The sequence below is a fragment of the Schistocerca serialis genome, chromosome 11 (genome assembly GCF_023864345.2).
Source record: "Schistocerca serialis cubense isolate TAMUIC-IGC-003099 chromosome 11, iqSchSeri2.2, whole genome shotgun sequence".
Lineage (NCBI taxonomy): Eukaryota > Metazoa > Arthropoda > Insecta > Orthoptera > Acrididae > Schistocerca > Schistocerca serialis.
Genome location: NC_064648.1, coordinates 132,325,243 through 132,901,958, shown reverse-complemented (window position 1 = coordinate 132,901,958; position 576,716 = coordinate 132,325,243). Strand labels below are relative to the sequence as shown.

The 576,716-nt window shown below is 42.7% G+C and overlaps 4 protein-coding genes and 1 pseudogene across 6 annotated transcripts; 1 reads left to right on the top strand and 4 right to left on the bottom strand.

The window, feature by feature from the left end:
• Positions 1–67,571: 67,571 nt before the first annotated feature.
• On the bottom strand, positions 67,572–76,812 carry LOC126427040 (uncharacterized). 2 transcript variants are annotated; one of them, XM_050089214.1, is made up of 3 exons: positions 71,516–76,812; positions 69,985–70,159; positions 67,572–69,895 (listed from the first exon to the last, which is right to left on the bottom strand). In XM_050089214.1, exon 1 carries the CDS (start codon positions 75,431–75,433, stop codon positions 74,432–74,434), a length of 1,002 nt encoding a protein of 333 aa, XP_049945171.1. In that variant the 5' UTR covers positions 75,434–76,812; the 3' UTR covers positions 67,572–69,895; positions 69,985–70,159; positions 71,516–74,431. The 2 variants fall into 2 exon arrangements, with proteins under 2 accessions (XP_049945171.1, XP_049945170.1); XM_050089213.1 differs by having other exon boundaries at positions 70,018–70,159.
• Positions 76,813–112,269: 35,457 nt separating this feature from the next.
• LOC126427526 (5S ribosomal RNA) lies at positions 112,270–112,387 on the bottom strand (annotated as a pseudogene).
• A 23,184-nt stretch (positions 112,388–135,571) lies between these two features.
• On the bottom strand, positions 135,572–225,892 carry LOC126426940 (uncharacterized). Of its 2 annotated transcripts, none has more exons than XM_050089044.1 (7): positions 225,743–225,892; positions 219,266–219,456; positions 207,375–207,526; positions 190,393–190,556; positions 169,668–169,948; positions 156,386–156,518; positions 135,572–135,706 (listed from the first exon to the last, which is right to left on the bottom strand). In XM_050089044.1, the coding sequence occupies exons 1-7, from the start codon at positions 225,881–225,883 to the stop codon at positions 135,656–135,658; spliced, it is 1,113 nt and encodes a 370-aa protein (XP_049945001.1). In that variant the 5' UTR covers positions 225,884–225,892; the 3' UTR covers positions 135,572–135,655. The 2 variants fall into 2 exon arrangements, with proteins under 2 accessions (XP_049945001.1, XP_049945002.1); XM_050089045.1 differs by having other exon boundaries at positions 207,378–207,526; positions 225,743–225,888.
• Positions 225,893–225,898: 6 nt separating this feature from the next.
• LOC126426941 (dephospho-CoA kinase) lies at positions 225,899–268,642 on the top strand. Its single transcript, XM_050089046.1, has 5 exons — positions 225,899–226,370; positions 226,511–226,714; positions 228,182–228,269; positions 254,277–254,436; positions 267,949–268,642. The coding sequence occupies exons 1-5, from the start codon at positions 226,259–226,261 to the stop codon at positions 268,141–268,143; spliced, it is 759 nt and encodes a 252-aa protein (XP_049945003.1). The 5' UTR covers positions 225,899–226,258; the 3' UTR covers positions 268,144–268,642.
• Positions 268,643–315,735: 47,093 nt separating this feature from the next.
• Positions 315,736–576,316, bottom strand: LOC126426530 (serine hydroxymethyltransferase, mitochondrial-like). The gene is made up of 11 exons (XM_050088433.1): positions 576,229–576,316; positions 576,032–576,180; positions 490,035–490,175; positions 464,994–465,073; positions 455,897–456,097; positions 422,485–422,689; positions 407,810–407,949; positions 383,883–384,045; positions 363,569–363,824; positions 315,980–316,087; positions 315,736–315,897 (listed from the first exon to the last, which is right to left on the bottom strand). The coding sequence occupies exons 1-11, from the start codon at positions 576,314–576,316 to the stop codon at positions 315,767–315,769; spliced, it is 1,662 nt and encodes a 553-aa protein (XP_049944390.1). The 3' UTR covers positions 315,736–315,766.
• Positions 576,317–576,716: the final 400 nt, after the last annotated feature.

The window sequence follows — 576,716 nt, the reverse complement described above, 5'->3', positions numbered from 1 at the left end:
GAGCAGTGAATCTTCGTGCGCCGGAGATCATCGCCAGTGTTTGTGTGTCTTCGTGTTAGTGCTTAAGTGTCTCACCATTTGTGCTCCACCGTTGACGTGTGTAATTTCTGCCTTCTCAATTTGTGTACCTTTTTTTTTTCCTTATTGAGTTTCGATTCCCCCGAAAGGGGCAGGCTGGCAGCAGCTTAGTATGCTGCTCTTCAACCTACAGAATTTGTTTTAAAAAGATGAAGATAATAACTAATAAAAACAGGCGGTAAAATCGGAGACTTAAATGGTAACATGGCGGAAAATCTTGGGGCTTAAAACATAGAACAAAGGGTTGATGATGTTAATAACAAATCGAAAGACTTGCACCAGGCGAACGGTCTCCACGACGGGAGGCCCTCGTCACACGACATCATCATCATCAACATGCATATGAAGCAGACAGGTAAAATAATAGACAGACAATTAAAAAACACAGCGAAAGTCTGGTTTCTGTTTGCAAGAGATATAAAATTCACACCCAGCGACAGCATGATTTCTGTTTGCAACACTTTGGAAAGACGAACAACACTGAACATTCACTTGAACACTGCACTAAAAAATTGGTACAAATATGGTACACCACAGCGGAGGGCAGATGGGGGGAACACGGACAGATGACAGGACAGGAAAGAGGGGGAAAGAGAGGAAAAAACGAAGTGGGGGGAGGGGAGAAAGAAGCTGATGGAGGATGAGGCCCCATAAAAGGGAGAGCAGGTGCTGGGCAGACGCGACAGTGGGGAAAGACAGAGGAGGGGTATACAAAAGGACTTGGGGGGAGAGGGGAGGCACAGAGAGTTAGGTAGGGAGAAAACAGGAAGGGAGGGGGGAAGAGGGAGCCCAGGGAAAGGACAGAGGAAATAAGGGGGGATGAGGATTAGAGTTGAGAGGAGGGATCAATGGAGGGACAGAGGGCATCATCCTGGAAGGGGGGTTGATGGAATCTACCTTGGGAAAGGAGATGAAGGGTGTAGAGATGGAGGGCAGGGGACACAAACAGTAAAGGCATGGCAGAGGGCGGGGATTGGAGAGGAGAGGAGCTGCCAGGGGGTGAGGGGGATCGAGGCGGCGGGAGGTGTAGAGGATGTGGATATGTTTGAGGAATAGGAGCAGATGGGGGAAAGGAATGAGGTCATAGAGGATCCACGTGGGGGATAGGAGGCATATATGGACGGTGAGGCAGAGTGCATGGCACTCGAGGATCTGGAGGGACTTATAGAATTTGGGGGAGCAGATATCCAGGCGGGACTGGCATAACAGAGGATGGGACAGATTTAGGATTTGTAGGTGTGGAGGATGGTAGAGGGGTGCAACCCCCATGTCTGGCCAGAGAGGAGGCCAAGGTAGGTGAGGCAGGGGAGAGGCGGACAGGACGGGCGCAGATGGTAAGGGAGAAATCCAGAAGGCGGAAGGAGTGAGTGGTATGACCTAAGATGATTGCTTGGGTCTTGAAAGGATTGATTTTCAGGAGCCACTGGTTACACCATGCGGCAAAAAGGTCAAGGTGATTCTGGAGAAGGCATTGGGATCGTTGGAGGGTAGGAGCAAGGGCAAGGAATGCGGTGTCATCGACATGGTAACATAGGAGGGGCGGTGGGAGAGGAAGGAGGTCACCAGATGGGTGTAGTCGACAGGAAGGGCGTAGGTCTGGAGTTTAAACAGGAGACCGGGATACCAGTCAAGGTTGAAAGTCTTTTCAAGGTCGAGAGAGACAAAAATGGCGGAGCTATGGGAGTTAAGCTGGAGAGAGAGGAGATGACTGAGGCAGAGGAGTTGGTCATCGGCAGGTTGAAAGCCACATTGGGTGGCGGGGAGGAGGTGGTTTAGGTGGAGGTGGTGATGAATGTGCCGAATAAGAATTGATTCTAAGACCTTGCTGAACACCGAGGTGTGGCATATAGGATGATAGGAAGAGGCATCAGATGGAGGCTTGCTGGGTTTGGAGAACATCAGGATACGGGAGATTTTCCACAGTCAGGATAGAAGCTGGTGGCAAGGATGACGTTTTAGAGGGTGGCAAGGACTGAAAGGAAGGAGGGAGGGCAGTGTTTGTGGTGGCGGAAGGTAACGCGGTCGCGGCCGGGAGCAGTGTTGCGTTTAGTGTGGAGTGTGGGGCTGATGTCCTATGTAGTGATGGGAGTGTTAAGTTCAGATGGTGGCGTGTGGCCCAAGTACTGGAAGCTAGGAGCAAGGGGAGGAACAGAGGTATTCGTATGGTCGATGACGTCAGGGAAGAGGGAATAAACTGGGGATCATCTGGGATGGAAAAAAAAATCGGATAGGTGAGAGGCAAAGTGGTTGGCCTGACTGAGGTTGTCAGGAAAGGGACGGTCATAAGGAGGAGAGGGTACTAGGGGATGGGGCGGTTCCCAGTAAGGTGGTGGAAAGCAGACCAATACCTGGAAGAGTTTATTGAGAGCGTGGTGGTGAGTTGTGTACATGTCTGGCGCCATACACGGCGTTTCTTCACAGTAAGCAGGTTGCGGATGTCTCGTAATTGCCAGTGGCAGGTAAGTGTGTCCTGGTCACGAGTGTGGAGAAAAGAGCGGTAGAGGGGATGGGATACTCAAAGGAGAAAGATGACCTGTGGGGGCAGTGCTGGGTGGTGAGGGTGGATGGCTTTGGTGGGGATATGGGTGGCGACGGCATCAGAGAAGGTCTGGTGCAGGATGGCAGCAGTGTGGGAGATGTCATCAGGAGACTGGAGGGTAACGTCATGGCCTTCAACCTGGGTGTGAATGGAGTCCCGGTAGGCATCTCAGTTGGCACGGGAGTAATCATGGACAAGTTTAGGAGGTACATCAGGGTGAGGAGCGAGGCGGGGATGGCGACCATTATTGAGGATTTGTGTACCAGTGCTGAACGTTTTTTATTTGCACAATGCGCATGTGACAGCTTTTTATGTCTCTCTTTATACTGTCTGTGTTATCAGTGGCTGAACAGTGGCATAAACAGGCTGCTGCCAGTCTACCTTTCATGTAACGGTGTCAAAATAACAACAAAGAAAAAAAAATCATTTTCCTAGTGCCATCTGTTGACATTCAGCACCAGTTATGTATGGTTGGTCAAAGCTCTGGCTCTAAATGCATCATAAGAAGCAACATTGCTGAAAATATCATTTAGACAAGTAACCTAAAAAATGTGTTTGATTCTGCTTCCAATATGACAGTTGGTGTTGATATTCCACAAGCCTGCAGGACTTCACAATTTTAACACAGCGGAACTCGTCCGTGTGATTGGGTCCTTTCTTTCCCAACGTCCTTCCTACATCACCATCCATAACATGGATTCCTACACCTTTTTCCCCTCCGCCAGTGTGCCCCAGGGTTCCATCCTCTCCCCTCTTCTGTACCTTTAGTATATGGCGGACATGCCGCCACCTACACCCCCCATCCACCTTCCCCAGTACGCCGATGACACCGCCTTCCTTGCCCTCGCCCCCACCCTGCAGCGCTCCCAACACCTCCAGTCCCATCTTGACCGATTCACCACTTGGTGCAACCAGTGGTTGCTTAAGGTCAGTCCTTCCAAAACCCAGGTGATCATTGTAGGCAAAACCACCCCTTCCTTCCGCCCCCTCGACTTCTATATCACCATCTATGGTCGTCCTATTGCCCTCACCCCCACCCTTAAGTACCTTGGCGTCACCCTTGAGTGTCGCCTCGCCTGGAACCCCCATGTCCAGACAATCCAAACCAAGGCACGCTTCTGACTCGGTCTCCTGAAGCTCCTTGCTGGCCGTACATGGGGTCTGGACCCCTCCACCATCCTCCACACATATATCCCTCATCTGTCCTATCCTCTGCTATGTCCACCCTGCCTGGATCTCCGCCCGTCCTACCTTTTACAAATCCCTTCAAATCCTGGAACACCATGCTCTCCGCTCGCCTATTGGATCCATCTCCCCTCCCCCACACGGATCCTGTACAACCTTATTCCGTTCCCCCACCTCCTCCTTTTCCTCGAATGGATATGGATCCTCTACACCTCCCATAAACTTGATCCTCCTCACCCACTTGTCTCTCACATCCTCTACCACCCCGTCTGCTGCCGCGCCTGTTTCCATGTCCCACCTGCTCTCCACCTCTCCACTCTCCTTACCTTCTCCCAAGGTGGATTCCGCCAGCTCCCCCTCCCTGATGATTCCCTCCTCCCCTCCATCTACCCCTCCTACCAACTTTGATGCTCCCTCCCTCTTCCTGTGTTCGTTCCTATGGGCACCCTCTCTCTTTTCTCTCCCCCTTTCCCCCTCCTCCCTTTCTCCCCCCTCCTCTCCTGGGCTTCCCCTACCCCCCATACCTTCATTCTCCTACCGTCTCCTCTGCCATTGGCATCTTTGATCTCCCCTCTCCCTCCCCAACCACCTTCTTCCCCGCTTGGCAGGTCCCTAGACTCGCACACGTTAATTGGACATTTGCGCGCCAGAGATCATTGCTATCAGTTTAGTGTGTGTGCCGTCATGTTTGTGATTCAGTGTTTTCGCCGCCCACGCTCCTTCGTACACGTGTCTCGTCTAAATCATTAGTGTTTGTGCACAGTGCCGCCAGTCTCCCTTCACTATCTGAGTAATTTCTTTTATCGCTTCATAGATTTCTTCAATCTCTACATTTGCAGAGCTAGTTGGCATATAAACATGTTCTACTGTGGTAGGCGTGGGCTTTGTATCTTTTTGGCGACAATAATGTGTTCACTATGCTGTTTGAAGTAGCTTACATGCATTCCTATTAAACCTACCCCTGCATTTCCCTTATTTGATTTTGTATTTATAAACCTATATTCGCGTCACCAGAAGTCTTGTTCGTCCTGCCGATGACCTTCACTAATTTCCGCTATAACTAACTTTAACCTATCCATTTCGCTTTTTAAATTTTCTAACCTACCTGCCTGATTAAGGGAACTGACATTCCACGCTCCGATCCGTACAATGCCAATTTTCTTTCTCCTGATAACGACGTCCTCCTGAGTAGTCCCCGCCTTGAGATCCGAGTGGGGGACTATTTTACCTCCGGAATATTTTACCCAAGAGAATGCTGTCATCATTTAACCATACAGTAAAGCTGCATAGCTTCGGGAAAAATTAGGCACTACCAGCACAGCAAGGCCGTTTTGGTTAGTGTTACAAGGCTAGATCAGTCAATCATCCAGACTGTTGCCCCTGCAACTACTCAGGCTGCTGCCTCTCTTCAGGAACCACACGTTTGTCTGGGCTCTCAACAGATACCCCTCCACTGCGGCTGCACCTACAGTACGGCTTTCTGTATTGTTGAGGCACCCAAGCTTCCCCACAAATGGCAAGGTCCATGATTCATTGGAAGGGAGGGGCTGGAGGGGGCTGCTGTTTTTGGAAGTAGGTCCTACTAATATATTAGCTATATTATTATTACTGTTACCTGAAATAAAACTTTAAGATTATGAAATATACAGTACTGGTCATTAAAATTGCTACACCAAGAAGAAATGCAGATGATAAACAGGTATTCATTGGAAAAATATATTGTACTAGAACTGACATGTGATTACATTTTTACGCAATTTGGGTGCACAGATCCTGAGAAATCAGTACCCAGAACAACCACCTCTGGCCGTAATATCGGCCTTGAAACGCCTGGGCATTAAGTCAAACAGAGCTTGGATGGGGTGTGCAGGTACACCTACCTATGCAGCTTCAACACGATACTACAGTTCATCAAGAATAGTGACTGGCGTATTGTGACGAGCTAGTTGCTCGGCTACCATTGACCAGACGTTTTCAATTGGAGAGAGATCTGGAGAATGTGCTGGCCAGGTCAGCAGTCGAACATTTTCTGTATCCAGAAAGGACCTGCAACATGCGGTCGTGCATTATCCTGCTGAAATGTAGGGTTTTGCAGGGATCGAATGAATGGTAGAGCCACAGGTCGTAACACATCTGAAATGTAACGTCTATTGTTCAAAGTGCCGTCAGTGAGAAAAAGGGGTGACCGAGGCGTGTAACCGATGATACCCCTTACCACCACGCCGCGTGATACGCCAGTATGGCGATGACGACTTCCAATGTGCGTTCACTGCGATGTCGCCAAACACGGATGTGACCTTCATGATGCTATTAACAGAACCTGGATTCATCCGATAAAATGACGTTTTACCATTCGTGCACCCAGGTTCGTCGTTGAGTACACCATCGCAGGCGCTCCTGTCTGTGATGCAACATCAAGGGTAACCGCCGCCACGGTCTCCGAGCAGATAGTCCATGCTGCTGCAAACGTCTTCGAACTGTTCGTGCAGATGGTTGTTGTCTTGCAAACGTCCCCATCTGTTGACTCAGTGATCGAGACGTGGCCTCCCGATCCGTTACAGCCATGCGTATAAGATGTCTGTCATCTCGACTGCTAGTGATCCGAGGCCGTTGGGATCCAGCACGACGTTCCATATAACTCTCCTGAACCCACCGATTCCGTATTCTGCTAACAGTCACTGGATCTGGACCAACGCGAGCAGCAATGTCGCGATACGATAAACCGCATTCGCGATAGGCTACAATCTGACCTTTATCAAAGTCGGAAACATGGTGGTACGCATTTCTCCTCCTTACACGAGGCATCACAACAACGTTCCACCAGGCAACGCCGGTCAACTGCTGTTTGTGTATGAGAAATCGGTTGGAAACTTTCCTCATGTCAGCACGTTGTAGGTGTCGCCACCGGCGCCAACCTTGTGTGAATGCTCTGAATAGCTAATCATTTGCATATCACAGCATCTTCTTCCTCTCGGTTAAATTTCGCGCCTGTAGCACGGCATCTTCGTGGTGTAGCAATTTTAATGGCCAGTAGTGTACTAACACCCATCAACCTTTTTCTTAATAACGCTTTAACTACGTAGTTTTTATTTCAAAAATCCCCTGCAGTCACAGCCTCTGCACTGTTGAACCTGACTGTCGCCCTGTTAATACGCGGAACGAAAATAGCTGAGGCTGCAGTCTGTTCTGTAGTAAAACACGGTTAAAATATCCCGAAAAATAGGTTTTTCTTACGTTTTTCATAAATTTACAGAGGTAATCGGCTTTCAACATTTCTGAGGGACTGTATTAGACACAGTGGAGTCACGCATCTAAATTGGATGTATAGCTGAATCGGTAGCTTGCTGCGGGTGATGGTTCGCTGGCTAAAGTTTCGCCAGACTTTCTATTTTTCAATCTGGAATAGCTACAGCTCGTAATTGTAAAATTCATCGTCATTTTTTGTGAAATGATGCACGACTTCTTGTTTCTAATTACATATTGCATGCGAAATTCTCGTTTTTATTGGGTATATAAATTCTGAATTATCGATTTTTATGAATGACTGTTAACAAAAGTTGCTTAAATTAAGAAAACATAACAATATAAGTTTTAAGACAAAAATGAAAAACCAAACACTTTTTATTTGAACTATCTTCATCGTTTTATACCACAGATGTAGATAAGCCTCGCAGAAACATGAAAACAATTCTTTTCACAGCATCGAGCACGGCATACAAATCCTGCATTTTTACATTTGCCACTGTACCATTACAATACGAACTCAGCAGAACTGATCTGCTGCCAAATTAAGGGAATTGGCCCAAGAAATAAGAAGACTTGCCAACTGCCAGACGTAAACTACTGGTACAAACGCACGCAGCTTTTTCACACGTCACGCCGAACGCTGGCGGGATACAGAACGAAAGAAGAAGAGAAAATGGGGCGGCTGGTTAGCTTCGTGTATTCTGATGTCGGTAGGGTCGTTCTCAACGTAGCAGGTGACACTTCCAGAACTGAAATATATTTCTTCGACTCCGATAACGCAGGAGCTACGAGTTAACCAGTTGACTGACTGTAATAAATACATTAGTGGCTTCAGTGTTCAACAGTACGATGAAATCCCTGCAGTATGCTTTTACTTTACACACAGCTCGCTATGTTTAAGTTGGAAATTTTCATCACTCTTGTTTGCAATTAGAACACCATGTCAGGTGACAACAATTGCATTTCATGCTTTCCGTCTGGTCACTGAAGAAGTGAGCGGTAGTGGTGGAGTTTCTCCAAATATAGTTTCATTCTGTATAAAAATTAAATGACTTTCGAAGCTATATTGTTTCTTTACTCGTCTCTTTTTACATCTGAACTGCAACTGTTCACATCACTGCAGGTTAGATGGACCGCTGGCTGGCCAGTGCTGTCCAAGTTTAATGCTCCGGAGAAGCTGTTGTCCCGCATTATCGCTCAGTCTACGTGCGTGTAACACAGCATAAAACGTATCCTTATGATCGTACTTGACTGTACTGGTCTCAGCTTGGTTTCCGCCCCACGTGAAACAAGCTCCAATTAGATTCTAGCAAACGTGCAAGATTACATGGCGTAATGGTTACATCAGTTTTATTGTTATTATGAACAGAGTATAATTAAGCTGTGCTGTCTTCCAGCATCGTCATTATATCAGACCGGCGAGTGCATTGATAGACGACATTCTTTGGAGGCAAACGACCGATCTGAATACTAAACGGTTCCCGTTATTAACATTGCCCCGATTTTGAGAGAAACACATTGATAAAAATAATCTCAGGGACGTATGAATTATGATGTGGTTGATTAAACTGCGAATGAACGCTAACAGTGTTCGGCCATGACCCCCAAACAATGCCACAAACAACTTCTTTCCGATGCAGCCCGAAACTGGACTAAGAAATGCATAATAAACACATGTTTAACGTGAAACGCAAGGAAAAGGATCCTCAAACGAAACACGGCTACTTAAGATGAAATTGACATAATTATTTAACAAAAGCACACAAGTGACACTACACAGCTTATCTCAGTACCGGAGGACAAAAGGGAGAGAGTGAAAACAAGTCGCCTTCGGCTTTTTTCATGTCGTTAGACAAACGAGAGTACCTATTACATTCTGTTTCACAGAATATCTTTTCAACATTTTAACTCAAAGATACTTCTTTACAAAATAATCCATAAATAACTAGAAATACATCATCTCATTAGTACATCGTTTCTTTGAATTCGTATACAAATTTACTTTTATATGTAAAATTATTTACAATATTTTCAGGCGTTAATTAAAACAAAAGTTACTTCTTTATACATTTATAACCTAAGATTTCAGCACACTAACCGAACGTTCGTGAAGGGATGCGGCGTGACCGCATGCGATACCCAGTTATGAAAGAAAATGCAGCGCTATGGACGATCGGACATACAGCCACCGGCCGGTGTGGTCGTGCGGTTCTAGGTGCTACTGTCGGGAACCGCGTGACCGCTACGGTCGCAGGTTCGAATCCTCCCTCGGGCATGGATGTGTGTGCTGTCCTTGGGTTAGTTAGGTTTAAGTAGTTCTAAGTTCTAGGGGACTGATGACCACAGATGTTGTGTCCCATAGTGCTCAGAGCCATTTTTTGAACATACAGCCACCTACATTATTGAGAACCGGGATGCTACATTCTCCGAATATCTGTCCTACATTGAAGGGGAATATTTTCGGATGGCGTGGGATGACAATCACTGGAAAACATTTGGCAACATGCTGCATATCATGATCATGGAATCTCCGAAAGTGTTCTCCACTACGCCACTTAACAGATAAACGACAAGCCTGAAAGCTGACCCTATAGAAGGATCCCTTACAATGCTATAGCCATTTCATGTAAGTGATACAGGTGCGAGACTAGTAGTAGAAGTTGACAACACAGGAGCAACAAGTACATGGATCAAAGGCACTTCATTAAAAATTCAAAAAATAAAAAAATAAAAAATCATGGTTGACTTGGAATCATTTTTAAGATGAAGCTATGGCGATAAAAGATTGATTTTGTTTAATTAGAAGAACTTTTCATGCAGATATAGTTAATTTTGAGCACTATGTCCAGATGTCGAGAAGAAAGGATTTTTTTTCTTGTTTTCTGCAAGGAGGTTCCGGATGTGTCACTGTAATTGCCAGTGGCAGATGAGCATAAGCCGGTCATGGGTGCAGAGCAAGGGGCGGTAGAGCCTGTGGGATTCATGAAGAAGGACGGCCTGGGGAGGAAACGTAGAGCAGTGAGGGTGGATGAGTTTGTATGGACATGGGCCTCCACAGCATCAGTGATGGTCTTCTGAAGGAAGGAAGAGGCATGGCTGACGTCAGTGGGATGGTGAAAGGTGAGGGGGTGGCTTTCGACCTGTGAGGCAATGGATTCCTTGTACCTACCAGTCAGTGTGGTGGTGGTAGTGGATGGACTAATTAGAAGCAGCTGGACTGGGGTCTGCAGGGGGGCAGAGGAGGCGGTGAGAAGGATGAGGAGGTGGTCACTACCAGTGGGATTGAGGACACCCATACGACCAAGGAGGTTGGGGGAAGCGAGAATAACATCACAGGTGGAGTTACTTTCAGGACGGGTAGGAGAGGAACAAGGTCGCCATGGAGGGTGGCAAGGAACTGATGCCACCTCCGAAGGGTGGCAGAGTCAGAATTGTGGATGTTGAGGTCGGTGGCAATTCAGTACACACATTTTTTTTGTTCAATCCCCCCCCCCCTCCCCGAGTTCAATGCATTATTTTCTTTATTGTTAATTCATTCCTCATGCAAGGTGGGCCAGCAGCAGCCTATATACGCCGTTCTTCGGCCAATAGGTACAATTTTAGATACAACAGAAGACAACGAATAGAAAAAATGCATGATAAAACATGATGATAAATGTAACATGATAAATATGAAGCCATTCCGCTGAAGGAACTGTGTACACAAAGGAGGTCGGCAGTGAAAACAAATGTAGACATCTAGTTGGATAAACGAATGTAGAAGGACACCGATGAGAACACTGTTGCACACAGAACCACTGTGGTGACGACTGTCGGCAAAACAGACATCAACAACCTGATGAAGGTGGGGGGGCTGCCTCTGGGTGTAGGGGAAAGGCAGGGGGCAAGGAGTGGGGGAAGGAGGCACTGTGAGAAAGAAGGGAGGGGGGAAGGGAGAGGGTAGGGGTTGGAAGCTAAGGGAAGGGGAGGGGAGGAAGAGGGTGACAAGGGAGAGAAGAGGGGGAGAAAGGAATGTGAGGGAGGAGAGGGGGAGTCCAGGAGGAAAAGGGTGAGAGGGGGGTTAAGATCTGGTAGGAGGGGTAGATGGAGGGAACAAGAATATCATCATGGAGGGGGAGTTGGCAGAAGCCACCTTGGGCAAGGGTATTGAGAGTGTGAAGATGGAGAGCAGGTGGGATGCAAGAATACATACATGGCAACAGGCTGGAATGGGCGAGGATGGGAGAGATAAGCAGGTGTGGAGGATCAAGCTTGCGGGAGATGTAAAGAATCGATATGCATTCAAGGAAAAGGCGAAAGGTGCAGAAAGGGAATCAAGTCATAAAGGATCTGCAGTGCGGATGGGAGGTGGATGCTATAGGTGAGGCAGAGCTCATGGCATTCAAGGATTTGGATGGATTTATAATAGGTGGAGAAGTGGAAATCAAGGCGGGATGGGCATAGCAGAGGTTGGGGCAGATGGCCAGATAGGAGTTTAAGGAGACAGAGTTGGGTATGTGTCTTGGTTTGAACTGTCCGGAGATGTGGGGGTCCAGGAAAGGCGGTGGTCAAGGGTGACACCAAGGTACTTGAGATTTTGGGTGAGGTTAATGGGGCAGCCATATATGGGGAGGTAAAAACCCAGGAGATGGAATGTAAGGGTGGTATTGCCTACGATGATTGCCGGGGTTTTGGAAGGATTGACCTTGAGCAGCCACTGGTTGCACCAAGCGGTGAATTGATCAAGGTGGAATTGGTGAAGGCTTTGGGAGCGTTGTAAGGTGGGGATGAGGGCAAGGAAGGCGGTGTCATTGGCAAACTGGAGGAGGTGGACGGAGTTGGGGTGATGGCATGTTCGCCTATAAAGAAGGTAGAGAAGAGGGGAGCAGACGGAGCCTTGGTACACACCAGCAGAGGGTAGAAGGTATAGGAGTCAGTATTGCGGATGGTAACATAGAAAGGGTGATGGGACAGGAAGGAGTCGAACAGATGGACGTAATTGATGGGAAGGGTGGAGCTTAAAGAGGAGGCCAGAGTGACAGAGACGGGGTACGCACGTTTGACATCACAGGAATTGTTTTGGCTGTAGAGAAGGTGGGTGAGATGGAAGAGGATGTCGTCAGCAGAGAAGGAGGGTTGGAAGCCACATTGGTTAGAGGGGAGGAGGCAGTGCAAGTGGAGGTGGTGGTGTAGTCATTGGGTGACAATGGACTCCAAGAGCTTGCTGAAGACTGAGGTGAGGCTGATGGGATGGTAGGAGGAGAAGTCAAAGGAGGGTTTGGTGGGCTTGGGGAACATCAGGTTCTGGGAAGTTTTCCACAGGTCTGGGTAGTAGCTGGCCGCTAGGATGCCATTATAGAGTGCAGGCAGGAGAGGACATGGGAGCCTAGCAGAGATGGCAGTAGGTGACATGGTAGTGACACGGAGCAGTGTAGCATTTAGTGTGAAGTGTAGCTATGATGTCTTGGAGATGAGAGACTTAAGAGTTGTGTGTACCCAAGTACTGGAAACTAGGAGCAAGTGGGGGCACAGGTGTTGGTACAATTGCACACATCTGGGAAGAGGGACTAATAAAACACAGGATCATCAGGAATAGTAAGGATATCGGACAGGTAGGAAGCCAAATGGTTGGACTTACTGAGGTTGTCCGGAAAAGGTTGATCATCGTGGATGAGCCATGGTACAAATTGCTGTTTTGAAGAGCACATCGCAGCACAAAGTGTGAAGCAGTCGCCCTCCGTTTCTGGCGGTGGCGCCACTGTGGCAATCGCAGTTTTGGTGTCTCCCTCTGGTGGGACAGGGGAAAGGTTGAATGTTCACGTGCATTTAAGGGGCGCTTTGAGCTCGCCAGTCGGTCAGTCTAGGTCAGTCCTTCATCCCCAGCATGCTAGTTGAGGTCAGAGGGGTGTTCTGAACACAATTTCGACACAAAGCAGATCAATAGGCTGTGGAGTGGTAGGGGTAGGCTAGCAATAGAACAGTGCATCATCATTGACTAGACACTCATTTATTGAACACATAAGTCAGGTATTACCCAAAAGGAACAATCAGTACAAATTACAAAATAATACTCTTTTCCTTTAAGTCACTCAAACATTTAAACAGGCAAATAGCAATCATTTAACTGAAAGCCTTTTAAAAAAATGGTTCAAATGGCTCTGAGCACTATGGGACTTAACATCTGGGGTCATCAGTCCCCTAGAACTTAGAACTACTTAAACCTAACTAACCTAAGGACATCACACAAATCCATGCCCGAGTCAGAATTCGAACCTGCGACTGTAGCAGCCGCGCGGCTCCAGACTGAGTGCCTAGAACCACTAGACCACTGCGGCCAAAGCCTTTTAAGAAAGCAAGACTAGAAAATTTGAATGATGAGTTAAAATCATATTTAAATAGGCTCTAACTGAGCACATATTTTAAAAGGGAATACTACCTTTAAGGAACCCGTAATCAAAATTAATTACATAATTCTCAACAACCATATTACATCCAAGACATTTAAGATTAAACAGTAATATATAACATCAGAGAGCTGCAGTCCCAAGTTTTAAGCAGCACGTTTCAGGTGGACTGCACTGCAATAGTACAATACAAGTCCTTCAGAGGATCTCCCCACACAGGACGTTATTGCCGCAATCGACAAAATATCAACATCATTCCATGTACAGGCCTAAAACAAACTAAAAGCTCCCTTAAGGTTGGTACAGTTCATTCCCTTTCAACATAACATACGTTACAAGTCCAGCCCTAGGACGGCACCGACACTCCGCAATTTAGCACACGAAAAACTACAGCAATGCACTCATCACGTATCCTTACAAAATCCAAAAACAGAGAGCCGGCTCCCCAATAGTGGAACATTTAACCACGGACAGCATGTGGGTTTGTGGGATACTGGTCTTGCCCTTAACCTCAACACCAGTTCAAATACTAGTCAGCCTACAATCTTGAACCACCATACACATTCCTTCAGTTACTGCATAGAAAGCCAATGTGATAGGCAAACAGACCAGCATACGATAAAAGCTTAAGCAATTTCCTTACTAGACAACCCTTAGGAATAGTAACTGTAATTTTTTTTGAAATGTGAGCACACCTACAATCAAAAGACAAACAACGCCAATCATAAGGACAGTAGCACATAAGCAAGTAGCAATGGTAACTTCTGCTTAGATTGGCTACAAATCAGCACGTGATTTAACACACCAGAGAACACTCTTTACAACATACCCATCAATACAATAGCAAATTACTCACACGTGTACTCCCCGACGATTTCGATTCGCAAAGCCATAGACAAAACTTGGAGAACGTATCACTTAGACCAACATAATGGTGCTCCCTCAGTTACCCCAAGTAACTGACTCCCTTAGTTGCACAGCAAAGAACCAGACCTAATGAAACAACCACATTTTTCGCCTCTAAATTGCACAGTACAAGTGAGACTCAATCACAAATGTAATTTTACATCACCAGTTCCCATATAGTCAATACAAGCGCCTGATTTTCATCCGTTTATAACGGAGGCAGCAACATCGTATGGAAAAGAGCGTAGACACAAACTCTTACCAATTCTATTCTCCGAAAGCAGCCACCGCTACTCTCGGTAACCACTGGGACATCCAGTGCAAAAATCGTTACTGCTTCGCACAAATTACAGGACGCCCGCTTCCTGCTGCTTGCTACGGCGCCTTCCGTTCAGAGCTAACTTGTATATCTCCATGCCATAGGTCCAGTCCCACACTCGCTGCGTCAACCCGACAACCGTCTTCCACCACGTCCCGGAGCACACCCCCCACATGACCTCGCCTCGTTACTCCTTGCGTAGGCCTCAGAGGACGCTGCTTATCGCCCTGACCGTGGCAGGAAAGATAAACCACCAGAGTGGCACTATCGATATGAGCCGCCACGGCTCATCCTTCCCCGCAGAAAACAGAAACTACCCTCCCCCCCCCTCTCCCTTCTTTTCTTCCAGAGGGGTCAGTTTCCTCCCTTCACCTGGGAGACGTGAGCCCACGAGACCTTTCCCGTCCTGAGGTTGTTAACTATTAAACTGACCGGGTTTACGACAAGCAACACCTTGTATGGACCAACGAAATGCGGTCAGAGCTTTCCTGCAATCTTATCGGCGCTCTGACCCCATGAAACAAAATTACGTATAAAGGCGCTCTTCCCTGGTTGCACTCTGAACGGACGACGTCCTTCATTGTAGTGCTGCGCCAGCCTCTGATGTGCGAGCTCAATGTTTCTACGCGCGTGCTTCCAATTCTGGGGGATCTGCTCCTCGTCCAGTTCTTCAGGTAATAACTCATTGACGGCCCACAAATTCGCGAGCGGCGAATTCGCCGGGTAGCTAAGCATCAGAGACAGGGGGGCTGGCCTTACTCGCTTCATGATGAGCTGTATTGAAAGCTAAGTTCAACCAGGGTATAGTTTCGTCCCACCTACGCTGTGACTTGTAATGAAAGGCTATCAATGCTGCCTTGAGGTTCCTATTTACGCGTTCCGCAAAGGGGGGTTGCGGATAATATGGAATGGTGGTGGTATGCCGTATAGCACTTTCGAAACAAAACTTTTTAAATTGTTGAGACACGAAGGTGGGGTTGTTGTCGCTAACTAAAACTCGTAGGGGGACCGAAGATGGAAAATATGCCCATTAAGTGGCGAATAGTGAGCCCTGCGGTTATTCTGCTACTAGGAATGAGCCATTCAAATCGGATAAAAGCATCTACTACCACGAGTACATACTTATGTCCGTTCCTAGTCCTTGGCAAGGGGCCGATGTAATCAATAAACAACTTGTCCATTGGCACCTTCTCCCTGCTAGACTGCAAGAAGCCTCTTTGAGTATTCGCATTTTGTTTAGAAATTTTGCACACCTGACACTCCCCCACTAACCTACGGACATCTTTATACAGTGTCTTCCATGTCAGATGTTCTCGGATTTTCTGAACAGTTTTCGCAATTCCCAAATACCCTCCTACCACCGAGCTATGAAAGTAATGGGACACGGCGGGAACGAGTTCCTTAGGCAAACAAATCTTAGACCTCCCGTCATTCGTAGTCTGATAACAGACGATACCCTTTTCGAGGCTATACCCGTGCACTTGCCTACCTTCGAGGAGCCAGGACTTCCTTAGCACACCCATGACCCAACGTTCTGACTTGTCTTCAGAATTACCCTTCTCTGTCTCTTGAGCCTCCTCGAACATTCGGTTCAGAGCGTCCGCTACAGAGTTTCCTGATCCCCTGATATGTCGGACGCTAAACCTAAAAGCGGGTATCCGTAGCGCCCACCGCGCAATACGTCCAGTCTTCCTGGGTCTAGCCAGGGCCCAGCTTAATGCCTGGTTAGCGGCCTCTAATTCGAACTGCCTATGTTCCAGGTAGAAACGGAATTTTTCTAAAGCGGAGAGTACTGTTAACGCTTCCCATTCGTAAATGGAATACAATAATTCAGCAGCCGAAAGGGTCCTGGACGCGTAGGCAATTGGGAGACGTTCCCCCTCATCTTCCTGGAGGTGAACAGCAGACACCCCAGAGTTCGACGCGTCGGTCTGAACGACAAACTTCTTACGGAAGTCGGGAACCGCTAACACCGGAGGTTTAGCTAAAGCAGATTTTATCGCATCAAACGAGGACTGTTGCGACTCCTTCCACTCAAACGGTACATTCTTCTTTCGAAGTTGGTTCAGGGGCGCTGCCAATTGAGCAAAATTTGGCATGTATTTGCGAAAAAAATTCGCCATTCCTACAAAACGGGCGGTTCCCTTCTTACTCTTGGGAGGCGGGAACCTTTGCAAATCTTTAGTCCTCTCCTGGTCAATCTTAATGCCTTTAGCAGAAACCAAATGTCCTAAAAAGGAAATCTCTACATGTGCTAAACTAATCTTGGATGGCTTATCCGTAAGTCCAGCTTCACGCAATCGTAACAAAACTTGCTCAAGGTGCTGAACGTCGTCCTCAGATGTTGAACTATACACTACGACGTCATCGAGGTAGTTATACACATACTTGTACTTGATGTCACCAAAGATATTATCAAGCAACCGGGACAGGCCGCCGCCCTCGTGGACAATCCAAATGGCACCTGATTAAACTAGTAAAGATTCCAGTCCGTGGTAAAGGCAGTTACCGGCTCAGACTCTTCCGACAACGAGATTTGATAATAAGCCTGGTTCAGGTCCAGGACAGTAAAGATCTTAGCCCCCACAAACCAGGTAAAACACTGGTGCAGGCCGGGTAAGGGGACCGACTCCAACGCCACCTTTTGATTAAGCTGTCTATAATCCACTACGGCGCGGTATCCCTCCCCCGCCTTTGGGACTAAAAACATAGGAGCTGCATAGAGCGAAGTCGATTTCCTAATTACGCCTTCCCGCAACATTTTATCAATTAACTGCCGTAATGCCTCCATCATGGAAGGTGACAGCCTATAAGGTGGCTGACGAACAGGTATATCATCCGTGAGGCATATGTGATATCTAATTTTGTGTGTGACGCCTAATCTGTTAGTCAATACATCGGGAAAACGACTCAAAAGCTCTGACAACTTCTCCGCCCGACTATGCGGTAAATGACTGAGTCTAAACTCGGAACCTTGCCCTACTGCATTATTAACCTCCGTCTGCACCCGACATGAACAAAATTTAAACCCTTTCCCCAGTGCAAAACGGAAAGAAAACGTTCTATCAGCCCAATCCAAAATTAACCCCACCGTTGTATCAGGTCACAAACTAATAATAGATCGACGGGTAGGTTGTCCACTACCAACAACTTAGCAGGCCAAGAAAACGCTTCAATAGAAATATTACCTCGGCAGCAACCTAGAATAGACAGGTTCTGACCGTTAACAGCCAGACAGACCTCGGGAGTCGTTTGTAAGTCCGGCAGCTTACACAGATAACGGTACTTCTGGTACCAACGGTAATCCAATAAGGAAGCACTGCTCCCCGAGTCGACCAACATACAAATCGGCTCGCGATTCAAGGCCCCCACACAAAGGGTAGGGAAGACCCTACAACAGCCCTTATGTGACTACACCTCTGTATGGGACACTTCTGTGACGCGGCGGCTCTGTCCCCTTCTAGTCAGCTCGAAGGTCTTCCTTTCTCCGGACAGACACGTACCAAATGTTCCGAACTACCACACTGAAAACATCTATTAGGCTTGACAGCTCCTGTCCTGTTCTCGGTAGCTTTAGCTACCCCTTTCTGGATCACGGCATTGACTCGCTCCTTAATGTCTCTCTTACTATCCGCAAAACGGAGTCCTTCAATTCGTGAAACCAAATTCTCCAGTTCAGTAAATGTCGTTGGTCTTGTGGCATATATCACGCGATAACGGTCTTCTGGCCTAATACCTTCCATTATATTATCAACGGCCTCTCTCTCTGTCACATCTAAATCCAACGCAATAAGAGCGATCCAAACCTCACTAATGTTCTGCTCGAACGTTTCATTACCCTGTTGCACACGATAGAAATACTGGCCAGTAAGTTCATGTTTAATACGGGAGGTGAACTTGCGTTCAATAACCCGCCTACGCACGTCGGCAAGAGAACCCCGGGTTTGCAATACCTGACTAATTATCGTGCCGAACAAACCCCTCGCCAAGGGATAAATTAACTGAAAGATAACATACTGATTAACACCTAAAACACAAGCGTGTACCTCCAAACGTGCTAATAACCACAGGACCTCAACAACTCCTGACAATCGTCAACTACTAAGATTGTCAGCCCCTGAATTAATAAAAGTATGGGATTAGGTAACTTAGCAAAGGCTTTGCATACTGAAAGTCAAGTACTAACTAAATTTCCCCTTTGTAAAGGTTCTCTCTCTAGATCTTGTGCCGAAGTACCTCCTTCGCCATCTTCCTCCTGTGACTATTAAATTATTCTCAAATTGCAAGGCCATAGCCGTCTGGCGCAACTCGGCAATCATAGCTTTCTGTTCGGGCGTAATTTTAAACTGCTCCAAATCACCCAATCTATTCACCCAGTGAATTAACTGTGCGCGAACTCTACTAGTCTAAATACGTGACGGATTACTGCCCTGCATCAACTCAAGGCTCCCGCGCACACCAGAAAGCGACGCAGCGCAAGCCGGCAAAGCAGCGCTTACCTGTGTACCTGTGTACTGCCTTCCCCAGCGAGACAAATGGGCCGCTCTAAGACGCCGCGCAAACGTGCGCTCAACTCCGGGACGGTTCCGTTAGTGGGAGCCCCTCTGATCCTCAATTCATAAATTAAATGTTCCCTTTTCAACTGTTTTAGTCCCGGGCACTCCCGAGGCTGCGGATGGCTGGTCTCGTCTCCCTGTAACATAATGAAACGAACGGATTCTGTTCCACACCAAATACAAGGAAACCAATCTTAATCTAATCAAATACCAATCAGTGGTAATGACTACCCCAGGAACCAAGAACAGAACCACGCTCTGCTACCAATGAGGTGTCAGGTCAGAGGGAGGTTCTGAACACAATTTCGACACAAAGCAGCTCATTAGGCTGTGGGGTGCTAGGTGTAGGCTAGCAATAGAACAGTGCATCACCATTGACTAGACACTCATTTATTGAACACATATGTCAGGTATTACCCAAAAGGAACAATCAGTACAAATTACAAAATAATACTCTTTTCCTTTAAGTCACTCAAACATTTAAACAGGCAAATAGCTATCATTTAACTGAAAGCCTTTTAAAAAAATGGTTCAAATGGCTCTGAGCACTATGGGACTTAACATCTGGGGTCATCAGTCCCCTAGAACTTAGAACTACTTAAACCTAACTAACCTAAGGACATCACACACATCCATGCCCGAGTCAGAATTCGAACCTGCGACCGTAGCAGCCGCGCGGCTCCAGACTGAGTGCCTAGAACCACTAGACCACTGCGGCCGAAGCCTTTTAAGAAAGCAAGACTAGAAAATTTGAATGATGAGTTAAAATCATATTTAAATAGGCTCTGACCGAGCACATATTTTAAAAGGAAATACTACCTTTAAGGAACCCGTAATCAAAATTAATTACATAATTCTCAACAACCATATTACATCCAAGACATTTAAGATTAAACAGTAATATATAACATCAGAGAGCTGCAGTCCCAAGTTTTAAGCAGCACGTTTCAGATGGACTGCACTGCAACAGTACAATACAAGTCCCTCAGAGGATCTCCCCACACAGGACGTTATTGCCGCAATCGACAAAATATCAACATCATTCCGTGTACAGACCTAAAACAAATTAAAAGCTCTCTTAAGGTTGGTACAGTTCATTCCCTTTCAACATAACATACGTCACAAGTCTAGCCCTAGGACGGCACCGACACCCCGCGATTTAGCACGCGAAAAACTACAGTGATGCACTCACCACGTATCCTTACAAAATCCAAGAACAGAGAGCCGGCTCCCCAATAGTGGAACATTTAACCACGCACAGCGGGTTTGGGGGATGCTGATCTCGCCCTTAACCTCAACACCAGTTCAAATACTAGTCAGCCTACAATCCTGAACCACCATACAAATTCCTTCAGTTACTGCATAGAAAGCCAATGTGATAGGCAAACAGACCAGCAAATGATAAAATCTTAAGCAATTTCCTTACTAGACAACCCTTAGGAATAGTAACTGTAAATGTTTTTTGAAACGTGAGCACACCCACAATCAAAAGACAAACAACCCCAATCATAAGGACAGTAGCACATAAGCAAGTAGCAATGGTAACTTCTGCTTAGATTGGCTACAAATCAGCATGTGTTTTAACACACCAGAGAACACTCTTTACAACATACCCATCAATACAATAGCAAATTACTCACACGTGTACTCCCCGACGATTTCGATTCGCAAAGCCATAGACAAAACTTGGAGAACGTATCACTTAGACCAACATAATGGTGCTCCCTCAGTTACCCCAAATAACTGACTCCCTTAGTTGCACAGCAAAGAACCAGACCTAATGAAACAACCACATTTTTCGCCTCTAAATTGCACAGTACAAGTGAGACTCAATCACAAATGTAATTTTACATCACCAGTTCCCATATAGTCAATACAAGCGCCTGATTTTCATCCGTTTATAACGGAGGCAGCAACATCGTATGGAAAAGAGCGTAGACACAAGCTCTTACCAGTTCTCTTCTCCGAAAGCAGCCACTGTTACTCTCGGTAACCACTGGGACATCCAGTGCAAAAATCGTTACTCCTTCACACAAATTACAGGACGCCCGCTTCCCGCTGCTTGATACGGCGCCTTCCGTTCAAAGCCAACTTGTATATCTCCATGCCATAGGTCCAGTCCCACACTCGCTGCATCAACCCAACAACCGTCTTCCACCACGTCCCGGAGCACACCCCCCACATCACCTCACCTCGTTACTCCTTGCGTAGGCCCCAGAGGACGCTGCTTACTGCCCTGACCGTGGCAGGAAAGATAAACCACCAGAGTGGCACTATCGATATGCGCCGCCACGGCTCACTATTCTGTCGCTCGTCCGCATTTGTTAGGCAGTTAGTGTTTGTCCGTCGTTCGGAGTTCTAGTATGTTTGTCGTTCCGATCAACCTTTAAAGCCAGCAGAATGAGAGTCTTTCCACTCCGCCAGTAAGAGAACTCAGCGATTGGTCACCCGGTCGGGGCTTAGTTCCTGCATCTGAGTCTGCGTGTTAGGCCACCAGTCAGCTCGAGTTTGCTCAGGCAATGGTCATTGGCGGTTGGATCGATCGGTTGGTTGGTCGCGCACTGAGACACAAGATGACTTGTCCATCTTGAGCATTGGCGCGTGTGAGGTCGCCACGTGAGTCTAGTGGGCCGTGGCATATAGCGAGGGGTAGTGACTTCACGGTCGACACGAGAGCAACAGGAGTCAACCCACAACATCAGTCTGGCTGGTGCAAGCTGCGACACTGTGAGACGGGAGATCGGCGCGCCTTCCTGCGTCTGTTGAAGCGGCTGGCAGCGGATGGTTCGGGAGAGCGATTTGGGGATGCTGCGCCAGGTCTTCTCGAGAAATCGCTGTTTATTAGAAGTTAAGTGATTGGTGATATGTTGTTTGATTTACTCTTGTTAAATCCTACTTGTTTTCTTGGTGAGGTCACCAGCCGTTTTGCTTTGGGTTCATCGCACCATTCTTCTCTGTTTGACCACCCGCGGGAAGGTGGTTGTTTATAAATTGGGTGGTCCGTTTTTCCCTTGTGGAGTAGGGGCGGGTTAGAGCAACCTACGGTTTGGGTTGTTCAGTAATCTCCATATCAATCTACCGTTCGTTAGTAGCTGCCTCTGTCATGTTAGTCAGATTTGGTATGTTAATTTATTGCTTGGAGTGTAACGGCCTGATACCCAAAACATGTTTAGATCTCTGTAAACTTTGATATTATTGCCTATGATCTTGAGAGGCGGTATCTGTGTACTGTAGAGCATCTTAACTATTGTTTGGCCAACCTTGTAGAATTTTTGTAAGATTGCGTTTCATGGACTTTTATTTAAATGATCATTTTAGTATATAAAGTTTCCACCTTTTCACCGTAAGACTTTTCTTAGAAGTTAAAATCAAGTTGCACCTTCGGTGGCAAGGTTAATATTTTAATTGTTAGTGTTTGTACCATTTCCATCCCTCCTATGGGGGGTGCATAGTTTGTGTGCTTGTGTAAATTGTTAAACTCTTAGTTTAAAGTTATCTGGTGTGTTGCAGATTTGCACCAGTGTAGTATTTCAGAGGCTGTTGCGAGAGGTCTCTGCCCGAAAGCTCATACAGTCAAAACTTGTTTCTTTCTGCCTCTGAATAAATTGTAACTTTGATAATTAGAGGGTGCCTTCTGATTATAATTTTAAATGTGTCTCTTTTAAAAAATGCTTTTAGGCACTATTAAAGTGAACAAAATACCCATTTGTTAAAAGGAATTTGGTTATGATTCCTTCAGTTAGTCCCTGGCAGCTACTTCCATGCTTACATAGTGTAGTTAAATGTGTTAATGTTCTTCATGAATCACTAGTAAATAAAATAAATTCTTATGGATATTCCTTGAAAATAAATCACGGTTCAATGGAGGAGGGCATACTGTGGGGAGGGTTTAGATCCAGTAAGGTGATGGGAGGCTGACCAGTACTTAGATGAGTTTATAGTTAGGATATCATTTAGGCAGGTGCAGGCCTGGCGCCAGTCCCAGCGTTTTTTGGCTGCAAGAAAATTTCGGGCATGTCTTTGGAGTTGCCAGTGGCGTCGGAGTGTGTCCCAGTCCCATGTGTGGAGAAAGGCATTGTGGAGATGGTGGGATTCACAAAGGAGAAGGGCGGCCTGTGGGGGTAAAGTATGGTGGTGTGAGTGAATGGTGGTAGTGGGGATGTGAGCCTCAACAGCCTCAGACAGGGCCTGTTGGAGAAAGCAGGCAGCATGGCTGATATCATCCAAATGCTGGATGGTCAGAAGATGGCCACTGACTGGGTATCTAGGGCTGACCGGCAGCCATTCCAGTCAGCATGGGAGTAGTTATGGATGAAATTTGGGGGAGGATTGGTGTGAGGAGTGAGGCATGGGTTTTGTCGGTCTGTCACGGTAAGGAGGACATGGTCGCTACCAGTGGGGTCTAAGACGTTCGCCAAAATGCATCGCAGGAGGTCGGGGGAGACCAGGACTACATCGTGAGTGGTATTGGATTCAGGGCAGTTGTGGCGGGGGAGGGGAGGAGCTCACCTTGCAGTGAGGCGAGGAGCTGATGCCACGATTGTAGCTGTGCAGCGGTATGACAGTGGGTGTTAAAGTGAGTGGCAATCACATAGGAGGAGAAGGTGTGATCAATGTGGCTAAGGAAGTCAAACGGGATGGGGGCAGTGCCACGGACATAGGTGTTGGCGCTGTTTATGGTAAGGCTGGGGAAAAAGAAGCTGAGGATAAGGTGTTCAGTGGGGTCAGGAAGGAGGGTTTAGAGCCCATCAGGGATCTGGCGAAGGTAGCCGATGGCAACGCTGCCATGCGCAGTCGGGTGGGGATGATATGTGGGTGCTGGAGAAATGTTTCATTGAGGAGGGAGGCATCCACACGGTGGGTTGTAAGGGTATGCATGAGGAGTTGCTTCTTGGTAAGTAGAGAACGGATATTATTGAACAAGATACGATGCTGCCGTGCCATGGTGGGGTTTAAACTAGGCTGTCGTGACGGGAGACAGTAAAGTGGGCTTTGTTATGGGAGTAGGTAGAGAAGGTGTTAGGGTGAAAGATTGAACAGCAGCTAGGGAGATCTGTTGGAGGGTATGGGGGCGTTGAAAGTGGTGGATATTTTGTAGGACGATGGTTACGAATCTAACGATGTTCTTGACTGTGGGGAGAGGGCAAAGATTGTTTCCAGGAGGGGTGGGAACATCAATAGGTCAGATGGGGACAGTGAGTTCGGGAGATGTGTGTGTGGGGGGGGGGGAGGGGGATCTGGCATTACATTTTTCAATACTTTCTTTTTCCTTTATTGTAATTTCCATTCACCATCAGGGGCAGGCTGGCAGCAGCATAAGCGCTGCTCTACAGCCAAGAGACATAAATAAACAGGAAGACATGTAAAACAATATAACGAAGAAAACATGGCGGAATATAGAAACAAAAAAGACGAAACAGAAGAAAAGCAAGCATACAAAGTACTGACATTAAATGAGAGATAAAAATCTAAAAAAAATTATGCTACACAAAAAACACATACTAGATTAAAAGGCACCAGGCTAATTATGGAAACCAGGGGGTGGGGAGGATCTAGCCTGCAGACAGTGTAAAGGATGCAGAGATGTTGGGGAAAAGGAGGAGGTGGGGGAAAGGGATGAGGTCGTACAGGAGCTGTGTGGTGGAAGGAAGGTGTTGTGGCCTGGCAAGACAGCCAGTCCACTAGGACGGGATAGCCGAAAGGCATGCGTTTAAGCTCACGCAGGCTGGCGTGAGGTCTGGAACAGGACAAGTAATGGAGACTAGTAAAAAAGGTACGTAGTTTCTGGAATACTTAACTTTAATCCATAATTGGTGAACATCGGTCTGACGGTACAGGCATCACAAGATAAACAGCAAATGATAATGGCGCCTTGCTAGGTCGTAGCAAATGACGTAGCTGAAGGCTATGCTAACTATCGTCTCGGCAAATGAGAGCGTAATTTGTCAGTGAACCATCGCTAGCAAAGTCGGCTGTACAACTGGGGCGAGTGCTAGGAAGTCTCTCTAGACCTGCTGTGTGGCGGCGCTCGGTCTGCAATCACTGATAGTGGCGACACGCGGGTCCGACGTAAACTAGCGGACCGCGTCCGATTTAAAGGCTACCACCTAGCAAGTGTGGTGTCTGGCGGTGACACCACAGAAGGTAAGGCAGAGCAAATGCCATTTGAAGATTTGGAGGGCCTTGTAAAAGCTGGTGGGTGTGGAGATCCAGGCAACACTGGCATAACAGAGAATAGGACAGATGAGGGATTTATAGGTGTGGAGGATGTTGGAAGGATGTAATCCCCATGTCTGACCAGACAAGAGTTTCAGGAGGCAGAGGTGGGAATGGGCTTTCTGCTGGATGGTCAGGAGGTGAGGGGTCCAGGCTAGGTGAGGGTTGAGGGTGGGGCCAAGGTATTTCAGGGTGGGGGTGAGCTGGATGGGGTGACCATAAAGGGTGAGGTAGAAGTCATGGAAGGAGCAGGTGGTGCGACCTGTGATGATTGCCTAGGTGTTGGAGGGGTTGAGATAAAGGGACCACTGCTTACACCAAGTGGTGAATAGGTCAAGGTGGTTTTGGAGGGTGTGTTGAGACCGTTTAAGTGTAGGATAGAAAGCCAGGAAGGTGGTGTCATCAGCATATTGGAGAAGGTGGACAGGTGGGGTTGGTTTGGGCATTTCACCAGTGTACTGGAGATAGGGGAGAGTGGAGAGGATGGAGCCTTGGGGGACACCAGCAGTGGGATAAAAGATATTGGAGTTGGTGTTGTGGAGGATGACATAGGAAGGACAGTGTGAGAGGAAGGAAACGACCAGACGGACAAAATTGATAGGCAGAGTGTAGGCCATAGGCATTTTGGAGGTAGAAGGAAACAATAATGGTAGAGCAAACGGGGTTAAGCTAAAGGGGGTGATGGTGAACTGCGTTAAGGAGTTGGTGTTCTGCGGAGAAGGACTGTTGGAAGCCACACTGGGTAAGGAGGAAGAGGTGGTGTTGATTAAGGTGCTGATGGATATGATGGGAGAGGATTGATTCGAAGACCTTATTGAAGATGGAGGTGAGGCAGATGGGATGATAGGAAGAGGCGACAGAAGGTGGTTTGTTGGGTTTGAGGAATAAGAGGATGGGGGAAGTCTTCCACAGGTTAGGGTACAAGTTGTTAGAGGATGACATTATAGAGATGGGCAAGGACAGTCAAGAAAGAGATGGGGTTTCTCTAAGGTGGCAGTAGGTGACACAGTCGTGACCAGGGGCCTTGTCGCATTTGGACCAGAGGATAAGTTTAATGTCTTGTGCTGTGATTAGAGTGTTGATTTCGGAAGGGGACAACTGCCCCAAGTACTGGAGACTAGGGGAAAGTGGAGTGACCGAGGTATCGGCGCATTCCATGACGATGGGGAAAGAGAATAATCAAAGTGGGGATCATCAGGGATGGAGAAGACCTCAGAAAGGTGGGAAGCAAAGTGGTTGGCCTTACTGAGGTTGTCAGCAAGGGGGCGGTCGTTATGGAGAAGTGGGTAATGGGAACCAGTGAGGTGATGGAAGGCGGACCAGTACTTGGAGGAGTTGATAGGGAGTGTGGAATTGAGTCATGTACAAGTCTGGCGTTTCTTTTCTATAATAAGGTTCTGTACGTTTCGCCGTATTTGCTGGTGGTGTTGAAGTGTATCCCTGTCACGAGTGTGCAGGAAGGAGCAAGAGATGCGGCGGGATCCACGGAAGAGGAGGACAGCCTGCAGAGGGAGAGTGGGACGGTGGGGGTGGATGGTTTTAGTGGGAACATGGACCTCCACGGGGTCAGTAATAACCTTCTGAAGGAAAGACAAGGCATGAATGATGTCATGAGGATGGTGAAAAGTAAGAGGATGGCTTTCGACCTGGGTGGCGATGGATTCCCAGTAGGCATCCCAGTTGGCACAACAGTAGTCATGGATGACCTTGGGAGGGGTTGCAGGACAGAGAGCTGGAGGGATGTGATGAGCAGACGTTATGGTGAGAAGGACGGGGAAGTGGTCAGTACCTGTGGGGTTGTCGAAGGTGATATGCCCAAGAAGGTTGGTGGAGGTAATGACACCATTGGGGGTGATGTCACTTTCGGGATGGGTGTGCTTTGGATGTGGAACAAAGTCACCTTGGATCGTGGAGAGGAACTGATGCCACCGCCGAAGGTCGGCAGGGGAGCAGCTATGGATGTTCATGTCGATGGCTATTACAAAGGTGGAGAAGGTGCAGTCAATATGGGAATTGTTGGGGTGGATGGGGGACAATAGCACAAACAGGGACAGTAAGCTCACAGGTGGCATGAGGTGGTTTAGGTTTACACATGTGGCAGTAGGTAGCATGGGGGCTGTTGCAGGTGTTACAGGAAGGAGGAGTGGTTAGGTTGAGCAGTTTTTAAGAAAGTGGGAGACCTTGCAATGGGGACAGTTGGGAGGCTTTTGCAGTTGGGGGTCAGTTGATCATTGTATATGAGGCAGTGCTGGCAGTGGTAGGATTGAGGAGGGATTTGGAGGATTCAACTGGATGGTTACGGTGGTAAATCTGGGCACCCTGGGTGAGGAGGTGGTCAATGGAGTGGGTGGACTCCGAAAAGACCCTAATGAGATAGGTGGGACCAGCGGCATTGTGAATAGGTTGGGTGGAGCGGATTTGCAGGTTAGGGTGTGAGTTCAGCTCCACCAACACTTCATCCTCTGTGATCACTGGGCTGAGTTTGGTCATCATGGCGGTGTAGGTGGGTGGACGATGGGGAGGCTGAGGCTGACGGGGAGAGGAAGAGAAGGGAGTCAGGGATGCATGAGGGCCAAACATAATGCACAGTAGTTTACGTAAGAGGTCTGTGTGAAAGGAGGGGACTTGATGAGGACTGAGTCCCTTCAAGGAATCAAAAAATGGTCCAAATAGCTCTGAGCACTATGGGACTTATCATCTGTGGTCATCACTCCCCTACAACTTAGAATTACTTAAACCTGACTAAACTAAGGACATCACAAACATCCATGCCCAAGACAGGATTCCGACCTGCGACAGCAACAGTTGCGCAGTTCCAGACTGAATCGCCTAGAACCGCTCGGCCACAGCGGTCGGCTGCGAGGAATCAGCTGGGAGATGGGAGCACTAGTGTCTGGGGTGGACAGGACAAAGGTTTGGAGGGTGGAGGCTGGGGTACGGGTGTCAGGAGGAGGGGTAGTGTCCATGGAGACAATGCGGGCAGGGAGAGAAGTTGGTGGTGCCTTTTTGCTGGAGGGGCAGAGTCGGCAATGACGTACTTCTGGGGTTTTTTGGAGACCGTGGGGTGGGAGGACGAGAGAGGGACGGGGAGGAGAGGGAGGTGGCGGGCAGCAGATCCTGTAGGCATGGTGGAGGTGCTGGGAGAAGCAGCTGGTTCAGTGGCGGCGATTGTGGCCTGGCATGTCGTGGTGAATGCGGAGGATGCAGATGATGAAGTGACGGGGGGTGAGAGGGAGCAAACCGACCACCTGAGGGGTGGCAGTAGAGGCAAAACGGCTCTGAGCACTATGGGACTCAACCGCTGTGGTCATCAGTCCCCTAGAACTACTTAAACCTAACTAACCTAAGGACATCACACACATCCATGCCCGAGGTAGGATTCGAACCTGCGACCGTAGCAGCAGCGGGGCTCCGGACTGGAGCGCCTAGAACCGCACGACCACCGCGGCCGGCGCAGTGGAGGCAGCAGCAGAGGTGTACTGGAGGGTGGGAGCAGGAGCTGTGCTGGGTGTGGAGGCTAGGGGAAGAGTGTAGATGTGGGGGTACACAGCAGAGAAGGAGATGGGGGAATGGGTGAGTGGGGAGAGGGGAGACGAGGTATAAGGAGGGAGGCGAGGGGCAGCACTGCAGGAAGTGACAGTGGAATAGGGGGAGGGGGAGGTGTAGATGAGAGTGGAGGTGGGAAGGTTCATGATGGACGGAAGGCGACAGACAGACAGCAGGCAGCAGCGATGATGGTCAACGGATGGACGAATGGAGAGACGGACGAACAGATGGACAGCAGGCGGCAGAGACGATGGATGTTGGTGAATGGGCAAGTGGGCAGGCTGTCTGCCAGACATCCAGGGCCGCACTGACATGTCTCTCCCCCCACTTGCTCCTAGCTTCCAGTACTTGGGGGCCACACCACCATCTCATCTCAACACCCCCATCGTCACAAAAGACATCGTCACCACACTACACACCAAACGTAATACAGCTTCCAGTCATGACTGTATTACATACTGCCAACTCAAATAAGCCCCCCTCTCCTTCCTTACAGTCTTTGCCACCCTCTATATGTTATCCTCTTCACTGGCTTCTTCCCCGACCTGTGGAAGTCTTCCCAGATCCTTATGTTTCTCAAACCTGCCAAACCCCATTCCGACCCCTCCTCCTAGCGCCCTATGAGTCCCACGTCGGTCTCCTTTGCTCTTGCCCTCCCTCCAACACTCCCACCGCCTCCTCCAGTGCCACCTTGCCCTGTTCATCACATGGTGCAACCAATGGCTCCTTAAGATCAATCCCCCCAAGACCCAGGCAATCATCATAGGCCACACCATCCCCTCCTTCTGCCTCCTAGATTTCTACCTTACCATCTCTGGCTGCCCCAGTGCCCTCACTCGCACCCTCAACTACCTTGGTATCACCCTCGACGGCCACCTTTCTAGGACCCCCCATCTCTTCACAGTCCAAGCCAAGGCACATATCCGTCCCTGTCACCTCAAACTCCTCTCTGGTCGAACATGGAGATTAGACCCTTCCACTATCCTACATACCTATAAGTCCCTCATCTGCCCCATCCTATGTTATGCCCACCCCACTTGGATCTCCATCTCCCCCACCTACTACAAATCCCTCCAAATCATTGTTCGCCATGCACTCCACCTACTTATTTCATTCGTCTCCCGTCCCCCATGCAGATCCTTTATGATCTCTTTCTCCCATCTCCTCCTGTTCCTAGAACGAATACGGATCCTATATGTCTACCACAGACTGGATCCCCCTCCCCCATCCTTTGGTTTCTCCCATCCTCTCCCACCCTAGCCTACTGCCACGCCTGCACCACAGTGTCCCACCTGGTCTCCACCTCCACACGCTCCATACCCTTCGCCAAGGTGGCTTCCGCCAACTCCCCCTTTTGGATGTCCTCATGTCTTCCATCTACCCCTCCTACCAGATCTAATCCCTCGTTTTTTCCCCTTCCTCAGGGCTCGCTCCCTCCCTCCCTCCCTCCCTCCCTCCACTTCCCATCTTCTTCCTTTTCCCCTGCCGAACACCTTCTTTTTCCTTTTAACCTGAACCGTCCTTTCCTTCTCCCCTCCACAGTCCCCCCTACCCCTCCTTGTTTCCTCCTACCGTCTCTCTCCCTTTTCTTCGCCCCATCCTCCCTTCACCCAGTGGTAGGTCACCTTCAGTGCAGTGATTTTTATAGTTTTTGTTGTTTTGTCAGCATTACTCCAGTGCCATGTGCAGTGCTACATTCCACCAGCACCAGCAGTGTCTCCAGCATCACTCATTTGTTTTCACACTGCGGTATTTCTTTATTTTCGTGTGGAATCACAGTGTTCATTCTCCACATGTGTGTGTGTGGCTCTGGTCTATATTGTCTTTTTTTTTGTTATTTAACACCTTACATAAGGTGGGCTGGCAGCAGCAAACTACGCTGCTCTTCAGCCACAAGTTTTACAAAGGAAAAACAATGGAGACACAGAATATACAGAACAAAGTGGGGGACAAAAAACAGTAGACACAGAGACAAATAACACGTAGCCGTTTACATGCAAAGACACCTACAGAAACTGGTGGCGCTGCACACAGACACTGATGATGGAGATGACACGTGAACGATGGAGCGTGGGGGGCGAAAAACACTAAGGGAGAAACATACCGGCACACACAATAAAATGATGGTGATGATCTCCGGCACGCGAATGTTCACTTAACGTGTACGAGTCTTGGGACCTGCAAGAAGCGGAAGAAGGAGGTGGGGGAGGGAGAGTGGAGAGCAAAGATCCCAATGGCAGAGGAGATGGTGGGAGGAATGAAGGTATGGGGATAGGGGGAAGCCCAGGGAAGGAGGGGGGTGAAAGGAGGGAGGGAAGGTGGAGAGAAGGGAGACAGGGTGCCCATAGGAACAAACACAGGAAGAGGGACGGGAGTGTCAAAGTTGGTAGGAGGGGTAGATGGAGGGGAGGCAGGATCATCAGGGAGGGGGAGTTGGCGGAAGCCTCCTTAGGAGAAGGTAAGGAGAGTGGAGAGATGGAGAGCAGGTGGGACGTGGAAATACAGGCGGTAGGAGGAGACAGCAGATGGTGGTTTGTCGGGTTTAAGGAACATCAGGATGCGGGAGGTTTTCCACAGGTCGGGGTAGAAGCCAGTGGACGGGACTACATTATGGAGCCTGGCCAGAGTGGAGAGGAAGGAGGCAGGAGCTTCACGAAGGTGGCGATAGGTGACACGATTGTGACCAGGAGCAGTGTTGCGTTTTGTGCGGATCGTAGCGATGAGATCCCGAGCAGTGATGGGGGCATTGAGTTCGTTCTGTGCAATGTTGTCCAAGTACTGAAAGCCTGGAGCGAGCGGAGGGTCAGAGGTATCAGTTCGATTGCGGACATCTGGGAAGAGGGAGTAATGGAACTGGGGATCATCTGGGATGGTAAAGACATCGGAGAGATAGGAGGCAAAGTGATTGGCCTTACTATGGTTGTCAGGGAGGGGTTGATTATCATGAAGGAGAGGGTAGTATGGAGGGGGTTTAGATCCGGTAAGGCGGCGGAAGGCTGACCAGTACTTGGACGAGTTGATAGGAAGTGTAGCATTAAGATGGGTGCATGTCTGTCTCCAGTCCCGGCATTTCTTAGCCTCGAGCAAGCTTCTGATGTGTTGTTGTAGTTGCCAGTGGCGTCGTAGTGTGTCTGGGCCACATTTGTGAAGGAAGGCATGGTAGAGACGGCGGGATTCACGGAGAAGGAGGACGGCTTGTGGGGGTAAAGTGGGACGGTGCGGGTGGATGGCGATGGAAGGGACATGGGCCTCCATGGCCTCAGACAAGGTCTGCTGGAGAAAGGAGGTGGCACGGGATATATCATCAGGGTGGTGGTAGGTGAGGGGGTGACTATCGACCTGGGTAGAGAGGGTATCCCATTAGGCATTCCAGTCGGCACAGGGATAATCATGGACGTATTTTGGGGGAGGGTCAGTACGAGGGTCAGGACAGGGGCGACGACTGTCTGAAATGGTGAAGACAGGGAGATGGTCACTGCCAATGGGGTCCAGGACATCCACCACTATGCGGCCAAGGAGGTTAGGGGAGGAGAGGATGACATCGAGAGTGGAGGGTGGGGTGAGGTTTGTACAGTGTGTTGGGGCTGAAGAAATGTTTCATTGAGGACGAAGGCATCCACACGGTGGGTTGTGAGGGTGTGCAGGAAGAGGTTCTTGTTGGCAGGAAGGGAACGGATGTTATTGAAAAAGATATGGTGCTGTCGTGCCATGACAGGACATCTATGTTGTTTTTAAATCTACCATTTATACTCATCTATTTTTGGTCTCGTTTCTTCATCACTTTATACCATTCTATGTTATGTGTTCTTTTCTCATTTGACTATGTTTTTTCAGTAACTCTCTTGGCTGAAGAGCGCCGTATTGTGCCGCTGACAGCCCGCCCCATTTTGGGGAGTGAAATAACAATAAAGAAAAAAACATAAAAAATGTTTGGGCTGGTATGGAAGATCGGGCCACGATGCTGTCGCTTGGCGCCACTAACAGATGGCAGGGCAGTAGCCGCACTTGCCTTTGTTGCAGTGCTGGTCCATTGTCTGTGCAATTTTTGACTCTAGTTTCGAGAAAGAGCGAGTCGTATGTGTGAATTTGTGTCTACAGTGTGTTCGCTAGATAAAGATAACTGACTAGCGACGTATCTATTAAGGTCGTTTCTCAGCAACGGAGGCGACAAACGCTTTCTACGGTGACGCAGCTGTTTGAGGAACTGGCGTTCCCAACTGGAAGTGGCAGAGGCTAGCAACAGCCAATGACTGTGCAGGTGGGGACCCACTCAATCGTGCGATGAATTTCATTAACTATACCACGAACCTACACGAAAGAAAGATGGAGTTGCGTGAAGACATACTAAGTTTTATTTTCTTTGCAATATATTCTTCCATATCTTTCATTATTCATATTTTCTTACTTCGTCATAAAGAGACTGGACGAATTACTGTTCATGACTGTCCCCTGTCTCATTAAGCAGTGGACAATATTTAGGAAACCGATCGCCCCATAACTAAAACTTGCTGTGACTCTCAAAACAACTTTTAGTATTGGCAGTTGCAGTACCGAAGTGCAGTTTACCATAATTATTGCACATCACCTCTTGTGTATCTATAACCGAAAACGTGTGGCAGTTGATCCTTACTGTATATGAAGAACATATGTGTTAACCCCTTTATTATTGAAACAATCAGTGAAGCAGCATCGCTAACCTGCCATTAACTTTATATGACAAATAAACATAAAGCCAAATCCCACCCATCACAGTGGTACAAGTTTACATGCCACAAATGAGCAGACTGAATCAGTGTACGATGAGATAAAAGAACTTATTCAGATAGTTAACGGAGACAAATATTTAAAATGTGATATAAACAGTGGCAATAGAGGGGGTCTTTCAGGAAGAGGCGGAGGGGTGGACGGCGTTCCACACCTGGTTCCAGCTTCGTGGCGGTGACAAAACCTGCCACGTTCTGTTGTGGCACAAGTACTAAAAACTGGACAACATTTTGCTTGTCCTGCTCATCTGACTTGCTTTCTTCTCGACGCCATAAACATGGACCAATAGTCTGGTATTCTGCGCAGCAAATTAGGTATGTCCTCTATCTTGACGGAGAACTCGATAGCATCAAAGTTATAACAATAACGAAAATCGAGGTATCTACCATATCGGGATGAACGCTGTAGTTTTTTCTCATAATTTCTCTCACGAGACAGGACTGACCATACAAAACAAGCCTTATGCTTTTCATTTTGAACATTAATGCATGGTACTATATAGCTAGGCCCTGCATTTACCGGATCGTAGACGGATACGCAGTGGTACGACGAAAAAAATATATGGACTACTTACAATGGCGTTCCTGCCGTTGCCGCTGCCACTGCCACTTCTTTCACCAGCCAGGTTGTCAATTATCCGGTGGACATATACTGAAACAAAACGAAATTCTTAATGAAAAGAAAAGAAGTAACGCTTAATCAATCTCTGAAATCACCAACAACAACAATATACACTGAATCGCCAAAGAAACTAATACGGGTATTGCGTATTGAAATACAGAGATAATTAAGGAAGAATAAGGCGATGCGGTTGGCAACGCCTATATAAGACAACAAGTGGCTGGCGCAGTTGTTAGAACAGTGACTGCCGCTACAGTGGCAGGTTATCATGATTTCAGTGCATTTGGGCGTGGTGTTACAGACGGTGCACGAGGGATGCGATACAGAATCTCCGAGATAGCAATGAAATCGGGACTATCCCATAGGACCATTTCAGAGTGTATCGTGACTATCAGGAATCGGTAAAACATCAAATCTCCGATATCGCTGGGGCCGGAAAAAGATCCTGTAAGAATGCGACCAACTAAGGGTAATGAGAATCGTCTAATGGGACATAACTGCAATCCTTTCGCAAATTGCTTCAGAATTCAATGCTGTGCCATCAAAAAGGGTCAGCATGCGAACCATTGTACGGAATATCATTGATACGCTCTTTTGGAGGTGAAGTCCACTGGTGTACACTTGATGATTGCACAACACAAAGCTTTACACCTCGCCTGGGCCCATCAACACTGACAGTGTACTGTTTATGACTTAAAAAAATGTTGGCTGGTTGGATGCATCTCGTTTAAAATTGTATTGAGGGGACGGACATGTACGAGTAAGGAGACAACCTCATGAACCCATGGACTCTGCGTGTCAGCTGGGGAACGTTCAAGATAGTGGAGGCTCTGTAATAGGGTGGGGCTTGTGCAGTTGGAGTGATGTGAGACCCCTGATATGTCTAGACACGACTCTGACAGGTGACACGTACATAATCATCCTGTCTCATCACCTGCATCAATTCATGTCCATTTGCATTCCGTCAGACTTGGGCAATTTCAGCAGGACAATGCGACAGCCCACACGTCCAGAATTGCTGCAGAGTGGCTCCAGCAATGTGAGTTTAAACACTTCCACTGGCCACCAAACCCCCCAGACATTATTGAGCATAACTGACATGCCTTGAAACGTGATGTTCGGACGAGATCTCCACAAAAGATTGCTTTTATGTAACTCGAAGAATAAAAAATTTCTTTCACGCAGATACAGTTATTTTTCTGCACATTTGCAGAAGAAAGGATTTTTTTACCTCATGAATTTAGAATCACTGCATAATCCTAAATAATTCTTCATTTCCATACTATTATTAAAAACAATTCGTCAGTTGGACGTCACATGGCACATGCCGAGCCAAGCATGACATGAGTGTAAATGGGAGAATTGTCTAACTAGTAGTTGCCTTAGTATACAGAACGATGTGAAACATACATTTCACAGTCTGAGAGGTAAAAAAAAGAATAAAAAACAGAGTGCACAATGTACAACTTATGCAGATTGGTCAAAAACTGAAACGAATATAGATATCAGCAGAAAATACAAAATTATAAAACTTTGATGACCGATGGAGGAACGTGTGATGCTGTAGCGCAATATCAATGCGCGACTGGCAAGGCTAGCAAACAGGGGATGTGTCGATACCAAGGTATAAAGTCTTTGTGAATTTCATTCTATGTACTCAGCCACGCAGTAAGTACGCCTGGCAGGTAGGCATGTGGACAATATACGCAGAAGTTAACATTTGAGAGAGGACGCGTAGTTGGATTCAAAGAAGGTAGTCAGAATAATCGGCAGATCGCTCAACATCTGAGTGGGATGATGCCACTATTCGCTGATGGTAGCAGGAATGGGTGAACCATGGAAAAAAAGAAAAACATCAAGAAGGAATCGGTGACCTCGAGAGACGACAGAATGTGAGGACTGAGGAAATGTCAGAGAGGCGCTTGGAGCATACATCAGGGACAAGTATACATTCAGAGGCCAACCTATTGTTCTCTTTTGATTGACAGGTCCTTGACCTAATGTTGTGCTAAGAGGATTATGACCCCATGGGGACTATCCTTCTGTTCGATTAACAGGCCTTTAACCTAGTGTTCTCACCCATCACCCTACCCTTCCCTTCCCCCACATCCATCCCCATCCCTCTGGGAACTCCCCTCGACGATACAAGCACACTTTTGATAGTTTGAATGATTGATTAATGATATCGATCAACTGATTAATCCCATCTGGGAAACCCCCCGAGTCTCCCTCTCCCCTCCCCCACCATGAAATTCAGTGTATGGAGTATTGTTTGAACAATTAGACAATGTATGGAATATAGTTTACTTAAACGATTTATAGGATACATGACTCTGTATGAAAATCGTTCATTCATTTATTTGTTTATTTATTTACGGAATTTGTTGGGAAATCGATTGTAGAGTATGGAAAATTGTTTAAACAATTTAACCAATATAGTTTATTTATTTAAAGAATTCGGTGGGAAATTGATGGTGGTTCATAGAATATTATGTGAAGAATGTAGACAATGTGTGGAATATTGTTAATTTAAGCAATTTATGGGATTTGAATCTCTGAATGAAATTTGGTTTATTTGTTTATGTATAGATTTTGGTGGGAAATCATTTGCAATGTATGGAATGCGTGCAATATTGTTTGTTTATATAATTCTTTTTGTTTATTTATGTAATTTATGGGATAGAAGGAAATTTATAGAAAATTTAAACAATTCCAATGCTTTCTCATTCATAATTCATAAGCAAACACATATTTGCACTGTCACAGAGTGCTTGAACATATCTGGAAAACTTGCTTCCTTTTCACCACATGTGTAGGCTACCCGGATTTGGGACGCACTAGAGGAATTTAATTCGACTACAGTCCATTATCCTTGTTTTGCTTTTGTTGACTTTCATCTTATATCCTCCTTTCAAGACACTGTCCATTCTGTTCAACTGCTCTTCCAAGTCCTTTGCTGTCTCTGACATAATTACAATGTCATTGGCGAACCTCAAACTTACTATTTCTTCTCCATGGATTTTAATTCCTACTCCGTGTTTTTCTTTTGTTTCCTTACTGCTTGCTCAATATTCAATAACATTGGGGATAGGCTACAACCCTGTCTCTCTCCCTTCTCAACTACTGCTTCCCTTCCATGCCCCTCAACTGTTAAAACTGCCATCAGATTTCTGTACAAATTGGGAATAGCCTTTAACTCGCTGTATTTGAACCCTATCACCTTCAGAATTTGAAAGTGAGTATTCCAGTCAACACTGCCAAAAGTTTTCTCTAAGTCTACAAATGCTAGAAACGTGTTTGCCTTTCCTTAATCTATCTTCTAAGATAAGTCATAGGGTTAGTATTCCCTCACGTGTTCCAATGTTACTGTGGAATCCAAACTGAACTTCCCCGAGGTCGTCTTCTACCAGATTTTCCATTCACCTGTAAAGAATTCGTGTTAGTATTTTACAGCCATGACTAATTAAACTAGTAGTTCAGTAATTTTGACATTTGTCGTCACCTGCTTTCTTTGAGATTGGGATTATCATATTCTTCTTGAAGTCTGAGGGTATTTCACCTGTCTCATACATCTTGGTTACCAGATGGTAGAGGTTTGTCAGGGCTGGCTCTCTGAAGGTTATCAGTAGTTCTAACGGAATGTTGTCTACTTCAGGGGCCTTGTTTCGACTTAGGTCTTTCAGTGCTCTGTCACACTCTGCATATCTCCCATTTGATCTTCCATTTCCATAATATTGTCTTCAAGCACATCGCCCTTATATAGACCTTCCATATACTCCTTCCACCTTTCTGCTTTCCGTTCTTGGCTTTGGACTGGTGTAATGCACATGCATTCCTTTCACGTGATTAAGCCAAGTATTACACACATTTAAGCGATCGGGAAACTTCAGTAGCTGCCAGGCTACATGGACAGTCTTAGACATAAAACCTGACCGCCGGCCGGCCGCCACAGAGACTAAGCCTGAGTTGTTCACTTAAGGTGCCCAAAAAAAACCGACCACCCCTGACAACGATAAGTCCGGCCCTCGGCACAATCTGGCAGCACTGTAAGATGCAGAAGTGTCACGAGGAAAGGTAGTCTGCTTCTTAAGTGTTCTTGTGTAGTGTGAGCCCGTGATCTAGTGGTAATCATAGTGCATTCTAAACTTATTGTTGCGTGTTTGTGTCCAACCATATAAACTTTTTTCCCCACGTATCGGCCCTCGTCTAAAGTAATGAGTACGATTGAACCCACCAATAATAAAAAATACTTCAAGAAACAATTCCGCAAGACAGCTCGTGGCTAGTCGCGATCAAAACAGCTTGCGCTTGAGCATTTCCTCGTGCTGTGGCGGCTACCAGCCACTGGCCAGGGGCCCTATTCTGTATCTTTCATACCGATTGGTGTAGTAGGTTTGTCTCGGTAGTGACGTCATTTTGGGTTCTTTACCAAAATATCCTATTCAGAAAGCTTCTGAGACCTGTTACCGAACGGTCCTCCCAACGATTTTACAATTGTACCGAAAGGTTTTGGATTTCGGTGTGGTCCTGTTGATCAGTGAGTTGTGGTTTATGTACACCTATAATTTGCTATTTTAAACATATTTATCGGTTTTAGCTTTGGATTTAGTGATTGTGTTACTAAAGAATCACCAAAGGATGCATCCAGTGTAAAAGTGAGTTCATAATAGACTATTTTCCGTTGTTAGAAATATGGTTAGGATAGGTTGTTTCTGTGAATGATTACATAAAAAAATGTTTTCGGTCATTATCTCTCAAAATACATGTTATTTTTATGCAAATAAGAGTTTAAAGATCATTAAATATCAGGACATCGCCTATGCTTACGTATATTACATGAGTGTGAACTGAAACAAATGGTTTAGTTATTAATAATCGAAACGTGTTTATAACTTTCAAGTAACAAAGGAAAGCAATTATGTGAAACCTGATACAGGAAACCTTCCAAACTATCATGTACACTCCTGGAAATGGAAAAAAGAACACATTGACACCGGTGTGTCAGACCCACCATACTTGCTCCGGACACTGCGAGAGGGCTGTACAAGCAATGATCACACGCACGGCACAGCGAACACACCAGGAACCGCGGTGTTGGCCGTTGAATGGCGCTAGCTGCGCAGCATTTGTGCACCGCCGCCGTCAGTGTCAGCCAGTTTGCCGTGGCATACGGAGCTCCATCGCAGTCTTTAACACTGGTAGCATGCCGCGACAGCGTGGACGTGAACCGTATGTGCAGTTGACGGACTTTGAGCGAGGGCGTATAGTGGGCATGCGGGAGGCCGGGTGGACGTACCGCCGAATTGCTCAAGACGTGGGGCGTGAGGTCTCCACAGTACATCGATGTTGTCGCCAGTGGTCGGCGGAAGGTGCACGTGCCCGTCGACCTGGGACCGGACCGCAGCGACGCACGGATGCACGCCAAGACCGTAGGATCTTACGCAGTGCCGTAGGGGACCGCACCGCCACTTCCCAGCAAATTAGGGACACTGTTGCTCCTGGGGTATCGGCGAGGACCATTCGCAACCGTCTCCATGAAGCTGGGCTACGGTCCCGCACACCGTTAGGCCGTGTTCCGCTCACGCCCCAACATCGTGCAGCCCGCCTCCAGTGGTGTCGCGACAGGCGTGAATGGAGGGACGAATGGAGACGTGTCGTCTTCAGCGATGAGAGTCGCTTCTGCCTTGGTGCCAATGATGGTCGTATGCGTGTTTGGCGCCGTGCAGGTGAGCGCCACAATCAGGACTGCATACGACCGAGGCACACAGGGCCAACACCCGGCATCATGGTGTGGGGAACGATCTCCTACACTGGCCGTACACCACTGATGATCGTCGAGGGGACACTGAATAGTGCACGGTACATCCAAACCGTCATCGAACCCATCGTTCTACCATTCCTAGACCGGCAAGGGAACTTGCTGTTCCAACAGGACAATGCACGTCCGCATGTATCCCGTGCCATCCAACGTGCTCTAGAAGGTGTAAGTCAACTACCCTGGCCAGCAAGATCTCCGGATCTGTCCCCCATTGAGCATGTTTGGGACTGGATGAAGCGTCGTCTCACGCGGTCTGCACGTGCAGCACGAACACTGGTCCAACTGAGGCGCCAGGTGGAAATGGCATGGCAAGCCGTTCCACAGGACTACATCCAGCATCTCTACGATCGTCTCCATGGGAGAATAGCAGCCTGCATTGCTGCGAAAGGTGGATATACACTGTACTAGTGCCGACATTGTGCATGCTCTGTTGCCTGTGTCTATGTGCCTGTGGTTCTGTCAGTGTGATCATGTGATGTATCTGACCCCAGGAATGTGTCAATAAAGTTTCCCTTTCCTGGGACAATGAATTCACGGTGTTCTTATTTCAATTTCCAGGAGTGTATTTATGACTTACGCAGCACCGTTTTGGAACGAAGTTCCTCTGCACAATAGTACAAGAATTGAGCGCTATGTTTCTGTTGTTTGGTGTGGCCAAGTGGTAAGCGCGTGGGTATACAAGCACTTGGGTTTGCACATGGATGGGTGAAAAAAAAAATTTTCCACTTCATGTATGAGACATTGTTATTCGTGTAAGTTAAGATTTTTCTGCAATATTCGTTATTACTTACATGTAAGAGCGCACTTCCTCACTAATGATTTCGTGACTTGTGTGTGTTTAAAAAATGAAATACGAAATTGCTGGAGATGAAATTGCTGTGAGTGAAACTACCGACAGTGACCTTTATATTTTTCCTTGTCAGAAATAATTTTCCATTTTTTTCCAAATATGTAGCGATTTCCTAGTTTCGGTCAGACAGGAATCTAAGAGCACAACTTAAATTACTGGGAATGTAACTAGCAGCAGTCATCTTCATAAGCTTGCTTGTCACAACTGTTTATCTGCGATCGAATCCTCATCCACAGTAGACAGAGATGAAAGTCTCCGCCATAATATTTTTGGACTGTAGCACCATTTACGAAATATTTTCATTCATAAGGTGAATGTTATAAACTTCGACAAACTGCAGGAGCTCCCCAAAATGTTTTTTTTTTTTCAGTTTTGTTTTTAAGACCCAAATCGTTGACGTAACATGTAGGGAAGTGGGCTACTTAATCATTTGAATCTCTAGGAGCGAGTTATAACCACATTCTGTTTATCTTCTTATTCTTTGAAACTCTCAGAATCAATTTTTCTGGTGTTTTTATAGGTATATTAGTACAATGTGGTACTACACACTTTCCTAACTCATTTTTCGAAATGTAAACTCTACCATAACCCAATGTCAGTGTCAATGAGAGTAAATTGACATAATGCGGCCTTTACGACAATCTGCAGAATACAGTCAAATACGCTATCGTTATTATGCATGCATGGAAACATGCGGACAGGGAAACTGTAAAAATTTCTATGCATTTCAGCTGAGGAACATGGAAATGGATATACTGCGCCTGATACTGTTTAGGAGGAGGCACGACCGATGAGGGCAAGCACATCAGCTCGATGGAATGCGGCGTCGTGCGTTATCGCAAAGTAGACGCAAATTTCGGTACTTGGAAGAATAGCGCGCCTGTGTCATGTGCTACCAACTTTGTGTCCATGGTGCTGTGTGCGCTGCAGTGCGCATGCCCCGATCTGCGGCCACTTGCTTTTGATTGGCTTGTGCAACGCGAACCGACATTGGATTTTGCATACTTGAAAATCATGAACTACATTTAAGCGTTGTAAAATTGGGTCACAAGTGGAAAAAGGTATAACATCAGCAACACAATATTTACTTTTTGTATAATAGAGGGCTGAATGCAGAGGAGGAAACTCGAAAGATTTGAATTGTGTCTGGAGCGAGTGCTTTTGGTAAAAATACGCCAGAAAAATATATTCTTGGTTCAACAAAGATCGTTCTGGCATTAATGATTTTCCACGTTAAGGAAGTCTCGACTACTGAGATAAGTGATGGATTACCATTTAACCATCATGCGACATTTGTATTCAACAGGCAAGTTCAGAAGTCTGGTTTAGGAGTACTGAGTGCTCCAGTTCGAAACAACAAAAATCAATGGAATGACTATTATTGCAGTTTGGCTTGAACGTCATCAGGTCGCTCATTGAGCATTCCTATGCAGTTCTGTTACTGGTGATGTGTTATGATGCTTTTATCGTTAACTTTCTAGGAAGGAATGAAAGGCTGAGTCCCACCAAAAGACGTAAACTCGAGCAAAGAGTAGTGTGAACATAATATTTTCCATCTGATAGCTCCAACAGTGTGTTTTGCACTACTACTACAGCTGGAATTTGTTGCCAACAATTGAGACACCATTCGGTCGCAGTGTCTCTGCGTAATTGATTGGTGCATGTGTTGTTCAACAGACAGCAGTCGTCACTCTCACTGCAATCAGTGACTCTGTGTGTGTGTGTGTGTGTGTGTGTGTGTGTGTGTGTGTGTGTGTGTGTACGTGCCCGATCTGAATCAATACTATCAACATAAGAGAGACAAGAAACAAATATTGCATCAAATGTAACTTTTAACCATTGTAATGCAGTGGCTAGTTACTACAAATTGAATTTTTACCCAACCCATGTCCTGCAAATTACGGTAAGCAAGTAAGATGTATAAACTCCATTATATCGATACCAGCGACAGTGCGCTCTTGTTGTCGCGACCCGCGACAAGTGCAACGATTAGCAGTGCCCAATGCCGCCACGATTTGTTTATGTTGGCTGAGCGTGGACGCTGCTGCAGACGCTTCTCCATAAACAGAAGGAAATAAACATGGCTCTGACTGCAGTGAGCGGACATCACTGCCTGCGTGTTCTCATAGTAACCAACATGAGACTCTACTCACAGGTGCCATGGAGGAATTGCAACGGGCATCATGTCATTAGTCATCAGAATACTAACCAGTGATGAAATTTCCACGCTATTTGAATCCCACGCATGCAGTAGTTACACACAAGGAAATGTTATGTCTTGCAAGCGTATACTTCATTTCCTCCTCTCGTATCAACACCCTTGTTTTAGTATGAAGTGAGGAAATAAACACAAAAAACTGAAGTTTCTGAGAGGCACGTAAGCCATTTCCTCTTCTCATATTATAGGTTTTGTTTTCGTATGAAATAAAAAAATAAACAGTTTAGGGTTCTGAAGTAGAATGTGACACCAGATTCTTGTCATACGATCTATCGGAAACACAAAACCAGGGAGCTCTCCATTCTTTTGTCCAACAGTTTGTTTCCTTTCATGCATTACTACCGCTCGCAGATTCTTATTTAAGGATTTGGAGGCATCAAGTTCTTAAGCAGAATGAGCCTTGAGTTATTTTACTAATTACGGTACGAAAAAATGCAACAAAGACGAGTTCTCCTAGAGCAGTGAAGATATTTGCACATGTCTGTATTCAGAAATGACTGCCAGGATCGCACCTACATGGAACCTGGTACCTGAGCGTCACTACTGTGCAACGAGGGACTACCGAAGCAGCAGGACACCAGGTTAGTGATACTAAACCAGAGAAGGAAGGCAGAGTTGCTTCCTTCTCACTACAATGCCACTGTCGAATCTTAAGTAATTGTGGTTGCAGGAGTTACAATGAGTTCTTCCAGATGAAGGTGGAAAAGAACTTGTATTTAGATGATCCCCTGAAAGAAACGGATTTAATATCAATCATTTTGATCAAGTTGCCTCTGAGGGTACAACGAAAATTGATAGGAATATATAAGTCAGATGTAAACGCAATTGTGCAAGCGCTGGACCAATTGGATTCATTTTCAGGGAACAATCAGAATCTAGAAGGTTGGAGAAGGAACCCCTGGGAAAACAACGAACCTAATGAAGATAGGATACAAAGAGAACTGACAAACAGACAGATACAATATCCTCAACACACAAATAATGAAATAACTCAGCAGGAGACAATGATAGACAGGACACACACAACTGGTCAAAGGATCAACTGAAAACCTCAGTTGGCTGGGGTGGCCGAGCGGTTTGGAATCGCGCCACCGCTATGGTCGCAGGTTCGAATCCTGGCACAGGCGTGGATGTGTGTGATGTCCTTAGGTTAGTTAGGTTTAAGCAGTTCTATGTTCTAGGGGAATGATGACCTCAGAAATTGAGTCCCATAGTGCTCAGAGCCATTTTTTTTAAACCTCAGAGGGCGTTGTGTCCTGTACAACACAAGGTGTTTAACAAACACCTGGCACCCAAGTTATTGACAATATTATTTAAAAAAAATGGTTCAAATGGCTCTAAGCACTATGGGACTTAACATCTGTGCTCATCACTCCCCTAGAACTTATAACTACTTAAACCTAACTAACCTAAGGACATCACACACATCCATGCCCAAGGCAGGATTCGAACCTGCGACTGTAGCGAATATTATTTCAGTTTCCATCATATTGTCAGTCTTCCTCTTCTTTCAGTCAGAACTATTTACTATCATCTTTAATTCATCGCTATCCAACTTCAGAGTATACAGCTGCTTTGCAAGGTAAGAGGCATGACACACACCAGGTGGTCAGGCATTGGCAAAATATTCCAATTCTCGTCATATTGGTAATATTCCCTTGTTTCTGTCAAAACAATACTGTATCATCAGTCCCTGCTTCATCTTCGAATATAGGAACGTGGGGATAGCGAGTAACACTGGTAAGTGAGAAAAAGGGATGGCACAAAAAAGGAAAAGCTTTCTATAAAATTGTGTTATCCTGTTGGAAAATGTTTAGCAAAATCTGAAATTATGTAATTATAACATGTAACTACCCTAAAAGACAGTCAGTACAACAAGGAAAAAGCTATGATTAGTGTAAACAAGGTATAGAGAGACAAAGAATATTATCCTGTTGGAAACAAATTTAACAAATTCTAAAAAGACACCGTGGAGACAGTGAACAAACAACTTAGCGAAAACACGAAAAATAGATATAAGTGGGTATCATTCTGCAATTGTGCTTAGATAAGTGAACAGTAACGAGATCAAATGGTAACAAAATGCGAAACATATGTTTAGCCAACTGACAAGGTAAATCGTGACCAAAGGATAAAGAGGTAAGTACAGCAGAACAAGATGAAGAATAAAAGTTATGTAAGTATGGGAACTGGGTCCAAACCCCATAGAATAAAAGAAAGAAAAGGTATAAGTTAATGTGGCCGAGGACAGTATCACTATACATTATGAAGAATAAAGATGATGGTATAAGTTAATGAGCGCCCGAGGACGGTATCCCTATAAGTTATGAAGTATAAAGATGATGAGGGTCATACAAAGGTGTCCCCACATCCAATAATGGGTAATGGTAACCCGAGAGGTACCTTGAGTAAAGATAAGAAGTACTGAGATAAGTTAGAGGGAATGCTTTATAGTTATAAGAGTGAAAAGGACGGTATTCGCTGGTGAAAAAGAAACAAAAAGTAGTGAACCAGTGACTAATAGGACGGCAATTACTTAGCCGATGATTATGGATCATGTTCTTGTATGTAGTAGAAAATGGGCATTATAAAGTAAGATTAGCCAAATGCGAGTTTTATAAATTTTTGATTAGCTTGTTCTGTATTGGATATAGAAATAATTAATATGTAAATGTTTAGATGAGCTAAAAGGAAGGGGCATATGAGTATATGTTCCATCTCAGATAAAACAGAAGTGCATCAGAATAAGTATTCAATTTTAATTAAGGTATGTATTATATAGTGTTCATGGTATATTCAGAAATGATTTAAAGCTAAAATGGTGCCACTCTCAAGGCATCAGATAAAGATCGAATCAGATAACGATCAGAAGTAATTTTAAAGATACATACTCACTCAAATGGGACATGTATCCGTATAGCTATATCGTGCTAAGGATAGTGTAATAATTAGAACAGTAGTCGATAAGCAATGATTGTAGAGTATGTGTAAGATGAAGTAATACCAATGATTAAAGATGTAAACCGAGGGCATGAGACACCCAACCGATAATATTTCAAAATTAAACAAGGTCTTCGAGCATATTGAATTTTGAAAATAAAAGAAGAGGGGGGGAATGTGTAATGCACGTGCAGTCCCTTCACATGTTTAAGCCAAGTATTACGCACATTTAAGCGACCAGGAATGCTCAGTAGCAGCCAGGCTACATGTTCATTTGACAATTAAGCGTCAACAAGGAGCATTAGTCATGAAACTATAGGAGGCAATGTTGTGCAACCTTAGTAGGGACGAGATCCGTCTATTCGGAGTAGGATCTTACAATCTGAGACAGTGTTACGAGACAAACTTCCGTCACAATTTCCGCAAACATGATGTCAGATCCGCCTAGCAACAGCGATCTGAACGCCCATATGCGTGTGTGTAGGAAATGAGCGAAGTGTCCTTATTGGCTGAGAGAGAAAGGTGGGGTTTCTCTTGTCCGTCGGGAAGAGAGGGCGAGTTAGTAGCGAGGCGCCACCGAAAAAGCATGTTCGAGTAACTGGGGGTGGCTCCAAAAGAACGATGACGAATAAATGTTCCAGCTGTTAAACATGAGATAGTGAAAGTTAGATATCAGTGAACGCCACGTGTCGTGGGCAGTGTGTGTTACGATTATGGAAAGTTAGAAAAGTGTTAATGTGTTGTAAAGGGTTGAATAACGGCGTAACCAAGAGCCGCCATATTGGAAATTCGGTGAAGTGTGTTTCAAAGTATTTTCTTTATTAAAATGAGTATAGTACAAAGAAGAAATAAAAACTTTGAGGTTCGCCGATGACATTGTAATTCTGTCAGAGACAGCCAAGGACTTGGAAGAGCAGTTGAATGGAATGGACAGTGTCTTGAAAGGAGGATATAAGATAAACATCAACAAAAGCAAAACAAGGATAATGGAATGTAGTCGAATTAAGTCGGGTGATGCTGAGGGAATTAGATTAGGAAATGAGGCACTTAAAGTAGTAAAGGAGTTTTGCTATTTGGGGAGCAAAATAACTGATGATGGTCGAAGTAGAGAGGATATAAAATGTAGGCTGACAATGGCAAGGAAAGCGTTTCTGAAGAAGAGAAATTTGTTAACATCCAGTATTGATTTAAGTGTCAGGAAGTCATTTCTGAAAGTATTCGTATGGAGTGTAGCCATGTATGGAAGTGAAACATGGACGATAAATAGTTTGGACAAGAAGAGAATAGAAGCTTTCGAAATGTGGTGCTACAGAAGAATGCTGAAGATTAGATGGGTAGATCACATAACGAATGAGGAAGTATTGAATAGGATTGGGGAGAAGAGAAGTTTGTGGCACAACTTGACCAGAAGAAGGGATCGGTTGGTAGGACATGTTCTGAGGCATCAAGGGATCACCAATTTAGTATTGGAGGGCAGCGTGGAGGGTAAAAATCGTAGAGGGAGACCAAGAGATGAATACACTAAGCAGATTCAGAAGGATGTAGGTTGCAGTAGGTACTGGGAGATGAAAAAGCTTGCACAGGATAGAGTAGCATGGAGAGCTGCATCAAACCAGTCTCAGGACTGAAGACCACAACAACAACAACATAGTACAAAGCGTTGTTGACATTTAACTACTGGAATCCAGAAACACTCCACTTCAGTAAGATCGCCCCTTCATTGAACCTGGTGGCTGAGTGCTAATACTTGGGATGAGGGACTACCGAAACAGCAAGACACCAGGTTGGTGATACATAAACCAGAGAAGTAAGTCAGAATCGCTTCCTTCTCGCTACATTGTCACTGAGGGCATTGTAGTGCATTTCCATCTGAGCTCTTGATATTCAAACAAGTGGTTCTCTTTTCTCCAAAGGTCTCTTTAATTTTACTGTAGGTAGTATCTGTTTCTTCCCTGGTGATATATGTCTGTACCTCCTTTCTTTTGTCCTCTAGCCATCGCTGCTTAGCCATTTTGCCCTTCCTGTGGATCTCATTTTTGGGACGTTTGTATTCCTTTTTGCATGCTTCATTTACTACATTTCTAAATTTTCTCCTTTCATCAATTAAATTCTATATTTCTTCTGTTACCCAAGGATTTCTAATAGCCCTCATCTTTTTACCTACTTGATCCTCCCCTGCCTTCACTATTCCATGTATCAAAGCTACTGATTCTTCTTCTACAGCATTTATTTCCCCCATTCTTGTCAATCGTTCCCTAATGGTCTCCCTGAAACTCTCTACAACCTCTCGTTCTCTCAGTTTATCCAGGTCCCAAGTTCTCAAATTTCCTACCTTTTTGCAGTTTCTTCAATTTTGATCTACAGTTCATAACCAATAGATTGTGGTCAGAGTCCATGTGCGGAGCTAGTTGGCTCATAAACTTGTTCTATTGTGGTAGGTGTGGGCTTCGTGTCAATCTTCGTTGCAGTAAGGTGTTAAATATGCTGTTCACAGTAGCTCACCCGCACTCCTATTTTTTTAATTCAGTATTAGACCTTCTCCTGCATTACTCTATTTGATTTTTTATATATAACCCCGTTTCACCTGACCAGAAATCTTGTACCTCCTGCCACTGAACTTGACTAATTCCCACTATATGTAACTTTAACCTATCCATTTCCCTTTTTAAATTTTCTAACCTGCCTGTCTGGTTAAGGGATCTGACATTCCACGCTCCCATACATAGAGCACTATATTTTTTTTCTCCTGATTACGACGCACTCCTCAGTAGTCCCCGCCTAGAGATCCGAATGGCGGGTACTTTACCTCTGGAATATTTTACCCTAGAGGACAACATCATCATTTTCCCATACAGTGAAACCACACACCCTCGGGAAAAATTATGACTGTAGTTTCCCCTTGCTTTCAGCCGTTCCCAGTATCAGCACTAGAGGTGGCAAAAGATAATGTAACTGATAGAAATAACCGGTTACTGAGAAGTAACGGTCACTGCTATAACGGTTCCTCTGATACAGGCAGTTATTTCAATAACTATCTACCCTACATGATAACCAACCCTTCAAAATGGTTCAAATGGCTCTGAGCACTATGGGACTTAACATCTGAGGTCATCAGTCCCCTAGAACTTAGAACTACTTAAACCTAACTAACCTAAGGACATCACACACATCCATGCCCGAGGCAGGATTCGAACCTGCGACCGTAGCAGTCACGCGGTTCTAGACTGAAGCGCCTAGAACCGCTCGGCCACCGGGGCCGGCTAACCAACCCTTCAATGACAGCCTTATTAAGGCCAATCACTTTGTCTCCTACCTTTCGGTTGTCTTTACCATTGTAGACTATCCCCAGTTCGATTACTCCCTCTTCCCAGATGTCCACGATCGAACTGACACCTCTGTCCCTCCCCTCGCTCCTGGTTTCTGTTACTTGGACAACATTGCACACAACGAACTCAATGCCCCCGTCACTACTCAGGATATCATCACTACACTCCGCACAAAAGCAACACCGCTCCCGGTCACAATCGTGTCACCTATCGCCAACTTCGTGAAGCTCCTGCCTCCTTCCTCTCCACTCTGGCCAGGCTCTACAATCTAGTCCGTTCCACCAACTACCACCCAGACCTGTGGAAAACCTCCCACATCCTGATGTTCCTTAAACCCGACAAACCGCCGTCCGCTGTCTCCTCCTACAGTCCCATCAGTCTTACCTCAGTCTTCAGCAAGGTCCTGGAATCCATCCTTACCCGTCACATGCACCAGCATCTCCGCCAGCACTGCCTCCTCCCCATTACCCAGTGTAGCTTTCAGCCGTCCTTCTCTACCAATGACCTTTTCCTTCACCTGACTCATCTCCTCTCCAAATCTTTGCCCTTCCTCTTAACTACGTCTGTCTCATCGGGTCCTTTCTTTCCCAATGTCCTACCTAGGTCACCATCCATAACACGGATTCCTACACCTTTTTCCCTCCACTGGTGTACCCCAAGGTTCCGTCCTCTCCCCTCTTCTGTACCTTTTGTATACGGCGGACATGCTGCCACCTTCACCCCCACCCCCCATCCACCTTCTCCAGTACGCTGATGACACCGCCTTCCTTGCCCCAGCCCCCACCCTGCAGCGCTCCCAACTCCTTCTCCAATCCCATCTTGACTGATTCACCACTTGCTACCAGTGGTTGCTCAAGGGCAATCCTTCCAAGACCCAGGCGATCATTGTAGGCAACACCACCCATTCCTTCCGCCTCCTCAACTTGTATGTCACCATCTATGGCTGTCCTATCGCCCTCACCCCTACCCTTAAGTACCTTGGCATGACCCTTGACCGTTGCCTCTCCTGGACTCCCCATCTCCAGACAATCGAAGCCAAGGCACGCCCGAGACTCCATCTCCTCAAGCTCCTTTATGGTCGCACTTGCGGTCTGGACCCCCCACCAACCTCCATCAGTAGTTGTGGTGAACGTATATTGGTCACTGGAAATGACCGATTCCCATTTTCATAGTTGTACGTATTGATGTTTTGGTATCCTCATTTGAGGTTCACCTATGTAGGTCAAGGGAAATGTCTGATTCCAATTTTCGTACTTTTAGTTGTGGGTATTGGTGTTTTGGTATGGTCACCTATGGCTGAACTATTTTGTTAAAGAGAAGTGTCCGATTCCTGCAGTTTTTGTTAGTGTAGCGGAGTGCTGTATTTTTTTCATTATGTTCCTCATTTTGTGTTTTTGGCTCATGGTGTGTTTTTTTTTTTTTTTTTTTTTACTGCCTTTCTTGTCCTCACCCTAAAAACCCCTACTTCCCACAGTTGTTGCGTTGGTTTGATTATATTTTTGGTGGTAGATGTTATTGTATCATTTACATGTATCATCGCTTTTGTTGCCATGTGTATGTAGTGACGTCATAGAAACACTTAAAATAGCCATTTCCGGCATATTGAAGTCGTCCTGGGGCAAAGCTCGCATGTGGAATCGGACACTTCTGTACCAGAAACTCTTTCAAATACGCTGTAAACCGTGCTTTATCTAAAACCAAGTTTTTAATGGTTGCTGACTTATTGGTAGTTTATTGGAAATGCATGTTCCTGAATATTGGAACCGTTTTGGACCAAGGTAAGTGATTTTAGGTCTTTATGTTGATTGCTGTTCCTATTTCTACTACTGATATTATGTATTGAGCTATTGGTTGGAAATACTTGTAATAAATTTCATTAAGCCGGCCGCATTGGCCGTGCGGTTCTAGGCTCTTCAGCCCGGAACCGCGTGGCTGCTACGGTCGCAGGTTCGAATCCTGCCTCGGGCATGGATGTGTGTGATGTCCTTAGGTTAGTTAGGTTGAATTAGTTCTAAGTTCTCGGCGACTAATGACCTCAGAAGTTAAGTCGCATAGTGCTCAGAGCCATTTTAAATTTCATTAAGGAATAAATATATTAGGAAGCAGTGGTTAGAATACAAAGTTCATTGAACAGGTTCCTACATGATGTTCTTGAATTTATACCACATACGATCTTTATTACACGCTTTTACATGGGAAAAACTTTTTCTCCATTTGATGAGTTACCACAGAATATTAACCCTTATCAAATAATAGAATGAAAATATGTAAGATTTTCTATATCTATGTCTCCTACATCTAACGTCATTCTCACTGTAAATACAGACTTGTTTAGGCGCTTCATCAATTCTATGGTATGCCCTTCCTAACTGAATTTATTAGCAAGTTGTAGTCCCAGAAATGTAACACTGTCAACCTTTTCGATCTTATGTTGTAAAGATGCTGTAGCTGGAGAAATTGAGCAGTTTCCAAATCTCACATAAAACTTGGATTAGCGTACTCACACTTTCCCGAATAGGACTATCTTGTTCAGGACAGGAATAAACGAATCTGACACATTACGTATATATTTTTTTGTATTACAAGGCTGTACACTTATTCTATTAAGTGCGCAGCACAAGAAATTAAGCTTCGAATTTAACCTACGGTATTCAGATTACATATTACTTCATACTTAAAAATGCACATTGTTAACATTTTACTCAAACAGAGCTGTGGCGAAGTTCCGCTTACTTTCTGTTGCAACTGTGATGATAATATTTCTAATAGCGACCGATAACCTACATACATATAATATGAAATACTAATAATCGTTCGAACATCAACTAAAATGTATCCAGAGTTAATTACCTAAGGTTATGACACGATTCATATGACATTCCTGCCATTTCACACCACTCGCAGTTATACTGATAACAAAACTGATGGATTCCAACTATGTCGTTATTTAACTGTTGTCCCATCGGAGTATTCGGTATTCGCTAGCGAAAAATAACTTGACAGTTATTAATAGCCGTTAAAAATAACGGTTATCAAAGACTAACTAGAACTGTGATAAACGTTACTCCAGAATAACCGTTTGACCCACTGCTAACCAGCACAATTAATCCATTTAAGTTTACATACTCTCAAGTCTCGAACGGGCCCAGACCGCAACATCGCAATCAGGGCCGCTCAAAAATTTACTGCTTGAAAAAAGACCAATTAAATAATACTACTACTTTTTTTTTTCTTTATTGTATTTAAATTCCCCATCGGGGTGAACTGGCAGCAGCATATGCGCTGCTCTTCAGCCGAAAGACGTAGAACAAAGAATAGAAGACATTTAAAGATAACAAAGGAGAGAATATGGTGAACATAGATATAAAAAAGGGGTAACATCGTGGAAGGCAATAAACAAAAAACCTGGTGACTGTAAAATGGAGATTAAAAACTGTTTAAAATTAGCACATACAAAAAGCCACACACTGGGACAATTAAAAGAACACAAGGCACAGTATGACTGGAGCATAAAAGGTATCGACGGATGGCGTAGCAAATAACAAACACTGAAGGCGAACCTCAAGGCAGTACACAATTAAAATCACACATCTTGATGCACAGGAGAAATAGCACTAAACACAACACTGACATGGCACACTGACGATGATCAAAACGGAGGATCTGCACAAGGAGATGAGGGAGACTGGAAGAAGGGAGGGAGGGGAAGAGAGGGCGAGATGGGCAGGGTGCGCAATGAAGAGGGCAAGGTAGGGAGGGATGTGGGAAGGAAAGAGGCAATTAGGGGGTGCAGGGCCTCAGGGGGTGGGGGGAAGGAGGAAAATCCGCTCTGGCCGAAGGAGGGGAGAGGAAAAAAGGGGGCCCTGGGGAGGGGGGAGGGCAAGACCAGGTTATAGTTAGAAGGAAAGGTAGATGTCAAGGTGAAGTTCATCATCCGGGAGGAGGAGGTGCTGGAAATTGCCCTGATGAAGGAGAAGGAGGGTCTGGAAGTGGAGAGAGGGAGGGATACAGCGATAGAGGCGCCAACGGGCGGGGGGTTGAGAGGAAGGAGGAAACCAGAGGGTGGGGGGATCAAGCCGGCAGACAATGTAAAGGATGCAGAGATCTTGGAGGAACAGGAGGAGGTGGGGAAGGGGATCAGTTCATACAGGAGCCGTGTAGGGGAAGGAAGGCAGATGTGGAAGGCAAGGCAGAGCGCTTGGCATTCAAGGATTTGGAGGGTCTCGTAAAAGTGGGTGGGTGCGGAGATCCAGGCAATGCCGGCATAATTGAGGATAGGACGGATGAGGGATTTGTAGGTGTGGAGGATGGTAGAAGCATGTAATCCCCATGTCTAGCCAGACAGGAGTTTCAGAAGGCGGAGGCAGAAATGGGCTTTCTGCTGGACGGTCTGGAGATGAGGGGTCCAGGTGAGGTGTCGGTCGAGGGTGAGGCCAAGGTATCTCAGGGTGGGGGTGAGCTGGATGGGACGACCATAAAGGATGAGGTAGAAATTATGGAGGCGAAAGGAGTGAGTGATGCGGCCTATGATGATTGCCTGGGTTTTGGAGGGGTTGAGACGGAGGAACCACTAGTTACACCAAGCGGTGAACTGGTTAAGGTGGGTTTGGAGGGTGCGTTGGAACCATTGAAGGGTAGGATAGAGAGCCAGTAAGGCGGTGTAATCAGCATATTGGAGAAGGTGGACTGGTGGGGGTGGCTTGGGCATATCAGCCGTATACAAGGGATAAAGGGGAGAGCACTGAACCCTGGGGGACGCCAGCCATGTGATAAAAGATATGGGAGTTGGTGTTGTGGAGGGTGACATAGGAAGGACGGTGCGTGAGGAAGGAAGCAACCAGACGGACATAATTGATAGGCAGGCCGTAGATTTGGAGTTTAAAGAGGAGACCAGGATGCCATGCACGGTCATAGGCATTTTGGAGGTCAAGGGCAACAAAAATGGTGGAGCGACGGGAGTTGAGCTGGAGGGACAGAAGGTGAACAAGGTTTAGGAGTTGGTCTTCAGCAGAGAAGGAGGGTCGGAAGCCACACTGGGTAGGGGGGAGGAGTTGTAGTTGAGTAAGGTGCTGATGTATACAGTGGGGGAGGATGGATTCAAAGACCTTACTGAAGATGTAGGTGAGGCAGATGGGATGATAGGAAGAGGCGTCAGAAGGTGGTTTGTTGGGTTTGAGGATAAGAGGATGCGGGAGGTCCTCCACAGGTCAGGGTAGAAGCCAGTAGAGAGGATGACATTATAGAGACGGCGAGGACAGTCAGGAAGGAATAGGGGCTTTCTCGGTAGGTGACACAGTCGTGACCAGGGGCCATGTTGCGTTTGGACTGGAGGATAAGTTTAATGTCTTGTGCTGTAATGGGAGTGTTTATGTCCGAGGGGTCAACTGCCCCAAGTACTGGAAATTAGGAGCAAGTGGAGTGACTGAGGTGTCGGCACGTTCCATGAAGAGGGGGAAAAGAGAATAATCAAAGTGGGGCTCATCTGGGATGGAGAACACTTCGGAAAGGTGGGAAGCGAAGTGGTTGGGCTTACTGAGGTAGTCAGGAATGGGGCGATGGTTATGGAGAAGGGGGTACTGGGGAGCAGAAGGGGAACCAGTAAGGCGATGGAAGGTGGAACAGTACTTGGAGGAGTTGATAGGGAGGGTGGCATTGAGTCGTGTGCAGGTCTGGCGCCAGTCCCGGAGTTTCGTTGCTGTACTACTACGTTTTTTTCCTTTATTGTATTTCAATTCCCCATCAGGGCGGGCTGGCAGCAGCATATGCGCTGCTCTTCAGCCGAAAGACATAGAACAAAACAACAGAAGACATTTAAAAACAGCAAAGGAGAGAATAAGGTGAACATAGATATAAAAAAGGGGGAACATCATGGAAGGCAATAGACAAAAAACGGGGTGACTGTAAAATGGAGATAAAGAACTGTTTAAAAGTAGCACACACAAAAAGCCACACATTGCGACGATTAAAAGAACACAAGGCACAGTATGAATGGAGCATAAAGGTATTGACGCATGGCGTAGCACATAACGTAACACTTACGGCGAACCTCAAGGCAGTACACAATTAAAATCACACCTCTTGACGCACAGGAGAAACAGCACTAAACACAACACTGATGTGGCACACTGATGATGATCAATACAGAGGATCTGCCAGGCACTAGGAGATGAGGGAGACCTGAAGAAGGGAGGGAGGGGAAGAGATGGGGGAGATGAGCGGGGTGCGCGCTGAAGCGGGCCAGGTAGGGAGGGATGTGGGAAGGAAAGAGGCAAGTATGGGGTGCAGGGTCTCAGGGGAGGGGAGGATGGAGGAAAATCCGCTCTGGGAGAAGGAGGGAAGAGGAAAAAGGGGGCCCTGGGGTGGGGTGGGGGGAACAAGGTCAGGTTACAGTTGGAAGGAAGGGTAGATGTCACGGTGAAGTTCATCATCCGGGAGGGGGAGGCCTTGGAAATTGCCCTCTTGAAGGAGATGGAGGGTGTGGAGGTGGAGAGAGGGAGGGATACAGCAATAGAGACGCGGCAATGGGCGGGGGGTGGAGAGGAAGAAGGAAACCAGAGGGTGGGGGGGATCAAGCCTGCGAACAATGTAAAGAATGCGGAGATGTTAGAGGAACAGGAGGAGGCGGGGGAAGGGGATCAGTTCATACAGGAGCCGTGTGGGGGAAGGAAGGCGGATACAGAAGGCAAGGTGGAGCGCGTGGCGTTCAAGGATTTGGAAGGCCTTGTAAAAGCGGGTGGGGGCGGAGGTCCAAGCAACGCTGGCATAACAGAGGATAGGACGGATGAGGGATTTGTAGGTGTGGAGGATGGTAGAAGGATGCAATCCTCATGACCGGCCAGACAGGAGTTTCAGAAGGTGGAGGTGGGAATGGGCTTTCTGCTGGATGGTGTGGAGATGAGGGGTCCAAGTGAGGTGTCAGTCGAGGGTGAGGCCAAGGTATTTCAGGGTGGGGGTGAGCTGGATAGGATGACCATAAAGAGTGAGGTAGAAATCATGGAGGCAAAAGGAGCGAGTGGTGCGGCCTATGATGATTGCCTGGGTTTTGGAGGGGTTGAGACAGAGGAACCACTGGTTACACCAAGTGGTGAACTGGTTAAGGTGGGTTTGGAGGGTACGCATCAGCATACTGGAGAAGGTGGATTGGTGGGGGTGGCTTGGGCATATCAGCTGTATACAAGAGATAAAGGAGAGGGCTGAGGACTGAACCCTGGGGGACGCCAGCCGTGGGATAAAAGATATATGGGAGATGGTGTTGTGGAGGGCGACATAGGAAGGACGGTGCAAAGAGGAGACCGGGATGCCATACGTACTACTACTTGCGATTGCATTTGTATATAGCATTTGCCATAAATAGTAGGAACGAGTATGAAGCCATCGTCAGGAACTATTCAGTCTAATTCTCACTCACATGATTATCATTAAAGAATAAATATATTTTTTTTATAGAATAAGCTTTCCTTAAACGAATCGTCCACGAATATCCAAACAGGGGCCGTAAACCCGACTTTTACGTTAGGCAGGTATTGAAGAATGGCCCCGCTCCTGCCGTCATCAACAGATGGCAGCACAGTAGCCACTCTTGATTGCTGCAGTGTCGATTCTTTCTCCCTTCAGTTTTGACGCCAGTTTAGAAGAAAGAGCTAGTTGAATGTTTTAATTAGGGTCTGAACAAGTTCGTCAGATAAAGATAACAGACTACCGCCGTATGTATTAAGGCAGTTCCCAGCAATTGCGTGACAAACGCTTTCTACTATGATGCAGCTGCTTGAGGAAATGGCGTTGTCACCTGGAAGTGGCAACCTCCTGTATCCTGATGTTCCCCAAACCGAACAAGCCTCCATCTGATGCCTCTTCCTACCGTCCTATGCGTCTCACATGAGTGTTCAGCAAACTCTTGGAATCCATCCTTACCCGGCGCATCCATCACCACCTCCACCAAAACCACCCCCTCCCTGACACCCAATGTGGCTTTCGACCTTCCTTCTCCGCTGATGACCAACTCCTCCAACTCCTCCACCTCCTCTCCCTCCAGCTTAACTCCCATCGCTCCGCCATTTTTGTCTCCTTCAACCTCGAAAAGGCCTACGACCGTGTCTGGCATCCCCGTCTCCTGTTTAAACTCCAAACCTATCCCCTTAATCCCTCCCATCCTCTGTTATGCCAGTCCCGCCTGGATATCTGCTCCCCCCCAAATTCTATAAGTCCCTACAGATCCTTGAGTGTCATGCACTCCACCTCGCCTTCCGTATACGTCTCCCATCCCCCACACGAATCCTCTATGACCTCATTCCTTTCCCCCATCTGATCGTATTCCTCGAACATATCCGCATACTCTACACCTCCCGCCGCCTTGATCCCACTCACCCACTGGTTGCTCCTCTCCTCTCCCATCCCTGCCCCTTGCCACCTGTTCACTGTTGTGTGCCCCTACCGTCCATCTCTACACCCTTCATCTCCTTTCCAAAGGTGGCTTCCATCAACTCCCCCTCAATGATGATGCCCTCTCTCCCGCCATTTATCCCTCCTATCAATTCTGATCATCACCCCCTCCTTACCTCTGTCCTTCGCCTGGGCTCCCTCTCCCCCCTTCCATCCTCTTTTTTCCCCACCTACCATCTCTATGCCTCCCTTCTCTCCCCCGAGTCCTTTTGTATTTCCATCCTCTGCCTTTTCCCATTCCCTCTCGCGTCTGCCCCGCCCCTCATGGGTCCTCTCCCACCTTTGGTTACTCCCCCTTTCGTTTTTCCTGTCCTCCATCCTTGTTTTACTCCCCCATCTGTCCAGCTCCCCCCCCCCCCCAACTACCCTCCGCTATGGTGTGTCATCTTTGTGCCGACATTTTAGTGCAGCGTTTACAGTGAGTGTTCAGTGTTGTGTGTCTTTCCCGAAGTGTTGCGAACGGACATCATACTGTCGCTGGGTGTGGTTTTTATATCTCTTGCGAACAGAAACCAGACTGTGGCCGTGTTTTTTAATTGTCTGTCTACTATGTTACGTATTTGCTTCCTGTGTATTTTATTAGCCTTGCCAACCGTTTGCTTCATGTTTTAGGTTTCCACAATTTTCCACCGTTTTACAATTTAGTCACCGTTTTATCCCCTGCTTTTATTGTTTCTTATCTTCTTCTTACGTTTTAAAACGTCTGTAGGCTGCAGAGCAGCGTACTAAGCTGCTGCCAGCCCGCCCCCTTAGGGGGGAATCGAAATTCAATAAAGGAAAAAAAAAGGAATGGAAGTGGCAGACACTAGCGGTAGACATGGCCTTATGGATATGGAGTTCGTCATAAGAATAAACCTGGTGTCAAAAAACACAATCGCGATGATAGGTCAGAAGCACTAGCAGACGTACACTGGTGTTATTACGGTCTTGGAAGTAGGTCCTACTTATGTATTAGCTAAATTAAATAAATCTTTATGATGTTCAAATCTATTAAGAGCCACCAAGCTTTTTCTTAATAACGCTTTAGCTACGTATTTTAATTTAATTTCAAAAATGCTCTACAGTCACAGCCTCTTTATTGTTGAGCTCTGATTGTGGCGCTGTTAATACGCGGAATGAAAATACCTGAGGCTGCAGACTGTTCCATAGTGAAACAGGGTTAAAAAAAGGGCCGAAAAATAGATTGTTCTTAATCTTTTTCATAAATTTACGGAGGTAATCGGCTTTGAACTTTTCTGAGGGACTGTATTGGACACAGTGCCGTTACGCATCTAAACTGCAGGTTTCGCTGAATCGGTAGCCTGCTGTGGGCGGTGGTTCCCTGGTTACAATTTCCCCATAGTCTTTTTTCTCATTCAATTTGAAAAAGCTACATCTCGTAATTGTAGAATTCATCATAACTTTTTAAGAATAATATACGAAATCTTGTTTCTAATTACATATTACATGCGAAATTCTCGTTTTTATTGGGTATATAAATTCTGAATTATCGATTTTTATGAATGACTGTTAACAAAAGTTGCTTAAATTAAGAAAACATAACAATATAAGTTTTAAGACAAAAATTAAAAACCAAACACTTTTTATTTGAACTATCTTCGTCGTTTTATACCACAGATGTAGATAAGCCTCGTAGAACCATGAAAAACAAATATTTTCACAGCATCGAGCATGGCATACAGATTCTGGATTTTTACATTTGCCACTGTACCATTACAATATGAACTCAGCAGAACTGATCTGCTGCCAAATTAAGGGAGTTGGCCCAAGAACTAACAAGACTTGCCAACTGCCAGACGTAGACTACTGGTACAAACGCACGCAGCTTTCTCACACGTCACGCCGAACGCTGGCGGGATACAGAACGGCTCGTCAAAAAAGGGGAAAATGGGGCGGCTGGTTGGCTTCGTGTATTCTGATGTCGATAGGGTCGTTATCAACGTAGCAGGTGACACTTCCAGAACTAAAATGTATTTCTCCGACTCCAATAACGCAGGAGCTAAGAGATCACCAGATGCCTGACTGTAATAAATACATTAGTGGCTTCAGTGTTCAACAGTACGATGAAATCCCTGCAGTATGCTTTTACTTTACACACAGCTCGCTGTGTTTAAGTTGGAAATTTTCATCACTCTTATTTGTAATTAGAACACCATGTCAGGTGACAACAATTGCATTTCATGCTTTCCGTCTGGTGACTGAAGAAGTGAGCGGTAGTGCTGGAGTTTCTCCAAATATAGTTTCATTCTCTTTAAAAATGAAATGACATTCGAAGCTATCTTGTTTCTTTCCTCGTCTCTTTTTACAAGTGAACTGCAACTGTTCACATCAATGCAGGTAATCTGGACCGCTGGCTGGCCAGCTCCGGTATAGCTGTTGTCCCGCATTATCGCTCACTCTGTGTGCGTGTAACACAGCACAAAACGTATCCTTATGATCTTACTTGACTGTACTGGTCTCAGATTGGTTTCCGCTCCACGTGAAACAATATCCAATTATATTGAAGCAAACATACAAGAATACATGGCGTAATGGTTACATCAGTTTTATTCTTATGATGAACAGATTATACTGACGCTGTGCTGTCTTCCAGCATCGTCATTATATCAAACCAGCGAATGCATTGATAGACGACATTCTTTGGAGGCAAACGACCAATCTGAATACTACACGGTTCGCGTTATAACATTGCCCCGATTTTGAGAGAAAAATCTCAGGGACGTATGAATTAGAATGTGATTGATTAAACTGCGAATGACCGCTAACAGTGTTCGGCCATGACCCCCAAACAATCCCAGAAACAACTTCTCTCCAATACAGCCCGAAACTGCACTAAGAAATGCATACTAAACTCATGTGTAACGTAAACAGCAAGGAAAGGGATCTTCAAATGAAACACGGCTACTTAAGATGAAATTGACATAATTATTTCACAAAAGCACACATGTGACACTACACAGCTTATCTCGGTACCGCAGGACAAAAGGGAGAGGGGAAAACAAGTCGCCTTCCGCTTTTTTTTTATATCGTTAGACAAACGAGCGTACCTACTACATTTTGTTCCAACATTTTAACTCAAAGATACTTCTTTACGAAATAATCCATAAATAACTAGAAATACATCATCTCATTAATAAGTACATCGTTTCTTTCAATTATATACAAATTTATTTTTATATCCAAAATTATTTACGATATTTTCAGGCGATAATTAAAACTAGGGCTACTTCTTTATACATTTATAACGTAATATTTCAGCACGCTATCTGAACGTTCGTGAAGGGATGTGGCGGGACCGCATGTGATGACCAGTTATGAAAGAAAATGTAGCACTATGGATGTTCGGACATACAGCCACCTACATTGTTGAGAACAGCGATGCTACATCCTTCGAATATCTGTCCTACGTTGAAGGGGAATATTTTCGGTTGGCGCGGGTGACAATCATCGGAAAACATTTGGCAACATGCTGCATATCATGACCATGGAATCCGCGCAAGTACTCTCGATTGCGGCACTTAACCCATAACCGACACGCTATAGAAGAATTCCGTACAATGCTATAGACTGTTCATGTGGGTGATATAGGTGCGAGACTAGTTGTAGAAGTGGGCAGCACGGGGGAAACAAGCACATGGATCAAAGGCACTTCATTAAAAATAGAAAAAAATCAAACGTGACATCTGCTTAAATTCATGTGTCATCCTGACGATGACGATGCGGGCTATGGTCCAAAGCTCGCGATTTTATCCTGAACTGATGCGGCAAGAAAACCGAGAATGTTTTACATATAAATGCCCTTGCGAAAGACTTTTTTCTCATGATGATTAAATTCAATCCGCTATTTATCTTCAACTAAGGAATTTTGTTACTTACCAAGTCAGAAGAACGACGAAATCCTATCTATTTCTTCATTTCCATATCATTATTTTAAAAAATTGGGCAGTTGGCAAAAGGCTGCCCAAGCACTTCGTTTGTGTATATGGGAGAATTAACCTAATTAGTAGTTACTTTATTATACAGCGTGGTGTGAAACATGCAGATACATTTCACACTGTGACAGGGGAAAAAGAAGAAGAATGTGCACCACAAACAACTTGTGCAGATTGGTCAAAAATTGAAATGAATGCAGATATCGACAGAAAACGCATATTTGTAAACTTTGGTGGTCGATGAATGAATGTGTGACGCTGCAGAGCAATTTCAATGCACAACTGGCGAAGTTAGTAAACGAGGGACATGTCGGCAGGAAAAAATACAATCTTTACGAATTTCATTCTGTGTACTCTTCTGGACAGCAACTATGCCTGGCAGACAGGTACGTAGACACTATATGCAGATGTCATCATTTGGGAGACTTGTTGGGCTGAAAGAAGGCAGTTGGAGTAATAGACGAATCGCTCGACATGACAGAACGTAAGGGTCGGAGCAGTCGTCAGAGACACACTCAGAGCGCCGGATTTATCATTATTGTCGAGCTGACGTGCAACTGGTACTTCATTTACTGCAGGGACTATTAACAGGCGGCTCACGGAAAGGAGCTGTATCCACGTCGCCCCTGTACAGAATCATGCTCGTATTCAGTGGTGTCGCGCACATTCGGCCTGGAATCTCATTGAATCGAGTAGAATTGTCTTCAGTGATGAGTCCCACTTCGAACTGAGCCCCGAATACCAACGAACACTTGTCTGGAGATGCTTCAGACAGTGGTGGGATATCAAACAGACAGTCCCGCCATACGGGAACACAATCAGGTGTTATCGTCTGGGGTGCTACTACATTTCCCAGAGTATTTGACAATCTCTCTGTTCAACCAGTTCTCACACATATGGAATCAATAAAGGGACATAGATCGTTAATTTACAGCCTTTCCCAATCGTACTTCACGATATCTTCTCGCTTGCAAAAGGATGCGCAAAGTACAGGGTTATTACAAATGATTAAAGCGATTTCACAGCTCTACAATAACTTTATTATTTGAGATATTTTCACAATGCTTTACACACACATACAAAAACTCAATAAGTTTTTTTAGGCATTCACAAATGTTCGATATGTGCCCCTTTAGTGATTCGGCAGACATCAAGCCGATAATCAAGTTCCTCCCACACTCGGCGCAGCATGCCCCATCAATGAGTTCGAAAACATCGATGATACGAGCTCGCAGTTCTGGCACGTTTCTTGGTAGAGGAGGTTTAAACACTGAATCTTTCACATAACCCCACAGAAAGAAATCGCATGGGGTTCAGTCAGGAGAGCGTGGAGGCCGTGACATGATTTGCTGATCATGATCTCCACCACGACCGATCCATCGGTTTTCCACTCTCTTGTTTAAGAGATGCCGAACATCATGATGGAAGTGCGGTGGAGCACCATGCTGTTGAAAGATGAAGTCGGCGCTGTCGGTCTCCAGTTGTGGTGTGAGCCAATTTTCCAGCATGTGCAGATACACGTGTCCTGTAACGTTTTTTTCGCAGAAGAAAAAGGGCCCGTAAACTTTAAACCGTGAGATTGCACAAAACACGTTAACTTTTGGTGAATTGCGAATTTGCTGCACGAATGCGTGAGGATTCTCTACCGCCCAGATTCGCACATTGTGTCTGTTCACTTCACCATTAAGAAAAAAATGTTGCTTCATCACTGAAAACGAGTTTCGCACTGAACGCATCCTCTTCCATGAGCTGTTGCAACCGCGCCGAAAATTAAAAGCGTTTGACTTTGTTATCGGGTGTCAGGGCTTGTAGCAATTGTAAATGGTAAGGCTTTTGCTTTAGCCTTTTCCGTAAGATTTTCCAAACCGTCGGCTGTGGTACGTTTAGCTCCCTGCTTGCTTTATTCGTTGACTTCCACAGGCTACGCCTGAAACTTGCCCGCACGCGTTCAACCATTTCTTCACTCACTGCAGGCCGACCCGTTGATTTCCCCTTACAAAGGCATCCAGAAGCTTTAAACTGCGCATACCAACGCCGAATGGAGTTAGCAGTTGGTGGATCTTTGTTGAACTTCGTCCTGAAGTGCCGTTGCACTGTTATGAGTGACCGATGTGAGTGCATTTCAAGCACGACATACGCTTTCTCGGCTCCTGTCGCCATTTTGTCTCACTGCGCTCTCGAGCGCTTTGGCGGCAGAAACATGAAGTGTGGCCTCAGCCAAACAAAACTTTATGAGTTTTTCTACGTATCTGTTGTGTGTCATGACCATATGCCAATGAATGGAGCTTCAGTGAATTTATGAAATCGCTTCAATCATTTGTAATAGCACTGTATATTTACGTAAAAGCTTGAAAATTAACAGCAGTTTCCCCCTACGAAACATACACTTTGTGATCAAAAGTATCCAGAAACCTGGTTGAAAATGACTTACAAGTTCGTGGCGCCCTCCATCGGTAATGCTGGAATTCAGTACAGTGTAGGCCCACCTTTAGCCTCGATCACAGCTTCCACTATTGCAGGCATACGTTCAATCAGGTGCTGGAAGGTTTTTTCGGGAATGACAGCGAATTCTTCATGGCGTGCTGCACTGAGGAGAGGTATTGATGTTGGTCAGTGAGGCCTGGCATGAAGTTGCCATTCCAAAATATCCCAAAGGTGTTCTGTAGGGTTCAGGTCAAGACTCTGTGCAGGCCAGTCCTTAAGAGGGATGTTATTGTCATGTAACCACTCCCCCACATGCCGTGCATTACGAATAGGTGCTCGATCGTGTTGAAAGGTGCAATCGCCACCCCCGACTTGATCTTCAACAGTGGGAGCAAGAAGGTGTTTAAACCATCAATGTAGGCCCGTGCTGAGATAGCGCAACACAAAACAACAAGGGGTGCAAGCCTCCTCCATGAAAAACACGACCACTCCATAACACCACCACCTCCGAAGATTACTGTTGGCATTACATACGCTAGCAGATGACGTTCACCAGACATTCGCCATACCCGCACCCTGTTCATTGGATCGCCAGATTGTGTACCGCGATTCGTCACTCCACACAACGTTTTCCCACTGTTCAATCGTCCAATGTTTACTCTCCTTACACCGAACGGGGCGTCGTTTGGCATTTACCGGCGTGATGTATGGCTTATGAACAGCTGCTCGACGATGAAATCTAAGTTTTCTCACCTGCTGCCTGGCTTTCATAGTACTTGCAGTGGATCCTGATGCAGTTTCGAATTACTGTGTGACAGTCAGGATAGATGTCTGCCTACTACACGTAACGATCCTCTCCAATTGACGGCGGTCTTTGCGAGTCAACAGACAAGGTCGGTCTGTACGCTTTTGTGCTGTATATGTTACTTCTAGTTTCCACTCCACTATCACATCGGAAACAGTGCACCTAGGTATGTTTAGGAGTGTGAAAATTTCGTATACAGACGTATGACACAGGTGATACCCAATCACTTGACCATGTTCAAAGTCTGTGAGTTCCGTGGAGCGTCCCATTCTGCTCTCTCATGATGTCATTGATATGGAGTACCTGGCAGTAGGTAGCTGCACAATGCAGCACAGAGCTGGTTGATGTGGTGAATGGTATCTGTGGATCTGAATGCCATCATAAAAATTAGAAATCTAGATTCCAGATTAGTATTATTTTGTCAAATAAAGGGCGCTCAGCCCAATCATGTCGATTTGTCATTCCACTCCCAGCATCTTTGTACATACATTTGTCCATTTGCTGCCATGGATTAAGTAGCTAGAAATGTCTGTGACTGCTGTGTGTTTTCGCACTAAGAAAAGCCCAGCTTTCCCTTCCAATCTATCACGTAGTCTTTTGGCAATCTGCGCAGCACTCAGAATGGGCCTGTATGTGTTTGGTAGAAATCAGACACGTGTTCTTCAGACGATAGTTTCGTTGTTTTGTCTGTCAGTAGCTCAGCAGAGTGGGAGGGGAAGAGCAGAGAGGAGCTTAAACAAGTGTCTAGGCATATGAAGATAAAGTGGGCCTGGTTGTGAGAGTACGTGGCGTAGCTATTGAAATGGAAGACGGAGCAGCAGCAAGGGAGATCTGCTGGATTGTGTGGGGATGTTGCAATGGGTGGACATTCTGCAGAACAATGGTCAGGAACCAGATGTCTTCAGCTGTAGGGGGAGGGTGGAGGAAATTGATGGGATGGATGGGCAGGTCAGTGTGGTGAATGGGGACAGTGAGCTCAGGATTTGCATTTGGAGGAGTGGGTGGGGTGGAATTCGTAGCAGGCGTTGCAGGAAGGACGAGGCCAAGGTTAGGACATTGTTTAAGGTAGTGGGAGGCACTCCACGAGGTAATGGTAGATGCGGGGCAAGTAGAGGTGTAAATGATGGTGCTAGTGGGTGTGTCCATGATGGAATTCGTTGTCCACTGGCAGTAGGAGTCACTGAAATGGGGAAATAGACAAATATGGAGGGTGGCTGTGACGAGGACAGGGGGACGCCGGTGGCGACGGTGGTGGTGGTGGGGAGCACCGGGCGGCAGCCGGCAGACAGATGGCAAAGGCACTTTGAGAGCAGCCCGGGTGGCATAATCCTCCGATTTGGAAGTGAGGGGATCCAACCCTCGAGATGTTAGTTTTTTCCCCTTACTGAATGTCAATCCCCGCTGGCGATAGATGTGTAAAGCCCAAATAAGAAAAGAGAAGAAAAAACATTATGGGAAGATAACAAACGATATAAAAAGGCAATAAAACGGTGACTTTGTTAAAAACGGTGAAGTGGCGGAAAAGTTGCAGAAGTTAAAACAGAGAAAATATGGGGTTGATGACGCTAATGAAGACATACAGAAAGTACAGAGGCAAAATTTAAAAAACATGGCGACGGTACGTTTTCTGTTTGCAACGCGCATGCGTGTGAGCCCGCCGGCGACTGTTTCAACAAACCTAATCGTACTTCTCCTATCAACACCACCAAGAAACAAAGCCTCACAACGCCTGCTGTGACGTCACTGCTCTGCGACTGAGTTCAGAAACTGGCACTGAAGTAGCGCAAGGGAATGCACATTCGCTATTTAACTAATGATAGAAGTAACGAAAATAATGAAACCTTCAACTAAGAGAGTACTGCATACTGTATCACCTAGTTTGTAAATGATGAATTGTGGCGTAACACGTTCGAGTAAAAAAGATTTATATAAATATTGGATCCTGTATCTTCAAAGGCAGTTCATATAGTCACCACTACCTACTTTTTAGAATTTTAATCACTTATAGCGTCACCTTGCTGCTGATTAGATCTTACAATTAGGTAACCAACGCAATATTTCGACTACCTAAGGAATAATGATTTCCCTTGAATACAAAAAAAAAAAAAAATACAAAAAAAATAAAATAAAGAAATAAACTAGGACCTTCAAAATTCGCCTAGAAATAAAATAAATCATTAATCCTATTTTTTCAGTCACCACTACCTACTTTTTATGCGACGTAAAATTTTAAGCACTTACAGCATTGCCTTGCTGCATATTCGATTTTATAATTAGGTAACCTTCCACATGATAGTTTAGACTACATAAGTAATAATGATTTTCCTTGATTGTTAATAAAATTACACTAGGACCTTAAAAATTCACCGCAAATAATGTAAATCATTTATTGAAAGTTTTTTCATTTAATAACTTATGAAAACGGGGCATGTGATACTTAACAAGCTTCACTTTAATAAGTAAATTTCCAGAAAACATTTATTTCACAATTTTTTGTGACAAGGAGTCAGATGTCAAGACTTTTTCATTCTTTTGTAAATACTTACATCTTTTGTCACACACACATCATTTATTCGTTTTACAAAGTTGTTTAGTAAAATATTTGCACTGCAAGTCAATATACAATGTATGATAGATTCAAGAGTGTGACCTTTTAAACAATGGAAACCAAGAAGTAAGTCTTTTGGCACATTAATGGCTGCTTCTTCCACAAGCACATTTCTTTGATTTACTTGTTGCAGGAACAAATTTTTCCTTTTCTTTAAGAATTTTTTGCAGTGTTAAGTATACATAGGAAACACATGTGACTACATCACTGCTAGGGTATGTTAAACCTCCCCTGTCATTTGCCATTATCAAATCATCTGCTTGTCTTGTTTCTTCGGATGTTACAAACCCTACACAATATGGACAATTTATTTTAGATGCACTTGGTGTGAGCAATATAATGGAGTAATGGCCAAGTGTTTTCGTCTATTTCATCAACATCACTATCATCAACTACTACATTTAACAGCTCTGGGTTGTCGATATCTTGAAAGCCTGGGATTCTACAACAAGCAGCATCAATATTATTAGGTCTAACAACATCACCAAACACTTTGGACTTTAATACAAGAGAAAACATACTCTGGGCCCTTAATTTTCCTTCTGTTTCAAATACCTGCCTTAGTGATACATGGTAACTTCTTCCATTAAGTAGGCGGTATTTCCCAAACCTGTCCTTCAAACTGTCTGTCTGTATTTTCCCAAAGAGCAAATATGTTCTCTTCTTCTCACACAGCCAGTATTCACTAAAATCAATAAAGGCTGCAGTAGTATGTTTGAGAGCAAAGTGTGTTTCTCTGGTCAATTTCTTTCCTCGATTGCAATCTTCCCATGAACACAACCACGAGAGAAAGTTTCTCAAAAAGACATGAATATGTTTTGAATTGAGAGTAATCTGTTCTTGGTAAACATTTCTTAGCCTTTTACCCTTCAGCAGCGTTTCAACATTTAATATCAAACCACTGACTTATTATTTTTACAAATGTGGCAGTACTCTCCCAGTTTTCAATTTCTTTCTTGCGCCTAGTTGTTGCATTGCAACAACTGTCGTGTTATTAAAAATACGCAATGCTAATTTCACATTTTGCCGTTCAAAAGAATTTGGATATAGTGACTTAAGTGTTAAAGTGCTGCCATACTGCAACAGTTCACCTTTTTCTAGTAAATATAGTTCCTTCAGTGCTGTAACAGAAGCAAGACCTACCTTCAAGCTATCACTAAAAGAAGGAAGGCAAATAATTTGGTCCTTTTCATTACCCCAGTTGTTCCGTTTACATTTTAAAATGTGTACAGTATCCACAAAATAGTAAAGTGGGCGGTCTGCAGAAGTCTGCTCAGGATGAACATATTTTATCTGTACACTAGGAGGGAGGGGGGGGGGGGGGGGGAAGAAAAGTATGAAATAGCTTTCTTATTAATAGCATTATTGTCAGCTACTACTACTATTACCTGAAATCCCACTGCTTCTAGTTCAATTGAATTGTGTAAACTGGGAGAGTATGCACCACATCTTTGTGCACTGAATCCATACTCTGGATCATAAAAACATAAGCACTAGTTGCACACAAAACCACATCTGTGTTAAAAGCACCACCTACAACATTGCCACCTTTATAGTCAAGTTGTGACTTTAAACAAATCTCATCCATCAACAGGACAGTTTTATCATTCACAGATAAAGCACCAACTTTTTGTGGTATGTAACTGAGAAACTGCTCACTCTGATGCTCAATGATTGGGTTAGTTGGAAGTTTACTGCAAAGTTTTGACAAAGTACTGGGACTTGGAATGGAAAAATTACTAGCACTCCTCTAAAACCTATATGCATGTGGACTGATAGAATAAGCTAATGACCATAATATCATTGAAACACTCCCGTACCTAATCTGTGTTGGACTATTAAATCAAATGCACTTAACACTAAATCACTATTTATAACGACATGACACACAACACTTAGATAAGGAGCATCCTTTAACACAAGACACAAATTATTTGATTTGGTTACCGTGACCCAGTCACTGTGCTTTTCACAATCAGATAATTTTGATTTAAAATCTTCTAAACTAGCAAATGAACTCTTCTCCATCATTTTTTGTGTGATTCCACACTCTGCTCAATAACTTTCTCAAGTGCTTGGTTCTCCAAACGTTCGCGACTCTCTGGATCTTCTCGAGCTGGTGCTTGTTTTGAAGATAAATACGTAGGTCATCCTGGCAACTTTGATGGTACAGCATCTGCAAATAGAGAGAGATAAACATGAGATTCGTATAGCAATGTTTCATGATCTTAGATATTTAACAATTTCGTAAGAAAATTAAGGAACCTGTACATTAATCTGAAAACTGATTACAAGTACCCTTTACGATCAATTTTCACGAACGTTTCTTTAAACGTGGACGGTCCAAAGGTGCTGTAAACTGTAAAGAGTTTGCCAGTTTTGGGTCGTAAGCACTGGTAATTTTCTCAATGTCGTCTGCAGTGAAATGCAGTTCACATATCTGAAAAGAACCATATGTTTTACTGTTAACGTAAAGGCAGAATGTAAACTGACAAATGAAATCTAACTGAGGACTGCATAAAGTGAGCTTAAAAGTATAAGGGACTAGTGTAGCAGGGGATACAACCACCACCACCTAAAGAGAAGGCCGCGGCGCGCTCTTGTGACGTCACGCAAAGCGGGCCAGGGTTGGCTTGGCGCCGCGCTTAAGGATTCGAGAAGCACGGCCTGCAAATCTTTGTCGAACGATTTTACAGAACCTGTTCCGTAAAAAATAATTAATTTCTGAAATACTTTTAGCTTCATATGGCAGCTTCATGATGAAGTGCCAATCATTTCGATAATGGTCATAACTATTGTGGTATTTCACAGATGAGTATCAAATTTGAGAACGTTGCCATGAAAAATAGGGGTCGCTATGAATTTGTGTTTGATGCATATTATACATTCTATTGCTGAGTGTGAAATACAGATGAGGTTCGGAAATTTTCGTAAAACTTTAGATCAATATCTGCTTCCAATCTCGAAAAAATTGAGCATCTGCGGCAACTTCACTTACGATCGCAACGAGCGGGAATGAAATATTCATAACGCCTCTCATATCTCGTAAACCGCTGGAGATAACGAAACGAGATCTTTGCAAATGATACCACGCAAAGAGAAGAGTACTTTGCGTATGGTTAAAATACGTAACTTTATCAATCGCGATATAGCAGATGCTATAATTTATAATTCTTTTTTTTTACCGGTAACGTAATTGCTTAAGACTTATCAATAGCCAGTGAAAACGTACGAGTGCGGGATGTAAATAATATTGCGATATACATGATAAAACAAGGTACATTTGTGAAAAATGCACTGTGATTTTCTGGACCAGACGACTATTATTTACACTCACTTGAAAAAGTCTGCACTAATACAGTGTATAATATTAAATTCCTCTGCCTTCAGTATCCTAAATAAATATTCTGTAACTGTTTATAGAACGCCCTCAGGAAAGCTGAGTACATTCCCCAAGCAAACAATCACTTTTAACTCACCTTTTCTCAGAAACAAAAACAATTATTCGTTGTTATTGTAATGTAAATTTTCTTTCCTGTAAAAATATGGCAGATTCTGAGCATGTAATGAGCCGTGTGCAGGTGTTGACTTTCTCACAAGAGTTGCTAAGAACTTTTCAAGCCTGATTGACAATACTCTGCAGATAAAAGAATTAGCAACATATGTTTAAGTGAAATTTTAGATGTATTCTTGACCATAATGGTCAGCTGTTCAAAATGCATGCTGTAAGCCCTGCAAACAACAGTAGTTTTATCAACAGGACCTTTATATAAGTCAATAGTGAAAATCTACAAACCTTCAGCAGACATTTGCAGCAGTTGGAATGAGACAATGTGTCACGCTAAAAATGTCACTAATAAATTTAACCTATTTCTAGATTAATTTGTTCCATTGTTTCAAGCTGTATTTCGTAATAGAATTTCATTAAGTGTCTACCTACGTTACTGCAGGAGACAGTGACTCATTAAGGGAATCAAGCTATCCTATAAACAAAAAGGGAATGCTGTATACAATACTGAGAATTGTATTAAACTTCAGAACAAGGGATACTACAATTCACATTTGCACTTTAGTAACTCCAGGGATGGATCAGAAATCACTGCCACTACATCAAGTTAAATTCTTTGTAATATGTAGACAGATTACTGTAACATGAGAACGGTAGTACTCAGCATGCTTAAAATGATGTAATTATTAATAGTTTATGTTAATGTAGGACTATAAAACACTAGAAGTAATGAACTATAATTTATTTAAGTCAGTCATATGTACATCTACTTCCTGAAAATGCTGTTACAAAATCCAGGGCACAACATGGTTCCATTACAGAAATAGATCACGATTTCCATCTTAAAAGGCAGCAAGCCTATTCTACTTTCAGAATGATTGATTAGTTGTACACATGTGATATATTGTATTTTGTGAAAAATTACAGTTGCAAAACATGTCAGATGCGTATAACAAGTTACATTACCAGTCTTACAGTCTATAAAATTTAATAATTGTGACTAACAATGACTTATGTTGCTGACAAAAGTATTAACTCAGACAGAGTAATAGAGCAACAAACATTTCTTGGAATGTATGCACCATGATATAAAGGTGTACTGGGATGAGGCACTACTGAAGGACATTCAACGAAGTGAAAATGTAGCTAGTCGTTGGAAACTAATAAGAAATGGTAATACTGAGTATGACAACATATCAGACTAACCTCACATTACAGTTGAATACCTGATCCACAACTGAAAGAACTCTTTTATATTGTTACTGCACAGCTATGCAACATTTGTTGAAAACCCTGCCATAAGCTACAAGTAGGCCAATTTCCTTGTAATGAACTGAAGTGTGAACAAAATAAATCAGAGGAACTAACTCTGGGATTAACTAAAGATGCACAACATAAATCAAAACTGTAACAATTTTACACTGATTCCAAATTAAACTTAATGGTGTAGGATATAATGTCCTACACATTCAAATAAAATGCAGCAACATGACACTCCTTAATGTTTGTAAGAATACTCTCCCTCTATATAGGTGGGAAGAACTTTTCCTTACTTACTATATAAACACCACCTTTCACATTATTCCTGTTAGAATAAACTGTTTCAATTAAACTGACTGTATGGAACACTGAAGCTGTATTTTAATGCTGTGAAGTGATTTTCTATATCACAAGATTCTACAGCTACTGGCAGAAACAGTTCAAGAACACACTTTTCACTCAGTACCGAAGTGTGTGCTGTTATGAAATTTTCTAGCATATTAAACACATGTGCGGTCCAAGTCTGACACACAGCGTCACACTACCAAGGGGTTTCATAAGTTAAAAAAAAAAACACAATAAGTAACAAACTAAGGGTCACAGTCTGGATGAGATGCAAATTTGGGAACGGATACCAACTACTGTGTCTGATATTAAACTATTCCAAACTGTGAGTGGAATAAGCAACTATTAGAATGTAACTACGTCGCAGTAAAATAATATATGCAAAGCGATAACTAATTGTTACCCATATGCAACAATACTGACAGCTTGTATCAAAATTTAGATGAACAGCTATTATGAGAAGTAACTACATTAGGAAACACCCTGGTGTCATTCTGATTCAGGACAATGGGAGAAATCCATTTTCGGCTAACCCTTTTGTAGTATTATAATATTCTATCGCAAGTTTTATACGTCTGCATGCCAAAATAATAGCCACTAATTACATACATAGTTATAATGAATTACATGAGGTTTAATACAGAATTACTTTAACAGATTTCTTCTTGTTGGGCAGCACATGCTCAACAAATTGAAAGGAAGATGTAAATATTTGTGAACAGAATAGCTGAAAGACATAAAAACTTTACTAGGAAAAACTGGCCCAGTTTCAACCTTAGGCCAGTATCAGGTGCACAGATGGATGTGTACACAAACTGATAAAATTTTACAATGATGAGATTGAAACTAGCCATTAGTGCTGGACAAAGTATTTACTTCAGCTGAATAGTCTGGATGGAAAAAGTTGTGACCTTCTGACATTTGAAACTGTTGGAAGCAAATTATCCACAACTTACAGGCTTTATGGACCAAATGACTATTAGTGTGCATTCAGTTGAAGGTACTACACCAATATGGGTTATGGAACCTGCCTCTGCTTTCAGTGGACCAAATACAGTGTAACTGAATGTGTGAGACATAATAGAAATTTTCTGTGACATCTGATAAATGTGCTAGCATGTAAAATGTACGCAAATTAAAATGTGCTAAGCTTCCGTTTCTTAAAAGAAGCAGTCAAGGTGTCATTCTTTTTCTTAATGTAATTATTTAATAATGCGTTGGTGGATGCTTTGACTAACAACTTCAGTATTTCATCTGCCGAATGACCATTACTGCAAATAAAGTCTGTTAAGAAGAAACTTTTCTTCTGAACAGCATTTATGGTTATATTTTGAACAAGCACCCTTTGACTGTTGGATGACAAAAATTTTTTTTCATTAGGGGCAGATATTAATTTCTGTACAGTAATGTAATTGTAAATAACAACATTCACAGCATCAGGCTGAGGGAATAACAGACCACCCCTGTCCAAATTTTTGATTAAACTAAGATGTTGTTCACCATGCAGACACATTTCTTTGTCTAAGAGAAGGTATTTGCTGCACACCTCACACTGCTGTTTCTTCAGTACACTGTGAACACAATACCCTGCTAAATATGTTAATATTGGAAGGTATGTTTCTGTCTGTCTGAAATCTTCCTCCAAATACATAATGTCAACCATAAACTCAGAGTCTGTTTGTATAGTCCCTTTGGGTCATCATTACAATTGAAGATGAACCCTTCTGCAACAGGCAGTTTACCAAAAGTACTTGAATTCAACATGAGTGGTAACATGTTCTGCATCCTCATCTTCGCTTCCACTTCAAAAATCTGTCTCACAGATATGAGATACTGAGAGCCAGCCATTGAACGGTAACTGCTAAACCTTGCTTCCAGAGAATCAGTCTGAATTTTTCCAGGCAAAAAATAAGTGAAACCAAGCTCTTTAGTACAGTACCTTGCCATCTCAATCAAACCATAGGTTGTGTGTGTCAGAGCTATATGTGTATCTTTTGAAAGGGTATTATTTTTCAGGCCTAAGTCCTTCCACTTATCAAGCCACACAAGAAACTTTTCCAAAAAAACTAATTTTTCATCATTATTACTTAAGGACAGAGGGCACTGGAAGAGATCATTTAGTCGAACACCTTTGTGAACTGTCTTAACATTTACAATTTTCCACCATGTAAGTATAATTTTAATAAATTCTGCAGTGGTCTGGTAATGTAACAAGTTTTTCTGTTCTCCTACAGTTGAAACGGCTTCAGCTGTATATTCACTGAATACCTGCAAAACAAGGCTCACATTCTGTTTCTCAAGTGAAGATGTATAAAGAGACTTCAAAGAAAGACCATAAGAGTGCTTAAGTAGACCATTACATTCAATCTTATGAAGCTGCCTCAATGCTTCAAAAGATGCCATTAACACCTGACAATCATCACTGCTTCCATCAAACTGTGGATATTTGAGCAAAACTTGAGAGTCCTTTTGATTAACCCAATTATTACGAATACACTTAACGATGTGGACAGAATCAATTATAAAAAATAGTGGCTGAGTTGGATTAGCTGGATGTGGGTAAACTATACTGAGTTTTGGAGGTGAGCTAAAAAGTGCCATAGATTTCCTATTTAAAGCATTGTTGTCACTAACTACACAAATAACTTTGAAACCAATGTCATAAAGGCCACATAATATTTTCTTCACATACAAAAATAACTATTCAGCTGCAAGGTTTCGCACTGGAAGGACACGCACTACTTCTTTAAAAGAAGACAGCAATGATTGTACCATAAAGACATATGCTGTAGTAGCAGCCTTGTCACTATCAAATGCTGCCCCCACAATGTTTCCTCCCTTGTAATCAAAATAAGGTTTAATATGAATTTCATCCATCATTAATGAAATGGTACAATCACTTTCCTGCAAAGATTTAAATCTTTCCTTAATATACAGGAGCATAGCACCTTCATTTTGTTCATTATGAGGACCACTAGTATATGAGGAACATATTTTCTGTAAAGTTCTTGGATGAGGAAGAATAAGATTGCCAGATGACCTCAAAAATTTATAGGCATGAGGGGAGATAGAATGCAGGATACAACAGAATATAGAAAAGTGAGGATTAAACCTATAGTTTTCCTCACAGCTACATAGCAACTTAACTTGCTCACTTAAGAATTGAATTTGTTTCTGTTTTTCTTCATCTACAGAACTGCACATGTCATTTAAAATGTCCTGTATAAGAAAGCACTGGATTTTTAATGAATTCTCTTTTGCACTGACTAATTCTTTCACTTTGTCTAATACTGTAAACAAATCATTCATATTTGAAAGTTTGTGTGATATTTTTCTACTGCCTATCTTTCTTATCTCAGTGTTACTTCGATAGGCAGACAACTGCAAATCATTTGTCACTACTACAGATACAGACACAGGTGGAGCAGGCAATACAGTAAGCAATAGAAATAGGACACAGTCACTTCTCCTAACAATGGTCCATTCACTGGGAATGGTTTCTCTTTTTAGGCACTGCAGAAATGCTTCAAAAGTAGAAAATAACTTCCTCGAATCATACGCTGTTTTGGTTACTATACTGTCTTTAATTGCTTGTAGAAGATGTTCATTGTCCAATCTAGCTCTCCTTTCCTCTGCAATTTCTCGAGAGCTGGTGGATGGAGTAGACAAATAGCTTGGGCAGCCTGGTAACACTGGTGGGACAGCACCCTTTCTAAGCCTCGGTCTTGAAAGCTTGACAGAAAGCTTTGTGCCTTTCACTTCATCATAACATTCTGTATGGCGGCAGATGTCAGATTCGGTGAAGTGAAGTTCACAAACCTAAAACAAAGTAGTGTGAGTCAGTACAATATACAGCATGATCTAGAGATGTGTGTCTGTATGTGAAAGTAAAAAACACTGGATACTCATTCATTTTCCACCAATGTCAGCTTGACAGGTCACACCTTAGTGGAAGTACACAAATTATTTAGGCCTAACAACAATATACCATGTTCTACAACAACATGCATATTCCATTTTAATATTCTTTTATTAATTAGTACTATAAGCACTATGAGCATACCTCACCAGGCATCAGTATATGATGAATATACCTGTGAACTGCTTGTGTTACAGCAGTACTGTGATATTTATGGAACTATAAGAGTGAAGTTCCTATAATGGATTAAGTGGCACCAAATTTCAGTAATCTGTTGGATTCTGCATGTTAACATAGCAATTATTTTATAATTTTGACTTTACAGTTTCTTCATTGTCATGGTATAAGAGATATCAACAGCTGCAGAATACTATTTCACTGTGTGTGTTTTTATACCAGCGCATATTAAAACTGTGTCATTGCAGGTAACACTGAATGAGGGGGTCTAGTGTAGCAGGGGATACAACCCGTCGGCTTTGGACAATGACGTCACAAGTCGCCAGAGAGCAGTTTACCATTTTCGCTTTTGCTGTTATGTTTCAGTTTCGTTTTTTTACTGATTGCTTAATAAAGTGGATCTGTTTATTATATCTCGTGAGATTTTTTTTTAAAAAAAGCCAAAAAAACACTATTGCTTAATAAAGTAGGATCAGTTTATTCTATCTCGTGAGATTTTTTTTTCTTTAAAGTCAAAAAACACTTATTACGTACTGAAGGGAGCTAGAACATTAAGAACAATCGCTTCTCGGCTTTTGACAAGATATTGCTTAATAAAGTAGGATCAGTTTATTCTATCTCGTGAGATTTTTTTTTAAAAAAAGTCAAAAACACTTATGCTTTTGACAAGATCAATGTTTATCTCTCTCGCATTCCTTTGTTTCTCAACATTCTCCTCAGCTCTTTCATGTCTGTAATACATGCTCTCTGGCGACTTGTGACGTCATTGTTCAAAGCCGACGGGTTGTATCCCCTGCTGCACTAGTCCCGGATATCTGAGTGGTGAAGGCTATTTTATCAAACTTAGATGGCTGTCACAAAAAGGAAATGCTCATGCTATCATGCTCTGCATTAACTGTATTTCGCATTAGTTGACTTGGATATGAATATGGTATCTCATTTTGTGTACTTTCAGTCCATGTTATCTTGTGGAATGATTTTCTATAGCAATCCAAAAAAGTCATTAACCAAATGCAAGCAGTAAGAATAATGTGTACAGTAGATAACTGCACACCTTGCAGATGTCTTGTCAAATATCTGGATTTCTTATCTCACTTCCCTGAAAATTTATTCACTGGTATTACGAGTAATAATAACGATAACTTTCAGATGAGTTATAAATCACATAACCACAGTGCAAGGCAACAAATAATTAATTCAATGTTGGTTTTCCTACATATCTAGGATTCTACATTATGGTTCATTCATTAATTATATGCTGTAGCTACCACCAAAAGGAGAAACTGGGGATGTGGAAGAGTCAAGGTATTACATTAACAAAAGACAAGGACATAATACAAACTTAATTTGTATATTCTATTAACAATCATATAGTACTACACCGCTTCATGCTAATCACACATATGTCACCTATGTTTAATCAAGTAAACTAGAAAGGAAGTGGTTAGCTTGAAAAAAACAGTTGCTGCCTCCTCAGTTTTACTATACATCTCATGTTTGTCTCCTGGTGCTAGCTTAATATTTCCTCACACTTGTAAATACTGAGTCATATTTATGGTACATTAAAACTTGTCTTACAGCTTTCCCACAAACACTACTACGAGGCATGTGGATAGCAGAACTTTTCAGCCTCTAAATTAGATACTCGGACAATTTATTTTAAAAAATAGCCTATGAGATGTGTTTTTTATGTCTTCTGAATTGGTAGGAATTCCCTATTTCTTGCTTAATTATGGACGGGAGTTTATTGAATATCTTCCCATCATTGTACTTAACTCAATTTGGTACCACTGACAAGGAGGAAAGTCTACATAAAATTATTTTTGTCTTGTTTTATGACTGTATATCTCACAGTTAAGCTGAAACTAATGTTAATCACTGGCAACAGAAACGTTTAAAGAGTAAATATACCAAGGGCACTTAACATGATAACAACACTAAGGATGAATATGGAAATCCCACTTGAATAGGTATCATTACCCACTCCTTCAAAATTATATAATTATCAGTATTTATGAGTTGAAGATTCGCACTAACAGAATGGCAAGTTAAGAGTGACTTTCATAATCAATCTACAGTTTTTACAGGATATGGAAACTATTACTTTTATATATATCTGTACAGTCAAGCAAATACAACGCCAGCAAAAATACTGTAGCTTTGTACTGTAACTGGATCAGTAAAAATGTTTTTCAAAGTAGCAATTTTGCTCCTAATGTCATTATTTACGTTTTATCTAGTCTAAATACAAATAGTATACATCAGTTTGGTGACGTTTAGTTGTCAATCCAATGTAATGCACTGTGACAGGATTGGTTCTTTGCCTCATTAGGATCTCAAGATGAATCTATGAAACGGAGAACGATTTAAGATATCAAACGTAGCAAAAAGACAATTATGACAAAAATTCGCATTAGGTAAACCCGGTTTCGAAGAACATGTGTTGTTTCTGTTTTAATTAAATGTAAATGCGTCTGTATGTGCAAAAATGCGGCCCATACATTCACGCATTTTTTTAAAAATTAATTAGTGTGCTAAGAAATCTACTAATCACTGCAAAGCAAGTATTGCAACTGCGACATCGGTCAGTATAATACTCAAGATATTTAAGTATACGATAACTGCTGTTCTACAGCACGAATCAATGTGAAGGTTACTCAAGAGCTAAGGCAAGAATTTTGATCTCGCTGCTCTTTTTATGCGGCTTAACTGAAATGTCAACGCATCCACAAGTTGCAAAGAATTTCCCAGGCCACAAATACTCTGCTTTCGTGGGACAAAGTCGTAAAATACCAAAACACGTTTATAAAACGCACAGACGGTCATAACACAGAAGCTGTTCGTCAACAAATATACGTAAATGAATAAAACTATCGAACGACAGAACCCCACAAATAGTAAATAAAAACATCTGATCCTTACAAACTCCTCCCAAAAAATTATACGCTGAAAGCTGCGGGCAATGCTGTCGTCCGCCATTCTCGAATAACGATTTATTTCAAAAGCTGTGAAAATCTCCGATTTTGCAACAAATATCACCACGAAAAAGACGGCTTCGAGTATCAATGAATGCTGCACAGTCACTGCAGCTTCGAGTCTGCAACAACCAACAATTACCCATCCGCTGATCTTTTGAACTTCCGATCAAAATAACTTTGTGATTGACACTTGTGGGAGTCGAGGGGTGGGGGGCGAGGAACCACCCAATCGGTGGGTGAGCGTGTTTCGCCCACCCACATGTGCGCCATATTGGTCTCTTGTATAGATTTTACGCTACGTCCTTGAATGTTTAAGCTGCTTATGCCGTTACTAGCCATCTGCATGTCCATCTGTCAGTACAGGTCTACAGTACGCGCGCTCCGTCGGGACCAAGCGTAACATTATTATGAATATGAGGTAGTTTGCCACTGCTGACATATTCGCGTGTTGTATCGAAGACAACAGAGACTTTGTATCGACTTTTGTGATCGTTCGGGACGGTAGCCATCAAACAGTTGCAGACGAATTAATTCTGCGGGTCAAAAAGCTGTTTCTGCTGTTCGTCTTTGAAAAACTGTCTTATATTTTATGATCTAAATTTCGTGAATATAGAACCTGCCCATAAATATTTCTCAGCTTCACAAATCACAAACATGCACAATTCCATTGTTGAAAAAAGCCCGATTGGTCATCGTGACCCACAGCGTACCAGTTACGTAAGAATTGTTGATTCAGATCTGGTTTCTTTCATTACCTCAAGTGCAATAAAAGTTTAACAGTGGCAAAACAGTTTACTCAGGTTTTACTGATAGTAAAAATGTCTGAGACTGAACGAAACAGCTTTAGTAATGAGGAAGAAAGTGAAGCTGGTGAGATAACACATGAAGGGCGTGAACACGATTTTCGCTCTGAGTTGCCTCCTATTGAAGGTGAAGAGCGAGATACTGATAGCATTTCTTATTCCTTTGGGAAAGGAAAATAATTTCAGATAGTCATCACAGCCTCTAGAGCGCGATTTGAAAAGTCCAGCATGTAATTTGGTCAGAGTTGACTTTCCTCTGGTAGTATGGTGAAGGAACGAAGAAGACATACAATTTAAAAAATTAATTTTGAGAAAGCGAACTATTCAGAGAACAGCTGCAATCTAGTTAATGAATTAGACATGACTGAATCGACATTTGCCTGTTTGAAACGCGGAATGCCGTTGATAGGATACTGCAGCCTCCAGAGCCTCTCAAAATGCTCGTGCAGAAAGATTCACCAACTTCATGGAAAAGATGGTGTGTCTGCCCTTCTAATCTGAATGAGAAAACTAACCAGTCCAGCAGCATCTGCACAAATCACATATGTGGAATGCGCACTGTGCTTGTTTGTAAAGTGTGCGTCTCACAAAATGAATGAGAATCGATACAAAATAACCTTTTCATTTTGCTTCATTGTGTACAGTAGAGAAGAAAATATTTTAATCACCTCTTGTTCTAACAGTTATATCTATTTGCCATACATGATAATATTTGTCATACACTATACATTTTATATGTTTTTCTTATTATCCACCAATCTTGCAAATCCTCAAGAAGTTCATAAAGACTATTATTCAAAGTTTATGTAACATATTAAGTTTTGTAATTACCATCAACATACTCTGTTATATGATTTGGTAACCATTCATGTGTTTTCTATACTTGTCAAAGGATCATATAAAGAATGTTTCATAATGTTAATGTGACTGTAATACTGTTTTCTCAATTTTATTATTAAACAAATAAGAAAAGAGATGATAATGGCCTTAACAAAATTAATAAACAAAATATTAACAGAGGATTAATAAACAAAATATTAACAGTGGTAGTGTACCCAAATGTCTAAAAATATGCATAATCAATCAGGTCTATAAGAAAGGTAGAACATCAACACCTGACAATAACTGACCCATTTCAGTACTCCCAATTATTTCCAGAATAACAGAGTACTGTATTCACCAGCATATGAACAAATATTTTGAACATAATAACCTAATCTGTCCTGCACAGTATGGCTTTAGATCTACCCACTCTACTGAGAAAGCAGTTGACAGCACTATAACAACAGTATATGACTGTCTTGAAAATTTGTCAGTAAATTTTGTGACACTACTGGACTTAAAAACAGCCTTTGATGCTGTGTCCCACGTTATCCTAATAAGAAAGCTACAGTTCCATCGAATTGGGGATAAGACCATCCTCCTACTGCAGTCATACCTAAGTAATAGAAAACAATAATAAAACATCAGATCCTTTACCTGTTAAAAAAGGAGTGCCACAGGGCTCCGTTTTTTGGGCTATTTCTGTTCATTATATATATAAATGGTCTGCCTTCCATATTGCTCTGTGACACCAGACTATATGCAGATAACACCACATTAATAGTTCAGAATACTAATATGGATGAGTAACAGCTGAATGTAGCAATAGCAGTAGATGTATGTACCTCCTGGTTTCAGGCTAATGCACTACACATAAATAATAGCAAAACAGACAACATTGTATTTAATCTGAATTCCCCCAAGAAGGAAAATAAATCAGTGAAACTTCATCATCCTAATGTAAACTTCTCATTTCGTTCCTGTGTGCATGATGGTTACTGCATTTTTGCGGAAAATAGGTGACCAAAAAGCTTCTATCTCAAACACCTATTTGCAAGGATTGTACTGAGCTGACGATATTTGCAAATGGTTGGTTTTTTAAGTAAAATGGGAAGTTTAGTTAGCATTACTCGTCTGACACTTACTTTAAATACTTTTAAATTTGCACCGTACTTTCATTTCAGTGGCCAACGGGCTACATGGTAGCGGAGGCTGTGTGGCGTGGACTGGGCGGTTTTTTAGGTTAGAAGGCCTCGGGAAAGTACGGGGTGGGCTGCAATCTCAAAGGGTGCATGGCAAATACAGGACGTGCTTGGATCAAGGAACAGTCGGAATTGTAGTTGTAAATTGTTGTAGTTGTGCTGGGAAAGTCCCTGAGCTTCAAGCGCTAATAGAAAGCACAGAAGCTGAAATCGTTATAGGTACAGAAAGCTGGCTAAAGCCTGAAATAAGTTGTGCGGAAATTTGTATGAAGTCTCAGACGGTGTTCAGGAAAGATAGATTAGGCAGAATTGGTGGTGGAGTGTTTGTGTCTGTCAGTAGTGGTTTATCTTGTAGTGAAGTCGAAGTACATACTCTGTGCGAATTGGTATGGGTGGAGGTTATACTTAACAGCTGAACTAAGTTAATAATTGGCTCCTCCTACCGACCCCCACACTCCGATGATATAGTTGCTGAACAGTTCAGAGAAAATTTGAGTCTTGTAACAAATAAATACCTCACTCATACGGTTATTGTTGGTGGGGACTTCAACCTCCCTCGATATGTTGGCAAAAATACTTGTTCAAAACCGGTGGCAGGCAGAAAACATCTTCCGAGATTGTCCTAAATTCTTTCTCCAGAAATTATTTCGAGCAGTTAGTCCACGAACCCACACGAATTATAAATGGTTGCGAAAACACACTTGACCTCTTAGCCACAAAAAATCCAGAGCTAATAGAGAGCATCATGACTGATACAGGGATTAGTGATCACAAGGACATTGTAGCTAGGCTCAATACCGTTTCTTCCTAATCCACCAGAAACAAACGCAAAATAATTTTATTTAAAAAAGCGGATAAATTGTCACTAGAAGCCTTCCTAAGAGACAATCTCCATTCCTTCCGAACTGACTATGCAAATGTAGACGAGATGTGGCTCAAATTCAAAGATATGGTAGCAACAGCAATTGAGAGATTCATAACTCATAAATTGGTAAGAGATAGAACTGATCCCCCATGGTACACAAAACAGGTCCGAACGCTGTTGTCAGTCCAGAACCGCGCGACTGCTGTGGTCGCAGGTTCAACTCCTGCCTCGGGCTTGGATGTGTGTGATGTCCTTAGGTTAGTTAGGTTTAAGTAGTTCTAAGTTCTAGGGGACTGATGACCTGAGATGTTAAGTCCCATAGTGCTCAGAGCCATTTGAACCATTTTTTGAACGCTGTTGCAGACGCTACGGAAAAAGCATGCGAAGTTCAGAAGAATGCGAAATCCCAAAGATTGGCTAAAATTTACAGACCTGTGAAATTTGACATGGACTTCAACGCGAGATGCCTTTAATAGGTTCCACAACGAAACATTGTCTCGAAATTTGGTAGAAAATCTGAAGAAATTCTGGTCATATGTGAAGTACACAAGGGGCAAGACCCAGTCAATACCTTCGCTGCGCAGTGCCGATGGTACTGTTACCGACGACTAAAGCGGAGTTATTGAATGCAGTTTTACGAAATTACCAGGGAAGACGAATGGAATATTCCAGAATTTGAAACACGAACAGCTGCTAGCATGAGTTTCTTAGAAGTAGATACCTTAGGGGTTGCGAAGCAACTCAAATCGCTTGATACGGGCAAGTCTTCAGGTCTAGATTGTATACCGATTACGCTGATACAATAGCTCCCTACTTAGCAATCATATAGAACTGCTCGCTCACCGATAGATCTGTACCTACAGATTGGAAAATTGCGCAGGTCGCACCAGTGTTTAAGAAGGGTAGTAGGAGTAATCCATCAAACTACAGACCTATATCATTGACGTCGGTTTGCAGTAGGATTTTGGAGCATATAATGTATTCAAACATTATGAATCACCTCGAACGGAACGATCTATTCATACGTAATCAGCATGGTTTCAGAAAACATCGTTCTTGTGCAATGCAGCTAGCTCTTTATTTGCGCGAAGTAATGGCCGCTATCGACAGGGGATCTCAAGTGGATTCCGTATTTCTAGATTTCTGGAAAGCTTTTGACACCGTTCCTCACAAGCGACTTCTAATCAAGCTGCCGGCCTATGGGGTATCGTCTCAGTTGTGCGACTGGATTCGTGATTTCCTGTCAGGCAGGTCGCAGTTCGTAGTAATAGACGGCCAATCATCGAGTAAAACTAAAGTGATATCAGGTGTTCCCCAGGGAAGCATCCTGGGACCTCTGCTGTTCCTGATCTATATAAATGACCAGGGTGACAATCTGAGAAGTTCTCTTAGGTTGTTCGCAGATGATGCAGTAATTTACCATCTAGTAAGGTTATTCGAAGACCAGTATCAGTTGCAAAGCGATTTAGAAAAGATTGCTGTATGGTGTGGCAGGTGGCAGTTGGCGCTAAATAACGAAAAGTGTGAGGTGATCCACATGAGTTCCAAAAGAAATCCGTTGGAATTCGATTACTCGATAAATAGTACAATTCTCAAGGCTGTCAATTCAACTAAGCACCTGGGTGTTAAAATTACGAACAACTTCAGTTGGAAACACCACATAGATAATATTGTGGAGAAGGCGAGCCAAAGGTTGCATTTCATTGGCAGGACACTTAGAAGATGCAAGAAGTCCACTAAAGAGACAGCTTACACTACACTCGTTCGTCCTCTGTTTCAGGCTCTGTCTCAGGCTGATACTGATCTTCGGCCTGACATGGCTGCTTGTCCTGTTCCAGAGGTTGCCCCTCAGTCTGCAAGATCCGGGCGGTCGCAGAGGGTGGGCTTACTGGTAGTTGGGAGCTTCAACGTCAGGCACGTAATGGGGTCCCTTAGGGATATGGCAGCAAGAGAGGGGAAGAAAACCAATGTGCACTCCGTGCATACCGGGGGGAGTCATTCCTGATGTGGAAAGGGTCCTTCCAGATGCCATGAAGGGTACAGGGTGCACCCATCTGCAGGTGGTCGCTCATGTCGGCACCAATGATGTGTGTCGCTATGGATCCGAGGAAATCCTCTCTGGCTTCCGGCAGCTATCTGATTTGGTGAAGACTGCCAGTCTCGCTAGCGGGATGAAAGCAGAGCTCACCATCTGCAGCATCGTCGACAGGACTGACTGCGGACCTTTGGTACAGAGCCGAGTGGAGGGTCTGAATCAGAGGCTGAGACGGTTCTGTGACCGTGTGGGCTGCAGATTCCTCGACTTGCGCCATAGGGCGGTGGGGTTTCGGGTTCCGCTGGATAGGTCAGGAGTCCACTACAGGCAACAAGCGGCTACACGGGTAGCAGGGGTTGTGTGGCGTGAGCTGGGCGGTTTTTTAGGTGAGATGGCCTTGGGCAAGTACAGAAAGGGTAACAGCCTCAACGGGTGTAGGGCAAAGTCAGGACATGCGGGGACCAAGCAGCAATCGGTATTGTAATTGTAAACTGTTGAAGCTGCGTTGGTAAACTACCGGAACTTCAAGCGCTGATAGAAAGCACCGAAGCCGAAATCGTTATAGGTACAGAAAGCTGGTTGAAGCCAGAGATAAATTCTGCCGAAATTTTTACAAACGTACAGACGGTGTTTAGAAAGGATAGATTGCATGCAACCGGTGGTGGAGTGTTCGTCGCTGTTAGTAGTAGTTTATCTTGTAGTGAAATAGAAGTGGATAGTTCCTGTGAATTATTATGGGTGGAGGTTACACTCAACAACCGAGCTAGGTTAATAATTGGGTCCTTTTACCGACCTCCCGACTCAGCAGCATTAGTGGCAGAACAACTGAGAGAAAATTTGGAATACATTTCACATAAATTTTCTCAGCATGTTATAGTCTTAGGTGGAGATTTCAATTTACCAGATATAGACTGGGACACTCAGATGTTTAGGACGGGTGGTAGGGACAGAGCATCGAGTGACATTATACTGAGTGCACTATCCGAAAATTACCTTGACCAATTAAACAGAGAACCGACTCGTGGAGATAACATCTTGGACCTACTGATAACAAAGAGACCCGAACTTTTCGACTCTGTATGTACAGAACAGGGAATCAGCATCCTTGAATATGGAAGTTAGTAGGAATATAAAAAAAGGGAGGAACGTTTATCTGTTTAGCAAGATTAATAGAAGGCAGATTTCAGACTACCTAACAGATGAAAACGAAAATTTCTGTTCCGACACTGACAATGTTGAGTGTTTATGGAAAAAGTTCAAGGCAATCGTAAAATGCGTTTTAGACAGGTACGTAAAACTGTGAGGGACGGGAAAAACCCACCGTGGTACAACAACAAAGTTAGGAAACTACTGCAAAAGCAAAGGGAGCTTCACTCTAAGTTTAATCGCAGCCAAAACCTCTCAGACAAACAGAAGCTAAACGATGTCAAAGTTAGCGTAAGGAGGGCTATGCGTGAAGCGTTCAGTGAATTCGAAAGTAAAATTCTATGTACTGACTTGACAGAAAATCCTAGGAAGTTCTGGTCTTACGTTAAATCCGTAAGTGGCTTGAAACAGCATATTCAGACACTCCGGAATGATGATGGCATTGAAACAGAGGATGACACGCGTAAAGCTGAAATACTAAACACCTTTTTCCAACGTTGTTTCACAGAGGAAGACCGCACTGCAGTTCCTTCTCTAAATCCTCGCACAAACGAAGAAATGGCTGACATCGATATAAGTGTCCAAGGAATAGAAAAGCAACTGGAATCACTCAACAGAGGAAAGTCCACTGGACCTGACGGGATACCAATTCGATTCTACACAGAGTACGCGAAAGAACTTGCCCCCCTTCTAACAGAGGAACGGAAGGTTCCAAATGATTGGAAAAGAGCACAGGTAGTCCCAGTCTTCAAGAAGGGTCGTCGAGCAGATGCGCAAAACTATAGACCTATATCTTTGACGTCGATCTGTTGTAGAATTTTAGAACATGTTTTTTGCTCGAGTATCATGTCGTTTTTGGAAACCCAGAATCTACTATGTAGGAATCAACATGGATTCCGGAAACAGCGATCGTGTGAGACCCAACTCGCTTTATTTGTTCATGATACCCAGAAAATATTAGATACAGGCTGCCAGGTAGATGCTATTTTTCTTGACTTCCGGAGGGCGTTCGATACAGTTCCGCACTGTCGCATGATAAACAAAGTAAGAGCCTACGGAATATCAGACCAGCTGTGTGGCTGGATTGAAGAGATTTTAGCAAACAGAACACAGCATGTTGTTCTCAATGGAGAGACGTCTACAGACGTTAAAGTAACCTCTGGCGTGCCACAGGGGAGTGTTATGGGACCATTGCTTTTCACAATATATATAAATGACCTAGTAGATAGTGTTGGAAGTCCCATGCGGCTTTTCGCGGATGATGCTGTAGTATACAGAGAGGTTGCAGCATTAGAAAATTGTAGCGAAATGCAGGAAGATCTGCAGCGGATAGGCACTTGGTACAGGGAGTGGCAACTGACACTTAACATAGACAAATGTAATGTATTGCGAATACATAGAAAGAAGGATCCTTTATTGTATGATTATATGGTAGCAGAACAAACACTGGTAGCAGTTACTTCTGTAAAATATCTGGGAGTATGCGTGCGGAAAGATTTGAAGTGGAATGATCATATAAAATTAATTGTTGTTAAGGCGGGTACCAGATTCAGATTCATTGGGAGAGTCCTTAGAAAATGTAGTCCATCAACAAAGGAGGTGGCTTACAAAACACTCGTTCGACCTATACTTGAGTATTGCTCATCAGTGTGGGATCCGTACCAGATCGGGTTGACGGAGGAGATAGAGAAGATCCAAAGAAGAGCGGCGCGTTTCGTCACAGGGTTATTTGGTAAGTGTGATAGAGTTACGGAGATGTTTAACGAACTCAAGTGGCAGACTCTGCAAGAGAGGCGCTCTGCATCGCGGTGTAGCTTGCTCGCCAGGTTTCGAGAGGGTGCGTTTCTGGATGAGGTATCGAATATATTGCTTCCCCCTACTTATACCTCCCGAGGAGATCACGAATGTAAAATTAGAGAGATTGGAGCGCGCACGGAGGCTTTCAGACAGCCGTTCTTCCTGCGAACCATACGCGACTGGAACAGGAAAGGGAGGTAATGACAGTGGCACGTAAAGTGCCCTCCGCCTCACACCGTTGGGTGGCTTGCGGAGTATAAATGTAGATGTAGATGTAGAATATTGCTGCGCAGTGTGGGATCCTTACCAGGTGGGATTGACGGAGGACATCGAAAGGGTGCAAAAAAGGGCAGCTCGTTTTGTATTATCATGTAATAGGCGATAGAGTGTGGCAGATATGATACGCGAGTTGGTATGGAAGTCATTAAAGCAAAGACGTTTTTCGTCACGGCGAGATCTATTTACGAAATTTCAGTCACCAACTTTCTCTTCCGAATGCGAAAATATTTTGTTGAGCCCAACCTACATAGGTAGGAATGATCATCGAAATAAAATAAGAGAAATCAGAACTCGAACAGAAAGGTTTGGGTGTTCGTTTCCCCGCGCGCTGTTCGGGAGTGGAATGGTAGGGAGACAGTATGATTGTGGTTCGATGAACCTTCTGCCAAGCACTTAAATGTGAATTGCAGAGTAGTCATGTAGATGTAGATGATGAATGCTGTACTGACGAGTTCTATACAGGTGGACTTTAGCATGCTGTGGCCTTCTACAACTAAGAGCAGCAAGTTACGTTTCATATATCGGGGCATACTATTTTGCTTGCATACATTGTTATTAGTCATGCCCTATGATTTTAAAACTGTCATCAGTATTGTTAACAAATTTTGCATTTTACTGAACTCCAGCTCTTTGATCACCCATTTTCAGCAAAAATGCTGTAACCATCATGTACACAGAAACGAAATTAGAAGTTAACTCTAACATCACAGTGTGACTAGACCTAACTGATGTCTCAGAACTTCAGTTTGTTTGAGGGTCAGATGCAATAATGCTTACCAATAAGCTACTGGACAACTTCAGATAGACTGATGCAGTTCTTCTACGATATGTGTAATTGGTTGACAAAATTAGGATATCTACATCTACGTCTGTACTCTGCAAACCACTGTGAGGTGCTTGGCAGAGGGTATGTTCCATTTCACCAGTTATTCGGATTTCTTCCTGTTCTATTCACCTATGGAGTACAGGAAAATGATTGTTTGAATGTCTCTGTTTGTGCAGTAATGATTCTACTCTTATCGTCACTATTCCTATTGGAGCGATAAGTAGGGGGTTGTAGTATACTCCTAGAGTCATAATTTAAAGCCCGTTATCGAAACCTAGTAAGCACTCGGGACAGTTGGCATCTATCTTCAAGTCTCTTCCAGTTCAGTTCCTTCAGTACCTTTTACTAAAATGTAAACGTTGGGAATCACCACAGAATTCATCAACCGACCACGGCATAGCAGCCCGAATAATTATAATGGACATTCAGTACCTTTGTGGCTCTCCCGGTCAAAAAAACCTGTGACCATTGATGCTGCCCTTCTCTAAATACGTTCAATATACCCTGTTAGTCCTATTTGGTATGAATCCCAAACACTTGAGCAATACGCTAGGATGGGTCGTACAAATGATCTGTAAGCAATCTCATTTGTAGAGTGACTGCACTTCCCCAGTATTCTACCAATAAACCAAAGTCAATCACCTGCTTTACTTACAACTGAGCCTATGTGATCAATCCATTTCATACCCCTGCAAAGTGCTACACTCAGGTATTTGCATGAGTTAGCCGATTCCAATTGACTAATGATATTACAGTCATAGAATACTACATTTTTTCGTTTTGTGATGTGCAAAATTTTAAATTTCAAATTATGCTTTAGTGTTATACGTTTGAGTCTGTTATTTTGACAACTGCATCATTTCTGAAGGTAATTGTGTACTTACATATAGTTTAATGGGACAATTTTAACATTAAAAAAAATCATACTCTGGGTAGTTTCAAACACGAGAACATTGTGAGCGTGAATCTACATCTAACTGACTGAACTTTGGTGACGTCCCTAGCAAACCTGTCAGTTTTACCATTTACAAAACGTAATGAGAGATCTTTTTTCCACAAGTTGGCAAGTTCACACTTCCAAAAGAAAATAAAAGACATCAGTAACTTCCAGCATTGCAGTGAAAATACCTGTTGAGAATATAATGAACTGCTCCTTTAATTCGTCTGAAAGAATGGCTACCTCACGTCTCGAATTATCACAAAAGTCAAGACAGGGCCTCTGTCACCACCGATGCAGAGTGTACATGTCATAATGACTTCACACAGGACCCTGCCAAAGTGAACTTAATGTCTTCCTCTGCCAATACGGTGCTTTAACATGGACAATATTTTACGGCAGTTTGTGGGTGTAATAGTGTTGTTGTCAACATAGTTGCAAGGTGACTGCAAATCAGACCAATATTGCGGTACGGCTGGACAGTTTTGCTGATGTAGCCGGGTGTTGCAAGTGCCGTTCACCAGGGTTTGAGAATATTCTTATGGCCAGACCGTATCTGTCTCTGACCTTGTCTCTCAATACAGCGTCGCTCCCCCTCTCACATTTGCCTCCTCTGACCAACAGCGATGCAGTTACGTGATTGAATTTGTAGTCTGAGTGGAAACAAAATTGTTTTGTTTCTATTCGAAAGTTATGTACGAACACAGAGCCAGTTGTTTTGTTTGTCTACAACAGAAAGAACTATGGTTTTCATAAGTTATACATTTATGACCAGAACTAATGGATGTAGAAAACAATGTGTACTAAAATCTGCAGCAGTGAGGCATACTTTGTTATTTGTATTCTTTGTGAGTTTTTTCACATCCGTTTCCGTGCTCGTAACAGCATCTTGCCAGCTGCTACTATTCTCGTGAACAAAAGAAAAATATTAACATTAAAAATTGGATTTAACTTGCGTTAATTGTATCCTTGAGTCCTACAAAAGCGTTGCATGCTTCTGGTACCGGTACAAAGAGGCTTAATGATGAACAGCACATAGTAAAGAGGTAAACACGATAATTAATTAATTATTGTTTGTTCTGTTATTCTCTACTATAGTGGTCAACGATAATAATAAGCCATATCTGAAAAACAAATGTATGAAAATAGTATTCACTATAAATAATTAATTATTGTTTGTTTTGTTTTTCTTTACTATACAATGCACGAGATATATATTTATATATGTTTTACCACCGTAGGCCTATGTTATTAATTTACTGTATAATTACAAACTCATACAATGTAACATGACAACTTCTGTATCATTGTATATGATAAAATGGATACTCAATAAATAACAATAACAAATCTCTCTATGAATCGCTGGCTGCTAAATCCCCAAAGGTACTAGCCAATCGGGCTGTAACTGGTATACATCCACCACATTTACATGGAGGCCCCAAAACCGGATTTCGTAAAGCGATCTCCCAATACCGTTACTGGGTGGACATGTAAACACTTCAAAATCGATTCTGGAAATCCGCTTCTAGTTATCGGTTATCCATTTCCGCAATCGATTTTCGCTTCCGACGCAACCTGTTTTGAAACGTGCTTGTGTTTTCAAGTTACGTCTTATTTTCAGACGATTCGGTTAATATGGACTTACTGTGCAGCGAAAGAGTAGCAGAAATATTAGAGTGAGCATGACGCTATCCACCTGTGGTATTAAAGTGAACAGAAATAACTATTATGTTGACTGAATAAGTTACTCGATCAGCTGTTTTCCAGATGCCATATTTAATTGGGCTGGAAAATTCTCTTTAAAATTTAACACGCATACACGACAGTGAAAAACGGTTTCCGAAATTCGGTTTTCGTCTTTCGGAAGTGTGTCGCATGTAAAAGTAGTGATTCTCTCATATTTGTATTGGTTTAACCAATTCTCGAACGTTATAATTATACAATAGATATTCCAATTCGTGAAACTTCCTGGCAGATTAAAACTGTGTGCCCGACCGAGACTCGAACTCGGGACCTTTGCCTTTCGTGGGCAAGTGCTCTACCATCTGAGCTACCGAAGTATGACTCACGCCCGGTTCTCACAGCTTTACTTCTGCCAGTATCTCGTCTCCTGCCTTCCAAACTTTACAGAAGCGAACCTTGTAGAACTAGCACTCCTGAAAGAAAGGATACTGCGGAGACATGGATTAGCCACAGCCTGGGGGATGTTTCCAGAATGAGATTTTCACTCTGCAGCGGAGTGTGCCCTGATATGAAACTTCCTGGCAGATTAAAACTGTTTTAATCTGCCAGGAAGTTTCATATCAGCGCACACCACGCTGCAGAGTGAAAATCTCATTCTGATTCCAATTCGTGTTTCGATATTCTGCAATAAATAATCTATGTATCCACCATCAGTTCGTGAGTTAAATTTTCTGATGTTTTCCGATTATGGTACTTAAAAAAAGGAAGCAAACACAAAGCCCCTCATTCCCACTAGCTCTTTCGTTCATTTTGTGGCGATAATGTGGGCCTTCTGGTCCGGTAATATTTTGCCACTAATGTTGCCAACATCTGGCTTCAATTCGTGTGCAAGCATTGTTGCAGCTGAACATTTCCTAGCTATATCGACGGCCATTGGTGCAATTTATCCTGCTTGTGTAAATATAGAGAGGAAAATAGTGTCTTATCTAAAAAGCTCCAAAAACTTTCATACATGTTAATAGAATGTGTATGAAGATATAGAAAAGCTATGATTATCAGTTTTCAGTTCAGTCGTTTAATTTGTTAGATGGCGTATCAACTGGGGGGGGGGGGGGGGGAGGCACGAGGGGCCCTCCCCCAAATTCACGTGGAGTTTTATTTGATCTCTAGGCAGAGCCTGTGAATCAACTATGCTGCCGCCAAGAAATATGGGATCAGAATTTTTGTTGGCACCGATTATTGCTTTTAACTGAAGCACCTTATATTGAAGTGTCAAAGAAATTGGTACAGATAATATATTCAAATACAGAGATATGTAAACAGTCAGAATATGGCGCTGCGGTCGGCAACACCTGTATAAGACAAAAAGTGTCTGGCGCAGTTGAAAGGTCGGTTGCTGCTGCTACAATGGCAGGTTATCAAGATTTAAGTGAGTTTGAACATGGTGTTATAGTCTCTGAGGTAGCGATGAAGCGGCGATTTTGGTGTACGACTATTTCGCGAGTGTGCTGTGAATATGATGAGTCCGGTAAAACATCAAATCTCAGACATCGCTGGGGCCGGAAAAAGGTCCTGCAAGAATGGGACCAACGACGACTGAAGAGAATCGTTCAACTTGACAGACGTGCAACCCTTTTGCAAACTGCTGCAGATGTCAGTGGTGGACCATCAATAAATGTCAGCGTGCGAACCATTCAGTGAAACATATGGGCTTTCGGAGCCAAAGGCCCACTCATGTAACCCTGATGACAGCACGACACAAAGCTTTACGCCTCGCCTGGGCTCATCAACACCGATATTCGGGTGTTGATGACTGGAAACTTGTTGCCTAGTCGGATGGGCCTTGTTTCAAATTGTATCGATTGGATGGACCTGTACAGGTATGGAGAGAACCTCATGACTCCAAGGACCCTGTTCAAGATGGTGGAGGCTCTTTAATTGTGCGAGGAATGTGCAGTTGGAGTGATGTGGGAGCCCTGATACGTTTAGACACGACTCTGACAGGTGACACGTACGTAAGCATCCTGTCTGATCACCTACAGCCATTCATGTCCATTGTGCATTCCGAAGGCTTGGGCAATTCCAGCAGGACCATGCAATGTCCTACACATCCAGAATTGCTATGGAATGGCTACAAGAACACTATTCTCAGTTAAAACACTTCCTCTGGCCACCAAACTCGACAGACATGAACATTATTGAGCATATCTGGGATGCCTTGCAACGTGCTGTTCGAAAGAGATCTCCACCCACTCGTTATCTTACAGATTTACGGACATCCATGCAGGATTCATGGTGTTGGTTCCCTCCAGCACTACTTCAGATGTGCTGTTCAAAAGAGATCACCCACTCGTTATCTTACGGATTTATGGACATCCATGCAGGATTAATGGTGTTGGTTCCCTCCAGCACTACTTCAAATATTAGTTTAGTATATGTCACATCGTGTTGTAGCACTTCTCATGCTCGCGGGGGTCCTACACAATATTAGCCAGACATACCAGTTCCTTTGGCTCTTCAGTGTATCTGACATAAATGGCCATATCTTTTGCCTGCACTGTCTCATAAACTAACGTTTATTATAACCCTCCAAAATTAAATAGCTCGCTCCCCCCCCCCCCCCCCACTTCAGATTCTGAGGGGGCGAGTTACGGTTTCTGCCCCCCCCCCCCCCCCCAGAAAAAAGAAATTGGCTTGGAGTTTTATTTGATCTCTAGGCAGAGCCAGTGAACAAACTATGTTGCCGTCAAGAAATACGGTATCAGTATTTTTGTTGGCAGCGATTTTTGCTTTTGATTGAAGCATCTTACAGAATCTATACATTGTGTCCTCTCCCTTCTTTGGCCGGCCACGGTGGTCTAGCGGTTCTAGGCGCTCTGTCCGGAACCGCGCGACTGCTACGGTCGCAGGTTCGAATCCTGCCTCGGGCATGGATGTGTGTGATGTCCTTAGGTTAGTTAGGTTTAAGTAGTTCTAACTTCTAGGGGACTGATGACCACAGCTGTTAAGTCCTATAATGCTCAGAGCCATTTGAACCTCTCCCTTCTTTCCATTTTTCAGTCTGTGTCTCTTAATGTGGGACAATCCATGTGTGCATATGTAACTAATTGTGCATAGCACTTTCGAACAGTAGTTGACCGATCGGGCTCTCATGGCCGGCGTTGTCATAAAGGTGAACTGCAGACTGGACACTACGCTGAGTTTGCGGGAGGGGTTCTAGACTTAAGGCAGAAATCATGACTGTAAAAATTTGGTTTTGCTGTCACTTTACGTAATAATACACCTGCGTAATAATACACTGTTCAAAACAAGTGCCACCACCTTCATTACTCTTCGATTCACCTTGAATCTAAGTTCATTCACGTTCGTAGATCTGCAGGTGGTACAAACCTTTTTTAGATCCCAAGTGTGAGAAGGGGCAGTATTCTAACACTCCCCCCTTTTCCTTCCCTTCTAGACCACCAAGCTTTCACGCCATAGCTACATGACAATGCATTGTTGCTCTGGTAACAAACGTGAAACATGTACAGTGTAGCCAGTGATTTTTCTCCAGTTTTCTATATGGAGATAAAGACACACAAAAAGTTGATTTGCAGTTTCTAGGTGATGTGAGTGAAGAGCCTGTGTAATTATTTTATTTGTCACAAATCTCCTAAATCAATATTGATTGTTCTCAGTAGTTTCAGTAATTCATTGAAGAATGTAAATGTAATCATAATCCCACACTTCTCAGTGAGACTTTTATGAGAAGAGTTGTGGTGGGGGGGGGGGGGGGCGGAGGGAGGGGGGGGGGGATCTACGGCGTACCCCAAAGTATTTCCAAATTCCAAAAAGGTGCCAGTTATTTCCGATACAGTTGAAATGTTTTTGAGTTAAATGACGCACCAAATCTCAAAGACAAACCGACTAAACAGTGGCTGGATCTACACTGAAATACTCAGAATTCGCTTGAGGTCAGCCCCAAGCATTCAAGCAGGAAAAAGGGGAAGAAATGTTCCAGGAATAATTAACAACAATCGCTGAATAACCATTCCCTACCACTAAAACAAAGCAAGTAGAGATTCAGTCAACAAAGGTGTCGATAGTCACTACGTAACAATATAAGTTTAACTCGTACAGAAAGGCACAAACTATGGACGCATAACACAGTACCAAGAACTGAGATGGACTAATCGTTGTAAGCTGGAAGAAAACTAGTATTTGGACGCATGCGTTTGAGCTAGGTGTTTAGCAAGAAAATCCGTCCATAACCCATTGCAGCTTGTCCTGAAATTAGGCATCATGACAATGCACTCAGATCATCGTTTTCTTTCACAGCAAGAGAAAGAAAGTCTACTGCTATTGCAGGATCAGAAAAGTGAGACGTATGTTCCGAAACATTACTGTATAGCAAGTTGTTATAACGTTCATAGTTCATGACACGTACTAGATTCACATTTCAGCAGGAAAATTTTAATTAATTTGACTAGTTACAAATATCCCTCAATTATGTCTCATAGGAGTACATAATACATTCATGATTTGAGACATGCTGCTTTGTACAGGGGCCACATTTCTCGTAATCAAAGCTGCGGTAGTAGTTAAGCAATACACTCAATTAGTTGTGGCAGTTATTGCTTAAGTAATGTCTTTCATGCTAGAAAGAGCCCCCAGTTTACTAAGGCATTATACAGGGTGGTCCATTGATAGTGACTGGGCCAAATATCTCACGAAATAAGCGTCAAACGAAAAAACTACAAAGAACGAAACTCGTCTAACTTGAAGGGAGAAACCAGATGGCGCTATGGTTGGCCCGCTAGATGGCGCTGCCATAGGTCAAACGGATATTAACTGCGTTTTTAAAAAAATAGGAACCCCCATTTTTTATTACATATTCGTGTAGTACATAAAGAAATATGAATGTTTCAGTTGGACCACTTTTTTCCCTTTGTGATAGATGGCGCTGTAATAGTCACAAACGTATAAGTACGTGGTATCACGTAACATTCCGCCAGTGCGGGCGATATTTGCTTCGTGATACATTACCCGTGTTAAAATGGACCGTTTACCAATTGCGGAAAAGGTCGATATCGTGTTGATGTATGGCTGTTGTGATCAAAATGCCCAACAGGCGTGTGCTAAGTATGCTGCTCGGTATCCTGGACGACATCATCCAAGTGTCCGGACCGTTCGCCGAATAGTTACGTTATTTAAAGAAACTGCAAGTGTTCAGCCACATGTGAAACGTCAACCACGACCTGCAACAAATGATGATGCCCAAGTAGGTGTTTTAGCTGCTGTCGTGGCTAGTCCGCACATCAGTAGCAGACAAATTGCGCGAGAGTCGGGAATCTCAAAAACATCGGTGTTGAGAATGCTACATCAACATCTACTGCATCCGTACAGTATTTCTATGCACCAGGAATTGCATGGCGACGACTTTGAACGTCGTGTACAGTTCTGCCACTGGGCACAAGAGAAATTTCGGGACGATGACAGATTTTTTGCCCACGTTCTATTTAGCGACAAAGCGTCATTCACCAACAGCAGTAACGTAAACCGACACTATTGGGCAACGGGAAATCCACGTTGGCTGCGACAAGTGGAACATCAGCGACCTTGGCGGATTAATGTATGGTGTGGCATTATGGGAGGAAGGATAATTGGCCCCCATTTTATCGATGGCAATGTAAATGGTGCAATGTATGCTGATTTCCTACGTAATGTCCTACAGATGTTACTACAAGATTTTTCACTGCATGACAGAATGGCGATGTACTTCCAACATGATGGATGTCCGGCACATAGCTGGCGAGCAGTTGAAGCGGTACTGAATAGCACATTTTATGACAGGTGGATTGGTCGTCGAAGCACCTTACCGCGGACTGTACGTTCACCGGATCTGACGTCCCCGGATTTCTTTCTGGGGGGAAAGTTGAAGGATATTTGCTATCGTGATCCACCGACAATGCCTGACAACATGCGTCAGCGCATTGTCAATGCATGTGCGAACATTACAGAAGGCGAACTACTCCCTGTTGAGAGGAATGTCGTTACACGTATTGCCAAATGCATTGAGGTTGACGGACATCATATCAAGCATTTATTGCATTAATGTGGTATTTACAGGTAATCACGCTGTAACAGCATGCGTTCTCAGAAAGGATAAGCTGACAAAGGTACATGTATCACATTGGAACAACCGAAATAAAATGTTGAAACGTACCTACGTTCCGTATTTTAATTTTAAAAAACCTACCTGTTACTACCCGTTTGTCTAAAATTGTGAGCCATATGTTTGTGACTATTACAGAGCCACCTATCACAAAGAGAAAAAAGTTGGACCCAACTAAAACATTCATATTTCTTTACGTGCTACACGAATATGTAATAAAAATGGGTTTATGGGGGTTCCTATTTTTAAAAAAAATCGCAGTTGATATCTGTTTGACCTATGGGAGCGCCATCTAGCGGGCCAACCATGGCGCCATCTGGTTTCCCCCTTCAAGCTAGACGAGTTTCGTTCTTTGTAGTTTTTTCGTTTGACGGTTATTTCGTGAGATATTTGGTCCGGTCACGATCAATGGACCACCCTGTAGATAATTGTATCCTGAAGCCGAATACGCACTGATTTACTACTCAGATCCATTATCGCAATACGTTATCTCTGGCTCATAGACGCTGTATTATTGTTGTGGGCTGTTTGTGGAAAACTCTTTCCCGCATTGCAGTACAAAAGAACTGAAGCAGAAACCGAATTTAAAGTCATATGGATCATTGTTTTATGGTGTAGGGCCCCTGCGAGCATGCAGCAGTGCCGCAGCACCATGTGACATGGACTCGACTAATGTCTGAAGTAGTGCTGGAGGGAACTGACACCTTGAATCCTGCAGGGCTTGTGTACATACTTGGTGAAAGACCCCTGGTATATCGTAAAGTTGAAATTTATTATAAAAAAAATACCGATCGACCGTAAGAGTCGGCAAATAAATTAATTATGAATGCGCGGTAAGGCGAAGACAAATGAAAAAAAAGCCATTACTCATTTTTCATTGTACATGATTTTGTTTTTCTCTCTCTCATATGTAGAAGGACGATGAAGATGTACGGTATTAAGTATGAAGTATTACGGGTGTTGTGTATCATATGTGGATCTGAATAATAATATATTTAACGACAGTATTAAGTATTTTTATTAAAGTTAACTGGAACCAAGTAACGAGGATTTTCATCATTTATTTGACATGCAGTGGTGTCGTGGAAGTCGGCTGCCTGAATCTACAATTGAAATGTAAGAGAGGAAGTCCGATTAGCCCAAATTTATGCAAGCAGAACATTTCTAATAATGCAATTCTAATATACTTTAACTTATTTTTTCCATTCATATATGTCTCTTTTTTTATTATTATAGCACAGGCCGTCCACACATCCGTTAGAGTACGAGTGGGTGGAGATGTCTTCTGGACAGTATGTTGCAAGGCATCCCAGATATGCTTAATACTGCATATGTCTGGGGAATTTGGTGGCCACCGGAAGCGTTTAAACTCAGAACAGTGCTCCTGGAGCCACTCTGTAGCAATTTCAGAGATGTGGGTTAGAAGAGAATAGAAGCTTTCGAAATGTGGTGCTACAGAAGAATGCTGAAGATTAGATGGGTAGACCACATAACCAATGATGAAGTATTGAATAGAATTGGGGAGAAGAGGAGTATGTGGCACAACTTGACAAAAAGAAGGGACCGGTTGGTAGGACATGTTCTGAGGCATCAGGGGATCACAAATTTAGCATTGGAGGGCAGCGTGGAGAGTAAAAATCGTAGAGGGAGACCAAGAGATGAATACACTAAGCAGATTCAGAAGGATGTGGGTTGCAGTAAGTACTGGGAGATGAAGAAGCTTGCACAGGATAGGGTAGCGTGGAGAGCTGCATCAAACCAGTCTCAGGACTGAAGACCACAACAACAACAACAACAACAACGGGTTGTCGCATTGTCCTGCTGGAATTGCCCAAGTTCGTTGGAATGCACAATGGACATGAAGGGATGCAGGTGATCAGACAGGATGCTTACATATGTGTCACCTGTCAGAGTCGTTTCTATATGTATCAGGGGTCCCATATCAATACAACTGCACACGCCTCACACCGTTACAGAACCTCCACCAGCTTGAACAGGGTCCATACCTGTACACGTCCGTCTGCTTGATACAGTTTGAAACGAGACTCGTCCAACCAGGCAATGTGTTTCTAGTAATCAACAGTCCAATGTCGGTGTTGACAGGCCAAAGTGAGGCATAAATCTTTGTGTCATGCAGTCATCAAGAGTACACGAGAGGACCCTCGGCTCTGAAAACCCACATAGATGATGTTTTGTTGAGTGGTTCGCAGGATCTTTTTCTGGCCGCAGCGATGTTGGAGAGTTGATGTTTTACTGGATTCCTGATATTCACAGTACACTTGTGAAATCGTAGCACGGGAAAATTCCCGCTTCATTACTATCTCGGAGATGCTGTGTCTCATCGCTCATGCGCTGACTATACTATGTTCAAACGCACTTAAATCTTGATAACCTGCCATTGTAGTAACAGTAATCGATCTAAAAACTACAGCAGACACTTATGTCTTATATAGGCGTTGCCAACCGCAGCGCCATATTCTGCCTGTTTATACACACTGTGTGGTCAAAAGTATCCGAACACCGCCAAAAACTTACGTGCATTGTGCATTGTGCTTCCACCTACTGCCAGGCACTCCATATCAGCGACCTCAGTAGTCATCACACATCGTGAGAGAGCAGAATGGGGCGCTTCACGGAACTCATGGTCTTCGAACGTGTTGAGATGATTGATTGGTGTCACTTGTGTGATACATCAGTACGGGATATTTCGACACTCCTAAACATCCCTAGGTCCACTTTCTCTGTTGTCGTAGTGAAGTGGAAACGTGAAGCACAAAAGCATACAGGCTGACCTCGTCTGTTGACTGACAGAGACTGCCAACAGTTGAAGAGGGTCGTAATGTGTAATAGGCAGACATCTATCCAGACCATTACACAGGAATTTTAAACGGCATCAGGATCCACTGCAAGTACTATGACAGTTACGCAGGAGTTGAGAAAACTTGGGTATCATGGTCGAGCGGCTCACGCTGGGAAATGCCAAACGACACTTTGCTTGGTGTAGGGAGCGTAAACATTGGACGATTGAACAGTGGAAAAACGTTGTGTGGAGTGCCAAATCACGATGCACAATGTGGCGATCTGATGGCAGGGTGTGGGTATGGCGAATGCCTGGTGAACGTCATCTGCCAGCCTGTGTAGTGCCAACGGTAAAATTTGGAGGCGGTGGTGTTGTGGTGTGGTAGTGTTTTTCATGGAGGGGGCTTGCAGCCCTTGTTGTTTTGCGTGGCACTATCACAGCACAGGCCTATATTGACGTCTAAAGCACCTTCTTGCTTCCAACTGTTGAAGAGTAATTTGGGGATAGCAATTGGATCTTTCAACACAATCCAGCTCCTGTTCATAATGCTCGGCCTGTGGTGGAGTGGTTACGCAACAATAACATCCCTATAATGGACTGGCCTGCACAGAGTCCTGGCCTGAATCCTGGGATGTTTTGGAATGCCGACTTCGTGTCAGGCCTCACCGACCAACATCGGTACCTCTCCTCAGTGCTCTGCTCCGTGAAGAATGGGCTGCCATTCCCCAAGAAACCTTCCAGCACCTGGCTGAACGTATACCTGCGAGAGAGGAAGCTGTCATCAAGGCTAAGGGTGGGCCAACACCATACTGAATTCCAGCATTACCGATGCAGGGCGCCACAAACTTGTAAGCAATTTTCAGCCAGGTATCCGGATACTTTTGATCACATAGTGTATATTTAGGGCACTATTCATATTATCAAACTCTCAGTCATACAACGTGTAACAAGTGTTATAAAACTGGCATTGCTGCTAGTAATAATATACCTATAGACACATCGAGAAAGCAATGCCATTTTACACGGTGCAGTCACATTAATGTGAACATCGCCTATCTTCATTGTCAGTGTTCAAGGACCACTCACAGACAGCTGGCGGGAGCACTAACAGTGGGGGGTGTATGAAGCATGTTATGGGAGGGAGAAAACAGTGCAGTCATTGCAGTACTGCAGAAGCTTATAGCCATTTGGGAAATGTTTCTACCCTTTTGTACAAGTTTGTAAACTGTTCGCATGCCGCCACAGTAAAAAGTACACCATGCATGGCTGCCCAAAACAGGGGCTGAGGCACTTGTGGTGCACTACAGGCCATAGGTGACAGAGGCTACAGAGACATGTATGAGTAAACAGATGTACAACTGTCCAGGAAGATGAATTTAGGGGCTTCCAACAGTGTCTTCTCGATGACCGTTGTTCGAACGCTGCTGTGTGTGGGCCTCCACAGCAGGTGCCTGGTTTGTGCAACCATACTGACTGCCGTTCATTGGCGATGAAAGCTAGGACTTTCGATAGTACTGCATTTGGACATCCACTGACAAGGGGAGGCCGCCAATTGTGAAATTCAGATTCGATTCATACTGCGCATAATAAAAGCTCATGGCCAGAGGTGTAATGTGGCAAAGCACCAAGATGCACTTCTCAGCCGTTTTTGAGAAAATCGACAGTTAAAAGAAACCGTTGCGGTGAAATACTCTCTACGATTAATAATTTTCTACAGCGTCGTGGTGCAGCGGTAAGCTCTCGGGTTCGTAATCGCAAGGTCGCCGGATTGAATCTCGCGCCATGCAATTTTTTTAATTATTAGTTTTTCGTAATTCAAATATATATATTTTAATGAATTGCTTAAGCATGTTGGTGAAGGCGGATCGCTCTCCAATTGTACCGCCTCCATTTTTCCGGTTTTTTTTAACGGGGTGTACCAAAGCTCTCCCGTCCCGCTAGGGACCGCATCTACCTTCTTTCGAAGTTAGCAGGCAACTACGCTGTTATGCGGCGGCTCGTTTCGGCCCATTCAACATCTGTCCTCCAAGTGTAACGAGCGAGTAACGGAGTTTATATTTCATACCTGCCACAGCAAATTTGTGTTCGTGGGGTCTCTATCCTAATTCGAACCTTTGACTTACGCTATACGTATTCGTTTCGGAATATCGTTTCTACGGCTTCCGTTAACTATACGTGGTTAACATTACGAAGACAATTAATAACATTTGTGATATATATATATATATATATATATATATATATATATATATATATATATATATATATATATATATATATTTGAATTACAAAAAACAAATACTAAGAAAAAAAAAGTTGCATGGCGGGAGATTCGATCTGGCGACCTTCGGCTTACGAACCCGAGCGCTTACCGCTGCGCCATGACGCTGTAGAAAATTGTTAATCGTAGAGAGTATTTCACCTCAACGGTTTCTTTTAACTCGATTTTCTCGACAACGGCTGAGAAGTGCATCTTGGTGCTTTGCCACATTACACCTCTGGCCATGGGCTTTTATTATGCGTAGTATGAATCGAATCTGAATTTCACAATTGGCAGCCTCCCCTTGTGAGTGGCATTTTCAGATGAATCGTGCATGCTCCATCAGACAGGCGGCAGACAGCCTGCAACAATCAACAGAAGAATCCAGGCTGGAGAAGGGAATGTTATGACCTGGGAAATGTTTTCATGGCATTCCGTGGGTAATCTCGTCATTCTGGAAGGCACAATGTGTCAATACAAGTATGCCTATATCCCTGGGTACCATGTCTACCCCTATATGCAGTTTCTCCTGAGCACATTGACATCCACCAGGAGGACAAAGATATATGTCCTGTAGCTCGTAGTGTATGTGCATAGTTTGAAGAGCACCAGGATGAGTTTACCATTCTCCCCTGACCACCAAACTCCCTGGATTTAATCCCAAATGAGAATCTGTGGAACCACCTCGATCAGGCTGTTGTGCCACAGATCCTCAACCGAGAAATCTATTGCAACTAGCCATAGCACTAGAGTTGGCAGGCCTGCACATCCTTGAAGGTACCTTCCAGCATGCCTCGCAGCAGTCCACCCTGCAAAAGGTACTAAATATAACAATTGATTTCCTGTACGAGGACTTCACTAGACAGTGGCTTCCGAAATACTGGTTCAATTGGTCGTCTATGGAAGGGCTGAACCGAGTGATCAAATGCACACAGTATTGTCACTGATCTGTCACTCTTGTTAGAGGTCCCTTTATAGACATGAGGGTGCAAAGTGGAGCTCAGTGATAGGTACACAGCGCATTGCCTTCTGTCAGTATGGTACACAGTACTTTTATACACTCCTGGAAATGGAAAAAAGAACACATTGACACCGGTGTGTCAGACCCACCATACTTGCTCTGGACACTGTGAGAGGGCTGTACAAGCAATGATCACACGCACGGCACAGCGGACACACCAGGAATCGCGGTGTTGGCCGTCGAATGGCGCTAGCTGCGCAGCATTTGTGCACTGCCGCCGTCAGTGTCAGCCAGTTTGCCGTGGCATACGGAGCTCCATCGCAGTCTTTAACACTGCTAGCATGCCGCGACAGCGTGGACATGAACCGTATGTGCAGTTGACGGACTTTGAGCGAGGGCGTATAGTGGGCATGCGGGAGGCCGGGTGGACGTACCACCGAATTGCTCAACACGTGGGGCGTGAGGTCTCCACAGTACATCGATGTTGTCGCCAGTGGTTGGCGGAAGGTGCACGTGCTAGTCGACCTGGGACCGGACCGCAGCGACGCACGGTCTTGACCGTAGGATCCTACGCAGTGCCGTACGGGACCGCACCGCCACTTCCCAGCAAATTAGGGACACTGTTGCTCCTGGGGTATCGGCGAGGACCATTCGCAACCGTCTCCATGAAGCTGGGCTACGGTCCTGCACACCGTTAGGCCGTCTTCCGCTCACGCCCCAACATCGTGCAGCCCGCCTCCAGTGGTGTCGCGACAGGCGTGAATTGAGGGACGAATGGAGACGTGTCGTCTTCAGCGATGAGAGTCGCTTCTGCCTTGGTGCCAATGATGGTCGTATGCGTGTTTGGCGCCGTGCAGGTGAGCGCCACAATCAGGACTGCATACGACCGAGGCACACTGGGCCAACACCCGGCATCATGGTGTGGGGAGCGATCTCCTACACTGGCCGTACACCACTGGTGATCGTCGAGGGGACACTGAATAGTGCACGGTACATCCAAACCGTCATCGAACCCATCGTTCTACCATTCCTAGACCGGCAAGGGAACTTGCTGTTCCAACAGGACAATGCACGTCCGCATGTATCCCGTGCCACCCAACGTGCTCTAGAAGGTGTAAGTCAACTACCCTGGCCAGCAAGATCTCCGGATCTGTCCCTCATTGAGCATGTTTGGGACTGGATGAAGCGTCGTCTCACGCGGTCTGCACGTCCAGCACGAACGCTGGTCCAACTGAGGCGCCAGGTGGAAATGGCATGGCAAGCCGTTCCACAGGACTACATCCAGCATCTCTACGATCGTCTCCATGGGAGAATAGCAGCCTGCATTGCTGCGAAAGGTGGATATACACTGTACTAGTGCCGACATTGTGCATGCTCTGTTGCCTGTGTCTATGTGCCTGTGGTTCTGTCAGTGTGATCATGTGATGTATCTGACCCCAGGAATGTGTCAATAAAGTTCCCCCTTCCTGGGACAATGAATTCACGGTGTTCTTATTTCAATTTCCAGGAGTGTATTTCAGCTGTGGTCTTCATCGTGACTAACCTAAACTGTGTGCTGGAGTGGGACTTAGACCCAGAAGAGTGCGTTCTGTGGCAGAGTCCTGGCAATTGCAGAGCTGATTACTTTATAGTAATCATACTCCAGGGATTAACTAAAGTGGTTGATACTAGCTGTCATCTTACAGCATCATCTAGACCTCAGGCTACACTACAGATATGTCACCATGACCTAAATTCCGAAAACTAATACTAAACACTAATGGTAAGCAGATGCTAAAGAAGTATTGCCTGCATTATGTTTGTGCACCAATGAAGTCACACGCCATCATTACGTAATGGCACAAAGCTGACATCTGGAATCAGAAGTGAAGAGCGAATCGAACCAAATGAACACAGGAAATAGAAGAGACATTTGGCCTTACACAGGTCTCAGACTCCATATTGTGTGGTCAGTTGCACCACATAGAGCATTGTGTGTGTTAAAATATATCGCACTTTATGAATTTGTCTTTTAAAGATACAAGACACTTTCTCTGAGGACATGGTTGTCTTTTATTTTGGAAAATAATTATTTTTAGATATCTTAAAATCAGTACTAATTGTGATGAAGCTTTTTTCAAGTGCTGTGCATTTCTTAATTTTCTTTGTAAGGGAACAATTTTTATGAGTGCTTATATTTCAATTACAGTAAACTTCAATATCTTCTTGCTGGTGGCAAATTGTGTATTTAATTACTCTCAGTACATAACTATTGCCTGGTATTGGAGTGTATTTCTCCTGCCAAGAATTATGTTCCTGTTGGTTTGAATTCAATCAGTGTCAGTATAAAAAGATTTTTCACTCATTCATCGTGTTCTGTGGATCCCACCAAGAAACAGAATCTTCAGGGATGTGGAACAAATCATGTTATACATTAACAGAAGACAAGCAACTCTTAAAAACTCAATCTGCATGTTTTGTGAACAATAAAATGTCCCCACTAAGCACAGAAGAAAATAAGGAAGTGCACTTCCAATGTTACTTTCTACGGTTGTCGTGGTTGATGTAACGCATGGGGTAGCAGAAAGAGTCTGAGAAGATGAAGATAAGCTAACAGCATTAACTGATGACCAGATCTTGGAGAATAATGTCACCACAACCTATATTCAAAAAAATAATATGGACGCCAAAAAAATATTGTCAGGGTTCTGTTTGTGTGCAGCTGAAATCACACAACACACCAGTACATTATGGCATAAAGTCAACATCTGGTAATAGAGGTGATGAGTGAATCTGGCCAGCTCACTGCAGGAAATGGAAGAGACAGTCATTTGAGCTTGGACAGATCCTGGACTCCATACTGTCTGGTCAGTTGCACTTCATGCCCTACAGCAGGAATTGTGTATTTAAACTGTATACTGCTTGGTGAATTCTTCTTTTAAAACTACAAGACACTTTCTCTGAGAGCACTGTTGCCCTTAACTTAGCAAAACAATAATTTTTGATGTGTTAAAACCAATATTGATTGTGTTGAAGTTTTTCAAAGTGCTGTGTATGTTTTGAAATTGTTTGTGAGGGAACTTGTATAAGTGCTTATATTTCAACAACAATAAAATTCAATATCTTCTTGCTAGCAGCAAATTACGTACGAGGGCGGTTCAGAAAGTAACCTCCGATTGGTCACGGTGCGGGTTGTGGGGGGAGTAGCGACGCCATCTGTGCGTTCACGCACTCAACAGGTCAGTCGGCATCAAGCCGTGGTCGAGTGAACGTCGTACCTGCGCTAGTTTAGTTTTTGTGGCAGTTTGAAATGTGTGCTGCAATAGAAAACCCCGCCAAATGTGAAGTGCGTGCTGTCATAAGGTTTTTTACAGCCAAAGGATATTCTGCAGCAGCTATTCATCGTGAGCTTTGTGCCGTGTACGGACCGAGAGTTATGAGTGAAGGAGTTGTCCGTGAATGGGTACGTTTATTTAAAAGTGAACGAGAAAACGTTCATGATGAAGAGAGGAGTGGTAGACCATCATTGGTGACTGACGAACTCGTTCAGACAGTTGATGCAAAAGTTCGTGAAAATCGACGTTTCTCAATGTCGGAGTTGTCTACTGGTTTTCCACAGATTTCTAAGACTCTCTTGTACGAGATAGTGACAGCAAGATTGGGTTACCGTAAGTTCTGTGCACGATGGGTGCCCAAAATTCTTACCGACCACCACAAAACTCAAAGAATGGCCTCTGCATTAGACTTTCTGTCACGTTATGAGGACGAAGGAGAACCATTGTTAAACAGAATCGTGACCGGTGACGAAACCTGGATTAAGTACGTGAACCCTGAGACAAAAGAACAATCAAAGATGTGGGCACATTCAAATTCGCCTACCAAACCAAGAAAAGCCTCGCAAGATTTTTCTGCCAGAAAACTGATGGCAACGGTGTTTTGGGATGCCAAAGGGGTGTTGTTGGTTGAATTCATGGAACGTGGTACGACCATTAATCAAGACGTGTACTGTGAAACAATAAAAAAGTTACGACGGGCTATACAGAACAAACGCCGTGGTATGCTGACTTCCGGTATCGTTTTTTTGCACGATAACGCCCGTCCTCACTCTGCTGGCAGAACAACGGCCCTTCTTGAGTCCTTCAAGTGGGACGTTATCAACCATCCACCTTACAGCCCAGACCTGGCGCCAAGTGATTATCACCTCTTCATGCATTTGAAGAAATGGCTCGTGTCACAGCGGTTTGATGACGACGAAGAGCTCAAAGATGCGGTCACAGGCTGGCTCCAGGCACAAGCGGGTGATTTTTATGCAGAAGGAATTTCAAAGCTTGTGAAGAGATACTATAAGTGCCTCAATCGCTATGGAGACTATGTAGAAAAATAGTGCAAAGATGTAGTTGTAAGATGTATATCTTAAAATATTTTTATTTAACTTGGTGTATTTTTTTAAATCAACCGGAGGTTACTTTCTGAACGGCCCTCGTATTTAATTGTTCTCAGTACATATATCTATAGCCAGGTATTGGAGTGCATTTTTCCTGCCGAGAACTAACCAAGTTCTTGTAGGTTTGAATTCAGTAAGTATCAGTATGAACAGGTCTTTCACTCACTCATTGTAATCTGTGGATCCCACCAAGAAACAGAATCTTCAGGAATGTGGAATGAATGAAGTTATAAATTAATAAAACACAAGCAACTCTTAAAAACTCAATCTGTGCACGTTATTAACAATACAATGTCCCTACAAAGCACAGGAGGAGTGTAAAAGAAGGAAGCACACTTTCAACATTACTTTTTGTGATTATCATGGCTGACATAATGTAACGGATGGCAAAAAGACTCAGAGAAGATAATGATAAAGTAATGGCCTTTGCTGATGATCTAAGGAAGATGATATCCAAAGTAGCAGTTACATGCACCAGTACCACAGTAGCACATTTCAACATGAAAGTGCTCATCCATGTGTGGCACGCATCTCTACTCTTAAAATAGAAGCCCCCAATTTTGTTTACGTAGCAATTACATGTATTGATGTATTGCAAATGCAGATCCGAGGGGAGGTACCATGATCCCCCTCACTCCCCCTCCACCACCCGCCCCAAAAAAATAACTGTTCTTCTTTTCTGTGGGGTCCCTACAGCTGTAGCCACATACGACGTATCTTTCCCCACTGGTTTCAATCTTCCCATGCATCCATTTCCAAGTTTCTCAGCTAACTTTTGGAGAATATAGTAGCACAAAAATTCTATGCCTCTAAAATCACAAAGGTTTTATAAAACAAGCTGTACTGAACACAAGATACTTTTTCAGTTTCTAGTTCATGTGGACATGTTTGTGTCTTGACTGCCAGCAGAGAAAATTATGCCAACAGGAAAAGGTGGTCATTCATAGGTTGATCATACCCACTACTAACAACAAAACTGAGGCTGTTAATGGCACCAAAATTAGGGCCCAGCCCTTAGCAAATGATACAGTAACCGAAATTAAGGGTAACAAAGAAAAAGCTGAAATGATTAACTCTGTTTTCAAGTGTTTCCTTACAAAGGAAAACCCAGGAGAATTTCACCAATGTAATACTTGTACCACTGAAAAGATGAATGAAAAAAGTATTAGAGCCAGTGTTGTAGAGAAACAGCTGAAATTGTTAAAATCGAACATAGCTCCAGTGCCCGATAGGATCCTTCTCAGATTCTATACTGAATTTGCGTCTGATTTAGCTCCTGTTCTGGCTGAAATAGATTGTAGATCCCTTGAACAAAAAAATCGTGCCCAGTTCTTAGAAAAAAGCACACATCACACCCATCTACAAGAAAGGTAGTAGAAGTGATCCACGAAACTAGTGTCCAATTTCCTTGACACTGATTTGTTGTGCAATCTTAAAACACATGCTGAGCTCAGATGTAATGAGGTATCTTGAACAGAATGACCACCTCAATGCCAACACATTGACCATGTGAAACCGAATTCGCTCTTTTCTCGCATGACATACCAAAAGCTTTGAATCGACACAGTGAGGTAGATGCAGTATTTCTTGATTTCCAAAAAGTGTTTGACTCAGTACCACACTTACACTCATTGTCAAAAGTACAATCATATGGGGTATCAAGTGAAATTTGTGACTGGGTTGAGGACTTTCTGGTAGGGAGTATGCAGTATGTTCTCTTGGATGGAGAATCATTGTTAGGTGTAGAAGTAACTTTGGGTGTGCCCCAGGGAAGTTCGTTGTGGCCCTTGCTGTTCCTGTTGGATGTTAATGATCTACGAGGGCAGTTCAATAAGTAATGCAACACATTTTTTTTCTGAAACAGGGGTTGTTTTATTCAGCATTGAAATACTCCAGGTTATTCCCCAATCTTTTAGCTACACAACACTATTTTTCAACGTAATCTCCATTCAATGCTACGGCCTTACGCCACCTTGAAATGAGGGCCTGTATGCCTGCACGGTACCATTCCACTGGTCGATGTCGGAGCCAACGTCGTACTGCATCAATAACTTCTTCATCATCCGCGTAGTGCCTCCCACGGATTGCGTCCTTCATTGGGCCAAACATATGGAAATCCGACGGTGCGAGATCGGGGCTGTAGGGTGCATGAGGAAGAACAGTCCACTGAAGTTTTGTGAGCTCCTCTCGGGTGTGAAGACTTGTGTGAGGTCTTGCGTTGTCATGAAGAAGGAGAAGTTCGTTCAGATTTTTGTGCCTACGAACACGTTTCTTCAATTTCTGAAGAGTAGCACAATACACTTCAGAGTTGATCGTTTGACCACGGGGAAGGACATCGAACAGAATAACCCCTTCAGCGTCCCAGAAGACTGTAACCATGACTTTACTGGCTGAGGGTATGGCTTTAAACTTTTTCTTGGAAGGGGAGTGGGTGTGGCGCCACTCCATTGATTGCCGTTTTGATTCAGGTTCGAAGTGATGAACCCATGTTTCATCACCTGTAACAATCTTTGACAAGAAATTGTCACCCTCAGCCACATGACGAGCAAGCAATTCCGCACAGATGGTTCTCCTTTGCTCTTTATGGTGTTCGGTTAGACAACGAGGGACCCAGCGGGAACAAACCTTTGAATATCCCAACTGGTGAACAATTGTGACAGCACTACCAACAGAGATGTCAAGTTGAGCACTGAGTTGTTTGATGGTGATCCGTCGATCATCTCGAACGAGTGTGTTCGCACGCTCCGCCATTACAGGAGTCACAGCTGTGCACGGCCAGCCCACACGCGGGAGATCAGACAGTCTTGCTTGACCTTGCGGCGATGATGACACACACTTTGCCCAACGACTCACCGTGCTTTTGTCCACTGCCAGATCACTGTAGACATTCTGCAAGCGCCTATGAATATCTGAGATGCCCTGGTTTTCCGCCAAAAGAAACTCGATCACTGCCCGTTGTTTGCAACGCACATCCGTTACAGACGCCATTTTAACAGCTCCGTACAGCGCTGCCACCTGTCGGAAGTCAATGAAACTATACGAGACGAAGCGGGAATGTTTGAAAATATTCCACAAGAAATTTCCGGTTTTTTCAACCAAAATTGGCCGAGAAAAAAAATGTGTTGCATTACTTGTTGAACTGCGCTCGTAGCAGACCATATTAATGCACTCTGTTTTCAGGCCACAAGTGGCCCACCAGGACCATCTGACCGCCGTGTCATCCTCAGATGAGGATGCAGATAGGAGGGGCGTGTGGTCAGCACACCGCTCTCCCGGTCGTTATGGTGGTCTTCTGTGACCGGAGCCGCTACTATTCGATCGAGTAGCTCCTCGACTGGCATCACGAGGCTGAGTGCAGCCCGAAAAATGGCAACAGCGCATGGTGGCCCGGATGGTCACCTATCCAAGTGCCGGCCGCGCCTGACAGTGCTTAACTTCGGTGATCTGACGGGAACCGGTGTATCCACTGCGGCAAGGTCGTTGCCAGACAATATTAATAGTAACCTTACATTTTTTGTAGCTCACGCAGTTATCTACTGTCTGAAAGAAGGTGCATAAATATTCAGTCAGATCTTGATAATTACAATGAAATGAACACCATTAGCTGCTTACAGGCATTGACAATCGTCAATGGGGACAGATGAAAATGTATGCCCCGACCGGGAATCGAACCCGGGATCTCCTGCTTACATGGCAGACTCTCTATTCATCTGAGCCACCGAGGACACAGAGGATAGCGCGACTGCAGGGATTTATCTCTGGCACACCTCTTGCGAAACCCCCATTCTGAACGTATTGTCCTGCACTACATTTGTAGTGCCCCCACCCATTATACTCATTACTCGCGGCGCGTTGCCAATTCCCGTAAGAGTTCGGGCACTGTTTGTGCATTCGCACAGAAGAAGAAGATGGTCAAGTGGCCGGTGAGCCTTAACTATATATTTACTGAGATGGTATCTGTTCTTTCGGACATGTCGAAAGAACAGTTACCATCTAGTAAATATAAAGATCTCGATAAGATGTCAAAGTGGTACAAAGATTAGCAACTTGCTTTAAATGATCAGAAATGTAACACTGTGCACTTCACAAAATGGAACATCTAATCCTATGACTAGAATATCAATAAGTCACTGTTGGAATCAACCAGCTAGTACAAATACCTGGGTGTAACACCTTGTAGTGATATGAAATGGAAAGATCACATAGGCTCAGCTGTGGGTAAAGCAGGTGTTAAAGTTCAGTTTATTGGTACAATATTGGGGAAGTGCAGTCAGTCTATAAGGAGACACTCACAAATCAATCATGTCACCAGTTCTAGAATATTGCTCAAGTGTGTGGGACTTGTATCAAATACGGCTAACAGGGGAGGTGGAACATATAAAGAGAAGAACAGCACGAATGGTCATAGATTTGTTTGATCCATGGGAAGTGTGTCACAGAGATACTGAAGAAACTGGACTGGCAAAATCACGAAGATTGGTGTAAACTCTCGAGGAAATATGCTAACAAGAATTAGCTTAAAATGATGACTCTAGAAATATACTACAACACCATATGTGCCATTCACATAGGGATTGTGTGAATAAGAATAGAATAGTTACTGCTTGCACAGAGGCACTCAAACAATGATTCCTCCTGCGCTCTGTACATAAATGGAACAGGACGAAATTCTAATAACTGGAACAATTGGACATATCCTCTGCCAGGGTATAGATATGAATGCAGGGTATAGGTATAAATGTAGATGATGTGGTTCCTGAGTCCTTAGGTTGGAATGGCAAACTATAGGAAGTTGAGTAAAGTAAGAGAGAGGGGGAAAGATCCTTCACGAAGGAAAACAGTAGCAGAAAGACTGACATTTCTCGTGATGAGTGGAAATCACTGAATGAGATGACATTGTCTCGCCTCCCGCCCCCCCCCCCCTTCCCGACACGTATTACTCCTATTTGCAAAGATGCATTCAGTTTTATGTCATGTATCCACGACTGCATCCATCCTCTGCATTGCACTGTGAAGAACATGCAGGGGGTACTTACCATTGTAGTACACAACTGGCCATTAAAATTGCTACACCAAGAAGAAACGCAGATGATAAACAGGTATTCATTGGACAAATATATTATACTAGAACTGACATGTGATTACATTTTCACGCAATTTGGGTGCATAGATCCTGAGAAATCAGTACCCAGAACAACCACCTCTGACCATAATAACGGCCTTGATATGCCTGGGCATTGAGTCAAACAGAGCTCGGATAGCGTGTACAGGTACAGCTGCCCATGCAGCTTGAACACGATACCACAGTTCGTCGAGAGTAGTGACTGGCATATTGTGACCACCATTGACCAGACATTTCCAATTGGTGAGAGATCTGGAGAATGTGCTGGTAAGGGCAGCAGTCGGACATTTTCTGTATCCAGAAAGGCCCGTACAGGACCTCCAACATGCGGTCGTGCATTATCCTGCTGAAATGTAGGGTTTCGCAGGGATCGAATGAAGGGTAGAGCCACGGGTCGTAACACATCTTAAATGTAACATCCACTGTTCAAAGTGCCGTCAATGCGAACAAGAGGTGACCGAGACATGTAACCAATGGCACCCTATACCATCACACCAGGTTTTACGCCAGTACACCGATGATGAATACACGCTTCCAAAGTGCGTTCACCGTGATGTTGCCAAACATGGATCTGACCATCATGATGCTGTAAACAGAACCTGGATTCATAAAAAAAAATGACGTTTTGACATTCGTGCACCCAGGTTCATCTTCGAGTACACCATTGCAGGCGCTCCTGTCTGTGATGCAGCGTCAAGGGTCACCGCAGCCACAATCTCCGAGCTGATAGTCTGTGCTGCTGCAAACGTCGTCGAACTGTTTGTGCAAATGGTTGTTGTCTTGCAAATGTCCCCATCTGTTGACTCAGGGATCGAGACGTGGGTGCACGATCCGTTACAGCCATGCGGATAAGATGCTTGTCATCTCGACTGCTAGTGGTACGAGGCCGTTGGGATCCAGCACGGCGTTCTGTACTATCCTCCTGAACCTACCGATTCCATATTCTGCTAACAGTCATTGGATCTCGACCAACGCGAGCAGCAATGTCGTGATACGATAAACCGCAATCGCGATAGGCTACAATCCGACCTTTTATCAAAGTCGGAAACATGATGGTACGCATTTCTCCTCCTTACACGAGGCATCACAACAACGTTTCATCAGGCAACGCCAGTTAACTGCTGTTTGTGTATGAGAAATGGGTTGGAAACTTTCCTCATTTCAGCACGTTGTAGGTGTTGCCACCGGCACCAACCTTGTGTGAATGCTCTGAAAAGCTAATCATTTGCATATCACAGCATCTTCTTCCTGTCAGTTAAATTTCATGTCTGTAGCTCGTCATCTTCGTGGTGTATCAATTTTAATGGCCTGTAGTGTACATACAGTGCCTGAAAAAAAGGTAACACACCCAGAAGTCATGGTGAGATTTTAATGGAACTTCATATACATAAACACTTGCAGTGGCTTTCTATGTAATTAGAATTGCACTTCTCTCTGACAGGAAGACCAGGTACTAGAATGTATTAGTGTTGTTTGTCTTTAGTCTTGTTAACATGTCTGGTAGGTTATTAAGGGGCATGAACTGCTTCAGATGGCGAGTGATCACTGTGAAGGGCATAGATATACAACTTACAAATAATAGACAGGATTGTTAATGCCAGACAGTGCTTGAAAGGGGCCTCATTGTAATGTAAATTGAAGGTGGGGGCGGGGGGGGGGGGGGAGGTAAGGAAAGCAAATGAATTATTGATGTCAGTTGCATTGGGACTTTATGCAGAATGAGTGGAAAGGTGTGCAGGACTGGGATTCGAACCCGGGACCTCCTGCTTACTAGGTCATGCTGTGTTAACTGCCGTGCCATCCGTACACGGTTTTTATCACAATCATGTATATATATGAAAGAACTGACACTGTGCATTCATATAATTGGTTCGCCTTGATCGGCACTAAATCCACAACTTTCAGTGTGGATGCACATTTACGTTCAACCTGCACTGGGAATCTAAAATTAGTGAGCACGGAGAACAGAGACACGGACAGATGACATTATGTGAGAATGCGAGTTGGCGGGGGAACGTGCTGAGATAGTCCGCACATCTGCGATAAATACGACTGCCTTGTAAGCAGGCAATCACCGCTTTGAATCCTGGTCCAGTCTCTGCTGATTCCATGTAAAGTTCTGATACAGCTGACATCAGAAGTTCCTTCCATTTCCTTTGCTCCCCCCTCCCCCATCAGTCTACATTATGTATATTGCAGATGCAGCTTCCGTCTGGTGTCTGTTTCTTTGGACATGTCCGAGAGGACAGACACTGTGGATTCATAGGAAAGGCCCCTCAATGTAGGTCTCCATTTGGCACTCTGGTAGGATTGTGCCGTATCGAGACTTGTACAGCATCGAGATGTGACAATGTTTCAATGTTGGACTCAAAGGGAACGTGACAGCAAGCCTACTCATTGTCAGGGTACCAGTCACTGTATTATGCACCAAGCACATTCTAACGCATTCACACCCGCACCTGCTATCCAAGAACAAGTAATGGGCTCCCAGAAACATTTTGCGTCATCCTTTACCACCGGTCAGAGACTAGTAGCAGCCAGGCTACATATTTACTGTCCCGTGTGTAGGCTGCAACTAACACCACAAAACAAACGGCTACTTTTGGACGGGTGCTGTGAAAGTAAAGTGCCGGCTGCTGATGAATAGCATCGCATTGTGTTCAGCACTGACTCGAAGTTCTGCACTACCCCGGATGACCATCGTCATATGCTAATGACCTGGGGAGAAGTCCCATTCTTCCAAAGGTTTGGGGAGCCACAGTGGTGTGGGGAGTCATTGAGTACGACTTCTGGTCATGGCTGCCAATACTACAGTATGTCACAAACTACTGCATCCTCTTCGTTTACCTCTTCTGCGCCAGTATTGGGGCACCATTTTTCAACAGGACAATGCTCATCCACACAGGACATGCATCTTTACTCTGAACTTACTTTTGTGTGCTCAAACAATTTTTTGTGCTGAATAAGAATGTACTAATGATTAGTTTTTTAACAGATTTAGTGACAGTGGCACTACTTCAAAAATTGCAGAAAATTCATTGCACAACTTGGAGTGCTCATTTTGAAATAGCTGGAAACCTTAATGTTGTGGACGGATCCTGCCAAGAATTTGTAATATGCTGTCTTCCTGTGCTTGTGTACAACCACCTCTGGCCTTGACTGTCAAAATATAGGCACCTGAGAAATTGATGAAAATGTTTTGGGTGCCAAATTTTGGCTATTTGGGAGGACTCAATCTCAATTGTATGTACTTTAATCTTTTGTATCTTGCTGCATCCAAAAGAGCATTCTTTAAGCTTCAGAAGCTGTACAGTTTAATTTTCCACTCATGCCTATCTAAGGACAAAGTAACTCATTTTTGGATTTGTGAATTCATTACCTGTACTGAATAATTTTTAAACCTTCCTTTGAACTGTTAGTTCCTTTCTGGTGTTGATCTTATGATTAGAGAATTCTGTCTCTGAACAAGTTAGTGTTTTGTGAAATGAATCACGAAGAACCTGGTGCACAATTGCCGACATTCGAGATGGCATTAATTGTCATAAGCCTCAATAATTCTATTATGGTAAAAGTCAATTTAAGTCAGCGAAAGAAATGTCATAATTGGACAAAGACCTTTTAAAATGTAGATCTGGAATGGAATTCACAGATTATGCCCAAATTTGTTCATACCGTAATAGCCTGCTGATGACCAAATTTCAGTTCTGCAAAATACATGCTGTAATCCTTTTGGGTAGAACAAAGTTAACATAGGTTTACAGCCAACTGTTGACAAGTTGAAACTGCAGACTAATAAAGGATTGAAGCTTGGTCAGAAACTTTGTCCCAGGTGTAGACACAAATATGCTCGTAAGCAACTACAGCCTCGGGATGAACAAGAATCATTGTCTGTTGATTATATGGACGTAATTGACATTTTCTACACAGAGAATACTTCACCAGCATCACTTAAGAGATTTGCCTTGAAAACTAGCTAACCATGGATGGATGGATATGTGTGTGTGTGTGTGCGAGTGTATACCCGTCCGCTCCTGGGATTGGAATGACTCCTTACCCTCTCCCTTAAAACCCACTTCCTTTCATCTTTCCCTCTCCTTCCCTCTTTCCTGATGAGGCAACAGTTTGTTGTGAAAGCTTGAATTTTGTGCGTATGTATGTGTCTGTTTGTGTTTCTATTGACCTGCCAGCGCTTTCGTATGGTAAGTCACATCATCTTTGTTTTTAAATATATTTTTCCCACGTGGAATGTTTTCCTCTATTATATTAACCATGGATTACATAAGACAGAAAGTGCAAGCTGTCATAACCCAAGACTTTAGCAGCAGTTGCTGCTGTGGCTCCACTGATGACCGAGCGAGGTGGCACAGTGGTTAGCACACTGGACTTGCATTCAGGAGGACGACGGTTCAATCCCACGTCCGGCCATTCTGATTTAGGTTTTCCTTGATTTCCCTAAATCACTTCAGGCAAATGCCGGGATGGTTCCTTTGAAAGGGCACGGCTGACTTCCTTCCCCATCCTTCCCTAATCCGATGAGACCGATGACCCCGCACTTTGGTCTCCTCACCCAAATCAACCCAACCCAACCCAACCCGCTCCACTCATGATGTGGAAACATACACAGTGGAGCCTTTGAAAGGTAGGAGGTGACATAATGGCAGAAGTAAAGCTGTCAGGATGGATCATGAGCCGTTCTTGAGTAACTCAGTCAGCGTAGATCACTCAGCCTTATAAAGTTAAGGTCCCGAGATCTGAGTCCCAGGCCAGTATGCAGTTCTAATCAGCCAAGAACTTTGACACAAAAGCTGTTTTGACTGATTTTACTTTGTGAATACTCATTAATGTCACATTCTAGTAAATACACTCTGTATGAAAAGCAATAACTTTAAGCAATGTTTTTCGAATCCATAAGCAGGTGTGAGTCTAAAATTAAGTTATATAGCTTCTGAAGCTTAAAGAATACTCTTTCCAGCTATAACAAGATTAAAAAAGGGTTAAAGAATAAACAGTTGGTTGAGATTCGGTGTCCCAAAAACACAATTTGGCACCCAAAATATTTTTATCGATTTTGCAGGTGCATATATTTTGATAGAGAAACATAAATGATGTCGTGCAAAATGGAAAATAAAAATAAATGTGTGAGTGTCATATTACATATTCTTGGCTGAAGCCATCCATACAATTATGATCTGAGACTGGTTAAAAATGTATGCTCCAAGTTACATAATGAATTTTCTGCAATTTTCAAAGAAGTCCAGCTGTCACCAGGATATTTAAAAATGTAATCAGTAATATACTCCTATTCAGCATAAAAAATTGTTCAAGTGTACAGAAGCAGGAGCTTGAAGAGCATTTTTCATAAACGTTATCCAGAGTTGGCACTTTAGCATGCGAGTAGGTGGTGCAAACATGGAACTCCTACCTACAAGAGGCTGTAAAAATGGAACCTAAGGAGATACTGAGCTGAAATTTTGTTCATATCCATTCAACACATTTTTGGACCAAATTTCCCCAAATTTGGAAATGGTCGAATGGGACCATTTCTAAAACAGGTCCACTCAATACGGAATCACCCTAGTGTAATCTTGAATTCAGGGTTCCTACGAGAGTGATACATAGGGGGTTATATACTGAAGAGCCAAAGAAACTGGTACACCTGCCTAATGTCATGTAGGTCCCCGTGAGCACACAGAAGTGCTGCAAAATGACATGGCATGGACTTGACTGATGTCTGAAGTAGTGGTGGAGGGAACTGGTACCATGAATCCTGCAGGGCTGTACATAAAGACATAGGAGTATGAGGGGCTGGACATCTCTTCTGAACAGCATGTTGCAAGGCATCCCAAATATCCTCAATAATGTTCATAGAGTATGGTGGCCAGTGGAAGTGTTTACACTCAGAAGGGTGTTCCTGGAGCCACTCTGTAGCAATTCTGAACGTGTGGGGTGTTGCATTGTCCTGCTGGAATTGCCCAAGTCTGTCAGAATGCACAATGAATACGAATGGATGTAGGTGATCAAATAAGATGTTTACGTGTGTGTCATCTGTCGGGGTCATATTTAGACATATCAGGCGTCTCAAATCACTCCAACTGCACCTCCAATCAGCCTGAACAGATCCCTGCTGACATGCAGGGTCCATAGATTCATGAGGTTGTCCCCATATCCATACATGTGCATCTGCTCTATACAATTTGAAATGAGACTTGTCTGAGCAGGCAACATATCAACAGTGCAATATCTGTGTCGATGGGCCCAAGCGAGGTGTAAAGCCTTGTGTCGTGCAGTCATCAAGGGTACAAGAGAGGGCCTTCAGCTCTGACAGCCCATATCAGTGATGTTTCATTAAATGGTTCGCAAGCTGACACTTGTTATGGCCCAGCATTGAAATCTGCACCAATCTGCAGACAGGTTGCAGTTCTGCCACACTGAATGATTCTCTTCAGTCATCATTGGTCCTGTTCTTCCATGATCTTTATCTGGCCTCAGCAATGTTTGGAGATTTGATGTTTTATCAGATTCCTGATATTCACTGACACTCGTGAAATGTTCATATGGGAAAACCCCCACTATATTGTTACTTTGGAGATGCTGCGTCCCATGCTCGTGTGCTGACTATAACACCACATTCAAACTCACTTAAATCTTGATAGCCTGCATTGCAGCAGCAGTAACTGATCTAACAACTACGACAGACACTTGTTGTCTTTTACAGTCATTGTCGACTACAGCCCTGTATTCTTCCTGTTTATATATCTCACAATAGGGATATGCATGCTTATATCAGTTTCTTTGGCGCTTCAGTGAAGTACGGACCTACATTCTTCATTTGACACCAATTCGTCAAATGTTTGTTAAGTATGCTTTCACAGGATAGTTCCCATCTGTCTTTAAGCATCTGCCATTTCTATCTTTTTAGCATCTCTGTGACACCCTCCCATGGCTCAAACAAATGTGCAATTTTTTGCACTACTCATGTTTGCATATGTTCGACATACCCAGTTAGTCCTATGTGCAATGGGCATTACTGTAAGGTGGGGTGCATCAGTGGTTTGTAATCAATCTTCTGTGTAGAGTTATTGCATTTTCATAGTGTCCTAACAGTGAACCAAAGTCTGCCTACTACAATGCAGAATGACAGTGTTGATTATCCTTTGGAAGAGTATTTTGATGCCGATAGGACAGTGGCTGTGTTTACTAACACCTACTGCTGGCATTTCCTCACCATTCTCATCATGTGTTTAATTTTGTTCATTTTTGGCTTCTTAATCTGTATTTTACTGCTTGCCTTATTTTCATGACATATTGTGACGACTGCATGAAGACTTTCATCTTTTTGTTGTAAATTTCTCCTATGAGGGAGAGACTATATATGAAAGCAAAAAAATTATAATACCTTGACAAAGAAAATCCTACACTACACATAAATTAAAAGAGATATAGATAACAATGTAAGGCTTTTTTAATGAAATTATTTAAAAAGAATGAAAATACAAACCTTTTTCCCATCTGGATCTAAAGTTACAACAGGATTACAAAAGAGATGCAGCCGATCACTGACACTTTACAAAATATATACACAGAAAGTGTTGGAAAACTGGAGGAAAAAATGTAAGAACATGGGAACCGCAATAAATGTTATCACTATACATTCACTACAATTTGCCAATAAACAGCTACTTTTAGAACAAGATGACGCACCTGAATACAGCACCAAGAAATTAATAAAGAAGTATAAAAAATGGGACTTCAGGTCAGCACAAATAAAACAAAATACACTCATGCTCATAAATTAAGTATAATGCTGGTACATGGTGAAACAACACTCTGGTGGGCGGTTTGCAGGATTAAATCACCTCGGGGTATGACCAAGCGGTGCAATTGACCTGCGGTCATCGCACGGTGGCGCTGGCAGCAGTCCACATAGGCAGAGGTGTGTTAGTGCACGTCAGAGTATGGTGCAGTGAGTAAGTGTGCAGACGTTTTCAGACGTGCTAATGGTGACTGTGTGTCGAAAATGGCTCAAAGAACACTTATTAATGACGTTATGAGGGGTAGAATACTAGGGCGACTGGAGGCTGGTCAAACACTGCAGGTCGTAGCACGGGCCCTCTGTGTGCCACAACGTGTGAATTCATGATTATGGCAACGATTCCAGCAGACAGGAAACGTGTACAGGCGCTACAGTACGGGACGTCCACAGTGTACAACACCACAAGAAGACCGATATCTCAGCATCAGTGCCCGCAGATGGCCACGGAGTACTGCAGGTAGCCTCGCTCGGGACCTTACCGCAGCCACTGGAACAGTTGTCTCCAGACACACAGTCTACAGACGACTGAACAGACACGGTTTATTCGCTCGGAGACATGCAAGGTACATTCCACTGACCCCTGGTCACAGGAGAGCCCGTAAAGCCTGGTGTCAAGAACACAGTACACGCTCATTGGAGCAGTGGTCCCAGGTTATGTTCATGGACAAGTCCAGGTATAGTCTGAACAGTGATTCTCGCCGGATTTTCATCTGGCGTGAACCAGGAACCAGATACCGACCCCTTAATGTCCTTGAAAGGGACGTGTACAGAGGTCGTGGTTTTATGGTATGGGGTGGGATTATGATTGGTGCACGTACACCCCTGCATGTCATTGACACAGGAACTGTAACAGGTCAGGTGTATCGGGACGTCATTTTACACCAATATGTTGGCCTTTTCAGGGGTGCAGCGAGTCCCACCTTCCTCGTGATGGATGATATTGCACAGCCCACTGAGCTGCCATCGTGGAGGAGTACCTCGAAACGGAAGATATCAGGTGAATGGAGTGGCCTGCCTGTGTTCCAGACCTAAACCCCATCGAGCACGTCTGGGATGCTCTTGGTCGACGTATCACTACACGTCTTCAAACCCCTATGACACCTCAGGAGCTCCGACAGGCACTGGTGCAAGAATGGGAGGCTATACCCCAGCAGCTGCTCGACCACCTGATCCAGAGTATGCCAACCCGTTGTGTGGCCTGTGTACCTGTGCACAGAGATCATATCCCATATTGATGTCGGGGTACATGTGCAGGAAACAGTGGGATTTTATAGCATGTGTTTTGGGATGGTTTTCTCAACTTATGACCAATACCCGTGGACTTTCAGATCTGTTGTGTCGTTTGTGTTCCCTATGTGCCTGTGCTATTAGCACCAGTTTTGTGTAGTGTCGAGTTGTGTGGCACCACATTGTGCAGTCATCCCTAATTTATGAGCACGAGTGTATATGATAATAGGAGGAGCAAATCAATATTTGACAGTGGAAGAAGGGATAGGAATGATTACAAATGCTGAGGAGTACAAGTATCTATGAGTGAACATGAGAGAAGATAGTAAACAAAATATAAAAAATTAATTCAGGAATAAAAGCTGCACAGTTCACTATTGGATCATTAACTGAGGTCAACAGGTTAGAAAGGAAACAAAAGAAAAAATCTCCAAACAATTACATACTCAATGCCATTTCGCACCAGATTCACTGTATTGTATTTCTTGGCCTTTTGTCTACAAAAGCATCTTTTGCTTAAGATATTGGACAAGTAAAGTTATAAATACTCTTTCTAGGCATACCTATTTAAGCTTGCAGTAAAACACTTTAGAAATTAAGTATTTATATTTGGTCTTTAAATATGTCTGCTTGTGTCTGTATGTGTGGATGGATATGTGCGTGTGTGCGAGTGTATACCTGTCCTTTTTTCCCCCTAAGGTAAGTCTTTCCGCTCCCGGGATTGGAATGACTCCTTACCCTCTCCCTTAAAACCCACTTCCTTTCGTCTTCCCCTCTCCTTCCCTCTTTCCTGATGAGGCAACAGTTTGTTGCGAAAGCTTGAATTTTGTGTGTATGTTTGTGTTTGTTTGTGTGTCTATCAACCTGCCAGCGCTTTCGTTCGGTAAGTCACCTCATCTTTGTTTTTATATATAGTATTTATATATATATATTTTTAGTCCTTTTATTGCATTAGCTACCCCATCTTGTGAGACAGAACTGATGTACATTGACTACAATCACTTATTTTGTAGTTATTGGCTTGGATGCTTTCATGTAAGTTTTATTGTACCATATTATCAGCAACACATGTGAATAAATTGTTAAAAGTGCTGGCTACTTCTAAGGGGTTTGTTACTGTTTTATTTTTGTTGTCGCAGTGTTATATTTTTGTAGGACGGTCTGTGTTCACCAGACTCTTTTTTATAATACCCCGCACAGCCTTCATTTTGCTATCTGAATTAAACAAGTATTCACCATTCTGCATCAGTTTTGCTGTTCTTATTACTTTTCTTAGTATTTTTGTAATATATGTGTATTTCAAGTGAGGAATTTTCTGATTTACACGTTTCATGAAGTAGTCTTTTCTTCTGGCATGAAACCCTTATTCCCCTTGCCATCCAGTTGTTAACTCTATAATTCCCCTTTATGGTTACAGTTTTCAGTGGGAAGACAATTTGAAAGAAATGGGTGTTAATGTGTCAATGAAAGTGTTGAATTTTTCATTCATGTCTTTAATTTTGTAAACCTGTTACCATTTTTCTTTCTGTAATATATTGTTGAAGTGGTTTACATTATCCTGACAATACCTTTTACTTGTTGTTATTAAAGATATGTTATTAATAATACTGTCTTTCATTGTTAAGCTTAATGTTTGAGCAGGATGGTCACTAAAAACTGCAGTGAAAATTTTTAGTGAAGTGTTGTGTAAACTTTACTTGGCTGGAAACTGATCTAAAGCTGTTTCACAAGTTTCTGTTACTCGAGTAGCAGCACTTACTTCAGCCAATAAATTGTAAGATGTTGCAAGGTTCAAAAGGGCCTCTCTGCTTCTAATATTTATGAGGAAATCAATATTGAAGTCGCCACAGATTATCAACTCAGAATCCATTTTAATTACTTTATTTAGCAATGGCTCCACTTTGTTTAAGAAAAGTTCAAAATTTCCAGATGGTGATCGGTAAACTGTAGCAATAACCAGGTTCAACTGATTAGTTTTTATTGCTGCCATTTCATAATATTTTTCGACATTTGTTCTAGTTAAGTCAGGTTCGGTAGTAAAATCTATATTTTCCTCTACGTAAATTGCCAGATCACCCTGCTTGCTGTTTTTCCTTAGGTAGTAGAAAGACAAAATGAATTTTCTTTATTTTCATATTCTGAATTAATCCTGGATTAAGACAGTGTTCAGAAAAGCATAACACTGACATATCTTTTAGTTAACCCCTGAACAGTATGTTAATTTCATCGATCTTATTACGCAGGGATTGCACATTGTAGTAACATATTTTTAGATCGGTTGTATTGATGAGTTGGTAGTTGGGAGTCATATTTATGGCACCACCTAATCTAGTTTAAATTAGGATCGCCAACTGTGTTGTCTTTTCACTCTCATTTTTTGCTGGGACGTGACACATCAATTTGTGTGGATTTTGTCATGGAGAATCCGAATCTACCTTTCAAAATGTTCTAGGAAGCAAGATTTTTTTTTAAAGGGTTTTTATTGTTTATTTTCCGTATTTCACTGTTTTGTATTGTTTTGTTTGGATGTATAATTTTTTAATTTTTTGTTTTTGGTATAGGAGTGCTAGAAATCTACAGATTGTCACTAAGTGACACACTTGAAAGATTTTAAACTGTACTCACCTGATGGCAAGATAATCCACACTGCAAAAGAGACTTTATGATCTGGTATGTGTTGGAATACCCATGGTGCAATTCTTATCACACTTACCATGGCCCAGCAATGTATTGCAAGTTTTTGTGATATATTGGAATGTTGTGGTGTTTAAAAGTTATACTTAGTAAAAATGGCTACTGGCAAACGTTTTTGTTGTCTAAACCATCCCGACAACTATTGTTATGTGTATGGGAAATTCATCCCCAAAATCTCAAAGAAACCAATCACAGATTAAAAGAAAACTAATCATTGGTTTAGTTAAGAAGGCAAATAAACTGAAGTTTGACTGTGATATTGGTGATCAAGATAAAAATTTTGCACCTCGTACTGCCTGCATTTAGCATTGGAGGGCAGCGTGGAGGGTAAAAATCGTAGAGGGAGACCAAGAGATGAATACACTACGCAGATTCAGAAGGATGTAGGTTGCAGTAGGTACTGGGAGATGAAGAAGCTTACACAGGATAGAGTAGCATGGAGAGCTGCATCAAACCAGTCTCAGGACTGAAGACCACAACAACAACAACAACTGCCTGCATAACTTGTACCATTGCTTCAACTGAATGGTTGAAATGAAAATGCCGAGCCATGGCGTTTCCTGTTCCAATGGTGCACTCTGAGCACAACAGTAATTTTTCAGACAGTTACTTCTGGCTCACAAATACTACAGTACATTCATGCAAAACTAGGTATAGACTGTATCTTCACAGGTTTACAGGGTGGCTTCAAAAAATACTTTTTTTGTGTCTAAGGGTCAGCCATAACACCAAGAACCATTATACAGTCAAAGAATTGTCGATGAGAAAATCTTATGTATCTGGAAAGGAAAATGCGGAAAACACTCCACTGGTTGAGCCCAATGAAATCATTTTGCCTCCTGTTTATTTAAAGTTGAGCCTTATGAAAAACTTTGTAAAAAGCTATGGATGAAGGAGGTTGGGCCTTCAGTGATTTCAAAGAAAATTTACCATAACTGAGTGAAGCAAAGCTGAAAGAATCTTTCTTTGTTGGATCACAAATAAGAAAATTGATGAATGATACCAAACTCACAAATCAGGACACAGGAATTTATGACATTAGTTGTGAGTGAGTATTGATTTAAATCAATGGGGAAAGTTAAAAATTTGTGCTGCACCAGGATTGAATCAGGCTAATCTGCCAGGCTAATCAGGCAGATTCTCTGACTACTAAGGCATATGGACACACTGGTCATTGCAAATGCAAGGACCACCCTAGCATGCCTCCTGTCAGATCCAAATTCTCAACTTACTCACACAGTACTAATGTAGTGTCCCTTGCCCACTATCCTCAATACTGGATCAAAATGGCATCTGTTCTTCCTGACATGTCTGAAAGAAAACACAAACACACAAATGAGGCTGGTGTGAGATTCATTCAGTAATGAGAATAATGAGCAAGGGGCACTATATTAGTAGTGTGTGGAAAGTTGAGAATCTGGGTCTGACGGAAAGCGTGCTAGAGTAGTCTGTGCAGTTACAATGACCACTGCGTCCAGGTGGTGCAGCGGTCAGCACATCTGCCTATTAAGCAGGAGATGCTAGTTCGAATCTTGGTATGGTACAAATTTTCAACGGGGAAACCAGATCGCACTATGGTTGGCCCGCTAGATGGTGCTGTCGTAGGTGAAATGGATATCAACTAAATTTTTTAAAATAGGAACCCCCATTTTTATTGCATATTTGTGTACTACGTAAAGAAATATGAATGTTTTAGTTGGAGCACTTTTTTTGCTTTGTGACAGATGGCACTGTAATAGTAACAAACATATAAGTACATGGTATCACGTAACATTCCGCCAGTGTGGACGGTATTTGCTTCGTGATACATTACCCGTGTTAAAATGGACCATTTACGAATTGCGGAGAAGGTCGATATCGTATTCATGTATGACTATTGTAAACAAAATGTCCAATGGGCGTGTGCTGTGTATGCTGCTCGGTATCCTGGACGACATCATACAAGTGTCCGGACCGTTCGCCGGATAGTTACATTATTTGAGGAAACAGGAAGTGTTCAGCCACATGTGAAACATCAACCACGACCTGCAACAAATGATGATGCCCAAGTAGGTGTTTTAGCTGCTGTCGTGGCTAATCCACACATCATTAGCACACAAATTGCGCGAGAATCGGGAATCTCAAAAATGACGGTGTTGAGAATGCTACATCAACATCGATTGCACCCGTACCATATTTCTATGCACCAGGAATTGCATGGCGACGACCTTGAACGTCATGTACAATTCTGCCATGGGGCACAAGAGAAATTACAGGTCGATGACAGATTTTTTACACGCGTTCTATTTAGCGACGAAGCGTCATTCACGAACAGCGGTAGCGTAAACTGGCATAATATGCACTATTTGGCAACATAAAATCCACAATGGTTGCGACAAGTGGAACATCAGCGACCTTGGCGGGTTAATGTATGGTGCGGCATAATGGGAGGAAGGATAATTGGCCCCCATTTTATCGATGGCAATCTAAATGGTGCAATGTATTCTGATTTCCAATGTGATGTTCTACTGATGTTACTACAAGATGATTCACTGCGTGACAGAATGGCGATGCAATTCCAACATGATGGATGTCTGGCACATAGCTCATGTGCGGTATTGAATAGCATATTTCATGACAGGTGGATTGGTCGTTGAAGCACCATACCGTGGCCCACACGTTCACCGGATCTGACGTCCCCGGATTTCTTTCTGTGGGGAAAGTTGAAGGATATTTGCTATCGTGATCCATCGACAACGCCTGACAACATACGTCAGCGCATTGTCAGTGCATGTGCGAACATTACGCAAGGTGAACTACTCGCTGTTGAGAGGAATGTCGTTACACGTATTGCCAAATGCATTGAGGTTGACGGACATCATTTTGAACATTTATTGCATTAATGTGGTATTTACAGGTAATCACGCTGTAACAGCATGCATTCTTAGAAATGATAAGTTCACAATGGTACATGTATCACATTCGAACAACCGAAATAAAATGTTCAAACGTACCTACGTTCTGTATTTTAGTTTAAAAAACCTACCTGTTACCGACTGTTCGTCTAAAATTGTGAGTCATATGTTTGTAACTATTACAGCGCCATCTATCACAAAGTGAAAAAAGTGGTCCAACTAAAACACTCATATTTCTTTACGTACTACACGAATATGTAATAAAAATGGGGGTTCCTATTTTAAAAAAATGCAGTTAATATCCGTTTGACCTATGGCAGCACCATCTAGTGGGCCAACCATACCACCATCTGGTTTCCCCCTTCAATCTAGACAAGTTTTGTTCTTTGTAGTTTTTTCGTTTGACACTTATTTTGTGAGATATTTGGCCCGGTCACGATCAATGGACCACATCACACATCGAATCATAAAAAGATATATTTCCAATTTGTTTGTCTTGGAGAGTGAAATCCAATGATACTACACTTGAACCTCCACCCCAACCTGTGTGTGGGTGGTGGAGAGCGCGAGTGGAGGGGGGGGGGGGGGGGGAGGGGAACTTTGAAAGCTCCAATGGGAACCTCTATTTTTTTTTTATTGCAGATTACGAATCTATGGCAAAATCAACAAACGTTTTGTCTGAAGCATTTTCTTCATTTCACCACAGATGGCACTGTATTTGGTGGAATAGAAATGAGTACACTGTTGTCATTTATGACACGATACTTAATGGCCCTTGAATATCCAATGGCATGTGGGAGCCCACCTCCATGCTGTGGGGGTAGGACAGGCCAGTATTTCATAACTTCTAATTGGAAACCCCATTTTACGTTGTATTCCTCTGACATGTTGAACAGGGACTACTCAACATGCCACTTTGGCCGTGGCTCAAGGTGAATGCTATTCTACTTTTTCAATTACAGTAAGTGTCCAAGCGTAGTACCGCCAACTTCAATACACTTAGTGATCCACTTTTCAAATGACTGTACACAGGACAGAAGCAAATCTGCAGGAATGTCAAGATGTTTCTGATGTGGTCAACCACGTCTTCATGGCCTGTTGGCACTTGCTAGTAAATATTATCTTTCAAATATACCCACAGAGAGAAATCCACCAACATCAAATCTGGCGACCTAGTGGGCCAATTAATAGGGCCACCTCTGCCAACCCAACGACTAGTGTAAGCCCAGTCTAATATGTGCCGTGCTTGAATTGCTTAATGCACTGGGCAACCATCATGCTGAAACCATAAACATTGTCAAATGCGCAGTAGCACCCGTTGCTCTTGTTCCAGAAACGCTCAATGTTTGTATCCTTTTAACGTGGCTTTGAACGGATGAAAACTTTCAGAGACAGTCTGCACGGGGAATCCTCGTGGGAAAGGGTGGGAAATGAGGTCATCACAAAGAAAATTGATGTCACAAATCTGATTATTGATTTTGTGGAAGAGAACAACTCATATGGTATGGAGATAGGAAAAGGGTGTCAGGCGACTGACTGACATGAGGGGTCATCAATGGGAATCACCAGGGACCACTGGTCACATGCACATTAATTAGAAGAATAACTACTGTAGAAAATTTGTGGACAGATAGGCACAAATGGAGAATGAATAAATTTTACGTATAATCTTGAGTGACCAGAAAACATAAACACAATGATGGAGAGGGAAAAAAAACACAACATCAAAAAATAAGTAAGGTAGAGTAATGAAATTTGGAGAATACATTTGCCTAGGTAACACATTTAAGTGATCAACACTGCAAGATCACAGGTTAGCGTAAGCGCAACATAAGCCATTGCAATTGTGAAATGCTGGTACATTAATAACCAGTGTAACTCGTGAAATCTTCTCGGGTGATCAGCCGAGTAAAGGCGTCGTCTTCTCGCAACGTTTCGAAGGGTTTCGTACCCATCATCTTCAAGCGAAGTGATGGGTACGAAACCCTTCGAAACGTTGCGAGAAGACGACGCCTTTACTCGGCTGATCACCCGAGAAGATTTCACGAATGGAATACGCCGAGAAAGTCTCAAATCACATTTAACCAGTGTAACTGTCAGAATGTTGAATGCAAGCATGTAAATATACATGCATTGTGTTGTGTTGTAAAGGTGCTGCATGTCATTTGTGGGATTGTGTTCCATGTCTGTTGCGCTTGGTTGGTCAATACAAGGACGTTTAATGCTGGTTGTGGATGATGGGGTTGTTGTCCAACCATGCCCCACATGTTCTTGATTGGAGACAGATCTGGCGATTGAGAAGAACATGTTAGGTTACAACAGTGGTATGTGGTAGAGTGTTATCCTGTTGGAAACATCCCTGGAATGTTGCTCATGAACGGCAGCACAACAGGGTGAATCACCAGATTGATGAGGTATAACCAAGGGAGTGCTCCTCCTACTGCCATACGAAATCCCATCCTGGACCATGAACTCGGGTGAAGATCCAGTGTGTCAAGCAGACAGATCGTCAGCTGCAGGCCATCAATTGGCCACCTCCTGACTGACACACTGCCATCAATGGCATGGAGGCAGAACCAGCTTTCATGAGAAAACACAACAAACTTCCACCCTGCCCTGCAAAGAGCTGTTTATTGACACCACTGAAGTCACAAATGGTGGTTGTTTGGGGTCAGTAGAATGCACACTAAGGGCATCTGGCTCGGAACAGTCATTGAAGTAACCAATTTGTAACAGTGGTGCCAACTGCTGCTAAAATTGCTGCTGCTGATGCAGTACAATATGCCACAGCCATACGCCAGACACAACTGTCTTCACTCTGGGTAGTGCCATGGGGCTGTCCAGAGCTCAATCTCCTTGCGACCATATATTCTCGTGGTCATCACTGCCAGCAATTGTGTACACTCGCTAAATTCCTGCCAAGTCTTTCTGCAGTTTTCTAGAAGCAACCTCCAGCTTCTCATAGTCCAATTACACAACCTCGCCCAAACTCAATGAGGTGTTGATAACGGCGTCGTGACATCCCTTCCCTCCTCCTTTACTCGCCGGGAGGAGATGCGACTTGTAATGATGTTCGTCCCCGTCGGTATAACGTGGAACAGCACCTGTAACCCTCATAAGAACACAACTCCTCACGTGGTTTAGAAATACTCTGTTATCTGTCCGCAACAGTCTTCTCAGCTTGTGCGAACTGGTAAGCTGCAATTGTTGATTTTTATTTTTAGGTCCGGTTAGTTCCGTGATGAAATAAAATCTTGATTCTTGATTTCATCATTACGGTCATTTTTCACATCATACATAGCGAGGATGAAATTTTGCTGTCCACTATTCTGTTGCTACGTCAAATTATTAACAACGGCCCGACGCAACTCCAGAGAAAACTTATGTTGGAGTAAATGTTTTTTTAACACGCCGTAATACTGGTTTAAACTAATCACTTTTCACTGTCCATTATTCATGTACTCACTTAGTCTCTTAAAATGTTTAAAGAGTCAGTCAACTTGCATTAACACACATTGTATTGTCCGTTTAATGAGTTAGGCGACACATAAGATTTATCTTTTGACTCAGATTTTATTGTTCTTTCTGTAATTAATGGTTTGTCCCTAAAACACACGCACACCGATATATCATTCAAGAGTAACTTCTGTTCAATTCAGTAATCGTTACGCTGACGCAACTTTTGACTAATTGCCGTACTTGTCTTTCTTCGTGTCTTCGTTTTATTGTGTCCTTCTCAAGACTACGAATTGTTTTTCTGTCGTTGATCCATTGCTCTCAAGGTTTGTAACTGTTCATCAGTATGAAGCCTAAGTCTGATAAACCAATATCACTCTACTGAAGACTAACACTCGCCTTACTACACACTCACATTGAGAACGGTAAAGATTAACTTTCATCAGTCGAATGACTGAGCAATACTTCAGTCTCTACCTCACGAATTATTGAACTTCCAAAACTGAAACAATCTAATAGTGTTTGCGTCCAGACAACTGTCGCAAAAGTACTCTAGAGTGACTAAAGAGCAACTAACTAACTGAACATTTCCATATCTGAGTTGCATTGTAGTCACATTGAATTTCCTTTTTGATGCGGCTACAATTCTCTTCCACGCTAAATGTTATCTTTGACTGAATTACTTTCTTGGATGGAACCTTCCTTCATATGATTTTGAATTTATTCTAGAGATGTTTGATAAAGAATCTATGATAATCCTTTCCTTTTATCTCCCCTTTTTGTATGCTATTCTCAGTATTTGAATGATATAGGTGTTAATCAAAATATTACCAGTGTAGATTTTATCGTGAATAAAAAAATGGTTCAAATGGCTCTGAGCACTATGGGACTTAACATCTGTGGTCATCAGTCCCCTAGAACTCAGAACTACATAAACCTAAATAACCTAAGGACATCACACACATCCATGCCCGAGGCAGGATTCGAACCTGCGACCGTAGCAGTCGCGCGGCTCTGGACTGAGCGCCTAGAACCGCGAGACCACCGCGGCCGGCTTTATCGTCAACAGTTGCCGTCACAGTCAAGATGACTAACTTCCCTACTGACTTTAAGTTTCCACAAAGTTTGTTAATTGGGGTTTTCTGTCCTTGGGGCGTTACAGCGTCTTTGTTGACTTAAAGCAGGGCTTCACAACATACGTGCTCGCGGAGCAAGCTGTGAGCAGCAAGGTGCGAGCACAGAGCAGCGCGAGCACGCTACCCCCACTACCGGACCAGAGCGGAGAGTGAGGAGAGTCACGTGGGGCACACAACAGCTGCCGCCAGTCGATGTAAATCCGCGGCCACCTGCAGGGATAGCACTCACGAATTATTACTGCGACAAATGAAACAAATAAAGGAGAATGTACACGTGCCACATAATTTTATTAGCTTAGTGTATGCCTCTACACTCACATTAATTTGTGAACTGTTACACAATAAAAGGTGTCACTGAAGTGTCGGATTCTCGGTTATCTTGTACTTTTTGCCCTTTACAATTGCGTCTATGTTCGGAGTAATTGTTCTTTTGCATTGTAGGCGCAGCGTGCAGTTTAAATTTCAATCAGACAATGCGTTTCTCAGGCGCGTCTTGTTACATTTCATTGCAGAGAACAGTTGTTCACAAACATACGTGGAACCGAACATTGATATTATTGTAGCCGCCAGTTTGTGCAAACGAGGAAATCTATCCCGAGGGAAGTATCTGTAGAATTCCAAAATGTTTTTCTTCTTCTGAAATGTGTCTCTGTATTCTCTGCACACTGCAGGTCAATAATTTCTTGCTGCAGCTCAGCACGAATCTCTTAAATATTCGCTGAATATGGAGAGAACAGATCAAAATCACTGCCTAGTGCTGCCAGATCTTGAAAGCGCTGATCAACTAAACTATGTGAATAACGTTCACAGTCTTTGTGAACATCTTGCATGGATGATAATTTAGGAAAATGAGCTAGGTTTCCTGTTTCCAGCTGACTCACCCAAAGTGTCAATTTCATTTTAAAAGCTCGTATTCAATCTATGAAATGAGTAATTAGCAGATCTTTACCTTGTAGTAAAATGTTCAAAGCATTCAGATGGCTAGTTAAATCTGCTAAGAACGCGAGATCACATTCAAACGTGCGCGCGCATTTCCCCTCCCTCCCTACTCCGCGACCTTGCACCTGCTCACGAGCACGTGCCTGAGCAGACGCGAGTACTCGCGCTCAAAACCGCCCAGTTGTTAAGCCCTGACTTAAAGCATTCTTGCCTAACATAAAGTCACCACGTCCAATCTCCAAGGTAACTAATGCTCACAACTGCATGTATTTAAAGAAGCCCGATTTGCATCCTCATACTGGCATTACTGTAGACCGATCCTGGAAGGATGGTGGTTTGTGCAGGTTGAGAAAAAGACGAGTACTGGACTTTTGCCAGGTCCAAGCGACAGTTGCGGTCCGTGCGTATGTGTGCTTTGTGCTTAATGTAAGTATGTATCTTGCAAATTATGTCTCTCACTTGCATGTGTAGAATTTGTCGGTTACCACTACCACTAGCCACAACAGCTCGCAATGAATGAAATAAGAATGAACTAAATAACTCTCTATGATCAGGTTTTATGCTCATATTGGATACAACACTCACAGCAGAGTGCTCACAACACTACTGAATGCTCATTGGCTGTCAGAGAATGTGTGACGTAGGTGTGCAGAATGAGTCTCCGTTATTGGTTACTCCAACTATAGTGCCACTCTTATGTGACTGGTGCAAAATATAAATAGACATCTTTCAGATATAGAAACATGCCTACCGACTTTTATCTATGTGCACACCCTTTCTTGGTTCTGTGATTTTTATCCTTCAGTGTATGTTGTAAAACTGAGACCAATAATTATTTAAAGAGTGAAAGTCAGCACCACTATAAAGAAAAGTACTGTCTCTATCAACATTTCCACCATTCAGTACCGGGCTGAGTGAAGTGATGATATGTATAATTTCGGCTTAGTGTGAACATGTCACTTGACATGATGTGACTTTTGTTAACATACAGTGTGAATATGCCTTTATTCTTCAGCACAGCATATTGTGTGATAAACATTTGTGTCTGCCAAATGGAAAGGGATGTGGGTTGGTATTCTGAACTGGCACAAGCTTTTAAGTTTTGCATAATAGTCATGAGCCATCAACAGCGTGTGTGTTGATGGAACATGTATATCTCGTAATAAAACTGATGAAGTCCAGCATTCGGTTGCGCACCTGAGCAAATTTTTCGAAAAACTGCATTACATATGATAACTATGCTAGATCTGGTTTACATGTGACAGAAGGTCTAGTCACAACCAAGTCCAATTTTCTGTCATTGCAACCAAAGCACACTTAATGACAAACACTGGCAACAAAACAACCCAAAATAAAGAACAAAAATGAAGTTTCACATTTTCTTTTTTTTCTTTTCTTACAAATATGTGTATAAAATATACAGTGTCACCTAAATGTAGTATTTTTATTATTATACTCAGGTACAATTTCTGTTAGCACACCTCTTTCTCATTGAGAACTGTTGGCACATCTGGGGCATCCACCTGCAACAAAAGAAACAGACATTTATCAGGAAAGTGCTTTAAAAAAAATGAAGAATTTAAATGCTCTTGGTCAAATTCTGGAAACCCCACCACAGAGGGCCTTACAGGTTGGCAAATGAGTCAAGTGATACAGGTTGTTCCAAAAATGATATTTACAGATTTAATCATGTATATTTCAGAAATGGAGATACGTAGAAAGGTGCAGGTTGCAGTAAGACGTTCATACATACTTAAGTTCCCAGAATGATATCTTTACTCTGCAGCAGAGTGTGCGCTGATACGAAACTTTCTGGCAGATTAAAACTGTGTGCTGGACCAAGACCCCCTACCTTCCAAATGTCACAGAAGCTCTCCTGTGAAACATGCAGAAGCTGCGAGGACGGGGCATGATTTGTGCTTGGGTAGCACAGTTGGTAGAGCACTTGCTCATGAAAGGCAAAGGTCCTGAGTTCGAGGCTTCGTCCGGCACACAGTTTTAATCTGCCAGGAAGTTTCATACTTAAGTTTTCTCTCTCTCCAGTAGTTAGTGTGTGGAATGGCTAACAGAGGCCAAATGTGACACGCAGATCCAGTGGAATTTCCGTATACATTGCAGAAGCACACCACCACCACTATCAGGCAGAGGTAAACAAGGTTCAAGGAATCTGAAAGTGTTATGAAGAGGACGAGTTCTGGACATCTGAGCCCCAGTTGTGAAGATGCGGAATGGGTGCAATGTACATTTATCTGGAGCCCAACCAAATCACGCCTGCACAGTTGCAGTTACCGCCAACCACAGTGCATAGGGCGCTATATCAAAGACTGAAGCTTCACGGCATACAAGGTTTGGGTGCTGCACGCATTTCAACCTGACAAAAGGCCAAAAAGGAAAGAAGTTAAAATTGCAATTTTGAGTCCATCAATGATGACCTGGACTGTCTGACAAAGGTGATGCTTCTTAGATCTTCATTTACATACTCTGCAAGCCACTGTATGGGACATGGCAGTGGGTCCCCTGTACCATTACTTCTCATTTCCTCTCGCGTTCAACTTGCAAATAGAGCAAGGGAAAAATCAGTATCTATATGCCTCTGTACAAGCCCTATCTCTCTGACTTTATCTTCGTGGTTCTCACATGAAATGTACGTTGGTAGCAGTAGAATCATTCCACTGTCAGCCTCAAATGATAGTTCTCTAAATTTTCTCAATAGTATTCCTCAAAAAGAACTTCACCTTCCTTCCAGTGATTTCCATTTGAGTTCCTGTAGCATCTCCATAATACTTATGTGATGCTTCAACCAACCAGTAACAAATCTAGCAGCCCACCTATGAATTGCTTCAATGTCTTCCTTTAATCCCCCCTTGTACAGATCCCAAACACACGAGCAGTACCTAGGAATAGGTCGCACTAGCATCGTATGTGCAGACTCCTTTACATGTGAACCACAGTTTCCGAAAATTACCCCAATAAACCAAAGTCGTCCATCCACCTTCCCTACCACAATCCTCACATGCTCATTACATTTCATACTGCTTTGTAGCAATATGCCTAGACATTTAATCGACATGACTCTGTCAAGCAGCACACTGCTAATACTGTATTCAAAGAGTATGGGTTTGATTTACCTACCCATATGCATTAATTTACATTTTTCTACATTTAGAGCTAGCTGCCATTCATCACATCAACTAGAAATTGTGTTGCAAATGTTCTCGGACAAAGTTTGCTTTCATATGTTTGAGAAGGTAAATTGACACAATGTGAGGATCTAAGAACCCACACTTTAATACAGGAAGTATGTGTTACAGTCCAAAGATGAACGAATGGTGTGGTCTTCTTCGCCACCGTGTGGCGAGACCATTTTTCTTTGCAGAGGCGTCAATAAACTCGAACTGCACATGTTGGAACAGTTTGCATTTCCATGGGTTGACGAACTGCAACGTGACATCATGCTGCAGCATGATGTAGCCTGGATCGTTTGAAAGGTTCTGGTTGACAATTTCTACATTCCTAGAGATTGAAAGAGAAGGACTAGTTTTTTGGCCCCTAAAGTCTCCAGATGTAACCCTTTTACACTTTTTTCTTTGGGCTTTGTGAAGGATGCTGTCTACCAGACTCTAGTCGGGGAGCTGGAGGAACTGCGTGCTAGCATCGGAGCAGCAATTGCACACGTTAATGAGGATGTGCTAGGTTGGACGTGAGAGGAACTGGAATATTGCTTAGAGAGCCTGCATGCTAAAGATGGCACACACAATGAACTCCATTAAATTTCTACTAAAACTTTAAGTGTGTGAATATAATGCCGCAAACAGCACCTTTCTGCCTGTCCCTATTTTCCGAATATATGTGATCAAAGTTGAATAGATCATTTTGGAACACCCTGTACCTTAATAGGTAGAAGCAACACCTAATCGCTATAAACAGCGTAATTTAAAAATACGGATCCACTAAATTTTTATTCCATAAGGCTGGTCCACACACAACGATTTGTCTGTGCAGATACTGGTGCAGATGTCCGTACATGCAAAAGATCGCTGCAAATGTGTTGTGTTCACACGACACAAACTCTAATCTACTACTCGCCTGCCATCTGTCGGTGTAGAAAAGAAATATCAGTGGCAAGCGACGCTCGCCGAAAATGTCAAAAGTTTAATTAATTTATTTTGAAATTTAGGAATTGAAGAAATTCTGTTGTGGTCTGTGTCCGCAACTTGTGTTGCAAAAAATATTCAGACAAAACGCAGGAACCAGAGAGAGCGGTCAAAATGGTATACATAGTGGCTGCTAAAGCGAAATCATTTTTCGCACGTACATTTACTGCGAGAGTTGCAGGGCCACCCTAACAACTGGCGCAATTATTTACAGATGGGTGTCGAAACTTATAATTGTCTTTTAACGCTCGTAACCTCTCATATTATACGAAATAATACTTGAATGAGAAGAGCAATTTCTCTCCATGAACGGCTGACGGTGACATTGAGATTCCTGGCAACAGGAAGGAGCTATAAGGACTTCAAATTTTCAACTGCGATTTCTAAACAAGCATTGAGGGAAATTATACCCAACACAAGTGAAACTATTTACGCTGTCCTGAAGGATGAGTTCGTGAAGGCAAGTCAAGTACATTAATTCTGTCAAGATATAAATAATATTTTTGCTGTTTTAGACGTGTTCGAATCACAAAATACCACAAACTTGGCTGGTATATTTCATCCACTGCAACACCAGATCTTCCAGATTTTTGAACTTTTGATAATTATTTACAGTAAACAGTCCACAACGATTTTTATTATTACTGTTTCTCAGTTCGCCGGTGCGTCAATTTCTCGTAATTTTTCAATTAATGCATTGTATGCAGATGTCTTTTTGTTCCTGTCACTGTACTCTTTACTTTTGATCTTCCACAAACATGGGTCATTTCTATAAAGTTCAACGAATTCACTGATAAACTCTCGAGAACACTGACGAGTATCAGCCATTTTAATGCCCTGTGCACACAAATACAAACACTAGACTGAGCAAACAGCTGTTTCACGCCACATTTGCGGCGATCTCCTGTCCACACACTCCAACTTCTCTGTGCAGATGTGGTTTGAACCCACAGATTTGAGATGATTCGCTCAAACCTCCGACTCCAACTTCCAGGTTTGCACACGCCTCATGTCGGTGCAAATCATCTGTCCACACGCAACGACCTGTCTGCACAGATGTGATGTGCACAGACATTTGCAGAGACAGATCGTTGTGTGCGGACGGGCCTATATATTGAGGTCACAAAAGTCGTGGGATAGCTATATGCACATATAGAAATGGCAGTAGTATTACACACACAAGGTATATAAGGGCAGTGCACTGACGGAGCTGTTGTTTGTACTCAGGTAATTCATATGGGAAGGTTTCCTACATGATCACCGCTGCACATCGGGAGATAACAGACTTTGAATGCGAAATGGTAGTTGGAGCTAGACCCATGGGACAAAAAAATGGCTCTGAGCACTATGGGACTTAACTTCTGAGGCCATCAGTCCCCTAGAACTTAGAACTACTTAAACCTAACTAACCTAAGGACATCACACACATCCAAGCCCGAGGCAGGATTCGAACCTGTGACCGTAGCAGTCGCGCGGTTCCAGACTGCAGCGCCTAGAACCGCTCGGCCACTCCGGCCGGCCCCATGGGACATTTCATTTCAGAAATCATGAGGGAATTCAATATTCCATGTTTCACAGCGTCAAGAGTGTACCGACATACCAAATCTGAGGCATTACCTCTCACCACGGACAACGCTGCGGCCACAGTCTTCACTTAATAACTGAGAGCAGTGACATTTTCATAGTGCTAACAGATAAGCAATACTGTGTGAAATTACCACTGACATCAGTGTGAGGCATACAACGAACAAATCCATTAGGACAGGGAAGCAAAATTTGGCGTTAATGGACTATGGCAGCAGACCACTGAAGCACATTTTCTAACAGCATGACATCCCTACAGTGCCCCTCCTGGGCTCATGATCATATTGTTTTGACCCTACACATCTGGAAAACCGTGGCCTCATTACACGAGTCCCTATCTCAGTTGGTAAGAACTGATGGTAGGGTTCAAGTTTGGGGCAAACTCCAGGAAGCCGTGGCACCAAGTTGTCAACAAGGCAACACGTAAGCTGGTCGTGGCTCCATACCGGTGTGGGATGTGTTTACATGGAATGTTCAAGTTACTCGCAGACTCCAGAATGAGATTTTCACTCTGCAGCGGAGTGTGCGCTGATATGAAACTTCCTGGCAGATTAAAACTGTGTGCCCGACCGAGACTCGAACTCGGGACCTTTGCCTTTCGTGGGCAAGTGCTCTACCAACTGAGCTACCGAAGCACGACTCACGCCCGGTACTCAGCTTTACTTCTGCCAGTACCGCATCTCCTACCTTCCAAACTTTACAGAAGCTCTCCTGCGAACCTTGCAGAACTAGCACTCCTGAAAGAAAGGATATTGCGGAGACATGGCTTAGCCACAGCCAGGGGGATGTTTCCAGAATGAGATTTTCACTCTGCAGCGGAGTGTGCGCTGATATGAAACTTCCTGGCAGATTAAAACTGTGTGCCCGACCGAGACTCAAACTCGGGACCTTTGCAAGGTTCGCAGGAGAGCTTCTGTAAAGTTTGGAAGGTAGGAGATGAGGTACTGGCGGAAGTAAGGCTGTGAGTACCGGGTGTGAGTCGTGCTTCGGTAGCTCAGTTGGTAGAGCACTTGCCCGCGAAAGGCAAAGGTCCCGAGTTCGAGTCTCGGTCGGGCACACAGTTTTAATCTGCCAGGAAGTTTCATATCAGCGCACACTCCACTGCAGAGTGAAAATCTCATTCTGGAAACATCCCCCAGGCTGTGGCTAAGCCATGTCTCCGCAATAGCCTTTCTTTCAGGAGTGCTAGTTCTGCAAGGTTCGCAGGAGACCTTCTGTAAAGTTTGGAAGGTAGGAGACAAGGTACTGGCAGAAGTAAGGCTGTGAGTACCGGGTGTGAGTCGTGCTTCGGTAGCTCAGTTGGTAGAGCACTTGCCCGCGAAAGGCAAAGGTCCCGAGTTTGAGTCTCGGTCGGGCACACAGTTTTAATCTGCCAGGAAGTTTCATGCTCACAGACTATTTGCAGCCATTCGTGGACGTAATGTTCCTGTGGTGTGCGTATTGTAAGACCTTCGGTACACACACCATCAGATTATTTGACTCGTCGCTCTAACAAAGTAGGCGAGTATCAGCAATTTGTCTCGTGGTCTTATCGTGGCGTGTTTATCTTCTGCCGTTAGATCAGGCGATAGAAATGCCACTTGCACGCTTAGAGTAGCAGATTGACGGTGACCAACTTTAAACAGAACTTGATTAATTTTCACACACATTTATTAAAATAATAAAAAGCATAGACATTACGTAACTGATTCTAGATGTTGTTTACAATTGACAATCTGAAGTTCCTTTGTTCTTGGTAAGTTAATCTTATTCTCACATATCTCTGATAGTTGACAAAGTGTCTATTCATTTATCTTCATGGCTATGTACTGGAATACGATAATCTTATTAGGTGCAGACTGAAACTTGACTATAGACTGGTACAGACTAATGCAGACTGGTACAGACTGGTGCAGACAAATGCAGACTGACTAATCAGAGGGCTGTACACTCATTATAATACCTCACGCGTTCATGTATCACTGCGCGAGTGTGATCCGCGAGGAGAAAAGGTTCTACGTTAGCAGCAATCTCATTGGCTGCATTACATATTAATACGCAGATCGGCAGAAGCAGAATTTGGTCCGTCTCTAAGGCAGCGCCATCTCGTAGTGCAGAGACGGACGAGCGCTGCGCCTGCGCTGTTGTGCTTAGCGGGGCGCGCTCTAGTGGGAAAGTTGTGTACGTGCTGACTTCGTGGAACTATGTACACAACAGTTCCCAAACAACGATTGTATTTTTATGGTGACAGTGTGCCAAATCACCACACCACAATCGTTAGCAATCGGTTTGAAGAACTTTCTGGAGAATTTGTGCAAATGATTTGGCCAACAATATCTCCTGACATGAATTCCATTGAACATTTATGGGACATAACTGAGAGGTCAGTTTGTGCAGAAAGTCCTGCACTGACGATGCTTTCTCAGTTATGGACGGCTACTGAGGCAGTATGGCTCAGTGTTCTTGCAGGGGACTTCCAGTGACTTGTTGAGTACATGCTACGAGTTGCTGCATTACACTGAACAAAAGGATGTCCGACATGATATTAGGAGGTATCCGATGACTTTTGTCATCTCACAAGGGGAGGCCGCCAATTGTGAAATTCAGATTCGATTCATACTGCGCATAATGAAAGCTCATGGCCAGAGGTGTAATGTGGCAAAGCACCAAGATGCACTTCTCAGCCGTTGTCGAGAAAATCGACAGTTAAAAGAAACCGTTGCGGTGAAATACTCTCTACGATTAATAATTTTCTACAGCGGCGTGGCGCAGCGAAACAAAGATGATGTGACTTACCAAATGAAAGTGCTGGCAGGTCGACAGACACACAAACAAACACAAACATACACACAAAATTCAAGCTTTCGCAACAAACTGTTGCCTCATCAGGAAAGAGGGAAGGAGAGGGGAAGACGAAAGGAAGTGGGTTTTAAAGGAGAGGGTAAGGAGTCATTCCAATCCCGGGAGCGGAAAGACTTACCTTAGGGGGAAAAAAGGACAGGTATACACTCACACACACGCACATATCCATCCACACATACAGACACAAGCAGACATATTTAAAGACAAAGAGTTTGGGCAGAGATGTCAGTCGAGGCAGAAGTGTAGAGGCAAAGAAGTTGTTGAAAGACAGGTGAGGTATGAGTGGCGGCAACTTGAAATTAGCGGAGATTGAGGCCTGGCGGATGACGAGAAGAGAGGATATACTGAAGGGCAAGTTCCCATCTCCGGAGTTCGGATAGGTTGGTGTTGGTGGGAAGTATCCAGATAACCCGGACGGTGTAACACTGTGCCAAGATGTGCTGGCCGTGCACCAAGGCATGTTTAGCCACAGGGTGATCCTCATTACCAACAAACACTGTCTGCCTGTGTCCATTCATGCGAATGGACAGTTTGTTGCTGGTCATTCCCACATAGAATGCGTCACAGTGTATGCAGGTCAGTTGGTAGATCACGTGGGTGCTTTCACATGTGGCTCTGCCTTTGATCGTGTACACCTTCCGGGTTGCAGGACTGGAGTAGGTGGTGGTGGGAGGGTGCACGGGACAGGTTTTACACCGGGGGCGGTTACAAGGGTAGGAGCCAGAGGGTAGGGAAGGCGGTTTGGGGATTTCATAGGGATGAACTAAGAGGTTACGAAGGTTAGGTGGACGGCGGAAAGACACTCTTGGTGGAGTGGGGAGGATTTCATGAAGGATGGATCTCATTTCTGGGCAGGATTTTAGGAAGTCGTATCCCTGCTGGAGAGCCACATTCAAAATCTGATCCAGTCCCGGAAAGTATCCTGTCACAAGTGGGGCACTTTTGTGGTTCTTCTGTGGGAGGTTCTGGGTTTGAGAGGATGAGGAAGTTGCTCTGGTTATTTGCTTCTGTACCAGGTCGGGAGGGTAGTTGCGGGATGCGAAAGCTGTTGTCAGGTTGTTGGTGTAATGCTTCAGGGATTCCGGACTGGAGCAGATTCGTTTGCCACGAAGACCTAGGCTGTAGGGAAGGGACCGTTTGATGTGGAATGGGTGGCAGCTGTCGTAATGGAGGTACTGTTGCTTGTTGGTGGGTTTGATGTGGACGGACGTGTGAAGCTGGCCATTGGACAGGTGGAGGTCAACATCAAGGAAAGTGGCATGGGATTTGGAGTAGGACCAGGTGAATCTGATGGAACCAAAGGAGTTGAGGTTGGAGAGGAAATTCTGGAGTTCTTCTTCACTGTGAGTCCAGATCATGAAGATGTCATCAATAAATCTGTACCAAACTTTGGGTTGGCAGGCCTGGGTAACCAAGAAGGCTTCCTCTAAGCGACCCATGAATAGGTTGGCGTACGAAGGGGCCATCCTGGTACCCATGGCTGTTCCCTTTAATTGCTGGTATGTCTGGCCTTCAAAAGTGAAGAAGTTGTGGGTCAGGATGAAGCTGGCTAAGGTAATGAGGAAAGAGGTTTTGGGTAGGGTGGCAGGTGATCGGCGTGAAAGGAAGTGCTCCATTGCAGCGAGGCCCTGGACGTGCGGGATATTTGTGTATAAGGAAGTGGCATCAATGGTTACAAGGATGGTTTCTGGGGGTAACGGATTGGGTAAGGATTCCAGGCGTTCGAGAAAGTGGTTGGTGTCTTTGATGAAGGATGGGAGACTGCACGTAATGGGTTGAAGGTGTTGATCTACGTAGGCAGAGATACGTTCTGTGGGGGCTTGGTAACCAGCTACAATGGGACGGCCAGGATGATTGGGTTTGTGAATTTTAGGAAGAAGGTAGAAGGTAGGGGTGCGGGGTGTCGGTGGGGTCAGGAGGTTGATGGAGTCAGGTGAAAGGTTTTGTAGGGGGCCTAAGGTTCTGAGGATTCCCTGAAGCTCCGCCTGGACATCAGGAATGGGATTACCTTGGCAAACTGATGTCCAGGCGGAGCTTCAGGGAATCCTCAGAACCTTAGGCCCCCTACAAAACCTTTCACCTGACTCCATCAACCTCCTGACCCCACCGACACCCCGCACCCCTACCTTCTACCTTCTTCCTAAAATTCACAAACCCAATCATCCTGGCCGTCCCATTGTAGCTGGTTACCAAGCCCCCACAGAACGTATCTCTGCCTACGTAGATCAACACCTTCAACCCATTACGTGCAGTCTCCCATCCTTCATCAAAGACACCAACCACTTTCTCGAACGCCTGGAATCCTTACCCAATCCGTTACCCCCAGAAACCATCCTTGTAACCATTGATGCCACTTCCTTATACACAAATATCCCGCACGTCCAGGGCCTCGCTGCAATGGAGCACTTCCTTTCACGCCGATCACCTGCCACCCTACCCAAAACCTCTTTCCTCATTACCTTAGCCAGCTTCATCCTGACCCACAACTTCTTCACTTTTGAAGGCCAGACATACCAGCAATTAAAGGGAACAGCCATGGGTACCAGGATGGCCCCTTCGTACGCCAACCTATTCATGGGTCGCTTAGAGGAAGCCTTCTTGGTTACCCAGGCCTGCCAACCCAAAGTTTGGTACAGATTTATTGATGACATCTTCATGATCTGGACTCACAGTGAAGAAGAACTCCAGAATTTCCTCTCCAACCTCAACTCCTTTGGTTCCATCAGATTCACCTGGTCCTACTCCAAATCCCATGCCACTTTCCTTGATGTTGACCTCCACCTGTCCAATGGCCAGCTTCACACGTCCGTCCACATCAAACCCACCAACAAGCAACAGTACCTCCATTACGACAGCTGCCACCCATTCCACATCAAACGGTCCCTTCCCTACAGCCTAGGTCTTCGTGGCAAACGAATCTGCTCCAGTCCGGAATCCCTGAAGCATTACACCAACAACCTGACAACAGCTTTCGCATCCCGCAACTACCCTCCCGACCTGGTACAGAAGCAAATAACCAGAGCAACTTCCTCATCCTCTCAAACCCAGAACCTCCCACAGAAGAACCACAAAAGTGCCCCACTTGTGACAGGATACTTTCCGGGACTGGATCAGATTTTGAATGTGGCTCTCCAGCAGGGATACGACTTCCTAAAATCCTGCCCAGAAATGAGATCCATCCTTCATGAAATCCTCCCCACTCCACCAAGAGTGTCTTTCCGCCGTCCACCTAACCTTCGTAACCTCTTAGTTCATCCCTATGAAATCCCCAAACCGCCTTCCCTACCCTCTGGCTCCTACCCTTGTAACCGCCCCCGGTGTAAAACCTGTCCCATGCACCCTCCCACCACCACCTACTCCAGTCCTGTAACCCGGAAGGTGTACACGATCAAAGGCAGAGCCACGTGTGAAAGCACCCACGTGATCTACCAACTGACCTGCCTACACTGTGACGTATTCTATGTGGGAATGACCAGCAACAAACTGTCCATTCGCATGAATGGACACAGGCAGACAGTGTTTGTTGGTAATGAGGATCACCCTGTGGCTAAACATGCCTTGGTGCACGGCCAGCACATCTTGGCACAGTGTTACACCGTCCGGGTTATCTGGATACTTCCCACCAACACCAACCTATCCGAACTCCGGAGATGGGAACTTGCCCTTCAGTATATCCTCTCTTCTCGTCATCCGCCAGGCCTCAATCTCCGCTAATTTCAAGTTGCCGCCACTCATACCTCACCTGTCTTTCAACAACTTCTTTGCCTCTACACTTCTGCCTCGACTGACATCTCTGCCCAAACTCTTTGTCTTTAAATATGTCTGCTTGTGTCTGTATGTGTGGATGGATATGTGCGTGTGTGCGAGTGTATACCTGTCCTTTTTTCCCCCTAAGGTAAGTCTTTCCGCTCCCGGGATTGGAATGACTCCTTACCCTCTCCTTTAAAACCCACTTCCTTTCGTCTTCCCCTCTCCTTCCCTCTTTCCTGATGAGGCAACAGTTTGTTGCGAAAGCTTGAATTTTGTGTGTATGTTTGTGTTTGTTTGTGTGTCTGTCGACCTGCCAGCACTTTCATTTGGTAAGTCACATCATCTTTGTTTTTAGATATATATATTTCCTACGTGGAATGTTTCCCTCTATTATAACCATATATATATATATATATATATATATATATATATATATATATATATATGTGTGTGTGTGTGTGTGTGTGTGTGTGTGTGTGTGTGTGTGTAAACTATTAATGAATTGCTTATGCATGTTGGTGAAGGCGGATCGCTCTCCAATTGTACCGCCTCCATTTTTCCGTTTGTTTAACAGGGTGTACCAAAGCTCTCCCGTCCGCACTGATTTTCGACAATGTTATAAGTTGCGCTAGGGACCGCATCTACCTTCTTTCAAAGTTAGCAGGCAACTACGCTGTTATGCGGCGGCTCGTTTCGGCCCATTCAACATCTGTCATTCAAGTGTAACGAGCGAGTAACGGAGTTTATATTTCATACCTGCCACAGCAAGTTTGTGTTCGTGGGGTCTTTATTCTAATTCGAACGTTTGACTTACGCTATACGTATTCGTTTCGGAATATCGTTTCTACGTCTTCTGTTAACTATACGTGGTTAACATTATGAAGATAATTAATAACATTTGTGAAATACAACTTTGTTTGCGGAAAACATAATGATGTTCGAAGTCGCCAGTTTTTCCACGACCAACGACTTTCAACAACTTATTATATGCATAATTGTTGTAACTGATTGCCGTGAAGGTAGCATGGCGCGAGAATTGATCCGGCGACCTTCGGATTACGAATCCGACCGCTTACCGCTGCACCACGACGGTGTAGAAAATTAGTAATCGTAGAGAGTATTTCACCGCAACGGTTTCTTTTAACTGTCGATTTTCTCGACAACGGCTGAGAAGTGCATCTTGGTGCTTTGCCACATTATACCTCTGGGCATGAGCTTTTATTATGCGCAGTATGAATTGAATCTGAATTTCACAATTGGCGGCCTCCCCTTGTCAGTGTAAATTGGATATGAATAGTTTACACACCATCAGGACAAAGATGATCTAAGTTTCAATTACCGCTGCTAGAAGGCTGTTAATTGTGTAAATGAGTACCAGAATTTCACACTGACAGCTAGTTGATATCAGATGTGAGTAAGACGGATACTCGATACCATAATGTTTCCTACTTTCCTGAGTTCGGAAGAAGTGAGTCAGCAATTCAGGTCAGAGGGAATTTTGTTTCCGATTTGAGACTAAGCGAACAGGTAAGAAAAGCAAACACTCATAGTTGCAGCAATTTCAGAAAAATGGATGTCTCTGCAAAGGATGAATCACTAGATGATCGCTTGTCAGGTGAGGACGTTAGATGAAAAAGTTGCAGGCACAGTCCAAGTAACTCAATTGACAGAGCAAACAGGCAACTGTCTGGTGGGTTCCGGGATGCTGTTTGCCATATGAGCCCTGCTGCTTACAACTTTGTAGGCTCTTGCTGGATATGACGAAAACATAATGAATTTTGTGGCAACACAGCAAGAAAGACAGAGGGTGAAAGTGGCTCCTGTGCTTAATTTTTAGAAATGAAACAATGTTTCATCCTGGTGGAAAGGTGGCTGGACACGATTTTCACAATGTCTATGAAATCCCTGTGAACCATTGCAACATGAGAGTGAAATAAGGTAAATATTTTCTTTTCAAACACAGTTAAGGAATTTTTATCCATTATATGTGGAGTAATTGCAAAATGTGACTTCTGAAATTTTCCCCGGCGTGTTTCTTCTTCTAATAATTTCCGGGTATGCAGCCGGATCCCGTCGACATTCTGCCACGATATTTTGGCCCAGAGACGTCCGGCCATCATCAGGTGAGTACACAACTACTGAAGAGCCCAGGTGCAGTCGCGGTATTTATGCCGAATCTCGCGCATGTGAAATGTACTGGCATCCTACAGCGCATGCGTCAGGTGTTGACATGCGCAGCATAGCCGAGTTGTACGTGCTGCCCTCGGTGGTGGAAATAATTGCAAAATATTTATTTTTATGTTTAATGTTGAATATTGGAGCGACATGGCTGCGTATACTTGGTCTGAAGCGGACCATCACTCTACCAATCAGAGCGATATATTTAGCCAACAGCCAGCACCTGTGAGCAGTTACTGCCATTCTGTTCACATTCCCTGCAACCATTATTACTGTAATTCTAATTTAGAAACAAAAAATAAATGTAAAAAATTATGCAAATTTATCTCTTGTAAAAGTTCAGTCTTCACGTTGCATACAGTAGCAAAAGGCAGACTATCTGGTGACTATATAGCACTGATTTTGACAGCAACACATCTGTTTATTGTGAAGTTATATTGCTGTAAAGGTAAAAAATTAAGATTTTATTGGTGGAGAGTAGAAATAAACTATGAAGCCTGAGAGATTTAACCTGTTTTTTGGAAGCCTGAAAAGACAGATGAATGAAATGAAATGTTTTATACAGTTATGAAAAATGAAGGAGTACGAGATAATATATTTCTGTACTGCTAATATGGAAAGATCTAATGTATACAAGGATTACAAGCATTCAAAATATTAAAAGTTTGGTTAAAGGGAAGTCAGAAGTGCTATACAAGTACTGAATACATCACAAAGTTTGGAAAATGATTTGGCAGAAGTTTAACAGTACCTCCAAGTGTCGAGTAAAGGAAAAATTACCCTTTTGTTGAAAAGAAACAATTAATCTGCTACTATTAACATATACTGCTAAGCAAATTGTAGTAATATCTGGATACTAATAACAAATTTTCTTGTCAGAATCAGGGGCTACAGAGACAATAAATACAGTACAGCTATATATTTACATATAATAGAGGGAAACATTCCACGTGGGAAAAATTATATATAAAAACAAAGATGAGGTGACTTACCGAACGAAAGCGCTGGCAGGTCGATAGACACACAAGCAAACACAAACATACACACAAAATTCTAGCTTTCGCAACCAACGGTTGCCTCATCAGGAAAGAGGGAAGGAGAGGGAAAGATGAAAGGATGTGGGTTTTAAGGGAGAGGGTAAGGAGTCATTCCAATCCCGGGAGCGGAAAGACTTACCTTAGTGGGAAAAAAGGACAGGTATACACTCGCACACACACACATATCCATCCACACATACAGACACAAGCAGACATATTTAAATGTAGGTACACAATATATTATGATCGCAGTACGCAAGCATGGGGTCCCATAACATGAGGCGTATCACTGCATCACATTTCATGCCCTATTGTAAAATGGAGTCTATTGTCCATTACTTTTTGGCGATGGAACTGTTAGTGTAATTATATACCTGGACATGCTGGAATAATGGCCTTTTTTTTCAACTTACCAAAGCCTCCCAGAACTTTATTTTACAGCAGAATGCAGCTCCACTCTATCGGCACCTTGATGTCCAGAGCATTTCTGAGTCAATCCCTCCCTCAACAATGAATATGTTGCAGGGCATAAAAAGCTCTGGGCCTTACATTCTGGCCTTCAGGGTCTCCTAATCTTACACATGAGACTTTTTCTTGTGATGCATCGTAAAACAGGTAGTCGATCTAGCCCAATATTCTTTTTATCGATATGTATTAACAGGGACAGTAAAACACGAAGAATAAACAGTAATCCAGTAGTGACTCAGTGGCACTGCATGCTCGGCAGCAGCAGTCGTCGTGGTCCAGCGCTGGACTGTTGCTGCTGGAGTACTAGCTATTCACTGGATTTTACTGCCAGTGTTAATACATATCGACAAAACAAATGTCGTACTAGAGCAAAAGGGACCACTCTATTGAAAGAGCACATAAAATTTACCTTTAAAAATCATTTGTTTGTAATGGGAAATGAACTGGCGCATTCCGTCAACACTGGGCATCATATACAGGGTGCTACAAAAAGGTACGGCCAAACTTTCAGGAAATATTCCTCACACACAAAGAAAGAAAATATGTTATGTGGACATGTGTCCGGAAACACTTACTTTCCATGTTAGAGCTCATTTTATTAATGCTCTTCAAATCACATTAATCATGGAATAGAAACACACAGCAACAGAACATACCAGCGTGACTTCAAACACTTTGTTACAGGAAATGTTCAAAATGTCTTCCATTAGCGAGGATATGTGCATCCACCCTCCATCGCACGGAATCCCTGATGCGCTGATGCAGCCCGGGAGAATGGCGTATTGTACCACAGCCGTCCACAATACGAGCACGAAGATTCTCTACATTTGGTACCGGGGTTGCGTAGACAAGAGCTTTCAAATGCCCCCATAAATGAAAGCCAAGAGGGTTGAGGTCAGGAGAGTGTGGAGGCCACGGAATTGGTCCGCCTCTACCAACCCATCGGTCACCGAATCAGTTGTTAAGAAGCGTGCGAACACTTCGACTGAAAGGTGCAGGAGCTCCAACGTGCATGAACCACATGTTGTGTCGTACTTGTAAAGGCACATGTTCTAGCAGCACAGGTACAGTATCCCGTATGAAATCGTGATAATGTGCTCCATTGAGCGTAGGTGGAAGAACGTGGGGCCCAGTCGAGACATCACCAACAATGCCTGCCCAAACGTTCACAGAAAATTAGTGTTGATGACATGATTGCACAATTGCGTGTGGATTCTCATCAGCCCACACATGTTGACTGTGAAAATTTACAATTTGATCACGTTGGAATGAAGCCTCATCCGTAAAGAGAACATTTGCACTGAAATGAGGATTGACACATTGTCGGATCAACCATTCGCAGAAGTGTACCTGTGGAGGCCAATCAGCTACTGACAGTGCCTGCACATGCTGTACACGGTACGGAAACAACCGGTTCTCCCGTAGCACTCTCCATACAGTGACGTGGTCAACGTTACCTTGTACAGCAGCAACTTCTCTGACGCTGACATTAGGGTTATCGTCAACTGCACGAAGAATTGCCTCATCCATTGCAGGTGTTCTCGTCGTTCTATGTCTTCCCCAGTCGCGAGTCATAGGCTGGAATGTTCCGTGTTCCCTAAGACGCCGATCAATTGCTTCGAACGTCTTCCTGTCGGGACACCTTCGTTCTGGAAATCTGTCTCGATACAAACGTACCGCGCCATGGCTATTGCCCCGTGCTAATCCGTACATCAAATGGGCATCTGCCAACTCCGCATTTGTAAACATTGCACTGACTGCAAAACCACGTTCGTGATGAACACTAACCTGTTGATGCTACGTACTGATGTGCTCGATGCTAGTATCGAGGAAGTACAGTACATACTGACGAAACTAAAATGAGCTCTAACATGGAAATTGAACATTTCCAGATACATGTCAACATAACATCTTTTCTTTATTTGTGTGGGAGGAATGTTTCCTGAAAGTTTGGCCGTACCTTTTTGTAACACCCTGTAAAAGGCACGATGAATACTATCTGTTTGAGCTGACTCCACCTACACAATGCAAAAATGTAAATAAATATCTCACTGGGTACTGCGACAGCTGATGGCCAATCTCATATGGAAGAATGTTACATTGCAATGATTGGCAATGTTTAATCTCTATCTGGATGACTTTTTGTGCTGATCTGTAACTGCAGATGAAAACCAGTATCTGCCATTACAGTACACTCTGAGGTGACGAAAGTCACGGGATGCCGCCTACTACTCTGTCAGACCTCCTTTTGCTCAGCGTAGTTCAGCAACTCGATGTGGTATGGACACGAGTCGTTGAATTTGCCTTGAAGAAATATTGAGCCGTGGTGCCTCTATAGCCATTCACGATTGCGAAAGTGTCACAGGTGCAGCATTTTGTGTGCAAACTGACCTCTTGATTATGGCCCATAAATTTTCAATGGGATTCATGTCAGGCTATCTAGGTGGTCAAATCATTCACTTCAACTGTCCAGAATGTTGTTCAAACCAATCATGAAGAATTGTGGTCTTTTTACACGCCACACTATCATCCATAAAAATTCCATTGCTGTTTGAGAACATGAAGTCTATGAATGACTGAAAATGGTCTCGAAGTGGCTGAACATAACTGTGCAGGGAGGAGACCCCCCAAGAGGGATCATTGCCGATAAAATTGTATTAAATAATTTTTCCATTCATAATGTACGGCCGTAGCCGGCTTGGGCATACTGTGGTGGAAGGTGCTGGCCGGAAGACTGTGGGCGGCACATTCCTGCCACGTGCTCCTCGGCCACACTCTAGTCCCACGGGCCGGTCACGCTGACGAGGGTACGCTACTAGCAAGGCACGTTGGCGGAATCAACCCTCCTATCAGAGACTAGACGTGTGATCACGTGGGGACGCGGCTGGGAGCGGCGATGGTGGCTCGGAAACAGCTCCGCGCTCTCTTAGCTTCAGACCTCGGCCCCGAGTAGTCGCTCCTCTAGCCTCTGCCTCTCTTCTCAAACCTCCTGATGAGCAGGCGGCAACCCCTCTTGGGGCTGCTCAGCCCTACGTAGGCACCCATGTACCATCGTTACAGGAATAAATTGGTTCCATTCCCACTTCATTACTTTTCATTTTACAATGCCCACTGCTCCTGACCTCTATCCCGACGAACATAACAGTTTACTGTCAATGATCAGTTCAGTTGGACCAGAGGTCTCAGTCCGTTCCGTGTAAACACAGCCCACACCATTATGGAGCTGCCAGCAACTTGCACAGTGCCTCATGACAACTTAGGTCCATAGCTTTGTGGTGTGTGCACCACAATCAAACCTTCCCATGAGCTCTTCTTTTTTGGGTCATCAGTCTTCCGACTGGTTTGATGCAGCCTGCAACGAATTCCTCTCCTGTACCACCCTCTTCATCTCAGAGTAACACTTGCAACCTGCGTCCTGAATTATTTGCTGGATATATTCGAATCTCATCTTACTCTACAGTTTTTGCCCTCTACAACTCCCTCTAGCACCTTGGAAGTCATTCCCATATGTCTTAAACAGACACCCTCTCATCCTGTTGTGGTGTCACATGGCTTAGGCCTGTCCCACCTCTCATTAAATTGATCAAGACTTATACGAATAATTGTAAGAACAGTTATTATTATTATGTTCTTTAAGTTTGTTTTTGGGTTTTCAGAAATACTGTGGGAAGAAAGTTTATTTATGTTTCAGATAACGTGGAAGACGTTGCCCAACGATCACCACTAAAGTTCGACGTAGCGGCAAGTGGGCAAGGAATAAAACGAATGCTGCAAACTACCGCGAGCCGTGGAAGAGCCCGGGCCGCGAGGGCGTCGAGCTTCCTAGGTCGTTGTTGGACAACGTCAAAGGAAGAGATATTCTGCTTTCTCTTTGTAAACAGATTGATCGAGTCTTGAAAGGTTCATGTAAAACGTATAGGTGGGTGACACATTAGGTGGGACCCGATGCCTGTAATACTTCCACAGTTATTAAAAAGTTGTTAAACGGCAAAACCATCATTTATATAGATAAAAAATAGTAAAGATATAGGAAAGGAAGAGTTGCGGCGTCAGAATGAAAAGTGATACATCGCTCAGCAATGAAGAAGGAAATAAACCGCAGGTGTTACATGGTGAAAACAAATCAGCTAACAAAATAGTAAGTCTGTAATTAAGCATAAAGCCACGTAACACTGCACTGCCCTTTCAGTTCTTACCAACGGAAATTTGGACTCCTCTGACAAGGCCAAAGTTTTTCAGTCATCTAGGGTCAAACCGATATGATTGTGACCCTAGGAGAGGCACTGCAGGTGATATCGTGCTGTCGGCAAAGGCACTCTCATCGGTCGTCTGCTGTCATAGCCCATTAACGCCAGATTTTGACACAGTGTCTTAACAGCTACATTTGTTGTACATTCCAGATTGATTTCTGCAGTTATTGCACACAGTGCTGCTCGTCTGCTAGCACTGACAACTCTATGCAAACTTCGCTGCACTCGATCGTTAAGTGAAGGCCGTTGGCCACTGCGTTGTCTGCGATGAGAGGTAATGGCTGACATTTAGTGGTTTCGGCACACTCTTGATGACGTGGACCTCAGAATATTGAATACATGAACAATTTCTGAAATGGAATGTCCCATTTGTCCAGTTCCAACTACTATGCCGTGTTCCGTGAGTTAATTCCTGCTGCGCAACCATAATCGCATCAGAAACCTTTTCACAAGAATCACCTGAGTACGGTCCTTTTATATCTTGTGTATGTGATAATACTGCCATCTGTATATGTGCTTATTGCTATCACATAGCTTCACTTCAGTGAACAGTTGTTTCCGCAGCTGAAACAGTGGGCAAATGTTGGTGAAAGAGTGTTGAATAAAGCGATTGGCTAGAAAATGAGGATTCTTAATTGTAATGATTCATCTGCAGGTATTACTATGAAAACAGGTGCCATATATGCTTCACTAGACACTGTTGGAAGAAATCTGCATGAAAGGATGATGTGATCATTGTCATTAATGAATATTTTTCAGAGTTTGACAAAGCATTTTTCCAGAGGAATTACAACAGAAACTTGCTAGATAACATCTATAGTCACAAATGAAGACCATGTCCAGAAATTAAGTGTCTTTTCCCCCTCCTAAGAAAAATGTTCAGTTGCTTCTGCACGTCACTTACCAAATGGCTCTTGTATGAGTTTACTCTTTTAATAGTTTCATTTCCTTCAACTTTCTCCTCTACTTCTCTGTACAGTGGAACCTCTGGCCTACACAGCCAGTGTTTGCTTTTAGTTTTCGTACGTAAACAAGAAACTGTGGTTGCTGGCTACAGTACAGCACAAGCAAGATGGTGGCTGCACAATGTGTCCTGTGCAGACAGGTGGAGTGCTAGTCCTGCAAGGTGAACAGGACAATTTCTGTGAACTTTAGAAGGCAGTAGATAAGTTACTGGTGGAAGTAAAGCTGTGAGGGCGGATCGTGAGCTGTGCTCAAACAGATCAGTCACTAGAGCACTTGCCCTGAAATGGGAGATTTGAGTCCTGGTTCAGCACACAGTTTTAATTTGCCAGGAAGATTCATGTAAGCATTATGCAGGGTCAAAATTCATTCAGGAAGTGGAGAAAACTTTGCTATGCTGTTAGTGGGCTCTCTATTTCTATCTACCATAGAAACTGCTGGGGTAAGCATCACAAATTTATATGCTTGGAAAATGTAAAATTTATATGCTTGGAAACTACATGTTATGCTTGCTTTATGCCACTTATAATGAACACTACAGTGGCTAAGAACTCTCACCATACCTGAATTAACACAACAATCGATGCTAAGTTCTCTACATGCACTCTGAAGTGCAAAGTGCACAATAGACACAACTGTGGCAGAATGACACAATCGACTAGAGTGGTCACACTGTGCTCCGTTTCCTTCCACTGTGCAACACCCCACCGTCTGCCTTTTTATGTACACAGGACTAAAAATTAATGATGCAGCAGTATACATAACTAATTTTTTACAATACATCTGATTCACAAACAAGTCAATACATGTAGTCAATGTGCCACTGTACACAGTAGCTTTTGTGAACTTTGTAGCCCATTTGGTACACTACAAGACCGTTTTGTAATCTGCAAAATTATAAAAAATGGTAACTGCATTAACAGCTGATATTAACTACTATTTCACAAGCTTCAAAAAATGGTCAGATTTCCACTCACGGCTTTGATTTTCTTGCAAACTAGCGATGCAGCTGGCTCTGCGGCATTCTGGCTCAACTCATCAGCGCCACGCTTCAGTGGCGGTGTTGTGGCAGCTTGGTCCGCGTCACCTGCACACTGTGGGCTGTTGTGTCTGCGAGTAAAAAAAGTAACGCATCGATGTCAGTGTTGGGAGAGAACTAGATTAGGCACTTCATGTTACCACTACCACCACCACTATAATCTCAAATTTAACCATGATTGGATGGGAGGCTGTGGCTGTACTCAAATTTGGAAACTAAAATGTCAGCTCAACCATGCAAGCAGGAGTATTAATTCAATGTTTTTCAAAGGTACAAGCCCTCATCATCAGAAACACCTACACATAAGAATCTTTGCTGTAAGCAATACATTTACAAATGCTTCATTTACGCAAAGTCCACACTGAAGTGTTACTGTAAAAAAGATAAAATACATAGAAGTCAATAAAATTTTGTGGATGCTCCCCTCATAATGATGTTTTATTACAATGTAGACCATCAAAATCTGTTCTCCAGGAAAAAGTAAATCAGAGTTTGCCGAGTGTGAATTTCAGTAGCTACCCAGTGTCAGAAATTCATGCACACGGCCATTTCCCCACCAGGAACATCTGAGATCACACGTATCAAACATCTCCTAAAGACAAATGCTTACTTTTAAAACACTTCAAATTAACACTTTTGTGTTACATGTGGTAGAGCCGACATTTTAGCTTTCAAATCTCACGCTCATGCTGATCCAAAGCAATATCTAACATCCACTTAGCAATACTTGTAAACCGAGCAAAAGTGCTATCTTAAAATTAACCCCTTACTGTATAGTAGTCTACACACAAGATATACCGGAAAACTGCTGTGTTCTTTCTGCATGAATCTTTTTCTCTAGTGAAAAAGCTGTATGTATTGGCTTTTAAGTTTACTGGACTATACATTTTATTTTCCAAAATATAACAGAAAAATTGGTGTGACACATTTCTGCTAATCCAAACATATAAGGTGAGATATCTAGCTGTTCATCGGTTTTTCTACTAATAATTTACTATACAACATAAGTGCCTTACTCATTCTGTCCAATGGCACATGGTCTGTATCAATACTCCTTTACACAAGCAGTATGGACCATTTTGAAACAGTTTCTGTTCTTATTCACACACAAATAAACTTCACACTTCTCACACTAGACAAAAGATCTATCTACCCTGGCATTATGGAAATTTGCATTGCCATTGATCTCCCCACAGAGGTAAGTGCCCAACATTGCTTTATTTGTTTGTCGACAAGACGGGTACTGTTTCAAAATGTTCCAAACTGCACGAGTAAAGGAGTACTGATCTACACTGACAGACAAAAATCACAACACCAATAAATAATTAATGTAGAGTAATGAAATTCTGTAAATACATTAATCTAGGTAACATATTTAAGTGATTAACATTGCAAGTTTACAAGTTAATGGAATAACAAGAAAAGCCATTGCAAATGTGAAATGCTGGTACATTCATAACCAGTGTAACTGCCAGAATGTGAAATGCAAGCACACAAACATCTGTGCATTGTGCTGTCCAGGTGCCAGATATCAGTGTGTGACATGGGAGTTCCACGCCTGTTGCACTTGGATGATTAATACAGGGGTGGTGAATGCCTGTTGTGGATGATACTAGAGTTGTCACTCGATGATGTCCCATCCGTGCCCAGTTGTAGACAGATCTGGTGATCGAGAAGGCCAAGGCAACATGTTGACTTTCTATAGAGCACGTTGGGTTACAACAGCGCTAAGTTGGCACGCGTTATCCTGTTGGAAAACACCCCTGGAATGCTGTACATGAAAGGCAACAACTGGTTGAATCACCAGAGTGATGAACAAATTTGCAGTCAGAGTGCGCGGGAGAACCACAAGAGTGTTCCTGCTGTCATACGAAATCATACCACAGATCATAACTCCAGACTGTGGGGCAGCACGTAAAATATGTTAATTATTTGTTTGTTCGCCATTTTTCTCATGGGAGCCTGGCAACTAATTTAGTGGTCACCCAAAAAGTGAAGGGAAACATACTGACTGTTGTTAGCCTTTCCACCAAAACTCTCTGCTCCACAGAAGTTTCAGACCTATTCAAATGCCTCACCTTTAGCCCTACATCCAAATTTAACTACGCTGGACTTGTCAAAGACCTATTCTCCTCCTCTTGATCCTTGCAGTGGAAAAACTTATTTGCTGACAATCCCTCCAACCAAAGCCAACCTAAGTCCAACACTGCCTCTCCCAGTTCATACCAACTTCCATCTATGATCCTCCCCCCCTCCCTCCCACCTAACCACGTTCTGGCCAAATTCCAGAAATTCCTTACCTCCAACTTAGCCTCACCATCCTTCCCCAGAACCCTTCCTCAGAACATCAACCTTTCAGCAACAGAAAGAATAACCATACACAACCTCAAAACTAATCCTGACCTAATCATCCCACCTGTAGACAAAAGTTCAACAATTGCTGTTATGAATCGCAGTGACTACCTGCTGGAAGGCCTTCACCAATTATGTGACTCCTCCACCTATAAACTCCAACTATAAAGTCCAACACAGCCTCGAATCCCACTTAAAGTCTTAGGCACTTCCCAGAACTTCTCCTCTGAATCCATTTCCATCCTCTCCGCTATGACTGCACAACCAACCTGCTACATGATCTCCAAAATGCACAAACCCAAGAATCCTGAACATCCCATTGTGGCTGGTTCTTGCGGCCCTACTAAAGAATTTCGGCCCTCATTGACCAACACCTCCAGCCAACTGGCAGCAATCTAGTCTCCACCATCACTGATACCAACCGCTTCCTTCGCTGCCTCTCCACCATCTCCACCCTTTTACCTCCCGGATCTCCCTACTTGTCACTGTTGACGCCACCTGCCTATACAACAATAATTCCACATGCCCATGGTCTTAACACTATTGAACACTACCTTTCCCAACGCCCTTCAGACTCCAAATGAAATACCTAATTCCTCATAAACCTTACTAACTTTATCCCAACCCACAATCAGTTCTCCTTTGAAGAGAAAGTATACAAAACAAACCTGAAGCACAGCCATGACCACCCGCACGGCCCTCTCCTATGTGAGCTTGTATATGGGCCACCTAGAGGAGACCTTCCTAGCCTCCTCAAACACCAAACCCTTTGTTTGGTTCAGGTTCATTGATGATATCTTCATGATCTAGACTCAGGGCAGGACACCCTATCTTCATTCCTTCACAACCTCAACACCTCATCTCCCATCTGCTTCACCTGGTCCTCTTCAACCCAGCATGCCACCTTCCTAGACACTGATCTCCTTCTCTCTAATAGGTCCATCCACACATCTGTCCACACTAACCGATCAAACACCAACAGTATCTGCATTTCGGCAGCTGTCATCCCTTTCACACCAAAAAATCTCTCCCATACAGCCTGGCCACCCGGGGACAGCATATCTGCAGTGACAAGAACTCCCTTGCTCAGTATGCTAAGGGTCTCACCAAGGCCTACACAGACTGGCACTATCTCCTATGCCATTTCCCATCACACCCTGCAATTTTTCCACCATCCCCAAGAGCCAGCCACAAAAGAGTGCCCCTTAATCATCTGATACCATCCCAGACTGGAACAACTGAACCACATCCTTCACCTACATATAATCATGTTCTGAGATGAGGGACATCCTACCCGAGATCCTTCCCACCCCTCCTAAAATGGTGTTCCATTGCCCACCACACCTCCACAACATCCCAGAGCCAGTCCCTATGCCGTTCCCAATCCCAACCCCCACCCACATGGATAATATCTCTGTGGAAGACCCAAGTGCAAGGCCTGCCCAATCCACCCACTCAGCACTTCCTACTCCAGTCCTGTCATAGGTTTAACCTACCCCATCAGGGTCTGGGCCACCTGTGAAAGCTGCCATGTCATTTATGAGCTCTGCTGCAACCATTGCTCAGCTTTTTATACTGGTATGACTACAAACCAGCTGACCACCAGGGTGAATGGGTGCCACCAAACTAGGACCAAGAGCAAAGTCGATCACCCTGTGGGACAACATGCAGCTGAGCATACCTAGCTTGATTTCAATGCCTGCTTCACTACCCGAGTCATCTGGATCCTCCCCTCCACCATCAGCTTTTCTGAATTGCACAGATGGAAGTTTGTCTTTCCATCATATTCTCTGCTCCTGTAATTATTGCAGCCTCAAACTGTGATAACATAATGTCCTCGCACCCTCCACCCAATAGTCTCTACCCCTTTGTCCTATCACTTCCTCCCCATTCTCATCTCCCACCTTGTTTATTTGCTGCCCTCTGCCAATGCACTCGACCACCTTTGCCCACTCCTATCCTTTTCACTATTTATTTCCTCACCTCCCTGCTCCACAACCTACTGACACTGCACCTGTTGGCATTCTAGTCCCTGTACACTCCGCCAGGCAGCATTCCTTTGTCCCCCACCTGTACACTACTATCCCTTCCCATTCCCCCACCACCTCGAGATTACTGCTGCCATCCCACGTGATAGTTGCGTTCTGGCCCGAGCTGCCAGAGTGGTGTGTGAGGAGTGTTTGGTTGCGCGCATGAATGGTGAGTGTTTCTCTTTTGCTAATGAAGCCTGAGACCGAAAGCTTTGTGTGTTTTTTAATTATGCCTATATGCAACATAACATGTTTTCGTTACAGTAGGCAGCAATCTATCTTTTCCTACATTGTTGTTAAAGAAGTAATTTACTGATGAATATATTTGCATATGGAACTTGCAGCTACATAATGTAAAAGCTGTTTTTGACAATATTATGAAAATGATAGAATGCTACTCTGTTGAGAAGCATCACTATTTTCCCAGTGTTGAACAGAGTACTCTTCTGATTTAATGTGTTTCTTGATATTAGTTTTCTTGTACTGTCCAATATGACAATTACAAAATCTGCAGAGTATTGATTTTTATCTTTTATGGGCATTCGACTCATATTTGACAATGCTACAGATAGAACCAACAAGGTACTTAGTATAGAAGTAGAGCTAAAAATAACTATTTGCAAATTAGGGAAAGACTGTTGGTGTGGTTGAAAGAGAATGAGAAGTTTTGTTATCCGTCACTGTAGCGCAAAGTGTGGACAATATTAACTGGCAGTTGGCTCACAAGTATGACAAATTTGAATTACAACTGCCAGAGGGGATGGAAGCAGTGCAGAAAAACAACCCCGCCTCCCTCTCACAGGGCAGCCAATCCACACCTTGTTCTGAGTTTCTGCAAAAGCAAATTGAAACTGATCATAGGGATCAGTGATCCCTTCAGTTATGTTACAGTCGTAATCTAACTCTGTGAGGAAACAGGTTTATTCTCTCCGCTCATTTGGAAAAAGGGAAAAACAAAACCTCACACAACACAGAACCAAAAGTACTCTGTAACAGCTACAATGGAGCTGCTCAAAAAGGTTGGCACTGTTGTAAACAAGGTCACTGAGGCCCTATGTCTAGTGGTATTTGGAACAGCCACAGTTCAAAACCACCACCATCTAAAAGTGCATTTTTAAGTGTCCGCACTATTCAAACTTTTTGAACTTCAGTTAGCAGACAAATGTATGTATTTCTTTGTTCTAAGAAGCTAAGTCCAAGTCCTTTGTTGTATTACGTGGGGTGTGTCTTATATGGACCATTCAATTACCCGCAACCAGTGTGCCACCAGAGTAACTAGTGCACTAATACATCTGCATTTTTGTTCACTTTTTATTTTTCAGACATGTTCTTATGGATATAATCTTTCCAGACTGAGTTTTGTCAGATGATGCATAATACCAGCAACTGAAAACTGGTTACATTTTCCATATTTATATCCAGGAAACAATGCTAATTCAAACTATCTCTGATAAAACAGTTCTCCTGTATACAATCTGCTATGAAACAGCATCTATTAGATAATTTTGTTTTCACATTTTGAGGCAGAAGTCACATCTACATTCACATTTATCACAAATACAAATTTTTCAGGCAGCTACTAACGTCCATGCATGACAGTGCATAGCACCAGTACGTTCCAAAAAACAGTGTGCAAATGTGATTTTACAGGTGTTAATCACGGAGATAAGGGATCAAATGTTTGAAATAGCCCCTGCCCTATTGATCATTTGATTACCTAGGGAAAGAACGTGCATACTGTAGTCACTCTACAGTACAGGGTCAAAATTTAAAAAATTACACACCTCCTACAGTCCAGGCAAATTGAGCACACCAGTCGGTTATTTTACATTAGGTGCGGTCTAGGGTGGACCTTAGGTGGCTTATAAAAGCACCATTTCTTCATGGACATTTCCAGGGAAAAAACAGGGCACCAATTGTGGTGGTGGTCACTTCTATAATTTCTATTCATGGCAGATCATTGAAATATGTTCTCAGTGTACCTTAAACTTTTTTGACTATCATTATCTGTTAACCAAGATCCAGAGGTTCAAAGTTACCATACTGCTGGGAGTTTTCAATGAATTGGGATCGATGAGCAAACTATCCAGAAAGAATGTGTTGCTGTTTATATGTGTCAAAGCATATAAATGTTGAAGTATATAAATAATCTGTTAAACTTAACAAACCCATAGAATTCATTTTATAAAAGCAGCACACATGCGGTAGCAGGGAAAAGAAGGAACCTGCTAAAAAATGCTCCTGTCGGAGCACAAAAAAGGCAAATATATTCCTGTTTAAAAGATTAACAGAAAAGTGAGGAACCGGCTGCCTCAATCTTCATTCTGGCATCCTTATCAAACATTCTGGTATGCAAACATAATCATGCTTTTTTGTGCTGAAAGGAAGTATCAGAGAGAAAATGACAGTGGACAGAGAATACAGTGACAGTGGGAGATATAGAGAGAGGAGATAGTGCCAGTGGGAGAGAAAGAGCGCCAGTGAAAGAGAAAGTTAGACAGATGAAGACAATAGCAGTGAGAGCCAAAAAGAGAGGAGCTCTAGACAGTGGCAGTAGAAGAGAAACAGAGATGGCGGGCAGTGGAGGCAGTGGGAGCAAAAGAGAGAGGAGACTGGAAATGAAAAATACAGAGAAGTGGAGACCACATACATACTTGGGAGGGGGTGCTGGATCCTCCCAGACCAGTGAACTTTCACTTGTAGGTATAGGGGAGGGTGCATTTTGGACTTAAACTTTAAACACAAGGGTATAGGAAAAAAAAAAAAATTGCCCCCCCCCCCTCCTTTTCCCCTATACCCAGAATTTTTGAGCTCTTGAGGTGTGATGGAGACAGTGACAGTGGGAAAGAAAGACAAACACAGACAGTGTGAGAGAAGAAACAGAGTCAGTGCGATATACTGTTAATCAGTGGGGGGGGGGGGAAGAAAAAAAAAAGAAAAAACAAGAGACAGTAGGAGAGAAACATATACAGACAGCGAGAGAGAGAGAGAGAGAGAGAGAGAGAGAGAGAGAGAGAGAGAGAGAGAGAGAGAGAGAGCTGCTGAGTACGAAGGTTTAACAACGAACAGAGACTGGGTAAAGGGATTCAGAATGTCCTGTGTTAAAAAGAACACAAATATGCAAATATGTTTGCTTGCCAAAAGTTTTGGTGAGGGAGACAGACTGTGGATTGAGGCAGCTAGTTCCCACTTTTGTGTCATATAATTTTAGAGAAGAGTATATCTGCCATTTTTTAGCTTTAACTAGAAAATTTTTACGCTGGTAAATTATGAGACAGAAGTGCTAGCTTTAAGTTACCTTCAGCACATGAAAGGTCTAATGCTTTCTGATATATGCACAAAAATAAGAAGTAACGCACTACCAAGTTTTTGCAACTATTAGTTCCTTGCAGAATGAATATTCACTCTGCAGCAGAGTGTGTCGGGCCAGCACTCAAACCTGGGACCTTCATCTTTTGCGGGTGAGCACTCTACCGATTGAACTATCTGACCACGACTCGAGACCTGCTCTCACAGCTTTACTTTCACCAGTACCTCATCTCCTACCTTCAGAACTTCACCAAAGTTCTCCTGTGTACCTTGCAAGGCTAGCACTACTGGAAGGATGTACCATATTTACCCAATTGTAAGAAACATTTTTTCCCAAATTCATCATTCAAAAAGTAGAGGGTCACCTTACATTCACAGATTGAAATACTGCTGCTGAGGTCATTGTTTCACATTGTGTATTGATTAATGTTGGGGTTGTCTTACATTTATAAATGAAACTTTGGTAGTTGCTCACATGCATATTTATTTTGAAGAATTCAGAAGAGTTAGAAGTGTAGCAGTGACAACAGCGCAGCTGAAAACTAAGACGAATTCGGAGAGGGAAGTGACAACTGGGCAGCAAATTTCATCACGCTATCTACTGCGGGGACATGTAGCACATACCTTGGCTTTTTATGAACATCTACCATGTTTAAACTGCAGTTTGCCTGAATACATTTGAAGTAAGAATTAAACTGATTTTAAAACTGGAGACATATTCATCAACTGTATACATTTCTGCTGGAGACAGTAAAAGTCTAGATAGGGGCCAGTGGTGCACTTACGTGCTCTGTGCAACAATGTAATCAACACTCACCACGAGGTACGACGGGAATGCAGCCAATGAGAGAGCAGCGGGACAATATGTTTGAAAGCGAGAGACCCTGCCGAATTGCCAAAGTGCGTGACCAGAGTACAGCTCAAATTTTACGGGACAATTCCCAATACAACACCTTTCTGCACACAACTATATTTTGACTTTCATTAATGACCGAAGGACGTCCACTCCGTTGTTCATCATGCACATTTGTGCGGCAATCTTTAAATGCTCTCACCCACATTCTTACCATTCCATCACTCATAATGTTTCCTCCGTAAACTGCACAGATCTCACGATGAATATCGATTACTTTTAGGCCTTTAGCACTACGAAATTTTATACCAGCCCGTACTTCACAGACAGCGGGACTCACGATTATCAGAGGCATCTTAAACAGTCAGTACACAACGTAAACAAGGAAGAATCAGACTGTAATGGCATCAGTGCGGAGACAACAGATGTAGGTACCAAGTGCTGCAGCTGCGGTGTGGCAAAACGGTACTTACTTAAAAAAACACGCCTCGTATAACTGACAGATAGCCACTTGTACATCTGTTCCCTCCCCATTAGCATGGACCAGTGGTATTTCCAGGCCAACAAAACCTAAGAAATGTAACAATGGTGGCCTTTTGAGGCTGTTAGAAATGCAATAAACCAAAGCACCCACTCCACCGCAAAAGCATTTTAGAAGATGACACAGCAATACTCCTGGGAGGATTTTAATGAGGATGACACCGTCCGTGGAGGCCTACTTATTTATATCGCATACTGAGCTTTTCCAAATGAGCCATTGCTGCACTTGCTCTAAGAGGTTTAGGGAATCGATGAAAATCTTGACTATTCTCACAGTTGAATAGTTAGTGTTCGTGACAATGGTGTGGAAAGATGCAGGTTTAATTTTCTCCTCAGATCTTCTGAGGTAGGGAGTTCTGGTACAGGGTCCACTCAGTCTCACAAAAGACCAAATGAGGAGATGCTCAAATGAAGAAGCAGTGACACCGACAGGATTCATCTACATCTGTTCACAAAGTAAGTGTACTAGATTTCTCCGGAAGGTGTACACGATCAAAGGCAGAGCCACGTGTGAAAACACCCACGTGATTTACCAACTGACCTGCCTACACTGTGAAGCTTTCTATGTGGGAATGACCAGCAACAAACTGTCCATTCGCATGAATGGACACAGGCAGACAGTGTTTGTTGGTAATGAGGATCACCCTGTGGCTAAACATGCCTCGGTGCACGGCCAGCACATCTTGGCACAGTGTTACACCGTCCGGGTTATCTGGATACTTCCCACCAACACCAACCTATCCGAACTCCGGAGATGGGAACTTGCCCTTCAGTATATCCTCAACCTCCGCTAATTTCAAGTTGCCGCCGCTCATACCTCACCTGTCATTCAACAACATCGTTGCCTCTGTACTTCCACCTCGACTGACATCTCTGCCCAAACTCTTTGCCTTTACAAATGTCTGCTTGTGTCTGTGTATGTGCGTATAGATATGTGTGTGTGTGTGTGTGTGTGTGTGTGTGTGTGTGTGTGTGTGTGTGTGTGTGTGTGTGCGCGCGCGAGTGTATACCTGTCCTTTTTTCCCCCTAAGGCAAGTCTTTCCGCTCCCGGGATTCGAATGACTCCTTACCCTCTCCCTTAAAACCCACATCCTTTCGTCTTTCCCTCTCCTTCCCTCTTTCCTGATGAAGCAGCCGTTGGTTGCGAAAGCTAGAATTTTCTGTGTATGTTTGTGTTTTTTTGTGTGTCTATCAACCTGCCAGCGCTTTCGTTTGGTAAGTCACATTATATTTATTTTTAGATATATTTTCCACGTGGAATGCTTCCTAAAAACACAGATATGTGACTTACCGAACGAAAGTGCTGGCAGGTCGATAGACACACAAACACAAACATACACACGAAATTCTAGCTTTCGCAACAAACTGTTGCCTCATCAGGAAAGAGGGAAGGAGAGGGAAAGACGAAAGGATGTGACACACACACACACACACACACACACACACACGAGGCAACAGTTTGTTGAATTTCGTGTGTATGTTTGTGTTTGTTTGTGTGTCTATCGACCTGCCAGCACTTTCGTTCGGTAAGTCACATCATCTGTGTTTTTAGATACATTTTTCCCACGTGGAATGTTTCCCTCTAAAAGACGATAATCTGAAGGCATCAATTTAGCAGAATACGGTGGTTGTTCAAAACATCCCACCGAATGAGTCCGAGAACTTCTCAACGACTAATATTGTGTGAGGACAGGCGTTGTCGTGGAACACACACACTCCTCTCATCGACATTCCCCTCCTTTTGTTTTTAATGCTCCTTTTGAGTTTCTCCAGGTCTCACAATATCACTGTGCACCGATGGACTCCACCCGAGACAGAAGTGCAGCCAAAATGGTGTCTTTTTATCCCCAAAACACTTAGGCCACGTTTTCTTTGTTCAAAATGGCGGTTTTGAGTTTTTTGGCAGATGCGGAATTTGTGCGATGCCACTATGACGACTGTCCTTTAATGGTATGTAATGGGCCACCCACATTTCATCTCCTGTTACAACAGAGCTCAGAACATTCCTCACCTTCCAATTCCAGTCACTCGAGATACTCACGAGTGCTACTGACCTGATCTTTCTGGTGCTGCTCTGTGAGCTGTTCTGCGACCCATCTTGCACACAGTTTGCAGTACCCCAGTCTTTTTCTGAGTGTCTTGTATAAGAGAGTTGTGGAAACAGCAGAAATTTTATCCACTGTCAATCGGTGGTCCCATCGGTCAAAATGGAAAGTCTTCCACTCCTTCTGTTCATCATGAACGTTTGTTGGTCGGTTGGGTTGGTTTGGTGGAAGAGACCAAACAGCGAGGTCATCGGTCTCATCGGATTACGGAAGGATGGGGAAGGAAGTCGGCCGTGCCCTTTCAAAGGAACCATCCCAGCATTTGCCCGAAGCGATTTAGGGAAATCACGGAAAACCTAAATCAGGGTGGCTGGACATGAGATTGAACCGTCGTCGTCCCGAATGCGAGTCCAGTGTGCTGAACATTTGTTGTCTCCACTAGACTTCCTACACCATTTGCACTCATTGTGTTCATAACACCTTCAATACAAACCATTTTGATTTTTGAAAAAACTTCAGTACATGTTGTTCCTCCTGTGAGTAGGAAGTAGATCACAACACATGGCCCTCACCTGGCGGTCTTTCTTACTGACACGTCTCCCGCAACTGGACACTACTGTGCTAGTTTACATACTACCGTGTGCCTGTGATGCTTACTCTGTTGGCCTTCTTGATCGATTTATTAATTTTAGTAACCAATGTCGCTATGATGACATCACAATCACTAATCCCTGTCTCTGCACCGGTGATTCCTAACCTTTTCTACCTGGCACCCCTCTTTGCAACTCCAGAATGTCTATGCCCCCCTTTATTTATTGTATTTATTTATTTTTGCTTCTTTAAAAAATCTTTGCTGAACAATAATCTTCAGTCCACACTTTAGTAAGAGAGGATTATCAAATGTAGAGAAATACAAAACTATAATGTTTCAAATGACTTGGTAGCAAAACTCTTGAACAACACTTTTCAATCTAAAATTTTTTGTGTGGTGGAAAGTCACAACAAAAACCCAGGATATCAATGGGACAGTTGGAACTTTTTTCTTCAGCAGCTCCTGAATGTTTGGTTTGAAACTAGTTATAGCACATCGAAGGTCACTCTCCACGTTCAGACAATTGTAGTGTTTTGCTCTCACAATGGCTAGCTATTCTCAAGGATCCGATCTCACACATAGGTAAGTAAATGACTACTGTATGAAGGCTTAAAAGGCTTCCTCTGCCACTCCTGGATAAGTAGGAAGTAAACCAGCTGAAAATTCTTCCAAGCCCATTTGCTGAAGCTATTCTTTAGCAATCTAGTCACATTTCAACATCCTGCATCTGCATCTGCCCCCCCCCCCCCCCCCCCAATAAATATCTCACACCCTCCCAAGCGGAATGCTCCCCATGTTGGCAACCACTTCTCCACACTGGCACTGTCATTAATGTCAAGCCTATTTGTAGCTACAAGGTCCAAAACATTTCCATTGTGCATGGGCTGTCGAACAAGCTGCTCGAGACGGATTTTGGAAAACATGTTTACAAGTATTTTACAAGACTGCCTGTCCATACCACCTGCAAAGAATCTATAGACATCCTAGTCTATATTTGGTGTGTTAAAGTCACCTCCAACTAATATTGCACGGTCTGGGTATTTTCATGCCTTCTCTGCATTATACAGGGTTTATTACAACTAATGACACAAAGGTACTCACCTGAAAGCACACAATATCAGAAGCTAGAAAGTCCTGCAAAATGCAAATCCTAAGAGCCACAAGCCCCTCCTCAACCTTGACACCACGTAACGGGCAGTAATGACTTGAGGCACTGTTGACATGTCAATCACCTCTGTCACTATCATACATCACTCCTCATATTGCCTAGTAGATAGCAGAGGGCCAGTCAGAACAGGCAAAAGCCTAACTTGTGAGTAGTGTTCAATGAAAAGTTTGAACCTGGATGGACAGATGGGAGTCTCAACCACGGTTTTCCAAATTCTGGATCTAGTGTCTCACCACTGCCATTGTCACCTCAATCTGTCTATAAGCTGCAGGCATCACATGCGGGCATAATAAAGTGTGTATATGGAGTACAACCTAAAGAGGAAACTTACCCGTCTTTGTGTTCATCCTTTTTATGGCTTTTCTTGAATACCACCCTCTTCACGCCTACTTGCCGAGGCACGAATTTGGCCTCGTACTTCCGAGAGGTCGGTACCGTTGACGGGGCACCCAATGTCTGCGAATGCTGAAGCGACGGAGGCACGGGACCAGTTGTAGGTGGATTCCTTGTAGCGGGTGCAGCGCGGAGGACACCAGGGTGTGATGCAACTATCCGCCTCTCGCGGACTCCCGCACGTATCCATTCCTCGTCCGGTAACTGTGGGCCGAAGGGCTGCAATTGCATAAAGAATTTTATCACATCATAATCCATCCAGTCTGGCATGTGAACCTACATTTAACAGAAAAAACAGCTTTACCAAAGAATGGGACCAAAACAATACAGGCAGAGACGCTTTACATATAGCACCAATGCAAAAAGAAAAACTTTTTAAATGCTGAATTCCTGGCACAATCAATAGATATTTTACAAAAATAACTGGTTTCAATTACAATCAGCAATCCTGGTTGTGATAAGAAGCAACAGTAAACTTAAATTTTACGTGTATATAGCTATGAGATCAACTTACATACACAACATCTGCTAATAATGGTTACGCCTATGAAATATCTGTTGATGGCATCAAGGAGTTAACATTTTCAAAATTTTCTGTCAGTCATGGTTTCTGTCTCCTTTAATGTGGCAGACCAAAGCACACAATAATGAAGTGACTAATACTGTACTTAGTTGTGGACGAGTTAATCTGGCATGCTCCCCAGGTGCTGCAGATGTGTCTAAAGGGGGCCCTGGAGTTTCCTGACATGCTATTGATGTGTTTATGCACCCCTTCCACCAATCTCTCACTGCTCCAGATGAGTTACTTCCATATCTCAATGAATAAAGAAGTTTTGAGTATTTACCATACAACATATGTGCCTCTTTGTGTGCTATCATTTACAAAAAACCTCATTTTGGTATCTTGAACCATTTATGAATATGATTACTCTTATGACCACACAATCTGCAATGCACAGGAACCAACACAGGTGCATCACACACTACCAGCCATCAGATATAAAAGTCAATAACTAGATAACTAAATGAGATATAATTCCCCTCTCAACTTTAAATAAAATTTTGACACCTTATCTAAATTACATACACTACAACATAAGAGCTAAAATCAACCATACACAAAATTTATGCAAAGTATTTTTACTTCTGCAAACACTTTAAAATTCCATTCATAGGTTTACTTAATTTGATGAACTAAAGTAACTATGACGTATAACAAAAAGGAATTCAGTCCTTTATCGAGGGAAGGTATCAGAGCATAAGGTGTGAAAAAATCAAATCTTGTCACCTAATAGTTTTCTTAAAATCTGATAATAAGTATTTCATTGTGCCTGGAACGCCATCGCTCAGCACAGGTGCCAACATCTGGAGAGCAGTACAGCCATAGCAAAAGCCGCTCTCAGCACAGAATGCAGACAGCACATCTGCAGCAGCAAAAGGGTTAATATTCAACCTGATCCACACTTTATGTTAGCACTGACTGCAATTTATATACTGTTTTATCAGATACGTAAAAAGTCATGTTGAAAGTCATGTAAATATACTATTTACTGTTTTGCACGTAACTTGTGAGGGAGTCTCATCCACCAATGAAAGCTACTTATATTATGATGCAACACAAATCCATAAACATTATAAAAATGTATTTGTGTGCTTTCCAAATCTCCTACTAAACCACTGGACCAATTTCAACCAAATGTGGTACACATATGCCTTCCTGACAGGTAACAATTGCTGATAGGGTAAGGAGCACCTACCTATCACAGTTCAGTAGCCATTACATAATAAACAATGACATGCATGAAAAACTGCTACATCATGCATGAAGTTTAAATTTATTACTTCTGTGCTACTAACTGTATTTGCAACACATTTTTCAGACAATATCCAAATATGCGGTTGAATGTACCTACACAAACACATCATTGTATGACACACAGTTCAAGAGATATGACATCATAAATACTGAGATGCATGAAGAAACGCTGCATCATAATTGAAGCTTTAATACGAGGCTCATTCCGAAAGCAATGCCTCCAACTTTTTTGGTGACTTCGGACATCCGCACCAGATATCACTGGTGTAGTGCTAATGCTTGAACCTTTCTCTTTTATTTGTAGGTGGTTCCATTGTTCTACAGTGATTGGTACCAGCAGAGGAGTATTCCAAAATGGGTGTCTGATATGGGCGTGCATATAAAACAGTGATGTGTGATTCAGTTTCTCATTGCTGAAGAAATTGCACCAATTGCAATCCATCAACACTTGTTAAACATGTATGGAGACAATAAAATAGATGTGGTCTATGTGAGGTGATGGGTAAGGCATTTTCAAGGTGGTGAAAAGGGTGTGCATGACAAGCCACGGCACAGTCGACTCTCCACAGTTGTCATTCCTAGCAATGAAGAGCGTCTTGATCAACCCATCCATGCTGATCGGCGGACAGCTTCCAGACGACTGTGTGCAAAGCTGAATGTTGGCTGTAATTCCTTGGAAACAATCTTGGAACATCTTGGTTATCTCAAAGTCTGTGCAAAATGGGTCCTGCGGATGCTTACAGGGCAACAAAAAAGTTATTGAATTGAAATTTATTGGGATTTGCTTCTGAATAGCATTGCCACTGGAGATGATGCATATTGTCACCACTACAAGCCAGGCTATAAAAGACAGTCCATGGAATGGTGATGTGCGAATTCTCTGTAAAAGAAGAAATTCGAGACACAGCCTTGTGCAGTTCAAGTGATTTGCAGTATCTGGGCCAACCAGGGTGTGGTTCTTTGCGTGTCCTGGAGTCTGGAGAAACTGTCAATTCAGCACTCTACAACGCGACACTGACTAAGCTGAAAGCCTGAATTTTCAGGGTAAGGCCAGAGAAGACCAACTTTCACCTGCAACATGATAACGCCAGCCCCCACACCAGTTTTGCGACCACTCAACCCACTGCAAAATTCGGCAGGAGTGTCTTAACACACACACACTGTACAGTCCAGATTTGGCACCTCCCGACTTCCATCTCTTTGGGCCTCTGAAAGATGGACTACCTGTTGAACATTTTCAAGATTTGAATGCTGTTGTCAAAGCGTTAAGAAAGTGGTTAGCCTCAGCTGGTTCCGATTTTTAGATGCATGGCATGCAGGCTCCGATTCATCATTGGCAAATATTCATAACGAATGGTGGTGACTATATAGAAAAATGTCAGTCTGTAACTGAAATATTGTTGTATTTAGCTGTGCTGGTGTCATTTACGTATCTCCTGTAGTTTTCATGAATGGTTCATCACTGGTAAAAGTGAATAATGGATGGTGGCGACTGTGGAAAAACGAATCTGCAGCTGAAATCTTGCTCTACTTATCTGTGCTATTGTGATTTATGTACCTCCTGTAGTTTTCATGTAAGAAAATAAGAGGCATTGCTTACGGAATGACCCTCATACATTTGTTCTTCACTAATAAGACACTCCTACAGTTGGGTCAACTTTAAGAAATCCCTGATACCTGGTAACACTTTTGACAGTTTTCAACAGCAAAGTGCAAATGGCTGAAGGTGAAAACAATAGACACCTACAGAGCTACAAAGAGGCATTGCCCTATGAGAAGTTTACAAAATGGCATTGAAAGCACACAAAGCAGGTGCACTTACTTACATTTGTATGTTCTATGTACCAGGTGATCAAGAAGTCAGTATAAATTTGAAAACTGAATAAATCGCGGAAGTAATGTTGGAGTATTATTAAAGCCATGAATATTTTGAACTGAACTGTAAATATTTATGTTCTGTTATTCTGAGTAATCAATTTATGTCTACACATCATTATGTTCACGACACTGTTATTGATCTGAAGTTAAACTGCTTGATCTGCTGAGAATTTTTCCGGGTTGTGTGGCCGTGGTCCATGGAACTCTTCAATCCCTGAAGTTTCATCCAAGGCTACGTTGGACATCTTCTTAGGTGCTCCTGGTTGTGCTGAGTCTTGCCGACTGATGAGTCGGACGTCGAAGAGCGGCCTAAATACTGTGGAAAGTGGCCATGGTCTGGGTTTCACGTGATAGCAGAGATAAACCGTGTCAAGATAAAATGTTTTAACTATCGATTATAGTACATCAAAGATAAAAACTACTCATCGATTCTGTAGTGCCACAGTCCATATATCACTGAGTTTCGTGGCTTCTGGCTGTTGATATACTTTCCGGGATGTGAGGTCATGGTCCAAGAACTTTTCTGCTCCTTACATTTCGTCCAGGACTGCACTGGACTTCCTCAGAGGCGCTGCTCCGCTGAGTCTTGCCGACTGACTCAGTGTCTTCTTCTCTGTTAAAATTATCCCCATTTTTATATATTTTGATGGCTTCTCTATATAGCCATGTATAATAGTTCATCACAGTACATAAAACTTCAGTTTCCGAAAATTCCACGATGTGGTCACCTGATTGAAGAACATGTTCCTCCATGGCTGATTTGTCTGTTTTCCCTAGTCAGCAAAGACTTATGTTCCTTCAACCGTGTATTCACACTTCTCTTTGTAGTTCCAATGTAGACCTTGCTGCACGTACACGGAATTGGAACTACAAAGAGAACTATGAATACACGGTTGAAGGAACATAAAAGTCTTTGCCGACTAGGGAAAACAGACAAATCAGCCGTGGCAGAACATGCTCTTCAATCAGGCGACCACGTAGTGAAATTTTCAGAAACTGAAGTTTTATGTACTATGATGAACTATTATCCACAGCTATATAGAGAAGCCATTGAAATATATAAACATGGAGATAATTTTGAGAGAAAAGAAGAAGCCATGAAACTCAGTGATATATGGACTGTTGCACTACAGAATCGAAGAGAAGTTTTTATCTTTGATGTACTATAATCGATAGTTAAAACATTTTATCTTGACACGGTTTATCTCTGCTATCACGTGAAACCCAGACCATGGCCACTTTCCACAGTATTTAGGCCGCTCTTCGACGTCCGACTCATCAGTCAGCAAGACTCAGCACAACCAAGAGCACCTACGAAGATGTCCAACATAGCCTTGGACATAATGTCAGGGATTGAAGAGTTCCATGGACAATGGCCCTACAACACGGAAAAATTCTCAGCAGCTGAAACATCCGGTCATGAGAGCCTTCATTGTATGATTAAACCGCTTGACTGTAAATTTGTCAAAATTGTAAATTTCATGAGATATATGCAAATTTGGATTACTGTGACTGTATAAATACTAGGGTGTCTGAACGTCCGTCAGAGTTGATTTTCAATCTGTATTTAGTCAGTTTTAGCATCAGTTGATGGTGTATCATGAAAAGTTGTTTAGATACAGTGTCAAAATGTATATAACCCATCTTATTTTATTTGTTAAGGTGTATGAATAAGACGGTACATGCATCAATACTTGGTCCCTTCTATCGACAGTGAAGTAATGATGGGCTTGACGAAAAAAGAATTGGAACTTAACCTGTTAATGCCTGAATTGTTTTTCTTGTTCATTATTATACAGTTATTACTTTCAACTTTGTCACATTGGAAAAGCAGCATTTAAAATGAAAAAGAGATATTTACTTTTCTAGTTTTAATATACTCTACTGTGCTAAATGTGTATTGCTAAGCACTGCTGAGAGCAAAACATACACTTATATGAAAAGGTTACAAATTTTGCACTGAAAGAACCAAATTACATTTGATTACAAATAACAAACAAAAACAACAAATTACTTGATATGATGACAAAAAAAAACACAGTCCAAAGCCCCACATAACATTTCGTGCACTGGGTACATGCTGATGTCCTACAAATTATTCCAAGACACTATCTTCATCTGAGTTCCCGTATTTTCACAATCAAGTGCTTCATTCCATCAAGCCAGAATTTGTCTTCTACAGTATTAGAGTTCAGGGTTCCTCCAGGTCCTTTTGCTGGCATTGAATACTTCCTGTATACCTGAGTATTTCTCTTTTGAAAATTTATGACAGATTGTATTTCCCCATGTGCAGTAGAGTATCAAGTCATTGTGTACAGTTAGACCCAATAACCAATTGAAAAGAGCCCAGTACCATTTTCTGTCACTGATATTTGTCCTCTACTGAGTCACACTTGGACTCATTGGGTCAGTTTGTGATGGTTCGCGCCCCCCCCCCCCCTTTTTTTCCCCCGCCCCCATGGACTGTCCTTGGTGTCGGCATACTGTGTTGCTATATGGGCTGAAAAATGGGGGTGGAAGTTCAACACTGACAACTTTAAATGATGTAGCCGACAGGTGCGCATTTGCATTTCACAGTTCTTTACTTTCACTGTACCCCCCCCCCCCCCCCCCCCCCGCAACCCCAATATATACATTTACTAGTTAACTATTGTTTAACTTTTGATAAGTCTCATTGATAGCTTGCAGGCAAACCTCCACATACTGCTACAATAGTTTACTATTTAACATTTATGAGCACTAAAAACCTAACCACAAAGTTCACAGTTCTTGAAGAATAGAAAGGTACGTATGGAGGAGACACTGTCATTGTTATAACACACAGCCTAATTGTTTAACACTTATTTCACAGTTAAGTTAAAGCATTGTTGTTGTTCTAACCAACACAGGTTTCTCGTCTGAAACTTATACGTGGACTGACTGTCTTGGGATCAAAAATTGGGGCCCTTATATATCCTCACAATAATAGGTACTGAAACTACACATTGTTCAAAGTTTAATTTACAGAAATTACAATTAAAAATTAACTCATTAAATTAATTGAATACATCAAAATATTGGTTCTTTTTGACAGTTTCTTCTACTACAAGACTTAGGCCGAATTATTTGTTTAAATCATTAAATTAACATATATAGTTACACAAACAATACTTTTGACAAAACTGTTAATTACTTCGGAATTAATTAAGGGCAGGCTTTGCTAACCTGTTTTCGAATAGAGCCAAACAGATCCTTTAGGAAAACTATTAGTTGTTCCTACAAATGTTTATAATTAGTACAGAATTTATATTTGTTTACATGTTAGCAATAGAATTTAAGTGTCAAAACAATCACTGATTTCACCCTATAATGAAAGTATTAACTAGGAATAGTCCAAATAAATTAGAAAATCAATTACATGCATAAAACTAAGCACAAAATTAGATCTTGTGTTATATTCTTTAAAACTGGGGGCCAACCTTTCTCTTTCACAAAAACGCAGATTACACTCGTGTATGTCAATGGTAATTAGTTAAAAGTGAAAAAAAGAATTTAAGGAGGCAGATGGCTAAACAAGAGGAGAAGTAAAAATATCCAAGCTTGCTTCGTCACAAGTTCAGCTTCAGGATGGACATTAGGGGAACTATAATGTGTTTCTTTGAGTGATGAGGATTATCTTTTAACATTAGTTACTAGTTTTATACCAATTGTATTTGATGGTGCAGAAACAAAGGATCTCTCACACCATTTACACAGAAACAGACAATTTCCATTTTACATCTTTCTCTAGTTCCTTTTTGTTTGGATGGGGGCAAATTTGAGGGACTGGACTTCCTCTTATAGCCCAGTTGTTTTCAAAATAATACAAAATTACAACAGCACCGGGGATAATAGAATAACCCATAACAATTATTAGAGTGCTCTTATTTGTGCTTATTGTTACTGTTATGTACCTCTGAAAATGTAACGTATGTCCCTGTGATACTAATAACATTGCATAAATTCAAATAGAAGGCAAGTGATAGTTCATGTATTACAGAAATATGCACAGTTTTTGAACAGTAACTATTTAATCATTCAACAACTATACTTTCAACTGCCAACTGTTCCCAACAGTGGACTGCTTCTCACAACTACTAGCACAGGAGTGAAAGAAAAAATGTTCAATGATCCTTAAATAAACATAACAAAATTATAGTTCATTGTTGTTCAAAAATCAGTAAAAGTGTAGTCATATCATGTGTAACATTAAATGCAATCTGGGCGCTAATTAGTTGTCTCAACATTGTGACCTTCTGCCACAATTTTATTGGCAGCTGTAAAAAGATTCACGAGTTGTTTGAAGCAAATTAAAAGTTAAAATTAACATCATTTCTTCATACCATTTTAGCAGATAGTTACACTACTCTATGAAAAAAATGTCACGAGTTCCAGAATAGTAATAGACTCAGCAGAAAACTCCCTGAAATTAAAACTGTGCACTGGACACGGATTTGAGCCCCGAATCTTTGCATGCAAGTGTTCTATCAACTAAACTATCCGAATATGACTCGTGACCCATCTTCACCTTATGTCTGACAGTACCTCTCTCTGCCTTCTGAACTTGACAAAATCTGTCTTACAGAGCTTGCTCAATTAGCACTCTGTAGCATATCGCAGAAAAATCACTTAATCTCAGCCTAGTGGTTTTGTTTCTGCAGGTCTGGGTCATCAGTCGTGCCATATGAGCAGTCAGGAAGAGCACTGCTCATGAAAGGTGAGGTGCCGGGTTCGAGTCCTGGTACACCACACAGTTTTAATCGAGCAGGAATTTGAAAAACAATGTCCACTCCACTGCAGAGCAAAACACTCATTCTGCAAGCACAGCGAGAGTCTGGAAAATAAAATGCAAAAGCAGCTTCGAGAGATTAGCTGGCCACACATGAGAGGAGCATACCAAAGGGCCACAGATGCATATTGATGGTCCATGGATATTTCAGGAGGATTCTGGAAAGCCAGTAGGCCCCATTTCAACATTAGTGGACATGACCTTCAGGCTGTTACCTGCAGTTCTCAGAACTGGGGATACTGCCTCCCCAACTGGGTGTACATATGCGGACTTCTGTGACGGGTCATATTCAGGAAGCCTGTGATTTTTCTGTCATTTCCATGTGACAGAAATTTGTACTTGCTACAAGTAGAGTGAAGGAGTGGACCAATGGTCACATCAAAAACTTATATAGCTGTACCACATAATACCTTATTTCCGGAAGTTAATCGGTGAACAGGAATGTTAAAAATAGGGTGTTTGAAGAGATGGTTGCTACATTTCTATATGGTATTCCAACTGTGAGCCAAAGTGTAATAAAAAAAATTATTTACAAAATTTGAAATCAAGCATCATAAAAGAGTTCGTAAAGGTGCACAATTCAAAAACAAGTGGAAAAGGCTGCAGGCGGGGAGGATGAATTGGATAAATTAACGTTATGATGAGGCCAATAAAAAATTACTTTTACTATGTTCATTATTATATTATCCATAAAGTTGTAACAGTCATTATTTTACAGATCTTTATAATTACGGTACTTTACAAAGGATGCAGAACACCACCTTCCCAGCATATCAAGGCTTCGCTAGTCTCCGAATGTTCCCGTAATTCTGGGGCAGGTCCACATGGCTGGAATACTGTCTTTCGGCAACCTGTCATGTGATACTTCTTTCATGAAATATACGAGTGCATAGCATACAAGCCATCAGCTATTGCCACGATGTTGTTCTATCTATTGCCCACACTGACTTCCTCTCAACAATATAAACAAATTTGAAAATCCAAAATTGCACTACAATAAAATCATGGATAAAAATGCCGCACTTTCAATGAGGCAGTGACGCTTACTGAAATCTGTCATCTGCAGGCTGTGACCAATCGAGCATGCACTGTAAATCCACCAATTTACCCCGTACGCAAAGGGACTCCCTCGCTTGACAGGCACTGCACACACATTAGTGGCAGGCAAAATATGTCAAAAATCTCTGAGAAGAAATAATTCTATACAGAAAGTTCTGCTGCCTTCTCTAAGGAACCTGTATCAACTCAAATGCTTGTTTACAGTGGTTTTTGGTAGGTATTTTGTACTCCAAGATGCAGGGGTCTTTCATGGCAATCTGAACACAAGACTAACAACACTGCAACATGCACAACCCTTAACACTCTGCCATCCGGCGACACCACAGTGGTGTCGTGTGCGAAATAGCGGTCAATGGCCAGCAACACCACAATGGCGTCGAGTGCATAGTATCGCTCAGTGACCGGTGACACCACAGTTGTGTCATGAGCATAGTATCGCAGTGGCCGGCGACAGCACTTTAGTATCTTTTGCATTCTGTTGGTGTTTTCTTTAGGTAACAATAAGCTACACACGTCAACAAGTTTTTTGTTTTTATAAGTACTTGTGCTCTTTCATCACGGCAGACGAAAGAGACGATACAATTACTTACAATGAATGCGTGGAAGATTTGTTCTGGACAACTTGGTCAATTGGGAAGAAGACACTGGATATAAAAAAAATGAAAGTGAAGCAGAATCTTCAGAAGATATTGAAACACGTCCAAGAAGAATTCAGCGAATGCTATGATTGTCAACTGATTCGGATGAATCAGACGAAGAAGACAGTGCACAGTGGTCTGATTTACTGAGGACCAATAATAAATTTGAAGGATCTCAGGGTCCAAACATATTTCCCAAAGATACACAGAGCATTGCGGATACCGTAGAATTATATATTGGTAATGATCTATTTGAATATATTAGCAATGAAACAAACAAGTACTACAGTCAAAATTGCAACAGACGGAAACTGGGGGAAAAATATGCGGATAATGCTGACTGGCTTTTCAAAGTGGAATTCATAATTGATTATTTTTCCAAAAAGTTTAATCCAAGTCAAAATATCTCAATTGGTGAAGGAATAGTGTGGACCGTTAAATTTTAAAGTTTACAATCCGTCGAAAATTACAAAATATGGCATACTCATTCGGATGCTGTGTGATTCGAGTACAGGATACATTTCCTCATTCAAGATATATTCTGGTGCTGGACAGCCTTTGGTAAAAGCAATGGTGGAACTATTGACACCTTCTTATAGAAAGTGACATCTCTACATGGATAATTATTATAACAGTGTAGAACTTGCAGAAAAGGTACTTGAAAAGAAAATTACAGTTTGTGGAACAATACGGTAAAATAGAGGATTTCCGGAAAAATTAAAGCGTGCAAAATTCAATGTGTTTGAAGCTTGTCATCAACGGAAAGATGACAAGCGGCCGGTGAGAAGCCAAGTAATCCGAATTCGTGCTGCCGGCGCCAAGGGAATAAATTTGTATGAGATGTGTGGACGGAAAAGTGCTAAGATGGAGGTGCCTGACGGATGCAAGAAATATGGGTCAGCACTCAAAGAAATTAAACATATAACAGCGGTTGTCCTGAACTTACAGGAACTACTATCTGGCCAGGAAAACCCAGAGACACAAACTAATACAAGGACTGGAACTTTAGTTGACTCCAGAAAAGCCTATCACTCTGTTGATAGCAAGTCACTACTTCAAATTCTCAATGAACTGGGCTTAGTGAAACCACAGCTGTAATTAAGCAAACGCTAATGAACACCCATTCCAAAGTGAATTTAGGACAATGTGTCACATATTTTATCTAAATTAAATACTCTTACATCACATTATCACTGAAATAATTCCTTTCGTTTTAGTCCTAAAACAAACATTAACAACTGTTACCTTTGGAAACCAAGATACTCAATAGAGACACTAGTTTAAAACTTACAAAAATTTCACTACCACAAATATTTATCTCTGTACCTGATGACTTAATTGCAGCTGAAAACCATTTTGTAAAATAAATAATAATAACTGCAGAATATTGCACAGTGTTTTTATTCATAATGTATAAAATTTTGTATCAAGAACCAAAGGAACAGCCAGTCAGTCCACGAAATACAGAGGTGAAATTTCTAGAAGTTTTGTGCTTAAAACTGGAGTCGGACTGGGGGATGTTCTCTCCTTGCTGCTCTTTAACTGTGTTCTAAACAGTCATAAGAGAATAGAGAATGTGATTAGCAGAAAGCCAGACCAATGCCGGAGTTAGATTAGGTTACACAAAGAACAAGCTACAAACAGACTGTCTTGCATTTACAGAGGACATAGGTATTTTTCAAGCTCAAAGGAAATAGCCACTAGACACATACAACTGCTGAAAGAACAAGTTGCAAAAGCAGGCTTACCGATCCCCGCTCTAGGATACCAAATTCATAACAAACAGCAGCCTCCAAGATCATGAAAATGAAAAAAAAAAAAAAAAAAAAACAGAGCGAACTGACAAATTCAAGGGTCTTTTATAAGTGACAGAACAGAAAGTTTTTAGACCAGTTAAAGAGCCAACACTATACGGAATGCATCACAATAGTGATCTTTATATATATATTTAAAAAATTGCAGATGTGATTAGGACAAGAAGAATAGCTTTCCATGGCCACATCCAAAGGATTAATCCCAACAGAGTGACAAAGAGACTGTTCACTTATATTAACAAATTAAAAGTGGAAGACATGCGGTTTAAAGAAATTGAAAGAGTCACAGAAAAACTCTGACTTATTCTACAAGATACTGAGGAACAACTACCACTCAAAGAGAAATTGCAACATTCCAATGGTCTCCATGAAGAACAACAAAAGTAGTCTGTGGCCACTTGGACAGAAGAAAGAAACATTGAAAAATGTGGAAGAAAAGAAAGGAATGACAGTAGAAATAAACATAATCTGTAGTGATTCATATGTAGTAGAAGAAGAAGTGTTGAAACTTTAACAGTGGCAACTATTTATTCACAACTAATACACAATAGTTATGAATTTTAAAGTTTTTCTGTCCTTCAAAGTAGTCATCAGCATTAGGTGTAGCTGTTGCAGCAACCTGGAAGTCACAGTATACTTTTCGCAGTGCCAGCTGTTTCGACAGTTCGAATGAGGCAGTCTACTGTCTGGCAAATCTCTGCAAGAATTCTGAAGTGAATGCCACATGTGCCCCCTCTGTCTTAGGAATCGAGTCGAACTCACGAGGGCTTAAGTCTGTGGAGTATGTTCGATGGAACAGCATTTCCCACAACCATAAATGAAACAAATCAGCCACAGCTTTCACAGTATGCGCTGAGCACTGTCCTGCAAAATGACTGGTGAGTTCCACAGGGAGTGTTGCTGCTCCTTTCTCAAAGCTGGTCGGATGCTGTGTTCCAAACCTAGACAAAAACACATGGACTTAAGATAACACCATTGAAGTCACACAAAAGAATCAGCTTAACTGTCACACTGCTGGGATTCTGACAAACTTTCAGCACCATAGTGACTCATAATGAGGGCATGTATTTGATTGGCATTTTAGGTGTGGCCCTTGTGATTTGGTCAGTGTCTTACTCAGAGTAATGAAACAGCATAAGAAAGCCTCTCCTCTGCCTTCACAGTGTTCTGAGTGGGTACGAGCAGTATCCTGCTGTACAAATTTTTCAATTCCCTTCAAATCGTGAGGATTTCATTATGATGTAATGTTTCTCATTCTCAGGCGTTCCTTTAAAATGTGAAGAACAGCCGAATGCATTAATTCTATCTTTCAGACCAACTCACAAATAATTTGGCATTAATCACTGTCCAGTAAAGTGGTAACAGCAGATGTTTCTACACTAGCACAGGCACAATCTGCTCAACAAATGTCTGCCACATCTTTTTACCCACCTCACCAATGTCCTGCAAAGCAATACACATTCCCTGCAAGCCTCTAGAAGACTTCGACGATACTATCATGCTGTACATCCTTTGGTTCCTGAACATCGTTCAGTTTTTATCCGAAACCATTGTTCCACATCTCAATCTGCACATGCATGCAATTTGAGAAGGGAAGATCCATTTTCACTGAGGTAAGGTCCCTTTTGTGTGATTTACTGCATTGTAAAATGTTGGTTTATATTACTGTTTCATGCTGCATATCGATAGGTGAAAATGTACTGTTATGGACGGAAAAGCTGGAGGGAAGTCCCTCTGTGTATAGAAGGTGGTTAGCATGCCACAATAAAAGGTGTAAGGCATGCAATGATCGCCCAGAGAGGAACGACCACCAGTCAGTCGATAGTCTTTAGGCTGTCAACACTGTGTAATTGAAGTGGGATGGCAAACTTTCTGGAAATGAGCCTTGGATGGACACATTACCGGCTTACTGCAATGGGGAATGCTTGTGCAATGTTCTGTGATGTTTGGATGTGGAAAGAATAATTATATTAGAGCAATTTGTATGCTCACACAATACTAATTGACACCAGTAATGCTGCAGCTCAATGCATCACCGCCTCAAAGCAAAATACTATTTCTTTAGATTTCTAACAATTCATGAACCTGTTCTCCTTAACTGTGATGTGGTACATTTCTGAAATTTAATCTTTGTGTGTTATGCTTAAGTTACTGACCTTAGTCACATAGCCTGAGCTACAATCTCTGATATTATATGAGTGTCTATAATGTTGATTTTGACTATGTTAATAATGATGATGATGATGATAATAATAACAATAATAATAATATCAATAATAATCGAAGTGCTAAAATTATAAGTAACTTTTCTTATTGATGAAAGAATCCATTTTTTAGATTTCACAATCTGAATTGAAAATTTGCCTGCTGAAGAAAGTAATTGCATTTCGAGTTTAAGAGTGTTCAAAATAAGTGTTGCTACACATTATCGCATTGAAAGACCCCATATTCTACAATTAGGTTTGCTCATTGCTTGAACAGGTATCACAAGAGTGATGTTCTTTCAAGTTGAGCAGTTCAATTAGCAAATATTACCGTGAAAGAGAAGTTTGCTTGTCTGTTAATACCCTACCATACAGAACAACATAAAAGCTGTTGTCAGTGATTTATTTTGTGAATCTGTCCTCACCTGAGATAAATGCTAGAAGGTTCTATTTTATTTAATGAACGTTATTTCAAAACTAAAGGTCCAATTTTGACAGTGGCCCATAATTTTCCCTGGCTACAAATGATTACAATTGCTAAATGAATCTATGATCAAATAGCTTCTCCCCCCCTCCCCCAGGTGGGCCAATCGGGACCGAAGGCCCACTGTATCATCCTCAGACATATGGTGTCAGCTTTATAGACCTGAAGCCACTGTTTCTCATTCAAGCAGCTCCTTAATTGGTATTGTGAGACTGAGTGGACCCCCTTTAAGTCCTCTCACCAAGAAAAAAAATCCTGGGCAGTACTGGGAATCGAACCCGGGCCCTCCACATGTGGTAGCCGGCCACACCGAAGACTCCGCTATGAAGGCGGACCATGTTCAAATAGCACTTTCTAATCTATATTCTTCTGTATAAAATAATGTCGTACTTTGGAGACAAAACCTGTGGTCCATTTGTTTAAATACATTAGATAAACAATCACGGTCATAAACCCAATAAAAGTGTAATGCCACCTTATATTAATAGGAGTGTTATAAGTTATGCATAAATCTTTTTTCGTTTTTCAAATATAAATAACCACCATGAAATTTATGGTTCCCTTTGCATTTAGAATGAAGCATACTTTAAACAAAAAATTCAGTGCTTATAATATTATAATGTAATTATTGCAATCACTGGGGTATGATTGGGCAAAGAGAATTGTAAAGGTTTGTGCTGGTATGCCTCCTTAACAATGACTTTGGAACTCTGTGTGTTCAAGTGCACACTGCTGGAAGAGAAGGAATGAATTTTAGCCACCAGACACAGCGTCAGCAGCAGGTTTGAGCCACGGGGTAGGCTCGTAAATGGCAGGCAGTAATTGTACAAATTTGCAAGGTGCAACTTCACAGTGTGAAAGTTTCTCACAAGTGAGACACTTGAAGCTTGCAGTGGACAGAGAAGAAAATTCTGACAAAACTTTATGGCACTGCTCAGTTTAAGAGAAGCCTAAAGGGTTTATAAGTAGCCAACTCCTTCTAATCCATTGATGAATTTCTCAGTAGAACCAACTGATTTGTGCGTGCGTGCATGTGTGTGTGTGTGTGTGTGTGTGTGTGTGTGTGTGTGTGTGTGTGTGTGTGTGTCTTCTAACTTCTGCACCATTTCAGTGCAGTAATGTGTTCATTGCAAATAAGTGTTCTAGTAGTTCTATCATATGTTTATTACCTTATAAATAAACAAAATTTTTTTGAATTTTAAATTCACTGCATTAATGCAATCTTAGTAAATTAGTGTTTGTAAAATGATTCTTTTGTATAGTGTTCATTAAAAAAATGATAATCATTCCACTTGGGACCTGTGGAAGGTACTTCGGCTTATTTGTTTTAGTTGTAAATATTTGTCATGTATTATTGTTTTCATGACATGTTCTACATCCTGGAGAACCCCCTCACTACGGATCAATTGGAATGAAAATAAATTTAATCTAATCTAATCTAATCTAATGAGCTGCTGCAAACTTCGCTCATGGAGCAGTTCTGCACTACTGTCATTGCCGAACAGTTCCTGGATGAGATTACAATGTTTGACGATGCCGATGTCACGAGACAGAGTGATCAGTAATTTAAATGGTAAATCCCAGTGACTCTTGAAAAGAAGTACTTTACCGGCTATATAGTGTTTTGCGTCAGTGTAGATTGTGTGTGGTACCCTACATTACTGACACTATTACCTGGGATAGGTTCCCAATTCCAGGGTTCTTGTTTGCATGATAAAGCGTACCAGGAACGTGTGACAGAATTTAATCAAATTATATCAAATATTGCTCCTTTGAAAAGTTCACATGACAATGTAAATTAACTAATAGCCAGTTTGCACAGTTAACAGCCCTTCTTTTATTTGAAAATAATTATTTTAATTAATTTAATTTGAGTGCCAGCACAACACAAGTTAAATATTGAAAGAAACCTGATTTGCTTCAACAGTGGACATTCACAGTGAATTTTCATAGCCGGAAACTTACTTCACTGCACCAATTAATTTACCTAAAATAAATTTGCAGTGATACGTGTTAAAGTGCTGTGATGCCTGAGTAGTGTCGTCTTCAAGGTCATTTTAATGTTATAGTAATTATAATACATAGTGTATTATATTAAGAACATTCTGACAAAATTATTGAGCTTAGTGATTCAGCCATCCTAAATACAGTAATTGTACAGAATGCTTGCATCAGCAGGTATGATACAAAATTATGGAATTGAGATGTATGTTCAACAGTAGAATACATAAACTACTGTTGTAATCAATCAGTTTTACTGTGAAGTGTCCAACTGACCTGCCGACCATTTTATTTCAAAATTATTCAAGTTAATTTCAAGCAACTTAATTATTTAGCCGGTGTAAATATTTATTTCTGTGGTAGGTCAGTACCAACTTAAATCCTTTTATTCATTATTAATGTCATGCCAAAAACATTGCTGTAGCTGAGTGAGTTGCTACTGCCATTTTGATTTGGCAGTATTCAGAACTGGCAGCCTTGCTTCTGAGATCCTTAGGTATGCTACCACACCATCAAGTGACTTAATTTATGAGTGTCGGGTTTTATAACTGTTTATATTGCAGCATCTCCAAAAGACAATGCGCAAAAAACAGACAGCAAAAAACATTGTATGACAAATGAGTACTTCAAATGAAATTTGCCATCTGTAGATTAAGGGGGAACAGGATATAATGTCCCATCAACAATGGTGTCATTAGAGACCACATGTTCGGAAGGAGCACACGAGAAGAATTCAGCCCTGTCCTTTTGAAAGGAACCACCGACCATTTGCCTTACGTTACATAAGGAAACCATGAAGCCTTAAATCTGGCCGTATACATGACAAATGAAAATTTGTAATTGAGCCTGTAGTTAACATGATGTACCTGTACAGTTACCATGGAAAATTGGTTGACGGCAGACATAGTATGCGTGCACTGATGTAATTCGTATTATACACATTCAGAGGATAGCCAACTGATAGATTGGGCGGTCAATAAACTATTCAGAACTGGCAGCCTTGCTTCTGAGATCCTTAGGTATGCTACCACACCATCAAGTGACTTAATTTATGAGTGTCGGGTTTTATAACTGTTTATATTGCAGCATCTCCAAAAGACAATGCGCAAAAAACAGACAGCAAAAAACATTGTATGACAAATGAATACTTCAAATGAAATTTGCCATCTGTAGATTAAGGGGGAACAGGATATAATGTCCCATCAACAATGGTGTCATTAGAGACCACATGTTCGGAAGGAGCACACGAGAAGAATTCAGCCCTGTCCTTTTGAAAGGAACCACCGACCATTTGCCTTACGTTACATAAGGAAACCATGAAGCCTTAAATCTGGCCGTATACATGACAAATGAAAATTTGTAATTGAGCCTGTAGTTAACATGATGTACCTGTACAGTTACCATGGAAAATTGGTTGACGGCAGACATAGTATGCGTGCACTGATGTAATTCGTATTATACACATTCAGAGGATAGCCAACTGATAGATTGGGCGGTCAATAAACTATGATTAGAGAATAATTATTGTAAAAAGAATTTCAGGGAACCTGATGTTCCTGTTTCAGAAGTTTTAAATAATTCATATTGAAATCAGTTAAAATGCTGTTCTAAATATATTGAACTAACAATCTGCCCGGACTTTGCACAAGTAGCATTAACAAGGAAAAATCCCATCACACCTCCCTCAGATTTAGTGATAAAATGGCCCAGTGAAGAACCTACCAAAAACTGAACACACATCAAGCATAATACCTTGAAGAAGGTGTACTGAACAGTGAAATAAATAGAAAAAGTGAATGGTCCAAAATCATTTTCAGCTAAATACCTAGGAATTACAATTCGAACAACATAAATTGGAAGGAACACAAAGAAAATGTTGTGGGGAAGGCCAACTGAAAACCGTATTTTATTGCCAGGACACTTAGAAAATGTAACACATCTACTAAAGGGACTCCCTACACTACGCTTGTCCGTCCTCTTTAAGAATACTGTGTGTGGTTTCAGTTGCTTGAGACTTCAGTCGTGTGTGTGTGTGTGTGTGTGTGTGTGTGTGTGTGTGTGTGTGTGTCTCTAAGCCTATTGTTGATGAAGGCCTTAATGGCCGAAAGCTTTACTTATCGGTGACAGTCTTTTTGTTGTGCCTATCTGAAACTCAGCATCTCTGCTATATAGTGGATAGCAACTTTCCTTTTCACAATATTGTTACAGTCCATCCTGGATTTTCCATTGTTTGATAACTGATTTTGAAACATTACCTTGTTTTCTACCTACAACTACCAGAAGGACCTCTGGATCTATGAGAAAAATTCTTCAAAACTATGAGAAAGATGATAATATTAGGAAAAGTGCATAAGCTCAGATATGTGGTGTTTCATCGAGCCCCTCAGACGTCTGTTGCCAATAAATTAATAAATGCTGACAAGAGTACAAGAAAACCTGTGTGCATTTGAAACTTCCTGGCAGAAACAACTGTGTTCTGGGCCAGGATTTGAACCTGCAACTTTCCTTCCAGGACTGCTACTCTTGCAAGGTTGCAGGAGAACTTCTGTGAAGTTTGGAATGTAGGAGATGAGATAGTGGCAGAAGTAAAGCTGTGAGGGTGGGTTGCGAGTCATGCTCGGATAGCTCAGTAGGCAGAGCACTTTCCCACAAAAGGCAAAGACTCCAGGTTCGAGACCTGATCTGGCAAACAGTTTTAGTCTGCCAGAAGTTTCAAATCCGTGCACACTCTATTGGCGACTGAAGATTCATTCTCAGTGAATTTCTTTTTCTGAGTAACTGTTCTGATGGAAAATCACGCAGTGTACCACAAGATAAAGACTTTTATCTCCAGTTTCACAATTCTGTGCCTGCCATTAAAGAAGGCATAATCGAACAACGGAATGTCTGGAGTGGAATAGCAATAATATGAAAAGATTGCTACTCATCACACGAGCAGCCATTCAGTCACAGACAGGCTCAATGAAGAAGACTGTTAAACATTTGAGCTTTCGGACAAGAAAGTCCTTTTTACAGAATAAAAAACACACACACATTCACACCTCACACACATGTGGTCACTGTCTCCAGGCCCTGGGGACCGACTGCAGCGCGTGACTTGTCAATGTGTGTGCTTTTTCTTCCTTGGTAGAAGGACTTTTCTGTCTGAAAGCTTCAATGTATAATAGTTTTCTTCATTTTGAGCCTGTCTGCGACTCAACACGTCCTCTATGTCATTAAAGGAAACCTTTTTCAGAAGGCCTTGGGATGGTGTTGTGCCTGGAACTTCACACTAGCTGGCCTTAGTCCACAATGAGCACAGAGAAAAAATCAATGATAACAGCAACTTTGCATATTGGAGGATCCATGCACCTACCATATTTGTTTTGGCTTTCAGCAACAGCAACATCTGGCAGCAGTACCCGTGATTCTGAAAGTGTGGCAACTCTCGAAACACTTTTTTCTCCCTAAGATCCGTTTTATGAAACAACTTAGGTGTACGCAGCTGGGAGACGTCTTAGACTACTACCGATATTTTGACAGGTGAACCCCCTGTCATTTTAAAGGCACAAACACAATGAGAGAGCCCTTTGCGAAGACATTTAAACCCTTGGCAAGTGGGGCTATGCTGAGCACGAACTACAACACAGACTGCACACTGTTAACGGGGCCGTCTGCCTTCTATCATGAACGAAAGAGTCCAGAAATACCATAAATGCTGCAATACTTTAGCATGCTAAGTACAATTTTATGATCCACACAATAAAAGGATCTGTCAGGATCATACAATAAACCAACAGGATACTTTTTCTCAATTGGCTGTGCTAGCACATCCATTCTTGGGGAATTGTATCACTTTCTCTGTAAGGAAATCTTTACAAAAATGAAACCAGCAGGCAGTTAAACAACTTCCACTCATTTAAATGATTCAGTATTATGTTGTACATCACTTTCTGTAACATTTTTGAAGAGACGGTTTTTACCTGAATTATTGCTTGTGATGGCACAATAGGATTTGGTACGAGAGTGCGAGGATCACAGGTGTAGGCTGCACCGGCCCACACGCAGGGCACCTGAGGTGTATGGACATTTAATGTTCTGCTCGCAGCAGCCGGGTCATTACGAGTGTCTGTCTGCTGTGCCGAACCTGCAATTTGAAAGCAGCAACCCTTAACACACTTGAGGGTTCTTCAAGTTAAAAAAAAAAAAAAAAACATGGCAGCACTGTGTGGACTTTGGCACAACAACAAAGTGTTTGAAATAACTTTTGCATCACCTGCATATCTAAAATATTTAAATATGTCTGCTTGTGTCTGTATGTGTGGATGGATATGTGCGTGTGTGCGAGTGTATACCTGTCCTTTTTCCCCCCTAAGGTAAGTCTTTCCGCTCCCGGGATTGGAATGACTCCTTACCCTCTCCCTTAAAACCCACTTCCTTTCGTCTTCCCCTCTCCTTCCCTCTTTCCTGATGAGGCAACAGTTTGTTGCGAAAGCTTGAATTTTGTGTGTATGTTTGTGTTTGTTTGTGTGTCTATCGACCTGCCAGCGCTTTCGTTCGGTAAGTCACCTCATCTTTGTTTTTATATATAAAAATATGTGCAGGCTTACAAGATTTTCTGTCTACTCCCGTTGTTGTTGTTGTCGTCGTCTTCAGTCCAGAGACTGGTTTAATGCAGCTCTCCATGCTACTCTATCCTGTGCAAGCTTCTTCATATCCAAGTAACTACAGCAACCTACATCCTTCTGAATCGGCTCAGTGTATTCCTCTCTTGGCCATCCTCTATGATTTTTACCCTCCACGCTGCCCTCCAATACTAAATTGGTGATCCCTTGATGCCTCAGAACATGTCTTACCAACTGATCCCTTCTCCCCAAATACCTCTTCTCCCCAATTCTGTTCACTACCTTCTCATTAGTTACGCGATATACCCATCTAATATTCAGCATTCTTCTGTAACACCACATTTCAAAACATTCTTCTGTAACACCACATTTCAAAAGCTTCTGTTCTCTTCTTGTCTAAACTATTTATTGTACATGTTTCACTTCCATACATGGTTACGCTCCATGTAAACACTTTCAGAAAAGACTTCCTGAAACTTAAATCTATACTCGATGTTAACAAATTTCTCTTCTTCAGAAACGCTTTCCTTGCCATTGCCAGTCTACATTTTATATCCTCTCTACTTTGACCATCATCATTTATTTTGCTTCCCAAATAGCAAAGCTCATTTACTACCTTGAGGCCTCATTTCCTAATCTAATTCCCTCAGCATCACCCGACTTAATTCGACTACATTCCATTATCCTCGTTTTGCTTTTGTTGGTGTTCATCTTATACCCTCCTTTCAGGACACTGTCCATTCCGTTCAACTGCTCTTCCAGGTCCTTTGCTGTCTCCAACACAATAACAATGTCATCGGCAAACCTCAAAGTTTTTGTTTCTTCTGCATGAATTTTAATTCCTACTCCAAATTTTTCTTTTGTTTTCTTTACTGCTTGCTCAATATACAGATTGAATAACATCGGAAATAGGCTACAACCTTGTCTCACTCCCTTTCCAACCCCTGCTTCTCTTTCATGCCCCTCGACTCTTATGACTGCCATCTGGTTTCCGTACAAATTGAAAATAGCCTTTCGTAGGGTCAGTATTGCCTCACGTGTTCCAACTTTTCTATGGAATCCAGGCTGATCTTCCCCGAGGTCAGCTTCTACCAGTTTTTACATTTGTCTGTAAAGAATTCGTGTTAGTATTTTGCAGACACAACTTATTAAACTCATGTTACAAAAGCCTAAACCGCAAACAGAGCATGAGTTACTATAAGTTGGGCATTGAATACATTGGGGTTACTCAAAAAGAAATGAGCTGGAGGCTGTTAAATGAAAACTGCTGGAGGGATTGTAAAACTATTGCCTATGTAAGAAGATCTGGTCTCCATAAAAGTTCTGAGCCACCAAACTCACCACAAGAGGGACACGATCGCACATACCCACATGATGTCAGAGTCAGCAAGTACACACTTTGACTGTGCATTGCACTTGGTCATAATGAAAACTGAGAACTGCATGCTTCAAAAGAAGGGCAAAGGGGTGTAGTGCATTTCCTTGCAGTGGAAGGAAAATGAGAAACGTAAATTCATCAAAGAATGGCACAAGTGGACGATGATATGGGGGCAGCGATTGAAGTGTTTTTCTTATTGGTTTAGGATTTTATGTAGCTGCTGGCTCACTCCTTGTTGTTTAAGCTGAGACAGAACAGTTCATGAGATCCGTTACCTGATGTAACATTTGAAATATTTACCTCTTCCTTTTAATCCAGTCGCTGTAGTTGATTCTCTTGAAGCAGAGGTCCTGCTAATCAATGTCTCTGAAATCCCATGCATAACCGAGGAAAGGCTTAACTTTTTCATGTTCTGCATCTGTTATTGAAGCAAAAGAAGATAACTTCTACTCGTGTCATGAAAAAACACGTCTACTACTTTCCTTTTACAAACATGTATTTCCTTGAATGGGTGAACAGATCATTAGAGTGACCTGTGCATTTGAGTAGAACACAACATTACATATGAGGTACTCATCAAAAGCTCAATAAGACAATCCAGATTACAGTACATTTCATTTTTCACAAAACCGTCCTCTCTCTTGTATTCCTGCTTGGAGAGTGCGGTTGCTCTTTGATAGCTAAGCCACTGTCAAACCGCAACGCCAAGATGTAAAAGGCCCCTCCCACATCGGGTGAAGCCATTTATTTGTTGTCACACCTTGGCATTTTGTCGTATTTCACATCTCCCATTTAATGTCTGCACATATGAAAAAGAAACACCTGTACACAGTATGTGTTCTGAGACTTACTCCCTACTTAATATCATTCTGTCACGACCTTTCCCTGTACTACACAAGAAGTGTGAAAAGTCATTTGCTTAAGTGGCTTGTAGCACTTCACTATTGTCCCAGACATGACATCTGTTGTATCAATAGTGAGGTGGCCAGTAAATGCAAGTGCACATCTACAAGAGGTAACACATTAATACATTTATTTAAACTATGTATGCATAATAACTGAGTTACACACAACTTATGTATATCGTAGGTTCTCGTGTGGGGCTGAGTTATGTGCAAACGAAGGTTTTTTTTTTTTTTACCACATCTAGTTCCGCAGGACAAAACTGAGGAGGAAATTTCCAAGGTCATGGAATGTGTCAGTACATGAAATTACAACATAAAAAATAAAGTAAAATGTTTATGAACCCAAAAAAAGAGAAGCCATAAGTTTATGTAAATGCAATCAACAATATAACACAAGAATCAGCTTAATTTTTCAAGGAACTCCTCGACAGAATAAAAGGAGGCTCCCATGAGGTAACTCTACAGTTTTGATTTGAAAGTGCGTGGAATATGGCTAAGATTTTTGAACTCTTGTGGTAGCTTATTGAAAATGGATGCAGCAGTATACTGTGCACCTTTCTGCACAAGAGTCAAGGAAGTGTGATCCAAATGCAGATTGGACTTCTGCCTAGTATCAACTGAGTGAAAGCTACTAATTCTTGGAAATAAGCTGATATTTTCAACAAGAAACAACGGCAAAGACTATATACATTGAGAGGCAAATATCAGAATACCCAGACTCGTGAACGGGGGTCGACAAGAGGTTCGCAAACTTACACCACTTACTGCCCGAACTGCCCATTTCTGAGCCAAAAATATCCTTTGAGAATGGGAAGAGTTATAACAAAATATAATACCATATGACATAAGCAAATGAAAATAAGTAAAGTAGACTACTTTTCATGTCGAACAATCACTTACTGCAGATACTGTTTGAATAATAAAAATGGCAACGTTAAGTCTTTGAACAAGATCCTGAAATGGGCTTTCCATGACAGTTTACCATCTACCTGAACATCAAGAAATTTGAACTGTTCAGTTTCACTAATCATATGCCCATTCCATGAAATTAAAATGTCAGGTTTTGTTGAATTGTGTGTTGGAAACTGTAAAAATGGAGTCTTACTGTGATTTAGCTTTAGTTCATTTATACAAGCCATGAACTTATGTCATGTACTGCACTAGTTGAAACAGAGCCAATGTTGCACACAACATCCTTTACTGCCAAGCTGGTGTCATCAGCAAACAGAAATATTTTAGAGTTACCCATAATATTAGAGGGCATATCATTTATATAAATAAGGAACAGGAGCGGCCCCAACACTGATCCCTGGGGCACCCCCCACTTGACAGTATCCCACTCAGACCCCACATCACAGACATTCTCACCACTGTGAATGTTGACTTTTTCCTGTCTATTGTTGAAGTAAGAGGTGAACCAATTGTGAGCTACTCCCTGTATTCTGTAACGGTTCAACTTCTGGAGCAATAACTAGTGATCAACACAGTCAAACACCTTAGTTAAAAAAGATGCCTAGCATTCTAAATCTTTTGATTAATCCACCCACTACCTCACAGAGAAAAGAGAATATGGCATTTTCAGTTGTTAAATCACTTCTAAAACCGAACTGTACATTTGATGGCAATTTATGAGAAATAAAATGATCAATTATCCTTACATACACAGCCTTTTCAGTAACTTAAGCAAACACTGATGGCATATAAATAGGTCTACAATTGTCTACATTATCCATTTCTCCCTTTTTATAAAGTGGTTTTACAACTGGGTACTTTAATCATTCAGGAAACTGACCATTCCTAAAAGGAAAAATTACAAATAAGGCTAAATACAGGACTAACATGTGCAGCACAGTACTTTAATTTTCTGCTAGGCACTCCATCATATCTATGAGGGTCCTTAGTCTTCAGCGATTTAATTGTTGACTCAATCTCCCCTCTGTCAGTATCACAAAGGAGTATTTCACACATCAATGTCGGAAAGGCATTTACTAAGAGAGTTATATGATACCCTGAAAAAATTAAGTTTTTATTTAATTCATCAGCAATGCTCAGAAAATGATTGTTAAATAATGTACATATACCTGACTTAACAGTAAAAGAAATATTTTTACTACGAACTGACTTTATATTGTCACCCTTGTGCTGCTAACCAGACACTTCCTTCACAACCGACCATATGGTTTTAATCTTAACCTGTGAATTAGCTATTCTATTTGTGTACCACATACTCTTTGTCTTCTTAATAACATTTTGCAGCACTTTACAATATTGTTTGTAGTGGGCTACTGTACACTGATTGTGGCTACTTTAACATTTTGATGTAATTCCTGCTTTGTTCTTCATGATATCCTTATCCCACTAGTCAGCCACCCAGGCTGTCTTTTACTGCTAGTACCCTGTCTAGAATGTTCTAATGGAGAGCAACTTTCAAAGAGCATGAGAAACGTATTAAGGTCTATTAGAGAGATTACAGCGCGCACGGAGGCTTTCAGACAGTCGTTCTTCCCGCGAACCATACGCGACTAGAACAGGAAAGGGAGGTAATGACAGTGGCACGTAAAGTGCCCTCTGCCACACACCGTTGGGTGGCTTGCAGAGTATAAATGTAGATGTAGATGTAAGCATTATATTTGTCATCTATGTTATCGGCACTATAAACATCCTGTCACTACTGTTCTTTAATGAGTTTTAAAAAACCCTATTGCTGTTGGAGTAGCTTTTCTACATAGTTTGTAATTATATGTGCCATTGCCTTGACTACAGAAACCTTTTAGTGTTAAAATTTGTAAATCATGGTCTGAAAGGCCATTCACCATTTTACTAACAGAATGCCCATCTAGTAATGAAAAAGGATAAGAATATTGTCTATGGCTGTGCTACTGTTCCCCTGAACCCTGGTTGGAAAAAACACAATCTGCATTAGATCATATGAATTTAGGAGATCTTCCAACATCTTTTTTCTTGCACAATCATGTACAAAATTAATACTGACGTCACTACATATAGCCCACCCGGCTAGCCATGCAGTCTAACGCACTGCTTCCCGAGAGGGAAGGCATGCCGATCCCCGGCATGAATCCGCCTGGCAGATTAGTGTCAAGATCCGTTGTGGCGGCCAGCCTGTGGACGGTTTTTAAGGTGGTTTTCCATCTGCCTCTGCGAATGTGGGCTGGTTCCCCTTATTCTGCCTCAGTTACACTATGTCGGTGATTGCTACACAAACACCGTGTCCATGTACGTGAACACCATAATTACTCTATCACACAAACATTTGGTGTTACACTCATCTGGGGGGGGGGGGGGGGGGGGGGGTCCACTGGGGGCCGAACCGCACAATAGCCCTGGGTTTGATGTGGGGTGGGTGGACTGCTGCAGCCTATTGTGGGGTTGTGAACCACTGAGGTCTACAGCGGGGACGAAGCCTCTGCGTCATTTGTAGGTCCCCAGTTCAACATGTACAGTCGTGGACAAAATGAGCGAGACCCCTCGCCTTTCCGTTATGCTGATCCGCACAGCTTTAAAGTCTGCTACACAGCATAACACTCAAGGCGACGAAGTGCTACCAACACAGGCGTGAAATTGACAGACTATCCGAACTTTGTCAGACTGTTTTCAATCATGTGTATGACTATATTAATGCTGATTAGTGTGTTAAACACAACGCATAAATATAAGATGTAAATGAAAGAAGAAACGCTAGTTTGAAAGAATGGTTCAAATGGCTCTGAGCACTATGCGACTCAACTTCTGAGATCATCAGTCGCCTAGAACTTAAACTAATTACACCTAACTAACCTAAGGACATCACACACATCCATGCCTGAGGCAGGATTCGAACCTGTGACTGTAGCGGTCGCGCGGTTCCAGACTGTAGCGCCTAGAACCGCTCGGCCACTCTGGCCGGCCGTGTTGCCATCGTTTTTGTGATTACCAGAATCTTTCATGGCACAGAATGAGTCAAGCCATTCCCCTAGACATGAGTCAAGACATTCTACTAGAGAATACGGATGCAGGTGTTCATCTAGACTCGTCCCAAATCATAACTCGGACACATATGGATCTAAATCGACGAATTGGTTTCGACCTAATTTCCATTCCCTGCTTTCTGCAACTGTGTCCTGAATTTCTTAAAATTGCTTTACTGCCAGTCTATCTGCCTCTATCGAAATTAGAACTGAAAACAAACCAGATCTCCCTTGCACCTTTCACAATGCTAGCAGATAACCCAGGCAAACAGCCCTCTATTATTACCCCAGACTTGAATAAGCTGGCAATTTCGCAATGAAAATGGCAAAATGATCTGCAGTTTCCGTTGCACAGAGCTTTCTGGACTCAAAAACAAGAATTTTCTACCTTTATGTCACCGCTTATGTGACAATCATTCGGGATGTTTATCGAAATAACAAAATACTGTTATTAGCGAGTAAATTTAATATGATAATTCTGCAACATCCCAGGAAATAAACGGCTACATAGCTGCTAAACGGATTTTACAATGTTTCGAATTCTCCACTAGACTAGCCACAGCCAGAAAACGTTCATTAGCCGAAATGTTTCTTAAGCTTCCTGGCAATGGGAATGCTCGCACTTCTAAAACGTGGTGGCATTAATACTGGGATCTGAACTACCATGTGTATAGGCAAATGGATTTTATTTGCATTCCTGTAAACGTGATTTGGATCGAAAGCATAACTACGAGTAATATGCTGACGTATCGACTGCAACTAGAACATTTTGAATAAAGAGTAGGGAGGGTTATTTATGCAGCCCTCATCTTCAGTAACGGTCATAGCTATTTTCATTGTTAGGATTTCGTCACCTAAATTGGTAAAAATGGAACTCTACTAGTCTCACCTTCTTGACTGTCTGTCTACCTTAAAACCCGTTTTGCTAATTCGTAATGATCTGCGGTACTTTGTCTTACTAAAACAGTTATGTTATCTCGATAAGCTGAAATTTATTTTTATTAGTACAGTTCATACTAATTAGCGTTTCTTCTTTCATTTATATCTTATATTTACGGGTTGTGTTTAACACACTAATCAACATTAATATAGTCATACACATGATTGAAAACAGTCTGAGAAAATTCAGATAGTTTGTCAGTTTCATGCCTGTGCATAGTATGTTGGTAGCACTTCGTCGCCTTGCCTGTTATGTTGTGTAGCAGACTTTAAAGCTGTGCGGATCAGCATAACGAAAAGGCGAGGGGTCTCGCTCGTTTTGTCCACGACTGTACATACATACATGCATACATAGGTACATACGCACATACATACATACACCACATATAACTAACTTTTGGTACTTCCTATGAAGTGAACCAAGAACCCTCTGAGGCTTGAGTAGAAATACTCTGAAGTCAGATTCAGGGAACCTATACAAAACAAAAATTAGAAGTTTAGCTTGACTTGTCCTTGATTGTAAAAAATAGTCTTGAATTCTAATTCACTTGCAAAAGTCTATGAATATTAATAATACTTAGTAGCACTGAGCTGTTCCAATATCATATTCCTCGTTGCAATCTACTACACCAATGTTTATAAGTCTATAGACGCACTCGATCTGTGGAGTAAACTCTGAATTGTGGTTGCTTAAAGGGATGTACTGACAAATCAGAACTACTTGCAGAGAGGCCACATCACTTCAGTGTCCTCTGGTGACGTGTACGCAACACACACCTTGTCGGAGATATCGAGTGACGGAATGATGGTCTCACCCAGCGATCTGCTCGTGGGAGGTTTAACAATAACAAAAACAAGACAGTCCAGAACAAAAGCAGGGTCATTGTACATATAGGGATATGACGAGATACTGAGCACTTCATACAGCACGCAACAAGCAACTGCCGGTCGGCCAGCCAACCTTAGATCTGTGCGAGTGGTGCTGACCATGTGGCATACGTACTCCGTCTCTTGAGGCCAAGAGTGGCGGCTGTTGTAGTGAGGAGCTGCATCCCTGAGTCACTACAGATATCCACTGTAGGTGTCATTACTAAACCAGGGAACCTTACACATTGACCATCTTTGAGTTTCTTTGTACCTATTGGGCTGAGATCAGTGCTCAGACATTGATTTTGTAAAGCAGTACAAAACACTTACTAAAAAAAAACTAAAAAGAGAAAAGATTGAAAATTTCCAAGTGCCGCCACGTACACGGCTCACAAAAAAAGTATCAAACTTACATTACATTGTGATACTTTCTGTGCCTTTATTATGCACACTTATACGAGGGCAGTTCAATAAGTAATGCAACACATTTTTTTTCTGAAACAGGGGTTGTTTTACTCAGCATTGAAATACACCAGGTTATTCCCCAATCTTTTAGCTACACAACACTATTTTTCAACGTAATCTCCATTCAATGCTACGGCCTTACGCCACCTTGAAATGAGGGCCTGTATGCCTGCACGGTACCATTCCACTGATCGATGTCAGAGCCAACGTCGTACTGCATCAATAACTTCTTCATCATCCGCGTAGTGCGTCCCACGGATTGCGTCCTTCATTGGGCCAAACATATGGAAATCCGACGGTGCGAGATCGTGGCTGTAGGGTGCATGAGGAAGAACAGTCCACTGAAGTTTTGTGAGCTCCTCTCGGGTGCGAAGACTTGTGTGAGGTCTTGTGTTGTCACGAAGAAGGAGAAGTTCGTTCAGATTTTTGTGCCTATGAACACGCTGAAGTCGTTTCTTCAATTTCTGAAGAGTAGCACAATACACTTCAGAGTTGATCGTTTGACCATGGGGAAGGACATCGAACAGAATAACCCCTTCAGCGTCCCAGAAGACTGTAACCATGACTTTACCGGCTGAGGGTATGGCTTTAAACTTTTTCTTGGTAGGGGAGTGGGTGTGGCGCCACTCCATTGATTGCCGTTTTGTTTCAGGTTCGAAGTGATGAACCCATGTTTCATCGCCTGTAACAATCTCTGACAAGAAATTGTCACCCTCAGCCACATGACGAGCAAGCAATTCCGCACAGATGGTTCTCCTTTGCTCTTTATGGTGTTCGGTTAGACAACGAGGGACCCAGCGGGAACAAACCTTTGAATATCCCAACTGGTGAACAATTGTGACAGCACTACCAACAGAGATGTCAAGTTGAGCACTGAGTTGTTTGATGGTGATCCGTCGATCATCTCGAACGAGTGTGTCCGCATGCTCCGCCATTGCAGGAGTCACAGCTGTGCACGGCCGGCCCGCACGCGGGAGATCAGACAGTCTTGCTTGACACACGCTTTGCCCAACGACTCACCGTGCTTTTGTCCACTGCCAGATCACCGTAGACATTCTGCAAGCGCCTATGAATATCTGAGATGCCCTGGTTTTCCGCCAAAAGAAACTCGATCACTGCCCGTTGTTTGCAACGCACATCCGTTACAGACGCCATTTTAACAGCTCCGTACAGCACTGCCACCTGACGGAAGTCAATGAAACTATACGAGACGAAGCGGGAATGTTTGAAAATATTCCACAAGAAATTTCCGGTTTTTTCAACCAAAATTGGCCGAGAAAAAAAATATGTTGCATTACTTATTGAACTGCCCTCGTATTATACAGAAATTAAACATGTTCATTTAGTTGTACAGAAATGAAAAATGAACAAAACAAAACCAGAAATAAATGCTTTACTGTCACAAAGAGCAAAAGTATTCCAAAATGAAAATAATGACACTTGGATGAAAATAAAACTATACACTTGTCACATTTCAGTACTCTGCATTCCCACCTCTGGCTCATATCAAAGCAACACACCTGCGAATTACATCTCGGGGGACGGCTCTCTGTTCGTCCCATAATGCTGCCATTGGCTCCTGAAGTGTGTGGGGTTGCTGTGGTCGATTCTGGAAGTGCCTACCGAGTCGATCCCACAGATACTCATTGTAACAGAGGCCTGGGTTAACCCAAGTCTGCCCGTTACACAAATTCTAGCAGCTTCTAGGAACTCCCTGATGTCCCTAGTGGAATGCACAGTGGCTCCATCATAGGGTAATGTGAAATGTTGCCAATATTGATGATGGTGATGATTTTAGGTGAGGGGCTCTCAAAATCACAGACATCAGTATCCTGATGAAAAGTCAACATGCCAATCTCACAAGTGGGGACGAAGGCTGTCCCCGCATGCAGAGCAGTTCATAAAGCATTAAAGTCTGCCTTGCTTCCCCACCAATTTAAGGATTACAGACGAGGCCTGACAGTTCACAAACTGTTACCAACCTTGTAACACTGGAATCAGTATCACTGAAGGTGGTGGGCAGTTCTCCATCGAGACTGAGGGTTTCTCTGATATCAGTATATAAGACACACATTGCCAAAATATGCTGAACTGAAAGTGGCACACCACAAGCCTCACAGAGGAAGCCACATGTTAAATTACGTCTGATGCGCAGCCTGGTAAGCAAAACCTCCATCCAGAGGTGAGGCTGACGTGAAGTCTGCCGTGCTTGTGTGGTCGATCTGAGCGATTGCAGTTTGCTTTCTGTCAACTTCACCCATTCAGTCTCCCACTGAAGCATGGTGCGTCTGTCAGAAAATGAGATGACAGCATGCACTGGGATGGGACACTGACTGACAATACCATTCTGACATGCTTCCTCGGCTTGCTTCTGACATGGCTTTGTTGGCCATGTTGTTTCCCTGTATCCTGATGTGACCAGGTACCCAGCAAAAGATCACCTCCTTGGTGTTGCAGCCACTGTAAGAAGTCATGAATGAGCTGAATCAACTGGTCTACTGTTGCCAATATGTTTTTTTCATGGATAGTATACAGTTCTCCAGAACTTCTGCAATGTAGTGCACAGCTGCCAATCACTGCGAGGTCACTTTTACAGTTCCAGAACATTTCTCCTCAAACTATCACTGATCCACAACTGTAAGCAACTGTCTCCCATATGTTCCAAGGCAAATAATGTTCACCTTGCTATCTCCAGTGTAAGACATGCTAGTTGATATGCTCTTGTGCAAACTGCATACGGCCTCCTCAGTGTTGGGAGTTCAGAACTGTAAAGGTCCTCTGGAAATGGAGCCGATCTTCCCTTAGTATACTTCAGATTGTCTATGCATTAATTAGCGCACCTCATAAGTCTCTAGCCACATCGTGTCGTTTTCGGAGGGCCTGAAGTTGAACAAATTGGTCCTCACCTAGTGTTTTTTTCCATTTTCATCCTGACCCATGCCAGTGTTTGACTGTGTGTTGTTGTTGATACCTCTACCACCACCTGTACATTACTGGTTGAGGCAGCCCCAGCCACATGTCCTTCCGCAAGAGGGCTACTGCACAAATGATTTATTGTCGTGGTGAATGCCATCCCACATCTGGTGCCCTAACGTGCCATTACGACACCTAACACAGCACTGACTTGCCACAATGTACATCCCGAACCACTGCTGTTTGAAGGTGCAGCCACAACAATAACTGCTGCGATTGGTGAGTATGCACTTGATATCAACATGAGCCACATCAATGGCCACAATAGATAAACAAACAACTCTTCAGAGCACCACAGATTTGAAACACAGAGTGGTCACTAGTTTTTTGTGAGCCGTTTACAAACCCTAAAACAATTTAAACCTTAACACAACCATCCATAGCATCATAATCTTCAAATCATGAGGCCGGACGTTCAGTTCCAGCTAAAAGCTGCTTTTTTTAATTGACATTGCAAAACACTAACACAAATTCTTTACAGAAGAAGAATGGAAAAACTGATAGAAGCTGACCTCGGGGAAGATCAGTGTGGGTTCCGGAGAAGTGTAGGAAATGTAGGCAATACTGACCCTGCAACTTATCTTAAAACATAGGTTAAGGAAAAACCAACCTATAGTTATAGTATCTGTAGACTTACAGAAAGCCTTTGACAATGTTGACTGGAATATTCTCTTTGAAATTCTGAAGGTGGCAGGGGGTAAAATAAAGGGAGCGAAGGGCTATTGACAACTTGTACAGAAACCAGATGGCAGTTATAAGAGTCGAAGGGCACGAAAGGGAGGTAGCGGTTGAAAAGGTAGTGAGGCAGTGTTGTAAACCTATTGCCAATGTTATTTCAATATGTACATTGAATATGCTGTACAGGAAACCGAAGAAAAATTTGGAACAAGTGTTCAATTTCAGAGAGAAGAAATAAAAACGTAGAGGTTTGCCAATGACATTGTAATTCAGTCAGAGACAGCAAGGGACTTGCAAGAGCGTCAAACAGGATGGACAGTGTCTTGAAAGGAGGATACAGGATGAGCATCAACAAAAGCAAAATGAGGGTAACGGAATGTAGTCTAATTAAATCAGATGTCACTGAGATAATTAGATTAGGAAGTGGGACACTTAAAATAGCTGACAAATTTTGATACTAGGGCAGCAAAATATCTGATGATGGATGAAGTAGAGAAGATGTAAAATTTAGAGTGGCAATGGCAAGGAAAGCATTACTGAAGAAGAGAGATTTGTTAACATCAAATATAGATTTAAGTTTTAGGGAGTCTTTTCTGAAGGTTCTTGTCTGGAGTGCAGCCATGTATGGAAGTGAAACATGGATGGTAAACAGTTAAGATAAAAAGAGAATGGAAGTTTTTGAAATGTGGTGCTACAGAAGAATGCTGAATATTAGGGAAATTACTGAATGGAATTGGGGAGACAAGAAATTTGTGGCACAACTTGACCAAAAGAAGGGGTCGGTTGATAGGACACATTCTGAGACATCAAGGGATCACCAATTTAGTATTGGAGGGAAGTGTGTGGGGTAAAAATCATAGAGGGAGACAGGGGTGAATATAGTAAGCAGGTTTAGAAAGATGTAGGCTGCAGTAGGTACTCGGAGATGAAGAGGCTTGCACAGGATGGAGTAGCACCAAGAGCTGCATCAAACCACTCTTCGGACTGACGACCACAACAACAAAACAAAATGAACATTTATAAGCAAGCTGAAATCATAATTTTTAAAAATAAAACTTTTACTTTCTAGTTACTAACTGGACGACAATGTGATTATTGATAAAGTCTGTGGCGCAAGCCTGTGGCCGGTTCAGGTAGAGTGCGGTCCTCCTATCCACCACAACACGAAGAGGGGGAGTGGTGGCAAGTCCCTCGTTCCTGCTGCCCTTTAAACATGGGAAAGCTCTCTGATGCCCATATTTGACAGCAAGGTGAAGGGACCTGGGATCATCCTGATAGAACTGGAAGAGTAAAAAGCCGTGCCTCTACCTGGGATTGAAGCAGGCACCCTCAGATCCAGAGTGTTGTGCTCTACCCATTAGACCCCCATGGCCCGAGTCATTGATAATAAATTAAAATACAGCGAATCAATATGAAATATCAAACTGTGAAAAGGTTACTGTTTTATTTCTAGACAAAATTATTTAATTGGATAGATAAAATATCTACTCACCAAGCGGTGGCAGAACACACACATAAAAGACTGTTGTAATTGGCAAGCTTTCGGAGCCAGTGGCTCCTTCTTCAGGCAGAAGGGTTGAAGGAGAAGGAAGAAGGGTAAAGGAAAAGGACTGGAGAGGTCTAGGAAATGGGATAGATTTAAGGAAAGTCACCCAGGACCCCGGGTCAGGGGAGATTTACCATACTTGTCACCCTTCTTCCTACCCCCTTCGTCTGCAGCTCGTGGTCGTGCGGTAGCATTCTCGCTTCCCACGCTCGGGTTCGATTCCCGGCGGGGTCAGGGATTTTCTCTGCCTCGTGATGACTGGGTGTTATGTGATGTCCTTAGGTTAGTTAGGTTTAAGTAGTTCTAAGTTCTAGGGGACTGATGGCCAAAGATGTTAAGTCCCATAGTGCTCAGAGCCATTTGAACCTACCCCCTTCAATCCTTCTGCCTGAAGAAGGAGCCACTGGCTCTGAAAGCTTGCCAATCACAACAATCTTTTATGCATATGTTCTGATGCTGCTTGGTGAATAGATTTTTTATCTATCCAATTAAATAATAATTTTGTCAATAATTGATTGTTTTCATTGTTATGTTTTATTTCTAGAGATTATGGATAAGTTGAATACAGTATTATTTCTTCATTTAACTGTAAAGCACTTCTTACTTTTCTACCAACTTTAAACTTGTTATCAATGCACCTATACAAGACGTTACTTTTATTAAAAAAATTATGATCAAGTATTTCTTAATAATATTTTAATTTTATAATAAATATAAGAAAGAGTAGTTGCTTCTAACAAGAATTGAATAGGCAATCAACTGGTGATGTGAAGACTAGAATGTGTGAGAATAAAGTATAAATACTGCTTTGTGAGCAGATGTCTCAGCCCGAGTAAGAAATGATATGCACCATGGCAGATATGATGTAATGTTTGTGCAACACCAACAGGTAATCATTTATATATACAAATTCTTCTTTCGTGTGTTCACGAATTCGTAATGTATGAACTGGGCATTCCTAGAGAGTGCAGTGTGATGGTACAGAATTCATCTGAATTAAATTCGGAAATTTTCTCATAAACATTAGAGGAGGGAAATTTTCTGTTCACTTGTCATCTATAAATGAGCAAGTGAGTATACAAGTAATTTTATTATAATTTTAATAATAAATAAATCAGACAAGAGTAGCCCAAAGAAAGAAAGCTTTGTATATTATTTGTTTGAGGCACTCCTTGGGCAATATGCACCAGATGGAGCCTGACAACAGAAATCCTTACTTCACAGAAGATGCTGCACGTGAATACAAAGGCCACACAAAGTGAAAACGAGGACTTCAAGAGTAGTACACGCCTATGTACTTCAGTAACTTCCACATTAACCTAAAGCTGCTGAAAAATGCATGAATGAACAGATCTCTTGCAGAACTTTCACTGAATCACTATTCGTGCGGACTTCAGTGTTGAAAATGTTAATAAGTGAAGCTGCAGCAATTGGAGAAATAAAAATAGTAGTAGTTCGACTCTGATGTAAATTACAAAGTGGTTGTTTTTGAAAACCTGGATTGGAGAAGAGGCTTGCTGAAAAGCAAAAGCAATCACTTTAATTTTGACTACAATCCTGGAACAATCGCCTTTCAGCAGCTCTGGCAACGAGCAGTTGCCAGACTGGAAAATACATGGGAGATCTGCACCAGTTTGTCAGAGAATACAAAAATTACAAAGAATAAGCATGCTGGTCCCTGACAGCATTCTCTGACAGTGGTGGCTTCTTATTGTTAAAATTGTAATGGTTCAAAAAGTACTATTATTTTCTTAGTTCCTGCTTAGGCAGACATTTATGATCTGCTAATGTGCAGATCAGAAGTGTATCATTTCACTGTTTTCTTTAATTATTGTCAGAGTAAATTGAAAGAACATTTTACACGCTATGAAAATAATATTTGTTTGCTGAGGATAGAAATGTTACAGATTTTTGCATAATTAGTGGCAACATAGGTTAGTCAGAGCCAATACCAGAAGTGGGATTTATTTTTTATTTTGAATGTCTGAAATGTGATCCAGTGCAGTGGCAAATTAGTCCTCAAGATGTGTATTTTATTTTTGTCTAGAATTTATAAACATCTAAACCTTAGGTCGCAAGGGTGTTCAGTAAAATCATTTGGGCTGGTGTACTGGTGGCTAGCATAAATAAAAAAACAAATATTTAATTGTCTTCAAAAGGAAGAGCTATGGCATTATTTACTGAAATAGCTCCTACTGAAGTCACTGTTATCTGGAGTTATACCAAAAGCACAGATTTCCCATAATTAATTTTTGAAATTGCTAAAGGAAAAGCTTCCATATTTAAAGTCAGTAACTACCTTAAACTACAGTCTTCAGTTGAAATAGTAGCTATATCTTGCGAACCCAAACAACACATTACTGTAAGGGACAATCAAAAAGTTTCAGCTTGAGGGTGTAGCTACAGCGTAGGATGCAAATTGTGGTATTTATGCGGAGATTAAGGAGCTTTTACACGATAGAATAGCATGGAGAGTTGCAGCAAAAAGGTCTTTGGATCAGAAACAACAACAACACACTTTCTTTTTAATTCCCTTTCTGCACACGATGAGTCCAGGAGCCTGTTCCACTTAAACATGTTAGGCATTAATTTAATAAATAACAATCAGCATTGGTGACTACTGCTACCTCCATACTGCTTGAGCCTCTTCGCTACATCTCGCCTCCGCTGCGCCAGTTTTTCTCTAGTCTCTGCCACTGTTTCAAACTCTGGAGCATAACAGACATGTAGCAGACCTCCATAGAAATTCCGGTTGTCCATCTGTCGCTTGCCGTACCTGCCGTACACAACAATTAGACTAGCAGAATCAGAAAATTATGAGAAATATCTTGTGTAGGCGGTGTCAGACAACTTTCATGAATTTTAAGAACTGCATAACATAATACACCGCCATACTTATTCAGACTACCTAAAGTTCATGAAACTTATTCAACTGTGTACTCCACAGTTGCAATGAGTGGTAATTTTGAAGTGTTCCAGTATGGCATATATGTCATAACTTACATGTCCTCTGCATTGCATTCATCCCATATGTCCAAATTGGATTTAAAAATTAAAGAAATGTTAAGATAATGATCTTAATACTTCAAGTTCCCTACACTGTCTTCCCCACTTGAGTATAATGCACAGTATGTTCATACAACCATGTGAAACTGCGAGAAAAGTCCTCCTTTGGGATGGTGTTCAACAAGTATGTCACATTGACACAGGTGCCCTATGTCGTCAAAGCACTGACCCTTCATGCGAATTTCTGCTCTTTGTCACTTTGGAGTAGGTTGGTACTGATAACACTAAGTTTCATGGCCTAAGATGATTTTTCCAGAAAACAACTGCCCACATTTTGCACTTAACCAAATTTTGGCAGGTGTACTGGCATTGTTTTTGTTTGGGAGTCAAAATGTGTGGGGCAAATGTTGCACACATTTTTCTCTTCTTCAAAACATTTTTAAGAATCTCATTAACACTTGATTTAGAGATGTTGCTCCACTGTGATTTGAGACAACACTGACTCACTACAGCCACATGTCCACTAGTTAACACTAGCTGCTCACAAATGACCGGTCAAACGCACATATACTGTTTACAGTTGTACTTCAAGCTGTCTCCATAGTTATGGCTCTGATGTCGCTTATGTGCCAGGAATGAAATCAGTCTCGGAACTTTTCGGACAGACAGTTTACATTGCAATGCAGAGAACATGTTGTACCAAAATAGAAGATTCCAAATGAGCAATCATTGCAACCGTGGAATATACAGTTGGACAGGTTTTGTGGCCCAATGGTGGTATGAATTCAACCAAAACAGATTATCTGAATAAAATAATAAGTACAATTGTGTATTATAACTATGATGCTGTTCCTAACATCCACAAAATTACCATCATCATTATTAATGGCAGTCGTAAAGGTAACCACTCACTGAATAGCTGAATTGTAGCTCTCACCACACTCAACCAACACTGCGTATGTAACAGCACTTTTGGACCATGTAATGAGCAAAATGACACACACACACACACACACACACACACACACACACACACACAAAACCTATATTGTCTTGTCTGATTGGGTAGTTGGCCGAAACAGTGTAGGCAGTTTGTGTGTGTTTTTTGTTAGTTAACACTAAAAGACGGCACTGTCTGAAAGCTCAGTTATGTTCAGACGTGGTAGGGGCTAAGTGCCTAACCTATCCAGTGAATGGTTACCTTTACACACTTTCCAGTATTTCATTATTAATATAACCATCATCATACTCATCAATAATCATATCCAAAACCTCATATAAATTTAAAATGTACAATAAATTTGAGGTGAAAACAACATAACAAATTGGCAACAGCACTACATCTTAGGCATCCATCTGGCTGTGAGTGTCTTGAAAGAATCCTTCACTGTCCGCTGCAGTCGCCACCATTTTGAAATTTGCTAGTAGATTAAAACTATGTGCTGGACCAGGACTTGAACCTGGGACCTTAGTGCTTTGCAGGCAAGTGCCCTACCAACTGAGCTACACAAGCACAACCCTCGGTCAGTCCCTACAACTCGTCATCTTCTACCTTCCAAACTTCACAGAAGCTCTTTTGCATATCCTACTGGAGGAGCAGTCCTGGAAGAAAGGCTATATTGTAATAACACATGAGGTTTTTGTTTTAATCCCCACTCTTTCACATTGCTAGACAACACAAAATTGAGCAATTTTTACAAAGGGGAAGAGCTCACTAGGTGAGGGGTGGCAGGGGGGCCAAACATTCACGAGAATTGCTCTATTTCATGTTGCCCAGTGGCAGGTATTGGTTAATCCTAGCAATACCAATGGGAGGTTACTTCATGCTCCCCATTTGTAAATGTTGTAATCTAGTCACGAACCTCATATTCTAAATTTTTGCAGAAAGTATTTATTGTTTTCAATAGAATCTTCTACCAGCTTCTTTAATTGAACAGTGGAAACTCCAGGCCGGAATATCAACAATATGAGGAAAAGACAGATTGCCACTTACCATAAAGATGAGATGTTAAGTTGCAAACATGCACAACAAAAAGGCACTTATACATTAGCTTTCAGCTAAAAGCTTCATCAGGAAAAGAAACACATACTCATTTATTCGCACAAGCAAGTGCACTTAATGCGCACAGCTGCCATCTCCGGCAGCTCGGACCGGAATGCAACTGTCACACAAAACAGAAGCAGCAATCTGGAGGAGGCAGGGAAGGTGAAGCGAAAATTTGTAAGTAAAAATGAATATTCAATAAATTAGTAACTTGTATTTCAGTGAGTTTCATTTCGGTATATTCACTGCGGCATACGGCACGCTCGGCTAACAATCGTATGGCACTGCGGAGAGACTTTTTGAACACACCGTACCTACCAGCTGCATTAAATCCAGAAAATTACGCCGGTCAACATAAGATGTGCCTTTTTTTATCTGACGTGTGCCATAAATGGAAATGGGTGAATGCAGGCATTCTCAGCATATTCCAGTGATGAAATCTTCTCAGGTAATCAGTCAAATGGCAGCGTTGTCTTTTCACAACATTTCGTTGAGTTTTGTACCCGTCATCTACAACTGAATCGGTGGGATGCTGTATTCCACGTACCTATATAGCCGCTCGACCGCTGTACACTTCTGCAGGTGGGCCAACGATGTGTCTCCGGAGGGTGGTGCCATGTAGGCGGTGGAGGAAAGCGAAGCAACCGGTAGTGGGGGATCGTAGCCCTGGCACGGGTGTCGGGTCCCAGTTGCCGTACAATATGTCTGCAGATGCCACTGCCTTTGGAACAGAGCATTCCTGGCATACTTTCTCAGCTGCAGAATCCTGTGCTGCACTAAGCTGGAATCTGCTATCGCTATTTACTAGATTGTCGAGCAGACTTATTTCCATTTCCTCTTTGATAACTGAGTCCCAGAAATAGTTAGCACTGCATAGCTTCTTCATACTTTCTTTTTTTTCCCAAATTTGAAGGCATATCTCTCACTGATGCTACATTCTGCTACCACAAACTTGTTTGTTTGTCCTATTCCTACATTGTTGACTGGAATACTCTCTTTCAAATTCTAAAGGTGGCAGGGGTAAAATACAGGGAGCGAAAGGCTATTTACAATTTGTACAGAAACCAGATGGCAGTTACAAATGTCGAGGGGCATGAAAGGGAAGCAGTAGTTGGGAAGGGAGTGAGACAGGGTTGTAGCCTCTCCCCGGTGTTATTCAATCTTTATATTGAGCAAGCAGTAAAGGAAACAAAAGACAAATTTGGAATAGGAATTAAAATCCATGGAGAAGAAATAAAAATTTTGAGGTTCACCGATGACACTGTAGTTCTGTCAGAGACAGCAAAGGACTTTGAAGAGCAGTTGAACGGAATGGGCAGTGTCTTGAAAGGAGGGTATAAGATGAACATCAACAAAAGCAAAACGAGGAGAATGGAATGTAGTCAAATTAAGTTGGGTGATGCTGGGGAATTAGATTAGGAAATGAGACACTTAAAGTAGTAAAGGAGTTTTGCTATTTGGGAAGCAAAATAACTGATGATGGTCGAAGTAGAGAGGATATAAGATGTAGACTGGCAACGGCAAGGAAAGCGTTTCTGAAGAAGAGAAATTTGTTAACATCGAGTATAAATTTAAGTGTCAGGAAGTCGTTTCTGAAAGTATTTGTATGGAGTGTAGCCTTGTATGGAAGTGAAATGTGGACGATAACTAGTTTGGACAAGAAGAGAATAGAAGCTTTCGAAATGTGGTGCTACAGAAGAATGCTGAAGACAAGGTGCGTAGATCACATAACTAATGAGGAGGTATTGAATACAATTGGGGAGAAGAGGAGTTTGTGTCACAACTTGACAAGAGGGGACCAGTTGGTAGGACATGTTCTGAGGCATCACGGGATCACAAATTTAGCATTGGAGGGCAGCGTGGAGGGTAAAACTTGTAGAGGGAGACCAAGAGATGAATACACTAAACAGATTCAGAAGGATGTAGGCTGCAGTAGGTACTGGGAGATGAAGAAGCTTGCACAGGATAGAGCAGCATGGAGAGCTGCATCAAACCAGTCTCAGGACTGAAGACCACAAGAACAACAACATTCGTACGGTCCTGATGTGCTCCATATAGCACTGTCAGATACATTGATACTGTAGATCTGATCTCTGGTCGAGCCAAGTATGTCCTCAACTTTTCATGTCACGTGGAAAACTGTCTTTATTTGGTGCTTTTTAAAAATATTCCTGCATTTCAGCTGCCAGTGGCCCAGCATACAGCATGAATGCCACACGTTTTACTTTGTCTTCTTCTGCTTTTTCCTTCAGCCTCTTGTCTGTATGTACAACATGTTGTATTTGCATCTTTTCGAAGCCGTTTTTGTGGAAAGTTTCCCGCAGATGCTGCAACTCCTGTAGCAAGATCTTCTAGTTGCAGATGGGCCTGGTTCTTTGTACTAAGGGGTTTAGTATTGAGTTACGCTGCACTGGATGATGGTAACTCCGAGCATTAAGGTTTAGGTCCGTGTGCTTCTTCCTGTAGACCGAGTGATATGGAGATGACACTTCTGTAGTGTGGCTGCATGGCGGTGTTCAGAGACAACGGATACTCGACCCGGCAAATTAACAGTGCCTTCTCAACTAGAGCCAGGAACCGGGAAGTGGATAAAGAGGAGACCACGCCAGCCAAGTCCCAAGCTTTTCTTCCCTTCATTGGAAATATCTCCTTCAAGATAGAAAGGATTCTTAATAATTTTCATGTGAAAGTGGTTTTTCGTCCACCTTCCAAGATTTCAAATTTTAGGGGATCAGTGAAGGACGATTTGTTACTGCGGAAGGCGAGAATTTATAAAATACCGTGTCAATGTGGTATGGCCTATATAGGACAGACAACGCGTACAGTGGAAGAGCGTTGTACAGAACATCAACATTGCACTCGCCTACTGCAACCCAGTAAGTCTGCAGTTGTGGAACATTGTATTTCTAATGGACATTCAATGGAGTACGACAAAACTTCAATTTTGGCCACAGCAACAACTTTTTTGGACTCCATTATCAAAGAATCTGTTGAAATATGCATTGCGGGAAATCTAATGAACCGTGACAGCGGTTACCAATTGAATAACGCATGGAATCCCGTCATCTCCAAAATTTGCTCGAGACGAAGATGCCAGAAGACTTCGATAGCTGTGGCCAGTGGTAATACCGACAGCAGCTGAGTATTGCAGTTCCACCAGCGACGGCGCTGTCGCTGGGCGGTGTGGCCCTTCTATCTCAGCAACTGCAACGAATGCGTGGCAGTACTATGAGTGCACTATATAAGACTGAGCGGAGAACGTCTTCATCAGTCCTCATTCGGCTCACCTGAAGATGGCTGGCAGTTCTCCAGCCGAAATATCGTGCAATGAAGTTTACGATGACAGGCTGCAAGCCTGAAATATTGTTGAACATGTCAGCATCAAGTTTACCATAGAGGTAGAAGAGGACTAATGCCTACACTTCTCGGAAATTTTGATCGAGGCAAATCTGGACAATACATTGGGACACTCAGTCTACAGGAAGAAGATGCACAACATCATAATACTCGGAGTTGCCACCATCCAGTGCAATGTAGCTCAGTACCAAACACCTCCGTACAAAGAACCAGGGCTACCCGTGACAGGAAGTGCTCACTCAAGGAATAGCAGCATCTGCGCGAAACTTTCTGCCAAAATGGCTACAATGAGACACAAACAAGGTGCGCCTCACGTACAGAAAAGAGGCGGGAGGACAAACCAGAAGAAGATAAAATAAAATGTGGGTGTTCTTGCTCTATGCTGGTCCATCGAGATCCATGATCGCAAGAATATTTAAAGAAACCACCAAATAAGGATAGTCTTCCACACAAAGTGAAAAGTTAAGGACATATTTGACTTGACCAAAGGTCAGCTATGCCTGCATACGCCGGGTGCCTACAATATCGAGTGCAAATGTGGGATGTAGTACATCGGTCAGACACAGAGATTTATCTCACAGTGCCATACAGAGCACATCAGGAACACATGACTAGAACTGACAAACAAGTCTGCAGAGCATATCATTAGTGAGACACAACTTCAGATTTGAAAAAGCAAAGAAGCTGTGCTGCATCAACGGTCTCTGGGACTCTATCGTCAAAGAGGCGATGGAAATATGTGTGCACAACAATATTGTGCACTGTGATAGTGGACTTCAGCTAAATGCAGTGTGGGATTCTGCAACTGAGAAAGCAAGTCTGAAGACGGCGGCATGCACAGACAGACCAGACGGCAACTAGGACTCTATGCCCGTGCCAGAATCGGAATCCCCCACCGCTGGTCGCGTCACTTTCCCCCACTGCCGACGTGGTACTGCCTTCCGAATGCACGTAACTGGCCCACCTGCAGAAATGGACAGCAGTCGAGCATCTGTATAGGAATGTGGAACACAGCATACTGACACTTTGCTTGAAGATGATGGGTACAAAACTCAATGAAATATTGTAACAAGATGATGCCACCACTTGGCTGATCACCCAGAATTCATCTAGCAATTGCTCATCTTATTACTGATACTAATAAACGTGTGAATCGATTTGGTCTTTTGAGGAAACGATGGACGGTTCTGAATCAATTCTGTACCGGGTATGGAAGGCGTGGTACCTGTTCCTAAGAATGAGGTTTCAAAGATGCCCTCATGTGTGACTGTGAGGTTGCCGAGCAAAGTGGGCAGCACCCCACTGAAGAGTGTTAAGAAAATTTCCTGGTGGATTCAGTGAACCACATTTGGTGACTCCAAGACCTGTGAAGCTGTTAAGAGACCTAAGTATTCAGTTATAAAAATTTTTGGTTGTTTGTTTCTTATATTAAGCATTTTTATTTATATTTAACCATTTATATATAAAGTTCTTAAATACGAATACAAAAATTACTATGTAAGCCATACGAATCATACTCCCTTCATAAAAAAAAATTCGGGGACAGGTCTTTTTTTTTTTTTAAAAAAAAGAAAAAAAAAAAATAGGAAACTGCACTCATCACATAATGATCCTTGCTCCTATCGAAGTAGTCCCCTCGGCTACCTACACTCATGCTCATAAATTAAGGATAATTGCAGAATGTAGTGCCACACAATGTGGCACTACACAAAACTGGCACTAATAGCATACGCACATAGGGAACACACACGACACAGATCTGTAAGTCCACGGATTGGTGATAAGCTGAGAAAAAAGTCCCAAAAAAAATGTGCTGCAAGACGCCACTGTTTCCTGCGAATGTACCTCGACATCAATATGGGATATGATCACCGTGCACACGTACACAGGCCGCACAACGAGTTGGCATACTCTGGATCAGGTGGTTGAGCAGCTGCCGGAATATAGCTTCCCATTCTTGCACCAGTGCCTGTCGGTGCTCCTCAAGTGTCGTAGGGGTTTGAAGACGTGTAAAGATACGTCGACCGAGAGCATCCCAGACGTGCTCGGTGGGGTTTAGGTCTGGAGAAGAGGCAAGCCACTCCATTCGCCAGATATCTTCTGTTTCAAGATACTCCTCCATGATGGCAGCTCAGTGAGGCCGTGCATTATCATCCATCAGGAGGAAGGTGGGACCCACTGCACCCCTGGAAAGGCGGACATACTGGTGCACAATAACATCCCAATACCCCTGACCTGTTACAGTTCCTCTGTCAAAGACATGCAGGGGTGTACGTGCACTACTCATAATCCCACCCCACACCATCAAACCACGACCTCCACACAGGTCCCTTTCAAGGACATTAAGGGGTTGGTATCTGGTTCCTGATGAAAACCCGGTGGGAATCACTGTTCAGACTATACCTGGAGTCGTCCGTGAACATAACCTGGGACCACTGTTACGACGACCATGTACTGTGTTCTTGACACCAGGCTTTACGGGCTCTCCTGTGACCAGGGGTCAGTGGAATGCACAGCTGGGGACAAGAAGAACCGCATACCAGTGAAGAGTGCTGCTGCCCACGCTCTCGTCGATGGACCTTGTGTTTTCTGTGGTTGTAGACTGAATTTTAGTATTGACATTAATGACACTTTTGATCATGGTAATGGTTGGCTCACTGAAGCCATTGTATGTGGAGGTACGGGAGTTCCTAACGTACCTGGACTTGAAAGTTTTGTTGATAGAGACATGATTGCCTATCATACCTACCATATGGCAGAACTTGCAAATAAAGACTTCCATTTTCAACACACAGTCACCATTAGCACGTCTGAAAACGTCTGCACACTTACTCGCTGCACCATACTCTGACATGCACCAACACACCTCTGCGTATGTGGACTGCTGCCAGCGCCACCGTGCGACGACCGCAGGTCAAATGCACCGCACGGTCATACCTCGAGGTGATTTAAGCCCGCAAACTGCCCACCAGAGTGTTGTTTCACCATGTATCATCATTTTCTTTAATTTACGAGCGTGGGTGTATACACATTTGCCAATGTTTCTGGAGGTCTTGGAAGAAAGCAGGAATTTTCAACTGAAATGCCTGTAAGCTTATTTGTCACAGCCTGTTGGATGTCTACAATACCTTGATAAAGCTTTCCTTTCAGTCATCTTTTCACCTAAGGAAACAAAAAAACAAAAATTCACAAGTCGAGTGGTTGGGCAAATATGGCGGACATGGGATGGCAATAACAGAATGTCTGGTCACATACTCGGTGGCAGGTAAATCTGTATGGGTTACTGCATTGTCACACAGTTTGAATCAGTCACGAGACTACCACAAAGCAGGGTGGTGATACTGAACTGCTTGCTGCAAATGTTTTGAAATTTCAAAGTAAAAAGTTTGGTTCACTGTTTGATCTGCAGTTACATACTCATGGTGAACTATTCCCTTACTGTCAAAAAATGCAGTCGACATTATCTTTGTTCTTGAAGGTTTTTTTTGAGACTGCTGATCCAGGACTCCACCATTCAGCATTCTGATGCTTCGAGTCAGGGTCATACTGGTAGCACCAACTTTCACCCACAACAATAATCTTTGACAGAAACGTGGGATGACATCCGGCTCCATCCAGTAGTTCAGCGGAAATTCTTTGTCTTCCCTCTTTCTACAATTTTCTCACAATTCAAATTAAGTTCCTTTGATACACACACACAGTTACATGACTGTCTTCTTTCAATAACTGCCTTTCCATCAGTATGTGCTGTATATGGGTGACCAGCTCTGGTAACATCTTGCACTGAATCTCTGCTTTCATGAAACCTTTAGTGCCACTCGAGAACATGACTTCTTGAAGGTGCCTTGCCTGCATATGCTTCCTTAACCATTATCCACGTTTCACTAGGGATTTTCCAGAGCTTAATGCAGAACTTAATGTTCACTCTTTGCTCACAATCAGCATCCATTGTGTCACCTACCGAGCGAGGTGGTGCAGTTGTTAGTACACTGGACTCACATTCGGGAGGACGACGGTTAAATCCCGCGGCCGGACATCCTGATTTAGGTTTTCCGTGATTTCCCTGAATCGCTTCAGGCAAATGCTGGGATGGTTCCTTCGAAAGGGCACGGCCGACTTCCTTCCCCATCCTTCCCTAATCTGATGAGACCGATGACCTCGTAGTTTGGTCTCTTCTCCCCCAAACCAACCCCATTGTGTCACCATAACTAATGCATCAAGAACCCAAACAGTGTCTTGCAGCACAACCCTGCCATCTAGTGCTTGGAAACATCGCCACAAATAATTCAACATCGCTACCTTCTCTTGCTGACAGTACAGGTAACATAACTGATGATGATGATAAACAGAAGGCTGAAATACTAAACCTAGCTTGCAAAAACTCATTAATGGTAGAGGACCGCAGCACCATTCCCCCTTTCAGTTTTCAAACACACAAAAGGATGGTTGACATTGTGTTTAGTGTATCTGGGATTGTAAAACAGTTAAGATCCTAAGACACCAGGAAGGCATCTGGCCCAGACGGTATCCCCATAAAATTTTATGTTGATTATGCTACAAATATAGCACCATTCTTATCCGTCATCTATCAGAGATCGTTGGAACAGTGGAAAGTCCCACGGGATTGGAAGAAAGCCCAGGTCATGGCAATCTATAAAAAAAGTAGAAAATCGGATGCACATAATTACCAGCTAATTTCACTGTCGTAGATTTGTTGTAGAATGATGGAACATATTTTGTGTTCAGACATCATGACCTTTCTAGACTCTGAGAAGCTCATATGCAGAAACCAGCATGGTTTTAGGAAACATCAGTCATGCGAGAGACAGCTGGCCCTCTTTGTGCACGATATACAACAAGCTCTAGATACCGGCTCCCAGGTTGATGCCATATTTCTCGACTTTCGAAAGGCGTTCAACTCAGTTTTGCACTGTCACTTGCTCCAAAAAGTGCTCGCTTATGGCCTATCCGATGACATATGCAGTTGGATAGATAGTTTTCTAACAGACAGGGGGCAGTATGTCGTCTTGAACAGGATGACTTCAACAGAAACAAGCGTAACGTCAGGTGTGCCCCAGGGCAGTGTAATAGGCCCGCTGCTTTTAACGATTTACATAAACTATATGGTTGATGGTACTGACAGCGGCATTAGACTGTTTGCCGATAATGCTGTAGTCAACAGGAAAGTAGTATCACACGAAAGTTGTGAACAAATCAATGAGGATTTGCAAAAAATAAATGTGTGGTGTAATGACTGGCAGTTATCTCTCAATATTAGCAAGTGGAACCTACTGCGTATAACAAGGCGAAAATCCCCATTAATGTACGGGTACAAAATAAATGCCCAGTCTTTGGAAGTGGTAACATCCGTCAAGTATCTGGGTGTGACTATTCGAAATGATCTCAAATGGAATGATCAGATGACACAAGTAAAGAGCAAGGCAAACTCTAGATTGCGGTTTATTGGTAGAATCCTGAAGTGACGCAGTCCTTCAACAAAGGAAATAGCTTAAAATATGTTAGTTCATCCAGTCTTAGACTATTGTTCGTCTGTATGGGACACTTACCAGTTGGGTCCGATTCAAGAGATTGAGAAGGTCCAAAGAAGAGCGGCAAGATTCGTGACTGGTACGTTTAGCCATCGCGAGAGTGTTACAAATCTCATAGAAAGTTTGAAATGGGACACGCTTGCAGATAGACAGTGCGCTAAGTGGAAGGGGCTGCTCACTAAAATCCGATCTTCGGCGAGGATGTAGAGCAGATATTATTACCACCAACTTTCAAATCTCAAAATGATCACCATTCAAAGATAAGGGAAATTAGAGCTCGTACTGAGGCGTTCAGACAGTCATTTTTGCAATTTGCGAGTGGAACAGACGGGAGGGAAATATGACTTTGGTGCAAACTGTGCCTTCCGCCACACACCACTTGGAAGCCAGTGGAGTATATATGTAGTTGTAGATGTAGAAGGTCATTTCAAGGACGCACACATACTAGGTAATATAAAAACAACATTTTTCATTTTTAGTACTACAAAGTTTGAAATTAAAACTGTCCTGTAACTTTTCTGACAAAGGGAGTAATAACACTTTTTCCGCCCACACATACCTTGCTGACACGACACGCACGTACTGGACGTGGAAGGTGTCAGTGAAGAGCTCGTCGTCCTCACGAGGTGACGGCGCGATGGCGGCGACGTCCCCATAACGCTGGCACAGCTTCTTCACCTCGTCCCTGAGGCCGAGGGCGGGCACACCGAAGATCAGCAGGTGTGCCGACTCGGACGACACCGTGTAAACCTACAGGACCGATCTGACAGCACCGCTCACGTGTCAAGGAGAATTACAGCAATAACTGGTTCCGCACTGCGCATGCATCTCACATTGTATCTCTGCATTTCAGGCTAAAAACTCAACAGCAATTGCAACGATCTGTGATCCACAAAACGTCCGTCCAATATCCTTGACATCAATATGTTGTAGAATCTTAGAACGTACTCTGACCTCGAACATAACTAGGTATCTTGAACAGAATGACCTCCTCAATGACAACCAGCATAGATTTAAAAAACATCAATCACGTGAAATCCAACTCTCACGAATATTAATAGTAAAATCAGGCTGTTTGCAAATAATGCAGTTATCTATAATGAAGTATTGTCTGAAAGAAGCTGCATAAATATTCAATCAGAACTTGATAAGATTTCACCGTGGTGCAGAGATTGGCAAATTGCTCTTAATGTTCACAAACATAAAATTTTGCACTTCACAAAATGAAAAAATAGTGTAGCCTTTGACTGCAATATCAATGAGTTGTCGTTGGAATCAGCCAACTCACACAAATACGTGGGTGCAGCACTTTGTAGGGATATTGAATGGGATATGGAATGACCACATAGGCTCAGCCATGGTTAAAGCAGGTGGTAGACTTCGGTTTATTGGTAGAATAGTGGGGAAGGACAATCAGTCTACAAAGGAGGCTGCTTACAAATCAGTCGTGTAACCGGTTCTAGAATATTGATCGAGTGTGTGGGACCTGTACCAAATAGGAATAACAGGGTTACTGAATGTACACATACAAGGGCAGTAAGAATTGTCACAGGTTTGTTTAATCCATGGGAGAGTTCCACACAGGTACTGAAGGAACTGAAATGAAAGACTCTTGAAGATGGACATACACTATGTGATCAAAAGTATCCAGACATCCCCCAAAAAAATACATTTTTCATATTAGGTGCATTGTGCTGGCACCTACTGCCAGGTACTCCATATCAGCTACCTCAGCAGCCATTAGACATCGTGAGAGAGCAGAATGGAGTGCACCGCGGAACTCGCGGACTTCGAATGTGGTCACGTGATTAGGTGTCAATTGTGTCATACGTCTGTACGCAAGATCTCCATGCTCCCAAACATCCCAGCGTCCACTGTTTCCAATGTGATAGTGAAGTGTAAACGTGAAAGGACATGTACAGCACAAAAGCGTACAGGCCAACTGCATCTGTTGGCTGACAGACTGCCGACAGTTGAAGGGGGTCAGACATCAATCCAGACCATCACACAGGAATTGCAAACTGCATGAGGATCCACTGCAAGTACTATGGTAGTTAGGCGGGAGGTGAGAAAACTTGGATTTCATGGTCGAGCGATTGCTCATAAGCCACACAGCACGTTGGTAAATGCCAAACGACGCCTTTCTTGGTGTAAGGAGCATAAACAATGGACAATTGAACAGTGGAAAAATGTTGTGTGGAGTGACGAATCACGGTACACAATGTGGCAATCCAATGACAGGGTGTGGGTATGGCAAATGCACGGTGAGCATCATCTGCCAGCGTGTGTAGTGCCAACAGTAAAATTTGGAAGTGATGGTGTTATGGTCTGGTCATGTTTTTCATGGAGGGGGCTTCTATCCCTTGTTGTTTTGCAGGACACTATCACAGCACAGGCCTACATTGCTGTTTTAAGCACCTTTTTGCTTCTCACTGTTGTAGAGCAGTTCGGGGACGGCAATTGCATCTTTCAACACAATCGAGCACCTGTTCATAATGCACGGTCTGTGGCAGAATGGTTACACGACAATAACATCCCTGTAATGGACTGGCCAGCACAGAGTCCTGACCCGAGTCCTACAGGACATCTTTGGGATGTTTTGGGACACCGACTTAGTGCCAGGCCTCACTGACTGACATGGATACCTCTCCTCAGTGCAGCACTCCGTGAAGAATGGGCTGCCATTCCCCTAGAAACCTTCCAGCACCTGACTGAACGTATGCCTGCAAGAGTGGAAGCTGTCATCAAGGCTAAGGGTGGGCCAATACCATATTGAATTACAGGATTACCGATGGAGGGCGCCACGAACTTGTAAGTGATTTTCAGCCAGGTGACTGGATACTTTTGATCACATAGTGTAAACTATACCAAGAAAATTTATTAGCAAAGTTTCAAGAACCAGCTTTAAATGATGACTCTAGGAATATACAACAACACCTATGTATCGGTCACATAGGGATTGTGACAATAAGAATTACAGCACACACAGAGACATTCAAACAATCATTCTTCCCAGGCTTCATATATGAATGGAATGGGAACAAGCCTTAATAACTGGTACAATGTGATGTACCCTCTGCCATGAACTTCACAGTGGTTTCCCGAGTGTAAATGTAGATGCAGATGTAGATAGATGACCCTTTATCATACTAGCTGTCAGGGGACCTACTAAATATCTAAATATTCCCTTTATTTTCTATCAATCACAGTACCGTTTCAGCCAGGGAGTCATACTCAAACATAAGGAAACATACTAAGGGGGCAAGAGCCTTAGAATTCTAAATTTACAAATGTAATAGGGTGAAATACTCACATGACTAATTTACAGATAAATGTAGAGACTGACAGAGGCTGATCTTAACCCTCTGTTGGATTACTTTTTTTTAGGAAAATAATTTCAATAATAAAAAATCTCTGGAGGAACTGTGTGGCACACAAAATATGAGGGTTGGAACTTAAATAGTGGCAACTATTTATTCACAACTGATACAAAAGAGTTACATGTTTGCACCTGACAAAATGACAAGATTCTCAATTCTGGGCATATATGAACTTGGCTATATACATAATGAAGTTTGTAGTACAGAATACTCAGAGCACGAGTTGTTCTTGCACCTGGCCAGTTTTTATGATACCTTGACTCATTCAACATCCCTCAAAGTTCTCCACCAGGACGAGACCTACTGACCACAATAAGTTCATCAACACACAGGTTGTTTTGAACACCAGAGAGCACTTTATCTACCAGGTACAATCCTACTGGAGGTGGTATGCTGTTGCCTTCCTCCTACCTCATAATAACAAATATCGCTACATGTAAAAGTAATGTGAGTGACAGAAAAAACATCCAAGGACCAACTGAAGCTGGAATCTTAAACTTTACCACCTAGGCACTGAACGTGGTCAACAAATGAATCTTCTACTTATTAGGCAAAAATGGAAATAGTGCAAAACAAATAAATACATCATTAACTTAATGTGGCATGTAAATCAATGAATCCCCTGTTTATGTCAGCTTCAACACGTGATGTAGTGTGTCAGATAAGTGTCAAAGCTTCTCCATAGTTAAAGCTTAAATAAAAACCTCTTAAATTTTGGAAATTTTACAACAAAAAGAAATAATTATTTACCAGAAAGACTGGGCGAGGAAAGAAGGTCAAGCAAAACTGTCACTTTCAGAACACGTAAAAAATGGCCAGACATACATTCAAAATAACAACTATAATTGAAAGCAACCATTTACTACAATAACACAAAAAGGAACAGGAAAGATCCATCTCATTTGTTTTTCTGTCAGTAGCAGTGCAGAGGATAATAATGATAGTATTCTTAAGTCTTTCATTATTGAAATCAATTGGCATGTTATCACTGGCAGTTCACAGCATTAGCTCTCACACCACGATTATTAGGTGACTAGATTCATTAAAAAAGTAGTACTACTTTCTCCTATATGGCTGACAGTAAATGAATTACAACTTCAGCACTCTAGAATTGTAAATATTCTTCTTGTGTGACTGATAAGTGATTGCTGAACTTTTATTATGCCATCTGTTATTACTGGTTTCTCAACCTTATAATTAAAGTGAGTTTTATACCAGATGTGCTTCGCTTTTCTTTATAAAGTATCCTACGTCTTTATTCTGCAAACTGGATACATAATTTTTGGTTGTTTTAGATTAAATACAATATTTTTGTTTATGAAATTGGTGTGCATTTTACTTGCAGTGTTTCTGCTTCTTGTTTATATATTCTGCGAACCACTGCTTCATCCCTCTTTGTTGGCAGAGGTTAATGTCAAAAGATTTTGTGTCACATACTCACTAGACAGTTTTTCCCTTTCTGCACTCTTTATCATGCCGCATTTGTATTACTTACTCTTCACCTCACTTTTGGAGATCCTACTGAAGTTACGTGTGTTCTCACTCAGCACAGTGTTTATGTCTGTTCATTTGTTTTTGTTTGGATTGTGAGTACTGCCACCTTTGAAAGACTTTTTTTTAATAGGCCTATATAATTTGTTTGTTTGTGTGTGGGCGATTTGGGGGGGGGGGGGGGGAGAAGATTGGGGATGGGAAGGGGGAGGAGGGCTGGGGAGGGAGTTACTGCAAATTAATGAACACACACACACACACACACACACACACACACACACACACACACACACACAACACACACACACACACCCTACCACATTAAAAGTGAGGTGAAGCGTAAATAATGTAAATTCAGACAATAAAAACAGCGGAAAGGCAAAAACTGGCAAGTCTGTACATGAAATGCAGTCTTTTGACACCAATGTCAGCTAACAGAGGTAAGAAGCAGTAGTTTGGAGAATATGTAAACAAACGGCATAAATACAGTAAGTGAAGTACACACCAACTTAATAAACAAAAATGTTTTTAATCTAAAGCAATCCAAAATGTAGAGACATTAGTAATAACCAATTTGAAGAATACCACAGAAGGTGCTTTATAAATAGCAGTGAAATGCGTCTGCTGTGAAACTCTCTCATTAAACCACAGTAAACTTCAGCCAGAGAATAATAACGGATTCCAACATCTGCTTTTATTCACAACCACCTAACATACACAGCGTTCCTATGGGACAATTCCTCTGAAGCGAAAATAATTTTTCACTGCCACAAAAAGGCCATTACATGCATTGCTGGAGTAATAAACCACATGTCACGTGGGGAATACTTTAAAGAGCTTTAAGTACTGACAGCTGCATCACTGTTTATTCTTAGCTGCTTGGTGCATACCAAGGAAAACCATAAAAGCTGTGGAACGCAGGAGAATACACATAAGTATGACATACGCCAAAGGTGGATGATTGACATCCAAGTTACAAGCCCTAAAAAAACCAAAATAGTTACACATACATAAGGATACAGTTATTTAATATGTTACCAACTACAGCACACAATCTATCACTGACTGTCTTCAGAAACATTACAAAGATGTGGTTTGAACAAGAACCTTCTATATGTAATAACAGCTATCTCACCTACTAAAATTGCTCCACTATCTGACCACTGTATTATTTGAGCATTTCTTAAAATGCTTATTGTGTCATACTGTTGTGTTTTATTTTCTTAATGTATCTGTACTTAATGATTAACACGTGTCGAGCATACCTCCTTTATACTTGTGAAAGTGTTTTTCTTGACATGTGTATTATGTCATACATACTGATCCTTCTTTATTCATTCTGCATGATGCATTCATATTTAACGTTTATTACATGTGTCAAGTATAAACCATTGATATTCCTTTTAACATATTCAAAATATATTACTATGCAATGTGTGTAAAAGGGCATCCTCCATCAGAGGGCAACAACTCCATGGAAAATGCTTAAAAATGGATGAATAAACCTGTGGATAACATGAGCTAGGAAATAATATTCCTTTCTCTTTTTTCTTAGTGAATACAGACTGTAGGTCAGTGCTCATACTGAATGTTTGTTTTAGTAATTGCTGTACTCTTGTTGCTATTCCTATCAGAGCAATGTCATATTGAACTCAAAGTTCAGCAGTATATATGTACATTTTACCGGTTATTGGTATCATTCTGACATTCCTGCCCCCACCGCACGGAAACAGATGCTGTGAGTACAAACTTAAGACGTCCAAGAAAAAGTTGATGAAAGGCACGATTCCAGAGCAATATTGTACGCTGCGTAACTTTTACCAACATCTTGGCAACTAACGCCATAATCAATGTATGTTACTTTTACACACAGAATGCAAACATGATTAAAGACTTCATAAGTCGCGGTGTAGTTTAGAAGTCCATTTTTACAATTGTTAGTTGGCTTCTTTCCCTTCATCCTCCGCTAAAAAAACTGCGATCGACAATGACTAAAACACTTCTCGTAAAGTATGTGTATATAAAGAAATATTTCTGCATGAGCTAATGAAACTTAATCAAGGTATTTCAACGGAAACGACAATAACAGCAAAATGTCAACAAACGACAATTACAATAACAAACGTCATTTAGCTTTTTCATAGGATACACATTGCTTCTTCTACCTTGACGGCTGTGAATTTTCTTCCTTGCCTGTACTTTGGCCTAGTCATGCACAATTCTTGTTGCTCATGATGCGGCAATTTTCCCACGCTCCACGACTTAGCCGCCATTGTTTCTATCAGCTGATTGACAAATTGATGCATACACTGATATTCGAAAGATAGGACAGTAGCAGCCTAGCCAACTTGAAAACATTATTAGTAATAACCATTTTCTTCCCTCTGGCAAGGCTTCGGTCAATTACCACACAGTTAAATTAGCAATAGAGTTGTTCCAGTTCTAAACTGCGGCCAGTGTGAATTCCTCGAAAGACGAAATCGATTTTTGGCTTGTCAGACCGAGGAGTTTCCCATTCAAAATATCTGCCGACCTCACGCTTATGGCGTAACTAGGGTGTGATTGATGTTTGTGCACTGCTAGCCCTCTGCGCGAAACGAGAAAGAGGACTTCATGAAAAACTTGAGTACGCCGGTAGCGCGCGTATATCTACCGTAACAAGTTTTAAGCTATCATCTAAAATGTTTATTGTAGGTCTGACCGGCGGCATTGCTACTGGCAAATCGACAGTGGCTCAAGTTTTCGTTGAACATGGTATCCCTGTGATAGATGCTGATGTCATGGCACGAAAAGGTGTTGATAATGTTCTTTTAGTATCGAAACTTAAATTTATGCATCACATATTTAGCATTTGAATAATTATGTATTTCCTTTGACTGGATCTTTTCTTCAGTGACAGTTCATTGTTACTGTGCCTTTTTTCCATTGTGTAGTCGTGGAGCCGGGAAGAAAAGCGTGGCACAAGATTAAAGCAGTTTTTGGAAGTGAAGTCTTTCACCCAGATGGCACACTGAATCGTGAAGCTCTAGGTGAAGTCATTTTTGAGAATGTGGAAAAGAGGAGACAGTTGAATGAAATCACCCATCCAGAAATTCACAAGGAAATGTTTTGGGCTGCAGTTAAATGTTTATTTCAAGGTATGTACATTTGTTTAGTACATTTAGCTACCCACTTGTTGTGTTCAAGTCTTTGGTTGAATTGGAGATAGTGCCTACCTGTTGACTTGTTTTTCTTGCACACACACACACATATTTCAGCACATTATGTGCTATCTCCACAACTTTGATGTTAGTGTTTACAACTAAGAAGCATGGTGCAGTAGCTAAGGCAGTGGCTCTGTAGTACTTAAGTTGAAGTGAGGTTCCAATCTTGTGCCACTGAATCTGATCTAGCGTTTTGGTTGTTTCTTTAAACCCTTTCAGGCAGGTTTGGTCATATTTTCTTCAAGGTCATGGCATATTTCCTTCCTCATTCATGCCCAGCTAAGAAAAGATGACTGTCAGTGAGGCATACAACTCTTTCTTTCCTTTTTCAAGTATTCAATTTTTAACATCTTGTCCATGGCTCACTTGTTAATAATTTTGTAGCTTGGCATAGTTAGCCCTACTGTATGTACATAAGAGATTCTCCAGGAACTTTAATAGTCTGGAAGAGTCTAAATCAGAAGGTATTAGTGCTGTTTTGCTTTCAGATCTTATTAATTAAAAAATAAACTGTGACTTATAGTGTTTCTTTAGTTGCCCTGAAATGGGCAAGGACTTACGTCAAATGTCAGTGTTATTCTGTGCACCCGGTGGACTTGGGCATAACTTCTGCTGGTCACTTTCTGTTTATACTCTAATAGTAATCTATTCAGACATTGATTGCTAAGAAGGCAGTAGCTACAGGTATATAAGAATTGAAAGAACACATTTCTAGATGAACTGGACACCATAGTTCCACAAATTTATAAAATGTGTGACTACAGAGACAGATTTAGAATTGCAGAACATATTATGAGCTTAGAAATAGCTCCATATACATTTTGCCGAGATGCTGTCTCGGTGAAATTGCTCTTTAAGGAGAGATTTGTTGTTAAGTTCAGTATGTTGCACCCTGGCAAGTCAGATACTTCGGAGGAAATGTTGGTGATGGGAAACTCGGATAATTTTGAACTGATATAGTGTGTTTCTGACATCTGTTATATATGTTTTACAACTGTATGACAGAGCTTTTTTTTCACTTATGCGTATTAGCCTTTTCGGAATATGACATTGTGGCTATTGTATGACAGTGGTACCCCTGAAATCTTGGTTGCAGTAACAGACTGAGCTGTAGCATAGCCTAAACTCTATGTTGGAAAATGGTGATTCGGTCGTGAAGTGACCGTGGAATAAAGGATGTAGAAACATATCAATTTGTAGTGTAGCTCAATGTCTGCAACTGCACCATATTTAATGCAGTTCTCATGATAAAAAGTAAAAGTGCAAGGTAAACTTTGAAAACCTAAATTATGGAATGGGAAATTCTGAGTATTTTGGTGCATGTTGTGTGTGAGTATTGCACATAAGCTAAGAAAATACGGGGGTCCACTGTGTAACCTCTGCCTGATGTTGGTCTTGCAGGTCACCAGTTCATTGTGCTGGACCTCCCACTGCTGTTTGAGGCTGGCACCATGATTGACTACCTGCACAAGATTATCGTCGTTACCTGGTGAGAGCTATACGCGTATGCTGGCGCCCTCAAGCAAAGAAGCCACTAATACCTGCAGATGTGGCCCTTACGTACTGCCAGTGCTTAATTTGTATTCCCCTTTTGCTGCCAGGAATAATGACTTGAATTTTTTTCAACATATGATCCTGTCCCTTTATTTTGCACACTCCTCCACTTCCGATGGATCTTTTTCTGCTTAGTGCTTTTTATTACACGAACATTAAATGCAAGGGGGCTGCAGTCAACTTTAATGTCATAGCTATTGAAAGCACTATGCTCGTTGACCTCGTGTATCCTTACTGACAAATATTGTCAAATTTGCAAGTTAACTGTACCTAAAGGAATTGCTGTGTTACATCTATCCAATTCCTTTGTAATGTGCTGTCTTCTACTCTAAACACATTTTGTAAGTAAATAACTTTCAAACTGGAGCAGTAGCTAAACTGTTGTAACTGCTAATACACTGCTTTACATTATTCGCAAAGTTGCTCAATGTAAGCACATAACCAGTACCGTGTAGTTAACACGAGTCAAGAGGAACATTCAACAAGAGTTGTCAGCTGTGACCACTGATACAATGTTAATGACTGCTGTAATGTCACATTTTTGTGCACACTTTGACAGTTTTGTTGATAATTGGTGAATTCAGTAAATGTTTGTTGTTTTTGTGGTCTTCAGTCCTGAGACTGGTTTGATGCAGCCCTCCATGCTACTCTATCATGTACAAGCGTCACATACTGCAACATACATCCTTCTGAATCTGCTTAGTGTATTCATCTCTTGGTCTCCCTCTATGATTTTTACCCTCCACACTACCCTCCAGTACTAAATTGGTGATCCCTTGATGCCTCAGAATATGCCCTACCAACCGATCTCCTCTTCTTGTAAAGTTGTGACACAAACTCCTCCTTTCCCCAATTCTACTCAGTACCTCCTCATTAGTTATGTGATCTACCCATCTAATCTTCAGCATTCTTCTGTAGCACCACATTTCGAATGCTTCTATTCTCTTTTCGTCCAAACTATTTATTGTCCATGTTTCACTTCCATACATAGCTACACTCCATACAAATACTTTCAGAAACAACTTCCTGACACTGAAATCAATACTCAATGTTAACAAATTTCTCTTCTTCAGAAACGCTTTCCTTGCCACTGCCAGTCTGCATTTTATATCCTCTCTACTTCGACCATCATCAGTTATTTTGCTCCCCATATAGGAAAACTCCTTTACTCCTTTAAGTGTCTCATTTCCTAATGTACTTCCCTCAGCATCACCCGACATAAACTACATTTTGCTTTTGTTGAGATTAATCTTATATCCTCCTTTCTAGACACTGTCCATTCCGTTCAACTGCTCTTCCAAGTCCTTTGCTGTCTCTGACAGAATTACAATGTCATTGGCGAACCTCAAAGTTTTTATTTCTTCTCCATGGATTTTAATACCTACTCCGAATTTTTCTTTCGTTTGCTTTACTATTTACTCAATATGCAGATTGAATAACATTGAGGAGATGCTACAACCCTGTCTCACTCCCTTCCCAACCACTGCTTCCCTTTGATGTCCGTCGACTCTTACAACTGCCATCTGGTTTCTGTACAAATTGTAAATAGGCTTTCGCTCCCTGTATTTTACCCCTGCCACCTTCAGAATTTGAAAGAGAGTATTCCAGTCAACATTGTCAAAAGCTTTTTCTAAGTCTACAAATGCTAGAAATGTAGGTTTGGCTTTCCTTAATCTTTCTTCTAAGATAAGTTGTAGAGTCAGTATTGCCTCACGTGTTCCAATATATCTACGGAATCCAAACTGATCTTCCCCGAGGTCAGCTTCTATCAGTTTTTCCATTCGTCTGTAAAGAATTCGCATTAGTATTTTGCAGCTGTGACTTATTAAACTGATAGTTCGGTAATTTTCACATCTGTCAACACCTGCTTTCTTTGGGATTGGAATTATTATATTCTTCTTGAAGTCTGAGGGAATTTCGCCTGTATCATACATCTTGCTCACCAGATGGTAGAGTTTTGTCAGGACTGGCTCTCCCAAGGGTGTCAGTAGTTCTAATGGAATGTTGTCTACTCCCGGGGCCTTGTTTCGACTCGGGTCTTTCAGTGCTCTGTCAAACTCTTCACGCGGTATCATATCTCCCATTTCATCTTCATCTACATCCTCTTCCATTTCCATAATATTGTCCTCAAGTACATCGCCCTTGTATAAACCCTCTATATACTGCTTCCACTTTTCTGCTTTCCCTTCTTTGCTTAGAACTGGGTTTCCATCTGAGCTCTTGTTATTCATACAAGTGGTTCTCTTTTCTCCAAAGGTCTCTTTAATTTTCCTGTAGGCAGTATCTATCTTACCCCTAGTGAGATAAGCCTCTACAGCCTTACATTTGTTCTGTAGCCATCCCTGCTTAGCTATTTTGCACATCCTGTCGATCTCATTTTTGAGACATTTGTATTCCTTTTTGCCTGCTTCATTTAGTGCATTTTTTTTATTTTCTCCTTTCACCGATTAAATTCAATATTTCTTCTGTTACCCAAGGATTTCTACGAGCCCTCGTCTTTTTACGTAGTTGATCCTCTGCTGCCTTCACTACTTCATCCCTCAGAGCTACCCATTCTCCTTCTGCTGTATTTCTTTCCCCCATTCATGACAATTGTTCCCTTATGCTCTCCATGAAACTCTGTACAACCTCTGGTTTAGTCAGTTTATCCAGGTCCCATCTCCTTAAGTTCCCACCTTTTTGCAGTGAATATAAAAGCAAAAAAATGTGGTTGTGGTGATGGACTGATCTTTAGCTTAGCACGAGGTGTAGGTTAGATTGGTAGATAAGTTTGTTTGTGACTTGGTGAAGCCAGCAAATGTGAAACTAAGAAACCTAGTTGTGATGACAGACTTACCTGTAGTTTAGCCCGTTCGAAAAAATCACCACTGATGTGGCATTATAGTCGCCATGTTGTTTACAGCATTTGTTGCATGTTTCCTACATCACCAGTCATAGCCGACAGCTCGTATCGAATATTCCAGTTTATGTGTTAACTTCAGGGGATCAACGGATCCTGAGAAATTAAGGCACGACTAAAGAGGGTAAAGTGCACTTATGGTGTCTGCAGCTCATCCCCTGCATGTTCTTTTTGGCTGTTTGTTTCTGTTGGTCGTAGCCAATCAAGTGATAATATGCGGTAAGTTAGCCAGTGAAAGTCGTTGAATGTATTGACTTGGTTTGGTGGGACATATGAATTGATTGCTTTTGTTTTCAACATGGACAATGAGATTGGTGATTATTGGTCGGACTGTTATGTGCAGTGATGTTGATTACTGACTGTCTTATTTCTTGTACTGCATGTTTCTTGGAGTATGATAGGATTTCTTGGACTATTGTTTCATTTTTCAGTGTTAAAGTTTGGTTGTGAGTTGCCAAAGCCAACAAATGCAACTGAAGGAAAACGGGCTGTGGTAACGGATCAGTCTGTAGACTAGCCGAGCAGTCGTTTTCAAAACTTTGTGAGGTAGTTTCAGAATGTCCCTATTTCTGAGAAGGTGGTTAGGCAGGTACCTTAAGAACAGTATAAATTTTATGAAGTGTTCTGTTTTATATTACAATATTCCATTATGCTACCATGTAACTTCATATATGGCTAAATTCTAGATCAGGGCAAGCGGCAGTGCTTATCTACTGCTCATACGTTGGGGATGCATCAGTTTGTGCGGTTAGTGGCTAGTGAGATGATTCTGTGACATAACCAAGGAGAGGCAAGAACAGAGGCAATGTATTTCTACCATCAAAAATGAAGCCAATGTCATGTTTGTGTTTTTCATTGTATTTGCGAGTTTTGAGAGAAATATTTTGTGATTATGGCCGCGTGTATTATAAAGTGGACTGATTTAAGTGTTTTAGTTCTGCATGGCAACATCAGTCATTGGTGCATGTCTTGTGGATTAATTGCAGAGACTTCAAAATATATCAAATGTGGTGGTAAAATGACTCTTAAAGAGTCAAAGGTTTGTGTGGATGTACTCATCTTGAAGTGCAGCAAAAGCTGCAACTTTGAGTAGAGGATCAGTGTATTTTTTTTATTAAATTGTGCGAGAAGTTAGGTGGATCAATGTTTATTATTAATATTCGCACATTCAATATATTAATAAATATTGATCCACCCACCTGCTCCCACGATTTAATTAAAAAAAAACATTGATCCACTTAACTTAGTATGCTCATGCAGATACACATTCTACACCCAAGCGATTTATCGCTAATGGGTCTACAGAACACGAATGAAATAAATAAGTAAATAAATAAAATAAAAATAGTGTGTAGCAACACAGACAAGGGAAATATTTCGCTGCTTTTTCAAATATATCATGGATTGTGATGCTGTCCTTGGTGTGCACAGTTGAAACGGCTGTGACTCAAACAAGGAGCAATTAAATTTATAATCCTCATTTACGGCAATGTGTTACCATTTCTTCCAAAAATATTTCTTCAAAACACGTCTGGGTGCCTACTCCTCTCTCATTGGATGCATAACATAAACAGCTGACACACCTTCATTTGTTCCCATTATGCTTCACTGCAAGTGCTGACAACATTCCTACACGAAACATGTAAGCACGACACTGGCCCCATTCTTTTACTTTCATACGCTCGACATCATGACGACATTTCTCATTGCTCCCCCCATCCGGTCTAATCATATGCACTGTGACCTGCCTTATTTGCTTCCCAGCGTTCAATGTGCAAACAGTTAACAACTACAGCAAGCTACGGAAAAGCTGCTGACGTGGTAAGTGCACTTTTACTGCTAGAGATGCAAACAAAAATATTTCTACTTCTCATTATTTCAAACTTTAATTACTACAGTTCATCAAAGAACTGACAACTGAACAACACAGAGAAATACAGTGCCTGATACAAACAAAATACTCTGCCCTACAAATACATACTGAGCCCACAGTTTCATGAGCACGATGTATTAATAAATTTAAAAACAAAGATGATGTGACTTACCATACAAAAGCGCTGGCAGGTCGATAGAAACACAAACAAACACATACATACACATAAAATTCAAGCTTTCGCAACAAACTGTTGCCTCATCAGGAAAGAGGGAAGGAGAGGGAAAGACGAAAGGAAGTGGGTTTTAAGGGAGAGGGTAATGAGTCATTCCAATCCCGGGAGCGGAAAGACTTACCTTAGAGGGAAAAAAGGACGGGTATACACTCGCACACACACACATATCCATCCACACATATACAGACACAAGCAGACATATTTAAAGACAAAGAGTTTGGGCAGAGATGTCAGTCGAGGCGGAAGTGCAGAGGCAAAGATGATGTTGAATGACAGGTGAGGTATGAGTGGCGGCAACTTGAAATTAGTGGAGATTGAGGTCTGGTGGGTAACGGGAAGAGAGGATATATTGAAGAGCAAGTTCCCATCTCCGGAGTTCGGATAGGTTGGTGTTGGTGGGAAGTATCCAGATAACCCGGACGGTGTAACACTGTGCCAAGATGTGCTGGCCGTGCACCAAGGCATGTTTAGCCACAGGGTGATCCTCGTTACCAACAAACACTGTCTGCCTGTGTCCATTCATGCGAATGGACAGTTTGTTGCTGGTCATTCCCACATAGAATGCATCACAGTGTAGGCAGGTCAGTTGGTAAATCACGTGGGTGCTTTTACATGTGGCTCTGCCTTTGATCGTGTACACCTTCCGGGTTACAGGGCTGGAGTAGGTGGTGGTGGGAGGGTGCATGGGACAGGTTTTACACCGGGAGCGGTTACAAGGATAGGAGCCAGAGGGTAGGGAAGGTGGTTTGGGGATTTCATAGGGATGAACTAACAGGTTACGAAGGTTAGGTGGACGGCGGAAAGACACTCTTGGTGGAGTGGGGAGGCTTTCGTGAAGGATGGATCTCATTTCAGGGCAGGATTTGAGGAAGTCGTATCCCTGCTGGAGAGCCACATTCAGAGTCTGGTCCAGTCCCGGAAAGTATCCTGTCACAAGTGGGGCACTTTTGTGGTTCTTCTGTGGGGGATTCTGGGTTTGAGGGGATGAGGAAGTGGCTCTGGTTATTTGCTTCTGTACCAGGTCGGGAGGGTAGTTGCGGGATGCGAAAGCTGTTGTCAGGTTGTTGGTGTAATGGTTCAGGGATTCCGGACTGGAGCAGACTCGTTTGCCACGAAGACCTAGGCTGTAGGGAAGGGACCGTTTGATGTGGAATGGGTGGCAGCTGTCATAATGGAGGTACTGTTGCTTGTTGGTGGGTTTGATGTGGACAGACGTGTGAAGCTGGCCATTGGACAGGTGGAGGTCAACATCAAGGAAAGTGGCATGGGATTTGGAGTAGGACCAGGTGAATCTGATGGAACCAAAGGAGTTGAGGTTGGAGAGGAAATTCTGGAGTTCTTCTTCACTGTGAGTCCAGATCATGAAGATGTCATCAATAAATCTGTACCAAACTTTGGGTTGGCAGGCCTGGGTAACCAAGAAGGCTTCCTCTAAGCGACCCATGAATAGGTTGGCGTACGAGGGGGCCATCCTGGTACCCATGGCTGTTCCCTTTAGTTGTTGGTATGTCTGGCCTTCAAAAGTGAAGAAGTTGTGGGTCAGGATGAAGCTGGCTAAGGTGATGAGGAAAGAGGTTTTAGGTAGGGTGGCAGGTGATCGGCGTGAAAGGAAATGCTCCATCGCACCGAGGCCCTGGACGTGCGGAATATTTGTGTATAAGGAAGTGGCATCAATGGTTACAAGGATGGTTTCCGGGGGTAACACATTGGGTAAGGATTCCAGGCGTTCGAGAAAGTGGTTGGTGTTTTTGATGAAGGATGGAAGACTGCATGTAATGGGTTGAAGGTGTTGATCTACGTAGGCAGAGATACGTTCTGTTGGGGCTTGGTAACCAGCTACAATGGGGCGGCCGGGATGATTGGGTTTGTGGATTTTGGGAAGAAGGTAGGGGTGCGGGGTGTCGGTGGGGTCAGGAGGTTGATGGAGTCAGGTGAATTGTTTTGCAGGGGGCCTAAGGTTCTGAGGATTCCTTGAAGCTCCGCCTGGACATCGGGAATGGGATTACCTTGGCAAACTTTGTATGTGGTGTTGTCTGAAAGCTGACGCAGCCCCTCAGCCACAAATTTTTAAAAATATGGTAGTATGTTATTATTATTATTATTATTATTATTAAAACATCCGAATAAAATTTCAGTTGTTAATTTACAAAGTGGTATAAATTTTTCATAGTGCTTATGTGCGATTTAGTTTCAGTCTGAATATTTGAAACTAGACTACCGATTTTTGTGAAATACCAATGAATTACATAATGGTTTGAAATTTTACAGGTTCATTTTTTATGGAGATTTATATGTAAATTCATTCCAAATTTAGTATTGACATTTTCACAAGGACATTGTCATTCTTCAGATTTAAGTATATATGATTTTTCGGTACATATTTTTATTCAAAAGCAGTTGAAAGTATTTGTCTTTTATTTACATGCAACTATTAATGAAATGTAAAATGTTATAAACACTGAAGTTAACACAAAATAATATAAATATACATAAAACATTAAATTCCTGCTCAACTCAGTGAAATGGAACATCATCTGGTTGTAAAATTATGTAAGTGTGAAAAAAAAAACTACTCTTTGATCTCGATATTCACTAATCATGTATCATAGTCTCCAGTCATCCCTTAGCAGCAGGTACATTACAGGTTTCATCTGCCATTTCATAATAGATCTCTATCCCTATTATAACCTGCTTCCAGATCTGAAGTCACCAATGAACCCATGTGTGGTGGTGCTAGACTCAAAGGTAAGCAATTTGAATCCTGATTGTAGAAGACATTTCTACCTCCAATATTTACCTGGCACGAGGAGCAGAAATGGTGTCATGAAGTTCCTGATCTCCAGATCTCAATGTCCTGGACTAAATCGCAAATCTGTCTGCATTTGTTCACAATGTGAGGTTGTATGACACTGTCAGTGTTGGTCCATTTGTTGAACGAGGATGAAAGCCTGGCAGCTTCTTCCTGCTATTTGAGAGGAGTGGTTTGTGTGTCGGGTTTCAAAATTCCATTTATCTCATTGCCGTGCAACACATCACACACATTTATTTAGTTAGTGTATGGCATTTAAGTAAATTATAATATTGAATTACATTACACTGTTGTTAAACACTTAATACTTAATTACAGGCAAATATCTAGTCCTTGTATATGACTGAAATTGAGACTGACATAAGGAATTACTCATAACACCCTGTATATGTTCTGGCACTGCAATCTTCCCCAATGCCTTAGTGTGCTGCATTTGATTGCTGGCGAAGACAGCATACCTCATTTAAAAAGCAAATCTGCGAGTTTTCAATGCCAAATTGTTGTTGTTGTCTTCAGTCCTGAGACTGGTTTGATGCAGCTCTCCATGCTACTCTATCCTGTGCAAGCTTCTTCATCTCCCAGTACCTACTGCAACCTACATCCTTCTGAATCTGCTTAGTGTATTGATCTCTTGGTCTCCCTCTATGATTTTTACCCTCCACGCTGCCCTCCAATACTAAATTGGTGATCCCTTGATGCCTCAGAACATGTCCTACCAACCGATCCCTTCTTCTGGTCAAGTTGTGCCACAAACTTCTCTTCTCCCCAATTCTATTCAGTACTTCCTCATTAGTTATGTGGTCTACCCATCTAATCTTATGCATTCTTCTGTAGCACCACATTTCGAAAGCTTCTATTCTCTTCTTGTCCAAACTATTTATCGTCCATGTTTCACTTCCATACATGGCTACACTCCATACAAATACTTTCAGAAATGACTTCCTGACACTTAAATCTATACTAGATGTTAACAAATTTCTCTTCTTCAGAAACGCTTTCCTTGCCATTGCCAGTCTACATTTTATATCCTCTCTACTTCGACCATCATCAGTTATTTTGCTCCCCAAATAGCAAAACTCCTTTACTACTTTAAGTGTCTCATTTCCTAATCTAATTCCCTCAGCATCACCCGACTTAATTTGACTACATTCCATTATCCTCGTTTTGCTTTTGTTGATGCTCATCTTATATCCTCCTTTCAAGACACTGTCCATTTCATTCAACTGCTCTTCCATGTCCTTTGCTGTCTCTGACAGAATCACAATGTCATCGGCGAACCTCAAAGTTTTTATTTCTTCTCCATGGATTTTAATACCTACTCCGAATTTTTCTTTTGTTTCCTTAACTGCTTGCTCAATATACAGATTGAATAACATCGGCGAGAGGCTACAACCCTGTCTTACTCCCTTCCCAATCACAGCTTCCCTTTCATGTCCCTCGACTCTTATAACTGCCATCTGGTTTCTGTACAAATTGTAAACAGCCTGCCGCTCCCTGTATTTTACCCCTGCCACCTTTAGTGTTTGAAAGAGAGTATTCCAGTCATCATTGTCAAAAGCTTTCTCTAAGTCTACAAATGCTAGAAACGTAGGTTTGCCTTTCCTTAATCTTTCTTCTAAGATAAGTCGTAAGGTCAGTATTGCCTCACGTGTTCCAGTGTTTCTACGGAATCCAAACTGATCTTCCCCGAGGTTGGCTTCTACTAGTTTTTCCATTCGTCTGTAAAGAATTAGTGTTAGTATTTTGCAGCTGTGGCTTATTAAACTGATAGTTCGGTAATTTTCACATCTGTCAACACCTGCTTTCTTTGGGATTGGAATTATTATATTCTTCTTGAAGTCTGAGGGTATTTCGCCTGTTTCATACATCTTGCTCACCAGATGGTAGAGTTTTGTCAGGACTGGCTCTCCCAAGGCCGTCAGTAGTTCCAGTGGAATGTTGTCTACTCCCGGGGCCTTGTTTCGACTCATGTCTTTCAGAACTCTGTCAAACTCTTCATGCCAAATTATCAGTTGAGATTGTGTGGGATTGATCAAACCCAGCGCCTGTCTCGATGATACTATGTAATAACTGGCATAGTGGTGGGACATTTTGGAGCCATTTTCTCCTCTAAGAATTGATGTTAACCCCAATGAGAATGTTTACAAATGCAAGAGGAGATGTCTTGAACAAAGTCATTTGAATTTGAGATCACTGATTTCAGAATGCACCCCTAGTGTAGGGATGGCTAAGATCTTGTGTTCCCAGATCAACGCTTCTTTCCTTCAGATTTGGGAAGTATGATTCATCACAGTTAGCCACATGGTGGAAGTAGCCATAATTGTTTCCAAAATAATAAACATAGTATTATTAAGTTGGACATAAGTTTTGTTTCTGTGAGTGCAGTTCACCGTGCTGGCGCTCAATATTCCGCTGCAGAATGTATCGAGCTCAATGCAGAAGTATGCAGAGTTGTTGCTGAAGATCTACACTCGGTTCCACAAAGTTTTTCAAGACTATTTCTTGTCCTTAGCTGAGTAGCATTTTTTGCCAGATGCAATTTAACCCTCAAGCAGATGACTCAATTTTCGTAACATGAGCATATGTGCTATGTAAACTGTACACATGTAAAGAATCGCTGTCTTTATTATGAAGGTAAACATGTATGAGCAAAATCATAGTTTAATCTTAGTTAAATTAAACTTTGATAAAATAAACTTATAATATATGAGCTAAATCAATTTTTAATTAAACAGTAATAAAATAAACTTTACTTGTATCATTTTGTTGCCATGTAAAATTCTTACCTCACATTAATGGCCCATTCGGCACATCAGATCTCACCCAAATGCTTATTTGTTTACTGATTATCTTGTAGACAACTGCCTCATCGTGGGTTTAGCTAGCTCGGATCTGCGGCACTTTGTTGCATGAATCGTAAATTTTTTCTCACCTGGCTCGCTGTTTATTTTATATTACTGCTGCTCATTTGAACTTGTGACAACACACTTTACCACTGTGTTTGCTGAGGCAATAATGAGGGAATAGACATGGGCACATAATTGTGAAACAACAATTGAACAGTACAAACAAATAACTTTGTGGCTGGTGCACATTATAAATAGGTGCACCCACTCGAGGGTTAAAAGACTAAGTTTTATTTAATGCGACAACCAGATATATTGGCTCATTATTGTAGTTCAGGCGTGTCATCAGTATAGATATCCAGAGCTGTTATTAAGGTGGAAGCAAGTCACATCTGTTTTCTATTTTTGGAAGTAATCTGCCAGTACAGAAAGATCAGATGTCGGGATTTCTTCTACAGTTTCAAAAAGTGTAACTTTTTTCTGTTGCCAGCAGAACCAAATTTCTTACATGATGTGTCTGCCATATTGGGACTGTAAGGGCTGAAGAGCACTAGGGCTAATACCAAGCAACGAGGTAAGCCACTTTGAGAGAATTTCTGGCTTCTGCTTGTTACCCACATTGACCATTAATCCTCTTTTACCAATCCTGTTGTAAATAAGGTCTGTAACCTTTGGCATAGGGTTATACACTACTGGCCATTAAAATTGCTACACCATGAAGATGACGTGCTACAGACACGAAATTTAACAGACAGGAAGAAGATGCTGTGATATGCAAATGATTAACTTTTCAGAGCATTCACACAAGGTTGGCACCATTGGTGACACCTAAAACGTGCTGACATGAGGAAAGTTTCCAACTGATTTCTTGTGATGCCTCGTTTAAGGAAGAGAAATGCGTACCATCACGTTTCCGACTTGGATAAAGTTCGGATTGTAACCTATCATGATTGGGGTTTATCGTATCGCGACATTGCTGCTCGCATCGGTCGAGATCCTATGTCTGTTAGCAGAATATGGAACGGTGGGTTAAGGAGGGTAATACGGAACGCTGTGCTGGATCCCGACGCCCTCGTATCACTTGCAGTCGAGATGACAGGCATCTTATCCTCATGACTCTAACGGATTGTGCAGCCACGTCTCGATCCCTGAGTGAACAGATGGAGACGTTTGCAAGACGACAACCATCTGCACGAACAGTTCGACGACGTTTGCAGCAGCACGGATTATCGTCTCAGAGACCGTGGCTGCGGTTACACTTGACGCTGCATCAGAGACAGGAGCGCCTGCAATAGTGTACTCAATGATGAGCCTGGGTGCACGAATGGCAAAACGTCATTTTTTCGGATGAATCCAGGTTCTGTTTACAGCATCATGATGGTCGCATCTGTGTTTGGCAACATCGCAGTGAACGCACATTGGAAGCGTGTATTCGTCATCGCCATACTCGCGTATCACCCGGCGTGATGGTATGGGGTGCCATTGGTTACACATCGTGGTCGCCTCTTGTTTGCATTGACAGCACTTTCAATAGTGGACGTTACATTTTAGATGTGTTACGACCCATGGCTCTACCCTTCATTCGATCCCTGCGAAACCCTACATTTCAGCAGGATAATGCACAACCGCATGTTGCAGGTCCTGTACGGGCCTTTCTGGATACAGAAAATGTTCGACTGCTGCGCTGGCCAGCACATTCTCCAGATCTCTCACCAATTGAAAACTTCTGGTCAATACTGGCCGAGCAACTGGCTCGTCACAATATGCTAGTTACTACTCTTGATGAACTGTGGTATCGTGTCGAAGCTGCATGGGCAGCTGTACCTGTACACGCCATCCAAGCTCTGACTCAATGCCCAGGCGTATCAAGGCCGTTATTACGGCCAGAGGTGATTGTTCTGGGTACTGATTTCTCAGGATCTATGCACGCAAATTGCGTGAAAGTGTAATCACATGTCAGTTCTAGTGTAATATATTTGTCCTATGAATATCCGTTTATCGTCTGCATTTCTTCTTGGTGTAGCAGTTTTAATAGCTAGTAGTGTATTAATCAGTTTATAGAGTAGGCGTTGTCTCCAGGCAGGTAAATCTATGAAAGCAACATATTCTTTCATCTTCTTCCAAAAGTGCTCTTCAGTATGTGATGTAAGATGCAGGACTTGCTCTGCACAGCTTCAGTCGGCTCATTCTGTAGGGATCACAATATATGTAATGTGATCCATCCTATTAAGCAGTAGTCACTCCAGAGGTTTACTCGCATATATCACACTGAACAGTGCAGTGGGATAGCAACTTCATGGACAATCTCCATGTTTACCCGGCTTCGGGACAGCAATTAGCCTGGGATGTATAAGTTACTGTAATGTTTTCTGTCTCTAATAGTGAGGTAAAGAATTTTGCTGACCTTGTCTTCATATATTTATCAGGTTTGCTGAGAAACTCGGAGGATATACATGCAACAGATACACACTATAGACCAGGCTGTTCCAACCGAGCTCCAGGGAGCCGGAGTGCTCACTGCGGCAGCTCGGAGCCCGCGTGGAGGGGGAAAGCGAACTCACTGCCCCCTGGCCGCATGCAGCCGTAATAATCCGTGCTCAATGACAGCTATGACTAGCCGCGGGAGCCCTGTACCTCTATTGGAGGATACTTTTGTATTCATTGAGAGGGATGGTCGACTGCAGTGTTTTGTATGTCATAAAGTATTTAATTCTGCGAAGAGGTACAATATACAGAATTAAATACAGTCAGGTAGAAGGCGTTGCACGCAGAGAACTGGCAGCTAAGCTTAAGAACGACATACCAGTAGACGTATGTTTAAAAACGGATTCGTAATACGGAGGGTATCAAAACATGCAACATAGTTCGTGTTCTGTAATGCACCAAGAGGCACTGTGTGCTGAAACAGTAGAGCTAGGTGGCGTAATGAAAGGTGTCGTGAAGTGTGTGAATTTTGTGCGGCGTCAAAGGATTCCTGAAAGATGTGGAAGCGGAGTATGGGGATATATCTTACCACAGTACAGTTCGTTGGCTGAGTCGGGGAAAAGTTCTTGATGTTTTCTTTGCCATTAGTGAGGAAATACCCATTTTCTCGAAATGAAAGGGGAAGAAATGCGTTGTCTGAAAGATATAAAATGGATATCAGACCTGGCTTTCCTAGCTGGCATAACTATGCATCTGAATAATTTAAATCTGTCATTGCAGGGCAAAGGGCAGCTAATCGTTGACATGCACAACCAGATCAAAGCGTTCATGGAAAGTTACGTTTATTTGAGAGGCAGATGAGTAATGGACATCTAACGTTCTTCAATCATCTTGCTTCTTTAAAACTACCTGAAGGTACTACTTTCGGCAATTACCAAGCAAAATTAAAGCAGCTCGTCACGTCGTTTGAAACACGATTCCGCGACCTTACTAGTTTGGAAATGGAACTTAAGGTATTCAGCACTCCTTTTTCAGTTTCCACCGATGAGTTGTCATCGTCACTTCAATTGAAGATTATTGATTTGCAAAATTCAACTTTGTTGAAAGAGAGGTACTACATCACGTTGTATTTGTCACGATGGTAGTGTTCATTACAGAAAAAACATTTCCCAAACTTCACAACAATGCCGCTCAGATCATGTGCATGTTTGGATTTACGTTTTGATGTGAGCAGCTTTTCTGAGAAATGAAAACAGTTATAAAGTAAGGAACGATCGCTTCTTCAGGATGCAACAATGAAGGCCATCCTCCGCATTAACACTGCGAACACTTTGACGCCTGATATTTCCGATCTTGCAGTGAAAAGAAAATTTCAAACTACAGAGGCCCAATAAATTTAGTATGCAATTTCTTGTAAAACATTTGTTTCTTATTTACACTCCTGGAAATGGAAAAAAGAACACATTGACACCAGTGTGTCAGACCCACCATACTTGCTCCGGACACTGTGAGAGGGCTGTACAAGCAATGATCACACACACGGCACAGCGGACACACCAGGAACCGCGGTGTTGGCCGTCGAATGGCGCTAGCTGCGCAGCATTTGTGCACCGCCGCCGTCAGTGTCAGCCAGTTTGCCGTGGCATACGGAGCTCCATCGCAGTCTTTAACACTGGTAGCATGCCGCGACAGCGTGGACGTGAACCGTATGTGCAGTTGACGGACTTTGAGCGAGGGCGTATAGTGGGCATGCGGGAGGCCGGGTGGACGTACCGCCGAATTGCTCAACACGTGGGGCGTGAGGTCTCCACAGTACATTGATGTTGTCGCCAGTGGTCGGCGGAAGGTGCACGTGCCCGTCGACCTGGGACCGGACCGAAGCGACGCACGGATGCACGCCAAGACTGTAGGATCCTACGCAGTGCCGTAGGGGACCGCACCGCCACTTCCCAGCAAATTAGGGACACTGTTGCTCCTGGGGTATCGGCGAGGACCATTCGCAACTGTCTCCATGAAGCTGGGCTACGGTCCCGCACACCGTTAGACCGTCTTCCGCTCACGCCCCAATATCGTGCAGCCCGCCTCCAGTGGTGTCGCGACAGGCGTGAATGGAGGGACGAATGGAGACGTGTCGTCTTCAGCGATGAGAGTCGCTTCTGCCTTGGTGCCAATGATGGTCGTATGCGTGTTTGGCGCCGTGCAGGTGAGCGCCACAATCAGGACTGCATACGACCGAGGCACACGGGGCCAACACCCGGCATCATGGTGTGGGGAGCGATCTCCTACACTGGCCGTACACCACTGGTGATCTTTGAGGGGACACTGAATAGTGCATGGTACATCCAAACCGTCATCGAACCCATCGTTCTACCGTTCCTAGACTGGCAAGGGAACTTGCTGTTCCAACAGGACAATGCACGTCCGCATGTATCCCGTGCCACCCAACGTGCTCTAGAAGGTGTAAGTCAACTACCCTGGCCAGCAAGATCTCCGGATCTGTCCCCCATTGAGCATGTTTGGGACTGGATGAAGCGTCGTCTCACGCGGTCTACACGTCCAGCACGAACGCTGGTCCAACTGAGGCGCCAGGTGGAAATGGCATGGCAAGCCGTTCCACAGGACTACATCCAGCATCTCTACGATCGTCTCCATGGGAGAATAGCAGCCTGCATTGCTGCGAAAGGTGGATATACACTGTACTAGTGCCGACATTGTGCATGCTCTGTTGCCTGTGTCTATGTGCCTGTGGTTCTGTCAGTGTGATCATGTGATGTATCTGACCCCAGGAATGTGTCAATAAAGTTTCCCCTTCCTCGGACAATGAATTCATGGTGTTCTTATTTCAATTTCCAGGAGTGTATTTCCTGAAGATCGTATTTCCTGGTGTAGCACGTCACCACGTCTTAGCAGCTAAGAGTGTGAGGTTGTCGATCTTGTAAGACGCAGCTGGCAGATCAAAACCCTTGCCTTGCCGCCTTCCTCAGCCAGCCGTGCCACGTGCCAACGTGCCGGCCCACTTGACTGGTCACAGCGAGCGACGCGGGTCCCTGGAGCAGGGAGCGCTCAGCGGCTCACAACGGAGCCCACGAGCTGGAACAGCCTGCTATAGACAGTTCTCACACTTGTCAAAGAAAGGTGTCATTGTGGGTGGAGGTACCACACAGGGTTTCGCACCCAAGCAAGAAACAAGAGTTTTCATACCATATTATACACTGAGGTGCCAAAAGTCGTGTGATACCATCTAATATTGTGCCAGACCTACTTTTGCCGATGTCGTGCAGCATCTCAACATGGCATGGGCACAACAAGTCATTGGAAGTACCCTGCAGAAATAATGAGCGATGCTGCCTGTATATCTGTCCATAATTGCAAAAGTGTTGCTGGTGCAGGATGTTTTGCACAAACTTAAGTCTCGACTATGTCCTGTAAATTTTCAGTGGGATTTGTGTTGGGCGATCTGGGTGCTCAAATCATTCGTTCGAATTATCCAGCATGTTCTTCAAACAAACACAAACAGTTGTAGCCTGGTGACATGACATCATTGTTTGGAACTGTGAAATCCATGAATGGCTGAAAATGATCTTGCAAGTAGCTGAACATCCAGAGGACCCAGACCAATCCGTGTAAATATAGCCCACATATATTGACAAAAATATGGGCTTTATTGAGATTGAAGTGAAATGCGACAATGGCGTTATCTGGTCATGTATAACAGGCTATCTGATTCTGTTGTGACAGTTCTATAGTCACTCAATGAAAGTGTATAGTCTGTAGACCGTAAATACCCAGATCGTGCAGTATTTGTTGGAGGGGACTTGAACACACCAAACGCAGACTCTATGCATTCATTGCAGGGAGTAAAAAATTCAACTGGGAGGAGCACACCCCAGAACTGCTGAAGTGTCTTAACAAATCTCTGCAATGCGAATTGTGTCAGACTTATGGGATATAAAAATAAAAAAGCTGGCATACTATGCTTACTTTCATTCCATAATGCCATTTGGGATTATTTTTTGGGTTAATTCATCAACCCAAGTTAAAGTTTTCCGGGCATCGAAATGTGCAGTAAGAGTTATATGTGGTGTGAACTCAAGAACTAGAGATACCAACTACTGCTTCCCAATAAATTTATTCCTTAATGAAATTTGTCATTGAAAATATATCACTTTTTCAAACCAACAGCTCAATTCATGGAATCAATACTAGAAATAAGAATAATCTTCACAAGGATTTAAAGTCACTTAGTCTTGTACAAAAAAAGGTGTGCATTATTCAGGAACACACATTTTCAATAACCTGCCAGCAGCCATAAAAAGCTTAACAACCAATGAAATTCAGTTTAAAAGAAGCCTAAAGGATTTATTGGTGGCCTACTCCATTGAATTATTCAGTTTAAAAGAAGCCTAAAGGATTTATTGGTGGCCTACTCCATTGAATTTCTCAGTAAAACCAACAGATTTTGTGTGTGTGTGTGTGTGTGTGTGTGTGTGTGTGTGTGTGTGTGTGTGTGTGTAAAAAAAATAACAAAGATGATGTAACTTACCAAATGAAAGCGCTGGCATGTTGATAGACTCACAAACACACACACAAAATTCAAGCTTTGGACAGGTATACACTCTCGCTCGCTCGCGCGCGCGCGCGCGCGCGCGTACACACACACACACACACACACACACACACACACACACACACACACACACACACACACACCCATCCGTACGTACACAGACACAAGCAGACATTTGTAAAGGCAAAGAGTTTGGGCAGAGATGTCAGTCGAGGCGGAAGTACAGAGGCAAAGATGATGTCGAATGACAGGTGAGGTATGAGCGGCGGCAACTTGAAATTAGCGGAGGTTGAGGCCTGGTGGGTAACGAGAAGAGAGGATATACTGAAGGGCAAGTTCCCATCTCCGGAGTTCTGACAGGTTGGTGTTATTGGGAAGTATCCAGATAACCCGGACGGTGTAACACTGTGCCGAGATGTGCTGGCCGTGCACCGAGGCATGTTTAGCCACAGGCTGATCCTCATTACCAACAAACACTGTCTGCCTGTGTCCATTCGTGCGAATGGACAGTTTCTTGCTGGTCATTCCCACATAGAAAGCTTCACAGTGTAGGCAGGTCAGTTGGTAAATCACACCATCTTTGTTTTTAGATATATTTTTCCCACGTGGAATGTTTCCTTCTGTATATTAGTAGTTGTATTACACGCTTATTACTTTATAAATAAATAAAAAAAAATATTTTAAACTCAGTGCATTAGTATTTGTAAAATGGCTCTTTCATATAGTGTTCATTAAAAATGACGATCATTCCACTTGGGACCTGTGGAATGGTACATTATCTTATTTGTTTTAGTTGTAAATATTTGTCATGTATTGTTGTTTTTCTGGCATGTTCTACATCCTGGAGGACCTTCTCACTACAGATCAGTTGGAATGAAAGTTAATCTAATCTAATCTACGTACAGTCAGTCTTGTGAAATACTATTGAAAACATTTTCTGAAAACTCTGTTGAGCAGATAGCTTGGCAGCCCACACGTAGTGGAAATACCTTAGACTTTGTAGCAGAAAATATGCCAGATGTTATCGACAGTTTCAGTATAGAAACGGGACATGCGAGCATGATGTCATTATAGCAACTACGGTTACAAAAGTCAATAAATAAGCCAAGAAGGCTAGGAGAGAGTTTCTGCGAGATAGAGCAGATAAGCAGATGCTAATCTCACACAGAGAATGAATCAATATCACTTAGTTCCAGTAAAATGGACCTAGAGGAATTATGGGCAAAGTTCAAGCAGGTTGTAAATCGTGGCCTGGAGATATATGTGCCAAGTAAGCGGATAAAGGATGGAAAAGACCCACCAAGGTTTGATAATGAAATTCGGAAGATTCTGAGGAAGCATAGGCTGTTGCACCCGTGGATTAAAATGGAATGCACAAATGACGCCAAGCAAAGGTTAGTAGAATTTTGTGCATCTGTGAAAAGATCAATGTGCAAAGCGTATGACAACTATCCCTAGCAAAAGATTTGGCAACGAACATGAGAAAATTCTAGTCTTACGTGAAATCGCTATGTGCGTCTAAGACTTCCATCCAATCACTTGTCGACCAGTCTGGTGTGGCAGTTGAAGAGAGCAAAATGAAAGAAAAAAGATTAAATTTCACATTCAAGAAATCATTCACGTGGGAGAATCGTACAAACATACCATTGTTTGACCATCAAACAGCCTTCCATATGGACAGTATGGTAATAAGCATCCCTGTTGCATTTATTGTGAATCTCTTGCCTAGCACAAAGTCCCAAGTGACTGGAAAAAAGTGCAGCTGGCTCCTGTATATAAGAAAGGTAAAAGAACAGATCTGCAAAATTACAGATCAATGTCACTAACTTTGATTTGCTGCAAAATCTTTGAACTTATTCTCGGTTAAAATATAATGAACTTTCCTGAGACTGAGAACCTTATGTTCACGAATCAGCACGGTTTTAGAAAGTACCGCTCATGTGAAATTTGGCTTGCCCTCTTCTCACATCATATACTGTGAACTGTAGATGAAGGGCAACAGTTTGATTCCATATTTCTAGATTTCCAGAAAGTATTTGACATGGTGACACAATGCAGGTTGTTATAAAGGTATGTGCATTATGGAGCAAGTTCAGACACGTGAGTCGAGTAAAGACTTCTTACGTAATAGAACAGAGTTTGTTATCCTTGATGGTGAGAGATCATCAGAGACGAGGATATTGTCAGGATTTCCCCAGGGAAGTGTGATAGGACCGCCACAGTTCTCTATGAAAGGCAGCTAGCTCTAAACGTGAGAACAAGTAAGTTAATGCAGATGAGTAGGAGAAACAACCCCTTAATGTTAGGATACAGCATTAGTAGTGACCTGCTTGACATAGTCAAGTTGTTTAAATAGCTTAGTGTAACACTGCAAAGTGATATGAACTGGAGCAAGCACATGAGGGTTGTGGTAGGGAAGGCGAATGGTCGACTTCAGTTTATTGGGAGAATTTTATGAAAGGAGTAAAGGAGACAGCATATAGGACGAGTCACACCCCGTCCTCACAGCTTTACTTCTGCCAGTACCTCGTCTCCTACCTTCCAAACTTCTCATTCTGGAAACATCCCACAGGCTGTGGCTAAGCCATGTCTCCGCAATATCCTTTCTTTCGCGAGTGCTAGTTCTGCGTGGTTCACAGGAGAGCTTCTGTAAAGTTTGGAAGGTAGGAGACGAGGTACTGGCAGAAGTAAAGCTGTGAGTACCGGGCGTGAGTCGTGCTTGGGTAGCTCAGTCGGTAGAGCACTTGCCCGCGAAAGGCAAGGGTCCCGAGTTTGAGTCTCGGTCCGGCACACAGTTTTAATCTGACAGGAAAGTTTCGTATCAGCGCACACTCCACTGCAGAGTGAAAGTCTCATTCATCATATAGGACGCTGGTGGAACCTACCCTCGAATACTGCTCGAGTGTTTGAGATCTGCACCAGGTCAGGTTGAAGGAAGAAATTGAAGCAATTCAGAGGCATTTCTTACCAGTTGGTTTGAACAACATGCAAGTATTACAGAGATGCTACAGGAACTCAAATGGGAATCCCTAGAGGGAAGGCAATGTTCTTTTCAAGGAGCACTATTGAGAAAATTTAGAGAACAGGCAGTTGCAGCTGCCTCCCAAGTGATTCTACTGCCCTCAACATACATTGTGCATAAGGACCATGAAGAAAAGAGGAATTGGAGTTCGTACGGAGGAATATACACATTCATTTTCCTCTTGCTCTATTTGCGAGTGGAACAGGAAAGGAAATGACAGGTACTAATACAGGGTGCCCTCCACCACGTTCTGTGTATGGTGGCTTGTGGAGTATCAATGTAGACGGAGCTACCAACAGCTTGCACAGTGCCTTGTTGACAACTTGGGTCTATGGCTTCAAACAGACTGCACCACACTCTGAACCCTACCATCAGCTCTTACAAACTGAAATCAGGACATATCTGTCTGACCAGGCCACTGTTTTCCAGTTGTCTAAGGTCCAACCTATATGGTCACGAGCCCAGGAGAAGCACTGATGTGGTGATGTGCTGTTTGCAAAGGAACTCGTATTGGTCGTATGCTGCCATAGGCCATTAACCACAAATTTCTCCATGCTGCCCTGTACCACATTGATTTCTGTGGTTATTTCACACAGTGTTGCTTGTCTGTTATCACTGACAACTCTATGAAAATGGCACTGCTCTCTGTCCTAAAGTGAAAGCCATTGGCCATTGCATTATCTGTGGTGAAAGGTAATACTCGAAATTTGATATTCTTGAATATTTTGAATTCTCTAGCAATTTCTGAAATGAAATGTTCCAAGCATCTAGCTCCAACTACTATTCTGCATTCAGGGAACTCAAACTACCATTCCGTGTTCAGAGTCTCCTAGTTTCCGTCGTTTGACCGTGAGAACTTTAGGAACCTTTGCACATTAATCTCCTGAGTACAAATGACAGCTCTGTCAATGCACTACCCTTTTATGCCAGAATCTACTCTGTAGGAATCAACATGGATTCTGGAAACAGCAGTCGTGTGAGACCCAACTCGTTTTATTTGTTCATGAGACCCAGAAAATATTAGATACAGGCTCCCAGGTAGATGCCATTTTCCTTGACCTCTGGAAGGCATTCGATACAGTTCCGCACTGTCGCCTGATAAACAAAGTAAGACCCTACGGAATATCAGACCAGCTGTGTGGCTGGATTGAATAGTTTGTAGCAAACAGAACTCGGCGTGTTGTTCTCAATGGAGAGACGTCTACAGACGTTAAAGTAACCTTTGGCGTGCCACTGGGGTGTGTTATGGGACCATTGCTTTTTACAATATATATAAATGACCTAGTAGATAGTGTCGGAAGTGCCGTGTGGCTTTTCGCAGATGATGCTCTAGTATACAGAGAAGTTGCAGCATTAGAAAATTGCAGCGAAATGCGGGAAGATCTGCAGCGGATAGGCACTTGGTGCAGGGTGTTGCAACTGACCCTTAACATAGACAAATGTAATATATTGCAAATACATAGAAAGAAGGATCCTTTATTCTATGATTATATGATAGTGGAACAAACACTGGTAGCAGCTACTTTTGTAAAATATCTGGGAGTATGCGTATGGAACGATTTGAAGTGGAATGATCATATAAAATAAATTGTCGGTAGGGTGGGTGCCAGGTTGAGATTCAATGGGAGAGTCCTTAGAGAATGTAGTCCATCAACAAAGGAGGTGGCTTACAAAACACTTGTTCGACCTATACTTGAATATTGCTCGTCAGTGTGGGATCCGTACCAGGTCGGGTTGACAGAGGGGAGAGAGAAGATCCAACGAAGAGCGGCGCATTTCGTCATGGGGTTATTTGGTAAGCGTGATAGCATTACGGAGAATGTTTAGCAAACTCGAGCGGCAGACTCTGCAAGAGAGGCGCTCTGCATCGTGGTGTAGCTTGCTGTCCAGGTTTCGAGATGGTGCGTTTCTGGATGAGGTATCGAATATATTGCTTCCCCGTACTTATACCCCCCGAGGAGATCACGAATGTAAAATTAGATAGATTCGAGCGCACACGGTGGATTTCCGGCAGTCGTTCTTCCCATGAACCGTACGCATCTGGAACAGGAAAGGGAGGTAATGACAGTGGCACGTAAAGTGCCCTCCGCCACACACTGTTGGGTGGCTTGCGGAGTATAAATGTAGATGTAGATATGTGATACTACCACCATCTGTATATGTGCATATCATTATCCCATGGCTTTTGTCACGTCAGTGTAAATTAAATATTTTCAGTTAATTCATCCCTTTCTCCACTGTAAATTTTCCTCTCTCATCCACCATAATGATGAATCAGATGTACAGTGTGAGGACAAAGTCTTGCCCTGATTATAACAATTTATTACAGAATAACTGTTTGACATAATAATTTACATTTGATACCATTACATAGGTTAGTGTTACCAGTTTCTTTTAAAGACCACTTACGTAATTAAGCCTAAACGTGTGCTCCCTTGGCAGCTCGGAGAATGTCGAGGTGGTATTCCAGTTCCCACCAGGTGTTTTGTAATGTGTTCTGTCACAGTACCCACAGCAGCTTGTATCCTAGCCTTCAGTTTGTTGACATCAGCAACTGGTGTGACGAATACTCTGTCCTTGATAGAGCCCCAGAAAAAAAAGTCAAGGGGTCGTAATGTTTGGAGAGTGGGATGGCCAGGGTGTTGGACTGGTCCAACATCCCGCTCTCCAGACATTACTCCTCTTGACTTTTTTTTCTGGGGCTATATCAAGGACAGAGTATTCGTCCCACCAGTTGCTGATGTCAACAAACTGAAGGCTAGGATACAAGCTGCTGTGGGTACTGTGACAGAACACGTTACAAAACACCTGGTGGGAACTGGAATACCACCTCGACATTCTCCGAGCTGCCAAGGGAGCACACGTTTAGGCTTACTTACGTAAGTGGTCTTTAAAAGAAACTGGTAACACTAACCTATGTAATGGTATCAAATGTAAATTATTATGTCAAACAGTTATTCTGTAGTAAAGACTTTGTGCTCACCCTGTATATAGTGTACTTGAATGAGTAACTACCAAAGAGCTTAGATGGCTTATGGTTGGAACATGAATGTGACTTTGATGTAATAGTGCATGGTTGAGAATTTAGCCTTTGCTGGAGATAGTGGGGATCTTGTGAACATTACAACAGCCATTCTATAAAAATTTTCCACTGTATAAAAAGTTTGTAATCAGACTGACAAAAAGGCTTTCTTAAGTTAGGAAGAAAGTGACTGTCTGAGGGAGACCACATCTATTAAGGTGGTAATATTCCACCTGTTGTTGCCTTCAACATTTATTTAATAATTATAGATAATTTAATCACTAAAATATGGCTTCAGGTGGCAGGATTAATATTAAGAAATTGTAACACTTCAGTTACTTTAGTATTCTAAGTACACTCACGTTGACTTATTCAGCATCTCTTTCATGTAAGTCTGCTTTCTGTGCTCTAGTGGCTAGCGTTGATGCCTTTGGATTACGGGGTCCTGGATTTGATTCCCGGCCGGGTTGGGGATTTTCTCTGCCTGGGGACTGGGTGTTTGTCTTGTCCTCATTATTTCATCATCATTATTCATGACAGTGGCTAGATTGGATTGTGTACAAATTGGACTGTGTAAAAATTGGGACTTGTACAGGTGCTGATGACCGGGCAGTTGAGCGCCCCCCAAACCAAACATCATCATCTTTCATACAATTGTTAGTGTAAATATGTCCTCCTCCTTTGATATGTTCATTTCTCTCTTTTATACAAACACTTGAATGGATTGTGACAGCAAAAAGATAACCATCTAGTAAGACATCACAGGCAGAGGTGACGCAACTTGATGATGATAAAATATGCTAAAAAAATTCCTGTTGACAGTGAATATTTTTAGGTTGCCCAGTACACTGCTGTCAATGATGTGAGGGAAAAGACATATACATTATTTACTTTTGGAACGTCTGCCATTTCAGTAGCAATGGAACGGTGCATAATAGGCCACTGTGTTTTTGTGTACTGTACCTTCCTCGTAAATGCTGAGCCTGCAGCGTGGCAGATATTTTGTTGCCGTTTTAAATTGCACAGTTCCAGGTTGGAATGTGACCCTGTGATTGAGGTACAAATCTCAGAAAAACAGGAAATATTTTTAAGTAGTAGTCACCAGCTCCGGATAAAAAATCAGTGATACCTTCAAACATTGCCACTGTGAGAGAGGCAGTCATCTGGAGCCTGAGACAATCCACACATTGAACACACTGTCTGTGAATGAGCCTTGAGAAAAATGTTTCATTTGGATTTAAAATTTCACCCGCATAAAATGCTGGTGATTCAACAGATGCTTTGCTTCTGCAAGAGATCTTTGAAGGCGATCCAAATGCAGTAGTGTTAGTGAGCGATGATGTGTATTTTCACTTAAATGGGTCAGTTAACAAACAGAACAATTGTTGTTGGGCACTGGAAAATCCTTGTGTGATTTATGAAAGACTTCCCCCCACCTCACATGTGAACGTGTGATCAGACTAAGTTTTTGGAGGGAATGGCACAACAGTGACCTCTGAATGTTATGTACACAAGTGAAACATGTCTCTTCTGCTACAGTTATGGAGATGATTGATAAACACGATGAGACAATGTAACATTGCATACTGCAAAAATAGCAATAGCTGCAGTGAGGAACATTTTCCCTGGACACCTCATTTCTTATTTCAGTGACATGCTGGTGCCGTCGAGATCATTAGACTTGTCCACTCGTCAATTTCTTGTCGGCTATTTGAAATAACATGTCTATTCCATCAGTCCAAAAAGTTTTGAGACTCGATTAATAAAGGTAGAGAAAAGTTAATGTAGTGGTTTTAATGCTTCATGTTTTCCGCACAGTCTCCCCCTTGGGTACAGTGTACGGGACATTCGTACAGCCATGTAAAACTGTCAGGGAAGTCCACTTTTTGGATGTCATTCAACTCTTGCGTCACATTGGCTAGAGCGTCAATTATGCCGTCAAAGCATCAACTATTTATGAGAATTCTTATTTTAAAGGAAAAAAAAAAAAGAAAGAAAGAGGAGGTCACTTGGTGCCAGGTCGGTTAATATTGGGGATAGTTGAGATTTGGGACTTGTTTTTTCACTAGAAACTGTATTACAACTGAAATATTATGAGTGGGTTTTGTAGTACAGCAAGAAGAAATCCCTTTCCTTGCTGCAGACCAACCCTCAGAATCACCCTGCACAACCAATCCATGATGCCCAAACAATAATATAGTACTGAGAATTTACTGCTTCTAAGGCAACTGACTGTTGTTTTCAGTGAGGAGGACCTGCAGCTGCAGCGCCTGATGGAGCGTGGACAGATGTCGGAGGCGCGGGCCAAGCGCCGCATTGCTGCCCAGATGCCGCTCGAGGACAAGTGCCGGCGTGCACACTTTGTCGTCGACAACTCCGGCTCCGAGAGGGACACTCGTGAAGAGGTATGTTGTTTACGTGTGTAAACAGGTGTGGTTGCCACCAATCCCCCTCCTAACATATGCGTGCATGCACAGAATGGGGAAAAAACTACAGGAAAAGATCCCCGAGAGGTGGGCTGAGGTATGAATTGAACTTTGAGTTAGGGAGGGCACTGGACTAAGATAGTGCATACAGCTGTGTCTCACAATGCCAGCGTGGAACAATGGATAACACATGTGCCCAGTAAGCAGGGGACCTGGGTTCAAACCCCAGCCATGGCACTAAATTTAACTCATTACTTCAGCTTCTATCCTTATCAATAATAAAGTTGAAACTCATTCTGTCTCCAGGAAAATGTAACTCGATCAGATTAATAGATCCCTGAGAGGATAAGGAGCAACGGAGCAAGACATACAGCCAGAAATGTGTTCTGAGGGAGAGGCACTGACCCTGAAGGCTGAGATGAAAGATCTTTGACAGTGTGGGTTTCAGTGATTGAAAGCACATGGGAGAACACAGCAGGCAAGTGGGAACGTTGTGTCTGTTGTAGAGTTTTGGCTCCACTCTCCAGAGGTGAGTTGTGCACCACCACCACAAAGAGCCACAGTACCCTTTGTACTGCCGAAGGCACGTCTTGGAGCAGGAAGCAAAGATACACCTTGCCCGTGTACGCGTGAAAGGATGACGGATCCCACAGCCCCCCCCCCCCCCCCTGCGCGCACACGCACGCACGCACACACACACACACACACACACACACACACACACACACACACACACGAATGGTGGGGATTCTCTGTAGCCCACAGGTGGATTTTTCAGCATCTCTGTGACCCTTCTCTGTATACATTCAGTATACCCTGGGAGTTGTATTTGGTATGGATTTCAGACACATGCAATATTCTAGAATGGGAAGCACAAATGATTTGTGAGCAGTCTCCTTCATAGATTGATTGTTTTTCACAGCATTCTGCCAGGGAACTGAAGTCTGCCACCTGCTTATCTGTTACTGAGCTCAATGTCTACAAATGTTTACATCCCTGTGCCTATACAACTTGACTCAATGATATTATAGTCCTAGGGAACTACATTTTTTTTTTCATTTTGTGAAGTACAAGGTTTTAAGTGAGTTGTCAATCTTTGCACCACTTTGAGATCTTATCAGTATCAGCTGAATATTTGTACGGCTTTTTTCAGACATTATTGATCAACTGCACCATCTGTAAAAAGTCTGAAGTTACTGTTAATATCGTCTGGTAGGTCATTAACACTAAAACCACCAGATTTTTCGAACCCTCTAAAGCCACTGTAGGGACAAAAATATCCCGTCTCTAGTTACTGCATATACAGCTTGTTCTTAGACGTTTTATTTTGGGCGATGAGTATTTCTGTACTAATTGGCCACTCTAATTGTTTGTTGTTTTGTTGTCATTCTAAACAGTTATGCTAGGTACTGTTTTAAAATATTTTCAAGCAACAAAATAAAAATTGAATATTTCTTTCATTTTTGTCCTGTTAAATATAGAAATACTTGAATATTGTTCATGATATCATGAAGAAATCTTGATTTTTACAGAAATACAGCCAATTCACAAAGTTTATAGTACAAAATGATGTTTCCTATACGTAAGCATAAACACACAATGTACAATCAGTTTGTTACCATATCCTAATTTAGGCCTATACTTTGATACACATTGTCTAAAAGGTTAACACTACAGTCTGTGTAAGCAAAAACATTCCTTTTAGATTCATGTTGTCTGTAGACTGATATTTGGAATATGCACCAACATAGGAAACTGTAAGAACATAGTCCTTGCAAACTGTTTTGTCAAACGATATATGTTTATTTGAATTTTTCTCTTTGTGAGATTTGCATACCTGGCTGTGACTGTGGCATCCACCTACATCTAATGATTCACTGTCAGTAGTAGAGATCTGACTCTAGCTTCCGTACAATTTCATCTGCGACCTTGAGGAGGAAATCTCATATTCTGATTTTCACGTTTGTTACTTCTCTGTAGATTTCCGAAGCATTGATGCCTGCTAAGTCTAAAATATTATTAAAAATATGAACGGGTAACCTTCTTCCATCAGCTTTCACTGAGTACTTGCAGGCCATCTGATCAGCATCATCTGCTCCATACTTTCATTGTAACATGTCACTTTGTCAGGCTCTGACTTTGTCCCCAGTTCTAATTTGTATCGCTGGGCGCAAGGAACTGACAGTCCTTACATTCTTTCCACATTTTCCTCGATATACTGCGAGGATCGTAACATTGATTTTGATCCTCATGAGCTTCCTTCATCCACTCAGGCACTTTCCTTCTAATTTTGTTTATTGTAACAAGAAAGCTCCTTTGCTTTGTTTTCAGATGTTGTGCTAGTGAAAGTGAGGTGAAGAAGTTGTCATACCCAACATTTCTTCCTTTATGTAGATATTTCACTATAAATTCACTAAGGTGTTCACTACCATGATGAATTTCATCTTTACCAAGATGTGTAAAAACGTTTCGCATATAGTTTATTGAAGCCCTGAACTGAGTGAAGTGTCACTACACTTTAACAGGAACAACTGCTCATCAACACAGGTATATGGACCAGAATATTAGTGCTTTGACAGTTTGCTATTAATTCCTCCTATATATCTTACATAAAAGCAAAATTGTTCCTTTCTATTTACTATGGCCGTGTCGACTTCAAATCGAACCTGATGAACCTCTTCATTTTCTTGAAACAACAATGTGACAACACAGATTTGTAAAACTTCATTCCCCACTTCTATGATCAAAGATGCTCCACTTTATTCCTTCGGATCCAGTGCCACCCCTGACATACAGACTAGCAATAAATGCATCAAACTCTTGTAATGGTAACAACTGTTCTTTGCTGCACAACATTCTTCACAGCTCTTTCTGAATGTGTTTGAGAACAAGTTTCTCAGTAATCAAATGCCAGGCACTCAATACAGAATCACTGAAAACTCACCTTCTTGTGTACGGAGACGGACCAGAATTCTCCCAAAGGATATTTTGCTGTGTCAGTTTCCAGGAGCTCAAATATTAGGGAGAATTACTTCCCTATTTGTTTCATCAGATGCCTATACCTCTGCTCTGGCAGACAAATTACTGAGAAAGCATCCTTTACCTGAATTACACCACTTGTTAGCAGGTGCATCGCTGTGAAAGATGCCACTCTTACAATTTCATATCTATGTTACAGCTACAGAGACAATAATATCTACCAACTGTGGGTTGTAATAACCAGCACTTAGTTTATTCAGAGAGACAAAAATGTCATGTCGGTGGTTTTAGGTGTTGTTGTGGTCTTCAGTCCTGAGACTGGTTTGATGCAGCTCTCCATGCTACTCTATCCTGTGCAAGCTTCTTCATCTCCCAGTACCTACTGCAACCTACAACCTTCAGAATCTGCTTAGTGTATTCATCTCTTGGTCTCCCTCTATGATTTTTCACCCTCCACACTACCCTCCAGTACTAAATTGGTGATCCCTTGATGCCTCAGAACATGTCCTACCAACCGGTCCCTTCTTCTTCTTGTCAAGTTGTGCCATAAATTCCTCTTCTCTCCAATTCTGTTCAGTACTCCCTCATTACTGGTTATCACTGTTAGCATTCAACTGCGATTCTTATACATATATTTTAACAACACGTTTCAAGAGACAATGCTCTCATCATCAGGTTGTAAAGTCTATGTCATAAAATTAAACGGACTAAAAAGACAAAATACCATCACAAATAGTTGGGAAGGCCAAAGAGTAAAACATAATTAAAAGTATATTGGACTGTGGGTCCTCGTCTTACATTGAAGTTGTTGACACAAGTCGATGGCCGTCCCATAGCTACCAAGTATGCTGTCGCACTGTGCCGGCTCGGGAGCTGTTGTGGGCTGACGTGCCTAGGTGTTGTGGCGTGGTTACAGCCGTGTGCTTGACGGTAACGCTATGCTATTGGGCGCCTTATTTCCTTATTGCATTGGTCTGCCATCGTTAGCCTCTCGCAACTCTGTCAGTGACATGCTAAAAGTTTAAAGTCGCATACCTACCCTAAAATAATTCTAAAAACCCGCTAAAAAATCTCATTTCTTTAAAATTATCTTGTGCATTTAGAATATTGCTTTGTTTCTTTTCATGGATAGCTATCTCGAATTCCTCTAGTAAATCTAGTTTCCTCCCTTTCTTTTCTACATGCAATATTTCTGCGTTATCTGCTATGCTATTAAGGGGATGGCCTGTTTCATATATATGGTTCGCAACAGCTGATTTGTCATAATTTCCTAACGTGAACGCATCTTTATGTTCTTTACACCGGATCGCGAATGATCTTCCTGTCTGCCCTATATATTTTGCATCACAAGTTCTGCACTGAATCTTATAAACTCCCGATCTTTCAGACTTATTTCTCTTCTCGCCAATATCGTGCTTAAGGCTATACCTCACTAGGTTATTAGTCTGAAAAGCTATTTTAACATCGTATAGCTTAAAAATATTTGCTATATTTTGTGAGACTGTTCCGTAGTATGGCATCGTGATAATTTTCACTTTCTCTCCATCAGGTTCTTTCTTTTTGCGCTTATTACTTTTCTGTAACAGTTTTTTAACCATATCTATTCTGTAACCATTATTCATCGCTATTCTCTTAACGGTATTAATTTCAGTCTCCCTATCTTTTTTGCTCATAGGTATATTGACTGCCCTATGCACGAGACTACGGAAAGCAGCTTCTTTATAAGCCTGCGGATGGCATGAATCATTCGGGATCACTGCATCAGTCGTAGTTTGTTTTCTATAAACGGAGAACGCATGTTTGTTGCCCCGCTTTTTTATATATTCAGGTCCAGGAACTGTAAACAATTGTCAGTTTCATACTCCACGGTAAATTCTATTTTATTATGTGTGTCGTTGAACTTTTTCACTATTTCCTCAATGTCCTCACAGGAACCATCGACAAGTAACAGAGTGTCGTCAACATAACGTTTGTAATAAACAATTTTATCCATAATGTTATCGTCAGAATTTAGAACTTTATCTTCAAGGTCATCGATAAAAATGTCTGCCATAGTTCCTGAAATACTGGACCCCATGGCTAACCCATCGTCCTGAATATAAAATTTGTTATTAAACGTAAAATAATTAAAACTTGTAATGAGCTGTAGGAGTTCAATAAATTCAGCTCTTGCGTTGAAATTTTACCGTATTTAAGGAAATTTCTCTTAATGATTTCTATAGTTTTGTTAACCGGAACACTGGAGTATAAGTTTTTAACATCCAACGAAACCAAACGGGAAGTGTCAGTGACTGGCGTATCTTTAATTTAACCTATCATGGTCATACTACCACACCCCGAATAGTTATTTTTATACACGTAAGTCTTTTTCAGAATTTGGTTCAACAATTTCGTTATTTTATATGCTGGACTATTTTGACCGTTAACAATCGGACGAACCGGATGCAGATCTTTATATATCTTCACCTGTGATCTTAATTTGGGGGCCGTTGGATTCATGATAACACAGGCATGTCAGTCCACAACAGCTCCCGAGCCGGCACAGTGCAACAGCATACTTGGTAGCTATGGGACGGCCATCGACTTGTGTCAACAACTTCAATGTAAGATGAGGACCCACAGTCCAATAAACTTTTAATTCTGTTTTATTCTATGGCCTTCCCAACTATTTGTGATGGTATTTTGTCTTTTTAGTCCGTCTAATTTCATGACATAGACTTTACAACCTGATGATGAGAGCATTGTCTCTTGAAACGTGTTGTTAAAATATATGTATAAGAATCGCGGTTGAATGCTAACAGTGATAACTAGTATAACGACAACTGCTACCTCGACTCCATAATGGATTATATTAAACTCCCTCATTAGTTATGTGATATACCCATCTAATCTTCAGCACTCTTCTGTAAACCACATTTCAAAAGCTTCTATTCTCTTCTTGTCCAAACTATTTATCGTCCATGTTTCACTTCCATACATGGTTACACTCCATGTAAATACTTTCAGAAAAGACTTCCTGACACTTAAATCTATACTCGATGTCAACAAATTTCTGTTCTTCAGAAATGCTTTCTTTGCCATTGTTACTTTACATTTTATATCCCCTCTACTTCAACCATCATCAGTTATTTTACTCCCCAAATAGCAAAACTCCTTTACTACTTTAAGTATCTCATACCCTAATCTAATTCCTTCAGCATCACCCAAGTTAACTCTACTACATTTCATTATCCTCATTCTGCTTTACTGCTCTTCCAGGTCCTTTGCTGTCTCTGACAGAATTACAATGTCATCGCATACATCAAGTTTTTATTTCCTCTCCATGGATTTTAATTCTTACTCAAAATTTTTCTTTTGTTTCCTTTATTGCTTGCTCAATATACAGATTCAATAACTTTGGGGAGAGGCTACAACCCTGTCTTACTCCCTTCCCAACTACTGCTACTCTTACAACTGCCATCTGGTTTCTCTATAAATTGCAAATAGCCTTTCGCTTCCTGCATTTTACCCCTGCCACCTTCAGAATTTGAAAGAGAGTATTCCAGTCAACATTGTCAAAAGCTTTCTCTAAGTCTACAAATGCTAGAAATGTAAATTTGCCTTTCCTTAATCTATTTTCTAAGGTAAGTCATTATTGCCTCATGTCTTCCAACATTTCTACGGAATTCAAACTGATCTGTCCTACCAGTTTTTCCATTAGTATTTAAAGAATTTGTGTTAGTATTTTGCAGCTGGGACTTATTAAACTGGGAGTTCGGTAATTTTCACACCTGTCAACACCTGCTTTCTTTAGGATTGTAATTATTATATCCTTCTCGAAGCCTGAGGGTATTTCGCCTATCTCATACATCTTGCTCACCAGATGGGAGAGTTTTGTCAGGGCTGGCTCTCTCCCAAGGCTATCAGTAATTATAATGGAATGTTGTCTACTCCTGGGGCATTGTTTTGACTAGACTAAGAAATATTAAATGTCATTAATCTTAATTCGCCTCCCAAAACAATTAGGTGATTTTTTTTTTTTGGGGGGGGGGGGGGGGGGTGTTAAAATTTTGCTGTGGTTCAAAAATTTCCTGTTGGCAGTTCTAGTGTTGATGTAGAACATGCATGGCAAGGGTCCCAATACACATCAGTAGGGCACACCCAAAGTTACTAGCACATGTCTCAAGATTCTCCATCCAAGATAACATGTAACATCCTCCCTTCCAAGAAATTGTCAGTGAAGTCACAAATTTTGCTCAATGCTCCGTATACTTGTATGTTCGATAATAAGTGTTGGTGTGGTAGTAGATCGAATGCTTTTCGGAATTTAAGAAATGCTACATTTACGTGACTACCTTGATCTGTGGCTTTCAAGATGTAGTGGGGAAAGTGCATGTTAGGTTTCAGAATCTGTGTTGGTTGGCATGGAGGAGGTCATTCTGTTTGGGATACTTTATTCCATTTGAGCTCAGAATATGTTGTAAGATTCTACAAGTAATGGATGTCAAAGATATTGGATCACTTCTGCTGCCCATCTTGGAAGGCAGGTGTATGTGTGCTTTCTTCCAACCACTGTGTTAAATGGATCTACAGTAATTTACGGTTAAAAAAGGGCAAACTTAGATGCGAATTTGGTATAGAATCTGATAGTGATTGCTTTAGGCCCTGGAGCTTTGTTCATTTTTAACGGTTTTAGCTGTTTCTCAACATCACTGGCACTAATATCTATATCCCCTATCTTTGTTGTGGTGTGAGAATTAAGTTGAGGCAATACTTCTGTATTTTATATTGTAAAGAAGCATTTGAAAATGGAATTCAGCAGTTTTACTTTGCTACACTCAATTTCAGTGTATATTACTAACCTAGATCATGGAAGATGAATGAGCAGATGACTATTTAGAGAGTGGATGTGCAACTACTCACAGAAGTCAAATGTGGATTGTAACTATCATCTGGTAGCAAAACTCAGTAGATATTCTAATGCATTAACGCAGAACAGATTTATGCTAGAAATAAAATTATTTCCAATTTTGGCCACCAGAGGCAAATCTGGCACTGTGAATGCAAGACAGATGTTTAGAAATGTTTCCATATATAATGGTTAGTAATTGAACATGGGCAGAAAAACACAAACAAATGAATCATAATGTTGGTGTCATTATGAACTACTGTTACATAGTTTGTTCAAAATCAGCATCAGAGACGACGATGAGATCCTGTACAGTACAAATTGTGCACCTGGTGACTAAAACTGGAACTAATTTTTTTTTCCAGCAGAAATTGGTTCTGCATTAACGCTTTAGAATATCTACCAAGTTTCGCTGCCACACTATAATTACAGCCCACATTGGGGCTCTGTGAGTAGGTGCACTTTATTTATAACCGCATGATATTTATCACGGTCCACTTTCTTGATGGAGACAACGGAGTATTATGTGAATATCTGTGATGATATGTTTATTTTTCCTGCCTTTAACGTTTGTCTAGTCTAGACTTTAAGTTTGGTGTCTATAATATTACTTTTTCCTTATCTTTATTTCATTTTGCTACTATCCCTCGTAACTTCTAGATGGCTACCTATAAACTAATCTACATGTAGTTTACCTATGTGCTTTCTTTATTGTGACAGAAAAGAGCGACAGATTGTCTTTATTTCAAATTTTGTTGACGCATTTTACAGTTATCTTAATACCCACTGCTATTAGTACTGTAACAACAACATATAATACCATTACAATAATAAGCAATATAACTCTTATAATTATAAAAATTCTGTATTACCACTACTGCGACCACCACCTATCTTTTCAGCAACTACTACCACTGAAAATTATGTTACTAACACCACTACTAATACTTCTGCTGCAATTTCATGTCATTATGTTAGCACAATTGACCCTCAAAAAACATTTAAATAGCATAAAGGCTCCAATACAAGATCAAACAGTTTATCAAACTTCACTTTTGTCAAACATTTGACCGTAAATGGTGCTTTTGGACATGTTTGTCAGGCATAAATAGTGTTTGATGTATTGTGAGAAATTTCGATTGATGGAATGTTTGACAAATGGCAGACATTGTTTGTGCCAATGTTTCACTGCATTTGTCTAGTGAAAATAGTTTTATTACAATTTTTCTCCCTGTATCTTGAATTTCCACAGCTGTTGAAACTATGATCAAAGATAAAAACAAAGTAGTACTGGCAACTACCAGAACTGTATAGGTGTTCATCATTCCCAGGCATATGTTATACAGGAAGAGGTAATGAACAAAATCAGGTTATTAACAGTTTCACTGTCCATCTGCAGAGAGTTGGTATAATCATCATGTTCGGAATGTAACATTTCCATAAACACTTTTTCGTGTCTGTATTTCTCTCTCCTTTTAAGCCAATTCCCTGGACCACTATCATGTTTTGTTCTTCTTTAAACACAGTGCCAAAGTCAGAGTAAGGACTGCTTTGTCTGCATTTGTGGTCATTTTCACAATTGTTATAATTCTCACGAACATGAACAACGTCTGTTTTGAAATGAGGTTAAACTGACAAACATTGTTTGAATGTGTATGGTCTTGCTTTCCATATCTGTGGCTAGACGAGGATGAATTTGACAAATGAGTTTGCTCATTTATGGGGGCGTTAATGCTTTGTGAAGCTTCACTATTTCTCTTTATTGTAGTCAGAGATGGGGCGCCCCCCCCCCCCCCCCCCCCCCCCCCGCCTCCACTCTCTCTCTCTCTCTCTCTCTCTCTCTCTCTCTCTCTCCCTCTCTCTCACTACATCTAGTAGTATTGGAATGTATCTAGTTTCTCTTTATGGTCAGTACCCTGTTGGGTCCAGCAATATTTTGCTGCTTCCAGACAATATGGCAATGGATTAGAGTGCATAATTTATATTTTAATGAGTCTTGTCAGCCTTCTTCGGTAAACTTATGGCTGCCTCCCTTCATTTTCATATTAAGGGGAGTTAGAACAGAATTTTTTTTTTCCGGATTTTTATCTCATTATAAAATCGGTAATTTTCTGAATAAAATGGTATATATATCACTTATAAACTCACACGGGAAGAATTTTATTTTATTTTTTTAAATATAATCTACACTGGTTGAAAATGTTAACATTTTTATGTGCATTACTTCAAGATCCAATAAAATTATTTTTTTATATGGAAGGATAGAAGGCTGTGGATTGTTGTAATATAAAAGTTAAATTACATGTTTGTATTGGTAGCACTGTCGAAAACATTATCGTTTCATAGTATAAACACGCAGTGTGTGTCAAAGTGCTAACGTTTTTCTGAGGAAAAGTGGTGAATAGATTGGTAAATCTCTCAAAAAGTTGATGCCAAATTGAAGTGTTCAACATGTGGTATGTCAAGATACAGACATTGAAATGCAGGCAAACTCGTCAGTATCTAGAGAAACACCCATTACTGCTTTGAAGATTAAAATAAAACATTATGATACACAGTCTTCTCAAAATGAAAGTGATGCAGATGGTAGCCTTAAACATCCTAACAAGGGTGTTAGGTGAATGTGTGTGTGTTGTAAAATATGTGGAGGGCCAGTTAGTTTACATGAAGACAGTGAGGTATCAGTTGGGCTAGCCAGGAAACTTATCATTAATTGTGCCAGCTGTAAATATACTCATTCATTTTGGAATTCTGATAAGTGTATAGATAATTTTTTTGAAGTAAATGTTAGGTGGCTTTATGGATTGAGAGGTATTGGTAAAGAACTCACTGCAGCAGAAGCAATGTGTGCCGTGATGAATATGCCACGCCCACCTTGTAACATTGACAAGTATTCAGGATGTATTGGAGCTGCTGTGGAATCTGTTGCATGCGAGTCAGTGAAGGGTGCTGCAAACGAAGCTGTTGAAATAAATGATGGTATGAGTGACATACCAGTAGCTTTTGATGGCACTTGGGGTAGAAGTACGGCTACAGTTCTAAGAATTCTGTTGCTACGGTGACCAGTGTGGATACTGCAAAGGTAATAGATTTCCAGATTTTAACCAAACATTGTTATAAGTGTAAATCAGGGAATGAAGAAGGGCATATCTTTGACAGAAATTATGAAGGAACAGGTGGTGGTATGGAGGTCTCTGCAGCTTTTGATATTTTTAGACAATCTGTGAATGAAAGGGGAGTGTGTTACACTAAGTTCTTAGGTGATGGAGACTCAAAAGCATATAACAGTGTAGTAGCCACTCAGCCTTATGGTGAGAAGATTACCACAAAACTGGAATGTGTTGGTCATGTCCAGAAGAGGATGGGCACCAGGTTGAGGACGTTGAAACAAAGTTTGAGAGACAAGAAAGTTTCTGATGATGGTAAAGCCACAAGGGCAGGCTTACAGGCAAAATGATGAACTACAGCCATACTATGGGATGGCCATTAGAAATAATACTGAAGATTTGTTGAAAATGAAGCAGGCAGTATGGATTATTTTCTTCCACAGACTGTCAACTGATGAAAAACCAGTACACCACCTTTGCCCTCCTGGACCTGATTCATGGTGCAAATACCGCAGTGCTCAGTACTTACACAGTTCATACAGCCATAAACATTCCATCCCAGCAACAGTCATGGATATCGTAAAACCTATTTACAGAGATCTGGCAAGTCCTAAATTGCTGAAGAAGTGTCTACACAATCAGATTCAAAATCCCAATGAGTCGTTCAATAATCTTATATGGACTTGCTTACCAAAAACGTTTTTGTTGGAATGAAGACACTAAAGTGGGTGGTCATTGATGCTGTTATTGCTTTTAATGATGGCAACATTGGTAGGGTGAAAGTGCTATAGCATATGGGAATTAATTCTGGAGCAAACTGCACCAGAGAACTTGAATGGATGGACAAGGTTTGCATTAATAAAGCAGAGTTGGCCACTAAGGAGTGCAGAAAGAAGAAAAAAACTTGGAAAAAGATCAAGAGGATGATATACTGTATGGTGCAGGGTACTTCTGAGTGACTAAAAATAAAAAATTAAGCATATATTAAGTGAGTTACAGTCTTTTGTGACTTTAGAAGCCGTTCCCGAAAATTTACATTCTCTGTTGCATTTTTCCCTAAATCTCAGAAACCACTTCGAGTAGAGTATTCAAATTTTCGGGGATTAATAACATACATATCCTGAGTCTACTGAACTAAAAGAACTATATAGTGTTGTGTATAATCAAAATTATTTAGGATGACGTACAAAAAAAGTACCCCCAATTTTAACCGTGTAGTTAAAAAATACACAGAGGCTGAAATGCAGTTATTGTAGTACAGTAGACTCAGGACATACAGTTTAATGTCCTATAAAAGTTTTATGTCAATGGCTACAGTGGTTCCTGAAATACAGGGAAGCCAAGTCACTAAATTTAACATTGTCGGGATAGAGTGTTCCAACTTCCCTTAAGGGTCTGAGCGATCGTAGACCTGTTGGGATTTGTTGTAATTCTACATCTACATCTACATTTATAATCCGCAAGCCACCCAACAGTGTGTGGCGGAGGGCACTTTACGTGCCACTGTCATTACCTCCCTTTCCTGTTCCACTCGCGTATGGTTCGCGGGAAGAACGACTGCCGGAAAGCCTCCATGCACGCTCGAATCTGTCTAATTTTACATTCGTGATCTCCTCGGGAGGTATAAGTAGGGGGAAGCAATATATTAGATACCTCATCCAGAAACGCACCCTCTCGAAAGCTGGACAGCAAGCTACACCACGATGCAGAGTGCCTGTCTTGCAGAGTCTGCCACTCGAGTTTGTTAAACATCTGCATAACGCTATCACTCTTACCAGATAACCCTGTGACGAAACGCGCCCCTCTTCTTTGGATCTTCTCTATCTCCTCCGTCAACCTGACCTGGTACGGATCCCACACTGATGAGCAATACTCAAGTATAGGTCGAACGAGTATTTTGTAAGCCACCTCCTTTGTCGATGGACAACATTTTCAAAGGACTCTCCCAACGAGTTTCGACCTAGTACCCGCCTTACCGACAATTAATTTTATATGATCATTCCACTTCAAATCATTCTGCACGCGTACTCCCAGATATTTGACAGAAGTAACTACTGCCAGTGTTTGTTCCGCTATCGTATAATCATACAATAAAGGATCCTTCTTTCTATGTATTTGCAATACATTACATTTGTCTATGTTAAGGGTCAGTTGCCACTCCCTGCACCAAGTGCCTGTCCGCTGCAGATCTTCCTGCATTTCGCTACAATTTTCTAATGCTGCGACTTCTCTGTATACTACAGCATCATCCGTGAAAAGCCGCATGGAACTTCCGACACTATCTACTAGGATCGTGTTGGGATCTTGCTTACCTTACCTCTATCACAATATCTGTCGGTTGTAGTTACACCTTGTTTTTTGTGAGACAGCACGAGTTACAAGATTTAAGGTAACGAAGTCCTCTTTTTCTCCAATTATGTGATAAACAATTTTATGTCTTAAAGGCTGCCTAGCAGCCCTCGCTTCACCTTCAACTAGGGGACATTACCACAGGGGACGTCCGACTTTTTCTGACAGGTGGTGCGCATCATAAACACGCTGCGCGCCTCGCGCGCTCACTGGCGCCTGCGCCTGCTGCTCATCCTCGGGGCCACGGCGGGCGTCGCAGGCGCCGCCCTCGCCGCCTGGTGGTGGTGGTTCGCCGCGGGCACGGCGCACCGCGGAGGTCGCTCTGCCGGCCGGCCCGGTGTCCTGGAGCCGCTCAGGAGGTAGTGCGGAGCACGGTACGGGAGTTCGCCACGTCGGGATGCGGCAGTCTGGAGGCACTCCGATCGCTCCTTTCGAGAGGACTGACGGGGTGAAACGCCTCCCGCGTGCCGGCGAGAAGTGCCATTCTGTGAGGTAGTTTGGACTTGTGCCGGTGTCTGCTGCAGAGTTTCGGGAGGTGTTTCTCGTAGTTGTACGGGGTTTCGTTCCGTAAACCTTGCTATTAGCGCGCGCGTGTGTGTGTGTGTGTGTGTGTGAGCGACAGTGATTCTTAGAGAAACACCAGTTTGTGTCATTTCTGACTCCTTAGGTCATCCGTACATCCACTCCTACAGTGTGTATCTGTTGTGACTGTACGTGTTTATGCTTTAAGTTGTACAGAACCCACTACTCTGCATTGTATTATTCTGCTCATTTGTTGTGGAAACCGAGGCAGGCACATTATTGAGATAATTGTTCTTGTAAACAACAGACAGTGTATCTAAATAAACAATGTTTGTTTCCATACTTGTCTTTCACTCGATTGGAAATGGCATAAGGATAAAGTGGCAACAAGTAGGACTGGGAAGAACCAATTTTACAGAGGTTGTCGACACAGCGCAGTGTGAGAACGATTAAACTGCCGTGATTTGGGAAACAGTTCAGCTGCTTACTGCTTTCAGAATTCTGGATACTTTCCTCCCTAAAAGTTTTGTGGCATATTTCTGAATACAGCGGTGGATACTCCCTGTTTAAAATGAGTAATATAGTGAAGAGAGGAGGTGCTGAGTTATAGGTAGCACATGCAAAGTTCACAGAACTACTTGGACAATTTCATGACTGTTCAATTTTTAAATAGTATGTGTGACAAATGAATTCCTAAATTTTTCTGTGCAAGCTGCCAATTTCTCTTATTTTTATCACAATAACAAACAATGGAATATCCAGGATGGAATAATGACAATAGGAAAAGGACAGATTGCTACTAAACATACAGTGGGAATGTTGAGTCGCTGACAGGTTGTGCCTATCTTCAACTCAACACCTCCACTATATGGTGATTAGTAATGTGTCCTTTTGATAATATTGTCATTATGTTATCATGATAATTGTTCCTCCCTGTATAATTGGGAGTCGACAAAATGTTTTTGCTCACAGCGGAAGTTAGTGATCAAAATTTCATGAAAAGATCTCATCATAAATAAAAATGGCTTTCTCTTAATCACCCAAACTTAGGTATGATATCATATTTTGTGATAATACAAAACGAGCTGCCCTTGTCTGAAATTTTTTGATGTCATATGTCAATTCTATCTTATAAGGATTTCGTGCTGCACAGCAAAACTCCAGAAGAGATCAGACGAGTGTTGTGTCGGGAGCCCCTTTAGTAGATTTCTTCGCACTTCTGAGTGTTGTGCAAATAAAACTGTCTTTTGTTCGCATTCCCAACAGCAATTTCTGTGATAGTTAGAATTTTTAGTTATTTTAATATCTAGGAATTTAGTTAAATTGACAACCTTTAAATTTATGTGATATATTATGTAACAAAAATTTAATGGATTTTTTAAGTACTGATGTGGACAATTTCTCACTTTTTATTGTTTAGGGTCAACCACAACTATAGGCCCCATACAGATATCTAATCTAAATTTTGCAATTTGTGTTGGTGTGCTGATGACTTTTTAGATGATAAATGACAGCATCACGTGCAAACACTCAAAGGTGCCTGCTCAGTTTGTCTCCTGAATTGTTTATATAGATTAAGAACAGTAGAGAGCCCATAGCAAATCCGTGGGAACATCAGATATTAGTTCCGTTTCACTCAGTCATTTCCCATTAGGTACTACGACCTGTGACCTTTCCAACAGGAATTCGTGAATCCAGTTGCACAGTTGAAACCTTACCACACAATTTTACTAGAAGCTACTTGTGAGTAAAAGTGTCAAAGGCCTTTTGGAAAATTAGAAATAGGGAATCAACTTGGGATCCCCTGTTGATAGCACTCATTATGTCGTACGATTAAAGAGGCAGTGGGTTTCAAAAGAACCATATTTTCCGAATCCGGTCTGCTTGTGTCAATAGAGTATGCCCTTAGAGGTATTTCATTATACTGGAATGCGGTAATACTCCAAATTATCGGTGATATGGGGCTGTAGTGAGCAGATTGCTCACTGCTTCCCCTGTTTGGCTAATCTTTCTGTGGTAAATTTAATTCACTTAGTGAGATTGTCATCAGTTTCTTTTGACTAAAGCTGCAAGCACCAAAACCTGAAACCGGCTTGCTGTTCTGAAAGCCCTGTTTAGTCAAACAGAACATTTTGTACGCATTGTATACAAAGCACTGTTTCCTAGACTCTCGCTGCAAGAACCACTCACCCCTCCTTGTAGAGTGTGTACGCATAAATTTTTTGGACCACCGTCCTTTGTGGGGGCCGTGTGTGCCTACTTTGATCTCGCATGTGCCAATCTGAGGTTAATTTACATAGCACATCGATATTTTTGCATTCCACACATACCTGACTTGTTGAAGTGTGTGCCTGCTAACAAGGACAGCACTGTCTACAATCTACACCCACACTCTGGACATCAAAATGAAGCGCATGGCATATGGTACTTTTTATTGTATTGTAAATGATTTCCTTTGTATGGGCTGAGTGTGGAAAGAATGACTGCCTGTACACCTCTGTACGACTTGTTGTTGTAGTCTGATTTTATATGCAATGAGATAGATTTGCAGGGGCTGAAGACTATTCATGGTATCTGACCCAAAAGACAGTTCTTGAAGCTTTCTAAATAAGTTTGTGCTAAACGTACTCACAGGAGGACTGCATGAACTTCCCCTCACCAATTTGATTTGTATTCACAGTGTGTGTAGGAGATATCTAGGACTTTAACATATCTAAACAGAAAGGTACAACCATCAACCGTTTTTTAGAAAATTTAATTTGAAAGTTGTGGGCGCGCTCGTGTCGTATGGTTTTTAGGACCACTGTTGTTCACAGAATCTGCAGCTGAGCGAGTAAGCGCTTTGTTTCATAAGTGTGAGGTCTCTGGATCGAGTCTCAGTGCTCCCTTTTTCTTCTGGCCCCCTCCCCCCTACCCCAATGATGGATTTATTATGACTATGCAAAGTATTGATATTTAATAATTCATTTACTCTTTTCCCAGTCTTTAACATGAAAAAAGGAGAAATAGTTTTTTCTTAGCCCTTTAGTTGGTTAACACGGAAATAGTATTAAATTTCTTAAATTAGACATATGTGGTCATGTAAACAATTTTTCGTTCACTGTTTCAAAATAAAGTATGTTAGTTGTAAGGGTAACTGGCCATAAAATACATGCGAGTGCTACAATCCAAATACTACAATGTTGTTCCTGTGTCTGAAAAATGGTTGCATTTCACACTGCTGCATGTGAAACGTTTTAAAACAATTCCTTTTTGCTATGAAGCACAGAACAGTTCTACATTTTATGGTCAGCTGTTCCAGAGGACAAAGGGTTCATCTTCAGTTATGGCCTGTACTCTGGCCAGTGACCAAAACTGTCATATCGTATATCATTCACTGGTGCAAGAACTCCTGTTTATTTCGTTTCCTGATCTAGATGTCAACCTGATACTCAAATCTAGGATTCATCTTCCCAGAAAATGTAAGTCCTGTTGCAGGTAAGATTTCACTAATGCATTTGTTTAATAACTCACCTTTCACTTCCTCTTTCCATTTATGAGCAGTTTTCATTGCACAGTAACTGTGTCGCAAAATTGAATCTAGTCGCTGCACCAGTAACTGGTGCTCACATAATCTTGCAAGATGTCTGCTAAAGATGCGCGCTACTCTCGAACATTTCACAAGAGACAACAGAATACTGCTGTGTCTGATAGCTTAAATGTTGCTTGCAAGCATCACTACCCATCTGAGGAAGAGACTTGAAATATGTTGCAGAACTCAGTGTGCAATTTTGATGTTGCTTCAGAGCAACATTGCCATAAAGGGTTAAAGAAATTGGAAATGAAAGAATACACAAGAACATTCGATCAAATCAGTATAATGTTCATCTACGCAGCACTGCAGGAATATGGACGATACTGATCATATAAAAATGGAAAACAATAGTTATTGCAACATATGGCAGATGCAATGAATGCTGAATTCTTGCATGTCTACTGATTTTTTTCAACGTGTGTATTTTAAAACGAACTTGCTTTACAATCGTAAATGGATCCCAGTTATCGCACAGTATCGAAGCGTAGCACTGAATATTGGTGCAGGTAACTCACAAAAAGTATGGAGACTGAGCACTTTTGAGATTGAACACTAACTCACTCGGATGTTGATTACGTGAACACTGGTGGTCCAACAAAGTGTACAGCATAAGCACACTTGTAATTTTCAAACTCACTTTTCTCAAAAACAGATGAGAGTTGCATCCTCCTCTTTATACGTGTTAAAGCCCTAGTCGTGCAGTACACACTCTGTTAATACAAATCAAATCGGTGAGGGGAAGTTTGTACAGACCCTTGTCAGCGGTCCTTAGAGCATCTTCCAGTTGAGATTCCACAATGTTTTTGTTACTCTCTCCCATTGGTCACAATCCAGTGATTACTTGCACCACTCTTTCTTTGTATATGCCAGATGCCATGTCTCCTGTCGGGTCCCACCTGATACTGTTCCGACACACTGCAACGGTATTCCAGTGTATGACATCCAAGTGTTTTGTATGCTGTCTTTCTGTTCTTCTTCCTTTTAAGACAAGCTGCAGTTACCCACTATCCTACCAATTAATCATAAGCTGTTATTTTCCTTTACCTAAAACTCGATCCATATCATTTTCCACTTCTCACATCTACACATTGTTGCTCCCAAATATTTACATGGTACAACTCATTAATCTTGCCAGATTTCATGCTCAGCTTTGTCCCTGACTGTTGGAGCCATACAACTCCCTGGGCTTAGCCATTAGTGTGTTAGCTGAACCGGCTTGATCCAAAGCTATCAGCTCGCCTCTACATTTGTTCACTGTCCCATGACATTAAGGGCTTGCAGCCAGGTAATGTCGACATCTTACCTTATGTTTCATTTGACAACCATTTAGCAGTCATCAGGTGAGTTTACACTGAGGATATATGGTGCTTGTCACTAACATTATACCACAAATTCATACGGTGGTGCACATGTATAGGTTTCCATTGTGTGACTGCTATCTGTCAAACATTCCTCTATCTGTGGTGCCCAGGCACTTGCACAGAGGTGATAATGTGTACACACTCTCTGCGGGATTAAAATTCAGTTGTCAAAATAATAATTTTGTCACCGGACATGAGGTGTAAAATTTTGCATTTCTGAAGCTATTTGAGAAATCACCGGGTCCTGAGCTATATCGAGTAGAAAGCCGCTTAACGATTAATAACTTCTGCTAAACTTACTTCCACAGATTCCTTAATAACTGAATCCCTGAAGGATCTTGTTGTAGCCAAGATTTTCGTGGCAGAGTAGTCTGTAGAATGTCCTGTGGACAAAAAATGTTGGGTTGTGGCTGGCTTACTGGACTGCAAAGTGTGAGTGTGGTGGTCATATTGTTCACTGTACTTTCACCTGACCTGCTGATCATCACAAACACAGGGGCATTACCAAAAATAGTACACGCAGCGGCTCGTAGAAGCTGTTTATAAATTATTTACACAAAAGTAACCTTTATTTGTGAAAAACGTAAATAACTTGCAGAAATATTTGATGCACCACTGAATGCAGTAGGCCTATATCTTCACGGTTTATTTGCAAATGTTCAGTGTGGTTACCTTTCGTAACCCAGCAGATGTCCTGCTTTCCTGTCATATCCCGTGAAGCCAGTCTCGAATGGCGGCAACATTTTGTGTTATCTGTCGTCGCAGCCCGTTCCCTGGAAGCGGAGGAACGGACAGGAGTCCACTGGGGTTAAATCAAATTATCACGGTGGCCAGGATATTGTTTCACCGCGTCCAATCCGAGTCAGCAAATTCCTACAGAGACATGCGACAACTTCACAATAATGTGATGGCGTGCCATCTTGCATGAAAATAAATTCTGTGCCCAAATCCTTTTGTAATTGAGGCATTAGATTGTGTTCAAACGTGCCCAGGTAGGATATAACAATTTCACTGACCCAGCAAAAAAGAAAGGACTGTAAATCTTGTTACAGCTTATGCTGCAAAAAAACACTTACTTACGCTCAAAGCTTACAACAGTTCCAATTTGTAGGATTTGAATAACAGGCATTTCCGTAATATCTTCCATATTGTGAGACTAGGCATATTCAGTTCTAACCTGGCACATCTTTGATTTACCCAGACTACAAATGTAAGGCTGTCAAATTTGTTAAACTGCTGCATCAGAGACCTCTGGCCAACCCTGATCCGGTGTCCTGTGTGATATGTAGCAAGTTTCGATGAAATGTTTGTACCACTTGATAGCAGTTTGTTTGACATGGTGGATTGAGATATTTTGTCCTGAATTGTGTCTGAACTGTAGTAGTGGATTTGGATTCACGAAACTGTAAACAACACTGTGTGCGCACTGCACTCTGTGGTGACTGTAGGACTAACTTGTTCATGCGTGCCACCTAATTGGAAAATCAGGAACTGACAGTGTTAGGCAGGAATAAAATTTGACTGCATTCAGTGCTGTATCAAACATAATTATAAATTATTTATTATTTTCACAATCACATTTTACTTTTGTATGACTAATTTATAAATATAAGATATTTGCTTGCCTTTGCAACTCCACTTCACATCTCCACAATTTTCTTCAGTATGTGAAATTTTGCCATTCCTCTCCCTCCACTACCATTGTGGTAGCATTCTCCCTTCCCGCGCACAGGGTCCCGGGTTCGATTCCCGGCGGGGTCAGTGATTTTTCCTGCCTCGAGATGACTTGGGGTTGTTGTGTCATCTTTATCATAATCATTCATCCCCATTACGGTCGGAAGAAGGCAATGGCAAAACACGTCTGCTAGGACCTTGCCTAGTACAGCGGTGCGGGTCTCCCGCATTGTCCCCTACGCTCCTCGCAGTATAGGACCTCATCATCATCATCATCATCATCATCATCATCATCACCACCACCACCACCACCACCACCACCACCACTACCATTGTTTTTATATGTTCCTGTTACATCCTATCACTTTAGAATGTGATCCCCATCTCTTTAGACATTTCATCACCATGACAGAGTGCAGTGGTGTGAACCACTCATATCACAGTCAGTATTCTTTTTTTGTACTACTTGTGCAATTTTTCTGTGGAGACATAGCCGTGAGCCTTTCAGTTGCTCCAATGCAGCCCACCATGAATTCAGCTCCTGTGCTCTCCATCTCAAGAGTACCTCTTACCCCCAAACATCCTCTATTTGTTGGGTGTATTCCAATCTCCCTCTTTCCCTACAGTTTTTACCATCTGCAGCTCCCTCAGGTATCATGCAAGTTAATTCCCAACGTCTTTATCGTATGTCCTATCTCCCTGTTCCTTCTTCCAGTCAGTGTTTTCCACACCTCCTTTCTTTGCTGCTTCTTTGGAGAACTGTTCATTTCGTATCTTGTCTGAATGCGTATCTTCCACATTATCTAGCATTTATGGCAACTTTAAATTGGTAAGGATGAGACTAGTCAGTTTATCTGTTGTTTTTTCAAATGTACCACATGCTGGGAACGTGTAGGTCCTTATGAATCACTATAAAGTGCTGTTTACTATAAACACTGATCAGCCAGAACATTACGACTACCTACCAAATAGGCGGTGTGTCCAACTCTGGCACAGATAACTGTGGCAACGTGTTGTGACACGGAAGCAGTGAGGCCTCGGTAGGTCGCCAAAGGGAGCTGACACCACATCTGCTAACAGAAGTTACCTAATTCCCGTAAATTCTGGGGAGGGAGGTGATGGGCTCTTACGTCACATTCAACCACACCCCACATGTGTATGATCAGGTTCAGATCTTGCATCTTTGGGGGCCAGCCCATTAATTGAACTTGCCACAGTGTTCCTCGAACCACTGCATTGCACTCATGGCCTTGTGACATGGTGCATTATCTTGCTGAAAAATGCCTCTGCCATCTGGAAACATGTTATGAAGGGATGTATGTGGTCTGCAACCAGTGTACTCCTAGGCCATCAGGGTGCCTTAGACGAGCTGCACTAGACCTATGGATGCCCACGCGAATGTTCCCCAGAGAATAATCGAGCTGTGAGCTCGTCTCCATCTCGCAGTACAGATATCAAGGAGCTGTTCCCCTGGAAGATGATTAATTCACGCCCTCCCATCAGTACGATGAGGAAGGTATCGGGATTCTTCAGACCGTGCGATGCTTTGCCACTGTGCCAACGTCCAGTGCTGAAGGTGACGTGCCCATGTCAGTCACAGTTCCCGATGTTGTGGTGTAAACATTGGCACGTGCACGGGTCATTGGCTGCCGGGACTCTTAAACTCTGCCCAGTATTAAAGTCTGATGTTAGTTCCACCATCTGTCCCGTTTTACCAGTCTGTCCGGCCTACGACGTCCGACATGTGTAATGAGGATTGGCCACCCAACCCCATGATGTCTGAATGTGGTTTCACTACGTGCTGAAGACACTTACCGCACCACTCCTCAAACACACCCAACAGGACGTGCGGTTCCTGAAATGCTCATTTCGAGCCCCTGGCCCATCACAATCTGACCTTGGTCAAACTCAGATAGACTGCACGGCTTCCCCATTCCACACACGGACAGCACACTCTCTGATACTACATGCACCGTGTGTGTGTCTGGCTAACAGTCATTCCTCACTAGGTGACACGGCCATTGCCTGGATGGGTTTTTATCGATAGTAGGTCAGTGGTAATAATGGTCTGCCTGATCAGTGTAAATTACTGTGATGTTCTTGTCTTTTAATTTAACCAAACGTACAACATGCAATATCTCAAAGTCTGTTCTTGCAGGTTGACACTTTCTCCTGCCGACCACTCCAATTCCTTATACCATGTGCCTATTATGTTTAAATTCCTTGGGTTTCCGTATTCAATGAAGTAACTATCCTGTACAGTACGGAACCGTCGGCTAATAATCAGTGAGATGCCCTCGCTGTCTGCAGAGTCATTTGCAAATATTGACGATCGATGTTCTGTGAGTCGCACCATGTATGTGACAGAAGCCTGTTATTGGTATTACCAGAATGCTCCTTTTTGCTTTAAGGCACACATTTAAACATTTGCCTCAATATGTAAATACTAAAATCTGGACACCCAATTAGTTTATTTTCCATATTTTGCACAAAATATAAATGCAAGCTCAATTATTTACTTTATGGTTACTACTATAACTGTATTTTGCATGGTATTGCCTAATGTTCCATTGAAAACAAGTTATAACTACTTTATTCTTCATAGTTGTTATTTGGATCAGCCCTCAGTGGTTTACAAATTTGTTTCACCATTTTTTAACTAACTGAGTTACCAAAACTTAACATATCAAGTCAGTGCATCCTGTGAATTAATTTTGCATTGTAACTGTTAAATACTATTGTTGTTGAATAAAATATAAACAGAATTGTTAATACTCTTGTGTTTTAGCATAAAGCAATAAAGTATGTAAGTTATAAAATGCCTTCTTTGAATTTCCAAATTGTAGCTGGCCGTATTTCATCACTTTGAAAAACTCTGTTATTTGATGTTTTGTTTTTAAAGTTTGCTTCGTCTTATATACTTTTTTGATTAGATTTTTCTTTTGTCAAAGAAGCTCTTTTTGTATTTGGAACAATGTTTTCATGGGCAAAAAAGGGCTTTAACAACAGAAGTCAATTTTTCATTGAATTAGAGTGCTTCATATTGTACAGTTAGGATATGACATGGTCAACAACGAATAAGTATAGAAATATTTTATTGCCATATTATTCTGAGAGAGATTCCAGTTGTCTAGTGTAATGTGTTACCTGCGAAGATGAAATACTGATTAAGATTTTGGCTAAATCCATGTTCCCACAGTCAATGGCCTAGTAGACTGTGTGATGCTTCCTATATTTCCTCATACTTGAAAACTATTTTTTCCGTAAAAAAAAAAAAAAAATGATTTGCATTTCATTCAGAGTTCAATTAGGAAACTTGTTTGAAGCTCATATTATATCCGTGTTTCTCTATAAATATTTTATTCACCATCCACAGATCTTGCTGCAAGGGCGTGACTTGTATGCCACTACGATACAGTGCTGTGCTGTAGACAGAACCACAACTGACGGCCATTTTTTGGGCAGGTCAGACTACCCTGTAGTTCTTGAAGGTGGGGCAGTGGACATTTCATTAATAATGGGGACAACAATCTGGATGATTGACTGAGCTGGCATTACTATGCTGATACTACAAACAGCTGAAAGCAAGGGAAAGCTGTGACTGTCATATTTCACAAAGGCATGCAGCTCAACTAAATTAGGAAATGAGGCATAGGAGTTCAAGGGAACACCAGAAAGTGACGCACAATAATTTTATCACCAAAAAGTTTAATAGGTAACAAAACAAAAAATCACAAATGAGCTTACTTTTTTAACCTACTTTTCTGCGTAGTCACCGACAATCTTTAACACATTTCTCCCATTGTGGTACCATTTAAATATGCACCGTTTGTAGAAGTCGATTCGGTTGTCGGATTAGACCGTGCGGACAGCTGATTTTACTTCCGGAACTGTCGCAAATGCATTGACCAGCCAGGAATTCCTTAATGGGACCAGACAGATGAAAGCCCAATGGTGCAAGGTCCAGACTGCAGGGTGGATGCTGGAGCACCTCCCACCCAAATCTGGCGATTTACTCGTGGACAGGAGAAGCAACATGGTGGCGAGCTTTGTCATGAAGAAATTTGACATTGTCAGCAATAATGTTGTGGCATTTGTCACAAAGGGCACGGGACAACTTAACCAAAGTTTTAACGTAGGCTGCAGCATTCACAATGGTCTGATGTTCAGCAAATATGCACCGTTTGTAGAAGTCGATTCGGTTGTCGGAGTATAGCCCGTGCGGACAGCTGATTTTACTTCCGGAACTGTCGCATATGCATTGACCAGCCAGGAATTTCTTAATGGGACCAGACAGATGAAAGCCCAGTGGTGCAAGGTCCAGACTGTAGGGAGGATGCTGGAGCACCTCCCACCCAAATCTGGCGATTTACTCATGGACAGGAGAAGCAACATGGTGGCGAGCTTCGTCATGAAGAAATTTGACATTGTCAGCAATAATGTTGTGGCATTTGTCACAAAGGGCACGGGACAACTTAACCAAAGTTTTAACGTACCATATTTACTCGAATCTAAGCCGCACTTGAATCTAAGCCGCACCTGAAAAATGAGACTCGAAGTAAAAGAAAAAAAAATTCCCGAATCTAAGTCGCACCTGAAATTTGAGACTCGAAATTCAAGGAGAGAGAAAAGTTTTAGGCCGCACCTCCAAATCGAAACAAAGTTGGTCCATTGTAATATGAGACACAATTTAGGTCGAATGAATGATGATACACGTACAGTAGTTTGGTTCGAGTCGTAAGCTTAGCAGTTAAGCTTTACCAGGTAGCCCTTGCTATGCGTCAGGCGCTCCGTCCGTATTTATACGGGTACCCTTCCTTTTTCACGTGCTTCGTCTGGTTTGAATCGATTGCTTATTTTGCTTTGATCTGATAAGTGCCGTTTTCTTTGTTATAGGTGTTTACGTCACTCTAAGCTGAAAATGCATTACTGTACTGTGTCATGCATTGTTTGTCGCATTCTGATAGTGTGTGTTTACGGCCTGTCGCCGCTCACGGCACGGCTTGCTTTTGTGCGCGCTACCGCCACTTACTATTGAAAAAAAGAGAGAGGAATCGTCTTATTAGCGAAACAATGGCAAGAGACTGCTATTTGTTGTTACTTAAAACGCTGCTTTCTTTGATAATGATCAACAAGAACCAAATAATAGACTGCGTATGATAGAACATGTTCTGAACGAGAGTTAGCTGAAAATTTTTCTCCGTTTGAAAATCTTTACGGCCGCTTCTTTAGTACATCAAATTCTGCACAGAAATTTGAGTCATCTTAGATTTAAAAATCTAGTCAGTTGCCGTGCTTCATTTCTGACTGTATCACTATGAGGCATAAGAATAATACGAATATAAACATGACACAATATGTATTTTCTCCTGCGTTTGCTGTTGTCTGACTCTAGTTTCGTAGTTTATTAGGCAGACAGGATTTAAATGAGATAGAAGCAAACACAAAAGAATACATGGCAAAATGTTTATATTCGTATTATTCTTATGGTGAAGAGAATATTGTATGTGATTCACATTTCATCAGGTTCCTATTAGCAACCATCTCTTCTCACAGGTAGGAAAAAATTCAGAACGTATAGTTGGCCATATTGACAAACATCCCAAACAGTCTTGCCAGTCGGATTTTCGTAGTATATTGAAATTCTGCTACATTCGAAGATGAACAATACGGAATTTGTATTTACTTCGTTGGATAATGTACGAAAATATAGTGATTGAAACTCGGGGCGGAGAAAAAGCTCGTCTTTCACCTTTTTTTTAAATTTATTTACCGACGCAGAGGTTTTGGCGCCAGTATTTATCTTTGTGCCTACAAAGCATGCCTGTGTAGCGCTACATATATTCGACGGCAGAAGTTAGTTGTGGCGGCACCTACCAACATTTTACAGAACTTCCGCTTGCTTTGCACTCGATTCTAAGCCGCAGGTGGTTTTTTGGATTACAAAAACCGGAAAAAAGTGTGGCTTAAATTCGAGTAAATATGGTAGGCTGCAGCATTCACAATGGTCTGATGTTCACCAAGTCCACCAGTAACACACCATGAATGTCGCAGAACACTGTCACAGGCACTTTCCTAACAGACTGAGTCACTCTTCATTTGTTTTTTGTACTGCGTAAATTTTTCCAATCCATAGAGCCCTGCTAGGTTTTGAACATGTAGTTGTATGCCCACGACTCATCAGCAGTGACAATTCCTTTCAGAAAGTTGCGCCCTTCTACGATGTAACACATTTAGTGGTCTGAGCTTGTCATCATTTGCTGGTCCTTGTGGTTGTCTGTCGGGTTCTTTGGCACCCAGAAAGCACAAACTTGCGAAATTTCAATGTGTTACGAACAGTACTGTACACAGCACCATAGGGAATGTTGAACTGCTGCAATAAGGTTCGCAGTTGCACACGCTGGTTGCTGCCTGAAGTGCTCCGACATTTTGAGGGTTTGCCGCTGTTTCTGACTTTCGCGAGATGGCGAATCACAAAGGTTCACGTGGCCCTTTTCGAAGAATGCACGCTAACTGGAGACATTGTTAGGATGCAAGAGGTCGTCCCCATACGTGCTGCACATGTCCCTGTGAATTTCACCCAGTTTATGCCCTTAGGCCCACAAATATCGAACTAGACTTCGCTGCTCTTCACAAGTTGATGACAATAACATGGGTGCCATGTTTTTTTCATATTTCAGGCTTCTCTCGATAGAGCTGCACATGAAAACAAAACTTCATACTACACTGTTATGACATTTCAACATTCCAGCGGCAATACCTGGGGAGAAAGAAATTATTGGTGTTACTGTCCGATCCTCCCTGATAGTTGGCAGATACTTGATGATCAAAGTAGAGAAGGTATGACATGTATATTTGCAATAGGGTGAAAACCATTTCTGAAATTTGTTAACATTGAAAGTAAGAGTGCTAAGAAGTCATTTCTGAGGGTATTAATCTGGAGTGTAACCTTATATGGAAGTGAAACTTGGATGACAAACAGTTCAGACAAGAAGAGAATTGATGATTTCAGGTGCTACAGAAGAATGTTTAAGATTAGATGGGTAGATCGAATAACTGATGAGTAGGTGCTGAAGTGAACAGAGGAACAAAGAAATCTGTGGCACAACTAGACTATTAGAAGGTTTCGGTTGATGTGTGATATCCCAAAGCATCAAGGAATCATCAGTTAATGGAAAGGAGTGAGTGTGTGTGTGTGTGTGTGTGTGTGTGTGTGTGTGTGTCTGTAGGCAGCAGTAGTTATGCAGAGGTGGAGAGGCTTGCACAGAATAGACTAGCGTTGGGAGCTGCATCAAACCAATCTTTGGACTGAAAAAGGAAGGAAGATCGGGTCTTAACATCCTGTTGACATTGAGGTCTTTACAGACGGAACTCTAGCTTGGATTGTTTTCAAGGATGGAGAAGGATATTGGCAGTGCCATTTTGAAAGGAACTGTGCTGGCATTTGTGTGGAGTAATTTATGGAAACCACAGGAAACCTAAATCTAGATCACTGCATGCAAATTTGAACAGTCATCTTCCTGAGTGTGGGTCCAGTTTTGAAATGAAGACGACAAAAATACATTATGTGGTGATGATGTGCCACGGCGAATTACTGCAGTACTAAATATCCATTGTACTGTAAGCAAAGAATACTACAGATTAATTATGGACTTACAAATTCCAGCAGTGAACTAAATCTGTTTTGCAGCTTACAGGAAAAGAAATGTAGCAGAACTCTTTGCACCACGTTTCTCAGGAATAATCCACAACTAGATGACCATAAATAAAAATTTGTAAGAACAAGCTGCTGAAAATGGAAATAATTCTCAAAGTGCATCACGCATATCAAAATATTCGTGAAAGACTGGTAATGGAAAATAATTTTCTATTTAAGAAGCAGCCTTGTGTTAGGTTGGTAATACAAGATTTGCAACAAGAATCGCCAGGTATACGTGTTACAGAGGTAAAAAGAAGTTGTAAAGTAATTGAATTGTGTGCTGTAGACAACATTTGGCACAACTGCATCGTCAGAAGTCGCAAAGGATGGGTATGTACAGCTTAAGGTTCTCTCTGGAAAATCCAGGATGGTGTGTAACAATATTGTGAAAAGGATAACTGCTACTTACCGTATAGCAGAGATGCTGAGTCGCATATAGGCACAAAAAAAGACTGTCATAAAGTGAGCTTCCAGCCATCAGTGCCTTTGGCGAAAACACACACACACACACACACACACACACACACACACACACAAAACTGCAGTGTCTGGCTGCTGCCCTTAGCAGCCAGAGACTGTTGTCACTTTTATGTGAGTTACATTTGCATGAGTATGTGTGTGTGTGTATGTAGTCTATTACTGACAAAGCCCTTGTTGACAGAAAGCTCACTTTCTAAGAGTCCCTCTTTTTTTTTTTTTTTTCCCCTATCTGCGACTCGGCATTTCTGCTATTTGGTGAGTAGCAACTGTCCTTTTCAATGTTCTGTGCCATATCTAAATAGGTGCTTCAGAATGCTGGAGACTGTGCGGGACTTTTGTACTTATGTACTTAATGATGAACCTCATGCTCTACAGTCAGATCAGTAGTGCATGAAACAGATTCTGGCTAAGTACAATAATTATCGGGGCTATTACTTCCTGTAAAACAGAATGTACCAAGATGCTGAGAAGTCAGGAGTTTGAAGTAAGCATGAAAAGCTCTTATGGTGAAGTGAAAAAGATATTTGAGCTTGTGCAGCATAACCACCTTAATTTTGCTTTTGCTGCAGCTGAACAAATCTGAACTAAAACCATCACTGCTCTTCATTGACTGTAAGGCTGATATGCGTGGCTGTTCTCAAATTGACAGTCAGTGCGCTAAGCAAATACCTCTGTAGTATCACACAACTGTAGCGCAAAATTGTCTCACACAGAGGAAGAAAGGAGTTAGTTTACATGTTTCATAGATCAATTGAGCAATTTTTTTTAAACCAAACTAATGTTGATGAGGTAATTTACAGGATGCGTATAGATGATTAGTTTTGGGGTGATGGTTACATGCTGACAATTCATAAGTTCCTAAATTGCACATTGTCCTAAATTTAACGTTAATGAACATACTGGGTGGTTGTAATTAAACTGCCAGTGTTCTGAATGTTGTATATATCATCAGATGCTGAAACATTGTAGGTGCATTCATTGATCAGTACGCTCATAGAGAAGGAGACTGTTGTAAAGGGTTAAGAGGATGAAGTTTCCATATGAAATGCAATACCTATTAAGAAGAAAGACTGTGCAGTGCTGGCAAAGTTTTTTTTATCAGAATGGCAGCAGTAGCAGCACTGCACTGTGGGAATATAGCTGACAAACAACTGTGAAGAGACCACATGTCAATAAATGGGCTAAAGAATACGATCAAGAAATCTGAAGAAAGAGGGGAATTAGGTGGTGCAGCAGGGAGAGGGATACGTCCCATCCCATGGCTGTTGTTGTTGTTGTTGTTGTTGTTGTTGAAAGTGGTGCAGCTATAGCCGATCATGCAGCACAAGCCTCGAATTCTGCAGCCAGCACTAGAGCTGTGCTATAAGATTCCCCCCCCCCCCCCCCCCTCCCCCTTCCTCCTAGTGAACACTTCAAAAGAATTTGTGGAACATTTTATGCTGGTCTCCCTACAAGATTGCAAATGTGCACCAAATGAAGCCCCAGATAGGCTAAACATGCTAACTTTGCCTTTCAGTGTTCGCACACATGGAAATGGATGATGCGTTGCCAGGGAATATTCTTTGGACACCACTCCTTGCATAGCACTGTGAATGCACAGAACTGTTGCAAGTGTGATTCTTCTCTGCCACAAATGTGCAGCAACTTCCATTGCACTCAGCTTATGTGACTGTGTGGTGTCATTTCACAATTTCCTTCATTCTTGGTCCATTTTTCTTTGATGAGGTGACACCTCATGGGCCTTTCAGGTGACATCTGCACATAACAAGCTCTCCTTGTGCAACATTTGATTCCAGCTACACAAGAACGCAGATGAGTCTACACCACTATTTTCGTGAAAGATGGGCAACACCACATGTCACATGCCAGGCAAAAGATCTGTTTTGAGAAAACTTCGATAACAACCGCATCACATCTAGGCAATTTAATGATGTGTGGCCTTCCAGGTCTCCTGACCCTAAAACCATGAGACTTCTGGTTGTAGGCAGATCTGAGAGATCGTGCCTATAAGGGATGTATGCAGACTCTTCCTGATCTGAAGGATAGCATACGACAACATATTCCTCTGATTACACCGGACATGCTGCGAGCAGCTGTTTATTTTAATAAAACACGGTGAAAATGTTTATGTGAAGTTTGGGATGAGTATTGTTGTTTAACACAAGAGAAACAGTGGTTAGTCACTACCTAATTATTTCATACCACATTACCAGCATTCAGATAACACTCTATCAGTTTTATACTTATCTTATGTAATCTGGGGTGCTGCTTCTTGATGTTTCCATAGGTTCATTTTGACGTTACTGCATTGTCATGTGGTATCATGTAATGGACAAAATAACTTTTAGCATTCTTGTTTACAAAGGTATTTTATTTTGCATGCTAGACGTTCGGCGACAAATGTGCATTGTAGAACTTACATCTTCAAGTTATAAAACAAAACAAGGTCTGACTACATGCTGTTGATACAAAATTCGGCCTAAGACTGAATTATGGCGGCGTACAATCACCTCTATTTATATGATTTCAAACAATTACTGTCACTGTTACATATTGAATTTTGCATATTAACGATCAAAGTTTTTACCTATATCTTCCCAAATTACTTAGAAATTAAAAAATGTTCAAATGTGTGTAAAATCTGAAGGGACTTAACTGCTAAGGTCACCAGTCCCTAAGCTTACACACTACTTAAACTAAATTATCCTAAGGACAAACACACACACCCATGCCCGAGGGAGGACTCGAACCCCGGGACCAGACGTACAGTCCATGACTGCTTGGCTAATCCCGCGCAGCACATTTATTTATTATTTATTTGTTATGATCCGTGGGACCAAATTAAGGAGAAGTCTCCATGGTCATGGAACGAGTCAATACATGAAATTATACCACAATATTAGAAACAGATAAAATGAAATATGAAAAAACATATTCAGGTGACAAGTCGTAAGTTTAAATGAAGAAAATCAACAATGTAACACTGGAATTTACTTAATTTTTTTAGCTCTTCCAGGAGCTCCTCGACAGAATAGAAGGAGTGAGCCATGAGGAAACTCTTCAGTTTAGACTTAAAAGTGTTTGGGCTACTGCTAAGATTTTTGAGTTCTTGTGGTAGCTTATTGATAATGGATGCAGCAGAATACTGCACTCCTTTCTGCACAAGAGTCAAGGAAGTGCATTCTACATGCAGATTTGATTTCTGCCTAGTATTAACTGAGTGAAAGCTGCTAACTCTTGGGAATAGGCTAATATTGCTAACAACAAGCGACATTAAAGAAAATATATACTGTGAGGGCAATGTCAGAATTCCCAGATTTTTGAATAGGGGTCAACAAGAGGTTCTCGAACTTACACCACATATAGCTCGAACAGCCCGTTTTTGAGCCAAAAATACCCTTTTTGAATCAGAAGAATTACCCCAAAAAATAATACCATACGACATAAGCGTATGAAAATATGCGAAGTAGACTACTTTTCGTGTTGAAGTGTCACTTATTTCAGATACTGTTCTAATGGTAAATAAAGCAGCATTTAGCTTCTGAACGAGATCCTGGACATGGGCTTTCCACAACAGCTTACTATCTATCCGAACGCCTAGGAACTTGAACTGTTCTGTCTCGCTTATAATATGCCTGTTCTGTCTGATCAAAATATCGGTTCTTGTTGAATTGTGAGTTAGAAACTGTAAAAACTTAGTCTTACTGTGATTTAGCATCAAATTATTTCCCACAAGCCACGAACTTATTTCATGAACTACATTATTTGTTACTGTTTCAATATTACACACAAGATCCTTCACTATCAAGCTGGTGTCATCAGCAAACAGAAATATTTTTGAATCACCTGTAATACTAGAAGGCATATCATTTATATAAATAAGAAACAGCAGTGGCCCCAGCACCGACCCTTGGGGAACGCCCCACTTAACAGTGCCCCATCGGGACTGAACATCACTACCACTCTCAATATTGCGGAGAATTACCTTCTACTTTCTGTTCTTAAAGTAAGAGGCGAACCAATTGTAAGCTACTCCCCTTACTCCATAATGGTCCAATTTCTGCAATAATATTTTGTGGTCAACACAGTCAAAAGCCTTCGTTAAATCAAAGAAAACACCTAGCGTTCACAACCTTTTATTTAATCCGTCCAAAACCTCACAGAGAAAAGAAAATATAGCATTTTCAGTTGTTAAACCATTTCTAAAACCAAACTGAACACTTGACAGCAAATTATGTGAATTTAAATGCTCCAGTAACCTTGTATATACAACCTTCTCAATAACTTTAGCAAACACCGATGGCATAGAAATAGGTCTAAAATTGTCAACATTATCAATGTCTCCCTTTTTATAAAGTGGCTTCACTACGGAGTACTTTAATCGGTGAGGAAACCGACCACTCCTAAAGGAAAAGTTACAGATGTGGCTGAGAACTGGGCTAACATACATAGAACAATACTTCAGTATTCTGCTAAATACCCCATCATATCCATGAGAGTTCTTGGTCTTTAGTGATTTAATTATTAACTCTATCTCCCTCTTGTCAGTATCATGGAGGAGCATTTCAGGTAACAGTCTCGGAACACTTTTTTCTAAGAGCGCTATATGATTCCCTGTTGGGCCTAGGTTTCTATTTAATTCACCTGCTATATTCAGAAAGTGATTATTAAATACTGTACATATATGCGACTTATCAGTAACACGGACATTCCCACTACGCACTGATTCTATATCCTCGACCTGTCTCTGCAGACCAGCAATTTCCTTTACGACTGACCATATGGTTTTAATTTTATCCTGAGACTTAGCTATTCTATCTGCGTACCACATACTTTTTGCCTTCCTAATAACATTTTTAAGCACCTTACACTACTGTTTGTAATGGGCTGCTGCATTTAGATTTTGACTGTTTCTAACGTTTTGATATAATTGCCACTTTGTTCTACAAGATATTCTTATCCCTCTAGTCAGCCACCCAGGCTGCCTGTTTGTGCTAGTACCCTGTTTTAAACGTTCTAACGGAACATAGAAATTTACATAGAATAAATGTGAATAATTTTGTACAAAGACAGGAAAGAATCTGTTTCCATAAAGACTACAAATTACATGTTTTATCATTGCAACAATATATTTCATTAATTTGAATATAGTATTTAACTGACTCAAAGAAAAATCGTGCTAACGTTTTCAGGTGTACATGGTGATTAGTCTTGTTGAATAAATGGCCTAAATGCAACTAATTAATTTTTGTACAAGTAAAATTTACATTTCTATATGGTTGTAATTACATTTCTCTTAACTAACACCAATTAAAAGATGAGTATGATTGATTCTGACTGAAAAATCATTTGTCATATTTTTATTAGGGATTCAAACAATTTCTGGCTTCAAAACATAAAAACAGCTCTCTCTCTATGACTTAGAAGTATTGGAACTGTAATCATTAATTACTCCATAATTACAACAGGGAAATCATTCTTACCATGTGCCTGAAGGTTGTATTGTGTGTAAATTATGATGGTGCATTAGTTTTTAATCCAACATGTTTCCTTCATTCCATTTACTGGTGAGACCCATTGTAAACGATGTCAAAGCAACAGTTTAAATTAGTGTAAATTATTAATGTATACATGCCCCCTCCAGGAGGGTGGAGATGCGCTTGGAATAGGATATAGAGTCCCAAGGGGTTGTGGTATTATGTTACTGTGCTGTGTTATGGGTTCAGCATGCTGCCGAGTTGGGAGACCATACTGAACACATGTTGTAACTTGTGACCATATCCTAATAAATGTGCCAGAATAACCATTGTCATGTGTTTGATCATTCCTCACATTTTCCCGCACCCACACCACATTTTGACTGCTTACAGCACCATATTTTCACCTGGTGGCAGAAAGTGGAACTACTGTTTTCTTCAGCATACTCAGTGAGTGTACTGATTGATGAACATACCTATGTTGTTTGCGCATCCAGCAATGTATACGGCTTGCACTGCAGCACTCGTAACACTATCAGTTTAGTTATATCCACCTCGTATTTTTCACTATTACTAGTGCAGATTTTTTCTCCTGAGCTACCCAGTTTTTAAATAAAAACTTATCTAAAGTATGGAACGAGTTTTCCAGAGGAACTGATTTTTAGGTTAGATTTAAAACTTATGTTCTTGGACAATTGATACAAAATTTTTCTTTCACATATTTAACTTCTTTCTGAGCATCTGGCAGTTTTAATAATGAGTAATGGTCACTTTTTCTTCTTGTATTATAGGGATGGACACTACAAATGAATATTTTTCTTTCTTTCTTTCTTTTCTTGCTGAGGCGCAGTTAAAGATGTGCCTATCTTCTGAAAGAAGTACCTGCAAGATGACCACAGGTGAACACCACTTATTATGCTCGCTGCCCACTTTTGTGCAAGAGATACTTTCATTCTAAGTGATGAGTTAACTCAGAAAATTATTCCTGAAGACATTATTGACTGGAAATATGCACATGTGAGCAGCTCAGCAATATATTTCTTAAAGTTTTCATTCACCAGCGGAAAAATGCTCCTGTCGAAATGCAAAAAAAGAGGGAAATGTTCCTCTTTTAAAGACACTTGGCAGAAAAGAGGGGAACCACCTCTCTCAATCTTTATTCTGCCTTCCTCACTAAAAGTTTTGGCATGCGAACATATTCAAACTTTTTTTAACACAGAACATTCTAAATCCTTTTTCCCAGTCTCTCTTTGTAGTTAAGCCTTCGTACTCGGCATCTTCCTCCCACTGTATATAAATGTGTGTCTCCAACTGTCTACTTTTTCTCCCATTGATTTATGGTATATCCCATCACCATTGTCTCCTCTCTCACTTACACTGTCTCGTTTTGTCCGTCTTCTCCACTGCCACTGCCACTGCCACTGCCACTGTCTCTGTCACATCTCGGCAACATAAAAATTCTTGAGGCGTGAGTTCCAGTTTATTTGTTCCCGTATACCCATGCTTTTAAAATTTTGGCCCAAAATGCACCCTCCCCTGTACCTGTGTGTTCACTGGACTGGGAGGCTCCAGACCATCCAACTGTACGTACGATCACCACTCATCTGTATTTTTCATTTCCACTGCTTCTCTGTCTTTTGCTCCCACTGCCATCATCGTCATCCATCTCTGTCCCACTGTTACCATCTCCATCTCTTTCTCACTGCCACTGTCTCCTCTCTCTTCCACTGTCTTTGTCTCACTGCTACTCTTTTTCAGCACAAATACACTTGAACATGTCTACATCCCAATATTTTTGAGGACGAGGGTGGAATAAGGACTGGGGTAACTGCTCCCTACCTTTCTATCAGTATTTTAAAGAGGAACATATGCACCTTCTCTGTCCTTTGATTGGAGCATTTTTTCGCTGGTTCCCTTCTTTTCCCTGCTGTGACAGGGAGTGCTGTATATATAGAGGTATAGGTCAGTTAAGTTTTGACGGTTTACTCGGACATATTTATATACCTTGACACATATAAACAACAAATAAGTACACATAAGGTTAACACACAATTGTTTGCTTTACATATTCTCTGGCTACTTTGCTCATCAATCGCAGGTAATTGAAAATGCCTGCCTTATAATTTGTACACTACGTGATCAAAGTATCTGGACACCTGGCTGAAAATGACTCACAAGTTCATGGCACCCTCTATTGGTAATTCAATATGGTGTTGGCCCACCCTTAGCCTTGATGACAGCTTCCACTCTCACAGGCATATGTTCAATCAGGTGCTGGAAAGTTTCTTGGGGAATGGCAGCCCATTCTTCACGGAGTACTGTACTGAGGAAAGGTATCGATGTCAGTTAGTGAGGTCTGGCACGAAGTCGGCGATCCAAAACATCCCATAGGTGTTCTGTAGGACAGGACTCTGTGCAAGCCAGTCCATTACAGGGTGTTATTGTCGTGTACCCACTCCGCCACAGGCTGTGCATTATGAACAGGTGCTCGATTGTGCTGAAAGATGTAGTCACCATCCCCGAATTGCTCTTCAACAGTGGGGAGTAGGAAGGTACTTAAAACATCAATGTAGGCCTGTGCTGCGGTAGTGCTATGCAAAACAACAAGGGGTGCAAGCCCCCTCCATGAAACACGACCACACCATAACACCACCACCTCCGAATTTGACTGTTGGCACTACACACGCTGGCAGATGATGTTCACCGGGCATTCGCCGTACCCACACCCTGCCATCGGATTGCCAAATTGCGTACTGTGATTCATCACGCCAAGCAAAATTTTTACACTGCTCAATCGTCCAATGGTTACGCTCCTTACACTGAGCAAGGCATCATTTGGCATTTACCGGCATGATGTGTGGCTTACGAGCAGCTGCTCGACAGTGAAATGCAAGTTTTCTCACCTCCTGCCTAACTGTCATAGTACTTGCAGTGGATCCTGATCCAATTTGTAATTCCTGGGTGATGGTCCGGATGGATGTCGGCCTACTACATATTACGACCCTCCTCAACTGTTGGCAGTCTGTCAGTCAACAGATGAGGTTGGCCTGTGTGCTTTTGCATTGTACGTTTCTCTTCATGTTTCCACTTCACTGTCACATCAGAAACAGTGGACCTAGGGATGTTTGGGAGTGTGGAAATCTCACGTACAGATATGACACAGGTGACACCCAATCACCTGACCACGTTCGAAGTCTGTGAGATCCGCGGAGTGCCCCATTCTGCTCTCTCATGATGTCTAATGACTACTGAGGTCGCTGATATGGAGTACCTGGCAGTAGGTAGCAGCACAATGCACCTAATATGAAAAATGTATGTTTTTATGGGTGTCACATAGTGTATCTTAAAATGTAAAAATGTTTTTTGAAATATTTTACTGAATTATCAGCCTTTCCCCTTTTACATAATTTCCAATTCTTTTCAGCCATGTTAAGACCCTTTTCCACCCACTGTTTGTCACTGCAGTGCCACTTTGGACACACTTGTGTACTGTGAAGAGCCCCTTGTAGAGAGAGAGCACATTATAAAGTTTGGTGAAAAAATGCTAACCAAAAACATAGTTTGGTGACCTCAGAACCATGCAATGACCCTAGAACCATTTCCATGTGTTCACTATGTCAGTTAGAAATTACATTTATGCCTCAGACCAGATACAATGTGCATAAGTATGGTAACTCTGAACCTCTGGATCTCGGTAATGGGTAATGATATAGAATAAAATTTGATGTTTCCGAAGAATATAATCTTAAGAATGTGTGGTAAATATTTTACTGATATGCCATGAACAGAAATTATAGAAGTGGCCATCTCGATAATTAGTACTTCATATACCAAAAACTCATGTTTTTGGGGGTTTTGTCAGGAACTGCCTATGAACAAATGGTGCTTTTTAATCTCCCTACGGTCCACCCTAGACCACACCTAATGGGGGGGAAAAAAAAAAGACACATCTAATTTGCTCAATTTCCCTGGGCTGGAGGAAGTGTGTAACATTTAAATTTTGAATCTCCTGCATGTAGGAAAGCTACTGTATGCCCATTCTTCTGATAGGTATACAAATGTTCACTAGGCTGAGGACTATACAAAACACTTGACCCGTTATCTCTCTGATCAATAGAACATGACAAATGAACACCTGAAAAACACATTTTCACAGGTGGATTCTTGGAACATATTGGTATGCACACTATTGTGCACGAACCAATAAGTACACCCTAAAATTTGAAGCAGTCTGTTGCAGATTTTACTGAAAACCTTTATGTGTCAAAGATCACAATATAGAAAACAGTGATTACAAGTTTCAACTGCTTTAACAACCATCTTCAGATCTGGAAATTATTATAAAAATCACAAGTCAGATATATTTTGGAAGACAATAGCATTAGCAAGAATAATTATGCAGAAACTGTTGAAGAGTGCATACAAGGGTACAAACATGTGACGTCCAACTCAAGAGAATAGGTGTGGCACTTTGTCATTATACTGTTAACATCCTTAAAAAAATGTCAACTGCAAAACAAAACAGAATACATTTACATGGATATAATACAAAGCCAATGGCATGAAGCTGCATGCAATAAATTTATTGGGAAAACATTGCTTACAGTTGTATTTATTATATATGTATGTGAAACATATTGTACAACCATTGTTGTCGAATATGGCATGAGATAGTCATAGTGCCTGGTCACAGTGTCATCGAAATATGATAGGATGAAGTTAGCAAACAGACTGACTGGCACTGTGTACATAGGCTGTGATAAACCTTTTGCGTTTCTTTTATGTTTTCATCTTCTTTAAAGCCAAAGAGAAAAGATGAAGCGGTAGCCCATCATAGAACCTATGCCTACCGTCAGGTATTTTTGATTTTCAGTTGTTAAAAAAAAAAAAAAAAAGAGAGATTTTCTTGTACCAGTATAAGGAAGGAAGGATTCACGATCAGAAAGTGAACAAGTGAGAAGCATGCCATTTTTAGCGAGTAATTATAGATCGCCATTATGGGGTCGCTATGAATAAGTGAGGAGTATGTATTTCATACGTGCACCATTTAGAAAATACAGTATTGTTTTATTAACAGAAAGGTCGTGTGAGTTGTTATTTCAAATAGTACGATAATTACAAGAACTGAAGCCCACCTGTGTGCTTTGGAAAATTACGAAGATACGATAAACTCAATGGGAACACGGTCAAGATTTCGAAGGTGAACATGGCAACCAAACGTAACATTATAAAGAGGGGTAAGCACAAATCTACAGTGGAGAACTACTTGCCCCTGCAAAATAATATGAACTAATACGAACTTATTTCCAGGCATAGCTCAGCTTATTGTGCTTGTCATTCATGCCGAAAAATTAATCTCATTAATTCAATACATTTTAAAAAGCCACGCATTTCAACATTTTAATATCATCTATTCCATTATTTTATTATATTATAGGGCTCATAGGTAAATGAAGATGCCACCAGATGGCAGTACAGTATAGTGAAGTGGAGTGGAGTATAATCAAGGGTGATTCAAAAAGAATACCACAACTCTGAAAATTGAGAATTCTGCAAAGAAGAAAAGGAGAACTAAGCTTTTTCTGTCATTGATTGAAGGAAACTCTGAAGTTTCATTTGGCTGCTCATTTGGTCACTAGGAGTGCTGCTGGCCACGTGACCTTCATTTCTGTTGTCAGTACTATGATGGTGACCGCTCAACAAAAAGTTTTATATGTTATTGAGTACAGTGGAAATGAATCGACGACAGTTCAGCGTGCATTTCGAACCAAGCATGGTGTTCAACCTCCTGGTTGGTGATGTATCGTACGTTGGTCTAAACGATTCACAAAGAAAGGGTGTTTGTGCAAAGGGAAATGTTCTGGACGGCCATGCACGAGTGAATAAAATGTTGGCTGGATTCAGGAAGCATTTGCACACTTTCTTACAGGAAAATTTATCTACTGAGGTATCAGAGAGTGGCAAGCTCCTCACCTGACCATTTGGAGAGTTCTTAGGAAGAGGTTGTATTGTATTGTATGTTAACCGAGGACCTAGAAACAACGGAGAGGCTCCATCCCCGCTGCAGCCTCAGTGGTCTACAACCCCACGACAACTACCGCAGTCCACTTCACCCCTCTGCCGCCCCACACCGAACCCAGGGTTATTGTGTGGTTTAGCCCCCGGTGGACGCCCCAGGGAACGTCTCACATCAGACGAGTGTAACCCCTGTGTTTGGGTGGTAGAGTAATGGTGGTGTACGCGTATGTGGAGAACTTGTTTGCACAGCAATCGCCGACATAGTGTAACTGAGGCGAAATAAGGGGAAACAGTCTGCATTCGGCAGGTGGAAAACCGCCTAAAAACCTTGACACAAATCCGCCGGGAGGCTTCGTGCCGGGGACCGGGCGCTCCTTCCCGCCCGGAAAGCCGTGCGTTAGATCGCACGGCCAACTGGGCGGGCCCTTAGGAAAAGGTTAGTAATGCAACATTACCATCTAGTATTGGTTCAAGCCCTTTCTAAAACTGATAAGGTGAAAAGAACAGAGTTCTGCGAGTTTTTCCTTGAGCAAGTGGAAATGCCTCATCCATTTTGAAGCTAGCATTTAATAATGAAGCAACATTTCACACAACAGGGAAAATCCGCGATAAACAATTCATCATGAATCTTATTCACGTAAGGTGAACATTTTCTGTGCCATTTCAGCCAATACAGCTTTTGGTCCTCTTTTTTTTTTTTTTTTTTTTTTTTTTTTTTTTTTTTTTTTTTTACAAATGTGCAACTGTAACTGGGTGAACCTACCTGTAAATGTTGCTGCATCGGGTTCTCTCATCTCGAATAAGCAGCATGTCAATTCATACTGTAGCAGGATGGTGCACCACCCCATTGGCACATATCAGTCCATGCCTATTTGAACGAAAGGTACTCACACCAACGGACCAGCCACCAGGCGGCTCATGACAGAGCACTTCTCACTGGCCTCCAAGAAGCTCTAACCTCAGTCCCTGTGAATTTTTTCTACTGAGATATATTAAAGGTACTGTGTTTGACCACCTCTACCAGCTATCATTGAGGAGCTAAAAGAAGGAATAACTGCAGCTATGCAAACTGTTACCCCAGAAATGCTACAGAGAATGTGGAACGAATTCAAGTATCTGGTTGATGTTGCTCGAGTGTCTGGAGGGGCTCATACTGAACATTTATGAACATGAAACTTCCTGGCAGATTAAAACTGTGTGCCCGACCGAGACTCGAACTCGGGACCTTTGCCTTTCGCGGGCAAGTGCTCTACCAACTGAGCTACCGAAGCACGACTCACGCCCGGTACTCACAGCTTTTACTTCTGCCAGTACCTCGTCTCCTACTTTCCAAACTTTACAGAAGCTCTCCTGCGAATCTTGCAGAACTAGCACTCCTGAAAGAAAGGATATTGCGGAGACATGGCTTAGCCACAGCCTGGGGGATGTTTCCAGAATGAGATTTTCACTCTGCAGCGGAGTGTGCGCTGATATGAAACTTCCTGGCAGATTAAAACTGTGTGCCCGACCAAGACTCGAACTCGGGACCTTTGCCTTTCGCGGGCAAGTGCTCTACCAACTGAGCTACCGAAGCACGACTCACGCCCGGTACTCACAGCTTTTACTTCTGCCAGTACCTCGTCTCCTACATTCCAAACTTTACAGAAGCTCTCCTGCAGAGTGAAAATCTCATTCTGGAAACATCCCCCAGGCTGTGGCTAAGCCATGTCTCCGCAATATCCTTTCTTTCAGGAGTGCTAGTTCTGCGAGGTTCACAGGAGAGCTTCTGTAAAGTTTGGAATGTAGGAGACGAGGTACTGGCAGAAGTAAAAGCTGTGAGTACCGGGCGTGAGTCGTGCTTCGGTAGCTCAGTTGGTAGAGCACTTGCCCGCGAAAGGCAAAGGTCCCGAGTTCGAGTCTCAGTCGGGCACACAGTTTTAATCTGCCAGGGAGTTTCATATCAGCGCACACTCCGCTGCAGAGTGAAAATCTCATTCTGGATTTATGAACATGTTTTCTACTGAAAAAAAATGTAAGTACTCTACACATTGATTAATTGTGCAAGGTACCATCAAGTTTATTTAATTAAATACAGATTTTCAAAGTTGTCGTATCCTTTTTGAAACCCTTAAAAACTGGGTAATATTAAAATGGTAATTTAAAAAACAAGTATTAACCAACAGTTACAACTAAAAAATTATTATAATTTGTGTAGTAAAAATGAATCTGCATAGAAAGGTACAAATTTTAATAATTTTATAGCTAAAACTGCCAGTTAACCATTATTTTTAAATTATTATTTTAATTTTATTACTTCCTTACATATTATAAGTTAATTAAAATGTCAAATAGGAATTTGTGTGAGTGTAAAGAGTCTCTTATTAATGTAGTCATTACAAAGCAACAATGAAAATATATTCTTACAGTATCCTTTAACCCTCGAGCAGGCACGCTGATTTTCATAACACAAGAGGACGTGTTGAGTACTTTGTACACATGTAAACAATAGCTGTCTTTCTGTTACCATGGCAAACATGTATGAGCAAATTCATAGTTTAATCTTAATTTAACTGTACAACAATAAAATAAATGTATATTATAAAAACCAAATCACCATGTAATTAAACAATAATAAAATAAACTTTCCTTGTATCACTCTGTTGCCACGTTCAAGTCTTACAACACAGTAATCACACAATCAGAACATTAAAAAGTGCAGTTGCATCACATCCCCGGCAGCCACTTATTTGAGTACTAATTACGTAGTAGACAATTGCCTTATTGTCGGATTGTGCTGCTAGCTTGGAATCTGGAGCATTTTCTTGCACGGATCACAATTTTTTCTCACCTATCTCACTGTTCATTTTATATTACTGCTGCTGGTTTGGACATACGACAACACAATGTGCCACAGTGTTAACTGAAGCAATACTGAAGGAAAAGGTATGGACTTGCAATTGTAAAACAATGGGATGGTACAAGGCAATATTAAATTGTTGTCAGCGCACTTATACACAGGCGCACTTGCTCGAGGGTTAAAATATGAGAAAAGTTACGTACAGTTCAAATAACTTTGTGCGTTGTCACATTGTTATGAACGATGTCGCACAGGGGCCATCTGTGCTAGCAGTTAGTAGAGTCCAGTCTTGCAGGCAGCCAGTAGCACTGAGTGTTTGTGAGTGAAGCAGTTACATTTCAGATTCGGTCAGCAGTCTGGAGTAATGTATTTTGTGCCCTGTGTGTGTGTGTGTGTGTGTGTGTGTGTGTGTGTGTGTGTGTGGGATTTTCTCTCAGACTTGAAGAATTAGTAACTGTAGAGGATACAATGTTCTGACAAACATTTGCATAAAGAGAAGATATAAAAAATGTTGTAAATCAATGAATAAAATATACAGATTTGTAGCTTTCAGGTACGATAGCTGTAGTGCAATTCTGTCATCTGACAAGGGAACCTCCCCATCGCACCCCCCCTCAGATTTAGTTCTAAGTTGGCACAGTGGATAGACCTTGAAAAACTGAACACAGATCAATCGAGAAAACAGGAAGAAGTTGTGTGGAACTATGAAAAAAATTAGTAAAATATACAAACTGAGTAGTCCATGCGAAGATAGGCAACATCAGGGACACTGGAAGGCAAGCTGCTCCGTGGTCCCGTGGTCAGCGAGGGCAGCTACAGAACGACAGGTCCTAGGTTCAAGTCTTCCGACTATCACTATTTTGGGAGTGATTATCACATCTACAAGAAAACCTAAATCGGGCAAGGTAGAAGAATCTTTTTACCCATTCGCTAAGTGTACAAGTTCGGTGGGCCGACAACATATTCCTGTCATGTGACGCACATGCCGTCACCAGTGTCGTATAGAATATATCAGACGTGTTTTCTTTCCTGTGGAGGAATCGGTTGACCTATGACCTTGCGATCAAATGTTTTCGGTTCCCATTGGAGAGGCATGTCCTTTCGTCTACTAATCGCACGGTTTTGCGGTGCGGTCGCAAAACACAGACGCTAAACTTATTGCAGTGAACAGAAACGTCAATGAACGAACGGACAGATCATAACTTTGCGAAAATAAAGCAAGTAAAATTTTCAGTCGAGGGAAGACTTGAACCAAGGACCTCTCGGTCTGCAGCTACTCACGCTAGAGGCATGTCCTTTCGTCTACTAATCGCACAGTTTTGCGGTGCGGTGGCAAAACACACACACTAAACTTATTGCAGTGAACAGAAACGTCAATGAATGAACGGACGGATCATGTTGTTGTTGTTGTTGTTGTTGTTGTGGTCTTCAGTCCTGAGACTGGTTTGATGCAGCTCTCCATGCTACTCTATCCTGTGCAAGCTTCTTCATCTCCCAGTACCTACTGCAACGTACATCCTTCTGAATCTGCTTAGTGTATTCATCTCTTGGTCTCCCTCTACGATTTTTACCCTCCACGCTGCCCTCCAATACTAAATTGGTGATCCCTTGATGCCTCAGAACATGTCCTACCAACCGATCCCTTCTTCTGGTCAAGTTGTGCCACAAACTTCTCTTCTCCCCAATCCTATTCAATACTTCCTCATTAGTTATGTGATCTATCCATCTAATCTTCAGCATTCTTCTGTAGCACCACATTTCGAAAGCTTCTATTCTGTTCTTGTCCAAACTATTTATTGTCCATGTTTCACTTCCATACATGGCTACACTCCATGCGAATAGTTTCAGAAATGACTTCCTGACACTTAAATCAATACTGGATGTTACCAAATTTCTCTTCTTCAGAAACGCTTTCCTTGCCATTGCCAGCCTACATTTTATATCCTCTCTACTTCGACCATCATCAGTTATTTTGCTCCCCAAATAGCAAAACTCCTTTACTACTTTAAGTGCCTCATTTCCTAATCTAATTCCCTCAGCATCACCCGATTTAATTCGACTACATTCCATTATCCTTGTTTTGCTTTTGTTGATGTTCATCTTATATCCTCCTTTCAAGACACTGTCCATTCCATTCAACTGCTCTTCCAAGTCCTTTGCTGTCTCTGACAGAATTACAATGTCATCGGCGAACCTCAAAGTTTTTATTTCTTCTCCATGAATTTTAATACCTACTCCGAATTTTTCTTTTGTTTCCTTTACTGCTTGCTCAATATACAGATTGAACAACATCGGGGAGAGGCTACAACCCTGTCTTACTCCCTTCCCAACCACTGCTTCCCTTTCATGTCCCTCGACTCTTATAACTGCCATCTGGTTTCTGTACAAATTGTAAATAGCCTTTCGCTCTCTGTATTTTACCCCTGCCACCTTTAGAATTTGAAAGAGAGTATTCCAGTCAACATTGTCAAAAGCTTTCTCTAAGTCTACAAATGCTAGAAACGTAGGACAGATCATAACTTTGTGAAAATAAAGCAAGTAAAATTTTCAGTCGAGGGAAAACTTGAACCAAAATCCTCTCGTTCCGCAGCTGCTCACGCTAACCACGGGACCACGGTGCTGCTGAGCTCGCACTTTCCTTGATGTTGCATATCTTGCCTATGGACTACTCAGTTTGTATATTTTACTAATTTTTTTTTTCACGGTTCCACATAACTTCTTCCTCTTTTCTCGATTGATCTGTGTTCAGTTTTTCAAGGCCTATCCACTGTGCTAACTTATAACTAAATCTGAGGGGGTGCGATGGGGAGGTTCCCTTGTGAGATATCATTAACTGAAATTGCATGAAGTGATTAAAATTTGTTAATTCAGATGTTCATTGCAAAAATGTTTAATTGCTGTGACATATTAATTTCTATAGTTTTAAAGATATTGAAAAACTGCTGTGTCAACGGATGTGCCTCATTTTTCTGAGATTACAGATGTATTCAGATTTGATTTAATACTTGGCTGTGAATTATTACAGATTCTTTAAGAGCTTTGAGAAGCCATCTTTCAGCTTGTCTGACATGCTTCTAATTCATGGACATTTCCAGTGAACAGGCCATGCGAGCTACAGCCTCCAGATTCTCACCTTTGGGGTTTACCCATTTTCGGTGATGCTGCTTGCCTTTCTACTTGGACTTTCCAGTACCAGTCACCTAATTGGACCTGTTGCAGCATGCCATGAGCCCTGGGCCCATTAGCATTCAGCTGCATAATTTCACCTCCCCTGATACTACTTCCAGGCAGCTAAATCACTAACCTTCATTTGTGTAATGTTAATTGTTCAATAGCTACTTAATCTTTAAGTGTGGGTGAAGATAATGCCTGAAGCTGTACCTTTCTCCATTTTGCCAATTCCGAAATATATGTGATCAAAGTTTTAAATGCTATATATGAAGACTGTAATGATGGGAATGAAATGGGGTTGGGTGGGACATCCAGCTACGAGAATGAGTGTTGGATTGTGAAAGATGAGCAAGCACCAAGATGATGATCTTGTGGTGGGGAGGTGGAGGGGGAGGGGAAGGGCGGAGCAGGTGATGTCACAACACACGCAGGAGTGACTGGGATGGTGGACAAGTTTGGAGGAAGACTTTACCCAGCAGCCTTGGTGTCAAATGGTTGATGATGATAACAATGGTGGTGGTGATAAGCAACAAATGGCAGCATTCAACTACTTTAACTCCAATCAAGGAAGCTGCCTGGATTTTGTAAAATGTGGGGAGGACGGTCTGACTTGTTTAACGGGACCTTAAAATGACTCATATTTTTATTTAATTTGAAAATTTCCATAAAGAATGATAAAGCATTTTATTCAAAAATGATTTCAGAGTTTTCACAAAGCAGACATATAATCTCATTATTTAGGAGTGCTGTATTTCGGCAAACCACTAAGAAACAGTCATGCTCCAATCTCCCGTCACTCTCCAAATTCATTTTACACTTGTCTTCTTTTATTATGGATTTGAGCTGTCCGCCCTTGGTAGCTGAGTGGTCAGCGCGACAGAATGTCAATTCTAAGGGCCCAGGTTCGATTCCTGGCTAGGTCGGAGATTTTCTCCGCTCAGGGACTGGGTGTTGTGTTCTCCTGATCATCACCATTTCATTCCCATCGATGTGCAAGTCACCGCAGTGGCGTGAAATCGAAAGATCTGCACCTGGCGAACGGTCTACCTGATGGGAGGCCCTAGTCACATGACATTATTATTATGGATTTGAGCTGAGGAAGTTATCAAGAACAGATGAGCACAAATTTTTTGGGAAACTGTGATTATTACTGACAGGGTTGTTGTAATAAACAAATCTGAAATTGTAGTGTTTGACGGAAATGCTAGAAGAATTTTCAGAACCAAAATGCAAAAGACCTGGATTTATTCAACCTTACACTTAGCTGGGAAGCAACAATAGCAGAAGGGGTTGGTCTCAGCAGTTCAGTGATTTCAAACATAAACTGGTCACTAGATGTCACCTCCATGACAAAGCCATCAGGCACATTTTAACCCTTATAATACTGTCCAAGTCAGCTGGCGGTGATGTGAGTCTTAACCCATTAGTGCTGTGCGTTGCCATATGGCAACGTTTGTAACACTTTTTTAAAATCGTTGATTCAATAACATCAACGAAGCGAGAGCATTGGCAGCACTGGATTCTGTTCCGCAAGACTGTAAAGATCACTACAATGCAACAGTTTTAACAATACATTTAAATTCTGCGGCATAAGCAGTGTTGGAAGTCGTCGTTTGCTGGATGGCGAAGAAAAATGGAGTATAAGTTCGAGTAAGTATATTGTACACAGTAACTTACGATATATAATTTGGTTTTTTAGTACAGTTGTGCTTTAAATACTCAAATATATATTCTTTGGATGTTACTGCTTGCCGTGAAATAAATTACGTTCATTTAGGCCGTGAACGTTGGTGTTGCCATATGGAACTCAGTAAAAGGAAGAATTTTCTCTTTTTTGTTTTAGAAGAGGTTTCTCGCTTGCTGAGGCGCTGGCGATTCTTTATAATGACAATATTGAAGATGATGTGTTTGTTGAGCCCCCAGATCCGAATAGAGAAGAATGACGGATTATTTTATGTGCGGTGGCTGGACAACTCAGTTGTCACAATGATCTCTTCTTCATGTGGTGCACAAGAATTTGGCAAAGTCAAGAGATTCTAACAACTAAAAAAGCAAAATATAATGATTCCCAGACCAAAACTGGTAGCCAAATATAATACATAATGGGAGGTACTGATCAGATGGATCAGAATCTTGCATGCTATCGCATTGCAATAAGAAGCAAGAAATGGTACTGGTGTCTCTTTACACGGATGTTAGATGTCGTCATACAAAACAGTTGGATTTTGCATAGTAAAGCAAGGAACCAAACTATTTGTCAGCTTGATTTCCAGAGAGAAGTAGCAACAGTGTACTTGCAAAGACACCAAGCATTACCAAAAGGAGCCGGGAGACCATTTGCATCAAGGGCATGCTCCGACAGCCGCATATCAGATTCGATTAGGTTTGATAAGACTGACAACCTCGTCCAGCACACAGAAGGAAAGAAGAAGAAAAGGTGTGCACACGAGGACTGTAAATCTATTGGGAGACCAATGTGTTCAAAGTGTAATGTGGGATTGTGCATTGACTGTTCTATTTCATTTCATGTAAAATAATGCTGAGTTCAAGGTTTGATTTTTGATTATTGATTGTACTGTGTTACAAAGTATCAATTGTATGATGAAGACTGAATAATAAATTTGCACAAAACTTGTATATGTAATAAGAAATTTTAATAACCTACTTATTTTAGTTGAAGTTGTAATTCGTATAAATTTAGGTAGTGAAAGCGCATAGCGTTGCCATATGGCAACATCAAATATCTCGTTAATGGTGGTAACGACTTTTATTGAAACAACTCTGTTGTGTAATTTATGCCTTTCACAGGCATTATAACGCATAAAAAAAAAAAAAAATCACGAAAAAATTAATTCCGGCACTAATGGGTTAAGCAGAAATATGAAGGAAAAACCACAGCTGAACAAGGACCACACAGGCTGCACGTACTGACAGTCGGGGATGGTGGGGCACTGTGGAGGGTGGTTGTAAAAAATCACATGAAATCAGCTGAAGAAATCTCTTGAGTACCAAAGAGATATCAGGAGTCCAGCTAGCGCAGTATGCGTAGAGAGTTAAAAAGAACGAGGCACAGTGTTCGAGCAGCTCCTCGTAAGCCACGCATTTCTGCAGTCGGTGCCAAGTAATGCCTGGAGTACTGTAAACGGAGACACCACTGGACAGCAGATGACTAGTAACGAATAATTTGGAATGGTGAATCACGCTATACCCTGTGGCAGTCAGGTGAAAGGGTGTATGCCCGGAGAATGTTACCTATCACCATATCAACTACTGTACAGAGGAGGCACTGTTACAATATGGGAATGTTTTTCCCAATTAGGATGTGTTCTCCTTATTGCACATAAAGAAATGCTAAATGTAAAGACATTTTACAACATTGTGTACAGTGTACTGCAGAGGAACAGTTGGACACAATGATTATTTGTTTCAGAATGGCAACACACCCTGTTATAAAGCAGCGTCTGTGAGGCAATGGTTTGTGGACAATCATATTACTAAAATGGACTTGCATAGCCAGAGTCCTGACCTGAACCCAATGCCTGGGATGAGTCAGAATGTTGTCTTCACTCCAGAATGCAGCGTCTGACATCAATTCCTTGTCTGGTTTCAGCTGTTGAGATAAAATAGGTAGCCATTCCTCATGCCCCTAGCAGAGTACAAGTTTGATGAAAGAAAAGAGTGGGCTCACACTATATTAATGTCCACTGGTTGGTGTTCAAATACTTTTGATCAGGTAGAGAGAGAGAGAGAGAGAGAGAGAGAGAGAGAGAGAGAGTGTGTGTGTGTGTGTGTGTGTGTGTGTGTGTGTGTGTGTGTCTCTCTCTACAGGATGGTCGCATCCGTATTTGGCAACATCGCGGTGAACGCACATTGGAAGCGTGTATTTGTCATCGCCATACTGGCATATCACCCAGCGTGATGGTACGGGGTGCCATCGGTTACACGTCTCGGTCACCTCTTGTTCGTATTGGCGGCACTGAACAGTGAACGTTACATTTCAGATGTGTTACGACCCGTGGCTCTACCCTCCATTCGATCCCTGCAAATCCCTACATTTCAGCAGGATAATGCACGACCGCACATTGCAGGTCCTGTCCGGGCCTTTCTGTATACAGAAAATGTTCGACTGCTGCCCTGGCCAGCACATTCTCCGGATCTCTCACCAATTGAAAACGTCTGGTCAATGGTGGCCGAGCAACTGGATACAGAAAATGTTCGACTGCTGCCCTGGCCAGCACATTCTCCAGATCTTTCACAAATTGAAAACGTCTGGTGAATGGTGGCCGAGCAACTGGCTCGTCACAATATGCCAGTCGCTACTCTTGATGAACTGTGGTATCGTGTTGAAGCTGCATGGGCAGCTGTACCTGTACACGCCATCCAAGCTCTGTTTGACTCAATGCCCAGGCGTATCAAGGCCGTTATTACGGCCAGAGGTGGTTGTTCTGGGTACTGATTTCTCAGGATCTATGCACCCAAATTGCGTGAAAATGTAATCACGTGTCAGTTCTAGTATAATATATTTGTCCAATGAATACCCGTTTATCATCTGCATTTCTTCTTGGTGTAGCAATTTTAATGGCCAGTAGTGTAGGTTGCTACCCCATCACTGTCCAGAGCATCTCCATACGCATTTCCTTAGCCTTGAATCTCACTGACTGGAGCCGGAATGATTCCTTTGGAAGGGCACGACTGACTTCCTTTCCTAATCTGATGGGACTGATGGCCTCACTGTTTGGTTTCCTCCCCAAAATCAACCAACCAATCTCATTGGCTGGAGTAGAATTGTCCGGTGTGATAAGTCCCACTTTGAACTAAGTCCCAACCACCAGCGAACATGTGTTGGGAGGTGCCCCAGACAGTGTTGGGATACCGACCTGAGTGTCGCCCGCCACAAGGCTTGACAGCCAGAACTGATGGCCTGATATGCCATTTCATTTCATAGCAGGACTGCTTTGGTTATCATCTACGGCCCCCTTACTGCACAGTGGAACGTTGACGATATCTACATCTACATCTACATCCATCCTCAGCAAGCCACCTGACGGTGTGTGGCAGATGGCACTTTGAGTACCTCTATCGGTTCTCCCTTTTATTCCAGTCTCATATTGTTCAGGGAAAGAAAGACTGTCAGTATCTCCCTGTGTGGGCTCTAATCTCTGATTTTATATTCATGTTCTTCACGAGATTTACGTAGGAGGGAGCAATATACTGCTTGACTCTTCAGTGAAGGTATGTTCTCGAAACTTTAACAAAAGCCCGTACCGTGCTACTGAGCGCCTCTCCTGCAGTCTTCCACTGGAGTTCATCTATCATCTTCATAACGCTTTTGCGATTACTAAATGATCCTGTAACGAAGAGCACCTCTCTCCGTTGGATCTTCTCTATCTCTTCTATCAACCCTATCTGGTATGGATCCCACACTGGTGAGCAGTATTCCAGCAGTGGGCGATCAACTGTACTGTAACCTACTTCCTTTGTTTTCGGATTGCATTTCCTTAGGATCCTTCCAATGAATCTCAGTCTGCCATCTGCTTTACCGACTATTAATTTTATATGGTCATTCCATTTTAAATCACTCCTAATGCCTACTCCCAGATGTTGTTGTTGTGGTCTTCAGTCCTGAGACTGGTTTGATGCAGCTCTCCATGCTACTCTATCCTGTGCAAGCTTCTTCATCTCCCAGTACCTACTGCAACCTACATCCTTCTGAATCTGCTTAGTGTATTGATCTCTTGGTCCTCCCTCTACTATTTTTACCCTCCACGCTGCCCTCCAATGCTAAATTTGTGATCCCTTGATGCCTCAAAACATGACCTACCAACCGATCCCTTCTTCTAGTCAAGTTGTGCCACAAACTCCTCTTCTCCACAATCCTATTCAATACCTCCTCATTAGTTACGTGATCTACCCACCTTATCTTCAGCATTCTTCTGTAGCACCGCATTTCAAAAGCTTATATTCTCTTCTTGTCCAAACTATTTATTGTCCATGTTTCACTTCCATACATGGCTACACTCCATATAAATACTTTCATAAACGACTTCCTGACACTTAAATCTATACTCGACATTAACAAATTTCTCTTCTTCAGAAACGCTTTCCTTGCCATTGCCAGTCTACATTTTATATCCTCTATACTTCGACCATCATCAGTTATTTTGCTCCCCAAATAGCAAAACTCCTTTACTACTTTGTGCCTCATTTCCTAATCTAATGCCCTCAGCATCACCTGATTTAATTTGACTACATTCCATTATCCTCATTTTGCTTTTGTTGATGTTCATCTTATACCCTCCTTTCAAGACACTGTCCATTCCGTTGAACTGCTCTTCCAAGTCCTTTGCTGTTTCTGACAGAAATACAATGTCATTAGCGAACCTTAAAGTTTTTATTTCTTCTCCATGGATTTGAATACCTATTGTGAATTTTTCTTTTGTTTCCTTTACTACTTGCTCAATATACAAATTGAACAACATCGGCGAGAGGCTACAACCCTGTCTCACTCCCTTCCCAACCACTGCTTCCCTTTCATGCCCCTCGACTCTTATAACTGCCATCTGGTTTCTGAACAAATTGTAAATAGCCTTTCGCTCCCTGTATTTTACCCTTGCCACCTTCAGAATTTGAAAGAGAGTATTCCAGTCAACATCGTCAAAAGCTTTCTCTAACTCTACAAATGCTAGAAATGTAGGTTTGCCTTTTCTTAATCTAGCTTCTAAAATAAGTCGTAGAGTCAGTACTGCCTCACGTGTTCCAACATTTCTACGGAATCCAAACTGATCTTCTCCGAGGTCGGCTTCTACCATTTTTTCCATTCGTCTGTAAAGAATTCGCATTAGTATTTTGCAGCCGTGACTTATTAAACTGATAGTTCGGTAATTTTCACATCTGTCAACGCCTGCTTTCTTTGGGATTGGAATTATTATATTCTTCTTGAAGCCTGAGGGTACTTCGCCTGTCTCATACATTTTGCTCACCAGATGGTAGAGTTTTGTCAGGACTGGCTCTCCCAAGGCCGTCAGTAGTTCTAATGGAATGTTGTCTACTCCCGGGGCCTTGTTTCGACTTAGGTCTTTCAGTGCTCTATCAAACTCTTCACACAGTATCATATCTCCCATTTCATCTTCATCTACACCCTCTTCCATTTCCATAATATTGCCCTCAAGTACATCGCCCTTGTATAGACCTTCTATATACTCCTTCCACCTTTCTGCTTTCCCTTCTTTGCTTAGAACTGGGTTTCCATCTGAGGTCTTGATGTTCATAGAAGTGGTTCTCTTTTCTCCAATCTTTAATTTTCCTGTAGGCAGTATCTATCTTACCCCTAGTGAGATAAGCCTCTACATCCTTACATTTGTCCTCTAGCCATCCCTGCTCAGCCATTTTGCACTTCCTGTCGATGTCATTTTTGAGGCGTTTGTATTCCTTTTTGCCTGTTTCATTTACTGCATTTTTATATTTTCTCCTTTCGTCAATTAAGTTCAATACTTGTTCTGTCACCCAAGGATTTCTACTAGCCCTCGTCTTTTTACCTGCTTGATCCTCTGCTGCCTTCACTACTTCATCCCTCAAAGCTACCCATTCTTCTTCTACGGTATTTATTTCCCCCATTCCTGTCAATTGCTCCCTTACGCTCTCCCTGAAACTCTGTACAACCTCTGGTTTAGTCAGTTAATTTATGGAATTAACTACTTCCACTTGCCATAGGTGAAACGGATGTCAACTGCATTTTTTAAAATAGGAACCCCCACTTTTTATTACATATTCGTGTAGTACGTAAGAAAATATGAATGTTTTAGTTGGACAACTTTTTTCGCTTTGTGATAGATTGTGCTGTAATAGTCACAACATATGGCTCACAATTTGAGACGAACAGTTGATAACAGGTAGGTTTCTTAAATTAAAATACAGACCATAGGTACGTTTGAACATTTTATTTCGGTTGTTCCAATGTGATACATGTACCTTTGTGAACTTATCATTTCTGAGAATGCATGCTGTTACAATGTGATTACCTTTAAATATCACATTAATGCAATAAATGCTCAAAATGTTGTCCGTCAACCTCAACGCATTTGGCAATACGTGTAACGACATTCCTCTCATCAGTGAGTAGTTCGCCTTCCGTAATGTTCGCACACGCATTGACAATGCACTGACGCATGTTGTCAGGTGTTGTCGGTGGATCACGATAGCAAATATCCTTCAACTTTCCCCACAGAAAGAAATTTGGGGATGTCAGATCTGGTGAACGTGCGGGCCACGGTATGGTGCTTCGGCGACCAATCCACCTGTCACGAAATATGCTATTCAATACCGCTTCAACCGCACGCGAGCTATGTGCCGGACATCCATCATGTTGGAAGTACATTACCATTCTGTCGTGCAGTGAAACATCTTGTAGTAACATCGGTACAATGTTACGTAGGAAATGAGCATACGTTGCACCATTTAGATTGCCATCGATGAAATGGGGGCCAATTATCCTTCCTCCCATAATGCCGCACCATACATTAACACGCGAAGGTCACTGATGTTCCACTTGTCACAGGCATTGTGGATTTTCCGTTGCCCAATAGTGCATATTATGCCGGTTTATGCTACCACTGTTGGTGAATGGCGCTTCGTCGCTAAATAGAATTCGTGCAAAAAATCTGTCATCATCACGTAATTTCTCTTGTGCCCAGTGGCAGAATTGTACATGACATTCAAAGTCGTCACCATGCAATTCCTGATGCATAGAAATATGGTATGGGTGCAATCGATGTTGATGTAGCATTCTCAACACCGAAGTTTATGAGATTCCCGATTCTTGTATAATTTGTCTGCTACTGACGTGCGGACCAGCCACGACAGCAGCTAAAACACCTACTTGGGCATCATCATTTGTTGCTGGTCATGGTTGACGTTTCACATGTGGCTGAACACTTCCTGTTTCCTTAAATAACGTAACTATCCGGCGAACGGTCTGGACACTTGGATGATGTCGTCCAGGATACCGAGCAGCATACATAGCACACGCTCGTTTGGCATTTTGATCACAATAGCCATACATCAACACGATATCGACCTTTCCCGCAATTGGTAAACGGCCCATTTTAACACAGGTAATGTATCACAAAGCAAATACTGTCCACACTGGCGGAATGTTATGTGATACTACGTACTTACACATTTGTGACTATGACAGCGCCACCTATCACAAAGCGAAAAAAGTGGTCCAACTCAAAGATTCATATTTCTTTATGTACTACACGAATATGTAATAAAAAATGGGGGTTCCTATTTAAAAAAACACAGTTTATATCCGTTTGACCTATGGCAGCGCCATCTAGCGGGTCAACCATAGCTCCATCTGGTTTCCCCATTCAAGATAGACGAGTTTTATTCTTTGTAGTTTTTCGTTTGATGTTTATTTCTTGAGATATTTGGCCCGGTCACTATCAATGAACCACCCTGTATACAGGTTGATTTTTCCCACTGTGCACAAACTCTACGGATCGGTATGGTGATAGTGAATCATCAGCTTCGGTGCAGCTGGTATGTGTGGGCCGCGATAACTGCTGACCCTCTTTGGGACCTGTCTTCCTTCCACATCGCCTAGCAGGCCGGAACTATCGGTGTTTCTTGCTGGTGACTTTGTCTCTCCTGCTGGAAGAAGTGCCACTGATGATTGGAAAGGTTATGTGGCTGCTGCATGATGGTGCTCCAGCCCCTTTGCGATTAATGTTTGGACGTATCTCAACTGTGACTTCCCTGGTCGATGGATCGGACGAGAGATTCCAGTTGCACGGCCTGCTTGTTCACCAGATCTCAACCTGTGAGACTTCTGGTTATGAGGCCATCTCAAAAGTATTGTGTATGCAGAGCCCATTCCAGATGTGGAGACACTGAAGCAGTGTATTGATGCTGCCTTTGACACTGCCTGGATGCAGCCTGGTCGACGTGAATGTGTGAGATAGAACAGGCTACAGCGTGTAGATGCGTGTGTTGAGGCACATGGAAACCATTTCCAACACATACTGTAACTGTAGCTGCATGGTACAGTCTCTGTAACAAAGTTGTTATTGTTGTTGTCGTCTTCAGTCCTGAGACTGGTTTGATGCAGCTCTCCATGCTACTCTATCCTGTGCAAGCTTCGTCATCTCCCAGTACTTACTGCAACCTACATCCTTCTGAATATGCATAGTGCATTCATCTCTTGGTCTCCCTCTACAATTTTTACCCTCCGTGCTGCCCTCCTATGCTAAATACGTTAAATTTGTGATCCCTTGATGCCTCAGAACATGTCCTACCAACCGGTCTCTTCTTCTTGTCAAGTTGTGCCACAAACTCCTCTTCTCCCCAATTCTATTCAATACCTCCTCATTAGTTATGTGATCTACCCATCTAATCTTCAGCATTCTTCTGTAGCACCACATTTCGAAAGCTTCTATTCTCTTCTTGTCCAAACTATTTATCGTCCACGTTTCACTTCCATACATGGCTACACTCCATACAAATACTTTCAGAAACGACTTCCTGACACTTAAATCTATTCTCGATGTTAACAGATTTCTCTTCTTCAGAATTGCTTTCCTTGCCATTCCCAATCTACATTTTATATCATCTCTATTTTGACCACCATCAGTTATTTTTCTCCCCAAGTAGCAAAACTCCTTTACTTCTTTAAGTGTCTCATTTCCTAATCTAATTCCCTCAGCATCACCCAACTTAATTCGACTACATTCCATTATCCTCGTTTTGCTTTTGTTGATGTTCATCTTATACCCTCCTTTCCAGACACTGTCCATTCCGTTGAACTGCTCTTCCAAGTTCTTTGCTGTCTCTGACAGAATTACAATGTCATCAGTGAACCTCAATGTTTTTATTTCTTCTCCATGGATTTTAATACCTACTCTGAACTTTTCTTTTGTTTCCCTTACTGCTTGCTCAATATACAGATTGAATAACATCGGGGAGAGGCTACAACCCTGTCTCACTCCCTTCCCAACCACTGCTTCCCTTTCATCTGCCCGACTCGTATAACGGCCATCTGCTTTCTGTACAAATTCTAAATAGCCTTTCGCTCCCTGTATTTTACCCTTGCCACCTTTAGAATTTGAAAGAGAGTATTCCAGTCAACATTGTCAAAAGTCTTCTCTAAGTCTACAAATGCTAGAAATGTAGGTTTGCCTTTCCTTAATTTTTCTTCTCTGGTAAGTCATAAGGTCAGTATTGCCTCACGTGTTCCAACATTTCTACGGAATTCAAACTGATCTTCCCCGAGGTCAGCTTTTGCCAGTTTTTCCATTCGTCTGTAAAGAATTCGCGTTAGTATTTTGCAGCTGTGACTTATGAAACTGATAGTTCGGTAATTTTCACATCTGTCAACACCTGCATGCATGTACAGCAGCTTTACTGTAACAAAGTACTATTGAATAAATGGTCTCTAGCATGGAAACCACACATTTCCAGACGTAAGTTCATTAGACCTCTTTTTGTTTCATATGCTCTCATCATTCAGTCCCAAGCATTTGTACAGGGCGGAAAAAATCACCCTGTATAAGGAAAAAATCTTCCTGTATAAAGCAAGTTGCGGGAGGGGGGGGGGGGGGGGGCAGTCATGGAAAACAGTGCGGACATTGTCATAATGTGGACATGGAGCAATTAAGTGACATCCAAATGGGCACAATCATCGGCTTTTGGGGCCACGGGTGGAAACATTTCCAAAATGGTTCAAGTATGTTGTTGGTGGCAAAATGGTGATATTCAAACCCGGTGCTCAAGAAGCTGTGCTGGCCCATGGGCCACAGATGACAGAGGTGAACGATGGCTGCAGAGATGTCTGTAGGCAAGTAGACATACCAAGGCCCAAATCTGCATGCCAATGCCACATCTGGACTTCCACTGAGCAGTGACAGATGGGCTTTTAATATGAATCACATTTTATGCTCACTCTGCACAAAATGTCTGAAAGCAACAACCCTGCAAGAATCGTCATAATATGAATCACATTTTATGCTCACTCTGCACGAAATGTCTGAAAGCAACAACCCTGCGAGAATCGTCATAAGCGGCCACACAGGAAGAAGCGCTACGGTCTGGGGTACATTTTCATGGTAATCCCTGGGTAATCTCGTCATTCTGTGAGGCACAATGGGTCAGCACAAGTACGCACCTATCCTTGGAGGCTGTGTCCACCCTACATCCAGTTTGTTTTTCCTTGACACAATGGCATCTACCAGCAGGACAGTGCAATGTGTCACACAGCTAGCACTGTCTGTGTACGGCTCAAAGAGTACTGTACTCCCCTGGCCACCAAAGTTACCAAATTTAAACCCAATTGAGAATCTGCAGGACCACTTCGATAAGGCACACAGATCCTCAACTGAGAAATCTGGCCACAGCACCAGAGTCGGCATGGCTCCACGTCTCTGCTTGGTACTTTTCAGACCCTCACTGAATCTCTTCCAGCACATCCACTCTGTGAACGGTGGTTATTCAGGCTTTTGACAGGTGTCAAGCTTACTGTGACCGGTCAGTGTACATCGTCCTTGCTCCGCCCATCACATGTACACTACTGGCCATTAAAATTGCTACACCAAGAAGTATTCTTTGGACAGATATATTATACTAGAACTCACATGTGATTACATTTTCACGCAGTTTGGGTGCATAGATGCTGAGAAATCAGTACCCAGAACAACCACCTCTGGCCATGATAATGGCCTTGATACGCCTGGGCATTGAGTCAAACAGAGCTCGGATGGCGTGTACAGGTAGAGCTGCCCATGCAGCCTCAACACAATACCACAGTTCATCAAGAGTAGCGACTGGCGTATTGCAACAAGCCAGTTGCTTGGCCACCATTGACCAGACGTTGTCAATTGGTGAGAGATCTGGAGAATGTGCTGGCCAGGGCAGCAGTTGAACTTTTTTTGTATCCAGGAAGGCCCGTACAGGACCTGCAATGTGTGGTCATGCATTATCCTGCTGAAATGTAGGGTTTCACAGGTATCGAATGAATGGTAGAGCCTCGGGCCGTAACACATCTGAAATGTAACGTCCACTGTTCAAAGTGCCGACAATGCGAACGAGAAGTGACCGAGACGTGTAACCAATGGCACCCCATACCATCACGCCAGGCGATATGCCAGTATGGCAATGACAAATACATGCTTCCAATGTGCGTTCACCGGCAAGTCGCCAAACATGGATGCAACCATCGTGATTCTGCAAACAGAACCTCGATTCATCCGAAAAAATGAGGTTTTGCCATTCGTGCACCCAGGTTCATCGTCAAGTACACTATCGCAGGCGCTCCTGTCTGTGATGCAGTGTCAAGGGTAAGCGCAGCCATGGTCTCCGAGCTGATAGTCCATGCTGCTGCAAACGTCATCGAACTGTTCGTACAGATGGTTGTTGTCTTGCAAATGTCCCCATCTGTTGACTCAGGGATCGAGACGTGGCTGCACAATCCATTACAGCCATGCGGATAAGATGCCTGTCATCTTGACTGCTAGTGATATGAGGCCGTTAGGATCCAGCAAGGCGTTCCGTATTACCCTCCTGAACCCACTGATTCCATATTCTGCTAACAGTCATTGGATCTCGACCAACGCGAGCAGCAACGTCACAATACGATAAACTGCAATTGCGATAGGCTAAAATCTGACCTTTATCAAAGTCGAAAACATGATGGTACGCATTTTTCCTCCTTCTATGAGGCATCACAACAACGTTTCACCAGGCAACGCCGGTCAACTGCTGTTTGTGTGTGAGAAATCGGTTGGAAACGTTCCTCATGTCAGCACGTTGTAGGTGTCGCCCCCGGCGCCAACTTTGTGTGAATGCTCTGAAAAGCTAATCATTTGTATATCACAGCATCTTCTTCCTGTTGGTTAAATTTCACGTCTGTAGCACGTCATCTTCGTGGTGTAAGAATTTTAATGGCTAGTAGTGCAATCTTGCTTCCAAGGTAGCACAATTGCTGCATGTTAAGTTTATCACTAATCTCATTTCCACTTTTCTTCATTACTATTGCCTTTCTTCAGTTTGCTCTCAATCCATAGTATGTGAATATTAGGCTGATAATTCCATTCAACAGGTCCTGGAATTATTCTTCACTTTCACAGAGGATATCGATGTTAACAAATCTTGTCACTGATATCCCTGCACTCCAAATTTCAAACCTACTCCTGAGCCTTCTTTTTTTTTATTTCAGTCATTTCTTCTTTGATGTGTAGAATGAACAGCAGAGATGAAAGACCATGTCCTTGTCTTACACTGTTTCTAATCTGAGCGCTTCGCTCTTGGTCTTCTAGTCTTATTTTTCCCTTTTGATTCATATTAACGGTCTTTCCCCGTAGATTACACCTATTCTTCTGACAATTTGGAACACTGTGCACCATTACTGAGTGCTTCTTACAGTTCCACAAATCACATGGAGCTGACTTGAATTGCCCTATGCCTTGCTTCCATTATCAGTCGCAACATCAGAACTACCTCTCTGATGCCCTTACTTTTCCTAAACCCCAACTGGCTGCCATCTAACATATTCTCAGGCTTTATGACTTAGTAATCTTTTCTCCTCCAATCTTTTTCTTAACTCTTTCAAGAGAAGGGTGTTCCAATTGGAAAAACTAGCAATTTTGTATCTTTTGATGTTTTTCTCTCTACTGCCGCTTGATGAGCAGATTTCCTCTAGCTGAACTATAAAAATTCAAAACTGTATGATAAAACACTGTGATTGTTGATACCGTGTTTTTATTTTATACTTACAGAGAAATAATGTACAGATATTACATCGCCATTACAAAACGGTTATAGACATACTTTGCGTATCAACTGGCAAATGGATTCAGCTGATAATTAACAAATATTCAGTTATTCAAATATTTCCTACAGAAAACTTACATGTATCAGACAAGGGTAATGAAATAGCAAATTTCTTTTTCAAAATTTTCCAGTTGTAAGTTGTCCATACCGGCTTACGTAAATTCTGTTGCTATATGATACATTTGACCTAACTTAGAGAACACAGGAGAAATTAAAAACTTGTACTAAAAATAAATAAATAAACATGTCAGAAACTAACATGTAATAAGTAAGGCAGTCATTAAGTCAATAGTCAAATTATCAGATTTCACTGCCCCCTAGGCACACAGAGCACGATTATTTTACTTTGATTTAATGGTCGTCAAATCCAGGCATCGGGTAGCACAAAGCAAATCTGCAAACCTCTTCTTTCAGTTTCTCTATCTTTGAACATATTGTTGCATCATTTGCTAAAACACCCTGGAATTCCTTAATTTTTGGACCTAGAAGAAGAAACAGCCACTTACATACCACACTTGTATGCTGTACACAGACCTTCCACACAGTTTGCACAAAACAACTTACCGGACTTTTTCGATGCCTCGGCAGCAATCTCGACGGCCCCGTTAAAGAACTCGAGAACCTTCATGAAATCCTGCTCTTTGAATTGCCGTGAGGTCAAAGCGGGCACACCTGTTATATGGAGAAATGAGAATAGTTCATGTGTGCAACGATACATAATAAACCAACTTGTCATTGTGAAGGAAAGGTACTGACAAGTTGTTTGCAATTTACTTTCAGACTATAATTTTCTAATAAATACCAAAATTACTTCACAGACTTTGCTTTTCAGATTATTATTATACATAGAGTAATTTATGTTGCTGATTACTATAGTGCAGTTAGTTTTGCTGAGGAATTTCTCTCAAAGGGCACATTAAAACTTCATGGTACTATGTAATCTGAAAAATTTCAACTCTGCTAATAAACATTTGCTGGAAGACTGCTATATGCTGATTTGCTGTCTGTAGCTGATTACAGAAATATGTTTAATTTTGCTTGATATCAAATAATTTGAAAGGTATTTTAATGTAAGGATTTCACTGTTTATACACAAAACATAATGGCAAATACTGCTTAAATTCTGATCCAAAAGAGTAGGACATGGATATTCAGCAGGGCATGTATAAGGAAAAGTATGTTAATCACACTATGTTGGTAACTAAAATTGTGTTAGTTTGAACTTTGTGAAATAACGATACTTAAATAATTTTCTAAATCTTTGATTAGGAGTCCCATTCATTTTGGCCAGCCCCAAGCAATTTGTTTGTCCAGCAGCAAAACAGGAAATGTATCAAGAAAATGTTGTTAACTACCAGGGGAGTATTAACCAATATGATTACTTTTCTTGTAACTTTGTTCATAATGGAGGTATGAACAGCAGTAATCTTTTATTCCGCAATCCAGTTTGACTCCTCAAGACATGTTCAAAAATGTTTCACAGTTTACCTTTCATGTAAACATGACATTATTACAAATGGAACACAAATTGAGCTTTGATTCATAGAATCATATTGGTGTAAATCAGAACTGATTTGTTTGTTTGAAACTGTAGTAGAAGATAATTTTACTTTCACTGTGTAAAGGAGACATTACTTTTTGAGCTTTCATCACATACACTCTTTCTCTTCGACTGTGTGAAACAAGTATATGTGACACAAAAGAAAAACACCAATTTCGCTGGGGATGGCAAGGTGAATGGACTAGCAAGATTTTTAAGGTGAAGATATAGCACACCGATTGTGGTAAAAAAACAATTTTTAATGTGACTAGTGTACTATTCCTTCACATTGGTATTCTTCAAAAACATTTCCTGAAATCTAATCTTCAGCATTCTTCTGTAGCACCAAATTTCAAAAGCTTCTATTCTCTTCTTGTCCAAACTGATTATTGTCCATGTTTCACTTCCATACATGGCTACACTCCATACAAATACTTTTAGAAACGACTTCCTGACACTTAAATCTATACTCGGTGTTAACAAATTTCTCTTCTTCAGCAATGCTTTCCTTGCCATTGCCAGTCTACATTTTATATCTTCTCTACTTCGACCATCATCAGTTATTTTGCTCTCCAAATAGCAAAACTCATTTACTACTTTAAGCGCCTCATTTCCTAATCTAATCCTCTCAGCGTCCCCTGACTCAATTTGACTACATTCCATTATCCTTGTTTTTCTTTTGTTGATGTTCATCTTATATCCTCCTATCAAGACACTGTCCATTCCGTTTGACTGCTCTTCCAAGTCCTTTGCTGTCTCTGACAGAATTACAATGTCATCGGCGAACCTCAAAGTTTTTATGTCTTCTTCATGGATTTTAATACCTACTCCAAATATTTCTTTTGTTTCCTTTACTGCTTGCTCAATATACAGATTGAATAACATTGGGGAGAGGCTATAAACCCTGTCTCACTCCCTTCCCAACCACTGCTTCCCTTTCATGTCCCTCGACTCTTATAACTGCCATCTGGTTTCTGTACAAATTGTAAATAGCCTTTCGCTCCCTGTATTTTACCCCTGCCACCTTTAGAATTTGAAAGAGAGTATTCCAGTCAACATTGTCAAAAGCTTTTTCTAAGTCTACAAATGCTAGGAATGTAGGTTTGCCTTTCCTTAATCTTTCTTGTAAGATAAGTCGTAAGGTCAGTATTGCCTCACGTGTTTCAACATTTCTATGGAATCCAAACTGATCTTCCCCGAGGTCAGCTTCTACCAGTTTTTCCATTCATCTGTAAAGAATTCTTGTTAGTATTTTGAAGCTGTGACTTATTAAACTGATAGTTCGGTAATTTTTACATCGGTCAACACCTGCTTTCTTTGGGATTGGACTTATTATATCTTCTTGAAGTCTGAGGGTGTTTCGCCTGCCTCATACATCTTGCTCACCAGATGGTAGAATTTTGTCAGGATTGGCTCTCCCAAGGCTGTCAGTAGTTCTAATGGAATGTTGTCTACTCCCGGGGCCTTGTTTCGACTCAGGTCTTTCAGTGCTCTGTCAAACTCTTCACACAGTATCATATCTCCCATTTCATCTTCATCTACATCCTCTTCCATTTCCATAATATTGTCCTCAAGTACATCGCCCTTGTATACACCCTCTATGTACTCCTTCCACCTTTCTGTTTTCCCTTCTTTGCTTGGAACTGGGTTTCCATCTGAGCTCTTGATATTCATACAAGTGGTTCTCTTTTCTCCTTTCAATGGTCTTTTGAATTTGGGGAAAAGCCAGAAGTTGCAGGGGGCATATCAGGAGAATAAGAAGCCTGTTGAAGCACAGGAATCTTTCACCAAAAAGTCCAAATCAAGAGTGAGGAATGTGCTGGAGCATTGTTGTGATGGGGCTGCCAATTTCCTGTTGACCATTAGTCTGCTCTCTTGCACCACACATCATCACAAAGGAACAGAGGGCATCCCTGTAGTACTCTTTGGTGATTGTGTGACCCTGTGGTGTGTTCTCATGTATCACACTGCAGTAGTCAAAGAAAGCAGTCAGTATCACTTTGATGTTGCTGTGCAGTTGTCGGGCCTTCCTTGGTCTCGGTGACGAGGAATGCTTCCAGTGTGATGACTAGGATTTGGTTTCTGGGTCATACCCATACACCCAGGACTCGTCACCAGTGATTATGGCATTCATGAAGTCGGGGTCAACGTTTGCGGAGTCCTGTGTGTACTATGACACTCCAACATGAAGTTGCTTTTGTCCTGCCATCAGCAGTTTCAGCACAAATTTCGTCACCACTCCCTTTGCAACCAAATCTTTGATCAAAATGGAATGTGCCAAAAAAGTTCTGATGCCCACCTCTTTTGCAATTTCTGACAGTCACAAGACGGCCCTGCATCACTGCAGTGTTCACTTTGGCAATGACTGGTCATTTCAGCAAGTCGATGGAAGCGACATGCTCTCCATCGATGTGCAGCCATCTTTAAAGCCATTGTACCATTTCTTAATCCGTATGATGCCCATCTCATCATCACTATAAGCCATTTGAATCTTCCGAATAGTTTCCACCTGGTTGTTGCCCTATTTGTGACAAAATTTTATGCAGTAGTGCTGCTCCACCCACTCCTTCATCTCCATCGCAATGAAAAACCAATGCAAGCACAACACACTACCTCACTTGACTGTGCTTGCCAGCAGCTGATGCTACTGACAAGTGGGAAAAAATTCATGCCTGCACATGAAGGTTCAAGGTCAGTTTGTGCAAGCATGCTAGATTCAAATCTGGCAATTGTTAAAAAAAGGGGAAAGGGGGGGGGGGGGGTTGGATGTTTTTCTAACGGACCTAATATGCAGGCTGCAGTAGTTTCGCAAAGATGAAGGACCAGTGTGGAGAACTGTATCAAACCAGTTATCGGACTGAATATAACAACTACATTCATCGTCACAAAAAGAGCTGCACCTGAAAGGACACGGCAGACTGCAATCATTGTTGGCAGGCAGGTAGATGGTCTCACACATATGAAATGATTACATTTTCAACTTCAAAGGATGTACACGTATTTCAACACACAACCACAAAATGTACGGTGTCAGACCCCAACGGACATGAATAGTAGCATTGAGATCGAGATGTACAGCACAGATCTGCACAAGTCTCGGATGTAGTCCCGTGGTACTCGATCCCGACCTGCGTGCACAGATTGTAGGTGGACATGGAGTCCTGATGACACGTTCCGTGATGTCCTGCACATTTACAATTGGGGAGAGAGCGAGCTGACGTGGTCTGCTGTAGCCGAGTACCCACAGCTGCAGAGCACGCTCGGGAGATGGCAGTGTGTTTTTTTTTGATTGATTTCTTTATTAATCCATGTAACAATTTACATTGTGTGGATTTCGTCAGCAAAATCATATACAGTACAATATACCTACAATTATACACATAAAATTTGTATTTACACACATTTTTGAGGTATCTTAAATTAGTTTTATATCCTTGTGTAATTTAGTACTGTACAATTTTTGATTTCATATTATGATTATTTCCTCATGTATTACAATGCAGGCTACTTTAATTACACTACGTGTTTTAATTCAGATAGTCCATTACTGCGTAATTACTTTTATTTAATAAAAAAAAATTTAGTTTTGTTTTGAACTGTCCGATTGTGTCAATATCTTTTATTTTTTGGGGTAATTTATTATATAATTTAACAGCATTGTACAACAAGCTCTGCTGAGTTTTAACTTTATTTTTCCTCTCTAGATGCAGATTGTATTGGTTTCTAGTTTCATAGCTGTGTACTAAAGAATTTTTCATATCCCAAATGTGGGTTTTGCTTGGGGTTGAGTGACACAGTTTGTAACAAACAGGTTGGCTGTAGTGAGAGGGGGACTTAGACCTAGTGTGAAAGGTAACTGAAATGAACTCTTTAGAACATTTAACAAGATGAGATTTATTCTGAAGTAAGCAAATCACCTTAACTGCCCTGGCTGAGATGCATCCACGAAATGACCAAGTCTTATACAGAGACAGTGACTGACTAACACTGTTCCATCTGTTCTAATCAGAGCCTATCAGACTGACCCACACGACAAAATACAGAATCCTGCAGACTCTGCCTAACTGCCCGTCAGATCTGGTTCTAACTCTGCAGCGAAGTCTGACTAGATCCACCCAGCTGCCTGCCTTCAGCTCCTGCCAACAATTTCTCTAAAATTGTCTCTCTAATGCTCTCTGCTCGGAGTGTTCTGCTCCTGAGTTTTGCCGCACTTTATCCTGGGACCTGGACAGCACTCGGCATGGCTTAGTGTCTGGAGCCACTCGCCACCTTATTGGCAGTATTTGTACACTGTTGTTTGGAAGTTCTTCAGAGCCTGGGTGGAGGGATAGAGATGCCTCTCCCAGTACGGTCACACAATGCATCCTAAGTCTTACATTGGCTTCTCATGACATAGTGCTCTCCCCATCCACTCTCTATCTACCTCTCGCCCCAAACTCTCTCTATTATTTTTAATTACACCAGCTCTGTTGTCACAGTACACAAAACCTTTTTCTGTGTTGATATCTTACGGCTTTCTAGCTCACTATAATACAGTTGCTCATCCACCTGGTGTGTGGCCGGCCTGCTTCCAACTCTGGGGCTTGTAGCTCCTCGTGCTACACCCTATGACTTTACTATTTTCTGCTGTTGCTAGCACTGTGCCCATTTTGTTGGTCAGTCATTCAGCCGATTTGGGGGGGCGGGACTTAACCGCGATGTCATCGGTCCCATCGGTTTAGGGAAGGATACGGAAGGAAATTGGCAGGCCCTTTCAAAGAAACCATCCCGGCATTTGCCTGATTCGATTTAGGGAAATCGTGGGAAACCTAACTCAGGATGGTGTGAGATGTGGGTTCGAACCACTGTCCTCTCGAATGCGAGTCCAGTGGGCTAACCATTGCGCCATCTTCCTCTCAATTTGTCATTCACTTTGTTCTTCAGACTCGGATTTTTGTGATGGATATAACGTCGGCATGACGATGAGAGTTGTCCTGTTGAAATAGGGCAGGGGCAAGGGCATTCATGAACAGGAGAGATACAGCTTACACAGGGTGTATACGTGGACAAGGAAAAAAAATTCCCGGATTTTCCAATTGAAAATACACTTTCTCCCCGGTGAAAAATACACTTTTTCTGTGTTAAATGACAGTATACTTTTCTTCGGCACTGTAAAACTTATCAATCCTTGGAATGTTTATGGTTTTCTACACAGACATAGAATTTTCTGGCACTTTAGAAAACGAAACCCAGGGGGGAAAAATACGTTTTGGAAAGATCTTTGATGTGCAGCAACATGTTCGCTGCATTTCTTCGTTTTACGGAGGTATAAATTCGAATTCCACCAAACACTGCATGTTACTTTCCGAAGCAATGAAATCGAGATTGCGACGCACTTTTGTAAGCCAGTCATAACTCGTGTCATGTGATCTCGCCAGCTGATAACAGCACAGGACATGTAGTGTAGTCAACCAATAGCAAGATCACTCTTAAGTAGTGCGAACACAGAAATAAGAAAAGTTAATGGTTTACATTAATATACATAGTTTTGCTAGAAAAAAAAAACAAAGCTATCACAAATAATATTGGTCTCGAAGATTAATAAGCTGCAAGAGAAGCTAAGCTTCCACACATAATTCTGATCATTTTGCATGTGTTACACTTTAAGATACATCACACAAATGTGCCAGTTAAATTTTTAATAAAGACGTAAATGTCTGATCTTCTGGGCTCGAAATTCTTCTAGATGGTCATCCTCAAAGAGTTGATTTTTAAATGAGAGTCAAACGCTCTGTGATTTAAGAAGTTCATCGTACATTCTCGCACATAGTTCATCTTGCGTAAAAGGAAATTTACTTTGAAAGTAACTATTTTTAAACCACCATTCACTATATTTTCCCATGACCTGTCAGAAATTGGTTTCAGCAGTGTCAGAGAGCGTCAGATAACAGTTGTCACTGCGCCTGCGCAGCTACGATGATGCAGGAAGCTCGCATATTTGTACATATAAAACATTAAAAGATCTTGCATTATGTCATAAAATGAAATAGACATCAAAGGATACTTCAGGAGCATTGGAATTTCGTTAACTAAACTAAAATGCATAATGCGGCTTAAAGTGCACAATCATATCCAGATTCGGATGTAAATTTTCTTGAGTACCAGTACTGTATTATCTCATGTTTGGTTCTTTATTATGGCATAATGCCATACAAGCTAGAAGGTGGAAAACATGCACTTGAAATACAGCGAACAGTTGAAACTAACCAACAGTGTAAAATTAAACACTTCGTTTCAAATAAATTGACTGCCTCAGTGCAAAATATTAATAAAAGCCAAATCTCTTTAGCAAACTGATAAAAATAATGTCATTATTCTGCAAGGCGATTAATGGTTGACTGTCAGAGAGGTGGAAATAAAACCTGAAACTAACAACATATTTTAGCCTTCTGTAATTATGAAAACGTATTTTAATTCATTTGAAAGCTCCCAGCCACAGAAATCCGTTTTGTTTTCATTTAATGTGAGAGCAATAAACAAAGAGGAAAGAGTAAAATCACTAAACGTAAGCACAGGTCACGTGGAGACTAACCACCTCCCCAGTACAACTCAGACTGCTCTGTGCATCAGTTCCAGATCTACGATATTTCCGAACTAGAGTAATTTAGATAGTGGCGCCCAGCCACACGTCTGTAGCCAGAAGGGAGAGAAGGTACTACCCATAGGCGATTCAACTGAGCATGCGCAAGAGCCTGCCTGCAACTGCTCAAATGAATCAGATGTGAACAGCTGTCATGTCACGCTCGTCGGAGGCAATTTGTTGTTAGGAAGCACTGCATATGCTTCCTAAAGCCTTTGACACACTTTGGTTGGCAGACGATTGTATGAGCACTGTGTTTTGTTGTTGTATATTGCGACTTAAGTTTTATTTTCGTTTTTTTTTCTCTCGTTCATGGTTTTTTGCTGCAGCATTATTCTGCAGAAGCGGGATACAGTAATATCCTTCATTAGAGTATTGGTTCTTACCAGTCAAAATCACAAAAATTTAACTGGTAACTAAGACAAGGAAAAGTTCCCAGAATTCTAAAAAATTCCCGGGTTTTTCCCGGATCTCCCGGGTCGTATACATCCTGTTACAGATCTCATTCATGTACTGTGCTGCCGACAGAAGTTAGGAACACTAATGGCGAATGGGTACCACATGATAATACTCCCCCATCGTCACATGTGATGGGGGACAGCAAACCTCTCTTTCTGGCCCTCTTTATTACATCTCCAGACATATCTATCTACATCTACATCTACATCCATACTCCGCAAGCCACCTGACGGTGTGTGGCGGAGGGTACCTTGAGTACCTCTATCGGTTCTCCCTTCTATTCCAGTCTCGTGTTGTTCATGGAAAGAAGGATTGTCGGTATGCCTCTGTGTGGGCTCTAATCTCTCTGATTTTATCCTCATGGTCTCTTCGCGAGATATACGTAGGAGGGAGCAATATACTGCTTGACTCTTCGGTGAAGGTATGTTCTCGAAACTTTGACAAAAGCCCGTACCGAGCTACTGAGCGTCTCTCCTGCAGAGTCTTCCACTGGAGTTTATCTATCATCTCCGTAACGCTTTTGCGATTACTAAATGATCCTGTAACGAAGCGCGCTGCTCTCCGTTGGATCTTCTCTATATCTTCTATCAACCCTATCTGGTACGGATCCCACACTGCTGAGCGGTATTCAAGCAGTGGGCGAACAAGCGTACTGTAACCTACTTCCTTTGTTTTCGGATTGAATTTCCTTAGGATTCTTCCAATGAATCTCAGTCTGGCATCTGCTTTACCGACGATCAACATTATATGATCATTCCATTTTAAATCACTCCTAATGCGTACTCCCAGATAATTTATGGTATTAACTGCTTCCAGTTGCTGACCTGCTATTTTGTAGCTAAATGGTAAAGGATCTATCTTTCTGTGTATTCGCAGCACATTACACTTATCTACATTGAGATTCAATTGCCATTCCCTGCACCATGCGTCAATTCGCTGCAGATCCTCCTGCATTTCAGTACAATTTTCCATTGTTACAACCTCTCGATACACCACAGCATCATCCGCAAAAAGCCTCAGTGAACTTCCGATGTCATCAACAAGGTCATTTATGTATATTGTGAATAGCAATGGTCCTATGACACTCCCCTGCGGCACACCTGAAATCACTCTTACTTCGGAAGACTTCTCTCCATTGAGAATGACATGCTGCGTCCTGTTATCTAGGAACTCCTCAATCCAATCACACAATTGGTCTGATAGTCCATATGCTCTTACTTTGTTCATTAAACGACTGTGGGGAACTGTATTGAACGCCTTGCGGAAGTCAAGAAACACGGCATCTACCTGTGAACCCGTGTCTATGGCCCTCTGAGTCTCGTGGACGAATAGCGCGAGCTGGGTTTCACATGACCGTCTTTTTTGAAACCCATGCTGATTCCTACAGAGTAGATTTCTTATCTCCAGAAAAGTCATTATACTCGAACACAATACGTGTTCCAATATTCTACAACTGATCGACGTTAGAGATATAGGTCTATAGTTCTCCACATCTGCTCGACGTCCCTTCTTGAAAACGGGGATGACCTGTGCCCTTTTCCAATCCTTTGGAACGCTACGCTCTTCTAGAGACCTACGGTACACCACTGCAAGAAGGGGGGCAAGTTCCTTCGCGTACTCTGTGTAAAATTGAACTGGTATCCCATCAGGTACAGAGGCCTTTCCTCTTTTGAGCGATTTTGATTGTTTCTCTATCCCTCTGTCGTCTATTTCGATATCTACCATTTTGTCATCTGTGCGACAATCTAGAGAAGGAACTACAGTGCAATCTTCCTCTGTGAAACAACTTTGGAAAAAGACATTTAGTATTTCGGCCTTTAGTCTGTCATCCTCTGTTTCAATACCATTTTGGTCACAGAGTGTCTGGACATTTTGTTTTGACCCACCTACCGCTTTGACATAAGACCAAAATTTCTTAGGATTTTCTGCCAAGTCAGTACATAGAACTTTACTTTCGAATTCATTGAACGCCTCTCGCATAGCCCCCTCACACTACATTTCGCTTCGCGTAATTTTTATTTGTCTGCAAGGCTTTGGCTATGTTTATGTTTGCTGTGAAGTTCCCTTTGCTTCCGCAGCAGTTTTCTAAGTCGGTTGTTGTACCATGGTGGCCCTTTTCCATCTCTTACGATCTTGCTTAGCACATACTCATCTAACGCATTATGTACGACGGTTTTGAACTTTGTCCACTGATCCTCAACACTATCTGTACTTGAGACAAAACTTTTGTGTTGAGCCAACAGGTACTCTGAAATCTGCTTTTTGTCACTTTTTCTAAACAGAAAAATCTTCCTACCCTTTTTAATATTCCTATTTACGGCTGAAATCATTGATGCCGTAACCGCTTTATGATCGCTGATTCCCTGTTCTGCGTTAACTTTTTCAAATAGTTCGGGTCTGTTTGTCACCAGAAGGTCTAATATGTTATCGCCACGCGTCGGTTCTCTGTTTAACTGCTCAAGGTAGTTTTCAGATAAAGCACTTAAAAAAATTTCAATGGATTCTTTGTCCCTGCCACCCGTTATGAACGTCTGAGTCTCCCAGTCTATATCCGGCAAATTAAAATCTCCACCCAGAACTATAACATGGTGGGGAAATCTACTCGAAATATTTTCCAAATTATCCTTCAGGTGCTCAGCTACAGCAGCTGCTGAGCCAGGGGGCCTATAGAGACATCCAATTACCATGTCTGAGCCTGCTTTAACTGTGACCTTCACCCAAATCATTTCACATTTCGGATCTCCGTCAATTTCCTTCGATACTATTGCACTTCTTATCGCTATAAACACACCTCCCCCTTCACTGTCCAGCCTGTCTCTGCGGAATACATTCCAATCTGAGTTTAGGATTTCATTACTGTTTACGTCTGGTTTCAGCCAACTTTCTGTCCCTAGTACTATATGGGCGTTGTGACCGTTTATTAATGAGAGCAGTTCTGGGACCTTTCTGTAGATGCTCCTGCAGTTTACTATTAGCACATTAATATTGTTATTCCCTGTTGCATTTTGCCTACTCCTACCTTGCCGCGTCTCAGGAGGCGTCTTGTCGGGCCTAGGGAGGGAAGTATCTAACCTAAAAAAACCCCATGTGCATTCCACATGTACTCCGCTACCCTTGTAGCCGCTTCCGGTGTGTAGTGCACGCCTGACCTATTCAGGGGGACCCTACATTTCTCCACCCGATAGCGGAGGTCGAGAAATTTGCACCCCAGATCTCCGCAGAATCGTCTGAGCCTCTGGTTTAAGCCTTCCACTCGGCTCCAAACCAGAGGACCGCGATCGGTTCTGGGAACGATACTACAAATAGTTAGCTCTGATTTCACCCCGCGAGCGAGGCTTTCCGCCTTCACCAATTCCGCCAACCGCCTGTACGAACTGAGGATGACCTCTGAACCCAGACGGCAGGAGTCATTGGTGCCGACATGAGCAACAATTTGCAGTCGGGTGCACCCAGTGCTCTCTATCGCCGCCGGTAGGGCCTCCTCCACATCTCGGATGAGACCCCCCGGCAAGCAGACAGAGTGAACACTGGCCTTCTTCCCCGACCTTCCCGCTATTTCCCTAAGGGGCTCCATCACCCGCCTAACGTTGGAGCTCCCAATAACTGATAAACCCCTCCCCCCGTGTGCCTGCTCAGACCTTGCTGAAGGAGCAGCCACATGTCCACTCACAGGCAGAGCGGGCGATGCCACACGGCCAGCCTCCACACTGACCCTCCGCCTCGTGCGCCGTGAACGCCGCTGAACCCGCCACTCCCCTTGGGGAGAGGGTGGCCCAACTGCGCCCAGTACACGCGACCCGGCAGTTGTCGTCTCCACTGTAGAAGTGGGACTCGTCACTAAAGGTAACCCGCTGCCAGTCTGCAGCAGGGTCCCGCACGTGTCGTCATTGACAGCGGGTGAGTCAGGCATGATACTGCTGGAGTGTGAGAGGCAGGTGCACTGTTAACGGTTAGTGTGTGGCGAGTCCTGCATTGTGCAATTGCCTGCCAGTGGTACAGCACGAGTCAGTGTTAACCGTAGTTTTTTACTCGAGTGGTAGCCAGCATACTGAAGGGTTGTGCTCGTTGTTTTGCCAAACGGCAGCAGTGTAGCTACAATGGAGAAATGGACTGTGTAACACCGTGCACTTGTCACAGAGACTGAACCGTGTGTACTTCCATCTTTCCACGGCTCGTTTCCTGAGCATCGTGTGGAGCCAATATTTTTTGTAATAGACAGTGTTTGGGCGCGATCGGGCTCTAGCATCTTGCTGCTGTCTTTTATTGCTTTGCTTCTATTTCGTTTTTCGCGGTTGTTCAGGGTTGGTCTTTTATGAAGCTCTTTCGTTTGAACTCCCGCACGTAGTGTACCCACTATCGATTGCAAGTTCTGTTTTTGGTGTACTTAGAAACCGTAGGTTGGTAACACGACCGACTCACGTGTTTTCTGCAGCAGACTCTTTGGCCCGTACTATTTATAGGTGAGCGCTGTCACGCTGGATGAGGCTGTCGCGCAGTGGCTTTCGTGTCTGCTCTGGTGACATCGACATCCTGCCTTCCGCGTACAGGTGTTGTCATCGAACCCGCACTTCTACCCGTGGAGGAATGCCGGCCTGGTCGGGCCCCTCTGCCCGCTCTTCACCGGTTGTCCGTGGGAGGTGGATGCCAGTCTAATCGTCGCCTGCGTCGACGAAGGCAAACAAACAGTAACCGTTGTGGGGCGGTGGAGCTGCCGTTCAGCGAGGGTTTGAGTCCGGGAGCAGTTCGGCTGGGTCGGTGTCTGCCGGGACGACTGGGGACGGCTCATAATTGTGCACAGCAGTCCTGGACAAACGAAGAAGTGCGCTGAGGGAAAGGAGAAAAGAAGTTAAGTGTGAACGTTTCAAGTTGATCGTCCTTTGGGATCGAGTTCATCCAGTCGTCTTTCCCGCTCTGTGGCCACTGCTGTGGCAATCCTCTGTTCTGTTAACTGGTGCAATTCTGACAGTGCAGATTCCTCCACGCATTGTTGCCAACTGGTGTAGTGGTGTATTTTGGTAGTTATTTGTGTACGTTTGCACTTACATGTTTTGGTAGTTCGTCCTCCCGCCCTGTGGTTGCAAAATTTCGGGTGGGGAGTTAGTTCCTTGTCTCCCAAGATCTAGTGCTGTATTATTAAGGTTAATTCTAGTTCAGTCTAGTGTTCTGTTAATCCCTGGGTATATGTGTCTGCCATACTATTTGCGCTGTATTTATTCTAAGTGAGTTGCACTGACAGTAGTTGGGGGTTCGAGTCCTGTCACGGAGCTGATAAGGGGTCACATTGGTTTCAGGTTGTCAGTTGGAGGGTGTTGCCTTAGAGGTTTGTTAACATTGGCATGCCAGCGTTGTCTAGCACTACCGGGACCTACAGAAGAACATTGTGCTTATTAGAGAATGTTGTTACACGTTCTTGTTTTCATTTCAATACCTGTATTTGTGAAGACAACCGCATGAAGTAAGATCTGTTCTGAAGTTATGCTGGATCTTGCGCTCTTGGGATTTTTGGTTTTGTTTTGATCTCGACTATTTGGGTGTCAGGAATATGGAACTGTGTTGTTATTGTTTGGCTTAAACAGCAGATACGCGGCTAGTTTAGTACGTGTGTAGTGGCATGGCGTCCTTGTGAAGGCGTGCCAGCTAGATTGCTATCGCGTCTCCTCAAAGTGTAATTTCCACCTTACTAAAACCCCCTTGTTTTTTTTTAAAAAAAAAAAAAAAAAAAAGCGACTTTAGAAATACCTTCTATTTGTATTAACTATCTTACCTGTCGCTTAAGTAAATATCTGCTCAGTGATTAAGCTAATGGGAGCACCTATCCTAAAAGCAACTAGCGCACTTCTGTTAGGGTGGCCCTCATGCCTATTTTGGTCCGAAAGATTGTATAAACAGGCTTACATGCTCCGTATCGAACTTCTGATGTTGTTTTTGAGTGATTGTGGATTATTAAAATTGATTATAATGCAAACGTTTGTATTTTACCAACCATGTTTATAAGTCATTAATGTGATTGGCTGGAATGTAATACAAAAGTTTTAGGACCATAGGTTGTCCAGGTAGAAATTTTGATGCCGTGCTATGTTGTGAATTCATGTATTTATGTTTTATATTGCAATGAGAATTTAAATGTGGTAAACCACGCTTTCTGATTAATAATTAAAGATTTAAGAGTGCGTTCATTTAGCGCTTACTTATGTGTTGTGTTATTATTATTTTTAAAAATTATAATAGGCATTTTAGGTTCTTAAATTAAAGCCTTTCCAATTCGAAAGTGGTGGCCCTCCCATTTTGGGCAATTGTAAGCATCGAAGCAGGATTTACATAGTTGGTGTTATGTATTGTATGTTATGAATAAATTATTTGTGTGTTAAATCACATCTGATATGTCAATTCCTTGGCCCCGTCCACACCTTGGTCATAGTCTTTTAATATTAAATGATTAGACCACCATTCCAGAGACATTCTTTAAAAATGCAGAATCTGTTACCACCACTTAAAGGAAGGTCCGTCTCAAAGTCAACGATCCACGTAATCGTGCAATTCCAACCCACAATACCATTCTCCTACAGGTTACGAGTTTTTGTTTTGCATTGAAGAAAAAACTGGGAAGCAGCACAAAGATGGCCACGTCACACGAAAACGTTGAAGTCTCGTGTCACGCAATTTGACAGACCCCCACCGATTTGTGAGATGACACACACAGTCTCTCGGGTTATCAAATTCGTCTGTTTGATCCATTTCACATTGTCTAAATTTTCATCCCTACAAAACTGACTGTTCAGTGGTTGAAGCCCCAAGGTTATGTGAGAGGGAGAAGTTTTGCTGAAGTAATGAAAGATATGTTGGAGGAAGATCCAGCAATTGTGGTTTTAATGTCAGATGAGGCAGTCTTGATAACCAAAACTGTTGTTGCTGGTCTCCAGACAACCCTCAGCAACTGCACCAGTGCCCACTGCATTGTGTCAGGGTTACAGTGTGGGGCAGATTAGGGAAATACGGTGTCACAGGGCCTCATTTCTTCGAGGGAAATGGGAGAGCTGTCATCGTGAACTCTGTGTTGTGTGAATTTCTCGTCCCGGAACTTCACCACTGTACGTATGACTGACGTGGTGCAATATGACATAAGGACCATAACATTAGCACCTGACCGTCTATCCCCACGATGCAGGCCCTCTCTAATTTGCCAGCTCAGCAACCTGCTGTAGATTGTGTCACCTGCACGTTTTGGTGGCATTCTCATGACTCTGCCAGCTGTCGTACCGACTGGCACGGTCATTAGGGGCCGTCTTATATCGACCGACACGCACGCTGTCTTGGTCCCATCGGCACTTCCCGAGTGTGCGGCCGACTGTGCTGAAGTACTTGGCACAATCAATAGTGTGAAACATACCCACCCAGTTTGCAGTGGACCAGTTGGATCCTTCTGGATGCAGTTCTTTTTGTGACAATGACTGTATTTACTGCAGGCTGATCAGTAACGACATCAGACACAGGAATACAACTTGTCCCCCATATAGTACCCTCAGTTCAATCATATAATGTGGGCTTTCGTGCCCAATATTTGCATCCTTGGCAATTTTTATTTAATGGGAATTAGGTCCGAGCGTGCCAGATCTCTTTAAATATTTTTCTTTGTATTTTTCTTTTACCAGTCATCTTCATTTATTCTGCATTTAATTTAACATATTACAGTAAAACTTGCTCAAATCGGCACATTTATAATTCAGAAATATGCCAAAACCATACAAGTATTTCAGTACCGATGCATTCAGTGCTGATTTTTTTTGTATAAAGCGGAATGTGCCATCAATAAAACAGAAAGCATTTCTTACAACATACTTAATAATTCATTGTATAATGCAGAAAAGAGCCTATACAATACTACTGTATTACAGTTCATTAGTTATTCATGACTCTACAAGGGCGTTACTTTTAACACCTCTGTTAAGCGGCGCAAAACCAAGAAAAGAGATCCAGTGCAGCACGGCACTGCTGGTGTGGTACTAAAACTGCGCTGCTTTGTGCAACAATGAATAAGTTACTCTTGGTGTCAGTACAGTACTGTATTTACTGCAGGATGATCAGAAACGACATCAGACACAGGAATACAACTTGTCCCCCATATAGTACCCTCAGTTCAATCATATAATGTGGGCTTTCGTGCCAAATATTTGCATCCTTGGCAATTTTTGTTTAATGGGAATTAGGTCCGAGCATGCCAGATCTCTTTAAATATTTTTCTTTGTATTTTTCTTTTACCAGTCATCTTCATTTATTCTGCATTTAATTTAACATATTACAGTAAAACTTGCTCAAATCGGCACATTTATAATTCAGAAATATGCCAAAACCATACAAGTATTTCAGTACCGATGCATTCAGTGCTGATTTTTTTTGTATAAAGCGGAATGTGCCATCAATAAAACAGAAAGAATTTCTTACAACATACTTAATAATTCATTGTATAATGCAGAAATGAGCCTATACAGTACTACTGTATTACAGTTCATTAGTTATTCATGACTCTACAAGGGCGTTACTTTTAACACCTCTGTTAAGCGGCGCAAAACCAAGAAAAGAGATCTGGTGCAGCACAGCACTGCTGGTGTGGTACTAAAACCGCGCTGCTCTGTGCAACAATGAATAAGTTACACTTGGTGTCAGTACAGTACATCAAAGGAAACTGTTCATTTGTCAGTGCTCTGTTTGTCGGCTTTCTCGTTTTCCTCATTACTGGCGCATGCTGGCACATACAGGAACATTGTTGCACATCTACCAAAACACTTCTGCAATGCGTGCAGAGAAAGACAGACTCTCTGTGGGTGAAATTATGTTGCGTTTCAAATGTGATAAAACACAAATGTATGAGACTTTCAGAAACAAGGATAAGATTTGGGACGAATGCATGATAGGGAACAGGCAGTTGAAAAGAAATGCGATGAAGGCTGGAAATGAAGAAATTAACAAAATAGTGTGGGAATGGTTTGTATGTGTGCGGGCAAAAAACTTACCTTTTTCTGGACCCATGTTGCAGCGTGAGGCTCTGAAGGTCACTAAAGAACGTGGAATTATGGAGTTTAAAACATCCACAGGATGGCTGGACAGTTTCGGAGGTAGGCACAAACTGTGTGGAATGAAGTGTGTGGGGAAACTAAGGATGCGCAGGAAAGTATAGCAACAGAATGGAAGACAATACTGTCCAACTTAATTGTGAATTATGACCTGAAAGACGTGTTCAGTGCCGATGAAACGGGACTGTTTTATCACGTGCTGTCTTCAAAATTGCTAGCAATTAGAGGTGAAAAGTGCACCGGTGGAAAGATGTCACAGGAAAGAGTCAGTGTGCTGCTGTGAGGAAACATGTTGGGTGAAATAGAGAAGCCCTGGTGATTGGAAAAACAACAAAGCCATGCTTTTTCAAAAATGTAGACATCATTAAGTTTCCAGTCACATGCCGAATCAATAAAAAGTTGTGGATAGTGAGGGGTCTTATGGAAGAATGGCTGGGCTCTTTCAATGCCAAAATGAAAAAAGGAAATCACCAAGTTCTCCTTTTCCTAGACAATGCAACCTGCCACCCGAAAGTAATGCTACCAAACGTGAAATTGGCTTGGTTCCCTCCGCATTTAACCAGCCTCGCACAATCCATGGATAAGGGGTTATTTACACACTCAAGTGTCATTATAGGTGATTACTGATGGAATCTCTTATTCTTAGTGTTGAAGAAGTCAAAAGTGTGTTTGCTCTTGCATGGCAAGAGAAGCAAAATGTCCCCAGAAAAATTAGTACGCCTGAAGAAGCCATTGCATGCATAAACGATGTTATGCAATTTGCAGCATGCACAAATTCTCCCAACTTGTTGGAACTATTGTATGGCACAAAAAATTTCCTAGAAAAAACAATATCGAACAGGAAATTAAAACAAGTTTCCCTGCTCGATATGTAGTGAAAAAAGTGAAATGTAAAGCAAATAAATATGGGAATAATGTGTATGTAAATACAATAATAAACGAATTTAAAGTTCGAGTAAAAATATAGAAATGTCGTGTTATTTATTAGTTAGTGTAATAGTCCAGGGTTCTATTGTCCAATATACAGTAAATGGACATCTACTGTCCTGCAGTACAAGCATAATTAAATACTTTTACTGTACTTTAGTGCATGATATCTGCCAAATTTTATGTAGCCCAGTGAGTTTTGTGTAATATGGAAACTTGTCCAATTTGGAAAATTATTTTAGTACCAGGCGATTCCATTTTGTTAAGCAGGTTTGACTGTGTAATGCATTTCAGCATGTTTTGCTTACCATCTGGTGCTTATGCATACAGATATACACAATGCCACATACAGATATACACAATGCCAAAAAGGAGTTAAGTGACTTAAACAAAAGTTGGTAGGTGTGTTTCTGCATCTGACACATGATGTCTATTCAGATACATGATGTCATAGTATCACTATGAGGATGCAAATCAGGTTTGCTTTAAATACATGCTGTAATGGTAGTGAATATTAGTTACCTTTGAGATTGGATGTGGTGAGTCGATGCTAGTCAAGGATGCCTTCAAGGTGACAAATATACCATTATCAACACCTCACTGAGTTTGAATGAGGTCATGTTATAGCACTAAGAGAAGCTGGATGACCCTTCTGTGATACTGCAGAAAGACTGGGCAGGAATATAGCCACTGTACATGATTGCTGGCAGCCATGGACATGAGAACAAACAGTCCCAACAACACTGCACTGTGGATGGCCACGTGGCACTACCGATAGGGAAGACGACCGTGTTCAGCATATGGCCCTATCACATCATACTGCATTTGTATCATCAATCTGAGCATCAGCTGGGTACCACAGTGACACAATGAACTGGTTGCAAGTCGGTTTTTTCAAGGAAAGCTCTGAACCAGACGACCTGTATCGTGTATTCCACTCACCCCAAAGCACCACCATTTGCGACATCAGGGGTGACAGGCAAGAGCTCATAGGAGGGCAGCAGGGAACTGATATTTCTGATATTAACATTTGTTTCACACTGGAAAATCTTAAATCCATTGCATTAGAACTGGCTCAAGGATTCTGAAGAACTAAGTTTTTTTTTTTAAATTCAGTTATCTCATTACTTTCCATTTTTTTATATAGTGAGTGAATATTTACCTTCCTTCCATAATATCCATTCTTTAACCTTTTTCTCATTTTATGCAAAATTTCCAGGTTGCCTTCGATATTCACCAGATGGCCTGTATCTTTAATGTGTGTTGCTACTGCTGATTTTTCTCCAGGAAAGTGACCATTTAGATACTGCTACCAGTGCCTAGGGGAGTTGAGAGTAGGTGTTACATTTGGCAGTCAGCCAGAGAGACATCAATAGGAGACACTTCGCACTGAGGTGCCAAAACTGTCCACATCAGTCAAACAGTTGTGTGCATTGTGCCTCGGATGACATCAGAGCTGGGCAGACTTGAATGCGTTTTCGGTAAAAGTAGGAAGTGCACTCACGAGGACTGTACACCATCCTGGATTGCTTAGATTTCATGGCTGTAGTTGTCTGTGTTCCACCCCTTAATACTAATAAAACCGCGTAGCAAGTGGTGAGATTATTTACTACTTTTAAGGTGAGCAATTAACATTTAGTGATTGGAAGTCAAGGCAAAAGACCCTTTTACTTGAAACTTCCTGAACAGGTCACCTCTGAATTGTTAATAGTGCTGTTTCCGATACAGATATTAGTTACAATCCTAATATTTTGTGCATGTGAATTTTTATAGAATATGTCAATCGGTTAAAACTGAAAACTTTTATTTACTGCCGGCCGCGGTGGTCTCGCGGTTCTGGGCGCGCAGTCCGGAACCGCGCAACTGCTGCGGTCGCAGGTTCGAATCCTGCCTCAGGCATGGATGTGTGTGATGTCCTTAGGTTAGTTAGGTTTAAGTAGTTCTAAGTTCTAGGGGACTGATGACCACAGCTGTTAAGTCCCATAGTGCTCAGAGCCATTTGAACCATTTTTTTTTTTTTATTTACTGTCACAGCTCCTGATCCCGCTGAATAAATAGCAAGTAGGAACATTTTCTTTCAGTGAGCACAAGGAGTAATGTGGAGATACAGACTGGAAATTATGGTCAGTATGGCCTCCATCACTTTCTGGCTGATTGCAAAAGTATTTTTCAGGCTCCGGTAGACAGAAAAGTTAAGTGGGAAGCAAGCACATACAATTTAAGAGTCTTTTCATAATGATGTAATGAAGTGACACAGATTTGATTATTACCCACTGCCTCAAAGGTGTGGCATAATTTTTGTGAAGAGTGTGGTGTCGCATCTTCTACAGTTTAATTGATTGATTGATTTTTTACTGGTCCAGTTTTGTCATATAGCACAAATTGTACAATTGATATTGGACAGGTCAAAGATAAGTTACAATAATACATAGTATTAGCAAAATAGTAGGCAAATTAAAATTAGGTACCTATTACAATTAATTTTGTTACTTTTTCAGAAATTCTAGCTGACAGAATAGAAACAGTGCTTTATTAGAAATGCCTTTAGTTTAGCTTTAAATATTGGATGAGTAGTATTTTTTATTTCCTCTGGTATCTTATTGTGTAGCATTACACTAATGTTAATTATGCTCCTCTGATAAGTGGTTGTTCTGTGATATTTTTGATGTATATTTGATTCCCTTCTGATACTATAGTTGTGTACATTTTTGTTCTGTAGCAGTTTGCCTGTTTTCAGGAGGTAGTCCCTAGTTAACAAGATAAGTTTCATAAATGAATAAACTTGGAACATTTAGAACACCAAGCTCAGTAAAATTGGATTTACAGGACTCCTTCTTTTTAAGGCCGCAAATTATTCTTAAAGCTCTTTTTTGCATTCTAAAAACCTTTACACTGTGAGTTGAGTATCCCCAGAAAATGATCCCATATTGGATTAGTGAGTGGAAGTGTGCATAGTATGCCTACAGTACTGCTGTTTTGCTTGTTGTAGCCTTTAAAATTCTTAGGTCATAGCACACAGATGACAGTTTTCTACACAAGTTATTTATATGTGTGTCCCACTTTAAGTCTTGCTGAACCCAAAGACCCAAGAATTTTGTGACACTTACATTTTCTAGGGGATCATTTTTTAATTGGGCTTGAATAGACATTTGATTAGTTGGAGGAATTAAATGAAGATCGACACACACAGTTTTTTCAGTATTTATAATGAGTTTGTTTTTTGTGAACCACTCAGAAAGTCTTTTCATAGAACTTTCTGCTGTGGACCGCAAAGTTTCTGGACTGGATCCAGTGAGCAATATGCTGGTGTCATCGGCAAACAGGATAGTTTTTGTGGGACTCGTATATTCAACTAAGTTGTCCACATGAATCAAGGAGAGTAGTGGACCTAAGATTGAGCCCTGTGGTACACGATATTTTATTGGTAATTCCCTCGAAAGAAAGGAGTGAGTTCTTGTTTTATTCATTTTGTTGAATTCATACCGAAGTGATACTTTCTGCCTGCGGTTTTTTAGGTATGTACACAACCAGCTATGTGCTACACCTCTTACTCCTCATCTTTCTAATTTTTCGAGCAGAATGTTATGGTCCAGGACGTCGAAGGCTTTTGATAGATCTAGAAAAATACCTGCAGCAAATTTATGTTGATCAAGGGATTTTAAAGTGCAGTCTAAGAATTCTAAAATTGCTGTCTGTGTAGATTTAGACTTTCTAAAACCATGTTGTTGTACTGTAAGAGGTGCATATTTATTTATGAAACTTAAAAGCCTGTCATAGAAGAGTTTTTCTAGACTTTTTGAGAAGGAACTTAGCTGTGACATAGGTCGGTAGTTTGATATTTTTTCAGAAGAACCTTTTTTTAGCAGTGGTGAAACTTTTGCTATTTTAAAAATATCTGGAAATACACCAGTTTTTAAAGAGAGATTGAAAATTTTTGCCAAGGGGTTTGCTATGCGGTGAGCACAGTGTCGCAGTATTACACTGTGCCACAGACCTCACACACAATGCGTAACCTCAAATCTGGTGATCGTGTTGACCGAGGCAACGTGTCGACACTCTGTAGAGCATGTCGGGTTACAACAGTGGCACGAGGGCCAACATTATCCTGATGGGTAACATACCCTCGAATACCGTTCGTGAATGGCAGCACAACAGGTGAAATCACCAGACTAGTGTACAAATTTTGCAATCAGGGTGTGTGAGGTAAGCACAAGATGGCTCCTGCTGTCATACGAAATCTCACCCCAGACCATAACTCCAGGTGTAGATCCAGCTATGTCCAGCATGCGGACAGATTGGTTTGCATGCTTTCCTCCTAACCAGCACTTGGCTATCACTGGCACTCAGGCACAACTGGCTTTCATCAGAAAACACAACAAATCTCCACGCTGCCCTCCAATCAGCCCTCAATTGACACCAATGAAGTCACAAATGGTGGTGGTTTGGATCAGTGGAATACATGCCATAGGGTGTCTAGTTCAGAGCCTCCTTGAAGTAACTGATTTGTAACAGTTTGTTGTGTCACTGTGGTGCCAACTGCTGCTCTAATTGCTGCAGCAGATGCTGTATGATGCACCAGAGCCATAAGCCAGAACACAACGGTTTTCCCTGTCAGTAGCCCCACATGCACATCTGGAGCCCGATCTTCTTGCGACTGTACAGGGTGTCTGAAAAGTCTTTCCCTGATTACATAAATTGATAACTCAGGCTAGAAGTAAGATAAAAATATGAAACTGGTGTCTAATCGTTTACAAATTATCAAAGTTTTTTTCCCACATCAGTAAACTTCCACCTGACACACTTCATAGCACGTAGCACATCTATGTGATATTCAATTTCGCTCCACACATTACCCAAAATCACTGGAGGGATCAATTCAACGACTGCGGTTATCTGTGCCGCAGGGTTTCAAGATCTGGTACACGGGTTCGGTAGACCTCGTCCTTGACATAACCCCATAAAAAGAAGTCTAATGGGGTTTATGTCAGGAGAGCATGGAGGCCAAACCGTTGGCCCATCACAACCAATCCTTCACCCAGGAAAGGTCATATCGAGATAGGCACGGACGTCCAAACCCCAATGAGGCTGTGCACCGTCTTGCTGAAACAAGACATCGGGGTCATACTGAAGCAGCTGAGGAACAGCATACAGTTGCAACATGTCCAGATACACTGGAGATGTGATGGTAGCCTCAGCGAAGAAGACTGGCCTGATAATTCGATCGTGCAATAGCGCGCATCAAACATTCACCTGTGTTACGTGCTACCAAGGGTGCTCATGTGGAAGTTTACTGATGTGTGAAAAAACCTTTGATAGTTTGTAAACAATTAGACACCAGTTTCATATTTGTATCTTACTTCTAGCCTGAGTTATCAATTTATGTAATCAGGGAAAGACTTTTCGCACACCCTGTACATTCTTGTCACCACCACTGCTAGCAATTGTGTACAGCTGCCAAGTCCATCTGCAATATCAGAGAAGGGACGTGCAGTTTCTTGTAGCCCTATTGCACGGTCTCATTCAGACTCAGTGAGGTGTTGATAATGGTGCCTTTGTCACCTTAAAGGCATTCTAGACTACCACCAAGTCACCACAACCAATCTCAAAGGTAACTAATGCTCACAACCGTTACAGAGTGTATTTAAAGGAAATGTCATTTGCATGCTAATACAGTATTACCAGCACCACTCTTATGAGACTGGCATAAAATTATAAGAGACATCATCTTCCAGATGTAGGAACACCATTAATAACTTTTGTTTATGTCGCACAACTCTTTCTTGGTGTTGCAATTATTTTTTCCGTCACTGCAGTTCACTACCAACTCAGCTCTCCACCAGTACTTAAGGTGTTGCGCAGCTCATATCTGGAAATTGCAGCCAGCGAGCCAATGTGGAATCACCATGTTCAGAGCGACTTGGAAGCACCCACAATCTTCATCGTGGCTAGGCAGAGTCTTGGCCACTCGATGCTCAGGCCCCTTAGACTTCAGTGTTTTGACTTGTTACTGTGATTGTGTTCAGAGACTGTCATCTCACTGTGTGGCCCTTATTAATAAACCCTTCAAGTGTGAGGTCGCATAAAGCCAATGACTTTTATGGCATTCAATGCACCATACATTGTTTATCATGCAACCACAATACAGGGTTACATAAAGTCCAGAAACACTTTCAATTATTTATTGTACAAGAACCAAATATTGTACAGATATCACACATATGTCATTTTGAAAAGAAACCCTGAGAGCTTTTTTTTTTTTTTTTTTTTCGCCACAGCGTAGTTGGGTAATTTGCCAATAGTCAGTGCTAATCTCAAACATGGCGAGTTCAGGTGTGGAGCAAACTTTCTGTGTGTCAGAGTTTAACAAAAACGAGTGTGCTACAGCTGTTCAACAGATGTTTACAACAAGGAAGGCCATTTACCACTGGCACAACAAGTTTGTTCTGACGGGTTACTTGTGCCCGGCAAAGAAAAACGGATGTCGCAGTGTGAGTGAAGTGAATGTGGAGCACATACGAAAGATGTTACTAAGGAGTCCAAAGAAATTGGTGTCTCATGCATCCTGTGAACTCTAAATGACTCCAATGAGTGTGGGGAAAGTCCTGCGACAGAAGCTGTCTATGAAACCGTTCAAATTGGAGCTACTGCAGAAGCTCAATGACGATGACATAGACAAGTGTTTTGAGTGTCTTTGCAGTTGCAACAATTGAATGATGATGGGGATGGCAATGATGATCGCTTAATTTTTAGTGACGAAGTCACTTTTCACACTAATGGGAAAGTGAACAGGCATAATTGTCGAATTTGGGGTACAAAGCATCCACATGAATGCACTGAATTTGAGCGTGATTCCCCAATGGTAAATGTCTTTTTGTGCCTTGTCACGTCGAAAACTGTACGGGCCATTCTTCTTTGCCGAGAGCACTGTCACTGGACATTCCTACTTGGAGATGTTGCAACAATGGCTGATGCCTCAAATGCAATCAGACTCTCCGTTCATCTATCAGCAGAATGGGGCTCCACCCTATTTTCATCGTGAAGTTTGTGGGTACCTGAACACGGAGCTGCCACATCGATGGACTGGTCGTGCTACCGAAGAGGAATGCTGTTTCAGGAAATGGCCTCCCCGATCACCAGATCTCACTCCTTGTGACTTTTTTCTGTGGTACACATTAAAGATCTGGTATATGTACCGCCTCTACCGCATGTATGCACCGCCTCTACCACATGATATTACATGTTTGTAAAAAAAAAAAAAAAAAAAAAAAAAAAAAAAAAAAAAAAAAAAAAAAAAAAAAAAAAAAAAAAACTTTAAGAGTTTCTCTTCAAAATGCAATATGTATGACATCTGTACAATGTTTGGTTCTTGTGCAATAAATAATAGAAAGTGTTCCCAGATTTTATGAACACCCTGTATTGGCTGGCAATGGCTACAGGGGTGGGACTGGTGGTATCCAATGGTGAGCACAGCATTAGGCTACAGAGTGTAGTTGAACGTTTAGTCGATGAGTAACTCCCAACATTGCTACAGTGCTAGTGGCAGTGATATGAAGCAGAGCAATGGCAATGACAAACAAAGCAAACATTGTATCATATCTTTCTGCAAGATGAGTCAGTGAAATCTGTGGGGTCGAATACACTCAACTGTGCGGACAATGTACATGAGGAGTACAATGATGCCGATAGGTGCTTAACACATGAAAGTAATACTGAAACAGGTATCAAACCATGCAGTTCATCATCCTTGATGGACAGGAAGTCACAAATCCCACTTCCACTGAGATGTAGTACAGAACAATCCTTGTCCAAGGAGCAGGCACTAAACGCAATTATGGAAGATCGTCTACATTGTATTACAAAAAGAAATTATGAACAGATTTTGAAATCATCTGCAGCCATGGGACCATGTAATGCATAGGACCATGTAATGCTATGGGTATTCAATGGAGGACAAGGTGCCCTTGTTACAAAAACAGTAAACTCCCGTTTATCCAAATTGTGTTTATCAGAAATCTGGTTTATCGGAAGAAATTTTTCCGATTTTTGTGGCTCACATTGGCACTGTAATGCATTGCACAGCTATGCTTTTGGCTAGCTCTTTAAAAAATCAATGTTTTGAGTGTCATTCATTGGATTGCTGAAGCTTATAATCTAAATCCTCCAATTTCTCGCGTTAGGTCTCGGAGAAAACTCTTAGATCAGAAGACAACTCATCAGTGGTGGGAAGAAGGAGGCAACACTGAAACTCAAGCTGACATGCCAGAAACAGATGAAAATGACGTAATTTTGGTGAATTTGCTGGATAACCTACCAGGTTGTGAAGACACGAAGTTCAAAGACGTTGAAGAGTGGATGCAAAATGACTATTTTGATTTCAGTGAGGAAGAAATTGTCTAAATTGCTACCAATCAGAAAGTGTTAGAAGAATGTGTCTTTGACAATGAAGCAAAGAAAAAGATTCCTCACACAGTCGGTTATGATGCGATCCAAACTGCTGTGGAGGAAGAGATGACCTATCCTTAAATCATTTGTTTCCAATGTTGGTGATGTATTGCCGCAACAATAGTTCCTCAAGCCAAAAAAAAAAAAAAAAAAAAAAAAAAAAAAAACATTACAGACTTTTTTACCAAAAAATAAATTCTAATGAAGCATCCTAGAACTTCAACATCCATAAGTTTTGTTTTCTTTACTTTAAAGTTCCTCTAGAGAAACTGTTTGTTCCTTTGAGTAATCTCTAGATTTGTTTCATAATTTTGTACACTAGTTTATTTTTTATTCAAAAGAGCAGGTAATAAAATTAAAACTTCTGTTTTTTCCTGCTGCCAAATAAGGCGGATCTTTTCTGTAAGATTGCAAAATAAATGAGCTTTGTTATTCAGCATTTAAAAACTTTGAGTTGTCAATCAACTTTGATGCCTTTTTAACACATCAACACAATTTTTTGAGTCAAAAACTTGTAGGATTCTTCAAAACCATATCAATAACATTTACCCTATGCACGTTTTATGACCATATGTTGCAGTACTGACACAATTTGGGGTGTTTCATGTGTGAAAACAGGGGGATTTCAGTTTATCTGAAATTTTCGTTATCCAGACTGGCTGCTGTCCCAATCATTTAGGATAAACAGGAGTTTACTGTACTGACATTTGTGCATTTCAAGGATGCTCGATGCAACTTACAGAATGTACAAGATAATGACCTCCATTATGCGTATCAAATTGGGTGTCACCATCTGTTTCACATTTGGTTGCATGCCATCACATACCATCAGTTCTCTCACCCTGTTATGCTAATATGAGTCTATATGCATTCTTTAAGAGTGGATATGTAGCTGAACATCCTGCAGTGCCCGTAACTCGCAAGGGCTTCGCCTCAATCTTAATGGTGCAAACCTTTGTGATCTGTGTGGCACGTTATCTTTCATTTGGTGTTCATGATGCAAGTTAATGGTTTGTTTTGAACACCGCTTGAATATCAACAATGTCCATTTTGTGAAGTGCAATTTGTAAATCCCATAGAAGGTGGATCTCTGCATCTCCCAGTCACTCATTTTCTGTCAGCCCTCTGACGAACATAGTGAGTCACTAAAAGCTAATTTTTTTCTTGTCACAATGTTAAAATGACACTTTCAAATGAGCCTTACTAAAGATTGAACTTGCAACCTCGTACTTGAGGGGTTCTTTGTAAGACATTAACTCACTCATACAGTTAGTTTCCAAGCCATTACAGGCAAACAGCTGAACTTCAACTTAGCCTGTTGGTAGTGCAAACTAAGGGCCCCTTCACACAAAGCCAGCGACAAGCCCTCCGCTGCAGCACAGCGAGCCTTCACAGGGCTCTGTGTGGTATTATCAGAAAAAGAAGTGGTTCCTCTGTCGTTAGACTGTGCCACTGTTATTTGCCACTGCACAGTGCCGCTGTGTTTTGGTTCCGTCATGGAGAAAAATTCGGGGTAGGTATTAAAATCCATGGAGAATAAATAAAAACTGTGAGGTTCGCCGACGACATTGAAATTCTGTCAGAGACAGCAAAGGAGTTGGAAGAGCAGTTGAATAGAATGGACAGTGGCTTGAAAGGAGGGTATAAGATGAACATAAACAAAAGTAAAACGAGGATAATGGAATGTAGTCGAATTAAGACAGGTGATGCTGAGGGATTTAGATTAGGAAATGAGACACTTAAAGTAGTAAGTAAGTTTTGCTATTTGGGGACCAAAATAACTGATGATGGTCGAAGTAGAGAGGACATAAAATGTAGACTGGCGATGGCCAGAAAAGAGTATCTGAAGAAGAGAAGTTTGTTAACACTTAATGTAGATTTAAGTGTCAGGAAGTACTTTCTGAAAGTATTTGTATGGAGCGTAGCCATGCATGGAAGTGAAATGTGGACGATAACTAGTTTGGACAAGAAGAGAATAGAAGCTTTCGAAATGTGGTGCTACAGAAGAATGTTGAAGATTAGATGGGTAGATCACATAACTAATGAGGAGGTATTGAATAGAATTGGGGAGAAGAGGAGTTTGTGGCACAACTTGACTAGTAGAAGGGATTGGTTGGTAGGACATGTTCTGAGGCATCAAGGGATCACCAATTTAGTATTGGAGGGAAGCGTGGAGGGTAAAAATCGTAGAAGGAGACCAAGAGATGAATACACTAAGCAGATTCAGAAGGATGTAGGTTGCAGTAGGTACTGGGAGATGAAGAAGCTTGCACAGGATAGAGTAGCATGGAGAGCTGCATCAAACCAGTCTCAGGACTGAAGACCACAACAACAACAACAACAACAACATGGAGTCTTATGAGCAGGATACCTCCCTCTTACTTCACTTAATGAATAAAAAAATAAAAAATAGGTAATTTCAAAGTAAAATCTTGCATTGTGCTCCACAGTGCAAAGCCCGTTTCAATGCAGCTTGTAGTGCCTCGAGAATTTTGGTGTAAATTCTAGAGACACTCGGCATTCCACCGTCTCGAATACCCAATATTTTAAGTATAAGGGTGCGAGAGTGGAGATGTGTCTATCTCACTGCCAGTTTCTGTGTTTACATGATGGATGTGTATTGGGAGAATATGGCAATAGTGATGGTCGATTGGCGACAAGTGTTTGCAGCACGTGCCTGAGAAGCTTTATGCCCAGTACAAGGAGCAAGCACACACTAATCCTTGATGGTGGAACGACTGTATTGTTGTGAACAAATGAATTATGTATTGAACTAAAGACACTTACATTTGACTTTCTGGTGTTGGACTTGTGAGAAGCAATAACTGGTTTTATAGTGGTTATTAAACCAAACATGTTATAATTGTATCTATTAGTTTCTAATGATCCAAGACAGGGTTGAGTCATGAGAGTTGAACGCTTGTGTGAATCTTGTGGAGTTGTTTTATTGTGGAGATGAAAATATAACAGAGTTGAATGAAAGTATCTTGGGAGCACAGAATCATTTCAAGAGTAGAAAAGAAGTCTATTTTGAAATTCCTTTAGCCAGCTAGAGTCTTCAGAGAAGAAGAATCTGTGAAGATCTATGCAGCCGTCTGACTTGAGAAGAAGATTGGCTGCACACAATACGTGAGTCAATTGCGATACATGTGTGAGTCTTGCACCCCAGTATCACAGTGTCTCTCTTGTCGTCCGAAGACCGTTAGAAGCTCTCCATGCTACTTCATCCTGTGCAAGCCCCTTCATCTCTGAATAACTCTGTAACCAACGTCCTTCTGAATCTGCTTCCTGTATTCATCTTTTGGTCTCTCTCTACGATGTTCACCCCCTAGACTTCCTTCCAATAGTAAACTGGTGATCCCTTGATGTCTCAGAATGTATCGTACCAACTAGTCCTTTCTTCTAGTCAGGCTGTGCCACAAATTTCTCATCTGCGCAATCCTATTCGGTACATCCTCAGTAGTTACCTCATCCACCCATGGAATCTTCAGCAGTCTTCTGTAGCGCCATGTTTCAAAAGCTTCTATTCTCTTCTTGTCTGAACTGCTTATCATCCACGTTTCACTTCAATAAGTGGCTACACTTCATCTTAAAGGAAGACTTTCTAACATGTAAATCTATCTAACATGTAAATCTATCACTATCAGTTTAATAAGTCACAGCTGCAAAATACTAACGTGAATTATTTACAGACGAATGGAAAAACTGGTAGAAGCCGACCTCGGGGAAGATCAGTTTGGATTCCGTAGAAATGTTGGAACACGTGAGGCAATACTGACCTTACGACTTATCTTAGAAGAAAGATTAAGGAAAGACAAACCTATGTTTCTAGCATTTGTAGACTTAGAGAAAGCTTTTGACAATGTTGACTGGAATACTCTCTTTAAAATTCTAAAGGTGGCTGGGGTAAAATACAGGGAGTGAAAGGCTATTTACAATTTGTACAGAAACCAGATGGCAGTTATAAGAGTTGAGGGGCATGAAAAGGAAGCAGTGGTTGGGAAGGGAGTGAGACAGGATTGTAGCCTCTCCCCGGTGTTATTCAATCCGTATATTGAGCAAGCAATAAAGAAAACAAAAGAAAAATTTGGAGTAGGTATTAAAATCCAGGGAGAAGAAATAAAAACTTTGAGGTTCGCTAATGACATTGTAATTCTGTCAGAGACAGCAAAGGACTTGGAAGAGCAGTTGAAAGGAGGATATAAGATGAACATCAACAAAAGCAAAATGAGGATAATGGAATGCAGTCGAATTAGCTCGGGAGATGCTGAGGGAATTAGATTGGGAAATGAGACACTTAAAGTAGTAATTGAGTTTTGCTATTTGGGGAGCAAAATAACTGATGATGGTCGAAGTAGAGAGGACATAAAAAGTAGACTGGCAATGGCAAGGAAAGCGTTTCTGAAGAAGAGAAATTTGTTAACATCGAGTATAGATTTAAGTGTCAGGAAGTCGTTTCTGAAAATACGGAGTGTAGCCATGTATGGAAGTGAAACACAGACAATAAATAGTTTGGACAAGAAGAGAATAGAAGCTTTTGAAATGTGGTGCTACAGAAGAATGCTGAAGATTAGATGGGTAGATGACATAACTAATGAGGAGGTATTGAATAGAATTAGGGAGAAGAGAAGTTTGTGGCACAACTTGACTATAAGAAGGGATCAGTTGATAGGACATGTCCTTAGGCATCAAGGGATCACAAATTTAGTATTGGAGGGCAGTGTGGAGGGTAAAAATCATAGAGGGAGACCAAAGAGATGAATACACTAAGCAGATTCAGAAGGATGTTGGTTGCAGTAGGTACTGGGAGATGAAGCAGCTTGCACAGGATAGGGTAGCATGGAGAGTTGCATCAAACCAGTCTCAGGACTGAAGACCACAACAACAACAACAAATCTATATTTGATTTTAACAAATTTCTCTTCTTCAGAAATCCTTTTTTTGCCTTGCTGGACTATATTTTGTATCATCTTTACCTTGGCCATCATGTTACCTTGCTGCCCAGATGCTAAAACTCATTTACTATTTTAAGTGTTTCGTTTCCCAATCTAATTCCCTCAGCATCACCTGATTTAATATGACAGCATTCCATTGTCCTTGTTTTTCTTTTTCCAATGTTCATCCTACATCCTCCTTTCAAGATACTGCCCATTCCATCCAACTGCCCTTCCAAGTTCTTTGCTGTCTTTGACAGAATTTCAATGTCACTGGCAAACCTCACGCTTTTTCTTTCTTCTCTCCCAACTTTATATCCTTCACCACATTTTTCTTTAGTTTCCTTTACTGCTTGCTCAATGTCTACTCTATTGCTTGATCCTTTATCCCGCAGTTGCACAGGGTTGGCACTGTTACAATCAGATTTGGCGTGGTTAATGCAAAGTGGTGGCCAAGTGCCCTTCCTATCACCATCCCGTCCCCCCCGGGACAGAATCAGTGTACCGCAGCTGTCTGCGTCTAGTGTAAATCATGAAACAGTGCGATGTCTGTGAGTCGTGTAACTGAGGCAGACGTGGGGAACAGCCCGGTATTCATCTAGCGGTATGTGGAAAACAGCCTAGAAACTACATCCAGGCTGGCCGGCACACCGACCCTCGTCATTAATCCGCCGAGTGGATTCGATCTGGGGCTGGCGCGCCTACCCGAGTCCAGGAAGCAGTGCATTAGCACTCTCGGCTAACCTGGCAGGCCATTACTGTTTGCTCAGTGTACAGATTTAATAACATCAGCAGTAGGCTAGAACCCATATTCTAAGGTAAGTCTTACGGTCAGTATTTCCTCGTGTGTTCCTACATTTCTCCAGAATCCTTACTAATCTTCCCCGAGGTCAGTTTATACCAGTTTTTTCATTCTTCTATGAGGAATTCGTGTTAGTAGTTTGTAGCTGTGGCTTATTAAACCGATAGTTTGGTAATATTTGTACCTATCAGCAACTAATTTCTTTGGAATTGTAATTATTACATTCTAATTGAAGTCTGAAGGTATTTCGCCTATCTCAAAAATCTTGCACACCAAATGGAAGTTTTTTCATGGCTAGCTCTTCCAAGGCTATCAATAGTTCTGACGGAATATTATCTACACCAAGGGCATTGTCTAATTTGCTGAAGGAAGAACAGTTAAAGGTTTACTAAAAAGGCAGCCCATTCACCCAACTGGGTGCAGGATAGTTTCCAACTATTTTCTTATATCTTTTTTCTTTACCAATCTGTGCATTAAAATCTCCAAGAAGAATAATGATGTTTTTATCTGGAATTTTCCGAATAATGTCATCTAGATGATTCCAAAAGGCCCCCACTTTTTCTTTGTTTTTCCTGTTATCCTTGTTTACAGGGGCATGTGCATTGATAATTGTGTAGATTTTGTTTGTGCTTGTGAATGTAAGATTTGGGATTCTTTCTGATTGGGAATCAAAGCCAACTATTGCTTTAATTCAACAACAAAAACTTTTTCTCAATATTGTTGATGGTCACTTATAATTCCCACAACAGACTCATGTTTATCGATGCTGGAGCAAATAGAAAATCAAGACATTGATCTGTGTACAAGAATTCATTGCCTCTTAAGAAGTTAATTGACAATGAAATTAAATTTTCTAAAAACAGGCAGTTTTATGGAGGCTGCAACTACTTTCATGTCATAATCATTGGTAATTAAAGTGTTGGTATGTCACCTTTCTTACTACTTATTTCTTTTCAAAGGGTTGTCGGACACAGCCTCTATAGGGCTACAAGACATGTTGAATGTACTTTTGGCATTTTTGCTGGAGAGTGCTGAATTTTTGACAGATCTTTGAACATGATCCCAGAATTTGTTGAAGATATTATAAAACTTGCTGCACATTGCACAGTTTTGTTTGTGATCAAGACACATACAAACCTGAAGACTCTTTGAGTACTTTTGGCTTACGTGACATGTCAACAAACCCAACACAAGTGGGAAGAAATGTGAGTGACACTCACCAATCATCATCTTCTCTGAAGAATGTTTGCCTCCAACATCCAGTGAAAACTTTAATTTCCTGCATTTTATCTGAATATTCCACACACTCCATGACACATATCAATGGCTGTTTTTCAGCTTCACAGGTGAAATCTTCAGTAATGACTTCCACCTCTAGCCACCAGTATGACCTACATTACCGTACTACCAAATAATAGTGAGCAGCAGTCTCAGTACATCCACATCTACATCTACATACATACTCCGCAATCCACCATAAGGTGCCTGGCGGAGGGTACCTTATACCACAACTAGCATCTTCTCTCCCTGTTCCACTCCCAAACAGAACGAGGGAAAAATGACTGCCTATATACCTCCGTACGAGCCCTAATCTCTCTTATCTTATCTTCGTGGTCTTTCCGCGAAATGTAAGTTGGCGGCAGTAAAATTGTACTGCAATCAGCCTCAAATGCTGGTCTCTAAATTTCTTCAGTAGCGATTCACGAAAAGAATGCCTACTTTCCTCTAGAGACTCCCACCCGAGTTCCTGAAGTATTTCCGTAACACTCGTGTGATGATCAAACCTACCAGTAACAAATCTAGCAGCCCGCCTCTGAAGTGCTTCTATGTCCTCCCTCAATCTGACATGATAGGGATCCCAAACACTCGAGCAGTACTCGAGAATAGGTCGTATTAGTGTTTTACACGCAGTCCTTTACAGATGAACCACATCTTCCCAAACTTCTACCGATGAACCGAAGATGACTATCCGCCTTCCCCACAACTGCCATTACATGCTTGTCCCACTTCATATCGCTCTGCAATGTTACGCCCAAATATTTAATCAATGTGACTGTGTCAAGCGCTACACTACTAATGGAGAATTCAAACATTACGGGATTCTTTTTCCTATTCATCTGCATTAATTTACATTTATCTATAGTCAGAGTTAGCTGCCATTCTTTACACCAATCACAAATCCTGTCCAAGTCATCTCGTATCCTCCTACAGTCGCTCAATGACGACACCTTCCCGTACACCACAGCATCATCAGCAAACAGCCACACATTGCTATCCACCCTATCCAAAAGATCATTTATATAAACAGAAAACAACAGCGGACCTACCACACTTCCCTGGGGCACTCCAGATGATACCCTCATCTCCGATGAACACTCACCGTCGAGGACAACGTACTGGGTTGTATTACTGAAGAAGTCTTCGAGCCACTCACATGCTTGGGAACCAATCCCATATGCTCATACCTTAGTTAGGAGTCTGCAGTGGGGCACCGAGTCAAACGCTTTCCGGAAGTCAAGGAATATGGCATCCGTCTGATACCCTTCATCCATGGTTTGCAAGATATCATGTGAAAAAAGGGCGAGTTGCGTTTCGCAGGAGCGAAGCTTTTTAAAGCCGTGCTGATGCATGTACAGCAACTTCTCTGCCTCAAGGAAATTCATTATATTCGAACTGAGAATATGTTCGAGAATACTGCAACAAACCGTTGTTAAGGATATTGGTCTGTAATTTTGAGGATCCGTCCTTCTACCTTTCTTATATACAGGCGTCACCTGTGCTTTTTTCCAGTCACGCGGGACATTACGTCAAGCAAGAGATTTGTGATAAATGCAAGCTAAGTAAGGAGCCAATGCAGTAGAGTACTCTCTGTAAAACAGAGTTGGACAGAACCTGGCGATTTATTTATTTTCAACCCATTCATCTGCTACATCACGATCCAACGATAACACGTGGCATTTCCCACTGTTCGGCCAGTTAGTAGTGTCACAGAGTGGCATGGTGTGAGGGCTGCTGTTAGAAGAAATGTTCCATCAGCAATGGCCCAGTGGTGCTTCTGCACTTCCACTGGATGATGCTGCACGTCTGAAGGGTCCCACTTAAACCAATGCTTTGCCAGCGCTTCCGCTTGTCAGTGGCTCTGTGTGAAGGCTGCCTAAGATACGAGGGGCATTTGAGAAGTCTGTGCAAAAATAAAAACTACTTATGTGTTCAGGGTAAACCTTTTTTATTTTTGGACATAGTCTCCTTTTAGACTTATACACTTTGTCCAATGCTGTTCTAGTTTGTTGATGCCTTCTGAATAATAGGAATTGTCCAAGTCTGCAAAATAGTTTTTAGTTGCTGCAATCACCTTCTCCTTTGAATAAAATCATTGTCCCGCCAGCCATTTCTTAAAATTTGGGAACAAATAGTAGTCCGAGGGAGCCGAGTCTGGAGAATAGGGGGGATGTGAAACGAGTTGGAATCCTATTTCCATTAATTTTGCGACCACAACTGCTGAGGTGTGTGCTGGTGCATTGTCATTATGGAAAAGGACTTTTTTGCGGTCCATTTTCCGGGATTTTTCTTGCAGCTCCATTTCCAAACGACCCAATAATGATGAATAATATGCACCTGTAATAGTTTTACTCTTTTCCAGATAGTCAATGAGGATTATCCCTTGCGAATTCCAAAAGACAGTCGCCATAACCTTTCCGGCCGAAGGAATGGTCTTCGCCTTTTTTGGTGCACCTTCTCCCTTGGTAACCCATTGTTTAGGTAGTTGTTTGCTCTCAGGAGTATAGTAATGTATCCACGTTCCATCCACAGTGACGAAACGATGCTTAAAGTCCTGTGGATTCTTCCTAAACAGCTGCAAACAATCCTTGCAACACTTCACACGATTCCATTTTTGGTCAAGCTTGAGCAATCATGGAACTCATCTTGCGGATAGCTTTCTCTTGTCCAAATGTTTATGCAAAATATTGTGTACCCCTTCTAATAATTTCCGGGTATGCAGCAGGATCCCGTCGACATTCTGCCACGATATTTCGGCCCAGAGACGTCCGGCCATCATCAGGTGAGTACACAACTACTGAAGAGCCCAGGTGCAGTTGCGGTATTTATGCCGAATCTCGCGCATGCGAAATGTACTGGCATCCTACAGCGCATGCGTCAAGTGTTGACTTGCACAGCATAGCTGAGTTGTACGTGCTGCCCTCGGTGGTGAAAAAAAAAGGTTCATCTAGTCATTGAGTATCGAATGACACTGTCGATTCCGCTGTGATTGTATAATTTCAATAACAGGATTCCAATTTTTATCCAGCTGAAAGCCGTTGTCACGATTTATAAGATTATTGGCAAGACGTATTTCCACTGATTCCTTGATTACGGAATCCCAAAAACTGGAAACCGGGGCTAAAATTTTTGTTCCATTGTATTCCATTGAATGTCCCAATGAAATACAGTGCTCTGCTACTGCCAATTTTGACGGCTGCCGCAGACAGGTGTATCTTTCATGTTCTATACATCGTTCATGGACAGTTCTTGTCGTCTGGCCAATATATGCAGAGCCACATTCACAGGGAATTTTGTAGACGCCTGCTTTCTTCAGTTGTAAATCGTCTTTATCAGATCCAACCAGGGCCCGGTTCTTTGCTGGTGGATGGAAGATAACCTTGATTTTATTTTTCTTCAGTAATCGGCCTATTTACGACGACACATTCCCAGCGTATGGAAGGAACGCAGTTGATTTAAAGTCGTCATCTGCGTCCTCAGTGCGTTGGTTCTTGTTATGATAGTTGCACATGGCCTTCCTTATTTGGCGAGAAGTGTAGCCATTCTCTTGAAAACCTTCTCCAAGTGTTCTAATTCTGCGTGGAGGTTTTCATCATCCGATATTATATGCGCTGATGTATTAAGGTACTGAGAACACCGGCTGTTTGTGCTGGGTGATGGCAGCTTGACGCCTGGAGATACAGATCTGTGTGAGTCGGTTTCCTGTACACAGAATGTCCTAATGACCCATCAATTTTATGGCGTACTAGCACATCTAGAAATGGTAAAGTGCCCTCTTTTTCAATCTCCATCGTAAATTTGATGTTCTCATGTAATAAGTTTAAGTGATGAAGGAATTTCTCCAGTTCCTGTCTGCCATGAGGCCATACAGCAAAAGTATCATCTACGTACCGCCAGAAGACCGTAGGCTTTAAAACAGCAGACTCAAGTGCTTTCTCCTCAAAGTCCTCCATAAAGAGATTAGCTACCACAGGCGACAAAGGGCTCCCCATGGCAACGCCGTCTGTTTGTTCAAAGAATTTGTCATTGAATAAAAAGTACATTGAGGAGAGTATATGTTCAAACAAGGCCGTCATTTCTGCACCGAATAAGTTACCAGTAAGATGTAATGATTCCATTAAAGGCACTTTGGTAAAAAGTGAGACCACATCAAAGCTGACTAATAAATCTGAGCTGCTAAGCTTAACTTCCTTCAAGCGACTGACAAAATCCTCGGAATTACGTATCGTCCAGAGATAGCTTCTTGCGGCTTTCGTGTTACGAGTTGGCTAAACTTCGCACTTTGCCTGTTCATACTGTCCCTGTGAGCCCAGTCTGCCTTGGCCCAGAATACACCGTCAATACAGTCCCAACTAAGGGAAGAACATCTTGCTTCAGATGTAAATAATATAAATTCCTGGTGACAGCGTCTAACTCACGACGCGTAAAACAGATTCGTTCTCTTACTAAAGCCTTGTTTGAAAATATACTCTCCTCAACGTACTTTTTATTCAATGACAGATTCTCTGAACAAACAGACGGCGTTGCCATGGGGAGCCCTTTGTCGCCTGTGGTAGCTAATCTCTTTATGGAGGACTTTGAGGAGAAAGCACTTGAGTCTGCTGTTTTAAAGCCTACGGTCTTCTGGCGGTACGTAGATGATACTTTTGCTGTATGGCCTCATGGCAGACAGGAACTGGAGAAATTCCTTCATCACTTAAACTCATTACATGAGAACATCAAATTTACGATGGAGATTGAAAAAGAGGGCACTTTACCATTTCTAGACGTGCTAGTATGCCGTAAAATTGATGGGTCATTAGGACATTCTGTGTACAGGAAACCGACTCACACAGATCTGTATCTCCAGACGTCAAGCTGCCATGACCCAGCACAAACAGCCGGTGTTCTCAGTACCTTAATACATCGAGCGCATATAATATCGGATGATGAAAACCTCCACGCAGAATTAGAACACTTGGAGAAGGTTTTCAAAGAGAATGGCTACACTTCTTGCCAAATAAAGAAGGCCATGCTCAACTGTCATAACAAGAAGCAACGCACTGAGGACGCTGATGACTGTAAATCAACTGCGTTCCTTCCATACGCCGGGAATGTGTCTTCGAAAATAGGCCGATTACTGAAGAAAAATAAAATCAACTTTATCTTCCGTCCACCAGCAAAGAACCGGGCCCTGGTTGGATCCGATAAAGACGATTTACAACTGAAGAAAGCAGGCGTCTACAAAATTCCCTGTGAATGTGGCTCTGCATATATTGGCCAGACGACAAGAACTGTCCATGAACGATGTATAGAACATGAAAGATACACCCGTCTGCGGCAACTGTCAAAATCGGCAGTAGCAGAGCACTGTATTTCATTGGGACATTCAATGGAATGCAATGGAACAAAAATTTTAGCCCCGGTTTCCGGTTTTTGGGATTCCGTAATCAAGGAATCAGTGGAAATACGTCTTGCCAATAATCTTATAAATCGTGACAACGGCTTTCAGCTGGATAAAAATTGGAATTCTGTTATTAAAATTATATAATCACAGCAGAATCGACAGTGTCATTCGATACTCAATGACTAGATGAACCTTTATTTTCAACACCGAGGGCAGCACGTACAACTCGGCTATGCTGCGCACCGACGCATGCGCTGTAGGATGCCAGTACATTTCGCATGTGCGAGATTCGGCATAAATACTGCGACTGCACCTGGGCTCTTCAGTAGTTGTGTACTCACCTGATGATGGCCGGACGTCTCTGGGCCGAAATATCATGACAGAATGTCGATGGGATCCGGCTGCATACCCGGAAATTATTAGAAGAAGAAATACGCCGGGAAAATTTCAGAAGTAATATTGTGTACCCATTCATTCGAGATGCCCACAGCACTAGCAATCTCACACACCTCAACTCTTCTATTATCCATCCCCATATAATGGATTTTATCAATGATTTCTGGAGTCGTAACCCCCACAGGGCATCCAGAACGTTCAGCATCACTTGTGCCCATATGGCCACTCCGAAAATTTTGAAACCACTTATAAACTGTTCTAATTGAAGGCGCAGAGTCACCGTAATGTATATCAAGCTTCTCTTTAGTCTCCTGAGGCGTTTTGACTTTCATAAAGTAATGATTAATCACCACACAAAATTCTTTTTCGTCCTTTTTTTGACAATCACTCGACTTCCTTAATTCACACAAAGGCCAAACACAAAGAAATAGACCAATATGGCTGAAACTTGTTGTGCAATATTTCCAAAGATGCTACTAACTAAACATGACTTTGATACGTGCCGGTGGTGCTATCTCTTGGACTTTGCATGGACTTTTCAAACGCCCCTCTACTTCAACTGACAAACTTCCTTGTGTCCTTGCTAATTTAGAAAAATTCATTTATGTCATTAGTGATAAACTCCTTGTTTATTGTCTACCTGGATGTTAGTTTTCCTGCACAGAGCACAGTGAGGGGCACAGAATGAACCTGCTCTCTTCTGCATAAACCTCTTCTGTTCTTCTTGGTACTTGCACTTGTTCCAAAACTGGCTCTGCTAATAGTCTATTGCAATATTGTGGCCAACACGAGAGGTAGCTTTAGAACTCCTTTGGTATAAAGTATACACTGATGTGGCCAGTTTCAGGGAGAGGAGGAAAGTAGTGTTTAATGTCCCGTCGACAACGAGGTCATTAGAGACGGAGCGCAAGCTCGGGGTAAGGAAGGATGGGGAAGGAAATCGGCCGTGCCCTTTCAAAGGAACCATCCCGGCATTTGCCTGAAACCTAAATCAGTATGGCCGGAGACGGGATTGAACCGTCGTCCTCCCGAATGCGAGTCCAGTGTGCTAACCACTGCGCCACCTCGCTCGGTGCCAGTTTCAGGTGTCTCATATAGTTAGAATTAAAGGAAAGCAAATTGTTACCTGTGTATCTGGGATTGTAAAAATATTAACATCCTTAGTTGCCAGGAAGGCACCTGGCCCAGATGGTATCTCCGTAAGATTTTATGTTGACTATGCTACAAATATAGCACCATTCTTATCCATTATCTATCAGAGATCATTGGAACAGTGGAAAGTTCCACGGGACTGGAAGAAGGCCCAGGTCATAGCAATCTATAGAAAGGGTAGGAAATTGGATGCACATAATTACCGGCCAACTTCACGGACATTGATTTGTTGTAGAGTCATGGACCATATTTTGTGTTCAGACATAATGACCTTTCTAGACTTTGAGAAGCTCATCTGCAGAAACCAGAATGGTTTTAGAAAACAGCGGTCATGTGAGACACAGCTGGCTCTCTTTGTGCATGATATACAACAGGCTCTAGATACCGGATCCCAGGTTGATGCCATATTAAAAAATGGTTCAAATGGCTCTGAGCACTATGGGACTTAACTTCTGAGGTCATCAGTCCCCTAGAACTTAGAACGACTTAAACCTAACTAACCTAAGGACATCACACACATCCATGCCCGAGGCAGGATTCGAACCTGCGGCTGTAGCGGTCGCGCGGTTCCGGACTGCAGTGCCTAGAACTGCACGGCCACTCCGGCCGGCAGCCAAGTGTAACCTACTGCGTATAACAAGGCAAAAATCCCCACTAATGTACGAGTACAAAATAAATGCCTAGTCTTTGGAAGCGGTAACATCAAGTATCTGGGTGTGACTATTCGAAACGATCTCAAATGGAACGATCAGATTACAGAAGTAACGGGTAAGGCGAACTCTAGACTGCAGTTTACTGGTAGAATCCTGAAGTGATGCAGTCCTTCAACATAGCAAATTTCTTAAAATACATTATTTTGTCCAGTCTTACAGTACTGTTTGTCTGTATGGGACCCTTACCAGTTGGGTCTGACTCATGAGATTGAGAAGGTCCAAACAAGAGTGGCAAGATTCGTGACTGGTACATTTAGCCATCATGAGAGCATTACAAATCTCATAGAAAGTTTGAAGTGGGACACACTTGCAGATAGTGCTCATTAAATTCCGAAATACAATCTTCACTGAGGATGTAGAGTATATATTTTTACCACCAACTTTCAAATCACACAATGATCACTATTCAAAGATAAGGGAAATTAGAGTTCATATTGAGGCATTCAGAGAGTCGTTTTTCCCTGGCGTGATTAGTGAGTGGAACAGAGGGAGGGGGGGGGGGGATATGACTTTGGCGCAAATAGTGCCCTCCGCCACACACCGTTTGGTGGCTAGCAGAGTACATATGTAGATGTACACTAGTTCACAGATTGTTGAACTGTCCTAGTGCCATATTCACACAACACAGTCTAGGGGCTCAAAATGATTCTTGTTGTTGTTGTGGTCTTAAGTCCTGAGACTGGTTTGATGCAGCTCTCCATGCTACTCTATCCTGTGCAAGCTTCTTCATCTCCCAGTACCTACTGCAGCATACATCCTTCTAAATCTGCTTAGTGTATCCATCTCTTGGTCTCCCTCTACGATTGTTACCCTCCATGCTGTCCTCCAATACTAAATTGGTGATCCCTTCATGCCTCAGAACATGTCCTACCAACCGATCCCTTCTTCTAGTCAAGTTGTGCCACAAACTTCTCTTCTCCCCAATCCCATTCAATACCTCCTCATTAGTTATATGATCTACCCATCTAATCTTCAGCATTCTTCTGTAACACCATATTTCGAAATCTTCTATTCTCTTCTTGTCCAAACTAGTTATCGTCCATGTTTCACTTCCATACATGGCTACACTCCATACAAATACTTTCAGAAACGACCTCCTAACATTTCAATGTATACTCGATGTTAACAAATTTTTAATCTTCAGAAACGCTTGCCTTGCCATTTGCAGTCTACATTTTATATCATCTCTACTTCGACCATCACCAATTATTTTGCTCCCCAAAATAGCAAAACTCCTTTCTACTTTGTCTCATTTCCTAATCTAATTTCCTCAGCATCACCTGACTTAATTCGACTCCATTCCATTATCCTCGTTTTGCTTTTGTTGATGTTCATCTTATACCCTCCTTTCAAGACACTGTCCATTCCGTTTAACTGCTCTTCAAGGCCCTTTGCTGTCTCTGACAGAATTAGAATGGCATCGGTGAACCTCGAAGTTTTTATTTCTTCTCCATGGATTTTAATACCTACTCCGAATTTTTCTTTCATTTCCTCTACTGCTTGCTCAATATACAGATTGAATAACATCTGGGATAGGGTACAACCCTGTCTCACTCCCTTCCCAACTACTGCTTCCCTTTCATGCCCCTTGACTCATAACTGCCATCTGGTTTCTGTACAAATTGTAAATAGCCTTTTGCTCCCTGTATTTTACCCCTGCCACCTTCAGAATTTGAAAGAGAGTATTCCAATCAACATTGTCAAAAACTTTCTCTAAGTCTACAAATGCTAGAAACGTAGGTTTGCCTTTCCTTAATCCTTCTTCTAAGATAAGTCGTAGGGTCAGTATTGCCTCACGTGTTCCAGCATTTCTACGGAATCCACACTGATCTTCCCCAAGGTCGGCTTCAGTCAGTTTTTCCATCTGTCTGTGAATGATTCATATGTGGCAAAAATTGAACAGCTTACCATATTACTGTCCTCATGCACATGTAAGGAACTTGAAACAGTTAACACAAAAATAATCTGTGAGTCTGTCAACACTGCCTGCTAATCAGTCATTGTTCATAGGAGTCAATAACTACTGTGTTCCCCTAAGAAGTTGTCACTCAACATTAATTAAAGAGAGAGAGAGAGAGAGAGAGAGAGAGAGAGAGAGAGAGAGAGAGAGTTTGGAATTTGTGGGCACTCAACGGCAAGGTAATCAGCACACTTACACTCATTAAAACAAACAAATGTGGCTAAAATCTCTAAAATTTTTGCATACAGTGGGAACGAAATCTATAAAGGAACACTCATTCACTCACCTCAATCTCACTCACACTGAGCCACACAATCGCTACCTCACATGCCTCAGAAGTAATTAGTAATTACTGTCACAGATGCCACAAATTAAGCCTGCAAGTGAAGAAAATGAACTGTATGCAATATATGCAAATATTTCAGAATGTCAGTTATCGGACTAAGGCACATTGCTCACGACAAAAGACATAGGTCCATAATGAAGTTTTCACACTGCAGCAGAGTACGCATCGATATGAAATTTCCCGGCAGAATTAAAACTGTGTGTCGTACCAAGATTCGGACTCGGGACATTTCCAGAGACACAGATGTTGCTCCCTTTGCTCTCAGCCGCAGACTGCCTGACCTCGGATGTGATGGATCTATATATAGTTTCCCTATGAACAACATGTTTTACATTACTCATTCTTGACAGCAGCTGTCTTAAATAAAATATTTTATGACCCTCAAAATATTGAACTTTCTAATTGGGGAGTTAATTAACATATGCTGCATGTCAAATGGAACATAAAATATATACCACCAAACTTATAATGCCAATGTTCATAATCTAAAAAGTGATGATGACATAATTTGTAACTGAAGTTAGCAATGGTCTAAAGCTTTAGTGTTAATTAATTCGGAAGTCAATTAGTTTTGGACAATTTTAGACACCTTATGGAAAAGTTGGAGATATTATACTGTGACATTGTTGTGTTGTGTTGTATTGTAAGGTGCCACGTTTACCATTTGTATATGTATACATGTATGTCGTCGTCATCTCTTCTTTCCCTCGTCGATATCAGAGCATGAGAAATGTTTATGTTTGTGTTTACCTATTTGTTGTTGACAACACACAACTGCTCAGCCTTGATACCACCTGATTCCAGAATAGCTGGCTTACTATATTTTAAAGATAGTGGGTTTTGATGCAGCACAATTTAAGTGTGATTTTATTCTTCACTAAATCTTTGAGACTCTAACAACCAGTTACTCTTAATCAGGCCCAAAACTCGACTTGTAACAAGAGCACTTACGATCAGTCTATCAGAATATTAATAATACATAAGGCTCTACACCACCATAAGAAAATATCACTGTCCATGGAATAACAAAATATATGAATAAACTTCTTTATATCTTTCCTTACATTCAATCAAATGCTTTCAAATGTTTATTTCGTACCCACAAATTATCCACACCTCAAAGTAGAGTGTCAATGTGTGCATTAAAATACTACACTGTTTCTGCTGATAACCACATATGAGGTTTTGAGTTGCTAGGCTACTTCTATCAATAGGATTTATATTGGAGTTTGAAAATGATCTTTCTATCCAAACTTCCATCCTTCACAATGGCCCATTAACAGTGGGATAACCATAAAATATTCTACCCTTCCACAATAATTAAAAATTTGCGTAAATTGTATTTTCGTGAGTTTAAAGCAAATCATCGGCAGCGCGAAAGCAGTCTTGATACTGCGACACACTCAGGACGCTTACCAGCCTGTCACGAAATTGACCTGCATACCTCTACAAACAATTTTAGGGTCATAATTCGCCCTGGACGAGTGTGTGCAATTGAACTTTGTCCAATCAATTATTTCTCGAATCGTAATCACTGACCCCGACACTGACCGTCCATAAATGCACATTCAACACACTTTTTTTTTCCTTCTAAGAGTAAAAGAATGACATAACATCATCTACATAGTTATTAAAATATTATTCCAAATGACCTCAAACATTTATCGTCATTATATTTTAACGGTAATCAGAAAAAATATGATTTATTATCGGAAAATAAAACATAACAGGTCGCAAATCGCACGTAAATAAATGACAGGTTTGCATAGCGTTGGGACTTAATCACACAAAACTATATAAAGAAATGCCCAAAATCTCAATTTCTCCCTACTAATTGACACAGACAAATGAGATATTCAAGACTTCATAGATCAATTCCGACCTGTAATGTTATAATATGATAGGCACTAATATGCTGAAATATGTTTCCTAATGATCACTAAATATATAAGGTAGCACTCATCATCATCATTTAAGACTGATTATGCCTTTCAGCGTTCAGTCTGGAGCATAGCCCCCCTTATAAAATTCCTCCATGATCCCCTATTCAGTGCTAACATTGGTGCCTCTTCTGATGTTAAACCTATTACTTCAAAATCATTCTTAACCGAATCCAGGTACCTTCTCCTTGGTCTGCCCCAACTCCTCCTGCCCTCTACTGCTGAACCCATGAGTCTCTTGGGTAACCTTGCTTCTCCCATGCGTGTAACATGACCCCACCATCTAAGCCAGTTCGCCCTGACTGCTACATCTATAGAGTTCATTCCCAGTTTTTCTTTGATTTCCTCATTGTGGACACCCTCCTGCCATTGTTCCCATCTACTAGTACCTGCAATCATCCTAGCTACTTTCATATCCGTAACCTCAACCTTGTTGATAAGGTAACCTGAATCCACCCACCTTTCGCTCCCATACAACAAAGTTGGTCGAAAGATTGAACGGTGCGCAGATAACTTAGTCTCGGTACTGACTTCCTTCTTGCAGAAGAGAGTAGATCATAGCTGAGCACTCGCTGCATTACCTTTGCTACACCTCGCTTCCAGTTCTTTCACTATGTTGCCATCCTGTGAGAATATGCATCCTAAGTACTTGAAACTGTCCACCTGTTCTAACTTTGTTCCTCCTATTTGGCATTCAATCCATTTATATCTCTTTCCCACTGACATTACTTTCGTTTTGGAGATGCTAATCTTCATACCATAGTCCTTACATTTCTGATCTAGCTCTGAAATATTACTTTGCAAACTTTTAATCAAATCTGCCATCACAACTATGTCATCTGCATATGCGAGACTGCTTATTTTGTGTTCCCATGTCTTAATCTCACCCAGCCAGTCTATTGCTTTCAACATATGATCCATAAATAATATGAACAACAGTGGAGACAGGTTTCAGACCTTGTCTTACCCCTGAAACTACTCTGAACTATGAACTCAATTTACCGTCAACACTAATTGCTGCCTGACTATCTATGTAAAGACCTTTAATTGCTTGCAAAAGTTTGCCTCCTATTCCGTAATCTCATAGAACAGACAATAACTTCCTCCAAGTAACCCGGTCATATGCCTTTTCTAGATCTATTAAGCATAGATACAATTCCCTGTTCCACTTGTAACACTTCTCCATTATTTGCCGTAAGCTAAAGATCTGGTCCTGACAACCTCTAAGAGGCCTAAACCCACACTGATTTTCATCCAATTTGTCCTCAACTAATACTCACACTTTCCTTTCAACAATACCTGAGAAGATTTTACCCACAGGGCTGATTAAAGAGATACCTCTGTAGTTGTTACAATCTTTTCTGTTTCCATGTTTAAAGATTGGTGCGATTACTGCTGTCGTCCAGTATGATGGAACCTGTCCTGACTCCCACGCCATTTCAATTATCCTGTGTAGCCATTTAAGACCTGACATTCCACTGTATTTGATGAGTTCTGACTTAATTTCATCCACCCCAGTCACTTATATTGCACTGCAATCTATTGACCATTTTCTCCACTTCCTCAAATGTGATCCTATTTCCATCATCAATCCTATCCCATTGTACACCGAAATCTGAAACATTACTGATTGTATTTTCACCTACACTGAGCAACTCTTCAAAATATTCCCTCCATCTGCCCAAGGCATCAACAGGATTCACCAGCAGTTTTCCTGACCTGTCCAAAATACTTGTCATTTCCTTCATACCTCCCTTTCGATGACTGGGAATTACACTCCAGAATGGTCTTCCAGCAGCTTGATCCAAAGTCTCCAACCTGTTTCCAAAGTCTTCCCAAGATTTCTTCTTGGATGCTGCAATTATCTGTTTGGCTTTGTAGCACTGTATGAACCTTTTCAATTAACAGTATTTCATAATTAACAAAGTTTCTGAGTTAACTAATTAGATCACTGCAATTGTATTAGCATGTTATATGTAAGGAGCAATGAAATTCAAAATCCTGGGAGGCTGGAAGACAGTAGATGAGACTTGATACTTATCTCGCTTCATCTCACACACCTGGAATTGTCTTCACGCTGTCACAGTTTTAATGACTAGTAGTTTAGACATACGTGAATCTTTTTGCTATGCTCTGAAAGCAGACAACCACACCATTCGTCAGAGGGATAGAACAGTCACTGCACACTGACCGATTCTGATGCCACTGGGTGCCACGGCGCTCTTATCGCCCGGGCAGGTGTTCTTGTTGACGGTGATGCTGGCTCTGTTGCACACGGCTTCCACTCTGGACCCGTCCAGGTCCTTGGACTTCATATCCACGAGCACCAAGTGGGTGTCTGTTCCACCCGACACAAGGGAATAGCCACAGTCGAGCAAACCTTTCGCGAAGCATTTTGCATTCTGAAGTACTTGTTTTTGGTACTCGCAGAATGCGGGTTTAGCTGCCTGGAATAAAATAAAATTAAATTTAGAAACATTTCTGGGCACAACAGAGACACATATATTGAAGACAAAGTCTGAATGAGTCTACGATGACGTTTGACACTTTATTCATAAATGTACCGCGTGATCAAAAAGTCAGTATAAATTTGAAAACTGAATAAATCACGGAATAATGTAGATAGAGAGGTACAAATTGACACACATGCTTGGAAAGACATGGGGCTTTATTAGAGCAAAAAAAATACAAAAGTTCAAAAAACGTCTGACAGATGGCACTTCATCTGATCAGAATAGCAATAATTAGCATAACAAAGTAAGACAAAGCAAAAACGATGTTCTTTACAGGAAATGCTCAATATGTCCACCATCATTCCTCAACAATAGCTGTAGTCGAGGAATAATGTAGTGAACAGCACTGTAAAGCATGTCCGGAGTTATGGTGAGGCATTGGCGTCGCATGTCGTCTTTCAGCATCCCTAGAGATGTCGGTCGATCACGATACACTTGCGACTTCAGGTAACCCCAAAGCCAATAATCGCACGGACTGAGGTCTGGGGACCTGTGAGGCCAAGCGTGACGAAAGTGGCGGCTGAGCACACGATTGTCACCAAACGACGCGCGCAAGAGATCTTTCACGCATCTAGCAATATGGGGAGGAGCGCCATCCTGCATAAACATCGTACGTTCCAGCAGGTGTTTATCAGACAGGCTGGGGATGATGCGATTCTGTAACATATCGGCATACCTCTCACCCGTCACGGTAGCAGTTTTGCTGTCCAGCCCCATCTGTCCGGCATTTTGTGAACTTTTTTTTGGTTCCAATAAAACCCCATGTCATTCCAAGCATCTGTGTCAATTTTTACCTCTCTATCTACATTATTCTGTGGTTTATTAAGTTTTCAAATTTATACTGACTTTTTGATCACCTGGTATATTTAGAGCACTTACAAGGGTAAGTAAATTATTATCTGCAAATTAGTTATAAAATTTTATTGTAATCAAATAGAAAACTTACAAAAACATCATTTTTCGACATAGTCTCCTTGCATTTCAAAGCACTCGATCCATTGTTGTACAAGCTTCCTGATGCCCTCATAAAAGAAGGTTCTCGGTTGAGCTGCTAGCAAGGAATGCACCGCTTCTTTCACTGCTCCATCCGAGGCATATCGACGGCCCATTAATGCCTGTTTGAGTGGACCAAACAAGTGATAGTCAGAAGGGGCAAGATCGGGACTATATGGAGGATGGTCCAGTATTTCAAATTCGAGTTTGTAGAGCGTTTCAGCAGTGTGGACAGCAGTATGCGGACGGGCACTGTCGTGTAACACCACCTTTTGACAGCAATCCTCAGGGTTTGCTTTGAATTGCAGGCTTTAGCCTGGCAGTAAGCATCTCACTGTAATGTACACTGTTTACTGTTGTGACCCTTTCCCCATAATGTTCCAGTACTGGACCTTGTGCATCCAAAAAACTGTAAGCATCAGTTTTCCTGCAAATGGCTGGGTCTTGAACTTATTTCTTGCACTGCGAATTTGGATGTTTCCATTCCATACTCTGCCATTTACTCTCCAGCTTGTAATGATGGATCCGTGTTTCGTCACCAGTAATGATCCTGTCTAAGAAGTTGTCCCCTTCATTACCATAGTGATCCAAATGTTTTTTGCACTTGTCCAAGTGTGTTTGTTTATGCAACTGTGTGAGTTGTTTCAGGACCCATCTTGCACAAACTTTATGAAACCCAAGTCTGTTGTGGATGATTTCGTGGGCTGAACCGTGACTAATTTGCAGATGATATGCCACTTTGTCAATAGTTAATCGTCTGTCTAAGAGAATCATTTCATGCAAATGCTCAGTGGTTTCTTCACTCGTGGTAGTCAATGGTCGTCTGGCTCCTTCATCATGTGTAACACTTGTGCGACCATTTCGGAATTTTTCAATCCATTCGTAGACACTCTGTTGTGGCAAAACACTGTTTCCATACTGTACCAAAAGTCTTCGACAAATTTCAGCTCCTGAAACACCTTCCGACCACAAAAAATGTATCACTGAATGTTGCTCTTCTTTGGTGCAAATCGACAGCAGAGTAGCTGTGATTAACAGCATGGCAGTGATAACAAAACTAACCTAGCAGCTTGAAAATTGCGAAGATATAACATCAAATAAACAATGCATGAGTCATCAATGTAAAACGATAGTAGCAGCAAAATAAACAAAAATATAATTAAATTGTGGATAATAATTGACTTACCCTTGTATATTTATTTTATTGTTTTTATTTATTCGTTTAAACCACAGAAACTAGAATACATGTGTAGATGGGCTGTGACGAGTGATGTCTACATCTACATCTACATCTACATTTATACTCCGCAAGCCACCCAATGGTGTGTGGCGGAGGGCACTTCACATGCCACTGTCATTACCTCCCTTTCCCATTCCAGTCGCATATGGTTCGCGGGAAGAACGACTGCCTCCGGCAGTCGAATTTTACATTCGTGATCTCCTTGGGAGGTATAAGTAGGGGGAAGCAATATATTGGAGGACCAAGTGTTTTTCGTGGACTTTGTCTCAACATCCCTTGTGATGTACAAGCTGTGTTTGGAGGCTCAACATGGCTTACCTTGGCTGTTGTATGGGGCAATCATGCAGATGCTAACATTTTGGCCTGGAAGATGTGGAGTATTGCAGAGACAGCAGGGATACTAGCAAAAGTCCCATGTGGTACTCTTATTCCAAATACGCCATTTGTTTTGTCTACCAGAAGAAAGAAAAAGTTGAATGTCACTGTGAACCCTCCCTCCATACCGCCCTGTATTGAAACTTGTAGATACATTGTGTACACAATAGTTGGCTCACACACAGCTATGAATGTAATCGACATTTTTCAGGTTTTAGTGTATTACTATTAGTGTTGTTATTATTATTAAGCTTTATATTAGTTAGACTATTTTCTTCTATGGTCAGTGAAATACTAGTGTAAAGTTTCCAAACTATGTCTTATTTGCATTTTGTTAATAGCTTTGAGTTTTCAAAACACTAAGTCTTAAATTAATAAAACCTGGTGGTCACCAAATTGCCTGAGTCATCTTTTTAATAGTGACTTCAATAGGAAGAGGATACTGCAATTGAGAGACAATCCTGTAAATCTGCATTCTTTTGCCTAGGGTCTCCTATTTCTGTTTCCATAATTTCTAGTTGTTGGCATAAGCATGAATTGCTGCATTTACAGCAATATCTGTTTTCATGGTTAAGGGTTTTCTAGTAGTAATTTCTTCATCAGTTAGTAATATGAGGCTCGAATGAAAAGTAATGCTTCCACCTTCGTAACTCTTCAACAGTTGGCAGCATTGGTATGCGGCAGGTACTGGCTTGTTCCATAGCCTCTTCTCTATGGCTCCAGTTGGCGAGAAGCCTTAGCATTGAACAGTTGTGTTGTTGCAGTGTAAAGTATGGAACCTTGCACAGACGGTTGGTCAGTGCTATTTAAGTGAGGTGCAGTCACTCACTTCTTTACAGCAGAAGGTGTCATCTCAAAGGAGATTCATCAGAGAATGAAAGCAGTTTAAGGTGACTGTGTTGATGTGAGTACTGTGTGTCATTGGGCGAGTAAGTTTAAAGATGTTGAGGTGGGAATATCTGACCTGCGTGACAGCAACCACCGAGTTTCACAAGCAAAATATTGACAGATTGTTTCAGGACGATCGTCGTATCACGCAGAGAGAAATTGCAAGCACAATCAGCATTTCAGACGAATGTGTGGGTCACGTTATTGCTTTGCTTGGCTATTGGAAGATCTGTGCACAGCAGAACTTCACAGCCTTAATCTCACCACCGTACAGCATCCTCCGTACAGCCCAGATTTAGCACGGTCTGACTTCCATCTGTTCCCGATAATGAAAGACCATGTGCAGGGACATCATTATGCTTCTGATGAAGACATTGTGAGAACTGTGAGACTGTGGTTGCAGAAACAGTTTGTTGACTTCTTCTGTGATGGCTCCAGAAAACTTATTCATTGTTGGCAGGAATGTATCCAATTGGTTAGTGATTATGTGGAAAAGTGAATATTGATAATTAAAGATCACATTCTTAGGATTCCTTCTGTGTTTGATTTATTAAAATATTGCCATCCAAACTCAATAAACGAAGGTGGAGGCATTACTTTTCATTCAACCCTCATATGTCTACCTGTAGTATAACTTTTACTTTTTTATGGTAGCTCCATTTTTGTGCCCAAATATTTATCACATTTTTAGGCTCATTACTATGCCCTAAATCGCACCAGATGGCAGTGAATTCCGACTCGGAGCAGCATCAGTCTTCAACTCGCATTTCGAAGGAGTACCAACAGTTCAGTTTTCAAATCCCTTTTATAATCTAAATAAGTGAAATGTACTGAGCAGACACGAGTATTTTTAACTGAAAATAAATCTGCACATTTACAAGCATTTATCCATTTCCTTTACGTCTCATGATTTTTGGGAAATAACAGGTGTACCAGTGTGAAATGAGTGTTTTTTGTGAAAATGAAACACTAATCTTGAATTGAAAAGTAAAAACATTTTATTCAAAGTACTGACCATTGCTTTCTATACATTTTGACCACCTTTCTGGTAATTTGTGGACACTATGCCAATAGAAATGTTCGTCTTTTGAAGCAAACCAATCAGACACCCAATTTTCAACTTCTTTGTAGGAATTGAAGTGTTCCTCAGCCAATGCGTGTCCCATTGATGAAAACAAATGGTTGCTAGTAACAATTCAATGCAAAATTGATTTTCTTTCATGCCTTTGAAGCAAAATTTGACAAATGGTTCTTCGGTTTTCCCTCTGTCTTTCATTCAATTCATGTGGCACCCATTTTCCACACTTTTGTATCTTTCCCATAGTTTTCAAATGGTCAGAAATTGTTTTGTGCAACATTTAGCTTTGCTGCCATTTGCTTCTGACTCAAAGTATCATCTTCATCCAATATTGCTTGTAATTCAACGTCTTCGAACTTTTTTGGTGGTCTTCCACGTTCTTCATTTCTTACATCAAAATTATTATTTCTGAACCATTGAAACCATCTTTTGCGTGTTGCTTCTGATATAGCATGATCACCATATGCCTCAACAAGCATTCGGTGTGACTCTGCAGCATTTTTTTTCAAATGAAAACAAAAAATTAATGCTTTCCGCAAATCATGACTGTCTGGTACAAAATTCGACATTGTTAACACGATGAAAACACATGGTGTTGTTTGTTCCATGACTTGATGTATACTGAATATCTTTGATAGATGTCGTACCAACCAAACAAAAAAAAAATTAAGTCTCATTCACAACAAATATTCCCTATTGACACTTTTGTATCTTAACGCACATTTCATACCGGTACACCTGGTATACGAAACTTAATTTTTAGCTTACTTATGTGGCTTAGAGCACCATAAAAATCGATATTTGTTCTGTGCGTAAGTGTGCTATCTTTGAGGAGAGGGCTTTGTAGAGCATGTTGGACGCTAACGCCAGTTAGCCTCCGGACTTGTATCTGTGTAGACGCTAAGTGTGGATAAATCTGTATATGAGAGAATTCTAGTTGTTTACCTACAACTATATCATATTCCCTCACTGGTGACCCCATTTTTGTGTAATACTTGTCCGAGTTACCGCCTGAAGGTTATTTACCTGCCTACCGCGTCGGGTTTCTCCGCGATCGCGAGGGCCTTTGTTCAGCTCCAGACAATGGCCTTTCAGCATTCACCGCCGCCCGGATTCCAGCAACATCTCTCCAGCACTCCTGCCGTCGTAGTGGACATGCCGCAAGAATCTTCGGAATCCTTCAGCCAGAACATGCAGTGGAATTCATCGAGTGCCACCAGTTTCTTCCAACCGCCAACGGTCGTGGACTCTGGCTTTGTTAGCCGGGACCTTCCCACGTGTTCTCCACAGAGTGTTGGTCGGAACATTTCTACTCCTGTGTCGAACACACAATTCAATACAGTTTGTGGCGTCGAGCGAGGTTTTGCTACTTTGGAAAATCCAGTAGTAAATTCAAACTCGAATCAGTTCCCGCCACATGTGTATCCTTCCGCGCCGGCTAGTCAACAGGTGTTCAATGCTCGCCAAACAGCAAATATCACACCGAGTGTGCATCCTAGTGGACGTATGTGGGATCCTTGTGTTGCTTCTAATCAGGTCAACAATTCTGTGCTGGACAGTAATTACTCCGACATCTACAACCAGCCCCACCACTCACGGTCGAGTGAATACTGTGTGCATAACGGACATTCACTGGTGTACTTAAGCACTTGTGGCTTCTCTCCAAGCTACCACGTCAATGAGAATGCACATTTTGACTACGATCTTCACACCATTCGAGCGTCCGTCGCTTCTCAGCCCCCCCCCCCCCCCCCCCCCCGGCGTCAAGTGAATTTCGCGATTCCCACATTACAGGACGCCAATAATCCAGACTCGCAATCTTCTGCATACTCTGCTTCCGTCCGAAGTAATAGGCGCACCTCCGCAGTGACTGCAGTGCCGAATCTGCCGAAATTACCAGACTTCAAACCCGCTCACCCAGAGTTCTGGTTTAACCTGGTTGAGCAAACATTCAATGTCTGTGCTTTGGACGACGATGCACGCTTCGCCTGCCTCATGAACCATCTTCACGACCGCGTCAATTTAATTTATGATCTGGTCAAAGCACCCCCCCTAGCAGGGAAGTATGCTGTGGCGAAACAAATGATACTGGAGCGCGTCTCTAAAACCAGGAGAGAAAACGTGCGACAGCTCATCTACGAAGAGCGTCTCAGCGACAGGTCTCCGTCCCAGCTGTGGCGGTGCATCCATCTTCTCGTCGATGAGCAAGTTATGCCTGATGACACGCTCGCAGAAATCTGGACTGAAAAGCTGCCTTTGCCTGTCCAGACTGCAATCTCTGCGTATGAAGATAGGCCAGTAAATGAACGTTTACGCGCCACTGACAGAGCATACTCCGCCAGGCAACGTGAGCTCTGTGCACTGCATTCTGGACGCGACCGAACTAAGACGCTTTCTGACGCCACGCCCTTGTCTGGTCCTGCTGATAACAAGTTTTTTAAACTAGCCGCCCTGCCTGCACCTTCAACTCCTCGCAACGACAGTGCATCGGCCTCTGTGGCACATACTCCGTCACCTAGCAACTACCCACAGGAGCACAGGCCCGCCCAACCTTACTGTTTCTTCCACGCGAGATTGGGGAGCAAGCTCACAAATGCCAGTCACCGTGTTCTTACCCAAACTCCAACCGCAGGTAGGCTACGGTGCCACCTCCTGTGATGTAAACAAAGGGCACCATCCCACGTTGCACTCCGTTTCGGACAACAACAATAAGTGTGGTCGAGTCTATGTTCCCGATTTACAATCAGGTGTATGTTTTCTGGTAGACACTGGCGCAGACGTCTCTTTGCTGCCAGTTCGCCTAGCAACCAATAAAGTGCAACCACACAAAACAGTACTTCGTGCAGTGAACTTGTCTACCCTACAGTGTTCGGGGTTCCACTTTGTATACAGTGAAACTTTCGCCCGAGTGCAAGCTGGAGTGGACGTTTCTAGTGTCAACAATTGAAGAACCTATTCTCGGAATTGATTTCCTCAAGCACTATCAGTTGTCACTAGATTTTGTGCAAAATACTGTGTTTTACCCCTCCCTTAACAAACATATTCCTTTCGCTTCGCCGAGTGACAGTTCGGCTAACACCAAACGTGTGTGCTGTGCTAAGAAGTGTGTAAACCTATCCTTGGAGCTGCAATCTTGGACAAACAAGTGGCTAGTGGAGTTCACCAAGTCTTCTAAGTTGCGGATGGAACGTACGGAAATGCTGCTGCATCTCTGCGACATACACCACGAGTTGGCCTCCACACTACAACGCCTCGCGGCACTACAAGCAGACGACTCGTCGGCTACAGACGAGGTCAGTCTGTGCCAATCTGGTGTTCCCGTGCCCGCGCACGTTAACGACAATGTTGTGAACTCTGTAAACTGTGTCAGCACCCCCTTTTGTAATGATAGTGTATGCCCGAGTGCTCATGCTCCTTGCGTTCCGAATGGAAAATTAACTTGCCAAGCTTGTGGCAATGAACTACGGCCGTCTGCTGTCCGGCCACGCCCACTCGTGCCTACAGCGCTCGTAGAGGCACGGCCCGCTACCAAGAACCAGTGTACCAACCTCGCCCATGTTAACACGTGTGCGGCCTTTACGCAGCCTACGAGCGGGTGGCACACCTGTACTTCCGTGCCCTCAGCGCCACAGCTTGGCCCGTCCGCCACTGCCTGCTCTGCTTCACGGACATCTGACTATCGTGCCACGCCACGTATTGCAGTAGTCACTAATGGCACAGTTCATCGGTTACGTCTCACCGATGGGCCGCCCATATTGCAACGTCCCCGCCGCCTCAAGCCGGAATTTATGAAAATTGCAAAAGAACAATTGGACGATCTGTTACAAAAGGGAATAATTGAACCTTCTTCCAGTTGCTGGGCTAGTCCTATCCTGTTCGACCAAAAGAAAGACGGTACTTGGAGTATGGTTGGAGACTACAGGCGTTTAAATGCCCGCACCATCATTGATAAATATCCGGTCCCACACATTGCAGACTTCAATCGTGCGCTCACAGGTGCAAAGTACTTCTCTGTTTTGGACTGTAAGCACGCATTTCATCAGATTCCTATTGCTCCGGAGGACATTGAAAAGACTGCCATAACCACTCCCTTCGGGCTGTTCCAATACAAATTTATGCCGTTTGGGTTGAAAAATGCCCCCCAAACGTGGCAGCGTTTCATCAATCAAACTTTATCCCATCTAGACTTTTGTTTCGTATACACGGACAACATATTGGTTTCTGCTTCTACTTTAGAACAGAGTGAGGAGTGTGTTCAAGTCATGACAGATATTTTAGCAGCTGCTGGTATTGAACTGAACAATAAAAAGACTCAATTGCACCAGTCATCCGTCACATTCCTAAGTTATGTTGTGTCATCGGACGGTCTGACACCACCACAGGACAAGATCAAGCCTGTTCTCGAGATGCTACCCCTTCAGACCTATAGGGAATTACGCAGGTTTATCGGAACAGTTAATTATTACCGGAAACATTTGCCAGCCGCTTCTGCGGTGCAGGCTCCTCTCACAGATGCTCTCGTTGGCCCACAAACTTCTGGCACCCGCCAGGTACCATGGACACCAGACATGGACAAGGCATTTAATGAACTCAAACAGCTGTTGGCCTCCGCTGTCACTATTGCTCACCCACAGGCAGACACCACAATGTTTATCGCTACTGACGCTAGTGGCAATGCTATCGGCGCAGTACTGAGTCAGACATACAATGATGTTATGACCCCCCTGCAGTTTTTCTCAAAAAAGCTAAACAATGCGCAGAAGAAATACTCAGCATTTGACAGAGAACTACTTGCAGTTTACGAGGCCATAAGACACTTCAGAACTGATGTTGAGGGACGAGATTTCTGTGTGCTCACTGACCACAAGCCGTTGGTTCCTGCCATAAAAAATCCTGCAGCTCATCCACCCCCACGACGCTTTCGTCACATCGATTACATCTTGCAATTTACAAATGACATTCACTACATCTGAGGAGCAGACAATGTGGTCGCTGATTTCCTCTCGCGTGTTGGTGCTGTCACAACCCTAATTGACTTAACGGACCTACCTCGGTTGCAATTGGCAAACCCCGATACCATGCAGTTAATTTCAGACCACAAATCCTCTCTCCAACCGGTACGCTCTACTTTCCCTGGCATATCTGACTTAGTGTGGTGTGATGAATCGACTGGTACGTTGTGGCCTTTCATTCCTAAGCCCCTTGAATGCCAGGTCTTTGACAAACTACATTCATTAGCACACCCCGGTGTCAAAGCTTCCACCCGTCTGGTAACTGAACGGTTTGTCCGGAGAGACATACACCGTGATTGTCAGTCTTGGGCAAGGGCATGCATGGTGTGTCAACAGAACAAAGTTTCCAGGCGCACTTCTCCACCCCTTGGCTGTTTTGCCCAACCGCCAGGCCGGTTTCACCACGTTCATGTCGACCTCGTAGGCCCTTTGCCCCCCTCCGAGGGTTTCCGTTACTTGTTTACAGCTATTGACAGGATGACTCGGTGGGCTGAGGCTGTGCCTATTCCGAACATTACCTCTGAGACAGTAAGTCGAGCATTCTTAGATTCTTGGATCTCTAGATTTGGCTCACCTGTTTACCTCACCACTGACCAGGGGCGACAATTCGAGTCTTCAGTTTTCTCTGACTTATGTAAAATGTGTGGTATTGTCAAAATTCATACTTCTGCATACCACCCCCAAAGCAATGGGCTTGTCGAGCGATGGCATCGCACCCTGAAGTCTGCCCTGCGTTGCCATGGCTCACTATGGACAGAGGCACTGCCCTTCGTGCTTCTTGGCCTTCGTGCGACTTTCAAGGAAGACCTCAAGGGTAGCCGAGTTTGTATATGGCCAACCTCTGGTTTTGCCTGGAGAATTAGTCACTCCGACCCCACTTCCACAGCCCTCTGAACTCCCTTCACTTCTCGAGTGGGTGCGCTTGCACTGCAGCAAAATTCAGCCGCCACCTCCGGCTGCTCATACACCTCCGCGCGCGTACGTACCGCGCACGCTAGACTCTTGTGAGTACGTGTTTCTCAGAGACGACTCAGTCAAAGCCCTGCTTCAGTCGCCCTACACAGGTCCTTACAAGGTCGTCAAACGCTCTGAGAATAACATGGATCTCCTCATAAAAGACTCTGTAACCACGGTCTCACTCAACCGAGTGAAACCAGCTTTCATTGAGCCTCAGGTGAACCTCCCTGATTCTGCCCCTATTTCTCCCACTCCTGCTTCGAGCGGCCATCCATCTTCCCACACCATGCATTTGGGTATTGATTCTCCACAGTGTGCTTCTCTGCCGAGCACTGCTCCTTCTCCGCGTTCATCTAATTCGAGTGGCCAATCTTTTCGGGGCTTCACTCCTCACAGCCCTCGCAGTCGAACTGCCAATCACTCGGATTCTACCATTGTGTTACCATCTTCGTGTGACAGCTCTCTGTCACGCCTTTCAATCCACGCTGGCTCCTCGTTGCCTTCGGTCACGCTCCTTCGTCTGTCAGCTGATCGCCCGAGGTTGTCTCCTGCACAGTCCAGTGCACCTGCCACCCCCCTCCTAGCAGATGCTTCCCCCTGCCATGGCTTTCCCACACCTCCCTGCCTCCCTACCATTGCTCGTACAGGTGCCATCCAAGAATTCACAACACATGTGCACCCTGATGACATACATAAATTATCTGTAGTCGTAGATGGCGATACAGTGTGTGCGGTACTCGCGTGTGACAATATTGAGGGAGGAAGTGCAGAATCTCGTGTGGTGCGCCGCTTTAAATTGAGCAGAAGTGCTGCGTGTGGCAATTTGCGTGCCTTTGTTAGGCCTTCTGGCAAGGTGATTCTCCGTCTGCCGGCTGACGAAGAAGTGCTACACCTCCACTCCAGGACGGGACGTCGTCTTCAGCTGCCGGCGTCGCTTGCTGACTTCACCGTCGACGTACCGGGTGGGGGTGGGGGGGGCTATGTGGCGTAGAGCGCCATAAAAATCGATATTTGTTCTGTGCGTAAGTGTGCTATCTTTGAGGAGAGGGCTTTGGAGAGCATGTTGTATGTTGGACGCTAACGGCAGTTAGCCTCCGGACTTGTATCTGTGTAGACGCTAAGTGTGGATAAATTTGTATATGAGAGAATTCTAGTTGTTTACCTACAACTATATCATATTCCCTCATTTAGTTCTCTGCTGTGGTAAGTACAACTGAGTATTGCTCAGCAAACCATTATTTTTCACAAATCGCTCAATATATTGATAATAATGGCATAACTCTGAACTCAACTGGCAGTCACTGAATTCAACTGGCAGTCACTAATACCAATTTATATTGTCATAAACAACCATGTTTTGCCACGCAGGATAGCCGAGTGGTCTGAGGCACCTTGTCACAGTTTGCGTGCCCCCCCCCCCCCCCCCCCCCCCGTCGGAGGTTCGAATCCTCCCTCGGAGATGGGTGTGTGTGGGTTTCCTTAGTTCCTTAGCGTAAGTTAGTTTAAGTTAGATTAAGCAGTGAGTCGGCTTAGGGATCGATGACCTTAGCAGTTTGGTCCCTTAGGCTCCTACCACAAATTTCGAAATTTTCAACTGCGTTTTCACTCGTAATCACAATTACAATGCTGTACATCATGTGAAGTACAGAGTGCCAGTTGTGTTCATTCTGACATCAGCGATGCTGCTTGCTACTGTGCATACACCTCATGCTCTCTACCATCTGTGGCTTAACCTGATCTGATTAGGGCTAACAGGTCCCCTCTCATATCAGACCAGGGTTTCACACACTATCTATTACATCATAGTTACCTACGAAATAACGATTTTAATGAGACAACTAGTATTAAAAAGATCTGAATATGTGAACTACCAGCATGAGTAAATTATACTGTGGAGTATTTATTAGCAGCAGATGATTGTCGTATTTAGGTAGTGTAGCAATCTTTTGACTGCTCAAGCAACGTCTGTTCTAGACCAGGGGTCTGCAAACTATGGCCCGCGGGCCAAAACCGGCCCATGTTAGCTGGCCGGCCATCCCCCATATTCGGCCCGCCAAATATTTGAGGTGGTACCTATACTGCCACCAATTGAGTTTCGAGGCCTATCGCTACCAATACACTGCGATATTGTCGGACACAATCATGCAACAGTATCAAATATATGCTCTGGCTCTGCTACTCGCTACAAGACTACATAACTAAACTTATTGTTGCACCGCTTGAAATAACAACGCGTTGTTCATTCTCTGCCTCTTCGTCTTGCAGTAATAGTGTTACTAACAACGTTTTTGAGATTTCGTTAACTTTGCAGGACGCTTTCGTGAAGAATGTGCAGTGACGTACTTTTTTGTCGGTGAAATTCGCCAGAATAAAATACGCCGGAATTTCGGTCAGTTACGTCCACCAATCAAAATTATGTAACTAAATAAAAATCGTAGTTTGTTTCAGTGCTAGCTATTCCCACAACCTCAGATTTTTATGATTTCATCTTTCCTTTAACCTTACATTAAGGTGATCATGGAGTGCTAGGGTGCTTTAATCCCACTAGGTAGATCTTGGCCCTTATGACTTTGTGGAGGAGTCAATGTGGCCCGCAGACTAAAAAGTTTGGAGACCCCTGTTCTAGGCGAACTACTCCATGCAGCTACATCTAACACTGCCACCTTAACATTCCCTAATTAGATTGGTCTAGATATTCAGCCTTGCAAGTCTTGTGATTTACCTTAGGGTCCAGCTGTGCTGTGCCCTGTTCTTCCTTGGCCTCTAACATCTTTCTTCCATGCATTTTTCTATATGTGAAGTGGCTATCAAACAAAACACTGCTTCTCTACTTAAATAAAGTGCAGATCTGTTCCAATTAACTCTGTATATTGTTACAAACTTTTGTAAATGGTTGCACTTAAGATGGGAAGTTACTAATTCCAGATCCACTAATAATTGCTGTCTCAAAACATCTTGTTAATATTTTTGTGAATAGTACATAACAACTATCACTTATATACATCATATTTGTCTTCCTCGGAACTGTAGATCTTCCATAGTACCTGAGAACCTTCATTCCTCTTTTTTCCATGGAGATTACAAATTTTCTCCAGCAGACAGACTCTGTAACTGTTGAGTAATCCTTTCCCACAATACGTGGCCTGATGTTTACAAACTACCTGTGATCACACACATCTTTACTTTGAGCTCTATATTTGATGTACGTGGTACACGCCCTGCCATGAATGGAATGGATCACTACAACTGACTATGAACTAATACAGTTGATATTGGCAGTACTTGTATTACTGCAGCTGCTGCCATTAATAGTGACAACAATAATAAAAATAATAATACTTATTATTATTATTATTATTATTATTATTATTATTATTATTATTATTACTTTAATAGTTGAGTTTTGTCAGGACAAAACTCTACCATCTAGTGAGCAAGATGTATGAAACAGGCGAAATACCCTCAGACTTCAAGAAGAATATAATAATTCCAATCCCAAAGAAAGCAGGTGAGGAAGATCAGGTAGGAAGCAGATACGTAAAGGGTCAATAAATGTGTACAGTGACAATGGCTATAATTATTGTTGCTTTAGTAGATATGTCATTAAGTGTCTTCTGAGATTGGAGATGTATTTTAGTTCTCTAATACAGTGCAAGAGATTGTTCCACAAATGAGTTCCTGCTACTGAGGTGGAATTCGAGAAGGTTGTTGAACGATGGAATGGGGCAGAAAGGATTATGCTCTGATGGGAATGAGTATTTCTGCCACGTTGTTTGCACGAGAGCGTTAAAGTCGAGGAGAGATATGAGACAGAGTTCATTGATAAGACAGTAGAGAAGACAGAGGACATGGAAATCTCTGCTCTTGTCTGCATGCATTCAGGATAGCAGTGTATACTACAGTGAACAGTGATTAGAGTTGAACTTCACCAGCTATAACAAAAACAGATATTCGTCACTAGCACTAGGTGCCGTGAGCTTCCTTCAGAAAGGCCCTGTGGGATAACATTGCTGTAATCAATAACTGGAAGTGTAAGTTTTCGTACAATTTTCTTTTTCAGGTCAGGGAAGAGCTTCTTATATATTTGTACGGTATGGATAGATGCTGATGCCTTCCTGCACATTGCAGTTATGTGCTCGGTCCAATTTAGATTTTCATTTATTATTATTCCTAGAGTTTTTGCTGGAGAAGAGAAGCTGACATATACAACACAATTCACAATTACCAGTTTCAGGTTACTGTCAGCATCAGATCTGGTACAAAAATAGAAAAAGAAAAAAAGAACACTAAAGTGAGAAAATAAGTTAAACTAGCTGAGGGCTGAATATACATAAAATCTAGGAATACCTTCTATACTTCCACAAACCTTGCTATAGCCAGTACAGGGTACTAGTGGCAATGTATGTAAGTGATCAAGATCATAAATTCAGTAGTCTCAAATAGAATATGGATAATCAAAAACTAAAGTAACCTCACATGGCACAATGTGTCTAGCAACAAAACTTAAAATGAAATGCAGTATGTCAAACTAAAATCTATTCTTCAAGTATAAATTAAATGTGTAAAAAGTAATAAAGAGGCTATTAATAGGAAACCTTTTAGCATGACAAAGTAAATGAAACATCAATAGAACAGAAAATCAGTCCAAACTGCAAATTTTTAACTGTATGAAGATTGTTACTGTTCCGAAAGAACAGATACAAATGATGGCCATGCAGCTTCTCTAGTAAGAAATGATAATTAATCAAAACCCTCAGCTGCCAACAGGTGTTGTTGATATACCTCAATGGGGACAGCTGAAGATGTGTGCCCCGAACGGGACTCGAACCCAGGATCTCCTGCTTACATGGCAGACGCTCTATCCATCTGAGACCCCAAGGGCACAGAGGATAGCGCGACTGCAGGGACTTATCCCTTGCACGCTTCCCATGAGACCCATATTCCCAACTGTCCACAACCTACATTCATAATGTTCCTAAAGGATATTTGCCGATTCACTCATTACTTGCGCCAACTAAGGTGATGATTTTTGGACACCTCACATGGTTCTACCTGTTGTACTCAAGTGAGGGGAGACTGCGTAGAACAGCTGAAGTGTTAAAACCACCATCTTAACTTTTCTCTATTTTTTATTAATCCAGTCTCAATACTTTTTGGACTGATCAAGTATGTCGACAAGAGAACGGCAGAAATGGTGGTGAAAGGTGATAGAGGAAGAGGAATACAAAGAAGAAAAAGATGTTTCCAGAATGAGATTTTCACTCTGCAGCGGAGTGTGCGCTAATATGAAACTTCCTGGCAGATTAAAACTGTGTGCCCGACTGAGACTCGAACTCGGGACCTCTGCCTTTCGCGGGCAAGTGCTCTACCATCTGAGCTACCGAAGCACGACTCACCCCCGGTCCTCACAGCTTTACTTCTGCCAGTATCTCGTCTCCTACCTTCCAAACTTTACAGAAGCTCTCCTGCGAATCTTGCAGAACTAGCACTCCTGAAAGAAAGGATACTGTGGAGACATGGCTTAGCCACAGCCTGGGGGATGCTTCCAGAAAGAGATTTTCACTCTGCAGCAGAGTGTGCGCTGATATGAAACTTCCTGGCAGATTAAAACTGCTTCAGTAGCTCAGAAGGTAGAGCACTTGCCCGCGAAAGGCAAAGGTCCTGAGTTCGAGTCTCGGTCGGGCACACAGTTTTAATCTGCCAGGAAGTTTCAAGAAAAAGATGGATGGACTGTGTACGTGAGGACTTCAGGGAGAAACATCTAAAAGAAAAGTAAGTATCAAACAATGGTAAATCCACTTAGGAATACCAAAAATGTAGGAAACGATAAGATTGTTACTTACCATAAAGAAGACACATTAAGCTGCAGACAGGCACATTTAAAAAACACAGACCCAAAGGCTTCAGCCACAGCCTTCATCAGCAAAAGAGAAACAGAAAAGAGAAATGCACCACTAACACACACAAGCAAGTCCATCTCACACATAAATGACCACTAACTCCATCAGCTCAGGCCAAAATGCGACTATCACATGGGATGGAAACAGCAATCTGGAGGAGTCAGAGAAGGGGAAGGGATAGCAGTGTACAGGTGGGGTGAGAGAGAAGCACTGTCTGGCAGATTGTGCAGAGACTAGACTGCCAACAGCCATGGAGTCAGGAGTTTGTGGGGAAGGGAGGTGGAGAAATCTGAGTGAAAAAAGAGGAGCAGGGAAAGACGAGTGGGTGCACAGGCTGAGGGTGGCAAACAAAGAGTGTAGGAGAGGAGAATGTGTAGCAGGTATAGGGCAGAGAGGGTTGGGTGCAGGATGTGGATACAGAATGAGTTGGAAGGATAGCTCCCATCTGCACAGTACAGAAAAGCTTTGGTGGTGGGAATGGTACAGATGCTTGGGTAGTGAAGCAGCCATTGAACTCAAGTGTGTTATGCTCAGCACGTGTTTTACCACAGGGTGATATACACTCTTGGTCACAAATTAAGGATAATTGCAGAAAGTGGTGCCAGACAAGGTGGCACTACAAAAAACTGGCGCTAATAGCATAGTCACATAGGGAACACACACGACACAGATCTGTAAGTCCACAGTATTGGTGATAAGTTAAGAAAACTGTCCCAAAAGACATTTGCTACAAAACGCCACTGTTTCCTGCGCATGTACCCCGATATCAATATGGGATATGATCACCGTGCACACGTACACAGGCCACTTAACGGTTTGGCATAATCTGGATCAGGTGGTCGAGCAACTTCTGGGGCATAGCCTCCCATTCTTACACCAGTGCCTGTCGGATCTCCTGAAGTGTCCTAGGGGTTTGAAGACGTGCAGCGATACATCGACCGAGAGCATCCCAGACGTGCTCGATGGGGTTTAGGTCTGGAGAACAGGCAGGCCACTACATTCGGCAGATATCTTCTGTTTCAAGGTATTCCTCCACAATGGCAGGTCAGTGGGGCCGTACATCATCATCTGCCAGGAGGAAGGTGGGACCCACTGCACCCCTGAAAAGGCGGACATACTGGTGCAAAATGACGTCACAATACACCCGACCTGTTACAGTTCCTCCGTCAAAGACATGCAGGGGTGTACGTGCACCAATCATAATACCACACCACACCATCAAACCGCGACCTCCACACAGGTCCCTTTCAAGGACATTAAGGTGTTGGTATCTGGTTCCTGGTTCACGTCAGATGAAAACCTGGTGAGAATCACTATTCAGACTATACCTGGACTTGTCCATGAGCATAACCTGGGACCACTGTTCTAATTACCATGTACTGTGTTCTTGACACCAGGCTTTACGGGCTCTCCTGTGACCAGGGGTCAGTGGAATGCACCTTGCAAGTCTCCGGGCGAATAAACCGTGTCTGTATACTGTGTGTCTGGAGACAACTGTTCGAGTGGCTCCGATAAGGTCGCATTTGAGGCTACCTGCAGTACTCCGTGGCCGTCTACGAGCACTGATGGTGAGATATCGGTCTTCTTGTGGTGTTCTACACTGTGGATGTCCCATAATGTAGCGTCTGGACACGTTTCCTGTCTGCTGGAATCATTGCCATAATCTTGAGATCACACTTTGTGGCACACAGAGGGCCCGTGCTACGACCTGCTGTGTTTGACCAGACTCCATGCATCCTAGTATTCTACCCCTCATAATGTCATCAATATGTGTTCTTTGAGCCATTTTCAACACACTGTCACCATTAGTGTCTGCACCCTTACTCGCTGCACCGTACTCTGACATGCACCAACACACCTCTGCGTACGTGGACTGCTGCCAGCACCACCGTGCGACGACCGCAGGTCAAATGCTCCGCACGGTCTTACCTCGAGGTAATTTAAACCCACAAACTGACCACCAGAGTGTTGATTCACCGTGTATCAGCCTTACCCTTAATTTATGAGCATGTGTGTACTTTGCTGTTGGCCACTGTAGGCAGTGGCTGTTCACCTTTGTGGACAGCTGGTTGGTAGTCATACCAATATAAAAAGCTGTGCAATGGTTGCAGCAGAGCTGGTAAATAACATAGCTGGTTTCACTGGTGGCGCGGCCCCTGATTGGGAAGGATAAACGTGAGACAGGACTGGAATAGGAAGTGGTGGGAGAATGGATTGGGCAGGTCTTGCTCCTGGTTCTTCCACGAGGATATTATCCTTGTGACAAGGGATTGGGATCAGGTGTCAGTAGGAACTGACTAGGATGTTGTGGAGGTTGGGTGGGTGACAGAACACCACTTTAGGATGGGTGGGAAGGATCTCGAGTAGGGTGTCCTATCATTTCAGGGCATCGAGATAGGTAATTATGCCATGAAATGAGGGAAATCCCACCCAAGAACCTTCCCACCCCTCCTAAAGTTGTGTTCTGTCACCCTCCCAACATACTAGTCAATACCTACGCCACTCCAATCCCAACCCGTTGCCACAAGGATTTTATCCCCATGAAAGACCCAGGAGTAACAGCTGCCTAATCCACTGGCCCAGCACTTCCTATTCCAGTCCTGTCACAGGTTTATCTTACCCCATCAGAGGCCGTGCCACCTGTGAAATAAGTCATGTTATTTACCATCTCTACTGCGGCCATTCATAGGGTTTTATATTTGTATGACTAACAACCAGCTGCCCACCAGGATGAATGGCCACCGCCCAACTGTGGCCGAGATCAAAGTGGACCACCCTGAGGCACAACAAGCAGCTGAACATAACAGGCTTGGTTTCAATGACTGATTCACTACCCGAGCCATCTGAATTCTCCCCTCCACCAACAGCTTTTCTGAACTGTGCAGATGGGAGTCATTACCACACATTCTCCACTCTCATAATCACCCCGACCTAAATGCATGGTAACATACTGTCTGCACACCTTCCACCCAACAGTTTCCACCCCCTCTGTCCTGTCATCTCCTCTCGGTTCCCATCTCCAGTCTCTTTGTTTGCCGGCCTCTGCGAACGCACCCGCCCATCTTTCCCCGCTCCTCTCCTTTTTGCTTCTTTTCCCCTTCACCAACCCCTCCAGATTGTTGCTGCCATCCCATTTGATAGTTGCATTCTGGCCCGAGCTGCCAGAGTTGGCGGTCATGTGCACATGAGGGCTGCTTGCTTTTGTGTATGTATGGCCTGTAGTTCTATATTTCTCTTTGCTGATGAAGGCTGTGGCCGATAGGTTTGGCTAAGTGTCTTTTAATTGCGCCCATCTTTACGGTAAGTAGCAATCTATCTTCTCTTAGAAAGGAAAATAAAATTACAGAAAAATGGAGAAAACTTGCCAAGAACATAAATCTCACATGAGTTGGAATAAATAATGGAAAATAAGAAATATACACAAATGGGCATTCAAAGAACAAGAGTTGCAAGGCAAACATCTGAAACATTAGTATACTTAACAAATTCTGTAGAAATTATACAACAAATATACTGAAAATAATTACAATTACATGAGTATGCAGTCACCTGTTGCAATGCAACGCCCACAGCAGCCATGGTGTGGTTATGCGGGCCCCCTTGAAGCGACGGGAACACTGCCGCATTGATGCGAGGTTCAAAATCATACATTATCAGTTTCCCACATTTATCTTTTCCCTTTTCGCCACGTCGGAAGAAAATTAGGCCGTGTCTGATGGCAAAGTGAAACAAAACATTCAGTATTCAGCACTTTCTCACATACACTTAAGTGGTAAGTATCTACAACAACAGCTACATACAAACTCGCAAGCCATGTGTGGTGCACGGTGGAGGGTACCTCGTATCACTAGTAATCACCACCTTTTCTGTTCCATTCACAAATGGTGTGATGAAAAATGACTGTTTTTATGCCTCCGTATGAACCCTAATTTCTCTTATCTTGTCTTCACTGCCCTTACACAAAATGTACGTTGCCAGCAGTAGAATAATCCTGCAGTCAGCCAGAAATGCCAGTCTTTAAAATAATCTCAGTAGGATTTCACAAAAAGAAGGTTGTCTTCCCTCCACAGATTCCCAAACAAGTTCATGAAGCATCTCCATAATGCTCATGTGTCATGTAACCTATTCATAACAAACCTAGTTGCACACACCTGAATTGCTTCAATGTCTTGTTTAATTTGACCAGGTGCAGATCCCACACTCGAGAATGAGTCGCACTTGTGTCCTACACATTGTCTTGCAATAAACTAAAGTCAACTATTCACCTTCCCTAATACTGTACCTATGCAGTGCCAATTATTGAACTGCGTGAAATAAAGTCATCATAACTTCTGAACCGTTTGCATTAGAATGTTCAAACTGCACAGTTGGCTGTGGCGCATTATGGGAATTGGTATGCACAAGTATGGTTTGGTTTAGTGATGGAGCCCACTTTCATTTGGATAGGTTCACCAATAAGCAAAATTGGCATATTTGGGGGACTGAGAATCCAGATTTCATGATTGAGAAGTCTCTTCCCCTTCACCTTCACTGTGTGGTGTGCAATACCCAGTCACGGAATAATCAGTGCGATGTTTCTTGATGGCACGGTGACTACTGGATGGTACATGAAGGTTTTGGAAGATGATTTCATTCCCATTATCCCAAGTGACCCTGACTTCGGCATGATGTGGTTTGTGCAAGACGAAGCTGAATCCCATTGAAGCAGGAGAGTGTTTGATGTCCTCGAGGAGCACTTTGGACACCGCATTCTGACTCTGGGGTACCCAGGGGCCAAAGGCATGGGTCTCGATTGGTTGCCATATTCTCCGTATCTAAACACGTGCGACTCTTTTTTTGTAGGGCTGTACAACAATAGCCACAAAACCACTGCCGAGCTAAAACAGCCATTCAGGAGGTCATCAACAGCATTGATGTTCTGACACTTCAGTGGGTCATGCAGAATTCATCTGCAGCCCGTCATCGCCAATGCTGGCAGGCTTGTCATAATCTAAATCTGAATATCTGTAGTGACATCTACATGTTGAATAACGTGTGTATGCACTGTAGTTTGTAACTAATTTATGTTTTTTTTTTTCATATAGTTCAGTAATTGTCACTTCCAACTCAGCTGCAGTGACACACATGTTTCCACATTAGTCAGGAGCATGAAATGTTGGAATTAAAGAGTTTTTCTTGTTTATATGACCATGTTAGCACATATCATTAAACCAAATATTGCACACGACTGAACAGATACCATTATATAAAATGGGCACACAAAATTCTACTTTAAAAAACATGATTTGTAGTCAGATACAAAGTAACATTAGTGCTGATACTGAGTGTTGCATGAAACACATAATGAGCAATATTTATTTAGGCTAACTCTATTTACAGACAGTTGTAAATGTGACCTAAAACATCACAGAACATAAATCATCATTGGCAACTCTTAGGACAGACAGCTGAGTTATGGAATGAGTCAAAATGCGCACTCCTTTTATTTCATGAAGCCTCCAAGATATAAAAACAAGGTTTTAGGTAGATGTTAGTACACGGACAGGCATATACATCTGTTTGTGTGTTATATATCTCTACAAAAGAGTGATGCGTATCCCTACGTATATCTTACTGAGAAATGACACTCACAAACAGAAAAAAAAGATAAGATAAATTATTATGTAGAAGAACATAACTACTGTGCAGATTTATTGTTTATATTCATGTCGAGAATCAGGAGGAGGAAACTGGTGTTTAACGTCACACCGGTAATGAGGTCATTAGAGACAGAGCACAAGCTCTAATTAGGGAAGAACTGGGAAGGAAATCAACCAAGCCCTTTGAAAGGAACCATCCTGGGATTTGCCTTAAGCAATTTAGAGAAATCACAGAAAACCTAAATAAAGGATGGCCGGACATGGGTTTGACTCGTCACCCTCCCAAATGCGAGTCTAGTGTGCTGACAACTCTGCCACCTTGCTGGGTGAGAGAATCAGGTCGAAGAGCAACGTGTGCCTTTAAGATGGGGCAGTGGTCAGAGAAACTTCATGAGAGGAAATACCTGTGTGAACAAAACGTATGTGGTCCACGAATTGCTGGCCCACTTCTGAAATAGCGTATCGTCCCAGGATTAAAAGAAGGATATGAACATTGCATTCTTTTTAAAACAAATGATCTGTCTGTCTGTCCGAATTGCCAATTCTCATTCTCAGTTCCGAGTTTGCTCTCTCTCTCTCTCTCTCTCTCTCTCTCTCTCTCTCTCTCTCTCTCTCTCTCTCTCTCTGTGTGTGGGGGGGGGGGGGGAGGGGGGGGGGATGTGCACACGCTTGCATGTGTTCGAGGTTTTTCGTTGAACTTAGGTGTGGCATGCAGCAACCTCTGATTTTTTCACATGATGATGAAATATGTGACAAAGACAATGACACAGTGACATAGAACAATTTATATTCTTCACATAGACGCTACATGTGTATACTGGTGTACTTCGTAAGAGCTGACACATGCATTTTCTCTGGTATTTTGGCGGATATTTGCGATTTCATTTTCGCCATCTGTAGCTGGAGCCACCTCAAACTAATACTGAAGTTACACTGAAATCCAGACCATTAGTTGCTTACAGGCGTCGATAAATATCAACAGGGAGAGTTGCAAATGTGTGCCCCGACCGGGACTCAAACCCGGGCTCTCCTGCTTACATGGCAGACTCTCTATCCGACTGAGCCATCAAGGACACAGAGGATAGTGCGACTGCAGGGACTTATTCCTTGCATGCTCCCTGTGAGACCCACATTTCCAACTTGTTGTCCACACACTACATTCGCAGTGCCCCTGCCCACTATACTCAGTCTACCGATTCCCGTAAGGGTTTGAACGCTGTGAGTGCATCTGCACTGAAGATCATAGGCCGGTAAGCCTTGTCTGTATGAAGATGGTATCTGTTCTTTCAGACATGTCGAGAAGAACAGATACCATCTTCATATCGAGAAAATACTGCTCATCGCATAATTCATGTAACACCCAGTGCTCACAGAAAGTGTCGGTTTCTTTCCCATTACCAACAAAATGATTTTTAAAACAGTATTTTACATGCACATTTGATAGGGTGGTCCCTCATTAGTTTAGTACAATATTTGTTTTTTAGCCACGTACTACTTATTACACTGTTCAGAAAGACTTTTCTGGAGACTAGAAATTTACTCTGTTGGAATCAGCATGGGTTTCAAAAAAGACGGTCGTGTGAAACCCAGCTCGCGCTATTCGTCCACGAGACTCAGAGGGCCATAGACACGGGTTTCCAGGTAGATGCCGTGTTTCTCGACTTCCGCAAGGTGTTCGATACAGTTTCCCACAGTCGTTTAATGAACAAAGTAAGAGCATATGGACTATCAGACCAATTGTGTGATTGGACTGAAGAGTTCCTAGATAACAGAATGCAGCATGTCATTCTCCATGGAGAGAAGTCTTCCGAAGTAAGAGTGATTTCAGGTGTGCCGCAGGGGAGTGTCGTAGGACCGTTGCTATTCACAATATACATAAATGACCTTGTGGATGACATCGGAAGTTCACTGAGGCTTTTTGCGGATGATGCTGTGGTATATCGAGAGGTTGTAACAATGGAAAATTGTACTGAAATGCAGGAGGTCTGCAGGGAATTGACGCATGGTGCAGGGAATGGCAATTGAATCTCAATGTAGACAAGTGTAATGTGCTGCGAATACATAGAAAGAAAGATCCTTTATCGTTTAGCTACAATATAGCAGGTCAGCAACTGGAACCAGTTAATTCCATAAATTATCTGGGAGTACGCATTAGGAGTGATTTAAAATGAAATGATCATATAAAGTCGATCGTCGGTAAAGCAGATGCCAGACTGAGATTCATTGGAAGAATCCTAAGGAAATGCAATCCGAAAACAAAGGAAGTAGGTTACAGTACGCTTGTTCGCCCACTGCTCGAATACTGCTCAGCAGTGTGGGATCCGTACCAGATAGGATTGACAGAAGAGAGAGAGAATATCCAACGGAGAGCAGCGCACTTTGTTACAGGATCATTTAGTAATCGCGAAAGCGTTACGGAGATGAGAGATAAACTCCAGTGGAAGACTCTGCAGGAGAGACGCTCAGTAGCTCGGTACGGGCTTTTGTTAAAGTTTCGAGAACATACCTTCACCGAAGAGTCGAGCAGTATATTGCTCCCTCCTACGTATATCTCACGAAGAGACAGTGAGGATAAAATCAGAGAGATTAGAGCCCACACAGAAGCATACCAACAATCATTCTTTCCACGAATCTGTCTGTCATTAGTTTGACGCTGGTGTTTATTCCCGGATGAGCCAGTCCACGGATGCTATCAAATAATTGTCGTTGCAATCTCTCAGGTACGAACGGTCTCAGTTTTCCTTGTGATACGTCACACCAAACTCTTGAAGTGTTCACCCATAGGTTGTATTTGTTGCATGCGTAACCCAGACGTACTATCATGAGAGAGTTTAGCAAGTTGCTGTCTGTTTCCTGTGCTGCAGCTATTTCCTTGTAGTCAATAGTCTGAGAGATTGTTTCCAACCTAGACCGGAAATCTGCCACGTCGTTCTCAGCTCCTTTTATGTGCTGCAGGTCTGTCGTAAACTGGGCGATAAACTCCAGTTGTCTAAATTGTCATGGTGAGCAACCATCCTTGTTCTTACTGAAGGCAAAGGTAATTGGCTTGTGGCCTGTGAAAACAGTGAATGGTTTGCCTTCTACATCATGCCGGGGTCACCACTTTAGCCATGTACTACTTATTACAATCTTCAGAAAGACTCACGAAGTAGTTAGGCTATAATATTTAATTTTTATATTGCAACGAAAAACTCCTATTAATATTGAATCAATAACAACAGAACTATTACATATAATCAAAGAATAAACAATCTGTCCCTTGAGCGCGCCGCCACAGAATAATGCTAGCCTTCACTGTGCGTCTACAGATGTTCTGCTGGCGACTCCCACAGTTCCATTGGTATGTATTAACAGGGACAGAAAAACACGAAGAAGAAACATCAGTCCAGCGGTGACTCACTAAGGCTACATGCTTGGCGGTAGCAGTCAGCGCGGCCAAGGGCGATGCAGTCACTGCTGGAGTGTCAGTTATTCTTCTTGTTTTATTTTCACGTTATTACATATCGATACAACAAATATTGCACAGACTAACCTCTCTTTTGGATTGTCATGTAAAATTCAGTTTTAAAAATAATTTTGTTTGTAACGGGACACAAAGTGACAGTTTCGATTGGTACTCATTATCATGTGAAAGAGGTGTTGAACAGCATTTTTTTGAGTTACTCCATCTACACAATCTAAAAACTAAATTGCAAATATCTGCCAAGACACCAGAGAAAATACACCTGACAATGCTTTGGAGTCACGCCTGTGTACTGGACACCAATGGCACTGACATATAAAACAATTTCTATTGTTCAATAATTAAAGAAGAATAGAAATTGTGCTGTCTCTAATGACTTCGTTGTCAGCAGGATGTTAAACAGCAGTCTCCTCCTACTTCTACATTTACATCTACATTTATACTCCACAAGCCACCCAATGGTGTGTGACGGAGGGCACTTTACGTGCCACTGTCATTACCTCCCTTTCCTGGTCCAGTCGCGTATGGTTCGCGGGAAGAACGACTGCTGCAAAGCCTCCGTACGCGCTCGAATCTCTCTAATTTTACATTCGTGATCTCCTCGGGAGGTATAAGTAGGTGGAAGCAATATATTCGACACCTCATCCAGGAACGCACCCTCTCGAAACCTGGACAGCGAGCTACACCGCGATGCAGAGCGCCTCTCTTGCAGAGTCTGCCACTTGAATTTGCTAAACATCTCCGTAACGCTATCACGCTTACCAGACAACCCTGTGACGAAACGCGCAGCTCTTCTTTGGATCTTCTCTACGTCCTCTGTCAACCCGACCTGATACGGATCCCACACCAATGAGCAATACTCAAGTATAGGTGGAACGAGTGTTTTGTTGATGGACTATATTTTCTAAGGACTCTCCCAATGAATCTCAACCTGGCACCTGCCTTACCAACAATTAATTTTATATGATCATTCCACTTCAAATCGTTCCGTACATATACTCCCAGATATTTTACAGAAGTAACTGCTACCAGTGTTTGTTCCGCTATCATATAATCATACAATAAAGGATCCTTCTTTCTATGTATTCGCAATACATTACATTTGTCTATGTTACAGGTCAGTTGCCACTCCCTGCACCAAGTGCCTATCCGCTGCAGATCTTCCTGCATTTCGCTGCGATTTTCTAATGCTGCAACTTCTCTGTATACTACAACATCATCCACAAAAAGCCGCAAGGACCTTCCGACACTATCTACTAGGTCATTTATATATATTGTGAAAAGCAATGGTCCCATAACACTCCCCTGTGGCACGCAAGAGGTTACTTTAACGTCTGTAGACGTCTCTCCACTGAGAATGACGCGCTGTGTTCTGTTTGCTAAAAACTCTTCAATGCAGCCACACAGCTGGTCTGATATTAGTAGGCTCTTACTTTGTTTATCAGGTAACAGTGCGGAACTGTATCGAACGCCTTCCGGAGGTCAAGGAAAATGGCATCTACCTGGGAGCCTGTATCTAATATTTTCTGGGTCTCATGAACAAATAAAGCGAGTTGGGTCTCACACGATTGCTGTTTCCGGAGTCCGTGTTGATTCCTACAGAGTAGATTCTGAGTTTCCAGAAATGACATGATACGTGAGCAAAAAACATGTTCTAAAATTCTACAATTCTCCTCCTGATTCTCGGTATGAATATAAACAATAAATCTGCACAGTAGTTATGCTCTTCTAGATAATACTTCGTCTCATCTTTTTTGTTTTTTTCTGTTTGTGAGTGTCATTTGTAAGACACACAGAGGGATACACAGCACTCTTTAGGAGTGAAATATAACACACTGACAGGCTTATATGCCTGTCTGTGTACTACCGTATGCCTGAAACCTCGTTCTGATATCTTGTAGGCTTAATGAAATAAAAAGAGTGCACATTTTGACTTCCAGCAGATTCTGCATCATTATGTGAAGGAGTCTGAGAGTGCTGTGTCCACAGACATCTAAGAAACTGCAGATCAACAGAACAATATTTAGTACTGAAGTAAATCTACACTTTGGAACACAACAGGAACACTACATTCAGTGTTACATTCTCTCATTTTTCATACCAACCGAGGTAATGAAGCATATATTGTACACTCCTGGAAATGGAAAAAAGAACACATTGACACCGGTGTGTCAGACCCACCATACTTGCTCCGGACACAGCGAGAGGGTTGTACAAGCAATGATCACATGCACGGCACAGCGGACACACCAGGAACTGCGGTGTTGGCCGTCGAATGGCGCTAGCTGCGCAGCATTTGTGCACCGCCGCCGTCAGTGTCAGCCAGTTTGCCGTGGCATACGGAGTCCCATCGCAGTCTTTAACACTGGTAGCATGCCGTGACAGCATGGACGTGAACCGTATGTGCAGTTGACGGACTTTGAGCGAGGGCGTATAGTGGGCATGCGGGAGGCCGGGTGGACGTACCGCCGAATTGCTCAACACGTGGGGCGTGAGGTCTCCACAGTACATTGATGTTGTCGCCAGTGGTCGGCGGAAGGTGCACGTGCCCGTCGACCTGGGACCGGACCGCAGCGACGCACAGATGCACGCCAAGACCGTAGGATCCTACGCAGTGCCGTAGGGGACCGCACCGCCACTTCCCAGCAAATTAGGGACACTGTTGCTCCTGGGGTATCGGCGAGGACCATTCGCAACCGTCTCCATGAAGCTGGGCTACGGTCCCGCACACCGTTAGGCCGTCTTCCGCTCACGCCCCAACATCGTGCAGCCCGCCTCCAGTGGTGTCGCGACAGGCGTGAATGGAGGGACGAATGGAGACGTGTCGTCTTCAGCGATGAGAGTCGCTTCTGTCTTGGTGCCAATGATGGTCGTATGCGTGTTTGGCGCCGTGCAGGTGAGCGCCACAATCAGGACTGCATACGACCGAGGCACACAGGGCCAACACCCGGTATCATGGTGTGGGGAGCGATCTCCTACACTGGCCGTACAGCACTGGTGATCGTCGAGGGGACACTGAATAGTGCACGGTACATCCAAACCGTCCTCGAACCCATCGTTCTACCATTCCTAGACCGGCAAGGGAACTTGCTGTTCCAACAGGACAATGCACGTCCGCATGTATCCCGTGCCACCCAACGTGCTCTAGAAGGTGTAAGTCAACTACCCTGGCCAGCAAGATCTCCGGATCTGTCCCCCATTGAGCATGTTTGGGACTGGATGAAGCGTCGTCTCACGCGGTCTGCACGTCCAGCACGAACGCTGGTCCAACTGAGGCGCCAGGTGGAAATGGCATGGCAAGCCGTTCCACAGGACTACATCCAGCATCTCTACTATCGTCTCCATGGGAGAATAGCAGCCTGCATTGCTGCGAAAGGTGGATATACACTGTACTAGTGCCGAAATGTGCATGCTCTGTTGCCTGTGTCTATGTGCCTGTGGTTCTGTCAGTGTGATCATGTGATGTATCTGACCTCAGGAATGTGTCAATAAAGTTTCCCCTTCCTGGGACAATTTATTCACGGTGTTCTTATTTCAATTTCCAGGAGTGTATTTATTAATTGTTTTCTTTTTATTACAATGATATATTCTTTTCATCAGATTGTTGTTGTTGCTGCTGAATCTGGAGGGCGCTCTACATCATGCTCATCAGCACCTGTGTGCTGACTTTGTGAGGTAAATGGGACTATAGTATACAAAATGAGGACAGATCAAAATACAACATAATACCACGTATGCTCCCTTGAACTATGTGTTACATGAACACACACGACTACTCTGAATTGTACAATGGAGCAAGTGAGTCAGGGCAGATCATTTCAAACAATTATATCTGATCTGGACAGCCATTAAGAGACAAGCCCAGAAAAGAAGATTGGCAGATCGTAAACATAATAACTGGGTGAGCCAGTTGTTCTCTAACATTCTAAAAGCTTCAACCTAAGAGCTTAGGTAGAAGGGAAGACAAAACACAAAATCGTAAAACATGTGACACATTCAGCTCATTATCACCTAAAATTGAGGGCAGGTCTTTCGGTAAACCAGCTCGAACCCTGTCACCATTGTCTAAAATACAGTCAGTTAAAATGTGATGAACCTTAATCAGTACAGCACATGCATCACAAACAGTTCATTCTTCATGCAGGAGAAAGAAGCCATGGGCAGAGGGCTGTGTCCTATTCAAAGTTGCGTTAAACAGACTTCGTCAATTCTAACTGGCCAGACGGAGGTGTGCCACGGGCTCACAGTCTCTTCTATATCCTTTATTTCAGGAGTTCTAGTTCTGCAAGGTTCGCAGAAGAGCTTCTGTAAAGTTTGGAAGGTAGGAGACGAGGTACTGGCAGAAGTAAAGCTGTGAGGATGGGGCGTGAGTTGTGCTTGGGTATTTCATTGGTAGAGCACTTGCTCACGAAAGGCAAAGGTCCCGAGTTCGAGTCTCGGTCCGGCACACAGTTTTAATCTCCCAGGAAGTTTCAGTCTCTTCTATTGATCACAACTTATTATCTGTGATGCCCATACACTCTTCCTCCCAGAGCCATGTGACAGACCTTTGCAGCAATGACAGTGCAGCATGCAGAAGGATAGGGCAGTCAGTTACATTGGGAAGGGTATATGCCTCTTCGGTCGAGGTATAGGCCAACTCATTTCCACGGATACCCATGTGTCCTGGTACCCAGCAGAATGGAGTCTCCTTTCCTTGTTGTTGCACATGCAGGATGGCACTGTGGATGTTCTGGACAGATCCATCTGCTGGGTACATAGATTAGATTGACTGCAGCGCACTAAGCGAGTCAGAGCATATGAGGAATTTGGATCCACGTTCATGTTTCATCTGTTCGCGTCTTCAAAAACTGCACAGAGTTCGGTGTCACAGATAGTAAATGCACTAGGCAGACAACGTGAAGACAGAGGCAGGAAAAATGACAGAACAGCCAACAGCATCCCCCACTTTGGACCCATCTGTGTATACCATGTTAGAGTCCTGGTACTCAATCAAAATGATAATAAATTTACGTAGTCTGGAGTGAACAATTTGTTGCGCTCTGTCAAATATAAAATTATTCCAGGCTTCAACAACAATCAGGGTGGAGCTTTGCACCAACCCTCCCTCTTATCTTCGTACATCCATAGTTGAAACGGAGGACAGTGGGATGTCAGCTGGTATAAATTTATATTAAAAATGAAGAAATTCCTCCAGCTGTATTTAAGGTGTTGATTTTATTTTGGCAACTAGTTTCAGCGTTGTAACAACGTCATCTTCGAGCCCTATAAAATATACCATACATACAACAACCAATATCATATCAGTAATCTATGAGTTATTATGTAAATATATTATAACCATATTACATAATGGACGAATTCAATAAAATTAATTACATTTTGTCTGTTTTCATTAAATGCAATCATTCTGGAAATTAACAATTTATGCGGTACCAATAAGCAAAATGAAATTATATATACATGATCATTTTTATATCACATCAATGTCAAGCATTAAATGAAATGGTAGTACATATAAAATAAAAACTTAAGTGACAAGCTGTTACGCTTATGGATGATAAACAGTGCTAAAGAGAATATGCATTGCTAATTGGACAAATGTAGGATAAGATCCATTATTAAAGAATTGTAAAGGGAGGGAAAGGTAGAAATAGTGTTATGTTTGCATAACACTGCATTGTCATCTTACTAAAGTGACAGTGAAACAAGTTACTTAAATAACATCAATCATAATGTCACAAAACAAATAAAAACCTACTGATTCGAATAAAAATGTAAGTTAATATGCTGCTGAAAACCCTATTTCAACGTCTTTGTCTCATCAGTGGCAGTAACCTTGGTCACGAGTAGTGTAATTCTAGTATGCTCCCTAAGTATGTTTGGTGGATACACTTCCAGCTATAATAAAAGCTGCTTTGCCCACGTACTCAACAGTTTTGTCCTTCGTGGATGAGTGTGGTAGAGTGATACTAAGGATTCGCAAATATTAATAGTTGCAGGGAAAGCCAGAGAAGTCAGGAACAACCAGAGCTCGAATGCCAGTTTAGCCACAAGAAACTGCTCCTGAGCAGTTGACGGTGGCTCCCTTGCCTGTGGACACAAGCTCAGTATAGGGCTCGTCCTATAGGCTGCTGTGGCCAGTCTGATGCCCTTGTGGTGCAAACAGTCCACCGTCTTTAAATGTGTTGGTTGTTACGAACCACAGACCATACAACCACAATCGAGACACGGTCGCACGAAACTCTTACAGAACTGCAACAGGCAGGATCTATCTGCATTCCAGTTCTTCCCGTTCAAGTGCTTCGTGATATCCAGTGCTTTAAGGGCTCTTGTTTTGAGCTGTAGCAGCCAAGAAAGTTTCCTATGAAATAAGAGGCCTAAAAACTACACTGTCTCCTTAAAATGTAAAACAGTATCCAAAAAGCATGAATTTCAAAAATATCAACCATGTGAAAACCATCTCACATGACATACTGAAAGCTTTGGGTCAAGGCAAGCAGGTAGATGCTGTGTTTCTTGATTTCCTGAAAGCATTTGACTCAGTACCGCACCTACACTTATTGTCAAAAGTACAGTTATATGGGGTGTATCAAGTGATTTTTGTGACTGGGTTGAGGACTCTTCAGTAGGGATGACACAGCATGTTATCTTGGATGGAGAGTCATTGTCAGATGTACACTCATGCATGTAAATTAAGGATAATTGCAGAATGAGGTGCCACACAACATGGCACTACACGAAACTGGTGCTAATAGCTTAGGCACATAGGGAACACACACACCACAGATCTGTAAGTCCACGTTATTGGTGATAAGTTGAGAAAACCGTCCCGAAACAATGATCACCATGCACACGTACACAGGCTGCACAATGGGTTGGCATACTCTGGATCAGGTGGTCAAGCAGCTGTTGGGGTATAACCTCCCATTCTAGAACCAGTGCCTGTCGGAGCTCCTGAAGTATCGTAGGGGTTTGAAGACGTGCAGCGATACGTCGACCGAGAGCATCCCAGACGTGCTCGATGGGGCTTAGATCTGGAGAACAGGCAGGCCACTCCATTCGCCTGATATCTTCTGTTTCAAGGTACTCCTCCACGATGGCAGCTCGGTGGGACCGTGCATTACCATCCGTCAGGAGGAAGGTGGGACCCACTGCACCCCTGAAAAGGTGGACGTACTGGTGCAAAATGATGCCCCAATACACCTCACCTGTTACAGTTCCTCTGTCAAAGACATGAAGGGGTGTACGTGCACCAATCATAATCCCACCCCACAACATCAAACCACGGCCACCATACAGTTCCTTTTCAATGACATTAAGGTGTAGGTATATGGTTCCTGGTTCACGCCAGATGAAAACCTGGTGAGAATCACTGTTCAGAATATGCCTGGAATCGTCCGTGAACATAACCTGGAACCACTGTTCCGATGACCATGTACCAGATGAAACCTGGTGAGAATCACTGTTCAGACTACACCTGGACTCGTCCGTGAACATAACCTGGGACCACTGTTCCAGTGACCATGTACTGTGTTCTTGACACCAGGCTTTATGGGCTCTCCTATGACCAGGAGTCAGTGGAATGCATCTTGCAGGTCTGCGGGCGAATAAACCATGTCTGTTCAGTCGTCTGTAGACTGTGTGTCTGGAGACAACTGTTCCAGTGGCTGCGGTAAGGTCCCAAGCAAGGCTACCTGCAGTACTCTGTGGCCGTCTGCGGGCACTGATGGTGAGATATCGGTCTTCTTATGGTGTTGTACACTGTGGACGTCCCGTACTGTAGCGCCTGGACACGTTTCCTGTCTGCTGGAATCGTTGCCACAATCTTGAGATCACACTTTGTGGCACACGGAGGACCCGTGCTACGACCTGCTGTGTTTGACCAGCCTCCAGTCGCCCCAGTATTCTACCCTTCATAACGTCATCAATATGTATTCTTTGAGCCATTTTCTACAAACAGTCACCATTAGCACATGTGAAAATGTCTGCACACTTACTCGCTGCACCATACTCTGACATGCTCCAACACTCCTCTGCATATGTGGACTGCTGCCAGCACCACCGTGCGTCTGCATGGTCATATCCCGAGGTGATTTAAAGCTGCAAACCGCCTACCAGAGCGTTGTTTCATCATGTATCAGCATTATCCTTAATTTATGAGAATGAGTGTAGAAGTAACTTAAGGTGTGCCTCAGTTAAGTGTGTTGGGACCCTTGCTGTTCATATTGTATGTTAACGACCTTTCAGACAATATTGATACAATCTATAATGAAGTACTGTCCGAAAGAATTTGCATAAATTTTCAGTCAGATCTTGATAAGATTTAAAAGTGCCATGCACTTCGAAAAATGAAAAAAACGTATTATTCTAAGATAATAATATCAATTAGTCACCGCCAGATTCAGCCAGCTCATACAAATATCTGTGTGGGGACATGAAATGGAGCAATCACATAGGCCCAGTTGTAGATAAGGCAGGTAGTAGACTTCAGTTTATTGGTAGAATACTGGGAAAGAGTGGTCATTCTACAAACAAGATTGCTTACAAATCACTTTATGACTCATTCTAGAATACTGCTCGAATCTGTGAGAAAAGAGCACCAAACAGGACTGACAGGGAATACTGAACATGTGCAGAGAACAGCAGCACAAATGGTCACAAGTTTGTTTGATCCATGGGAGAGTTTCACAGAGATGCTGAAGAAACTGAACTGGCACACACTTGAAGATAGACGTAAACTATCCTGAAGAAATGAACCGTAGAATGGGGCAACACCGATATAGCAGCCCAATTGCGATTATTTGGCCTGTAGTTTTAAAGTTGAGCTCCCCCACAAAACTGTGACAATAATGGAACCGGTATGCACTGTATTAACAAAAGTAACATTATTTTTTACTTGGCTCAGGGCCAAGAATTCACCCAATTGTCACCTACAATTGTCCAGTAAATGTTGTGAGAAATAGTCTATTGCATGTAAAAAAATAAATAAATAAATAAATAAAAAATATTAATTAACAATGAAAAATTCAGCTGAAGAGCTTCACAGGCTGTACAGATAGAGTAAGTTAATATTGCTAACTATTCCTCAGTTAGTTGAGTATCATATGAACTTTCGCATAAATTTCTAAGTGATACTATTGTGAAGTTGTATGGCTTTACATGGAAAGTTGTCTTGTTATAGGGTAATAGTGATTACAGTGAGAACATATGACAGGAATATTGGCAGAAGATGCAAACACATCTCAATTTATCCAGAAAATGGGGTAGAGGCCATGTGTTGGGAAACTGAGCATCAGGAGAGTATCAGAAGAATTTGCTGTACCATACACAGCCCTTAATGATAAATTACAGAATAAGTATAAACACAAGGTGGGGGCACTAACAGCTTTAAACAGGGAAGAAGAGAAAACACTTGTTGATATGAGCAAAGTGGGGTTTTCCACTGAGAAACAAGGATGTACGTAACATTGCACAGGATTACCTCAACCACGCAGAGAAAATGGAAAAGAGATTCAAAGACAATTGGCCAGGATTAGAATGGGCTCATGCATTTCTGAGAAGACATTCCAGACACAGTGACAAATAGAGAGAACAAAAAAGAAATAGAGTAGCACCTTCAAGGGAGATCGTAATGGAATATTATGCTAAGCTTAGGGAAACGTTGGATGGAGTTAGTGACTAACATAATTAACTACAGTGAAACAAAGTTTTCTGACGAACCAAGACAGGTGAAGATGCTTGTCAAAAGAGGTGTCAAGCATCCCGAGAGAATTTTAGGCACATCTAGAACTAGTATCAGTGTTATGATGGTGGCAGCTGCAGATGGAACATTGTTACCCCCTTACTGTTTATAATAGTAAGCACCTGTATGATACCTGGGCTGAGAGAGATGACGAGGGTGTTGGTTATTACAGGAATACGAGTGGATGGTCTGATCTTAACATGTTTGAAACATGGTTCACAAAAATTTTGTTGTTCTATGCCAAGAAAATGCAAGGATCAAAGGTAATGATAGCGGATAAGTCATCCAGTTAGCTCTCAATAGGTGTCCTCGAGCTTTGGGAGGAATTTGACATTAGATTTGTCCTCCTGCCTCCAAATGTGACCCACCTTTGCCAGCCTCTTGACGTGGCATTCCTATGTTCCTATGTTCCTTGGCGGTGCACGTTAGAAGACTGGAAGAAATCTAACAGAGGAGTGATACAGTAGTCAGTATTACCTAAACTATTGAAAGAAACTGTGATGAGAAGAGGTATGAATTCTGTGACCAACATAACATCAAGGCGTAAAAAATCTGGTATTATGCCTTTCTGTCTTGAAGAAGTGTTGTGTCAGATTCCAAACAACAAGAGTGACGTTGTTGTTGTTATGGTCTTCAGCCCTGAGACTGGTTTGATGCAGCTCTCCATGCTACTCTATCCTGTGCAAGCTTCTTCATCTCCCAGTACCTACTGCAACCTACATCCTTCCGAATCTGCTTAGTGTATTCATCTCTTGGTCTCCCTCTATGATTTTTACCCTCCACACTGCCCTCCAATGCTAAATTTGTGATCCCTTGATGCCTCAAAACATGTCCTACCAACTGATCCCTTCTTCTAGTCAAGTTGTGCCACAAACTTCTCTTCTCCCCAATCCTATTCAATACTTCCTCATTAGTTATGTGATCTACCCATCTAATCTTCAGCGTTCTTCTGTAGCACCACATTTCGAAAGCTTCTATTCTCTTCTTGTCCAAACTATTTATCATCCATGTTTCACTTCCATACATGGCTACACTCCATACAAATACTTTCAGAAATGACTTCCTGACACTTAAATCTATACTCGATGTTAACAAATTTCTCTTCTTCAGAAACGCTTTCCTTGCCATTGCCAGTCTACATTTTATATCCTCTCTACTTCGACCATCATCAGTTATTTTACTCCCTAAATAGCAAAACTCCTTTGCTACTTTAAGTGTCTCATTTCCTAATCTAATTCCCTCAGCATCACCCGACTTAATTTGACTACATTCCATTATCCTCGTTTTGCTTTTGTTGATGTTCATCTTATATCCTCCTTTCAAGACACTGTCCATTCCATTCAACTGCTCTTCCAAGTCCTTTGCTGTCTCTGACAGAATTACAATGTCATCGGCGAACCTCAAAGTTTTTACTTTTTCTCCATGAATTTTAATACCTACTCCGAATTTTTCTTTTGTTTCCTTTACTGCTTGCTCAATATACAGATTGAATAACATCGGGGGAGAGGCTACAACCCTGTCTCACTCCTTTCCCAACCACTGCTTCCCTTTCATGCCCCTCGACTCTTATAACTGCCATCTGGTTTCTGTACAAATTGTAAATAGCCTTTCGCTACCTGTATTGTACCCCTGCCACCTTCAGAATTTGAAAGAGAGTATTCCAGTTAACCTTGTCAAAAGCTTTCTCTAAGTCTGAGAGTGATATTAGCAGTGATAAAACCTCTTGTACTACATCCTTTGAAGAACATCTACAGCAAGCTTGAGTTGGTGACCCAAATAAACCCGTCCATTGTGCAAAGCGATGACTGTACCTCCTGGGAAAGGCTTTGTGTTAAGGATTTGGTTATTTATGATACAAAGGATAGTGAGGAAAAATTGCTAGAATCATATCACTTCTCCCTCAAAGCTACCACTTCGACTTCAGTCAAATCAGCAAAGGAACAGCAGCTATTGAGTGGTGCTACTGTTCCCGTCACATTACCAGGAAAGAAAAAAATATGACATTTCATTGGCAAGGTAATAAGAAAGACAAGTTCAGGACTCTATAAAGTTAAGTTCATGCACAAAAGAAACACTGGAGCCACATTCCCAAATGTTGCAGATACAACGGGCACAGGAACTGAATAAATTGACACAGAGATGTAGCCGATATCTTGCAAACGAGGGAGGTTTATTTTCTCCACCGATGATGTTAGTGCTGTGGAGAAGGAGTGATTATAATGAAATAAGTGTTTAAGTCTGAGTCGAGTTCTGTGTTGAAATTTTTGATTTTTCTTGTTCATATATTCAAATGTGTAGGCCTATTTTTCGATTTTGTAACAACAGTAGTTTTTGTACTTTTTTAAGAATGTAAAATTTTGATCATTGTGACCTATGGAAAAGTGTAACAGTGATAACCAAGCAAAATAAATCCCTGATCGGATTACCCTGGAGAATGGTGTATTGTATCACAGCCGTCTACAATACAAGCATGAAGAGTCTCTACATTTGGTACCGGGGTTGCGTAGACAAGAGCTTTCAAATGCCCCCATAAATGAAAGTCGAGAGGGTTGAGGTTAGGAGAGCGTGGAGGCCACGGAATTGGTCCGCCTCTACCAATCCATCGGTCACCGAATCTGTTGTTGAGAAGTGTACGAACACTTCGACTGAAATGTGCAGGAGCTCCATCGAGCATGAACCACATGTTGTGTTGTACTTGTAAAGGCACATGTTCTAGCGGCACAGGTAGAGTATCCCGTATGAAATCATAATGTGCTCCATTGAACGTAGGTGGAAGAACATAGGGCCCAATCAAGACATCGCCAACAATGCCTGCCCAAACGTTCAGAGAAAATCTGTGTTGCCGACGTGATTGCACAATTGTGTGTGGATTCCCGTCAGCCCACACATGTTGATTGTGAATCGAGGAAGTACAGTACATGCTGACAAAACTAAAATGAGGTCTAACATGGAAATTAAGCATTTCCGGACACATATCCACATAACATCTTTTCTTTATTTGTGTGTGAGGAATGTTTCCCGAAAGTTTGGCCATACCTTTTTGTAACGCCCTGTATATAATTATATAAATAATGTTTTAATGGAATGGGAAATATCACTAAAAAACAACCAAAAATGATCAGTATTAACCCATTTTACTGTACTTACAAAATTTCAAGAATGAGATTTAAATGATGATTTTAGGAATATACTACAACCCCCTACTTATCGCTAACGTAGGGATTGTGAGAATAAGATTAGAATAATTACTGCACACACAGAGGCATTTAGACAATCAGTCTTCCTGCACTCAATATGTGAATATAATGGGAAGAACCCCCCCCATGAACCATGGACCTTGCCGTTGGTGGGGAGGCTTGCGTGCCTCAGCGATACAGATAGCCGTACCGCAGGTGCAACCACAACGGAGGGGTATCTGTTGAGAGGCCAGACAAACGTGTGGTTCCTGAAGAGGGGCAGCAGCCGTTTCAGTAGTTGCAAGGGCGAAAGTCTGGATGATTGACTGATCTGGCCTTGTAACAATAACCAAAACGGCCTTGCTGTGCTGGTACTGCGAACGGCTGAAAGCAAAGGGAAACTACAGCCGTAATTTTTCCCGAGGGCATGCAGCTTTACTGTATGATTACATGATGATGGCGTCCTCTTGGGTAAAATATTCCGGAGGTAAAATAGTCCCCCATTCGGATCTCCGGGCGGGGACTACTCAAGAGGATGTCGTTATCAGGAGAAAGAAAACTGGCGTCCTACGGATCGGAGCGTGGAATGTCAGATCCCTTAATCGGGCAGGTAGGTTAGAAAATTTAAAAAGGGAAATGGATAGGTTGAAGTTAGATATAGTGGGAATTAGTGAAGTTCGGTGGCAGGAGGAACAAGACTTCCGGTCAGGTGACTACAGGGTTATAAACACAAAATCAAATAGGGGTAATGCAGGAGTAGGTTTAATAATGAATAGGAAAATAGGAATGCGGGTAAGCTACTACAATCAGCATAGTGAACGCATTATTGTAGCCAAGATAGACACGAAGCCCACACCTACTACAGTAGTACAAGTTTATATGCCAACTAGCTCTGCAGATGACGAAGAAATTGAAGAAATGTATGATAAAATAAAAGAAATTATTCAGATTGTGAAGGGAGACGAAAATTTAATAGTCATGGGTGACTGGAATTCGAGTGTAGGAAAAGGGAGAGAAGGAAACATAGTAGGTGAATATGGATTGGGGGACAGAAATGAAAGAGGAAGCCGCCTGGTAGAATTTTGCACAGAGCACAACATAATCATAACTAACACTTGGTTTAGGAATCATGAAAGAAGGTTGTATACATGGAAGAACCATGGAGATACTAAATGGTATCAGATAGATTATATAATGGTAAGACAGAGATTTAGGAACCAGGTTTTAAATTGTAAGACATTTCCAGGGGCAGATGTGGACTCTGACCACAATCTATTGGTTATGACCTGTAGATTAAAACTGAAGAAACTGCAAAAAGGTGGGAATTTAAGGAGATGGGACCTGGATAAACTAAAAGAACCAGAGGTTGTACAGAGATTCAGGGAGAGCATAAGGGAGCAATTGACAGGAATGGGGGAAATAAATACAGTAGAAGAAGAATGGGTAGCTCTGAGGGACGAAGTAGTGAAGGCAGCAGAGGATCAAGTAGGTAAAAAGACGAGGGCTAGTAGAAATCCTTGGGTAACAGAAGAAATATATAATTTAATTGATGAAAGGAGAAAATATAAAAATGCAGTAAGTGAAACAGGCAAAAAGGAATACAAACGTCTCAAAAATGAGATCGACAGGATGTGCAAAATGGCTAAGCAGGGATGGCTAGAGGACAAATGTAAGGATGTAGAGGCCTATCTCACTAGGGGTAAGATAGATACCGCCTACAGGAAAATTAAAGAGACCTTTGGAGATAAGAGAACGACTTGTATGAATATCAAGAGCTCAGATGGAAACCCAGTTCTAAGCAAAGAAGGGAAAGCAGAAAGGTGGAAGGAGTATATAGAGGGTCTATACAAGGGCGATGTACTTGAGGACAATATTATGGAAATGGAAGAGGATGTAGATGAAGATGAAATGGGAGATACGATACTGCGTGAAGAGTTTGACAGAGCACTGAAAGACCTGAGTCGAAACAAGGCCCCCGGAGTAGACAATATTCCATTGGAACTACTGACGGCCGTGGGAGAGCCAGTCATGACAAAACTCTACCATCTGGTGAGCAAGATGTATGAAACAGGCGAAATACCCTCAGACTTCAAGAAGAATATAATAATTCCAATCCCAAAGAAAGCAGGCGTTGACAGATGTGAAAATTACCGAACTATCAGCTTAATAAGTCACAGCTGCAAAATACTAACACGAATTCTTTACAGACGAGTGGAAAAACTAGTAGAAGCCAACCTCGGGGAAGATCAGTTTGGATTCCGTAGAAACACTGGAACACGTGAGGCGATACTGACCTTACGACTTATCTTAGAAGAAAGATTAAGGAAAGGCAAACCTACGTTTCTAGCATTTGTAGACTTAGAGAAAGCTTTTAACAATGTTGACTGGAATACTCTCTTTCAAATTCTAAAGGTGGCAGGGGTAAAATACAGGGAGCGAAAGGCTATCTACAATTTGTACAGAAACCAGATGGCAGTTATAAGAGTTGAGGGACATGAAAGGGAAGCAGTGGTTGGGAAGGGAGTAAGACACGGTTGTAGCCTTTCCCCGATGTTATTCAATCTGTATATTGAGCAAGCAGTAAAGGAAACAAAAGAAAAGTTCGTAGTAGGTATTAAAATCCATGGAGAAGAAAGAAAAACTTTGAGGTTCGCCGATGACATTGTAATTCTGTCAGAGACAGCAAAGGACTTGGAAGAGCAGTTGAATGGAATGGACAGTGTCTTGAAAGGAGGATATAAGATGAACATCAACAAAAGCAAAACAAGGATAATGGAATGTAGTCTAATTAAGTCGGGTGATGCTGAGGGAATTAGATTAGGAAATGAGGCACTTAAAGTAGTAAAGGAGTTTTGCTATTTGGGGAGCAAAATAACTGATGATGGTCGAAGTAGAGAGGATATAAAATGTAGGCTGGCAATGGCAAGGAAAGCGTTTCTGAAGAAGAGAAATTTGTTAACATCGAGTATAGATTTAAGTGTCAGGAAGTCATTTCTGAAAGTATTTGTATGGAGTGTAGCCATGTATGGAAGTGAAACATGGACGATAAATAGTTTGGACAAGAAGAGAATAGAAGCTTTCAAAATGTGGTGCTACAGAAGAATGCTGAAGATTAGATGGGTAGATCACATAACTAATGAGGAGGTATTGAATAGGATTGGGGAGAAGAGAAGTTTGTGGCACAACTTGACCAGAAGAAGGGATCTGTTGGTAGGACATGTTCTGAGGCATCAAGGATCACCAATTTAGTATTGGAGGGCAGCGTGGAGGGTAAAAATCGTAGAGGGAGACCAAGAGATGAATACACTAAGCAGATTCAGAAGGATGTAGGTTGCAGTAGGTACTGGGAGATGAAAAAGCTTGCACAGGATAGAGTAGCATGGAGAGCTGCATCAAACCAGTCTCAGGACTGAAGACCACAACAACAACAAGAATGGGAAGAAACCCTAATAGCTATTACAATGGGACATAACCTCCACCAAGTGCTTCATCGAGTATGCAGAGTACAGATGCAGATGTAAGATGTAAACCCATTTCACATCCTTGTAGGCTCTCGTTCATTATGGTATTGACCAAGTTTATTGTGTAAATGAAAGAATTCATTACTTAATGATCATTATGTTAACATAATACATAAAGCAACAAAAGTATGGGATAGTGACATGCACACACATAAATGGAGATGGTGTTGCATACACAAGCTATTAGAGACAAAAGTCATAGGATAGTGACATGCACACACAGAAATGGAGATGATATTGCATACACAAGCTATTAGAGACAAAAGTCATAGGATAGTGACATGCACACACAGATATGGACATGGTACTGCATACACAAGCTATCAGTGACAAAAGCAATAGGATAGTGATATGCACACACATAAATGGAGATGGTATTGCATAAACAAGCTATCAGTGACAAAAGTCATAGGTTAGTGATATGCACACAGAGATATGGAGATGGTATTGCATACACAAGCTATCAGTGACAAAAGTCATAGGATAGTGATATGCACACACATAGATGGAGATGGTATTGCATACACAAGCTGTCAGTGACAAAAGTCATAGGATAGTGATATGCACACACGTAAATGGAGATGGAGATGGTATTGCATACACAAGCCATCAGTGACAATAGTCATAGGACAGTGATATGCACACACATAAATGGAGATGGTATTGCATACACAAGCTATCAGTGACAAAAGTCATAGGATAGTGATATGCACATACATAAATGGAGATGGTATTGCATACACAATCTATCAGTGACAAAAGTCATAGTATAGTGATACTGACACACAGATATGGAGATGGTATAGCATACAGAAGCTATCAAAAGGCAGTGCACTGGGGGAGCTGCCATTTGTACTCAGACGGTTCACATGAAAAGATTTCTGGCGTGACTTTGGCCATACGACAGGAATTAATCGCTTTGAACACAGAATGGAAGTTGCAGCTAGATGCATGGGACATTCCATTCTGGAAATCATTTGTGAATCCAATATTTTGAGATTCACAGGGTCAAGAGTGATCTGAGAACACAAAATTTCAGGTGTTACCTCTTACCACCGACAATGCAGTTCCAATGGCCTTCACTTAATGACAGAGCAGCAGCTTGTCTGTTGAGCTGTCAGAGCTAACATTCAAGCAACACTGTGTGAAATATCTGCAGAAATGTGAGACACACAAAAAATGTGCAGCAAAATTTGGCATTAATGGGCTATGGCAGCAGACAACTGACACAAGTGGTTTTGCTAACAGCACGACATTGGCATATCAGTTGGACCCTAGATGAATGGAAAACTATTGCCTGGCCAGATGAGTCTCAGTTTCAGTTGGTAAGAGCTGATGGTAGGGTTCAAGTGGGCAGACCCCACAGTGTTGGCTCCATTAATGTGTGGGCTGTGTGTACATAGAATGCAATGTGTCCTCCTCTAGTCTAACTGAACCAATCACTGACTGGAAGTGGTTATGTTCAGCTACTTGGAGACCATTTGCAGCCATTCATGGACTTCATGTTCCCAAACAATGACGGAATTTTTATTAACAACAATGCGATAAGTCATCGGGCCACAATTGTTAATGATCAGTTTGAAATACATTCTGGAAAATTTGGGCAAATGATCTGGCCACCCAGATCAACTGACCCAAATCCCATCAAACACGTACAGGATGTAATCGAGAGGTCAATTTGTGCACAAAGTGCTGCACCGGCAACTCTTTTGCAATTATGGATAGCTATAGGAGGCAGCACGGCTCAATATTTCTGGTGGGGAATTCCAACAAGTTGTCGAGTCCACGTCACATCAAGTTACTGCACTATGCTGGGCAAAAGGAGGTCCGACACAATATTAGGAGGTATCCCATGACTTTTGTCACTTCGGTGTAAGCCAATGTAGGCTTGCAGTATTTATAGAAAACAGAAAAACGATGCTCACAATGTACCTGGCTCCACGGAGGGTCTTGTGTGTCGTCGTGGTGACAATGTCACAGTGATCGAACGGACTCGGGATGAGCCCGGCAGCCACTATTCCAGCAATGTGTGCCATGTCTGCCATCAGAATCGCTTTCACCGAGTCACAGATCTGCAGGCAAATTTGAAATCATTTATTTACTTATTCACACCTTCTTTGGATGGCACCATCAGAATGACAGCTTTTTCAAATTTCAGAAATTATAATACCACAATAATTACACTTGCAAAAGACACTGCTGAGAGAAAACATTATGATCACTGCCCACCAAGGGACTGAATTCTACCTGGAGCAGTGCAGGAGTGTGATGTGGTAGAGACAGTGCTGCATGTATCAAAATGAATATCAGGGTTTCAAGGTTTTGTAGCATTTATTACATTCAACTTACAATTATCAGGTTGGTGCTAAGTGTTTAGCATTTTTTCACATGTTTACTAGACACAACATACATACATAACAGAGACTTTAATCATTCATAATATATTCTCTTCACTATTTGGAACAGTCTGCCAACACTGGGGTAACTTTTCGATTCTGTGACTGTAGAAATCGTATAGTTTACTAGTCATTCGATACAGTTTCCCACAGTCGTTTAATGAACAAAGTAAGAGCATATGGACTATCAGACCAATTGTGTGATTGGATTGAAGAGTTCCTAGATAACAGAACTCAGCATGTCATTCTCAATGGAGAGAAGTCTTCCGAAGTAAGAGTGATTTCAAGGGTGCCACAGGGGAGTGTCGTAGGACCGTTGCTATTCACAGTATACATAAATGACCTTGGTGGTGGTGGTGGTGTGTTGGGGCTTATGGGCGCTCAACAGTGTGGTCATCAGCGCCCTGACACACATTAAAAGGAACGAATGTGGACAGACCTAAGAAAACTAAAGCACACACTCAAAGAAAGCAGGAAAAGAAGGAAAATGCTACATAAGAAAGTAAAACCTAAGGAAAGGGGAAACATAGCAACAAGAATGTCACAGGAAATTGTTATTGGCTGGCCACTTACATAAAATATGGGCGAGCTTGTCACACAGTGAGCAAATTAAATTCCTCTCCCTAAAATCTTTGTAAAAACATTTGACAGGGCACAGAACTTTAAAACTTTAACCACATTCGTCCGAGTGTTGCCTAAAACAGATGGCAGGTCCACTGGCAAGTCAGCCGCGACCTGCTGGTCAGAAAATAAAATGCAATCAAATAAAACGTGGCGCACAGTGACCTAGACGCCGCAAGCACCACAAATTGGAGGGTCCTCTCGCCGGAGCAGGGAGCCATGCGTCATAGGGCTGTGGCCTATTCGAAGCCGAGTGAGGAGAACCTCATCCCATAGATGGGGCTGAAAGGAAGTACACCACACATGCGTTGTGGGCTTGACTATATGGAGCTTATTGTCAGTCACTTCCAGCCACTCATCCTCCCACCGGCGCATGACCCGTGAGCTCAACAGCGAGGTGAGTGCCTGCAGGGGGATAGCACACTGAGATACTTGTGGGGTGAGACACGCCTCCTTGTCTGCGAGATCTGCCCTTTCATTCCCAGCAATGCCGACATGCCCCGGAACCCAGCAGAAAGCTACAACCTTCCCCAGTCGCTGTAGTCGGAGGAGGGCATCCTGGATGGTCTGGACAATTTTGTCTGCCGGATACAAATGTTGCAATGAGTGAAGGGCACTGAGTCAATCGGAACAGACAAGAAATTTAGGAGAGGAAGAATGTCTCATGTGCTCCAGTGCCCGCAAGATCGCAAACAATTCTGCATCAAAGACAGTAAAAGTCTGAGGCAGTCGGACCTTGAGGACACGATACGGAAAAACAACTGAGCAACCAACAGAATCCCCCTGTTTCGACCCATCCGTAGAAACAGTTACATAGTCGTGGCGCTCAGATAAAATGGCAGAAAATGCTGCATTAAAAACGGTGGCAGGAGTGCAATCTCTCTTGTACTGCAATAAATCTAAAACCACTCCGGGCCTCTTCAGTAACCAGGGTGGCAGGCGGTTAAAACCTTGGATTTGGGGTTGTACAGACTCCACACCGAGGGACTCTAGTACACGTTGCACACGGATCCCAAACGGCAACGTAGCCCGGGGACGGCGGGAAAAAAGGCGGTCCAGAGGTGGATGGGCAACAAGACGTTGAGCAGGCGAGCTGGGAGCTGCAAGAAACTTACAAGCCTGGCGCACCAGCAGGAGCTGCCGCCGGATGGTAAGTGGCGGTTCGCCAGCCTCAGCACAGAGGCTGGGTACGGGACTGGTCCGATAAGCACCCGTGGCCAGTTGGATCCCAGCATGGTGAACAGCGTCAAGGATCCGCAAGTAAGATGGCCTCGCTGATCCATATACTGTGCACCCATAGTCCAGCCGTGAACGCACAAAAGCTCCATGAAACTGAAGGAGACGCGGCCTGTCTGCGCCCCAAGACCTGTGGCTGAGGCACTTGAGGATGTTCAGTGCCTTCAGGGTTCTGGCTTTCAAGTCACGTAGGTGTGGCAGCCATGACAACCTGGAGTCAAAAATTAGGCCCAGAAACCGCACTGTGTCTCTAAAATGTAGGACAGTATCCCCCATATGCAAGGCAGGCAAAGTAAAAAGATGACGAGAATGATTAAAATGAACACAAAGACATTTATCGGCAGAAAAGGCTTTTTGTGGATGATGATGTGGTATATCGAGAGGTTACAACAATGGAAAATTGTACTGAAATGCAGGAGGATCTGCAGTGAACTGACGCATGGTGCAGGGAATGGCAATTGAATCTCAATGTAGACAAGTGTAATGTGCTACAAATACACAGAAAGAAAGATCCCATATCATTTAGCTACAATATAGCAGGTCAGCAGCTGGAAGCAGTTAATTCCATAAAGTATCTGGGAGTATGCATTAGGAGTGATTTAAAATGGAATGATCATATAAAGTTGATTGTCAGTAAAGCAGATGCCAGACTGAGATTCATTGGAAGAATCCTAAGGAAATGGAGTCCGAAAACAAAGGAAGTAGGTTACAGTACACTTGTTCGCCCACTGCTTGAATACTGCTCAGCGGTGTGGGATCTGTACCAGATAGGGTTGATAGAAGAGATAGAGAAGATCCAACGGAGAGCGGCGCGCTTCGTTACAGGATCATTTAGTAATCACGAAAGCATTACGGAGATGATAGATAAACTCCAGTGTAAGACTCTGCAGGAGAGACAGTCAGTAGCTCGGTATGGGCTTTTGTTAAAGTTTCGAGAACATACCTTCACCGAAGAGTCGAGCAGTATATTGCTCACTCCTACGTATATCTCGCGAAGAGACCGTGAGGATAAAATCAGAGAGATTAGAGCCCAGACAGAGTCATACCGACAATCCTTCTTTCCGCGAACAATACGAGACTGTAATAGAAGGGAGAACCGATAGAGGTACTCAAGGTACCCTCCGCCACACACCGTCAGCTGGCTTGTGGAGTATGGATGTAGATGTAGATGTAGATGTAGTTTTGAGGTGATGAACTTGTCCAGCAATGTTCGGAGCAAATTTCCATTCGGAAAGGACGTTCCTTGAATTTTGTTCAACAGAGAATAAAAAAGATGGAAATCTGAGGGCACAACAATACATGTACATGTACCATGCACACACACACACACACACACACACACACACACACACACACACACACAAACGCAACACACACACAACTGCAGTCACAGGCAACTAAAACCACACTGCGAGCAGCAGCAGCAGTGCATGATGGGAGTGGCAACTGGGTGGGGGTAAAGAGGAGGCTGGGGCGGGGAGAGGGAGGGATAGTATGTTGGGGGTGGGGGACAGTGAAATGCTGCAGGTCAGACATACGGCAGGGGAGAGGTGGGGAGGGAGGGGGGTAGCGGAAAAGGAGAGAAGTAAAGAGGCTGACAGTGATGGTGGAATGATGGCTGTGTAGTGCTGGAATGGGAACAGGGATGGGTCTGGATGGGTGAGGGCAGTGACTAAAGAAGTGCCTGACTCAGGTTGGATTACACACAGTGACCAGCGTTCCTACATCAAAACTGCATCCCTACTAGGAAAGAACTTAATGGAAATTCACATTGCTTTGAGAGAGGTGTGAGAGAATAGTGTAGTAGATCACGGCTCAGTATCACAGTGGTCTTCCCATTTCTGTGACGGTTGGGTAAGCACTGAGGACAACCCGAGAAGTGGAAGGCAGTTAACTGCAGTGGACTACAACACTTAAGACATGTCCGAAAGAACAGATACCATCGGTGACCAAGCAGCTCGTCAGAAGAAATTACGGGAATCAGCAACGCGCCGTGAGTAATGAGTATAATGGGCGGGGGCAATACAAATGTAGTGCGGGACAATACGTTCAGAATGCGGGTTTCGTGGGAGGCGTACCAGACATAAATCCCTGCAGTCGCGCTATCCTCTGAGTCCTCGGTGGCCCAGATGGATAGAGTGTCTGCCATGTAAGCAGGAGATCCTGGGTTCGAGTCCTGGTTGGGGCACACATTTTCATCTGTCCCCGTTGACGTATGTCAATGCCTGTGAGCAGCTAAGGGTGTTTTATTTAATTGTAATTTCATTCCAATATATAGTTAAGGCTCACCGGCCACTTGACCATCTTCTTCTTCTGTGCGAATGTACAAACAGTTCCCGAACTCTTACGGGAATCGGCAATGCGCCGTGAGTAATGAGTATAATGGGCAGGGGCACTACGAACGTAGTGCGGGACAATACGTTGAGAATGTGGTTTTCGCGGGAGGCGTGCCAGAGATAAATCCCTGCAGTCGCGATATCCTCTGTGTCCTCGGTGGCTCAGATGGATAGAGCATCTGCCATGTAAGCAGGAGATCCCGGTTCGAGTCCCGGTCGGGGCATACATTTTCATCTGTCCCCGTTGATGTATGTCAATGCCTGTAAGCAGCTAAGGGTGTTTATTTCATTGTAATTTCACTTAAGTTATTGGTAATGACATTTTGAGAAAGGACCAACGAAAAATATTTAATAAAATTGAATATGAGGCCAGACTGTCTGCCACTTTAGTTTAAAGAATCACAAATGAAAAGTTAAAGATGAAAAAAGTTGCTGATATATGGGTTGTACATGTTCTGAGTGAAGAGCAGGAAGCAAATTTCAAAAGAATCGCAGAAGAATTGCTTCAATGTTATCAAATAGAAGGAGAACAGTTTCTGATAAGGACTGTTGCACTTGATGAAATCTGAGTTGGAGCTGTAGCCTCAGTCACTGCAGTGGAAAAGTTCCGACTCTCCACACCTGAAAATATTCCACCACAAACAATTGAAGGTGAAACTGATAATGATCTTCGTGTATGTCATGACTGGAGTCATAACTACGAACAAGAGTGTCCCAGGGCATGCCTGTAACAGGTGCATACTTCAACCTGTTTCTGCAAAATGTTTTGCACCTGACAATTCATCAAAGAAGGTCCAACATGCTTGTAACTAGTGTCCTCATATTGCACGATAATGCAAGACCGCATATTGCCCAGCCAGTAAGAGAACCAATAGACAAATATGGGTGGCAAATACTTCCCAACCCACCATACAGTCCTGATATGAGCCCACCAGACTTTTAGTTCTTTCCCAGATTGAAGGAACAAATCCACTGAAAACATTTTGATATAAATGGCGAACCTCCCCATGAGGTGATCTGAGTAATCAGACAGCTCAACAATTAAGGTTCCCTATACAGAACACAAAAGTTGTCAAAATGTTGGGAAGCTGTCATAAGCAAGAATAGAGATTATATTGAAGGCTTGTAAAGGTATTTTGTAAAGTACATTATTTTCTTCAATTCTATCGACTAGTGTGATCCTCATATATGCTGTTGGCCCTCAGAGCCAATAGCAATGGCAATGATTTTAGCTGGAGTGCAACACACTTTCCAAACAAATCAAACACTGTCCCTTCAGAAAAAAAGTTTCCAGTCTCAGTCATGTTCTACACAAAGATCAACAAACTTAACCACTGTATGATCACTCCAACAAGCCACATTGCTGCTCCACAACAGGTGACTGTAAAGGGAGAGTGGAATGAAGGCAGACAACAATGCATGCTGCTTAACAGATGGTGTTCAAATGTGCCCAGTGGTATGCCAATGCTAAGTAAGCTGCAGCATGGGAAGCTGTTTGTCCGTCTACTATTCAACTTACCGGATTGGGCCGACTAAACCATTTTACTTACCAAGGGGAGATGGAAGGCAAATGGGCTTCAAAAATTCAATTTTTAGATTTTAGCAAATTTGAAATGCCTGGTCTTTCCTGCGTGAAACAGTTTTTGTTTTGTATAGATACGAAAATTTGTTGGTGAGATATGATGGTTTTCCTGGCGCACGGTCTTTGCCCGAATGATCCTGACACTTGGTGCAAGTACAGGAGAAGTGCCACATATGACCACAAACATTCTTTACCTGCATCAGTGATGAATGAAATTAAAAGAAATGTCTTCATGGGAAAACGAAAAATTTAAATGAATGTGTCAATTCTGTCATTTGGAACCGGTTACTGAAAACTGTATTTGTTCAGTTTCCAACACTCAAATTTGGTGTTTATGATGCTATTTTATGCTTCAATGATGGTGTAATTAGAAAACTGGATGTTTTGGAATTATTGGGCATAAAATCTAGTGGAAATACTGCAAAATCCTTGGTGCAAATAAATAAAGAGCAAATCCGCAAAGCAGATATTGCTTATTTAAAATGCACAAAAGAAGCCAGACAGAAAAGAATAGTGACCAAGAGAAGAAAAGAAGATCAGTATGTTCAGTTGATGCTCAGTATGGTGCAGAAAAATATTAGTGGTATGTAATTCCCATCAATAACTATACTAGAATTGCAATATTAAACTTTGAATGGATTTCTCTCAAAACTACATTTTTTTTTTACTTTCAGGTACCATTATGTAATAAACTAATGGGGTTAGAAACATGAAATTTGGTCACTTTGATGGTAATAAGTTATTACAAGTAAATTGAGGGATGCTCTCTTTAAGTGGAGGAAGCTGCCTGATCCAGCTTGTGACTGCGGGGCTCCATACCAGACTGTTCACCACATTGTCAGTGAATGCAGGATTCGAGCCTATCACGGCACCAAAGAGGACTTCCTGCTAGCAACTCCAGATGCTGTACGCTGAATTGAAGTACTGGATATTCAGTTGTAAAGACAAACTGAAGTTTCTTGTGTGTCAATTTGTACATATGTATAGGTAATTTAATTTCATGATATGTCTGTATTAGCCATACGCTAAATAATATACATGCTACATTGCAGCCACTGGAATTGATTTCTTGAAAATTTCCTACTTAGGCACAGCTCATTTTGCAGTCCCTACTGACAAAAAACACTTCTAAATGTTAATTTTATATTGTGCTCTAACTATCCACAATGATTTGTTACGTTATTAATAATAAATTTTGTTAAAAAATTTGAAGCAGTTCACTGTTAAATGCTATTACACGCAGCTGCCAATGCATGTGCTCTGTGCTCTGCCTGTTACCACAATTGTTGAAAAAGCTAGATGTGCAATATATCCATGTGCTTCATTACTGTAAGTGTCTTTTCCCTAAAAAAGAACAGGCCATAAGTCTGTTCTTGAGAAACAGCACAAAACACATGAAGCTTTGGAGAATCTCTTTCATGGTGGACTATAGTACGCGGCTTCCATATTCCCCATATCCTGACATCACAGAGTTTTACTTTTCCATTTAAATGGAACATAACGTCATCACTGAATATTAATTGTGAAAGGTTTTTTTCATTTTCCATTTTCATGACCAAAATGAATTTACATAACTCCGCATGATGCTGTTTATTGTCATTGTGAAGAGCATGTAGGAATTCATATATGTGGTATCTGTTCTTCTGGGCATGTCAGCTTATGCCATTGATATAAGTCAATACCAACTGGCAGCTAATGTCTTCCATTCCTTTGCATCTTGTAGCAATTCACTCCTGTGCAGTTTGAAACACAAACATCACCACAAAACTTGATTTGTAAAAGCACTGTAGGCTACTGTAGACTATTGTAAGCAAGCATAGACTAGGGTACCTTCTCTAGTAGCCTCAGTCAATTAAGATTGTAACTGCATTACTTGTAGGTGAGGTGCACTGAATTTCTATCTGGCATTACCTCATTTCAACTGTTTTGTTTGTATAAGCAATGAGTGTTTTACTACATTCCACTAGAAATTGGATGCAGTGAACCATCTAGAAACTTAGTGAGTACATAGAAAGGGCTGCATAGCCTACACAAAATTTTTGTTGTCATAGTTACTACCTGACCATGACATTATTGCACTTGGTCTCCCATGGCCATTATCAGAAACATACAGCAGCTACACAGTAAACAAGTACAGTGGCGACTAAGGAAAATGCATCAGAATGTGAATGATTTCAAAGACAGTAATGCATATACTATTCTCACGAAATATCACAATAAAAAGTCACAATAAGCTGAGCGAAGCATCATCACTCTCAGACGCAATAATATTGTGGTCGACCAATATCCTCCTGCCTGTTATTTAAAGATAAACAATATTTGTTGCACAAGTGAAACTGACAATGTTTGATCCAGGTTTTATTTAAAATTGTTGATTTGTAAAGTGAAATAGAGGAACGTTGCAGTATAAAAAAAAAAGAAAAAAAAAAACAGATTACAGATTTAGAATGAAATTTTCACTTTACAGCAGAATGTGAGCTGCTATGAAACTTCCTGGTAGGTTAAAACTGTGTGCCGAACTGGGACTCGAACAGGCAAAGGTCCCGAGTTCGAGTCTCGGTTCGGCACACAGTTTTAATCTACCAGGAAGTTTCATAGCAGCTCACATTCCGCTGTAAAGTGAAAATTTCATTCTAGAAACATCCCCGAGACTGTGGCTAAGCCATGTCTCCACAGTATCCTTTCTTCCAGGAGTGCTAGTTCTGCAAGGTTCGCAGGAGAGCTTCTGTGAAGTTTGGAAGGTAGCAGACGAGGTACTGGCGGAATTAAAGCTGTGAGGATGGGGCGTGAGTCGTGCTTGGGTAGCTCAGTCGGTAGAGCACTTGCCCGCGGAAGGCAAAGGTCCCGAGTTCAAGTCTCAGTTCGGCACACAGTTTTAATCTGCCAGGAAGTTTCAGATTACAGATTTATGACACAGTACCAGAGAACACAATTTCATAAAAAAAGGTAAAATTAAGTAAAACTACTAAATAAAAACACACCATGACTCACTTCAATACTATTGAGCTTATATAACACGTGTTTTTACAAATTCATAAATAAGTTTCAGGCCTATCAATAAAGACAGAAAACTCTTGCCTTTGATGATGATGAAAAACATTTTACTGAGTACAGAAACAAGAAGAATAATTATACGAGTTTTTTTATATTTGTGGATGTAAACTGTACTTGTATCAAAAGTTATTCATTTGGTTACATAAAAGCACAAAAGTTACGCAATCAGCTAATTTTCATTACTTGCAAAACAATTTATATTTTGCAAGGCTAAAAAATACACAATGGACTAACACTGATCAATGTGTCATTCTAATTATGTGCAAAATAAACAAATACAAAAGAAAGGGAAGTTGTCAGCCCCCAATTTCTCTCTCAAACAATCATTTATATTTCTTTCCAATATTACTAGTAGTACTATCATTTACTACATCATTTATGCACTGTAACAAAACTACTGGACTGTAAATTTGGCAGAGCACAATATGACACAAAAAACACCAGACAGACACACAATGCATGGCTGACCCTCGGTTGGCACAACAAATAGAGTTGTGTGGACTGCAAGCAAAAACTCTGCTGGACACACTCTACCTCGTAACGAACACAAGGGGTGATACATAGATTACCCATTATGTAAATAACCTGTGTCATGTAACTGCTGGTAACAACGTCAAATGTCTACACCTGTCGGAGATGCTGTGCTGTATTCCTGATGAAAATAATGCCAGACAGTTGTAATTGAATTCCACCTGTTGAAATGGAGAACACAAAATTGCCTTTTTTCAATTGTTTATTGCCGTTCCACACTCGCCATACTGAATGAGCAAGATGCTCAGTGGTTATAGTTGAACTGACTGTGTTACAAGTGCTGCAGTGTGGGACCTTTGCAGGACACCAAAACATTGTAAGTATGTTCATTAATCATATCGTTCTTGGAGTTTGCTGACAAAATTAATAGTTCCACTTTCTGCCACCGGGTGAAAACATGGCACTGTAAGCAGCCAGAATGTAGTGTGTGTGCAGAAAAAGGAGAGGAATGGTAAAACATATAATAATGGTGGTTCTGGCACATTTAATAGGACCTGATCACAAGTTTCAACACATGTTCAGTATGATTTCCTGACTCAGCAAGATGCTGCATCCATAATGCTATACAGTTGCCAGCTGCTCACACTGTATTTGGTGATACGTCATCATATGCTAGCCTTCAGGTCAAGAAGACTCCAGAAATGTCCCTCAGAGACAAAATGTTTCAGACATCCTCACAACCTGTGACACAAATTTAGGTTGGGGGATCAGTGGGTCTTCTTCCAAGAGATGAAGTGATCATTACTGGACGTTTCTCGAAGCAAATATTTCACCTGGCGAGCGAGATGTGGTGTCTCCCCATCTTCCATGAAAATAGTGGTGTGGACACAGTTACGTCCTTAAAAAGCTGGAATCACAAGTTGCACCTAACACGCCCGTGAGGTCTCATTTTCTCAGATACAAATGGACTGTGAATGAAGGAGCTTGTTAAACCACACCATACAGTTACACACGCTGAGTGCAGTGGACGTTCCTGCACGAAATGTGGTGGAGCAGAAGCCCATATGTGACTGTTCTGTGCACTCACAGCATCACAAAGACTGAAATGTGCCTCATCCTTCCAAAGAATATTCCTTGGCCACATGTCATCCACTTCCACGCGTGCCACAAAACGAAGGGCCAAGTCACGCCATTATAGCCTTTCTTGGGGCTTCATTTGGTGCACATTATGAGTCTTTTTGGGATAACAAAGTAAAATATGCCACAAAATCTTTCGAACTGTTGCACAGGGGAGAGACACTTCCCTTGCACAGCTCGAGCGCTCGCTGCAGAAGATGAGGCACATGCTTCACAGTCGGCTATAGCTATGACAACCTCATCAACAACTGTTACATGAATGGCTGCCTCCCTCTCTCTGCTGCACCACCTAATTCACCTGTTACTTTCAATTTCTTCACAGTATTCTTTGGTCCAACTGAAACAGGACCTCTTTGCTGCTATTCTTGTTGGCAATATTCCCAAAATGCAGCACTGCTACTGTTGCTGTTCTGATAAAACAACTTTACCAGCAGCACATGGTCTTTCTTCTCAATAGCCATTGTATTTTATATGGAAAACTAATATTATTAACCCTTTACAACAGTCACTTCACAAAAGAAATCAACACACACCACCAAGCGACAAAAAGCATACTGACATCAATACAGATCTTTAAATCACGTCTCCAAAACGTAGACTGGAGTCCAGTATATAAGGTAGAAAATGCCAATTCCAAATACAATCTTTTCAGTAATGAAGTGGCTCTAATATTTGAAAGTACCTTCCCAAAAATAATATATAAAACCCACACTAAAAAATCCACCAACAAGCCTTGGATTACCAGTGGAATTAGGATTTCTTGCAAAAGAAAGAGAGAGTTGTACATTGCCTCAAAAAAAATCAGATGACCATAACCTTCTAAATAACTATAAAACGACTGTAAAATATTGAACAAAGTCATTCTGAAATCAAAAAGTATGTATCAGTGCTGAAAAATTAATAACTCCACTAATAAAACCAAAACTATATGGGAAGTGATACGAAATGAGACTGGTGCAAATTACCCCAACAAGACCCAAAATATTGCTCTTAACAATGAAGGTAAGATAGTTCAAAATCTAGATATTGTAGCTCAAATCTTTAATGAGCACTTTTTAACTGCTGCTGAGAAAACAGCATGCAAAGGCTCTTCAGAAAAGGCAATAAAAACTCTGAAAGAACTTTCCCCTAACTCTATAGACATATTAGGTATGGCCCCCATAACCATGCAAGAAGTGAAAAAAACCATAGTGTCTCTAAAAAGTAAAAATTTGTCGGGTGTAGACAATATTTCCAGCAAACTGGTAAAAGCCAGCTGTAATCAACTCTCTAAATTTCTAGCTCATATATTCAATTCCTCTCTACATAAATCTTCCCTGACAGAATGAAGTATGTTACTGTGAAACCCCTCTACAAAAAATGTGATCCCACAGATATTTCTAACTATCGTCCTATCTCTCTTGTAACAGCATTTTCTAAAGTCTTTGAAAAATTAATATACATCAGGATTGTCAATCACCTTGAAAAATTTGCACTAATTAGTAAACAACAATTTGGGGAACAGTACATCATGGAGTTCCACAAGGGTCAGTCCTTGGTCCCCTCCTATTTATTATATATATTAATGACCTACCCCCGTTCTCAAATAGTGCTAGCAATATCACAATGTTTGCCGATGACACAAGTAAAGTGACAGCCAGCGAAACCTCCACTGACGCAGAGTTAAATGCCAACCAAGCACTTGCAAATGCGCTGAACTGGTTCCCGGCAAATTCTCTAGCAATAAACCTCAGTAAAACAAATTACATGCAGTTACAATCCAGTTACATAAGCCCAGAAGAGATTAACATTGCACATGATGGCCAACAGTTACAGAGCGTTCAGTGCACAAAGTTCCTAGGTGTTCAAATAGATAACCGGCTCAACTGCGAATTCCACATACAGCAAACACTAAAAAAGCTTAGCTCAGCAACATTTGCCATCCGAATAATCTCCAAAATTGAAGACATCAACATATCAAAGTCTGCATATTTTGGCTACTTTCAAACAGTGATGTGCTATGGAATAATCTTTTGGGGCAACTCACCACATTAAAAAAAAAATTTTGTAAGCAAGAAAAAAGTAGTCCGAATTATATGTAGTGTCCCTCCAAGAACCTCATGTCGAAATCTCTTTAAACAGTTAGGTATATTAACCACTACCTCACAATATCTCCTCTCACTCATGGCTTTCACTCTTCTCAATTCCTCTGAATATGAAACAAATGAGGCATACCATCATTATAACACAAGACGGAAAGGTGATATGCACTGTGAACAGAAAAATCTCTCTCTGGTACAAAAAGGGGTAAAGTACACAAGTACAAAAATATTTAATGCACTCCCGAATAATATAAAGTGTCTTAAAGAAAATAAAATGCTATTCAAAAAGAAGCTAAAGGAATTTCCATTGGAAAAATGTTTCTACTCTTTAGATGAATTCTTCAACAGAGATAAGTATTTTGAGTAGTAATTCAGATTATTTCCTTTGTTATTGTTATCTGTATTGTTTTTTTATCACTATTGTATTTTTGTATTGTATTGTTTATTATCTTGATTATATTATTGTATTGTACCAGTTTTGAATCATTGATCTACCATGTGTAATATACCAGTATGTATTGTATTTTATGATATCTATATTTTATCTGCTTTGACTCATTCCACATCCATGCGTAATCACACCATACTGGATCTATGGAATATGTATCTCAAATAAATAAATAAATAAAACAAGACACATTTCACATTCTGATTGCTTACAGTGCCATATTTTCACCTGGTGGCAGAAAGTGAAAATATTAATTTTTCAGAATACTCCACAAATAAACCAATTAATGAACAGAATTAAGACATTTCAGCATCCCACGGTGTATACAGCCGACACTGCAGCACTGCGAACACTGTCAGTTTAATTACAACCCACAAGGGAGACATATAGCAGCAAATACATTAACGGGCAACTTACACAACTGGCGCCTTGGTAAACTTATTAGTCTCAATGTGCACAACGCTGGTTCAAGAACACATTTTTCTACATGAGCAAACTATTATTTGCGCCCCCCCCCCTCCCTGCTCCCCCCCCCCCCTTCCCCGTTTCCCTTGTTCACTTTCCCCAGTGTAAGTTTTGCTACTAATTGCGATATGCACTACATACAAATCTTGTCCTCGTGCACTCCTCTCTGCTTGACAGTGAAAGCTGCCGCTATTAATTCTGATATGTCCTGCACAGAAATCTTATAGTTGCGGCACCTCTGGTACACTTCGCAGCTCGGTGCCTCGTGCAGTGGCTTGTGTTGCTTGGACCTCACACCGGCCCTGAATGTGAAAATGAAATTCAACACAAGTTTCTCTATTCATTCATGTAGAAGAAACAGTCTCGTGAAATAGGAACTGTACACAGTGGAGCTATAGCCAGGTAGTTAGATGGAGACAGTGTAAGAAAGAGTCTTCTGACAGTTTTTGAAATTTACGAGCTATGCTCTGAACAACTTTTTCTACTATCACATTACACTTAGTAACAATGACATGGCCGACATTGCACTTAGCCACAGATTCCTTACTAAACTCGATTCTAAGTTACACTTAGCAATTATGATATTAAGGCAACAATGTATTTGGTACTGTAGCAAGCATGATCTGAAGATTGTTCTTAATCAACTGACACTGCTAACCACTAAGTTGTAATTTTATTTTCATCACAATCAAGACTGAGAAAAAAACAACACTAACACCATAATCGCTGTTTCACAATGGTACATAGATGCAAAGTAATGACATTCACCCTGAAGCTTACCTTTCTGAAACATTCGTAGTTCAGCAACCTGGCATATGCTGATGTTCCAGCAATTATAATCTTGGGACGGAAGAGAAGTGCAGTTTTTTGCAGCATGTCATAATCTATCAGGCCGGTCTTAATATCGAGGCGATACGGCATCGACTCGAAAAAAAGTGAAGTAGCAGACACTCTCTTAGTATCTGTCATGAATCCATGAGTCAAGCTAGAAAAAAACAGAACAAGAACAGACCATGTATATAATGACCATTCATTAAATGTCAGATAGGCACTCCTCTCTCTCTCTCTCTATTTGTTTCGTCGGTTCCGACTCTTCGTGACCCCATGAACCAAATCACGCCACTTTTTCCTGTCTTGCCAGATGTCTTAACACCCATGTTTTCAGTACGTTCCGGATAGGCACTCCACTAATCCATGAACCCGGTAAATTTACACTTATATACACTCATGCTCATAAATTAAGGATAATGGCAGAATGTGGTGCCACACAACATGGCATTACATAAATCTGGCCCTAATAGCATAAGCACATAGCGAACACACATGACACACATCTGTAAGTCCACAGTATCAGTGATAAGTTGAGAAAACTGTTCTGAAACACATGTGCTACAAAACGCCACTGTTTCCTGTGCATGTACCCCGACATCAATACGGGATATGATCACCGTGCACACGTACACAGGCCACACAACGGGTTGGCATACTCTGGATCAGGTGGTCGAGCAGCTGCTGGGGTATAGCCTTCCATTCTTGCACCAGTGCCTGTCTGAGCTCCTGAAGTGTCCTAGACGTTAGAAGATGTGTAGCGATACGTTGACCATTGACTGTGAGCATCCCAGATGTGCTCAATGGGGTTTAGGTCTGGAGAATAGGCGGGCCACTCCATTCCCCTGATATCCTCTGTTTCAATGTACTCCTCCACGATGGCAGCTCAGTGGGGCCGTGCATTATCATCCGTCAGGAGGAAGGTGGGATCCACTGCACCCCTGAAAAGGTGGACATACTGGTGCGAAATGACGTCCCGATACGCCTGACCTGTTACAGTTCCTCTGTCAAAGACATGCAGGGGTGTACGTGCACCAATCATAATCCCACCCCACACCATCAAACCACGACCTCCATACAGGTCCCTTTCAAGGACATTAAGGGGTTGGTATCTGGTTCCTGGTTCACGCCAGATGAAAACCCGCCGAGAATCACTGTTCAGACTATACCTGGACTCGTCTGCGAACATAACCTGGAACCACGGTTCCAATGAGCGTGTACTGTGTTCTTGACACCAGGCTTTACGGGCTCTCCTGTGATCAGGGGTCAGTGGAACGCACCTTGCAGGTCTCTAGGTGAATAAACTGTGTCTGTTCAGTCGTCTGTAGACTGTGTGTCTGGAGACAACTGTTCCAGTGGCTGCAGTAAGGTCCCGAGCAAGGCTACCTGCAGTACTCCATGGCCGTCTACGGGCACTGATGGTGAGATATCAGTCTTCTTGTGGTGTTGTACACTGTGGACGTCCCGTACTGTAGCGCCTGGACACGTTTCCTGTCCGCTGGAATCATTGCCATAATCTTGGGATCACACTTTATGGCACACGGAGGACCCGTGCTACAACCTGCTGTGTTTGGCCAGCCTCCAGTCGCCCTAGTATTCTGCCCCTCATAACGTCATCAATATGTGTTCTTTGAGCCATTTTCAACACACAGTCACCATTAGCACGTCTGAAAATGTCTGCACACTTACTCGCTACACCGTACTCTGACATGCTCCAACACACCTCTGCGTATGTGGATTGCTGCCAGCAGCACCGTGCGACGACCGCAGGTCAAATGCACCACACGATCATACCCCGACATGATTTAAAACTGAAAAACGCCCACCACAGCGTTGTTTCACCAGGTATCGGCACTATCCTTAATTTATGAGCACGAGTGTACTATGCCTGAAAAGTGATATTATTTCAGTGACTACAACACTGAGCCAAATTTACAAGGAACTTCAGAGTACGAGCTAGAGATTCTGACTTCTTAAAACCTATTCCAGTATTTTAGTTTTGAATAACTGGTATTTTTTGGTATTTGTTTGGTCTGTTATAACAGATGATTTTCATTTGTTACTAATAACCAAGTAAAAAAACTGAAAATCAATTAGCCATAGCAGCAGTGCTAAAATTATTCATTTTTTTAAAAAAAAGGAAGTAATTTTTATTCATGAAATTTGCATTGGCTTGAAATATTGTGTCTTGTAGAAAATGGAAAAATCATTCAGTGCTATTTTAACAACACTGCTGATAGAAATGGGCAACAAATCCATAGCATAAGAATTGGTACAGCATGACAGAGACAGTAATGCCCCTGTTGGTGTGTGTTGTGGCTTATAGAATGTGGGTGCAAGACATGTCCCCAGGTGGTCTATACGGTAGTTTCTGACTGTTGTCACCAGAAATCTGTTGTACTGCAGAATGGCACTGATGCTAGTCTGGAAATATTTTTACGAAGCAGCTTAGCAGTGAAGTACAATGCTCTATTTGCTTTAAAAGATCAAATATTTGTCTGTCATTTCTATGAAACAATGAAAGAGAAAGGAAACTATGGTAACAGTAATAAATTAGAAACTTAACAACATTTCATTCACAGCATACAATAAAAAAGAAATTAGCTGATCTGCTGCCTGTGTCTATATAATACACCTTTATCTGCTTGCAGTCCTTGAAAACAGACAAATTAACATGAAAATTATTAATGGAAAATCTCATATTAAGATGTGAAACAAATACTAACAAAGAGATAGAGGGACTGGCCAGTACTTACCTTAGCTCAGTACAGCCGATAGATACACAAAAAACAGAACCGAAAATTTACGTTCCTAGCTTTCGGAACAAATGTTCCTTCATCAGGGAGGAGATAGGGGAAAGAAAGGGAAGAAGGGAAAGTGGATTCAGTTACTCACAACCCAGGTTATGAAGCAACAGGGAAAGGAAAACAGGGAGAGTTGCCTTTTGTCGCCCCCCAACCTCCGTAACATCCTTGTTAAACCCTACAATATTCCCAGACTACCTTCTCTACCCAGCGGTTCCTACCCCTGTAACCCACCCCGCTGCAAAACCTGCCCCATGCATCCCCCCACAACCACCTACTCCAGCCCCGCTACTGGTAAAACATACACAATTCGAGGCAGGGCCACGTGTGAAACTACACATGTCATTTATCAGCTGACATGCCTGCACTGCACAGCCTTTTACATTGGTATGACAACAACTAAACTGGCTGAGCGCACGAACGGACCCAGACTGTAGTGGCGTAGCAAGACAGCCACGCCACTTGGAAGTAGCTGAAAGGCACACGTTAAGCTCACGCAGATTGGCGTGAGCTCTGAAACAGGAACGTAATGAATGCTATAAAGAAAAGTTTTTACGTAGCTGCTGGAATACTTAACTTTAATCCATCATTGTTGTACATCGCTCTTGACGATACAAGTGACTCTCTGATAGATACAGGCAATGTAATGCTAATAGCGCCTTGCTAGGTCGTAGCCATCGACTTCACTGAAGGCTATTCTAACTATCTGCTCGGCACATGAGCGAGGCTTCGTCAGCGTGCATCGCTAGCTAAGTCGTCTGTACAACTGGGGCGAGTGCTAGTCTGTCTCTCTAGACCTGCCGTGTGGTGGCGCTCGGTCTGCGATCACTGACAGTGGCGACACGCGGGTCTGACATGTACTAATGGACCGCGGCCGATTTAAAGCTACCACCTAGCAAGTGTGGTGTCTGGCGGTGACACCACACAGACGAACTGTCTGCCTAGGAGATGTCCAATACCCAGTAGCAGAGCAGCGTAATTCTAGGGACCTAGGAACCTGCTACACCGTATGTGCCATTTGGCTTCTCCCACCCAACACCAGTCCTCTGAACTGCGGAGATGGGAACTTGCACTCCAACACATCCTTTCATCCCGCCATCCCCCTGGACTGAACCTACGTTAAACCACCTCACTCCCATTTACTCTTCAGTCTTTTCCTCTTTCCCTTTCCTCTTTAGCCATTCATGCATCTTTTCATCCTACATAGTTGTGTTTATCTTTATACTATATACCTCTTTACTTCTGTATGCATCCTCTTTGGTTTGAAGCTGGCACAGTACTTACAGTAGAATATCTTTGGCTTCCCTCCAACAACCATGCCTCCATCCTTGCTACCCTCCCTGTTTTCCTTTCCCTGTTGCTTCATAACCTGGGTTGTGAGTAATCCACTTTCCCTTCTTCCCTTTCTTTCCCCTCTCTCCTCCCTGATGAAGGAACATTTGTTCCGAAAGCTAGGAATGTAAATTTTCGGTTCTGTTTTATGTGTATCTATCGGCTGTACTGAGCTGAGGTAAGTACTGGCCAGCCCCTCTATCTCTTTGTTAGTAAATTAACATGAAAAGCAGAGTTCCTCAGTCCCAGTTTTCACCCTTTAGCACTGATTATTCTTAATGTCCAAACAGTGGTATGACCCTCAATCACACGATTTTCAGACAGTTTCAAATCGATAGGAGAATATTGGTAATCTTTTTGTAAAATTCAACCACTTATCACTTTTTGAGGAAAGCAGCGAATGGTGAGCATACTAAGTTTTCTTTTATTTGTCTATTTAATTTAATATTTTCATTTTCTGTGTATCTTGAAACTGATAGTAAAAAATTTTCAATCTTTGATAGATTTCTACATTTATTACAGGAAATAATAAGAATAAAAAACTGAAAACTGTTTATTTCAGAAACCAGTATTTTGAGCAGTTTTTAACAGTTAGTTTGAACTGGGGTGGAAAAAAACCAGTCTAACCAAAAACTGGTTGTTTCAGTGATAACTGCCATCCCTAGTATGAGTCCAGTTATCAGCATGTTGTTGCATCTATGCTGGACTGGATCATCCACTAATTTGACTGAGACGAGTGTCACACAGCCATCGTATCACAACTGTCTTAACTAACCTCGAGATCCCGGATACTGGCACTGCAACGGAGTTGGCATCCGAGAGGTCCCACCTACATTCTATTGGGGAGAAATTTGGGCATTTTACTGGCCACAAGAGTGTCTCAGAATCGCACAGACAGTTCACTGACACATGCCACATGTGAATGAGCACTGTCCTACTGAAAAATGTTACCACAACAAGTCCAGAACCACGCTGCTGCTCCGGTCGCAGGTTCGAACCCTTCCTCAGGCACGGATGTGTGTGATTTCCTTAGTTTGGTTAGGTTTAAGTAGTTCAAAGCCTAGGGGACTGATGACCTCAGATGCTAAGTCCCATAGTGCTTAGAGCCATTTGAACCATCATCACAACACTAGCATACAAGGAATAACACGAGGACCCAGGATGTCCAATCTTTACTGTTATACGAGGTGTATTCAAGTTCTAAGGCCTCCGATTTTTTTTCTCCAGACTGGAAAGAGATACAAACATGTGCATTGTTTTAAAATGAGGCCGCATTCATTGTCAATACATCCCAGAGATGGCAGCACTGTACGGCAGATGGAATTTTACCGCCAGCGGCGAGAATGAGAACTGTTTTAAATACTTAAAATGGCGATGTTTTCCTTACTTGAACAGTGTGCAATCATTCGTTTTCTGAATTTGCGTGGTGTGAAACCAATTGAAATTCATCGACAGTTGAAGGAGACATGTGGTGATGGAGTTATGGATGTGTCGAAAGTGCGTTCGTGGGTGCGACAGTTTAATGAAGGCAGAACATTGTGTGACAACAAACCTCGGGCTCGCACAAGCCGGTCTGACGACAGCATCAAGAAAGTGGAGAGAATTGTTTTGGGGGATCGCCGAATGACTGTCAAACAGATTCCTTCCAGAGTTGGCATTTCTGTGGGATCTGTGCACACAATCCTGCATGACGACCTGAAAATGCGAAAAGTGTCATCCAGGTGGGTGCCACGAATGCTGACGGACGACCACACGGCTGCCTGTGTGGCATGTTTCCAAGCAATGTTGACACGCAACGACAGCTTCAATGGGACTTTCTTTTCGTCGGTTGTGACAATGGATGAGACTTGGATGCCATTTTTCAATTCAGAAACAAAGCGCCAGTCAGCTCAATGGAAGCACACAGATTCATGGCCACCAAAAGAATTTCGGGTAACCGCCAGTGCTGAAAAAATGATGGTGTCCACGTTCTGGTACAGCGAGGGCGTAATCCTTACCCATTGCGTTCCAAAGGGCACTACGGTAATAGGTGCATCCTACAAAAATGGTTTGAAGAACAAATTCCTTCCTGCACCGCAACAAAAACGTCCGGGAAGTACTGTGCGTGTGCCGTTTCACCGAGACAACGCACCCGCACATCGAGCTAACGTTACGCAACAATTTCTTCGAGATAACAACTTTGAAGTGATTCCTCGTGCTCCCTACTCACCTGACCTGGCTCCTAGTGACTTTTGGCTTTTTCCAACAACGAAAGACACTCTCCGTGGTTGCACATTCACCAGCCGTGCTGCTATTGCCTCAGTGATTTTCCAGTGGTCAAAACAGACTCCTAAAGAAGCCTTCGCCACTGCCATGGAATCGTGGCGTCAGCGTTGTGAAAAATGTGTACGTCTGCAGGACGATTATGTCGAGAAGTAACGCGAGTTTCATCGATTTCGGGTGAGCAGTTAATTAGGAAAAAAATCGGAGGCCTTAGAACTTGAATGCACCTCGTATTGTAGCAGTTCTGTCAATCACTACCTGCAGTGACGTGAAATATTACCCGAGGGCTCCCCATACCGTGACGCTAAGAGTAGCACCACTGTGACTCTCTTAAACATTGAGATTTCTCCCCAGATGGTCACAATACTTGCTGACGACGGTCATCCGGGGTATCACCGAATGCAATGTGACACCCTTCATCAGCAGTCTAGGCTTTCCAAATCCCTCCATTTGTGCCATTTTGTTAATGGCAGCCTACACGAGGGAAGGTGATTCCCTGGTCCGGCTGCTGGTAGTCTCGAACCAGTGGTGTGTGGTGGCTCTTAATGTTGCAGGGAGACTGTTACTTATAAGACGACAGGTGCAAGAGTGAAAGAGTGACGACATGCTCGGTGCACAATATGGCGATCCTCCCTCGTGTCGGTCAGAAGTGATCGACTGGAACCCTTCACGAGGGGTGTACCTGCCCTCACAATTTGACATCTACATCTATAAGGTCTGTTCAAAAAATTCTGGAGCATTGTAATTTTGCGCCAATGGTGGGTTGGAGCGAAATGTGGTTGGCATCCCTGCACTCGACTGTGTTCAATGTATAACTGCCGGAAGCTTCATTGCTGTATATCTGTTGGTAATTGTTCAGTGCCGTATTGAGTACCGTATTTACTTGAATCTAAGCCGCACTCGAATCTAAGCCGCACCTGAAAAATGAGACTCGAAATGAAGGAAAAAATATTTTTCCCGGTTCTAAGATGCTCCTGGAATTTGAGACTCGAAATTCGAGCACAGAGAAAAGTTTTAGACCACACCTCCAAATCGATACAAAGTTGGTCCATTGTAACATGAGACACAATTTAGGTTGAATGGATAAAGATACAGCTACAGTAGTTTGGTTCGAGTCATAAGCTTAACAGTTAAGATTTACCAAGTAGCCATTGCTATGTGTCAGGTGCTCCATCCGTGTTTATACGGGTTCCCTTCCTTTTTCACGAGCTTCGTCCGGTTTGAATCGATTGCTTATTGTGCTTTGATCTGATAAGTGCCGTTCTCTTTGTTATAGGTGTTTACGTCACTCTAAGCTGAAAATGCATTATTGTACTGTGTCGTGCATTGTTTGTCGCATTCTGATAGTGCGTGTTTACGGCCTGTCGCCGATTGCGGCATGGCTTGCTTTTGTGCGCGCTACCGCCGCTTACAATTAAAAAAAGAGAGGAATTGTCTCATAAGTGAAACAATGGCAAGAGACTGCCATTTGTTGTTACTTACACTGCTGCTTTCTTTGATAATGTTCAACAAGAACCAAATAGTATACTGCGTATGATAGAAGATGTTCTGAACGAGAGTTTAGTGGAAATTTTTCTCCGTTTGAAAATCTTTGCAGATGCCTCTTTAGTACATTACATTCTGCACAGAAATCAGAGTCATCTTAGATTTAAAAATCTAGTCAGTTGCCGTGCTTCATTTCTGACTGTATCACTAAACAGCATAAGAATAATACGAATATAAACATGACATGATATGTATATTCTTCCGTGTTTGCTGTTGTCTCACCCTAGTTTCGTAGTTTATTAGGCAGACAGAATTTAAAACAGACGGCAGCAAACACAAAAGAATACACAGCATAATGTTTACATTCTTCTACCTTTTCTTTTAATTTATTTGCTGGCACAGAGGTTTTGGTGCCAGTATTTATCTTCATGCCTGCAAACCACGTCTGTGTAGCGCTACATATATTCGACGGTAGAAGTTAGTTGTGGCGGCAACCTACCAACATTTTTCAGAACTTCCGATTACTCTGCACTCGATTCTAAGCCGCAGGTGGTTTTTTGGATTACAAAAACCGGAAAAAAAAAGTGCGGCTTAGATTCGAGTAAATACGGTAGAAGGTTGCGTTGCACAGTTTGCGAATGTTGAGGTGGCAGAGTCAGAGAGCAACACATCTGCATTAAATTTTGCACGAATACGATGTTGAGTGCTTAAGCCGTACTGGTATTACAAATGGATCACACAGTTTAAAAATGGTTGGCCAGAAGTTAAAGATGACCCCCATTCAGGATAACCTTCGACATCTACCGATGATGCTCGTGTCGAGAACATCAATGAAATTGTGTGTGTCATTCAAAGACTGAGTGACTGAGAGACTGCATGAGAATGTAATGTTTCAGTAGGAACATGTCACAAAATGCTGACACAGCTTCCTGGAATGCACTCTGTTGCTGCCAAGATTGCCCCACGACTCGTGAGTCGAGACCAGAAAGAGCTTTGCTTCGCAACCTCTGAAGAGCTTTTGTATCGCGCAAATGAGAATGAGATGTCCTTAAGAGAATCGTAACTGGTGACTAGACGTGGTTCTATGGTTATGATGTCTTGAACCAGTGGTGTGTTCAATCTTTGCAATGGGTCACGGTGGGTCGGGAAACGCTCTCCGAGACCAAAGAAAGTTCATCAGGTCAGGAAAAATGCCAAAGCCATGTTGACAGTTTTCTTTGACTCTGAAGGATTAGTTCATCATGAATTTGTGGACAAACTATTAATTGATAGTGCTATCGGGATGTGTTATGATGCCTGCGAGAAAATGAGAGAAGGAAATGGCCTTAAATGTGGTGAGACAATTCTTGACACTTGCATCATACCCACACACATTCATCCCTGTTTGTGGGTGACTATTCCACAAAAAATGAAATCAACATGCTGCTTCATTCTCTGTATTCTCCATACCTGGCCCCTGTGGACCTCTCTTTTATTTCCTGAGTTGAAAATCCCACTGATAGGACAAAGATTTGCAATGACAGATCGAAGGTGACCGTGCACAATAAGTGAAAGGTAAGTGCACAAAAATTCCGTGGCCAAAGTTCCTGAATACTGTATTTACTCAAATCTAAGGCGCACTTTTTTTCCGGTTTTTGTAATCCGAAAAACCGCCTGCAGCTTAGAATCGAGTGCAAAGCAAGCGGAAGTTCTGAAAAATGTTGGTAGGTGCCGCCACAACTAACTTCTGCCGTCGAATATATGCAGCGCTACACAGGCATGCTTTGTAGGCACAGAGATAAATACTGGTGACAAAACCTCTGCGTCAGTAAATAAATTAAAAAAAAAAGGTGGAAGACGAGCTTTTTTTCTCCGCCACGAGTTTTGACCACTGCATTTTCATACATTATCCAATAAAGTAAACACAAATTCCATATTGTTCATCTTCAAATGTAGCAGCATTTCAATAGTCTGACTGGCAAGACTGTTTGGGATGTTTGTCAATATGGCCAACTCTACATTCTGAATTTTTTCCTACCTGTGAGAAGAGATGGTTGCTAATAGGAACTTTTATGAATTGTGAATCACATGCAGTATTCTCTTCACCATAAGAATAATACGAATATCAACATTTTGCCATGTATTCTTTCGTGTTTGGTGCTATCTCATTTAAATCCTGTCTGCCTAATAAACTACAAAACTAGAGTGAGACAACAGCAAACGCGGAAGAATATACGTATTATGTCATGTTTATATTCGTATTATTCTTATGCCTAATAGTGATACAGTCAGAAACGAAGCATGGCAACAGACTAGATTTTTAAATCTAAGATGACTAATTTCTGTGCAGAATTTGATGTACTAAAGAAGCAGCCGCAAAGATTTTCAAACGGAGAAAAATTTTCGCCTAACTCTCATTCACAACATGTTCTATCATACGCAGTCTATTATTTGGTTCTTGTTTATCATTATCAAAGAAAGTAGCAGTGTAAGCAACAACAAATAGCAGTCTCTTGCCATTGTTTCGCTAATGAGATGATTCCTCTCCTTTTAAGTGGCGGTAGCGCGCACAAAAGGCAAGCCATGCCATGGGCGGCTACAGGCCATAAACACGTACTACCAGAATGTGACAAACAATGCATGATGCAGTATAGTAATGCATTTTCAGCTTAGAGTGACGTAAACACCTAAACAAAGAAAACGGCACTTATCAGATCAAAGCAAAATAAGCAATCGATTCAAACCAGATGAAGCACGTGAAAAAGGAAGGGTACCCGTATAAATATGGACGGAGCGCTTGACGCATAGCAATGGCTACCTGGTAAAGCTTAACTGCTAATCTTACGACTCGAACCAAACTACTGTAGCTGTATCGTCTTTCATTCAACCTAAATTGTGTCCCATATTACAATGGACCAACTTTGTTTTGAGTTGGAGGTGCGGCCTAAAACTTTTCTCTCCCCTTGAATTTCTAGTTTCAAATTTCAGGTGCGGCTTAGATTCTGGAATTTTTTTCTCTTTTATTTCGAGTCTCATTTTTCAGGTGCGGCTTAGATTCAAGTGCGGCTTAGATTCGAGTAAATACAGTAGACCTCGTAGATCTACATCTGCATCTACATCTATACTCTGCAAACCACTGTGAAGTGCATGGCAAAGGGCATGTTCCATTGTACTAGTTATCAGGGTATCTTCCCATTCCATTCACATATGGAGCACAGGAAGAATTATTGTCTGAATGCCTATGTGTGTGCTGTAATTATTCTAATCTTATTCTCACATTCGCTATGTGAGTGATATGTAGGGGGTTGTGGTATTTTCCTATTGTCATCAATTAAAGCAGGCTCTTGAAACTTTGTTAACCCTCTAGTGGCCATGTATAACGTGCACCAACCACAAAAAAACTGTTTTGGAGCATTCCTTTGTCGTTTCATAATTGCGAGCCCGTATCTATTCCTTCATTACTGCTTCATTTAACACAGTGGTAAATTGTCTTGTCATACAGCTGAGTGAGCGACAGTAATATAAAATAAACAGCAACGTAGGTGAGAAAGAAACTTACATTCCTTACAAGAAAATGACCCAGATTACAAGCTAGCATCACAATTCCACACTTAGGCAGTTGTCTCCAGATTATAAGTAATTGAATAAGCACCTGTCTGGGACCTGATGAAAATGTGCTGTTCAATGCTTTGGGTGGGTTATTAGTACAAGATAACACTCGTATGCAGCAACAGTGTGACATAATGAACAGGTTATTTTATTATTGTTTAATTAAACAGTGATTTAGTGTATATTATGGTAGTTCATTTTATTGTTGTTTATTTAAACTAAGATGAAACTGTGATTTTACTCATACATGTTTACCTTGATAACAGAAAGACAGTTATTCTTTGTAGGTGTAAAAGGTATGCCACACGCCCACTCTTGTTATGAAAAGCGGAGTGCCCACTCAAAGGTTAATAAACTTTCTCGAGATAGTTTACGTCTGTCTACAAGGGTCTTCCAGTTCAGTTCCTTCAGTACCTCTGTGATACTCTCCCATAGATCAAACAAAACTGTGGCCATTCATGCTGTTCTTCTCTGTGTATGTTTGATATCCCCTATTAGTCCTATTTGATATGCGTCCCATACACTTGAGTAACATTCTAGAACTGGTTGCATGAGTGGTTTGTAAGCAGTCTTCTTTGTAGAGTGATTGCACTTCCCCACTATTCTACCAATAAACTTAAGTCTACCACCTGCTTTGCCCATGACTTACCCTCTGTGATCATTTCCTTCCATATACACCCAAGTGTCTGTATGAGTTGGACAATTCCAGTTGTGACTCCCTGATATTATAGTCATAGGAAACTACGAGGGTGAGTCAAATGAAAAACTTAAATTTGTAATAACAAATCAAAATTTCGCGCCGTTATCCTGTAAGTTGGTAAGCGTGCTACAGACAGCGTGCAGAATGGCCTGTAGGTGGCAGCATAGTGCAGATGCACACAGCGTCACAGTATCAGTATAAAGATGGCCGCCCCACTTGCGACTTAACCCAGGAAAGAACGGCATTCTGTTATTCGGTTTTTGCGTAGTGAAGGTGTGAAACCTATTGAAATTCATCGACAAATGAATGCATGTTTGTCACAGCAGCAAGTCTATGAATAGGGGTAGTAAGTTCGCAAATGGTGTGGCTTCAGTGGAAGATGCTCCTCGTCCAGGTCAGGCACGAGTTGTGACTCCAAAGAACATTGCAGTAGTTGAAGCCATAGTAAAGGGAAACTGCCGACTGACACTGAACGACATTGCAGCGTGTTTACAGATTAGTCGTGGGTCAGCACACCACACTGTGCATGATGTGCTCCAGTTTCACAAAGTGTCTGCAAGATGGGTGCCACGGCAGCTGACTCCTGAAATGAGAGAACGATATGTTGATGCTTGTGAAGAGCTTCTTCGGCGCTTCGAATGAGAAGGTGATGGCTTCCTTGCAAGAATCGTTACTGGAGATGAAACCTGGGTTCACTTCCACCAACCGGAAACGAAGAGAGCGAGCAAGGAATGGCACCATTCCTCATCACCAAAACTAAAGAAGTTTCGAACAGAACCATCAGCAGGGAAAGTTATGCTGACTCTCTTTTGGGACGAAAAAGGCATCATTTTGGAGCATTACGTGCCTAGAGGGACCACTGTCACCAGTGCATCATACACAGATCTCCTAAACAATCATCTGCGGCCTGCAGTCAAATCAAAGCGACGTGGATTGCTGTCAGCAGGTGTCCTTTTGCATCTACATCTACATCTACATTTATACTCCGCAACGGTGTGTGGCGGAGGGCACTTTACGTGCCACTGTCATTACCTCCCTTTCCTGCTCCACTCGCGTATGGTTCGTGGGAAGAACGACTGTCTGAAAGCCTTCGTGCGCACTCTAATCTCTCTAATTTTACATTCGTGATCTCCTCGGGAGGTATAAGTAGGGGGAAGCAATATATTCGATACCTCATCCAGAAACGCACCCTCTCGAAACCTGGCGAAGAAGCTACATCGCGATGCAGAGCGCCTCTCTTGCAGAGTCTGCCACTTGAGTTTGCTAAACATCTCCGTAGCGCTGTCACGGTTACCAAATAACCCTGTGATGAAACCCGCCGCTCTTCTTTGGATCTTCTCTATCTCCTCTGTCAACCCGATCTGGTACGGATCCCACACTGATGAGCAATACTCAAGTATAGGTCGAACGAGTGTTTTGTAAGCTACCTCCTTTGTTGATGGACTACATTTTCTAAGGACTCTCCCAATGAATCTCAACCTGGTACCCGCCTTAGCAACAATTAATTTTATATGATCATTCCACTTCAAATCGTTCCTCATGCATACTCCCAGATATTTTACAGAAGTAACTGCTACCAGTGTTTGTTCCGCTATCATATAATCATACAATAAAGGATCCTTCTTTCTATGTATTCGAAATACATTACATTTGTCTATGTTAAGGGTCAGTTGCCACTCCCTGCACCAAGTGCTTATCCGCTGCAGATCTTCCTGCATTTCGCTACAATTTTCTAATGCTGCAACTTCTCTGTATACTACAGCATCATCCGCAAAAAGCCACACGGAACTTCCGACGCTATCTACTAGGTCATTTATATATATTGTGAAGAGCAATGGTCCCATAACACTCCCCTGTGGCACGCCAGAGGTTACTTTAATGTCTGTAGACGTCTCTCCATCGAGAACAACATGCTGTGTTCTGTTTGACCATGCGGTGCATTTGACCTGCAGTTGTCGCATGGTGGCACTGGCAGCTGGCTGATCAAGTACAGCAGGTCGTAGCATGGGTCCTCCGTGTGCCACAAAGTGTGATCCCAAGACTATGGCAACGATTCCAGCAGACAGGAAACGTGTCCAGGCACTACAGTACGGGACGTCCACAGTGCACAACACTGCAAGAAGACCGATATCTCACCATCAGTGCCCGCAGACGGCCACGGAGTACTGCAGGTAGCCTCGCTCGGGACCTTACCGCAGCCACTGGAACAGTTGTCTCCAGACACAGAGTCTACAGACGGCTGAACAGACACGGTTTATTCGCCCGGAGACCTGCAAGGTGCATCCCACTGATCCCTGGTCACACGAGAGCCTGTAAAGCCTGGAGTCAAGAACACAGTACATGGTCGTTGAAACAGTGGTCCCAGGTTATGTTCACAGACGAGTCCAGGTATAGTCTGAACAGTGATTCTCAGTGTATTTTCATCTGGCGTGAACCAGGAACCAGATATTGACCCCTTAATGTCCTTGAAAAGAACCTGTATGGAGATCGTGGTTAAATGGTGTGGGGTTGGATTATGATTGGTGCACGTACACCCACCGGTGCACGGCCCCACCGAGCTGCCATTGTGGAGAAGTACTTTGAAACAGGAGATATCAGGCAAACGGAGTGGCCTGCCTGTTCTCCAGACCTAAACCCCATCGAGCATGTCTGGGCTGCTGTCGGTCGACGTATCGCTGCACATCTTCAAACCCCTATGACATTTCAGGAGCTCCGACAGTCACTGGTGCAAGAACGGGAGGCTATACACCAGCAGCTGTTCGACCACTTGATCCAGAGTATGCCAACCCGTTGTGCAGCCTGTGTACGTGTGCTCGGTGATCATATCCCATACTGATGTTGGGGTGCATGCGCAGGAAACAGTGGCGTTTTGTAGCACATGTATTTTGGGACGGTTTTTTCAACTTATCACCAATACCGTGGCCTTACTGATCTGTGTCGTGTGTGTTCCCTATGTGCCTATGCTATTAGCGGCATTTTTGTGTAGTGCCACGTTGTGTGACACCACATGCTGCAATTATCTTTAATTTATGAGCATGAGTGTATTTCACTGCTTATGGTGTGAAGCAATACATTTTTTTAAAGAACACATGCTTTTGTTTAATATTTTAAAGCCTTGACATCAACATCCCAGATGACTTCCTCTGCTCAGAGAGTGTGACAAATTTGTAAATTTTGCTTCTTGTCCACTTCATTTTGTGAAGAAACACACAAAGACAATGACACTACAAATGGAGCAAAGACAAACACTAGCATTGGTTAATGGAATCTAAATGCAGTCCAAGAATAACGTTACTTCAGTCTGTACTGACACAGCTTCGGAACACTGGTTCAGAGTTGCCAAGACATTGGCAACATGTCGTTAACATCGGTTGTTCAGTACTAGCCATGAACAATGTTAGAGAACATATTTCAAACTCAGTGTACACGTGCCTTTAGTAGGCCATGGTGACAAAATCATTCTTAGATGGGTTTACAATCTGCTCAGGAAGGAAATTTTACAATCTATAAAACATTTTAGTAGCATATGATTAGTGAAAAGTAAACAATACACAATACCTTTCTTGGGAGGGTGGAGGGAGTGGGTTGGGGGGGGGGGGGGGGGGGGGGAGGGGCAGAAGAAGATATAAAATGTGTATTTCTGTATTTTTTAAGTAAATACCGTATCTCTGTAATTAGGGCAATCGATCCATAACAATTACAGACAATTGGTAATACCCTGCCAGAAAAAAGATGTTGATTGTGATTTGCTGTCAGCATATGCCACCTGGGAGATAGTCAATGTACTGGTAATGGTTTCAACGTCATCTGTCAACAGATAGCATGGTGGCATGGTGACCAGAGCATCATCTGTGTGTATCCTTTGATAAGAATTTCTCACAGCCAGAAGGCTCAGTGTGGTGCAAACATGTTAAGCAAGCAGGTAACCATGCACAGAGATGCACTTGTGCTTCCTACAGGCAAATGAGAGTTTGAAAGGAGTCAAATCATGGCATTCTGAGCAGTGGAATTGTCCTTTCGGAGAATTGCTACTCAAGTTGGATGTGCTGCTTCAGATGTCCAATGATGCTGGTATCAGTGGTCACTTGAACATTCTCACACCCATATACAAGGTTCTGGATGTCCACGTAGCACAGACATTTGACAGGATTGTTGTATTGTAAGGGCAGCAGTGGCGGATAGTATAGCTACCACAGCACAGATAGAGGGCTTGTGAGCCGAGACGTGTCAACACAAACTGTTCCGAATCAGTTATTAGCAGTGGGATTAGGAGCAGACACAACACAAGGCCTTCTTCCACTGAAAAACACAGTACTGACATGCACAGCTCGGCTGATGCCACCACAGGATCACTCGAAATATCACATGTGATGGACATTTGCACGGACGATGTACCGTATTTACTCGAATATAATCCGCACTCGAATCCAAGTCGCACCTGAAAAATGAGACACGAAATCAAGATAAAAAAAATTTCACAAATCTAAGCCGCACCTGAAATTTGAGACTCGAAATTCAAGGGGAGAGAAAAGTTTTAGACCGCACCTCGAAGTCGAAACAAAGTTGGTTCATTGTAACATTAGACACAATTTAGGTCGAATGGATGAAGACAAAGCTACAGTAGTTTGGTTCGTGTCATAATCTTAACAGTTAAGCTTTGCCAAATAGCTATTGCTATGTGTCAGGTGCTCCGTCCGTATTGACATGGGTACCCTTCCTTTTACAGGTGCTTCGTCTGGTATGAATCGATTGCTTATTTTGCTTTTATCTGATAAGTGCCGTTCTCTTTGTTATAGGTGTTTACGTCACTCTAAGCTGAAAATGCATTATTGTACTGTGTTGTGCATTGTTTGTCGCATTCTGATAATGAGTGTTTATGACCTGTCACCGCTCGCGGCATGGCTCGCTTTTGTGTGCACTACCACCGCTTACAATAAGAACAAGAGAGGAATTGTCTCATTAGTGAAACAATGGCAAGAGACTGCTATTTGTTGTTACTCACACTGCTGCTTTCTTTGATAATGATCAACAAGAACCAAATAATAGACTGTGTATGATAGATGATGTTCTGAATATGGAAGTTAATAGGAATATAAAAAAAGGGAGGAAGGTTTATCTGTTTAGCAAGAGTAATAGAAGGCAGATTTCAGACTACCTAACAGATCAAAACGAAAATTTCTGTTCCGACACTGACAATGTTGAGTGTTTATGGAAAAAGTTCAAGGCAATCGTAAAATGCGTTTCAGACAGGTGCGTGCCGAGTAAAACTGTGAGGGACGGGAAAAACCCACCGTGGTACAACAACAAAGTTAGGAAGCTACTGCGAAAGCAAAGATAGCTCCACTCCAAGTTTAAACACAGCCAAAACCTCTCAGACAAACAGAAGCTAAACGATGTCAAAGTTAGCGTAAGGAGGGCTATACGTGAAGCGTTCACTGAATTCGAAAGTGAAATTCTATGTACCGACTTGACAGAAACTCCTAGGAAGTTCTGGTCTTACGTTAAATCAGTAAGTGGCTCGAAACAGCATATCCAGACACTCCGGGATGATGATGGCATTGAAACAGAGGATGACACGCGTAAAGCTGAAATACTAAACACCTTTTTCCAAAGCTGTTTCACAGAGGAAGACCGCACTGCAGTTCCTTCTCTAAATCCTCGCACAAACGAAAAAATGGCTGACATCTAAATAAGTGTCCAAGGAATAGAAAAGCAACTGGAATCACTCAATAGAGGAAAGTCCACTGGACATGACGGGATACCAATTCGATTCTACACAGAGTACGCGAAAGAACTTGCCCCCCTTCTAACAGCCGTGTACCGCAAGTCTCTAGAGGAACGGAGGGTTCCAAATGATTGGAAAAGAGCACAGGTAGTCCCAGTCTTCAAGAAGGGTCGTTGAGCAGATGCACAAAACTATAGACCTATATCTCTGACGTCGATCTGTTGCAGGATTTTAGAACATGTTTTTTGCTCGAGTATCATGTCGTTTTTGGAAACCCAGAATCTACTATGTAGGAATCAACATGGATTCCGGAAACAGCGATCATGTGAGACCCAACTCGCTTTATTTGTTCATGAGACCCAGAAAATATTAGATACAGGCTCCCAGGTAGATACTATTTTTCTTGACTTCCGGAAGGCGTTCGATACAGTTCCGCACTGTCGCCTGATAAACAAAGTAAGAGCCTACGGAATATCAGACCAGCTGTGTGGCTGGATTGAAGAGTTTTTAGCAAACAGAACACAGCATGTTGTTATCAATGGAGAGACGTCTACAGACGTTAAAGTAACCTCTGGCGTGCCACAGGGGAGTGTTATCGGACCATTGCTTTTCACAATATATATAAGTGACCTAGTAGATAGTGTCGGAAGTTCCATGCGGCTTTTCGCGGATGATGCTGTAGTATACAGAGAAGTTGCAGCATTAGAAAATTGTAGCGAAATGCAGGAAGATCTGCAGCGGATAGGCACTTGGTGCAGGGAGTGGCAACTGACCCTTAACATAGACAAATGTAATGTATTGCGAATACATAGAAAGAAGGATCATTTATTGTATGATTATATGATAGCGGAACAAACACTGGTAGCAGTTACTTCTGTAAAATATCTGGGAGTATGCGTGCGGAACGATTTGAAGTGGAATGATCATATAAAATTAATTGTTGGTAAGGCGGGTAACAGGTTGAGATTCATTGGGAGAGTGCTTAGAAAATGTAGTCCATCAACAAAGGAGGTGGCTTACAAAACACTCGTTCGACCTATACTTGAGTATTGCTCATCAGTGTGGGATCCGTACCAGATCGGTTTGACAGAGGAGATAGAGAAGATCCAAAGAAGAGCGGCGCGTTTGTCACAGGGTTATTTGGTAACCGTGATAGCGTTACGGAGATGTTTAATAAACTCAAGTGGCAGACTCTGCAAGAGAGGCGCTCTGCATCGCAGTGTAGCTTGCTCGCCAGGTTTCGAGAGGGTGCGTTTCTGGATGAGGTATCGAATATATTGCTTCCCCCTACTTATACCTCCCGAGGAGATCACGAATGTAAAATTAGAGAGATTAGAGCGCGCACGGAGGCTTTCAGACAGTCGTTCTTCCTGCAAACCATACGCGACTGGAACAGGAAAGGGAGGTAATGACAGTGGCACGTAAAGTGCCCTCCGCCACATACCGTTGGGTGGCTTGCGGAGTATAAATGTAGATGTAGATGTAGAACAAGAGTTTAGCGAAAATTTTTCTCCATTTGAAAATCTTCGCAGACACCTCTTTAGTGCATTACATTCTGCACAGAAATTAGAGTAACCTTAGATTTAAAAATCTAGTCAGTTGCTGTGGTTCATTTCTGACAGTATGACTATTGAGCATGTCCGTCCCCGGTAGCTGAGTGGTAAGCGCGACAGACTGTCAATCCAATGGGCCCGGGTTAGATTCCTCGCTGGGTCCAGATTTTCTCCGCTCAGGGACTGGGTGTTGTGTTGTCCTAATCCTCATCATTTCATCCCCATCGATGTGCAAGTCGTTGAAGTGGCGTCAAATTGAAAGACTTGCACCAGGTGAGTGGTCTACCTGATGGGAGGCCCTCGTCACACGACATTATTATTATTACTATCGCGCATAAGAATAACACGAATATAAACATGACTCGATATGTATGTTGTTTCATGAATGAGATTTTCACTCTGCAGCGGAGTGTGCGCTGATATGAAACTTCCTGGCAGATTAAAACTGTGTGCCTGACCGAGACTCGAACTCGGGACCTTTGCCCTTCGCGGGCAAGTGCTCTACCAACTGAGCTACCGAAGCATGACTCATGCTCGGTACCCACAGCTTTACTTCTGTAAAGTTTGGAAGGTAGGAGACGAAATACTGGCAGAAGTAAAGCTGTGGGTACCGGGCGTGCGTTGTGCTTCGGTAGCTCAGTTGGTAGAGCACTTGCCCGCGAAGGGCAAAGGTCCCGAGTTCGAGTCTCGGTCAGGCACACAGTTTTAATCTGCCAGGAAGTTTCATGTTGTTTCATGTTTGCTGTTGTCTCACTCTAGTTTCATAGTCTATTAGGCGACAGGATTTAAATGAGATAGCAGCAAACACAAAAGAACACATGGCATAATGTTTACATTCTTCTACCTTTTCTTTTAATTTATTTACTGATGCAGACGGTTTTGGCGCCAGTATTTATTTTTGTGCCTGCAAAGCATGCCTGTGTAGCGGTGCATATATTCGATGGCAGAAGTTAGTTGTGGCAGCACCTACCAACATTTTTCAGAATTTCCGCTTACTTTGCACTCGATTCTAAGCCGCAGGCAGTTTTTTGGATTACAAAAACCGGAAAAAAAGTGCGGCTTAGATTTGAGTAAATACGGTAGACCTGGTCACTGCTGTCTTGTAGAATGCATTTGTCCAAGACACATTGCCCCCATCCTAGGCATTATGGAGTGCGATAAGCTACCACTCTCGTTAACCTCAGGTGTTTCTGGGAGGGTAACCAGTGCTCGGTACATGCAGAATGCTGTTAGACCCATTCTTTTGACGTTCTTGCAACAGGAAGGTGATGTGTTGTTCCAAGAGATAATACTCACCCGTGACTTCCCGTCAAACTTGACGTGCTCTGCAAGGCGTGCACCAACTCACCTGGCCAGCACGATCTTTAGATTTGTCTCCAGTCGAGCACGTGCGGTATGTGAAGGAACAAAAAGTGACTCGTGCTACTCGTCAGTAGACAACTCTTACAGAACTACATGAGCAGGTGAGTTATAACGTATCCCAGGGCAGTATTCTCCATCTGTAAGAGCGAGGGGATGCCAAGCTCACCGCCTGCATTGCCGACCTCCGAGACTACACTACATACTAATGTGTGTTTCAGCGTGGGTCGATACTTGATATGTCAAAACCACTAGAGCTATTGATCTGTAAATGTAGTCATTTCATTTACTCCATATGCACTATTGTAACAATAAATGTCGAGTCTTCTCTATCTCTTCTATCAACCCTATCTGGTACGAATCTCACACTGCTGAGCAGTATTTGAGCAGTGGGTGAACAAGCGTACTGTAACCTACTTCCTTTGTTTTCGGATTGCATTTCCTTAGGATTCTTCCAATGAATCTCAGTCTAGCATCTGCTTTACTGACGATCAACTTTATATGATCATTCAATTTTAAATCACTCCTAATGCCTACTTCCAGATAATTTATCGAATTCACTGCTTCCAGTTGCTGACCTGCTATTTTGTAGCTAAGTGATAAGGGATCTATCTTTCTATGTATTCACAGCACATTACACTTGTCTACATTGAGATTCAATTGCCATTCCCTGCTCCATGCATCAATTCGCTGCAGATCCTCCTGCATTCCAGTGAAATTTTCCATTGTTACAACCTCTCGATACACTACAGCATCATCCCCAAAAAGCCTCAGTGAACTTCTGATGTCATCCACAAGGTCATTTATGTATATTGTGAATAGCAACGGTCCTACGACACTCGCCTGCGGCACACCTGAAATCACTCTTACTTCGGAAGACTTCTCTCCATTGAGAATGACATGCTGCGTTCTGTTATCTAGGAACTCTTCAATCCAATCACACAATTGGTCTGATAGACCATATGCTCTTACTTTGTTCATTAAACGACTGTGGGGAACTGTATTGAACGCCTTGCGGAAGTCAAGAAACACGGCATCTACCTGTGAACCCGTGTCTGTGGCCCTCTGAGTCTCGTAGACGAATAGCGTGAGCTGGGTTTCATACGACCGTCTTTTTCGAAACCCATGCTGATTCCTACAGAGTAGATTTCTAGTCTCTAGAAAAGTCATTATACTCGAACATAATACGTGTTCCAATATTCTACAACTGATCGATGTTAGAGATATAGGTCTATAGTTCTGCACATCTGTTTGACATCCCTTCTTGAAAACGGGGATGACCTGTGCCATTTTCCAATTCTTTGGAACGCTACGCTCTTCTAGAGACCTATGGTACACCGCTGCAAGAAGGGGGGCAAGTTCCTTCGCGTATTCTGTGTAAAATCGAACTGGTATCCCATCAGGTCCAACGGCCTTTCCTCTTTTGAGTGATTTTAATTGTTTCTCTATCCCTCTGTCGTCTATTTTGATGTCTACCATTTTTTCATCTGTGCGACAATCTAGAGAAGGAACTACAGTGCACTCTTCCTCTGTGAAACAGCTTTGGCAAAAGACATTTAGTATTTCGGCCTTTAGTCTGTCATCCTTCGTTTCAGTACCATTTTGGTCACAGAGTGTCTGGACATTTTGTTTTGATCCACCTACCGCTTTGACATAAAACCAAAATTTCTTAAGATTTTCTGCCAAGTCAGTACACAGAACTTTATTTTCGAATTCATTGAACGCCTCTCGCATAGCCCTCCTCACACTACATTTTGCTTCGCGTAATTTTTGCTTGTCTGCAAGGCTTTGGCTATGTTTATGTTTGCTGTGAAGTTCCCTTTGCTTCCGCAGCAGTTTTCTAACTCGGTTGTTGTACCATGGTGGCTCTTTTCCATCTCTTACGATCTTGCTTGGCACATACTCATCTAATGCATATTGTACAATGGTTTTGAACTTTGTCCACTGATCCTCAACATTATCTGAACTTGAGACAAAACTTTTGTGTTGAGCCATCAGGTACACTTTATTGTGGTTTCACTGTCCTTCAACAACTTTCCCCAGGTGCTCGCAGCAGCAGCATTCTTCAGTAATGTGCCAGCTTTGCCATTTTCAAGGTGCCAATTCCCACCCATAGCAATCTGTCCCTTGTCACCACAGTCACTACACTGGATTTCTCTATTTGTGGCCTGTATCATTGCTAGAACGATTCCCCACTCATCTGATCCACTTAGATGTTTTCCTTACCACACCACATGCCTGCAACACTGCCAAACGGTATTCAATCTCATTGTGGGTAGTGATTGTAATGTTTCAGTTTACCAGTGTATTTGCTGCAAAAGAATCAAGTTGCTTACCTGGAAATTAAGGGCGCATACATGGACTTAGCAAATGTCATGGGATAGGCACTTAATATTGCTTGGGGCCTCCTCTGGGCCTGTGAACTGCAGTGAGATCCCATGGAAGTGAGTCTACAAGTTCCTGGTATTCCTCTGGAAGCAGATGACACCAAATTGTTTGTAGGGCAACAGCCACTTCTGGTCTGTTCATGTGTGCAGCATTCACAAAAATGAGCCTGCTTTCCATTACATTCCAGTTATGCTTGATGAGGTTCAATCCGGGCTGGCCATCTAAGTCTTACAACTTCCCCTGCACATTCCTGGAACCATTCCTGGGCAGCATGGGAGTGATGTGGTAACGCATTCTCATCTTGAAACACTGCAGGACCATCAGGATGTTGGAGGGCCAAAAATGGGTGGAGATGGTCCTCAAACTCGACATGCCGCAGACCATTCAAAGTCCCTTGCAGAACAACTATGGGGAAGGGGGGGCGTTCTGTAGCAGTAAAATCCATCCCAGAGCATAACAATCAATACTCTCAGAATTATCAAGGAAATGTATGCAGAGTATGAATGCCAAGCACTACATAATGGAGAACTAACAGAGCCTTTCAAAGTTAATTTGGGAGTACGACAACACTATTTCTTTTGGTGTTGGACCATGTGATGAAGAGAGTGATGGGGGAACGGAAGAGAGGTGTACAATGGGGGATGCCGGATAGGCTCAATGATCTAGATTTTGCAGACGACATTTGCTTAAGGGGAGCCTGAGGTGGTCAAATCCAAAAAATTATGATTTTTTTTTTTTTTTTTTGCTACCGAAAATTAATTGGAACATTCCTCTTTAATGTAAACTTTGAATTATTGTTCCACTCGCCCTGGAAGTGGAGTTATTACCATTTTCCCCCACGCCTGCAGAGGAAATGGGCGGGCGTTGAATGCATCTAACATCCTCTCGTGACTTCCTGGCAAACTGCTTGGGATTTTCTCGGCCTGTTATGCATACAGCGCCTTATGTTAGGCATACAGTGAGTGTGCAAGGGTTGGCTACATTGTTTTCTGTGACAAATGAAGCACTAAGAGTGCGGAACATCGTCTCTTTGCAGTTTACCGTTTCGAATTAGTTCAGCATTGCGCCTGTTGTTGGTAGTATTATACTTCTTGTGTAATGCGTTGTTCTGGTTACGATGCCACATTTTAGTAACTGTGTATGTAAGAAGAGGAAGAATGTAGGAAAAAGAAAATTAACACTAATACCAAGTTGCGATACTACAATTACTGAAACAGTGCGTTCTTCTGCTAAGCAACACATGGTCGGCCATAGCCCTGTGACGTCTTCTAGCAAGAAGCTGACTGGTGGAAGTGACAGATTTTGTGAATATGTTAGTGACAGTGATGATATTTTTCATGACTTGTTACACAAATGTCTACACGGAAAGGCGCAGAATCCTAATGAGAGCGTAAACAATTTGATTTGGAAAGTGATTCCTAAAAGGGTGTTTGTAATCATAAAAACACTGCACTTTGGCGTTTATGATGCAATAGCAACCTACAACCAAGTGTAGGTGTGAAGTTCTGAAGGCATTACGATTTACAGCTGGGGTGAACACTCTACGAGCATTAAGAAATATTGACAGAGAAAGGATAAGAGGAGCAGAAAGAAGAGAAAGGCATATGAAGTATGACGGAACAACAGGCCAGAAAAGAAGACAGAAGAGGAAGCTTTTTGAGGATGAAGAAGAAGACCCTGATAATCCATCATACAGTGCAAGAATGTATTGAGAAACTTTGATAGCCATTTCCCATAAATTAGAATTTTTCGAATATAAGGAACATTTTCTCAAAATCCACTCAAACTAGAGAGATGAAATTTTTATACAGCACTCCTAGTGGTCAAACTTACATTGTAACACAGCCATTTGGCAATATGTTCAGTAGTTTCATTTCAGTTTAATTATAAAGCAATTATTTGTAAAAGAAATTTGGGTCATTAATAAAAAAAATAATTGGAAGGAAACTAGAAAAGATACTCGAAAATCCCTCTGTCATAACTGCAGTACTAAACCACTCTATATGTAAAAAAAAAAAAAATTCAAATTTTTCTATTTGGTAGTTTATTCATAAATGTTCCTCAAACTTAGTGATTTTAACACGGGCAGCATAGGCACCTCCGGCTCCCCTTAATGGCACAGTGATATCGACACATCGAAGAGAAATTGGCCAGGTTACAGAGAGCGGCGGAAGTTGCAGTCCTCAAGATAAATGTTCACAAAACCCAAAATTCGACTATCACAAATAGGCTGGCCATTAATGGGGAGGACGTAGAACAGGTCCTATCTTTCCTCTATCTCGGAAGTATAGTCACAACTACAGGAGGCGCTGAGGACAACGTCCAGAGTCACATCTGCAAAGCAAATGGTGCATTTGTACAACTGTACCCTGTCTGGAGAAATAGAAACAGCTCAAAGAAGACCAAACTCCGGCTTTTCAATAGCAATGTGAAGGCTGTTCTGTTGTATGGTTGTGAAACTCGGAAGGTGACTAACCACATCAAAAACCAGCTCCAAGTTTTTATCAACCGCTGTCTCCAGTGTATTTTAAATGTGAGACGGCCAGATATAATGACAAATTAAGATCTTTGGAGGGAGAGAAATCAGTAACCAATCAATAGACAAATCAAAGAAAGAAAATGGAACTGAATTGGGCGTACATTGAGGAAACCAGATGGAGCTATTGAAAGGATGGCACTGGGTTGGAACCCTCGAGGAGTTAGAAAACGTGGTCGTCCAAAAGAGATGTGGCAAAGAACAATTGAGAGAGATGCTGCAGAGGATGGGAAAACCTTGAGTGAAGTGAAGAGACTTGCTAGAAATCGTACCAGGTAGAGGAATTTCATCACAGCACTAAGCAAAGATCATAACAAAGACACCACCACCTCGGACCACACCTTCTCGACAGGTGGGATCCATTGATTTGTGTGCTCTGTGCCACATACAGTGTGTCCCATCGGCACGGTGCAGCGGAAATTGTGATTCATCCAACCGTATCAAGTAATGTCATCGCTCCAGTGCCCACCCCTCATGACTGGTGACAAATGCAAGCCGTCGTGATCAATGACGCCGGGTTAACAGCGGCAACTGTGTGCAACGTCGGCTCCCATACCCCGTGGAATCCGTGTTCCTATGGACTGACCACTGAAAGACGTGTCTAGCACATCCTGTGTTGAATTGAACTGAGATTTGTTGCACTGTTGGCCTATCACCAATACTGACAATACGTCTCAGATGTTACCGGTCACGGTCATCAAGGGTTGCTGGACAGCTGGTAGTTTATCTGTAGTGGACTGTGACACCCTCATTTGACCATTCACAATACATGCTGGACACGGTCAAACATGTCAAACCAAATTCCTGCACTACTAATTCTCACCCGTCAGCCATCGACCACTGTACTCCATTCGAATGGCATCAACTCACGATGATGTCACATGTTACACAAATCACTTGCACGACTACTCAGTCACTTCCCAGAAGGTCTCCTATACAACTGCAGCTGGCACACAGCGTGTGTGGTGCGCATCCAACACCTGCACCCTCTGTGGCTTACTATCGCATGACATTTGCTAAGTCAGCGTACTTTTCATCAAATTTTCCTTCTTTCAAAAACAAGGTTATCAGTATCGCAATTAAGAAAAGTAAATACTACACTCATGCTCATAAATTAAGGATAATGATGATACATGGTGAAACAATGCTCTGGTGGGCAGTTTGTGGGTTTAAATCACTTCGGGGTATGCGGTCATCGCATGATGGCACTGGCAGCAGTCCACATACGCAGAGGTGTGTTGGTGCATGTCAGAGTACGGTGCAGCGAGTAAATATGCAGACGTTTTCAGACGTGATAATGGTCACTGCATGTTGAAAATGGCTCAAAGAACACATATTGATGACGTTATGAGGTGTAGAACACTAGGGTGACTGGAGGCTGGTCAAACACAACAGGTCATAGCACGGACCCTCCGTGTGCCACAAAGTGTGATCTCAAGATTATGGCAACAATTCCAGTAGGCAGGAAATGTGTCCAGGTGCTACAGTACAGAACATCCACAGTGAACAACAACATCCACAGTGTACAACACCACAAGATGACCGATATCTCACCATCAGTGCCCGCAGACGGCCACGGATACTGCACGTAGCTCGGGGCCTTACCGCTGCCACTGGAACAGTTGTCTCCAGACACACAGTCTACAGACACGGTTTATTCGCCCACAGACCTGCAAGATGCATTCCACTGACCCCTGGTCACAGGAGAGCCCATAAAGCCTTGTGTCAAGGACACAGTACACGGCTACTGGAACAGTGGTCCCAGGTTATGTCCACAGATGAGTCTAGGTATAGCCTCAACAGTGATTCTCACTGGGATTTCATCTGGTGTGAACCAGGAACCAAATACCAACCCCTTAATGTCCTCGAAAGGGACTTGTATGGAGGTCGTGGTTTGATGGTGTGGGGTGGGATTATGATTGGTGCACGTACACCCCTGCATGTCATTGACAGAGGAACTGTAACAGGTCAGGTGTATCAGGACGTCATTTTGCACCAGTATGTCCGCCTTTCCAGGGGTGCAGTGGGTACCATCTTCCTCCTGATGGATGATAACGCGTGGCCCCACCGAGCTGCCATCGAGGAGGAGTACCTGAAACAGAAGAAGTCAGGCAGATGGAGTGGCCTGCCTGTTCTCCAGACCTAAACCCCATCGAGCACATCTGGGATGCTCTCGGTCGATGTATTGCTGCACATCTCCAATCAACTACGACACTTCAGGAGCTCCGGCAGGCATTGGCGTAAAATTGGGAGGCTATACCCTAGCAGCTGCTCGACTACCTGATCGAATGCCAACCCGTTGTGCAACCTGTGTACGTGTGTATGGTGATCATATCCCCTATTGATGTCGGGGTACATGCACTGGAAACAGTGGGGTTTTGTAGCACATGTCTTTTGGGACAGTTTCCTCAACTTATCAGCAATACCATAGATTTACAGATGTGTGTTGTATGTGTTCCCTATGTTCCTATGCTATTAGCACCAGTTTTCTGTAGTGCCACGTTGCGTGGCACGACATTCTGCAATTATTCTTAATTTATGAGCATGAGTGCAATACAAGAACAAAGTATTACATACAACTCTAAACTGAAAAGTGTACATTTTGAATAATGTTGTCATTAATGTGAGGGTCATTCAGAAAGTAAAGAACAGTTGAGCACCACGCCTGGCACTGATCCTGCACAACTGCAATCACAAGTGTGCCAGTTAGTTCCTGACCCATCACAGTGTGAGCCAAGTTTTGCTGCCTAGCAGTCACACTTCTTCATTCTGTACCCTTTTGAAATGGTGGCGTGTGTCAAAAATTCTGCCAAATGGGAAGTCGTTGTGACTCGCCGATCATTCAAAGTGCTGCTGCGCAATTACGTGCATCCTCTACATGCGGCGCTGTCTGCCAGTCATGCAGCAGCCGTGCCACTTAAGTGGCCAGCAAGCCAGCGGCCGCTAGACTTGGACTCAGTGCTCATTAGAATGTTACAGTGATTGAGGTAGTGGATTTTTCCTTTTCATCGTTGGCCCACAGGTTTCCATGGCTACTTTAGAGCAACAATTGCAAGGGCTCATTGAACAGCAAACGCTTCTCACATCGGCGAGTCACAACAGAAGTGACATTCATCTGATCAGCTTGGAGTTATTGCTAAGTAGAGAAACAATCAATTCAGTGGCTACTGTGAAACTATTCAATGAATTTGGTGCACTGCTCAAAATGAGAAATGTGAAATATTGTCAGCAAAGCGTATGTGATTTACGACATTGTGTGGCCCTGTGCACAAGCACGAACACAGCAAGAACTTCGACGTCTTAAGTGGGAAATTTTTGGACATCCTCCTTACAGCTCTTACTCTCCTTACAGCTCTGACTTGACACCAATACATTTTCACTTATTTCCAAAACTAAATGAATTTTTGGGTGTAAGGCCGGTATTACACTATCAAATTTCTTTGTCAAATATCTTTGTCCAGTATCTTTGTCAAAGATATTTGATGGTGTAATAGGGAACTTTGTCAAATGTCATCCAATATTTGATCAAATCTAGGGCCTCGCTGTAGATATGATCAAAGAAGTCGCTTGTCTTCTGTTCACTGCGATGTGACATGTTACCACATGGAGCGCTAGCATCGCTGCAGCATTCTGTCGTCTGTAGTGTTTTTATAAACATTGCCGGTAAATACAATTGGTGTGTGCTGACAACTACAAAATTAATGGAGATGTATGAAGCTGATGAGGCGCTTTACAACGTTGGGCACCATGAATACAAAAATAGATTACGAAGATTGGAGACCTGACCTAACCTAACCTAACATAACATAACATAATCCTCTCCTGTAGCAAGGAATCGGAGTGTTACAGTGAGCCTGTCTTCTGCAGATGTAGCAGTTCTTAAGTGAATATTGTGCTTTGTGATATGAGGATACACTTCATTGAGCACATACAGAAATGTATACTCATCCATTATTAAGTAATTGATGTACGACTTGACATCCTCCACTATAAGCTCAGGTAACAAGTTTTGTAGAATGCTTTTATCGTGTCGTCGTAAAACCCACGGCTTCACCCAGGTATGTTTCCTTTTTTTCCCCCACTTCTCTTCCACATGTGCACACAGTGCAATTGTGGTACATGCAACTGCTGCGGTTAATAACAAGTTGTTGTTGTCAGCCACCTTGAACTTTGACGAAAAATATGATGACAGTGTAATACCCCTTCTAGCACTACGTCAAAGATCTTTGTCAAATATATTTGACGGAATATTTGATCACATCTTTGACAAAGAAATTTGATAGAGTAATACCAGCCTTAAGCACATCTCAAACAAGCACTGAGACTGTGGCTCAAGTCTTGTACTCTACCACCAAAGACTTGTCGTACTCCTCTACCACCAGACACGGGAACTGAAAAATTAGCCCCACGTTGCAATAAGTGCTTTGACAGCAATACATTGAGACATAGAGTAAGGTAATGTGACTTTGTGAATAAAGTTCTGAGTTGATATCTTTTGTTTTTATTCAGTCATGTCAAAACATTCTTTACTTTCTAAATAAGATACCATAATATGGCATTGGAACTGGTTGAACAAACAAAATAAAATTTAAACAGCTGAAGGTGTTTTGATTTGACATTTTATATCAAAACAGTTGAGCTCCTGCAACTATCTTGTATGAATATGGGCTTACAGTTCTTTACTTTCTGTACTAGATTTTAATATTTTTTAGAAAAGGCGTTAAAAAAAAATTGAGGGGTGTTGTTGGTACACTTGCCGACTGTTTTTTTCTATATAATCATCATCCTACTCAATGCCTGTCGTGAGCCGCGGTAAGAGCTTTTTAATGCCCTCCTCGAAGAACTCTCTCACCTGCTCCTCCACACTTCAGAACCTTTTTCTGCACCTGTTTGTCAGTTGAAAATTTAATTCCCCTCGTGTGTGCCTTCAGCGAGGTGAAAAGATGATAACCTAAAGTTCCCAAGTCAGGGGAATACTGCAGGTAGTTCGAAACATGCCAACCAAATGAGCCCAAGAGAGCCTCAGTGGCTAAGCCTGTGTGAAGATTGCATTGTCATGCAATGAGCACACTCCTCTTGTTATCATTCTCCTCCTTTCATTTTGAATGCTCCTTTTGAATCTCTTTAGAGTCTCACTAAATCACTGTGCATTGGCAGTCTCCTGCTGATGCACAAATTTCATCAGAATGAACAAAATTGTGCCTTTTCAGTCCCAAAACACAGATGCCATGATTTTTTGCCCTATATTGTTGTTTTGAAAATTTTTAGTAAATGGGAAATTTGTGTGACACCAGTATGACGGCCGGTTGTTTGTTTCAGGTGTGTAATGAGCCACCACATTTCATCTCCAGTCGTGGCAGAGCCTAGAACATCCTCAGCTTCTAATTCGAGTGGCTCAAGAAACTCGCAGGTGCTAATGACCCAACTTTTCTTGTCCTGCTCTGTCAGCTGTTTAGGGATACATCTTGTGACAGTTGATGGTATCCCAGCATTTCTATGAGTGTCTCATATGACAGAGAACTGGAGAGTTGTGGGAATATTGTAGAAATTTCATCCACTGTCAATCGGCTGTTTTCATGAACAGTTTCCTCAATTTTTTGCACCAACTCGTCAGTCAAAATGGAAAGTGTTTCACTCTTCTGCTCAACATGAACATTTGTTCTGCCACCACTAAACTCCCTACACCACTTAAACACACATTTTCTGTTCATGACATCTTTGCCGTGATCTGCTTTAATTCGCAAAAAGTTATGGGTGGTGTTATTTTTTCTGTAAGTAGCAAACAAATCATAGCACATGGCTTGGATTTGGCAGGATTTCTTGCCGATATCTTCACGCAACTGGAAAAATGTGAGTTTACTGAGATGCTCACTCCAGAATTCGAAACCTGAACAGCTGTTAGCATGAGTGACATAAAAGTAGATATCTTAGGTGTTGCAAAACAACTCAAATCACTTAAGAAAGGGAAGTCTTCTGGTCCAGATTGTATACCAATCCAGTTCCTCTCAGAGTATGCAGACACAATAGCACCTTTCTTAGCAATCATATACAACTGCTCACTTGAGGAAAGGTCTGTTCCTAAGGACTGGAAAGTAGCACAGGTCACACCAATATTCAACAAAGGAAATAGGAGTAACCCATTGAATTGCAGACCCATATCACTGACCTCAATTTGCAGTAGGATTTTTGAGCATATACTGTATTCGAACATTATGAATCACCTTGATGAAAATGACTTATTGATACATAACCAACAGAAAATATCATTTTTGTGCAACACAGCTAGCTCTTTATTCCCGTGAAGTAATGAGTGTTGTCAACAAGGGATCTCAGATCGATTCCATATTCCTAGATTTCCAGAAGGCTTTTGACACCGTTCCTCACAAGCGACTATTAATCAAATTCCGTGCATATGGAGTATCATTTCAGTTGTGTGACTGGATTCGTGATTTCCTCTCAGAGAGGTCACAGTTCGTAGTGACCGACTGTAAATCATCGAGTAGAACAGAAGTGATATCTGGCATTCCGCAAGGTAGTGTCATAGGCCCTCTGCTGTTCCTGATTTACATAAATGATCTAGGTGATAATCTGAGCAGCCCCCTTAGATTGTTTGCAGATGACACTGTAATTTACCGTCTAGTAAAAACATTAGACGATCAATTCCAATTACAAAATGATCTAGAGAGAATTTTTGTACGATGCGAAAAGTGGCAATTGGCACTAAACAAAGAAAAGTGTGAGGTCATCCACACGGGTACTAAAAGAAATCCGATAAATTTCGGGTATACGATAAATCGCACAAATCTAAGGGCTGTCAATTCAACTAAATAGCTAGGAATTACAATTACTAGAAACTTAAATTGGAAAGACCACATAGATAATATTGTGGGGAAGGCGAAACAAAGACTGCACTTTGTTGGCAGAACACTTGGGGAGAAGATGCGACAAACCCACTAAAGAGGCAGCCTACATTACACTTGTCCGTCCTCTGCTGGAATATTGCTGTGCGGTACAGGATCCTTACCAGGTACGATTGACGGAGGACATCGAAAAGTGCAAAGAAGGGCAGCTCATTTCGTGTTATCGCGCAACAGAGGTGAGAGTGTCACTGATATGATACGTGAGTTGGGGTGACAATCACTTAAACAAAGGCGGTTTTCTTTGCGGAAAGATCTACTTACGAAATTTCAATCACCAACTTTCACTTCTGAACACGTAAATATTTTGTTGACACCCACCTATGTAGGGAGAAATCATCATCATAATAAAATAAGAGAAATCAGAGCTCGAACGGAAAGATTTAGGTGTTCCTTTTTCCCATGCGCCATTCGAGAGTGGAACGGTAGAGAAGCAGTACGAAAATGGTTCGATGAACCCTCTGCCAGGCACTTAAGTGTGAATTGCAAAGTAACCATGTAGATGTAGACCATTCAGTGTTGCCAACCTGCAAAAAACCACAGCCCATTGCAGTCACAGAACACTTATTTTCTGAACATGCCTCATACATTAGAAATCTTCTGAGTTGCAGTAGCGTAAAAACTTTTTTTTTTTTTTTGTGCTGGTTCATCATTATGGTTCAGCGCTGAAAGTGTAAACAGCAGTGAGACAAGGAGCAGGAAGAGATGCACTCACTGTCCGCCGTGGGGTAAGTCCTGCCCCATGATACGGTCGTGGGGGCGCAGCAGCCCCGTGTAGACGGCGAAGTTTGCGGGCGAACCCGAGAGAGGTTGAACGTTCACTCCCCACTTCGCGGGGTCCAGTCTGAAGGCCTCCAGTGCGCGCTTCTGGACCAGCGACTCTATCATGTCGATGACTTCTGCTCCTCCGTAATACCTGCAGGTAATTCACACGGTAATATTATTGGCTATATCACACCGGAGCTGTGCGACGAAGCAACAGGTTTCACATGCTGCATGCTGAATATGATGTTCCACACTCAACACAAGGACTGTGTCTGAGTGTTGTGCAAGAAGGTTCCACACAAAAGTAACTTACGTTTAATGAACAGCAATTCTGAATCAGTTCAACCGATATTACAGGGTGGTGAGTTCGTTTCATCAAAACATTTTCCTGAGAATCCCAGGTTTTCCCATGTTAAAATTGCAAATTTCACTTAACTTATTTTAATTGTATGTGAGCAGGTTTTGTTTTCATTGTTTTCATGGTCAAAAATGAAATATTTTTAGTTTCCAAGCTCAGGTAGGATTTACAGTTTTATCAATAATTGTGTAAATTATAAGCTCTTGCTGCCCCTGGGAACTGGGAATGGGACACTGCGAGTAAGTCGACAAAGTATTACTTTGAACTGAAATTAGTAAATAAGAACTAAAGTGTGTATTACTGAATGCTGACCCTTGAAACACGCAAGTTTCAATACGGATCCAATTTATATTTTGCATAAAATAAAAAAATTCTAATGTTATTTTGATCAAATGACACATTCACAGCTACGTGCAAATTATTGTCAGCACGTTATGCATCACACTTGCAATTGTGCAGTGGAAAAGCAGACAGGGAGTCTGACAAAACACGAACAATGTAGATTCCCGAGGTGGGCTAGCGTGCGGGAGATATTGTCAGGTATTACAAAAGTTCTAAGCACTTCTTCACCTTTCCTTTCGTAACTCCGTTACATTGACTTAGAACATTTGTTTTCAGTGACAAGTAGTTAGACTATCCCTTTACTCTATCACAATTCCCTGACTTTTGCAGTAAGTTCTATTTCCCCCAGAATTTTCATTTTTCCAGGTTTTCCAGGAAAATTGCTGTCCTGTATTAACTCTAATAGTGATATTTTCCAATCAGAAAGGTCACCTGACACCTCTCCTTTCTTTGCTTCATGTGAAACTTCACCTCCACAGATTCATCTGTCGGTGCAGGTCCTCATACTGCCACTGAATAGTTCAATTTTGTTTGGATGCTGTCTACTCACAGTGTTTCAACAAATACAATGCTGCCTTCATACACAGCCACTCTGAAGAAAGCAACAGAGTTGAATTCCATAACTACACAGCTGATAAAATATATAGAAAGTCCTACAAGTCTACACATACATGGGGATTATAAATAAAGTTCCAGTTTCAAGAGACTGTAAAAAAAGAACCACTGCTGAGAATGGTGTCTAATTTGAGTGGAATATGGTTGAAGAAAGGGAAAATGTCAGGGAAACAAAAAAATTTTACGAAAATTTTTCCAACTAAAGGGTCATCTAAGTAACATAACTTAAACAAGTTATCACAACTTATAAGAAAAGGAGAATTTTATGCAAGCAGTCTGGACAGGGAACTGAGGGAAAAACTCATAAAATGTTTTGTATTGAGTGTTCTTCTGTATGGCACTGAAACAAGGACTTTGAGGAAGAAAGACAGAAAGGCTGGAGGCTTTTGAGATGTGGGCATGGTGGAGGATGGACAGAGTAAAAAATGAGGAGGTACTGAGAAGAGTGGGAGAGAAAAGACAGTTACTAGATGTAATAAAAAGAAGAAAAAGAAACTGGATTGGGCATATATTAAGAAAGAATGACGGACTGATAAAAACGGTTTTAGAAGGTTATGTAGAAGGGAAAAGGAAGTGAGGAAGGAAGATATTTCAGATACTGGATGACATGATGGATGGTATAACATACAGCAGCCATAAGAAGGAAGCAATGGATTGCAGAATATAGAGAGGGGCAAAGGACCTGCTAATATAGCAGAAAACTGATGATGAAACAAATTTGGCTACAAATGACAGATGAATTACAATACGACAGCTACAGTGTGGGTTGCTCATTAAATCAATCATAATGTGCAATGTGCATGACCACCAAGTTTGTCATTCAACCGTGTTGCACAGTCAGTTAGGTATGTTCATCACCCATGGCAAAGTCATATCATATTGATTGAAAAAATCAGTTTTTAATTACCCTGATGCCAAAAACTGCATAAAAAGCAACAATGAAATTACGAGGGCTGTTCAATAAAGAATGATCATAATTTTTTTTGGCAACATACCTTTACTCATCCTCATAATTTTGATGGTCCTTCTCAAAGTAGTCTCCCATAAATGCGATGCACTTTTCCCAGCGTTTCTGCCAGTCTAAGAATAAATGCTGGAAACCATTTTTTGAGAGGTCCTTTAAAATCGCCTCCGCAGCATTCACCACTGCTTCTGACGATTGATGACTCCCACGAAGGCCTTTCTTCATGTTAGGGAATAGAAAAAAGTCACATGGAGATAATCCGGACTACAGGGATGGTGAGGGATGCACTTCACAACGATTTTTGCAAGATATCCAGGAACAACATTGGCAGTATGTGGCCGTGCATTATCGTGGTTGAAGCATCCAGCCTGCTTCACGGAAATGTGGTCTTTTGCGCCTGGCATGGACTTGCAATGTTTTCAGGACATCTCTGTAGTACTGTCCAGTTACTGATGCCTGTGCAGGTACAACATGCTGATAAACCATTCCACGAATATCGAAGAATGAGCTGACCATAACTTTCCCAGCAGAAGCAACCACTTTTGCTTTTTTAGGGGTTGGTCATGAAGGGGATTTCCGTACTGAGCTTTGCTATTTGCTTTAAAAAAAAAAAAAATCTCACGGGATAGATAAGGATGGTTCTCTTTATTAGGAATGGTAATACAAAGTAATATCTCCTTGTACAACAATGTATTTAGTTAACACTCCAGAAAGTTTGCACCAAACATTTAACTTCTCATTTGCATTAATCCTCCTGCAATTCCTTGTGTAGAGTGAAAATGGCTTGTCTGTTGTAACCACACATGTTCCATAATTCCTGTTGGGTATAACTCCAACTGCAAATGTGCGATAACTAATAATGTCTTTTTCATTGTAAGACTCCAATCCTTCTTGAGCTTTATCTGTACCTCTTAAAATAGCAATTGTTAACTATGAATTGCCACTAACTACTTCTGTTGTAGTACAAGAAAATTGAATCTTCCAAGTAACAAAAGTGATGGGTCCTTGTAGTAATTCTTGCTGTCCAGTTTCCTTTGGAGTAATTGAAAACGTATCAACACTCTTGTATACTGGCATTCTACTCCTCCTTCTATACATTCTGTATGGCATGGCTGTGTGTATCGTGCGGCTGCCTCAAGTTGAATGAACCTGCAGCTGCCTCAGTAGCGGATGCTGTTACTGATAAGAACTGGGCGCGGCAGGAAGCAGCGCCATAATAAACCGCAATGGCGGCCAGAAGCAGCCTTTTTCCAGCGGACCGTGCTTAGTTAAAACTCAGCACGGTCCCCCCCACCAACTTCCCCTCCAGCGCCTCGTGTACCTCCCCTACGTCATTACGTAACTGCAGCAGCTAAGTCAACACAGCCATGCTCAAAATGATGTAGTCAAATTTCATTAGCAGTGATTACATTTGACAGAAACTCCAGAGCTTCCTCTAACATCAACTTTAACTGCATGCAGACCTGCATGCGAATGTCCTTTTGTTTGGGAATCAACAATCTTGGAACTCATTGCACACAAACACATGTAATGTGTAATTTTTCTGTCACCGACATGTGGGTGAAATGTTGAGTATTTCAGAAAGTGATTTTAAGGCAATTCATTGATCTTCACTCACAATGACAGCAGCAGTGTTGATGTTTTCTTCTGTAAGAGCAGTAACTGGAGCACTGGGTCCACCTTCCTCTGAAATTGATTGTCTCCCCTCTTTAAACATTTTAAACCACCTCTGAGTTGTGCTGTAGGGAAGAACAGACTCTCCATAGCCCTCCTGTAACATTGTATAGGCCTCAGCTGAAGATCTGTTGAGACAAAAGCAGAATTTCAAAGCCGCATATTGTTCCTCGCGTGTTACCTCCATTGCAGTGGTAGGCGATACTGAACATCTCTGACCTTGCCTGCCTCTCACAGGCGGGAACCAGGAGTCCCAACAATGAAACTGCTATGGCGTGCTTGTTGCATTGTTGCACATTAAGCTAACAGAATATCATAAGATTAAATTAAGACCATAAAAAATTATGATAATTCTTTTTTTGAACAGCTCTCATAGTTTATAACCATCTTGAGACTGCTGCAAGACATGTCCAATATGCTGTCCACCATTTTCTGCCACAAGTTTTCTGAAAACTGAGAAATGGCATGTTCCCCAGCAGATCAAAGCATCCCAGAGGTCACAATCAGAAATGTGTAGCACAATCTGTGCCTTCAATTTGGCTATGTTCAAAAATGTAGCACTGAACACAGCATCTTTCAGATAACACCACACAGACTAATATCAAGTGATCTGAACGAGCAAGCTGAAGTGAAATGATGGCTGATAATTCTAGCATTTCTGAAATGCTTCTGCAGTAGCCACTTTGCTGGCTGTGCAATGTGTCAAGGATCACCATCTCACATAAAAATGGCCCCACCTATTCTTCCCCACTGTCAGAAGGTTGGAATGACATTTGTGCGCAGATGTCTCTCATACTGTTTCCCAGTTATGGTACAGGAAAGAGGACCTTCAGGACTTATCTCCTCTAAAAAGTACAGCCCTACAATGAACAAGCCGTCACTCTCACAGTACAATCAGCTTCGAAGAATGAAGTGGTATCTGTTGATGTGCATGCAAATATTCTATTGCCCATATTCTGCAATTCTGCATATTGACATGTCCTTCGAGACTGAAATTGGCACTGTCTGTCCATGGAGCATTCCATGGCCATTCACTGTCCACTTCCATGTGACCAAGAAATTCTAGAGCAAATGTCTGTCTGATTGGCAAGTCAGCATTCAGCAATTCCTGAATGTAGGTAATACCCTCGGACAGCAAGAAGAATATAATAATTCCAATCCCAAAGAAAGCAGGTGTTGACAGATGTGAAGATTACCGAACTATCAGTTTAATACACCACGGCTGCAAACTACTAACATGAATTCTTTACACACGAATGCAAAAACTGGTAGAGGCCGACCTCAGGGAAGATCAGCTTAGATTTCGTAGAAATGTTGGAACACGTGAAGCAATACTGACCCTACGACTTATCTTAGAAAATAGATTAAGAAAAGGCAAACCTACGTTTCTAGCATTTGTAGACTTAGAGAAAGCTTTTGACAATGTTGACTGGAATACTCTCTTTCAAATTCTGAAGGTGGTCGGGATAAAATACAGGGAGCGAAAGGCTATTTACAATTTGTACAGAAAGCAGATGGCAGTTATAAGAGCCGAGGGGCACGAAAGGGAAGCGGTGGTTGGAAAGGGAGTGAGACGGGGTTGTAGCCTCTCCCTGATGTTATTCAATCTGTATATTGAGCAAGCAGTAAAGGGAACAAAAAAATTCGGAGTAGGAATTAAAATCCACGAAGAAGAACTAAACACTTTGAGGTTTGTCAACAACATCGTAATTCTGTCACAGACAGCAAAGGACCTGGAAGAGCAGCTGAATGGAATGGACAGGAGGAGGATATAAGATGAACATCAACAAATGCAAAATGAGGATATTGGAATGTAGTCAAATTAATTAGATTAGCAAATAAGACACTTAGAGTAGTAAAGGAGTTTTGCTATTTGGGGAGCAAAATAACTGATGATGGTCAAAGTAGAGAGGATATAAAATGTAGACTGGCAATGGCAAGGAAAGCGTTTCTGAAGAAGAGAAATTTGTTAACATCGAATATAGATTTAAATGTCAGGAAGTCATTTCTGAAAGTATTTGTATGGGATGTAGCCATGTATGGAAGTGAAATGTGGACGATAAATAGTTGGGACAAGAAGCGATTAGAAGCTTTTGAAATGTGGTTCTACAGAAGAATGTTGAAGATTAGATGGGTAGATCACATAACTAATGAGGAGGTATTGAATAGAATTGGTGAGAAGAGGTGTTTGTGGCACAACTTGACTAAAAGAAGGGACCGGTTGGTAGGACATGTGCTGAGGCATCAAGAGATCACCAATTTAGTGTTGGAGGGCAGAGTTGGGGGGTAAAAATCCTAGAGGGAGACCAAGAGATGAATACACTAAGCTGATTCAGAAGGATGTAGGCTGCAGTAGGTACTGGGAAATGAAGAAGCTTGCACAGGATAGAGTAGCATGGAGAGCTGCATCAAACCAGTCTCTGGACGGAAGACCACAACAACAACAACAAGTAATTTTACATGTACAGCAATGCAGAATGTTTCGTAGAATTTTATGCAAGTGTTCACAGGCATGTCTAAAGTTTGGGCAATTCCCCATGCACTTCGAGTTTGCACACCACCGCTCAACCCCTCCTGCAATGCTGTGGCCATATATTTGACTGGCGTTGGATCAACTGCTTTCCTTTCTACATCTACATCTATAATCTGCAAGTCACAATAAGGTGCATGGCAAAAACTCTTCCATCTGGTGAGCAAGATGTATGAGATGAGCGAAATACCCTCAGACTTCAAGAAGAATATAATAATTCCAATTTCAAAGGAAGCAGGTGCTGACAGGTGTGAAAATTACTGAATTATCAGTTTAATAAGTCACGGTTACAAAATACTAACACAAATTCTTTGCAGAAGAATAGAAAAAGTGGTAGATACCGGCCTCAGGGAAGATCAGTTTGGATTCCATAGAAATGTTTGATACACATGAGGCAATACTGACCCTACGACTTATCTTGGAAGATGGGTTAAAGAAAGGCAAACCTACGTTTATAGCATTCATAGACTTGGAGAAAGCTTTTGACAATATTGAGTGGAAAGCTCTCTTTCAAATTCTGAAGGAGGTTGGGGTAAAGTACAGGGAGTGAAAGGCTATTAACAATTTTTACAGAAACGAGATGGCTGTTAGAAGAGTCGAGGGGCACAAAAAAGAAGCAGTGGTAGAGAAGGGGGTGAGATAGGGTTGTAGCCTCTCCCCGATGTTATGCAATCTGTATATTGAGCAAGCAGTGAAGGAAACAAAAGAAAAATTTGGAGTAGGAATTGATAAAATCCTCCGATGACACTGTAATTCTGTCAGAAACTGCAAAGGACTTGGAAGAGCAGTTGAACGGAATGGGCAGTATCTTGAAAGGAGTACATAAGAGGAACATCAACAATAGTAAAACAAGGATAATGGAATGTAATCGAATTAAGCTGGGTGATGCTGAGGGAATTAGATTAGGAAATGATACACTTAAAGTAGTAAAGGAGTTTTGCTATTTGGGGAGCAAAATAACTGATGATGGTCGAAGTAGAGAGGATACAAAATGTAGACTGGCAATGGCAAGGAAAGCGTTTCTCAAGAAGAGAACTTTGTTAACACTGAATATGGATTTAAGTGTCAGGAAGTACTTTCTGAAAGTATCTGTATGGAGCATAGCCATGTATGGAAGTTAAACATGGATGATAAACAGTTTGTACAAGAATATAATAGAAGCCTTTGAAATATAGTGCTACAGAAGAATGCTGAAGATTACATTGGTAGATCTTGTAAGTTCTGCAGAGATACTGACTAGAATCGAGGAGGAAAGAAATTCATGGCACATCCTTACTAGAAGAAGGGATTGGTTGACAAAACACATTCTGAAACATCAAGAGATCACCAATTTAGTACTGGAGGGAAGTGTGTGTGAATCAGAGGGATGTAGGTTGCAGCTGTTACTCGGAGATGAAGGGGCTCACACAAGATAGAGTAGCATGGAGAGCTGCATCAAACCAGTCTTTCGACTGGGTCTGTAATGGATCTGGGAGATGTGTTATTTTCTACCGGATTTGTCGATACCAAATCTAATGAGGGAGGTTGTAAATGTTTTCTTATTTTTTTTGTCAGAATATTTTTTGTGAATTGCAATTTGCCTTATTTTATGCTAATTTGCTTATATGTTTGAGAGTGACAGCATATTGATTAATATTAGTAGATGTGACGAAGAATATCAAAGAGACTGGTTACAAGTGGAAGCTTGTGTGTTGTGTGAAATGTCTTTGACACTGGAGTTGTCTTTGACCGTAGTTAGTCGGCAGTGAACTCTCGGTGTGTGTGACGGTGGAACAATGTTCAGGTCCCGGTTATAATAATTTGCAAGTGACCAGCAAAAATGAGTTATTGTACTTTTTTTATATAAACATCAAGAAGGAAGCACATTCGGAGAAATGGTATTTGAAGCACCAAAAATGAGGCAAACGCATTGAACCAGGACATTTCCGCAGCCGACGAAAACAGCAATATGGAATCATACTTCCACTAGACGACTGAAGCCAACACGAAAAAGTCAAATATCATCTTATAAACATTTCATGGAAAAGTGAGTACTGTCACGAAATATGCTAAATTCAAGTATATAACAATAGTGAGCATATTTCAGGCCGCAACAACAACAACAACAAAACTGTAATTGAGAATTTCACAGTGTACCTTCAAGCCACTCGCATTATAAAAGACAAATACCATGAAGCACTAAATGCACTGACATTGAAGTGTTAGAATCCCAAGGCGAGGTTTCTGCTAAATTTTTTGGTTATGGCAATGACAACGCATGTTGTATGAACTTTATATCTGACTGTGGTTCTGTCAGTATAAATATTTAATACACTAGAAAATGTTCAGAACTGAATTGAAACCAGATGTGTAAATAAAACTACAATATAATTGACAAATGGTGTGCAAATAAATGTGCAATTGGCTGTGGAAGAACTCCAACATTTTAGCTGGTGACAGCTCGACTGTTCCCTTGTAAGTAAAGCGTGGAGTTATAGTACAATGAGTAGCAAAAGACTGGAGGCAATGGATAAAATGATGGCTTATAAACAAAACTAAGCTGGTAGGCATTTTTCACAGTATACCTTTTTCCTGGGTATCCTTCTGAATATTTATTGTTGAGGCACGAACCGAGTGCTTCGAGTGCTGCCCGGCTGCAGAAGTTCTGCAATCAGAAACAAAATGTATGACTTTTCAGCTGAATGCTTACTGTGGCTCTGACTGTGAAGAAATACATAAACATCACACTGATGATAGATTTATTCAAATTAAGGATATTTCTGTGAAGATACATTTCTAGACAGAATTTAGTTTGAGAATAAAAAGTAAGAGATGTCATGCAGTGGTAAGACATGGGAGGATGGTAATTTGAGTCCCCATTTGCCAAACCAGACTTAGGTTTTCCAAGGTTTCCCAAATCGCTTAAGACAAATGCTGGGACACTTCCTTTGCATATCAATACAGCTAAGTTTCTACTCCGTCATTACTCGATCACAGCTTATGCTCCGTCCCTAAAGACTCTATTGTCAACATTTTAAATGTGATACCCAGTCACTAAATTTGTAATAGAGTAACTGAGAACCATACAGTTGTTCTCATGGCACTCTTGACAGTAATCATATATTTTTCCTTTATGTGATCTCATTTGATGAATGACACATATATGACTATTCCACAAATTAGCTACTTTATTATTCGAGCAGAGTGAAAGGAAGCATACTTAATCCAACAATTTAACATGCTATAAATAACCCCCATACCACATTAATGCAAATATAGGATTATGATGGCACCATATGTGTAAAGGAATTTATCATATGTAAAGGAATTTATTAACTTTCCAAGGAAAAAAAAAAAAAAAAAAATTAAAAAAAAAAATTAAAAAAAAAAAAATTGGAGTAAGAATTAAAATCCATGGAGAAGAAATAAAAAGGTTGAGGTTCACCGATGACATTGTAATTCTGTCAGAGGCAGCAAAGGACCTGGAAGAGCAGCTGAATGGAATGGACTGTGTCTTGAAAGGAGGATATAAGATGAACATCAACAAAAGTAAAACGAGGATAATGGAATGTAGTCGAATTAAATCGGGTGATGTTGAGGGTATTCGATTAGGAAATGAGTCACTTAAAGTAATAAAGGAGTTTAGCTATTTGGGGAGCAAAATAACTGATGATGGTCGAATTAGAGAGGATATCAAATGTAGACTGGCAATGTCAAGGAAAGCGTTTCTGAAGAAGAGAAATTTGTTAACATCGAGTGTAGATTTAAGTGACAGGAAGTCTTTCCTCAAAGTATTTGTATGAAGTGTAGCCATGTATGGAAGTGAAACGTGGACAACAAATAGCTTAGACAAAAATAGAATAGAAGCTTTCAAAATGTGGTGCTACAGAAGAATGTTGAAGATTAGATGGGTAGATCACATAACTAATGAGGAGTTATTGACTAGAATTGGGGAGAAGAGAAATTTGTGGCACAACTTGACTAGAAGAAGGGATCGGTTGGTCAGACATATTCTGACGCATCAAGGGATCACAAATTTAGCATTGGAGGGCAGCGTGGAGGGTAAAAATCGTAGAGGGAGACCAAGAGATGAATACACTAAGCAGATTCAGAAGGACGTGGGTTGCAGTAAGTACTGGGAATGAAGAAGCTTGCACAGGATAGAGTAGCGTGGAGAGCTGCATCATACCAGTCTCTGGACTGAAGATCACAACATTGTTACAGATATACTGTATCTAACCAGGGACACTGGAGCAATTGTTTTCACTTAAAGTTAATTACTCAGTGGTTTAAAATACACTTTTCTCAGACGAAAATACACTTTTTCCCATGTGAAAGTACGTTTTTTCCATGCTAAGCCACAATATACTTACACTGTAAAACTTATCAATCCTTTGAATGGCGAACATTTTATGCACCAGTGTAGAACTTCCTGACTCTTTTTGAAATGAAAACCAGAAAAAAAACATATGTTGGAAAGATCCTTGATGCCCAGCAACATGCACATTTTTGTATTGTGAAAGTATAAACACCAATTCCATCAAATACAGCACTTCACTTCCAAAGAACTGAAAATGAGATTGCACTCCCTGGTTTGTTGGTATCAGGCAACCATAGCTCATGCCATGTGATCTTGCAAGCCAATGACAGCAGATATTCTGAGCATAGGACATGATGTAATCAGCCAACAACAACATCAACATCACTGTTAAGTAGTGCAATCAAACAAACAGATATAGTTAGTGGTTTAAATTACTATATATACAGTACAGCTACAAGAAAAGCTAAGCTTTCACATATAATATTGGTTGTAATTTTTTTCCATAGACAAGCTATTTACCTCTGAAACTGACTTCACACTTTTTTTATGGATAATTATACATTCTGATATTGTTATTGCATAATCTGTAATCCATGAAAGAACTGAAATAAATATGAAAAACTAATCCTGAAGCTTGGTCTTTGTATTTGTGTGTTACTGCTTAAGATATATCAAACACAAATGTCCACTAAAATTTTAAATAATGGCACAAATAGCTGGTCTTCTGGGCCAAATTTTTTAAGTGGCTGGTCCTCAAAAGTGTTAAGTTTTGAATGAGAGTCAAATGCTCCATGATTTAATGGTTCAAATGGTTCTGAGCACTATGGGACTTAACTTCTAAGGTCATCAGTCCCCTACTACTTAGAACTGCTTAAACCTAACTAACCTAAGGAGATCACACACATCCATGCCCAAGGCAGGATTCGAACCTGTGACTGTAGCGGTCGCGCGGTTCCAGACTGTAGCACCTAGAACCGCTCGGCCACCCCGGCCGGTGCTCCATGATTTAGAAACTTAACATAATTCATCTTGCGTACAAGGAAATTTACTTTGAAGTAACACTTCTCAAGCCACCATTCACATTCTTCCTGTGAACTGTAAGAAATGTAAGAGATTGTGGCATTACACTCAATGAAGGCAGTTTCTTCCCACGAAGTATTGCACAGTCCTCATCCAAAAGCCTTTGCCACATTTTGCCTTCAGCACATGCTTGTGCATGCACAGTGGTTTTTTTTAATTGTAAGAGGCCTACTTTATTTGAAACTAAAGTTTTATTTCAGTGTTACTCTCTTGTTTATGTTTTACTGCTGCAGTATTATTCTCTGGTAGTGGACTTCGGTTAAATATTTTGTTAGAGTATCAGTTTTAACCGGTCAAAATTACATAAATTTAACTGAAATCTAAAGAAAGAAAAATTTATGTGTTTTTTACCAGATGAATGAATTTCCATGTTTTTTTCCAGGTTTCCTGATTGTTGCGGGACATATACACCCCTTTAGTTCAGGAGATATCAGGATTTGTCGATTTCATTGTAATTCTGTTGGAGATGCCAAAGGACTTGAAAGATAAAATGAACAGAATGCACACTGTCTTCGAGAGAGGTTATAAGATGAACATCAACAAAAGTAGAAACAAGGGAAATGGAATCTCACCATATAGCAGAGATGTTGAGCAGTTTGTATTGTGAAAAGGAGCTATCTTTTCCTAATACTGTTACATTTCATGCTGGATTCTCCATTGTTTGTTTGGAATCTTGTAGCATTATATCTGGTGATATTAATCAGGCAGCAAAATAACTTTTCTTGAAAAAAATACAGGGGAAACAAAACGTAGACTGGCAAAAAAAAAAAAAAAAAAAAAAAAATCCTGCAAAGAGCAATTTGGTAACACTGAATACAATTTTAACTGTTAATAAGTCTTTTGTTAAGGTACTTGTCGGGGTCTGTAGCCTTTTTCAGAAGTGAAATGTGAATGGTAAACAATTCAGTCACAAAGACAATAGATTGAGCAATGTGAAGAGGGATTTTACAAACTCCCTTCACAATGCTCAACTGTCCCTGTCCGTCGGTATGTCAGATGTGCCAGGTATTGGCTTAGCTGTGATGTTCCTTCACTTTCCACTTCACAATCTCATCACCAACAGTAGCCTTGGGCAGCTTTAAAATGACTGAAATGTCCCTGACACATCTGTTACTCAGCTGACATCCGACGACTAGTCCACGTTTGAAGCAACTGAGCTCCCTTGGCCGACTCATTCTGCTGTTTTGCTACTGATAACACAATACTTTCCACCTTCTTTTATAGTGGTGGGTCCATCTCTCATGACATCTAGTGGTCAGTTCCACATTAAATACAAGTGTGTGGATACTTTTGATCAGACAGCACGTATGATTTACTGATGGCCTTATAGTTGTGATTAGTGTCATTTACCTTTAAGTGCCCAGATTCTGAGATTTGGCAAACGTGAATTACAATGGCTTACAGCTAAGGAAAGATTGTTTTTAGTATGTATTAAGTGTGATCAAAAACTAATGGGAATTTTTGTTTTTCTTAAAGAATCTTTATTTATTCATTTACATCAACTTTGCCCCCTTCAAAGCAATCCCCTCCATATACAACACAATTGTGCAAGTGCCTTTTCTAATATTGGAGACCCTTCTGGAACTTACTTTTCATTATGATGTTGAGCTCCTTCAGCAAGTCTGTTTTCATTTCCTCAGTTGTGGCAAAAGACACCCTTTCACAGTTCTCTTTAGTTTCAGGAATAGAAAGAAGTTACAGAGAGCCATGGCCAGTGAATGTGGTGGCTGAGGCAGCATTAACTTTTAACTTTTGGCCAAAACAATTACTAACAAGCATTGAGGAGTGAGTGGAAGCATTATTGTGATCAATTTCCACGAGCGATTTTGTAACCATTCTGGTTGTTTTCTTTGGATAGCTTCACACAAATGGCACATAACATCCAGTTAGTTTTCATTATTGACCATATGACCATAAGCCAGGAGTTCATGAATCACTATCCCATTGCAATTGACACTAACAGTGAGAGAAGAACCACCGCATGTAATTGAACTTGTCAAATATTTTTCTACCTTAGCTCTTCAGACGGCTTCCACTGGGACAACTGGGCCTCAGTTTCAATGTCACATCGTTATACCCACGTTTCTTATAACCTCTTTTATAAGTTCTGGTTCATTGTCGACTTTGTTCAGTAATTCCAGAGTGATGTCTATATGGTGTCAATCTCGTTGACATTCAAAAACTTCAGAACAAACTTTATGGCTACACATTGCACAACAAAAAAAACCTGAAAAAGTGCCTGAAAATGAGCCAAAGCGCACGCCGATACCATCAGCAACCCCTCTGACAGTGTTTAGGCAATTTTCCAGAAACATGTTCTTTACTTCTTCATCTATAACTACATCTACACTCTGCAAACCAACATGAGGGGCATGGCAGAGGGTATGTCCCATTGTACCAGTTATTAGGGTTTCTTCCTGTTCCATTCACGTATGGGGCATGGGAAGAATGATCGATTGAATGCCTCTGTGCATGCAGTAATTATTCTAATCTTTCTTCACAACCCCTATGTGAGTGATATGTGGGGGAGGGAGTTTTAGTATATCCCTAAAACAATCATTTAAAGTCTGCAGCTCGTGGTCTTTCAGTAGCATTCTCGCTTCCCGAGGACGGGGTCCTGGGTTTGATTCCCGGCGGGGTCAGGAATTTTCACCTGCCTCAAGATGACTGGGTGTTGTTGTGTCATCTTCATCATCATCATCATTCATCCCCATTATGGTTGGAGGAAGGCAACAACAAACCACCTCCACTAGGACCTAGACTAGAATGGTGGTACAGGTCTCCCGCATCGTCCCCTATGCTCTGTCAAGGAGTATGGGACTTCATCATCATCATCATCATCATCATCACTACCATCATCATCAATCATTTAAAGCCAGTTCTTGAAACTTTGTTAAGAGACTCATGGGATAATTTACATCTGTCTTCAAGAGTATGCCAGTTCAGTTCTTTCAGTATCTCTGTGACACTCTTCCACAGATTAAACAAACCTTTGACCATTTGTGCTGCCTTTCACTGTATATGTTCAATACCCCTTGTTAGTCCTATCAGGTTTGGTTCCCACACACCTTGAGCAATATTATAGAACCAGTCACATGAGTAATTTGTAAACAATTTCATTTGTAGACTGATTGCACTTCCCCAGGCAATAAACCAAAGTCTTACCCACGACTGAACCTATGTGATCATTCCAGTACGTATGCCTACAGAATGCTACACCAAAGTGTTTGTATGAGTTGATACTATTTTTTTCGTTTTGTAAAGTGCACAATTTTACATTTCTCAACATTTAGAGCAAGTTATCAATGTTTGCACCACTGTGAAATCTTACAAAGATCTGACTGAATATTTATGCAGCTTCTCTCAGACAGTACTTCATTATAAATAACTGAATCATATGCAGAATGCCTGAGTTTACTATTGATATTGCCTGCAACACCATTAATGTACAACATGAACAGCAAGGGCCCCAAGATCCTTCCCTGGGGCACATCCAAAGTTACTTCTACATCTGATGATGACTCTCCATCTGTGATAACATACTGTGACCTTCCTTCCAAAAAAATCCTCAATCCAGTCACACATTTCACTTGATACTTTGTAGGTGCAGCACCGAGTAAAACGCTTTACAAAAATCAAGAAATACTGCATTACCTGGTTGCCTTGATCCAAACCTTTTAGTATGTCATGTGAGAAAAGTGCAAGTTGGGTTTCTTATGATCAATGTTTTCGAAAACCATACTGTTTGGCATTGAGAAGGTCATTACGTTCAAGATACCTCATTCTGTCTGAGGTCAGAATATGTTCTAAGATTCTACAACAAATCAATGTCAAGAATATTGGACTACAGATCACTTCTACTACCCTTCTTGTAGATGTGTGTGACCTGTGCTCTTTTCCAAGAACTGGGCACGGTTTTTTGTTCATGGGATCTATGGAAATGGAAATGAGTGTTTGGCGTCATTGGCTGGAAGGCCCCTTACGGGACAGGTCCGGCCGCCTTGGTGCATGTCTTATTACATTCGATGCCACATTGGGTGACCCGCATGCCAGATGGGGATGAAATGAACACAACACCCAGTCCCTGAGCAGAGAAAATACCCCAAGCCAGCCGGGAATCAAACCCGGGCACGTAGGACGGCAATCTGTCATGCTGACCACTCAGCTACAGGGTGGACATGGGATCTATGATAGATTATAGTTAGAAGAGGGGCTAACTCAACCTCAAAGTCAGTATAGAATCTGACCGGGATTCCATTGGGGCCTGGAGCTTTGTTCAATATTAACAATTTCAGCTGACACTAAATACTTACTTCATTCATCTTTTCGGTGGTATAAGGATTAAATTGGGACAATTCTCCTGGCTTTTCCTTCATAAAGCAACATTTGAAAATGGGAGTTTAGTGTTTCAGCTTTTGCTTTGCTACGCTCAATTTCAGTTCTTGACTCACTCGCTAGGGATTGGTCACTAAATTTGGTGCTACTAACAGCCTTTACATATGACCAGAATTTCTTTGGGTTCTGCGAAAGGTCATTTGCCAGTATTCTGCTGTGGTAGTAATTGAAGGCTTCACACATTGCTCTCTTGACAGCCAAACATGTTTCATTCAGCTTCTCTCTATCTATAGCCCTACACTTTGTCTTACACCTATTATGCAGTAATCTCTGCCTCTTTAGAAGTTTCTTTACATGGAGGTTTCCTCCCATTATGAACTCTTCCACTGCATACATATCTATCCAGTGCGTGGTCAACTACTCTGTGCCTGGAGTCCCTCTACGTGCTCCTGACCTGCGCTGAAAGTTTCAAGTTCCTCATTGAGATATGACACTACTGATTTTTTTATCTAGTTTACTGAATACACACTGGTGTCCAAAATTAAAGCAACAAAGCACTTTTCCCCATCCTGTAACTAATTTCCGATGTAATCATACAAACTGTCGACCAGATGTCCGTACGATAGTGCTCTGCACATAAGATGACATTTCCAGTCAGTGGGCAACCATGCCAACAATGATGTCAGGGCACCTATGAAATGAGGTAGTGTTTTCCGGGTAGCCCCATGTTGACAATCACGTGTATACAGTCACAGATGGAACAGTATGCCACAGAGACTCTTTGCGGTGTAGGGCCATGGAAAGAAAGGAAGCAGGACAGTCACAAATTGATGAGGCCCAATGGCTTAATGTGAATCATTCTGTTGTTTCTCAGGTATGGCAATAGTTTATAGAGACTGAAATTGTATCCCAAAGACCTGGGTAGAGCCGACCACGTGTGACTTCGGAAGAGAGGGTCATTATTTGGTTTTAAGGGTGTGACCTCCCCTCTCCTTCTCTCTCTCTCTCTTGCTCCGTCATTGTCATTTTCTTCTTTTCTCCTTGGCTGTCCAAACGCTCTTCCTTCTTCCTTCGTCATACTGTGGCTATATCTCAGGGTTTTCAACAAAAGGGAGGAGAAGGGGGCCACGTATGTGGTTGATCACAATGATGTAGTTCTATGTGTGAGTGTCACCATTTTCTCTGTTTTGGGAAGATTGATGACTAAAGCTGAAACATTTCTCTAAAAAGGTAAGTGCTCTCTTTTTCAAAAGGTGAAAATTTTAGTGTAGACTAACACACAGTTTATAAAGTTCCAATTTCTGCTGAAGTTTATTGATCCCAAGGAGCTGAAACAAAACTCATCTGTTCCAAATGTCATTCATAACAAGAGTAGTTAGTTTTCTGGTGTGTGTGTAGTGGTCACCAATGATTGAAATGATCGTTCTGGTAATTCCATTGAAATCTGTTTATTGGTTGCTAACCAACATATCAAGCAATTGACTATTCCATGATTAATATATGTTGTATCCAAGCAGTAAATCAAGCCCCATTTACTGTAAGTACCAAGAACGATTACCATAACCTCCAATAATTCTTTAACAATTATTACCAAGTTAAGATGTATGAGACAGGCGAAATACCCTCAGACTTCGAGAAGAATATAATAATTCCAATCCCAAAGATAGCAAGTGTTGACAGATGTGAAAATTACCAAACTATCAGTTTAATAAGTCACAGCTGCAAAATACTAACATGATTTCTTTACAGACGAATGGAAAAAAATGGAATTAAAATCAATGGAGAAGAAATAAAAACTATTGAGGTTCGCCGATGACATTGTAATTCTGTCAGAGACTACAAAGGATTTGGAAGAGCAGTTGAATGTGATGGACAGTGTCTTGAAAGGAGGATATAAGATGAACATCAACAAAAGTAAAACGAGGATAATGGAATGCAGTCGAATTAAGTCGGGTGATGCTGAGGGAATTAGATTAGGAAATGAGACACTTAAAGTAGTAAAGGAGTTTTGCTATTTGGGGAGCTAAATAACTGATGATGGTCAAAGTAGAGAGGATATAAAATGTAGACCGGCAATGGCAAGGAAAGTGTTTCTAAAGTTGAGAAATTTATTAACATCGAGTATAGATTTAAGCGTTAGGAAGTCGTTTCTGAAAGTATTTGTATGGAGTGTGGCCATGTGTGGAAGTGAAACGTGGACGATAAATAGTTTGGACAGGAAGAGAATAGAAGCTTTCAAAATGTGGTGCTACAGAAGAATGCTGAAGATTAGATGGGTAGATCACATAACTAATAAGGAGGTATTGAATAGAATTGGGGAGAAGAGGAGTTTGTGGCACAACTTGATAAGAAGAAGGGACCGGTTGGTAGGACATGTTCTGAGGCATCAAGGGATCACAAATTTAGCATTGGAGGCCAGCGTGGATGGTAAAAATAGTAGAGGGAGAACAAGAGATGAATACACTAAGCAGATTCAGAAGGATGCAGATTGCAGTAAGTACTGGGAGATGAAGAAGCTGGCACAGGATAGGGTAGCATGGAGAGCTGCATCAAACCAGTCTCAGGACTGAAGACCACAACAACAACAACCAAATTAATATCAAGAAATTACGGGAAGTATCAATTAATCCTTCACACGACTATAACGTGTGATAGCCTACCACTATCTCTGTGCGTGATCTGTTTGTAACATAGATTGGTCGTGGCTCTTTAGAATGTTTACCAAACCAACTCCGGATCATGGAATATCAGTTTTAGGTCAAGTCTTTTAAATTAAAGAGGACCCGCACTCGATTACAACTTGTCTGCGCACCTGAGCAACTGAGAAGTTATTAACTTTTTCAAAGAAAAAAAAAATCATGCGTAATGCTGCATTGTGATCTGCTATGTCAAAAAAACTCATTACCTATAGATTTTTATACAGTGTCAATTGATCAGCAAAGACTGCTCTACAAAAAATATCGACTTGACATGACATCACGCGTTACTACCTGTTTAAACTCTCCTACTCTCACGTGAGACAAACTATATCTGGCTTTAATGGACATCACGACAAGATTATTGCTTAAAGATTTTGTGGCGTACTCAGACGATTGCCCATGTAATGCTATGAGGGCATGGCAACTGCATGGCAACTGGCGTGTGAGTTCGCAGCATCCACTGGACTTTGTTGTATTGAAGCAAACAGTGTAGAGAAGGCTTCAGCAGAGTGGCCTTCATTGTCAGAGACCCGCTGTATGTCTACTCTGATGCTTCTTCACAGAAGGGAACGTCGAAAGTGAAATCATCAGCATGCCACATGGACAGTCAAACAGTGGGCCAATGTTGTATTTACAGATGAACCCGATTTAGTCTGGAGAGTGATTCTCCATGGATTCACATCTGGAGGGCACATTGAACATGATTTCGGGACTCAAACATTGTGGGAAGATACCAATATTGAGGAGGATCCCAACAGTGTGGGCAGGGACGATGTTTACCACTCGAATCCCTCTTCATGAAATTGTAGGGGTGAATTGACAAGGTTTAAATGCTGTCACGTATCGTGATGAGATCTTGGCTGTGGGCCCAGACTGCATACTGATGGATGATAATGCGTGACCTCATAGAGCACGGGTGGTTCATGTTTTCTTGGAAATGGAAGATATTGTACACATGGCATGGCCTGCTCACTCTCTCAATTTGGCTCCCCTAGAGAATGTCTGGGATGCTCTAGGGAGATGACGTTCATCGTGTCAGCATCCACCAACCACTCTCCCAAACCGCGAGCAGCTCTGCAGGAAGAATGGGTGATATTATCTCAATATCACATTGATGACATCATTCACAGCAACCCGCATTGTCAAGCCTGTACTGCTGTCAGAGGTGGTCACACCCCCATACTGAGCACATTAACCAGTTGTCAGAATGCGTGCAAATCGAAGGACATTTTTGTCTATCGTTATGCATGTTGCGGTTGTTTATGTTCTGCATTCTTTACAGTGTTTCTACTTTACTATCACCTGTTTACACTGTCTTGTCGCAAAATAAATGCAACCTTGCATAATTTCGATTTGTTGCTTTAATTTTGGATGACAGTGTATGCAGGGTGTCTCATTTATCTTGAACACTCTAAATAACTGTTTGTCCAGATGCAAATTACAAAATGTTTCAAGCAAATGTTCTTTAGCCATCAGGGGGACATCAATCAGCATGATAGCCTTCATTGAAGCTGTCCAATCGCTATGAGCTTCGTTGTTCACCGACCCAAAACATCAAAGTTTAGTAGTGGTTTCAACTACCCAAGCCACGTCCATTCATGTTGTGGTAGTTCGTTTTGGTGGTTTGCTGTTGGAGAGGTTTTCCTGTGAGCAACACCAAGTGTTTCTACTGCTGAAATTTAGCTGCCATGCAGTGCAATTAACTATTGTGGTCGAGTACAGTTTGAGTGCACCAGTGGAATTTTCTGTCTTGTGGCCATTAGTGTTCCAGTTACCTGCCCTGGCCACTAATGTAATTTCAGGTAGTGTCCTTTCCTCACCTGTTGTCGCTGTCCAACATGGTGTGTAATTTTGACAGCTAATACATACTCCATTGTGGATTATCATGTTTGTAACCTTTCCAGTTTGAGTTCTCATGTACTGATTGACGGGAAGCAAGTCATTGTGTCGGTCAGTCCGTGGCTGTCCCCTGGTTGGGTTCCGACAGATAGTTGGGCTCACCACCTGTCCCACCTAAGTGAACGAGGGCAGACCGAACTCCCTGGAGGCTTCTGAGTGCCACCGGTGTTTAATTATCTGTTGTCCGCTACTTTAAATTTAAGGCCTATCGTTATTTTTTATTTTCTTAAAAATTTTATAAAATAATTTTTAAGTTTGTCTTTAAAGCTTAAACACTGTGGCCTTCTGCCTTTAGAAGATTATGGTAATATATTTTAAAACTTTGAAACTTAATTGTGGCCTTCTGCCATTGGTATTGCACCTTGCATATGTATGTTCTATCTGCTTTGCCTTAAGGCTTTCCACATAGCCGTGATACATTTCTTTATTTATTTGATTTGCCTCTTTAATTGCATTTTAATCTTGTTCATTTTTACATTTCTTGTTGTTAAACATTCTGGCCTTGCCTTTAAAAGTCTATGGTGATATATTCTGAAATTTTCAAATTTAATTGTGGCCCTCAGTCATTTGTATTGCGCATGCATATGTTTGCTGGTTTTTTAAAAATTATTTTATTGCTATCTTAATTGCATTTTTATCTTGTTGATTTGTTAAGGTTTCTTGTTTGGAGGCCTTCAGCCATGAAAGAGCTGCATTCGGTAAAGGTCTGGCTATGTGCCACTTTGGTTGTAAAGGTGGTTAAATTACAATAAATGACAATTAGAAGGAGAAACTGACCTCAACCTTGGCCCTTTTCACAATCCTATTACCTGTTCTGCCCAGTGGGTTTAGCGGGCGTATCATTCCACTGCTGCTGGTGGACAGCTGCAGATTACGCGTACCTGCTGTACCAATATCTGGGGGCTTTTCTGTGGTCATTACCACTGTGGTCCTCCCCTTGTTGCCTGCAAAAGTAATTTACGGTAGTGTGGTAATTCAGGATCCATTAACCTTGAGGGTTTCCTCTGTCTTCCTGAAGCTATGGTCATTTTTGTGGATTTCTGCAGCTTCCCTGAACAAGCAAGTGTCATAGCATTTTCCACAGCAAGAGCTTGTGTGTTGGCTAATTTTATTGTGTGGTCAATCTCCACCACGGCCTATTTCTCCATCTGACCCCACCTGCAATGCCACTTATGTTCTGTCATCCTGGTGCTGACTGATCATCCAGTCATTCCAACATACGAGGGGCATTTGAAAAGTCCGTGCGAAGTCCGAGAGATGGCACCACCAGCGTATATCGAGTTCATGTTTAGTTAGTAGCATCTTTGGAAAGAACACACACCAAGCTTCAGCCATATTGGTCTATTTATTTGTGTATGGCATTCGTGTGAATCGAGGAAGTTGAGTGATTGTCAAAAAATGTACGAAAAAGAATTTCGTGTCGTGATTAAACATTACTTTATGAAAGGCAAAACACCTCAGGAGACCAAAGAGAAGCTTGATAAAGATTACGGTGAATCTGCACCTTCGATTAGAACAGTTTATATGTGGTTTCAAAATTTTCGGAGTGGCCATATGGGCACAAGTGATGTTGAACATTCTGGACACCCTGTGCAGGTTATGACTGCAGAAATCATTGATAAAATCCATGATATGGTGATGGATGACAGAAGAGTTATGGTGCGTGAGATTACTAGTGCTGTGGGCATCTCGAATGAACGGGTACATAATATTTTGCATAAACATTTGGACATGAGAAAGCTATATCTGCAAGATGGGTTCTGCAATTGCTCACACTTGACCATAAACGGAATCGTGTGAAGTGTTGTAAGGATGGTTTGCAGCTGTTCAGGAAGAATCCGCAGGACTTTAAGCGTCGTTTCATCACTGTGGATGAAACGTGGACACATTACTATACTTTTGAGACCAAATAACAATCTAAACAATGGGTTACCAAGGGAGATTCTGGACCAAAAAAAAAGAGGAAGACCATTTCTTTGGCCGGAAAGGTTATGGTGACTGTCTTTTGGGATTCGCAAGGGATAATCCTCTTCGACTAACTGGAAAAGGGTGAAACTATTACAGGTGCATATTATTCATCGTTATTGGACTGTCTGAAAACCGAGCTGCAAGAAAAACGCCGGCGATTGGACCGCAAAAAAAGTCCTTTTCCATCGCAACAATGCACCAGCACACACCTCAACAGTTGTGGTCGCAAAAATTAATAGAAATAGGATTCCAAATCGTTTCACATCCCCCCTATTCTCCAGACTTGTCTCCCTCGGACTACTATTTGTTCTCCAATTTGATGAAATGGCTGGCGGGACAAAGATTTTATTCAAACAAGGAGTGATTGCGGCAAATAGCTATTTTGCAGACTTGGACAATTCCTATTATTCGGAAGGGATCAACAAATTAGAACAGCGTTGGATGAAGTGTATAAGTCTAAATGGAGACTACATCGAAAAATAAGAATGGTTTACCCCAAACACTTAAGTAGTTTTTATTTTTGCACGGACTTTTCAAATGCCCCTCATAAACTTTTCCACATGTACACAGTATGCAGTACATTCCCAATCTTGCAAATGAGGCCATTTTCTCCTTTGTCGACCTGAGATACTCTTCGATGTTCTTTAGTGGTTTATAAATAGTCCTTATGCTGTGTTTGTGCAATGTGTGGCTGATTCTGACCATCACTCTGCGAATGTATGGCAGAATAGCTGTACATGACATTTCTTCTTCCAATGTGTCTCTTTGCCAAAACGTCTTATACAACCGGTGGAGCACCCACTGATCCTCAGAATGTGAAGTACAACAAATTGAAAGTGTCCTGTATAGCAATGGGTATTCTACCAGGTGCGTAAGAGGGGTCACAGAATCAAACTCGGCAAAGTGACACATCGGAAAAAAAAACGTCAGGTACAGTCTTTCTGCCATACATTTCCAGAATGATGGACAGAATCGTCTGTATATTGCACAAACACAGCATAAAAACTATTTATAAACTGACAGACAAGACCAGAGAATGTCTCAGACGGCAAAGGACAAAAGAGACTAACTTTCAATGTTCGGAATGTATTATATACCATGTAAATGTCGAAAAATTTGTGTATGAATGACTGGACATATCAATCGACACCAGGGTCACCAAACATTAATGGCACTGCAGGTTGCGACAGGTGGAGAAATAGGCCACGGCTGAGTCTGCGGTGCATGAGACCAATCACAAAATAAAATTTTGCCAACACGGAAGTTTTTGTTATGGAAGAGACCTACCACACCTGCTTGTTTCGGGGGGATAAAAAAACTCTGCCAAAATGACAACAGCTTCAACAAGAAATAGGAAAGCCTCAAGGTGGATTGATCCTGGTTTCCCGTGCTGCAGCCAATGACTGTTGCAGTTAGGAAAGAGAGGACCACAGCAGTAATTGTAAGTAGGCTGTTTAGGTTTTTATATTGGTAACATCACCTAGCACTCTGTATGAAAATCACTGGCTGTGCTGTGTGCAGTCTGTGGCTGGTGGGCATTGTTGAAATAGTCACTATTGTGGTGTTGGGCAGTTGGCTGTTAACAGCGCGTAGCATAGCGCAGTTGGAGGTGAGCCGCCATATATATATATATATATATATTTTATGACTTTTGAACACTATTAAGGTAAATACATTGTTTGTTTCTAGAATGAAATTTTCGCTCTACAGCGGAGTGTGCGCTGATATGAAACTTCCTGGCAGATTAAAACTGTGTGCTGGACCGAGACTCGAACTCGGGACCTTTGCATTTCACGGGCAAGTGCTCTACCAACTGAGCTACCCAAGCACGACTCACGCCCAGTCCTCACGGCTTTAATTCTGCCAGTACCTCGCCTCCTACCTTCCAAACTTCACAAAAGCTCTCCTGTGGACCTTGCAGAACTAGCACTCCTGGAAGAAAGGATATTGCGGAGACATGGCTTAGCCACAGCCTGGGGGGATGTTTCTAGAATGAAATTTTCACTCTACAGCGGAGTGTGCGCTGATATGAAACTTCCTGGGAGATTAAAACTGTGTGCCGGACTGAGACTCGTGCTTGGGTGGCTCAGATGGTAGAGCACTTGCCTGCGAAAGGCAAGGTCCCGAGTTCGAGTCTCGGTCCGGCACACAGTTTTAATCTGCCAGGAAGTTTCACATTGTTTGTTCTTTATCAAAATCTTTCATTTGCTAACTATGCCTATCAGTAGTTAGTGACTTCAGTAGTTAGAATCTTTTATTTAGCTGGCAGTATTGGTGCTCGCTGTATTGCAGTAAGTGATTCATGAAAGGTATAGGTTGTTGTTAGTCAGGGCCATTCTTTTGTAGGAATTATTCAAAGTCAGATTGCGTTCCGCTAAAAATATTGTGTGTCAGTTTAGTGATGATCAGAATAAGTACAGAGAGAAATGTCTGAGTACGTTCAGTTCTGCTCAGCTGTTCGAAAATCAAATAATGTAAGGGGTTTACCAACACAGCCATTCACTAATTTTTGTAAGGGGACATTTCATAATGACCACAGACACCGGCGCATCAAGTACATACAATCTGTCGGCACAAGCTTGACTCCAGTCCACCACCAGCAATGGAGGGTGAAGCATTAACAATGCCATCCTCTCATGCTGGTAAAATGTCAGAAAAAATCATCCAATGAACATAGGCTGAAGAACCTGAGACAGATGCAAAGTGGCAATTTGTCATTGCCAGCAACATCATTAATATACAATCTATGAGGGTAATCCCAAAAGTAAGGTCTCCTATTTTTTTATAAGTACATAGACCTGTTTATTTCTACAATGGTTTACATCAGTTTACAGCTTGAACATTTAACTATTTTTCGACATAATCACCGTTTCTGGCGATGCATTTTTGTAGATGTTGTGCCAGTTTTTGTATGCTCACGTCACACCAGCTCGCTGCCATGCTCTTCAGAAAGTTATGAAATTCTCCTTTCATCTCGTCATTGAAGCTGAATCGCTGGGACCACAATTGACACTGACAGGTACTGTGAGACTCTGAAAAAACTCAAACGGACAATTCAGAACCGGAGAAGAGGAATGTTGAGCAAGGGCATACACATTCTCTGTGACAATGCTCGCCCACACATTGTTCGGCAAACCGTTGCTCTCCTGTAACAGTTTCTGTGGGACATAATCACCCACCGATCCTATAGTCCTGACTTGGCGCCCAGTGACTGTCACCTGTTCCCTATGTTAAAAGAACATTTGGCCAGAAAGTGATTCAGCTCTGATGACGAGGTGAAAGAAGAGGCTCATAACTTTCTGGACAGCATGGCGGCAAGCTGGTATGACATGGGCATACAAAAACTGCCACAGCGTCTACAAAAACGCATTGACAGAAATGTTGATTATGTCAAAAAATAGCTAAATGTTCAAGCTGTAAACTGATGTAAGCCATTGGAGAAATAAACAGGCCTATGTAGTTATAAAAATATAGGAGACTTTACTTTTGGGATTACCCTCATACATCTACATCTATACTCTGCAAACCACCATGAGGTGCATAGTAGAGGATACATACAACTGTACCAGTTATTAGGGTTCCTTCCTGTTCCATTCACATATGGAGCACGGGAAGATTGAATGTCTGAATGCCTCAGTGTCTGCAGTATCTATTCAAATCTTATTCTCACAGCCCCAATGTTAGCAATACGTAGGGGTTCTAGTATATTCCTAGAGTCACTATTTAAAGCCGGTTCTTGAAACTTTGTTTATAGATTTTCTTGGGATAGTTTGTGTCTGAGTCTTCCAGTTCAGTTCCTTCAGTATCTCTGTGACACTCTCCCATGAATTAAAGAAACCTGTTGTCATTTGTGCTGCCCTTCTCTGTATACATTCAATATCCACAGTTAGTCATATTCGGTACTGATCCCACACACTTTTAGCAATATTCTAGAACTGGTCACATGGGTGATTTGTAATCATTCTCCTTCATAGACTGCCAATAAACCAAAGTCTACCACCTGCTTTATCCATGACTGAGCCTATGTGATCATTCTATTTCATATCCCTGTAGAGTGTTACATCCAGGTATTTGTATGAGTTGACAGATTCCAGTTGTGACTCTGATATTATAGTCATAGGATACCCCATTTTTTTCATTTTGTGAAATGGACAACTTTACATTTCTGAACATTTAAAGCAAGCTGCCAATCACTGCATCACTTTGAAGTCTAATCAAGATCTGACTGAATACTTATACAGCTTCTTTCAGCTAGTACTTCACTATAGGTAAGTCTGCCCTGACAGCTGAGTGGTCTGCACGGCGGTCTCTCACGCCAAGGGGCCCAGGTTCAATTCCTGGCTGGGTTGGAGATTTTCTCCACTCAGGGACTGGGTGTTGTGTTGTCCTCATTATCATTTTATCATCATCATCAGTGGAAGGCAATGGGAAACCACCATTGGAATCACTTCCCTAGATGCTCATGTGGTGGACCTCTCTGACGAGGCTTCTCCCATAACAAGACCATAAGGCAGAACACAGAAGTACTATAGATAACTGCGTCATCTGCAAAAAACCTGATGTTACTATTAATATTGTCTGCGAGCTCATTAACATACAACACGAACAGCAAGGGCCCCAACACACTTCCTTGGGGCACACCTGAAGCTACTCTTACTTCTGTTGATGACTCTGCATCTTATATAGCATGCTGTGTCCTTACTACCAATAAACTGTCAATTTAGTAATAAAGAAATACTGGACAGACCCATTTGGCTTGATCCATGGTTTTCAGCATCTCACGTGAAAAAGTGTGATTGATGTTTTTGAAACCCTTGCTGATTGGCATGGAGCAGATCATCCCGTTCTTGATACCTCATTATGCTCACAGTGTGTTCTAGGGTTCCACGACAGATAGACATGAATTAGATACAATGGTAATTTTCTTTCTGCAAAGAGATATGCACAGTACTGAGGTAAGTGTTTCCAAGTGGAGTTTTCAACAGGCCACTATCTGGGAGGGTGGGCAGTTAGGTGTCTTCCTCCCTTGGCCCAAAACAATATTCCCTGCAGCTGTCAACAAATCATAGCACACACTCAATATCCACAGCTGAAAATTTATTCTGCCAAACTCCATGAGCAACAAGTAAGTATATGTGCAAATAAATCTACGTATGAGGGTAATCAAATGAAAACCTTAAATATTTGTTAAATATTATTTATTGTGCACAAGTGGTACAAAGCTGCATCACTTTTCAACATAATCTCCCCCACACTCAATGCAAGTCCTCCAGCACTTACAAAGCGCATAAATTCCTTTAGAAAAAAAATTCCTTTGGTAGTCCGTGCAACCACTCATGCACTGCGTGGCGTACCTCTTCATCCGAACTGAACTTCTTTCCTCCCATTGCGTCTTTGAGTGGTCCAAATATATGGAAATCACTTGGGGCAAGGTCTGGTGAGTATGGTGGATGAGGAAGACACTCAAAATGCAGGTCTGTGATTGTTGCAACTGTTGTATGGGCAGTGTGGGGCCTTGCATTGTCATGTTGGAAAAGGACATCTGCTGACAGCAATCCATGTCACTTTGATTCGATTGCAGGCTGCAGAAGATTTTTTAGGAGATCTGTGTATAATGCACTGGTGACAGTGGTCCCTCTAGGCATGTAATGCTCCAAAATGACGATTTTTTCATCCCAAAACAGAGTGAGCATAACCTTCCCTGCTGATGGTTCTGTTCGAAACTTCTTTGGTTTTGGTGATGAGCAATGGCGCCATTCCTTGCTCGCTCTCTTTGTTACCAGTTGGTGGAAGTGAACCTAGGTTTCGTCCCCAGTAACGATTCTTGCAAGGAAGCCATCACCTTCTCGTTCAAAGTGCCAAAGAAGTTCTTCACAAGCATCGACACGTCATTCTCTCATTCCAGGAATCAGCTGCCGTGGCACCCATCTTGCAGACACTTGGTGAAACTGGAGCACATCATGCACAGTGTGGTGTGCTGATCCACGACTAATCTGTGAACACGCTGCAATGTCATTCAGTGTCACTCGGTAGTTTCCCTTTACTACTTTTCCCTTCAACTACTGCAATGTTCTGTGGAGTCACAACTCACTTATTGTGCCTGACCTGGATGAGGAGCATCTTCCACTGAAGTCACACCATTCACGAACTTCCTACTCCATTCGTAGAATTGCTGCTGTGACAAACATGCATCACTGTACTGAACCTTCATTCATCGATGAATTTCAATAGGTTTCACACCTTCACTTGGCAAAAACCGAATAACAGAACCCTGTTCTTCCCTGGTGCAAGTCGCAAGTGGGGCACCCATCTTCACACTGATACTGTGACGGTATGTGTGCATCTGCACTATGCTGCCACCTACATGCCTTTCTGCACACTGTTTGTAGCACGCTTACCAACTTACAGGATAACGGCACAAAATTTCTATCTGTTATTACAAATTTAAGGTTTTCATTTGACTCACCCTCGTATATAATTGTATGTAAATGTGTATGTTCCATATCTCCTCTTAAACCACTGTAATGGTTTCAAACAGGCTTATTACACTTTCACTTAACATCTGGAAAGAAGCTCTGTTGGAGGAAGAACCATTTACAACCCACAGATGTGGGAGTGGTGGTTGTCGTGGAACTGGTCAATGGTTCACTTTCATCATTTAATGAAAAACTCAATACGTTTCATTAATTCACAATAAACTCCAATAAAGCTCAAGTGACAATTTCATATTTCTTACAGTTGGAATGAAATAGATAAAATGGCTTTGTGCCCTTATATACAGGATATACACTACTGGCCATTAAAATTGCTACACCACGAAATGACATGCTACTAACGCGGAATTTAACTGACAGGAAGAAGATGCTGTGATATGCAAATGATTAGCTTTTCAGAGCATTCACACAAGGTTGGCGCCGGTGGCGACACCTACAACGTGCTGACATAAGAAAAGTTTCCAACTGATTTCTCATACACAAACAGCAGTTGACCGGCGTTGCCTGGTAAAATGTTGTTGTGAAGCCTTGTGTAAGGAGGAGAAATGCATACCATCACGTTTCTGACTTTGATAAAGGTTGGATTGTAGCCTATCGCGATTGCGATTTATTGTATTGCGACACTGCTGCTCGCGTTGGTCGAGATCCATTGACTGTTAGCAGAATATGGAATTGGTGGGTTCAGGAGGTTAGTACAGAACACCGTGCTGGATCCCAATGGCCTCGTATCACTAGCAGTCGAGATGACAGGCATCTTATCCGCATGGCTGTAACGGATCGTGCAGCTGTGTCTTGATCCCCGAGTCAACAGATGGGGGCGCCTGCAAGACATCAACCATCTGCACTAACAGTTCCACGACGTTTGCAGCAGCACAGACTAGAAGCTCGGAGACCGTGGCTGCGGTTACCCTTGACTCTGCATCACAGACAGGACGCCTGTGATGGAGTACTCGACGACGAACCTGGGTGCACGAATGGCAAAACGTCATTTCTTCGGATGAATCCAGGTTCTGTTTACAGCATCACGATGGTCACATCCGTGTTTGGAGACATCGCGGTGTACGCACATTGGAAGCATGTATTCATCATCGCCGTACTGGCGTATCACCTGGCGTGATGGTATGGGGCACCATTGGTTACACGTCTCAGTCACCTCTTGTTAGCATTGACGGCACTTTGAACAGTGGACGTTACATTTCAGATGTGTTATGACCTGTGGCTCTACCCTTCATTCGATCCCTCCGAAACCCTACATTTCAGCAGGATAATGCACGACCACACGTTGCAGGTCCTGTATGGGCCTTTCTGGATACAGAAAATGTTCGACTGCTCCCCTGACCAGCACATTCTTCAGATCTCTCACCAATTGAAAACATCTGGTCAATGGTGGCCGAGCAACTGGCTCGTCACAATACACCAGTCACTACTCTTGATGAACTGCGGTATCATGTTGAAGCAACATGGGCAGCTGTACCTGTACACAGCATCCGAGCTCTGTTTGACTCAATGCCCAGGCGTATCAAGGCCGTTATTACGGCCAGAGGTAGTTGTTCTGGGTACTGATTTCACAGGATCTATGCACCCAAACTGCGTGAAAATGTGATCACATGTCAGTTCTGGTATAATATATTTGTCCAACGAATACCCGTTCATCATCCGCATTTCTTCTTGGTGTAGCAATTTTAATGGCCAGTAGCATACATTTAAACAGGAATGTAATATGTACAATACATTTTTAATTTCCAAAAAACTTTAATTACTTTTCTTGTACTGAATTTAATGTAAAAATAAATTCTGTTCTCTGGTATAATTACTGTAAAAGTTATTGACACTGAAACTGTTAGCAAAAAAACTTTCAAACTAACTTCAGAAAAGATTATTGGAAAGTAATTAATTTGGTCATGTGAATATTATCTTTGACATTTGCTTTATCTTTGTCCTTCTCAGTTAATCAGAAGTTTGTCAGAAGTGGTTATGGAAGCCAGTTTGAGGTTGTCTTGAGTTCTGAATGTATTGCAGTGTGGATATTTTCTTGAATTATATCCATTGGAATTGTGAAACAGAACTGCTGAGGAATCACTATAAATATTTCTGACTTTTCATTTGAAATAACACATTGAATATAACGACCATAACATCTTTTTGCCCACATTGGAATAATTTACTTGCAGGCATTGTGCTGAGACTACGAAAAGTCATAATGGACATTGTCAAGTGAGGTAAGTTATAATTATTTACAACATTCATGTTCAAACTAAAATTCAATTTCTAACCATCACCTCTTTGTTTTAATAATATAAGAGAAGGATACATTGCTGATCGCCACAAAGATGACACACTGAGTTGCAGATGGGCACAATGAAAAGATTTTTACAAATTTAGCTTTCGGCCAAAGCCTTCTTCAGAAAAGCAAACACACACACACACACACACACACACACACACACACACACACATCCATTCCCACAAGCAAGCACACCTCATGCACACATGACTGCCATCTTCGGCAGCTTGGACCAAACCTGGAGTTTCCATTGTTTGATTTTTACCTCTGTCTCAGTTCTTTAAGCAGCTGAAGAACATCACACCAACCAATTCACTGTCACGGAAGTGAGGTTTGTGAGAAACATAATTTTCAATACTAGTATTTTAACAAAGATAGATGAAAGAGTTAGACAGTGGAAGGTAGGTGGCTTAGAAGCATAAACCAGGAATATCTGGAGTAATTTCAACTAATTTTTGTGCATACATGACTTATTTGCCTAAAAATACTGTGGGAGTAAGAAACCACTGCTACTCCTTGGAGTGGGCGTGGGAGATGACAATGGGTGAAGTAGTAAAAATGTTCAAAAACAATCTGTTGGTGTTCCTTTCCTGTATTTAGCTGACTTGGAATACTTTAAAAGTATGAAGTGCAACACAGCTCTTATATGTGTGGTCTAATGCATCAACCTGGTCACGAAAATGAGCACCACAATGAGCCAATAATTCTGTCAGTGTTTCACAGCAAAGATCGTACTACAAGGCTGAGTAACCCAGATACATTTAATGTCCCCCCTTGACTCCAACGATGCAAAATGGTGGAAATTCAGACAGTTGACAGTGACAGTCTATCTTCTTCAAATGACTGTCAGCTATTGTTGTCAATGTGCATCAAACAAAATGAAGATTGTAAGTCAGGTTCAACAGAATGGAAAAAAGGAAAACTACTTCAAAGAAATGAAACAGATTATCAATTTCACACTACGCAGAAACGTATCACCTCATTTTGAGCTTGCGAATCTGAAGATCAACGTGAATGTTGTTTTGAAGGAAATATATGGTATGTGACACACACTATGTGATCAACACTATCCGGACATCTGGCTGAATATGACTTACAAGTTTTTGGTGCCCTCCATTGGTAATGCTGGAATGCAATTGGCCCACCCTTAGCCTAGATGACAGCTTCCACTCTCGCAGGCATATGTTCGATTAGGTACTGGAAGATTTCTTGGGGAATGTCAACCCATTCTTCACAGACTGCTGCAGTAAGGAGAGGTATTGATGTCGGTAGTTGGGGCCTGGCACGAAGTCAGCATTCCAAAACATCCCAAAGGTGTTCTATAGGATACAGGTCAGGACTCTGTGCAGGGTAGTCCATTAAAGGGATGTTATTGTTGTGTATCCATTCCACAACAGGCAGTTCATTATGAACAGGTGCTCAATCGTGTTGAAAGATGCAATCGCCATCCCCAAACTGCTCTTCAACAGTGGGAAGCAAGAATGTGCTTAAACATCAATGTAGGCCTGTGCTGTGATAGTGTCATGCAAAACAATGAGGGGTGCAAGCCAGCCCCCTCCATGAAAAACACAACCACACCATAACACCACCGCCTCCGAATTTTACTACGGGCACTACACATGCTGGCAGATGATGTTCACCAGCCATTTGTCTACCCACACCCTGCCATCGGATTGCCACATTGTGTACGTGATTCGTCACTCCACATAATGTTTTACCACTATTCAATTGTCCAATGTTGATGCTCCTTACACCAAGCAAAGCAACATTTGTCATTTACTGGCCTGATGTGTTGCTTGTGAGCAACCGCTCGACCACGAGATCTGAGTTTTCTCACCTCCCACCAAGCTTCATAGTACTTGCAGTGGATCCTGATGCAGTTCGAAATTCCTGTGTGGTGGTCTGGATAGATGTCTGCCTATTACACATTACGACCCTCTTCAACTGTGGGCGGTCTGTCAGTCAACAGACGAGGTAAGCCTGTACACTTTTTTGCTGTACGTGGCCCTTCACATTTCCACTTCACTATCACATTGGAAACGGTGGACCTAAGGATGTTTAGGAGTGTGGAAATCTTGCCTACAGATATATGATCCGAGTGACACCCAATAACCTGACCATGTTTGAAGTCCGCGAGTTCCACGGAGCACCCCATTCGGTTCTCTCAGGATGTCTAATGACTACTGAGGTCGCTGATATGGAGTACTTGGCAGTGGGTGGTAGCACAATGCCTCTAAAATGAAAAACTTATAGTTTTGGTGGTGTCCGGATACTTTTGATCACATAGTGTACGTGTATACGGGCAAAACCACTGCAAGAAAGTTATAAACTAAATAAAATCTCTCTGCAAGGCGAAAGAAAGGCCTTGTGCAATTAACCTGAGAGTCTATCAGCAAGTCAAAAATGGCATGAGAAATACATCTGATAAGGAAAATCATTTTGATTGTTAACATAAAATTTTAAAACTTTCAATTTTAATGGGAAAAGGCAAATAACAAAAACAAAAAGCAACAGAAACTCAAGAGCAAACCGAAAATAAAACTAACCTCTGATGCAATTAATTCCAAACAGCATTTCTGCCTCATCTTTTCTTTTTTGATCAGCTCCCACATTTCAGGATCATCTTCACATATCTGTTCATTTCCTGTCCAGTTGGAAGCTAACTGGTTTTGCAGGAACCAATTTTTCTGAAACAACGCAATGGCAACAGGTAACAATCAACTGATTACACAGGGTTAAATCTATTACACAAAAAATTATGAATCCTTAAGTCAGATAGAGAGAGAGAGAGAGAGAGGGAGAGAAAATAACAGCTGGCCAGCTACCATCTAATAAAGCAAGCAACTGGGACTTCCAATCAGTTTAACACTTTGAGTCTCATGCCTGTGATATAATGTTGTCTTCAGTGTTACAAACAATGCCATGCCTGTTATATTATGGGCAAAACATCTTCATGAGGACTGACACAACCATAATACTAGTCACTCTTTCTACAAATTATCTGAATACCTACATTCAAGGACTGAAACTTACTGTTAGCTACTTAGCAAGTAGCAATGTTTGTTGTAAAAATGCATAACAGGTCATAATGTTACAAACAAGACTCAGTATTTACAGATGAAGGAACATATTTCCCTTGGAAAAAAAATCACTGTACTCAATTAAATATAATACTACTAATGCCCGATAAACAGCGCCTATGTAGGCAGGGTATAAACAATAATTGTCTACAGTGGAGAGCAAATCAAGACGAGCGATGTCACTTGCAGTCTATCAAGTTGGAAAGGTGCCACAAATTGGCCTACAACAATCCCCTACGCTACAGCACATGCATCGTATGCCACAGAAAACACCTTCACAACATCGTTGACTTTGAAACCATTGTGGTAGTACCACCTTAGCCCATAGAGGACAGACTGAGTATACATTGTCTACAGTTATTTTAAAGCTTTTAATTGATATTTTATACATTATTTAAGTAGTTCCATGGTTGTAAAGATATATTTTATACATAACTATTTTTGTTATTATTGTACTTTTTTTTACGTTCTGACGATTATCTGAATCTGTTTTACACTGATTGGTTGATGTGAGGTAGAGGGAGAAGAGGTAGGTGGAGCATCTTCGTATTTAAGTGTAATCCCATCACTTGCTGACACCAGTTGACATCACAGCACCTGAGAAGAGTGCTCCACCTACCATCTATGAAGGATGCCATGGATATAACAAGTCTTAAGTATTTTATCCTTATAAGCATTTTGTCATACTTTATTGTCAATCTCCACCTCACGAACCATGGACCTTGCTGTTGGTGGGTAGGCTTGCGTGCCTCAACGATACAGATAGCCCTACCGTAGGTGCAACCACAATGGAGGGGTATCTGTTGAGAGGCCAGACAAACGTGTGGTTCCTGAAGAGGGCAGCAGCCTTTTCAATAGTTGCAGGGGCAACAGTCTGGATGATTGACTGATCTGGCCTTTTAACACTAACCGAAACGGCCTTGCTGTGCTGGTACTGCGAATGGCTGAAAGCAAGGGGAAACTACAGCCATAATTTTTCCCGAGAGCATGCAGCTTTACTGTATGATTAAATGATGATGGCGTCCTCTTGGGTAAAATGTTCCGGAGGTAAAATAGTCCCCCATTCATATCTCCGGGCAGGTACTACTCAAGAGGATGTCATTATCAGGAGAAAGAAAACTGGTGTTCTACGGATCAGAGCGTGGAATTTCAGATCCCTTAATCGGGCAGGTAGGTTAGAAAATTTAAAAAAGGAAATGGATAGGTTAAAGTTAGATAGAGTGGGAATTAGTGAAGTTCGGTGGCGGGAGGAACAAGACTTTTGGTCAGGTGAATACAGGGCTATAAATACAAAATCAAATAGGGGTAATGCAGAAGTAGGTGTAATAATGAATAAAATAAAGTAGTAATGCGGGTAAGCTACTACAAACAGCATAGTGAACGCATTATTGTGGCCAAGATAGACATGAAGCCCACGCCTACTACAGTAGTACAAGTTTATATGCCAACTAGCTCTGCAGATGATGAAGAAATTGATGAATTGTATGATGAGATAAAAGAAATTATTCAGATAGTGAAGGGAGACGAAAATTTAATAGTCATGGGTGACTGGAATTCGAGAGTAGGAAAAGGGAGAGAAGGAAACATAGGTGAATATGGATTGGGGCTAAGAAATGAAAGAGGAAGCCGCCTGGTAGAATTTTGCGCAGAGCATAACTTAATCATAGCTAACACCTGGTTTAAGAATCATGGAAGAACCCTGGAGATACTAAAAGGTATCAGATAGATTATATAATGGTAAGACAGAGATTTAGGAACCAGATTTTAAATTGTAAGACATTTCCAGGGGCAGATGTGGACTCTGACCACAATCTATTGGTTATGACCTGTAGATTAAAACTGAAGATACTGCAAAAAGGTGGGAATTTAAGGAGATGGGACCTGGATAAACTGAAAGAACCAGAGATTGTACACAGTTTCAGGGAGAGCATAAGGGAACAATTGACAGGAGTGGGGGAAAGAAATACAGTAGAAGAAGAATGGGTAGCTTTGAGGGATGAAATAGTGAAGGCAGCAGACGATCAAATAGGTAAAAAGACGAGGGCTAGTAGAAACCCTTAGGTAACAGAAGAAATATTGAATTTAATTGATGAAAGGAGAAAATCGTCTCAAAAATGATATCGACAGGAAGTGCAAAATGGCTAAGCAGGGATGGCTAGAGGACAAATGTAAGGATGTAGAGGCTTATCTCACTAGGGGTAAGATAGATACTGCCTACAGGAAAATTAAAGAGGCCTTTGGAGAAAGGAGAACCACTTTCATGAATATCAAGAGCTTTGATGGAAACCCAGTTCTAAGCAAAGAATGGAAAGCAGAAAGGTGGAAGGAGTATATAGAGGGTTTATACAAGGGCGATGTACTTGAGGACAATATTATGGAAATGGAAGAGGATGTAGATGAAGATGAAATGGGAGATATGATATTGCGTGAAGAGTTTGACAGAGCACTGAAAGACCTGAGTCGAAACAAGGCCCCCAGAGTAGACAACATTCCATTAGAACTACTGACAGCCTTGGAAGAGAGCCAGTCCTGACAAAACTCTACCATCTGGTGAGCAAGATGTATGAGACAGGCGAAATACCCTCAGACTTCAAGAAGAATATAATAATTCCAATCCCAAAGAAAGCAGGTGCTGACAGATGTGAAAATTACCGAACTATCAGTTTAATAAGTCACAGATGCAAAATACTAACGCGAATTCTTTACAGATGAATGGAAAAACTGGTAGAAGCCGACCTCGGGGAAGATCTGTTTGGATTCCGTAGAAATGTTGGAACACGTAAGGCAATACTGACCCTACGACTTATCTTAGAAGAAAGATTAAGGAAAGGCAAACCTACGTTTCTAGCATTTGTAGACTTAGAGAAAGCTTTTGACAATGTTGATTGGAATACTCTCTTTCAAATTCTGAAGGAGGCAGGGGTAAAATACAGGGAGCGAAAGGATATTTACAATTTGTACAGAAAGCAGATAGTAGTTACAAGAGTCGAGGGGTATGGAAGGGAAGCAGTGGTTGGGAAGGGAGTGAGACAGGGTTGTAGCCTCTCCCCGATGTTATTCAATCTGTATATTAAGCAAGCAATAAAGGAAACAAAGAAAAGTTCAGAGTAGGTATTAAAATTGATGGAGAAGAAATAAAAATTTTGAGGTTTACCGATGACATTGTAATTCTGTCAGAGACAGCAAAGGACTTGGAAGAGCAGTTGAACGGAATGGACAGTGTCTTGAAAGGAGGGTATAAGATGAACATCAACAAAAGCAAAATGAGGATAATGAAATGTAGTCGAATTAAGTCGGGTGATGCTGATAGAATTAGATTAGGAAATGAGACACTTAAAGTAGTAAAGGAGTTTTGCTATTTGGGGAGCAAAATAACTGATGATGGTCGAAGTAGAGAGGATATAAAGTGTAGACTGACACTGGCAAGGAAAGCGTTTCTGAAGAAGAAAAATTTGAAAACATCGTGTACAGATTTAAATGTCAGGAATTCGTTTCTGAAAGTATTTGTATGGAGTGTAGCCATGTATGGAAGTGAAACGTCGACGATAAATAGTTTGGATAAGAAGAGAATAGAAGCTTTCAAAATGTGGTGCTACAGAAGACTGCTGAAGATTAGATGGGTAGATCACATAACTAATGAGGAGGTATTGAATAGAATTGGGGAGAAGAGGAGTTTGTGGCACAACTTCACTAGAAGAAGGGATCGAATGGTAGGACATGTTCTGAGGCATCAAGGGATCACAAATTTAGCATTGGAGGGCAGCGTGGAGGGTAAAAATCGTACAGGGAGACCAAGAGATGAATACACTGAGCAGATTCAGAGGGATGTAGGCTGCAGTAGGTACTGAGAGATGACGAAGCTTGCACGGGATAGAGTACCATGGAGAGCTGCATCAAACCAGTCTCAGGACTGAAGACCAAAACAACAACAACACTGCCAATCTAGTATGGTTTCTATTACTTTCTAAATTAAAAATACAGGTCTGAGGATGGTCATGTGATATGACCGAAACCGGTCAACTATGTTCTTGTCGCATACGTGGTGCGATCAAGCCTGAATTTTAAAAAGAAAAATTTTTTAGTTTATTATTGTTGTGGTGTAACCACAAGTGCTGGAACGAAGATGTGGAATGGAAGAACAGAGAAGGTGATGAGGAAACGTCGGCCAATGGTGTGCGGAACTGGACCGTGCCGTGCCGAGAGTGACACCTGGAAGAAGTCAATAAAGAAGTGAATGTAAGTGCTGATCCTGCTAGCCTCAACTGCTCAAATCGGTCCAGTCTGCAACACAATTAATGCTATGCAATCAGATTGTTGTGCTCTGTATCAAGTGCTTACTTCGACTTTTTGTATAGCAAGAACTTTACTGTTTTCATGTCGCCTCTCGCTAGTGACGCTTGCTGTGATCAAAGTACTGTCAATTTGCTTTCTAGAAACAAAACTACTAATGTTATTTGTTTGAACTGTTGTACAGTATTCCAAAAATGCAACATCCTTTAGGCACTCTATAAGCAACGAGTGGGCAAGGCCCCACAACTGACGACGAGTCTACAAACACACTTACATGCCGACTGCCACAAACTTTCATTTTTTTGTTGCTGGCACCTTAATTTTCTCTTTTCTTTGCTTTGCAAGGGTGCACATGCTTTACCAGTTTCTTCTCGTTTTTGCTAATCAGTGTTTGCAGGTGAGCATGCAGAACATTTCTTTGCCTTTGTCATTATTTTTGTCTATTTGTCACATTTGTGTCTTCCAACATGCCCACTCCATCAGCTCCGCACTCTGCTCAGGCACCACAGCCACAAGCGTTAGATGCACACAGCTAATGCAGATGTTTCAGTTTCAGACACGGCAGGTATCTACTTAATACAGTGCAGCTGCTATTGGCCAACTTTGTGCACCCACCGGAACAAGCTTAGCCTACTACGGCTGCTATACCACCTTTTCAACAGTTTAGGGAACAAGACGAGGAATGGCTCGAGTGGTTGTCTCAATTTGACACCCATGTTATCGCTCACAATGTGCCAGGTACCGTGAAACTTCCTTATCTATTATCAATGGTAGGAACTGCAGTGTTCAGATTAACTCAAAAACTCTTTCTTAACGCCACTCCGAGTGAACTGTTGTACGACCAAGGAGTAACATCACCATCAAACTATTATGATGAACAAGTGAATGTGGTAGCAGCTAGGTAATCAATTCTTTAACTGAAAAAAAAAAAAAACGGTCAGAACAAACTTATCACGAGTGGGTGACAGATTTGCAAGGTATGACAAGAAAATGCAAATTCAAATGTGCATGTGGTGCTTTATATTCAGATGTTATGTTGCGTGATGCGATCGTGCACAATGTACCTGATGTCAAAATCAGAGAACAAATTTTAAAACAGTCCGATCCAACATTTTAGCAGGTAGTGCAAATACTACACTCCTGGAAATGGAAAAAAGAACACATTGACACCGGTGTGTCAGACCCACCATACTTGCTCCAGACACTGCGAGAGGGCTGTACAAGCAATGATCACACGCATGGCACAGCGGACACACCAGGAACCGCGGTGTTGGCCGTCGAATGGCGCTAGCTGCGCAGCATTTGTGCACCGCCGCCGTCAGTGTCAGCCAGTTTGCCGTGGCATACGGAGCTCCATCGCAGTCTTTAACACTGGTAGCATGCCGCGACAGCGTGGACGTGAACCGTATGTGCAGTTGACGGACTTTGAGCGAGGGCGTATAGTGGGCATGCGGGAGGCCGGGTGGACGTACCGCCGAATTGCTCAACACGTGGGGCGTGAGGTCTCCACAGTACATCGATGTTGTCGCCAGTGGTCGGCGGAAGGTGCACGTGCCTGTCGACCTGGGACCGGACCGCAGCGACGCACGGATGCACGCCAAGACCGTAGGATCCTACGCAGTGCCGTAGGGGACCGCACCGCCACTTCCCAGCAAATTAGGGACACTGTTGCTCCTGGGGTATTGGCGAGGGCCATTCGCAACCGTCTCCATGAAGCTGGGCTACGGTCCCGCACACCGTTAAGCCATCTTCCGCTCACGCCCCAACATCGTGCAGCCCGCCTCCAGTGGTGTCGCGACAGGCGTGAATGGAGGGACGAATGGAGACATGTCGTCTTCAGCGATGAGAGTCGCTTCTGCCTTGGTGCCAATGATGGTCGTATGCGTGTTTGGCGCCGTGCAGGTGAGCGCCACAATCAGGACTGCATACGACTGAGGCACACAGGGCCAACACCCGGCATCATGGTGTGGGGAGCGATCTCCTACACTGGCCGTACACCACTGGTGATCATCGAGGGGACACTGAATAGTGCACGGTACATCCAAACCGTCATCGAACCCATCGTTCTACCATTCCTAGACCGGCAAGGGAACTTGCTGTTCCAACAGGACAATGCACGTCCGTATGTATCCCGTGCCACCCAACGTGCTCTAGAAGGTGTAAGTCAACTACCCTGGCCAGCAAGATCTCCGGATCTGTCCCCCATTGAGCATGTTTGGGACTGGATGAAGCGTCGTCTCACGCGGTCTGCACGTCCAGCACGAACGCTGGTCCAACTGAGGTGCCAGGTGGAAATGACATGGCAAGCCGTTCCACAGGACTACATCCAGCATCTCTACGATCGTCTCGATGGGAGAATAGCAGCCTGCATTGCTGCGAAAGGTGGATATACACTGTACTAGTGCCGACATTGTGCATGCTCTGTTGCCTGTGTCTATGTGCCTGTGGTTCTGTCAGTGTGATCATGTGATGTATCTGACCCCAGGAATGTGTCAATAAAGTTTCCCCTTCCTGGGACAATGAATTCACGGTGTTCTTATTTCAATTTCCAGGAATGTAGATGAGTATGATTTCGGTGCCTTGTTGGCTCATACAACTGAGCTGCCAGTTATTTCTCAAGTTGAGCCCCTTAGTTGTGATCGTCCCATTCTGCACTGGCAGCGTGTGCTAGCCACACCGAGTAAACAAACTTCCATGCTGTGTACGCAGTTCGCTAAACAGGTGGCTACACAGGCGAACAAAAGTAAATCTTGCCCTCGATGTTATACATGGCACAAACGCCAAGATTGCCCCTCCCGACATGTTCAGTGTTACGCTTGTGGTAGGAAAAGACATGTGCAATCCATTTGTTTGCAACAGAACAAGTGTAAGAATTCACTACACTTACGAAACTCTTGTCATATGGTCCACGTCATTAATGCAGTATATTCCATGGCTGTGACTAGCAATCGTGCAGTTTCTACAGAAATACGTCAGGCAAACAAACTTTTTGTTCATTGACTTATTTGTATGAAATGTGTGGAATTTCAATTCGGCATGGGTGCCTCTATCACATTGCTAAATCATCACACGTATGAACAGTTAGGCTCTCCACACCTGTCTAAAACTAGCACACATCTGATGGCTGATTATGGGCAAGACATTCCCGTTCTCGGAACATGTACACTACTCGCCATTAAAATTGCTACACCACGAAGATGACGTGCTACAGATGCGAAATTTAACTGACAGGAAGAAGATGCTGTGATATGCAAATGATTAGCTTTTCAGAGCATTCACACAAGGTTGGCGCCGGTGGTGACACCTACAACGTGCTGACATGAGGAAAGTGTCGAACCGATTTCTCATACACAAACAGCAGATCACCGGCGTTGGCTGGTGAAACATTGTTGTGATGCCTCGTGTAAGGAGGAGAAACGCGTACCATCACATTTCCAACTTTGATAAAGGTCGGATTGTAGCCTATCGCGATTGCGGTTTATCGTATCCCGATATTACTGCTCGCGTTGGTCGAGGTCAAATGACTGTTAGCAGAATATGGAATTGGTGGGTTCAGGAGGGTAATACAGAATGTCGTGCTGGTTCCCGACGGCCTCGTATCACTAGCAGTTGAGATGACAGGCATCTTATCCGGATGGCTGTAACGGATTGTGCAGCAACGTCTCGATCCCTGAGTCAATAGATGGGGACATTTGCAAGACAACAACCATCTGCACGAACAGTTTGATGACGTTTGCAGCAGCACGGACTACCAGCTCGGAGACCGTGACTGTGGTTACCCTTGACGCTGCATCACAGACAGGAGCGCCTGCGATGGTGTACTCCATGATGAACCTGGGTGCACGAATGGCAAAACGTCATTTTTTTGGATGAATCCAGGTTCTGTTTACAGCATCAAGATGGTCGCATCCGTGTTTGGCAACATCGCGGTGAACGCACATTGGAAGCGTGTATTCATCATCGTCATACTGGCGTATCACCCAACATGATGGTATGGGGTGCCATTGGTTACACGTCTCGGTCACCTCTTGTTCGCATTGACGGCACTTTGAACAGTGGACGTTACATTTCAGATGTGTTACGACCTGTGGCTCTACCCTTCATTCGATTCCTGCAAAACCCTACATTTCAGCAGGATAATGCATGACCGCATGTTGCAGGTCCTGTACGGGCCTTTATGGATACAGAAAACGTTCGACTGTTGCCCTGGCCAGCACATTCTTCAGATCTCTCACCAATTGAAAACGTCTGGTCAATGGTGGTCGAGCAACTGGCTTGTCACAATATGCCAGTCACTACTCTTGATGAACTGTGGTATCGTGTTGAAGCTGCATGGGCAGCTGTACCTGTACATGCCATCCAAGCTCTGTTTGAGTCAATGCACAAGCGTATCAAGGCCGTTATTACGGCCAGAGGTGGTTGTTCTGGGTACTGATTTCTCAGGATCTATGCACGCAAATTGCGTGAAAATGTAATCACATGTAATGTACCTCGGTTCCCCCACTCCAAATCCCCTCCCTAGCGAGCTGTCTGCGGAACTCAGTCTTGCTCGGCAGCGTACGTGATGGATCTCCCCCTAGCTTCGCCCGCTAGGTGTGAGCTGCACTCGGTGATCCGTTTCCCGTCTGCAGAAATGCATTCCCAGCTATGGGAAATCTTGTAGAGAAGTGTACGAGCATACAACACGTGTAGAAATTGTGGAGAACGCTCAAGAACGGACATACTGACGTCCACGACGAGGAGCGTTCAGGACGGCCATCTGTTTCTGATGAAACAAGCGCAAAAGTGGAGGCAGCAGTGCTCTCAGATCGAAGAGTGACAGTTCGTGAGCTCTCCGATAGGATCCCTGATCTCAGAAAAACCTCTATGCTAAGGTTTGCGCGAGGTGGTTGCCAAGAATGTTGGCTGAAGACCACAAACATCAACGCGCTGAAGCGGCCCATGGACTTCTTCGGATTACGGAACTCGCGGCGATGAATACCTCGACTCCGTCTTCACTGAAGACGAGACTCGGGTGCACTACCGCACACCCGAAACCAAAGAACAGTACAAACAATGGAAGCACCCAGAGTCGCCGAGATCTCAAAAATTCAAACAAATGCAAAGTGTCGGCAAAGTGATGGCAACGGTGTTTTGGGACAGGAATGGGGTATTGCCGTGTGAGTTCTTGCCCACCTGTACAACACTCAACGCTGCCAGGTACTGTGAGACACTGCAAAAATTGCGCCGTGCAATTCAAAACGAGAGGAGGGGTATGCTGTCCAAGGGGGTGTGTTTCCATCAGGATAACGCTCGACCGCATTCTGATAAAGCCACCAACGAGCTCATCGCAAAATTTGGATGGGATATTGTCAAACACCCCAAGTGACTACCATCTCTTACTTGACATGAAGAAACACCTGGGTGGAACGCATTTTGGTGACAGAGAACAGCTAGAAGAAGCGGTTCTCAGGTATCTGCGCGGCTTGGCGGTAGATTTTTTTTGTCTTGGGCATTCAAAAACTCGTACACCGCATGCAAAAATGTGTTGACCTCAGTGGCGACTATGTAGAAAAATAGGTGACCGCCAGACAACACACTTGCTAGATGGTAGCCTTTAAATCAGCCGCAGTCCGTTAGTATACGTCGGACCCGCGTGTCGCCACTGTCAGTGATTGCAGACCGAGCGCCGACACACGGCAGGTCTAGTCTAGAGAGACTCCCTAGCACTCGCCCCAGTTGGACAGCCGACTTTGCTAGCGATGGTTCACTGTCTACATACGCTCTCAATTGCAGAGACGACAGTTTAGCATAGCCTTCAGCTTCGTCATTTGCTACGACCTAGCAAGGCGCCAGTTACTATAAGAACTATCTTCAAGAATGTATTCTGAACAGATATTGCGGATCATGTACCGTCAAGAGCGACGTTCATCATTAATGGATTAAAGTTAAGTATCAAACTAATTATGTCCGCTTTCTGAAATCTCAATCCTTGTCATGTTCCAGACCTCACGTCAGTATAGTTCTTCCCTCCTCACGCCAGCCTGCGTGAGCTAAAACGCGTGCACTTCGGCCTCCACTAGTAACACGGTGTTGGGTCTTCTGCTAACACAAAAGTTAAAGTCTGAACTTCCCAAAAACGTTTGCATTCTTGAAATAAACATATTTTACTCTGTGAAAAAACAATTGGGAACCTTATTTTACGGAAACTCCTCCTATAAGAAAGTTGCACAGGCCACGGAGGCTGATCCAGATTTGAACATTTCTCTCCAGTACATTCGCACATCTTGGTCTCGTCCCTTGCACAGCATAAAGAACTCTGCAGTGCAGCGATACTTCGCATGTCGGCATAGCCTTGCTGTACAGAACAGTGTAATTCTTGTACAAAATGACAGTGGACAGTCCCGTGTGTTGATCCCTAATGCTTTGCAAACAGAAGTGTTGCAACTTCCTGGCAGATTAAAACTGTGTGCCGGACCGAGACTCGAACTTGGGACCTTTGCCTTTCGCAGGCAAGTGCTCTACCAACTGAGCTACCGAAGCACGACTCACGACCCGTCCTCACAGCTTTACTTCTGCCAGTATCTCGTCTCCTACCATCCAAACTTTACTGAAGCTCTCCTACAAAGGGCCTGAATTCGAGTCTTGGTCCAGCACACAGTTTTAATGTGCCAGAAAGTTTCATATCAGCGCACACTCCGCTGCAGAGTGAAAATCTCATTCTGGAAACATCCCCCAGGTTGTGGCTAAGCCATGTCTCCACAATATCCTTTCTTCCAGGAGTGTTAGTTGTGCAAGGTTCGCAGGAGACCTTCTGTTAAGTTTGGAAAGTAGGAGACGAGGTACTGGCAGAAGTAAAGCTGTGAGGACAGGGCGTGAGTCGTTCTTGGGTAGCTTAGATGGTAGAGCACTTACCCTCGAAAGGCAAAGGTCCCGACTTCGAGTCTCGGTCCGGCACACAGTTTTAATCTGCCAGGAAGTTTCATATCAGCACACACTCCGCTGCGGAGTGAAAATCTCATTCTAGATGTGTTGCAGTTGCTTCACTGAGGACACTGGGAGATTCTTTGTACGAAACAGTTAGCGCACCGACACTGTACTTGGTACGGTATGGACACCCAAATACACTCCTGGAAATTGAAATAAGAACACCGTGAATTCATTGTCCCAGGAAGGGGAAACTTTATTGACACATTCCTGGGGTCAGATACATCACATGATCACACTGACAGAACCACAGGCACATAGACACAGGCAACAGAGCGTGCACAATGTCGGCACTAGTACAGTGTATATCCACCTTTCGCAGCAATGCAGGCTGCTATTCTCCCATGGAGACGATCGTAGAGATGCTGGATGTAGTCCTGTGGAACGGCTTGCCATGCCATTTCCACCTGGCGCCTCAGTTGGACCAGCGTTCGTGCTGGACGTGCTGACCGCGTGAGACGACGCTTCATCCAGTCCCAAACATGCTCAATGGGGGACAGATCCGGAGATCTTACTGGCCAGGGTAGTTGACTTACACCTTCTAGAGCACGTTGGGTGGCACGGGATACATGCGGACGTGCATTGTCCTGTTGGAACAGCAAGTTCCCTTGCCGGTATAGGAATGGTAGAACGATGGGTTCGATGACGGTTTGGATGTACCGTGCACTATTCAGTGTCCCTTCGACGATCACCAGTGGTGTACGGCCAGTGTAGGAGATCGCTCCCCACACCACGATGCCGGGTGTTGGCCCTGTGTGCCTCAGTCGTATGCAGTCCTGATTGTGGCGCTCACCTGCATGGCGCCAAACACGCATACGACCATCATTGGCACCAAGGCAGAAGCGACTCTCATCGCTGAAGACGACACGTCTCCATTCGTCCCTCTATTCACGCCTGTCGCAACACCACTGGAGGCGGGCTGCACAATGTTGGGGCGTGAGCGGAAGACGGCCTAACGGTGTGCGGGACGGTAGCCCAGCTTCATGGAGACGGTTGCGAATGGTCCTCGCCGATACCCCAGGAGCAACAGTGTCCCCAATTTGCTGGGAAGTGGCGGTGCGGTCCCCTACGGCACTGCGTAGGATCCTACGGTCTTGGCGTGCATCCGTTCGTCGCTGCGGTCCGGTCCCAGGTCGACGGGCACGTGCACCTTCCGCCGACCACTGGCGACATCATCGATGTACTGTGGAGACCTCACGCCCCACGTGTTGAGCAATTCGGCGGTATGTCCACCCGGCCTCCCGCATGCCCACTATACGCCCTCGCTCAAAGTCCGTCAACTGCACATACGGTTCACGTCCACGCTGTCGCGGCATGCTACCAGTGTTAAAGACTGCGATGGAGCTCCGTATGCCACGGCAAACTGGCTGACACTGACGGCGGCGGTGCACAAATGCTGCGCAGCTAGCGCCATTCGACGGCCAACACCGCGGTTCCTGGTGTGTCCGCTGTGCCGTGCGTGTGATCATTGCTTGTACAGCCCTCTCGCAGTGTCCGGAGCAAGTATGGTGGGTCTGACACACCGGTGTCAATGTGTTCTTTTTTCCGTTTCCAGGAGTGTATAAATAGAATTGTACAGTTTAGTGAAATGTACAAGATTGCTGCCTGGAGCCCGTGCACAGTAATATAAAGAGCTTTTGCCCACCAGGGGCCGCTGGTTTTTGGTTCATCTATCTACATTCATACTCCGCAAGCCACCCAACGGTGTGTGGCGGAGGGTACTTTACATGCCACTGTCATTACCTCCCTTTCCTGTTCCAGTCACGTATGGTTCGTGGGAAGAACGCCTGTCTGAAAGCCTCCGTGCGCGCTCTAATCTCTCTAATTTTACATTCGTGATCTCCTCGGGAGGTATAAGTAGGGGGAAGCAAAATAGTATATACCTCATCCAGAAACACACCCTCTCGAAACCTGGACAGCAAGCTACACCGCGATGCAGAGCGCCTCTCTTGCAGAGTCTGCCACTTGAGTTTATTAAACATCTCCGTAACGCTATCACGCTTACCAAATAACCCTGTGACGAAACGCGCTGCTCTTCTTTGGATCTTCTCTATCTCCTCTCTCAATCCAACATGGTACGGATCCCACACTGATGAGCAATACTCAAGTATAGGTCGAACGAGTGTTTTGTAAGCCACCTCCTTTGTTGATGGACTACATTTTCTAAGGACTCTCCCAATGAATCTCCACCTGGTACCCACCTTACCAACAATTAATTTTATATGATCATTCCACTTCAAATCGTTCTGCACGCATACTCCGAGATAGTTTACAGAAGTAATTGCTACCAGTGTTTGTTCCGCTATCATATAATCATACAATAAAGGATCCTTCTTTCTATGTATTCGCAATACATTACATTTGTGTACGTTAAGTGTCAGTTGTCACTCCCTGCACCAAGTGCTTTATCCGCTGCAGATCTTCCTGCATTTCGCTACAATTTTCTAATGCTGCAACTTCTCTGTATACTACAGCATCATCCGCGAAAAGCCGCATGGAACTTCCGACGCTATCTACTAGGTCATTTATATATATTTGTGAAAAGCAATGGTCCCATAACACTCCCCTGTGGCACGCCAGAGGTTACTTTAACGTCTGTAGACGTCTCTCCATTGATAGCAACATGCTGTGTTCTTTTTGCTAAAAACTCTTCAATCCAGCCACACAGCTTGTCTTATATTCCTCAGGCTTTTATTTTGTTTATCAGGTGACAGTGCGAAACTGTATCAAACACCCTCCAGAAGTCAAGGAAAATGGCATCTACCTGGGAGCCTGTATGCAATATTTTCTGGGTCTCATGAACAAATAAAGCGAGTTAGGTCTCACAAGATTGCTGTTTCCGGAATCCGTGTTGATTCCTACAGAGTAGATTCAGCGTTTCCAGAAACAACATTATACGCGAGCAAAAAACATGTTCTAAAGTTCTACAACAGATTGACGTCAGAGATATAGGTCTATAGTTTTGCAAATCTGCTCGACGACCCTTCTTGAAGACTGGGACTACCTGTGCTCTTTTCCAATCATTTGGAGCCTTCCGTTCCTCTAGAGACTTGCGGTACACGGCTGCTAGAAGGGGGGCAAGCTCTTTCGCGTAGTCTGTGTAAAATCGAATTGGTATCCCGCCAGGTTCCAGGGTACTGAGGCGCTGTCCACATTCAGTGGTCTCCAGCGGGGTCCCAGAGCAGACAAATGGCATGCTACTGGAATGTGTGACACATGTCATGGCAGTGATGGTCGAGGTGTAGTAATGTGCATGTTCCTGAGGTTTTTACCCTCTACAGCTCCCTGTAGTAGCAGGCAAGTTATTCAACACATGTCCTATAATCCTATTCCTTCTTCTTCTCCTCAATCTTTTCTGAGCTTTCTTCTGCTAGCTGAGTCTTCAGGGAACCTCCTCACTTATCATCTTACCAGTCCACTTAATTTTCAACATTCTTCGAGAGCATCACGTATCGAACGCATCCCATTTTCCCCACAGTCTGTGATTCACTACCGTACAACTCTGGGCTCCAAACGTTCATTCTCAGAAACTTCTTCCACAAATTAAGTCCTGTGTTTGATACAAATAAACTTATTGTGAGGGATGCCCTCTTTGACTGTGCCAGTCCACTTGTTACGTCCGCCTCACTTCATCGGGGATGCATAATTTTGCTTCCAAAGTAGCACGAGTCCTTCACTTCATCTACTCAGTGTCTCCAATTTTCATTTCTGCTACTCCTCACTTCTTTTGTCTTTCTTTGGTTTACTCTCAAAGCATAATGTGTGCTCATTACCCTGTTCATTCTATTGTACATCTACAGTAGAGCGTCGACTATCCGAACGTCAGTCAACCGAACGACCGCTTAACTGAACTGTGTACTCGCTCGCACCTGTTACTCTCCATCATTCCCCTCACTCCCAAACCAAGTTTCCCACAGTAGTTGCCACACTGGGTCACCGCTGGCAGAACATTGCTTCTAATGGGGCCTTCACAAGGTGCTGCTGACCGACCGAGCCGCCAGTCGCCGTGGTTCAACTAGAGATGGGTCGAACTCGTTCATTCCAGTGAACTACTTCATTCATTTCACTCTTTGCCGTGAAGCGTTCAAATGAAGTAGTCCATTCGTGAAGTACGGAAGCCTGTCGAAGTTGCCCAGTTCGCCGCTCAACCTCTGCTACGCTCGCTTCGCCTCTCTCGTACAATGAAGCTTCGTAATACTTCATAATTTTACCAACTGATGGCCGAACTACGCAGTAACGTGCACGCAACGTTTTAAGCTCTTACAGCGTCTGAGTTAACTTAAATAGAGCATGGTCGAAGGGGACAAAGGAAAGATAAACAGAGAAGCCTGTCACATATAAAGAAGGTATTACATTTAATCTTGCTCGAAATTTTCTCATGAAGCGTCCAAAAAAGTCTTTATCTGCCAAATGAAATATTATTTGTTGTATTCATGAACTGAAAAATAGGGCTACCAACGAAATGCAGTCCAATTTTATGTTCCTTGTAAAATTTAATCCAAAATAGAATGAGTATGTTTACCACTGTCACAGTCTATATACCTACGTTAAGTAATTATTCAGAAGTTTTCCTGTAGATTTTATTTTTGTTGAGAATAATAACCCTCCAGATTCAAAACGTAAACTGTCATCTGTAGTCATTGGTACAATTTCAGGTGAAATCCCTCTTTCAGTGTTGTTAACAAACCTTTTATTTTCATGTTGGCTGTGCGTGCTCACACAGTCTGCCCCTTCGTTTATATCTTTAATATTCACTTGTCTGCAAGCGCTGCCAACGGTAAGCTACCCGTAGACGCGAAGTATAACTGCACAAATAGTCACAGGTAATGATGGCAGCACTGCACGTAGCAGCTGACGCTGCCTTCCCCTCGCCCCTCACCGCCCCAACCACTCCTAAACCTATCGTTCCCCACAAACCCCGCGCGATTCGTCGACAGGTGGTAGAGGGAGGACTGAAGTGAAGGGGGAATGAGTGACGTAGCGCAGATGTAGTGGGAGAGGGAGAGGGGAAGAGAGTGAGTGAACTAGAAAAAAATTGGAGTGTGCTATCTGTGAAGAGTTTGAAGTACCAGTTCATTGAAATTGAGTGGTTAGTTCACACTTCACTGAAGTGAAGCTTTCATTTGAACGACTCATTCACGAGCTCCCCATCACTAGTTTCAACGATCAGCACACTTCTGTCGGCTCGGCACTGGCAGTAGCGGCAGTATCAAAGCTGTTCACAGCAACAGCTGCGCCAGCTTAGAGTTGAGGCGTGCCGCTCCGCGCAGTTTGAAGGATTGCGCTCCCCCGAGAAGAGCTTCTCACGGTGCAAACGGCCACCTTCTGTTCTCTGTTACGACCACTTGTGTGCTGCTGCGTGAAGAACTGAACTTGACGATACAAAATGCTTAAACGTAAACGTGTTGTCCTTTCTGTGAGGGACAAGTACGAGATTATTAAAAGTTTAGAAGAAGGTGAATCTGCAACCACTGAATCCAATGAGTACAAGGTGGGGAAGTTGACAATTACGGATATAAAAAAACAAAAGACGAGTATAGCAAATTTTATAGCTATGCTCGATTCTACTGATGGATCAACAAGCCGTAAAACTATGAAGCTCGCCACTAACACAGATCTAGATGATGCTGTTTACAAGTGGTTTACACAAAAGAGATCGGAAGGAGAACCTATCTCAGGTCCCATTCTGTGTGAGAAGCTAATGCAGTTCAACGAAAAACATTAATTTTGTATACTGTGTGTATTGTTCGTGCAAAATGCGTATGTAATATGTATATATTTTTGTTTAATAAACTGTGCCACATACTATATATTCCTACTGAAGTTGCCTTTGTATGTTACTTTGTAATACTAAAAGAGATGCCTGATTTATGAATAAATTTACTGTACAGTACTTCTTTTTGGCAAATAAACATGTACAGTTCGACTATCCGAACAAACCAGTTTTCCCAAACACCCGTGTCCCCCAATTACTTCGGATAATCGACGCTCTACAGTACATTGGTACTCCACAAGCGACTGTATGGCCCACGGTACCCTGTACCACTAATAGCAATTTCCTTTCCTGTTCCACTCCCAAACAGACTGAGAGAAAAACGAGTGTCTGTATGCCTCTGTATGAGCCCTAATTTCTTTGTGGTCCTTATGCACAATGTATGCTGGCAGTAGAATCATTTGGCAGTCAGCTCCAAATGCTGGTTCTCTAAATTTTCTCAACAGTGTTCCTGGAAAAGAACATCGCTTTTCCTCCATAGATTCCCATTTGAGTTCCCAAAGCAATTCCGTAACACTTCCCCGTGTTGTTCAAACCTACTGGTAACAAATCTAGGAGTCCTCCTATGAATTGCTTCAATGCCTTCCTTTAATCTGGCCTGGTACAGATCCCAAACACTTGAGCGGTACTTAAGAATAGATTGCACCTGTGTGCTACATGTAGTCATCTTTACAGATGAACAACACTTTCCTAAAATTGTCTTAATAAACTGGAGTCAACCATACACTTTCCCTACCACAGTCCTCACACGCTCATTCCACTTCATATTGCTTTGCAATGTTACGCCCAGATATTTAAATGACGTGACTGTGTCAAGCACCACACTACTGACATATATCTGAACATTGTTGTTGTTGTTGCGGTCTTCAGTCCTGAGACTGGTTTGATGCAGCTCTCCATGCTACTCTATCCTGTGCAAGCTTCTTCATCTCCCAGTAGCTACTGCAACCTTTCTCTTCTCCCCAGTCCTATTCAATACCTCCTCATTAGTTATGTGATCTACCCACCTTATCTTCAGCATTCGTCAGTAGCAACACATTTCGAAAGCTTCTATGCTCTTCCTGTCCAAACTATTTATCGTCCACGTTTCACTTCCATACATGGCTACACTCCATACAAATACTTTCAGAAACGACTTCCTGACGCTTAAATCTATACTCGATGTTAATAAATTTCTCAACTTTAGAAACACTTTCCTTGCCATTGCCAGTCTACATTTTATATCCTCTCTACTTTGACCATCATCAGTTACTTAGCTCCCCAAATAGCAAAACTCCTTTACTACTTTAAGTGTCTCATTTCCTAATCTAATTCCCTCAGCATCACCCGACTTAATTCGACTACATTCCATCATCCTTGTTTTGCTTTTGTTGATGTTCATCTTATATCCTCCTTTCAAGACACTGTCCATTCCTTTCAACTGCTCTTCCAAGTCCTTTGCTGTCTCTGACAGAATTACAATGTCATCGACGAACCTCAAAGTTTTTATTTCTTCTCCATGGATTTTAATTCCTACTCCGAATTTTTCTTTTGTTTCCTTTATTGCTTGCTCTCCCCGATGCATGACTCACGCTCGCAGGAGAGCGTCTGTAAAGTTTTGAAGGTAGGAGACGAGGTACTGGCAGAAGCAAAGCTGTGAGGACGGGGCCTGAGTTGTGCTTGGGTAGCTCAGTTGGTAGAGCACTTGCCTGCGAAAGGCAAAGGTCCCGAGTTCGAGTCTCGGTCCGGCACACAGTTTTAATCTGTCAGGAAGTTTCATATCAGCGCACACTCCGCTGCAGAGTGAAAATCTCATTCTGAAATTAGAGATATTGGTCGATAATTTTGTGCGTCTATTCTTTTACCCTTCTTATATGCAGGAGCCTTGCTATTCTTCTTCAGTTTCACTGGGAATAACAATTTCAACAGCAAATCTTATCATCAAAATCCTTTCACCCTGAATTCTTATTGTATTCCTGAACTTTTTCTAGAATTCTGGCATAGCTTCATCAGTGCAAGGACTGAACAATAGGAGTGGCAGTCTGCACCCTCGGCAGCATCTTGTCATTCAGAACTGTCCCATAGATTACCTGGGGAAATGTAGCTATGGCAAAAAATACATTTATTCTACAGAAACGTGCAGCAAGAATATTGTGTTAACGTTCATACCCTAACAAAACACACTGCAGAAGCCTCTTCAAGGATCTATGAATACTTAAACTGGCTACAGTATAATCTTTAATGGTTTTGTTGTTTTTATTATTGAATTTTTAATTTTCACCACTCAAACCTACTGTTTTTTCACAGTTGGCCCGCTAATTTCATTGGGTATAGCCAGTGTACTTATTCGCATGGTATTAGTCTTTTTGTGGGTGTTATGAAAGATGTTTTGGTTACCATGTTGGATATACTCGAAATAGGGGTTTTTGGCAAGGTGATGTCATTGGTCAAAGCAAATGGGTGGTACCTGCCAAATTTAACCTAGTGCAATAATAAAATTTTCTGGTTGTCGTCTGTGCAACACAACCTGTATTTCAAAAAGAGATAACATATATATTTGTAATTGAGATAGTGCTTTATGCAGGTTAAAAGTCATGAATTAACGGCATTCGGCTGAAATCATATAATGAAATATGACAGTCTGTTGGCACAACCTCCATTGCATTCACATTCATTGACTCCATCAATTCATAACCAGACATCACCTTTCAACTTAAACTCGACCTCGGGTTGTGTTACAGATAATTTTGTCACCACAACCACACGGGCCAATTTCAGCGAAAGGCCAGTTACACCCTACTTACTTCATCCATACATGAGTAGTATAGTTATTTTTCAAAATAGCTGTTTTGCTTCTAATACACAAATATAAATTACTATAAAAGTATCGGTGTGCATAATTTAGCAGCTTAGCCGCAATTTGTTGTTAGTATGTTTAACAGAAGTGGATGCTTCTGCCTGTTAATGTATAAATTCTCTCTTTCCACATCTCAAAAGGCTTCACTTTACGATGGGAGTTATGGACCCTGATGTGGGAATGAACATGATACACGATACATGATAAATGAACAAAAACCTGTCTTGCATGGCAGAATTTTTATATATGAGTTTCGGACTTCATAGCACTGTAACACAACAAACCAAGAAGAAAAAGACATCTCTTGGGTAGGTGTGCTGTAGAACTGAAACTACATATTTGCACAATAAGCAAATGTATATAAGAAATCCACCAAATATGGCACGATATCTTCAGAAACTGTGAAATCGAGATTTCGCTGTGCTTTACGTTTTTGCTACACAATCTTAGTGCAGGACATGTGATGTGCTTAGCCAATCAGAAACACATTATACATTATGTAATCAGTGAACCACATCATCACATCTTCAAGCAACGAAGAAGCAGACAACAAGAAGATGTTAAGCATGAAAGTTGAAAAAAGTAGATACTGCAAAATAATGTACAAAATATATAGTACCAGGAAATACGGAAGCGTCCGATCCTGTCCGTCTGTTTTGACCCATGACGTCACAAATATGGCGGAAACGACCATAAACCACAATTACAATACGGCACATATAAAGTCGGTACGTACACATTATGAGGACGAAAATACATCGAAAAACACACACACACTCTTTCCACAAAAAGCCTAATGACACTAACGGGAGAAGCACGGGAAATGGGGTGTTTTTGGGTGGGGGCAAACTAAATATAAACAAATTTAGACACCCATCCCCATACAAAACCACACAAAATGACGAAAAAAACCGACATCACAAAACTCCCCAAATACCACCAAACACAATATCATCTGGAATCGGACACTTCCCTTGACCTATATAGCTCAACAGCAGCTCCCGATCCCATAAATTAGGATCAAACACTTCCCTTGGCCTACATAGCCCAAAAATATCTCCCGATACCAATATCAACATACACAGCCACAAATTGGGATCGCACACTTCCCTTGACCTGCGCACTGTTAATTTTATCCGTCATATCCATTCCTGAACACAAACAACAACCGATTAATTTTACTAAAATTACCACACGATGTACAGCGAACAACACTAAATTAACCTTCACACAAAATCGTGAATTCACTGAAACGAATTCCACTACAAACACAGCCAACACTCGAACAATTCTGGATAATGGGCAAAAGCAAACAGAGCCCATTACACCACACAAACGAAAACCCTGAACATACCACCAGAGAGCACAACAAACCACAACACAATGGAATCTACAAACACGCCACACTCACAAACCAAACTCCGCGCCGTCATGACGTCACACACGACAACACCCTTACGTCACAGGTCAAAGCCGATGCGTGGGATCGGACACTTCTGTCGACCCGGTAAAGTTTACCCACTTCAACAACAAAATGACTTAATATTTCTTTCTGGTGATGTGCTCAATGAAACTGAGAAATGTTTGGTCTTTCTGCCATATCGTGAGTTGGTACTTCTGACGTCCCGCCACATTCTCTACATGTTCTGTGTGTGAACAGAATGATTTTTCAGATCTACAATGTTCAGACTATGGTTCACTCTAAGATGATGAAAACCTTCGGTACCTAGAGTGTTATATGAAGTGAAGCAGTCACTAATGGTCATTGTCACAGGGAGGATCTTTTCGTTTATTACTCTGCACAACACTTCCTTTCTCTGAAATTCAACGGGCTCAAGAAAGCATCTTTTTGACCCTCGCTGCATTCAACCGAACACCCAATTTCTTACAATTTCGTGGCCTTTGTTCCATTTCCTTTTCCCAAATTTTGCGTCATCCATTTCAACAACAACTCCTGGTCCCCATAACTGCTGTGAATTGTTTGTCGCCCACTCAGTACTCACTTCATGTGTGTGTAACGATTCTGTCTGGTGATCTGCTTGACAGAACATGTATTCAGCTAGGTAACCTGCGAAATATTTGGTCTTTCTGCCATACTGTGGGATGGCACTTCTGATGTCCCGCCACATTTTCTACTCGTTCTGCGTATGTATGGAACAATCTTTCAGAACCTTCACTTCATGACAGACGGAAGCCCTGTTAGTCACCGTACATGTAGACATGCCGTAATTTGTGACAAGTCTCGGTCTTCGGATGGCACATGGAGAGCCATATGCCACAGAACTCTGACATTTTTCGGACTGCTATTCACAAAATCACCAAACCAAGTACCATTCCGGGCACTGCACTCGAATGTACGCTGCGCACTGATAATGTGACTACCCTTCCGTCGTGCCAGCAACGAAATGAATTCTCATTCAAAAAGAACATGCAAAGTACAGGGTTATTACAAATGATTGAAGCGATTTCACAGCTCTACAATAACTTTATTATTTGAGATATTTTCACAATGCTTTGCACACACATACAGAAACTCAAAAAGTTTTTTTAGGCATTCACAAATGTTCGATATGTGCCCCTTTAGTGATTCGGCAGACATCAAGCCGATAATCAAGTTCCTCCTACACTCGGCGCAGCATGTCCCCATCAGTGAGTTCGAAAGCACCGTTGATGCGAGCTCGCAGTTCTGGCGCGTTTCTTGGTAGGGGAGGTTTAAACACTGAATCTTTCACATAACCCCACAGAAAGAAATCGCATGGGGTTAAGTCGGGGGAGCGTGGAGGCAATGACACGAATTGCTAATCATGATCTCCACCACGACCGATCCATCTGTTTTCCAATCTCCTGTTTAAGAAATGCCGAACATCATGATGGAAGTGCGGTGGAGCACCATCCTGTTGAAAGATGAAGTCGGCGCTGTCGGTCTCCAGTTGTGGCATGAGCCAATTTTCCAGCATGTCCAGATACACATGTCCTGTAACGTTTTTTTCGCAGAAGAAAAAGGGGCCGTAAACTTTAAACCGTGAGATTGCACAAAACACGTAAACTTTTGGTGAATTGCGAATTTGCTGCACGAATGCGTGAGGATTCTCTACCGCTCAGATTCGCACATTGTGTCTGTTCACTTCACCATTAAGAAAAAATGTTGCTTCATCACTGAAAACAAGTTTCGCACTGTACGCATCCTCTTCCACGAGCTGTTGCAACCGCGCCGAAAATTCAAAGCGTTTGACTTTGTCATCGGGTGTCAGGGCTTGTAGCAATTGTAAACGGTAAGGCTTCTGCTTTAGCCTTTTCCGTAAGATTTTCCAACCGATTTATGAAATCTCTTCAATCATTTGTAATAGCCCTGTACTTTGCATTTCAAGCATTCTGATGAGTGTGGATGCACATGATGAGGTACTAAATAAGACCATAGTTCACCTTCACTTATCCTATAAAATCCTACATCACTGACAAAGCAGACGTCACATTCTATCTTATCTGAACGACGACTAGACAACTGATAATTTCCTTTGAATCAGACCAAATTTCATAACATATCACAGAACTCGATACGGTATCGACACTGCTCACATGATAGTGTAACATTTCATTTGCCCAGAGCAACCGGTTTGATTGATTGATTTCTTTATTAATCCATGTAATAATTTACATTGTATGGATTTCGTCAGCAAAATAATATACAATACAATATATCTACAACTATACACATAAAATTAATGTTTACACACATTTTAAGGTATCTTACATTAGTTTTATATCCTTATGTAATTTTCTTATAGTACTGAACAATTCTGGATTTCATATTATAATTTTTTCCTCGTGTATTACAATGCAGGCTACTTTAATTACACTATGTGTTTTAATTCAGATAGTCCATTACTGCGTAATAACTTTTATTTATTAAATTTTTTTTTAGTTTTATTTTGAATTGTCCAATTGTGTCAATATCTTTTATACTTTGGGGTAATTTATTATATGATTTAACAGCATTGTACAACAAGCTCTGCTGAGTTTTAACTTTATTTTTCCTCTCTAGGAACAGATTGTACTGGTTTCTAGTTTCATAGCTGTGTACTAACGAATTTTTAACATAGCAGTCAAAATGTATTCACAGGGGACAGTTAGGATTTCCAGCTTTTGGAAATGTTCAAGGCAGTGAGCCCTACTGCCACTCTTGGTTACTATACGAATTGCTCTTTTCTGTAATTTGAAAACTATTTGAATATTTTTACAGTTGACTCCCCAAAATATTCCATAGGTAATAACAGAGTGGATAGAAGAAAAATATACAGATCTGACACATGTAGTATCACACACTGCAGTCAGAATTCTAAGAGCATAGCATGCTGTAGCGATTCTGTTACTAAGTATTTTAATATGTTCTTCCCACTTTAACTGACTGTCAACATGCATACCAAGATATTTTGCGTAGTCTACACATTCTATAGTTTCATCGTTTAAGTTAAAGTTGTTATAGTGTGGTTTTTTTGCAGACATAGAAGTTAACAGCATTTGTTTTTTTTTGTTTTTTTTTTTTAATTTAGTGTTAGTTTATTATTGGATGCCCACTCACGTGCACTGTTTAGTGTTTGTGCGGCTTTTTCTTCCAGTGCATCTGGTGATTTGTCACTGATTAGAACATTTGAGTCATCTGCAAACAATATTATTTGTCCATGCTTGATGCTCTCTGGGAGGTCATTTATGTAAGTGAGAAATAGCATCGGGCCAAGGACACTACCCTGTGGGACACCTATATTTACATAATTTGGGTCTGAAGTATACTTTACAATATAGGTTGAGCAGCTTGAAATATGTGAGATTTCAGTTATCTGTCTTCTATTTTTTAGATATGACTGGAACCACTTTTTCACAAGTCCCCTTATTCCCAGTACATCTAACTTATTTAACAATATGTTGTGGTCTACTGTATCAAACGCTTTAGTTAGATCAAGAAATATACCTGTTGTGTTGTTCCCTTTATCTAATGCTTCTAAAATGTGTTTTGTGAGGTGTGCTGTTGCTGATTCTGAGCTTTTCCCTGATCGAAATCCAAACTGGTCAACAGACAGTAAATTGTATTTACTTAAAAAATTTGATACAGTCCTTAATTATAAAAATGGGGACTTCATCCAGATCAGCTGAGTTTTTGTTTTTCAGTTTGCTGACTGCTTTGTAGACTTCTCCTTGTGTTGTAGGGAATAACACCATTGAGTGTGATACACCATTATTTGGCTTTTTGACCTGAGGGGCTGTTAGAAAATTTTCCTGTGATTTTTTTCCTATGCTAGTAAAATAATCATATATATAGTTTGCCATATAACCGGTAGAGATGTGCTGCGAAGTAATCACATCTCTGGTCAAAAAACAACATTTTTGTGAAGCAAGAATTTTCTAATTTGGGTTGTAATAAATAGTTCCATACATAAACTGAAGTTATGCTTTTACTTTCCTGCCTATTCACATTAACGGAAAAATCGACATGTTCGCGAAAATAGCCGATTATTCATGACATAAGTTTAGAAATACTGGAACACGCGAGGCAATACTGACCTTACGACTTATCTTAGAAGAAAGATTAAGAAAAGGCAAACCTACATTTCTAGCATTTGTAGATTTAGAGAAAGCTGTTGACTCTCTTTCAAATTCTAAAGGTGGCAGGGGTAAAATACAGGGAGCGAAAGGCTATTTACAATTTCCAGAATGAGATTTTCACTCTGCAGCGGAGTGTGCGCTGATATGAAACTTCCTGGCAGATTAAAACTGTGTGCCCGACCGAGACTCGAACTCGGGACCTTTGCCTTTCGCGGGCAAGTGCTCTACCAACTGAGCTGCCGAAGCACGACTCACGCCCGGTACCCACAGCTTTACTTCTGCCAGTACCTCGTCTCCTACCTTCCAAACTTTACAGAAGCTCTCCTGCGAACCTTGCTTCTGTAAAGTTTGGAAGGTAGGAGACGAGGTACTGGCAGAAGTAAAGCTGTGGGTACCGGGCGTGAGTCGTGCTTCGGTAGCTCAGTTGGTAGAACACTTGCCCGCGAAAGGCAAAGGTCCCGAGTTCGAGTCTCGGTCGGGCACATAGTTTTAATCTGCTAGGAAGTTTCACGTTTACAATTTGTACAGAAACCAGATGGCAGTTATAAGAGTCGAAGGACATGAAAGGGAAGCAGTGGTTGGGAAGGGAGTAAGACAGGGTTGTAGCCTCTCCCTGATGTTATTCAATCTGTATATTGAGCAAGCAGTAAAGGAAACAAAAGAAAAATTCGGAGTAGGTATTAAAATCCATGGAGAAGAAATAAAAACTTTGAGGTTCGCCAATGACATTGTAATTCTGTCAGAGACAGCAAACGACTTGGAAGAGCAGTTGAATGGAATGTATGGTGTCTTGAAGGGAGGATATAAGATGAACATCAACAAAAGCAAAACGAGGATAATGGAATGTAGTCGAATTAAGTCGGGTGATGTTGAGGGTATTAGATTAGGAAATGAGACACTTAAAGTAGTAACGGAGTTTTGCTATTTGGGGAGCAAAATAACTGATGATAGTCAAAGTAGAGAGGATATAAAATGTAGACTGGCAATGGCAAGGAAAGTGTGTCTGAAGAAGAGAAATTTGTTAACATCGAGTATAGATTTAAGTGTCAGGAAGTCATTTCTGAAAGTATTTGTATGGAGTGTAGCCATGTATGGAAGTGAAACATGGACGATAACCAGTTTGGACAAGAAGAGAATAGAAGCTTTCGAAATGTGGTGCTACAGAAGAATGCTGAAGATTAGATGGGTAGATCACATAACTAATGAGGAAGTATTGAATAGGATTGGAGAGAAGATAAGTTTGTGGCACAACTTGACCAGAAGAAGGGATCGGTTGGTAGGACATGTTCTGAGGCGTCAAGGGATCACCAATTTAGTATTGGAGGGCAGCGTGGAGGGTAAAAATCGTAGGGGGAGACCAAGAGATGAATACACTAAGCAGATTCAGAAGGATGTAGGTTGCAGTAGGTACTGGGAGATGAAGAAGCTTGCACAGGATAGAGTAGCATGGAGAGCTGCATCAAACCAGTCTCAGGACTGAAGACCACAACAACAACAACAAGTTACGCATTCAGTGCTATGCCACAAGCTAACCATAATGTTGTCACCACAACCTGGTTCTTTCCTTTCACATTAGGAGGTTCTGCCCGTTAACAAACAAATATTTAGCTTTGAACACAGCCTAGACCTGTAACTACATTACACATCAATCTACCACCACAACTCGATTTTATGCTTTCACATTTGTTGGCTTCACCAACTCACAACCAAAATGTTCCATTCCAACCTAACCTAGATCTCTGGCTACACTGCAGACCAGTCTGTCACCACAACCAGATTTTCTACTTTCACATTTGTTGGCTTCACCAACTAACAACCAAACTGTTGCATTCTGATCTAACCTAGACCTCTGGCCATACTAGAGATCAGTCTGTCACCACAACATGATGAGGGACTAACCATGACCATAGTTCACCTTCACTTATCCTATAAAATCCAACATCACTGACAAAGATTTAGTGAAATGGTTTTGCTTCAATGGACTCTCACTGAAATATAATAAGACTAATTATATTCAGTTCACTGCAAATGCTAAAGCAGAGGACAAATTAACAGTGAAATGTGCAACAGAGTCAATAGAACGAGTTGAAACAACGAAGTTTTTAAGTGATTTAATTGACTCCAGAGTAAACTGGTCTCATCACGTAATAAATATTCAGAAGAGACTCAGCTCATCGACTTTTGCCCTATGCGTTCTCTCAGAGAGTGGAAACATGCAGACAATGAAAGCAGCATACTATGGATGTTTACATTCTCTTATAACATATGGTATTATAATCTGGGGAAACCAAGCACTAGCAAAGAAAATACTCTTGGCCCAGAAATGTGTTATAAGAATAATGAGCGGCGTAGACTCCAGATGTAGTTGTAGAAACCTTTTCTGGAAACTAAAAATTCTTACTATGACGTCCCAGTACATATTTTCTCTTATGAGTTTCATAAAAGAAACAGCGAATGCCATGGATATGATACTAGGAGAAAGCACAATTTCCACAATGAATGTAAAAACCTGACTATGGTGGAAGAAGCTCATGGGCCCGCGGTAGCATTCTCCCTTCCCAAGCACGGGGTCCTGGGTTATATTCCCGATGGGGTCAGGGATTTTCACCTGCCTCAAGACGACTGGGTGTTGTTGTGTCATCTTCATCATCATCATTCATCATTATGGTCGGACCGCTAGGACCTTGCCTAGTACAGCGGTGCGGGTCTCCCGCATCATCCCCTGCGCTCTTTCAGGGAGTATGGGACTTTATCATCACCATCATCATCATCATACTGCAAAAGGGTGTACAGTTCGCTGGTGCAAAATTTTTTAATGCTCTCCTTCCAGATATTAAAAACAAATTTAATAACCATTTCTCTTTTAGGGAGCATCTGAAGCAATTTCTACTGGATATGTCATTTTAAAGTTTAGAAGAGGTTTTTTTTTTGCCATAATGAAAATATCAAAAATGGTTCAAATGGCTCTGAGCACTATGGGACTTAACTTCTAAGGTCATCAGTCCCCTAGAACTTAGAACTACTTAAACCTAACTAACCTAAGGACATCACACACATCCATGCCCGAGGCAGGATTCGAACCTGCGGCCGGAGCGGTCGCGCAGTTCCAGACTGAAGCGCCTAGAACTGCTCGGCCACCCTGGCCGACCAATGAAAATATCACCTAGGTCTGTGGACAAGATATTGTGAGTGTGATATACCATAGTTTAAGTTTGTGCAATGATGTAGGTACCATACCCATGTAACATTCATAGACATTTTCACTTGTTTTTAATTTTTTTCACTTTCTATGTGTAATGTTTGATGTAATCTGTCACTCTTACCACATATGTGTATAGCAAACATGTAGAATTACTTCGCATGGGGCCTCCCGGCCAACAATGCCATACGATCATTTCATTTTTTTTTTTTTTTTGTCTGATTGACTGCTTTACTACTACCTTTGTAATGGTTGTTTACTGACACACTCTATATCCTTGTGAGTTTATCGCAGTTGGATCGATGGAGTAAGAAATAAGTAAAATAAAATGAACTAAATAAAATAAACCTGATGTTCTGCTTTCACATTCGTTGGCTTTGCCAACTCACAACTAAACTGTTGCATTCCCACCTACCCCCGACCTCTGGCTACACTGCAGATCAGTCTGTCACCACAACCAGATTTTCTGCTGTCACATTCGTTGTCTTCGCCAGCTCACAACCAAACTGTTACATTCCAACCTAACCTAGACCTCTCGCTACGATACAGATCAGTCCGTCACCACAACCATATTTTTCCTGGCAATCAAGCTGTGCGCCTATGTCCTAGCGTAACCACACCATCCCAGCCAGATATTCCGAAAATACAGCCGAAAATAGCTTAACCCCACTTGTGAAAATTGCGACCTGTTCTTGGAGCAACAGCCAAATATTTCCAATAACGAAGAATAGAAAAGTCACTGCTTCACTCCCAGCAGTTTAATCCTAGATTACTAAACCGTACAAAAAATATGAGTGCAGTTGGTGTCAATTTGTGGTTCCCGCCGATATTTTGAGCAGCACAATGGTGTATCAGGTGCAAAACAGAGGATTTTGTACTTATTTTGTATGTGATATACCACTGGACATTTTATAACTTTAAGTAGTGCAAAACTATAAACTACGACTTACTTTGAATAAAATATGAGGTGGTAAAATTTACGATCGTTTAGTAACAATGTCACAGTGTTTCCTCTTTGCCCTTTTTAATGTTCCAGGATTAAGTTCTGTTGTTATGCTCAAGCCGCACACAAAGATAACAATGTCATTGCTTCATTCCCGTGGAGGTATTTTTACCTCCATGTTCATTCCCATCCATTCAGATGCCGTCTTACGCCCCACCCTGACCACATCTATGACTACGAAGGCCAATATTTCTGACAACCAAAATTACTTATGAAGGCTTAGCTCTCTTTATTTCTATACTGTATGTATACTAATTTGTGTGTCTGCGTGACGAAGTAGTCACTTTGCAATGGTTTTGAACAGATCGGGTCTGCTGAATTTCTTCTACATCTACGCTCAGACTGTGTAACAAAAGCACATCGCACAGGGCAATCTCGATTTCACAGTTTCCGAAGATATCGTGCCCTATATGGTGGATTTCATATTTATACATGCATACTGCGCAAATATACAGTTTCGATGCTACAGCGCATTATAGATATATCCAGAATATGTCCTTTTATTCTCGGTTTGTTGTGCTACAGTGCCAGGAAGTCGGATACCGGTACACAAAAATTTTACCCAATTTACAAAGCAGAAATCCACCAAAACATGACATTTCGTCTTCACAGCGATTCAGCAGCTCGCCGTATTTACGAAATCGCGTAAACTGTACAACGTTGTTTAGTAAAAGTGAAACTTAAGAGGGCCAGTTGACTTAGAAGTTGTGTGTGTTGGTGATGGCGGAAACTCTTGTAAACACTGAGTTATAATTCGCATATATTCCACGAATCAAAAGTCGCTACCGACATTAAGCAAAAATGCAATCGTTAAACAAATATCTATCGCGAACTAACAACAGTTACATCGTCGTATTACGTAAGACCCTGTGTTATGCAAAGAGACATTACCTCTGGTTTTATTAATAAATCCATTCTACAATTTGCAACAGTTTTTCAGCAGAATTAAAGTGTACTTGCAATAGTACGATTATCGGTTTATCAACTATGTTACACGAAAATCTATTTTTCAAATATTCTTACTTACGTTCAAAGAGTTAACCGTCGTCCTATTAAGTCTTCGAAGTGCGAACATTTCGTGTAACGGAGTTCTCACAGGATGGGAAATAGTACTGCCATATTATCTAAAAATATTAAATAGCGGACTAGATACTCGATCCTAAAAACAAGGGCTACAAGATCAGAGATAATACATAAACACTTTTATTGTCAATCACTAGCAGAAACATAGCACGAAAGACTTTTTTCCTATGCATTCGTCGCTTTTATCTCTATGAATGGTACTGGATATGTCAAGAAATTATACATTTTCTTTCATTTTTATTTTCTTTGGCAATTTGGTAAATAGCCATACAGCCAGTCATATAATACTCCTTCCGAAACACCTAAGTATGACAGATTTACTGTAATTTGAGCTGATGTCAGAAATCTAAATATAATATATATGGAATTGCTATGAAGGATACTTGGAAAGGCACAAGATAGCAGGAGGTCAGCTTTCGTTAAGTTTACCTTAAACATTTTTCTATACATGCCGTGGTTTGGGTGCACAAGGAAAACACGGTTTAGACCTGCGTAGGAGGTATTGTCAGAGTCACAATAAGAAAAATTCAAGACTCCTACTCGATGAAGCTGGACTGGAAAATATCCGTGATGTTGTACATACATGACTTACAAAATATTGGGTATTTGTAGAAGCATAAAGTAGGCTATTGCTGTGTTCTATGGACTATAAGACGCCCTTTTATCTTCGAAAAATTGTGGTATTATACATACAAGGTAACAATTATTGAACTATATGAAATAAAATCGTCATAACTCCTGAACGGTTTGCAGAGCGCTCAGACTGCATGGTTGACCACGGGGCATGATGGGTTCAAATGGTTCAAACGGCTCTGAGCACTATGGGACTTAACTTCTGAGGTCATCTGTCCCCTAGAACTTAGAAGTACTTATTCCTAACTAACTTACGGATATCACACACATCCATGCCCGAGGCAGGATTCGAACCTGCGATCGTAGCGGTCGCGCGGTTCCAGACTGTAGGGCCTAGAACCGCTCGGCCACCCCGGCCGAAGCATGATGGATATTAGTATCCACGTGCAAGGTTTGATTTAGCGACGAAGGCCACTTTCATTTGGACGAGTTCGTCAGTAAGCATAATTGGCGCATTTGGGGGACTGAGAAACAGCATTTCGCGATCGAGAAGTCTCTTCACCCTCTACGGGCGACTGTGAGGTGTGCAGTGTCCAGTTACGGAGTATAAGTGCGATATTCCTTGATGGCACGGTGATTACCGAACGGTACGGGAAGATTTTGGAAGATGATTTCGACCCCATTACCCAAAGTGACCCTGATCTGTACAAGGTGTGGTTCATGCAAGACCGACCTCGGCCCCATCGAAGCAGGAGAGTGTTTGATGTCCTGGAGCAGCACTTTGGGGACCGCACTCCTGATTCTGCAGTACTCAGAGGGCACTGGCATAGGCCTCGATTTGCTGCCATATTCTCCGGATACGAACATGTTCCCTCCTTTTTGTAGGGCAATATTAAAGACAAAGTGTACAGCAATAATCCCAAAACCATTGCTGAGCTGAAATTGGCAATTCAAGAGGTCATCGACAGCATCAATGTTCCGGCACTTCAGCGGTCATACAGAATTTCGCTATCTGTCAGTGACACATCATGTCAATGATGGCAGGCATATCGAATATGTCATAACGCAAATCCGAATATTTGTAGCGTCGTTTACATGTTGAAAAAAATGTGTGCAGGCCGTTGTTTGTAACTACGTTACGTTTTTTCCCGTTGTTGTTGTTGTTGTTGTTGTTGTGGTCTTCAGTCCTGAGACTGGTTTGATGCAGCTCTCCATGCTACTCTATCCTGTGCAAGCTTCTTCATTTCCCAGTACTTACTGCAACCTACATCCTTCTGAATCTGCTTAGTGTATTGATCTCTTGGTCTCCCTCTACGATTTTTACCCTCCACGCTGCCCTCCAATACTAAATTGGTGATCCCTTGATGCCTCAGAACATGTCCTACCAACCGGTCCCTTCTTCTTGTCAAGTTGTGCCACAAACTTCTCTTCTCCCCAACCCTATTCAATACCTCTTCATTAGTTATGTGATCTACCCATCTAATCTTCAGCATTCCTCTGTAGCACCACATTTCGAAAGCTTCTATTCTCTTCTTGTCCAAACTATTCATCGTCCACGTTTCACTTCCATACATGGCTTCACTCCATACAAATACTCTCAGAAACGACTTCCTGACACTTAAATCTATACTCGATGTTAACAAATGTCTCTTCTTCAGAAACGCTTTCCTTACCATTGCCAGTCTACATTTTATATCCTCTCTACTTCGACCATCATCAGTTATTTTGCTCCCCAAATAGCAAAACTCCTTTACTACTTAAAGTGTCTCATTTCCTGATCTTATTCCCTCAGCATCACCCGACTTAATTCGACTACATTCCATTATCCTCGTTTTGCTTTTGTTGATGTTCATCTTATATCCTTCTTTCAAGACACTGTCCATTCCGTTCAGCTGCTCTTCCAAGTCCTTTGCTGTCTCTGACAGAATTACAATGTCATCGGCGAAGCTCAAAGTTTTTATTTCTTCTCCAGGGATTTTAATACGTACTCCGACTTTTTCTTTTGTTTCCTTTACTTCTTGCTCAATATACAGATTGAATAGCATCGGGGAGAGGCTACAACCCTGTATTACTCCCTTCCCAACCACTGCTTCCCTTTCGTGTCCCTCAACTCTTATAACTGACATGTGCTTTCTGTACAAATTGTAAATAGCCATTCGCTCCCTGTATTTTACCCCTGCTACCTTCAGAATTTGAAAGAGAGTATTCCAGTCAACATTGTCGCTTTTTTCCGTATAGTTCAATAACAGTCACACTCTACATGACTTACAAAACATATGGTATTTGTAGAAGATTAAAGTATTGCTGTATTTTATGCACTATATGGCGCACTGTTTTCTTCGAGAAATTGCCTCCAAAAATCAGGTTCGTCTTATACTCGAAATTAATATAAAAATGTCCAGTATTTCATTTATAATTCCCGTCAGTCTTAAGAATGGCCATAAATTATATGCCGCGGAATTGCTACCTCTGGCAACATTGGGTTCAATTGGCAGCGGCAGTGCACCGATGCGAAGAGCGTGAGTTGTGGGGATTCACAAGCTTGCTAACACTGTCTCCCTCCCACTCCGCCATCACAAACACACAACATTGTCCAGCCCATGATGCGTCATCGCAGTCTGCGGCGCCAGTGAAAGTAATTTGCGATATCGGTAACACTACAATATTTTTGTTAGTAGCTAGTTTAGTAATGGAAAAAAGTAAAAGGTATGCATATGATGCGGGCCACAAATTGAAAGTAACGGCATATGCAGAAGAACATGGAAACAGAGCAGCTAAGAGGCAACACAGTAAAAACCATTCGCGATTGGTCGGCCAAAAAAGAAGAACTGAAAAAATGAGGTAGACTAAATGTGCAAATAGGGAAGTAATGCAATGTGGCCAACACTAATAGATGAGATATTGTAATGGCATTGGAATTAATACAAAAATGATTCAAATACACGCTCGTAAGCTAGCGCTACAGTGGAAATTAACAGACTTTAATGGTGGAGTTGGTTGGTTCTACAGATTTATGAAGTGTCATGGACTTAGCATGCGAAACAAAACCAAAATATCTCGGAAAATGCCACAAGGGTATGAAGAGTTTGTAGATGTACCACATTGAGTTTGTAGATTTACCACATTGCGCGCATTTCCACCGAATGGTCAAAACACGGCCCTGTTGCAATAACTAAGGTCGTTTTCAGAATGAGATTTTCACTCCGCAGCGGAGTTTCCAAGGCTGTGGCTAAGCCATGTCTCCGCAATAGTCGTGCGGTTCTATCGCTGCAGTCTGGAACCGCGGGACTGCTACGGTCGCAGGTTCGAATCCTGCCTCGGGCATGGATGTGTGTGATGTCCTTAGGTTAGTTAGGTTTAAGTAGTTCTAAGTTCTAGGGGACTGATGACCTAAGATGTTAAGTCCCAAAGTGCTCAGAGCCATTTGAACCATTTTTCTCCGCAATATCCTTTCTTTCAGGAGTGCTAGTTGTGCATGGTTCGCAGGAGAGTCTCTGTAAAGTTTGAAAGGTAGGAGGCGAGGTACTGGCGGAATTAAAACTGTGAGGACGGGTCGTGAGTCGTGCTCGGGTAGCTCAGATGGTAGAGCACTTGCCCGCGAAAGGCAAAGGTCCCGAGCTCGAGTCTCGGCAAGGCACACAGTTTTAATCTGCCAGGAAGTTTCACGACCACGGTATTTGTCTGGAAGAAGAAACTGCCTCATAATACAGAGGTAATGTCATATCTCGATTCGTAAAGCGGATATAGCTTTTAACATGGATACTTGTGGGCGCCTGTAGAACAAACATCGCTTGTGACAGTAACATGCAGTAGCTGTCGCGATCTCTTATTTTTTTTTTTTTTTCCTCATCTGGCCTATTATGTCTCTCTTTCTAAGACACGGTGGTAGCAGGTAGCACTCGCAAAAAAAAACCTAAGAGACATGCCCACCCATCGTTGATTTTCGGTCAGTATTATTTTGCATCGCGTGGAATCATTTATTGGTGATGTGTTATACTTACGAGGGGTGGCCACAACGTTTGGAACGCGGATTTACTCTAAACTTCGTACACTCGTAGTACTCCGTGAGGACAACAAAATGTGTAAGCAGTAGCACGTACTTCTCAGGCGTTACTGAGAAAATCGCAAGGCAATTTCGGTCGTTAAATATACAGGGTGTGTCACCTAACGTTACCGCTGGATATATTTCGTAAACCACATAAAATACTGACGAACCGATTCCACAGACCGAACGTGAGGAGAGGGGCTAGTGTAACTGGTTAATACAAACCATAAAAAAATGCACGGAAGTATGTTTTTTAACACAAACCTACGTTTTTTTAAATGGAACCACGTTTGTTTTGTTAGCACATCTGAACATAGAAACAAATACGTAATCAGTGCCGTTTGTTGCATTGTAAAATGTTAATTACATCCGGAGATATTGTAACCTAAAGTTGACGCTTGAAACATTGTGCTCACTTCATTGCAGGGGCCCAAACAGCTGCAACATACATCGCGTTTTTACAAAATGATCTGCCAACGTTGCTCGAAAATGTCCCACTGGAAACGCGTCGACGTATGTGGTATCAGCATGATTGTGCACCTGCACATTCTGCAATTAACACTAGGCTGACCCTTGACAGGATGTTCGACGGGCGTTTCATAGGACGTGGAGGACGCATAAATTGGCCAGCCCGTTCTCCCGATCTTACACCTCTGGACTTCTTTCTGTGGGGTACGTTAAAGGAGAATGTGTACCGTGATGTGCCTACAACCCCAGAGGATATGAAACAACGTATTGTGGCAGCCTGCGGCGACATTACACCAGATGTACTGCGGCGTGTACGACATTCATTACGCCAGAGATTGCAGTTGTGTGCAGCAAATGATGGCCACCACACTGAACATCTATTGGCCTGACATGTCGGGACACACTCTATTCCACTCCGTAATTGAAAATGGAAACCACGTGTGTACGCGTACCTCACCCCTCATGGTAACGTACATGTGCGTCAGTGAAAAAGACCAATAAAAAGGTGTTAGCATGTGGACGTAATGTGCTGTTCCAGTCTCTTCTGTACCTAAGGTCCATCACCGTTCCCTTCGGATCCCTACGTAATTCGGTGCTCTCCGATACACACGATCGAACTGCGGAGGAGTGGTACTCAAGCGTCAACTTTAGGTTACAATATCTCCGGATGTAATTAACATTTTACAATGCAACAAACGGCACTGATTACGTATTTGTTTATATGTTCAGATGTACTAACAAAACTAACGGGGTTCCATTTAAAAAAACGTAGGTTTGTGTTAAAAAACATACTTCCGTGCATTTTTTTATGGTTTGTATTAACCAATTACACTAGCCCCTCTCCTCACGTTCGGTCTGTGGAATCGATTCGTCAGTATTTGATGTGGTTTACGAAATGTATTCAGCGGTAATGTTAGGTGACTCACCCTGTATATCTGTGCGTGGCCATTACAACCATGAAGCGGCTACAGCCCACTGGTGGCACGGTAGCTCAGCGTGTTGGGTCAGAGCGTTAGATACCCTTTCTGATAAAAAAAAATGAAAAAAAGTGAGCGAGCGAATGAACAATCAAACTGAACGGGAATCATCGGTCGTCCTCCCTGAACAAATCCAGCGAACAGTATAGAACAAAATTTATTTTTAAAATAAGTAGTTGGTGTCCAAGCTACTGGATTGCTGGATCGAGTTCCGTTCGTCAGTTTTTTTTTTAATTTTCAACACAGTCATTTTCTTTACTATTTATGTTACAATTGATATAATGGGTAAAATCCGTGTAATCCGATGAATTTTTATTAAATTTACAATGTTATTTGGCAGTCTACTAATTTTTATTATCACAAATAATATAACTATCGACTAGTAAACGACCAAACACATAAAGTGATGCTGAAAATTTATGCTCGTCCGTGCCTTCAAAACTGTTCGTATTTAATCGAAAGAGAACGAGAAATTGCTCCTCGGAAGACGCTATTAAAATACGCCCGATACTGCATAACCAATTATCAGCGCCGAATTTTAAGGTAATACTTCATTATGCATGGTTTGCTTCCAAACTATCGTCTGAAAGAGAGGTTTTTGAAAATGTTAACAAGGTTCGTTTTTCCACAGAAAACGTCAAAAGACCTTGCGTATGCGGAAACATAGCATTTATTCAATGGACGATTAATTGTACATCTTTCGAAAGCCGTCTGTGCAGGTCAAAACTTGGAGGTAACAAGTCGTTTCGGGCTCCTTCCAGGTATAAGAGATTTCTCAAATCACGGACAAGCATACATTTTCAGTATGACTTTATGCATTTGGTCGTTTACTAGTAGAAAGTTATGAATATTAGATTATTTGTGATAGTAAAAATTAGTAGACTGCCAAATAACATTGTAAATTTAATAAAATTTCGCCCGATTACACGAATTTTCCCCATTATATCAATTGTAATATAAATAATAAAGAATGTGACTGTGTTGGAAAAAAAAATGCGACGAACAGAACTCGATCCAGCGGTTTGAACGCCAAACACTTATTTAAAAAAAAATTGTTCTATATTCTTCGTTGAATTTGTTCAGCGCGGACGTCCGATGACACCCGTTCAGTGATTCGTTCGCTCAGTTTTTTTTTATTATAAACGGTAGCTAACGCTCTGAGCGAAGGCGCTGAGAACCGCTCGACTGCAGCCACTTCATGGTTAAAATGGCTACGCATAGATATATATCTGACGACCGAAATTACACTCCTGGAAATGGAAAAAAGAACACATTGACACCGGTGTGTCAGACCCACCATACTTCCTCCGGACACTGCGAGAGGGCTGTACAAGCAATGATCACACGCACGGCACAGCGGACACACCAGGAACCGCGGTGTTGGCCGTCGAATGGCGCTAGCTGCGCAGCATTTGTGCACCGCCGCCGTCAGTGTCAGCCAGTTTGCCGTGGCATACGGAGCTCCATCGCAGTCTTTAACACTGGTAGCATGCCGCGACAGCGTGGACATGAACCGTATGTGCAGTTGACAGACTTTGAGCGAGGGCGTATAGTGGGCATGCGGGAGGCCGGGTGGACGTACCGCCGAATTGTCCAACACGTGGGGCGTGAGGTCTCCACAGTACATCGATGTTGTCGCCAGTGGTCGGCGGAAGGTGCACGTGCCCGTCGACCTGGGACCGGACCGCAGCGACGCACGGATGCACGCCAAGACCGTAGGATCCTACGCAGTGCCGTAGGGGACCGCACCGCTACTTCCCAGCAAATTAGGGACACTGTTGCTCCTGGGGTATCGGCGAGGACCATTCGCAACCGTCTCCATGAAGCTGGGCTACGGTCCCGCACACCGTTAGGCCGTCTTCCGCTCACGCCCCAACATCGTGCAGCCCGCCTCCAGTGGTGTCGCGACAGGCGTGAATGGAGGGACGAATGGAGACGTGTCGTCTTCAGCGATGAGAGTCGCTTCTGCCTTGGTGCCAATGATGGTCGTATGCGTGTTTGGCGCCGTGCAGGTGAGCGCCACAATCAGGACTGCATACGACCGAGGCACACAGGGCCAACACCCGGCATCATGGTGTGGGGAGCGATCTCCTACACTGGCCGTACACCACTGGTGATCGTCGAGGGGACACTGAATAGTGCACGGTACATCCAAACCGTCATCGAACCCATCGTTCTACCATTCCTAGACCGGCAAGGGAACTTGCTGTTCCAACAGGACAATGCACGTCCGCATGTATCCCGTGCCACCCAACGTGCTCTAGAAGGTGTAAGTCAACTACCCTGGCCAGCAAGATCTCCGGATCTGTCCCCCATTGAGCATGTTTGGGACTGGATGAAGCGTCGTCTCACGCGGTCTGCACGTCCAGCACGAACGCTGGTCCAACTCAGGCGCCAGGTGGAAATGGCATGGCAAGCCGTTCCACAGGACTACATCCAGCATCTCTACGATCGTCTCCATGGGAGAATAGCAGCCTGCATTGCTGCGAAAGGTGGATATACACTGTACTAGTGCCGACATTGTGCATGCTCTGTTGCCTGTGTCTATGTGCCTGTGGTTCTGTCAGTGTGATCATGTGATGTATCTGACCCCAGGAATGTGTCAATAAAGTTTCCCCTTCCTGGGACAATGAATTCACGGTGTTCTTATTTCAATTTCCAGGAGTGTAGAAGGACGGTAGAGAAAAAATGTTTGTTATTGTAATACAATGAGACTGACAGTGCAGGGGAAAAAATTCGCACATTTTTTTCCGGCGATGGCACCAACACAGTTAGGAAATTACCATTTTTCTTCAAATTCCTTACATATTGATTTCAGCTAGTCAGATGACATCGGTGGCAAAAGGAGGGTATAACTTCTTACGCAGAACTGATAGCACAACTTACATGATTTTACCGATGTAAGTAGGAGATATTCTGAATGCAAATTCCAGTGATCTGAACATTTCCCCTGTTGCCATGAACCTAAAAACAAAATAAAAATAAGATAGGTGTAACTTTAAAAATTACTATTATTTTTACATCTAACGAATATAAACGTACATAATTATTTGACTGTATTGTGTTTTGTAGTTAAAGACTGCAAAAAAAGACGGAGAAATACAAAAGTCACACATCAAAAAAGGCAGAGAAAAGGAAAAAGTACTGGAAGTTCTGCTTCCAGTAAAGGAAATAAATCGCCACTGACTGATGTGTTAACATTTTTAAACAAAATGGATCACAAGCGAGTGTAAGTTGCCATACAATTTCCTGTTTACGTTATTTTTTATTCTGTTTCATTTTATTATCGACACTGAATTACCTGTATTGTTGTAATATATTTCACAGAAGAACATCCAACTTTGAGGCAGATGAAGTGCAAAGCCCACAACCGAGTAACAGAGAGGTGTGCCAGACATCGCCAACTTCGTCAGAAAAAGAATTTTTTTCCGAAGACGTGGAAGACATCGCGTCGTTCAGACACCCAGGAGAAGGTAACGACAAAATGAAAAAAAAAAAAAAAAAACATGAAGTTGTTGAATTCTCGGCGGGCCGAGAGAGAAACCTTAATGAAAAGACTGGCTGAAGAAAAGCGCGATAATGAGATGGATTTAGTTTTGAAAAGTATCGCCCGCAGCGTAAAAAAATTGAATTACAATTTGATCAATGAAGCCAAATTGAGATCCTTGCAGATGCTTATTGATTTGGAGAATCGCAGTTCATTTGAGGACTACGCTTCCGTGCGTCTTTCATCTCTGAGTACTTTCTCATAAACAACAACTCCAACGACATCAAGTGTGGATAACACAGCCATCACACCATCTGACAACACAGAGACCAAAACGCTAGCTTACGAACCCATTTAATGTTGCGATAAGTGTTAAATGGTTCAAATGGCTCTGAGCACTATGGGACTTAACTGCTGAGGTCATCAGTCCCCTAGAACTAGAACTACTTAAACCTAACTAATCTAAGGACATCACACACATCCACGCCCGAGGCAGGATTCTAACCTGCGACCGTAGCGTAGCGCGGTTCCAGGCTGTAGCGCCTAGAACCACTCGGCCACCAAGGCCGGCAATAAGTGTTAATTTCATATTTTTGTATTGTGCTATTTTCATTTTTTACGCTGTGTGCATTATTAATAAAGCAATAACACATTAACAAATTTTATTGTGCATGTTGTTGTTGTTGTGGTCTTCAGTCCTGAGACTGGTTTGATCCAGCTCTCCACGCTACTCTATCCTGTGCAAGCTTCTTCATCTCCCAGTATTTACTGCAACCTACATCCTTCTAAATCTGCTTAGTGTATCCATGTCTTGGTCTCCCTCTACGATTTTTACCCTCCATGCTGCCCTCCAACACTAAATTGGTGATCCCTTCATGCCTCAGAACATGTCCTACCAACCAATCCCTTCTTCTAGTCAAGTTGTGCCACAAACTTCTCTTCTCCCCAATCCCATTCAATACCTCCTCATTAGTTATATGATCTACCCATCTAATCTTCAGCATTCTTCTGTAACACCACATTTCGAAAGCTTCTATTCTCTTCTGGTCCAAACTAGTTATTGTCCATGTTTCACTTCCATACATGGCTACACTCCATACAAATACTTTCAGAAACGACTTCCTGACATTCAAATCTATACTCGATGTTAACAAATTTCTCTTCTGCAGAAACGGTTTCCTCGCCATTGACAGTCTACATTTTATATCCTCTCTACTTCGAGCATCATCAGTTATTTTGCTCCCCAAATAGCAAAACTCCTTTACTACTTTAAGTGTCTCATTTCCTAATCTAATTCCCTCAGCATCACCCAACTTAGTTCGACTACATTCCATTATCCTCGTTTTGCTTTTGTTGATGTTCATCTTATATCCTCCTTTCAAAGACACTGTCCATTCCGTTCAACTGCTCTTCCAAGTCCTTTGCTGTCTCTGACAGAATTACAATGTCATCGGCGAACCTCAAAGTTTTTATTTCTTCTCCATGGATTTTAATACCTACTTCGAATTTTTCTTTTGTTTCCTTTACCGCTTGCTCAATATACAGATTGAATAACATCGGGGAGAGGCTATAACCCTGTATTACTCCCTTCCAAACCACTGCTTCCCTTTCATGTCCCTCAACTCTTATAACTGACATGTGCTTTCTGTACAAATTGTAAATAGCCATTCGCTCCCTGTATTTTACCCCTGCCACCTTCGGAATTTGAAAGAGAGTATTCCAGTCAACATTGTCAAAAGCTTTCTCTAAGTCTACAAATGCTAGAAATGTAGGTTTGCCTTTCCTTAATCTTTCTTCTAAGATAAGTCGTAAGGTCAGTAGTGCCTCACGTGTTCCAACATTTCTATGGAATCCAAGCTGATCTTCCCCCAAGGTAGGCTTCTATCAGTTTTTCCATTCGTCTGTAAAGAATTCGCATTAGTATTTTGCAGCTGTGTCTTATTAAACTGATATTTCGGTAATTTTCACATCTGTCAACACTTGCTTTTTTGGGATTGGAATTATTATATTCTTCTTGAAGTCTGAGGGTATTTCGCCTGTCTCATACATCTTGCTCACCAGATGGTAGAGTTTTGTCAGGACTGGCTCTCCCAAGGCCGTCAGTAGTTCTAATGGTATGTTGTCTACTCCCAGGGCCTTGTTTCGACTCAGGTCTTTCAGTGCTCTGTCAAACTCTTCACATTGTACGTACCTCAATGTTGAAGCTTGTGTTTCATCTGCTGTTATAGGGTATGGATATCTTCTTTGACGAGATCGAGAACATAGTTAAACTGCGCTATGTTCAAACTGAAATACTCTCTAAATTTCTGGTCTTTTTTAACTAGTGCCGATTGATGAGTTGTTCAAAACAGCTTTCCTCAGTTCTTGTGAGGCAAATCGGATGTGTTTCAGCATTTCCCTCATACAACTGAAGCTTAATTTCTTCATCTTCAACGTCTAACATTAGATAAAGCAACAAATCGCGCTCACTCTTCCTTTCGGCACAGACGCAGCAAACCAACCAAACACTGTGTTGTTTTTTTTCTTTATTGTTATTTTCCAACCCGTACAAACAGGCTGGCTTTCAGCAGCATGTTAGCCGCTCTTCAGGCATAGAATAGATAAAAAAACAACAGAAAGAATACACATAAGTGACATAACGGTGGGTAATAAAACAGTAGACACAGAAAGATAAACACGGAACCGTTCACACTCGACGATAATCCACACTGCAAACTGTTGACACGACACACAAACACTGAAGATGGCGATGGCACAGGTGAACGATGGAGTGTGACGGTGAACACTGAACACTAAACACGACGGCACACACGAGACACCGATGGCGATGATCCACTTAGCGTGTGCGAGTCTGGGGACCTGCCAAGAGGGGAAGAAGGGTGAGGGGGGGAGAGGGGAGAACATAGATGCCAATGGCTGAGGAGATGAGAGGAGGAGTAGAGGTATGTGGGAGGGGAAGCCCAGGGGAGGAGTGGGGAGAAATGGAGGAGGGAGGGAAGAGAGAGAGAAGGGAGGGAGGGTGCCCAAAGGAGCAAACACAGGAAGAGGGAGGGAGGATCAAAGTTGGTGGGAGGGGTAGATGGAGGGGAGGAGGGCATCATCAGGGAGAGGGAGCTGGCGGAAGCCACCTTGGGAGAGGGTAAGGAGGGTGGAGAGATGGAGACCGGGTGGGACGTGGAAATACAGGTGCGGCAGCGGGCGGGGGTGGGAGAGGATGGGTGAGACAAGCGGGTGAGGAGGATCGAGTTTGCGGGAGATGTACAGCATCCGTATCCTTTCAAGGAAAAGGAGGAGGTGGGGGAACGGAATGAGGTCGTACAGGATCCGCATGGGGAGGTGAGACGGATGCGATAGGTGAGGCGGAGAGCATGGCGTTCAAGGATCTGAAGGGATTTGTAAAAGGTAGGGGGGGGGCGGAGATCCAGGCAGGATGGGCGTAACAGAGGATAGGGCGGATTAGGGATTTATAGGTGTGGAGTATGGTGGAGGGGTCCAGACCCCACGTACGGCCGGAAAGGGGCTTGAGGAGACGGAGTCGGGAGTGTGCCTTGGCTTGGATTGTCCGGAGATGGGGAGTCCAGGAGAGGCGACGGTCAAGGATGACGCCAAGGTACTTATGGGTGGGGGTGAGAGCGATAGGACAGCCATAGATGATGAGATAGAAATCGAGGAGGTGGAAGGAAGGGGTGGTTTTGCCTACAATGATCGCCTGGGTTTTGGAGGGATTGACCTTGAGCAACCACTGGTTACACCAAGCGGTTAAATGGTCAAGATTGGATTGCAGATGGTGTTGGGAATACTGCAGGGTGGGGGCGAGGGCAAGGAAGGCGGTGTCATCGGCAAACTGGAGAAGGTGGACGGGGGGTGACGGCGGCGGCATGTCCACCGTATAAAAAAGGTACAAAAGGGGGGAGAGGACAGAGCCTTGGGGCACACCGGCGGAGGGAAGAGGTGTAGGAATCCGTGTTATGGATGGTGACGTAGGAAGGACGGTAGGAGAGCCAAACACTGTGTGGCCGCCGCTGTATAAGAATCGCCAGCTATGCGTCAGACGCACAACGACTGCCGCATGCGTCAAACGCGGCATAGGAACCCCAACTTTATAGGAAGCGGCCACAAGGGTTGCAGAGTACGTGTGGATTGCACATGTGAGTTTTTTAGGTTAGAGAATTCCCTCCCTAGGCCCGACAAGACGCCTCCTGAGACGCGACAAGGTAGCAGCAGGCAAAGATCAAAACAAACTGCAACACGATTTAGAAGAAATATCGAAATGGTGCGAAAAGTGGCAGTTGACCTTAAATAACGAAAAGTGTGAGGTCATCCACATGAGTGCTAAAAAGAACGCGTTAAACTTCGGTTGCACGATAAAGCAGTCTAATCTAAAAGCTGTAAATTCAACTAAATACCTAGGAATTACAATTACGAACAATTTAAAAATGGTTCAAATGGCTCTGAGCACTATGGGACTTAACTGCTGAGGTCATCAGTCCCCTAGAACTTGGAACTACTTAAACCTAACTAACCTAAGGACATCACACACATCCATGCTCGAGGCAGGATTCGAACCTGCGACCGTAGCGGTCCACCGGCTCCAGACCGTAGCGCCTAGAACCGCTCGGCCACCACGGCCGGCCACGAACAATTTAAATTGAAAGGAGCACAGAAAATGTTGTGGGGAAGGCTAACCAAAGACTGCGTTTCATTGGCAGCACTCTTAGAAAATGTAACAGACCTACTAAGGAGACTGCCTACACTACGCTTGTCCGTCCTCTTTTAGAATACTGTTGCGCGGTGTCGGATCCTTACCAGACAGGACTGACTGAGTACATCGAATAAGTCCAAAAAAAGGTAGCACGTTTTGTATTATGGCCAAATACGGGAGAGAGTGTCACACAGATGATACAGGATTTGGGATGGACGTCATTAAAAGAAAGGCGTTTTTTGTTGCGACGGAATCTTCTCACGAAATTCCAATCACCAACTTTCTCCTCCGAATGCGAAAATATTTTGTTGACACCGACTTACTCAGGGAGGAACGATCACAAAGATAAAATAAGGGAAGTCAGAGTTCGTACGGAAAGATATAGGTGTTCATTCTTTCGCGCACTATACGAGATTGGAATAATAGAGAATTGTGAAGGTTGTTCGATGAACTCTCTGCCAGGCACTAAAATGTGATTTGCAGAGTATCCATGTAGATGTAGATGTTGATGAAACGCAACAGGGAATAACAATATTAATGTGGTAATAGTAAGCGTCTATAGAAAGGTCCCAGAACTGCTCTCATTAATAAACGGTCACAATGCCCACATAGTACTAGGTACGGAAAGTTGGCTGAAACCAGATGTAAACAATAATGAAATTCTAAACTCAGACTGGAATGTATACCGCACAGACAGGCTGGACAGTGAAGGGGGAGGCGTGTTTATGGCGATAAAAAGTGCAATAGTATCGAAGGAAATTGACGGAGATCTGAAATGTGAAATAATTTGGGTGAAGGTCACAGTTAAACGATGCTCAAACATGGTAATTGGATGTCTATAGGCCCCCTGGCTCAGCAGCTGTTGTGGCAGAGCACCTGAATAAAAATTGGGAAAATATTTCGAGTACATTTCCCAACCATGTTTAAGTTTTGGGTGGAGATTTTAATTTACCAGATATAGACTGGGACACCTTAGTCGGAGCAGCACAAAAGGTATGTGGCAGAACATCTGGAAAGGGAAAAGTAAGACAGACAAGTTGGTGGGATGATACCACAATCCAAGCAGTTAGAAGAAAAAATGGAGCATGGAGAAAGTGGTGGAAAACTAAAAATGACGAAGACCATAAAAGATATATAGAAGAAAAGAAGAAGTGCAAAGAAATAGTGGAAACAGCAAAGAAAAGGGCATGGGAGGAGTTTACAAAAAAACTCGAAGAAGATGTGATGGGCAATAAGAAAATGTTCTATAAAATGATGAAAAATAAAAGGAAGGCTTCTGAAGTACCAGTAAAGATGGAAACAGAGGACAGTACCATTATTGAAGATCCAGGGAATATAAAAGACCTCTGGAAAGAACATTTTAAGAAGCTGTTAAACGCTGAGGAGCAAATACATGAGGAAACAACAAATAATGAAGAAATTGAGAGAAGTTGGGAAGCAGAATTAGGACAAATTACACGGGAAGAAATGGAAAAAGCTGTGAAGAAGATGAGTGGGGGGAAATCCCCAGGACCTGATGAAGTATCAGTGGACATGATAAGAGCAGCAGGTCCAGTGGGAATGCAGTGGCTGCATAGAGTACTATCAAGCGTGTGGAGAAATAGGACAATACCTGACGACTGGAGGAGACATTGTTCCCATCTTCAAGAAAGGCAATAAAAGACTTTGTAAAAACTACAGAGGAATAACCCTTATGAGTCATACAGCCAAGATTTTTGAAAGAATTTCACTAAATCGAATAAGTGAAAAGATAGAAAAGGAGCTGAGTGAAGAACAGCACGGGTTTAGGAAAGGAAGAAGCACAATAGACCTGATATTTTCTGTCCGCCAACTGATGGAAAAAGTTGGGAGTATAACAAAAGGGTGATAATGGTTTTTATAGACATAGAAAAGGCATATGACTCAGCTGACAGGGAAAGACTGGGAAGAAAAGAAGGATATAGAAGATAGACACATTAATGTTATAAAGACAATGTACAGAGCACACAATTGTAGAATTAGAGCACCATTGGGGAACTCTGAATACTTCGAAATAAGACAAGGACTTAAGCAAGGAAGTATTCTATCTCCTGTACTTTTTCATGTTGTGATGGAGGGAATGAATAGGGCAGTTAAAGATGTAGTAAAAGAAAAAAACAAAAAGATGATTTTTGCAGATGATATGGTAATATGGGGTGATAAAGAGGTAGATGTACAGTTACAGCTTGATGCGTGGAAGGAAATATTGAAAAGGTATGGATTAAAAATTAATAAAGGTAAGAGTGAAGTAATGGTGTTTGGAAGAGAGAAAGGGATCAACGGAAATATTATCTTGAATGGAGAACCCCCTCAAAGTGGTAGAAAGTTTCACTTATTTAGGGAGTGAAATATCTAGGGATGGAAGAATAACTAACGAAATTAATAGAAGGTTACAGAAGGGAGGTAATTTATACCAAACAATAAAACACCTGATTTGGAATAATGAAGTTTCAGAAAGAGTAAAGCTCCTTATGTATAAGAATTATTACATCCCTATTGTCACCTATGGTGGAGAAACATGGACAATGACAGAAAGGGACTGGAGCGGACTGCAAGCAGGGGAAATGAAATTTCTCACAGCACTTAAGGGAAAAACAAGGATGGACAGAGTAAGGAATGTGGAGAATAGAAAGGACCTTAAACAAGAAAGTATGAGAGAAGAAATTGAAAGAAAGAGATTAAGATGGTATGGGCATGTTAAGAGGATGCATGGGCAGAGACTCCCCAAAATTATGGAAGAACAAAGATGGATGGAAAAAGACCTAGAGGGCGCCCAAGAACACGGTGGAAAACTGGAGTGAGAATATCTGTGGAAAGGAGAGGTGTGACCAGGCAGCAAGTGGAGGAAGAAAAGTGGTGGGAGGACCGAGCCAAATGGAGAGGACTCATCAGCACCCAGACCCGGCAGTAGCTGGAGCGGGATCCGGATATAGATAGATAGATAGATAGACTGGGAGACTCAAACGTTTATAAAGGGTGGCAGGGACAAAGAATCCAGTGACATTTTTTAAAGTGCATTATCTGAAAACTACCTTGAGCAGTTAAACAGAGAACCGACTCGTGGCGATAACATATTAAACTTTTTGGTGACAAACAGACCCGAACTATCTGAAACAGTTAACGCAGAACAGGGAATCAGCGATCATAAAGCGGTTACAGCATCGGTGATTTCAGCCGTAAATATAAATATAAAAAAGGTAGGAAGATTTTTCTGTTTAGCAAAAGTGACAAAAAAGCAGATTTCAGAGTACTTGACGGCTCAACACGAAAGTTTTATCTCAAGTACAGATAGTGTTGAGGATCAGTGGACAAAGTTCAAAACCATCGTACAATATGCGTTAGATGAGTATGTGCCAAGCAAGATTGTAAGAGATGGAAAAGAGCCACCGTGGTACAACAACCGATTTTGCAAACTGCTACGGAAGCAAAGGGAACTTCACAGCAAACATAAACATAGCCAAAGCCTTGCAGACAAACAAAAATTACACGAAGCGAAGTGTAGTGAGAAGAGGGCAATGCGAGAGGCGTTCAACGAATTCGAAAGTAAACTTCTGTATACTGACTTGGCAGAAAATCCTAAGAAATTTTGGTCTTATGTCAAAGCGATAGGTGGATCAAAACAAAATGTCCAGACACTTTGTGACCAAAACGGTACTGAAACAGAGGATGACAGACTAAAGGCCGAAATACTAAATGTCTTTTTCCAAAGCTGTTTCACAGGTGAAGAGTGCACTGTAGTTCCTTCTCTAGATTGTTGCAAAGATGACAAAATGGTAGTCATCGAAATAGATGACAGAGGGATAGAAAAACAATTAAAATCTCTCAAAAGAGGAAAGGCTGCTGGACCTGATGGGATACCAGTCCGCTTTTACACAGAGTACGCGAAGAAACTTGCCCCCCTTCTTGCAGCGGTGTACCGTAGGTCTCTAGAAGAGCGTAGCGCTCCAAAAGATTGGAAAAGGTCACAGGTCAACCCCGTTTTCAAGAAGAGACGTCGAACAGATGTGCAGAACTATAGACCTATATCTCTAACGTCGATTAGTTGTAGAATTTTGGAACAGGTATTATGTCCGAGTATAATGACTTTTCTGGAGACTAGAAATCTACTGCATGGGTTTCGAAAAAGACGATCGTGTGAAACCCAGCTCGCGCTATTCATCCACAAGACGAGGGCCATAGACACGGGTTCCCAGGTAGATGCCGTGTTTTTGGCGTTTGATACAGTTCCCCACAGTCGTTTAATGAACAAAGTAAGAGCATATTGACTATCATACCAATTGTGTGATTGGATTGAAGAGTTCCTAGATAACAGAACGCAGCATGTCATTCTCAATGGAGAGAAGTCTTACAAAGTAAGAATGATTTCAGGTGTGCCGCAGGCGAGTGTCGTAGGACCGATGCTACTCACAATATATATAAATGACCTTGTGGATAACACCGGAAGTTCACTGAGGCTTTTTGCAGATGATGCTGCAGTATATCGAGAGGTTGTAACAATGGAAAATTGTACTGAAATGCAGGAGGATCTGCAACGAATTGACGCATGGTGCAGGGAATGGCAATTGAATCTCAATGTAGACAAGTGTAATGTGCTGCGAATACATAGAAAGAAAGATCCTTTATCATTTAGCTACGATATAACAGGTCAGTAACTGGAAGCAGTTAATTCGATAAATTATCTGGGAGTAGGCATTCGGAGTGATTTAAAAATGGAAAGACCATATAAAAAGCAGATGCCAGACTGAGATTCATTTGAAGAATCCTAAGGAAATGCAGTCCGAAAACAAACGAAGTAGGTTACAGTACACTTGCTCGCCCACTGCTCGAATACTGCTCACCGGTGTGGGATCCGTACCAGATGGGTTTGATAGAAGAGATAGAGAAGATCCAATGGAGGGCAGCACGCTTCGTTACAGAATCGTTTAGTAATCGCGAAAGCGCTACGGAGATGATAGATAAACTCCAGTGGAAGACTCTGAAGGAGAGACGCTCAGTAGCTCGGTACGGGCTTTTGTTGGAGTCTAGAGAACATACCTTCACCGAGGAGTCGAGCAGTATATTGCTCCCTCCTACGCATATCTCGCGAAGAGACCATGAGGATAAAATCAGAGAGATTAGAGACCACACAGAGGCATACCGACAATCTTTCTTTCCACGAGCAATCCGAGACTGGAATAGAAGGGAGAGCTGATAGAGGTACTCAAGGTACCCTCCGCCACATACCGTCAGGTGGCTTGCGGAGTATGGATGTAGATGTAGATTAAGCGTGATCAGCGAGTTGTTTAGTGAATTTCGATTCCAATTGTTTAGAGCTGTCATTGTGGTGGTGGTAAATGATAAATTCTGCATAAGCAAGCGAGAGACGTAATTTGTGGGACACACGCTTTCTTCAAGTGGAAAGCTCGCGCATGCTCGTACCGCAAGTGTTGCTTGGAATCGTCAACAAGGCAATAATTGTCCGTTGCTTCAACATGCGCGAACCGCCATCATTCGTGGATTGGACTATAAGTGTGCGACAAAGTATTGAGACTGTTCTATGCGATAGATATTTTAGTTTAGCCACACAGTTTACATAATTTAATCATTATCGGAACACTGTGTGGGGCAAAGATTCATTATAAACACGCCGTCAACCAAAAGAGATATGTATGAAAAGAAAGATTGTATTCTAATGTTTCCTTAAGCCAATATGAAATTTTTCACTCTTAAACTATCTGTCTATTCGTGTTCGTGATTCTGGTTGGAGATATTGCGGGATGTCAGACAGAAATACACAGGGTGCCCAAAATATCTCTTTAATTAGAGACAGAAATACAGTTTTTATGGGTAATAATTTAGAAGGCGGTGAAAAACATAACAATGCTTTCTTTCGTTTCAGGATTGTCAGCAAACATGGCGTTATCGTTTGAACAACGTAAATGGATGCTGAAGTGTTACTGGAATACTGACCCTTAACATAGACAAATGTAATGTATTGCGGATACATCGAAAGAAGGATCCTTTATTGTATGATTATATGATAGCGGAACAAACACTGGTAGCAGTTACTTCTGTAAAATATCTGGGAGTATGCGTGCGGAACGATTTGAAGTGGAATGATCATATAAAATTAATTGTTGGTAAGGTGGGTGCCAGATTGAGATTCATTGGGAGAGTCCTTAGAAAATGTAGTCCATCAACAAAGGAGGTGGCTTACAAAACACTCGTTCGACCTATACTTGAGTATTGCTCATCAGTGTGGGATCCATACCAGGTCGGGTTGACGGAAGAGATAGAGAAGATCCAAAGAAGAGCGGCACGTTTCGTCACAGGGTTATTTGGTAAGCGTGATAGCGTTACGGAGATGTTTAGCAAACTCGAGTGGCAGACTCTGCAAGAGAGGCGCTCTGCATCGCGGTGTAGCTTGCTCGCCAGGTTTCGAGAGGGTGCGTTTCTGGATGAGGTATCGAATATATTGCTTCCCCCTACTTATACCTCCCGAGGAGACCACAAATGTAAAATTAGAGAGATTCGAGCGCGCACGGAGGCTTTCCGGCAGTCGTTCTTCCCGCGAAACATACGCGACTGGAACAGGAAAAGGAGGTAATGACAGTGGAACGTTAAGTGCCCTCCACCACACACCTTTGGGTGGCTTGGGGAGTATGAATGTAGATGTAGATGTAGATGTAGATGTAGAATGTGAATGCGGTACGCCGACGTTGGAGAGTTGAATTTGGAACACCACCACTGACGAGAGTAACAGTTACAAGAATCAGAGATGAGTTTGAAGTCGAAGGAACGGCGCACGATATGAAGAAGGGACAGAGCGGACGAAAGAAAAGTTCAACAGACAATGAGAGTGTTTATGCAGTGATGCAGGCATACATACGATCCACGAAGAAATCTGTGATGCAATGCTTTTGTGAGACTGGGATCTGCAGAGGCAGTGTTCGTGGACTTTTGCGGTCTCAGAATTTTTAAGCCTTACATTCCAAGACTGTTCCATGCCCTTAACGAGGATGATCCTGATAGGCGAAGCGAATTTTGTGAGTGGTTCATTAACAGATGTGAAGAAGAGCAACGTTTCTAAGATCGAATTCTTAGGTCAGATGAAACGATGTTTAAACTTGATGGAACAATTAGCAGCCATAATTGCGTGTACTGGGCCAGGGAGAATCCATACGTAACCAAACAAAGGCATGTTAATCTACCAGGAGTAACAGTCTGGTGTGGTCTATCTTCTAGAGGATTAATTGGGCCGTACTTTTTTGATAGCACTGTCAGGGGCGACTCGTACTTGGAAATGATAACTCCTGGTCTTAGCGTTGTGTTTGGAAACGAAGATTATTACTTTCAACAGGATGGGGCGCCACCTCACTTTGGCTGGCCAGATTGGCCGTGCGGCTCTGGGCGCTACGGTCTGGAGCCGAGCGGCCGCTACGGTATCAGGTTCGAATCCTGCCTCGGCATGGATGTGTGTGGTGTCCTTAGGTTAGTTAGGTTTAATTAGTTCTAAGTTCTAGGTGACTGGTGACCTCAGAAGTTAAGTCGCATAGTGCTCAGAGCCAAGCCACCTCACTTTCGCCTGAATGTGAGGGCAATACTGACCTTACGACTTATCTTAGAAGAAAGATTAAGGAAAGGCAAACCTACGTTTCTAGCATTTGTAGACTTAGAGAAAGCTTTTGACAATGTTGACTGGAATACTCTCTTTCACATTCTAAAGGTGGCAGGGGTAAAATACAGGGAGCGAAAGGCTATTTACAACTTGTACAGAAACCAGATGGCAGTTATAAGAGTTGAGGGACATGAAAGGGAAGCAGTGGTTGGGAAGGGAGTAAGACAGGGTTGTAGCCTCTCCCCGATGTTATTCAATCTCTATACTGAGCAAGCAGTAAAGGAAACACAAGAAAAATTTGGAGTAGGTATTAAAATCCATGGAGAAGAAATAAAAACTTTGAGGTTCGCCGATGACATTGTAATTCTGTCAGAGACAGCAAAGGACTTGGAAGAGTCGTTGAACGGAATGGATGGTGTCTTGAAGGGAGGATGTAAGATGAACATCAACAAAAGCAAAACGAGGATAATGGAATGTAGTAGAGTTAAGTCGGGTGATGCTGAGGGTATTAGATTAGGAAATGAGACACTTAAAGAAGTAAATGAGTTTTGCTATTTGGGGAGCAAAATAACTGATGATGGACGAAGTAGAGAGGATATAAAATGTAGACTGGCAATGGCAAGGAAAGCGTTTCTGAAGAAGAGAAATTTGTTAACATCGAGTATAGATTTAAGTGTCAGGAAGTTATTTCTGAAAGTATTTGTATGGAGTGTAGCCATGTATGGAAGTGAAACATGGACGGTAAATAGTTTGGACAAGAAGAGAATAGAAGCTTTTGAAATGTGGTGCTACAGAAGAATGCTGAAGATTAGATGGGTAGATCACGTAACTAATGAGGAAGTATTGAATAGGATTGGGGAGAAGAGAAGTTTGTGGCACAACTTGACCAGAAGAAGGGATCGGTTGGTAGGACATGTTCTGAGGCATCAAGGGATCACCAATTTAGTATTTGAGGGCAGCGTGGAGGGTAAAAATCATAGGGGGAGACCAAGAGATGAATACACTAAGCAGATTCAGAAGGATGTAGGTTGCAGTAGGTACTGGGAGATGAAGAAGTTTGCACAGGATAGAGTAGCATCAAACCAGTCTCAGGACTGAAGACCACAACGACAACAACAGTGAGGGCATTTCTCAATTGTACACTCCCTGCCAGATGGACAGGACGAAGAGGGAGTGTGGAGTATTCCACTCAATCTCCAGATTTAACTCTTTCTGGTAGGTATTCTCAAGAACACAGTTTATACTGCGAGACCACACACACTGGATGATCTTAAAGAGCAAATTGAGCAAGCCTGTCATGCTATTCCGTTGGAAACAATAAAGTTGGTATGTCGCTCAGCCGTAAGTCGTTGTCGACGGTGTGTTGCGATGGACGGACACCTATTTGAATGTTTACCACCTTAAGTCGCACCATGAGGCACCTAATACCACTAAAATTTTATTTCTGATCCCTTTCATTAGACATATGTTCAGTTTTAAAGAGTGTATATATAATTTTGCGACACCCTGTATATACATAGAATGGGTAAAAAATAATGTGAACACCTGTACTTACTAGTGTAGTGTCGCGTAATACTTAAGAGTTGGAAACATGGAATATTGTCAAAGTTTCGTTGCCTATGCCGAGAGCCAGAGGCAGTAGGTTAGCCAAGAGGTAAGAGGATTGCACATGTATCGGAACGTGTCGTCATGCAGGGGCAGTGGCCTGATTACACACAACAGGCGAGAGAGATTTGCTTAGCACGCAGGTTTGTGTTAGACGGAGACTTACGTAGAGTGCAAGACAGAGGTATAGCGTCATCTGTAGTCCATTTCATAACTTCTCGTAAGTCTGCCGTAACGACACGTAACTCTGTCGCAAGAACACGTAAGGGGCGAGTACGACAGATGAATCAGCTGTATAAGTGGGACGAATGCGGTCATTACAAACGAGCATGACGTCAGGACGTCGCTCGTGCTTCCTTTATATACGCCAGCTTTGATAGCAACAGGGCACTCGCAGCGAGACTTGCAGTTACGAGGGCGGTTCAGAAAGTAACCTCCGATTGGTCACAGTGCGGGTTGTGGGGGGAGTAGCGACGCCATCTGTGCGTTCACGCACTCAACAGGTCAGTCGGCATCAAGCCGTGGTCGAGTGAACGTCGTACCTGCGCTAGTTTAGTTTTTGTGGCAGTTTGAAATGTGTGCTGCAATAGAAAACCCCGCCAAATGTGAAGTGCGTGCTGTCATAAGGTTTTTTACAGCCAAAGGATATTCTGCAGCAGCTATTCATCGTGAGCTTTGTGCCGTGTACGGACCAAGAGTTATGAGTGAAGGAGTTGTCCGTGAATGGGTACGTTTATTTAAAAGTGGACGAGAAAACGTTCATGATGAAGAGAGGAGTGGTAGACCATCATTGGTGACTGACGAACTCGTTCAGACAGTTGATGCAAAAGTTCGTAAAAATCTACGTTTCTCAATGTCGGAGTTGTCTACTGGTTTTCCACAGATTTCTAAGACTCTCTTGTACGAGATAGTGACAGCAAGATTGGGTTACCGTAAGTTCTGTGCACGATGGGTGCCCAAAATTCTTACCGACCACCACAAAACTCAAAGAATGGCCTCTGCATTAGACTTTCTGTCACGTTATGAGGACGAAGGAGAACCATTGTTAAACAGAATCGTGACCGGTGACGAAACCTGGATTAAGTACGTGAACCCTGAGACAAATGAACAATCAAAGATGTGGGCACATTCAAATTCGCCTACCAAACCAAGAAAAGCCTCGCAAGATTTTTCTGCCAGAAAACTGATGGCAACGGTGTTTTGGGATGCCAAAGGGGTGTTGTTGGTTGAATTCATGGAACGTGGTACGACCATTAATCAAGAAGTGTACTGTGAAACAATAAAAAAGTTACGACGAGCTATACAGAACAAACGCCGTGGTATGCTGACTTCCGGTATCGTTTTTTTGCACGATAACGCCCGTCCTCACTCTGCTCGCAGAACAACGGCCCTTCTTGAGTCCTTCAAGTGGGACGTTATCAACCATCCACCTTACAGCCCAGACCTGGCGCCAAGTGATTATCACCTCTTCATGAATTTGGATAAATGGCTCGGGTCACAGCGGTTTGATGACGACGAAGAGCTCAAAGATGCGGTCACAGGCTGGCTCCAGGCACAAGCGGGTGATTTTTATGCAGAAGGAATTTCAAAGCTTGTGAAGAGATACGATAAGTGCCTCAATCGCTATGGAGACTATGTAGAAAAATAGTGCAAAGATGTAGTTGTAAGATGTATATATTAAAATATTTTTATTTAACTTGGTGTATTTTTTTAAATCAACCGGAGGTTACTTTCTGAACGGCCCTCATAGATGTGTACTGGGACGCTGCATAGCGCTCAGCTCGGTGATCGACACGTTAATCTTTATTAAGGAGATGTTGCAGTAAGGGCGGCCCATCCAGCAGCAGACATGAAGGGACAATACCAGCTCTGGTCCTCTCTGCTGCCGCTGTCAATCATCATCCCAGGATTAGCACACATCGCGGCAGACTCACTCGCCGCCAATGCTGATCACATCGGTGAGCCGTTGTTGAGATAGTGCGGGGCCTAGGCCCTGTGCATCCGCCGTCACAACCGGGTGAGCCGATGACGCTGGGGGACTGCAGCCCGTTCCGCCCGTCAACCACGGACGAGCCACCAGGAGGAGCAGGGAAGAAGACGGGGTGGGATAGAGTACACTCCGCACTACGAGAACGCCTCTCGTGCCGACAGTGCTGGGACTCCAACCAGGAGCCTCCTACTCACAGCGGCCTGCTGTCCGCTGCCAAGCCGGCTGGCCAGCCGGGCGCCGCCAGCCACGCGCTGCCGAAGTAAGGGCATTCCACAGCTACGTCACAGCACATGGCGCTGCGCTGGCAAGACTGGTGCGGTCCGGAGCTGGTGTCATCGCTCCGAGTCAGCGAGGACTTGGGAAGGGTCGTCGATATCACCAAGCTCAGCCAGTCTGTGTTGCGCGGGCCTCATTGTACTCGGCAGGAATAAAGGTGTCATGAATTAATAATGTTTCTTTGGCGTTTCTGACGCGTCCACAGTCATTTCCCAGCATCCTGACAACTGGAAAGGTCACCGCTCGGCTTCCAGTCCACCGTAGGCGACCGGGACCACCGGGGCGCCTATACTAGGGAATGGTTTATTAATAAGGGGTTGGACCCCCATTTGCTCCTGACACAGCTGTGACTCTTCTTCAAATACTGACATATAATGGCTGTATAGTCTTCAGGGGAATGTTATGAAACTCTTCAATGAGAACCTCTTCTAACTCCTGTAGTGACAATGGAGGCGGAAATCTGCTCCAGAGTCTGCACTCCAATACTGCCCACAAGGGTTCCATAATGTTCAAGTCCGGGGACTGTGCTGCCCGAGGAAAACGCTACAGTTCAGTTGCGTCCTTCTCATACCACGATTGTATGAGAATGTGTGTGAATGGGTACATTATCGTCCTGAAATATGGCATCATTGTTGGGGAACAACATTTTAATCATGTGGTGCACCTGATCATATGAATGTTCACATAATCGTTGGCTCTAAGACGGACTTTGAGAGTAATAATGGGATGTAATGATGGAACCAGCAGAGTACCATCGTATGGCTGTCCACTCCATCACACTTCCACCTCCGTTGGAATCAAGCAATCACCATTGTAAGCTTCATTTGGCGTTCTCCAGACACAAACGCTGCCCAATGTTGGAAGTAACGAAAATGTTGACTCATCAGGCCATACGATGTGTTTCCACTGATCAACCGTCCAGGGTTTATGCTCCTCACACCATGTTCATTGCGTTGATTGCCATAGCTAATAGTTTTGACATAGCAGCTCGCCCGTGAATATTCGCTTTGTAAGAGTTCTCATCGGGCATTGTCGATAGATACGGGGTGCTTTGTGTTAGCGATCTCTGTCATTTAGTTTTGATTTGCGCCCGCTATTACATTTACACAGTGATGTCTTTCCATATTTTTTGTAGGCTGTCATGACTGTTGAAACAGTTGCTCTTGAAACATTCAATAAATTGGCTGCCTTCGTTGTTGAAGCTGAAGCTAATCGAGCCCCCACAATCTCCCCTCTTTGGAACTCTGTTAGGTCTTTCATTGCACGTCGACCTCGGCCTCTGAATGGAAATATGAAATGTGCACTACTTGTAAACAACCTGCATTGATGCCTAGTCCGCACTGAACATGCTAGAGCCCAATGCGACACATACCTTACCTGCATTGTTGACCGTCAGACACAAGCATCCCATTACTACCACTGTTAACATTATTTTGCCTGTCCCCTTTACCTATATAAAAGCTTTTACAATATGTCCTCTGGAAAGGGAAGCATTTTCTTTCATTTCTCAATTGCTCATCCTGAAAATGGTATCTGGATACACCGTAACTTGTAATCTTTGGATATAACGGCAACATTAACCACTGCATTTTTTATCACGCAGATGGACATTGTATCCTTTTCTTCAGGTAAGAAGAGGCAAATATCACTCCATACATAGGAGAGTTAATACACTCCTGGAAATTGAAACAAGAACACCGTGAATTCATTGTCCCAGGAAGGGGAAACTTTATTGACACATTCCTGGGGTCAGATACATCACATGATCACACTGACAGAACCACAGGCACATCGACACAGGCAACAGAGCATGGACAATGTCGGCACTAGTACAGTGTATATCCACCTTTCGCAGCAATGCAGGCTGCTATTCTCCCATGGAGACGATCGTAGAGATGCTGGATGTAGTCCTGTGGAACGGCTTGCCATGCCATTTCCACGTGGTGCCTCAGTTGGACCAGCGTTCGTGCTGGACGTGCAGACCACGTGAGACGACGCTTCATCCAGTCCCAAACATGCTCAATGGGGGACAGATCCGGAGATCTTGCTGGCCAGGGTAGTTGACTTACACGTTCTAGAGCACGTTGGGTGGCACGGGATACATGCGGACGTGCATTGTCCTGTTGGAACAGCAAGTTCCCTTGCCGGTCTAGGAATGGTAGAACGATGGGTTCGATGACGGTTTGGATGTACCGTGCACTATTCAGTGTCCCCTCGACGATCACCAGTGGTGTACGGCCAGTGTAGGAGATCGCTCCCCACACCATGATGCCGGGTGTTGGCCCTGTGTGCCTCGGTCGTATGCAGTCCTGATTGTGGCGCTCACCTGCACGGCGCCAAACACGCATACGACCATCATTGGCACCAAGGCTGAAGCGACTCTCATCGCTGAAGACGACACGTCTCCATTCGTCCCTCCATTCACGCCTGTCGCGACACCACTGGAGGCGGGCTGCGCGATGTTGGGGCGTGAGCGGAAGACGGCCTAACGGTGTGCGGGACCGTAGCCCAGCTTCATGGAGACGGTTGCGAATGGTCCTCGCCGATACCCCAGGAGCAACAGTGTCCCTAATTTGCTGGGAAGTGGCGGTGCGGTCCCCTACGGCACTGCGTAGGATCCTACGGTCTTGGCGTGCATCCGTGCGTCGCTGCGGTCCGGTCCCAGGTCGACGGGCACGTGCACCTTCCGCCGACCACTGGCGACAACATCGATGTACTGTGGAGACCTCACGCCCCACGTGTTGAGCAATTCGGCGGTACGTCCACCCGGCCTCCCGCATGCCCACTATACGCCCTCGCTCAAAGTCCGTCAACTGCACATACGGTTCACGTCCACGCTGTCGCGGCATGCTACCAGTGTTAAAGACTGCGATGGAGTTCCGTATGCCACGGCAAACTGGCTGACACTGACGGCGGCGGTGCACAAATGCTGCGCAGCTAGCGCCATTCGACGGCCAACACCGCGGTTCCTGGTGTGTCCGCTGTGCCGTGCGTGTGATCATTGCTTGTACAGCCCTCTCGCAGTGTCCGGAGCAAGTATGGTGGGTCTGACACACCAGTGTCAATGTGTTCTTTTTTCCATTTCCAGGAGTGTATATCAATTAATTTGGACGGTTAGAGTCGTAATCATAGCAAGAGACTGTGGAGGTACGAACTTAGACGTGTGAATTGCTGCTGGTGAAAGTATCCGCCAGCCACATACCTCGAAATAATCCCCATTATTCGCACCCTCTTACGGCGCCAGTACTTAAATACCTGTGTATCTAGTTGTGTAGAGCAGTGTGTTCGTCACATCTAGATGGCCAGTCTCTGTTTCAGCTCCATATGCGAGGGTCACTCCAAAAGAAATGCACACTATTTCTGTAACAATGCAGTTTTCCTTCTGCATGTGTGACAGCTTTGCAGTTTGTAGATACATCCTTCCCGCTTGTTTTCAAACTTGGTTCAACCTGTTCTCGTGAGTGGCGCCGTCACAGCACGTCTTCAAGGTGGATGCTACACTTGACATCCACAAGAGGTTGAAAAAGGTGTACGGAGATGCTGCTGTCGATCGCAGTACAGTTAGTCGGTGGGCGAGCAGGTTACGTGACGAAAGTGGGCACGGCAATATTGAGGATTGTCCTCGCAGCGGCAGGCCTCGTACTGCACACACTCCAGACAATGTGCAGAGAGTTAACGAATTGGTGACTGCTGGCAGACGCATCACAGTGAACGAATTGTCACGCTACGCTGGGATAGGTAAAGGAAGTGTTTGCAGAATACTTCGTGGAGTAGCGATTTTAATGGCCAGTAGTGTAGTTATTTAATGAGTACTCGCATCGTACTATTAGAAAGCTTGCCTGGTATTTTACACATCTATTTGCGACACTTTCAGCTTTTTAAGTCGTGTCCGCGGTGCAGAGCTGCGACACGGCGGAGCGAGCCGCCGCCGCGGCAGATTCAGATCTGATAATAAGGGCAACCATACGGCAATAAGCGGTCAGGCGAAAAGTGCATTTAAAATTATTTCTCACAGCAGTTCGAGATCGAAGTACAAAGCAGCAGATTTTGCGTCGTGGTTCACAGGCGGACGCGGCCTGCTAATATTGTAAAGTTTAACAGTGTCGAAGTTAAATTACTTTCATGTTTCAAAAGGAAATCTCGCTGTGCAAAAATTCTGGACCGGTAAAAGTTAGAGAAAAATCATTTTCTGGTTAATAATGATAGTCTCATGCTCTAGTGTTAGCGGTGGTACTGATTAATAATTAATGTCGACGAACAATCCACTGCAAGGTTTGAGGTTCTTTAAGGACTGCGTACGGTAACTTCATCATTTTTGATAACAGAAATAATTTCAGAACATTTTTACGATGGTTGTAGCAGAGATGGATATGGTGTGCATTCTATTGAGTTACAGTTAAAAAACTGTTCGTTTAATAAGACGCCAATTCCATTATAATAATAATTAATCTCATTTGTTCGCAACAATGTAAGCTTATCAGTCCGTCGCTGACATAGAAGACTGCATACCTTCTTTCCTTCCCGCGTGGGCTAGCTGTGCAGTGGTTAGAGTACATGTAAAGCTTACTGGGACAGGGTAAATGCTAGCTACAATGAAGTCGATATTTCGATCGTAATAGTGGCATTTTAATTTGGTATTCCCCACAACTGACAAAATTTACAAAGAAAAAAGGTGAATCTCTTTGTCCACCCACACCAACCTGAGAATGACACATTAACAATTTGCAATTACGCGCCCCTATTACCGACAGCTGCGTTGATAAATACTCGGCATCTCGCAAGGATAACTTCTACATCTAGAATATTAGGTAAGTTGTTGGAAGTGGTTAGGCGTTGGTGAAAATCTCGCTTCTGAGCACACAAAGAGCTCTAACCGCAGAACTCTGCACGGAACACGCGTTGGTGCAATGCTGCGATACAGACCGTATATCTCCCTTCGAAGACGATGGCCAAGACGCCGTCTCCAAGTCCGTACCGCTCGATGGCTGAAGGCGAAGTCCTCACAATTCTCTCGTCTCCCACGCGCACGAAAACGCGGCGGAAGGATACTCTGTTTCGGCCAATGTCGAACGCTCTATTATCGCCGAAATCCCTCCACTGAGATCTACCCAATGATCGAGCAGGTCATAACGCCCGTAGGCAAACGAAATTCCCGTCTTCGCCACGTGTTGCCCAGCACAGGTGGCTCCGGATGCCGGGTTACCCCCAAACGCGCCGTCTTGTCCCTCGTTTCCGGTTACCGCTACCTGCAGCCCACGGCGGCCCGGCGAGCGACGGCCATCTGCAGACTTTACATTCCACAATCCTCAACTTCCGATACTTTTCACCAACGCTTTAAGTTAGTGGCTCAATCATGCAGACATGCAGGGAATACTGCTCGAGAGTGCCTCATATTTATCATAATTCTATACAGTCATGATCTGATGCCCTGGCCAGTCCCTTTATTATTAATACTAACGTTGGTAGGCTAACGTGTAAGTGCCCATGTCTTGGCACCTTACAACAACATACGAGGCGTGGCTAGAAAAAAACCGGACTAGTACTGGTGAAACAATAAAACGAATGCAATAAGGCTGAAAGTCGCGTGGCCTGTCACGTGACTCTCGCTCCGCCTACTGCTCGAGTTTCATCTGCCACCTGCACTCAGTCTGCCCGTGGCGTCTGTTTTAAGTAGTTGGCGTTTTGTCTGTGCGTCGGAAAATGTTGAGTGTACAGAAAGAACAGCGTGTTAACATCAAATTTTGTTTCAAACTAGGAAAATCTGCAAGTGAAACGTATGTAATGTTACAACAAGTGTACGGCGATGATTGTTTATCGCGAACACAAGTGTTTGAGTGGTTTAAACGATTTAAAGATGGCCGCGAAGACACCAGTGATGACACTCGCACTGGCAGACCCTTGTCAGCAAAAACTGATGCAAACATTGAAAAAATCGGTAAACTTGTTCGACAAGATCGCCGTTTAACAATCAGAGCAGTGTCTGAGTTAACAGGAGTTGATAAGGAAAGTGTTAGGCAGATTATTGATGAAAGTTTCAACATGAACAAAGTGTGTTCAAAAATGGTTCCAAAGTGTCTCACAATTGAACAGAAGGAACGCCGAAGAATGATTTGTTCTGACATCCTGGAAAACATTGAAAGTGATCCCACCTTCTTACAAAACGTTATTACTTGCGATGAATCGTGGTTTTTTACTTACGATCCCGAAACTAAACGCCAATCGATGCATTGGAAAACTCCTGGTTCTCCACGACAAAAAAAAGCACGAATGTCAAAATCGAAATTCAAGGCAATGATGATTGTTTTTTTTTTTTGACATCAAAGGGATTGTGCACATTGATTGGGTACCAGAGGGACAAACAGTGAATCAGCATTACTACATTAGCGTCCTGGCTACCCTACGTGAGCGAGTACGGAGAAAACGGAACGATTTGTGGAGAAAAAAGTCATAGATCCTTCACCAAGACAATGCCCCAACTCACAGTGCGTTGTCAGTGAAGACGTTTTTGGCAAAACACAACATTCCCATCTTAGATCATCCACCCTACTCACCTGATTTGGCCCCCTGTGACTTTTTTCTTTTCCCTAAAGTCAAGTCAGCTTTGAAAGGAACTAGATTTGAGACTGTTGAAGCAGTAAAAGAAAAAGCGACGGAAGTAATGTATGGACTTACCGAAAATGATCTGCAGCATTGCTATGAACAGTGGAAAATTCGTATGGAGCGGTGTAGAGACCGAGGAGGAGAGTACATTGAAGGAGATAACATGAAATTGTAAATAATTGTAAATAAATGTTTTTTCCAGCATCAGTCCGGTTTTTTTCTAGCCGCACCTCGTATTTTAGCACATACAGTTAACCAAAGTAAACCAGTGTACAGGAAAAAATACTGGAGCGCGAAAATAACCACCATGTGACCTCTGAGAGCGCCATCAGTGAAGTTATGGTTTTGTTCTGTGTTACACCGCGATTTAAACCAACGTGAAGCCATCAAAATTTGCGTTAAAGTTGGGGAATCCGTGGGTGCGACACTTGAAAAGTTGAAACAGGACTATGGGAAAAAATGTAGAGCACAAGTTTTTCGCTGGCAAAAAGATTTTTTGGAAGGCGGAAACACGTTGACGACGAACCTCGCTCATGGAGACTTCCAAGTGTTCGAACTCTTATGAGATTGTTTCTCCACACAAGCTGTCAGCCAAGTGTCTCACAGAGATGTCCTTGAAAGGCTCTGGAAAGGGGGTGAATTGCGTGAGACCGGACATTGCCAACAAGTGGGAGCTGCATCATGACAACGCCCCATGTCACATGGTCGCTCCCACCACAAAATCTTTGATCTCAAAACGCCCTCCTGTCGCTCCACAGCCTCCCTATTCACCTGATCCGAGACCCTGCCCCTTTTTCTTTTCCCGAAAATTGAAAAAGTCTTCAAAGGGCGCCATTCTGGGACTCTGAGGAACATTCAAAAGAATATGACCGACTTCCTTACCAGTTAGAGCGTTTCAGTTCTGGGAACAACGACTCCGCCAGTGTATATCTGCCAAAGAGAACTACACTACTGGCCATTAAAATCGCTACACCACGAAGATGACGTGCTACAGACGCGAAATCTAACCGACAGGAAGAAGATGCTGTGATATGCAAATGATTAGCTTTTCAGAGCATTCACACAAGGTTGGTGCCGATAGCGACACCTACAACGTGCTGACATGTGGAAAGTTTCCAACCGATTTCTCATACACAAACAGCAGTTGACCGCCGTTGCCTGGTAAAACGTTGTTGTGATGCCTCGTGTAAGGAGGAGAAATGCGTACCATAACGTTTCCGACTTTGATAAAGGTCGGATTGTAGCCTATCACGATTGCGGTTTATCGTATCTCGACATTACTGCTCGCTTTGGTCTAGATCCAGTGACTGTTAGCAGAATATGGAATCGGTGGGTTCAGGAGGGTAATACGGAACGCCGTGCTGGATGCCAACAGCCTCGTATCACTAGCAGTCGAGATGACAGGCATCTTTCCGCATGGCTGTAACTGATCGTGTAGCCACGCCTCCATTCCTGAGTGAACGGATGGGGACGTTTGCAAGACAACAACCATCTGCACGAACAGTTCGGCGACTTTTGTAGCAGCACGGACTATCAGCTCGGAGACCATGGCTCCGTTCACGCTTGACGCTGCATCACAGACAGGAGCGCCTGCGATGGTGTACTCGACGACGAACCTGGGTGCACGAATGGCAAAACGTCATTTTTTCGGATGAATCCAGGTTCTGTTTACAGCTTCATGACGGTCGCACCCGTGTTTGGCGACATCACGGTGAACGCACATTGGAAGCGTGTATTCGTCATCGCCATACTGGGGTATCACCCGGCGTGATGGTATGGGGCGCCAACAGTTACACGTCTCGGTCACTTCTTGTTCGCATTGACGGCACTTTGGACGTTACATTTCAGATGTGTTACGACCCGTGGCTCTACCCTTCATTCGATCCCTGGAAACCCTACATTTCAGCAGGATAATGCATGACCGCTTGTTGCAGGTCCTGTACGGGCCTTTCTGGATACAGAAAATGTTCGACTGCTGCCCTGGCCAGCACAGTCTCCAGATCTCTCACCAACTGAAAACGGCTGGTCAATGGTGGCCGAGCAACTGGCTCATCACAATACGCCAATCACTACTCTTGATGAATTGTGGTATCTTGTTGAAGCTTCACAGGCAGCTGTACCTGTACACGCCATCCGAGCTCTGTTTGACTCAATGCCCAGGCGTATCAAGGCCGTTATTACGGCCAGAGGTGGTTGTTCTGGGTACTGATTTCTCAGGATCTATGCAGCCAAATTTCGTGAAAATGTAATCACATGTCAGTTCTAGTATAATATATTTGTCCAATGAACACCCATTTATCATCTGCATTTCTTCTTGGTGTAGCAATTTTAATGGCCAGTAGTGTAGTTTGATGAGTAAATATTGTTATTTGGAAAAGATAAAAACTCTGTTAGACAAAAAATCTGTGTCATTACTTTCTCACACACCTCGTACCTCCAGCATATCTAACAATGCCAAGCCGAATAACTGCCTGCTTAAGGGTCGGAAGTGAACCAACGCTTTATTGACTTGTTCAATTTGTGAAGCTCTCTCTCTTGAAAAACCATCCGATTTTTCTGAAATCGTAATCATTTGCTTGTCTGCACATGTACATCACATCTACCAATTTCTGTCCCGTTCGGATAATTCTTTCATGGTGTGTCGTTTTTTTCCCCCTCAGAGTGTAGTGCAATGAGTTGTACGTTATATACGAGTTATATACGAGTGTGTTCATCATAATCTAGGCCTTGCTTCTAAGCACAAACTGTAACAGATAATTACAAAAAAATCCTATATGGATTAAATATGTCATGTAGCGGCAAAGAATTAATTTATAAACGTCTGACGGGCCTAAGAAATAGATCTCAAATAATTTTTGCTGACACTACGACTTATCTTAGTAGCTAGATTAAGGAAAGGCAAACCTATGTTTCTAGCATTTGTAGACTTAGAGAAAGCTTTTGACAATGTTGACTGGAATACTCTCATTCAAATTATGAAGGTGGCAGGGGTGAAATACAGGGAGCGAAAGGCTATTTACAATCTGTACAGAAACCAGATGGCAGTTATAAGAGTCGAGGGACATGAAAAGGAAAGCAGTGGTTGGGAAGGGAGTGAGACAGGGTTGTAGCCTCTCCGCGATGTTATTCAATCTGTATATTGAGCAAGCGGTGAAGGAAACAAAAGAAAAGTTCGGAGTAGGTATTAAAATCCATGGAGAAGAAATTAAAACTTTGAGGTTCGCCGATGACATTGTAATTCTGTCAGAGACAGCAAAGGACTTGGAAGACTAGTTGAACGGAATGGATAGTGTCTTGCAAGGTGATAAGATGAACATAAACAAAAGCAAAACGAGGATAATGCAATGTAGTCAAATTAATTCGGGTGATGCTGAGCGAATTAGATTAGGAAATGAGACACTTAAAGTAGTAAAGGAGTTTTGCTATTTGGGGACCAAAATAACTGATGATGCTCGAAGTACAGAGGATATAAAATGTAGACTGGCATGGCAAGGAAAGCGTTTCTGAAGAAGAAAAATTTGTTAACATCGAGTATAGATTTAAGTGTCAGGAAGTCGTTTCTGAAAGTATTTGTATGGGGTGTAGCCTTGCATGGAAGTGAAACATGGACGATAACTAGTTTGGACAAGAAGAGAATAGAAGCTTTCGAAATGTGGTGCTACAGAAGAATGCCGAATATTAGATGGGTAGATCACATAACTAATGAGGAGGTATTGAATAGGATTGGGGAGAAGAGGAGTTTATGGCACAACTTGACTAAAAGAAGGGACCGGTTGGTAGGACATGTTCTGAGGCATCAAGGGATCACAAATTTAGCATTGGAGGGCAGCGTGGAGGGTAAAAATCGTAGAGGGAGACCAACAGGTGAATACACTGAGCAGATTCAGAAGGAAGTAGGTTGCAGTAGGTACTGGGAGATAAGCTTTCACGGGATAGAGTAGCATGGACAGCTGCATCAAACTAGTCTCAGGACTGAAGACCACAACAACAACAACAACAACAACAACTAAACAAAAGCCAAAAACTTCAGTAATTATTATTCTTCTATTCTGTCTGTTACAGTTTGAAGAGGAATGTATTAGCATAATGTACCAGACGCTGTTCATTTTCTTTCTTGTCAATAAAAGATCGGTGTTTCATTTAAAATGATAGTGTACAGTCTCTACTTTCTTCTGTCGTAGTGATTTTGTATATTAATATTTTTCAGCAATCAGCCAAGATGATGCTTAATAAAGGTTATGCTATATAACAGCAATGAAAGAAGACTGAACGTGTATGAACCTGACACAAGCAGAAATGATTCCTAGAAACGAACTACGTTTCAAAACACAGGATGGAACCACATATTTCGAGAATTGATGGAAAATGTCAAACGAAACAGACAAATGAGGTAGATGAACGAAATCATTCCACAACAGTGGAAAACAGATTATGGTGCACAAACGCATCTTGTAGCTCAATTTAGAGAAATATTAATTCTTACTTTAACTGTAGTATTTGATTCATAGATATGCACTTGAGCTCGTGTGTTGCTGCGCGGTTTGTGTTGGGCCTAATCATTTCTTCCAGGTTTCACTAGTAATTAAAAGAAAAAAATAAAAGGCATCGTATCGTGACATAAAAGAAACATAGAATAGCTGCATAAACAAATGTATAACAGAATGTTTAGAATGACAGAAGTAGTTAGACAGAAAAACTTTTAAAACAGCGAACGAAATCATATACACGGTGACAAAAAATTTTAAGGTACCATAAACTGTCATAAATCACAACACTGAAGTTCAAAGTGGTATACAGTGAAACATGTACGAGACTATGTTGTTTTTTTTTTAACCTGTACAACAGGCAGGCTGTGAGCAGCACTCTAAGCTGCTCTTCAGCCACAGACTACACAATGAGAAAAAACAGTGAGAAGACACTAAAGTTACAGAATGGTGGGCAATAAAACAGTAGGCACATAAAGACAAACGCGGAGCCGTTCACACTCGACGATAATCCACACTGCAAACTGTTGACACGACACACAAACACTGAAGAAGACGATGGCACTGGTGAACGATGGAGTGTGACGGTGAAACACTGAACACTAAACACGACGGCACACACGAGACACTGATGGCGGTGATCTCCGGCGCGCGAATGTCCACTTAGCGTGTGCGAGTCCGGGGACCTGCCAAGAGGGGAAGAAGGGTGAGGTTGAAAGGGTACAGTACCGCCCGACATTGAAAATAGGTACAACATACTTCATTATTTTTGTCAGAACAACACATTTTTTTTGTAAAATAACTCAATTTCAATTAATACAGCGAAGCCGGATACCAGTGTGGGAAAGAATGACAATTTATTTATTTAATTGATCACATGTGCACTCCCACAAAATAAATCCCTACGTCCAGTTTGGTGAGATCTTTTGAAATGAATGAATGTATGGTCGTCTGCTAACCGCAGATAGTGAATGTGAATATATGATCATCTTTGAGACGATCCATTGGCCACCTTTGGTGGGACCAAAGAGATGAAATTTACCTGAGCTTTGAGCGCCTGAAATGTGGCTGACCAATACGGTAGCAAGGTGCTCCCCCACTTCGACAGAGGTGTGAGAGAACCTCAAGAACGGCCATGTTTCAGCACTCTGCCGCTGGATCTTGTGCTGTTAAGACCTGTTTTAGTTGTGCTCCGTAATGACGAAAGAGTGGAGACATGGTATGCATGTGGAATATTTAAGAGTAGTTTGAAATAATAATTTCTTTATTTCAGGAACTTTTGTGGGGAGAATTAAATGTCAGGCAGGTAATATTAATGGGATTGTAGTAATCTTCGGAAGTGACCAACGGTCACAATGAAACCACGTGTAGCAATAAGTTGAAATACTTCCGTGTGCTTAAGTTAAGCTGAATTACTAGCGTGTGTACTATAAGTTGAAATATTTAAGAAATAGCGTGTGTACCATAAGTTGAAATATTTAAGAAATGGTGTGTGCAGGACTTGAAATTAGAGACGAGTACTTCCACGTGGTGAGTACTGTGTGAGTCTCACACTGTGTATGAGAAAAAAGATAAAGAGAAGTACTCGTCCATGGTACCAGTTGAGGACTCGCGTGTGTGATGAATATGTTCTTAATATTACTTTGCCTGATATGATTCCGTGTGACGCTAGATTCAAACTCTGAGAGAGAAGCAAGGTGAGTCAGCTGTCTATCCAGCAACGGCACTTGGCTTGCATTGCACAGGAAGACGTGCATATATCTCCAGAGTTCATAGTAGGAAAGTAGAATTACGAAGTGGGGCAGTGTCATGTGAAACTGGGATAAATATTAATTGAAGTGGGAAAGCTGAAAGTGATAATGTTGTGACTATTACCTGTGTAGTATTTCATATTGTAGTGTGGTGTATGTCATGTATTTTGGGTATGTGTGGTTTGCATGGGAGAGTAGCGAGGTAGTTTCAAAAGATTAGTTCCTTCTGTACCGCTCGGTCTGGAGGAAAGTTACGTGATGATGATTGTGAGAGTCGAAGTGTGAGAAATAATAAAAGATCCACCATCCTATCCAGAAAGTGCACTGTAGCGTTAAATAATTACGAGACCATAATATAGAGATTCACCAATGTAAAGCCATGCCCACTGGGCGGAATTTCTCATGTGTTATTGTTGTAGGTTATAGAATTTGTGTGTTTAGGTTATAGAATTTATCGGAATAAATAAGATAGTGAAAAGAAAAAGATTGGTGGACTTTTCCTGCGAATTGTATGTTGTCATGATGTCCCGAATTTACAATGTGTGCGCCATTCATATTCAGTGCGGTGGCCACGTGTTGATAAAAGCCGTTAAATAAAATACATAAAGAAAATGTGGTATTGCCAGTGCGTAGTGAACAGTCTGAGTTCTGTAAATCACTGATAGTCGGGATTGCGTTTCCGTTGCATATTATTCACACAGGAGGATAATTTGTAACTTAATTGTGAGTACGAGAGTTCATGTTACTCGATAAATAAGAATGAATCCACTCGCTCGGCAGACCACTCATCTTGCAGGCCTGACTGCTTGATGCCACAGTATGAGCAAGGCATGTGGGTGCCTCTCAAGGTGGGGGAGAGGGAAGAACAAGGATGAAAATGTCTGAGGATATGCGGGCAGGAGGAGAGGGACAGGGGAGGGGAAGCCCGGGGGAGGAGTGGGGAGAAATGGAGGAGGGAGGAAAGAGGGGGAGAAGGGAGGGAGGGTGCCCAGAGGAGGAAACACAGGAGGAGTGTGGGAGGATCAAAGTTGGTAGGAGGGGTAGATGGAGGGTAGGAGGGCATCATCAGGGAGAGGGAGCTGGCGGAAGCCACCTTGGGAGAGGGTAAGGAGGGTGGAGAGATGGAGACCGGGTGGGACACGAGAATACAGGCGCGGCAGCGGGCAGGGATGGATCGGGGAGACTAGTGGGTGAGGAGGATCGAGTTTACGGGAGGTGTGCAGGATCCATATCCTTTCAAGGAAAAGGAGGAGGTGGGGGAAGGGGATGAGATCGTACAGGATTCGCGTGGGGGAGGGAACACGGATGCGATAGGCGAGGCAGAGAGCATGGCGTTCAAGGATTTGGAGGGATTTATAAAATGTAGGGGGGCGGAGATCCAAGCAGGATGGGCGTAACAAAGGATAGGGCGGATGAGGGATTTATAGGTGTGGAGGATGGTGGAGGGGTCCAGACCCCACGTACGGCCGGAAAGGAGCTTGAGGAGACAGAGTCGGGAGTGTGCCTTGGCTTGGATTGTCCGGAGATGGGGAGTCCAGGAGAGGCGACGGTCGAGGGTGACGCCAAGGTACTTAAGGGTGGGAGTGAGGGCGATAGGACGGCCATAGATGGTGAGATAGAAATCAAGGAGGCGGAAGGAAGGGGTAGTTTTGCCTACAATGATCGCCTGGGTTTTGGAGGGATTGACCTTGAGCAACCACTGGTTGCACCAAGCGGTGAACCGGTCAAGATGGGATTGGAGAAGGTGTTGGGAGCACTGCAGGGTGGGGGCGAGGGCAAGGAAGGCGGTGTCATCGGCAAACTGGAGAAGGTGGACGGGGGGTGACGGTGGCGGCATGTCCGCCGTGTACAAAAGGTACAGAAGGAGGGAGAGGACGGAGCCTTGGGGCACACTGGCGGAGGGGAAAAACGTGTAGGAATCTGTGTTATGGATGGTGACATAGGAAGGACGGCGGGAGAGAATGGAGCCGATCAGACGGACATAGTTAATGGGAAGAGCGAAGGTTTGGAGATTGAAGAGGAGACCGGAATGCCATACGTGGTCATAAGCACGTTCGAGGTCCAGGGAGAGGAAGATTGCGGAGCGACGGGAATTAAGCTGGTCGGGAAGGAGATGAGTGAGGTGAAGGAGAAGGTCGTCGGAAGAGAAGGACGGCCGAAAGTCACACTGGGTAACGGGAAGGAGGTGGTGCTGGCGGAGATGCTGGTGGATGCGTCAGGTGAGGATAGATTCCAGGACCTTGCTGAAGACCGAGGTAAGGCTGATGGGACGGTAGGAGGAGAAGGTGGACGGCGTTTTGCCAGGTTTAAGGAACATGAGGATAAGGAAGGTTTTCCACAGGTCGGGGTAGTAAACAGTGGACAGGACTACATTGTAGAGCCTGGCCAGGGTGGAGAGGAAAAGTCAGGAGCTTCACGAAGGTGACGGTAGGTGACACGATCGTGACCAGGAGCGGTGTAGCGTTTTGTGCAGAGTGTAGCAATGAGATCCTGTGTAGTGACAGGGGCATTGAGTTCCGTGTGTGCAATGTTGTCCAAGTACTGGAAACCAGGAGCGAGGGGAGGGACAAAGGTGTCAGTACGATTGCGGATATCCGGGAAGAAGTAATAATCGAACTGGGGATCATCGGGGATGGAAAATACATCAGAGAGGTAGGAGACAAAGTGATTGGCCTTACTAAGTGTGTCAGGGAAGGGGTTATCATCATGGAAGAGAGGATAGTAGGGGGAGGGACTAGTTCCGGTAAGGAGACGGAAGGCTGACCAGAACTTGGATAAGTTGATAGGTAGGGTAGCATTTAAATGGGTGCATGTCTGTCGCCAGTCCCAGCGTTTCCTAGCTGTGAGCAAATTACGAATGTGTCGCTTGAGTTGCCAGTGGCGTCGTAGTGTGTCCGGGTCACGCGTGTGGAGGAAGGCACGGTAGAGACGGTGGGTTTCACGGAGGAGGAGGACGGCCTGTGGGGGTAAGGTAGGACGGTGGGGGTGGATGGCGACAGTAGGGATGTGGGCCTCCACGGCCTCAGACAAGGACTGCTGGAGAAAGGAGGCGGCATGGCTGACATCGTCGGGGTGGTGGTAGGTGAAAGGGTGACTATCGACCTGGGTGGAGAGGGTATCCCGGTAGGCATTCCAGTGGGCACAGGAATAGTCATGGACGTACTTAGTGGGAGGGTCATTACGAGGGTCGGGGCGGGGGCGACGACCATCTGAAACGGTGAGGAGGACAGGGAGATGGTCGCTACCAATAGGCTCCAGGACATCCACCGTTATGCGGCCAAGGAGGTTGGGGGAGGAGAGGATAACATCGGCAGTGGAGTTGGATTCGGGACGGGTGTGCTGGGGGATGGGGATGAGGTCGCCTTGAAGGGAGGAGAGGAACCGATGCCACCGCCGTAACTGGGCAGCGGAACGACAATGGATGTTGAGGTCAGCGGCAATCACGTAGGAGGAGAAGGTACGGTCGATGTGGGAGAGGAAGTCAAAGGGAATAGGGGTGTTGGGGCGGACATAGTTGGTGGCGCAGGTAACGGTAAGGCCAGGGAAGAAGAGACTAAGCATCAGGTGTTCGGTGGGGTTGGGAAGGAGAGGTTGGAGCCGAACGGGGATCTGGCGATGGTGACCAATGGCAACTCCGCCACGCATAATTGGGAGGGGATTATCGCAGCGGTGGAGGAGATAGGGCAAAGTGTGGATGGTGTGGTGGGGTTGGAGGAAGGTTTCATTGAGGAGGAAGGCATCCACGCAGTGGGTGGCAAGGGTGTGCAGGAAGAGCTTCTTGTTGGCGGGAAGGGAGCGGATATTGTTGAAAAGGATACATTGCTGTCGCGCCATGACAGGGATTTAGACGAAGGTGTCAAGACGGGAGAAAGTGAAATGGGCCTGGTTGTTGGAGTAGGTGGCGTACATTTTGAGTTGGAAAATGGAACGGGCGGCGAGGGATATCTGTTGGAGGTTGTGGGGGCGCTGAATGGGATGAACATTCTGAAGGACGATGGTGAGGAACCTGATGATGTCCTCAGCAGTGGGGGGGGGGGGGGACGAAGGGAATTGCCAGGAGGGGTGGGGGCGTCCAGAGGATGGACAGGGACGGTGAGTTCAGGAGTGGTCAGAGGGGGTCGGGCTTTACACTTTTGGGAGTAGGTGGGGTGGGGGAGATTGCAGGTATTGCAGGAGGGAGGGGATTGAAGGTTGGGGCACTGCTGGAGGAAGTGCGCTTGCCTACAATGCGGGCAGGTGGGGGCCTCGCGGCACTCGGCTGTTGGGTGTGCGTTATAGTGCAGACACCTCTGGCAGCTCAGGGATTGAGGAGGGGAACGAGAGGGGTCGACCTTGTAGTGCTGGTTGAAGAGGAGGGCACCCTCCTTCAAGAGAAGGTCAATGGAGGGGGCGTCTTCGGAGAAAACCCGCATGAGGCCGGTGGGGCCGGCCGAGTTGAAAATGCGGCGGACCGCCCGCACCTCCAGCGTGAGATGCGTCTTGAGCTCTGCCAACACCTCCTCTTCCGTGATCGACGGACTGAGCCAGGTGATCACGGCGGTGAGGGTCGGCGGGCGACGCGGGTGTTGTGGTTGGTGGGTAGGAGATGGAGAAGGAGTGGGGGTGAGGGAAGCGTTGGGGCCAAAATGGGTGATGTGGAGGCGGGAGAGGATGTCAGTATGAAGGGTTGGGCTGGGGGAGGAGATGAGAACGGAATCCCGTCTGGGAGTGAGGAGAGAGATGGGGGCACCAGGGAAGTGTTGGCGGAGGAGGAGGGAGAGATTCCGGGCCTCGAGAAGGGAAGGATAGGGACGGGAGAGGAGGTATTTGTATAAAGAGGGGGGGAGGAGGAGGAGGAGAAGGCGGAGGGAGCAGGGCCAGGTGGGGAGACATCCATGGCACCCTGGGGGGGGGGGGGGGGAAGGAGGATGGGGCGGAGCCTTTTTGGGAGTGGAGGAGGTGGTGGTGCCACTAGGGCGTTTAACGGTGGCAGAAGGGCGGGTGGTGATATGAGGGACAGGAGCTATGGGAGGTGGTGGGAATGGACAGGTCCCGGCGTGGTCGCAGCAGTCGGCGCCGGAGATGGTGGCGGAGAAGGCGACCGCGACAGTGATGGTGGCGGCGGTGATGGTGAAGGCGATGGGGAGAGCTGGGCATGGACAGTGGCCCGACGGGCCACCACCCTAGCTGGAGCTGCAGTGACAGGCTGGGGGAGTGGGGGGAAAGGATCAGAGGGAGAGGAGCAGGAGGAAGAAGCTGGAGAGGGGGCGACAAAGAGCGAGGGCGAAGGGAGAGTGAGAAGAGGTGGGATGGAAAGAGGGGGGTGTGACTGGGCACACCATGTTATGGTGGTGGTGGCGGCGGAGGGGGAAGTATAAACTATGGCTGCGGTGGTAGTGGTGGTGGGGGCCGACATGACGACAGGGAGAAACAAAAACGCACAGAACGAGAAAGAAAGGACAAAAACTGGGGACAGACGAAGACGAAGATGGAGACTGAGACGGAGACGGAGGAAGACGATGACGGACAAAGACCAGAGTCCCACGCTGCTGGTGCTGGCGCTGGTGCTGACTCGACGATGGGTGGCAGGAATGCCGCAGCTGCTGCTGCTGCTGCTGGAGGGCTGGCTGGCTGGCTGGCTGGACCGCTGCTGCTGCTGCTGCTGCTGCTGGAGGGCGGGCTGGCTGGCTGCTGCCGGCTGGACCGCTGCTGCTGGCCGGGACCGCTGCTGCTGCTGCTGCTGCTGCTGCTGCTTCTCGGCTGGACCGCTGGACCGCTGCTGCTCGCCTGGCTGGTTGGCACCTGAAACCTAGCGCTCCGATTAGTGCTGGAACGGCACAATCGAAGGGCGGTATCCTTGCGGAGTACCACCGGAGGGGTGCACTGAGGATGACGGACATCATTTTGAGCATTTATTGCATTAATGTGGTATTTACAGGTAAACACTCTGTAACAGCATGCATTCTCAGAAATGATAAGTTCACAAAGGTACATGTATCACATTGGAACAACCGAAATAAAATGTTCAAATGTACCTACGTTCTGTATTTTAATTTAAAGAAAACCTACCTGTTACCAACTATTCGTCTAAAATTGTGAGCCATATGTTTGTGACTATTACAGAGCCATCCGTCACAAAGCAAAAAAAGTGGTCCATCTAAAACATCCATGAATGAGATTTTCACTCTGCAGCAGTGTGTGCGCTGATATGATACTTCCTGGCAGATTAAAACTGTGTGCCCGACCGAGACTCGAACTCGGGACCTTTGTCTTTCGCGGGCAAGTGCTCTACCAACTTTTTTTTTACCAACACCGCTACCCAAACACGACTCACGCCCGGTACTCACAGCTTTACTTCTGCCAGTACCTCGTCTTCTACTTTCCAAACTTCACAGAAGCTCTCCTGCGAACCTTGCAGAACTAGCACTCCTGAAAGAAAGGATATTGCGGAGACATGGCTTAGCCACAGCCTGGCGGATGTTTGCAGAATGAGATTTTCACTCTGCAGCGGAGTGTGCGATGATATGAAACTTCCTAGCAGACTAAGGGCTTAAAACTGGATGTTTTGGAAGAAATGCAAATCTTTAAGCATCTGAAACATGCTAAAGACAACATCTTTAACGACCAACTTCTACTAACAAACAGAATATTTTTTGAAGTTTCGCGCCTTTAATTTGTTCTTCATACTTGTGAATCTGATGATCTGGGGATTTTCACATGCGTGCGCTGATTGGCGACTGCAGTTGGTCAAGCCGTTCATCTTCTTTCTTTTTATCCTTATTTTCCTTTGCGATGAAGATGATTTTTAGCCCATTGAACACCTCACGTTTTACCCCTACGTCTTTATTACCACGACGTCTTTAGATTACGTCCCCTCAGCTCCCTCCCCCACACCCCCCCAGGCAAACTACTGGCTTTAGGTATAGTTTTTAAGAGTTCCTCCTGTTGTCATACGTAGCTTCATATCTCTTTTTTTTCTTAGCATAAGCAACCATGTGCGGTTATTTTTAGGTTTCATCTCGTATTTAGCTCGTCACTTCTTCCATCCATTCCATTTTTTGATACACGTTGATCCACGGTTGGGAATATATGGGCTATTTAGCCCCGACCCATGTATAAAATTTCTCGTATTCGTATGCGCATGTGCATTCAAGGAGCTTCCCTTGTCTTGCGCATGTGCATAGGTAGCGGGTCGGGCTTGTAAGTAAGCGACCGTTTGTAGCTGCAGTTTATGGCGAGTCATGGCCCATCGAACATAGGCCGGTGTGAGGTGGAGCGTACACTATTAAGTTAAGTTGTGGTTTTGACTTTGTACATATGTACTGCTTGTGTTTCCTTTTCTTTTTCGTTTATAAATGTATAGGTATGGTGTTCTTTTAATCATTGAAAAAGGTATTCTTAGGCACTTGTGTGTTTTATTGTTGTTCTGAAGAAGGTGTAGTTATCTACGCCGAAACCTGGGTTAACACTAGGTGCTTTTTTCGCAATCGAGGAGGGTTTTTAGTTATTTAATACACTCCTGGAAATTGAAATAAGAACACCGTGAATTCATTGTCCCAGGAAGGGGAAACTTTATTGACACATTCCTGGGGCCAGATACATCACATGATCACACTGACAGAACCACAGGCACATAGACACAGGCAACAGAGCATGCACAATGTCGGCACTAGTACAGTGTATATCCACCTTTCGCAGCAATGCAGGCTGCTATTCTCCCATGGAGACGATCGTAGAGATGCTGGATGTAGTCCTGTGGAATGGCTTGCCATGCCATTTCCACCTGGCGCCTCAGTTGGACCAGCGTTCGTGCTGGACGTGCAGACCGCGTGAGACGACGCTTCATCCAGTCCCAAACATGCTCAATGGGGGACAGATCCGGAGATCTTGCTGGCCAGGGTAGTTGACTTACACCTTCTAGAGCACGTTGGGTGGCACAGGATACATGCGGACGTGCATTGTCCTGTTGGAACAGCAAGTTCCCTTGCCAGTCTAGGAATGGTAGAACGATGGGTTCGATGACGGTTTGGATGTACCGTGCACTATTCAGTGTCCCCTCGACGATCACCAGTGGTGTACGGCCAGTGTAGGAGATCGCTCCCCACACCATGATGCCGGGTGTTGGCCCTGTGTGCCTCGGTCGTATGCAGTCCTGATTGTGGCGCTCACCTGCACGGCGCCAAACACGCATACGATCATCATTGGCACCAAGGCAGAAGCGACTCTCATCGCTGAAGACGACACGTCTCCATTCGTCCCTCCATTCACGCCTGTCGCGACACCACTGGAGGCGGGCTGCACGATGTTGGGGCGTGAGCGGAAGACGGCCTAACGGTGTGCGGGACCATAGCCCAGCTTCATGGAGACGGTTGTGAATGGTCCTCGCCGATACCCCAGAAGCAACAGTGTCCCTAATTTGCTGGGAAGTGGCGGTGCGGTCCCCCACGTACTGCGTAGGATCCTACGGTCTTGGCGAGCATCCGTGCGTCGCTGCGGTCCGGTCCCAGGTCGACGGGCACGTGTACCTTCCGCCGACCACTGGCGACAACATCGATGTACTGTGGAGACCTCACGCCCCACGTGTTGAGCAATTCGGCGGTACGTCCACCCGGCCTCCCGCATGCCCACTATATGCCATCGCTCAAAGTCCGTCAACTGCACATACAGTTCACGTCCACGCTGTCGCGGCATGCTACCAGTGTTAAAGACTGCGATGGAGCTCCGTATGCTACGGCAAACTGGCTGACACTGACGGCGGCGGTGCACAAATGCTGCGCAGCTAGCGCCATTCGACGGCCAACACCGCGGTTCCTGGTGTGTCCGCTGTGCCGTGCGTGTGATCATTGCTTGTACAGTCCTCTCGCAGTGTCCGGAGCAAGTATGGTGGGTCTGACACACCGGTGTCAATGTGTTCTTTTTTCCATTTCCAGGAGTGTATATTAACCAACGATTGCTGAAGCGCTGCGATGTTGAAGGTTCTTAAACTGCAAAACGATTTAGAAGAAATATCGAAATGTTGCGATAAGTGGCAGTTGACCATAAATAACGAAAAGTGTGAGGTCATCCACATGAGTGCTAAAAGAACGCGTTAAACTTCGGTTACATGATAAATCACTCTAATCTAAAATCCCTAAATTCAGCTAAATACGCAGGAATTACAATTACGATCAATTTAAATTGGAAGGTACACATAGAAAATGTTGTGGGGAAGGCTAACCAAAGACCGCGTTTCATTGGCAGGACACTTAGAAAATGTAACAGACCTACTAAGGAGACTGCCTACACTATGCTTGTCCGTCCTCTTTTAGAATACGGATGCGCGGTGTGGGATCCTTAGCAGATGGGACTGACTGAGTACATCGAATAAGTCCAAAGAAAGGCAGCACGTTTTATATTATGGTGAAAAACGGGAGAGAGTGTCACACAAATGATACAGGATTTGGGATGGACGTCATTAAAAGAAAGGCGTTCTTTGTTGCGACGGAATCTTCTCACGAAATTCCAATCACCAACTTTCTCCTCCGAATCCGACAATATTTTGTTGACGCCGACCTACATAGGGAGAAACGATCACAAAGATAAAATAAGGGAAGTCAGAGCTCGTACGGAAAGATATAGGTGTTCATTCTTTCCGCGTGTTATACGAGATTGGGATAATAGAGAATTGTGAAGGCGGTTCGATGAACTCTCTGCCAGGCAGTTAAATGTGATTTGCAGATTATCGATATAGATGTAGATGTAGATGAAATGCAACAGGGAATACAATATTAATGTGGTAATAGTAAACTGCAGGAGCGTCTACAGAAAGCTCCCAGAACTTCTCTCATTAATAAACGGTCAATATGCCCACATAAAACTAGGGACGGAAAGTTGGCTGAAACCAGATATAAACAGTAATGAAATTCTAAACTCAGACTGGAATGTATACCGCAGAGACAGGCCAGACAGTGAAGGGGGAGGCGTGTTTATGGCGATAAAGAGTGCAATAGTATCGAAGGAAAATGACGGAGATCCGAAATGTGAAATAATTTGGGTGAAGGTCACAGTTAAAGCAGGCTCAACATGGTAATTAGATGTCTCTATAGGCCCCCTGGCTCAGCAGCTGTTATGGCAGAGCACCTGAAGGAAAATTTGGAAAAATTTTCGATTAGATTTCCTGACCATGTTTAAGTTTTGGGTGGAGATTTTAATTTACCAGATATAGACTGGGAGACTCAAACGTTTATAAAGGGTGGCAGGGACAAAGAATCCAGTAACATTTTTTGAAGTGCATTATCTGAAAACTATCTTGAGCAGTTAAACAGAGAACTCACTCGTGGCGATAACATATTACACCATCTGGTGACAAACAGACCCGAATTATTTGAAACAGTTAACGCAGAACAGGGAATCAGTAATCAGAAAGCGGTTACAGCATCGGTGATTTCAGCCGTAAATAAAAATATTGAAAAAGGTAGGAAGATTTTTCTGTTTAGCAAAAGTGACAAAAAAGCAGATTTCAGGTAACTTGACGGCTCAACACAAAAGCTTTATCTCAAGTACAGATAGTGTTGAGGATCAGAGGACAAAGTTCAAAACCATCGTACAATATGCATTAGATGAGTATGTGCCAAGCAAGATCGTAAGAGATGGAAAAGAACCACCGTGGTACAACAACCGATTTAGAAAACTACTACGGAAGCAAAGGGAACTTCACAGCAAACATAAACATAGCCAAAGCCTTGCAGACAAGCAAAAATTACACTAAGCGAAGTGTAGTGTGAAGAGGGCAAGGCGAGAGGCGTTCAACGAATTCGAAAGTAAACGTCTATATACTGACTTGGCAGAAAATCCTAAGAAATTTTGGTCTTATGTCAAAGCGATAGGTGGATCAAAACAAAATGTCCAGACACTTTGTGACCAAAACGGTACTGAAACAGAGGATGAAAGACTAAACGCCGAAATACTAAATGTCTTTTTCCAAAGCTGTTTCACAGAGGAAGAGTGCACTGTAGTTCCTTCTCTAGATTGTTGCAAAGATGACAAAATGGTAGTCATCGAAATAGATGACAGAGGGATAGAAAAACAATTAAAATCTCTCAAAAGAGGAAAGGCTGCTGGACCTGATGGGATACCAGTCCGCTTTTACACAGAGTACGCGAAGAAACTTGCCCCCCTTCTTGCAGCGGTGTACCGTAGGTCTCTAGGAGAGCGTAGCGCTCCAAAAGATTGGAAAAGGTCACAGGTCATCCCCGTTTCCAAAAAGAGACGTCGAACAGATGTGCAATACTATAGACCTATATCTCTAACGTCGATTAGTTGTAGAATTTTGGAACAGGTATTATGTCCGAGTATAATGACTTTTCTGGAGACTAGAAATCAACTGCATGGGTTTCGAAAAAGACGATCGTGTGAAACCCAGCTCGCGCTATTCATCCACAAGACGAGGGCCATGGACACGGGTTCCCAGGTAGATGCCGTGTTTTTGGCGTTTGATACAGTTCCCCACAGTCGTTTAATGAACAAAGTAAGAGCATATGGTCTATCATACCAATTGTGTGATTGGATTGAAGAGTTCCTAGATAACAGAACGCAGCATGTCATTCTCAATGGAGAGAAGTCTTACAAAGTAAGAATGATTTCAGGTGTGCCGCAGGCGAGTGTCTAGGACCGTTGCTATTCACAATATACATAAATGACCTTGTGGATGACATCGGAAGTTCACTGAGGCTTTTTGCGGATGATGCTGCAGTATATCGAGAGGTTGTAACAATGGAAAATTGTACTGAAATGCAGGAGGATCTGCAACGAATTGACGCATGGTGCAGGGAATGGCAATTGAATCTCAATGTAGACAAGTGTAATGTGCTGCGAATACATAGAAAGAAAGATCTTTTATCATTTAGCTACGATATAACAGGTCAGTAACTGGAAGCAGCTAATTCGATAAATTATCTGGGAGTAGGCATTAGGAGTGTCTTAAAAATGGAATGACCATATAAAAAGCAGATGCCAGACTGAGATTCATTTGAAGAATCCTAAGGAAATGCAGTCCGAAAACAAACGACGTAGGTTTCAGTACACTTGTTCGCCCACTGCTCGAATACTGCTCAGCAGTGTGGGATTCGTACCAGATAGGGTTGATGGAAGAGATAGAGAAGATCCAACGGAAAGCAGCGCGCTTCGTTCGATTTAGTAATCTCGAAAGCGTTACGGAGATGATAGATAAACTCCAGTGGAAGACTCTGCAGGAGAGACGCTCAGTAGCTCGGTACGGGCTTTTGTCGAAGTTTCGAGAACATACCTTCACTGAGGAGTCGAGCATTATATTGCTCCCTCCTACGTATATCTCGCGAAAAGACCGTGAGGATATAATCAGAGAGATTAGAGCCCACACAGAGGCATACCGACACTCCTTCTTTCCACGAACAATACGAGACTGGAATAGAAGGGAGAACCGATAGAGGTACTCGAGGTACCCTCCGCCACACACCGTCAGGTGGCTTGCGGAGTATGGATGTAGATGTAGATGTAGATGTAGATCATATTGGTCAGTGAAGTCGACGGAATAGAGCTTAAACAAAAGATCGCTAATAAAAAACTCATCCTGCCACCCGACGCCCAACGCCCTACCCTGGAGTTGTGGTGCACCAAATGTCCCCATGAAGCTATGTCGCGACTGTTCGGGTCCTGCAAGAATGAGACGATGGCACCTCTTTCATACTTGACACATGAGAAATTCCTATCGAAATACGTGTTCACCTAGGTATCGTTGGTGGTGCCATGACGCATAGAGGCAGTTTAGCTCCAGTGCCGAGAGATGTGTCTATACTTCCCAAAATAGCAGAGGGTGCATTCCTTATGGGATAGACTGTCCGTCATTGAATTTACCCATCAAACTGATGGTGCTGCCAGTGCGGGAGCACCATCCGCCTTTGTTTTTTGCAGATGAGACTTTCAATGGCCAAATTATGAGGTGCATTCAAGTTCTAAGGCCTCCGATTTTTTTTCTCCGGACTGGAAAGAGATAGAAACATGCACATTGTTCTAAAATGAGGCCGCATTCATTGTCAAAACATCCCAGAGATGTCAGCACCATACGGCAGATGGAATTTTACCTCCAGCGGCGAGAATGAGAACTGTTTTAAATACTTAAAATGGCGACGTTCTCCTTACTTGAACAGCGTACAGTCATTCGTTTTCTGAATTTGCGTGGTGTGAAACCAATTAAAATTCATCGACAGTTGAAGGAGACATGTGGTGAGGGAGTTATGGATGTGTCGAAAGTGCGTTCGTGGGTGCGGCAGTTTAATGAAGGCAGAATATCGTGTGACAACAAACCGAAACAACCTCGGGCTCGCACAAGCCGGTCTGACGACACGATCAAGAAAGTGGAGAGAATTGTTTCGGGCGATAGCCGAGTGACTGTTGAACATATCGCCTCCAGAGTTGGCATTTCTGTGGGTTCTGTGCTCACAATCCTGCACGACGACCTGAAAATGCGAAAAGTGTCATCCAGGTGAGTGCCACGAATGCTGACGGACGACCACACGGCTGCCCGTGTGGCACGTTGCCGAGCAATGTTGACGCGCAATGACAGCACGAATGGGGCTTTCTTTTCGTCGGTTGTGACAATGGATGAAACGTGGATGCCATTTTTCAATCCAGAAACAAAGAGCCAGTCAGCTCAATGGAAGCACACAGATTCACCGCCACCAAAAAAATTTCGGGTAACTGCCAGTGCTGAAAAAATGATGGTGTCCGTGTTCTGGGATAGCGAGGGCGTAATCCTTACCCATTGCGTTCCAAAGGGCACTACGGTAACAGGTGCATCCTACGAAAATGTTTTGAAGAACAAATTCCTTCCTGCACTGCAACAAAAACGTCTGGGAAGGGCTGCGCGTATGCTGTTTCACCGAGACAACGCACCCGCACATCGAGCTAACGTTACGCAACAGTCTCTTCGTGATAACAACTTTGAAGTGATTCCTCGTGCTCCCTACTCACCTGACCTGGCTCCTAGTGACTTTTGGCTTTTTCCGTGGCAGCACGTTCACCAGCCGTGCTGCTATTGCCTCAGCGATTTTCCAGTGGTCAAAACAGACTCCTAAAGAAGCCTTCACCGCTGGCATGGAATCATGGCGTCAGCATTGTGAAAAATATGTACGTCTGCAGGGCGATTACTTGAATGTACCTCGTATTTTTCACAGATGGCTACATTGCACTGACAGCTAAACCCCGTGAAAAAGTCGTTCACAGGTCATAAAATACATACAAGGCTCACAAGAATATTGGAAGCTCACTCACACAGGCGATATATCTCGATTCTCATCAGTCCTAGGAAATTATCTGACAAAGTCGTCGAATCAGCTCTTGTGGAAGGTGCTGCATTCTACCAACATTCTCTCAAACAAGTGTTATGAAAGACAGGCGTCCGGAACTGTGTTCCGATACTGAATACCGCGCCTGCGGACGCAATAATTGGAAAGACATCACCAATGTGGGTTGGTGTACTGTAATCAACATCGCTATTGATAGAACAGTAAGGAAAATGCGAGGATGTGCTTAGGCGTGACTATGAGGGGATGTAGTGTTACAGCCATATTGCCCGCCCTGTTTGTACACTATAGCAGGTACAGTTGAACACTTGCATTGCTATATTGTGCAGCTGTTTACGAAATGAATTTATCACCACTTACGTTCGGAAGTATTCCTCAGTGCGTAAAACCGATCTTGAACTCAGCAATATACCACCGCGTACCATGTCGATGTAGCAAACATACAATTCGTATAATGCGCCATACAAAATCAGCCCTTTTACATCATTTATACATACATACATACATACATACATATATATATATATATATATATATATATATATATATATATATATATATATATATATATATATTACCTGTTATGAGATCCTCCTCTCCACCAATTTCCATATATTCCATACACTGCCTTAAATCCGCTAAATTGTTTAAACAAACAATATTCCACACAATGTTTAAACTATTTAAACAATATTCCATACACTACAATCGAATTCCCTCCAAATTCTCTATCAACTTAGCCTTTTTCCTGCCAGTTCCTAGGAAGAGGTGGCATATCGAATGACTTAGGATAGTGGAGGTAGCCAAAGTGTCCTTTATTCCAATCATTTTCTTAGGTTAGTATAGGCTACATTGTCCTGATGGAATTTGAACTTCACACCAGGGAGGGTGTGGCACTTTCCAACCAGAGAGGTTAATTAATTGATCAATTTAATTATGTAGTCAATGTGACCTATCTTTCCGCCATTTTCTTACGCTAATGGAGGTTGCATTGTCCTGATGGAATTTGAACTTCCCACCAGGGGAACACGGCAAGGGGTGTGGCACTTTCCCACTAGAGACGTTAATTTCTTGATCATGTTGATTAAGTAGTCAATGTAACCTATCTTCCTGCCATTTTCTTAGGTTAGTAGAGGTTGCATTGTCCTGATGGAATTTGAACTTCTCGCATGGGGGGGGGGGTGGCAGGGAGGGCGTGGTACTTTCCCAAAAGAGAGGTTTATTAATTGATCAATTTAATGAAGTAGTCAATTAAATTGGTAGGTGTGAGAGGTGTGGGGGGGAACCATTCCAATAACTCAGACCTGAAAGTGTACCTGTAGCAGAAAGGGGTGGGGGGTTTCCTGATGGGTGAGTGGGAGAGGGTGGGGGAACATTAGGTTAAGTGGGGTGACTTGGAAAACCACTTAACAGAACAATAGGTTAAGTACCTGTCAATCAAAGGAGAACAATTGGTTTGTAATGTTACTTAAAATCCGTCTTGAGTGCAAATTTTTTATTCGTATGACCGGTTTAGGTTCATTCAGAACCATCTTCAGATCTGATATTTCAGTTACAGGTGTAACCCGTCCAAATCCAGCAACTTTCACATGCTGCGTCACCTATGAAAGTTGCTGGATTTGAACGGGTTACTCCTGTAACTGAAATATAAGATCTGAAGATGGTTCTGAATGAACCTACACCGGTCATATGAATAAAAAATTTGCAATGAAGACGGATTTTAAGTAACATTATAAAATCACTGATTGCTGTTATCCAATAAGACATTATGTCTGTTTTTGCAAAAAATTGGATTGTCCCTGAGTGCATACTTGCCCCTGATGTACGCAACCCTTGGGCTCGTACATGGCTTGTCCCACTACTTGCATAATCTTCGATGTTGGTGACTCTCAGTCCCACTGGGATTCCTGCTGCAGCTCGCAACGTGAAGTCTGCACTCGTCCACTGTGTGATGAGCTGCTGGAAACCTTTGCAGTCTTTTGCCACCTCAGAGGCTAAGGGAGCCGTCAGTCGCTGTCACCAAGCGGTTGTAGTGTCTGAACGGCGGGCGGCCTCGTCTTCTTTGTCTGAGCGGCCATCTTGGGCGGTGGTCGTGGGCTCCGTCTGCTCGGTAGATGGCCGCACCGACATCTCCTCGTTTGCAAGCGCGCCGTAGCTGTTTGCACTCGATGCAGGCGGCAGGGAAGGGTGTCGCTCTGGGTCTAGTGGCACACCGACACGTGACGGTAGTCCAGGTTAAGCCTGCCGCGCTGTCCAGTCGAGACCGTAGACTTACTAAATAAAAACTAGACCGCGCATTGGCGCTAGTTTCGCGTCCCCACATTGAATGCGATAGAAGCCGCCATGTGCAGGGAAACAGTGCGTAAACATGGTTCGTTCGTGTGCTGCTTTTAATTGTAACAGTAAGAATGGAAGCAAAGACGAACGCGGAAACAATGTTACATTTCACAGGTCAGTCATTTCTGGTTGTTTGTTACTTTCTATTACTTATACAGGGTGAGTCACCTAACATTACCGCTGGATGTATTTC

What these genes read in the sequence shown, in the direction of transcription:
- LOC126426530 (XM_050088433.1), bottom strand. Translation starts at nt 576,316, where the DNA reads ATGTCGGTGCGGCCATCTACCGAGCAGACGGAGCCCACGACCACCGCC. An exon ending in AGAAGACGAGGCCGCCCGCC is followed by an intron (nt 576,181 to 576,228) that starts GTTCAGACACTA and finishes CGGCTCCCTTAG; the next exon opens with CCTCTGAGGTGGCAAAAGAC. An exon ending in ACCCAGTGGCATCAGAATCG is followed by an intron (nt 316,088 to 363,568) that starts GTCAGTGTGCAG and finishes TCCATATAACAG; the next exon opens with GTGTGCCCGCTTTGACCTCA.
- LOC126426940 (XM_050089044.1), bottom strand. Translation starts at nt 225,883, where the DNA reads ATGCATCAATTTGTCAATCAGCTGATAGAAACAATGGCGGCTAAGTCG. An exon ending in GCTCAAGCAGTATGGAGGTA is followed by an intron (nt 190,557 to 207,374) that starts GCAGTAGTCACC and finishes TTCAAATTGCAG; the next exon opens with GTTCGGCACAGCAGACAGAC. An exon ending in TTTGCAAGAAAATCAAAGCC is followed by an intron (nt 135,707 to 156,385) that starts GTGAGTGGAAAT and finishes CTTTTGTTGCAG; the next exon opens with GTGGATGCCCCAGATGTGCC.
- LOC126427040 (XM_050089214.1), bottom strand. Translation starts at nt 75,433, where the DNA reads ATGGCACTTTTTAGCTCACCTCCAAAACTCAGTATAGTTTACCCACAT.
- LOC126426941 (XM_050089046.1), top strand. Translation starts at nt 226,259, where the DNA reads ATGTTTATTGTAGGTCTGACCGGCGGCATTGCTACTGGCAAATCGACA. An exon ending in TGATGTCATGGCACGAAAAG is followed by an intron (nt 226,371 to 226,510) that starts GTGTTGATAATG and finishes TCCATTGTGTAG; the next exon opens with TCGTGGAGCCGGGAAGAAAA. An exon ending in AGAGGGACACTCGTGAAGAG is followed by an intron (nt 254,437 to 267,948) that starts GTATGTTGTTTA and finishes TTTTTCTGACAG; the next exon opens with GTGGTGCGCATCATAAACAC.